The sequence below is a fragment of the Desmodus rotundus genome, chromosome 11 (genome assembly GCF_022682495.2).
Source record: "Desmodus rotundus isolate HL8 chromosome 11, HLdesRot8A.1, whole genome shotgun sequence".
Taxonomy (NCBI): Eukaryota; Metazoa; Chordata; class Mammalia; order Chiroptera; family Phyllostomidae; genus Desmodus; species Desmodus rotundus.
In genome coordinates this window covers 65,574,865-66,151,580 of record NC_071397.1, presented here as the reverse complement: position 1 = coordinate 66,151,580, position 576,716 = coordinate 65,574,865, and the positions used below count along the sequence as shown (strand labels likewise).

Below are 576,716 nucleotides of genomic sequence, written 5' to 3'. Positions count from 1 at the left end.
ACAGAGTTGCTCCAAAGAGACAATTAAATAATGAATTTAATTATCTAGCGTAGCTTCAGGCATATTATGAGTTATCAATAAATATCAGCTATTGTGAGTGTTGGTGATGAGTTATTTGACACAGAGTATCTCTCAGGTTTGTTCCTATTGCCTTTAGGACAGTGACAGAATGGGGACACTCTTAGTCTTGGGAACAGTGGATATGTGGTTCTAAATCAAGCGCTTCTGGATTCCTAAGCAAATTTCTCCACTGAGAGAATCCCTGAAACATGCGCCATAGGTGTCAGCAAGGTTATGGTTATGTGTATGTTTCTGGAATCAAAAAGATCTAATTTTCACTCCTGGTTTCACCTTACAGATTGTGCAACCTAATCTCTCTGAGCTTCCTTATCAGCAAAATAGAGATGATAATACTGATCTCACAGGAATTGGGGGAATTCTAAAGTGAGGTAAAGTTTTATAAGTTGTTTAAGACACTACCTGGCTCAATAAATATTATAAAGTAATAGTAGCTAATGTTTATTAAACACTTAATTATACGCCATGCATTATCCTAAGGGTTTTTATGTGTTCACCAAATTAATATTCAAGCTAACTAACTGTGTGAGATAGGTATTGTTACTTTTTGCATGTGATAGATGTGAAAACCAAAACATTGAGAGATTAAGTACAATAGCATGCCCAAGTTACATGACAGAGGGTGTGTGTTTCAGATTCAAATCAAAGCCATCCACCTTCAGAGTCCCAGCTTTGAATCACTATGCTGTTGTTAGAGCATACGGATGGGAGAGCACACACACACGAGACATTCGGAGAGATATTCTGAAATATCTACCTTGGAGAAGTAGGAGGTAGGCAGATGTATTATGAAGTTATAAGCTGATTGGAAGTTCAGGGACCTCAATGTGTGGAATCACACACATAATCACACAAGACTTATTAATCAGATGCCATGTTTCCATTCACAAAAAATGTGCACGCAGGGAAATCACTGTCTAGTATGGACACTGAGTGATGGCTTCATGTACCTCTCTGAAGGACACTGCTTAGTTAGGCTACCAATGGCACAGCCAAATAAGAAAAAAGTATCTTAACGATTCTCTTTTTATTCCTAAGAAACATCAATCAGATTTTCTTCCGTGACCAAAATTAAAAGTTCATGTTAGGTTATCCCAAAATTTCTCTTTTCACATTTGGGTGTGTTTTTATCACCATTAATCAATGACAGAAAAATCAAAAACAGAACAGTATAAGATCAGAGAAGTTGCTTTGGGCTATAGGAATAACTCCATGCTACTGAAGAACCCGATGCTTTCCTGCATTCACTGTTTGCACCACATGCCGATTTCAGACTTCTGCAACCAGTTAGAAAGACTGTTGCTCCCAAACTAATAATTAAAAACAAGCTTGATAAGCTTTAGCATTATACAATAATGTTAATGTGTCATTTTCCCAGAATTGATCTTCAGATTCAACACAATACCAAGAAAATTCCAGACATCTTTTTTGAAACTGATAAATTTATTCTAAAATAGATATGAAAGCTCAAAGTATCTAGAATAGTCAAAACAATCTTGAAAAAAGAAGAAAAAGATTAGAAGACCTTTTATTTTGATTATAAGGCTTAAAGTGGTAGTAACAGCATAAAAATATAGAATATAATAGAGTATAGAATAGCTACACATCTATATGAACAATTGATTTTTGACCAATTTTAGCAATTCATTTCAATGAGGAGGGAAAAAACCTCTTTAAAGAGATGGTACTGGAACAACTAAGTATACTCGTGAAAGAGAAACAAAAAAATAAAGATCAACTCCTCCTTTATTTCATACCCAGAGATTCATTAGAGACAAATCATAGACCTAAACATAAAAGCTAGACTCTTTAAGTTCATACAAGAAAACATAGAATAACTTCATGCTTATAGTAAGTTATCTGTCAGTGTTAGTCAGTGAAAGGGATAGGGCAAATAGTGTGTGTGTGTATGTGTGTGAGTAAAAAGATTTTTTATAAAGCATCAGCTTCTACAATTACAGAGGCTGGCAGGTCCCAAGACCTTCATGGTGAATTGGCAAGTTGTAGATCCAAAAAACCCAATGGTTTAGTTCCAGTTCAAGTCCAAAGGCTTGAGAACCAGAAGGCCAATCATGCAGTTCCAGTTCTAAGGCCAGCAGGCAGAAGGTCCACAAAGAGCTGAAGTTTCAGTTGGAGTCTGACGCAGTAGGAAAGCCAATAGCCCAGTGTGAAGGCAGTCAGACAGGAAGAATTCTCTCTTAAGGAGGGAAAGAACAGCCTTCTCTAGTCTCTACAGGTTTTCAACTGACTGGATGAGTCCGTCCACATGGAGAGGGCGACAATCTTCTTTATTCAGAACAGTGATTTAAATGTTAATCACATACAAAAACACCCCCACAGAAACGCCCAGAATAATGTTTTACCAAATATCTGGGCACCCTGTGGTCTTGTCAAACTGAGACAAAGTTAGTTCACTGTGACGTAAGCAATGTTTTTCTTAGACATGAACCAAAAGCACTAACCACAAAAGAAACAAAAATATAATTAAACCTTGTCAAAATAGATATCCCACTCATCACCAAACATCCTCAATAAAATAAACAAGTCACAGAATGAAGAAATATTTGCAGCACATATATATCTAACAAAGAAATCATCTAACATACATTTTAAAATCTCCCACAAATCAAAACAAAAGAATTCAATTTATATTTAAAAAGTGGTCAAAATATTTGAAAAAAGGAACATATAAAAATGCCCAATAAGTACATGAAAAAGTTATCATCATCTGCCAATATGTAAATTCAAATTAAAACCGCAATAATGCACTATTAAATATTAGGTAAACTAGCTAAATTAAAACAAAGTCTGCCGATGCAATGGTGCTCAAGAATATAAATCAACAGGAGTCCTGCATTGTCCTACATTCTAACCAGCAGAGCTTTGGAGAGGTGTTTGGAACCTTCTGAAAAAGATAAACACTCTTGTCCCATAGGAGCCGGTTAACCCATTGTAGGCATGAGGACATATGTTAACCAAAAATTTTGCAATATTTGATAATGAATCAAAGCTTGTTAAATGATTTTAAAATTAAGAAGCATATATTAAGGATTTTTAAAAAGTTTTAGAAATATATAGGTCATATGAATCTATGTGACAGAAGCTAGCTATGTTCTTGTTACAATCTGTACAGCGGAGGACTACTAGGCGCTGCCCCCTGGGAAATCCGAGGACACGATGAAAGACAGCACTACAGGTGTCAGGCTGAGCATGTTCTGAGGCCGAACTGATACTTCAGCATGTTGTACCACGATCAGCTGCATTACTGTTGTTTTGCTTCTGTGACAGATTATCATAACTTGGAGACATAAAATATCACAAATGTGTTGTCTATCTTACACTTCTGTGGGTCAGAAGCCCAACAGAGGCTTCCTTGGGCTAACTTGAAGGTGTCAGTAGGACTATATTCTTTCCTGGGGGCTCTAGGCCCGCAGAGGTGTCCAACCTGCAGCCCACAGGCCCCATGCAGCTCAGCACGGCTGGGAATGTGGTCCAACACAAAATCATAAATTTACTTAAAACATTATGAGATTTTTTTGTGATTAGATGTTGCAGTGTATTTAATGAGTCTTCCAAGACAACTCTTCTTCTTCCAGTGTGCCCCAGAGACACCAAAAGGTTGGACACCCCTGCCAGGGGAACACCCATTCCCCTGTCTTTAGATGCTAAGGGCTGCCCCCATTCACTGGCTCATAGTCCACTTCCTCTGTCTTTAAGGCCAACAACTGTAAATTTCTCTGATGATTTTTTTCACAATAACATCTCACTCTGACCATATCCTTGAGGGGTTGTTTTGGGGTTCTAAGGATTTTAAGATCCCATGTGTTTAGATTATTAGCCCCACCTGGAAAATTGAGGAAAACAATCATCTTAAGTTCTTAATTATATCTATAGTGTAAAGTACTATATTCACAGGTTTCCAGGATTAGGATATGGCCATTATGGGGAAGTCATTATTCAGTATATCACAGCAGCAAGAAAATATGAAATGAAGCAATAAGCCAAAATATAAATTTATTATTGTTTCAATATTATCTGTAGTATTTCTCCATTTGATAAAAATTTCTCTGTTGCTTAACACAAAATATTTACCATGCTCATTTCTCTCTTTTGTAGAGTGCTAGTAAAAAGACCATGTTTCATAACCTCTAAATTATTTTTATAAATCTATAAGAAAAACAATATTTTACTCTCACTAAGTGTACCTCAGAAGTACTTAACAGTATCACATTATACTTTAAATATCTGTTAGTGAGTGCAGTCACTGGCAATAAATATTTCCAAAAGATTAAATGCCTTCTTTGAGCTGAATTAATTTAAAGTACATGCTGAAAATAATGAGTGTCAGAGTGAGAGATTTATTTTTAGTTATCCATTTGATTTTGCTATAACTTGGGGTTTCAATGGAACCCAAAATAAGAGGGAGTGATATTAACAGAAATTCTGGAAAAATGTGGCTAAGTGTCCAGTACAGTGGATGTGTTGGTCAGGTTAGCATGAGGAAGCTGTAGAGGTGGAGGCTAGGAAGGGACATTTTCATCTCGAGCTGAAAATGCTATAATATTAGGTCAATGTACCATGACCTATTTCAGTCTTACAAGAGCTATGAACTTTTAACATGATAGACACTAATATAGCTTTAATTTCAGAAAACTAATGATTTAAAAAACTTGGGTTATGGGAATTTTTTAAAGACTTTACATAAAAATCCTTGAGGCTATATAACTTCAAATTTGCTTTGTGAAACATTACAATATATAGTCGGTAAAAAGTAAATAGCAGAACACATACTCCAATATCATAAAACTGTGATTTTAAATGTTCAATAATACAGAATGCTCACTAATAATGTTCTAAATTTGCAATGCTTGGAAATGTTATTTCCTGTTATCAGCATACATAAAATTTTGGAGGCTACTGTCATTAAACTAATGTGTACTAAAATTGAAGTTGCATAATCTTGTCCTGTTTTAAGCTTCATGGTTTATAAAATACTATTAAAGCTTAACATTATAATCTCCACCGCTACCAATTATGAATTCTTCATTGAGCACATATTGAATTTTCTTATTGTGCTTTATGACCTTTAAAATTCTGACTAAATAAAATCTCTGGTCCTGCGGTTTCAAGGGCTGTGAGAGGACACTTAAACAAAATTACGATATCTTTTTAGTTCAATTATTTTTAATAACTGAAATTATTGTTAGTTTAATTCTAAAAGAACCTTCCTATTTCAAAAATTTAACTCAATAGTTCAATTGTCTAAATTATTTTATTTTATAGGGAAGCCAAAATATCTCATAATACAGTCTTTCCTCTTACTGATCCTTTTTCTTCATAACATGATTGAGAAAAAAATGTGTGTTGTTATGAGCAAGTTGATTTTTAAAATTTTTGTGCTGTTCCTCAGCATAATGGAGGAAGCTGAACATCTTAGTCAGCACAGGCTGTCATAATGAAACACCAGAATGAGTGGTTTAAACAATAGAGATTTATGAATCACAGTTCTAGAGGCTGGGATGTCCAAGATTAAGGAGCCAACCAATTGATTTCCTAATGCAAGAGCTTTCTATTTGGTTTACAGATGACGCCTTCTATGTCCTCACATTACCTTTCATTTATGTTCCTCTTCTTATTAAGGACTGCTAATCCCATCCTAAGTGGCCCACCCCCATGACCTAATCAAACTCTAACCACTCCCTCTCCAAATACCATCTCACCGGAGATTAGTGCTTCCACACACAGATTTTGGGGAGACACAAACTTTTGGCCCATAACAATGACTACTATAAAAATTGGTATGTGAAGTGCTGACACAATTAAAAACCTAAAACATGTAGCCCTAGGTGGTGTAGCTCAGTGGGTTGAACGCAGGCCTGGGAACCAGGGGTGGTCAGTTCAATTCCCGGTCAAGGCACATGCCTGGTTTGTGGGCCAGGTCCCCAGTAGGGGGCGCATGAGAGCCAACAACACATTGATGTCTCCCTCTTTCTCTTTCTCCTCTCTCTAAAAATAAATACATAAAATATTTTTAAAAACTAAAACATGTAAGTTAGATTTAGTGACAGAACAAATAGGACTACTATTACCCATGGTGATTTAGAAGACTTTGAAGAAATAGCTTAGTGACTTGAGAACAGTGGGGTTTTGCCAGACAATTTTGCATCCCAGGCAAAATTTTGCAATGTCTAGGGATTTACTTGTCATTGCTGGATGAAGGGGTGCTACTGGCATCTAGTTTATAGGGACCATGGGTGCTCCTAAACCTCCTACAATGCACAGGATAGCCTCCCATAACAAAGAAATACTCATCCTAAAATGCAAACATTGTAAAAGTTGAAAAGTCCTGCTTTATAAAAAGACATTAAGAATAAAATTGTTAGCATATTTAGTTATATTTGACAAAGTATTATAAAAAATAAGACAAACTCAAAAAATGGACAATTTGCAAGCAGATATGATTCTGTACATGATTAATGCAAAATCAAGACTTTCAAAGTCTTTGTATTGTTAATGTCACAACTCTGGCATCAGCAAAAACATCCAAGCTAAGGTACACAAAGAGCAGCTCATTCCTTTCTAAAAGGCTCTCTTAATGACAAAGTCAAAATCCTTTCTGCAGTTCTTTTTCTCTTAGTTCATCATCTCCTATAAGCTGCTGCTCAACCAGGATACACCTGCACAAATACAAATTATGCTTAATTTTACAAACCATGAATAATCCAAGTATATCAACTGGCATGGAATTAATATCCCTCACACAAGAGGCAGCATAACTTGTATTGAACATACATAACAGCTTAAATTATTAAACAGAACTTTTATTTGCTCTATCTAAAAACAGCGATTCAGATTTCTAGTTTTCCTCGTGACCAGTAAATGGGTACTTTGTATATCTGTGAAATTAAAGGGGCAATCCAGATGATTTTTCCAAAACAAGCAGGCAAACAAACAAAAATAGTCTGCTCCAAAGATCAATTCAAATATCTATTTTTCTAAGAATATGAGGGAGAAAGAGAGAGAGACAATTGGTTTTACTTTTTCAGCTTCTACTTATCAAGATTTCAAAATCATTTTCAATGTTAAACATGTACAGGATGCAATCAACAAAGATCAGTGATTGACAATGTGAGAACTAGAAGCTGATCTGGGGATTCCAAAAACTACTATGACCAAGATTTTGATGAAGGATCTTGGCATGAAACGTGTCTTGGCAAAATTTGTTGCATGGCTTCTGCTACCAAAGCAGAAGGAAGATTGTGCTGCACTTACTAATGACTTAATTAAAACCACTACCAACGAACCAGATCCCCTCAAGAAGGTCATAACCAGAGATGAACTGTGGGTCTGCAGCTATTCAGAAACAAAGGCCCAGTTGTCCCAATAGACTGGTTCTCCATGCCTGAAGAAGGTACAGTAAAGTGGCAGCAAGATCAAGACCCTGTTAACTGTGTTTTTGATTAGGAAGGTTTTGTCCATCATGAGTATACACTTCCAAGCCGAACAATTAATAAGGAGTACTACCTCAATGTTTTTCATTGGTTAAGAGATGCAACACAATGAAAACAGCTGCAGCTATGGACAACTCGTGATTGGCAGCTTCATCACGACAACACACTTGTTCATGCTTCACATCTCATGCAGAGTTTTTTGGTGAAACATCAAATCACTCAGGTGACTCAGCCCTCCTACAGCCCAGACTTGGTGCCCTGTGACATCTGGCTTTGCCCAAAACTAAAATAACACTTGAAAGGGAAGAGATTTCAGACCATTGATGAAATTCAGGAAAATACGATGGGGCAGCTGATGGTGATTCCAACAAAGGATTTTGCAGAGTGTTTTGAACAGTAAAAGAGATGCTGGGAGAACTGTACAAGGTCCCAAGGTGTCTACTTTGAAGGAGACTGAGGAGTCATTGTCCTATATACTATGTTTCTTGTATCTTACATCTTCTTCAATAAATGTCTCTATTTTTCATAGTACATGGATGGATACTTTCTGGAAAGACCTCATAAATGAACAATGGCATCAACTATAATTTGCTAATACACTATAAGTAAATTTCTCAATAGGATTGAAACACAGACAAGGGCTAACTGGCCAAAACACATGTGCTTACAAAAATCCAGGTTTTTCCCTCTTAGTCCTTGACCTCTACTAGATCATAGTTCTCAGTCCTCTTGCAGTTTAAGTGGATAGTAGTGTAACTAGAAGGTGGACGTACACTACTTCTAGGATTAGTTTCTATAAACTCTCTGCTGGTGTTCCATGCTCTGTTTTCTAGAAAAGACCCTAGAAGATGACGGAGCCACAGATGGAAAAAGTCTGTACCCTGAATCTTCATGTGAATGAAAAGATGGCCCCCAAACACTCAATTACGTAGGAGGTAACTAAGGTAAAAGCCAGCAGGGCTTGGGTTCTTTTTGGAAGCTCTTTGCTTTGCTTACTATGGCTTTGATGAACCCAGAGCAGGTTTGTGGGCTCTCAGAATGGAGGACACATGCACTCTCTTTCCCATATATAGCTTAGGAAGGTGGCAAGAGCCTGGAGAATAAAGGGATTTACGTGGGTCTATGCAGACCGAGACATGGACAGCCTGACAGACAGTCCCAGAGCCTGGTGTAGTCTCAAAACAGGCATTTGCAGAGCACAAGGGAAGAGCAAGGGCGAAGGGCACCCAAAGTCAACACAACGTGTTTGTCTTTTCTGCACACTGCTGCAGCCACGTTCTCCTTTGCAGTGCTTCCATGGACTGACATAGCACTCTCTACACACCCTTCATGTGGCCCAGCTTGGAACAGGAGTACTGGAGAGAGCTGCCAGACCAGAAGAAACCCAGCAGAAAGAAACACGGATAGTGCCCATACATCCGGTTTGCTCTATGTGTTCATTCATGCCTTATATTGGTTGTCTTTACATAGTTAATTTTTAGCAGCCCCTTTTATTCTGGAAAGTGTCTGTTATCGATGATAAATAGTATGGTCTTTACAGGAATAAGGGATGTCTATAAAGATGTGTTCATGGACATGCTGTATTAAGGATGAAGTGCCCCTCCCTGATTAGATTCCGAGACAAGCCCTCTAAAACAGACTCAGCCTCGAGTAAAAGGGACAAAGCTGACTAAGATTATATTTCTGCCACTGAGTAGAATGTAGGCTCAAAAGAGAAATTGAATTTAACTATATATTAAAAAGTTATAGTTCTTGCACTCCTCAGTTGTAGTGAGATTTACATCTCTACCCATACATGTCACATACACACACTGTAGTACAGTGTAAGAGAGATCAGGATTCAAATCAAATTCTTTTATTTACTATTAAGATTTCTGTTTGTTTCTCAGCCTGCCTGGACCTGAGTTTCCCCATCCTCATCTATAAAATGAGAATCAATTCATTTTATAGTTATTGTGAGAATTAAAGGAATTAACATGTTTAATGATTTGCTTGAAAATTTGGGTCTCTACTGAAATTTATACTTATATGTTTATATGTAGTAAAAACAAAATCAAAATAAAAAGGAGTTTACCCAGTTCTATCCATTTGACTATGTTGGCAATAATGAGTATGAAGAGTCACGTAACATATATTCCTTTGCTCCCTCCCCTCTCACACTGGCAATTTGCAACTTTTAAGATATATCTAACACAGAGCCAGCAGCCATGGTCCTGTCAGAGCTGATTTGTTTCAAATAATCCTAGAGATACGAAAAGGCAAAGTCACCTGGTGACCATCAGTGTCAGCCTGGCTGGCCCCATGGTCTCCCCACATTAACACCATTTGCACCAGGACTGGGTCCTCCACGTTCGCCCAGCAGGTGGGTCCCTGCAGCAGCAGAGCAAGCTCCATTCCAGACCTGCTCTGCAAAGTGGGGCTTTTTACTGGGGCTCCAGCCTTCCCTTCACCCAACCAGCCTAGCTTGGTCCTCCCGTCTCTCTGTATCCCACCTATTTCCAATCCTTATGGAAGAAGCCCAATCACATAGCAGTAGTCATGCGTGCAGGTGTGTTTACACCTATGGTAATCATGTCTGGGAGAGCAAAGCAGACAACCGGGGGGATGACAATAGAGAGTGATAACACAGTCACTAAGCGTAGCTTTATGCCAGGCACTGTAAGAAGCACTTTCCATTTATTATCTCACATGAGCCTCAAAACCACTCTATGTAGCAGAGGTTATTATACTCATCATGTCATAGGTGAAGAAGCTGAGGCTTAAAAGGTTAAGTTCCTTGCTCAAGTCCCATAGCACTTGGATCAATATTTACTGAGGGCTTACCAAAAGTAAGCAACAACTTTAAATTTTGTGCATATATTAGCTCATTTAAACTTGTTGCAAGCCTGCGAAATAGTACTAGTATTTCACCTGTTTTACAGGTGAAGCATATGAGTTACAAACAGTGAATTGTATTTTCCCAAGGTCATCACTAACTAGTGGTGAGGCTATTTCAAACCCAGGCAAACTGGTTTCAAAGTGTACATTCCTAACCACTTTATTACAGGTAAGAACTGGTTAAGTCCTCTGGATTTCAAAGCCCAGGCTTTAACCCCACAGGTATATAAGAGGTCAAAGGGTCATTAACTTTCAGAGATCTCAAATGGATTCCTTTTATTTTACATATCAGGAATCTGAGATCTGAGGACTAATTCACCCAAGATTCTTCAGCGAGCTCCTGGCAGAACTTTCTGCAGTACTTCTCATTGTGAGGGAAATGTCCAGTGAAGGGACAGTCATTTTTGTATTTCTGAGAGCCAGTGTGAGGCGTCCGAAGCAGCCTGATACTTAGGGCTGAGCGAGGACTCCCAGTCTAAAATGTGCTAGATTGCCTTTAGTGTGGCCATGTAGGAATGCACCCAAATCTTCCTGGTCTCCTAGCTTAGAAACAAAGCAAGATAATTAAAGAGCTAAAGCAAAATTCCCCAAATGTCCAGGCTCATAGGCATATATTATTGGGAAAAATATGTACAGAAAGGCAATGTAGCATAGAATTTCATGTTAAAGATCATGGGCCATGGAGCCACCCTTGTGATGGTTAAAGCTCAGCTCTGCAATTTACTAAATGGGTAATCTGAGGTAAATAACTGAATATCTATCTTGCCTTTTTTTCTGCATCTGTAAAATGGGGCAGTAATTGTGATTGTTTTGAGGACTGGTTGAGTTCATATATGGACAGCACATAGAAAGGTTTACTTAAGTGTTTTGTATTATAATTACTAGGTTCTTTATGTGTTCAGGGTCAAGCTATCATCTAGTTCAGTGGTCCCCAACATTTTTGGCACCTGAGGGACCATTCTCACAAAAGACAATTTTTCCACGGATGGGGTTGAAGGATGGTTTTGGGACTGATTCAGGTGCATTCCATTCAAGCTCATCTCCTGCTGTGTGGCCCTGCTCCTAACAGGCGCAGACCAGTACTGGTTAGGGACCCCTAATCTAGTTAATCTATTCTCATCTCTTTCACCCCTTTCTCCAGTTGGTCTTCTAGTCTGATAGAACATACCTTCAAAACATCTTCTCCTGTCTCTTTCATTTAATTCCCGCAGCCACCAACCTTGTCTTTCATTACTTCTCTATCCCCCGACTCTCCCCAAACTGTACATTGGAAGTCAAAATGCAGCAGGCTCTGAGTTTAGGATATATCGCCTGCATTAAAAGATTATCTTCTCACACACAGCTCACTTAATTTTTAAAGTTAAGACAATGAGTAACTTGCAGTGGGCTTTAGAATGAATAATTTAAAAATCAGAAATCAATTTGTGGGTAGATCTTTTTTCACCTTAGTGAATCACAAACACTGGAAACTAACAAAATTTGGAAATTAGACTTAACATTGTCCATATATGAAGTATTTTAGAATCTTCTTTTGATCAGTCATCACTTTTTTATTTTCATTTTAAAAAATGTTCATATTTTATAATTTTTCTCAATGTCAATTTCTAGGAACTTATACTATCAACATAGCTAATATCATTTAATAATTTAGTAAATCTGAATAATAGCATTACAATGATATAGAATCAGAAAATTTAGACCAAAATCTTGTACATATTTTGATTTTTTAAAGATTTTTATTTGTTTATTTTTAGAGAGAGAATAAGGGAGGGAGACAGAGAGGGAGAGGAATATCAATGTGGGGAAGATACATCAGTCATTTGCCTCTTGCACGCCCCTAGCCAGGGACCTGGCCCACAACCCAGGCATATGCCCGGACTGGGAATTGCACCAGCGACCTTTTGGTTCACAGGCTGGCACTCGATCCACTGAACCACACCAGCCAGGGCCGTTTTTTGATTTTTAACTAACAATATGTCCATGGGTTGGTTAGCACAATTGTGGGAATCTTTTCAGAATGTGTATGTGCATGATGTCAGCACATTGTATGCTTTAAATGTATTACAATCTTGTCAATTATACTTCAACAAAGCTAGAAAAACGTCCAAATTTTTATAAAGAAAAATTAGTTTATTTTGCATCCAATATTTTCCATATATTTTATTAAAATATTATCTGCACATATAAAGCATGTTGAAAGAATAAACAGAATCCATTTAGAAAAATTGTTTTAAATTATTCTATATCATTTTTTGTTAATAATAAGTAAATTTTTCAAATGACCACAATAACCATTTCCCATAAAAGCCTACACTAGGATAAATAATTTACTTATTAAAATTATTTATGAAAACAAATTATTACATACAAGTTATAAGTAATAATGAATGTTATTTTGAGTTGAACTTTTCTACTGGAAAGTCTCCTACAAATTCAGGGTTTTATTTATCTATTAATATGTCAACTATTATGAAATTTTCTGCAATTCAAAGTCCAATGACCCAATAGCTCTTTAATAATAGTCTTGTATAATAAGTCAGTGAGATTATGCTTATTATAGAAATAATAGAGTTGTCTCTTAAACCTTCCCATATTGCTTCAGCTTTTCCATTCTTAAGAGAATTAGAAATGATTAGACTCTATTTCTAGCAAAATTCCAATTGGGAATATGAATGACTTGAAAGAAGGGAATAAACCTGGTTATTAAAAAATGTAATCAAATAGATTTTGAATAATATTCTCTCATGTCCTTTTCCAAGTATAGTAAAACTTTGTCATAAAATATATGACCCATTAATCAGTTAGAAATAGAGCAAAATATAAACTATAAGTGTGCTTTAGGTAAGTTCAATATAGCAGAAAACCATGAAGAATAAAATTAAACTTGAATCAAATCCAACAGGTACAGGCATTTTTTTTAAGCTCAAGAAATAACTTATATCCTTATGGATTGATTCTTTTTTTCTTTCAAGTTGTCGGGGAACCATCCTTTCTATAATCTTTGATAAAAATAATGTTCAAATCTACCAAAACATTCATGAAGATTTGAAATTGGTGTTTTCCCAATCCCTGGTGTTTTCACAACCGAAGACTGTACAGGGAACAAGACAGTCATTATCTGAAGACTTTGTCTCCATCGTGCCATTGGAAGCAGTGGACAACCTCTCCTGTGCACAAAGGCATTCAGGGGTGGCCCAGACAACTATTCAAGTGAATGAACCCCAATTTGTACTGCCCACTCAAAACAAACTACCATGAAGGGGAGCCACTGAGCTAAATATCCACGGCCAGCCAGTCAGGGCACACCACATTAGAATGATGTAGAAACCAGAGAGTGAGTTACAATCAATGGTTCTCCACATTACAGAGCTTACCGAGCTTTGTCTAATCTCATATACAGCCGCATGCCCACTAAAACTCTGTACCTCAGAATTTACTCAGATACACATGAAATAGAAGATTTTTAGTGTCAGGTAAATATGATCAATATAAAAAAAACTACATACATTCTCAAAATGTCAGGCTTAATTCTGTTTTTTTGGCTATAATAAATTCATATTACAATCAGTTGAATGAAGTAGAGGACACAAATGAAAGTAGGAGAAAAAGTGGGGGAAGGAAAGACATAGAAAGAAAATTCTAAATTAAAATAATTTAATTTATTGGATTACTTGCCTCTTTATGCCTTATTTTATCTTTAAAAATACATTTAAATGGCATCAAGGTAACTAATTAACTTAGCTAATCAATATTGGAATTCAGAGAATAATTCTATCCACATCAAGAATTAGGATATTTTTGAAATATTGTATTTTTTAGTGTCTATCAGTGTTAGGCATATAGGACCAAAACATCTTTGTTTTTTTGTCTCTCAAGGTCATTTAGTTGTATTCTCTTTAGTTAGACTTTTATATATTTTTTTATCCTCTCTACTTATGGTTTTAAGACTGTATGTATTTAGGGTAAAAACAAACTTCCCAATAATACATCATTTCTAATTTAAACAAAAAAGTTAGCCTGTTACCTATTATTTGTACATCTACTTTATAATTTAATTACAATATATATAGACGTGTGGTAATACTAAGATGCAGCATTAATACATTAATTAATTTGAATTTTATAGATATTTATGGGCTCTCAACATTATTACACCTTTAATATAACATTACAGCCAAAAATGTACAACTTCCAATCATCTGTACAATTATCTTCTTCGCTGAAATATGTTATTATTATTGCTGCTACTATGAAGATTTTAGTAAGCCCTATAAAATGACATTTTAGTTTTGAGTTATTCCTAACAAAGCTCTTATGGAAGAGTCTTGTCAACTCTCTCTTGTAGATGAAAAAAATGACAAGCAAATTGTTTTCCTGTGATTTAATCATTTGGATTGCACCAACTCTCACCCACTGTAGTAATAGCCAATTGCTGATTGATAGTGGTTTGGGGGTGCCACATGTCAATTTTGTTTATGACAGTTCTGAGATGGTCATCTCCATGCCTTTCCTAGCGGATCTGTGTTCAGCAGCCAGTGCAACATCACACTGGGTCCTAATTGATACCCAAGTGAATAGCCTCAACAAAGAGGCCTGTAATTAAAGAGCCATATGACTGAAAATGATGAATTCCCTCCTTACCTTCCATGCCGCTTTTTCTAGAACAGGATTGAAGTACATATTGTGGCCACGAGACTGAAATCCCATGGCAGCAGCACAGAAGCCATTTATCTCTGTTCCAGCCAACCAAGAATTTTAACCAGTATTGCATCTACTTACAGTGACACATTAGTAATTACAGAGAATGTTTTAAAGTGCAAAGAAAACACAGTAGGTACTTAATGATGAGCTGTTCCATTTAAATATACCTCAGCCCAGTGGCCAGCAATAAGTCTGTGTACAAAAGGTTATAATCTGATGTTAAAAGAACTGTAAAAACAAAATCTTCACATATAAAATTCTCTGAATGACATTATATAAATATCACAACATGAGAACTGCTCAGAAGTTCCCACAAATAACTGAACTATTGATTCCTTAAAAACTCTCACAGGTCAAGATTAAGATTTCCTGAATGGGATGATAAAGTCAGCAACAGAATATTTTTTCTTTTTTTCAAATTCCACATAGATAAATACATTATTCTTTCCTGCTTCATAGAATCCTTGGTGAGGGATGCATGGTCAAAGTTACAGAATTTACAGGAAACGAAGACAAAAAATGTTTGAAATATACACTTAATAGGCACAGCCCCAAAGAAGGAAGAGTGAAGAAGATGAAACTCAATCTTTCTGGATTGACCTGTCAGGCTAAAGTCACTTAAAAATACAGACTCCTACCGGTAAAAGACATCAGGTGACAGTTCTTTTCCAGTGCAAACACTGCTCAGTCTATGTGTAATTAAGACACTTGAAAGTCTGCAGTATGACAATGTATGGTCTGTCCCGGCCCAAGTGTTTCTCTCGGAGATGGTTCCTTATCTGTCTTCCTATGTGACACTTCAGTGTTTTGACATGCTGCTCTTCAAGAGCAACTATAGTTTTTTTTTTTTTCCCCTAAATGATCTTAACATGAAGGACTTATGAAGTATAAAATGAAATGATATATTCTGGTCATAATTTTATTAAAGTGGACTGACCATAAATTATAAATGGTGTGGTCTTATAAATACCCTTTCCATCCATACAATTCTTAGCATCATCCAAAAAAACAACATTCTCAAAAGCATTTTACAAATGAATAATGGGGCCATATGGACACCATATAGGAAAATACAATTAGGAATAATTAATTTTAAGCAGTTTTCATACTAGATGTTTGTGAACAAGATAACACATGGTCACTATATCTGGCAGTTTTAGAAAAAATACTTTGCATCTTTTCACTAATGCTTTTTGCCTTAAAGCGTCTTATACTATCCTCATTAATCTGAACTAACTCAACAAATACAGAACAAGGCTGTTTTGTCAGAAGGACAAAGGACACTTTCCCCTCAGCTCATAACAAATTGCTTTCATTAGGACAAATGGTCTCAGAACATTATTCTACTTGAGTCTTCGGCCTGGTGACAAGCGGGACGAACAGGCCCAAAGCTCACAGTAAACTGTCAGAAAGAGTCCCAGCAAGGGAAGCGCCCTTCCCAGTTTAAGAACTCCGTGTTCTGGTTGCATGATGCAGGCCATCTCCAGCCATAGCTCCAGAGTTTGTCTGTAACTAAGACAACTCCCAATAGAATGGATCTGATAAATAGGCACAAATTTTTTGGACACTTTATTTTTGTCATAAGAGATGTTGCTTCTGAGGTCACATTAAGAAATGAATAGTTTATATCTTAAAAGGAGTGCCTAGTTCACTTAATTTATTCCATGGTCTTTCTACACTACCTAGAATGGGCTCTTCAGGAAAGTAACTGATTTCAAACATCTTATAGGGAATTCTTGCAAAAATTAAAATGTGTGAAACTAAAAACTGATTTCAGCTTAAGTGCAAAATAATGTAAAGGGGGATTGTAACAATATAACAAAATATTCGGCATTTATAGATTTAGCTGATTTTTTGGAATCACTGTTATTGTTTTTCTTACAAACCTCTGATCAGTGAGACTTTTAAAAAGACTAAAATAGGTATTTCATAATGTGACTTTTATCTCTTTTCCATTTTTAAGCGTGTTTGATTTGGAAATAACTTAGCATCGGTATTTAATATTTGAAAACTGGGTTTCAAGTATGCATGTCAAGCACTCATGTTATTTTATTACCTTCTATTGCTGCATAACATCTTCACTATTCATTTATAAATCTTAGGTTTCAGCATACTACAACTCAGCAGTTTAAACTGAATCAGCTGTCCAGATACAAATGGTGTTTTTAAAAGGAAGATTAAAAGCCAACTAAGCCGGAGCACTTCAAAAGCTCATTGGCCTTGCCCTGAGCAAGAAGTTGAGGACCAAGGAGGGAGTTATAAGAAGTGCATTTTGTGTTTGAATAAGAAATTGATTTGGGGAAGAACTCCAGGCTAGCTGAGACAGAATATCATAATTTTCTATTCTTCCAACACTCTGTCAATAAAAGAACATTAGAGAATCTATCCTCTAAAAAAGCACCCTATCCTTTGATTTCATCATCACCATCAAAAGTGTTTTTGTTATTCACACAGTGGTTTCTCCACAGGAAGCAGATGGATTGCTTTGAGTATGGGAAGGAACCACAAAGGAGTCACCATTATTTAATAAATCCTTACAGAGCCTATAAGATAGGTGGTCAATGGTATCTTTACCTTGGCTCTCTTTGCAGCCTCAGACACACATGCCAAGAGGAAAAAAATAGACACAAATAAATTTTTTAAATCAAATAAAATTGAAACAAAGAAAATTTAAGTGACTATCAAAATGCTGTAAATTAATATTCTTCATTTATGTCACTTGTGTACATGATCACTCTTTAATTCCAGAAGTTATTTTCTTGGACCCCACAACTATTGCAGGAACACCTGTGTGTAAGTGAAATTCAGAAATGCAAATAACCAAGTCACAATTGAAAACAGAGGCACAATTTCTTGTCAATGGCCAATACTTTACAATTTTATACAAAAGAAAGAGAGGACATTTTTCTATTAAACTATTAATAATGGGTTAATAATTATTTTTATAGAAAACAAAATCCTTGAATTTGAAATTTTTTCTGTTGAAGTATGTTATAAATTAGATGACAGCAATATTGTCGAAACATTCTGTGATGCTTAATTCTCTCACTTTTTAAATAACAAAGGGGAAAAAAGAAGGGCCCAAATTATCAAAAGAGGAGAGAGAAAGATCCCCATTATCTGACAGAAAGTAAGAGTGGTTTCGATTTGGGAACGTGCAGACCTCATTGTCCAGCAAGTGAAACAGATGACCTTCTCGGGTCTCTAATTCCTGCTGCAGAACTGGAGGGCCCAATCACTAAGCTAGCTTCGTCTTGGGAAGCAGGGCCCATCATATGGAAAAAGACTTATTAAGACTTAATTTTTATATGAATAGCTTTTAAAAAATAAAATTCTTGAAGTGTCTAAGATTGGTCAAATACAACTATTCTCATTTAAAGTTTTTCACAAGAAACAAACCATATCTCCATGCTATTGGTCAAATGAGAAATAAATGCAACATTGTAATATCTGATTACTATCAGGCCAGAATGGCAAGAACCTGAAGTAATTATGTGACATAATCTTCTATAAATTGATGTAACTAGGCCATCATTAAGTAAAACAATGGAATATTTGGTACAGATATATATAAAATATAGTATAATATAATATAATTAATATAAATAATGTATTATAGAATGTATGTTTTTTTTTAGGGCCTAAGTCTCAATATTGGGAAACAATAGTTAACAATAGGCCATAAATTCACTGAGCTCAAAGACCATGCCTTCCCTTTCCACTTTTGTTTTCTCTGTAGCAGGTTCATTATGGCTTGTATAGAGTAGGTAGTCAGTGAGTAGATTGTTCATTAAAAAAAACATGGACCCTACAAATATCATAGTGACAGAAGGAAGATGAGGGAGGAAAAGTGAAAAGTCACACAATATCTGCAGTTAGTCATTCCCTAAGAATTTTTTTCTCTAAGTATTTTTTTTTAATATCTTCAGCTTCCAGACCCTATGCTAAACCTTAACACAAATAAAATGATGGCTTGGACTTACAAACACCTCACCTAGTAGAAGAGACAGATACTTCAATGAATTGTACATGAACAATATGATAGGTCTGTGATCAAGGAATGTAAAACTATAATGAGAGTGAGGAGAGAACAATAACCCCTAGGCAGAGAAAGAGGCTTTCAGAAACAATTCATGTCTGGATCGGGTTATAAAGGATTCCATTAGGTGCAGAAGAGAGGGAGCACATTCCAGACAAAGAAAACATTATCAGCACGTCCAGAGAGAACTGAAAGGTGTATTACATTCAGGAAACTGCATATTCAAGAAAGTATTATTGGAGAGGTGATAGGGCTGAGAGCCAGGGGGAAACAAGAAATTCCTGCATATGATGTTAAAAACTTGGATATTAATCCTATAGAATCACATTTCCCATATTTATTTGATCAAGAGATTTTCTTATTAAGTACAGAAGAAATATCAATGATGATTCATGACATGGATAAAGAACAACAATGCTTCATCAAAGACTAGTTAATTGCATTAGAAAATTATCAATAAAGACCCAAATAGTATTACAAATACATGATGAATTAATAGGATAACACATAATGCATAAGTAATTTACCCCAACTTGATCCAATAGACATTGTACAATTTAAAGGAAAGTGTATAAACTCCACATATTCATTAACGGCAATCCATAATATATCACATTTGTGACTTCCTAGAATTCTTACTATGGCATGTTGTTTTAAAACAACTCCTTATGTAGGTAATTCAAAATAGATTATTGAAGGAAAGCTCTTGCCATCAGATTTTCTTTTTTCTTCATGCAACAGGTGTTGGGAATCACTGCAGTAGAAAATGAGAAGCACAAAAGAGAGAAGCAAAGAGGTGCACCTTGGCAAGAAGATATACTCTATATGAAATCCAATTAAAAAGCAATAATGCCCAGAAAACCCCTAAAGAAGTGAAGTTGCTAATAAAAATTTCAAGTACCCTGGGAGAAAAGAATGTGATCATTTTTATTAGAAACGTTCTGTGATGCCACCCATTGGTGGGACAGTGCATCCTTACAAACAAGTGATTTGGGAAGGAATCCCAATTTAACTTTGAATTACTGTCTTAATTAAGAGAAACAATTTTAAAAGATAAAGACATAAGCATGAAATTATTTTTAAAACAGATGGAAATGTCTAATTGAAATTAATAACTATGAATTTCAGTTATAGTTATTATTCTCTAGATATTCTATTCTTATCACTATTTGTCATGTTTATAATGATACCAAGAAAATAGTAAACTTTGGAGCTAGATACAGTGGGAATAAAATCTCAGGTCTGTCATAGTCTTGAGTTATTTTCTTGACTGCTCTGAGGCTTAGTTTGGGGGGTTTTCTTAATCTTCAAAATGAAGACATTTTCATTTCATTGTTATTTCAAAGATAAAATAATAAGCTACTAACATTATGTCTGATGCATACTCTCTTAGTTGGAGTTCCTACAGAAAAAAAGCTTTAGACAAGAGTCAGAATTTAAGTAGTTTATTTGGAAAGTAATCCCAGAAAACACTTGTAGATACAAGTGCAGAATTGAGAGAAAGGGAGAAAGTGAGCAAGTATATTACCGTGTCTCCTACCATGGAGGGTCCCGCTGCTCAGATTGGTTGGGTGCTCTGTGAGGCTACGTAAAATGGCCCTCAAAGCTCTCTAAATGAAGTGGTGAAAAAATGGGGGTGGGTTTTCCACTGGATTCCCTTTCATTATTGGTTGATGCCTGGGTCCCAATAGCCAGGGAGTGGGAGGAGGCAGATGTATGCACTCAGGGCATCATAGGCATTAAAAGTCAAAAGTTAAAATTCATAGTCATTCATTGGAATTCACTAATTCAGCAAGTGGAGAGTACAGTGGGACACTGACACCATCCTCTACAAGATTCATCCTCTACTCAGATTTATAGCCCTAGTGCATGCCTGTCACAATAGACACCAACAAAATGGATGAGTGAGGAAGGAAGGAAGGAAGGAAGGAAGGAAGGAAGGAAGGAAGGAAGGAAGGAAGGGAGGGAGGGAGGAAGGGAGGGAGGGAGGGAGGGAGGGAGGGAGGAAGGGAGGACATTATTTGTGGAACAAATACAACTCTATTTTCCCAGAACATTGATTTTACCTCTTAAAGGTACTGAATACAAAAATGAATGTTAATCACCCTATAACTGTGAAAGTGTTATAAAATCGTCAACATGTTCTAAGTCAAACCCATAAATCTAAAAGGCTTAAAGCCTTCATTTTATTATTAGACACATGTTCTCATTTTAACCACATAAAAAGATCCAGAACAATTTTTGTAAAGTCACCAGAAAAAAAGAATTTAAAGAAAGTTGTTTAGCTAGGTCACATTTAGGTTCTCAGGTAGCAGATAATTTCCTCAAAAAATTAAAAATATGCCAAGTAACCATATGATTTCATTCATATGTGGAATCTAATGAGCAAACTGAACCAACAAGCAAAACAGAGTTAGACTCATAGAGAAAGCAGGCTCACAGCTCTGATTGGGGGAAGGCGGCTGGGGTGGTGGGATTGAACAAAAAAGAAAAAAGAGAAAGAACTCATCCTCATCGACAGGGACAATAGTATGGTGCTTGTGGGGCAGAGGGGTGGTGGAGGTGGAGGAGGGGGATAAATGGTGATGAAAAAATCTTAAAAAAATTATTTAACTGGACACCTGTTATTCAGTATAACAATTGCCCTTCTCAGAAGGGGCAAAATAATTTCTGGCTGTAATGAGGTAGCATATTTCAAATATGCAAGCTTGGATGACTTCTAGATTCAGGGTGGCAGTTGAAGCACCCAGTTTCTTTTTGTTTTGATTTACATTTACTGATTCCTCTTTCCTGATGTAGATCAGCTTACGTGTCATGAGAATAAAGGCTGTACTAAAAATAAGAAAATATTAACAACAGAACTACCACATGACCCAGTAATTTTATTTCTGGTTATTTATCCAAAGAAATAAAATCGCTAATTCAGTAAGATACAGGCACTCCCAAGTTCATTCACGGCAGCAGCATTACTTACAACAGCCAAAATACAGAAGCAAACTTGCTGTTTGTTTTGTGTGTGTGAATGTGCTTGTTTCTGGAGCAATGGGCCACAGCCTTCACAATATTTTCCAATGGATCTCTGCCCCTCCGCACAAAATGTAAAGAAGCCCAGCCACTTTCAACATTGGTCTTGTTTGCGCACACATTGCTTAGTTTCTGTGATTTGTCCAGGACACTACCTCTGATTCACAGCATTGTTTCTACGAGAAAATGTGTTCTGTCCACTGACTTCCCAAGAAAAATGGTGGAATACATCCCCTTTGTAAAGCAGGGATTGTCGTTCAGCCAGCGCTACATTTGAATATGAATAGATTATGAGGGTTTCACACCAATCTTGCCCTCCCCAGCCCTACCCTCCTTTTTCTGCCTCTGATCTCTAGTCTCAAGGGGTTCAGGTCCTACATTCACCATGCTAGGTTATAATGATTCTCAAATGCAAACAACATAACTTTTTAGAAGGAGAATTATTCTCATACACTGTCGAGAGTATGCTTTCAGCTTGAAAAGCCAAGCCTTATTCAATAAAAATGTTCATCCACTGTGATTTATCATAACAAAGGAGGGATTTTGCCTCCAAAACTAGTAAAAAAATTAGTTTATTAGGTTATAGTGGAAGTGTAATGCCAATTAGTTTTAAATTTTTATTGTATTTTGCTTGATGAATATGTAAGAATATCTACAAAAATAGTTCTAAGGACTATTGATAAAATGAATTTGGCTTATTTTTAAGAGAAAACATTCTAATTTTCTTGGTCTAACAGTTACCCACTCAGTTTTCTGGGCAGAAATGCATTACCCGGCACTGAGACTTTCCAAAGATTAGCCCCAAAATGGCAACTCCAGGAGCACTGTAAGTTTTTAATCTTTATGTGTGCATTTCCACACCAGGTATCCAAATCTGGCCGGGCTGCCTTTTCCTCAGATGAGGCCCCTGCACGCGGAGGCGGGGCTTGCCTACCTCACATGCCTACCAAAAGACTTTCCCCCACACCTGCTTGCTGCAGAGCACGGGTGAGCACCTCTGATCGCCATGCCAAACCCGCGCCTCCACCCCAGACAGGAATACATGCCCAGAAACAAAGAAATATATGGTTTTCTCTTCATTTCTAGTCCTCCCAGATTCACAGTTCTGAACACATACCTATGAGCATTGCATAGAAAATGTTTAACTAGTTAACTAGTAAATTTAACTACCACTTCTTCCAGCCAGAAGTTCAGATTCTCTTTTTTATCACTACCAGGGAGTCACCTTCAAGATTGCTTCGCCATCTCTACCTTCCATTGCACCCCGGTTTCAACCTAAGGTATCCGTCAATGTTCTGGTCTTTCTGAACAGAACCACTCCAGCACATCCTGTGTCTTACCACTGATTTGCCTCCTACCTGAGACCACTCTTAAAGGGTAAGCACTGGTAAGATTGGCTTCTCGTTCCTGTTCCTGTACCAAGTGACCTTATCTGACTCAAAGGCTGGTATGAAGTCGTGGTTAAGAGTTCTGCCTATAGCATCAGATCTCTTCAAAATCCTGAACTCCAGCTGCTTAACTGTAAGGCTTTGAACAAGTTTTAAAACCCCTTTGTTTCTTTTCTATAGAATGTAAATAATAAAATATACCTCTCAGCATCATTTTAAGGAGTTAATGAGTTAATGCATATAAAGCACTTAGTACAGGGCCTGCCACCCAGGAAATCCTGGGAAATTATGAGCTGGCATCATAATCTTACCCTGGTCATCCCTGCAGACCATAACTTAACTGGAATAAATGGATCCTTCTAGAGATGAGGTAGTATTACCCAGGTTATAGGACTCTAGGGTATCTCAAATTATGCCCCATAGGCAAAAAGACTCTTCTGCTTATCTAAAGGCATAGTAACCGTGCTCAAGTTTCTGGCTTGGAGCAAGGAATTTGCAGTTGTGTGACAAAGTACGCTGGCACTGAACCAGAACTTCAGTATCTAGAAAGCAATATAATTGTGTAAATGAAACAAGAGGTCCCAATGCAGCAGCCTACATTCCAGGAGTGGGGTAATAAGGGACAATAATAAGATGAGAGCATCACCCCCAGAAAGAGCTATGTGTGTGCATTCACACGTGTGTTTAACTTTCTCTTTATTTATATCTGGCCTCACCGAGGCAACAGTCATCCAGGACATGGAATTCCTACCTCCCTCAAATGGTCTTGCCCTTGGGAGTCATCTTTACTCCCTAACTTAGCAACTAACCAAGTGAATTTATAAATCTTTTGTCAGAATTCAGAAGAAATTGCAGCTACCCATATCAAATTCCAGCTCTTCATGTAGGGGTGCAGTTTGGATTCATGGAACCACTGAGTTCTATTGTCAATTTGTATTTGGGCTTAATTGAATATTTGCACCTCCAAGGCCATGGTCTCTGCTATTCATAACACTATGAATTCAGTACAACTTTACATCAGACTCAGTAGGTTACATGTCTGGTAGTCAGATTAAAACAGCATAGAAACCTTATCAATTAATTTGCCCATTCAATTCTGTTTCTTCTTCACAGAAGATCCTTCATATTATTTGTATAATGATGAAATGAATGAGTACCATGGGTGACAAAACTCTCAAACAGAAAACATTTTTAAAGTAAAAAGAAAGATAACCAAAGTTACATATAAAAGTGACTAGCATTGTAAGATTGGGTGTATGATAAGTATTTATTAGCCCTTTGCTAGGTATAAAAGCTAGGCCACTTAAGAGTGCATCCTCCACAAGGGCCCCAACCCCTGAGAGAATTTTGTAACTCACCATATGTGTAATTTTTTTTAAATGCATAGAACATGGTAAAGAAAAAAAACTGATAACTTTACTCAATACAAGAAATCAAAGAAGCCCTAATGCATAATTTGATGCTGAAGTAAAACCTCAAGAGAGAAGGAGAGGTAACTTATCTCTAGATAAGATTAGGTTATGGAAGCCCAACGCTCTTGCTGTGATGTCTAGATAAAACCTGTGAAATTACAAAATCATATTTTTACAAACATTGGAAAACGGTGGAAACAATGGCTACGTGGATCGAGGTTCTACCTTTGAAGGGCAGAATCGAATCTGTAATCTATAGACAGGTTCTCAATTTCTCTAGGAGGACGAGACATGATGAGTCAGATACAGACTGAGCCTTTCTAAAACTGCAGCCCCGCTCCTACTCAACTACTACCTGACTTGACTGAAGTTAGCACTCATTCTTTCTACCTGACTTAGAAAAGCGGGAAGAGAACACTTTATTGCTTTTACGGCTAGAATGTATCATATGTTAACTATTGCAGGGATACAATAAAAATTAATAGAAACATGAGGCAATGAGAAAATGTGACTAAGAAATTATATAATAGAAGCAGATCTGCAAATAATCCAAATGTTGGACTTAGTAATAGAGGGATTTTAAAATAACACCTATTACGTTATGGAAAACAGAGCAAAAGCTGAACAGAGTGAATAAAAATATGGCAAATTGCAATAAAGGATTGGATCTCTATAGTTAATCAAATCTGTATTCAGGAACTAAAATATAAAATATCTAAAATTAGGACTCATTGGGAACTAAGAGCATGTTGGACATAACAAAAGATAAGATTAGTGAGTAAAGAGACAGATAAATAAAAAATAAATATAAATTAAAGCAAAGAGAAAAAATAGAATAAAAGACATAGTCACAAAGGCAAATATACATATACAGGCATACTAAGTTTTATTGTCCTTTGCTTGATTGCACACCACAAATACTGAGTTTTTTATAAGCAACTGATGAAGCAAACTTCATCACTGTCATATTTTAAAAAATTGCAACTATTATCCGATCAACCACCACCCTGTTCAGTCAGCATTCTTCAACATCAAGGCAAGAATCTTCACCAGCAAAATACATAACTCACTGAAAGCTCAGATGATCGTAAGCTCTTTTTAGCAATAAAGTATCTTTAATTAAGTTATGCACATTTTTACACATGTACTATTGAACACTTAATAAACTACAGTATAGTATAAACATAACCTTTCTATACACTGGAAAACCAAAAAATTCATATGGGCACTTGCTTTATTGCCACACTTGCTTTATTACAGCAGTCTGGAACCAAACCCACAATGTCTCTGGGGTATGCCTGTAACTGGAGTTTAAAACATAGGGGAATCAGAATATGACAGAAAGAATATTTAAAAAGATAATTAGTGAGAATTTCCCCAAACTGGAAAAGATTCCAATCCATACTTTTAAAAATCTCTGCAACTCCCCCAAAAAACAAAAATGTATAAAGAACACACTGATAGGTATAATATAATTTAAAATGCTGGGCAAAGAGACAAAGAAAAATCTTAAAAGAAGCAGAGGGAAGACAAGACACATTACTTTTAAGGAAATAAGAGTAAATAGTAAAAAGATAACTCATTTCTCAATAGAAATGGTCAAATCAGAAGGCAGTGAAATGACATTCTTCAAGTGTGAAAACAATACAAAACTGCTAACACAGAATTTTATGCTCCTAGGAAGTATCCTTTAAAAACTGAGATAAAGTAAGAGGTTTTCAGACAAACAAAAGCTGCCTTCCAAGAAATATTAAAGAGAGATTTTAGGCACAGGGAACTCTCCTAGATGGCGGCACAAAATTTTAGAAAAGAATGAATAGCAACAGAAAGATCAAATAGGTAGGTATTTCTAAAAGTGAAATGTATAAACATGTTTAAAAATAAATTTTAAAATTACTAGAAAAAAAGCATATACATTTTTTGACTAATCCAAAGAAGAAAAATAACAAAGGAATAAAGATAAAAATAAAATAAATAAAAACAAACAAACTCAAAGAACAAAATGGCAGATATAAGCTAAAGTATATTAAATATAAATGGATAAAGATTTTGATAAAAACAAAAAGAATTCAGACTAGATTTAAAAATTTGATATATGTTGTTTATAAGAGATAACATCTGAATATTAAGAATACAGAATGTTTAAAAGTAAAAGAATGGGAAAATAAATCAATTTTATTAGTATAAGATATATTAGCTATTAAAGGCAAGGCAAGAAGAATCACTAAAGATAAAGGGATATTTTATAATAAAAGAGCCATGTTAATAGAAATACATCAATCTCAGAAAAGTATTAAAAATATACATTTCCTTTGATAATTAGGAGGTATTTGTTGATCTTTTGAGGTGTGGTCACTGCAGAAATCAAGTTGCTTCGAATTTAGAGACAAATGAATGTGAACAGGCAGCATAGCCGATGCTGCCAAAGGTTAAATGAGAAGAAAAAGAAAGAGGTAAGTTATAACCTGCCCCAAAAGTGAAGGTCTTATAAGAGAGAGGCGTAGTGTAAATTAAGATTACAACATGGAAGCCTCTGGGACTTCTGAAAATAAAAATATTGCTACTGAATGGTGCACTGTTCACCGGTGTTGCACCAGCTGTAAGAGTAGGCTCGTGTCACGGCAGACCCCTGGGCAGGGTCCTGTCCTTCCTATTCACACTCCTTGTGGCCTTTAATAACTCATTTATCCTCTGAGCCCCTATTTCTCCTTTTATAAAATAAGAATATTAACACTGATCTTATAGGGATTTTGCAAGAAGTAAACATAATTTTTACAGAAAAGTGGTTTGTAAATAAAGCATATTATAAGCCAGACGCATTACAGGATAAATGCAGCTGACAAATCTAACAAGAGACACGGTAAAGCACAATGATAAAAGCATTAGAAAGTCTGTTCCCTTTAGAATTTAATAAAACAAAGTTTTGCATACACACTTAGGACAATGTCTATACGTTCTTCCTGCCCAGGTACTTTGTCTATGAAATATAAATATTACTTGGTGCTGATATGTTTCCAAGAGTCCTACGTGCTCTATCATTTGCGTTCTTTGTTGCACCCAGGACCCTAGAGGTGCTTCACCATGCAAATGCCATCTCTGTCATTGTGATCTGCTTGCCAATTAGAGCCATTCCAGTCTGGGAATTCTGTAATCTCTGACAACAGAGTTCTTGAGCTTGTGCAGAAAGATAACCAAACAAAAAAAAAATGTGTTTGTAGAAAGAGATTCCTATTTAGTATTACCTTGTCACAGAACACAACCAGAAATAGCCCCAGTGGCCTCCCACAGATGACAGGAGCCAAGCAAGCCCTGCCGAAGGAAAGTTGCTTGGCAATACGGGATCTAAATTATAAAAACTAACCTAAAATATTAAATCCTCGATGGCATGTTCCTGACCTTTTCAGCAAATGCAGAGATACTTGCGGATGGAACACAGCATCAAGGTATAAATTAAAGCACAAGGAAGAATCCTGGGTGATGAGGAAGTCATTTCTCCTCTATGTTTTGTCTTACAGAGCTCAGCAAATGTCTGATGTGGTTAATGATTCCAGAAGTGGCCACTGTCACTTCCTCTGGGAAAAGTTAACCTCAATTTAAGTTGGCTGCTCCAATTCCTCAGCATTCCTTGTATAATGTCTGAGAGCTCAGACATTTCCACTGGACAAGCATCCTCCTTCATCTGAGTGCTGCACTAAACGCAAAAGAGAAACACAGAGTACGGCGAGGTGCTGAGAACACTAATCTTAGAGTCAGGAGGCAAAAGTCCTAAATAACACCCTCAAAGCGGTATTCTTAGGAAAATCACATACTCTTTTTTCCTCAACATTCCCCTCTCTAATTTTTGAACCCACCCCACGGGTCACAGATGATAAAATAGTTTTAGTATGTCATCTTAGTTAATCTGAAACTGAATAGCCCAGAAATCCCTTATCTGAATAATTTGGGTTAAGATCAGCCACAAGAAAAGCTTGTGCGTGATACGGGAAGCAGCTATGTAGAAGCAGCTCTTGCACTGGTTACACTTTGCTTGGCAGATTCAATTTGTCCTCACTTTGATGCTTGAGGTACAATCCTCCTTGAAAACTGACCTACGGATGCGAACATCCCAGCAACCCTATGCCAATGAAAGGTCCTCATTGAGGACTCAGAGAAGCAATCTCCTGAAGACCCACAACCTGCACAAACTTCTACACCAGCTGGAGCCAGAAGTGCCTAGCTTCCTGCAAGTTCCAAATCATTCATTAACACCAGGATTAATTATGAACTTTCCTCCGGTTATTTTCAGACCTTTACTGCCCAGCTCCTCTGACAATGGTGTGAAGCTTGTTTTGTATAATAAAGTTATACATAATATTCTATAATATTCATAGTGATTCTGCTTCTGTGATTGAACCTCAATTAATACAAAAGAAAACATGAAATAGCCATCAGTAAAGGCAAAAATGGTTTTATTTTGTTTTGTTTTAATTATAAAAAATAATCCTGCAAGTCTATGCAGACAAAAAGAAAAAAAGGAAAGACATTTTAAAATAACATAAATGCATTGGCTAAGCCTTACCTCATTTGTAGGATGTGTACCTGAATGGTGGCTCACACACAACGTTACTAAAAACACACAAATTATAAACTGAGCGATAACTTCCAAGGAAAAAAATGTTCTATTTGCCTACCTTGAAAATTATATCTTCAAATTCAAAAAATTTGAAAATATAAATAAAGTCATGATTTTATGTGATTTTAAATATCAAATTAGAGAAACTTTATAGTCTTTGTAGTTATTAGGCATGTTTTTATTAATTTCAATTTGAAGAAAATCAGATGAGGAAGTAGTAAATGAAATTGTAAAATGTAAATGAAAATTCTTAAAGAAATATTTATATTCAGAAACAATGGATTTTACATATCAAATTCAAACATCATAATGAGGAGAAACAAAAAATTGTCTTTAGAAATAAAACATTACAATATATTCAATTTCCTCACTATTATGAAGGTGATCATTTTTACTGCCTTTAAAAGTATTAACTAGGTTTCTACTATAATGTAAACACTAATGTAAATTGAAGCAATCTAGCTGCACTTTAAGAGAGTTGCTTATGTACAAATTGAATTTCATTATGGATTTTTTAATGATGTAAAATGTTCTTTTGCTTCATACGTAACTTATAAATATCACTAATTCACTTTTATTTGAGAATATATGGTGTGATGGTTAATTTTATATTTCAACTTCATTGGGCCAAGGTGACTAGATTACATATCACCATTTCCATTAAATGTTATAATGAGGGATAACAATCAGAATAAAATTTTAAAAAGGGACAAAAAGAAAAGAATAAACAAATGGGATCACATCAAAATAAAAAGCTTCTGCATGGCTAAAGAAAACAGCATTAAAATGTAAAGAGAACCAGCTATATGGGAAAACATATTTGCTAATGATATCTCAGATAAAGATTTAATCTCCAAAATATATAAAGAATTCACATTACTCTAGGAAGACAAAAAATCCAATTAAAAAATGGGCAAAGGGCTTGAACAGACACTTCTCCAAGGAGAACATACAGAGGGTCCAGAGACATATGAAAAGATGCTCAGTATCGCTAGCCATCAGAGAGATGCAAATTAAAACCACAATGAGATACCACTTCACATCAGTAAGAATGGCCATCATATACAAAGCAACAAACAAGTGTTAGAGAGGATGTGGAGAAAAGGGAACCTTAGTACACTGTTGGTGGGATTGCAGACTAATGTAGCCACTATGGAAAACAGGATGGAATTTTCTCAGAAAACTAAAAATGGAACTGCTTTTTGACCCAGCAATTCCACTGCTGGAACTATACCCTAAGACTCCCAAAACACCAATTCAAAAGAACATATGTGCCCCAATGTTCATATTACCACAACTTACAATAGTCAAGTGTTGGAAGCAACATAAAAGCCCATTAATAAATGAATGGATCAAAAAACTATGGTACATTTACATAATGGAATACTACACAGCAGAAAGAAAGAAGGAGCTCCTACCCTTTGTGACAGCATGGATGGAACTGGAGAGCATTATGCTAAGTGAAATAAGCCAGGCAGTGAAAGACAAATACCGTATGATCTCACCTTTAAGTGGAAGCTAATCAACAAAACAAGCAAGCAAGCAAAATATAACCAGAGACATTGAAATTAAGAACAAATGAACAGTAACTAGAGAAGAGATGGGAGGGGATAAGGTGTGGGGGGGGGGCAGGATATGAAACATCTGGACAAGAAAGAGTAACAGAGAAAAGATTTCCCTCCTGGCTGAGCAATGGAAAATACATGAAACAATGTTTAATACAATGAGCATGAGGGAGTAAAGGACAATGATCCCTGAGGGACAAGAATCAAATAAGATGATCCCTATGATTGTCCTCAGTTTACTGCCTTAAGAAAGTACCTAGGTAATAAATAGCACAGGAATAAGCCTGGCATTGTACAGCAAGCTCCATGAGTTGGGGAAATAGAGTTGGGAGTTCAAGGACACCAGAAGCTAGAGTTTGCCAGACAGAGCGCAATAAAGAAGAGAACTACAAAGAGAAAGAAACCTGAAGACCTTCAGAATATATTATTGAGTGTTTAGCAGAATACAGAAAAGCATATGTGTGTGAGGAAATACTAAGGCATTGTTTGTTTCTGATGTCAGCAGCTGTACCTGCCACAGGCCATCATGGTATGGCACCCAGTCACCTTTCCTTTCAAGGTCATAGGGCAAGAGATGTAGGATAAGCATCTATTTCTTTGTGGCCTAAATGATATAAGTCACAAGAGCAGATGTACTGGGTTACAGGTCACCAGTGCCAGACCCCAAGTGACAGATGGCCTACGTGTTGTATATTCAATGAATTTCTGTGCCTGTGATATGCAGGGCTCCCTGAAACACGGGACCCAGAGCAGAGACTGTCTTTGCCTGGGGTCTAGGGTGGTCCTGTTTCTGATTAGAATTAGTTGGTGCACTCGAACTAAATAAGATGTTTGTTTGATTGATTCTACTACTACTTTTATCCTTTGCTTCTAAATATTTCCTTAATTTGTGAGGAACATTTTCCCTCAAAACTTTATTTCTTTGCTGTATTACCATCAGATTGTATCTAAGCAGGTTTAAGCTCCAGGAAAAGGAAAAAAAGAGGGGAGAGATAGAAATAATTTGATCCCAAATAAATGTGGACCAGGTTTAAAGCCATTGACTCTTTATTTTTACTACCTGTACCCCATTTTGTACATCCTATAAGGTATATAAAGCTACAAAGGTCTAAGCGGAGATTCTTTGGCAGCTGATGTTGATTCTTAAGTGTCAGATTCAGGGTTCTAGAAGAAAACAAATGCTATATATGGCCAATTCACTGCTAATTAGATGTGTTTGCAAATTGGAATTCCTTATATCATGGGAATAATTCTCTGTAGACTTGAGTATAGAGAAGTACCCCGAGGAAGAGAACAGGGAACGGCACTCAGAGAGGTGTGTCACTAATTATCACTTCTGTGGCCAGCTCATCAGAGGAAGGCATTTGGGTCTTAGCTGTATCCTGTATCTGTCAGCCAGCTGCTACCACCTTGCTTCAGCTCCCACCAAGGGAAGAGACAGGCCTTTTTAAAGAATCTTGTAGTAGTTCTGTGTGCTTGGCTGCAGCCTGCTCTGAGGAGTCTCCTGGGTAGACCAGAGACACCTACAGAACCACTCACAAAATCCAAATGTCTTGGAGTAGGGTGGATGGGGAAATAGAGAGGAAACAAAAGGAGAAATGATAAAATTTATTTATCCCTAGAGGATAGCAAGATGTTTCATGGGCAACTTATTTCAAAGTAAAAGAGGAGATGAAACAGCTTTATGAACTGTATAACTGTGCATAGAATATAGTAAATGTCTTTAAAAAATCAATTTACAAGCACCCAAAAGATTATGGAAAATTGAGAAAAAGTCAAAAAGAAAAAAAAACAGTCTGACAAATCTAATTTCCTTCTATAACAGAGTAAGCAGGCTGCTGAAACAATAGTTGTAATTAGTCTGATGATCTGAAGGGGACTGACCACAGTAAAGATGCAAAGCAGGTTGTCTTTGTCAAATTTTTAGTCCTGGACACTTGGCAAATGTCTTTAAAATGGAGAAGATAAGAAAAGCACAGGGTTTAGCTTATCTTGGGTATACGACAGGACTCTTGTGTGTAATGTTCGTGTCATCAAGAAAAGCAATGGTCCTAGTTTGCTCACTTGTTTGCTTTGTTGATATAAAGAACAAACTGAAGTGACTAGAAGGGAGGAGGGAGGGGGTAAGGGAGGAAAATGAGGAGGGGTCAAGGAACATGTATAGAGAGGACCCATGGGCAAGGACAACCGGGGGTAGGATTGAATGTGGAAGTTGGGATGGGCAGGGCAGGGGAGAGCAATGGGGGGAAAATGGGGGCAACTGTAATTGAACAACAATAAAAGAAGAAAAAAAAAGAAAAAAGTAGTGGTATGCATTACTGTGTCAAACTGAACTCTTCAAGAATGCCATGCCTGTTTCTCTTTCACATCCTAATAAATTACTTAGATAAGGGTTAACTATCAGATTTGTGCATGTGAATAGGAGAGTTTTTGTCAATTCTGTAACTCCTACTCTTGGAAATATGCCTTCTATCCTCCTCTTACTCTTTACTCCCCCAAACATCACCTATTCATTTGGTTAAACTTTCAGTGAAGTATTATGTTTAAAAAAATTCCTTGATTTAAGTGGGGCAAGAAAAATTCTAAATAAATAGAAGAAAAGGGAATAAAATAGTAAAGCTAAATTTTGAATCTATTTTTCTCTCTCTCTTCCCTCACTGCTTACAAGTCTGGCCCTTTGTTATTTCTTGTTTGAATCTCTGTAAAAGTCTCATATTCCTGGGAGAACCTGCTTACATTCACCCATATTTACTTTCAGAGATGTTACATAAACATAGATTTGACTGCTACTCTGTGGCTCAAAAACCAAAACTTGCTTAGGTCCTTCACTATAAATCCAATCCTTCTATCCAAAATTACCTCCCCCCACCACCAATCAGGAATACCTTTGATTTCATAGCTACATCAACCTTCTTTTGGTTTCCCTGACTTTGCTCCAACATTAGGCTGTCTATTTCTGTGTGATCCGCACAGAAGGAATTACAGACTGCAGGTGAGGGAAAGTATTTGTTTCAGAAATCACCTCACCACAAAACTATTTTAATCGGTAAGATATAATCTAATCTAAATTTGTATTTGAATATTAGAAAAATAATTTTCCATTAGTTAACTTTAAAATCATCTAATTTTTAAATAATTAGGGACTTGTAGAACATAGTAAAATATTCAAACTTCAGAATGTCATTTTTCTTTCCAATGTTTTTATTACTTTATACATGTATTGAAAGCACATCACAAAAATACGGTCATCCAAGGGGTAAGATTTCTTTCATTTCTATTCTCATACCAGTTTAAATAAATTACTATATCCTAAATGACTGAAACAATCTAACCTAATTCTGTGATTATAGGTATATACTGCAAAAATATTTTGTGGACCTTTTTTTTTTAGAAGTCTACATAGGTATCTAAATACCCAAGGAAAAAAAAATTACTCAGAAGGGCCTTTTGAAATACTATAAGGGATTGATTGCCTCTAGCATAGGACCTACCTATGACATTTTGCCCTTCTAAGCACTAAATCAGTCTCCAATATGAAAGTAAACAGTCACAAAAGTAAACATCTGGTTTCCATGGAAAGAAAACAAATTACTTTTAAAAGTCAATTATAGAAGAATAATTTTTCTATTGTGCATCTAGATTTTTTACACAAAATTTATAAGCAAATTTGCACTTTTAAGCTATATAATAATTTCAATATAATTTTAAAAATATAATGCAATCAGTTTGGAACACTGCCCCAAATTTTCCTAGCTGTGGGCATAAATGGATTTATATCACTGTATGAAGAGAAGAGAATTGCTTCTCTCTTTACCTATTCTATGTATTCTTAAACCCTTACATATTCTCTATTCTTCTTTCAGTCATATGTGGACTAAATCTTTGGTTCACAGTCCTTCGTATTTAACAAACTAGTTAAATTTTTAAAGTAAATTAGAAGATACAGAGTCATCAATTTCTTTTGAAAATTAAGTGGTGTAAAATAAAAAATATTATGCATTATCATCATACAAATTAAAAAGAACTTTCCCACAATCACAGTCCACCCCAAAACAGTACTGTTGGCAATCTTAGAAGGCCTTTGTTTTTGTCATTTCTCACCACCTGTTAGTACAAATATCACCAAAGACAGCCAATTGCATTTATGGACTAACGTTTAGGAGCCACTGGGCTGGGCTGTCAGACAGAGAGTTATTCAAGGCATCATGTAATGCCTTTAACTTTTGCTGCTGAGGTAGTTAACGATTATACAAAACTTTTGTAGTGCTACTGGAAAAAAAGTTTTAACTGAAAGTCCAAGGAGGAACTGATTTTTTCCAATGAAATAGATCTTAAGTGGCTCTCTCTTCAGTACAGTTGTCAGAAAAGTCTGTTCTTAGGGAAGACACATCAAACCAGGGAAAATGTAGCTGGCAGCCACCTTGGCCACGAGGCTAAGAGTATTCTGCTTAGTTTGAAAGGAGGGGGCTACACCCCACAGCCACTCGTGTAACCTGGAAAGGTGGGCTGTCTGTGCTTTCCGAAGCTAGAGCTTGTTGGAGGAAAGCGAGATACTCGGTAGAAACTGACGGATTAAAAACTCAGTGCTGAAGACAGTACTTCGCCAAGTGCCTGATGTGTTTAGAACACAACTAAAATGCATTTTTGAAATTATCACTGAAATTACAGGTAAGAAAGCCAAAGCCATTCTCAGAGTACCACACACTTACTCTGAAACTTAGAAAAGAAGGTAGAGTTCACTAGAAAGTGAATTCTTAGCACTGGTTTGGAATTACTACCACTTCCTGTGAGGGCCTGAAAACCATTCTCAGGAGCCCCTTATCATTTCTTACATAGTACAGGATACAAAGCTCTCCTTCATTTTGGGTTTAGTCTTTCTCAACGAGCCTTTAAAGGCTTTACTCCTCTCCACTTAAAAGACCTCTAAGAATTCTTATAAATTGATGCCTGCAAATGGAAGACTGTCTATTACATGTAAGAATCTCTCATCCAAATTGGGTAAAACCTGGCAGGTAACACCCACTTTTAAAAACCCTAACTTTAATTCTCACTGTAAATGTTTGATGCCCATTTGGTGTAGAAGTGCTATGATTATCATCATAATAAAATCTAACTTTATTTTCATAAAACCATGTTAACTAATTTCAATTTAAATTCACGCCCACAAATTAAGAGGACTTTTAATGCTGTCTGATCATACTACACTTGACCAGTCCACTCTCTTGGCCTAAGCACTTGTCTCATGCCTTCTCTTTTTTCTTCAAACCCGAAGTATTTCCTTACCTACCCCGAATTGCAACTGTGACTGTGCATCCTACCTCACTGAGAAAATTAAAGCAATCAGAAGAGAATTTCCACTGACCTCCGCCACCTTCTCTGCCTACCCTCCAGCATTTGCCACCCTGTTTTCTGCCTTGCTGTTTGCTACTCCAGATGCCAAGCTTATTTCCTCCATGTAACTAGTTGAGCCTGTCATCTTCTATCTAGTCAAGGACATTCTTCTGGCAAATAGTCTTTTTCTATAATACATGACTAATATTTTCTATTCTGGATTATTCAAATCAGCAATATCACAATGCAATACTTTCTTCACTTAGCTGCTAGCACACTGCTCTTGGTTTTCCTGCTACTACTTTGGTTTCTCTTTCTCAGTCTTTTTTTGCTGCTCCCTCTTCTTCCTCCCAACCTTCATAAAAGTTAACCTGCCCCAAGCCTTCTGTCCTTCTTTATCTATACTCATATCTTTTTGTTGCAGCACTTAGTCTCATTGTTTTAAATTCTATCTACATGCTAACAACTCACAAAATTTCAACTCAGAAATCCCAATACCTTTGCAACATCTCCATTTGGAGGTCCAATAGACGTATAAAAATTAATACGTTAAGGTTATCAGATAAATGAACAATTAAATACAATTTTAACAGGTGGCTTGTATTTTTACTTGCTAAATCTGGCAATCTTCCAACATGTCCAAAGCTGAACTCTATCCCACAACTGTTCCCAATTCATGTGATGACATTTCATCCTTCCAGGCACTTACCCTAAAACCTTATAGCCATCCTTACTTTAAATCATCTTGATTTTCCTCTTTCTTTCACATTCCCCATTCTACAACCAATCCACATCCTGTTGGTTCTACCTTCAAAATATAGACAGAATCAGACCGCTTTTCACTACTCTGTGTCCTGTGACCTCTTCCTCACTACCAGATCACCATTTTCTCTTTCCAGCGTCACAGCAGTTGACCCCTACCCTGGCCTCCTCTACTAGATCCTGCCCTCTCACAATCTACTCTGCACATGGTGTCCAAATGATGCTCTTAAGACATGAGACCACGCTTAGAGTAAAAGCCCTTCTTACAATGCACTATAATGCTCTCCTTGCTTTTTCCTTTCTGACTTCATTTTCTACAAATCTCCGCTTCTCTGGCCTTGTTTACTCTGCTTCTTGAACACATCAGGCAAGCTCATGCCTTAGATCCTTTGCACTAGTTGCTCCTTCTGCCTGTAGTGTTCTTTCTTCTGATATTTGAAAAACAAAATCCCTCACCTCTTTTAAATCTTTAGTATATATTCTTGTTGAGGGTAATGGGATCACTCTACTCAAAATGCTACTTGTTCCTCCTCTCTTGTCACTTCTAATCTCTTTATTCTCTTCTCTCTTTTATAGCACTTATCCCTCAATATCCTTTTTACTCAGGGTTTTTGTTCATTGTCTGTCTTTCTCCACTACAATGTAAAACTCACATGTATAGGGATTTTTCTCTCTTTCATTATGTGTCCTTTGTGCTTAGAAGAGGACCTGGCATGTGGTGATGATCGGTAAACATCCATGGAATAAACCAGTGAAACTTCAGTGTCAGACTGGGGTGATGGAGCTACACTTCTAAAACAATATTCAGAGAGTCTGCTGGTATTGCTGTTTCCTCCATGCCTTCCTGAAAGACACAGGAAGATAAAGGAAATGCTACATCGATTCAAATATCCTATTTCTTTCTCATATACGTTTGGAAACAAAACAACTTGAAAAGAACAGACATTTGATTCAGAATGGAACAGGACAGTGGAAAGAGTGTCCCCGTAGCATCTCCACATGAGACTGCTAGGTCTGCTTTCCTAGATATAAAAACAATAACAGGAGGTTAAATAGGGCAAAAGTGAAAAAATCAGCAAGAGAATTTTGAGCACTTAACTACATAAAATGTTTTGGAAAGGGGTAGGGGATACTGGTGGAAAGAAGGGGAAGGGACTAGTCAAAGAATGTGTGTGAATGGCTCACAGACATGGACCACAGTGTAGGGATTGACTGTGGGAGCGGGGGAGGGGGAGGGAGGGGGGGATGGGCAGAGGAGGGGGAAGAGGGAAAAACTGGGACAACTTTAATAGAATAACCATTAAAAATGATTTTAACAAATAAATACAATAAAACATTTCCATCTAATTTTCCTTTACCATAATGTTTATTAACTATATAAACTAGCTTCATTGTAAGACAATTTCACCCACATATGGTTGCAATACACATTTTACTTATCCATAATAATATTTAATTGAGAAAATTCAACACAACATGAAATTTTAGATGAGTCTACATCTGTATAGCTCAGATAAAGTCTAAAAATCAGCTAAGATATATCAACAATCAGAAGTTTCATAGATCACAGATTTGCTGATTCTTTTGTTCTTAGTCCAGTAGAATATTTATTCAACAGATGACTACTGGCATTGTTTGAAGGCAGTAATGCATCTAGGCCGTGTTTGCTTAGCCTAGCAAAATAATAAATTGCGCTGTGTTTATCCTTTTGTTTCCCAGGCCAACTGTTGGCTTTATTTAATACCCTCTTAACACACTAATAGCTCCTAATGGTCACATCAGCCATCAGTTAAACAAACCATTAAGTTGAGAAAAGAAATTTCAATAAAGACAATTTACTAATTTGTTGATTGTTAATGGACATTAGCCCATTTAGGACCTTAGCTTAGACATAGAGTTTAACTCAGAATCTATTTAGCAGTTTCTCTAAACATAGCAAAGAGGCTAATTCAGCATTCTCAATACTTCTATTTCCAGAAGATGTGCTACCTAGATTTTTTATATGCAAATTAGATGTTTTCAATCTATAGCATACACATAAAAAAAACCTGCCAAAAATAAATTGATTTTCAAGTTAAATAATTTTCACACTGTTTATGATCAAGGATAGATTTGCATGGGTCTTCTTAATCTCTTTCTCAACTATTAAAGCACTGTTACTGCTATTTTAATTTTAGAGCTAACCATTTCTGTTGTAGATTCTACGTATCCTTTTCTAATCAAAACATCACATCATTATGCCAGAAAAATGAAAGTCAAAGACATTTGTAAATAAAATTGTGTGATTCACTTCATGCTTGCCTTCACTGATAAGAGTTTCAACTGCTGAAGAAATTTCTTCCTGCTGCACTTTTAAACTACTTTTTCAAAATTTTTAAATAGAAATGAATTTTATTACTATTTTCAGAACAGTTATGCAAAATTTGATACTTGAGGTAAGAAAAATTAATGCATAGTTCCTCGGCCTTAAAAGGTAAGTTAAGATACTCCGATGTTTCTTTTTGTAATTGAATTATTTTTGCCATAATTCCAGGACTTGTATAGAGCTACCCAGAGGCCCTTTAACTCAGTGTAAATTCAGTTACTGCATACACTGACAGACACCGAAGCACACACATGACTGTGGAAAAACATTTTACTGTGCTCATGTTTTACACAGATGCCATTGACGCTATTCAGTAATAGGGTAACTAGTGCGCAATTAGATTTGGCAGTATGAAAGCCAAGCAATGAATGAACTCAAGATTTCACTTTTTTTCCCTATCTTTAAAAGTAAGTTTATTGAGTGATGGCTGAGGGGAGTCTGAGGACTCCTGGCATTTTGAGGGTGTTATTACCACACCCTATCATAATTTATTATTCTAAAAAATGTATGGTAAAGAGGTTGCTGTTATTAAAACAACCAAATACTTAGGGATCAAGTTTCCTAGCTCTAAAATGTGAAAAACTATCTATGGACAGGCAGTGTTCTCACAGCAAATTAACAGGAGCTCCAAAATGATTCTCCCGCGTGCCATGAAATCATTTAATCACCTTAAAATTTAGAAATGAAATGTCCTGGTCATACAATCACCTGATTATCATGACTGGAACATATGATAGCTCAGGTATACACATTTTTAAAACCATAATGCAGTATAGTGAAAAACTTAAATGAATTTCATATAAATCTCCAAATTTTATTATATAAACTAAATGAAATGTCCATAAAATCATTTTCTTCTTTTTAATCTCTAAAAAAATTACTAAAAGTAGATACCACTGGGTAGCAGCCCTATGTTTAGGTATTAAACTTGCAAAGCTCTTCTTGATACTCCTTAGGAGGTTATTTTTTTGTCTATTTTAATCTATACACTATATCCTAATTATACATCACTGTTATTCCATGTGTCACATTGTACTTTTAACATACATTGAACCATTATATAATATACATGTATAGTTTTTAACATAAATATATAAAATCTCAACATATGATTTGTTTAAAAATTATCAACATTTTCCAATCTTGAAATGTCATAAATGTCATTTTTAACAACCTCAAACTAATCATTGTATTTACTCAAGAATTCAGTTTATAAACACTAAAATGGCAGACTTTGTGAGTTTGCTGTGAGAATTAAATATGATACATAATACAGTATAACACTGAGACTCCCTAAACTTTAGAGAGCTATCTGAGGTCAAGCTAGGACCTCGATGGTGGAGAGTTTGGAGTCGGAGAGGATAATTATGCCATGTTTTTGGAAGACAATGAACAATTTTTCACTAATTAATAAAACAAAGAAGATGTTTGTATTTCCTCCTATCTAATGCCGCCTCCCATTGTGCCTGGGAATCATAGTCATGTTTAACTTGTTATTCTCATCACCAGGAAGCCAGCTGGGAATGGAGTCCATTTCTCATTCCACCCTTGGTATTGAAATGATGAGTTGGCAACTGTAATTGATTCTCCCTCAGAGTTCACTACAAAGTCACCATGTTGATGTATCAAGTCAGAGTAATTCAGTTGATTGATTTTAAACTAATATTGGATTCAATGGCCTTAAATTGCCTCTCTTTCCACAAAGCAAATATTTTTAGCTAAGAGATATTCTATATGATCATATATGAACTTAATCTGATTCATTCATTAAGATGCTGAGTTTTGTTTGTACTACGAAATCCACACCAACCATCATTGTAAACTGTGAATACAACCACTGGGGGAAAACAATGGCAACGACTTGAAAAATCGTATGGGCCAGCACTTGTTAGCGTCCCAACTCTAAAATCTTATCAGCTGATTTTGTATTTACCAAAATTGTAATCATAGCCCCTTTGTCTTAAGCTGTGGGAGACAATCATAATTCAACCCTTTTTAAAAAAGGAAGAACTGAAAAATATGTTCAAAAACATTAACGTCTTCTCAGCTTTGTCACATTGTTTCTAATTATGTACTTTGCAGCTCCCCGTCACGTTGAAATTGACTGTTGTTTCCACAGTTGCCCCTCCTGCATGCGCACTGCTCTTTCCACGGAGGTTTGTGACCACGCGTTCTGTCTTCCTCAGTGGGCTTTTGCCTTACGATCATTGTCATTATTTGCTTACTCCAACAGACCACTCATTTCATTTTATTTTTTCACTCAAGGAATGTAATTGAGCACTTCATTACATGCCGGCATTACTCAAGGTCACAGGAAATCAGTAATGAACTCACAGATTGGAAATAAAAAAAAGCTGAGATGATAGTTTTTAATACTTTCTTGTACAGAGGAAAACTGGATCCAACCCTTTCGAGTTCTCTTTTTATGCATTAAGTTCCTTCACTGATGATTTGATTACTTATAAGGAGTTTTCAGGGAATGTTTCACCCAGAATATCTCCTAATTTGGTTAAAGAACTCCACTAAACTTGCTAAAGTCTTGAAAAGTGATTCTACTAGAAATTGTGTAATGATTGATGGAAAGAAATGGCATTATAATATTAGTTCTTCCTTTTGCATGTATAAGAAATAGCTAGGAATTACTAAAGTATAATCAGTCTTTTCATTTTTAGACTGGATTATAAAGCTGGTTTTGCCTACAACTGTAAAATTAAGATAACTTCACATTGTACAAAACATCCTTAAATAGAAATGACACTCTAACATAGCCAAACTTGGTAAGGCGGAAAGCGAACCATTTTACTCAGCTTTAGGGGTATAGGAGAGGTCATGAATGGAACCTGAGAACCATGAAAATTTCCCTCTTTTCAAGTGATTTTTTGAATTTTTATTATATTTTTATCGGACATGTTATATAACATTCTATAATAGTTCTTGGCTTACAAATTAGAAGAGCTGGGCTAGCAGTATAAGACCAGATTTCCCACGCGGGAACACTGAGCGGCCTCTGAGTGACGGCATTCCCGGTCAGGTAGCACGTACACTTTCTAGATGACCCCAGCCGTATCACTCCCCGTCGCCGCCATGCACGCCGCTTGTTACATTCATGTTCATTACTTCTCTAATCCCACAGGCATTTGAGTTTGTGGACCATGACCCCCATTAGAAAGTGTGATATAGACAGAAGCCACTGAGTATTGAAATTCCAAGTAATTCATTAATTGATGTGAGGAATGGGGAGACGCCCCCAAGTAGTATTCAATCTGAAAGTCATTCTGTCCCTACCCAAATCTGAAAAATGGTTTTCATATATCCCAGCATATCTGAACTGAGACATTTTATGGTATTTTAGTAAAGGAAGCATTCATTGCAAAAGTAAGAAAGCTATAGGAAAGCATGCCATAAAGTCACTGGACTTTATTAGATGGTTTTTGAATAATAGTAGAATTCACTCATTCTAAGAATGAATTCTCTGAGAATCTGTTGTGAGCTCAGATACAAGTAATCAGGCTAACGTGGTTTGTTATGGTTTCATATGCAACCAACAAAGGATAACATGTTACCAGTAGGGGACTCAGAAGAAGGGCAGCTCCAAGATGACGGTATCAGCTTTATGAGAGTGTGGAATACAGGCGCAGCACAATGCCTTTCACATAGCAGCCTGTCAATAAATATTTTTGAATAAGTGGATAAATGGATAGAAAAGTTACCTAGTCAAAAATAACCCCCCAAATTGGTTAGCAATTTCTTTCCAGGGTTACATTTATCCCTAAGTCCTCACTAACTTTCGAACACCCTGAGAATCACATTGAAGTCTTAGCTGAACGTCATTTCTATTTTGTTGAACAGAAGTTTATGCTTCACTTATTCGTTACCTTGTCTATAGTTTTATTTCATAGGAACAGTTTAGTTCTCAGTTAATCCTTTGTCGTCTTTAGAAGGCTATTTGAAAAGGTGCAGTTACAGGGAAACCTGCCTTTGATGCTGACAGACATTCTGGACTAGAGTGGGAGACAGCACGCCTCTTTATGTGGAACCTGATCCGGATCTACTTCCACTTAGGTGTGTTAATCACTCTCAGTGCACTGTAGCAAACCATTTTGTGATGTTAACTATAAGTAGAAGAGGCAAATACAATGAAATAGACTTTAATACAGATTTTACAATGCTAAACGTAAAAGGACCTGGTGTTAGATTTTTGTCTTTCCCAATACTTCCCAACTGGAGGTACTGGCCTCTCCCACCATGGACCCACCCCCACGCAGGTTCTCAGCTGGCACTAGAAGGAAAGGTGAAGGTCAGCTTCTGTTGTGTGGGCATCCAATCTCTGACTCCACCCCTGCCCCAGGGTCTCTTGTCCTTATCTCACTTAACACTCCACTTTCCTGCTGTGTTGAAAGTATTCTGTCAAGTAAGTGTATACGGTACTCAACTGAGGTATTGAAATTTCCTCTCTCATTCCCAAACTGAAACAGGGTGCAGCCAAGAGGAGGACCCCAAGAAGGAATTTGTAATGGGCTCCAGAACTCAAGGTGTCTAGGAAATATTAGAAAAATATATATAGGATGCCCTCACCCCCACAAGCCTGAGCTGGGGGAAGGGACACATGGAACAGGGCCATTCAGAGCTGTTTTGGGTAGCAACAGCTTTGCAGCTAACCCCTGGCATGGTCATTTAACATATCTATAACCTTTAACTGGTTTCATAGATATGTTAAATAGCTGTGGCCCTGCTTTGAGCCAGTGCGATGGGAGTGACTTCCACCCAAGATGTAACTGGGAAGCAACTCCCCCTGGTTACAGGGCCTGCATGAGAGCTTGGAGAAGATTGGCTCCATGCCAAGGGGCCACACCTGCCTGGACTTACTATGGCAGCCCAGGTAAGCTGGAAGAATAGGGAATGCTGGCAGGTGTAACTGATTGTAGGAGGAGTCGGAAATGGGGCTGCAAAGGAAGACAGGCACTGGGATTTAAAACTAGGAGTTGCAGCCATAGAGAGAGGACCACGAGGTTTTGGGGGAGAAGGGAGAGGATCATGCAGCTTTGGCAAAGTGACTAGAGAAGACCATGTGGTTTTGGAGGTGAAGAGAGAGGACCATGTGGTTTTGGAATGCTCCTTTTTGCCATGCGGCTTAGGCAGCAGGAGATCAGAGCCTGGAAGAAAAGGGGATAAAGGACTGTTGTTGGTGGGCCATGAGAAGGTGCCACACGGCTTTGGATTAACTGGAGATTGCAGCAGCCACACAGCTGATGGTGCCGGGAGCCTGAATCACTGACTTCTACTCCTTTTCCTGAGATACGGTACCCCCGACTGGGCAGAGGGAGAGGGAAGGACTGTGCATCTGTGGGTATTCTAGAGGGCTTTAGTATCTTAATGAAGACATTAAGTCATTACTCTTAAGTCTGTGTAACTTTTAAATAAATAATTTCTTTCCTTTTCACCAATCTCTGGCATTGAGAGACGTCTTTCCTCTGGTGGCGGGCATGTTGAACCTAGTAGGTGTGTGTGTGGGGGGGGGCACCTCCAGAGAGAGAGAAAGGGTGTATCCTTTCTGTAATAATATCCTTTTTGTAATAACCACCCCCCCCCCCCCCGCCTGCTCTGTAACAAAACCAGTGTCATTTGGGGTCAAACTGATTGTCCAAACAACATTATTGCATCCTGCCTAATGCTAAATGCTGTTTGCAGCTAAGACCCCTACTGCTTTGACCCAGGGGTGGACACTGAACTCCCTTTGACACTTGAATAACCTCGAGTTCATGAAGTCCCTTTGGACAGTGCACTGTCTTCCACCGCTGGAGTCAGCAAGAGATGAGGCCATTTTCTTTCATAGGATCCCATCTTGCCTGAGCCTAGCTGGTTTATGACACCTCACAACCGCATCTCAGGACTTCTCCTCAAGAAAGAGCTGTGTGGCCACACTTTGAAGCATTTCTGCTGTTGCAGAGACACAGCACTGAGAGATAAATTTTACAAAAGGAGAAAAACAAACATCATCAGTATCCAACACAAAACAAAATGAAGCAAAACAAAAAGACGCGTGGGAGGTAGTGAAAGGGACTGAAGCCAGAGCCTGCTGGGTTTTGAGTCAAAAACAGAATAGGCCTTGTATGTGTCTTCCTTGAGGCAGCAGAAACCAGACCCTGGAGTAGAATTCTCTGCCCGCGAGAGGAGCAGAAGACACAGCTGCTGCCACCGCACAGGCTGTAGCTCATATAAAAACTGCAATCTAGAGAGGCAGGGGGATGCAGACAAAGTGAGATCCGGAAGTAACTCAAGCCACCTGCTGCTTTAGTCCCTAGTTTGGACATATATCCAACATCACCAAGGTGCCAGAGGCTTGAAATGCCACACCAGACCTGGTTCTAGATTACAAGCTCACATCTTCCCCTCTATCTGAATCCCCTCCCCACCATCTTCACATACCTGAGCTCTTCCCATCTTGCGAGGGTCTGCTCAAATACTATTGGCTCCATAAAAGAAAATTTTTACTAAACAAAAGTAGAATGTCTTCCCAATAGTTTCCGATATATGTATCTTGTGAAAGCAAATTCTAAGTATATGCCACCCTGGTAACTCTGCCCTGGGTGTATGAAGACCTCAGGTCGAATCTCGGTTCAATCACTCAGAGCTGGGTAATGTTAAATAGCAAACTAAGCTCCCTGAACCTCATTCTGCTTATGTGTAAAAATTGGATTGTTCTGAGGGTTAGTGGTAAAGTGAGTAAAACCGTTAGTACTGTACCTGGCACAGAGTAAGTCTTCAATGAAAGGAAACTACACGTCTGCTGGGCAGTAATACTGAAAAGAAACCTACCTTGAAAGAATAAAACATTCCATTAGTAAAATCAAGATTTGTAAACCTGTCCAGTCTGAATCAGAGATTAGTTGGTAATATATGTGGTTTTTCAAAAAAGATATCACTTCAAACCCATTAAAAATGTTATTTAAAAAAAGAAAAAAGTGTTGGAGAGGATGTGGAGAAGTTGGAATCCTTGTACGCTGCTGATAGAAATATAAAATGGTGCATTCATTATGGAAAATAGCATGGAGTTGCCCCAGAAATGTTTAAAAAGAACTGCCACATGATCCAGCAATTGTCCTTCTGGGTGTATGGCCAAAAGAACTGAAAGCAAGGACCCAAACAGATATTCGTATGCCCGTGGTCATAACAGCACTATTCATAATAGTCAAAGAGTAGAAGCAACCAAAGTGCCCATCAATCAATAAATGAATAAACAAAATGTCGTATATACATACCATGGAATACTATTCAACCTTGAAAAAGGGAGAAATTCTGACCAATACAACAACATGGACGAACCTCGACAACATTATGGTAAATGAAATAAACTAGTTACCAAAGGACAAATGATTCTATATTATTCCACCTGCATGAGTTACCTAGAGTAGTCACAATCACAGAGACCGAAAATAGAACGGTGGTGTTTTGGGTTAAGGGGAGGGAAGAACGGATATGAAGGTTCAGTTTGGAAAGATAAAAAATGTCCTGGATATGATGGTGGTAAGGGTTGCAAAGCATTGTGAATGTACTAAATGTCACCGAAATGTACATTTAAAATAACTTAAGTGGTAAATTTTATGTTTTGTATGTTTCAGCACAATAAACAAAAAAGATGGTAAAACACAGTGAACTCAGAGGTGTTCAACAGATTCATACAATTCTGTTCCACTCTTTCCCTCCCAGCAATTATACTTATTATCCCTGCTTAGCTTGTTTCAATGAGCTTATATATGACTTCCTTATTCAAATAGGAAATTGCATTGTAGACAGAATGCAAACTATTAATCAGAGACACACTGAGGGTATTTTCTACGTACCCCGACTTTCTGGATTAGTTTCTGATACCAATCCCGGGATTGCCTGGTGATGTGTTGCTTGCAGGGAAGAGTGAAAATGAAAGTTCACATTAACATCTGATCTCTAGTAAAAACCAACTGTGGGTTAAAGGAGCACTATGCTGAGCATTTTCTACAGAACACGCATAGACACACGCACACACACAAAGGGTTAACTGCAAACGACAAGGCAAATAGTTCTTTTAATACAAAATTTAGCAGAATAACTGTTCTAAAGGCAACAACCTATGTAGAGTAATAGAAAGCATTTTTTAAAAACCGTCTCCTCAGTGAGTTACCAGGCACAGTGAGCACTTTCCGTGGTGCCAGCGGAGAGCACCATTCTATTTAAGGCTGCTCTGCTGGGAGATTTTTTCCTGGTTGTGTCCTGTATGTATTTAGCCATCTGAGAGCTGGTCCCTTGCATGCTTTTTCTTTTTTGAAGTGAGTCTAATAGTCTTTTTCCCCTGGGGAGAGACAGGAGATTTATGTTTTCCCATGGCATGCACGCTCCAACGACCACTCAATAATCAAGTAGTTAAAATATATAGGACTCTTCATTGCTCTTTCTCATTTTTCTTGCCAAGTCTGCTACTTCAGAGACTCATTTTCCTGGATTCTGATTATTTTCTTTTATTACTCACATTCCCTTTTACCACCTCCACTAATTTGTTTCATCCTCAAATTTTTCTTCCACATTCCTCCAGGACACCTTCTCAGTTTTGGGGGGCCATGTTAGCCAAGGCCTGTGTGGAGGCCACAGGCAAACAGTCCATCCGGCAGAAGGAGATGGTGTCTGGCCCCACACTGGCCATCAGAATGGAGACAGGGGCTGAAACTGTGGTTTTGGGGGCAGAACATTGGCAATGACAAAGAATTTCTTTAATACGTCACGTTCACCAGCCTTCATCTGGCAATTAGGAACTGGTCTGACTTTATTTTATTTTTGAATTATTTTGGTACTCTCTCACATCACAAATCTTATTTATAACACATTATCGGAAGCTCTCAAGACCATTCCTGTTTCCCGATTTTACCAGTAATATACATCAGGGGCAAAAGACAGTGGTGAAAAGCAGAAAGGAAAAGACAAGCATTAGGTGATTGGTGAAGAAGAAGAAAGGGAAGAAGATGAGAAATACATGTGGTACCCTTTCTGGGAAGATGACAGGAAGGACTGGAAGTAGGATCCTAGGTCCTTGCTACTAAGCCATCTTCTGTCCACACAACAGTCGTAGGACATTCACAAAGACGGGAAGGTAAGCCTCCTTGACTCCAAGCTAACTCACCATTCTTCTCTCCAGTGACTTGGCAAACAGAAATATTGCAATTGTTTGCCACTAAAAATAGTTAATGTTACTGAGATTTGTGAATTATAGTCTTTACAAATTAAAGATGATTTGAGTAATCACAGTGTTCTTTTGGAAGGAAAAGGGGTAGAACTAGTTTGCAAGGAATTGTGCTTATATGGCTAATTGTGGTAGCGCCACACAAACTCAAGACTGATAAAAGTGAACGTTTAAACAGCTTTCTTCATGGCCTATGTGCTTAAAGCACATTTCTAAAAGTACCTAGCCCCACCCCTCACCACACATCCAAAGGTCTACAGCTTATACTTCTTTTTTTTTTTTTTTAAGATTGTATTTCTTTATTAGAGAGGGGAAGGGAGGGAGAGAAGGAGAGAAACATCAGTGTGTGGTTGCCTCTCATGTGCCCCATACTGGGGACCTGGCCTGCAACCCAGTCATGTGCCCTAGACTGGAAATCAAACTGGTGACCCTTGGGTTCACAGGCCAGTACTCAATCCACTGAGCCTCACCAGCCAGGGCTACAGCCTTATACTTCTAATTTTCTGAAATACAAATCTTAGAAAATAAATGGGAATCTGTGGCACATCAGTGACTATCATCCTTTATGCTACAGTGGAAAAAAGAGGTCAGGACAAGCTGCTTCTTGCCTTCTCTCTCTCCCCTTCACCCGCATTTCTTGTGTGTTACTTATGCAATGCTCCACAATGATAAAACACCACTATGGACCCTGGTTCTCTTACCTCTGAGGTAGAAAGTTGTAACCCTATTTTATAGACAGAGAAAGAACTTTTACACAGTATTCTACATGTAACCTACCTTTTGCCTGGAAGACTGCTTCCAAAACACAGTGTTTCTTACACTCATAAGTGTCTTTTCCTTCCCTATTTCTTTCTATTTTTAAATTCAAGCCAAGAACCTTTGCCTGGTTTTTAATCTCCCCTTTCCCACTCTGCCCCTCAATCTGTGGCTACACGCTGCCTATCCAACCTTAAAGTTACTGCCTTTTAGTTAACAAAGAAGCGTGTTCCTGGAGAAGAAAGATCTTAATGTAAAGTTAAACACATATAAGCACTTAAGTGTGCCAGGCATACCTCCACAAAGCAGATACTCTAATTATAATATCCCCATGTTGTTGATGAGACCACACATCTAATGAGAGAGAGAAATGTGGTTTGAACTGAATTCTCTATCTTTCACGTTCACTATGGTATCTTCCTATGAGCCTCCCACAGGTCTTGTTGATGTATTCTCCAAAAGTGATCATCTAATATCCCTTTGAGTTTACCAATCCATCGCTAACATACTGCCTGCAAAGAGCAGAAAATACTGGATGTTTATAGTTATGACTGAGAAGATGGGTTTAACTATGTCTTATGACAGTCAAAAGTCAGCCACACTTGTCCAGGAAAAGTACTTTCAATTCTATTTTTTAAAGAAATAAAATCAGTGAGTGGGCCTCACCTTTCTAAGACTAAATTCAGCTTTCAATTGTGCTTATAAAATTGAGAGTATTTTCCATACTGCTGTAGGAAAAAAAAAAAACCCTGCAGAGAAAAAGAGATGGGGATTTATTACACTGCTATTACTTTGCAGCTTTTTATTATTACATTTCCTCTTAATTCTATTGAAAAATCCATACTCTGTTTGAAAACAGATTTTTTATTAGATTTTCAACTTCTGTGAATGCTCTCCACCATGTTTAAAATATCACAGCATTGTATCTCACTCCTGGTTGAGGACAAAAGTGGAGAATATATTCTTTTATAACATTAAGCATCCATTTCATAAAAAATTGGCAAACATTATTTATATGTGATGTTCCCGCTCTTTAAAAAATCTAGTTTTCCTACTACTAAACAAAGTGTTACATAAATAAAAGTGCAAGTTAGTTGAACATGGGCTTTAACAATCCATACCCCACCAAACTTTCCGAACTGAACACCAGTATTTTTTAATATAGCTCCATACTGAAGTTTATTAGTACCAGAAAGACAGCCAAGGACAATAACGATGATCAAATAAGTAGAGAATAAAGCAGGGTGCAGATCCTTTGATATAGTTTAGAAGGGTTACATAGAAATATAAGAAACAGAAAAATTTAATTATGAACTAAAGAGGCAGAAAATTAAATTAGAACAATATGGATATGGGGAAAAGAATGAAAAAGGAAACATTGCAGTAGCCTCCCCTGCCTCCAGCACCATGGTTTTGCTTTCCGTGGCTGCAGTTACCTGTGGTCAGCCATGGTCTGAAAATATTACATGGAACATTCCTCCTCACTTCATCTCATTGTGTGGCATTTTATCATCTCACATCGCACAACAATAAGAAAACTGGGTATAGCACAAGATATTTGGGGAGAGACAGACTACATTCACATACCTTTTGTTATGGTATATTGTTATAATTGTTTTATTTTATTATTAGTCATTGTTAATCTGTTACTGTGCATAATTTACAAATATAACTTTATTATAAATATTGTGTGCATAGGAAAAAACATAGTGTACACAGGGTTCAGTACTATCCACTGTTTCTCATGATTTCAGTCATTTCCTGGGCTCTTGAAATGAATCCCCCACAGGTAAGGAGGCATCCTAGATAAAGGCATAATGTCAGTTAAAATATATCTCGAAAGTTAATCTTGGCATTAGTATTAAAATAAGTAAAAAAAGGAGAAAGCTTTAGTTCAATTTAACCAAAACTTAAACAGCAGCAAATGTGGGAAAGTTCTGTAAGGCCCAAATTTGAATTCAAATATCTCCCTATCCTTACTGAGACCTCTATCTAATACAACAACACAAGAAATACATGAGCTTTTAAAGTTTAAAGAGGAGCATGGTCATTGTTTCTAGGAATAGAACAAATAAATATGATGTGGAGAGAGTAGGTCCCTATTAAAGTCCATTATAAGTTTAGAAAGTTAGATCATAGAGTGTCAGCAGAAAAAGGAAAAGAATTGGTCATGCCAACTTTTTTATTCTATCAATATGGAAACTGTAGACCAGAGATGTTAGACACTGAAGTCTCTTGAAGAACACACAGTATTTGGTGGCCAAGACCCCAAGTCTCAAAGCTCCAGGTACAGCATGTTGTACATAAACCCAATGTTAAAATAATACTTAATTAATAAAACATGCTCAGCTACTTTCTGGTGAATATGCATGCCGTCATCATATATTGTTAGCTCTTCGGTGAAGTTCAGGATTCCCTCCTCAGCACCACAGAACATATTTATGAATTACATTGACTTTTATAACTATGTGATAAATTTAGACATAGTGACAAATCAGTGAGGAATTTGCCAAGAACAAGGCCCTCTCACTCACTCGAAACGGTTGCACTAAGTTGGTAGCTGGAATCCAAATCACTGTGGAGCAAAGTATTGAATATGGACAAACAAGCCTGAGGGGAGTGAAGATTTTGACGGTACAGAGCTGAACGCATTTTAATAAAAAGGAAAATAAACTAGGACAAAATGATTCATCCATGAAAATAAATGAAATAAAATTGTTTCTATTATTGAATTATGTTTGCCTAGTGATTACTTCATTTCCTTCCTTGGAAATTATTCTTCTGAGATGGCGCTGAGATGAGGCCTGGACATCCAGGGACCAACTCCTGTCCTAAAGATCCCCTCGCCTTGAAACCATTGCAGAGGCTCTTGTTACCACACCCGGGGGACTCACGTGGGAGCCAAAGCCACAGCCAGGAAAATCATGGCGCAGGCGCACTTGTCTCTGCCACGCCCCACCTTCTCCCTCCTCTGCTCTGCTTCCATCCAGCTCCCTTACTCTCAGGACCCGAGCTGTCCCCAAGTCCACTGGGTCTCTTTGAAGGGTCAATGCACTTTAATGTAAGGCTGTTCAGTTTGGTGGAGGATGAGTATTTAAGTACACTCCAAGAAAAAAAGTCCTCCCAAACTTAGTCCTTTATACATGCTAATTCTAAGATGGAAGAGAAATTTCTGAGTTCTGCATACCTTAGAGGAGTGATCATCAAACTTTTATGCTCATATATCACCTAAAAGAATTTTGAAAGTCTAAATGACTCTCATGTATTTTTAAACTGAGAGTAAAACATTTGCTCAAGTCAAAATACTTGTGAAGGATGTAATTTCCAGCATATGGCAAATGTTGAAATTTTAAAATGTGGTATTACACTTTCAAACATTTATAATAGTATTTGATACTCACTGTTATCCATTTAAAAATACATGAAAAAGCCCTTCTGACCATTAGCAGAAATTTAACATTTTATTCTCTCCTTAAACTTGCATTATCATTCCACTTCTCACAGAATTCTTTCCTAATGTTATCTTTCTTGAATGTTTATTGTTACTCCAGTTATCATGCTTTCCTGCAAATATATATGCATATATTATATATATATATTATGTATATGTGTATACATATGTATATGTATATTACACATATATCATGTATAATTATATGTTATATATCATATATCATGTATATATGAGCATATACATATATATTTTGTAATTTTATTTTCAGAGACTCAAAAGCTCTACATATTAACAAAAAATTTTATTTTATTTAATTTTAAAAGATTTTATTTATTTATTTTTAGAAACCTGGGAAGGGAAGGAGAAAGAGAGGGAGAGAAAGGTTAATGTGTGGTTGCCTGTCACACGCCCCCCCACCAGGGACCTGGCTCACAGCCCAGGCATATGCTCTGACTGGGACTCAAACCAGCGACCCTTCGGTTCACAGGCCAGCACTAAATCCACTGAGCCACACCAGCCAGGGCAAAAAATTTTTTTTAGTATTTCAATATTGCTAATACACTATTGGTCAAAACAATATAAACATGGTTGATAATAATTAAACAACAAAGTCAAATTTGATTGGAAATGTATTTGTTAATATGATGTATGGAGGTTTCGCTACTCAATCTGTATGTGTAACCATGGGTGAATATTACTTATTGACAAAAATGAGAAAATTTAGCACCAATTCAGTCTTTAATTTTTTTCATTTTTTTATATGTAAGAGTTTGGTTACAATTAGATGAGAATGGAAGGAGTTTGGCTGTAAAAATATCTCTCAACTTATTATATTACTTTTGAGTTACCTGACAGAAATCATCACAGCCAACAGTGCAGTTGGGTCCTCCTTCAATTGTGTTGAAAAGAAAGAAATAGAATCAAATTCACTTGCAAATAGGTTTGTTACTACACAACTATAATTATTCACTTTTTTGGTGTCTGTATCAATATTCCCATGAAACCTTTATCCAGTATCCCAAAGGTTTTTACACAGTGGAGTAATCCACCATGATCCAGTATGATGCTGGACAGGTAAGAGATTTTCCTTTCTTCTGCAGAGTAGGAAAGAGTGTAAAAGATGAAATGGACACTCAGCGTGACTTTAGGCTTATGCATAGACAATCAGTCTTAGGAAATAGTATATAGAACTTGCATTTCTAGCAATTAGTTCCATTGAATCTCTCAGTATCTTGGTACCCTTTGGAAAACGTTTGTGTTGCCCCAGGTATACTTACATTCAATGGAAGGAAGACTACTGCCTTATATCATCACTTAACCAAATAGAGACAGAGGTAAAGTTGGACTTTAATTTCTCTAACTTCCCTGCTTGTGTTTTATAATAGGCCTTTTACTTTCCTCAGAGTCTCTGAAACCATACAGGTTTTTTTTCTCCTGACATTTTTTCTCCTGGAAAAAGACCTAAAACTCTTATTTTAAAACACAATGATTTATAATAGCCTAAAGTGATATATTTTACACTAAAATGTATGGATTTATGTATCAGGAAAAATCAACACATTAATATTAGAGAAATGAACTTTGTGTACTTTTAGTCAAACAAGAAAGAGATTGACCGACTGATCTTCCTTTGAAGGCTCTTCACATAGGAGTGATTCTGCTCAGACCTCACTCTGACTCGTTGGTTGCCCACTGCAAGCTACAGTAACATATACCCACTTCAAATTATGAAAGACAGTGTCACTCATCATTTGATAATCAGTGTTCAAGGGTATCAATGAAAAGTGAAGTCTTTGCAAATAAGAGGATGTTTAAGCTAAGCCCTAAACAGTGGTTTCTAACTTTGAAAGAGTCACAGCACCCTCAGAAAAATCTATTTGATCCCTAAAGCAAAGAATATTTCATGCCGAAAAAACAGCATGGACAAAAACCAAAACATGGCATTTTGAGATTAATTGCCAGTAAGTTTGTGTAGAAGGAGAATAGGATGTGAGGAGTGTTGCAAATGACATAGAGATAACAAACCAGACTATGAAGGATCCTAACTGGTTGTGAATATATTTGGCTTCATTTAATGATAGAGTTACTGTAACATTTGGCTAAGAGTAGTACAATGTCCAGGTAGCTCTTAGAAAGATGCCTTTGGTTATAGTGTGGAAGCTAGATTAAAGGGAAAACTATTGGAAGCAAAAAGGGTAGTTAAACACTACTGAAATATATCATGAGAGTTATGATAATGGCACCCATGGAGGAGAAGGAGAGCATTCCAGAAATAGAAAGAAGGTTGAACTGGCATGACTGTATAATGAATTATATGGGATATTGAGATAGGAGCAAGAGAGCTAGAAATTAATGTTGTTGCTGTTTTTTTCTTCAATGTCTGGATGATGACAATAGCTAGTATTTACTGAATGCTTACTCTCTGTGAAGCAGTATGCTAGACACTGCATTCATTTTTTCCTAATCATTATCACTACTCTGCAAGGTCAGTTATATTGCCCCATTTTAAAAGAGAAAATTTTGGCTCAGAGGTGTTAAAAACTTATTTAAGATGACATAATTAAACAGTACCTAAATTATAATCCCAAACAGATTTTTCTAATTCCACAATCCATTACTTAAGGAAAAGGTAAATATTTTGGGAATGAGAAATTACTATATATTTATATATGTTACAATTTTCAGAGAATTTATACGTCAGTTTTCTCTTTGTGTCCATAAAAATTCCCACTTCTTTGGAAGATAAAAATGATATATTATTATCAATGTTTATTTTACAATCAAAATTGACTTACTCAAACTCATATAGTTCCCTAATGTCAGGGGTAATTGGTGGGTCTTCTTTCTGGGCCTGATATTGTTTCTCTGCTATATCATCTCATATTTTTTCTTCCTCATAACTACAAACTGCTAAGCAGCTGGCTAGTTCGTGAATGTAAATTGGTATCAAGGGAGACCTGCCGTGAATATAGAATTAGCTCAGCTTTTTCCCAAGTTTGATTCATGAATGAATGTCACATGAATGATGGGACTGATGGGCATCTGAAAGAAATCTATAGACTCTCAGTTCCTCTCTCTTTCTCTCTCTCTCTCATTTTGTGTGTGTCTCTGTCTTACACACACATACACACACACACACCATTATGCCAACTTTGCCCTATAAAACGTAAAACAGTTGAACCTGATTTTTCTAAGTCCTTTGAAAATCCCAGTTTTATTTTTAAATCTCATTAGAGACTGAATTCATGGGATTAAACTTTTGCATGAGAAATTTAAGCTAAATATAAGAAAGAATTTTCTGACATAGAGAATTATGAAACATAAAAATGGCTTGCCTCTAGAGATGATAGCATTTCTGTCTCTGAAAGACTGTAAAATAGTAGAGACTGCCCTTTGGATGCAAGGGTTTAGATATAGTTCTAAATGGAAGTGGCCTCTTTGGGAAAGTGGTACATCAGGTGACCTTTCACAGTCTCTTTTAGTCTCTAAATTCAATTACTCTGTAATCCTATTAAAAAGATCAAATATATTTAATAATGTCCACTCACACAGAGGTCAAGCTTCTGGAAACCTCAGGAGTTGATATATAGCCTTAAACTTCAAAAGAAAAAGAGAAGAAAAAGGAAGCCTTCAAGCATGAAGAAATATTAACTAGTATACTCAGAACAGCATATTATTCTACTGAAAAGGTAGAGCCAACCTCAGACCTCCCCTAGACAGCTATGTGTAAAAGAAGACATTGGATAACAGTGCAAAAAAGAAACAAATCTAAAAGAACAAAAAGAAGCTCATTCAGTGCATTTAAAGAATCCAAGTTTTCATATCCCAATAGTCCCTGAAAGCATCACTATAATGCACCACGGCTAAATTATTGTTTCATAATAATCACCCTAATTTTGCACACACAAAAAGCTTGAATTATTTCCAGTCTTGATTGCTTAGGAAGGCGGAGACATATATTTTTATATATAAATTTTTTAATTTACATTTAAATTTACAAAAAATTGTTAAACTTTAAAAATTAAGACTTTTAAAGGAGTAAGCCTAAAACATATGCAAAATTTGTTTGTATGAAAGACTTTATTCTTCAGTTATGTCAGGTAAATCTGGGTGTTTTATGGTGTACTATTAATAACATATTTTGATAATCAATTAGTATCAGGAAAAAATCAATGTGACAACAGAAAGGAAACCTCTAAGATACTGGGTACTGTTTCAGAGAGCAGTGTGGCAGTTGCCTGAGTTACTCTTACCGCCTGTGGTAGCTCTCTGGTCCTATTTATGTGCAGTAGGTTGTTTCGGGTACACGTTTCTCATAAACTTACTTTTCTTTGCTTAAGTTTCAAACAAATTATTTATTTATACACCTTTTTTTCCCAAAAGAGCTGAGGCAGCTTATAGAAAAAGTTACAATAAAACAAAATAAAAACAAATACGATAATTAGAATAAAAAATAGGGGTAGTAAAGCAAGTTGAATCCAGGCATAAAATTAGAACATAAACTATGCCCTGTTAGATGGATAGACCCTGTTCTGCTGCAGAATGTGGGATAAATTTGTCATGCTTTTTTTGTTTAATTATCTATTATCAATTTAGCCTTATGATCAGCTTTTCTAAAGTCTTCTCTGTAATGCACTAGAGAAGTTGAAAATACATGTCTCTAAATCTCTTTCCCATATTGTTCCAATTAGAGTCTGCCAAGGAGAAGAACTCATGTGTTTTGGGGAGGCAAAGGCAAAAAGAAGTCAGAGGGTATGGAAGCTGAGCCAGACAGGAGAGAATAACAGCTTCCTACTGAGATTTTTAAGAATCACTCACTTTACTGTTTCAAACTGAAATCTTCTGTAGTGACAAACTTTACAACCCACAGATTTCCCAGTAGTTGTATAAGCCTTGAACTCTACAAATTATAATCCTTGATATTCAGAAAACATAGAGTGGCTTCTGTTTTCCTATCCAAATCCTGGATGACCTACTTCCTTAGAGGCCAAAGCATAGAGAAAGCCACCTAGTCATTCAATTCACTGTCTTTATAAGACAAACACAAACCATTACCTCAAAAGAATCCCAGTTTTTCCCATTATAGAACACTAATAGCAATTTTTCCTAGAGTTCTCATAAGGGTGTACTGAACAAGTACTTGACAAGAATTTTACCATATGTATAATAGTATCTTTCCTATGGATTCTTCTTCTAATGTCCCTGAATGTAAGCCGAGGGCATAAATCTGAAATGGATTTAGTCCAAGCACGTCTACAAGGGGCTGAAACACCGCAACACATGGGTGGCTGTCTGAGAGGCTGGTGAAATCCAAATACGAAAGTTAAAACAACGGAAAGGGTAGATTGACAGCATGACCTTGAAAAAATTACACAGATACTATTTCATGTTATACTATAAGGAAATATTGCCAGCAGTAAGGGAAAAAAGGATAGAACTCATGAAGCCTCAAATATCAGACAACAATTTGCAAAACCCGGAAAAGTCAGCTTTAGGATTTTGATTTCTACAACCTCACCCATGAAATCCATACTTCAGGTATTTATGCATACCTCAAGATGTTTCCTTATTAGTAATTCCATTAAACAACTCAAAAATAGTAAGTGAATAATTAGATTTTAACCTGAAATTTTCTCAAATGATCTCTTTGCTAGCCTTATAAAGAGTTTTTTCAACCTTGCAATCCTTGTCAAATCAGGCACTAGAATAACAGACCTAACTATTGAGGCTAATAAAACTGCCACCCATTTATCAGCAATTTTGGACAAGAATGAAGTAGGTAATAATCTCAGATAGCTGAAGATCAGGACCAGATTTAAAGTCCTCCGGGCCACTTCCATTTTCTCTCCCCTTTATCTCTTACCATTTCCACTGTGAGAACAAACAGGCCCAGCAATATCTCTGCCAAGTATCCCAGATTAAACTGAAGGGGAAAATGGTTACTTTCTTCACAGTTCAAAATTTCCAAATTAAGACAATAGTGTACAAAAAGAGGTTTCCAATAATACATTTTTTAGATTTGACATTGAGACAGAAAAAAAAAGAATAAAATATCCTAAAGTTTCCTGTTTCTCTGTCAGGTTATGTTTCAAATAAATAATTTAGTAAAAATATTTTCATGTTGATGTAGCAATTATCCCTAAGGATATGACCTGTAAGAACTCAGCCTCCCTTCCTTAGTAGCTCTAACCATCAAATCTAATGCTGCTCCTAGCATTCAAGTGATCTAATTATTGTTTCCTTAAGTAAACATTTGTTGAGTATCCCCTCTATGTTCAGCACTGTTTAAGATTCTGAAGATACAGTAGGTAACAAAGCTAATGAAATTCCTTATTCTTAAAGCTTAGATTATGTTGAGGAAAAAGAAACAAAAAATAAGTAAAACTTGTATGTGTAAAATGAATGTAGGTGTTATGAATAAAATCAAGGTAACAAAGGGGAATAGAAAGCTTAGAAATTGTAAGGAGGAAGATATAGGCTTGCGATTTCAAAGACCAGAGGGAGGTGAGAGAGCATGGGAGGTGTGAATATCCAGGGAGTTCTTGAGCCTCAGGTGAAGAAATACTTGGCCAAGTCTTTAGGGTGGACAATTCAAGCCTAGGGCAATATGAGGGTAAAACTGTTATCTGCACACTTTGGTATTTACCTTTTGTGGCATTGGTGCTTTAGGAAGGAAGGAGTAAGAAAGTGATCACATGAAGGACGAAACTGGGCACAGGAAGTACAGCACCTAGAGGAGTGGAAGTAAAGACTGGGGATGTAACTGTTCAAGTGATGGTTAGGAGCCACATTACTAGAAAGAAGCAATGTGTGGATTCACTGAGGAGCAGAAACACATATCCCCAGAAAGACTTGAGTCTAATACTAGGCTTTGCTATTACGTGAATAAAAGCCAGCTAGATGCAGACAATGGGGTTACAGTGTTACTGACAAAAGTCAGAAACTGCATCTCTGATTATTCTATCATATCAATTACTGTATTTCAAGAAGAATACAGGCTATGGTAAGAGATGAGATACATCACAGTTTAGTATAGGTTAGGGTTATAGGACTCTAAATTCTGATTCTAGAGATGGATAGCTATGATTGGATAAACTGGGTAGATAACTTTTTTAGATCTCAATTATCTCCTCTTTAATACAGGCATAATATCAAAAAGTGAAGAGGTTTATAAACATTGCAAATGATGTAAGTAAATTATCTGGCACATGGAAAAAACATACTAACTGGTTTATATCATAATAGAGTGACTCTAAGAAAAATGTTAAAATTAGTAAAGTTTGTTTGGCACCGAGAAGGATTTTACTGACCATTCTGTATCCTCCTGTCTGACACACTATCATATTAAAAAAAAATACCTCCATGTATCACAGTTAACAAGACTTTTATTAAAAGTCTTCATTCAAAAGAATGAATAAAAGTAGAGATTTTTGACAACGTGGCAGGAGATGAAAGATAGCATAACTGAAATTAATATTTTAATATGTGTGAAGTCATACCACAGAGATGACCACCTAATTTGTCTACTTAGTCTCAGTCCCAGGAACAATTTCTTTATTCTTTCCCCTTCATTCTGCTGTGACTGATGGTTTCCCTCTCTATTCCAGTCCTCACTTACAATCTTACAGGGTGGTAAATCACCTTCAAGAGTTAAGTAAGGGAAAGGACAGAGAAGCCAATCAATGGTTACTTAATAACCACTGACTATTCTGTTCAATTCAACAAACATGAGTTATGTCAGACAATGTGCATGGGTATAATTATAAGAATGTTTTTTGTGCTCTAGGGACATACCATCTGGCTGCAGAGATTAGAGTTAACCACATAAATCAGTTAGGGAATAATGATAACAATAATAATATATATTTTAAGCCCTTGCCATGCTAGATGTTCTAAAAGTGTTAAGTCCAACCCCTACAATGAACTTAGGAGGTCGATATTTTTATGGTAATTTTATAGAAGACTAAATTAATTTAAACAGGTTAGGTAGCTTTTCTATTATATGATGGTGTATAACACTGGAAAAGAGGAGATCAACTCTCAACCTGACACGTGAGTGCATGTACCATAGACCTTCTGAAGGGCTACCCTGCACAGAATAAATGACCAAATAAGGAGGCAACACATGAAAAAGATGAGTGCTAAGGAGCAGAAAAAGAAAACAGACCAGTAAAATTAATTGATGTATTGGTCAATGGATACATGTATTTGATTATATCTATATAAGAAGATACTTATTATGGAAACAGGCTATGTAGTTATGGGGGCCAGAAAGTCCCATGATCTACTATCTCCAAGTTGGAGAATCAGGAAACCTGGTGGTGTAATTCTGAGTCCAAAGGGCTGAGAACCCGAGGGGCTGCTGGTATGAGACTTGGAATCCAATGGCCCCCAAACCAGGAACTTTGATGTCCAATGGCTGGGGAAATTAGACATCTCAGCTCCAAAGGGAGAGTGTTGTTCCGCAGGTTTGTTCCCATCAAACCCTCAATGGATTGGACAAAATCCTCCCACATTGGTGAGGGTGGTTCCTCTTTACTGTGTCCCCTGATTCAAATGTTAATCTCTTCCAGAGACACCCTCCTAGACACACCCAGAAATAATGTTTCACCAGCTCTCCAGGCATTCCCTAGCCCATCAAGTTGGCACATAGCATTAACCACCACATATGGAGTACTTATTGTGGTCAAGAAACTATGTGTAATGCTGTGAAGATCTAACAAACATTTTCAACCTAGGTGGGATGAGAAGGAGAGCAGAGGAAAATTAAATAACAAAATGTTGAAAGTGCCACTTTAATACTAGGAAATAAATACAAGAATGTTCATAGCAGTGTTGTTAATAGAACTAGAGAAAACCAAAATGTCTCTCAATGAAAATCAGATAAACTATAGAATATTCCTAAAATGAAACATTCTACAGCAGCAAAAATAAGTTTACTACTGCTATGTGTAATAATACAGAAGACCTTCAATAGAAAATGTTGAGAAACAAAAGCCTCTTGCTTTTGAAAAATAAAGGATGCATACAATGTGGCACCATTTACATGAATTTTTTAAAATTCTAAACTAAAAAACCAGTTTTTAGAGATACAATGTGATCAAATTTTGGGCAGAAAATAAGAGGAACACACTGGGAAAACGTACCTAATTGTTTCAGTGATATTGGGGAAGTTCATTTTCTAAGTGTATGCTTATATGTGTTATATAATACATATAGCATTTATCAGCTATTTCATAATGAAATTAAAAAGCAGTTTAAGATAGAAATAAACACATGAGTTATCATATGTCATAACAGAACTAAGTAGCTAATAATAGTATGATTTACATATTAAGTGCTAGGAACTAAATTCTTTCAACCCTCACTACAGATCCTTGAGGTAGATGTTCTTATTATTCTCACATTATAGAACAATAACAGGGACAAACCAAACACAGAGGAGTTTAGACTGGCTCTAGAGTCTGACAGTAATTGCTACGGGAGTTCAAAGGAAGTCATACGCTGGGTGGGAAGCTCAGGACATCTCTATGGAAAGGTCTGCTTTATGGACAGAAGGTTGAATTTGGATGCACAGAGTGAGTAGTGATCTCCTTCAACCTCTACAACAAGCACTTTTTCTTTAATTCATGATAACATTTGTTTAAATAAAATATTCTACAAAAAAATTCAAAACCCATGAAAGAAGAGCAGCTCTGAAGACAGGATAGAAAGTGTATTTCCTGTTTATCCCCCTTGTCACTCCTCCCCACCAGCACTCTCACACCCAAATGCTGTTCCGAACGTGAAAACAACTGCGCAAAGCTAAGTTTCATCTTTTCCTTTTATGCCTCATGGCTACCTGGAGGGATATTAAGTTTCATTATTAGATTTTATTGAGCCCAGATGCTTATAGTTGTGAATCAAGGGAAAAGGCTAGAAAAGCAGGAAGCGTTCAGTAGGTCCTTTGTGTCTGATTTAGTTCATTGGGACTATGGCTCCCTCACGGGAGCTTGGGGACACAGCCTCACAAAAACAAGCAGTGGTTTCCCTGGAGCATCCATTCTGCATGTAGCTCTTGATTCTGTGGCAGAAATAAGCCACCACTCCTAGATGGCCTGGTGGGGAGACCTCAGGGGAGGGATATTTATGTAAATATCTTTTCATAGGGACCCATAAACAAAAAGGAGGAAGGTGTTTCTTCTGGATTAAACAATGTAAATAGACAAAATAAAACACACATAAAATAGAGGTAGTACCATATGTACCAAGGAGACATGTAGAGAGCTATTTTGGCTGGTGTAAACAGTATAACAAAGCTGGAGAGGCTGGCCGATGGAAAGAAAAGCTAGTGAGTTTAAATTTTTATCCACAAAGCAATGGAAAGACACTGCAATATTTTTGGCAGAGCAGCCTCATGTGGTCATAGTAAGGTTCCTCAGTTTCAACTCCACATCCGAGTTTCCATTCTTTCCAAGAGTGAGAAATTTTACCTATGACCTGCAACACACTGATGGTGAGCAAACTATCTAACAGAAAAATAATCATGAAATCTTGTGAAAAACAAGGCTAGAAAATCATCTCACTTGGACCACAAAGTTCAAAGTCAAGCTGAGATTGTAAGGAATATATCCATTGACAAACATCTTTCTTTGTCAAGTACATTGGGTGGGAGAGAAATATTGCAAAGGAGAATAAAGGTCAGTCTAGACACAATCCTAGAAGCCCGCTATCTATTGTTATCTGTGAATGTTTTCTTAACATTTAATTAAATAGTAAATGTTATTTTCAATACCAAGTTCTGCAGATTATAAGAATATTTTTACAGCTATGCATTTTTCTAATACATATATAAACAATTCAGCATTTGATCTATTTGGCACCAAGCAACTTTGACCTTCATAATGCTGACATCTTGTTTTGTTAAGGCATAGGCACAGTTTATGCCACAGGAAAAAAAAAGACTTAATTGCTGGTCCTATTAATTCACAATTTCTGCTGTGTTTGAAAATTTTTGCATTTTCTTTGAATTGAAATAAAAAAGAGATGTATGCACAAAGCATGTTATTGTAAAAGTGACCCATCACCTTCTCCGATCTGTAACATTTAAAGAAGAGAGTGTTTGAAAAATGTCAGAGTACTTACAAAATAATATTTCTGAAATTTTCATTATACAGGGTCATGATAAACCATAAAAATCAACTTCAGTGTGATTTCTGATTCACTCTTTTATTAAAGAAGACAATTGTGGTTTGGTTTACAAGAACAAAAGATAAAAACTGAGAAAAAAAAATGACATGGAGAATCGGAAAACAGCTCTTGTGTATTCTGTCCTTTTCTTTAAAAAAATATATTAACAGCATTGTTCTACATTCCTTGTCACAAATTTTGTTGGGATCCTGAATTCCAGGTACATATAACATATAATTTCTGTCATCATTAAAGTAGATATTAAATGAGTAAACCATGTGGAATTTACATGTAACTGATTAATATTTAATACTCTAAACCAGCAACAAACAACTGGAAACAAAAAACAACCAGTTTTTTAAAAGTAACCTCCTGTGAATAGAATTTACCTAATTCTCATTATTTATTCTTCATTTTTTATAATACAATAAAATATTATCAGGTCAGTGCATATTTACCAGTATGTATCCTTCTCAGTGGGTTTATTTACTAGTATTATTACCGAATTGGGTTAGACATAATTTAAATGCATATTGGTTTTCTTGTCATATCATTTTTGATAGCAGCTAAATGTAGTTTTAAAATACTCTATTTTTTTCCATCCCAGCCGGCATGACTCAGTTGGTTGTAGCATTGTCCTGTAAACTAAAGGGTTGCATGTTCAATTCCTAGTCAGGGCTCATGCTTGGGTTGCAGGCTTTGTCCCCAGTTGGGGCATGTGCCAGAGGCAACCCATAGGTGTTTCTCTCACATAGCATTTCCCTCCCTCTTTTTATCTTCCCTCCTCTCTCTAAATACAATAAGCATGTCCTCAGGTGAGGATTAAAAAAAAAAGTTCTATTTTTTTCTAGATAGTCACATGCAAAAGAGTGAAGCTGGTCCACTGTCTATACCATACCAAAAAAAACTAACTAAAGTAGGTTAAGGATTTGAATGTAAGACCAAAATCCACAAAACTCCTACAAGAAAACATAGGCAATAAACTTCTTGACATCAATCTGGTGCTAATTTTTTGGACCTGACTCCAAATACAAGAGCAAAAAATACAAAAATAAACAAAAGGTATACATCAAGCAAAAGCTTCTGAACAGAGAAGAAAGCCAGCAATAAAGTGAAAAGGAATCTACTGAATGTGAGAAAGTATTTGCAAACCACATATCCAGTAAGAGGTTAATATCCAAAATATATAAAGAACTCATACAACTTAATAACAAAAACAAACAAAACAATACGATTAAAAAATGGGGACAGAGGATCTGAATAGACTTTTTTTCAAAGACATACAGATAGTCAATAGACATATGAAAAGAGGTTCAACATCATTCATCACGAAATAATGAGAAAGTGCTACGTACAAACCAGGAAGAGGGAGAACACTCTCCTGACCATGCTGGCACCCTGACCTTGGACTGCCAGCTTCCAGAACTGTAAGAAGTAAATATCTGTTGTTTATAAGCTCTCCAGTCCACAGTATCCTGTTATAGCAACCCAGATGGACTAAGACAAATTCCCGAAGACAGAGAGGTAATCAGGGGCCAGATCACCAAGGGCACTTTATCGGGAGGGTGTTGGGCATTCACTGGTATGCATTACAATGTAATAACTTGATCAGATTCTAAAGTGAAGGATCTAGGGCTGCAATGTGGAGAGTATATTAGACAAAGATGAACTTGGAGACAATGAGCTCAGTTAAGAGGCTGTGCTGTCAACCATGTGTCCTGGACAAAGGTAATGGAATCTTGAAGAGAAGAGTGGAAAAATTTTGAAAATAATTAGGTAGTAAAACAGCTATGATTTTGTAATTACTTAGGTTGGAGAGGTGAGGAAAATAGAAGCACTGGGAATGATCCCTATGTTTGGTTTAGGAAGCTGGGTTGATGCCACTGACTGAGGGGGTGTGCCACTACCCAGAGATTTGTAGAGAAGATGAGGTCTGCTGGTCATTGCACCCCAAGACATACACTGATCATGGTGGGCATACAAGTACATGGTGATGTTTTCTCCTTTGGAGCTGCCACACTTCCCATTTTTAGGAATCTAACTGCTACCTCTAGTAGGATATATTTCTGAAGACAACCAGTAGGATTTGCAATCAAATCCTTCTGGCAGCATTTCCACTAAATAATTCTAGTATTATTGTCTCAAAACAACTGGCTCACTAATGAATACATCCTATCTACATATATGAGGTCTTTCCAGAACGTATCCAGCCATGTACTATGAAAAGTAGAGGTATTTATGGAAGAATATACAAGATACAAAAAACATTGTATGTGGGACAATGATGCCCCAGTCCCCTTCAAAGTTATGACCTTGTTGAGATAATCTTGGATCAAGTCACTACCAACTGCAGCATGATGTTCTTTCTGCTCTGGTAGCAGAAGTCACAGAATGAATTTTGCCACATACTTCACGCCAAGATTCTGCATCAAAATCTCAGACACAGTAGTTTTTGGAGTCCCCAGATCAGCTTGTACTTCTCGCACTGTCAGTCGCTGAAATTCGTTGATTGCAACCAGTACACGGTCAATATAGGTAGTCTCAGGTAGTCTGCTTGTGGCAGGCCTTCCAGAATGTGAATCACTTCCAACAGACTCTCAACCATTTTTGAAGCATTTCTGTCACACTTTTATTTGTGCCGCACTCATTGCGTTGTCCCCAAAGGCCTTCTGAATCATCTGAACAGTTACTGCAGAGGAATGTTCAAACTTAATGCAAAATTGGATGCACTTTCATTGCTCTACTCGCTCAGTCATTTTGAATGCGATGGCCACACAGTACACATGCTCACGCAGTGGCGTCTACCGCTCCCACTGACTAGTACAGTGAAGTCATCATTGTTCACACACGTGCATTCCAGTCCACTCCCCTTGGCTGCCAGGTTATGTCAACGTCACACAAATCATTCTCATTATATTAACAATGGCTTGACTTTTTCTGGACAGACCTCGTATTTACCAAAGTGGTCACTAAATAAGGATGAGAATGTTATAGTCTCTAGCATTCAAGTTTAAAAAAATAGAATTTTTTAATAATTGAAGTATAACTGACATACATTATGTCTCAGGTTACAACATAATGATTCAACATTTGTATACATTGAAAAATGATCACCACAATAAGCCCATTTACCCTCGCTCCCACACAAATTTTTTAAAATCTCCATTTGTTGTTTTCATCTCCCAGTCATAAGTTCTTCACCTCTAGTACCTTCCTTTCTAGTTAAAAACCAAAACCAAAACCAAAAACAAAACATACACAAACAACAACAATAACAAAAACCCTGATCTATGTCATACCCTAAATCCTCACACTGTGTGGCTCCACAAAGCTCTGGATCTGCCAAGTTAAGTCAAATGTACAATCAGTTTTATTTCAAGAGTCTGCTCCTTGCAAATCATATACCTCTTGCTTTCAGAGCACTGTGTCTCCTGAGACTTTAAATAAAACATTTTTGTTGACTCAGTCAAAATATTTGTTTTCAGCGGCATTCACATTCCCCTTCTTATTTTTCCATGGCAGTAAGTCTCAGCTTTATAGCCTAATGTGAGTGGTGGAAGGTTGTAAGAAAGAAAAATAAATAAATTACACAGAAAGAATATTTAGGTGATATTTCAAAGTATTATTATCCTGCTGTGCATTACCACCTTGCAATCCTATTAATCACTCTGTAACTCAAGGAAAAAAATAAGGCACCAAGACACAGAGAATATGGTGGGTGAAAATGTTGCTTGGCTTTTGGGTATTAGGGTATGTACAGAGTATTTCCAAATTTCCGCTTCTTAATTCATTCCTTTTGTAGCTCTAGTTGGAAACTGGAACTTGTTTAACTGCACTAGAGCCAGTGCCCAACATGGCCGTCTCTAACTTCTACGATGCATATGGAGCCAGGCTCTGTGATGCCTTCTTTCCTTAGAAATCCACAGCCATGACACTTCATTTCATCCCATAAGTTCCTGACCCATAACCCATAAGCAAAAAAAAATAAATAAATATGGAGCAACCATCCTCTTACTCCTATCACAAAACAGAAGACTTCAGGGATTTTTTTCTTGTCTTCTTACAGTAGAAGACAAGACTAGACAAAACAAAACTACTTACAGTAGAAATGCCAAACTCTACCTTTGGTGAACTTTAACTATAGGATTTGCTTGCCTAACTGTATTTTGGACTTGGACTTTGCATATTGTTAATACAAAGATAGTTATCATTATGTATGTCATGCAGTTTCAATGTTTGGTCCATTTCCTGAGAAGCTGAGCATCTGAAAATGGTGCCCAACCACATTAGCATGCTGGAAATTTCCAGCCCTGAAATAAGTGAGACTTCCGTGGAGAGAGGCAGTGTGTGCCTTTGTGATGGCACAGCAGCACATCAAGAGATGATACACGGAGCTAAATTTGATTTCACTTCACTTTAAATTCTCATCTAAAAGAGGCCTGCCATTTTCATCATGTTAAAATAAATTACAGATTTACTATTTTGTTTGTTGCTGTGACTTGTTAATTAAATCACAGTGCGGCTGTGTTTATTAAGTTACAAATTATACCTTTTGGGGAAGAACAAGTTCTGAAGTGAAACATGTTTACTTGATGTTTTCCCTCCCATCTGCCTTAAGGGGAGATATAATTAAATCTAAAAAAGCAAAAGGCAAGTGAGAGGAGAAAACATTGTGAGGAAATTTCTTCCAGCTGAACAAAGCTGCAACATTCTAAAGGCAGACAAATTGCTATGAATGAAAAGCTAACTCGAGTCTAAAATAAGATTTAAAACTAGAAGAGTTTACCTTTCAACATCTTTTCTTGGACTTTCAAAATTGTCTAAAACATAATGAAAAGTTAAGAGCACCACATTGTGTCTTCCTAGTCCATCCAAATGTCTTCCCACCACCGCACTAAAAGCTCCCAGATTTTATGTATGGGCCAAGGGCAAAGTGATATCCAACTTCACTTAGGGTCTCCAGTAATTAAAGTTGCATGATATTCTAGACCTGTACTATTCAACATGGCCACTGTTAGTAACACGTATCTATTTAAAAATTTAAATTAGTTATTTAATAAATTTAAAATTAAAATCAAAGCAAGAATTTAATTTCTCACTAGCTGTAGCGAGCAGCTCTCTGAGACAACAGAGATGTAAAATAGTTGTATCATCAGAGAATGTTCCACCAGACAGCAGTGCTCTAGCTGCACTTTAGACTGAAGGTCCCCTTTTGTGGGGCTTCTATGAAGCACTCTCCACGAGGAACTTCTGTGGGGACAGAAATGTCCTACTGCTGCAATTAGGCACAGGAAGAAGGACAGACAATAGGAAGAACTTGCCCTGAGGCTGAGACTATAAATATGCCCAAACAAACACATACATACATGCATGCATGCATTCATACACACATACCACCTCTGTTTTATGACTTAAGACACATTAAAATACTCTTAAAGTATGTCACCTCTTGCCTGCCTACGCAATCTAAAATTTCCAATTTTAGTCAATCTCTTCTTTAGTGAAGACAATAAAAGTTTTATTCGCTATGCTATATAGAAGTGACAATCCATGCCAACTATTAACACCTTCACCCCAAATAGAGCTTTCAGTGATGATGAAAGTGCTCCATAAGTGCACTATCTCTCATGTGGCAGCCACTAGGCACACGTGACTATTAAGCAAGTAAAATGTGGCTAGTGCAACTAAGAAAGTAAGCTTTTAATTGTATTCAATTTTAATTCATTTCAATTTAAATAGCCACATGTGGCTCCTTGCTAACAAACACATTACCCAACACAGGCCTATTGGGCGGAGCTGAAGAAAGCAGTAGGTGGGGTAGACAGTGTGATGGACAGACTGAAGTGCGGCCTCGAGAGTCTACCACCGGGTTCATATACCCTGTATGATCTCCACCCTGAGAGAGAGCAGGACTTGCCAGTATGGTGGGATTTCACTCTCGTGATTAAGTTACTACTTAGTTAACTTTGCATTAGTCAAAGAGAGATTACCCTGGATGGGCCTGACCTACTTAGGTGAGTCCTTTCAAGGGACTGTTCTCTTCTTGAAGAGAGAGATTTGAGCATGTGAGAGGATGATGATGTAAACTGATACGTTATGGAGGGGGTCATGCAGCAAGGAAGAGCGGGTGATCTCCGAGAGCTGAACGCAGTCCCTGGCCAGAAATTGGCACAAAATAGGGCCTCAATTCTACAGTTGCAAGAAACTGAATTCTGCCAACAACCTGCATAAGCTGGAAAGAGAACTCTGAGCCTCAAATGGTATCACAGTCAGCACCTTGACTGCAGCCTTGGGAGACCCTGAGTAGAGGATGATGTTAACCCATGCCTAACCCACAGAAACCGTGAGATAATAAATGTGTGTTGGTTTAAGCCACAAAATTTGTGGTACTCGTTATGTAGCAACAGACAACTAATACAGAAAATTGAGGCTTAATCCACTTAAGGGAACATGTTTTTTTAAAACTTTCAGCAGAATACATAAGTTTATATAATATTTTCTATTATTAACTGTTTCTTAAAGTAGATATTAAGATATCTCTCTGGAATTTTGTGGATTGAAGAGAAGGATAAGCAGGAACAAAAGGAAAATTGTGTGACAATGATGATGATAGTGGTGACAACAGTAACAGCATTCAAAAGGATGATGTCGGTGATGCTGATGAAAACATGTGCATTTACAGAGTTGTGCCGTGCTTTGAATAATGGTGTGACCAGTGAGGTTATACTCCATACTTATTTCAATGAGCAACATGAGAGGGCTGAGGAAATTTTCTTGTCGTCAACAGGAAGTACCAGCTTCAAACCAGACATCGTTCTTTTTTATTCACCAGGTAACCATCATTATATAAAATACATGTCTGAGTTCAAAATGTTATATAGTTAAGATGTGAACAAAAACAAAACAGACATTTTAACAGAAATTCATATTTGAAAATAACCTCAAATTAGCATTTATTTTTTACATTTACAAGGACTATTTCTAACTTCTTGGATTGGAAGACTAAAGGCATTAGGATAACCCTGTCGTTAACCTCAAACAGAAAGAATTATACAGCTATATAAAAATTTTAACTTCTCTGTTGATTTAGTTTATTCATTTTATAAAATTAAATGTTGAATGTGAATCATAATACATAGAAAGATTTTCATTGTGAAAATATATTTAATTATATGTAAGACAACTTGACCCAATAACAACTGTATCATTTATATACCTAAACATGAAGATATAATATCTTCTCTTAATAAACCATAAGTAGAACACAATGTTGAGTTATATGACAACAAAAAGATAAAATGTAGGTCAGACATTCAGAAAAATAAAAATAAGGAAAACATATCTTTATCATTCTTTTTTTAAAAGAACTAAGTGTACCAGGTCAGTCCCAGTTCTTTGGAACAGAGAAAGATGGTATGCTGACAATAAATAGGAAGGCAGACCAGGTTACCAGCAATCTGAGTAATAGCATGAGGTTAGCCAGATTAGGCCAACTGCAAATATTAATGAAGCACTATTTGCCTCAAGTTGGATGTTCATAGGCTAGACAATTTTTTGAGGTCCTGAATCAAACCTTGTCAATCAAACCCCTAAAATTACGTGGGTGTTATTACTCATAGGACTCTTCTCATGAAAGATCAGTTGAAGTGTGGATAACGTTTAGTACTGTTTTTCTTCAACCCAATGCATACTTCAAGCAGAAACACTCTGCACACTACTGTTCTAATCCTAAACTCTGGAAAGGAATTGGCCTGCTCTTGTCATCTTTGTTATTCCAGAAGGAAGTTAAACCTCTAGCATGACATTGTTGTATCACAAGGCAGCAGGAGAAATATCAACTCTGTGTCGCAACCCATGGCACTGAACAAATGCTCTCTCCTTTTGCAGATTTGACTATCTCTGCCTCAGAGAAAGGATGCAGCCTTAATAAAGGCATCTGCTCCTTGTTTCTGATAGAGAAATGCCCTGCCCTCGAGTGCTAGTATGTTGCAGTTATGTCTGGGGAACTGAGAGAAAAAAAGGCAGAGGCATCATCTTTCTCCATGACTCATAGCCAGTCTCTTTTATTTACCCACCAATGGTTATGGAGGACCTACTCCATGGAGACGTTGAGTTAGATCATAGAGATACATGGTGGAAACGCATCATCAGAGTAAGTTCCAGAGATTGGATGCACACCGGTGTGCTTATAGTTAACAATATTGACCTGAAAATTTAAAATTTGTTAAGAGAGTAGTACTAGTTATCCATTTTTACCACATTGAAAAAGAATATATCTTATATTTGTCATGTAAATATGTACAAATTAGATAATCAATAAATTTTGGTGAATTAAAATGGGGGGGGAAGCTTCAGCAACTTTGGCCCCTCATGGCTCATAAAGCCATGCGGAGAGACAAATATTAACACATAAACACACAAAAATATATGATTAGAAATGTGACAAGTATAAAATGCAGAAAATAATAGATGAAATCCATTTTAGCTTAGAGAGAGCTTCAGTTAAAGGTTTGCAGTGATGCCAACATTTCACCTAAGGACAGGTAGGTGCAGGAAGAGGTTCTGTGGATGGGAAGGAATGTTCAAAGCAGAGGGGAGAAGGAGAGACTGCAGGCGGCGGCCCTATGCAGAAATGAGCTTTATGCGTTTGAGAGCTAGAGGGTTAAGTGTGATGGGAGATAGCAGACAAGGAATCCTGAGAAGCGGCTAGAGAATGAGCTAGGACCAGATCCTGCAGAGCCTTGTGGGCCACTTAAGGAGTACAGATTTTTCCTGGGAGCAATCTATTAAAGTGTTCTAAGCAGATGAGGTTCATAATTCAATTTATATTTTAAAGGAAAGTTTTGGGGGAGATATTTATGAAGGTAGTAGGGCTCATTACACCTAAATTATCTTGCTAGTTTAAAAAGCTTCTTAGCAATATATTCTTTAAGCTCATTCAGTTGTCATTACATAGGTTTCTGACTTTATGAAATGAGATTGCATGTGAAGCAAAGAAGGACTCACATGTCATTATCTTTTCCTCAGCCTAGGCTTTCTCCGTGCATTAGCTAGTCCAGGCTTTCTCAACTGCAGCACATTGAATATTTGGAGCTGGATGATTCTTCATTGTGGAGGCTGTCCTGTGCTTTATAGGATACAATGTTCAGCAGTATCCCTGGCCTCTACACAACAGAGGCCAGTGGCACACTGTTCCCTCCACCTTAGCTGTGACAATCAAAAATGTCGCCAGATGTTACCAAGTATCCCCAGAGGGCTAATATTGAGTCCAGCTGGGAAGTGCACCAAGCTAGTTGTAGTTGAAGAGGCAATGCTATTATCTTAATGTACGTGATTTCTGCAGGAGCCAGTAGCTATAAAGGAGTCCAAAAGCCATCCCGATAGTATCTCACCCATTCTCACAAACCACAGAAGAGTTCATTTCTGAATATCGTCAAAATTACCTTGAAGTTCTTTGCACCGAAATTATACATCTTAATCCAATTATTTAAACTCATTAGAAATGGGTTTGGTGAAGTTATTTGGCTTTAGGAAGAGCACTATTCTCCCTGCCCCAAGACCCTGCAAGTGCACATGGAGCAAAGAGGACCCTGCCACTATGCACTGACTCACTTCTCTCTCTACCTGCTCTAAAAGTTTCTACTTGGCACCTTCATGTCAGAGGATTTAACATCTACTTATCACTGAATGTCTTATTTAGGAAGGCCCTGGACATCGGTCATTCCAAACAGCTCACATGAAAAGGTAAATTGGATTATAAGAAGTGTGATTTGTCCAGGATCATAGCCAATGCATTTCCCCTGATGGGAAAGCAAAAAGGAAGACCCTTTTCAAACATTTGATTGAATGTCCTGCAGTCGAATGTTCCCTGCAAACAAACTTTGTGTGGCTTGAAGGATTGAATGTGGCATAAAACTATGGCTGTACATATTTGGAGCCACTCATATGGGGTATTGCATCTGCAGTCTAATTGACTAGAACCATTTTAAAGTCTCTTTGTGCATTCAGAATATTAGTGGCATTTCCACTTCAGACTTACATGGTCTTACAACAGGAAGAGGGAATCCCCAATGCAGGCAGAAGCAGCAGGTGCCTCTCCCTTGGGACCTAAGGAGAAGCCTGTTTAAAGCATTTCCCCTCCCCTTACCATAGTGCTTAAAGTTTTTATTACTTTGGTCCTGTCTCCTCAGGTCTCTGTAATGGTAACAGTGGAATCACATTGTACCAAAAGAGCTCACCAAGTCCACAAAACATCATCAGCTGGTTGGAAAGCAATTTGTGTAAAGATAAGTACATAGATTTGGAGGCAGGTTTTGAGGGCTGGAATCCAGGTTCTGCCACTATTTGGGCAACTGCTTAATCTTCATATGCCTCGTTTCCCCATTTATGGAATGGGACTACTAAGCCTATGTTATTTGGCTGCTGTGAGGAACAAATGAGCCCATATGCGTGAATACAAGTTAATATATGTGAGAACAGTGCCTGGAATATTGTATGTAGTATATTTGTCTTATTTTCATTATCAGTTCATAAAAGACTAGCTGTGTATTTAGGTACATGTATTTATAAGGGGAATCAAAGAATAGATAAGTTTGGATGGAATAAAACAAATCAGCAAAAGTCTAGATCATGGGAAACTGGTTAGATGCCACAGATCAAATTGAGATAAAAAAATCAATCTCTAAACATTAGTATTTAATAATTTCCTGTTATATCAATGGTCTGTGTTTTACCTTAAGAGGGAGGGAAGGAGTAAAGAAGTAGAAGGGCTAATTTCATTCTCCAGAGGACCTACACCTACATGGAGAACTGAACACATTAAAATGTTTACTAACAAAGTGCCAGGTACAACAAAGAACATAGTAAAGAGGCAGCTACATGGAACAGAAAGAAGTGCCAGGGGGGCAAAAGAGAGAGGTGCTGGCAATTCACTGGGGTGCTCTAATGGTATGCCCTGGACAGACATGGGTGCCTCATAGATTGTAATAATGAAAAATTGAAACACAACCTCAGTCAGTAGGCAACCTTCATCAGTAGGTGCCCCATTACATCATAGGGCATACGTCCATTAAAAATGATGACACAGGATGGCACGTTATTGTGGGAAAATGCAGGTTACAGAATAAAGTGTATGACATGATCCAATTTCATGCAGTTGTGTGTGTACATATTATTTATGAATACCTACAGGTGAAAATATATCACTGTCAGTAATTATTTCTTTAGATGGAAATCTTTTGGGGGCATTAATACATTTTTATATTTACTATTACTTTTTTTTACACTAAGCACTAAAACTCTTATTTAGGAGATAAATTGGGAGAGAATGGGAAAAATGAAAGAAAATATGTTTTTCTAACACTGACCAGGCATATTAAAAAGCTGACATGGTATGCATTTTATTTTGTAGCTCTCTCAGAATTTATTCTAGGGCCACTCAATGAACTTTTTATATAGTAATGACCTTACATTATGAAGTTCTTGAGTAAAATTTGGGTTAGCTCTGTATGCTCATTATTTGCGAAAGTAGCCAGAACAGCCAACTTTCACAGCGTGAAAAGTATTGATACCACTGATGGATGAAATGTTTTCTATGCTCTGAAATGGCACTTTAAAAAGGCTGGGGAAAAGCTGCAGGTTTCCTGGCCACTGGACTATATATAAGGGTCATTCAAACAGTAAGGGTTCCAAATGCTAACTCTCTAATCAGAGAACACAGCTGGAAAGAAGAAACAGTTGGAAAACACTCAAATTTCATGGCCCAAGTCTTGTATTTAGTGCTGCAACTTTGCAGCAAAGAAAGTTTGTTGAGACACCAGAAAGTCTCAAACAAGTTAGCATCTCTCAATTGAAACAGATGCTATCACAAGTTAAAAATTGTAAATACTCCTTCTTTGGAAGGAATTGGTTCAAACCTTGAGTAGACTTTACACCCAATTACCCTTTTGCTCTGCATGGTGATGGACCAGTTGCAGTCAACTAAACTGAGAAGGAAGGGAAATTGTTCCTTTATTTCTGACTTCCACCTTCACCTGTTACCAGGTAGACCTGAGTCAGGGGGCTCCTGCCTCAGTTCTTGTTTTGCTCACAAGAGATGAATTCAAATGAGAGACGACACATACAGTGGAAATGAGGTAACAAGTTTCTTTATGCAATCTAAGGAAATAAGGTAGTAAGTTTGTTCTATACACTTGAGCACCTGGCTACAAGTGGGCACTGAGCTAATCTGAGTGTGCTGACTATTGGTGTTCAGGGGTTATATACTGTAGTCAGTTTCTAGGTTCTCCCTCCTCCTCTCCCTTCCAGAGCTTGGACAGTCACAAAGGCTTTCTTTCCTAGCAAGTGAAGATGATACACACAGAACTTCAAGTGTTCCCCTTCTCCTGTGCTATTATTATTTCGCTTGTGATGTTTGGAACACCTGACAATTTTATCAGACCAGACTCTGGACTACTGAATGAACAGGTAAGACATGTCTCCTTCCTCCTCTCTGTCTTAGTTTGCTACCTATCCTACCTCATACTTCCAGGATTAAATCCACAGGAGTTAATAGAGGCATTAATCACTTCAAGGGATATCTAGCTTTCAGATCAGCAAGGACTGGAAATACTTAGTTTAAAAAATTTTTTCTTCAGGATAAAATGGCAAGTGCTGACAACTTGGGCAAGAGAGAGAACTTGGAGCCTTTAGAGAATCCTTCAGACAATACACACATGTGACTACCCACTGCCCCCATCCACTCATATCCACTATGCTTAGCTAGTGTACTATTCATAACGCCTTCAGAAGGCCCAGAGAATTCTAAGTGGAGCAAATCAGAAAACACTGACAGATTCATCAAAAGTAGTCTTCTTTCATGTTTCCAATGAAATGTCTAAACAGTTTAGTTTCAGATGAGCTCTAAACTTATGGCAGCTCATCAGAACTAAATCCTGTTAGGATTCTCCCCATTACCAACTGTTACACATCAAAGTGTATATAAATTCTTAAGAAACAGCCCAGTGTTTTGTAGTATGTTTAACATATTGAAGGAAACATTTTTGTTTGTAGGAAAATTACACTGACTGTAACAAACATGTTTATTCTAAATAGATTCCTTCACATACTGCAGTGTATATGAAAAAAATTAAAAACTGAGATTCTATGTGAACTGACAAAGTCCTTTTGTACCTTTTCTTCTCTAACTCAACCAAGGGCTGATTTCATACATTAGGGTCATTCCATTACTTCCCACTCCATGTCCATTTTTCAGTAAAGCATCTTTTCATCTTGCTGTAGGCTTTCATTCTGTTTTCTGTACTTATGCTGTTCGAACTTATCATTTTCTCCAGAGTTCTCCATTATTTCCCCCAAGCCTATTTTTCTTGCAACCCTGTGTTTCCCCTCTTGAAGAACCCAAGAATGATATGTTGTTTTTTTTCCAGATGGCTTCAATCTCATCATTAGTCTTTTTCTTCTTAGTTTCAATATGCACTTCCTTCTCCACTAGTAAGCAAGGACAGAGAAAGTCTGTACACACAATTTTGGCTCCACTTTATGCTTTCATTCATTGTAACTGCCGTCTCTTCCATATGCAAACAATCTAAGCCATCAGTACAAAATGAAATTACTTTTGCTCAGGTCAGATCGCTCAGTTTTGGCTTCCTAAGTCTAAAGGTGGGTCGTATCACTCCCTAGTTAGAGTAAAATCTGCAGTGAATCTCTATCCTCTTCAGATTGGCCCAGTCATTTCTTCCATAAGGTCCCAGCATCTACAATACCTGGGCCTTACTGATTCCTTAGGTTCCTCTTCTCACAAATTTTCTTATACTTCCTGTTTAAATCCTGGCACTTTCACCAAACTCCATGTCCTCACACTTTGTCAAGTCTCCATTCCTCCTTTTCCCCTTCATGGAATACCATTCCCTTCCTGTGATTTAGTGCAAGACTCGCTCCTCTGAAAAGCCTTCTGACTTATTTCCTCTCCCCACCAACCCCAGATTGGATTGTTCTTCTCTCTCACACAATTTACCACCAGTTTCTGGTAGCAGTGGTGGTGGTCCTCCTCTGGTGGACTCCGAGCTATTCTGAGGAGATTGTGCCCCTTGTTTTTTATCTATACCACAAGAATTTAGTTGCCACAAAATAATATTTGTGGGAGAAATTTATTTGTACTATGAAAAGACAAATGAGAAGGGCCTCTAGAAATCTTCAGTGCTGCACGATAAGATCCCCACAGTTAGTAATCTCATTATTTTATAAGTGGTTAAAGGGGAAGGAGGTCAAGTATATAGGTTTGCTTGTAACTTTTGGAAAAGCTTGAATTATGGATCAGACATTTCCACTTTTGCTTTGAACTTGTAAAGGAAGGGAGCCAAAAGGTAGCTAAGATTAAGGTTTCCTACTGTTTCTCTTTCTCAGGTGGCTTTTTGCCTCCACTCAACAGAAGATATTTCTGAACCCAGAAACATGGCTACTGTTCCAATGGGCATATTTGAGAAAGACACCTCAAGCCCTCTCACTCTCCCCACCTCCCTCTTTCCTGGAGATCTCTTCAATGGACTCTGCTCATCTAGTCAGTGCCCCATCCTTCCTCAGTGCATCCTTTGGACACATTCTATGAAGCAACTTCCAGTTATGATCTCCTTTAAATCTCAAGCCAATCCCACGAGATAAGTTGTATTATTTACCCCTATTTTATAATTGAAGGAACCAGGGCTTAAATCAGTTAATCAACTTAACCCCAAATGAAATAGGCAAGAAGGGACAAAACTGGGATTTGAACCAGGTTCTGACTGAATTCTGGTCCTGAGTTCTAAGTGACTGCTCAACGCTACTTCTTCATTGTTTGATGGCATCTTCAAGAAGGTCTTCACTAGGGGATGGACTCCATGCTTGTCTGACACCCCTAATATAAATGGTCTGGAAATAAACTTTTTCACTAATATGTCTTTATGTTTCCCTTCTATCTTTTTTTACTTGTCATGACACTGAGTAAAACCTTTTTAATTGGCTCTGAATATAAAAAGTATTGATGGGGATGGATGGAAACTAAGATTACTCACAGTTTTACTTCTCTAGTTAGGATTGTCTCAGGAACTTGGATGGGCCCAAACCTGAAGACAAGGTGAAAATTACAAATACTAGCATTTTTAGGCATTTTTTTTGTATTCTACTCACTTTACTCCAAACTTTGTATAGATTGTCTCATTTCATCTTTATGCCAAATTCATAAAGTAGCTGTTTTTATTATTCTTCTTATACAAATGTGGACACTCAGGCAAAGAAAGTTCACACAAATTACTCAAATTCTCACATTTGTAATTTCTGAAACCAACTTTCAATATGGAGCAGCCTGACTCTAGAGCCCAAGCCCCTTGTGAAGCTATGCTGACTCTCGGGGAGCTGACTTCTGTTGACTCAGTAAGCTTCTGGGGAAAGCAGACGTAAAGAAGAGAAAGAAATAGGAGCTATTAGTATGGGCTCCCTCAAGAGGTGGTTCCTTTCCCATCCGTGGAGGCAAATATTGGAATGGCATTTTTAAAGGAAAATTGCAGTAGGAGCATTTAGTGCTGAGTGGAAGAAGTCCATGGTATTCCTCCAGAACAAGAAAGAAAATTGTCACCCTAGAATCTAGAGAAGTTATTCCAGAAATTCTCTGACACCTAGGCAAATGATACGGACAGATTGGTTGGGTCGCTACACAGGCTGTATCTATCTATATCTGGCATAAAGATCAAGAAATCTAGCTTAACCTACTGCTTTGGGTTGGCTGGGCAGTGAGACTATATGTAGATCTCCCTGTACTGGACATGGACAACAAAATAATGTTTCGATCTGTATTAGAGCATTTACCACAAAATATTACAATGATGTGTTTACATGGCCATCTCCCCTCCTAGACTATTAGGTACTTGAAAGTAGAACTATCTGAGCTCTTGCTAGTGTTTCCCAATAACCTGACACAGTAGGCCCTCAATGTGCATCTGGGCTGTTTCTTCTACTGAGGAGTTTCACTGAATAGATTGCTGGAAAACACTCTTCAACTTCAAGGATGTAATCCCTAGGTTATCAATCACAACTAGGAAGATAAAGAATCAAGAGAGTCTCTGGAACCACTGACATCCAAGAACCTGGAAGCTGCTGCTCTCACTAAACCTCCTCAAGACAGCCATGAAGCCAGCAATGGACCCTGGGGTGTAACTGCAGCCACCTCGATCCCCCTGGCCGTGCTTGGTAGTGGCAGGAGCGAGAACACCAGCAGAAGGCTGCTGCCCGACCTAAGCCCTGCAGACTGTACAAGAAGCATCTACGTACCAAAACCAATTTACATTCCAAGTTCTCTCTACAAGAACATCTAGAAAAAATATTTTTAAAACTTTCTAACCTCTGCAGTCCAGCAAAGCACACTGGGAGGAGGGGACAGCACTGCTGAGTGACAATCCACCATCACCACCACTGCACCGTGACTTCAGTGCTTTCGCATATGAAACACACACATACATTCAGGTGGATCGAAGAAAATGCACTGAATATTAGCAATAGTTTCCCTGAAATGGGAGAATATAGGAAAATTTTACTTTTATTGTTATTTGTTCTAAATTTTCTGCAATAAGCATATATCACTTTTGTCATGAAATGTAGGAACATTCTTTAAACTATAATAATGTATTAATTATTAATAATTCATCTTTTTACTTTTGAAATTTTCTATAATTGTATTCTTTACATTTACCACCCACAATTACCCTCATAAAAATATCCAGAAAAAGGAAAAAAGAAAAGAATTGTTGATAAATGTTAATCATTGAGTCTGTTACCTTATTTTTTCCACCTATGTTAGACTGTGATTGGTCTCTGTAACAAAATTGGAAACTACCTTAAGTACAGGAACCATTTTTTTACACATACATAATCATGTTAAAATTGGATTATTGATTAAGCTAAGTAGATTTTTCCAAGATTAGTAATGATATGAAAAGAACTTGTCAACAAAGCTTATAAGGAAAAAATATATTGATTTAAGAAGATGGGATGTCATTCTGATAACAGGTATAGTAAAAAAAAGAAACAAACCAAAAACGTGTGTGTGTGTGTGTGTATATGCCATTCACCCTAGAAAAGGGAATGATTTTACCGGACATTTCCAAAAGAGTAGCATTCTTGTTGTGTTATTTTCAGTGAGCCAGACAGAAAAAAAACATAAAAAATGAACAGTTGATGATTAAGTGTGGCCAATTCTACAGTCTCAACTCAGTGAAGGGAATTGTGGTTTTTCAAGCAACATTCAGAACCCATTTTTCTGCCATCATTTATCTCTATTGCATATTGAACATTCTATCTTTATAGCCAGCACTCTGATAACACACAAGTAAAGAACCACCAGTGATATTATAAATGAAGTTGTTAGAAGCTTGCAGTAATAGAAGATATTAATAATAACCTTAATGAAAATTTGTAGCAACCCAATTTATCATTTGAAAAAGTAGCAACAAATGGTATTTTTCCCAGTTGTCAAGAGTTCAGAGAGAAAAGCTATTAATTAAAAATGTTTAAGTACAAAGTTGTAATACTATAACCTCCACTGAGATATATGAATACATTGTAAGTTACCTCTCAATGTTCCTAGCCATTAATATTCCTTAGGATTTTTTTCCTGTAGAAATACACTTAGAAGCTTCCAAGATAATGTGTTTAATAAAAAATCTTGCTCAACCTGCTAGCAGCTACAACAAAAACTATGGCAGTTTGTATTTCCCACTCTCCCATCTTCTGTGTTCATCTGCAGTGTGATTTTACCCTGCTCACCAAGCTAGACTGTTAATTACCCTCCCCTGCCTTCTGGTAGGGCTATGGTGGCTTCTACCAGTAGACTATGAAGAGAGTGACCCTATGCAGCTTTTGCAACCAGGTCATAAAAAGCCATGCAACTCTGCTTTAGTCTCTTGAAATGCCTGCCTTATGGATACTTTCTCTAGGAACCTTCATGCTGGAAACACAGCTACCATGCATAGGGAGGTCCAAGCCAAAGTGAGTCTGGTGACAGTCCCAGCTGAGCCCAGGCTTAATCAGCTTAACTGGGGCCTCATCTTAGACAATACACAAAACCCAATTCCACTGTTGGGATTATACCCTAAAAATCCCAAAACACCAATTCAAAAGATCTTATGCACCCCAATGTTCATAGCAGCACAATTTATAATAGCAAGTGTAAGAAGCAACCTAAGTGCCCATCAGTAAATGAGTGGATCAAAAAACTATGGTACATTTACACAATGGAATACTACACAGCAGAAAGAAAGAAGGAGCTTCTACCTTTTGTGACAGTATGGATGGATCTAGAGACCATTATGCTAAGTGAAATAAGTCAAGTGGTGAAAGACAAATACCATATGATCTCACCTTAAGTGGAATCTAATCAACAAAACAAACAAGAAAAGAAAATGTAACCAGAGATATTGAAATAAAGAACAAATTGACAGTAACCAGAGGGGGGGGTTATAACAGGAGGAAAAAATATAAGGGTCATCAGGGAGTATGTACAGAGGACATATGGACAAAGCCAAAGGAGGGTAGGATCAAGAGTGGGAGGTGGGGATGAGTGGGGCAGAGGAGAATAGTGGTGGGAAAATGGAAACAACTCTACTTGAACAACAATTTAAAACATGCGATAAAAAAAACAAAAACAAACAAAAAAAGAAACTAAATAATGGAAATAAAATTAGCATGCAATTGAAAAACAAAAGAAAGAAAAGCTTTCAAATGTAAAATTTGAAACCACAAAACTCCTAGAAGAAAGCATAGATGAATATCCCTTGGCATTGGCCTTGGCAAATTACTTAGGCTATGATATCAAAAGCTCAGGCAACAAAAGTCAAATTAAACAAATGGGGCTACATCTAAAAGTTTCTGCACAGTGAAAGTAACAATAAACAAAATGAAAAAGCAACCTAAAATATTGGAGGAAATATTCCTAAACCATCTATCTGGTAAGGGGTGTGTATTCAAAATATCCAAGGAACTCACACAACTCAAGAGCAAAAACAAAACAAAACAATACAAAACAAACATAACCTGATTTTAAAAAATGAACCAAGGACCTGAACAGGCATTTTTCCAAAGAGGACATACAAAGGACCTACAGATGTATGAAAAGTAACTCACATCACTAATCATCAAGGGTGTGCAAATCAAAACTGTAAAGAGATATCATTTTACACCTGTTAGGATGACTATTATGAAGAAAAGATAAACTAAATATGGTTGAAGAGTTGGAGGAAAGGGGACTCTTGAACAGTGTTTTAGGGAATGTAAATTGGTGCAGCTGTTATGGAAAATAGTATGGTACTGCCTCAAAAAACTAAAAATAGAAATAGCATATGATCCAGTGATCCCTCTTCTGGGTATATAGCAAAGGAAATAAAATCAATACCTTGAAGAGAATCTACAGTCCTATGCTCATTGCAATATTATTCATAATAACCAAAATAATAAAACAATCTAAATATCTATTGATATATGAATAGAGAAAGAAATTATGATACATATATACAATGAGATACAATTTGGCCTTTAAAAAAGGGGGAAGCTTCTGCCTTTTGCAGTAATATGGATGAATGTGGAAGACAATATGCTAAATGAAATAAGCCAGACACACACAAAAATCTCTGCATGATCTTAATTTCGTATAAAATCTAAAAAGTTCAATACATAGAAGCAGGTTGTAGAATGGTAGTCACCAGGGATGGGAGGCAGGGGAAGTTAAAGGATGTTGGTAAAAAAAAGTACAAAGTTTCAGTTATGTAAAATGAATAAGTCGAGGTGTGTAATACACAGGAATGTGACTGCAGTTAATAAAACTGTATCGAGTACTGGACATTTGCTAGGAGAGTAAACATCTGGTTCTCTCATCACACACACAAAAACTGGTAACTACCTGAGGATAAGATATGTTAATTAGATGGACAATAGTAATTATTTTCTATGTATCTGTGTATCAAATCATTATGTTGTATACCTTACATATATGTTTTTTTTTAATTAAATAAGAAAAGAAAACCTTATCACAAAGTCTTGAATTACCTGGAGTGGTATACAACGTTTTTTATGATTTCTGCAACGTTATTACCCTCCTCCTGCCACACTGCACTTTAGATGAGATCGGGCGCATTCAGGGTGGTATGGTCATAGGCACCACATTGCACTCTATGCTGTAGTAACACCAAATCTCTTGTGGGTCCCAAATAGAACTCACTTTTTCTCACCTCCAATCCCAACACTGTACATGGTGCCTACGTCTCAAATGTTCTCTTCACAGTTTTCCACTTATCAAACTATTTGATTCTTCAAATGGTCACCTAAGTGGAGCTTCTCTCAACTCTCAAAAGATAAATTATGCCTATATTCCCACTGCACTTGATAAATATCTTTATAACTCAAAAGTCTACCACAATGTCTAGTGAATATTATATACCCTGAGAATCCTTGTTGAGCTACTGAATAGATGGATGGATGGATGGATGGATGGATGGATGGACGGACGGACAGATGGATGGAAGAAAGAAGGAGAGATAATGGACATTGGAAGGAGGATGATGAGAAAGAACTTTCTGAGTAGGTATATAACAGCTTCCTTGTTAACTCATGGCTAGGACTGAAAGGATTCTAGTAAAGAAAGGAATATATTCCAGGTGGGTAGAATAATTGGAAATGTGAGGAAGAAGGTGAGAGAAAGCTTCTGTGGAGATTTTGTGGAGCTTTTGTGGACAGTGATTTCATCTGGGAAAAAAGAATTATATAGGATAATAGGAAAAGATGGCTAGATATTTAAGTTGTTGAAGGAACAAGGGGATAAAGACACCAATGTCATGTTTTAAGACATTTAAGTAGAGGTGATGGAGATCAGTGGAGAACAACACTTTTGCATGAAGAAAATGTTGCATAAAGTTTTATTTGCTTTTTAAATTGTATGGGTTGATTTAGGTTAATCCTGTTGAAGTCATGAAAAAGTAGTCCTTCTATTTTTAAATAATTATGTAAAACATCAGGTTAGCTATTTAATTTTGTTATAAAAAATCACCAGATCTAATTTTTATCCACTTAAAATACTATTATGTTATACATATATTGATATTTAGCAAATATATAAATATGCTTTTTATCTTTGTTACAAAATATTACTCATAATCCATTAAGCTGGAACATTAGTTTGAAACATAATGTAAGACAATAAAGTTTCAAATAAAAAAGGTCCAAGGGGTTGCTTGCTAACTTAACTAGAAAAGTAACCACATACTAAGTTGAACTATGAGAATCCTTCACTCTCACCCTTCACTCAGGGAATCAATCTCTTGAATTCTGAAAGCTAAATGGTTTTATTTCCTTTGAATAGTGTGGTATGTTTTTGAAGTTAGGCAACGGGGAAGCTGTTAAAGTAACAAGAACAAGAATGGCAACTTCTAAGTCTTCCAGAGCCATAAGGCAGAAAAATGAGAACAGAATTGTTATTACTCATTCAAGGAACAGTGAGTAGCAGTAGAATGAGATAAATTTAATAAATTCTAGAAGTTTAGAGGCAAGGTAGTGATGAAAGAAATCTAATAATTTTATAAATACTTTAAAATGTTGGCCCATTATCATATTGCATTATAATTGCAATAGCCTCATGGTTATAGGAAGTCTGTAGAGAGAGAGGGTTTCAGTGGCGACAGGGAAAGCGTCGGAGTGAGCAAGCTCCCTGGGCCTCGGTATTCTCACTGGTAAAAGGAGTAAAATAAAGTGTTCCTCGCATAAACAATCATGAGAACCTGAGAAAAAGTATGTGATGTGCTTGCTGCAGAATAATCTATGATAAGTAATTTTTATCATTGATAATACTACACAGAGTTCTATGTACAAATAAGAGGGATTTAAAATCATAAAAGAAAAAGATGATAGAAATGATGGAGAGTCATAGAAATACAGCATCAGGTAATCAATTTTGATTCCTATAGAGTAAGGAGAAAATATTCATAAAGGAATCTTTTTTGAAAGACTGTGTATGCACATTTTCTCTGGTCTCTTGTCAGGGGCATTGCCCGCTCCCCAGCGCTGCTCAGTGCAGACAGTTGGCACTGCAAGAGGAGCTGTCCTGTATATTCACAGGACCTGGTACCAGGAGAGCCAGTACCTCAGGGAAGGGGATGACATCAGCAGATGTCCTTGAAAGGCAAGGGTCAAAATGTGCAATATTTCCAAGAAGTGATTTATGCTTTAAATGTGTTGACTCTTTAAAATGTTTTTCTATTACAGCTTCAGCTGTAAAAAAAGAAACCCAAAACAAAAAGGTTTGACCTCCATGGACAAAATGTAAACTTTGACATCAGCCTCTCAACTCATATAAAACGTAACTCAAACTAGATCACTTTAACATAAAACTATAAAATGTTTAGAAAAATATTCTAGAGAATGGTCAGGAGGTAGAGTTAGGCATGGAGCCCTTAAACTTGACAACAAAACATGATCTCTGAGAAGAAATTATAAATTAGACTTCATAAAAATTTGAAACTCTTCTTTAAAAAAAAAAGATACTGTTAAAAGGCTGAAAATACAAGCCATAGAGTGGGAGAAAATATTTGCAAAGCACATACCCAACAAAAGATCAAAATCTACTCATAGTCTTAGTATCTAGAATTCACAGAACTCATTGAAAAAAAAAACTCACTTATGAAATGGGCAAAAGATATAAACAGATATTTCACCAACGAGGATATACAGATGGCAAATAAGCACATAAAAAGATGTTCAGCATCCTTATTAGGCAAATGCAAATTAAATCTGCATTGTACAGTAATAGCACTTTACTTGTGTCGGAATGGCTAAAATAGTGACAACACCAAATGCTGATGAGGATGCTGAGAAACTGGATCACTACTACATTGTACGTGGAATGCAGACTATCAGAGCCACTCTGGAAAATAGTTTGGCACTAGTCAGTTCTTTCAAAACTGACACGCAGTTACCATGCTGCCCAGCAATAAATTCTTGGGCATTTATCCCAGAGAAGTGAAAATGTATGTTCATGTGAAAAACGATACAGGAATGCTCGTGGCAGCTTTACTCATAACAGATAAAAAATAGAACCAACCCAAATGCACTTAAATAGATGAATGGTTAAACAAACAATGGCACATTCATACCATGGAATACTTCTCAGTAGTAAAAAGAAATGGACTATTGATCCACACAACAACTTGGACGAATCTCCAGAAAATTATGCTGAGTGAAAAAAAACCAATCCAAAAAGATTACACACTGTACAATTCTGTTTAACTGGCACTTTGAAATGATAAATATATGTACAAGGAGAACAGATTAGTGGTTGTGAAGGGTCAGTAATGGTAGGGGGTGCAGGAGGGAGAGGCTGCCAGGGATTAGGAATAAAGGGAGGGATGGAGTGGGGAGGGGAATAGAGTTATTGAAGGACACCCGCTAGTGTTCCTTGTGTTACGGCATTGTGTTACATCTTGATGATGGGGGATACATGAATGTACCTCTGTAATAAAACTGCGTGGAATTAAATGCACATACAAGTACAATTAGGGAAATTCCAATGAGATAAGTAGATTATAGTTTTGCAGAATATTGTCATTGGGGGAAACTGACAAGAGAGGACACATCTCTCTGTGTTATTTCTTACAACTGCATGTAAATATAAAATCATTTCAAAATTTTTGATTTTTCTAAAGCTTTGACTTGTGAATTTAATGATTGCCCTTCATACTAGGTTACAATATAAGAAAAAAAAACAGTACTTTTAAACAACTTAATAGTTTAAATATCTGCTACATCATTGCATGAGAAAAAAAGTCATGCAGTTTTCCTAACCAAGGTAATTCTGAACTAGAGTGATTTAATGACTTTGGTTTCAAAATAGTTTTATACTTTCTCCTTGATTTTACCACCATGTAAAAATAATGCTAACACAATATTTCGGTTATGCACGCCTTGTATGTATTTTCTAATTAAAGTCCACTTTCAATTTTCTAAACTTCTGCTGGTTTAATGCATTAGATATGCTATCATCACCTAGACAATTGCAGAATTTTGAGTTCAAGTAAATTAATTAATAATGTACAGTGTCTTAATCAAAACAGATCAATGAAGACAATGCTATAAGCCATAGGATTTCATATGGTAGCCTACATTGTAAGTTCCAAGTCTTTGGTTAATTTTGAGATCTTAGCTTTAAAATGTATTAGGTAGTAGTCTTTATATATGCGGACATCTTTTTTTTCATTTTATTATTTTTTATTGTTGTTCAATTACAGTTGTCCCCATTTTCCCCCATTACTCTCCCCCACCCCACCTACTCCCACTTCCCACGTTCAATCCTCCTCCCTCCCTGTTTTCTTTGTCCATGGGTCCTCCATACATGTTCCCTAACTTGGACATCTTTATCTTAAAATATCTGTGCTCTTATTTACTACACTATATAGTAGCCGTGAGGAAATAGAGTACGAATATAAGTCAGAGCCAGGCCGGCAGGGTGGGCTACCTGTTCTGAGAAGCAGTGTCCTGCTGCCAGGGAGACATAGATACTATAGAAGAGGCTTTAAAGTGAGAGGAAGAACAGGAGTTTAAGGCACAGAATAACGTTAAAGCACTAACTTTTCTCCCTGTGAACCTAAGATCTTCCTTAACAGCACACATCTTCCTAGCATATTTAAGAACTTTATGAGAAAAAATTCTAGAGGTTAAAAATTGTCATTACTGCCTCTCTAGAATGTGCCAAAATGTTTTCAATATTTTTAAATAAAATTACACATTCCCCAAATATAAACAGATTTTTATAATGAGAGAACAATAATTACCAGCATTTTTTCCTCTGTGAGACCAGAGGTTCAGTGAATGCATACTCACTGAAGATCCCCCTGTGATCTTCATTCTGCTATAGCCATTTCTTTCTGAGATTTTGCTTCGGAAGCTCCACCGCCAGGGGACTGGTAGCGGAAGTTGAGTTCATGTTGTTTCCCTGTATGCTTAATTTTTAATGACAAGTCTCTGAATTACCAGATTGTGTCAATTACCCCTCCAAGAAATTGAATTTTGTTAATGAAATTAGTTGCTTGGGAGAGAAACAGAAGCATTAATTTCACTTTAGTAGTTTCTTTTTGAGCTGTCACAGGTGCTGTTGACTGAATTGCTGGTACTTAATAAAGAGATTTTCAGGCCTCACACTCCAATCAAACCACTGCTGGCCCAACAAGGCTGCAGCCAACAACGTGGCTCATGGTGGCAGAGCTGGGACACAAACTCTCCAAACTGCAAGTAAGGCACATAGTCACTTCTCTGGGAAAATAAGTATGCTTTCAAAAACATTATCCAAAAAGTAAGACGTTTAAATACAAGACAAAGTGAAAAGTTAAAGAAATCAGCTGTGATAGTTCAGAGTCAAGGCATAGTTTTCCCACGAATACTTCTGTAAAGATGGCTGAAATGGATTTTTTATTTGAATTATCAAGATGATTCCCTATCCGTTGTTTTACATCTTGTTAGTAACAGACCACTCTTGGTATAATCCATACTCTAAAGTGTCATGGCTTTTAAAGCATCATGGCAGCGAGGTCACGTAATGATCATTCCTATTTCAGCAAAATCACAGAACGAGTTTTTATTCCCACAAGTATTCATATTTTCGTTCCCCAAAAATTTGAATATTATATGCTTACCCAAAAATAATATAAAAGTCCACAATGCCACAGAAATGCAACATTTCTTTACTACCACATGGAAGTACACTGAATTATTAAAACAGGAAATAGCAAATCATAATTTCAGCCAAGAGTCTCAAGTATCTACTTCTTCTCCATAGCCTGCTAAAAAAACCATCAGTGGAGCAACAAATATTTATTGAGCACCTTCTACAGGCCAGGCATTGCTCCTGGTTCCAAGGCACAGCAATGAATACAAACTCAGTTCCACCTCTCCTGGAGTTGACCTTCTGATGAGAAGCTTACCAGATGCCGTCTCTTCCCTTGAGGAGCTCCGCCCCAGACCTAAAGAGAGCAGGAAAGGTTCTTCGATTTCAGAAACAGAAAGAATGAGCACAAGGAAGGAAGGCCTCACAGGAAGCAGGAAACATAAAGATGGTCAGGAAAGGCCTTGCTGAGGAGGAGATACCTGAGTAGGTCTTGCAGAATGAATATGAATCCAAGAGAAATGCACTCCAGGAAGAAGAAGGAATAAGTTGCCAAAGGCATGGAGGCAATAGCCTCTACTGTCATTCAGTCAAGAGAGGTCCCCCAAGGTAGTGAGGGGAGCTAAGGCTGAATATGTGAACAGGCCTGGACCTTGGGGGGCCTGTGGGCCAGGGCCCAGGGCTTTGGGGATCCTTCTTCCCCAGTCTCTCTTCTCATAGAGGGACACTGATTAATGGAATAACTAAAAGGGAGGAGGAAAAGAATGAAAGCATTATGCCATTGTTTGATTGGACAGTTGATTTTGGAAAAGTTCTGTGTAATATATATATTTTTTATTTCATTACATTTTTAAGGTATTTAGTAGTTTTTGAATTATAGCTTAAAAACTAATTATAATAACAAATATTTACATAACCTTTTAAAGTTTACAAAAGTACTTTTTCATATATTATTTGATCATCTCAATAATGCTAAAAGGTAGAAAGAGTATCATTCACTTCAATTTACACATGAGAACAGGTTTTTTTCCCTGGGTTAGACTTCCAACAATGCCCTTCTCACTCCAACTCCTGGGATCACTCTACCATACATCAACCTCTACACATTCCATTGAAAATTCCCCTTTAAAGTAAAGGTCTGAAAACTATGATTCTGGGCTCCTCTGGGTCTGACCCACAGACAAGCTAACACCGTGTGTGGTGTGGTCCCTGCCAACCACATCTTCGGCCCCCTTTGCAGCCCGCATTCCCCAAAAGAGACCTTCCAGTGGCTTCGCTCCCTAACTCTTTGATCTACCTTCTGTACTGCTTTCTGGCTCTAAGCTGGGCTCCTAGCCTTTAAAATAATCCATCTTTTCTTATGCTCAGTGCTGACTTGGACAGTCTTGGGTTTGTATCCCTTTTGGTGTCTGGGACCTCCTATGGAAGCTGAGCTTCCCTTCAATGTGATTCTCCATTGTTAAAATAAACGTATTTATTTATGTATTTATTTATTTAAATTGCTAGATGAAACCCAAACTCTGCCCTCAAGAATTTACATTCTCTTGACAAATAAAATAATTACCTATATAAAACTATTAAAAATTATTCAAAATGGTAGGAAATAAAGGGTTCAGTTAAGTACACTCTCTGTTTACCTTGATTACAACTGATTTTTAAGAGAAGCAGTTTGGAGACCCTCATAAAATTCTCATTTCTGGGTTAAAAATGTGTTAATCCATTATGTGCCTGAGAATTTTCTGCTTTCTCTTTGACTTTGTATAGCAAATAATAACAGTATATTAGAAACATTTTTGCTATCAGGGTATTATAATATTGTTGAATGTCAAGGTAGCACAAGACGTTTGCATTAAAATACTATATACTTCTTTGAGATTATGAAATGTATACTCTTATCAAATCTGATTCTTACAAAAATTATGAATCTGTTGGTAACTTTGTGGGTATTCCCACAGTGAATATTTCACTGTGGATATTCACCAATATCCACAAGGTAAAGTTGGATGGGGGCTTAGGAACCACTAACTCAATATTAAGCCATCCCAACCAGGGGTGAGTCATCCCTGGTGTCTGCATCCTTCAGAACTGGCTCCCTCTCTCTTGGTTAACTCCTGAAATTCCTCTCTGGAGTCAATCTGCCTCTCCTGCCTCTTCTGAGGCTGAGGAAGCTTAGTGGAGTCTCCCCCAACATTTTCCTGCTTCTGTGCTGCTTTCTTACACACCGGAGTCATTCTGTTTTTCTTCCACCCCAGTGTGGTACAAGAAACTCCAAATCAATTGTGGATCTATCTGCCTAGATACACTATAGAGATGTACTAAGCTGGAACTTCCTGGGTTGGGCCCAGGAGAAGCATCCTTTCCTCTTCAATCTTCAGAACTCTGTGGGGTGGTTGTTCCCTTTAAGTCCACCAGATCCTGGTTTCTTAGGGACTACAGCCTTCACTCACTGCTGGTTTCCCAATAGACAGTGAAAGGGCATATGCATTAACCACTGGAAAATTTTTCTGTTTTCTTAAAGCTGAGAAGTCCGCCTGGCTCTGGTCTGAAGGCAGGACTCTGATGAGCAAATTAAGGTCCTCCTACTTGTACTTCTCAATATCTTCCTCCATCTCAAATTCTTCCCCATCTTCACATCCTCTCCTTCTCTTCTTTGCCAAAGTGAATGTCTCTCTCCACTGGTACTTCTGACGACCCCACTTCCCTCTCCTCCAGGAGCTTACATCACAGCATCGCAGGGAGTATGGAGTTTGCCCCCACACGTGGACTCACAGTATGGCTCTGCCCCTTTTTAAATGCAAGACCCTAAGCAAGTTAACTAGCATCCCACAACCTCAGGTTCTGCCTTTCAAAAATGGGATCATAACATTACCTGCCACATAGTAAGGTCTTGAAAACTGAGAGATGTCCTAGCCCTATATCTCTCACCTTGCATCTTCAACTTTTTTTCTTATACTGATTCTGTTTCTTCGGCAACAGGTCTCCTTAATTCTCTCTGAATATTTTTAAAAGATTTTATTTATTTATTTTTAGAGAGTGGAAGGGAGGGAGAAAGGGTGGGAGGGAAACATCACTGTGTGGTTGCCCCTTGTGTGCCCCTTACCAGGGACCTGGCCCGCAACCCAGGCATGTGCCCTGACTGGGAATCGAACCATCAACCCTTTGATTCACAGGCTGGCACTCAATCAACTAAGCCACACCAGCCAGGGCTAATTCTCTCTGAATTAGAAGAGAAACAATTCCTCAACCCTGTAGCTTCCTCTCCTTACCAGCATTCTCTCCCTTGACCATCCAGTTTTTGAAACAGTAGCTAGTCCTCTTGTCTTTTCTTGATCACTCCAAATTTCTTAATTTTCACTATGATGTTATTGGATTTGTTCCCTCAAAGGTAACATTGACTTTCTAATCTGAGTCCTGTGTCTTTTCTCTAGTTTTAAATTCATGGAAAACTGTCATTCAGCGTTGTTGTGTGTCCCTTTGTTTGAAATAATTTATCCCTCAGCACCTGTAATTGTGCTGCATCTGTGTATCCTGGGCTTAGCATTCTTTGCCTTCCTACCTATAAATGTAGCTGTTTCTTCATTTCTTTCCTTGATCCTTTCCTATTAGATGTACACAGTTCTTCCTGAAAGTTCTTCAAATCTAACACCTCTATCCAAATTACCCAAAGGGTCTGGTCTCCATATTAAATTAAGAATCTCATTAATTATCTATTTGAATATTCTACCAGATGCCTGAACCTGAAAAACCCCATGAATCAAAATCACCCCATTCCCCCTAAACCAGCTCTTCTTAATTCTGTGTTAAAGATATTGACTTTTTCTCTGGTAACCAGAGTCAAAATCTTGGAGTTACTTCCTTTCTTACCATCTCCTATCACCAATCAGTGACCAGTCCTACAAAGTCTAGTTCTGTAATATTTTCACATTTATCACTGTCTTCCAGTTTAATTGTCATCTCCATGGTTGGAAGTTTATTACTTCTTATCTGAACTCCTATAATAACCTTCTAATTTGTTCTAACTCATCTTAAGTCACTCCCTTCAACTTCCACCCCCATTTTCATTTTTTGAACTAATCCATCATCAATGCCAGATAGATAAAGCCTCAGTTTAATTTAATAAGTGCTTATGAATAAGAAACTTGCAACAGAGAAAAGAGAGGAATTAACATTTTGATGCAGCAGTTGGGTGCCATGCTATATATTTTACTACATTCTCTTAATATTCAAAACAAATTGTGATAGACATACTTAGTTGCCCACATAGTAACCATTCCTCCCTCCTCTTTCCAAATAGGGCCCTGATTTTATTTAATTTCCACATGCTTCCATTCTAAAGGCAGATTCTAATTAGCCTATGTTCATTTTCTGACTATTGTTATTTGTCTCAGGATAACTGTGTGTCCTAAAATGACTCCTCGGGTAAAGGAAAGGACTTTATTTTGTGGTTGGGTAAGAACTCTCTTCCTTTAGACGTGAAAAGGGAGCATCTTCCCCAGGTTGCCCCACCCACCAGTTTGGAACCATGAGAAGAGCCAGACTGAGAACAACCTTGACAGAGGAAGGCTAAACCCAATGAGTAGTAAAGAAAGAGCCACAGAGAACACATTCAACCTCCCTTTCTGTGCACTGCTGGGTACACAGGTAATGTCTTCCCTTGTTTGTTAAGCTATTCTGAGTATTCTATTACTTGTGGCTGAATCTGCCTGATGAGCAATCCTGTGATGTGGAGCTGGGCTCAGAGCAGCCCGAGTATAAACAACTGGTACTGGTAGAACCAAGATCTGAAAGTATATTTGCTTTACTACAAAGCCCTTGCTCTTTCCATTAATCCACATTATCTGGTTAGAATACGCATCATCTTAAAACCCGTAGAAATATTTCTAACACTTATTGAGACATTACTGTATATTGTGCACAGGTATAGTGCTTTCCAGGTATTAACTCATGACTCCTTGAAATAAGCGCATGACCCCTACATTGTCATCATTTTGGGAAGACTGAAAAAGGTTAAATAACTTGTCATGGTTGCACAGCAAGTCATTGTCAGAGCATGGAATTGAACCAATGCATTCTGACTCCAGAACTCCTCCTGTTAATCACCAGTTTTACACATTTCTTCAAGTACACTTTGCATGGGCACAAAGCTTACAAAACAGGTTATATTACTTTCATGCATTCTCTGAGAAAAGTTGTGGGCACCAATGCAAGAGAAAGTTGGCTTCCAGTGGCAGTTTCTGCAGGTACCGGAGAGAGGCTGGTGGAAAGATGGATGGGAGGGGCTATTTGAATGAAAACATAGGATCTGAAATGAAATAATCTTTTGGCTGAAGAGGAGGCAGCCCACACTCTCACACTGGGGAGGATGCTTGGTAATGCTGCTGGCAGTGAAAGTTCTCAAAGAAACCTTGACCTTGACATATGACTAAATTGGAATGTGTAGTGATACCCACAGACCCAGGCCAACTACTATGAGGGATTCTCCACAGTACCAGAATTAATTCCAACCTCTTTAGCCTAGCATTTATATTCTGATTCCAGTCTACCTTTAAATTCCCCTCCTCCACCCTACTCCTGCTCCATTCTTCTCTCCTGTATTTGCCATTTCTTCTAATTGAACATAGGTATCAAACGGTGAGACATTAGTACTGATCATTTTTTTCTCTTGGGAAATTTAACTTGATAGAGATATTTTTAGAAATACAACTATCATCTATTCACTAGAAACAGCAATAACTTCAGCAGTTGGATGCCTTTGTAATAATGCCATGGGACATATGGTGAGGACAATGGTAGAATCCTAGAAAAGGAGGTTCTCACAGTAGGAAACTCTGGTTTATATTTCCAAAGAACTCTTTCAAGTTCTACTCAACTAACAAATGAAATAAGGTTCCTGTTCGTGCTACATCATGGAAACGTGCACTATCTGTCCTCGCTCCTAAAGAGAAGCCAGAGGCACAAATTAAAGAGGTCTGGCAGAGCTTCACGCATCTGTAATTTAATAAAGTAACTAGGGAATAACAGCTGCAGGGCTTATACCTAACTCTTGAATTTTTTTTCACTGTGGACATAAATCAACCCCTTGCTCCAAAGCTTCTGTTAAAATGATGTCTTGAGAATAATTGAAATGTCATTTATTACCTTCATTCAATAATAATAGGTTATCAAGGTCCTGTTTGTAAGAAATGGGGGGCCTCATCAAAAGATAATATTCCAGTTTTTTTTCTTAAGATTAGAAATGTTCTATCTGAACAAGATGAATACTGGACCTTCATCTTTCTTCTTCAATTGTCAGTAAGATATTGGGGAACACTAAAGAATAAAATGAATAATTTTATGCTGTCAGTAATGTAAGGAGTGATGGAAACTTGTTCAGTTCATTGTCAATCTAAAATTTTCCCCACAGAAATCCAGGAGCTTTAAAATCCTTCTAACTACCACAAGCCATACCAGAGAGAGAATTCAAGAAAAACAAAAACAGACCTGGTCCTATCTGGAGGTTTTGTGTTTCGTGAAGTTTTCCTGGCTACCGACAGAAAGGTAATTCACATTACATCCAGCAGTACAGCATGCTAAATTTTATTAACGGAAACCTATTATCTATCCAGTTGGAGAAATAAAGAGGGCAAATAGGTTAACATTTTTCTCTTTACTATTAATTAATGTGCCTCAGGTGGTCTCCTTTCTATTAATTTTATTGTGCTGCAAAAACTATAGTAGAGCAAGCTGTACATGTTAATCAGTGCTGCTTGCAAAATACTACAACAGAGAGACCTGAATGTCTCTCTCTGAATCAATAACAATAACACCACCACCATCAGAGCAGAAACTAATAAACACGGCCCATGCCAGCATGTACTCCATGGCTAATTCTACCAACATCGATGTTTCTAACCAGATTAGTTTTTGTGTCAGGATAACCAAATCAATAAAATGTCTTACAACCCAGCCGTGGTCTACATTAAAGTTGGAGCAACAAGAGCACAAGTTAAAGTATGCAAATAAAATTTGAATTATGATGATTTTATTTGGTTTGGAATATGTAAATATTATTGAAATTTTTAGAGAAAGAACATTTATTAACCTGCTTTCTCACCCAGATCTAACACATGGCGATCAGAATCTCAGAAAGTCTTTTTAAAAATATAGAAGAAAGGTGTATTAGGATTTTCCCCCCCAGAAAGTTACAGGATACACTGTAGCCAGCTTAGGAAAGGAAGGAAATGTACTGTTCATGTCATTGAGAAGGCAAGAGCTAGACCCAGCTTCAGAGATGAACAGGATTCAAAGACCATCTTGGCCCTCTTTTACCTTGCTTTGTTTTTTCTTCTCGTTTTCCTTCCTTGTTTCTACCTTCACTCTGCAGTAGCCTCATTCTCTTCTTTTTTATTTTCCCAACTTTACTTAGGAATAACTAGCAAATATATGTATATATTTAAGGTGTACCATGTGATGCTTTGAGATATTGTGTGGATTACCAAGATCAAGATAATGAATACATCTATCAACCTATCTAGTTAACCCCTACTTGTGTGTGTGTGTGTGTGTGTGTGTGTGTGTGTGTGGTGAGAACACTGAAGATCTACTCTCAGCAATGATGTAGAATTATTAACTATAGTCACCATGTTGTACATTATATCCTCAGAACTTATTCATTCCTTATCTGAAAATTTGACCAACACCTCCCCATTTTCCCCTGCCCCCATCCCCCGGCAACCACCATTCTGTTGTGTTTCTATGAAATTGGTTATGAACATACATGGGTCTCTCCACGTGTAATCACACACAAATGAACATAGGCAGAAAGACAAGAATAGAGTGGTGGAGTAAAATAAGAGTAATTTCCCAAATGAACTTGCAAGGGGGCAGGGGGTGGAAAGGAAGCTATGACAGAAGAGAAAAAGTTGGACAGAAACATAAAACACCTTAAATCTTTTATGAAGTGTTTTCAATGTGGTCTGCAGACCAACAGCATCTGCATCACCTGGAAAACTATTAAAAATGCATATTGTCCAGCCCCAGGCCAGACCTACTAAATCAAAAACTCAGGGTATGACCCAGCAATCTGTTTCCACAAGCTTTCTAGGGAATTCTCATACCTACTAAGGTTTGAGAGGCACTGTTCTATGCAAGGGCTCTAGAATGTCCTTATGAATACCATCCCCTATATCCACCGACCCACTTTAATTTGTGTACCTTAATCCCAGGGGTTTATGATCGAGCATTTTATAATCTGCCAAAGTTGCCCCTTCTCTGATATTTCTATTCCCAGTTAATGCTACCACAGCCCATCTGAAACTTGAGATTCACCCTAGAATTCTTCTACCCTAGCCTCCATTTACTATAAAGTCCTACCTACATGACCTCGTGTACATTTATATCAGCCCCTTACTGATCTCGCTGGCACCCGCTCTTCCAGTAACCACAGTCACTTCTTCCCTAGAGACAAAGTAATATGATTATCTGTAATAAATGTAAATGCAATCACTTTGTCTGTAAATCTGATATGTCTCTCCTCTGTTAAACCACTCTGAAGGCTTGCAGAATAAAGCCTACAGAAGAAATTGTACACACTTTAGCTAAGGCACTGACCGTTGGGAAGGCCTCTGCTTTGCTCCCCCCATATGCTGAGTTGTTCTCCACATCAGAGATTTGGGAACACCCCAAGGTTCTAAAAAAATTTCATGCTATATTTATATGGGTATTATTCTAGGGAGGGGCCCTTAGCTTTTATAAGGTTCTTATTGACCCAAAAGTTTAAGAAATATTGGTACAGCAGGCAGGAAAAAAGTAAATTGGGTTGTTGGATATATGTCAATGATTATAAGGCCTCCGAAAAAAGGCCTTATAATCAGGTGAAGCCTAATCTCCCACATCATGCTACATGAAGCTATTCCTGTGCTTTTAAGAGAGTGCCAAGATGGGTAAGCTACAATATAAATTCCTTGTGTCAAATTAACCACAGTGAAAAATTTTTTCTTAAGAGTGAAAAAACTATAGTTCTACTTGTAATGATTAGAATCATGCTAATTACTTCCTGAGAAGCTTGATGGAGGAGCTGGAATTCACTTTTATTTTATTTTATTTTATTTATTTTATTGTTACTCAATTACAATTGTCCCAGTTTTTCCCCCGTTGCTCTCCCCTGCCCCACTCACCAACTGCTCCCACAGAAATACACATATTTTTAAAATACTCTTTGAAAAAAATGTACTTAATTTGAAAATACATTTGGTAAGGAGATTGTGTAAGGATTGTGGTAGCTATTTTGGGGGACTACCAAGCACGTTTCCCATTAAGTCTCATTATTTTTCTAGCATCCTGTAGTTATTCCCTCTCTCATTCTTAGGGAGCGGTGGATGTGTCACCCAAGCACGACCAGTTATTGTGAACAACTCTCCTATCACAGTCGTTGACCCAGGGGTGACCATCAAACAAACAAGCAAGGCCAAACAGATGTCTTCCTAAATTGACAAATGGATGTTGGAAAGAAGTCCTCATTCAACTGGGTGTACTAAGACAGGGCCATGCAAATGTAAGGTTGCTAGTGACGATAGAGAACTTGTCAGAAGGAGAAAATGGATCCAATAGACAAGGAAAATCTAAAACAAGTAAAACAGAGAAATAGGGAGATAGAAGAGCCCTGAAGACACTGTATGAACCCTTAGGTCTATTTACCTGTATTTAAAGTCAGGTTCACTTCAGACTTTTCAGCTAGATGGACTAACACATTATCTTTTTGCTGCTTGAATTACTTTCAAGAAATCTAGCATTTGCAACAGAAACAGACCTGCCTAACATGCTAGAACTCCAAGTTTATCCTTTGACGTCATTCTGTTTGTCACTGGGACAGATACCAGGTGTGAACCCCAGGCCAATTCCTTTGTCCTAAAGAAACTCCCACTTGATTGCTGATGAAAAGTCCCATGATGAGGTGATAATAGACTCTCCTCTTGATATTTTAATATTATCACTTGCTATGTATATGTTTTTCTCCTTTGAATTTCAACAATGGGACAAGTACTCTATCTGATCTGTGCACAAAGCAACTTGGGAACGTGGAGTGCTGGAGGCAGTATGGGCTGGGAAAATTACTGATCACTAGCTTTGTACGTTTGGACAAGTTAGCTAACTGGCTAAGCCTAGGTTTCCTCAATAGTTAAATGGATATATATACCATCTACCTTAAAAGATGATATGGATAATGAGGCAAATCATATGGGTTATAACTGTGTCTGTTTCATATTTGCACCAATAAATGTTCTTTGTCACAGATACATGCAAGCATATGGGAATCAATTATAATTGCTTGGGAAGTACTGTGAGTCCATACAGAACGTTACTCCTTAATTGAGCCTTAAAGAATAATCAGGCTTCTACCAGATTGAAAAGTAGGGAAGGGCATTACAGTTTGAGAAGAGCATGTGTGTCCCAGTTAGTTATTCTTCCTTTTCCTCTCCAGATCTCTTTTCTGCCCAGCCCCGTTTGGCCTGAGAGTGTGAACCCTACAGACTGCATTACCCAGGCTCCCTGCCCACTGGCCCCTACCGGGATCAGCCCATGGTAGGCACCTGTAGGATAATGGAGGGTGAGAAGGGAGTTCAGGATATCAATCTTGCCAAGCCAACTAATTCTCATGACTACAACTCTCATGTTTCTGTTAACAACTTCAGGTCAAGGGGTAGTAACAGTTTTCAAAGTTCCTATACACCTCACTGTCTTTGGTTGGTTTTCCTATCCTTTCTTGTACCTTTGTAGATAGTCGCTACACTTAGGATCCTTCAGTTAAATCCTTTAAGTGTGCATCTCTCTTTCCTGACAGTACCCAAATATATGCAATATACAAAGTTAGGGAGTAAAACTGCTTGGTCTATATTTAGGGAATGATAAGAAGTTCAATTTTCTCCAATTTTCAAAGTAACTGAAATAAAGAAGAAAAAATCTTTCCTAATATGCTCCTGGAACTATCAACAGTTTTCCCTTTTCCCTGTCATCCCAAATCTTTGTCAGAAACAGTTTGCGTGGAGTCCCCCAATGCTTCATTTCTTTTCAGACAGGCTTCAGCCACCACATCGTTCCACAAAAATACTCCCGAAAGTCTGTAGCAATAGCTTCTAAACTCTAGATATCCTTTGTCAGATTAAGAATGTTCCTTCCAATTTCTAGTTTACTGAGAGTTTTTATCATAAACGGGTGTTGAATTTTATCAAAGATTTCTTTGTATTTATTGAGACTATCATATGGTTTTTTTTTACCTTTAACCTATTAATAATATGAATTGCACTGATACATTTTCAAACTTTAAACCATTTCTGTATTCCTGGAATAAACCTCAATCAGTTGCTTTTCTTTCAATGTATAACTGGGTTCTTGTTATATATAACTCAGAAATTTTTGGTCTTCAATCATAAGGAACACTTACCTGTAATTTTCTTTTTTATTATCCTTTTCAAGTTTTGGTATCAGGATGATGCTACGCTCAAAAACTGAGTTAAGAAGTGTGTCTTCTATTAGTCTCTCACACTTTACTCCCTAAGTGTTTTTCTCATAGTGTTATTTCTTTTCAATCCTTTTTTTCACTTTTAATTCTGTGTTCACTCTTTAAATTTCAGAATTTGCCAAGATTCGCTTTAATGACCTTTAGTGTGTAGAAAAAAAAAAGGCAGAATAAATAAGTAGGTCGGGTCCAGATTATAAAGAGATTTATATTAAACCCTTGTTACGTTACACCAAGGAAAAAATACCCACAGAATCTATGTGATCTGCTGACGTGTTTGTCTGAACTCATCTTAAACACCGCTGTAAAACGCCACTCTAATCTCTATCGAAAGCTTTCACCCAAATTGCTGGCAAAATTAAAACTGCATTTGTTTCACAGTTTCCCTCCTCCCAATATACCTTTCTTTCTCTGTTTTTAAAAAACTTCATTTGTGCCCTGGCTGGTATAGCTCAGTGGATTAAGCACCAGACTGTGAACCAAATGGTGCAAGAAATTTATGTAAGAGACTCCAGGCAAGAAGAGCTTATTAGCCCTGGCTGGTATGGCTCAGTGGATTGAGCACCGGCCTGCGATTCAAAGGCAGGTTCGATTCCCAGTCAGGGAACATGTCTGGATTGCAGGCGAGGACCCTGGTAGGGCGGCACACGAGAGGCAGCCACACAAGATGTTTCTCTCCTTCTCTTTCTCCCTTTCCCTTCCTCTAAATATAAATAAATAAAATCTTTAAAAAAATAAAATAAAAACTTCATTTGTTCAATGTTTATTTCAAAAATAGCTCCCTCCAGGAAGCCCTAATAACCCTCTTGGCCCTAAAAGAATGACATGTCCTGATTGGGTGCTTCACATGATAGCACTGTGCTCCTAGTCCTTTAACACACTTGTTTATTCTTGCCTCCTATAAAAGTTACATGTGTACAAGTTTTATTGCCTCCCCCAAACCCCATAAAACTAAACTATGTAGGGGAAGAAATGTATCTCATGTTTATCTCCTACCAAATCCATCCCAATGTTTTACAATTTTAGATTAAAAAAACTATTTGTTAATATGAATTGAACTAAAATTGAAATGGACAATCCAGGATGCCTGACCATCTTAATCTCTATCTCGTCAAACGGTATGCCAGGCAGAATCTCCTTCTAGGTAAAGACCTTCTCAGCACTCTCTTTCTTTTCCTATGGCATTTTGAGTCCTACTATTAAAATAGATAAGTTTAAAAAGTGTGCTTTTCATAAGTACATTGAATGTAAGTAACATTCTTATAAAAATAAAGTACTGAAACTGAGCATCCAATTAGTAACTTCTAATAAATCCATGAACTTAAACAAAAGTTACTCTAAAGTTCTACAGCAATACACAAGGGAATCTTTACACACTCTTTTCAAATGTCTGTAATCTCTTCTGGGTCTTGATGAGAGGAAAGAAAATAAACAAACTATGTCTTACAAAACTATTTACAGCCTGTGGTTGGTGACCTGCAATACCATGTACATAATCTACTTATAGTGACTTCTTAATCAGAAAGACATGATTTCTGATCATTTGTTGCTGCTGTTTGTTTGTTTGTTAAACAAAGAGCAGCAGCACAGATCAACAGGCCTTCTACCACCGAGGGTGTTATTAGGGGTTTGTGCTGAAACACAGCGCCTAGCAGTCAGGCTGTCAAAGCATAGCATGTAAAGCCTGAGAAAGTATGGTATTTCTAAATCAATAAAACATAAAATTGGTCTTACTCACTGGGAAAGCATTCTAGTGGCTTAACTTAAAAATAGAGCAAAATACAGAAATAAAAAAAGATCAAAATTTTATTCAATACTACTTGTTCTGTTTGTTGATACAACTTGTTTTATTTGTTGTTGGTTTTTTTCAAATAACTGAATACTTAAAATTACATATAAAAATGCTCATCAAAATTAGCCAGTAGGGCTTGTTATTAATCAAGCCCTACTGGCTAATTTCTCAGCTAAAGGCATTTAGCTGAGGCATTTCTCAGCTAAAACTAATGTTGGCACCATAACTATGGATGAAAACTGTTACTGGATGAGTTGAAGTCCTTGCATGCTTTCTGATCTCTCTTCCTCGTAATTAAGTTGTTCAGCACTTTTGTAAACACATGTTCCTAATTCTGTCTCCAATTCTCCTTCTGGTCCATACTGAGTGTTTTTCTCTCCCTCTTGCTGCCTCTAGAAAACTGTTTTGGAACATGTTAGTCCAGCTAATCCACATAAAAATAAAATAAAACAGGCCTTTAAATTATAATTCAAATCACACCCAAACATCTGCATGTTCAGAAAAGCTTAGGGAAAAAGTGAACACATAGAGATCCCATTCTCGTGTTATTTGTTTTGTGTTTCTGCTCATGTACTTTGAAGAAGAGCTACCTTATAAATTTAAATTGATCTGTAAATTTAAATTGAGTTTGAACAAGGACTCGCTTTAATGACATTGTTTACGGAGAAGTGAGAATGAGGGAAGATGTGATGATCTTTATTAAGGAAAGGAAGAGGAAGGGTATTGAACTATGCAAGGGAAATAAGCTACCAGTAGAAAGGCAATAAGCAGGCCAAAGGAATTGTCAAAAAGAAAAATATCAAAGAGGAAAAAGTTTGAAGGAATAGAAGGACATTGGAGACATATCCAGAAGAAAAATAAATGAGAAAATTCTAGGTCACATGAGTATAGGACAAAGTTTCTCAGCCTTGATACTATGGACATAAATCCATTGACATAAATTCACTGTTGGAGGTGGGGGCCAGGGGCCTGGGCTGTGCATTGTATAAAATGCATGATACTTAGCAGCATTCCTTTCAAGTGGCCCAACGAATGCCTACTGGCTTCAAATTTAGTTATTCCCAAGGCAATGTAAATATATACACATATATATCTAACTTTTTAAATAACAATTTAGGGTGTAATCGTTTTTTTACTTATATGTCGGTTTTGTCCACTGGCCTGTGAGTTCATTGTAGGTAGGAATCATGTACTTCTCACTCTCCCAGTACTGCAATATATCTCCTGATAAATGTTTAGCAGAGGGAGGAAGAAATGAGAGGTGGCATAAAGGGAGGGAGAGAGGGAGGAAGGGAGGGAGGAAGGACAGGAGAAGGAGAGAGGAAAGAAGAAGAGAGGGAGAGGGGAAAGAAGGACATAAAGAGGAAGGGAGAACTCAAGGCAACAATTTTGTGCATAAGAGCTAGTGGAATAATCTGCAGACCTGAAAGCGAATGAGTGGCCTGGGCCCAGGAGTTCTCCGTGACCGTCTGTCTATAAAACATCACTTGATATTGGCTACCTTTTTGACTAAAGAGGATAAAATTAAAACTCTTATTAAGCACCAGACAGTTCTGCTCCCAAAGTTATAAATTTAACATGTTATTGTTGATTCTTCATTTTCTTCTTCCATGTAGTATCAGATAAATATGCACATATAATTAGAATGAAAGATTGCTCTTACATTTTATTAGAGAGAAGATTTGTGGGATTTTTTTTGTTTTATTTTTCAGTGAATATATCAGTGAGGAATGTCAAAATAATTCTTTTTAATCTATATCTAGCGATCTTGTAAAAAGGTATGTTATTAAGTCCGTGGGTATAATACAGAATTGAGCTGTTTTTTTTAAATTTTCATACATAAAATTCCAAGAAAAACTTAGAATTGATATGTTTTTGTTATATATCTTTTATAATAATAAAACTTTTACTTCATGCCCTTAATCTTGATATTTAGTTGTACAGTTCCTGTGTTTTAATAAGAAACAAAATAAAAAGTATTGAGATTAAAATACATTTAGACAAAAAAACCCACAAACTTTACCTTTACCTTACTGTGTTATATATTGTTGTTTTGACAAAAAACCATAAAACTATGAAGGGTGAATTGACTGATTTAATCAGAGATGTTTTTGAGTAGAATGAATAAAACCAACACATGATGATTGAGTATGTAGAAATAAAAAGAAGAGGAGGAGGAAAGAAAGAACCTAAAGGTGCTAGGTTTCCAGGATGCCTGTAAAATAACATGAAGTCCTAAAAACAAAATGAATTTTCCCCTTCTCTCAATTATATGCACATAGTAGGAGCTAAAAAATGTTTTTGAGTAAATGATAGTGATGACTTTATGCTATTTTTATTTTTCCTCCTATTCATACATTTACTCAATACAAAAATGTTCATTGAATATCAGTTATGTGTTAAATACTTTTAAGCTTAAGTATATTAATAAATAAAAATTAAACAAAGATTTTAGCTCTATGGAGCTTAGCCACAAGGCAAATAAGCATTAATATAATTATTATAATTAATAAGTATGTGACATTATATTAGAAAGTGTTAAGTGCTGTTAATTAAAGGAAAACTAGAGAATAAGATCAAGTGTGGAGCAGAACAAGTTAATGCATTGAATACAGTATGGTCAGGACTGTCCTCATTGAAAAGATGTGAACAAATACTTAGAATGCTGAAAGGAAGTGGGGATTAGTGTGGCAGATATCAGTAGCAGGCACATTCCAGGCAGAGGGAACAGCTAAAGCAAAGTCTATGAGGCATTATTTTAGGAAACAGTGTGGAAGGAACTATGTCTGGAAGCAGGTGAATGAAGGGAAGAATAAAAGGAGATCACAGAGGAAATGAGGCCAGAACAGAAAGTGTATATATATATATATAAAAGCATATATATATATATATATATATATATATATATATATATATATATATGTTTACTTCTTTTTCTAAAGATTTTATTTATTTATTTATATTTTTTAGAGAGGGAAAGGGAAGGAGGAAGAGAGAGAGAAAAATATCAGTGTGTTTGCCTCTCATGCACCCCCTACAAGGGACTTGGCCCACAATCCAGGGATGTGCCCTGACTGGGAGTTGAACTGGTGACTCTTTGGTTCACAGGCTGGCACTCAGTCCACTGAGCCACACTAGCCTGGACCAGAAAGGGCTTTATAAACCCTTTTATTTTGTTTCACTTTTGGCTGAGTGGAATAGGCAGCCATCATAGTATACTTAACAAAGGACTGATGTTAGCTTCTTATTTGTTTTGTTGTTCTGTTATAGTAGATTAAGTTGAAGTAAAATCTACACAGCTAAATGAAGATTGAAATATACAATTCATTAAAATTTAATACATGTAAATACTCAAATACTTTCCCAAATATGATCTAGAACATATCCATCACCCCCATGAAGTTCCTCTGTGGCCCTTTCAGTTGCTCTCCTGCTCCATAAGCAACAAATTTTCTGATTTCTTTTAACATACATTATTTTACCTGTTCCTAAATTTCATATAGATAGGATGAAGCAGTATGTACAACTTCTTGGTCTAGCTTCTTTCACTTAATGTAATATTTTTGAGAGTCACCTATGTTGTTTGTATCAGTAGTTGATTCTTTTTTATCTCTGAGTAGTATCTCATTGCACAAGTAACCATAAATTGCTATTTGTAATCCTGTTCATAGGCACTTGAGTTACTTCTAATTTTTTTGGTAGTTAGAAATGAAGCTGCTATGAACAATTTTGTGTAAGTCATGTTGCAGACACATGTTTTCATTTCTCTTAGGTAGAATTGCTGAGTGATTGCTGTATGTTTAACTTTATGAGAAACCACCAATAAATTTTCCAAAGTACTTGTACCACATTACCCTCCCTCCAGCAAGGTATGAGTTCCTGGTACTCCACATCCTTCCCAAAACTGAACAATGAGACTAATTTTTCTGGTTGATGTATAATGGTATGTCATGCAGTTTTAACTCCCATTTCCTGGGTTACTTGTGATGTTTGGCACCTCCTTGTATACTTTTCAAACTATTATGTATCTTATTTTTGAAATAGCTATTTAATTCCTTTACTCATCTTAATGAATTACTTGCCTCCTTATTAAGGATTTGAAGGAGCCCTGTAGATATCCTGGGTATAATTCCTTTGTCGGATATTTGTGCTGTGACTATGTTACCATCAGGGGTGTCCAACCTTTTGGCATCTCTGTGCCACACTGGAAGAAGAAGAGTGGTCTTGGGCCACACATTAAATATATTGTAACACATAATCACAAAAAATCTCATAATGTTTTAAGTAAATTTATGATTTTGTGTTGGGCCATATTCACAGCCATCCTGGGCTGTGTGTGGCCTATGGACCACAGGCTGGACACCCCTGCCATACATAGTTAGCTAACTATTAATCAGAAGGAGAAGCAAAGGCAATTAGACATTGAGCTTAATAAAATGAGGACCATAAGCTTGTTTGCTTCACCAGGAAGTACAGCTTCACACCCCAGAGGATCATAACATTGATCCGCCAAGGAGATTAACACTCCTCCCACCCACCTTCCAGTACCAGCTTGTTTGGGGACACAGGAGGAGGAGCTTGACCATAGAGACCTGTGAGTCTAACTAAGGCGAGGACCCATCAAAAAGCCTGAGAAAGCTTGGGAAGTTGATCGGTCATTTTGTTGTAAAAGCACCTGGTCCCTCCCAAACCCAAGCTACTGTAATCCCAGGGGAATGATGAAGCATTCTCTCTCGCTCCCTCTTTCTGACTCTCTCTCTCTTTCTCCCTTCTCTCTCGCCCATCTAGTAATGCACATGCCCTCTGTGTCCAGGTGCCCTCTCTCACCGGGAAGCATGCATCCATGGGGGCCTATCAGCCACTGGGGCCCAAAGCAGGTGGCATGGGCTCGGAAGGACTAAGCTTTAATATGAAGCAGGAACTCTGTGCACTGGCTTTGTTGTGGCCTTGCTAAAGACACAGGTGGACTTTTTCTATGACAGGACTAAGGGAGACAGTAAGTTGGAAAGGCAGGCGGCAGCTTCTGTGTTCACCAGAATAAATCATCTCGTCAACACCGCCGTCTCCCATGTGTGGGTCCTTGGAATTCTTTCCTCGTGATCCTGTGAAGGAGCCTGATCTCCACTGACAACAAAATATATTCTCCCAATTTGGGTTTGGCTTTTCCTGGTCTTATTGGTTCATTTTAATAAGCAATATTTTTTTAATTTTGATAAAATATAATTTATGATTATTTTCTTCCATGTGTAGTGTAATTTTTTCCTTTCTATGAAATCTTTACTTATGCTCTCAAGTCACAAAAATATTCTCCTGTATTTCTTCTAAGAGATAGTGGTTTTAGCTTATGCATTTATAGCTATACTCCATCTTGAATTTATTTTTCCACAGCACGTGCGGTGAAGTCAAGATTTCTTTTGTCCATATATTTATCCACTTGCTCCAGTACCATTTGTTGAAAATGTAAAGTGCCTCTATTGTCTCCTGGCCTTCGTTGCTTCTGATGATAGTTTAGCCATCATTTGTATAATTGTTTCCCTGTATATATTTTTTTTCCTCTGGTTGCTTTGAATATTTTGTCTTTCTCTTTGGTATTCAGAAGTTTTATGATGATAAGCCTAGGTATGGTTTATTTTGTGTTAATTTGCTGGGAGTTATCTAAGCTTCTTGGATCTATACGTTTTTGTTTTTCATCAAATTTGGGAAATTTTTGGATAATTTTTAAAATAATAACTTTATGTCCCGTTTCTCTTTATATGTATCTATTTTGAAGTTTATGGACTCTTTTGTATTAGTTTTCCATTGATGCCATAGCAAATTACTGCAGATTTAGAGACTCAACCTCACAAACATGTATTATCTTACAATTTTGTAGATTAGCTATCTGACACAATTTCACCAGGCTACAATCAAGGTGTCAGGAAGGCTGTTCCTTTATGTAAGCTCTAGGTATGTCCATGCGGGTTGTTGGCTGGGTTCAGGTCCATGTGGTTTTAAAAACAAGAGTCCCTGTTTCTTTGTCGACAGTCAGCCGAAGGTCATTCCTAGATTGTAGAGGCTACCTGCATGCCTCAGGTGATCCCCTTCCTCTGCCTTCAAAACCATCAGCAGTAGGTCCCGTGTGTCGCACACTTCAGTTCTTCCCTGTCTTCTTCCATTGTCTCAGATCTCAACCACTTCCACCTTTAAAGGCCCATTAGATTACATTGAGACCACATGGATAATCCAGGATAGTCTCCCCATTTTGAAGTTTATAGCCTTAATTCAATGTGAAAAATTTATTTTGCCATGCGAGGTTGCTATATAGGAAAACTAATTTTCTCCTCAATGAGATTACCAAGGGAAAGACATGGATGAGATCACTAAGGAAAAGTGTGAGAGAAATCCAAGGTCTGATCCCTGGATAACACCAACAGAAAGAAGTAAAAGAGAAGAGGAAAAACAAATTAATGCAGTGTGGAGGGAAAGTTCAGTGAGATAGCAGGAAATCAAGAGATTCTCAAGTACTTGAAACTAGGAAAATAGTGTATTGTGTTCCAGGCCCTGTGATAGCCTTTACAATGAGGTCATATTTCTACTTTTTGCACACAGTTTCCTGATACTAATTACACTTAACACATACTATATAATTATTACATGCTGTAGAAATGTCTGGGCATTTTAAATATATTATTTCATCCTTACAATAAATCAGGAAGAATAGTTTTGTTATTCAGGATTTAACGATAAGAAACATTCAGTTTGGAGAGTTAAATGACTTGCCCAAATTCACATAAGCAGACTGTCAAGCCCATAACTGAATTATAGTCAGCCTAATCCAAGACCCAAGTTTTAGCACCAACTTTCAAGAGAGCCACCAAATTACAAACACTTTCAAATGGCTATCTCTTTTATTTACCATTAGTTAGTTAGGTATTTTAGCCATAGGGAGGTGGGGTTGGCTGGGGTGGGATGGAGGGGTGGGGAGAAATGCAGACAACTGTAATTGAACAACAATAAATTTTTTTTAAATTGACCATAATCTTTAAGAACCCTGAAACGATTTACTTATTAATGAAGAGACTTCCTCTAACATGCAGAGCACACAAAGAATAATATCTTAAAAACAGCACAAAGCATGGCAACTCTTTGGCAATGTTGACAGAAGTACTCCATATACCATCACAAAAAATGAGGAGAGCTTACTTTGCACCTTGAGCTCTTCTAAGAGTTTTAAACATATCAATTTATAAACTTTCTCTTTTAATTTCCTAAAACTGCCAAATGTCTAAAATTCCCTTTGGAGAAAAATAAAGGAACCATGGAATATACCAACTTGTGTGTTTTAAATAACACGTGTAACATAGGCCATACATACCATGTGCAGCTTCAGCAGGATGCTGTGTGCTTTTGGCTTCCTCATCAAAATACAAATGGTGAATATTAAAGTGAATGTGTCACGTTATTTACACCTTTATAGTGACATTCTGTTTGCCTCCGTAAGCCATCATCCTTATCCTATCCACTTAAAATAAACATAACCACTGACTTATGTTTCAATATAGTTACTATTGTTAAATAACTTCATTATAAAGCACTTCATTACCTTGTGCAGCTAGGCCTAGTTTGAAAAATTATACTCCTGTAGTGCAAAGTGACCTCAGGTGTCTAAATCAATACATAGGGTTTATCTTGGAATGATGCTAATTGTAAACACAGAAAGGGTCGAATAATGTAAAGTAACTATATGAACACTATGAGGTTTGATCTCGTGCGGCTTCTTTTTCTCACACAGACTCAGAACAGAAAGCTAACATTTACTTTTTCTTGACAAAGAACAAGTCTGTATTGATGCCTGAGAAAAGAAAATTAACCCATTTATTTTTAAAATCAATAAATTGTAATCTATGGTCTTTTTTTCTATACATTGTCAAGAAAAAAAAAAAGGCAACTGATTTCTGTGGGTGTAGCAGTTTCAGAAATGGAGCGTGGTATGAGTGATAACAAATTCATACCGAAGTAGGGTACCTGGAATTGGAAATCCTGATAAAGTAGAAACTACTTTGCAATTTCTTCTAGGCGCTCATTTCACATTGTTTCCCAGTACTTGGCAGATCCTCTTTCTCATCTCCATCTTGCTGCACCTGAACCTAAAGACAAATGTGCCCATAACATGCCCGACTTGGCAGGAAAGAGAGAGAAATGGCATTTCTGGGCCCAGTAAAGACTTGTGCCAGGAAGATTTGAAGGGCTCCCCAAAATCCAGTCATGAGGTTTACTCTGGTTTGGATTTAATCAGAAGTGTTCTATGGAGTTTTAATTTTAAAAAAAAAATCTTACTTTCTTGGGCTATTACAAAGGAATGATTATCTAGCAACATATTTTTCTCACTGAACCAGATGAAACTTCAGTACATTTTTCCAAATCCCCTCATGGCTTAATCTTGAACTGAGCATCACAGAAAAAAAGAATCAATTTCCTTTTTAAGAAACAAATTCTTAATCATTACACTAAACCCAAGCCAACCTGAAAAATCCTTAGGACTGGCAAAAGTACAAAAATAAAAACAAAAGGCACTTGGAAATTTTTTCAAAGACACAGCTCACACTCTCCGATATCATTAAATCATTCAAGTTTGTCTTTGGCAAATCCAAGTCCCTACTTCTCTGTCCTTTTTTGTTTAACTTGCTAATACTCCTCTCCAGCATCTCACCTTAGGTTCCTAGAGCTATCACATCTACCCCTGAACCTCAACTTGAATAAGTGGAGAAATTAACTAAAATCAATTTCTAAGAAATGCCAATGGTATTATTTTTTCTAAGGTTTGTGTATTTTAAATTCAGTTTGTAAGGAAACATCTCCTGAGCACCCATTCTGTTCCAAAGTCTTGAAAAAGAGAGAAGAGGCCTACACCCTGCACCCAGGTTCTCGCAGTTTGTCAGGGGAGATAGAATTGCAACAAATGACTAACCCTACACTAAGCTAGATGATGACAGAAGAGTGGTAAAGGAAGGGAGGAAAATACATTTTACTCTCTACTTGGAGGATCACAAATGCCCTGGAAGAGGTACTTGGTGTGAGATATCTTGGGGACTTTAATCTGCAGATATTTAAGAAAAGTTGAATATGTGGGTCTGGGGTCTGCAAAAGATCAAGGCTCAAAATATTAATTTGGAAAATGCTTTGTCATCTGTCCTTAGATATTAGAGAAATGTGTGTATGAGTATTTTGCAAATCCCATAACCTACAGTACCAATTTCATGAGAAGAAGCTTTGGAGAAAATAGAGCGCTAGGATTGGGTAAAATTAAGGACTATCACATGCTATACCCCTTCCTTAGGAAATCTGAAATGATTCACATTTTAAAGGTACTGACAAGTCCTATAGTTAGTTAAGATGTAGAAAGATCAAAAAGAAATGTTTATTAAGGAAGCCAAAAGAACAATAAATTTTAAGAAGATAAACATGATTATTTGTAGATATGATAGAAGTCCCTAAAGTTAAGAACTAGCGGGGAGAGTGTCTCACTCAGTTTGCTGTTCCAGAACCCGACAGAGACCGTGGCATATATCATACGGTCCATGAATATCTGCCAGATCAATCAGTGAATCAAAAAGTAATTCCTTATATAATTCATTCTCAGTCTCTTAAGTGACTGAAAAGATAGAGAAAAAATTGCAGCAGTACAAAAAATCAGATAAAAGAACATCATTCCACTTTGGAGAAAGCTTCACAAAATTTATAGCATTTAGTACAAATTTAGAGATATATTTTTAGAATCTGTAGCAGTGGTTTCAGTGGGAAGAAGGGAGAGTGATTTTGCTCCCCAAGTAACTTTCAGCAATGTCTGAAGACATTTTCAGTTGTCACAATGGGGGCTGGGGTGTGGCTACTTGAATCTACTGGACAGAGACCGGTGACACTGCAAAACACCCTACAATGCACAGGATAGCCCCCTCCCCAGCAATGAATTATCTGTTCTAAAATGTCAGTGGAAGGGGGCATCTTAGGTGGCATCGGATAAAGTGAGATACACAGACATCCGACACAAAGGGAGATGAGGAGGAGAAATCCGATGAGGAAGCTGTGAAGAAAACCCACAAATGTGTACTAGTCTAGCAGGGTTCAGCCAAAGACCAGAGCTCTGGGGATGTGAATTTCAAAGGGTGCCCCACGGAGAACATGGCTTGGGAGCATTTCAAGAAGCATGAGGCTGAACACTACTGGGACTGTGCTCTGAGCGAATCTGTGTTGGAGTCCGCCGACTGAGACTACTGCAATCCTTGCCTCCACCCTCTCGCCTAGGTCCCTTCAATCCTCTCCACTATTCTATGTTTCAACCCAGCCATCTTGCGTATGTGACCTCAGAACTGTGGGGCAAAGGAAGAACACATTGTTGCCTTCCACTGTCAGCCTGGTGCTGCACTCTACTCCCCTTATGTGCATGTGATTAAAGAGTTATTTTTAAAATAGCACAGACCAGAAACATGTGACTTTTTTCTAGCTGTTGAAGAATCATCTTTTTAAGCCAGCCAGAGCCTGCCTGTGCATCCATTCAGGAGCTTCTGCCCACAAATCCATCAGAGGGATATGTTGGTAAGCCTTGACTGAGAAGCCTTTCCCTTCAAGAATTCTTAAGTCCATCTTTTCTGGAATAATCACTATTAGAAACAAACTTTCTAAAATATGTGCAAATCAATCTGCCTTTGGTTCTAGAGCCAAAGGATGGTAGTGTTAGTACCTAGGAGAACAGCCCAGGCTAATGAAAACAAAACAAAACGATACAAAACAAAAAAAGCATATTTTAGAAAGTGCTAGGTCTGGATGAAAATCAATAAATAAGAAATCTGACAATTTTTGTTATATTTCTTTAAAAATTGTCATGGGGGGTGGGGATTGTATTAAATCTTTATATTGCTTCGGGCCAAGAATATGGTGACAAAAGATGGTTTGAGTTCGGGTGGTGGGCACACTTTGTAATAATATACAGATCATGTATCATAGAATCGTACACTTGAAGCCCACATAATCATATTAACCAATGCCACCCCAATACATTTAATAAAAAAGATGTTAATGGATACGCAATATAAAAAAAGGAAAAAGTAAAGTTTAGCAGACTATGTTTGACATCTTCAAAAACAAAAGAAGAAAGTGGCCTCTGGAGTGAGACAGTGAACACTAAAGAGTGTTAGGTATAAAAGCAGGGATGCAAAGAAATCTGACGAAAATAACGAAAGAATGCAAGGGAACTGAAGAGCAAGAGTACAACTGAACTTCCCATTAGAGGCAATAAAAATAGATGTGACCAAATCAAATCTCTGAACAGGAGAGCACATTTGAGAACCTTAAATACAAAGGTAAATAACAAAAGGGAAAGTGACAGGAAACGGATCCTTATGGAAAAAAAGAAATAAAAACTCAACCCAAAGTATTTCTGACAAAACTAAGGGAAGTTGGGAAACCCACACACACACACTCGCACACACACAAAATTTGCCTAAGGTTAAAAAAGGAACCAAATATATAGAGTTTAAAGCTTCACTAACTGTCAGACTAAAATAAGATTCATTCTGCAAATAGAACAAATCTGAGATTATAGAATAATATAAGAATACTAAGTCATCAAAGAAGAAGGAAATAGCCTACAAATGGATAAAAAAATCAGGCTAATATTATAGACTTCCTGAATAACACTAAGTACCAAAGGAAAACAGAGCAAGATGCATATGTAGGCAAGTCTATGACAAATATTAAGGGAAAAACTACTAGAACATAATGGTGATGAGAAACTTGTATTTATACTGTCTGTGGCAAATTAGTATGTAAAAGAGAACAAAATATGTAATTTTTATATTTTAATAATATTGAATAGTTATGCATTAAAGAAAATAAATGATGGCCAACATCAAATATTACTGAAATTTTTGTAAATTAGATTTCAATCATAATACCTGTCCCCTCTTCTTGTAATGATTTCATCACTTCCCCCCACTTTCCAGCTCAAATTCAGGGTTGTTTTGGTAAACTGACCCTCTGAACAAACTTTAAAATGTCTCAGTTTTGCCCTGGATGAGTGACTCAGTTGGTTGGAGCATCATCCCTCACACCAAATGGTTGTGGGTTTAAACCCCACACAGGGCACATATCCAGTCCAGGAGTAAACAGGAAGCAATCGCGATGTTTCTCTCTCACATCAATGTTTCTCTCTTTCTTTCTCTCTTCCTCTTTCTATACAATCAGTAAAACATATCCTCGGGTAAGGATTTTTTTTTAAAGTCCTAATTTGTATCATTTGCCAATTTCCATGGTGTCTATATTCCCACCATGGCCAGTTTCAAGCTACCAATGGTTTAACAACCAGCTGACAAGATTCTTGAATATTTAATGATAGAGCTGGTGGAATCTCTCCCATCACTGAGAAATAATACCTTCTCTGGTGAAGTAATTCTCTACTTACCACATTTCATTATGCCTACCTGTTTGCATTTATGTTTTTATCACCAGGCTAAGAATTACGTGAGGGTAGAGAGTGTAACAACAAAAACAATAAAAATAACATCATTGTTAGTTTGGTAAAGAAGGGAAAAGTTGGTTGGCAATCTTGCATCCTTGACAAAAAGGCTACCGGCACAACAGATGGAAAAGACCATCAGAAAAGACCAGCAAACATGCATGCTTTATTACTGGAGTTTGGGCTCCCAACCTGGAATGGAATCCCAAGCTGCAGTGCGCTAGAGCGGACCCCAGGTGACTCACAGAAACTCTTTGTGCATTTCCAGTCTACATGAAAATGTATCAGCTGTTTATCATTGTTCCTTTTCTCTAACCACACAGCCTAACTTTATTATCTTTCCACATTAACTATGACGAAGCCATGAAAGATAACTTTAAGACTGAGAGCAGCAAGCTCACACACCCACTCCAGTCCTCCTGGATTGAGGACTCCATCCTGATTACCAGTAGGCTTTCGCAGGAGGTCAGAAAGGGAACATGTTCTCAGAGGAAAAAAGACTTTGGATCCCCATCCAACACTGACATAGAGAAGAGAATCCAAAATCCCAACAAATTCAAAAGTCCACTGTATGAATCCCCGAGATTTTAACTCCTTTGCTTACCCCACCCAAAGCTCTGCTCTGGAGCCCCAGCACAGTGTCATCTCTCAGGACTTCCCTGTGTCCCTGACCTGAAGCAGAGTCAGACCTCCAAGTGGAATGGAGGGCTGACTGGTGGGGAGTGGAAAGAGCCTTGGACTCTCACCAGAGGGTTATATTTAGATGACCATTTGAGGATATGAGGCATTTCATAGAGCTTCCAAAATTTCCTCTCTGACACCATTTCTGCACATCTGAAAAACAACTGCAAGAGTCAATCCAGGACTTGCAGCTCCCTTAACAACCAAATCAAATTGTTACATGGTCAATCAGCTGATCAATGCATAATTGATTGTGAAGATAGCCAGAAATATCAGCAAATGTGCTAACTGTGTGGAAATATGGACAAAGTCAATGCAAATTGGAGCACGGAAATTAAAAGAATGTAATCAGAATTGCTGTGATCAAAGGGAGTATTTGGATGAATGAAAAGACCTAAATTATACTCAATTTTTTTCCTCCTGGAAAATCTTGAATATTTCATGATTAGAATTCTTGACATTTATTAACTACCTCGAGCAATCTCTTCTATGGACCTTGTTTGAAGTATGGTCTCCTTCAATCCTCCATCATAACTTTGCATTTATTAAAATAAAAACAAAAGCTTGAAACAGTATGCTTTCTGAAGTTGGCATAGACAGTAAGGTTATTTAACCGGTTACTTTCTATAAACAATCTTGGCTATATCAACAAACTACATAGAAAGAATGATACAATGAAGCAAAGGGGAGAGAAAGCTACAGAAGAAGGTGAATATTAAAATCAAAGTACATAAGAACTTAAAAATATAGCCTCACAAGTAATTTAAAAATTAAGTTTTAATAAATTATTAAGTTATATGCAATACATACTATATGGGTATCTAACATATATACAAAATTAATTGGTATTAGTAAATTTTATATTTTTGTGTTTTATCTTATAAATGTTACATAATTTCAAACAGGCAGATTATTGCCTCTCAATAATACAGGATACAGATATCCTGGCTGATTAAAAAAAAAAACTTTACATTCAAAATATTCGTGCCAATGTATATGCAAACAGATACTGTAATACTGTAAAATGTTATTGATTTAATATTAAAATACTAATAGCAAGCAAGCTCTATATGGTACTTTAACACCTTTTATTGTTCATAATTCATTTGCACCTCACAGCACTGTCCAGTAGGTCAAACAAGAATTAGCATCAGTCATATTTTAGAGATCAGGTGCCTGAAGGTCAAATGAACGACGTGACTTGCTGAGGTCACACTACTAGCTAAAAGGTGAAACTGACATATGATCACTGTTGTGACCTTTTACATTGAACAATTTGGCCTTTCTTCATATCAATACTGGAATGTGGAAAATAAGTTACTTTACAAATAATTAATCTTTTTTCCTGAAACTTCCTAAGAACTTGTGCAAACTTTGTGCATAACGTGCATGTGTATTCCAGAAGACTCAGAATAAATTAAGCCAGCCCAGTGAGTTAATTGCCTTTGATTGTAGAACAAAATAAAAACTCGCCCAATTGCAGCCTCATTCGGGTTCACATTTTAAGCACATAGTTGCCTGTTTGTCCAGACACACTGTGCTAACGACAGGGGAAGGAAAACAGACTTGCTCCTGTTTCAGACCAGTTGATATGGAAGCTATAATTCCTTGTTCTTTTAGAACTATAATGTAAAACTATCAATATTTAATGGGTGAGATGGACTAGTATTCTACTTTCTTTAAAATAGGCTTTTATCTCTTCTTCACGAGCTGTGGCCTGTCAAAAATACAGGAAAATAAATAAAAATTTTAAAACATAGGTGTAGCAACAGTTTAGATTTGGGCTCTTCGTCAGGTCTGTAGTTAACACTAAGAATGAAAAGTAACTGCGGGAGACTCTCCAGTGGCTTTAGAACATGTGGGAAGTTAAGTTTCCCCCCTAGAATCTATAGGTTTTTTAAAAGATTTTATTTATTTCTTCTTTAGAGAGAGGGGAAGGGAGGGAGAAAGAGTGGGAGAGAAACATCAATGTGTGGTTGTCTCTTGCTCACCCCCTTCTGGGGACCCATCCTGCAATCCAGGCATGTGCCCTGACTGGGAATCAAACCAGCAACCCTTTGGTTCTCAGGCTGGCACTCAGTCCACTGAGCCACACCAGCCGGGCTAAAACCTATAGTTTTGCTTCTGCATTTGAATAGTGTTGAAAACATGATTATTAGAAGACAAGCTAGCTGGTTTTGGCTACAGTGAGAAAGAAAGATGCCGTCTAATTCTCCCGGCTCTACTGTCTCCTTTACCAGTCCCTTTCAAAGGCAGACAATTTCCCACTTAATTTCTTCATGATAATTCATATTCTGCAGCATTTGTTGAGTGTCTGTTATCTGCCAGATATTGCAAAAGGCATTCCACATAGTTCATTATTATTTAACTATTCAGGTCTGTCTGTCTTCATTTTTTTAAATGAATGAGAACAGATAGAAGCCTTCAATATTACTCATGGTTCATGGTTTTTCTCATTAGTGCTTTCCTCCTATTTTTTTGTTTGCTTTTGCTTCATATCAATATTTTGATTCCTGTTATTTTCTTTTTGTGAACTTTAGTCACAATTTCTTGCGTTTTTGTTATACACCAGACCCAATACAATACTTTATAGACATTATCTTACTTCATCTTACTTGAGCTTCAAAATTCATAAAGTAGGCATTATTATCCCCACTGTGCAAGTAGAAAACATACAGCTCAAAGTTTCATTCATCAGAGGTCACATATTCACTCAGTAGCAAAGCTGGAACTAAGATGACCTCATTTCGGATCTCAGGTTTCAGCATCTAACCAAACCAGCATCTGGTTTGTTATGTTATTGTATGCACAGAGGCAAGCTACATAAATATGGACTGAAATTAGATACCTATGATAGATATTCCTGTAATAGTTTATCCAAAAGAGGAATAGTTCATCTACCTTCTTTCCACAAAGTACCCTCCCCATCACACCCTCTGGCCCAGGCATGGTCCATGAGAATGTCTTAATGTCTTTCTATTGACAATAAGAAAAAAATGCACCAGGCTAACTAAAACATTCATAGATAGTAACTTTCCACTCCCCCAGAGAGGATTGGGGAAAAGATATTTTCTCCCTGCCAAGCTAAAATTTCAAATAGTACTTAGAGCAGATAAAGATAAACTCAAATTCTTTCATACTTTTTCCATTTCCTTTTTCTTCTCCTGAATCTGGGATGGCCATTGCTTTGACCAATAGAGGACAAATACAGTGATGCTCTGCGATTTCTAGTCCCAGCCTTTCAGAGGACTGGATGCCTCTGCCTTAGTCTCTCAAAGCCCTGAATCACTATGGAAGATGTCTTATTCTCCTTATAGGAAAACCCTTGGAAGAGTCTGGAGACCACATGAAAAAGACATAGGCTCAGTGGAATGCAATCTTCCATACACTCCCACCAAGTTTCCTGACAAGGCTCCAGGCATAAATCACATTCCCAGGAAACACACTGAGATCCGAGATTTGTGTGCAGATTATTGAGAAGTTCTCCTAAGAATGACACCTATGAAAGATAAGCAAAGCAGGTTGGGCAGAGGGAGAAGTTAAACTGTGACACAGCTGCAACAGGCAAGTATGGAGCTAGATTGCCCTTGAGAGTTGTCCTGTCTTAAGGCCAAGAGTCAGAGGCATTATGCTTCAGCACGAAGGAGTCATTGCGTGCAGATGCCGTCCACCCATTTAGTAGGCAGTGTGCCCTTGGACAGGAAGGCTCAGTCCTGAAGAGTTCTGGGCAGTGTACTACAGCATCCACTAAATGGAGTTTCAGTGAAAAGCATTAGTCAATTGATTGACTTTAATTCATGGGGATTTCAAGAGGGAAAATGCTCTGGCAGAAAAGCTTTATTCCCCTTCATTCAGTTAGACTATCATTTCAAAAGAGCTTACTCTTGCAATAAATGTTAAAGTAAACATTGTTTTATTTCTTCCAGCTTTTTTAAGTATAAGGAATACTAAGCATGAGTCCAAGGAGACTGTTTGTTAGCTGTGTAATCTGAGATGAGTGAGTCACTTACCCAACAATGGATTGAGTTTCTATTGTGCCGAGAACAGTGCACTGGGACACGCTGAGGAGAAAGGCTACCGTGACCTTAGGAAGATCGGGGAGGGGTAGTCAGCGGCCTTCTCAGAACTTCAGGGCCTCATTTGCAAGGTGGAGATAATTCTGTCCAGCCAAATTTTATACTAGACTTTTTCTGCAGTTAATAATTTATGTGTGTAAAATTCTACAAAAGTAGTAAAAGACTATAGGAAATTAAGCTGTTATTATTGTTGTTCTTCTTCTTAATAATAATGACATTTATTTCCCACTGTAAAATATCTCATCTAAAAATAATCAGTGAAAATTGTATTGATTATCTTAAGCATACACTTGACAATAAATGCAAAAGTTCAGTTTACGAAAATTAAAAGATATCTTTTCTTTAAAGGGCTTTTACTTAGGAGTCAATGCAAATCAGCTTACATTGTTCCTCCTTTTCTACAAAAGTGTAGTCTCTTTAAATATGTATTGCTAGCACGTAAGTTGTATTACACTTTTGAAATATGTTCTAAGTTAAAATTGACAATCTTCTTCTTGCAAAACCCATTCCAAAAGTCCTTTTTCTGACACACAATCTTCAAATTAATTTTTGTGGAGAGGTAGGAAAGTCAAACTAATGTCAGTCTACTAGTAATACCATGTCCCAAATCGTCCCCAACCCAGAGTTCTTTCTTTAGAGTTTGGCTCTATTTTTATCTTAATTGGATGTGTAGGAAATCAGTTACAGAACTATATAGATAAAAATATGGAGTCTGACTGTGTTAAATTAGTAAGAAAACCCGCATTCCACCTACTCTGACTTTAGACAACTGATCACGCTGGGGTCACACACTAGGCTGCACACACGCACCATCACTGTCAAAATTAGAAGAGAAGGGGTTATTTTTTGGTTTCTTCTTTTTTAACAAATTAATTTTCAACTTCAAACGCCTTAAAGCAGCTGTGAGCTCTTGTTACACGTTTAATTTATAGTAAATTAGTAGGCGCAGGTCTTGACGAAGTAGGGCCTTCTCCTTAGTCCTTCTTGCTCTGGTCCTGCAGCTGGCATCTGATGCCTATGGTTTCCCTTGACTCGACAGCACAGGTCCCTGGCCTTCGGAGCATTCATCAGAGAGTTTTCCTAAGAACTGGACCCCAGCACCTGCCAGCGACTCACTTAAGAAAATGAATATTTGATACAAATGGGATAAGGAACATTTTAATTATCCATGAATCCTGGATATTGTAAACATGATACCTTTATCACTGGCTACCCAGAAGCTTATCGAGAGTTTACAGAAACAAGCACTTTTATGTTCTCTTATTGGAAGTAAAAACTTACACAAACAATCTCTTGAACATTTCACAATTTGAACTAAAATTGAAAATGTACATTTGATTTGACCTAAAAACTGCATGTTCAAGCATTTCTTTTCAGAAAATTATTAGACTTTGTACAAAGCTACCTGATGCTAACTGAAACATATTTGTATAAGTTGGAAATAACCTTAACACTCATAGATAGCAGATTAAGTATGGCATAGCAACACAATGGGATATAATAAAGCCATTAGAGAAACTAAGGTAGCTCTCTATATGTATAGAGGTCTGTCACTATTATTGCTAAGTATAAAATATGGAAAAGCAAGTGTAATTTGATCATTCTTTCATTTAAATGTGTATAAACATACCTATGTATAGAAAGAGTTTAGAACTATAAATGTAACTATAAATGTTCAATGGTGCTGGAAACTCCTACACTTAGACTTTATATATTTCTGTATTTTTAGATTTTTACAACAACCCTACATTATTTTCTTATTTTAGAAGACATAATTCATTCATTACAAAAATACTTTGAATGAAACCAGATTGTACCATGTTATCTTAGTTTCCATGAACTTGTGAATTTGAAATATAATGTTAAATTCCCAGATCTAGGAAGAGATGATAGAAGACAATTGAAAAGTGTTTCTAAGCGAAACTGTAATAAATCGTGATGACAATTGCTAACATCTAACACTGTGCTAAGTGCTTTACATGGTTTAATTTTTTTATATTCAGAATTACCTAAAAGAGGTACTGTTTTTATGATTCTAATAGCAAAAGTACTCTTATTATCCATATTTTTACAAATGAACCAATTAAGATTTAGATACACTGAGTAACTTTGTCAATTTGTAGTAGAATCAAATGCTAAACTAAATATATCTGATTCAACAGAATCAGATATATCTGTTTGCACAACGTCGATGTAACCTGGCAGCCAAGGCAAGTGGACTGTAATGCTCACACGTAAACAATGATGCCGTCACTGTACTAGTCAGTGGGGGCAGGAGATGCCATTGAGTATGTGCTCTATGTGGCTGTCACATTCAAAATGACTGAGCAAGTAGCGCAATGAATCTGCATCAGATTTTTCATTAAGCTTGAACATTCCTCCATGGAAACTACTGGGGTAATTTAGAAGGCCGTAGCTATGGGCAACTGGTGATTGGCAGCTTCATCAGGAGAACACGCCCACTCATACATCACATCTTGTGCACAGTTTTTTGGTGAAACATCAAATCAGCCAGGTGACTCAGCCCTGCTACAGCCCAGATTTGGTGCCCTGTGACTTCTGACTTTTCCCAAAACTAAACATCACCTTTGAAAGGAAAGAGATTTCAGACCATCAGTGAGATTCAGGAAAATACAATAGGATGGCAATTGGGGGAACAGTGTGAGGTGCTTACTCTGAAGGGGACTGAGGCGTCATTGTTCTATGTACATGTTTCTTGTATCTTATATCTTCTCCAATAAATGTCTCTATTTTTCATGGTACATAGCTAGAGACCTCTGGACAGACCTTACAGGTATATAGACACATGCAAACTTACATACATATACACATTTTACATATATATGTAAAATACATACATAAATATGTATATACATATATGCATATATACACACACATATATGCACAGTGTAGCATAATAGTTAATTAAGAACATTGACTCCGAAGCCAGATGGCTTGTGCTCTGACCCTGGTTCCCCATTTATTACCTGGATGACTTTGGGCAAGTTGCTTAACATCTCTATGACTCAGTTTTTTCCTTTTTAAAATAGAAGTGAAAATATTGCCTACTGCATAGGATTATTGTTAGGTTTACTATAAATTATATATAGCTTAAATATTATTTGGCACATAGAAGTGCTGTATAATGTTTTAATTATTATTATGTTACTTATTATTTTACATCACATAATAAAATCTCTTAGTATGCCATGTCATGAAAAAGTTTACTTTTTTGAGATAATGTGCAACAAAATGTCATCATCTTTTACTTTGTTTTTATTGATATTCAGAAATAAATTTAGCCATGTTCAAAATAACTAACTCATGACAGTTTCAGATATTTTTATTCATTATTTTTCATAGAATTTATTCTGAATTTTATCTTCCATTGTCCCACTTATAGATTCAATTTGGAAGGTAATAGAATATACATGTAAAAAGAGGTACTTACGAAAAGGAGGAAGTGGACTTACACTTTATGTTGCTTTATTTCTACTGCTCCCTTTCCCCCTTACTATTAGTTTCTTCATTAGACCTTTATTGTTAATTTATTTCAATTATTAGTTATGATTATTGTATAACTCACCTATAAGTGGTTTTTATATTTCCTATTAGCTGCACTTTCCAATTTCCTCAGGAAACTCATTAACTATGATTATGTGTGTGTATGTGTGTGTGTATTGCAATTCTACAATTTGCCCTTGAGTAAAAAGCAAAGTTGCCCATGTGAGAAATAGCTCAAATGCAAACCAACGCCTGGAATTCTGAGCATCTGTCCTATTATTTGTTAAAGCCATAAATTGTTCTCACTATCCAAAGTATCTTAAAATGAAGGATATTTCTTTTCCAAGGAGCAGCAGATGGACCTAGATTTTAACCTCTGGAAGTTGAATTTCCCTCTATTTGAGGTGTCCCCAGTTGCCCTCAAAAAATAATTTCAAGTATGCCATAAATTTCTAGTGTAGTTGCTTTTTCAAGCCAGATGATCTCCCACTTATCTCTCATATTTACTAAAAAATATCCACCCTCACAATCCCTCTTCATGAGGTGGTCTTGAGAGCCCCCCTAAGTGAATCTTGTAGATGCTAAACAGCTTGCACAGTTACAGCAGAGCATTGCAAACTTAACCAACGCATTTGGTGACAATTCACATATCCATTTGCTCATGAAGCATTAATAAACCAGCAGACAGATTTCACTTTCATGTAGCTTTGAAAGATGAAATAAATGGAGGTAATGTCATCTCTCCACACAGATGCATGTGATTACTTCTAAATCAAGCTGTTGGTTTATTCTTAAAATTCAAAAAGAATCAGGAGATTAATAAATGTAGTTTACATGCCCTTTGAAATCATGGTAGGTTCTCTTTTGACAAGCTTGATAATGGATTTTGGAATGCACGGGGAAAAAAAAGGCTAACATTTAAAAAAAAATCTATACTGCTAACTCCCATAAACTCAGTTTTCAAATAAACAGTATTTTTATCTGCCACAACAGCATTTAACATTTATAAAAATTTAAAGCATTAAAAATGTCTTCCTTTTTTGTTGAACAGCCCTAATAGACACACACACACATTGATACTCATTTATGTTTGCATTGTTGAGACAGCATAAATAACGGTAATTCCACTAAATGGAGAGTCTTGGGTTTCCACATAATTTACGTTAGGCTCATATCTCAATATCATAGATAGTCTAGCCTCCCCCTATACTTGCTTTATGACTATGAAAAAGACTAAAATGAATGATTAAAAAATCTACATGTCTGTGAATAACAGGTCCCTGTGCTTGGCCTTCTTCGAGGTCATTTACTCCGGGTTATTCCAATGCCAAAAACAACAGGTCAGAGTACATTTGACAATGGAGGAGAGAGGACACATTCAAGATCCCGATGGCCCTGCTTCCTGTCCAGTCTTTAAAGTGAGCCCAGTGTGCAGGTGCCAGGTTCCAGCTGTAAGTCCTCAGGTATTCACACTCTCCTGGAGCTCTACGGGCAGTGAGGCTGGAGATACGTGATGGGCCAGACTGAGAGCCCCTGTGCATCCTGAGGGCAGATCTCATAAAGCTGGCTCACACCGAGCCACTCTCAGGAAAGCAGAAGCCACAGGCTCCAGTCCAAGTGATACCTGCCACAGAGCCCCACACTGACCAGGGCATTCTGGTGCCACCAGGCTCTCCCACAATACTCCTGCGTCCCTTACTGCACAACTTCAGAAAACTTGTTTTGCCACTGCCCTGGTTCCTGAGTCCTTGGGTCTCATCTATTCTGAGTGGCATATAAGTGCCTAGGATGGGTCATTTGAATTTGTCCATCCTCCATTGCCTATAACCCTGAACTTACTCCACTTCCAGCTGGTGTCAAAACACCTATTTTTCCTGATACTTATCTCTAGTCAAAAAACTCTGGATTAACAACAACAAAGGTGTATACCCTGCTTACTACATGGCAGGGGTTCTGCTTGGAGCTTGACAAGCTCTCTCTTGCCTACTCCTCATAAACACATGTGAAGGAACACTGAGTGTCCTCACCTTACAGGAGAGGAAACTGACACTCAGGGTTTGGGAAGCTTCCTGAGTCACAGAGCTAGTCAGTGACAGAGCCAGTCTTTTTGCACATGTCAGCTTGACAATGGCCTGTTTAAATCAGTTCACCAGACCTCTTCTTACCAGAGAGATAGGCTGCTTCAACTTGGAAACAGAACCAGGCAAAGTCAGTATATTTGTGTGTTATTAAGAAGTATATGCTATATAAACAAAAGCATTTCTCAATAATGTGTGTGCATATATACACACACATGTATACTATTATATATATACACTATCATATATATACACTATTATATATTTATATATATTATAGATACATAGATGATAGATAGATAGATAGATGATAGATAGATGATAGATAGATAGATGATAGATAGATAGATGATAGATAGATAGATAAAACTCAAAAAATTGAAAAAGATTTCAACAACTCCAACCATCACTTCCTGGGAAACCTTCCCTGGCCTTTTTGACCTTGTTAAATTTAAAAAATGATTCTTTAAATTATTAAACTTAAATTACTGAAAATATCACACGTCCTTAGAGTACCATGAACCTCTTCAGAGGTCATGTTAGGAGTTGCAATGTCATATTTACAGCAGTGTGCTTTTCTGTTTCAGCACCTCTCCAGGCTTCCAGCACAGTGCATGGTACCGCAGAGAGGCTCATAAACGTTTGCTGAGTGAAGACAAGTGATCTGCTGAAGTGAGTGGTAGTGGGGCAGGGGGGGCATCGATTTGCATTCGCACCTGGACATGGTTAAATGTGACTCCAGTGACCAATACATACAAGCTCATTAAAGTAAATGGTCAATAAAGGGTGACCTTCTCAATATAAGGAGCATTGTTCATACACAAACCTGGAAAATATTGTGTGAGATATGATGACGAACAAGTTGTCTATCTTATAGTTAGGAGACCACTGCTTTGATAGTTCCTGTTTTACGTTTTGTATCAAATTAACTGGCTAATTACATTGTGATCAGGAAACGTAGTCCTCCTTGATTATAAACTAGTATGATAGTTCTTTCTCTCAAGGAAATATGCCTGATGGCTACCTTGCCTGGAAGGTATTTAACTGAAGTAGCGTATAGAAGAATATTTCTGCTTGTTTCTCTGCTTAACCTCCAAGTCGAGATGAATCACCAGACACTGTTCTTCCGCTAAGTTCGTGCATTTATGTTAAGTGACAACCCGGCATCAGATCATGGTTCTCGCATGCCTGCGCCAGTCAAGACACACGTTCTAGTGACTCTTTTGTTTCTCCCCGTTTTACCCTTTTACATGGTGATAATCAGGACAAATTGATTTTGTTTCTCAGATTACTAAAATCCTCCCAACACTTTCTTCAACACTGTTGCTGAATAAATCATTGTAATGTTCCCCTGAAGTGAATTGAAAATTAATTTACACGACCAAGATGATCCTCCTAATAACAGGGTACATGGAATGGGGAAATTGGAAATCATTACCCAGCAAACATTATCTGCATTATTTTTGTAGCTGCTGTAGATTGCATTGTAATAGAAAATTAGGAGACCGGCTGTGAAGAAGTTTAAGAGGGTCCCCTGAAGAGCGTCTGTTTTAAAATTGATTCTTTAAGAAAGCATTAAAAAGCTATTGGAATTGATTGCCTGCTAATATAAAGGAAAAACTCTTTGCCACCATTTGAGTTAAAAAAGAGCATCTTCATTCATGCATGTTATTAAAACTACTGGCCTGAAAGCCCCTGTAGAAAGATAAAGGATATGGATGGGATATTAAAACGGCAATCTTTACCTTATCTGGGATTTAAACTTAATATGTTGCTTTTATTAATTTAGCAAGAACCATTAGTTAGGATGTCAAAGAGTGGATTTACAATTAAAGTGCTATAAAATGGTGGTATCTTTAATAAACAATGGATCAGGAATTTTTCATTAATCTTCCAAGCATGAGGCACACCCCTCCAAAGAACAAATCCTGCATTTACAGTTTTCTTTATTGCTAAGATTTCAGAGGAGCAGCAATAAAAGTCATAGCTGATAACCCCCCTGATTAGCTATTGAAGCTTTCTCTGAAATGGGGTAATGGCCAATCAGATTCTAGCAGTTGGCCAGAGAAAAAAAGATGGCATTCACCGTCTTAAAAATACGTCTTTTGAGCTTAGAGAGGTTTCCATGGGCCTGATGCGTGGCTATTGTTTGAGAAATGATATTGTAGACAGATATACAAATACATAAGTGAGCCCATTAGGGTGTCTTGACACTAAATTATTTTCTTTTTATAGGCTTTTGATTTTTACCACATTCTGTGGAAAATTGCCTTGTCTCATTTAATACATGATAAGTAGGACTATTTAACAGCAAGGAATAATGAGTAAGAAAAGCCTTTTCAAATGCAATATACTATTTTTCTTTAAAAGTTATCTCAGAATTTAGTTAAACTTCACCCGCACACCAGTCACTCCCTTTATCTCTCTCCCTCTGTTTTAATGGATTGTGAATAATGTCTACACAGATGAATATATCAGAAAAATTTTGGTAGGGAAATAGTAACATAGCTGTAAAGCATGTAAACAAAAATTTCATTCCTAGAGGGAAAATTACACCCCTGTAACACCTTGAAGCCATCCTCTTAGCTCTTACTATCAGGTGCTTGGTGATGTGGTGGAAACAGCCTCGTAATGAGGTCCTGTGGGTACCTCTGTTATGAACCCTTTGGAGATATTGAAATGAGCCTACCTACAGTACCCTGAATTCTGCATTATTCTGACTAGTCTAATAATACATTTTTCATAAACCAGCTTCAAATATCAACAGGAAATCTTAAATACTTTTTGGACTAAGTGCCATGACAGTAATTGATTAAATTATATTCATTAAAAATATGAACAATAAAATGGCAACAAATGCATATCTATCAATGATTGAATCTAAAAAACAAAATAAACAAAGAAGCAGAACAGAAACAGACTCATAGATACAGGGAACATTTTGACATTTGCAAGATGAAGGGGGTTTGGGGGAAAAGGGTAAAAAAGGTGAAGGGATTAAGAAATACAAATTGGTGCTACAGAATAGTCTTGGGGATGTAAAGTACAGCATAGAGAATATAATCGATAATATTCTAATAACTACGTAAGGTGTCAGATGGGTACTAGATTTAATAGGATGATCACTTTGTAAATTATATAATGTCTAATCACTGGGGTGTGAACATGAAATGAATATAATATTGTATGTCCACTATAATAAAAAAATAAAAAATATTTTTAAAAATAAAATCATTTCTTAAAAATTTTATATTTATTTTATTAACATTATATATTTAGTTGTCTTGGTTTAGGAAATAAATTATATGGCCACTTTTTATATAATAATTTCTGAAATACATAATTTCTAGGTCATTTGTATAGAACCTACAGTTATTTTTGTCAAAATGTTAGGCTTAAAGTTAAAAGAGCAAAGACTTTATGCTTTTAAATAAACTCAACTTCTCTGCCACCCATAAAAGTCTTTAAAAGCCAGGACCATGGTTGCTCCACAAGTCATTATTATAGATATTTGATTTTGCTAATATCAGTAATAAAGATATTTGAATAATTATACTATTAAAATGTAAATAAGTAATGGAAGAAATAAGAACAATGAAAATTAGTATTATCTTTGTTGGTTTAACTTAGTTAAAAAGATTTTAATGACTAAAATAAGAGAAAATTCTCCAAAACTAGCTCCACAAAGGCAAACATTGCTAATGGATGTTTGTATAGAGGTATGAAAGCAAAGGTTTATTAATTTTCAAAATGGGTCACAATACTTTTAAGATGGTCTTTTCACTCTGTTGCAGAAACCAGAAAGAAGGGATGTTTTAAATAACAAACATAGTAATAATTCCTTATCATGCCTCTAAGTCTGTTGATAAAAGGCAAAGGACAAAACAGCCTATGTTGGCAAAGAGGGAGGCAAGTGCAGGGGTGTCCAACCTTTTGGTGTCTCTGGGCCACACTGGAAGAAGAGTTGTCTTAGGCCAAATGTTAAATACATTGCAACATGTAATCACAAAAAAAGTCTCCTAATGTTTTAAGTAAATTTATGATTTTGTGTTTGGCACATTCACAGCCATCCTGGGCTGCAGGTTGGACACCCCTGAGACAGCATATGGCAACCCCAGAATAACATACATCTCTCTATTGACCTCTTTCAGTTCCAGGTTCCTGGGCTTTCTGTTTAAAGCCTTCACCAATATTACTACTGTTAAACACCACACTGAGACTACAGCTAAGATAGACAAAAAAGAGTGAAGTTAACATGAATACTTTCATTTTTTAGAAACCTCCAAAATTAACAATCTAGTGTCTTGTTTAAATTGAAAGGTCTATTTATCACATGCATGCTATATGCCAATGAGTAGTACAAGTACTTAATAGAAGTTTGCTAATGCTTGTGATAAAGATAATAATTGTGAAAATGTAAAGAAGCAGTAGCAGAAATTAATGAGAATGACAAAATGTAACATAATCTGTATTAATCTTACTTTATTTATTGATTTGTACTTTTGAGATTATAGAAGTCACATACAGTATAATATAGAAAATATCTGTACAAAATTATTCTTTGTGTGAGCTCTAGAATTTTCTTCTTTCTTAAAAGTTCTCACTAGTTAGAAATTGGGATTTTTCTATTCCAGCTAATATGGTGGCACAAATAACCTTCAACATCATATGTGTTTGATACCCCAATACTATTAACATTAAACTAGATAATAATAGTGTTTTCTACAATCACTGATGATGGAGAACAATAGAGAGAGGCAGATATTTATAGTTTCATTGTCCTAAAATTAAAATGAAACAGCAACCATTTTAAAAGTTGGGTTGTTTTTCATAAGAAATTATATTTTATTAGTACTTTTTAAAGACTCCATGTTCTTCACTCTAGAAAGAGGCAAAAAGCTAGGAACTGGTGATTCTAAGGCATGAGAATATCAGTCAATAAAAGCCACATTCTTCTAGAAGAAATTAGTTGAAAAATGATTCTGAAACTATCTCCACATATCAAAAGGCCAAAGGGAGGGGGGAATGAAAAATGAGGTCATCTGTTTATCGTATGTCCCACTGAGAGATACAGCTCTTGTCCTTCAAAAGAGGAAGGTATTAGTTGGCAAAGAAAGTGTCCAAATTAATTTCTTAATAAATCCAAATTGCTACTCCACTCCACACACACAAAAGGAAAGCCCAACAATAGTCCATTGGAAAACAGAAAATACATATCTCTCAGATGAACCAACAGAAGTGGAAAGAAGTCAGGAAATGAAAAAGGCGGAAAGTTAGCTTTATCTTTCATAGTTTTTAAAAGGTAATAAAAGATTAAATAGCATTGTTTGTATATGTTCCACCCCTCCTTAATCTTTACAAAATAGATGACAGGGCATCAAAAAAGTAAATACTCTTCACCTTTATCAACTGTTAGTTTCAAATAAACAGTGGGCACATCAGCTAAATTGCTTGTCCCTCGGGACAGGGAATATGTACACCCCCACCCCCACCCCCACAGCAAAGCTGATAGAATATCAGATATTCCCATTTGATACTGAAAAGTCCAGGGCAGTGTCAAGTTTCCTTAGAGATGTTTACAACGAGAAATGCAGAAGTTCAAAACCTCACATATATTATCCTTCTTAAGAAAGTACCACTCTCACTTTTCTCCCCTTACCATGTTAAAAGAAATTGAACAATTTGAAGGACTAGCTCATTGAAAGGACATTCTCTTTAATAAATTATAGACATCATGCTTCACCTGTCTTGACCAGATCTGGAAACTATCGCCATGTCGCTGCTGGCTACTAGAGAAACCGGGCCCCCGCCCAAACTGCCGCTCAGCAGCCGTGTCATCATTCCCTCCTTTGTGGTGGCAGCCGTCAGGAAGAATTATTTGAACAGCAGCATCTCAAACAGATGGTTTACAGACAGGTTAGAAGTGGAAAAAAATTGCAAGAAGAAAATTGCCAAAGTCAAGCCCAGACTACATAATACAGCCCTACTCTGTAGCTATGGAATGAAAAGGCAGAGTTTTCCTTCCCATATGTTAGCCAGACTTCTTCTAGCTCTTTGGTCCACGCCAAACTCCCACTGGCTGCCTACATGACTACCCCAGCTCTGACAATGACAAGGGACAACATACCTTTATTCTTCCTTTCCCAGCAGCCAGACTTCAGGTAGAATCAATCCTAGGCAGTGTTAAATGAGAGAAATACTGTCTTCTCATGCCCTTCCCTTTTCCTCATTTGTTTCTACAATCTGGATCTGCTTTCTTAGCTGTGTGTCCTAGTTTTCTTTATCATGCATTCTGGCTGTGGCAGGCATGAGAACCTGTCTTGCAAAACTCCAACCATAGAAATTTAATTGACCAAGGGGCCCAGCTGCTGCCTCTGAATCCACCACCGTGCCGGCTAAGCCCAGGCATCCCCACATACTGCTTCCAGGATGCAGCAGGGATACTAATGTGGGCTCATTTCCGAGAGATAAAAGTCCTCTGATGGGGCCTCTGGCTCAGGAACTACACATAGGACTTGCCAAACGTTCTTACAACCATACTACACTACACAACTTTTCCTACCCTTTCTCCCTCCTTTCCTGCCCTCTCCCTCCCTCCCTCTCTTCCTTCCATCCATCCCTCCTTCCTTCCTTTTTCCTTCCCTCCCTCTCTCTTTCACAGGAGCTAGGCCTGCCTTACGACTTGAAAGCTCTCCCAGCTTCCTCGCACTTTCCCTCTTGTCTACCTTTTGTGTCTGCTTCTAGGAAGACCCACCCAAACTAGCACAGTGGCTCTGCCCCTTTATCATCTTGACCTGTTCTGTGTTACATTACTTGGTAGTCTGCTGAGGATAAGCTGCTACAACTTGAGCACCTAAAGGGGACAAGTGTGAGAAAGTTTACAGTCAGTTCTATAGCAAAATGCGTAGGTACACACGAACAGTGATACGCAACAGAGGCTCAAAGGACAGAATTCAGAGTCAGAAGCTCTGATGGTGATGCTCATCTTCAGATCCTAGGAGACTGAAGGCATGCACCACGTTACCGAAGGCAACGAGGAAGAAACATAGTAAATGGTAGCATTAACAAACCATGCCAGAAGCACACCTAAGGCAAACATTCTTTTCCTGTTCAGAGACGAATTTTTGCGCCAACTGCCTGGAACAGCACAGCGGATATAAACTGTGCTGCTTACCAAGATCTGGGTGGTAACTGTGAAGAAAGGGACTCAGATTCTCAGAGAAAATATAGTCATGAAACTGTACCAGCAAACTTTTTCTTAAAAAGGCCAGTTAAAACGTAAAAGCATTCTCAGTTGGGGGCCCATGAAAAAAAGAGACAAGGGGCCATGTGTGGTACACAGGCCACGGTTTGTAATGCCTGGCCCAGAGCGGTGGTGACCAGTCACATCTGCTCAAGAGCCAAGTCAGGAAACATAAAAATGCCACATTTATATTTTATGCCAAATAAGAAATTATTTCACAGCAGGGAAGTGCATATTGTTACAGTTTAAATTATCAACTTCATGGAACAGGAATGTTACTGAGAGAATCTGCATTCTTTTAAAGACATTAAAATGTTAAGTATCTTAGTATATTTGAGAAGTAGGAAGAAGGGAGCTTTCTGACCTTTGGCGCATAAGTTCCATTTAGAGGGATTTTATGGAACTAAGTGGCACCCTATAGCTAAAGACCGTGGGTTCTCATTGGAGCAAGTAGTATCTAGACTCTCGTTCGTCCTGCCATTTTGTTTTATTTTCAGCAAAGAGTCTGCCCTTCCTCTTTTCTGAAATTTTGGCCTCCACCAGCCAGAATCTGCTAAACTCATGCAGCATTTGTTTATCGTTAGTGATAATGATGATATAGTTATTTACTAAGCATATTTTCTATATGCTTAACTGTGTTACACAAACTATCTAATTTGACACAATGAGGTTGCTGCTATTATGGATGGTGAAACTGGACTCAAGAAGGTGATATGATTTGACTAAATTCACAGAATTAATCTATCTATAGCAGGCTTTTTTGTTTTTTGCCAGCACAGTACTCTTTGCCTTTCTTCTAAGAGTAGAACCATTTTTCTACTGTCCATTCCACATTGGATGGGATTCTGGTAGATCTGTCACTTATATGGCCCTGCTCGTCCCTGACCTAACCTAGCAAGTGCAAGTAGGTCACCATAGGGGAAAATCAGGGTGGATGCAGCGATTCTCCTAGGAGTGTCTAGGAGTGACCATGTGTTCTTTGCAGGACAGAGCCTGGACAATGGATACGAATGCTGGGAGAGAAGTGATCTCTCTGCTTCAGTACTAGTGATACGAATCACATATATTGAGGGTACCAGTAACCTTCTTTATATAGCACAAACACAGCCTGCTGGTGAGTGAAGCCAGGACTGAGGACGGCAGAGCTGAGAGATGGAAAGAGAATGAACGGTATGACACCTGCTGAATCTGAGGGTAGTTGAGGTAATGCCAATGCTCACACTTGCCAGTATCAAAAGCCAATACATACTCCTCTTGGTAAAACTAGGGTTGGATTTCTATTAATGAACAGGAAAAGTTCTGATTAGTATAATACTAGAGTTAGAATTTAACCCAATCCTTCAGATCATATATTACTAAAAGTCTTCATTAAAGATAAATTTCAGGTGGGAGTCATTATTCATAGTATAATAAAGATGAAATGTAGCAATTGGACCTAAATGACCTGTGCAAAGCCTCAATCGTGGTAGTTAGTATTTTTTTATAATTACATTTTTATGTTTTTCCATGAACATTTTGATGACAAATACTGTATCTTATCCACTCTTGCAATCCTTCTGCTGAGCCTAGTCCCTGGGCTTTAGAAGTGCTCAATAAATATCTTGTGAATAAACAAATATTTATAATAATTTATCTATAAGAGAATGCTACCTTTTATTTCCATTTAACTTAGAATACTGTTGTCCATGATAGTTGCGTGTCCTAATCTCTCACTTGCCTCAACTCTTTGCTTGAAATATCAAATCTTATCTGAGAGGTTTCCCATAGTGGCTTCTGATACAGTGTGCTCTTGCTTGTCACTTTTCTGCCCATCTTACTTTCATTTTCTTGATAATGACTATTACCTACAGGAATATTTATAGTCTATTTCCTAGCACTTTCATTAGAATGCAAGTTTCTTGACAGTAGTGCCTGACATATAAAAGGCTCTCAAGTATGATTGAATGATTGAATATTTACATTGTAAACAGTGTAACTGCATTTAATTTCACATTTCTAATTCCTTCTAACACATTTTAAATATTGATTTAATTTTACAATTAAAAACATAACAGTTCAATATAATGTTTGTATATTCCAATGTAATGAGTATGTTTTTTTTAAAAACCTATGAAATGTGCTTTTAAGTAAAATATTTTGCCACTTTGTGAACTTTGCATCTAAAAATCTTTTACTAAATCCGTATTTGTAATCATATTGATTAACACAGTATTGCCTCAAGACAATGTGCTAAATCAGCCATCTGCTTGCTCATGTTGTTATGGTAATGACATCTTAGCCTAGATTAACTGCAATAATATACTGACGCTTAGTGAAATCTACATGTATGTCATGATTGATCCAAATAAACTAGACATAGGTTATTTTTTAAAATACTTTTCTAACTTTCATTTTTAATGCAACCCAATGCAATTTTTTATAATCATCGGTTTTTAAGTAAATGCACATATTGACCCAAAGCAATAATAACTTATTAGTAAAACTGTATTTTGAAAAACTGTACATTTTAACAATAATATATTTATGTAGGAAAAACTCAGATAAAAATATCTTATGATAGAAAGTGATCATGAAAAGAATGATATGACAGATTAACTAAAGTACATATGTAATTTTAACTTGTGGTTTTATTAATCTCCCACTTAGATTATTTTAAAATAGAGTGGCAGAAACTGTGGCAATCATCATTGTTCCCTCTCTCCTAAGATTTATGTGCCTAACCATTTATATACATAAGCATTGCTCTTATTGGTATCCTTTAGAGCTACTGGAAATGACATACTAGGTATTTTTCCATGAATACCATGAACTTTAAACAAATATTATATTGCAATTACAATACAAATAAGTGGTCCTGCATAATTATAATAATAGCAGTGCATTGTCTTTTGCTAACTCCAAATGTCTAGCTTCTTGCTCTTTATTTCTCCACTATTAGAGAGAACAGCTGTGGTTTTACACAGGATGCACCTGGCGGCTTGAAGCATCCAGATGCCAACTCCTGCTTTAAAATGAAAAAGAAGAAAAAAGGCACTCCTTCTCAAGGTAATGTTTATTTCAGAGAAAACTAGTGTTGGAGCAGAGTTTGAAGGAGAGATACTGGGGCCCTGGCCAGGTGGGTCAGTTGGTTAGAGCATCATCTCATGCATCAAATTGTTGCAAGTTTGATTCCCATTCAGGGCCCACACCTAGGTTGTGGGTTCAATCCTCAGTCCAGGCATGAACGAAAGACAATTGATCAGTCTCACTCACTCTTTCTCTCTCTAAAATCAATAAACATATCCTCGGTTGACTTTTTTTTTAAAGGAGTGATATCAGAAAGGAAAGGAGCCAGACTTCCATCTGATTTTCACCTGTAACAAATACAGATGACAACTCTTTAAAATACCAGTTCCCTGGAGAAAGGATCACTCCATTATTTGAAAGGGGTAAGTAAAGTCTCACCTCACACTTTTCTGTGCAAATGAGTGATTTGGCTGTAGCGACCACATTACTTCTTAACATGGAGCTTGACCAAGTTCTTCCCTCCCTATGGCAGAGAAGGGATAACTGATATTTACACAATAGATGGAGTCACGAGAAATATAAACTGAAATCCTGAGGGATTAGGGCAGCAAAGTTTTATGTGTATTATATTAAAATGCAATTGGTTTTAAAAACGCTATATTTTGTATAAAATTACACATACAGTGTGATTAACTGCTTGAATATAACAAATGGCCAGAGTTGGATTAGACTTATTTGTCTCATACAGCTCACACTAAATTGCTGAATTTGTAAATGCCTAGTATTGATTACCTGAAGAGGCCTATCTTTTTCTGATTACTTATCCTTGTGTTCCAGAGGAAATTTCCAAATGATACACACTTTTGAATCGAGACCAAAAGAAGAAAACCAAACCATCATATTTACAGATGTGCTCGAGAAAACAGATTTCTTTCTTGCATTTTTAGTTTCTTTTGAGAAAAACAAATCCCTCCTTTTCTTGCTATTCTAATCATGAATTACAACTCAAATGGACTCAGTAATTTTTACCACAATGAATTTACCCACTTGTGTCAAAATTCAAGTTCACCATTTACTTCTCATATTCTCACATTCCTTATATCTATGTTAACATATGTGCACTAAGACTGAAGTATTTTCCTTCAGCTTCTCTTAGTGTTAATTCCCACTAAGAATTCCTGGAGTCATTTTTCAGCTATTCTTCCTCCAGTGTAACTTTCTTATTTACATATAATATCCTTTTTGACTGCACATATGTCCCTAAATAATGCCTTTCTTCCACCCTCTTTGAATAACTATGTTCTTCTACTACTTAATACTTGAATATCCCTTTACTTGCCAGTTCCAGCTTGCTCCAGGACAATCTTATAAATGCCACTATTATAAAATAAGTTTGTAGCCCCCAGATAACAAGTAATCCATTGTAAAACCGAACCTAAGAACAGATACTTAGCCTTTTGCTCACATTCTCAAAAGTGTTTCCTTAGCTTACCATCAGGTAGTTATGCCACATTCCAATTAACAAGAGCAACCATCCTCCTTTTAAATGTATTAACACTCAACCATCTCAGTTCCCATTCCAGCTAAAATCATCTTAGTCAATACCTTTGCCACAGAACCTACAATTCTGAGCCATGTGTCAAAGGCTAAGAGCATCCAGGGACAACTGTCATCTACAGATTATCTTACTGGGAACTCTGAACAGCTTCCACCAACAAACTAAGCAACAAGAAATAAAAAACGAAGCAATGTTTGGAGAAACTCAGGTAAAAGATTCTTTAAAATTAAAGTCAAACACACACACAAGAAATCATTTGAACCCCTGCAATTGGCCAGTGCTAGTTATAATACCAGTTATTTTTAATTAAAAAGCCCACATTTTAAACTCTAGGTTGGTGTCAGTATAAGAATGAAAGAGTCAGAAAGTGACCTGTTCATGCCCACTGGCAGCTGCAAACTTCATCTCCCACCTCTCAGCCCAGAACGAGCTCAGGTGACTGGCAGCCAGTGCACCTGCCCCTCAAGGCATCTGATATTCCCCACCGGCCTTAGCAGTAATGACCACAGACCTCTTCAATCTCCTGGGCAAGAAATAAACCCTCACCAGCCTATAGCTTTCAAGCTCATCACATTCTCTCAATTTGCAGGCCCCTACCTCATCAGTCAGCTTTCCTCTCTTTTAATATCGTTCAATTCCCTGTAGGATACCTCTATTTTAAGAAATTGCTTCATCCAACACTCATTATTTCATTATTTTCTTCTTTCCAGTCCAATCACTATAATTCAAAGGGCATTACTGGAATGGCTCTATGTGCAAAATGTGACCCTCATGGATCTTCTAGTCACACTGAAGTTTAAAAATTTAACCAGGAGTTAAAAAGAGGATAAACGAGCCTCTGCATATTTAAGTACTAAGTGCTGTATTTCAAGTATCAAAGACTAGACCTGTTGTTATTCACCTCCTCAGGAAAACGTATTGGCATTGACATTTTTAGGAAGCTTTCTAGGTTATTCTTTTTTTAATTGTTTATTCTATTACAGTTACCCCAATTTCCTTCTTTTTTCCTTCTGTCCTCTTCCACCCAGCCAGCCGCACTCACCACAGTCAATCCCCTCTCCATTGTCCATGTCCATGAATCGTTCATACATGTTCTTTAACCAGCTCCTCCCCCTCCTTCCACTATTCCCCCCCTTCTCCCCTCCTACAACTATAAGTCTGTTCCATGTTTCCATGTCTCTGGTTCTATTTTTCTTATTAGTTTAGTGTGTTCATTAGATTCTAGGTCATATGGTATTTGTCTCTAGGTTATTATTCTAATGTGCAGTCAGTGATGAGATCCACTGTGCTGGAAACTCTCACTGATTGACAACCAGTTTTCTGTTCTAGTTTAGGAAATAAAAAAGGTGAAGACACAGATGCTAACCCACTGCTTCTCAGACTTCAATGTGCACAAGAATTATCTGGAGTTCTGTTAAACATACCGGTTCTGGGGCTTAATCTGCAGATAATTGGATTCCACCGGTCCATCACTGGGGACCCAGATATTGACTTTGATGATTCTGATGCAGTGGTCACCAGTCCACATTTGGGGGAAAGTCACTCAAAATCCAGTTGGGCCCTGGTCAGTGTGACTCAGTTGGTTAGAGTATCATCCCATAATCGAAAGTTTGCAGGTTGGATTCTCAGTCAGGACACATACCTAGGTTGCAGGTTCCATCCCTGGTCCAGGCATGTCTGATCCCTGGTCTAGGCACATACAAGAGGCAACCAATAGATGTTTCTTTTTCTCCATCCCTCTGTCTTAAATAGAATTATATAAGAAAAATGTCCTCAGGTAAGAATAAAAAAAATTCAGTTGGTATCTAGATCTGGGGTGGAGATACTTTGCATCATAATGACATGGCCCAGAGTTAAGAAATCAACATAAATATATTGAAAAACTAAATTATTTTATACATTTACATTACTATCTTTGTATTTCAATATTTGACTAATACTCATTTAGGTAAAATAGGTTATCAAAGTCACAGTTTTGTTTTACAATCACTAGATTGATGTTTATAGCACTTTGAAAATTATTTTCCCCTTATTCCACTGCTGGGATTATTCCATAAGAACCCTGAAACACCAATGCAAAAGAACCTATGCACTCCAACATTCATAGCAGCACAATTTATAATAGCCAAGTGTAGGAAGCAACATAAGTGCCCGTCAGTAAGTGAATGGATCAAAAAAACATGGTACATTTACACAATGGAATTCTACACAGCAGAAAGAAAGGAGGAGCTCTTACCCTTTGCGATGGCATGGATGGAACGGGAGAGCATTATGCTAAGTGGAATAATCCAGGAGATGAAAGACAAATACCATATGATCTCACCCATAAGTGGAACCTAATCAACAAAACAAGCAAGCAAAATATAACCAGAGACATTGAAATTAAGAACTGGCAATAACCAGAGGGGAGGTCGGAGGGGATAATGATGTAGGGGGGGGGTGGTAAGGGGGAAGGGTTGTCAGGAATATGTATAAATGACTCATGAACAAAACCAAAGGGGGGTAGGATCAAGGGTGGGAAGTGGAGATGGCTGGGGGTGGGGGGAGTGGTTGGGGGAAAATGGAGACAACTGTACTTGAACAACAATAAAAAAATTGTGGAAAAAGAAAAAAAAAGAAGGTTTTATATTTTTTGTCCTAATTTACATGTGAAGAAAATTAGGCTCAGAAAATCCAAATGACCTGTCCAAGGTTACCTAGTAATGTGTAATAAAGAGAGCATTTGAATATAAAAAAAAAATTATTCTTCCCTTGACATCATTTTGACTTATTTAGAAATATAAAATTGTTGACATTTACTGTTTTGAAAAAATAGGATGAAAAATATGAAAACAAAGACAGAAAGGGAGAAAAAGGGACTTTAGTGATACATGCATGTGCGTATGTGGGTTTGTTTTCCTTTTCTTGTTTTTAGGGGGATGGAGGAGAGAGGGGTAGCAAAAACTAACTTAAAAGTTTCAACTTGAAATTATTACAGCTTTCAGCTGCTATAATAATTGCATAAAATAAAATATGCATAAAATAAAATTCTGTGACTCTTGTTCATTTTTGCTCAATGTAACCAAATGGCCTTAATCATTTTAAGGAGATTATTAAAAACATGTCTGTTCCTCAAGATAGAAATTTTACATATACAAAAAAAGTGGAATGGAGACAGAGCTCCCCATAGGAAAAGGCATGTAGTTAATTTTTCCATCAGTAACTACTTAGAAACTAAATGTCAATGTACATGTAAAATGTAACACAAAACAGGAAAGACTCCCATGCTATACAATGCATAGCAATGTTAGCTAATATATAATGGATGCACTATATTTATCTTTGTTCTATTGTTTAGACAAAAGATTCCTTAATGACATCAATAAAAATTTATGTTCATTCTTTTAAATTCTTTAAATTTTATAATTGAGAACAAACATTTTATTTAGTCAATTTATTCCCTTCCTTAAACCGGGGCCTGAAATCCAACTACCTTAAACCATATGAATCCTACCTCCCTGAGAACAGGCACACCTGCAGAAGATCAAAGTTCTCATTGACCTTGGGAAGGCAGCAGTTTCAAAGGAATAATCTCATTTAGTAAAAAGAAAACCATATGCGAATCAGCATTAACCGCTCTTAGCCCACATCAGGAATGATGGCTCCCTTGGCACCAGTCTGAATTTTGAGCTAAGGAATTTGGCCTGAGCTTCCTCGAGCTTAGCCAGGACAGATTGATAAGGAGGTGCAACATTAGCTTAATCAGTTGCTCCATCTTTCTGAATTTTTCTAAATATATTCCTCATAAGTTTGTTTTCAGTAGAAATACAGAAAGGGTGTTTCAGACATATTTTATTTCTGAACTCAGTGCATTAGATAGAATTGAGCTACCAAGTAGAAATAACAACAATTATTAACACTTTTATTGAGTGCCTACTCTGTGCCAGGGACTAGTCGAGGAGTTTTATATATGTTTATACATATATGTGATATCTGCAATAATACCTCTAAAGTAACTGTTATCATCCCTGCTGTACAGATGGGAAAAGTAAAGCTGAGTGGTTTTTTTTTGTCCCTGCATATTAATTAAAAGGACAACAAAACACTTATAATACAATAATGTTCCATAAGCATTAAATCATATTTTTCTACCTTCTGTTCTGTGTTTTTTAGACTTTATTTATTTATTTTTAGAGAGAGGAAGGGAGGGAGAAAGAGAGGGAGAGAAACTACATCAATCGGTTGCCTCTCACGCGCTACCAACTGGGGACCTGGCTGGCAACCCAGGCATGTGCCCTGACTGGAAATCGAACCAGCAACCTTTTGGTTCACAAGCCAGCACTCAACCCACTAAGCCACACCAGCCAGGGTCTGTTCTATGTTTAAAGAATAAACAGTTGACTGTTATTTATTGTTTACTAGTGTTAGGCACTGTTCTAAATGCTTTATATGCATTAATTCCTTTAACACTTCTAACGACTCTGTGAGGAAGGTACTGTTATTAGTTCTGCGATACAAGTGGTGAACCTGAGGTACAAAGAGGTCAAGTAACTTGCCTAAAGTCTCAAAGTCGATAAATAAATGACTCATGATTTAACCCAGGCAATTAGTTTCAGATTACATGTTTTTAACCATGATGCTATAATGATATCAACAGGTTGCAAATAGCCATTTTTAAAATTTAGCTATTAAAATGTACAACTACATGCTGCAACTATGTACATCAGGGTTTATCATAACAGTACAGAATGTCAATGTCAATGTGAGTAATTTTAGTTGATGAAAAGGAAGACACTAATCCTCTAGCTGCCAAAATTTGGGCAGGAGACACTTAACAGACATCAGTGATGTTGTGCTGTATAAGCGATTTCTGTGTCATTTCTAGCAGTCAGGAAATGTCAGAGAAACAAGGATTTAATCCTAAATGAAGGTGTTTCTGCAAGCCCCTTGGTCCATCTCAATGGTACAACAAACAGCAAATAGGAGGAGATATAGATGAACAATATCGCAGTACACGAAGTGACACTTTACATATAATTTCAAGCAAGTTGCCTTTTCTGAGTTTTAGTATCACAGTTGTGATACATGAAGATAAACACAATGCACGTTACTGGAAATTAACACATAGCACTTCACAAAGGGGTAGAGATCTAACGGAAAATTTTACGATAGTAGTCGTTTCAGGTGGCTTTGTCAAATGGGAAGTAGAGGAAAAGAGATGATTATCGTTCTGTCTTGTGGAAACTGGTCATGACATAATAGCTTGAATTCAGAGATTTGCTCTACAAAAGTCCTAAGACTTGTTAGCAAATAAAAATTCCGTTAATGAAAAACCAAAGGTACCTGCAGGTGAAAGAAAATTGTAATATTCTTTTACTTGATAGGAGAGAAAATATCAACTCTGAATTCAAACATACGCACTGCTCAGATTTTAAGTGTTGAGGTGCTGAGGAAAATGGAGTCTCTCTGAGCTTTGGTGTTGTTGCCTTTCTCGACCCCAGTCTCCTTTACTCTTCTGGGAGTTCAGCCCAGGACAATTACAGGGTTGCTATCACAGCAGCTGTCCCTGTTGCACGGTGCTGATTTTCTGCATGCAAAAATGTGGACTCCAGAGAGATATGACAGTGTGAGCTAACATTTAGTCTGATTCTATCTTCTGGGAAGACAGAGGTTCAACGTGTTGTAAGAAAAAAAAAAATACTGAGTAGAAGTTCTGTCCTTGGAATTTTGATTGTTGTTCTAGGTTTTTTTAGCCACTAATATTCTGAAATGAATTATTTATATAGCATTAATGAAGTGTACACACAAATAACTTAAGGAATTTTTAACCCCAGCTTCTGATTCATATATATAATTTAATGAATAAACAGAAAAACAAGGGAAATGGCAAAAGGTTTTGCATTTAAAACGAGTGTATATTTTTCTTAAATATTAAACATGGTTTTGAAATTTTCATATTCTCTCTCAAGCTATAAAATGTATTAAGATGACTTTTCCAAAAAAAAGCCTTTCTTTTTTGATCTCTTAGAATTGTCAGATCCACCTAAGAGGAAATTTCTGCCTTTCTAAACTTGACTGCTAATTACCCTGAAAACAGGCTTTCCATACAATCTTTTAGAAACTTTCAAAATGCTTGGTATTTGATAATTAAGTACGCATTGTGACTACATTTAAAGCTTGGTTCACAACCTAAATTTTTTTTTTGAAATAGAAATAGAGCAACTTAGGTGGCACGGTACTATTGAAAACAGCTTGCCATGTGCCTTCGATTTCACTGAGACACATGCCATCTGCCACGACATTCAATAAGAATTCCAAGAAAATGTAGGAGGAGGAAGAGCAGGAGAAGAGGACAGAAGACTGTGATCAAATGCAGGAATGCTGCCCATGATGTGCAGTCTAGGACCTGGCCTGGTACTAGTTCAGATTAGCTCCAGCCAGGAAGTCAAAGCCAGACAATTATCAGCCAAATCCTTTTTCTGTAGGCGATGAACTGACTACAACTCAGTTCACTCAGCATGATTATTGATATAGGTTTAGAAAGAAGCCTTTGATATGAAAGTAAAACCCAAACGCCGTAGGGCAATTATATTCCAAAGGAGTTTTGGTGCAGGGACTGGAATTAAAATAGAATCTGCTTATACATAATGAATTTATTTGTAAAGATTACTAACTTCATGGAGGGGGAAGGTGAAAGAAGAAAATAGCAAGAAATTAGAGACTTGGGGAGGACTTATTTATATTGAGGAAAATATCTAAATCTATTTTGATACTATATTTTATCAAGTGTGAAATCAAGTGTCTATTTTAATTCTACATAAAAAAATTACTGTAATAAATCCCTTAAGATGATTCCAGAAAAACAGATCTAATTTTTCTAGGAAACTTAAAAATAGAAATCTTTCTCAAATGCATCCAGACAGGGCCCTCACAGTAAACATTTTGCCAAAGAAATTTTAAAAAGCAAAATAAATTGTAAATTTTACAGGAAAAATATTTACAAATAACTGTGTGCTTATTTGGTTTTGTTTACTTGAAAGAGGAAAAGATTCAAATACTATGGAGAAAATACTGGCTGGGAGAACACCATATGAACAATGCAGCTGGATTTTGACCAAATGTTTTCCTTGTGTAAGGAAAGAAAAACACATGTTACTAAGCCATAAAACTGGTTTTGAGAATGAAATGCAATTCTGTTTCATAAATCCACAGACAATATCACAAGGTAGTCCCATACCTATCTTGTGAAATGTATTTAAAATATTTTATCCCATATATCCAAAGGAAAAGATGTTTTCCAAATAATTGAATTTCCAGTACTCTGCTAAGAAATAAAATTTGATAGAAATATATGCAGCTCCCCAAAAGAGACTAATTGTAATAGATAATTATATTTGACCTGTTGTATAAACTCCATGTCCCCATTTATTGAAAGCATTTAATGGGCATCTAAAAAGGCATTATAGGAAGTATAAAAAGAAGCTAAGTAACAGATGGCATTTATACATTACTTCATAATTTATTTGCAGTATGTTTTTACCTGCTTTATCTGTAAAATATTTTTTTTCTATTATATGGATAAGAAAACTCGGGCTTTGCAGGCTTAATCCCTACTTGAGTGAAATTGTAAATAAGAGTTGGATTCAAAAGTGAACCTAGGTCTTATGATGCCATATCAGAGATCATGGTATTCCAGCTCCTTCCCTCCCAGTCAAAAATACCAGTGCTTCAATTTTCCAGGTTTGATGTACAATCCCATACAGTTACCCTCATGTTTTCCATCTTTGAGTGCTTTGGAAGCAGTAACATTTTAAGGTGTTCTCAGCAACAGATACCTCTATAAATTAAAGATTTAAGAATTTACTAGGGAAAGTGAGGAGACGTGTCTTTAGGTTACAATTTAACACAAGCTAGTTATGTGACAAGTTACATATGCATGAAATAAATGCTATAGCAAACAATATGCCCTTGCTGAGAATATCATATATTAATATATTGAGTTATAATTTAATCAGTACAATTAGATAATCAGACATTATATAACAGGGTTCACATAGAATAAACATTGCATAATTTGCTTATCCAGGTCAAATTTGTGCATATAATTTATTAAAATCTGTTAGCATAGCACAGCAGTGTTAGAATTTTGAGTTTTAAAATGAATAATCATTCTGCAAATTATACATAATTTATTTGTGGAGAATGTCTAATTTCAGAAACTCTTTTGTTGCTGAGGAAATAGAACTTGAAAGGTAGAGGGCAGTTCAAACATAGGGTGTCTCCCAGGGGAATCTGCAAAGGCAGCATGAGTGGGATAACACGAGAAAATTAAAGTAGGCCAGATGTCTTGTAGGAAAAAAAATAAGTCCTTGACTAATATTCCTCTGAATCATATCACATCTTCTACTCCTAGAAATATATAAAGTTATTAATAGGAAAAAAAGCAATGAGAGCTGAGGAAAAACAAGGAGGGTAAAGCAGATGATAAAAGTCTTCTTCACAGTATAATTCTTAGGAAATAAAATTGAGTCAAAACACCCCAGGACCATGAGGCTGTGGTTACGTCCAGCGGGGAGGGGAGGACAGGTACAAGGATGGAGGGTTGTGAGGGGCTGGCGGAAGACCCTGATCCGTCTCTGGTCTATGCTCGGAAATGAGTTCCTAAATCGCGGGGGAGTGCTCCTTTCACTTCGTCAAGCTACGTTCATAAAACTTTGTTTTCTGTGTGCTAATACAGTATCATTCAGGGTCCTTCACCAAAAATCACATATCAAAACATAAGGTGGAATGAAATGAACTCCAAGGTCTCTTTTAGTTCTAACAAGAGAATTTTATGATAAGTGAAAAGAGCCTCATTGTATATTTAATAAATAAAAAGGTGTATATTTTTATTAAAAAAACCATGATTTGGGGACTCTTGTATTCAGAGGCAGGAGAACGGGTAGCTCAATGTAAACAACCAAATTTCTGTTGCATTTGGGAAGCAATTAATGTCCCTAGATAGTGGATGCAATTTTCTCAACTGATACTTGCTTTTAATTCCTCCCCCCAACCCCACTTTATTTTTTGTATTTGCCGATTGCTCTTTTTTTCACTTACTGGCTTAGGAATGTGCTTGATTCTTTTCCTCCACTTAATGACTATGTTTTAAAAAGTATTTGGCTAGATGCCTCGAGGATCTTGGGTGTTGGGTGCCATATAAACAAAATTAATTACTAATTTCAGTGCCAATATCAAATCACTGGCAATGAATGGTTAGCTGGGAAAAAAAAAAGACAGTGGTGAAAATTTCAACAAATAATAGCATGCTTTTTAAAATAAGTCAAAGATATGTAAAAATTAACATAAATTATTCTATATTTGTAGACATTTACGTAGTGTTTATTTTTTCAAATGTCCTCATATACATTATTTCATTTGGTTGTCAATAAAACTTCATGCGCTTGCTACTACAGATATTATCAACCTCGTTTTACAAAATTAAGGAACCAAGCCTCAGAGCTGTTGAGCTACCATAAACATTTTTTTTCATTCACTTAATACATATCTACAGAAAACCTACTAAGCGCCAGATGTCACAGTAGGAGTTGTAGGGTGACCAGCCATCCCTGTTTGTCCAGAGATGAGGAATTCCTTGGGATGCAGATTTTCAGTGCTACAATAAGACCGTCCTGGGGGAACTGGGCTGGCTGGTCACCCTAACACAATTCAGGACATCTTAGCAACACACCATGGTTCAAGTCACGGAAGAAGCTATATGCTGGGTAGAGCTCTCTCTCTCTCCCATTATCCTTTCCTCACTCAGGACTTCTCCTCTGGACCCCAGCTCTCTACTAAAGTTCTCTTCAGTGTTACCAATGATCCCCTAAGTGCCAAAAAGAGTCTTTTGCTCCCCAATTTTTCTGAACTATTTAACATTCAGCTATCTGATACTCATTGACTTCATTTTCCCCCCTCGCCTTCCTGTCTCCTTTAGTAATGTTCTACATTTTCCCTTCTTTAATAAACTTCCATCATTAAGCACCGATGCCCAAATTTATCACCATGGCAGCAATGATACACAGATACGTCTGGTAGAAAGAGCCCTTCATCCACTGGCCCTCCCAGCAAGTACTCAAATGAACCAAATCTCAAAACAAAATAATTTTGTTTCCTCCGCAGCCAATCCCTCCTCTCCATTCTGTTGTTTGGCAACATTCCTTGCTAGCTGAATCTTTTCTAGCTAGCAAATTCCTTTTCTAGCTGAAAAGTCTGAATCTCAGTCATCATTGGTTCTTTTCACCACATCAAGTATGTCACCAGTTTTTAGCAAGTGGTTCTTTAAAAGTTTTCACAAGTCCTTTCTATGCTTTTCCTGCTGTTACCACCATAACTAAGTTCCTCTTTACCTTTCTCAGATTGCTGTTCTAGTCTCCTTGTGAACCATCTATACCTGCCCCGCCTCCTCTCATTTCTTTCTTTGCCCAATGCAGTACACTGCTCCCAGGTGAGAGTGCATTCTGGTCTTCATTCCCAATGTGCTTTGTATGCACCCTACTCTCCAGCCAAAGTCAAGTACTCACTACACTACAGGGTCCTTCCTTCTCTTTACCTTTGCTTATGTTATTCTTTACATCTGACATATATTTACCTGTCAAAATCATATCATCTTTCAAGCCAATCTTAAATTTCAGAGTTTCACAGAATTTTTTTTGCAATACCAAAAGGATGTCCACACTCCTTCTCTGGACTCATTTCACTTTGTACTCCTGAACGACTCATCTCACCTGCTTCATGTTCTAATTTCTGTGTCCTTTTCTTAGTCCTCCAACTACACTGTGCACTGCTTGAGACCAAGACTGTGTTTGACTCATTCTAGAATCCACAGGCATAAATTAAGCTTCTGTTAAAGATTGAATTGACTTAACTCCTCTCCCAGTTCCAGCTTTAAAAATGTATTTTGTAAATAAGTCATTTTGGAAATTTGAAATTTAGTGTGACTTAAACAAATATATAAAGAATGCATAAACACTGTTTTAAAAAAAAAAAAAAAAACTGAAACACCCAAGGATTATCCAACATCAAGGCAAAATTTCTGGGCACAGAGGCACTCCCACAGGAGCACGACTTCCGTGTGTGTGCCTATACCCACACACGCCAGCCCAGCCAGCTCCTTATCAGCTCCCCTGCAGAAAAGGCCATGGAGAAGGAGAGCTATTCCAGGACGGGCAATCACTTGTGCTCAGCAAATAGACTTTAATTGAGTAATTTTTCAGATGGTTGAAATTGAATTGGTTTTGTACTGTGGAAAGAATGCCTTTTGGGGGTCTAAATTGTTTCTCCCCGTTTAGAGGGGGCCATGATGTGAGTATGGGATTCATGCAGTTTGGGAAGTATAAAATATTTGGCTTTTAGGACAATCCCAAAAGAAGCCCATCAAGTTGGGGCCTTAAAGAGTTTCACTTAATTAACTTGGAATCAACTAAAACATTGGAACAAAAGGTTAATTACAATGTTTGTTGAGTCTTTACGGAGACAATTTCATAAATAGCAAAGTTGAAGAAAATTGGAGTCATTTTTCATGTTTTGAAAATATTCTCCTAAAGGCTTTGGGTCTGCTTCTGGAGAGAGAAACTAGAGATTGAAGAAAATCATATTATATCTCACCTTATTTATTCACTGTCCCTCCCCTTTAAGGCTGTTCACCATCATCAAGTTCCTTCAGCCATGCAGGAACACTCAGGGACTGCCACTTCAGCCAGTGCTGTCAACGCCCAGAGGACTGAGATTCCTCTTTGTGTCTTAACTATAGCTGACTCTTTTTCCCTTGTTCTGAGCAGAGTTATAGCAATAAAAGGGGGAGATGAATGAATGACCCATGCATCTGACGTCTAATATCTGCTACTTCGGATTTGGGGTTTGATTGAGCATCTCCATCAGAGGGTTTCAGGAAACAAAGTCTTTTATCTTCTTTAAATAAATTCATGCCCCGATGCATGATTTACCTTCTCTGGCAGTTTTATTATTCAGAACAATGGGCTTTTTTAGTTCTGTGATATTTTGGCTTTTTTCTTTCCTCTCACGTTTATAAAGAAAAACATTCAGTTTGATAACTTAAACAAGATAAAACCGAAGTAATACAGGGCACTAAGACTGCAAAACTGCCATATTGTCATTGCCTGTTTGTTTTTTTAATAAAGAACACACTATGGAAAGGAAAATAGCCCTTACTATTTAGATAAAAATCTGAAATCAGTTTACTAAATTTACCTTTTCTGTAGATGCACTGTAGTCATTATCTCTTTAAATTCAATGTGTATAAAATTTTATACAAATCAGTTTATGAACAGTTAGGGCCTCCACTCTGCACAAGCACTCCTGACGAAGCAGTGACTGGAAACCTACATCCAACCTGGGCTCCAATGGGTGTGGGTGCCCTGGCTTGGAGCTGCCCCTTCCCTAGAGACAGGGCACCTCTTCCTCAACACAAAGGCACCATCTGCTCTCCTAAACTTTTTCTTGCACTGCACTGGCCCACAGGGGTAACTTTTTCCTAATTAGCATGCAAGGAAATGGTGTCTTTCTCTAATTTGCACAGAGGTAATGTGTAAGCTAGCTGAAGCTTGGGCTTGCAGATCTGATGCATGTTTCCAGGTGAATGGTGGACACAGAATGCAGCCAAGGGTTAAGCAGTTTTCACTAATAGACAGGAAAGAAAATCACATGAGAGTTTTGTTCATCCAAAATGTATTTGCATTGGTAGTCAATCAGTGGCATAAAGGGAAATTGGGAAGACACTTGGGGTTCTGGCCGAAGGTGTTCAGAATGGAAGGCATTATGGAATAAATGGGTCCTCAAGGGAAGGGGATACCAGAACAATGTTTCCATCACCCAGTGCAGAGTCTTTGCCAGGAGGACAGGTGGAATGGAATCAGCCGGTGACTACCATGAGGTGGAATGCACCTTGGTGAGGTGTGTCGCAGGTGGAATATTAGATCTACAGTTGAGATGGTACTGCAGTATGAGGACACATCCTGAGTTTAACACAGAAATCCCTGAGGTGACAGAGGATAATAAAGACCTGTCCTGACTGTGAGGTTGTCCTTGGGAGGAACGGACCAACCTAATTGTTGTCTTCATCTCCCTGTGGGAGCTGATGTAGAAAATCAACTGCTGCTCAAAAGATTCTACTGTGATTCCATGGTCTCTGCCTTCATCTATCTTTCAATAATGACTTCCAATAATCCTGGTGTTTCTCTCTCCTTTTCCCTGCTGGGACTTTTTCAATGCTTCTCCGACCCCACCACCTGCCCTCCCCTTTACTTATCATAGATGTTAACTAACATTTTACAGAGAAGTTGAAGATGAGCTGCCAACACCTTCCTCTACCTTAATCATTCATGCATTCAGTAGATATTGAGTAAGGATTTACAATAAAAGGTGCTCTTCATAAAGAGGTGAACAAAGTGACATGTTCCTGTACCCTTCAAGCCTTCTCTCCTAAAGAGATTGACCTACATACCACATTTTCCCTTCCTTTCTTCTTATCTATTTTATTAGATTTTTCTCATTAAATCTTATTAGAGCTATATGTAGAGCCTGTGTTTTGGTTTCTATCCCACCACGCTTTCTCAGCAATTGAAAAAGAAAAACTGTTGATTCCTTTATCTTCCGTTTCTCCTTCCTAACAGCATGCAATATCCAGCTTTCTTGTTTAAAAAAATCCTCCTTCAGATTCTGATTACTCATCTCTCTCTCTTTAACCCTCTTCTGCACAGATTTCGTGAACACTTGGCTAGCCCTTGGCATGCTCCCTTTCTCACCCTCCATTACGCAATTGCTCAGCTTGCTCTCACTGGAGTCACGGAACCCAATGAGTGGCTTTTAGTTCTTACCTAAAGAGTCTCTTCTTTAGGTTTTTAACACAACGCAATTCTGTTTTCTTTTACATTTCTGGACGCAGGCGCTCTGTCTCTTTATTAACTGCTTTCCCTGGACTTCTGCTAAATGACAGTGTCCAACCCTCATCTCTTTTCACTTTGCTCACTTCCCACGGCTGATCCCAGCAGTGGGATGGTTTCAGTTATTTTAACCAGTGGAGTTCAAATCTCAGTGTACATACAAATAAACTGGAAAATCTCATTTAGTAAATATAAGGTGAGGCCAAATTTAGTATTTTAACAAGCACTTCAGTCAATTCTGAGAAAAGCAGTCAGCACAACTAAGCAATGAGCTGAACTATAAATTCTGAGAGGGCACGGACTGTGTCTGTCTTACTCATCATAATATTCCCCGAGTCTAGCAGGGTATCTAACAAACAGAAGTATTCTTTTAATGTTTATAGAACAAATGCATGTACCTGTGGGTGACGCCCTATCTGGATCTCCAGCTGACATTCCATTTGACATTCTTTACCAACCCTCAGACTCAGTGACTAGCCGCATCATTCACTGATAACAAATCAGAAACCCCGATTCCTCCATCTACCTCCACGCTCCGTCCAATTCACTGGTAAGCATACCCACGTCAGCCTTCTAATATCTCACAAAATCCTCCAGTCCTTTCCTCCACCATTGTCAATGTCCTAGCCCAGGCCACCATCATTCCTCAGCTGGATTGTTTGGATGTTCTTCTAACTAGTCACGCTGTCTCTATTCTCACCCCAAGTCATTATAGACAAAAATGACATTGAAATGACGTACGTGTTCCTGTATGAGATGGTCTCTGCTTGACCTACAAACTCATCTTGAACCTCTACCCACTCCCCTCTATGCTCTACTCATGATGAATTTTAAGAATTATTTTTCTTGCTTTTGATTCAAATTGTGTTTCCTTTTACAAAAACTTTAAAACATATTTATTCAAATGCCAGTTCTGGGCGGAGAATTTTACTTTATGTCTCATCTATATAAGCTATATAGTTTTTCACATTTGCACTCCATTATATTCTCCCAACTCCCATTTCTCAGATTTTGTTAACTTAATGTTTTAGATTTAGATTGTTATTACATGAAATTACTATTGGATTATTAATTGCACATGACTGTGTCTTTTCTTTCAAGAATAATTTTTGAAATTTGAATCATTTCTATAACAAATATTTTTAAGCTTTTCTCTGGTTTTAGCAAAAATCTTTTTTAGCGCTTTCATGCTTCATCTTTCATTATACTGAAGTATATCACTAAATAACTTTTTAAGGGTGTGGATGAGTAATATATTTTCTTAGTCTTAATAAAACACGAGATTATCTTTCTGTTACCTAAATGACAACACGTTGATTAGATGAAATGTTCTTATCCCCTCAGTATTATTTTTTTGACCTTCATTTTGTATCAGACAACCTGAGGCCAAACTGGATTCTTTATTTGAAGGTAGGTTACATTTGTCTGCATAGAAACTTATAAAGTATTTTAATCTATGCAGTTCAAAGTTGTTGTTTTTTATTCTTTGACCAGGTGGGGACATAATTTTACTGAATATTTTCTGGAAGAGCATAAATTTTTATGGTCCTCTGTTGAATGCTGGCTTCCCCAAATAGCACCAAATCCATTTCTATTTACCTAATAACTATTGTCAGTCTCTCAAACGGTTGGAAATTTTTTCTCTGTTTGTTTTTTTAATCTATAAGAAAACTTTTCCTTTGGAAAAAATTTAAATTTGCAAGAAAACATTTCAAAGACAGTATAGAGAGTTCCCACTGATCCCTCTACCACTTTCATCCATTTTTATCATCTTACTTTATCATAACGTGTGAAACAAGCATTGGTATATTACTGAACCACAAACTTTATTTGGATTTCATCATTTTTTCCATTCAAGTACTGTTTCTGTTCTAGGATCCAAGCCAGATACCACACTGCATTTGGAAATCACATTTCCTTGGTCTCTCCTCTGGGCTTTGACAGTTCCTGTCTTCCCTTGATTTTATGTTTTTTGTAAGTCTTGAGAAAAACTGAGCAGGTATCCTGTAAAATGTCCCCTAATTTGGCTTTATATTCACAAGAGAAACAGAACTAGGATGGATAGATGGATGGATGGATGATAGGTAAATGGATAGATAGATAAATAGATAGATAGATAGATAGATAGATAGACAGGCAGATAGATAGATAGATAGACAGATAACAAAGAATTGGCTTAGTGATTGTTTGGTCTAGCTAGGCAAGTTCACGATCTGTTGTGCAGGCAATCAGGAAGAGTAGGCTGGAAACTCCCAGGGAAGAGCTGACCTTGCATTCCTGGGAGACACCACTCCTCTTAATACCTATCAACTGATGGAGTAAGATCAGGCCCACCTACATTACTGATAATAATCTCCTTTGCTTAAGTTCAATTGATTGTAGAGGTTAATCACATTTACAAATTCATTCCCAACAACACGTACATTAGTGTCTAATTGGATAACCCCGTATTATACTTTAGCCAGGTTGACAGAAAAAAACTAACCATCATGTTGAAGTTACAGATTTTTGAAAGAATGCAATAGAGGTGCATCACATTACATCAGGGGATGTGCAATATCCACATAACATCACTGTGACATTGATTTTCAGCATCGAACTTGCCAGGTTTATCCACAACCTATCATTGTTCCCATTTCCCACAGTTTTCTTTGGAAATGAGTCACAAAGTCTAGAGCATTCTGTCAAGTAGAGGGAATTAAAGTTCACCTCCTATAGTGGAAAGTATATACATATATTACTTGTAATTCTTCTGTAAGAAATATCTGTCCCTCTTCCCTATTTATTTTTTTATCCAATCACTTATTTTTGTCAGTATGGACTCCTGTATATACTCTGGATTACAATGTAATACTATATTATTTTGTTGCTCAAATTTTTTAAGCTCTGGCCATTGGAGACTTTTTCCAGGTGGTTCCCATATCTCTTTGACATGCCCCCTTCCTTTTGCTCTCTTAGAACTTTTTTCACTTTGTGGTACTCAAAAATACTCAAGGCTCATCTTGTGTTTTCCCTGCCCTGTTCCAGAATCAGTCAATTCTTCAAGGAACCCTGTTGCTTTTATTGGAGAACAGTATTTAGAAACCAAGACCTGAGTATAGGGTGTGCTTATTGTTACTGGGGTGTCACTGTTTCCAGGCCCTCTCAGAGGATGGCTCTAGGTATATATGTACTTATACTAACCTGAGTATCTTTACTAGCTGCTACATTTATTTAGCTGTATCTGTATTAAGCTAAACCTTAGTTTATAACGATATCTCCAACTCTAAACAAGCAAAGCAGGATTTATTCTGACTACCTTTCTAGTTTACCTGTAACATCCCTCTCTAACAATGAGAAACTTGGTTCTTTCCCACTAACATCCATTTACTTATTTGTCTAAACCTAGTATACATGTAAAGCAGTTCAGAATTTTTAATCCATACTGCAATGAGAAACAAATTTTCCAACTAGACTATGATGTTTATTGGTTTAGTTTGCATATATTGTTTAAGTTTTTATTTATTGTTTTTTTTTTGTATATATTGAATTTCACTCTTTGTTATATACAATTTCATGAATTTTGACAAACTGAGATGTAACCATCACCCCAGGACTATAGAGAACATTTTCTTTACCCTAAAACAGCCCCTGTATATTCTTTTCATAGTCAACCACTTCTACTACCATAATATGCCTACATTTTAAATATTATTTGTACTTTTTAGTTTTGTTATATGTTTATGATTATCTTATTGGGAAATTACAGGGGAAGCTCAAATGGGATATGTAGCCAAATGAAATCTATACACTCATTCTATTTTGAACAAGTGTTTAACAAGCTCTTCATGTTAGCACGCATCTGGGTAGGTGTGAAGTGTATACAAAAGAATACTTTCTTATTAAAGGTTATGTTCATTTCAGATAGTATACTTAAACTTTCCATTATTTTATTTCTTTCCAATTGACACATTAAGGTCTAATTGAAAAAATCTGCATATTGATTGATTGATTGATTGATTGTGGGGAGGAGCTGGCCTGGTCTGCTTTTTGCTCAGGGTGCTTTCTCCAGACACTGCCCCCCTGGCCCCCACCTGAAAGAACTGAGCCTGGAGGTCTTTCTCAGCCCCTGCAGGACCAGAATTTGTTGAGACCACACAGTTTGCATGCCCTGTCTCGTTTAACTAATTATTTTCCCATCCCCCCATTGCCCCTCCCCTTTAGCAACCATCAGCTTGTCCACTATATCTATGGGTCTACTTCTGTTTTGTTTTGTTAATTCTTTTTTTTAAAAGGTTCCACATACAAGTGAAATCATATGGTTCTTGTTTTTCTCTGTCTGACTTATTTCACTTACTGTATACTCTCTAGGTCCATCCATGTTGCAAATGGTAAGATGTGCGTGTGTATGTATACATATATGATGTGTGTGTATGCCATATGTATGTGTTTGTATGCTATATCTTATTTATCCATTTATCTATTGATGAACACCTAGGCTGCTTTCCTATCTTGGCTATTGTAACTAATATTGCAATGAACATAGGAGTGAAGATATATTTTTCAATTATTGCTTTTGTTTTCTTTACATAAATACCCAGAAGTAGAATTGCCAGGTTGTGTGGCAGCTGTATGTATGTATGTATATGTGTGTGTGTATATATATATATGTGTGTGTGTATATGTATATATGTATTTATTTATTTTTGAGTAATTTTTTGATGTGGACACCAGCCTGTAGTGTCTGCGGTGTTGTGACTGAGACAAATTCACATGGACTACTGAGTCCTGTGCAGGAAAAGGGACAGCATGGCCACTCTCTCAAGGGGAAAGCACCCTGACCCTTGCCTTGACAGGCTTTTATCGCTTTTCTGGACACATTACATTGAGGATGGTCCTCATTTACTATGCACAGGTTCACTTTAGGTGGTTACCTTTTAGAGAAAACAAAGGAGAGGATATTGCTAATTACATCAGAAAGGAAGGATATTTACAAATGTAAAGGGAAAAGTGGTTGAACTGGTTACACTCATCCTTGGGATGTTTAACATAGATTTTAGGAAGTTACTTTAAAGATATGCAGTAAACGTTTGCTCCCTCAATTCAGGGTGAGGGAGTTTTAGCAAAAACAAGCCTCATAGCAGCCTAGGTACAATGCAGGCCTGATTCCCCACCAGAGAACCTATCCGTGGGCCTGGGTTCTGTGTGCTGAACCTTGGTTTCTAGTGACCTTTCCAAGTGGGAGCTGGGCCCACGCCATGCAGAGCGGTCTCCTATAATCTTTATAATGTTTTCCATAGTGGCTGCACCAATTTACATTCCCACCAACAGTGAACAAGAGTTCCCTTTTCTTCACATCCTCACCAGCATTTGTTATTTGTTGACTTTTTTTTTTGATGACAGCCATCCTGAGGATGTGAAATGATATCTCATTATAGTTTTAATATGCATTTTCCTAATTACTATTGATGTTGAGCATCTTTTCATATGTCTATTGGTCATCTGTATGTCCTCTTTGAAAAAATGTTTATTCAGATCCTCTGCCAATTTTTTAATTTGATTTTTTTGGTGTGAAGTCATATGAGTTCCTTATATATTTTGGATATTAACCCCTTCTTAGACTTATCATTTGTGAATATCTTCTCCCATGCAGGGGGTGGTCTGCTTTGCTTTGTTGATAGTTTCCTTCACTGTGCAAATCTTTTTAGTTTGATGTAGTCCTATTTGTTTATTTTTTTTCTTTTGTTTCTCTTCCTGAAGGAGACATGTCCAAAAAGATATCGATAAAAGCAATGTTAAGGAGTTTACTGCCTATGTTTTCTTCTATGAGTTTTATGGTTTCAGGTCAGAAGCTTTATTTTAAAAAACCAATTAGAGTCATAAAAATGTTTAATTTCATACCAATAAGGATCATTAAGGAAGAAAAGAAGATGGACTTTATGAACTACACTTGCTCTTAGTAATGATAATAATATATATAATTCAATGTGTTAAAATAATTCTATATTAAATTTAGAAATTTAAAATGGACCAACCATGTAGTTTTAACATATTACAGTTCATTGTCATATTTGCTTTAGAGTTTTAAAATGTCAAACCAATAGAACTTGCTTGTTAAGTTTTATTTTTACATGTAAGGAAGCTCAGGAAACTACTTAGCTTTCTGACAAACTGCTATCTCAGACCAATTATTCATATATAGGTGGGGGGTTTTGGTGGGAAGGGGATTGAGCTTCATCTTTGAACAATTTATAATTTTATATTTCCCGCTATCATCTCTCTTTGACTCTGTATAACTCAGTCTGCTTACATTTCAAATAGCACTAAAGAAAATGTATTCAGAGAATTCCTAAATAAACTATAATTACCTTTAAAAGAGACGAACAGAATTAGATTATTATTCCCATTATAATTATTTTCTGTTGTGGAAAATGGCAGAAAAGTAATGGATTAAGAAATAAAATTTGTAGTCCCATTTCACTATACAGACAGAATTCTTGAATTAGCAAGTTTCCTACCATAAGTATCTCAGAGACCTTTTCATTTCCTTGCATCTCTCAAATCAAGTCAGAAAAATACTGCTGTTTTGCTTAACCTGAGCTTTTTCTGGGCAAAATGATACACTTGTTTTAACCTACATGATCAGATGATACTGAATTCAGAAACATTTTAGAAAAGACTGCTACCTTGACAAATTTCTCAGCTAAATGTATTAATGCATTTTGAACAATTCCTAGAATAGCAAAGAATACAGAAGCATTTGTAAACTTTGCTACATAGAATTAAGGCCACAAGGGGTGAGGATGATAATTTTTTTTTGTATAAACCTGGTAAAACCTTTCTTTGATTTTAATCCCAGGGCCTGAGAGTTAGAGGGGATGGTAGGGGTCATCTAGATATCAGGCTTTGTAATTCAATCTTGTGTTTGCAGTTGAATGTCTCTTGTATTCCCGTTATCTCTCAACTAAACGTAATTGTGGTGAATGCTCATAGCATGTGATTTCTTTGGGAAACTAGTCAACAGAATGAGTAATTATTTGAGAGAAAGGTTAGGTGATAACTGAAATGAAAACAAGTGTTTTTTATTCAACATTCAAAAACACAGTCGACATTCTGTTGTAAACTATATGTTTCTAGCAGCTGTGACGGTGATTGTCTTGCCAGTGTTTAACTGCAGATGTTGGCAGCTGGAAATCAGAAGCAAGTACTAGTTTCTTTGGGGGATAGAATTGAATATGTGAAAACATAAGATTATATGCTTTCTCGGTCTTCTTCAAAACTGCTATTAAGAACAGAGTTTTAGAAACTCTTCTAATTATTATGAAGGTCTACTAATGTTAACCATTAAATAGCTTTAAGCCTCTACTATTTATAAAACGCCTATCATTTTTCATAAGTAAATCAGATGACAAAGAAGTCTCCATGGCCAGAAAAAAAGAAAAATAAGGGTTTATTTGAATAATTAAATAAAGGAAGTGTTGTATTGAATTATCCAGTAATTGCTTCAATTCTTCCACTTAGCCTTGCCTGTGAAGACCTGACAAAATGCCCTTTCTCCTACATTTAGTCTCCAGAGCAACCTAAAAGGATGCTGACAAACATTAATTTTGAATTATAAAATAGTCTCTGTAAATAACAGGAATCTCAAGATTCATGTGGTGGCCTCCTGAGAGCAGACTGAAAGAATAAAGCAGGTGCTCTTAAAACTTTTTCTTTAAGTCTTATACAATGTTGGTCATTGTCTTGCAACAGCATTTTCCAGTCAAAGATACTGCTGAAGACACTGCTTTTCCAGCCACCAATTACTTCCTTCTGCAATTAGGAATAAAGAGCGTATATTCCTGGAGGTACAGTTTGTATCGTGTGGCTCACTCTCCTAGTAAGTCACTTATACTGAGTCTCTGGGGTGCTCCTTTAAGATTTGCACTCAGTTATAGAGTAGAGGATAAAAGCAGTAAAGATGAGGAATTTAAAACATATCCAAAAATTTTTTTTATGTGAAAGACATTGTTAACAGAATGAAAAGACAAACTACAGACAGGAAGAACATTTGCAAATTACCTATCTACTAAACAGCACAAGCTCTCAGAACATAAAAGACCCCCCAAAATTAATTGAAATAGAAAATAAATAAGCCAACTCAAAAAATGGGCCAAAAATTTGAACAGGTGCTTCACCAAAGAAGATAACGAGTGGCAAGTAAGAGCATGAAAAGATGCTCAACATCATTAGCCTGGAGGGAAATGCAATTTAAAAACATAATGAGATACCACTATGCACCCTTGAGAATGGCTAAATTTTAAAATAACTGACAACGTACTGGCAAAAATGTAAAGCTATTGTAAATCTTATCAATTTCTAGTGGGTGTGCAAAAAGATGCAGCCACTCGAGGAACAGGCAGTACTTTATATGTAAGTGTACACTTAACCATATGACTCAGCAATCTCACTCCTATGTATTTACCTAGAAAAATGTTTTTAAAAAGTCCTTTATTCATGCAAAGCCCATACATGAATGGTTTTATAGCAACTCTGTTCATAATCCCCTAAAATGGAAATAGCCATATGTCTTTTAGTAAGTGAGTGGATAAAATTGTACTTCATTCATGTAATGGAATACTACTCAACAATATAAAGGAATGAGCAATTGATACACAAAAAAACATAAATGAATCTCAAAAGTTTTATACCGAGTTTTATTTTTTTAATTATATTTTATTGATGATGATATTATAGCTGTCCTGATTTTTCCCCCTTTGCTCCTCCTCCACCCAGCATCCCCCGCACTTCCTCAGGCAACCCTCTCATCATTGTTCATGTCCATGGCTCATGCATGTAGGTTCTTTGGCTACTCCATTTCCTATACTGCACTTCACATTCCCATGGCTATTCTGTAACTACCTATTTGTATTTCTTACTCCCCTCACATCCTCACCCATCTGCCCATACCCTGTTCCCATCTGGCAACCAACAAAACACTCTCTGTATCCATGATTCTGTCTCTATTCTTCTTGTTTGTTTAGTATGTTTTTTGGCTCAATTGTTGATAGATTTATATTTCTTGCTACTTTATTGTTCATAGTTTTGATATTCTTTTTTTTAAGTTAGTCCCTTTAACATTTTATATAGTAATGGTTTGGTGATGATGAATTCCTTTAGTTTTCTCTAGTCTGGGAAGCTCTTTATCGCCCTTTGATTCTAAATGATAGCTTTGCTGGGTAGAGCAATCTTGGCCATAGGTCCCTGCTTTTCATGACTTTGAATATTTCTTGCAAATCCTTTCTAGCCTGAAAAGTTTCTTTTGTGAAATCAACTGACAGTCTTATGAGAGCTCCCATGTAGGTAACTAACTGCTTTTCTCTTGCTGCTTTTAAGATCCTCTCTTTGTCTTTAACCTTTGGCGTTTTAATTATGATGTGTCTTGGAGTGGGCCTCTTTGTATCCATCCTGTTTGGGACTCTCTCTGCTTCCTGGACTTACATGTCTATTTCCTTCACCAAACTAGGGAAATTTGGTTTCATTATTTTTTTTCAAATAGATTTCCAATTTCTTGCTCTTCCTCTTCTCTATCTGACACCCCTATGATGCAAATGTTGGAACACTTGAAGTTGTCCCAGATGCACTTATACTATCCTCCGGGGGTTTTTTGTCTTCTTTTTTTTCTTCTTTATGTTGTGATTGGCTGTTTTTTGCTTCCTTATGTTCCAAATCATTGATTTGAATGCCAGCTTTATCCACGCTACTATTGTTTCCCTGTAAATTGTTCTTTGTTTCAATTAGTGTATTTTTGTTTCTGACTGGATCATTTTTATGCTGCTGAGGTCCTAAGTTCCTTGAGCATCCTTATAGCCAGTGTTTTGAACTCTGCATCTAATACATTGCTTATCTCCATTTTGTTTAGTTCTTTTTCTGGAGTTTTGATCTCTTCTTTCATTTGGGTCATATTTCTTTGTCTCCTCATTTTGATACCCTCCATGTATTTGTTTCTATGTATTAGGTAGAGCTGCTATGACTCCATGTCTTGCTAGTGTGATCTAATGTAGTAGGTGTTCTGTAGGGTTCTGTGGCACACCCTCCCCTATCACCCAAGCTGGGTATTTTGTTTGGGCTGAGTAAACCCTCCTTTTGTAGCTGAGCCTCGGTTGCTGTTGGCAGAGCAATGGGAGGGATTTACCCAGGCCAGTCAGCTACAAAGATTGGTTGTGACTACTTACCACCAACCTCAGCCTTACATGGAGGATCAGCTGTGCAGAGGCAGGGTGGTGGTTCCCCAACGTGGTCTGTAGCTCTCCAATGGATGCACTGGCCCTGGGGTTTCCTGGGTGATGCAAGCCAAAGTCAGCCCCAACCTGTGTTTTGCTTGGGGCCACCCTTCCTGAGCTATAAAGCATTCTAAGATGGTTGCTACTTCTGGTGGGCTTGGAGATTCCCAGGAGAAGCCAAGGTGTGAATCAGTGCCTTGACTGGGGCTCACTGAGACAAGATGTTGCTTGTTTGATAGGATTTAGGAAGTCGTGAAGTATGAACCAAGACCAGCCATTTTTATGGAAAAGCAGCTTGGGTGTGCCCATAAATTGGGTGAGTAGAGTCTCCGAAGATCTCCAAGGTGGGTCAAACAAATAGCCAGGTTGATGGAGTCTCAGATATGGCACCAGCTTGACAGCTCTGTGGCAGGAGGGTTTAAAAAAGGGACAATGGCCTCTGTTTGCCTTGATGTCAGACACTTCAGTTTCTCCCATTATGCCACCTGCACCTTTGTAGCTGCTACCCTGGTATTTCAGCTCAGAGGGTGTAAGTCTGAGTAGGTGAGTCCGTGTATGGGCTCATTAAGAGGAACTGCTTGGGGCTCCAGCAGTTTCTTCCACCAACTCAATCCCCACTGGATTTTACAGCCAGAAGTTATGGGGACTTATCTTCCTGGCACTGGAAACTTGGGTTGGGGAAACTGGTGTGGGGCTGGGACTCCTGCTCCTGAGATATCCCTCCTGAACTTTTATCCATCACATGTGTGTGAGGGACCAGCACATTCCACACCTGTGCCCCTCCTCCCAGTCTCGATGGATGTGGTTTCTTTAATTCTGTAGTTTTCAGACTTCCATTCAGTTCAATTTCTAACAGTTCTGAATGATAGTTGTTCCATATTTTAGTTGTAATTTTCATGTGGTGGTACAAAGAGGCGAGCTGTGTCTGCCTACACCACCATCTTGACTAGCAGTCTTATACTGAGTTTTAAAAGCTGGTTTCCTGCAGTAACACACTGAATGAATTTATTTACATAACATTCTAGAAAAATGAAAAACCATGGGGATGGGCATAGATCAGTTGTTATTGGAGTAAGGAGTGTGGGGAGGGGTTGATAGTTTTGTATGCTGATTGTGGTGGTAGCTAAATAAATCTGTGTGTTAAAATTAATACTGTTATATACCAAAATATTAATATTAATGCATGTTAAATTTAACATAAAATTTTAAGTATTACCTTTGAAAATACTCAAATTATGATGTAATAATCTGCCTTTTTAAGTTTCACCTGTTCTCTCACTTTTTTGCTGCAAATTATTCATTCATATTTCCAAATTAGTAACAACTCTTCATTCTATAGAGAGTTTTGTTGGGGGTATATTGATGTTTCTGATAATTAATCAAGTCTCCTTGTTCTTTAAATATAAGTACTTGATGTAATGTACCTTTTATCTTACAGTCTCACTTCAGGATACTGCCAGACCCTGATCTGAGGAACATCAGGAGGCAGGTTCTGAAATGTCACCAGTTCTGGGTAATGGAAGTGGGTGACAATCCCAGGGTCCACCATGCTGCAGTTAACAGGTGAAATTTTGGAATGTGGGGCTTCTTCTTCCTAAGATTTTCTGTGATAACTCCAGAATCACTCAGCCATTAGAAATGAGAAAGGCCTGCCAAGCAGGGCCTCCTGTCATTGAGAGGCACTGAATAGTAATGCCGGTCATTGGCTGAAGCTCTAACTCCCGCTGTGGTGACCACAGTATTACCAGGAGGGCAAATCCATGCCCCCTCAAAGTCGGGGCTATGTTCCACATTCTCATAATTATCAAGTGAAGGCTCTGGTGTCCTTTGCTTTGCTTTCTGTGAGTTGGTCAAAGCTACGCTGCATAAATTCTGCCACTCCTCTGCCACCCATTTTATGTCCCCTTTCTTCCCAATTAAAGTTCCACTTTTCTGATGGCTCTCAAAAAGGGCATGCATGAGTCTGAAACCAGGCAGCAGATTAGACCAGAAACCCCATTTATGGAGTTCTAGCCCCTCTACCTCAGTCCCCAGATCTCAGGTGTGGAGTCAGGGTAAAAACTCATGATTAGTCACAACAAAGACCACAGCTTATTCCTTGGAGACCTGCACAAAACTTGAAGGGAAACTTACCTTGTTAGTGCCCAGCAGCTGTCTTAGGTTCTACCACTAATGAGAGTAGAAGTGAACAGCTCTCTGTTTGGAAATGCAAGGGTATTCTGGACTGATATTCCCAAGAGAATTGGAGCTCACTGCATAATGAGCTCTTAATATTTTTCACATTTTGTATTTTCAACTTGTCTAGCTTTAAGGAGTTGAAAAGATTAAAAAGATTGTTTTAACACTCTCCAAAGAAAAGGTGAGAGATATTGGTCAATAGATAGACCACTTATGAATTACCCACCATGATTTCTGCATAAGGCATTATGCTGCCAAATAGAAAGGAAGAGAAGAGCAGGTATAAACAAAGGTATAATGTATGTCAACTGTAACTGAAGAACGAAAATGATTTTAAAATGAAAAAAATAAATAAACAAAGCTATTCAGAGGCCCAGGTGAGAACTTAATGACTACACCTCTCTGAGTGGAGAGGCTACCTGTGTCCAGTGGCACGTATGCCGAATGCTAAGCCTCTTAACTAGAGTCTCCCCTTGCCTCCAGTCCTCCAAGCGCAGCCATAGGGCCATGTGTCATGCTACATAAGCTTACCTAGGTTATCCATAAGCTTTTCCTTTATATATTTGCCTTTTGCAATGTGCCAGTGTCTATAGTCTTGTCATAAAATAACCTATTACTTATGATATTTAATTTTAAATTGACAAAATAATGCCTTCTTACAAAAGCAAAACAAATTTTCTGATTAAACTTAAAAGAAACTTATTTAAGTTGATGAGTGATGGCTTAGATAGAGTATTCCATGGATTATTTTGCTGCAACAAAAAGGAGATACTTTGAAGAAAAAATTGCAAGCATTTTATATATTAAATGCTTTTCTTAAATTCTTCTTAAAATAGTCACTGATTGACTTTAGAGTGAGCTTTCTTAATACATACTCCCTTTCTTCCATGTCTGTTTTCAAATGAGAGGAAAAAGTTGTTTGTTTGTTTTTTTAATTACATCCAGGTAACTGCTTTACAACCTTTTGCTGAGAGACACAACATTGTCACACTGGCCTTTTCAGACATCAAAGCCATACCTTTCTGACAATCCTGCCTGCTATTTCTTCTGTTTCATTGATCTTTGTTTTCACATCTCTAACTGTTTGAATCACTGTAACTCTACAATGTACTTTGAAACTAGTAATCAAAAATAATTTTATATTTAAGAAATAATTTTAGCAACTCTCACTGTTTATTCCTACTGTTATAACAAAATCATTATATCTATACCTCCTTTCATTCCCCCAACAAAATTATGAATTTACTTAGAACTGTATTAGCCTGTAATAAAATTACACATTCTTCATTCCTTGTGGGCAGGGACTATAACCTGCCCTTGTATCGCTCACACTTAGCACAAAGCTGGAAACAGAGTCAACTGCAGAACTTACTGGCTAAGCGTTTGGTAACATTTGCTACATGTTTGCTGTATGAATGTATAAGTTATCACACTTCCCTTCTGTTCAAGAGCAGAAAAATGTAATTTTAATAAATCTTATGACTGTATCTGTTGTCTAACTATGGATCTGGAAATGTTCTCTTTCTCTCCTGCCATTCACACCTTACCAAAAACTCTCCTCCAGGGCTGACCTCTGTTTGGGACTTTTGATCTAACCTGTTTTCTCCAGAGTGTTCCAGTTTGAGACTAAGCAACTTCTCAATTGCTTCCAGAACCATTTACTGGTTCATAAAGCTTCACCTTTCCACCTCCCCCATGCCATCAATCAGCCAAACATTTTTGTCTTTTTTTTTTAATTAATCTAAGTTCGTACCAACTAATGAAAGCAATGCTTCTCTTAAAATTTAAAAAATAATAATAAATAAAATTAAGTTCAGCATGAAGACTACCTGATAAAATAATTATGAAATGGAAAACATCTTTGGATTATTCAGTAAGAAATAACGATCCTTTATTACAAACCTACTATGGGCCAGGTTCTGTGCTAATTATGTTACTTAGAATATTTAATTTAACCATCGCACCATTATGAGGTAGGTACAATTTTGATTCCTACGTTCCAGATGAGGACACTGAAGCTTGAAGAGTTAAATGGATCTGCAAAGAAGAGCATCACATCCCAGGTGATTTTGACTAGAGGACCAGGGTCCCTAAGCATTATGCTATAATCGCCCCCCCCACACACACACACACACAAATTTACATGCCTGAGTCAACACCTTACACCGAGACTGGGGATCTCTTTAAACTAGAGCCGCAGTCACAGCGCCAATTCAGTGTGCTTTATTCAGACAATTTTCTCCAGGAGCTAACAGCAGAAATAATGGCTGATAGGAGCAAACCCTCCTGGCTCCAGGTGGAGTTCGCCCTACATATTCTGGAGATGATATTTAAGGATAACCTAACTAAATGCGGTTGGCAAGAGGTGAAAAAATGAGAGTGTAAAACAAAGAAAATGCAGCTATATTTCTAAGGCAACTAGCTTTATATAGAAGTCATACGTGGAACCGGGAGGACTGAGAAGAACTGCCAGTTGTCACAAACAAACTGGCTGGCAAGCAGAGCAACCTCTGGACTGGTGGGAGTGCAGCGTAGCCGCCTGTACTTGCAAATGTGTCTTCACTCGCCCCGGTACATCCACAGGAGTCTCCCCCACTGCCCATTTAATACTTAAATTCCTAAAGTGCATTTTAAGGTCTTATATCAGATTTGCCCTCTTGAAAAGCTATTAAGCTAGTTACCCTGCAACCCGCAGGGCTCTTCTTCAAGTAAAACTGATTGTACCGCACCACTGCCACCCGAACAGCCTGCCGACTGCCTGCATAATTCCTGTGAAAGGTCACCGGTACTTCAACTATGAAGGCCTCTCCCTTTTATTCGACAAGGAATAAAATGGTAAATCAGCTATTTTCAATTTTTCCAGAATAAAAACTGACAGAAAAATCCAGACATTATTTTTCCTTCTCTTCATTATAACTGCATTCAATTGCAAAACCTTGGAACAAAAAGCTGTCTTGATATGTTATGAACTAAGCTGAAATCCACTTTAACTTCTCTGCCTGTATCTACACATTAGTCTCATTCCTCAGACATCTCACATCTAAGTGTGGAATTTTCTAGTATTTAAAGACATAAAGTAGAATATGGGTGCTATTTGAGGGACAATTTTTAATGATAAGCCAATCCGTGCTGCAGTGGAGTAGTAACTAAACGCCCTTCACAGTGCCAACGGGGAACCCAGAGTGAGAAATAGGCAGTCTCCTGTGTGGCATAGCTCAACGCACGTGTCCTACAGCCAACCTTGAGACCGGGAGAGGGACTCCCACATGGCAGAATGATAGATCTCAAGTAGGAAAAAGAAGCTGATTCATAGATAAAATGTGATTTGATTAATATTATTTCTTCTGATTTCCTTTAACTAGAAAACTTTTTCTATGAGTTTCCTCTGAATTATTTAAGTACAATTTTTCTTTTGTGTCTGCATTAAAAACAGCCTTTTCCAAGAGGAGACAAAGGACTGACTGGAAAGCTCCAGAATTGTGAGGAAAAAGACTTTGAAGGACAAGGCTCTTACTAATGCCTCCGCTAATTCAAAATAAATAAGAGCAAAAATATATATATTTCACTATTTAAGCATCTTGTCCATAGTGGTTAGGTTGAAAATGTTCGATAAATAACCAGGGGTAAAGTGACTGGAATCACAGATACTTTCCCTTTCTTGAAGGGGGATGGGTTAGTGAACTGCAGGGCAACCTGGTTATTTGGTGGCTCAGGGTATGGTAAAGGAGGTGGGGATGTAAAAGAATCACGTTAATAAGGCAGCCCTAAAGATTTCATTTAATAGCTAATTATTGTTGGAATATTCCATCTGGATTCTTGAAGTTAATTGGCCCAGTGACAGAGACCATTATAAAGATGACAAAATCAGGCTCAAAAAGATTACATGATTTACCTAAGATCTAGTTCAAATTCCCACAGCTCTTTTACATCACTTCACTTGTCTACTTGTTCCACTGTCTTCTTCCTCTGATGTTCTTATTTCAAAAAAAAAAATCTAAAATTTTCACACTTAGATAATCTTAACTTTAGTGTGTCCCTCCGTAGTGTTCAGTGTTTTAAGAAATAAGTCCCTCCATTCCTTCAATTATCACTTAAAAGGTGTTAGGTATTGTGCTAGACAAAAGAGTAAAAGGACAGTTTGTGGTGTCGCCCTTTAAAGGGAAGAGGGAAGACATAATATGCAAATATGAACCAGCTGAACAATTATCACAAGCAGAGACAAGGGCCTCAAACACTTGATAAAGTATTGTGTGGAGAATGGAATGTTGTTGTCCATAAGGCAGGCAACATCAAGCAGGGCATGTATTCTTTAAAGAATGAAGTAAGGTTTTTTCCCCCTAAACTATGACCCTCTGCAAATACTCATAAATATCAATAAAATGGAAAAGCCTGAAATATTAGATAAAATATGAGAATAAGAAGAATGAATTCAGTAGACATTTAATAAATCTTAGAAGAATGAATGAAGAGAAAAATAAATGGCATTTGAGGAGAGATTGAAATAGAAATAAGGTCTTAATAATAATAATATCAGATAAATAATATCTAAATCTAAATATCGAACTGTTCTCTTACAAAAAAAAAAAAAGGTGAACAGCCTGAATTTGCTCCTTTCTCTTAGTGAACTTCCTGAGCTAGATCATTCTGCTTCCTCAGCAGGTCAAGTGAACAGTAGGAATTGAAGGAAGCGAAGCCAGTATTCACTTTGGGGACTACAAAGAGTGTTCTCTGGGTATTTTTTATGCAGGAACTCAGCTGCCAGCCACCTCTCCTGCGCTGGCCTGCGATGAGCCAGAGAGGCTGCTGGCTCTGTGCCATGCCCCTTCTCACTTCCACCCCATCCATATTCTCAGTGGTAGATCCAAGTTTTGTGAACACTCAAACTTACACAATTGTAAGGAGGTGATTGTAACAAATTCAGAATTAGAAATACAACCTTAGCTACAGAGCCTTGGGAAGAGCCCATGTCAGTGAGGAAGCCACGCAAGCTTAAGGGACACTCACTTTGTCCCTTAAGGGACACATAGGGCTAGACACATGTGGCTAGCCCTATGTGTCCTCTGCATTTTGTGACTTGATGCCTCTCCTCACCCTTCTCAAGTGGCCAATTCCTTCCTTGTCTTCACAGGATACTGAAATGTTCCAATTTTTGTGCAGTGTTCTCTGAAATTTGATATCCAGGCAAGCAACACAGTCGCTCTAGAGCTGATGCGTGTTTTTGTCATCAATACCAATTTAGTTGTTTTGTAACAGCTCATGTATGAGGTCTGTCTAGAAAAAGTTCAGCCATTGTTAATATATCAAGAATGGTTTGCACAACATCATTGTAACCTAGTAGCTAAGGACAGTGGGCTGGAAAGCATATGCATGAACAATGACGACTTCACTGTACTAGTCAGTGGGGGCAGTAGATGCTGTTGAGTGAATTTGTGTACTGTGTGACCATCACATTCAAAATGACCGAGCAAGTAGAGAAATGCATCTGCATGAAATCTTGCATTAAGCTTGAACATTCCTCCACAGAAACTATTCAGATGATTCAGAAGGCTGCAGCTATGGGCTACTGGAGATGGGCAGTTTCATCACAACAACACACCCACACACCCCAGACATGGATCATGTCTGGTGCAGAGTATTTTGGCAAAACAAATTGACCAGGTGACTCAGCCCCTCTACAGCCCAGACTTGACGCCCTGTGACTTCTGGCTTTTCCAAAAACTAAAATCACCTTTGAAAGGGAAGAGATTTCAGACCATGGGTGAGATTCAGGAAAATATGACAAGGCAGCTGATGGTGACTGGGAGAACTCAATGAGGCCTATTTTGAAGGGGACTGAAGTGTTATTGTCCTGTATACAATGTTTCTTGTATCTTCTGCAATAAATGTCTCTTTTTCATAGTACGTGGCTGCATACTTTCTGGACAGACCTCCTGCATCTTTCAGACTTCCACTAGACAGTGGGCTCCTGCAAGGGAGAGCTCCTGCTTCTTCAGCCCATGCTACCGGGTTCTCAATAAAAAGTTAATTGTGTGATTGGATAAATTACACTTTTTCTTATACAAATTGCCCATGCTTAAAATGACAAAGTACCATTATATTTATATAAACTTACAGGTTTTTTTTACCTAATTGTTGCCATTGATTAAAGAGCAGAGACTGAACAGCAAATTAGTTTCCTCACATTTCTTTCTGGTTTCAAAAAGAGAGTTGACTTTAAGTGTGGAAAGTTTCAAAAAAACTGAGATATGCAGGCAGGTAAAAATGCAACATACCTCTCTAAGCAGCCCAACAGAAACACTATTTTCCTGATCATGAGTATGATTTTCAAATGGAAAATTCCACTTTGCAGTTTTGTAAGCAAAAGAATTAAAGGTTTAATTCAGAAATATAACCAGTAAAACCTTTGATTAACAAAATATATTGTGCAAGTAACAATTGAACATTAAATATACCATTTAGTGAATGTACCATAATGAAGTTCAGAAAAAATATCATTTTGGTTTATGTGTTGTGTTTTGACTTGGATTAACATGGAGGGAGAATAAAAAGAAATTAGAATAAACCTAAAATTTGTTTCTCTAAGATTTTTCTTTGTAGCAAAGTCTATAGGGGCAACTCAATGGAAAAATAAAAAACACACTAGCTGTTTATTTTGTATGAAGTCACAATGAGAAATATAATCATAGAGCTACATTACAGCAATAAGATATAAGAAAAGCAAATTTTTTAAAAAACATAATATTTTTGTGTACCCTCTTTATCCCATATTCTATCCAAGGGATAGTTTCAGTTTCTGAAATTTGTGCCTTTATTTCAGTCACATATAGCTTATAAGCACCATGTAAGATGTGTTTCTTTTAATATCTAAATATTAGGAGCTGTAGTAGCTATTATAACTATAAAACAGATAAATAATACAGATTACTAAATTAGAAACTAATTAAGGACAAACATTATATTTAATAGATTTATATAGATAATGATTATTAAAATAATACAGATACTATAACATGGATTTTGTTTTTGTCTTGGTTTCAGAGCTTTATGTTAAAGGTCAAGTCTACCTTTTTCATGAATTCACCAACAAATATTTGCACTTGAACAAGTTATAGGACTGGTGACCTTGCCATGTTCCTTATTTCAGGCCTCTTTTATGTACAATTCTCACCAGACAATGGGGAGATCAAGTCAAACAACTGTCTAGAGCACATAGGCTTAAGGATTATTATCTCATACAAAGGAACTTTCCTGGGTTAAGAAGTAACTTACTGGGGAACTGTTGAAATTCTGGTAAGATCTAAAGTCACTATGTTCATTAACTTGATTTTCAAAAGATATGAATTTCCAAAAAGTGGTTTTTTCAACTTTAGTTTCCCCATCTATTTCTATTTCCCTATCTTCAAACAAGATAAAAAGAAAGGGTATAGAGAATAGGAAAAATTGATCTTTTCATTCTCATAAAATATATTCTAACACTGAGCTTTTTAGTTATTTCATGCAAAGTTTACTATTTGAAATTATGAAATAATTGCACAATGAAAAAGAAATAATTGTTGGCATTATTCTTGTTTCATTAAGTAGAATTTGGCAATCATCAATGGAGTTAGCAGTTTCTCAGAACATGATCACCATACCTGGAGGGAAAGCAAAGTTCTAAGAACTGTCATGTAATTATATTAAACAAGAGTTTTCTGTATTTATACTTAAAAATTTTTATTTGAAATATTTTCTTACTCTACTATCTGTATACAAAGGTCTGCTCTCCTGTTGGCTTTGAACTGCAGAAGCCACTATGTTAACTTCAAGTTTTAGCACCTTTGTTTATCCCTGTAGCTAAATTATATTAAAAAGCAGCCAAAAATTTTATAAATATGTTTATTTTGTTGACCTTTACTATATTTCAAGAAAGCTAGATAATTTATCTTTATTTGCAAGCTAAATTCACACTAAAGCTTTAATGGAGAAAAGATGAAATTAAAAATACAAAATGCCAAATTACCAAGTTGGGATGTAGTTTGCTTCATTCGTATAAATACTTTATTTTGAGGAAAAAGGTTAAAGGAAGAGGGAGACAAGATAAAAAGGAATGGGGCATAAAAGAAAGAGAGAGTGAGGTGAAAGAAAATAGAAGGAAAAGAAGAAGGAGAAAGACATAGCACTTTTTCATGCCTTTTTCAAACTTAGTCACTTGGCTTGCTTTTAACCAAAAAAGAATTCTATATATTTTTAATTTGACAATCAATTTTAATATTCAATAACAATCAATATTGGGTTGTAGAACTTTAGAAAGGCAGTAAAACTTGTAAAGGAAAAAGGAATTTGAGCTCCAATGATTTCTTGAATTGATACCCAAATGAGCAAAGACAAAGTACTTCTCAGCTGGGTTAATTTTCCACTCTCTATTAGCTTGCTTCAACTGTAATGTCCTTAGAGTTCCAAATCTTGTTTTCATTTGTTTGTGCCTCCCAGGTGTGATGTTAATACACCCAGTAAGCTTTGCACGTGCAAATCATAAGAAAAGCCACAGCACACAGCCTCCTGAAGTCTCTATTACTGAGGTTTCAAGTGGCCGAGCAATAGAAAATAAATGGACCCCAGAGCCTAGGAGAAATGATTTAAATAATGAGGGAACTGCAAATGGATGTCAGCTCTTATGATTAAAGAATGGATGTGGGCACAATTTCTAGATGTGTAAGGAAGAGAGGTGTGAGAGTTGAGAATTATACCACTCAATAGGAGGTCAATGCAATTATATTCAATAAAGAAACACAATCTCTGTGTAGAAAATAATGGTGAGCCAAAATGTGCACTGAATGACAAGTTAAGCATATTATTCATTGTCATTTTATTTGCTCATTTCTAGAGTAGGCATTGACTATTTAGTGAAATAAAATGAGGGTGAGGGGCATAGGTAAACACAGCTCACCTCCTCATACAACCACATCAAAATTATAACTAAAATATAGAACAACCATCACTCAGAACTGTTAGAAATCGAGTTGAATCAAAGTCTGACAGCTACGAATTAAAGAAACCACATCCATCCATATTGGTAAGAGGAGCGGAGATGTGGAATAGGCTGGTCCCATGTTCACGTGTGGTGGATAAAAAATCAGGAGGTATATCTTGGGAGTGAGGAGTACCAGCCCCACACCAGGCCCCCCAGTCCAGGGTTCCAGTGACAGGAAAATAAGTCCCATAACTTTTGGCTGCAACACCAATGGGGATTGAGTTGGTAGAAGAAACTTCTGGAGTCCCAAGCAGTTGCCATTAAAGAACCCACACACAGACTTACTCAGACTCACTCCTTCTGAGCTCCAATACTGAGGTAGCAGCTTGAAAAGTACCAGTGGTATACAGAGAGAAACTGAAGTGTCTGGCACCAAAGCAGAATCAGGGGGACAGTTTTCTCTCAGACAGAAAGGTGAGCAGAGGCCACTGTCCCTTTGCTAAGTCCTCCCCACACAGATCCTGCAGGCACGTGGCTACAATGTTGTCACATCCTGGAGATCTCCTAAGATTCTGCCCTGGACCAAACTTAGGGGCCCACCCAAACTGTTAACCATGACTTTTCCATGTGAATGGCTGGTTTTGGCTCATGCTTCACAATTTCCTAAATCTTATCAAACAAGCAACATCTGGCATCAGAAAGCCAAGGCAACAGCCCCCGTACCTCTTGCTAAGTGATCCAGGCCCAGCACTAGCAGCAGCCAGCCTAAATTCATGATTTGGCTTTGTCATGAGGAATTGACCTCATGACGAAGCCAAGGTCAATCTCTGAGGTCAATCTCTTGGCTTTGCCTAAGAATCTTAAGCCTAGTACAAGTAGTAGCCATCTGCAGATTGCTTTATAGCTCACACAGTGTGGCCCTGAGCAAAAACACCTGTGGGGGCTGAACTTGGCTGGCAGCACCCAGGAAATTCCAGAGCCTGTGCACCCAGTGGACAGCCATAGGCCACATCAGAGCACCACCACCGCACCCCTGCACAGCTGATCCTCCATGTAGGGCAGAGGTTTGTGGTCAGTCATCATAGCCAGTCCCTGTTGCTGACCAGACTGGGTAAATATTTCCCATTGACCTGCCAACAGCAACCAAGGCTCAACTACGAGAGGATGATATACTCAACCCACATGAAGGGCGCTCCTTAAGCACCCAGCTTTGGTGACAGGGGAGTCTGTGCCACTGGACCTTATAGGACACCTATTACATCAGGCCACACTACCAGGACAGGGAGTCATAGCAGCTCTACCTAACACATAGAAACATACGCATGGAGAGGCTGCCAACATGAGGAGACAAAGAAATATGGCCCAAATGAAAGATCAGATCAAAACTACAGAAAAAGAGCTAAATGAAATGGCGATAAGCAATTTATCAGATGCAGAGTTCAAAACACTGCTATAAGCATGCTCAAGAAATTTAGTGAGGACCTCAACAGCATAAAAAAGATCCAGTCAGAAATGAAGGGTAAACTAATTGACATAAAGAATAATTTTCAAGGAAACAACAGTAGAGTGGGTGAAGCTGACATTCAAATCAATGATTTTTGGAACATAAAGAAGTAAAAAACAACCAACCAGAACAAAAAGAAAAAGGAAACCCAAAAGAAAAAAAATGAGGATAGTGTAAGCAGCCTGTGGGACAACTTCCAAGTGTTCCAACATTTGCATCATAGGGGTGTCAGATAGATAAGAGGAAGAGCAAGAAACTGGAAATCTATTTGAAAAAATGATGAAAGAAAACTTCCCTAATTTGGTGAAGGAAATAGACATGTAAGTCCAGGAAGCACAGAGAGTCCCAAACAAGATGGATACAAAGAGGCCCACACCAAGACACATCATAATTAAAATGCCAAAGGTTAAAGATAAAGAGGGGATCTTAAAAGCAGCAAGAGAAAAGCAGTTAGTTACCTACATAGGAGCTCTCATAAGACTGTCAGTTGATTTCTGAAAAGAAACTTTGCAGGCTAGAAGGGATTGGCAAGAAATGTTCAAAGTCATGAAAAGCAGGGACCTACGGCCAAGATTGCTCTACCCAGCAAAGCTATCATTTAAAATCAAAGGGCAAATAAACAGCTTTCCAGACAAGAAAAAACTAAAGGAGTTCATCATCACCAAAACACTCTTATATGAAATGTTAAAGGGACTTATTTAAGAAAAAGATCAAAATTATGAATAATAAAATGGCAATAAATATATATCTATCAACAATTGAACCTAAAAAAAGAATACTAACCAAACAAGAAAACAGAGAATGGTGGATATGGAGAGTGTGTTGATGGTTGCCAGATGGGAGGGGATGTGGGAGAAAGGGTGAAGAGGTGAGGGTATTAAGAACTACAAATAGGTAGTTACAGAATAGCCATGGGAATGTGAAGTGCAGTATAGGAAATGGAGTAGCCAAAGAACTTACACGCATGACCCATGGACATGAACAATGGTGTAGGGATGGCCTGAGGGAGTGGTGGGTGCTGGGTAAGGGGGACAAAGGTGGAACAATTGAGACAACTCTAATAACATAATTAATAAAATATAATTTAAAAATGGGGGTGCGGAAGTAAGATAACACATAAAGACAAAGAACGGATGGAGGAAAGGAGGAGGAAAAACGGAGGAAACTCTTTGGTCAATTTCTTAACTCAGTTAAAGAAACAATAAAAACTCAGGATCGGCAACCCCAAAAATTGTATTTTTAATATCTTCTGATGCAGATTCTCTATGAGTTGCTGATATAATGGAATAAATTTGTATTTTGCATCAATGAAAAATTGTGTATTCATATCACATTATTATTTAGATATCTACATACTTATGAGTATGTATTGAATGAGCTTTCCCAAAGAACATACTGAGAGTTGTTGAATATATGGACTCTTTTTTCATAAATTGAAAATTATTTGTTTACTGAATTAGCACTTTGTGCAGAAGTAATGCTGAATAAAGTATCCATTTCAGTGAATATTTTTACTCTCATATAGTAAAAGTTTGGCTAAAGCCTTTACTTAGAGTAAAAGATGAAAACTGACTTTAATTTCTAGGATATGATGGATGCAACAATTCCTGAGCACAGGATTATTAGAACAGGAGATTATTTTTACTAAAATATTACTTGAATTTTTACTAGAATTGAATTTGGTTTATATGCCTAAAACATACAGCTCCAACTATAAACTAGAGTCAAATTTGAGTTAAATATGTAATGAAATTACAATGTGTTCATTTAACACTTATTGATTAAGTATGCTGATACTCTAAGCCCTTGGGACACAGCAGAAAATGCCCGCCATCATGGAATTCATATTCTAGTAAGAGGAGACAGATGATAAGCAATCATTTTAATACGTGAAGAAGCTACCTAGTTTGCTGGAGATAATAATACCACGGAAAAATAATAGAACATTGCAACCAATATTGGAATTTTTGGCAATGGGGTGTGGGGGGATATTTAGTTTACATTTTAAAAACAAGAGTGGTAAGAAGTAGTCCAATTACTGATATACTTTGAAGGCCAAGCAAATAGAATTTTCTGATAAACTGGGTATCTATATTCTAAAAGAGAGCTCTAATTCCAGAGCGGCTCCAAGGTCTTGGGCTGAGCAAGTCACAGGATGGAGTTGTCAAGTGAGTTGAGGAAGATGGTTAGTAACTATCCAGGCACCCAATTCAATGAGCTTTCCTCGTTGTGATCCTTAACACTGCTAAGTTCCACACTTTTTCCTGAAATTGCCTCCTCCTTCAGTTTTGGTGGCAAGTTTCTAATTCTCTTGCCTCTGTCTCTGGGTGCTCCACCTGTCTCCCTCACTGACACCTCTTCCTCTACTGGTTATTCTATGCCCATGTACCTGCAAGGCTCTTTCTTCTGCCTGTTCCCTAATTCTTCACTGTGTCAGGGAAAACCATGTCTACCCCCATCCTTCTACCATCATTCTTTGATATCTGTCTCAGTCGTTCATTCCAAAAACCCTTCGCTGACAAGATCATCTCCAAACTGTTTTGCACTACCACGCAAACTATGTACTTCTAGTTCTAGCAAACAGGCAACCTAAACAAATATACCGCCCCTTCCCCTCCTTTCTCAGTCCTTGGTGTCAAAAATGTAGAAATTATAAAACACACCAAAATAGTTAAAATCCTGTCATGCTTGAAAACAGTGATTGAGGTCTCTGGTAATGAAGGGGACTCCCTGCGATCCGTGTGGTGGTGGGCCAGTCAACCCAGTACTTTAGCCCGTCGTTTTTTTCTGTTAACTTGTAAATAATGGTCGGTGAAGCTGGTAACTTCCTGATAACTTTTCAAGGTCAATTAAAAGTTGGCACAAAATTAATAATAATGATAATTTGTATTTAGAGATAAATATTATTTAGGTGCATTTCCTAAAAAGAGAAAAAAAATCTAGGACAGGCCACATATTTTTGCCCTTCTTTGACCTTGTAATTCCCTTTTCACAAACTCTTTTTAAGATGCAAGAATGGCTTTTTCATATGCCATTGCCTATGTGAACCAATCTTTTTCTCTCTAGGTAGAGTTCATCACTTTCTCATCTGGACTGCAAAGCGCATTTTAAATTTGCCTGGGCTACAGAAGGCATCATTACATTATAATCATTGTCCAGCCCAGTCTTTTCTCCTGGGAGCACGAGCTTCTCGGAGAGCGGAAAACACTTGTGCCCCAGTGGTTCTAAAACATCTGACAGATTCTATTGACAAACATTTTAGTGCTAAATAAAGTAAGCTACTTTGAATCTTTTTACCTCCTCATATATGGCACACCGTAATACTTAAACAGGTAGGACAGTAAGTAGTCCATAAAATCAACACAAAGATTTGTTTACCTTCTATTAGCAAAAAATATACATGGAAATACCAAAAGTAATTTGTATGCTCAGACTGAGCAAGTTCAGTAAATAGACACATCTAGATAAATCAAGTGATAAAAATTAAAATGTGCAGCATATCTAAATCTATGCATTTGTGTTTACATGAATCAACCAAATTAATCTATGAACTGGTGAAATCCATTGCATTGATCAAGTGTTCTATATTACAAAGAATATTACAAAATCTCACAACCTCTCAGTGTGTATATATGTGTGCGCAACAATGAAGTATGACTATAAAAAAATTAGTTTTACTTTAAATTATGCACTTAGTTAAAGTGGAATTATTGGCATCATTTTTTTACATCTATTCCAGAAAAATGCCCCCCCAAATAAAGTTCATTCATTATGTCCCTGGTTATACTAAATGTTCAAAGAGTATATTGACTGAATATGCTTATTTAAAACATGCTTTTACTGAGTTGGTTTAATTTGTACTCATCATTAGTAACTTGTGAATTTAAAGATGTATCAGTACAAAAAATGAACCATACTGTTTATAATATGATTATAGAGGTGACAGAACTATAAAGAAAAGGTAAAAAATAATGATCTCTGGGGGCAAGGAATAGGCTATGGGTAGGCAGAGGTACAGAAAGTCTTTTAGAAATGCAGCAATACCTCATTTACTGATGATGGTCAGATGGATGTTTATTTTGTAATTATCTATTAAATTGTACATATATTCTATGTATGATAAATGTTTTATCTCATAATTTCTTTAATAGAAAAATAGCTTTGTTTGCAGTATCTACATTTACTCCCTAGGGCTTCTGTGACAAGGTGCCACCAACCAGATGGCTTAAAACAATAGAAATTCATCTCTCATAGTTCTGGAGGCCAGAAGTCTAAACTCAAGGTGTCAGTGAGGCCATGCTCTCTCTGATGGCTTGAGGGAAATATGTGCTCCGGCCTTCCCTTAGCTCCTGTTGTTCACCACAACACATCACTTGGCTCACCAATGCATCACTCCAATATCTGCCTGCATTGTCTCATGGCGTTCTCCCTGTATGTTTTCTTATGTGATTCTCTTCCTACAAGCAATCAAGTTAAGTGACCTCATCTAAACTTCATTACATCTGCAAAGACTTTATTTCCCAGTAAGGTCACATTCACAAGTACCAGGGACTAGGACTTCAACACACCTTACACGTGGGAAGGTGGGGGTCAAGGAATAGATATGATTCAACTCATGACAACATCTATCTCAATAGCCTTGCTAATGACAATAAGAAAGAAAAGTTAGAGCTATTATTATTATTTTAATTACATGAAGGCTATGTTTTCCATATTCATGTCTTTATTCATTCAGTCAATTGGTCAATATTAAAGAGTACATAGCATGCATGGGAAATGTGTAAGAGAGGGGAGAAAAAGTAAACTATAAGAAATGAAGTCTACCATGAGTCAGGCCTGAGATAAATTTGCCCACATTCATTTATCCCAATTAAATGTGCAGTAAAGGAGATTCATATTATAATACTGAGACAAGGAGGGTTATGGTAGAAGTCTGGTGTCCCTATTCTTTTAGCATCTGGTTTTTTACTTCTCTGGGTTCTTTAGCATGTTTGTCTTGCTTTTTGTTGCTTTCTCAATCATTGGTTCTCAAGCTTCCAATTAAAAGTTAAGTATAAGTTTCTGTTTATTTTTGCACAGTATTCTTAAATATTTATGAGGAATCTTAAGTCTGACTTGCTTTGAGGAAATATAGGGAAATTAATAATTGATGTGCTGCTTTGCAGAAAATTAAAGGTTGAAAGCACATGTTAAAAAATTAAATCATGTATGGCTAGGACAGCAGATGTTATTTATTTAAAATCTTGCAAAAAATGTACAATTAGGTCTTTCCTCCCATCCAAGTCAACTGAAAACCTAATGATTCATTTCATCTTCTCAGATTCTAAGACCTGAGGCTAGTCAAAGACTAGACAATAAAGGAGAAAGAGAAATTTCCATTCCTATCTCATAATTTTTAAGAATGCTGCTTGCTTGCACAGAAATGTAAATAAGTGGGAAGGTAGATTCTGAACATTCTGTATGGCCCAGAGGCAGGACCTGTTTATAGTTTCAGCATTCACTGATAATTACAGAAATCATATTGTTTATTAGCCATTTTGGCACAAAATAACTTTAAAGAGTAATTTATCTCTTACACATGGACATTCACATATGTATTTAAAGTAAATAAAATAATGAAGGACAAAGATGTAGGAAATGTTGGGTTAAAAAATTCTTGCCATCATTGGGCACAGGCAATTCCAGCAGCTGGTAAAGGAGCAACTCACACTGGCACAAGATTTATAGAACTTGTAATCTTGGTTGGAAGTATTATTTAGAGGGCAACCTTTCTATAAAAGTTCAGCAATCTTATTTCTGCCTAGAGAATGAGGGAAAGTCTTACCCGAACACTCTCAAACTATGCTAGAGGCAGATGAGTGGAAAGCATAACCTCTACAAGTCCTTACCAAAGCCTCATTTTCTTATCTCACACTGGAACAAAAAATAAATCACAGAGCAAGCTCAATGAGCAGAAAACTATACTACTGTTTTACCTTTAAGTTATTACTTTATGTCTAGTCTTTTGGAAGGTATCATTTTTAAAGATCATTTATTCATCATACCAGATTTAGAGCCTCTTTTATTTCTTTGCAATAAAGTTCTCCATGACTTGATGGATTATCTTTTATAATTCTGGACTACTCATCCCTACTTCTACTGGAAGGTCCTCCTAATGTACCTATCTTCCTAAGGAATGGTTGGCGTCATCAACTTGCCATGCAGAGGGCAAAAATTTATATATTAATTGAAAGTATAAATCAGGAAAAACTTTCCTGAGTACCCTCAGAGGCAAAAATTTTAATATTTCTCATGTGGACATCCTTGAAATGTCATGTGGATCCCTAGTATATTTAAGGTGTCCTGAAATCTGAAATATTTCCCCCAATTTATTAGAATTGACTATTTTTCTAAACACTTCATTTAATTCAAACTCTTATCTATCCAGCTGGTCCTATCAAAGTAGTCACATAAAGAAAAGCTATGTCTCCATCACAGGATTAACTGGAAACCCTTATTATGTGATTCTAACTGTGGTTCCAGGAAAAATTCTGGGTTGAAGCATTGATTTCCCAATAGTCTAATGATGGAGGTGTAAATAAAACACCCTCTCTTCATCTGGCTCTGATGAAGTGTGCTTTGGCCACTTGGTGGAGGTCGCTGAGCTTGTGCAGTCTCATAGATAACATATACTTCTTACCTTGCCAAATGATTTTCTTTATGTAATTCAAGTAAAATTAATTATTCCACTCTTCCCTAAATGCCTCGTACTTATTTCTTCAAATTAAATATATAGGCTGGGATCCTACTTTATGCTCCAAAATGGGCTTACACATGTTTTTGCCCATAGTCTAGTATAAAATGAAAAAAAAAAAATATTGTGTTTCCGAATAGCTGGCCTCCCCCAGGTAGTTAAGTTCTGACCGTGTCTTCTAAGCACTGTTATGTACTGTGTCCTCTTGGCATAATCTCTGCAACGATGTCATATGAAATCAATGTTTTTTCCCAGATTTAACCAAAGTATTTAAGAAAATACAAGAGAAATGATTTGAAAGCTTAGAAAAGAATGGGCTTTTGGGATTGTTCATCAAACAATGGGATTGTTCATCTGGCTTTCAGTTATATTAGTGAACTCATTCTGCGTCATGATTGAAATATGTAGTCTGTACATTAAAAAGTAGCTGCTTGGTACTTCCATATTTAAGTGCAGAAACTAATTTAACGGGAGTAATTTAGATTAGAACTTAAACTAATCTTCCACAGTTGAAAGCTGTAGTAGGTGCTGTGATGAGCGGCACATCCCTGTCCAGGTCTTCGGGGCATCTTCCCCCAGCTGCTCGGAGAGCTGTCAGCAGCCGTCCACAGCAGACTGACAACTGTCAATTTCCTGTAGAAACCAACCTATAGAAAGAGCCCCAGACAAAGGAAGATGTCTCTCACAGCTGCAAGCCCTCTTCCTGGGACACCACCGTCCAATTATGTGTAAATTATAAAGTGTTGTGTACAAATAGCATTAACTATACAGTTATACTATAGTTTATACTATAACTATACAAGTATAAACTATTAGTATGTATATAATACATAGTAGTATACATTATATATTAAAATAGGATATGTTACATATTAGTATAGTATACATAACATATACTCTACTCATATATAATATGTAATATATAAATATATTACAACATGTGGAATAAAACAGAGTATACATTATACAGAATTAATATAGTATATAGAATAGTATAGATAGTTCATTAGTATAGTTTATAGAGTAGAACATGTTAGAGAGTACAGTGTCTGGAATATACAGTATAGTATATAGTTTACAGCATAAACTACTAGTATAGTGTACAGAACAGTGTAAAGATCCCACATCTTGGCTGAAGGGTAGGATAACTCTGTTACTGAGACAGCAACACAGCTCCAACTTCTCTCTCTGCCCAAACCTGCTACCTTGCCCTCTGCTCCCCTTCCCATCTTTCCGTCATTCTCACTCCCATCTTCTCTTTCCTTTCCTCCCCCTTCTCCTTCTCCCTTTCCTTTTCTCCACTTCCCTTCCACAGCTGTCTGTCTCTGATGAAGTCCTGCATGTAATATCCATCAGAGTCAGCTTCCCAGGGAACATAGAGCAACCAATGCTCAAGAAAGATTACAATTTGACCCAAATGATTTTGTGAGATTCCTTCTCTGAATAACATTTTTAAAAGGATAAAATAAGGAAACATCTATCTGAAATTATTTAGATCTGAACCAACCTAAAATTTTCTAGATTAAATGATGTTGATAATTTCATCCTGGAGCATGTTGAAATAGATTTTTTTTTAATCAATCATTGTACACATAAGAGAGATTCAACAGCAGAAAGTACAAATCCTACTAAAAACACAAAATGCTCCATCGATTTTCAACATTTTATTTTTTATTAACAGTTATTTTTCCTCGTTAATTTTTCCACCTTGAAACAATCCATATGTACTCATTCTCACCGAAATAAATCAAATATTCAGTCTATCTGCTCTGCAAATATTTGATTATACTTCCTTTTGAGAAAAAAAATACAGTGATTTTAATGAAGGTCTAGAAGCTCATCATCTATATGCATCATTGTCAAAAAACCACATACAGTGTTGAAAAGCATCAGCAACACAAAAATGTGGGTGTTCACATTAGCAAGGGGCTCAGGCATTAAAGTTGGCAAAAAAGCACCAAGTGCTGAGTCACCCTGCATTACCAATGGTCTCTTATCTCTGTTTAAAGTGGTAAAGCATCACTCAGGAGATTTTTTTGGGGGGGTGAAAAATTTTCAGAGTTGTTTCACTTTCACATTATTCCAATTCATAAGTAACTGGTTTGCATAAAACAATCTGGCCATCATTTCAGAATGGCTACTCATATCTAAGGAGATGGAGCATATTTAAGCTGAAAAAGTATGTTCACCTTTACATTTTTGTATCTCTGTCTCATTACACAGTTAACGTACTGTTTCCTCATCTAATGTAACATAATATGACAAGTAAGATTTGAGGAGAGGAATCATTTTTTACACTAGATAGCTTACTTCCTGTTTGAAAGCTGACATCTATCTGCACTTTCCTGAACACACCAAATAGTACCGCAGCTCAAGCCAACATCTTCCCGCAGACACTGGTTAATGAGTTGATGGCTGACTTTTAAAAATTGTGAGTAGCTTGGCACATCGCATTCCACCCCCCAAATGATGGCATATGATGTTTTATAGCTTCCAGTTTGCTTGAAAAGGCTGTGTTCCTTTTGTGTATCATCTTTTTCTGTCTTGTTTACATATCTTACCACCTACATGGATTCACACACACAAAAAATTGAGTTTCTTTTCATTTCCTTAATTAAGACAAACTACATAATTCCATAAATACCAAAGGAGAAAAATATATTGTTAAGTTCTGCTCCATCTAAGATAAACGCACAGAAAAAGACGGGCCAAGACTGCCTTTACTTCCCGAATCTTCTAGTCATAAAGAGAATGTACTTGTTTGTCCTGGTTGAATTAGCGAACACCAATATATCATTCTTCCTCCAATTAACATGTACCCCAGTCTTCAGGTAAGGTTTTCAAGCATATTTACAACACTGAATGTTATATATCTATTCTGAAACTTTTAGAATTATATCAAACTAGTAATATAATATTAAAGAAATCTCATATCAAAGGATCAAATTTTAAAGTATTGACATTGAATCCAGTTCTTTCATCATCCTTTACCCTCCTTATTACTGCTGTTTCCATTGCTTCTAGTATTTGCTCTGTGTTCATGTTCTGGTTTGTACCTTATTGACTCTGAGGTAAAAGAACAGAAATTTCCTATGGGGAAAATTTCTCCAATTTTAAGACTAAGTGCCCTTTTCTTAAGATAGTACCTTAAATGGAAAATAACAATGGTGTTGAGGAGGGAAAATGGCATTTAAATTTTTTTAAAAGTCTGTCCCAACTCATTTAATTTTTAGAAAACACTGATGGTATATCTGATATAGGACAGAATTTGAAATTCCAATTTCTTAATGAAAGATTAATCCAGCCTACCACCTGGTCTTGTATAACCCACAAGCTAAAAATGCTTTCTTACATTTTTAATGGCTACCTTTTAAATGGCTATATAATACCTACATAATAGCCTTGAGTTTTTCCTCTTGACCCATGAAGCCTAAAATATTTACTACATGTCCCTTTAAGCAAACATTTGCCAGCCCCTGGTCTAGAGGACGGGATCAATGGGACCCAAACTTCCACCCTCAGAAAGCATCAGCAGTGTGGATGAGTGTGGGAAAGGCATTTTGGGGAGATGCTTAGGTTTGTTTTCCCACCTGTTTTCTATTCTTATTTGTTGTTATCTTTTAGTTGTTAATCTAGCATTTTGCTTTTCTCCAATATGTATTTCTTCAATATGTTTTTTCTTCCAGACAGAAATATCATATTTCTTGTCACTACAAATTCAACATCAATTTCATCTATGTGTGGACCAGTGGGCACTGTGAGGTTACCACCCGCCCACCTCATAAACCCCCACAATGTTGCAACTGACATCGACATAAGCAGTTGAATAATGAATGCACATCAACTAAATTTAAAATAAATCAGTAATAGAAATAGAAAGTAAGCTTTAAAAAGGAGAAAGATGGTGAAATTTCCTCCCTGACTAGGCACTGGACATGGACCCAGATAGAAATTTCATATAAAATGAAACCATGCCAAGAAATGTCATGAATTATCAACTTAGACAATGTGTTTACCTGATAAATATTAGTTTTGTTAAAGATTTTTGCTTTACTTTTGGATTTTTTAAACATGAATATTCTACCTGACAGTGTCAATAAATTTGTTATCAAGTCCCAGACTCTGAATTTTGGGGAAGCCTTCTGAAATTGTAAGGTATCACCTTTTATGAAAAACAATTATTTTGTCCATAAACATGACTTTTTCCATGTTCTAGTTGTATGATTCTAATTTAAATAAGCAATATTTTAGTACCTACATAAGTAAATGCCTTTCTGGGGTGTCAGGCATGCTATATTCTCTCTTTCTAAACTATTGTATAGCAATGAGTTTATAATAAAGTTTCAAGAGAGTTGACCATCATACCAGATATTTCATTTAAGATCCGGAACAAGTAACACACTCCATGTCAGGCAGGTCTCGCTGTCCCGGGTGTTCAAAATGGAAAACAGTTTCTTCAATTGTGATTCTTCGGGGAAGCAAACAAGAAGGATAGCATACAAAAAATAGCCTAACCCTTTCATTTTAGACAAGAAAGGAACTGAGATCCAGGGATAAACAAGAACTCTGTGTGTTTTTCAAACTCTCGGCTTCTGTGATTTATATTTCTAAATGAGTAAACATGAGCTTCTAAATTTTTTCACACTTAGAGAATATAATGCTACCTAACGTAATTCAAAACAGCTTTAGGAAGTCATCCCGCTAGTATCATAACATCTCTTTTCTTGGTACATGTGTCTTCCAAACTCAGTTTTTCATTTAGCACCAAAGAGACTACATTGCAGCACTCAGAAAAGAAACACAGGTTTTATTTTTAAAGACGGTTAAGTCTACAAGAGACTAAAGAGTCTTTGATTCCCAAAATACTCTAGGTAAAGGCGGAAATTTTTCAATTTAAACAGTGTGCAGTCATAGATGCGACAGACTTCCTATTAGCCTCAACACTGGGAAGGACCGCTGGAGAAGCTTCGGCTCTTTGCTGGGGACACAGTAAGTTTCACAGGGAGAGTGGAACAAGCACTGACTTTCTCACATGTGTACAAACACACACACACACACTTAGCCATTCTCACACACACAAATATCACACATATACACATACCCAGAAATACACACCCAATCACACATACATTCACACACACACACACATTCTCAATATGTACACATTCCTACATACATACACTCAGAATTCACATGGACATGCATAAACATATACACACACACTTATACAAGAATTGTTAGGTACCCAAAGTAACTATAAAAATGATAACTCTAACCTGAAGTATGTTCCTAGAATTCATTATTGGTCCTCTTTAACCTAATGAAATTACCTCTTATTACAAAAAGTCTTGCCACCGTATTGAAAAATAGCATCTTACACATATAACAAAAGCTTTGTGAACTCAAGAATGTGTCAACATAATGCCAATAACAAAAGCAAAAGGAATATATAAAAAATTGTATGTCTAGGTGAACATGGTTCCTTGTCTGTTTCTGGGAAAAGCTGTGACTGACCTCTGGCAGATCTCCCTGGGTCCTCATCTGTGAACCGTGGGGAGTTCAACTCATGTTCCCCAAGGCTTCTTATAGCTGTCATACTCTAGGAACATGTACTTAGGTTATTTGCATATGAACCAGAGTGATAAACACTTATTACCTAACTCCAAATGGTCTGTCAGTGCATCTGATTAAAACATTCACTGCACACCTGAATATTCAGCTTTAGAGAAATTATAGGTTTTTCCATATAGAACATTTAATTTGTTCCTAAAGTAATCAGGGAAATGGTCAGTTAACACATCTACCATTGACCTTGACCACATTAGTGTTGAGCCAAACTTATAATCCCTTGGAGTTATCAATAGAAAAACTACTGTGTCACCGTAAAATAAACCACGTACTAAAGGCAGGACTGCCTTGGGTGCTGAGTAGAACTGTGCAAGTTGAGCAGACTTCATAGAATGATGGTGAAAGCAATAAACTGTATGCTAAAAGCAAACTTCCTGTTTTGAGCCCCTTCAGGAGTTATACCTGCCACTCAATTCCATTTATTCAGTATAGTTTTAAGATTGGATATCCTTTTAAAGATTTTCAGATTTGGGAAGAATTAATGGTATGACTTAAGGAATATTGTATGTTCATCTCATCTCCGTGTAGAAATCAGTGAACTACCACACTTACTATAAGCTACCAACTATCGAGTTCCTGATACGATCAGGTGATCTGACACTTTATTTACTACTCCCTGTAACCAACCACAGTGGTTCAAATGACTATTTCCATTTGGTACATACGGTACAAAAGCTCAGAGATAAGGTAACCTGCCCAAGGCCACATAGCCAGTAAACAGCAGATCTAAGCTGGGAACCCAGTTCGGATAAACTCTTAACCACTACACCACTCTGGGCTGGAGGCACGCAGAGTCCGTGTGAACAGAGACCCAATCCTGGAGTCCATAGGAAGGCAGTAATTTCACGGGATACCACACAAATCATAACAAATGCAGAGGTTCTTTCATCTTCTAGAGAGTAGCTCTCGATCCAGATCGCATATTAGAACCATGAAGGTGTTTCCAAGAAAGGACTGGGTCCCATCCAAAATGAATTATCAGAAGACGGTGTCTAGGCCTTGGTATTTTTTAAAAGCTACTCAGGAGTTTTGATTCACAACCAGAGTTAAGAATGACTTCTTTGACCAGAGGCTCTCAAAATGCAGCCCCCAGGTCAGCAGACACATATCACCTGGGTGCTTGCAGATGTCCCTGCAGGCCCTCACCTCTGAGGCCGAAGTCCAACAACCTGTGTTTTAACAATCTTCCATGTGATCCTAAGCCACACTCACATTTGAAGACCACTGCTCGAGGATTCTAGAGATATGCTTTTAGAATTTTAACACACATAAAATTTAAATAAAGATCATAATTCAGAAGGTCTGGGTAGAGACTGAAATTTTGCATTGCTAACAAACTTCTTCCAGGTGATGCTGATGCTGTCCACAGCAGACAGAGTCAATACAGTCTCCAGTCCGTTTCTGAATTTGCATCACCAATGCCAATTTCCCATTCGAGGCAATATTCTGGTGTTTAAAAGAGGACTCTTAGAAAGATCGCTCCCAGTAGTAATAGGTAAGAGAGTCTGAACTTGCCCATGTAGCAAGTAATAGGCAACATATCAAAGAACAGAAGGGTCCCAAATTCTAGCGCTGCAGAAACCTGGAAAAGTCCCATACCTTCTTTGTCTCCACTTTTCTTCCTTTTTAAAATAAATGTCTTCGAGTAGATTATTTTGGTATTTTCAAGCTCAAAATTTTTGGTGTATGTGATTAACTTTGTATTACTGCGCATTGGGCATTCACTATGTTTCCATATTTTGCTTGAACAAGCTGTTGAGTGAAGGGACTGTGACTTTTAAATCTTTAAGCCCCTACAGCACTGGAATGGCACTCAGCACATAGTAGGTTCTTTCAACTGCCTAATGAAAGCAAAAAAGCAAATTATAAACTATTTTTCTCAGGAGGCTTTAATTTTTAATGTAACTACACTTTTATTTTTTTCCTTTGTAGAGATATTTCTTTGCAGTAATGAGAAAAATGCAACCACTTAAAAATCTTGTTTTAAGTAATCACATAAAGGGCTTGCACCCAGCACATGACCTATTGTATCACTAACGGAGCAACTGCCTTACATTTATGCATCCATACACAGTGGGCACAAAATGCCAAAGGATTTAAAAGTACTGAAAAGAACTTTTCTCTTGGAATAGCTGTATTTTAATTTTAAGCTACAATTTACAGATATTAAAAATCATCAAATTAAAACAGACTCATAGACACAGAGATGGAACTGATGGATGCCAGAGGGGAGGAGAGTTGGGGGACTGGGTGAAAAAGGTGAAGGGATTAAGAACTACAAGTCGGTAGTCACAAAATAGTCATGGGGACATAAAGTACAGCATAGGGAGTACAGTCAATAAAGGGAAGAAAAAGATTGTCATTTTATTCCTTTGCCTCTTCTTGTGGTTGAAAAGCAAAGTAGGCAAAATTTTTTAGAAATGCAACAAACCAAAGACCAAAGAAAATGAAATGTATTAATTCATGAGGTTCAGTATTTTTTGTGACACTTCTTCAAACTCTTATCCTTCATTCCTAAAACTGTGGAGGTAGGTAAATACCTCCCCTACAGGCTGGAAACCAAGGAAAGACAAAGGGTGTCCCTGAGACCTGGAGGGAGGTCAGCAGACTTGGGAAATTGTGAAGCCTGAGAGTCAAAGTTTTCCAGGAAGCTCTAATCATCAGAATTAGGCCAGGGAAGCAGGGAAGACAGTGAGACTAAATTGTCTGGATTGACAATGAACAAAATACTCAGGAAGTTGGAACAGATGGACTAGAGATCCTTAGAGAACATGGAGACCTGTCTTAAGAAACAGATGGCTGATGACAAAGTACAGCCTTGAAAACCAGAAGCAAAATGAAAACACCCAGGGAACAAAGACTACTGTAACCTATTCATTAGTGTTGCACTGGAAAAAAAAAAAAAAAAACCCTGATCTGGGTACAAATAGAAAAGTCCAAATGATAAAAGTAAAAAAGAAAATAATAATGATGAATTTCTTGTCCATATAAAGAAAGCATCTCTTATTCATCAAGACAACCCAAAAATGTACAAAAATGCAAAAGAGGCAGAGAAGGATAAAGATACGAAAGTAACAGAAGCAGAAAACCAGCATCACCACTTAAGACATTGAACCTCAGCATAAACAAGCAGAACACGGGATCACCCCTGCGCCAGCATAATTGCTGTCGCCACACTGAGGGCCGGGGGATACAATAGTTAGCAAAAACAGACACAGTGCTGCTCCTATGGAGCTTGTCATCCTGCATGGAAGATACACGTAAAATATCAACTCAAGCAAATGTAAATATAAAACTTTCCTGAAAAGGGGAAATGCAATAGTGCTCTGAAAGTTTGTAAGAGGGAGATTTGACCTAAAAAAGATGGTGCAAGATGGCATCCTTGAGAAAGTAATGAGTTCGCTGAGATCTGAGTAAAGAGTAGGAGTAACTGGGTGCTGTGTGTGTTTGGTGGCTGGCGGGGGGGGGGGTTGTTAGGAAGAAGGGGTGAGCTTGAAAACCCCCAGGGAAGGGATGTGTGATAGATGACACTGGGGAAGGAGTTAGGGGAAGACCAGGCAGAGCTGAAAGGCCATGTTAAATATTTTTGTCTTTATTCTAAGGTTAATGAGAAACCATTTACTTATTTAAACAGGAGCCTGGCATGGGAAGTTATATTTCATTAAAAAAGAAAAAAACATCATTCCATCAGCGACTTAGTGAGGCCAATTTTAAAGTAATAAAGTGAAAGGTTTTTGGAAGCTTTTACAGTTCTCCAGGTGAGGATGATGGCAATGAAAACAAGGAGAAGTTGTTGGTTTGAGAGATATTTAGCAAGTAAAATCAGCAGGACCTGGTGATGGATTACTTGGACATGGCATATGAAAAAGCAAGCCTTCAAGGGTGACAGGCTTACAGCTTGCCTGCCTTTGAAACAGCAAAGCTAGAAAAAGATCTTATTTTGTTTTGTTTGCAGAGGGAAGGTAATGATGGTAACAAGTTCAGTTTGGGATGGGAAAAATTTTAAATGACTTTAAGATGCTCACGTGGACATACTAAATAGGTAAATGAACATGCCAGTCTGGAGCTTAAAGGAGAGCTCTGAGCTAAATATAAAAATAAGCAAGGCATGTAACACATGGAGATGGTATTTGAAGCCGAGGGCTTGGGTGAGATTGCCTGGAAAGAGTGAATAAAATGAGAAACAAAATTTTAGGTGGGGTTTGAGTAAGTGTAATGGAGAGGGATAAATTTGTTATGCCTGCTTCGCTGCCTCTGACCAGACATTAACCTAATCTAAAATGATACTATCAGCAAAACAGAAAACATATAACACACAGACAAAGCAGAATGCACTAATATCATTGTTTCTAAAGTCAGGGAATCATATCAAGACCAAGAAAGCTTATAGTGGTTTCTGATTTATTTAAATTGTTTATTTATTTATTTATTACCTAAATTATTTATTTAAGTAGTTGGTTTTTATTTACCAACCAAAGTAGGTGTCTCAAGTCTACTGAAAACATGTTTCTCTCTGAGCATTTAAAAGGAGATCTGCTTTGGCATTTGGGAGACCAAGTGAATAGGCCATACCCTCATCAGGGGTTAACAACGGTGCTGAATTTGAAGACGGCAGCTCTGTAGCTCAGACATGAATTTCAGACTCCAAGGCACCTTGGGAGAGAGAGATGGCTCCAGATTTTAGCAAGAATGCCTGGTTTCCAGAGAGGGGAGAGAATTCACAATGAAATAGAACAAGAGAATCAAGAGAATAATGTCTCCTCCCTGAGCACAACACACAGAATATTCATGTACACCTTCCCTAAAAAGCTCCTTCCTCCACCACAATCAGGAAATACTGATTCTGAGGGAAAGATCAGAATGTTGTCCGCAAATCACTAAGAAGTTACCGTTTAACCTGGAAGTACAAAGGCAAATGTAGCAAGATATCTCTAGAAAGAAAGCAATGCATTTCTATCTTCCTTTCTATATTTCATTTTTAATGGTTGATTCCAAACTTTACATACCAAAAAAAGAGTACATGTACTAGAAGTGCATAATCACACTAAAAAATGAATATGTGTGAACTCGTTTTTCACATCTGAGTTTATGAAAGCATTAACATTTTTTCCATTTAAAAAACAATAGCAGTTAAGGGAGTGGTATGCAGTAAGGCAGATGAACACACTGAAGAATTAGTGAAATACTCCAGTTGGTAACTTCATTGTGAAAACGAAATATTCTCTCAGCCCTCTCAATGAGATTTTCAAATCTTGTGTTTCGGTGATGTTTTTTAATATCTACCATTTTACATAGTTTTAAGAAATGGTTTTATACTCTGGAGAAAACTAATGAAAACATAACTGACAATACATGCACCGCTTTTTCCAGTATCTTTGTAATCTTTAAATTCTCTTTTGTGGTCTCCTTTTTTAAAAAGGTTCTTTGGACACTGTCATTCTATTATGAATTTTAATTTTCTTATTCTAGCTTTGCCTAACTTTGTAGATGTAAATACCTCAACAAAGTTAAAGTACAAGAATGAGGGGGGGAAATCCCTGATGTGATGTCAGTGTGCCAACTGAATGGTATTTATACTTTGTAGTCAGAAATGTTACAAGGAAATTGTCTCTGCTTGTGATCTCACATTATGGAGAGTTCTGAGGGCCTGACAACTCCTGACATTATGATATACTCCTGTTACATGGTTAAATCAGACAGTCAGAGCAGAGTTCTCAGCGGAGCATAAGGAAAGATTTATAGACATGGCAAAAGAACACTTTGCCTGCTCCCTTCTTTAAATAATTATGACTTTCCATGAATCTCTTTCTAAATCAACTGCAGAATGACAAATATCTGGGCAAAGAAAAGGCCACAAAAATATCACTTACAGTAAGCTCTACTGAGGTTTTAGAAGCACGGTATTGAATTCTCCGCCGTACCTTCTGCGTGTGATTCATTATGTGGGATGCTCCCCACCTCTCCACACACCATTTATTTCTCCCATTATCATTCAAAAAGGACTTTTAAAACTCCTTCTTTCTGTTAAGTTCTTTCTTTTCTCAATACAAAAAGTCAAGAAAAAATATTTCAATACATTTTGAATTAAACAAGTTTAAGGGACAGGATAAAAATACTTGCCTAATTGATTACATGGTATGAGTACTCTGGAAGGACTTTCTAAGATTTTGAGAGAAAAAAAAAACTTTAAAGTATATTTGAGATGTCTTTTTTATTTACTCATGCACCTTTATCTAAAGTAAAATTTAGAACCACTGAGTATTTTTAAATGCCCAATCTATTCAGAGAAGTGAAAGAGAAGCCATATTTATGGAGTATCTATCCTGCAATGGCCTTTTTATATGACACCTGTCAATCTTTACAATAGCTTAAGGAGGAGAGGGATGTCAGCCCCATTTTATATGTAAGCACACTGAGTTTCAGAGGATATGTGCCCAAAACCACACAACTATTAACAAACCCAAACTCTAAAATTTTCTCTGGCTTCCAATGTTCTTTCTCAAGACCCAACTCTCTTCTACTGCTCAAAAGGATTGGATACAAAAACAAATGAACAAACAAAATAAAAACAAAGGTATCCTAGCTCTTTTGTTTTGTCAATATAATCTTAATGCATAAGGGAGAAAAGAGATGGGTGCTTTCTGATTTCATGTTTTATGTAATTCCACATATTTGAGTAGTCTAACAATAAAATTCTTGAGCAATATAACATTTATAAATGTGCACATTTGCCAAGCTCTGAGCTAAGCATATTATATGCATTATATCATGTAAAAATGGTTTAATAAATAATTAAAATAAATAAATAGTTAAAATAAAATTTCACAATAACACAAGGTAAATACCATTACTATCTCCATTTTGTTTTTTTATGATTTTACTTACTTATTTTTAGAGAGAGGAGAAGGGAGGGAGAAAGAGAGGGAGAAAAACATCAGTGTGTGGTTGTCTCTTGCCTGTCCCCTACTAGGGACCTGGCCCAAAACCCAGGCACATGCTATGACTGGGAATTGAACCAGTGACCCTTTGGTTCACAGGTCCGCACTCAATTCACTGAGCTACACCAGCCAGGGCACTATCTCCATTTTAATGATGAGAAAACTAAGACTAGAGGTTATAAAACCTTATCCAGGATCACATAGCTTCTAAGTGGCAGACCTGGACTTGAACCTGTGATTATATGAGGCTAAAGAGCTGCTACCCACTATGTTAAATTGTCCTCCTTAATTAAATAATTGCTGCACAACTAAACTATAACAAGCTATTGATTATTTTTATATTTCTACATATTTTAAAGCCACATATTGATACAAAAACTTTATGACTCTTATTTTTACTTACTCAAATTATATATATGTACTCTAAAAAAGTTCTGTATAAAATCAATACAGATGTTAACACATGTATCTAACCTGCTACAGCCCCCATTAACCACAGCTTCTTTTACAAAAGCAACTACTGTACTGTTACCAAATGCATGTCCTTCCAGAGGTTGTCAGTGTATCTTATACACATGTGTATTACACAGATATAATTTTGCCATAATATACCCTATTTTTTCATGATTTAGTAACATGTCTTGGAGCTCTTTCTATATTGGGACATTTAGCTTTAATGTTTACATTCTTCACTCCTGAATAGTTTACCATGATGCATTCACATTTACTTTTTCAATCCACAATTGATGGACATCATGGTATTTTATGGGTTCCTTAACTTTTCTCTAAAGTGTCTATCATCTACTCTACCCAGTTACCTATCCAAGTTGGACACCCACAGGGTTTCGACTTCCCCATGTCCAAATGAAATTTATCAGCATCCTCCACATTGCTAATCCCTATATGTTCTCTAGGTCATTGCTGCTAAGAGCGTGAGCCATGAACCAGTGAGTACAGAAACAAAGAGTAAGTAATTGAACGACTTCATAGCTGCAACACCTAACTGCATGATCATGCTTCCAGGGACTGTTTTGTTACTGCAGATTACCATAGAATACAACAAATGAGAATTTTTTAAAAGCTGCTTGTTTCCCACATATAATCTGAGAAACACTATTACAGTTCAGTGAAAGGCACTACTACTCAACCAATCACCTAAACCAGAAATGTGAGCATCATCCATCTTATCTCTTGACCAAGAAAGCACATGGACAGACAAGCAACAGGAGGAAGTTTCTAGAGCAAAGGAATTGTTATCACACTTCTGTCTTTACTGACCCTTTTCCCATTAAAAAATGCTGATTTTCTCTAATCTCATAAATACTCTCTCTCAATCCCACACACCCCTCCAACTATTATCCTATGTCTTTCTTCCCCTCCATAGCAATGCTTTGATTAAAAAGGTTTGGGGAACGTGATAATCCCTTTCACGATCCCCACTTCTTTTGATAATCCGCTGCAGTGTGACTTCCCCCAGCTCCTCTGTTGAAAATCTTAACTAACCTATGACGGCCTTATTTCTAAATCCACCATTGAGATCTTACCTTCCTTGACCCCTGTGCAATGCTTAATAACATTGCTGAGCCTCTCCTTTTTGAGACGCAGGCTGGCCAATGGTTTCTCTTTAAAATCTGTGAAGTCATGTGAAATCCTCTGTCAATAGGGATAGATGATCCAAAATGGCTCTTACAGAGAAGTAGAGAGGACAGTGTCTATAAAAAACAGAAAGACAGCCCAGCAGTATTAGAGGCCTGGGTCCGCCTGGAGATGTCAATGGGGAGTAGCACCAACTGCTCCTTTCTCATTTTCTCCAGTGGATGCAGCCCCAGTGTAGGGTCAGAGAAAGTGGATGGTTCAATACACCCAGAATTTGTTGCTTTAAAGTTTTTGGTGGTGGTTGACTACCACCAAAGTGGATAAAGTGCTCCAAAGAAAATGGAGAAGCTAAGAGGACCAAGGATAAAAACCCAGATAATGTTAATATTTAAAGAGTTGGTAGAAAAATGTATTTCCTGGTGATGCTGAGGAAAAGTAGTAGCCAGATAAAAAAGGATAAACATGAAAAAGTGGGGGCTAAAACTTAGAGAGAATCTTAAAAGGTGGATATCATCAATAGTAATAACTGTAAACCAGTTATGCAGAGTGAGGCAAGAATACCCAATGATTCACCCTGACCAGTGTGGCTCAGTGGGCTGGGCATCGTCCTGCAAAATAAAAGAACACTGGTTTGATTCCTGGTCAGGGCAACGCCTGGGCTGAGGGTCAGGTTCCTGATCAGGGACATGCAAGAAGCAACTGAGATGATTCTCTCCCTCTTTTTATCCCTCCCTACCCCTCTTTCTAAAAATAAATAAAGAAAATCTTTTAGAAAAATATTTCAAAAGAAAGAATATACATGATTGGATGTGAAAATTAATGTCATGACTGATTTTCATCAAGGGTAGCTTCAGAAGCGCCTGGGAAGTCCGAGCAGCTATTGCTTTTGCTGCATCAGATACTAAACACTGATTCATGCAGCACTGGGACTCATTCTAGTGGCCGTGGTATTCCCAAAGACATAAAATACATGACCACAATTAGTGGGCAGAAGCAAATCTCCCTGGAAAAGTCCTTCTGCGCACATTGCCATCCCAAAGGCCTTGACCTAAGAGTGTTATCTGTCATCATCTGCTCCACTGCATAAACCACCCAGGCCCAGCCGTGGAAGCCGTTCAATCAAGACAAAGCTCCCCTTACTCTGATAAAGAGAAAGAGCAAACTAAAAGCTGATGATATCTCCTGCTTAGTACCATTCCCAAGCTCTGTCTGAATCGACCTCTATGCTCTCATTTGATTTTTTTGTAATGATTTTTATCTCTCTTTCTCTTCTCCTAGACTCCTTCTTCCTCACTAAAAAAATAGAATGCCACATGACACCAAAATCTAAATCAACATAAAAATTGTTAGGGAAATTAATCTTCTTTAGCTCTTCCTCTCACTTTCCATTTATAGCTCTCATTCCAAAGGAAGCCTAAGAGTCCTCCACGTTTCAACACATGTGTCATGTAAGTTTCAGACAATTCTTCCCGGTAGCAAAGCACTCAATGGAAGGAGCATGGATTTCTCAACATTGAACTTGAGGGATAGAGTTTGGGAATTTGAAACTTCTGGATGTGTTAAAAGCCCAAGCAAAGTCTATGAGCCACCTCTCAATGTCAAGTGTCACTGGGTTAAGAGGAAAATTGTCCTGCTCTCTCAGAAAGCATTGAGTGACAGACATGTCCTAAATGCCCTGATGTTAAAGATGGGGTGGGAGAAACTGTCCCACTGGGGGCACTCCCTGCTGTATTCTGATTTAGCAAACAGCAGAGACAATGCTAAGTGTCCCATAATGTCCATTTCATAATTGTCTTTCGAAGATATAATAATGACTGCCTATCAATTAGGTAAGACTATATATAACTCTTGTTCTGGCCAAAGAAATGTGAGCAGGGCAATGCGGTTTGAGATGGGCCCCCTGCCAAGGTGACGATGGGCTACCAGTTGGGTTAACTGAGACACCACAGTCATCGTTAGGAATCTTGTAAGTGGCAATCAGGCTTTTTGTGTGTGGCACACAAGGTTCTGTTGTTTAAGCCATGAGATTTGGGGTTTAATCTGTTACCCCACAACATCATGTTTCCTATCTCCATTAATACAAATATCACACAATTATAGAATCATGAGGGATAATTTTTTTCCAATTTTGTTTTTTCAGTAAAACTGAATCCCAATGAGTCTCTGTGCCATGTCCAAAGTCATGAAATCTGAGTGGAACAGAGGGGCCTAGAATGTGGGTCTCCTGACATTTGTTCTCATGCTCTCTTATTTATAACAAAGATTACAATCTAAGATAGTGAAACAATATTGACACATATATTGTTTGCTTTCATTGATATTTTAGAAAAAATAAGCACATTTATATACATGGGTCAATAAACACATATTAAATGTACTTGTGGATAAGTGCAGAATATATACGTGACTAATACAGATGAGCTAAGGCCAGCTCTTTCATGACTCTGTACTGTCTTTACATGATATGTGGGACCTTGGTGTGATTCTTGATAAAGGCTGCTGGAATAATATTGGTGTTTCAACCAGAAAATGAGGAAACTGAAGCCCAGGAGGTAAAACAATATTCCAAGTTCATGCTATCAGTTGTTGACAGAAGCAGAGCAGGAATTATGTCCCTTCCATCCCACCAAAATCCTCCTCAGCTGTGCTCTCAAGCTGAGTAAGGATCAAAAGTCTGAGTGATGTGGTTAAGCCCAAGGAGAAAAAGAATGAGTTTCTTCCACAAAAGTGATAGGACAAGGAAGCGTTCAGAATTGCACAGATGGAGCAATAGGGGATGAAATAAGGACATGACCCTAATGAGAAATTAGTAGATAACTATGATGGTTAGGATCAATCAAATAAACTGGTCCTTTAGTATCCATGAGTTCATATGATGTGTGGAGGGTCACTTCTAAGAGGAGGAAAAGTTGGTCATCTCTAAGAACTCTCAATTACTAATACCTGCCAGGGGTTAAGAACAAAGCAAAATAATGTGAACAGAATTGCTGCCTGTTACGTAAGACGGGGTAGTTAGCCTCTAGAATTCCTCAAGGGAAAAGTGCGATGAAAACAATGCCATTCTAACTCATGTTTTCTCTTGTGGTTAAATAAGTCATCACGATAAATAATCTCCCACCTTTTGTGATCACAGGATGTCTCTGAACAAGGCTTTTCTTTTTGTTGTGTTTTAATCTCCTTTCTTGTTATGTACTAATGTCCTAGATTCCAATGACCCTCTGTTCTGAACTTTGACTCAATAGTCTATGAGGCCGAGGTCTTTGCGAGAGACCTATTTGATTCGTAATGGCCAAAGAGCACTGAAATCCCTTCTGAAAGCTGTGCTTGACAACTACCATTGCAAGTAACCTCATGTTCATAAAGTATTCCTCCTTCGGAGAGTGAATTTACATGTGTACATATATGTAAGTTCAGTAACTGTCTTTCATGGTGGGAGCTGGACATAAAAGATAAAAAATCTATGACCCCACCCTTAATCACCTAACCCACAGAGCCCCCCATTTCTCTCTGTTAATTTGTTTTAACCTTATCTTCACGGGTCAACCAGTAGAAGCTTTTTAAAAAGTGTTATGTGCAGTTGGAAGCAAACGGGGATCGCAGGGACCATATAATCACTCAGACAGCACCTATTTACTGCCAGCTGAAGAACTGCCTATTTGTCTAAATGGAGAAAATCACTTCAGCATTAAAGTATCACAAGAAGGTTAAAAAGGAGGCAACACTGGTAATCTGTCTAATGACAAAATTATTCACGTGTCATTGCCTCCCACCAGGTAGCAATAATCATATTCTTCCCTATGCCTTCATAGCACTTTGGACATATGTTTGTTCTATGCTATTTATTTTTTATTTATTAGGATTCATTTGTATAAATCCATCCTATTAAGCTATAAGGTGCTTTAAGGTAAGGGATTGCTTTGTACGTACTTATATCCCAACAATGACATCAAAGCTAAAATTTTGTTTCTTTCAATAAATAAGTGAATGAACTGCTATGGAAGCAATGAATTGACAGTAGGAGAATGGATCCTACAAATGTAAATGTAAGTCAAAATTAAAAGCTGATTCTGACTTTGCTAACCATGAGTTTTATTATCTGTCCATCTTTCACGGGATCAGGCTCTCAAGCAGTTGTCCTTTTAGGAGGAAAACTTTTCTAGATAGATGGGAATACCCATTCTCGACTTGGAGAAGAAGTAAGAACTAGATCCTGTGTAGAAATCATACACCAGAGCGGCAGCCAGAAAGTTGGCAGCTGATAAACTCTGTTCCCTAACAATGGAGAAATGCCCTCTTTGATGAACCCAGTCAGCTTTGGCTTACCGTATTTTCAGTAGGTGAAAACATTACCAAGCACAGAGAGAAAGGAAAGGATCATTCTGACTATAGGATTTAACTAAATCCTGAGCAGAGAGAAAACAGAAAGACATTGGAAGTAAAAGTCAGGAAGCCCAAACAACCCTGACAACACTATTCAGTGGACTCCCCCTAGCTTGAATACCAGTTAAAAAACCTGGGAGGCCCCACCCCCCGCCCCGGTACTGTGTGTAAGAATTTCAGGTCCAGCAAGGTCTCTGGTCTCCGTTTCCACAACTTCAAGCTGAGTGTCATCATTGCACGTACTTATTCATGCACACAGTTAACAAGGTGTTTGTAACATGGCCTAAAAACCCTCAGATGAAAGCAACTTTCTAAAGACAAAACTGTGGTGATACACCTCACCTCTCCTCATGCTTCCTGTAGCTCGCAGTGTTTCTTAAAACTCAATTCTCTGGGCTGATATTGCTTAGCTTTATTATATTTTAGATAAGCCCATTTATTAATAATTTACTCATTTTTCATTTACATTATGTTTGTTTTCTTAAGGAAGTAAGAGTATTGATTTTAATTCCTATATCATGAAGCAAATTATTTCTGACCTCTGTATATACAGAAGACATGCACTTAAGCCACAACTGTTGCTAGCCATAAAATACCCCGCTGAGTCATGAATATTAAAGCAAATAACTCTCCATCTTGAGGCCAAGAGTGTGTGCTTGCATGGAAAAAAAGGACGTCATTTAATTTTAAGTAAAAAAAATAATAAGAGTTGAATCATGTAGGAGTTGAGGAAAGTTTTAAAGGAAATACAAGAACTTAATATAAAGAAATCTAAATGTTACTGCTATAAGAGAAAAGATGTTCAGAGTTTTATCAAATTGAAAGAACTCTATTTTCCATAGCAAGTGAGTTGCTTCTTTAGTGATCACTAATTATAAACTTGCCTTTCCAGAATATTAGTTTTCCCTTTGCCTAGCTACCCATGAGGTATGTGAGATCATGGCCTTGGAATGACTCTTCACATACACACACACACACAGTAACAAATATCACTTATATAATCAAAATGTCTTAAAACTAGTTTTGTTTCCAGCTCATTATATAATTATCCTTTAAGAATATATGTGTGTGTATGTGTGTGTGTTTTAGTTCCAAAATCAAAATTTTTCTGACTTTTGTGACATTGGTCCTCTGTAAAATGTTCTAGCGAATGTGCTCAGTGTGGAAGGAGTATGGCCACTGAGCCACTGGGAACAGGGAAGAAGGTACAGGCGGGGGTGGGGGAGGTCCTCTCTCCTATGACAGTCAGAGTTACAGAGGGATTAGTGACAGGGTTGATCGGCAATGGAGTCCAACTCTACATTTCTTTGACTTCTTGTTCATATTATGATGATGGAAGCCAAGGGATATTCAAAGTTGAAGCATTCAGACGTATATTGATTCCAGAGGGAAGAATCTCCTCTGTAGGACTAGAGTCATCATTATGCTCACCACTGCTTCCTGTAATGTCCCAGCACACACTAACCTCTACTTTCTATGTTCGCCTGTCCTTATAGTCCATTCTAGTGAATGTACCAGGATGCTTATATATGATCCTATTTCCAATTGTTCTTATCTCCCCAATATCACTGTAAACTCCCTGAGGAAGACTATGGTGTCTTTTTCTCATGCACCAAAATGTCCAGCACAATGAGTGCCTCTCTATATTCCCAGCTTCTACACAGTACCAGGTTTTATTTATATTAGCTATATTTTACATACTTAATATAAATATTAACTATAGGTAGTTAATCCAAAATACACCTGAAGAATGATTTATATTATTTATTTAGACCCTAAAGATGGTATTTGCATTTCACTAAGTAGATAGTAAAACTAAACTTTTTCTCTCGATCTTCTTTAATGTTATTACAATAGAGCTATAGAAGAGAAACTAATCTATTTCACAGTTTTTTACTAAAGAAAAAAAACCACAAGGGATCATGGAAACCTCCGGGACAGGTGTGAATTTATGTGGCTTCCCTCCTGCTCCAATTAAAAAATAAAAAACACGACTCAGCAACTGTAAAGTGCAAATGAATGTCAGAATATCAGGATTTGTGATTTCTTGGCATAATTCTCTACTGTACAGTTCTATACATTCATCCATTTGCTCGTTCAGGTGATTTTTGTGGTAGCTTAATGTTTTTTTATCATTCTTTAGGTCTGAGTTCACCGTGCCATATAGTCATTAAATTCTTATACCCTTAAAAAATTGAAAAAGGGCATCAGTGAATGTACTTCTAAATGTTATTATAGCTATTCTTATAAAAGAAATCATTTCATAGGTATATAAGAAAAAATCAATATGTGGTTAAAATAAGGCATACCACTAGTATCTAGATGCAACAGGTTCCATTTTCTCAATATCAAAACACTTGACAAAATGGATCATTTTATGTTATAAATATTATTTTTTATTTCCTAAAGATGAAACTATAAGACAATTATGTCCAAATCAATCAAGTGAGATAAGGAAAATATATTAAGTGAGGTCCATGAAGAAAAAATTTTATGTGCCTGTAATCCACCTCCATTTAGATTTATTGATATATAATAGATATCAAGGTACTCTAAATGGTTGGCTAGTAATAATAATTACATTTGGGGGCCACGCTTTATCGAGTTGATTCCATACATAAGGATTTTACTACCCAAATGACAATGTTATAATGGGCTCTTCTCTTTTAACTGGTGACAGTCTATTAAATACCATAATCAAAGCTTCAGCAGTTCTTGAAATTAGGTTAAAGACATCTTTTAAAAAATCACATTTTACCTGTACTTAGAATTTCAGTGATATGGTTAGTTCTTGAGACAGAAGGAAATCAAGGAATAATTTTTAGTAGCTGTTTTTAGTAGCTGGTTTCAGTGCATCAAGTTTTCTAGATAAATACAACACTGACCTGAAGAAGTAAATTTCCCTGTGACTTCCGTCATCTCTAACATCTCATTTCATCTGGACATTTATATAGGTTCTATCTTCCTATGCAAGGTCAAAATTGAAGTCCAGCCATCTCTCTCCTGTTCGCTGCTTTAAATTCACAGCACATGCCTCCACCAGCTTTTATGCAATTAAACTTGCTATTCTTGACACTCAAGGAGAAACCATTGAAAATATAATGGCAACAGTTGTGTGGATGAAAAAGGCTTATTTGTCACCATTTATTATGCCAATTCAGCCATGATAAATGAACAGAAGTGGAGTATTTTCCATGTTTCTAGTGTGAGCTCTCTAAACCTCATGGTCTGAATGCGGAGAGGGGGTGCTCCGTCAGGAAAGGGCATGCATAATGCAGGAATTCTAACTGCACTTTGCAGTCTAGAGCTCCTGGAATGGCCCGATCTGACTCATCTCCATGTCAAACTTGTTTGACATTTGGCTAATGTGTAATTTTGTTTTGACATGAATCATTGAAACTCAAACATGTTAAACTAAATATTTGAACTCTACATAAAACCTTTATTAAAAATCTAAAGTGTATATTTGAAGCCTTTTAAAAAGCACCTTAGCTAAACATAAAATAATTATACATAATAGTTTCAAAGGTTCCTGACTTTTTCTTTGGAAGGAGTCAACTATCCTGGGGATATTGATGTTTTGCTTTCAATGAAAGGAAAGATATTTCAGTATGAACTTGTCTCCTCATGATAAGGCGATGTGAAATCTCAGCACTTACCAGGTAAGCTAGAAATTCGGTTCATCATTGACAGAGGATTTGGGACCATAAGCACTAGAGGACAAAGCTCTGCATTATCTAGGTAAATACTACCTTTCTTTTTAGGTTATTTAAAATTAAATAGAAAAGTGGGAAAGTTAAAAAATAAAGTAGTGAGATTTTTAAGAGGTTTTTCAAAAATATAATTAAATACAATTTTTCATACATATGGTATTGTCAACATCTGAAATTGATAACCTAGAGAAAGTAGTTACGATATCAAACCCTAGATTCAATGTCTGTACCTGTCCACTGTACAGTAGAAGGGAGAAACCAACTCAAGAGTGGCGACTGTCTGGGTCTAGTGAAGAGACAGACTTCAACCTCGTCTAATAAATTCATCACCCAGAAGAGCTATTTTGAAATTTCCAAACAGGATACAAGACCACACCTTACTTCCTGCATTTCAGAAAAGCTTATTGTGGATACTGTTGGAGCCTTGTAGTACTGAGGTCAAAACTGTATTCCTTATAACCTGACCCCAACTTGCCTCTCCTTCTAATGGGTTTCCTGGAACTGCCTCAAATTTGGGAACAGAAAAAAGATATTTTTCCATGACAAACTATGACAAACTGTTGAAGAAAGCTCACCTTACCAAATAAAGCTAAATGAAATATAAAAGGCAATATTACAATATCTATTAAAAAATAGAATACAATCCTAACATACTACTTTCAGTTGTCACAAAATACAATGCTCTAAGTCTTTATTTGGGTAATGCATCAATATGAGAAATATGGGAACACTTGAATTTCTAATTTTGCACTGCTAACAAAAGGGGCTAAGAGTAGCCTGCCATAACGTTACCAATGCAGAGTCACGGCCCTCACAGATATGGTTAAAGCAAAGGACTCAGCAAGTGGAAAGTTGTGAAAGGGTGAAACCTCCTCCCCTGACAGCTGCTCAATTCCCTCCAGTAGCTGATTTTTTTTTAAATGCCGTTTTGCACTAAACTGACCCTTTCCATGAACAGGTCAGCCAGGTGCAAGCTACCAGATGTGACTTTCCATAGTTTCTAAGCCATGTGAGGCCATTTATCTCCTCTGTTAAACTGGATCCAATGCTAACAACAAGTGTGGTGGAGCAGCATTTTTATCAGGGTATGTGCATTGACAAAATTGAATGTTCTCCAATAGGAAAAGTACTCCAAATGTGTAGTTTCTTTTCATTATTTTATGATTATATCATAAAACAGTCTCAGTGTTTTGGGGTAATATAGAGATGCTTATAAAGTCATTTCTGATAGCCTAAGTTATCCTATACTCCTCTAAAATGCCCTTTTCACCCACTTTACTTTTGATGTATTTTTACTGGTTTAAGAATATGTTCAGTTTTATTGGAGGAACTCAAACCACTGAAAGAACACTCTTCTATTCTCACCACTTCCCCTGGGCTGCCCTCCACACCCAAGCTCAGCCCCATCTCATGCTTTATGCCTTTTTGTAATAAATAGCATATTCTGTCCCTCCTCCTTCACCAGGAGCTGCAGGGTCTCCAATACCTATTTTTCCATGTCTCAGCCCCTAATGTTCACTGGATCTCTAATCCCATCAGATAAACTAACTGCAGTTAATATTTCAACGGCCTTCTTGGAGATAAAATGAATTTAATATTCCCTAACCTGATTTTTCTTATCTAACTCAGTGGTACCTAAATCTGGAGATCTCCTTAAAAATGAAGATTCTTGAGAATGTCTAAGGGGACTCAGGATCCCCAAATAATTATATAGGGCAGCCAAGTTTGGGAACCATTTGGTCAACTCATTAATGGCTATTGTGGCAAATTTGAGACCACAGTAACTACTGGGACACCATCTCCTGGCCCGGAAAAATCTGTGGCCTTTAGTATTACACAGGCCTGGGTTCCAATCTCTAGTCTATCACTTATAAGTTATGTGGCCTCTCTAAGATTCCGTTTTCTCCCTTAGAAGACAAGGAGGTAGTAAAATTGGCCCAGGTTTTAGTGTGAGTGAATGAGATAATTTTGTTGAAGATATTAATATGAGGCAAGAAAAATACAATTGAGAGAAAGGAAATAAAATGTATAGAAATAATGGTTATGTAATGCAGTCCTAAAAGAAATAGTCAATTATACTGCTTTCCTGATAAGAGTCAAGTCCTTACATACTCTGGCCTGTGAATGAATTTATCCTGGGTGCAGATTAAGAACTGAAAGGATTTAGAAGTGGCCCTGGTCAAAACACAAGGCGCCCCTTCCGTTGGGCAACCTGAGAATCTTCCACATATTCATTTAACATATATTTGTGGGTGGTTGTTGTCTGTCAAACACAAAGGATACCACGTGGAGATGTAAGAGAGGCAGAAACATGCTTTCCCTGCTCTGCTGTAATTTATGGGAGCAAGGCTGATAACACACAAGTAGACAAATGAACAGTAAGTGAATAAATAAGAAAAAGTCAGATTGTGATAAATACCATGCAGGACATTAAAAAGGTGATGTGATAATGAGTGGGCAGATGCTTTTGTTTAGATGGAAGAGGAGGGCATCTCCCAGAAAGTGCTGTTTAGGCTGAACTCTGAAAGTCAAGAAGCAGGAAGTCATGAGAAGATTGGGAGTGAAGGTGATGCCAACAGAGGTTAGTTAGTACAAAGGTCCTAAGTGAAAAGATATGAGAGCAGTCAGAACACAGAAAGCTTTGTGGTCCATAGTCAAGAGTTTGGATTTTATTCTAATGGTGTTGACAAGCCCTTCGGAAGTGTAAAATAAGAGTTGTGTCATGGTTAGATATATGTTTCACCAGAATCAGTCTGGAATCTCAATGGAGAGTGGGTTTTAAGAAAGAATGATATTAGGGTTGGGTGTGTGTTTTACCAGGAGCTTAGGCTCTCAGCAAAGGATGCATTTTATGAGGAAAGGAGTGAAAGCAAGCACAACATTCAGGAAGCTACTGCAACAGTCAGGCAAGAGGCCAGGTGGAGATAGTTTGGAAGAGGATGATCATGGAGAGAGATGGAGTTAAGACACATTTTAGAAGCATTGTCTGCAGTTCTTGTGATGCAGTGGATATGGGACAGGAGGGAAGGAAAGGAACCTAGTGGGTGATATTTCAACTGCCATAAAACTTAAACAACAAAGAAAATTAGCGGTCTACATGAGTCCATGAAAGTCATCCAATGCTTATTTAATTACCAGAAAAACCACTTCTGAACTGAAATACCAAGAATACAGTAAATGAACTTTAGTACATTTTTAAGGGACTTTTAAAAAAGCACTTTAACAATGCATTTATACAAAGAACAACTTTTTAAAAATCACCTCCTCGGTGGGATATTTTAATAATTTTACAATGCACAAAACTACCAACTGATATGGAAAAGTATAAGTACAGTTGAATTCATAATCTAAGTTAGGACTTGATTAAACACGTTGCCTGTTGCCATGAGATTAAACGTAGGTAAACTTTCCTTAATACCAGGTCAGGTACAGTGATAATGGAATTTACAGAGTGTTTGCTATATACCAGGCACTGTTTTAAATGTTACTGTTCCATAACTCCGTGAAGTAAATTCTATAATCAGCCTCATTTCACGGAGGAAGGACCTGAAGTAACTTCCCTGCTGTCACAGAACCTTCAAGGGGAAAGCAGGCTTTGAACTTAGGCAGTCTGACTCTAGAGCCCCGGCTCTTAAATCATGCTGGGAAACCAGGGCCTACTGTGCCAGATATCTCTGTGACGTCCTGCTTCAGTGGGAAGAGTTAACAACCTCAGCCTCCTGGCATTCCCATGATAGAATTCTGTCTGTATGTAGCTGAAAATAAATAAGACCAAAGCCCTGGGTGTTAGAAAGCTATGATATGAGAAAAGATAATTGGGTTGTTTATTTTATGAGTATATTGCTTTACTTGCTTTATGCAATAAAACCCCATTAATTTACACTTCACTAATCTCATATAGTTAACCAAGTAAACTATATGTAATTAATATTAAGAAATATTACTTCTTCAAAGGATTCTTTAGAGTCTTTCTTCTTTGTAAGCTAGGAAAATCTAGGTTATTTTTAAGAGTGTTTTATTTCTGGTTCTAGTATATAAATGTATTATTTTCCAAAAGTATCTTATACTTATCACGCAATATAAAACCATCAGGGCCTATTGTGAAGTATAGTTTTTATGAACTTAGCTTTATTAATTGTTAATATCCATTTATATCTTAGCTTAAAATATTAACTTTCTTTGAGATTGCTAAAACTTCATTTTTCTCAAGTATTTTTCTGGCATATTTTTCATTATTTTTCCTCCATTTTTCACAATGCACCCTGTTTTAAAGGTGTTCATATTTATGGAAGTAAATATAAAAAATAACAATGAACACCAACTTTCAAAATTATGATCTTTTTAATTCTGTGGAGACTGTTTAGAGAAATAAAAAAATGCAAATGATACAGATTTATGGTCTGGGATACACAGAGCAATCCTTCCCAAGCTGACGGAAGAGGCCAGCAAGTGGCCGTGGCCACCTAAGACTTTTAGAACAGGCAATTCAAACACCACCAGACATCTGTCACTCATTTTTAGGAGGCAAATCTCTGTGTTGGACAATATGAAATGATGAATAGTTGATTTTGATTGAGGCCTAATTTTATTTTTTTAATGATAATTATAGGTCAGAGAACTCCCTAAAACTTGACATAGGACAAATAGTGGTAATTTCTGAGAGGAAGAAAGACAGCTTGTCATAAAAGTTAATATTTATTGAGAACTTACTATAGGCAATTGCCGTATTAAGGATTTTACACGAATTATTGTCTCTGACATTCACAATCACCTGTGATACTTGCCCTCTAGTTATGTCCCGGCATAGGAGAAAGTGGAACTCCAAGAGGCCACACTGTAGGGAATGGCACTGACACTGGGACCTGGCTCGCTCTCTTGACCACTAAGCTCTACAGATGAGCTGTTGTCTGAGAAGTGCCTGGAAAACACATTCATCACCATTTGATCTTTTCTCCCATCCTCACAGCGGCAGCAGGCCCTGAGCAGTATTTACAGTGACTTGGTGGGGAGGAGGTGTGTTGGCCAGTCAGTGCTCAAATAACACAAATACCCGCCCACACAGCTACCTGTAACTTGTACCTGGACCTGTCTCATGCCAAAGTCCATCCTCTTCCTGCTACATCACAGTCACTTACTCTGACATTGAATGGGCCACCTACTTTTTGGTTTGGGATGAAGTTCATAGGAGTCAACAATTTGTCTGCCCCTCCCTCAATGTCACCTGTTGTCACCTATTTAGCTGTCATTTATCACATACCTCTCCCACCTGCTATCTTGCTGTCTGCTCTGCAAACCACTTAGAAAATACTAACCACGCTTGTTAGACTTGTTTAAAAATAAGAATAAAACAATCTTGAAAACAATGTAAGACAGGATGACAAATGATATTCAAGCTGCATGCTGACCCCAACAGGCCAGTGGCAGCTGCCCAGAGTGATGGGTTGAAGCATTATCCAGACTGTAGAAATGAGGATGCACAGGAGCAATGACATAGTCAAGAGAAGGGAAAGTGGTGCCACACGTCTGGGGCCTGAAGAGTGTACAATGAGTAAATTGCATGAAGGTTCCTGTGTGGCCTTGGCATTATGTATCTAACTTTTCGGATGTGTTTTTGTTTACTTCTGTGTTCTTAGCTAGAGCATATGTAGTTAAGGAGGCCAGATAAATGACTTCTAGATAACTAAAATGTTCATAATGGTCTTTTTCTCTTTCTTGCTTCCCCCTTACTTTGTTTTTCTTGGCTTATGCTCTGTGGTTTAGGTCTTAAGCTTGGCAGCGTCACCAGCAGTACCCACCAGCTTTATCTAAGTCAGTGAGCACACAAGACCAGAAGAGTACAAACTTCTGCCACAGATTAGACAACCACAACTGAGGAAGTAAATTAACACAGAAACAAATGACTTAGAGTTGGCACAAGATTTTTCCAGAAATATACCTTGGGGCAAAAGTAGGCATACAGTTGTTCATATGGAAAATATACAATAATTAATAAATAATAATACAAGAATAAATTCTGTGTTTCACATACTCATGACTGTAAGCCTACTTTTGGCCCACCCTGTATTATGTGCGAAGATTTGAGTACACATGACACTCCAAAACCCATTGGACTACTGATATCAACTCTGAGCTTGACTCCTGCATCATTCTTTCCTCTGTCCACAAGAGCTGGTAACATTTCATGGCCTCCTTTTCCGCTACTTCTGTCTTTGTTACCCCCACTTCTACTCCATATGCAATCTCCCTGGCTTGCCTTCCCCTTCTTTCTGTCTTTCTTATTTCTTATCTCTTTGGACTCCTGTCTTGTCTTCTGATCCTCTTGGCTTCTACATCAAAAGACTGATCTCTTGTATACATTACCATCAAGCCCAAAGATTCCTTATCTCTTGTTGGAGAACTAATCAATCACAGCTCATTCACTGTGACAACTGATGGCAAAGCATAGTCGGCTTTGGTCCTGATATTAACAACTCCTGATAGCTAGGGGTTCAAACTGCTGGAGGATCATTCTAAAGATATCATTGTTGATGGTTTATCATCAGCCAGAGACCAAAAATGTCAAGTGGTATCCTGAAGGACATCATCCTGTCATCATTCCAAGACCAGAGTTACCTGATATTGCAAAGTCAATTAAATAGAGTTGTGAAGGAAAGAAAATAGAGAAATAGCTTCTGGGAAGCAAAATGAGACAGGGTTTTAGTGTTGTTGTTTTATTGTTGCTGTTGTTATGCAAGATACAGTTTCATCTATCTATGTTTGACTACTGAAGAGAAGCAAGAGTAGAGGCAGAGGTAAAAAATACATGGGTGAGAGGAGGTTTTTCATAGTATAAAATTTAGTTGTCCAGTATGGTAGCCACCAGCCACATGTAGCTATTGAGCATTTGAAATGTGTTTATAACTCAAAAATGCACATGGGAATTTTCATAAGACATCATATTAATATTTTCTCACATAGGCTATATATTGAAAAGTTAATATTTGGGATACATTGATTTAAATAATATATGTTATTAAAGTTAGATTTATCTGTTTCTTTTTACTTTCTAGAAAGACTACTAGAAAAGTTTAAATTGCATATACAGCTTGCGTTTGTGGCTCACACTATACTATTTCTAGGCAGCATCAGTATAAGGACTTAACTACTGTGTTTAGGTTGAACCTCAGGAAAACTCCAAAATAACACAAGATTACTCAAGATAAGTATATATAGTTTCCTCACACAATAGGCGAAAGGTAGACAATGCTGATAAGTCTGCCTCCAGACGCAACAGAGACTCAGGCTCCTTTTCTCTTTATGCTCCATTATGCTGAGCATGCTGCCTCATGTTCCAAGATGGCTGCTAAAGCTCTACCCGGATTAAGCACCTTCCAGCCAGCAGGAAAGAGGAAAGAACCCATTAAAAGATACATTCCATGTGCAGTCTTCCAAAAACCATCTTCTACTATCTTCCATGATAAGCAAGAACCCACATCGGTCAAGATATGGGCACCCCTGTAAAATTTGTCGGGGAGGGAATTGGCCACTGTAATCTGGCACCATTTTAGTCACAATGTCACCCATAAATCCAACAGAGTCTGGACAATGAAGTCTTTATTCCAAAGAGTCAAGTATAAAAATCAGTAGTTATATTTAGAATGACTATTTGTCCCAGTTTGCTAGAAAGTCTATTTTTTCTGTGTTTTCCTGGCATAATTATTAATAGTTCCCCCTTTCTCTCTCTCAAGTGTCCTAGTTTGGATGATAAATTATATGGCCACCCTTGTTATATTGCCAAGGAAAAAGAGAGAAATGGATAGAGAAATAGAGAATGGGGTAGACAATTCAGTATTTTCCAGAAATCCTTGAGGAGTCACTTGAGAAATCCTTGGCAGATGGGTATTTCCTCAATCACCTCACCATTATTCTGAAACTGCACTTTTGGAGACTACTTGAGACCTTCACATTGACAAATTAAAGGACTTTTCTCATTATTGATTATTTAGTCACTTAATAAATACTTATGTTGTGACTTCATGCGCCAAGCACTGTGCATTTGGGGGGCTCGGGGGTAAAATAGAGTTCAGTGCTATTAAACCCCATAATATTAAACCCATCTGTTATTACAGTACAGTAATAAGAGTCTGAATTGTCTGAATAGCCCGAGTTCTGGGGCTGTTTTTCCTCCTGGATATTTTTCTAAGAGTCTTTCTGTCTTTTTCTGGTTCCAGAAAATTCTAGACCATTGTTTCCCCCAAATGTCCTTAATATACCACTGAATCTTCAAGAAAGTCCCATAATCAAAAAATATTTGGAAGTGCAGCCTAATTAGAATTTCATAATACAAATTAGCATATCAAAAGCTCTGAGAAGTACTACAATACAAATTTCTATTTAACTTTTCAAATCTGAACTGGTTTGGGGGTTAATACCTGTTAGTCCCTAATGTACCCTCCATTTTGCACTGTTCCTTTAGTCCCAGGAAAATGAGGATAAGATTCTCTGTCCATAGTTCCTCCTCCTACATTCAGCCTCCTGATGCTCATATCTGTTCTCTAATTTTATCTCTAAGGAGACAACACCTAAGCAACATTCTTTAGGCTTTACCTCATTCCCCAAATTAAGTAAATGGGCATCTCTACTTGACTTAAACATCATAATCTCAAATTCAATGATCTAATATTAGAATTTGCCTTTTTGTCCAAAATCAAGCCTCCCTAATGTGTATATCAGTTTTAGGAGTAACACTAGACATTTTGTTTATTTTATTTTTTTTGAGGGGGAGTGTTTGGTTTGGTTTGGTTTTGGCAAGGGTGAGAGGAAACTTTGGGGCAGTCTGAACAGCATTGCAGCTTCACTCCTATTTACAGAAAAGTTTCTTTTTGTGTGTGCAGTGTTGGTGAGATGCTTTGGTTTGCCAATGGCTCCTGATAGCCTAGGCTTGCATTATGTGGTCTGGGCTCTCAGCTAACCAGCTTCCCCCTGGGGACTTTGAGTCTTCAGTTGTCAGAACAGAGAAATGGGAATGGTTACCATTCACCCATAGTGTAGCAGGGGTGATATTAGCAGTGTTCCATGACAACAGTGGCCTTGTCCTAGTCACCTCAGATGTTTCTGATACGCCCTAAAGTTTAACAACCCCTTTATCAGCTTTTCCAGTGATAGTGGAGAATATAAAATGAAATGAGCATTGCTAAGAGAGTCACTTAACATGGAGTAATGAGGCCAAGCATAAGTCAGGCCTATGTGTGTCTTATGTCTCAGTTCACAGAAGTATTAAGCTGCCGACCTATTGCTAAACTCAGATCGAGGTCAAACAACAGATATCCTAGATCCATGATTGCTGCATAAGCATACACAGACTTTACTTCCTTCTCATCACAGTGACCGGACCATGTGCATCCTTTACCTTGAAGAACAAATCCATTTCAAAACACAACATCTTCATTTACATAATGGGTTGCACCAATCCCAACTGACAGAGCTAACATCCTTCATTTACATGAAGAACCAAAATGGGAACAGCTCTTAAGGTTTTGTCCTTTAAAACCCTCCCTCTCTCTCCCCTCCTGCCCCCCACCTTTGGAGCACAATTTAAGTTGCTGACTGAATCTGTGCCTGAATTGAAATTCCTCCTTTGCTCAAATAAATACTTTTTATTCTTTATTATAGCCTAACCCTCTCCCTTTTTTAAAAATCAACACTAGCAAGATTTAATTGTCATCTCACCCAGGATTAATTCTTTCTTTTCTGGAGTCCTATAAACCCTTAATAGCTATATCAGTTATGCCGAACCCATCCTATGTTGGTTTGCAGTTATTTACCGTATTTTGCTGTGTATAATGCACACTTTTTGGCCAAAATTTTTGAGGGAAAAATAAGGATGCACATTATACATGGGTGTAATGATTATATGCCGTGGGTGTAATAATCCTGTGTGTAATGTGCAGAAGAACATGGGTGCACATTACACACAGCAAAATATGGTAAGTAGGTATCTTAGGTCTACAACTAGAAGGAAGGACATGTTACTGCATCTTTCATAGAGTAATAACCCAATGAATAAATGAATATACACTAGTGGTAAATTAATTGTACCTGATATATAAATTTCTCAATTTTCTATAAAAATTAAACTTTAAATTAGTTTACTTCTACTCAAGTTTCAAATTTACAGTATTACAAAATTACCTAGACAGCTATAATAAACAGGTCACAATTTCAGAGATTCTTATTTAATTGATTTGGGGTGCAGCAAGTTGATCATTGTGAGTTTTATAAGTTTCTAAATGGTTCTATGCTACAGGAAAGGTGGTAAGTCGTTCTGATATTCAAAGTGCGCCCCAAGGATGCTAAGCAGCAGTTCACCTGGGAGTCTCTACATGTGCATTTTAACAAAATTCCCAGTTGATTCATATATACAGTAAAGTAGGAGAAGCACTTGCTCCAGGGCAGTAATGGCCAATAGAAATATAGTACAAGCCTTTGATATTGTGATTTATAAGAAATATATATTTGGTCATTCAGAAACCCAAAATATATTTCTCATATATATTTGGTCTTCATCCACATTTCGTGGATTACAGTTCCTAAAACCCTTGGGATTTTCTGAGTGATAAGAGCAATGAGAGCATCTTTTGCTATAATACTTGGTGTCTTGTCCTCAGTTCCTGAAATACCTTCTAAACCATAAAAGTGAAATGGGTATCTTATTATTCATAACAAGCTCCTTTCCACCACTACTGGGTTTATGTTAATGAGTCACATTTGGACAGCACCTAAGGCTGGGGGCTGGTTGCCATGGGAACCAACCCTGAGTAGAAGATATGGGATTTTCAGTCACCAATGGCCAAATATTTAATCAATCATGCCTATGTAATGAAACTTCCATAAAAACCCAAAGGGAAGGAGTTCATATAGAGCTTTCAGGTTGATGTACCAGAACACTTCCATGCGCCATTATGATAGGCCTCAAACTTCACAAAAACAGAAGCTCATTTGTTCAGAACCTTGCCCTATGCATCTCTTCAACTGGCTATTAATTCTTATGCTTTAATAGGCATATGAAAAGAGGCTCAACATTACTAATCATCAATTATGCAAATTAAAACCACAATGAGATATCCCCTCATACCTATCAGAATGGCTATAATCAGTAAGTCAACAAACAAATGTTGGCAGATTCTTAAAAAAGAGAACCCTTGTGCATTGTTGATGGGACTGCAAAATGGTGCAGCCACTATGGAAAATAGTGTGGAGATTCCTCAAAAAATTAAAAGGAGAACTCTATGACTCAGTAGTTCTACTTCTGGGTATTTGTCCAAAGAAATCTCAAAACACTAACTTGATAAAACATATGCATCTCTATGCTCATTGCAGTATTATTTATAATATCCAAGATATGAAAGCAACCTGAATTTCCATCAATAGACAACTGGATAGAAAAGATGTGGTACATATATTCAATGGAATATTATTCGGCCATAGAAAGAATGAAATCTAACCATTTGTGACAACATGGATGGACCTAGAGAGTATTATGTTCAGTAAAATAAGTCAGAGAAAGACAAATACCATCAAATACATATAATTCCACTTATATGTAGAACCTTAAAAATAAATAAACAGACAAACAAAACAAAAATAGATACAGAGAATAAACTGATAGATTTCCACACAGGAGGATAGGAGGCTGGGTGGAAAGGTGAAGGGGTTCAGAAGTACAAACTGGCAGTTTAAAATATTCCCAGGGATGTAAAGTATAGCGTTGGGAATAGAGTCAATAATATTGAAATAACTATGCATGGAGTCATGTGGGTACTAGACTTATCAAGATCACTTAGTAAGTTATATAAATGTATAACCACGATGTTGTACACCTGAAACTAATATAATACTGAATGACAACTGTAATCAAAAAATAAAAAAATATATATATATATGTGTGTGTGTGTGTTACTGTTAGGAATGACAAGAAAAAAATATCCTTTGCAGTGAATAATCTAATGAATAAATGAGTTTCTATGAGACATAATTAATCAAATTATTTAATCAAATACAAGAAGGGGGTTTTAAAAACCTCTGATTCACACCCAGATGGTCAGAAGCACAGTTAACAAGCTGGGCTTGAGATTGGCATCTGAAGCGGGGCACAGTCTATTGGGACTGATCCTGTGGAATCTGATGTTATCTTTGCGTAGACAGTGTCAGAATCAAGTTGAATTATAGGACACCCAGCTGATGTCTGAGGAATTAATTGCTTATAAGTGTAGGGAAACGTACCCACACACATTGGGAATTGGAGGCAGAATCCTTTTAAAGCCACATATGTTAATCTAAAATCTTCTAGTAACCATATTTTAAAAAAGCTTTAAGCAGATAAAAATAATTATAATAATATACTTTATATAACCCAATATATCCAAAATATTACCATTTCAGCAGTTAATATAAAAATTTTAATGAAATATTTTACAAGGGACCTTTTTTGCACTAAGTCTTTGAAATCCAATGTGTATTTTATACTTACAGCACATTTCCAATCAGACTAACCACATTTCAAGTATTTCATAGCCACGTGTGGCTAGTGGCCACTATACAGAACAATGCAGATACAGAGCTTATTAACTTTTCCCTCTCTAACAGGAGCTACAGCTTGCCTTACAAGAGCTTTTTGTTGTAGTGGAAAGACCTTTTCACCAACCCATAAAACCACCATGCACTTTCCTGTATTTACACTGTTACTGTCACTGCTCCTTGGAAAGCTTGGAAAGCCCCCCACCTACTTCTCTAGTGTCCTAGGTCCCATTTTTTCTTTAAACCCAGTCCAGGTCTACAAGTTTTTGGTGAAATCTTATTAAAATGGTTCCAGATTACAGTGGTTAGTTTCTGCTGTAGATTTCATTCTTACATTCTTAATATAAGAGCTTACATTCTCACCTATTAGGGGTGATGGTAGAAGATGATTTTAGAAAACTAAGTATGAAATGCAATTAAAATTGTAAAGCACGTGCCCTTCTTAACAAAAATGAAATGTAGACCTCAGAAGATTAACACTGAAGACCAATGTCTCTGTATTAAAGAGAAAACCACAGGCCCAAAATGGCATTATTTGTGCTAAAGTCTGTGATCCCAAACCTAGACTTAATGCACGACCTGATTGCTGCTTTAACCTCCCCCAGAAATAAAATCTTAAATCATTAGTCTGGAATTTTCTGGTCAACACCATAAGGTCATCTCTTATGTGGGCCCTCTTCAAAGAAGAGGCACTCTGCATGACTAAACCCTTTGCCATTCCCTTCCCCCCAAAAGAGGATATTCTGGTCTAAAAATGATTCTTTAATTTTGCTGATAGCCTCCTTACCCTACCCTTCTTTTCTATAAAAACCTTACATTTTGTACAACCCCTCAGAGTGTTCTTCGAGTTGCTATATAGGATGCTCTCTAATTCATAAACCACTTAACAGAGTTAATTTGATCTTCAAATTTACTCAGCTAAATGTGTCTTTTAACATTGATAGGGAGGAACAGCCTTCCTAGGAATGCTAAATAAATCCACATAATCCTTCTCCTGGAGACCTTTCATTGTTACCTTTGCCTACTGTCCCCCACCCCATCATATGGGAGCTAAATGACCCATGCCCAGTCTTAAGCATAAATTCAAGTGGAAGCAACAATTCTTCTCTTGATTGCTCCAAAACTTAGACAAAGACCAAAATATTCAAAAAGCCATTATTAATAGTATCAATACAATAAAAGCATATTTACTAGAGTCCAAATAACTGACAATCTGACTTAAAGATTTAGACTGTTTTCTGTATGAGCAAGACCACCCTATTCACATGGGGCAATAGGGAATTACGAGACATCTTGCCACGATCCTCCTTTCTTTGATCCTCTTCTCTCTCCACATGGTGACATTATATTTAGCCTAAAACTCAGCACTTCTTTAACATCTTTACTCCTCTTGGTCTAGACTTACACTGTCCAATACTGTGGCCATTCGCCACATATGGCTATTGAATACCCGAAATGTGGCCAGTCCAAATCGAGATGCAGTGTAAGAGTAAAATACACACCAGGTTTCAACACTCGGTACATGTATGTATTTTCCATTCCTGCTATAAAAAATTATTATAAATTTAGTAGCTTAAAACACCCACTCATCATCTCAGTGTTCTGTGGTCCAGAAGTGTGGTTCAGCTGCGCCCCCTGCTTGGAGTCTCACAAGGCCAAAATCAAGGTGTCAGTAGGGCTGCAATCTTCACTGGAGGCCCTGGAGCATTCAGGTTGTGGGCCCAATTCAGTTGCTATGGCTGTAGGGCAGGTCCTGTTTCCTTCCTGGCTGTGACCCAGGAGCTCCTCTCAGCTCCAGAAGGCTACCTGCATCCCTGGTCATATTGGCCCTGCCATCTTCAAACCAGCCACACAGCATGTTGAATCTTTCTCATGCCTTGAATTTCTCTGACTTCTCTTTCTGTCTCATCTCTTCTGCTGATAGGCCGAGTAAATACTCTGCTTTTAAGAACTCATGTGATTAGATCGGGCCCATTCTGACAATCCAGGATAATCTCTCCAGTTTTAACCTTAACTGCATCTACAAAGTCCCTTTTGCCATATAGTGAACATATTCACAGGTTCCAGGGATTAGGGCATGAGAGTCATTCTGCCCATCAAAATACAAAAAAAAAAAAAAAAAAAAAAAAGGAAAATATTTCATTAATATTTTTTGTATTTCTCATAGGTTGAAATTATAATATTTTAGCTATATCAGGTTAAATATAATTAAATACATTATTAAAATTAATTCTATTTATTTTTACTTTTTGATGATCCATAGCATTTTTTAAATTGCATATGTGGCTTATATCTGTACCTTACGTTACACTTCTACTGGCTAGCACGAGTCTAGACCTAGAGAGAAGTTACAGCCTTTTCACCATTCTCATAGTTTGTGACATCTGATCTGGGGGCCCCTTCTGTATAAGAAATGCTTCCCTTACAATCAAGTATGACCTTATACTTTTAAGCCTCTTTCATACAAGTGACACTTAAATATAGTGATGGAGCATATAGAGATGGCGCATGGGTTCATTTCCATTAAGGAAGGCCTCCAGGTCAATGAGATCTAAATCTGATAACCCTAAGGATTACCGAGCTTTCTCTATCTTTTTGTTCCTGGTGGTTGGCACACAGATGGGTCCTTTCAATGAATATTTGCTAACCCAACTGAATCTAGATGTCAGTAATTGACTGGTTAGAAGCAAAAACAAACAAAAAGAGTTTGGAAAATAAGTTAGCTACCTCCAGCATATCCTAATAATGACAAATACTTCCACACTGAAGTGAGAGGACAGCCTCCATTTCAAACTGAAAGCTGAACAATATTTACCAGTGACATTTCTTTATGAGACAAGAGTGCGATGATACTTGGGGAAAAAATTTTACCAAATGAACACTCTAATTAACCAAATGTTCTCATTACTGTGTACTTTATTCGGCTTTGGTGAGTAAACCAAACTGATGAATCTGTGACTGTTTTCAAAACTGCATTTTAAAAAGATTTTTTTGGATGTGTGTAAGTGTGTTTAGTTTTATTTGTTGAATTTAACACAATACCGAAATGTTTCTACTAACAATGTTAGGCTTCATCCACTCACCTTTGCACTTCACCTAGCAGCAGGCCAGGTTGTTTGTGGGTATAGAAGGACAGACCACAAAAAGGGCATGTATCCCGATCCCATCCTCCAACCACAGGCAAAGCAGAAACCCTTTCCAAAGCTTTGCTTCAGTTTCTTGGACTGTGCCTAGTCTCAGCCCCAGGTGTGATCTTGCACAAGCTAGGCAAAATCATCCTGACAATCCCCTGGTCCATCAGCTACAGAGCTAAAGATCCTCTGAGCAGTTAGGATTGCTGAGAAAGCTCGGGCTACTGAGTGTTCTTCCACAGCCAGACAAAAACCTAAAGCAAGATGGAATCAGGAAAAACTCGGTTCATCTCACTCCTACTGTCCTCCTCAGTAATCTTCCTGACCCAAAGGAAGAAAACAATACCAATAAAAAGATAATATAAATAAATATTTCAAAGTTTACTAATTAAAAGGACCGAGAGATGGAATGAGGCATTCTTCAAAATCTGTTGTCGTGGCTTTGTGGACTTTATTGCTTATCAGCATTTTTCCCCTCAAGAAAAACAGAACAGCAACATTTGTTCAGAAAAAAAGCAAATTGTATGTTTCTTCCTTTCTTATTACTTTTATTGTTTGAGGTTTCTTTTAGACTATAATGTGGCATTGTGATTTTGAGATGGAAAAAAACCCCAATCCCTTGTCTTTCAAACATTAGAATGTGATTGTATGCTATTGTTGCCAACAATGAGCTAAAGAGGTTAATGGATCACATATCTGGCAAACAGCCATCTTTCCTCTAGCTCAATGTATTAAACAATATACATTTCATTGCTGCTGCTCAGCTTATGATTTTGTCTGAGTAGTTAGTAAATAAGTTTACTTACATTTATCTCTTTCTAGAACTCAACAGCTTTGTCCTTCAGACTGTATCCTAAAATTCAAAAAGTGAAGTTTGAAATCTGAGTCACGACCTTTGCATGTAATGCTGAGAGTGGGCCTGGAGGAGGGGGTGGGTGGGCTGTTGAATGAGAATCTAGAAATATTGCGCATTGCCCATTGCATCCAACCTTTCATTTTGGGGGCTGCCTAAATTAACATAGTGAAATTACCATAATAAAAAGGAATGGATACTGCAGAAAGCACCACAATTCTTTCTCGTGTTGTTTCCAGGGATCATTCTAACAGACCTCTAGTTAAATGGACCAATTCTCTCCACCCACCCCAGGGTTGAGTCAACTTTGCATTCTAAGACTGTCATTTGAAAACAGACAAGCAGTCATAAGCAGTAAGGCTGTAATCCCCCACCTAAAGGACTTTTCTGTGTACTGCATTTTACTGTGAAATTAGCAAGAGACCTAATACCTCAGCAGCCAAAAAAAAAAAGTTTATTTTTAGGAAAGTCTAAAGGAAAAAACTTTATCAATGAGAAAGATAACAGTTTTCACAGAATCTTTGGTTGGGTGGGGAGCAGATATAAAGGAGGGGACTGGAGTTGGGAGAGAAGCAACACATCAGTCAGATCAGGTGGGATCCTTTCAATCAGGAAAAAAGCACAGTAACTAACTAGAGCATAGAGTCCCCTTGCTCACTGCTTTTGCTGGACATAGGAGGCACATCGACTGAATTGGGAAGGCGAGTTTGGGATTTGGAAGTGGAAAAACGGTGAACCCTGATATCCACTTCCCAGCTAGGCGGTGATCGCCCCCTGTGACTCTGGATGCACACAGCAGTCTGACAACCATTGCTGCCACCGCCCGACCCCTCACAGACTCCGCTCTCCAGCCTGGTACACTGGAGCCACACACGACCTCCCTGGACACCTGTGTGCCCCCATCCTCCAGGTGTAGGCCCCTCTCACCCCAAAGAGACCGGTCTCAGAAACTCAGTGATTGAGTGCCTCTGACTTCTGTGTCCCCGGGGTTCTGCCACTCTGGTCTCTTCGGCGGGTTCTCCAAGCAAAGACCTCAATCCACCCTGGAGTCCTGCACACCCACCCCTCTCCCTACCGCGCAGCTGGCCCGCGGTTCCTGGTGGGACACAGCAGGACCTCTGCCTCTGGGTAAATCCTCTCCTTCCCTTTCTCTGCCTAAAACCCTGCAGCAAGCTGCTCTGGCGGGTGCGCCCATCTCTCCACTGAAGACACCTGCGCTTCTTTCCCCACCCTTCCCCACCCTTTTCGCTGCGGTTTCTCCACTGCCTTTGGGAACTAGGGAGCGGCAGCTGGAGAAGGAGCTGGGAGAGGAGGGAGAGGGCGAGGAGGAGCAGGGGCGGGGTGGGTGGGGTGAGAGCCCAGAGGGTGTGGACTGGCAGCCACTCTGCAGCTGGTCGCCGCCGACCCGGTCCCTCCCGCGCGCCGGAGTGATGGAGGGGAAGAGATTCGCTTAGACACACACACGCTCACACAGCTGGGCACGTCTCTGGGAGGCAGCTGCCGGCTGGGGAGCACCAGGGGCTGGGCGGCGGCCGTGACAGCGCCAGCCGCTGGAAGCTGGGAGCCCGCACAGCTTGGCACCGGTGGCTCCAAGACCCAAGAAGGGAAGAACAGAGCCACACACTGACTGTTGCTCTTTGGGGCGGATCGGGAAGGAACAGGCTTCCCAAGGAGCTGTCACCGAGGACACCGGAGGCTCTGCCCTCAGCGCGCTGAGTCCGGGTTGCGCCGGTGCCCGTGCGCTGCGAGGAGGATGCGCCCTTCCTCCCGCAGAGTGGCTGCGGGCCCCGGCAGTGCGCGGACTCGGGCTCCTGCGGCCGCCCGTACCGTGCCCGCGCTGCGGGAGCGCGCCCTGCCGCACCTGGCTCCAGTCTCCCGGGGAAGTGCAGGAAACGCTCCCTAAACTACACTACGTACTTCTCGCCCGCTTCCTCCTCGGGCCGGTTCCCCACCCGGGACCTCGCAGCCGCAGCCGCCGTCGCCTCCTGCGTGTCGGGCCCGCCTGCCTCTTACTATCACGCGCACACGCACAGCCCCGCTCGCTCGGCTTCACGCAGACTCTCTCTCCGCCGCGCCCAAACCGTGGCGTCCGAAACTACTGGACCAACTGCCGCCGGGACTGCAGGAGCCGCCCAGTGGCCTGGTGCGACCCGCTGCCGGCCCGGGTCTGGGCTCCTGCCTGCGCCTCTGCCGCCGCGGATGAGGGTGAGCTGGGCGCACTGCCCGCCTTGCGTCGGGGAGGGGCTCGAGAACAGCGCTGAAACCTCTTAGATTTGGGGGGAAGTGATAGGGGGAGAAATCGACTAGGGGTGACATCCATGCGATGCAGCCAAGTCACTTTTGTGAGGCGTAGTACTGCTGGGCACTGCCTGGGGAAGACTTTTGAGACATTCGCTGGGGCTCGAGGTTAAACTAGTGCGAGATGGAAAACTGCAGGTTGATTCCTTGGGTGAATTTAGAGCCATCGGTGTCAGTCAGTCTGTGTCTCACCCTTAGGAGGGGGCAGCGCTCTGGGCTCTCTTTAAGGCAGAGAGGCAAGATGCGTTTAATTGGCAGAGTTTGGGGGTTCGCGCTGGGCCACTTCCCGGAGTGGCGGTGGGGCTGTCATTTGCAGCGCGAGACGCCTTGGGGTGAAGTAGGGGCCTGCGAGGCCAGAGCAGAGGGCAGTCAGAGGGCCGGCAAGGCTTAGTGAACTTGAGCAGCGGGTGCATTCTCCTCCCCAGCCGCCCCCACCCCTTGCAGACCCAGTCCCCGCCCCCTAGTAGCCCCAGCTCATTCAACCAATCACACACACACACACACACACACACAGGAGTTGGATGCCATCGAGGGGTGGTCATATTGTTATTACTAAGAGGTGCAGAAGGTCACTTTGGCTACTGAATGGAGCACTGAGACTCCAGCTTCTGGGACTTGGACACCAGACAGCCTTGGTTTAGGGAAGTGAGAAAGGAGCGCTCAGCCTTCTGTGGCTGCCTCTACCTGGCGGTTCCAGGTGCACAGCGAGCAAACCTCGGACGAACTCCAGTCACTTCACCTTGTTGGGCTCCGCTCTCTGACTTCCCTCCTTGGAGTGCTTCAGGGCACCCACCCAAGGCAGCTGCTGCTCAGATCCCTGGTCTCCCCAGACCTGGCCGGGTAGGTGGGTCTCCCTCCCAATTTTCCACCCTCCCTCCCTCCAATACCAGCTTCTTCATGGAAAATATTGATCCCTTAAGGAGAGGTTTAATATTTGCAAAGTGCTTTATATCATATTACTTCGTGGATACATTTAATTACACTGTAACTCTTCTCTGATTTATGAAAACTTAGTCTGATAAATTGCATGCAGGGTCTGATTGGCGAGGGAATGAGAGTGGGTGGGTGACCTTTCTGTAAAGGTGCTCCTTTCTAAACTGATTTGCTAGAAGTGATATAAAGCTGGTGCTTCTGAAAGATTTTGCTCAGTAGTTTTGACTATTCCGGGGCTTTAGACAAATGTTTTCACATTACAATTCATTTCAAATATATTCACCTTCTAGTCCAAGAAAAAAAGTTGAAAAGAAGATAAAGCGTTTGCATATTTGGATATCAAAACTATTTTTTAAATGTTTGTATTGGTATCAATTATGTTGAACATGGCAGATTTTAAGTGACCTTAGTGGTTTCTCCTAGAGAAGCTCTTAGAAGGAGAAATGAAAACAATACTACTTACCTTCCTCCCTGTGTTTGTGCACTAAAGGTCCTTGCTTAAAGTGACTGAGTGAGCAGCAGGGTAGGCTTCTTTACTTTAGGAATGTGAAGTCAGGCACCAGTGGATTGATGGAGACACACGAAGATATTACAAGAAACATAATGATGGGAAGAAACTTGCTTAAATTTAACTGCCTTCAGTGCAGAGAGTTTTAACAGGGAGGGAATGAAAACTGTTCTGGCCCCTTCCAAATTACTCTCCACTGTTTTAAAATAGTCTTTTCTGCCTTAATAAAGTATATAGACACATCATTAATAATGTAAAATTGTATTTAAATAGATGCCTAAACCAGATTATCTGACAAATTATGGAGTTTCACAGAGTACTAGGATCGTGGTGTCTAGGTTAAGCCAGACCTCAAGCTTAGATTTTAATATTGGAAGTTGCTTTCTTTGACATCTTTGTGGGAAGGTGCTGCTTACAGTGTGCTGATTATGCTCGCAACATTGTCCTTACCATTTCGCAGGCATTCACAGATGTTTTTGAATGAATAACCTTCTTACTCACTAAATTTTAACTCATTCAAAAAGTATGTATTGAGCACACGAGCACACATGATATGCAAAGCTGAGCTGAGTGTTACTTTAAACCAGAAAGGATCTTCGGAAGCAGTAGGATGCTTACTCCCACACTGTCAAAGGGACTGCAGAGCAGGGGCTTGCTTAGTGAAGGAAGCAGCTTCTTGCCCAAAGTAGGTGGTCAACGAAGAGTCCTTGCTTCAAAAATCATACAAGATGTTTACCAGCCGACTTTGCTTTCCCCGTGACTCCACCATTGTTCTTAACCCACCACATCATTTAGATATGACTGAACTTCATAGAATTGACATTGACTTTAATCTTCTTGCGCTTAGTCTGAATACATGGGAGAGCTGTAACTATCGTACGTTGCTCTAGCTCTCTGTCCATGATTTCCATGGAACAGGGCCAGGTCTGCGTATGCCGGTAGTACTCATTTATGAGTACATGCAAATGTTCCTGTTGCATTAAAAAAGCAAACTCACATTCATAGAACACAACAAGTATTTTGCTCCTTTCTTTTCTCGTCTCTTCACAACCTCGGAAACAGTAACATCTCTTAACAATGCAATTATACTATGTAAATTAGCAAGTTAGCAAAAATGGTTATTTAGGACTTTCTAGAAAAAGGGAAGTGTCTTAGGGAAATTTTAGGTCTGGGGAATTTTCCTTGACTCTTTTGACATGTTTGGCAGGATGGTCTTTTATTTTAGAGACTTTTATTCATGAATGAAATAATTCTCAGGGCAGCTTGCTATTAAGGGAGCTGGCAGAAGAGGGAATGCTTGCTAAAAATGATACGGAAAACTCTGAGAATAGAGTGTGAGCATAGATAATAGTAGGTTTGTGCAATCAAAATTATGTGAATACTAATATTTTATGGGTCTTTATATGCATATATTTTGGGATTTTTTAATACTTTTTTCAAATACTTTCATAGTCTGAGGTTATTGCAATTACATGAAGAGTGACTGGTAGTGGAATTATAGTTTGTTTTGCTTTAGGAAAAGGTAAAAGTTTGAAAAGAGAATAAATCAAGTTAAGAGAATAATTATTCAAACCACAAGTTTATCTTCATTTAAGTCCTGACTTTTTTTTTCCCAAGGGGAAGGGAGAACTCAAAACCAAAATAACTAGTTAAAATTTCATTATGACCTAAGTTGTTACTATTTAGAAAAGCCATTATATTTTAATTTTTCTGTGAATTTAATATAAATTTTTAAAAACCAGCAAAAGTGTAATACTTTGTTCCTATAATCCAATTTAATTGTTGAAAAATTTTGCTCCCTCTAGAATCAGTGTTTGTTTCTGAGTCACGATGTTAAAGTAACCTTTACAGCAGAAGTACAATTAAAGCAAGATATTAATAATGACATATACAAGCATGGATCTAAGTCAAAAACATTTCAGAGCAGCTAACACCTCAAAAGTAGAAGCAAAAGATATCTGAAGATCTGCATAATATTTAGTAAAGATAAAAAAAATCTCTAAATCTCATATGCAAATTCCATTATCATGTTCTACTTAATTAACATTTGGTAAAATAGATTATTTTCCATCTTCCTGAAACTTTTTGTGAAAGAAAGCTATGTCAGTACTAAGAAGTAGTTGACTAGTTGGTTTGGCTTTAAGCCACTTTACCTAGATTGTGCATGGTAAGCAGGTCTGTTTATATGTATACATGTATGCTTATACATATGGAACATATATATATATTGTATTCGTATAATATATATGCATGTTTGTCTAATACCTTTGAACAATAGGAAGAGAGTCCCCTCTGTAGCATGTATGGTTTGTGAAGTCAGCATCACCTTGAAAATAGTACTTATAAACACTCAACTAGTTTGAGATTTCACTCGCATGTGGGGTATAAATCTGAAACGTGGACACAGACAGTGTGGTGGTTACCAGAGGGAAGGGAGTGGGTGGGGGGCGGAGGGGTCTGCCGAACACCTCCTGTGGTGGCAGAGGACGGTCTGGCTGGGGGGGCGGGGATGGGCAGCAGTGGGACATACGGATCTGGTATCGCAGAAGTGTACTTTGAAGCCTATGTGATCCTATTAACCAGTGGCATCCCAATAAATTTAATAAAAAAATTTTAAAGAATTGAGACTAAACTTTTTTGAAGAACTTATTTAAGAAACACTTTCGATAACCTTTAGTGTGGGCCTGATGCTGTCTAACGACTTTCACAGAGAGCAAATAAGTAGTTATTATTATTATCCCCATTTACATGAGGAGACTGAGGCTCAGGGAGCCTAAATCAATGGCTTATGCTCCACAGCTAATAAATGACAGGGCTGGGATGTAAGCCCAAGCAGTGCGCTATGCTATGCCACTGCTCTTGAACAGATACATATTTTTATTTTTAAACATTTTTTAACATTTTATTTATTTATTTCTAGAGAAAGGGGAAGGGAGGGAAAAAGAGGACAGAAACTCAATGTGCGGTTGCCTCTCAGACTCCCCCTACTGGGACCCTGGCCCACAACCCAGGCATGTGCCCTGACTGGGAGTTGAACCAGCGATTCTTTGGTTCGCAGGCTGGCACTCAATCCACTGAGCCACACCAGCCAGGGTTTGAACAGACATATTTTTAACTCACTTAAATAAGGGTCCAAGTGTGAAGCAAGTTCAGTTGTAAAGCAAATACCTTCCAGCAGCTGAGGTTTGTGAGGGTTTTAACTTAGAGTGAATTCTTAAGGAATTCATAAGGAAGGCGCTTGTCATGAAACACTGACATAAGCTCAGCTAGAGAGATGCTAGCACAGTGCTATAACTTAATGAAGTTCTTAATGGACTCAGTAATTTTCTTAGGTTCAGCTACTTTTAAATTAGGTAACTTAAGAACCGATGCCATATTTAAGTAGTTTTAATAGCTGAAAGGATCTGATACTGAATGTTTTATGCTTCCCATAATATCCTTATAATATGAACTTCTTGCACAGAGGTCAATGTTACACGTTACTCTATGGTACGTGCCAAAGGAATCAGGAGAGTTTTATGCGAAGGTGTAAAATGAAACTAATTCTTCTTTGACCTATGTGGCATACCATAGGCATCCAGTTAATGGTTACGGCATGCACTGAAGGGAAGTATTCTAGAAGTTGCTAGTATACAGGTAAAGAAACTTTATATGTCTTTATAATTGCATAGTTTTAAGGTTATGATTTAATATTAAATAGAACTTTTCCTTTTTCATGAGGACCTTAGGATAGTACTATCTATGAAACCCTGTGGAGTAATAATCTTTGTGAGACCGAGGGACCTGAGATAGAAAGAGGAGGATGGTGCAAGGAGGGTGAAATAATAAACTGATTAAAGCGTTCAAGTTTAGAAGTCAACCAAAGGAAAACTGCCTGTAATTGTACCTTTTATTTAAAAATGGCACATAACACATAATGAATGTTAAGGAACAGAATCTTTACACTGTTAATGAGACAGCACAACCATGCTGTCACAAATATTAACAATCTGCTATTTGGGCACAGTTTGGGGAGCTATTTCAGAACATATTAGAATGTCACTGCAGTGCTCCTTGTCATAGCTATGTAACTCAAGTCACAAAAGAAATCACAATAATTCTTGTTTTAATCTGTTTTTAGAGGGAGGGCATGGGAGAGAGGAAGTGAGAGATAAAAACATTGGCCAGCAACCCAGGCATGTGCCCTGACTGGGAATTGAACCCATGACCTTTCAGTGGCCCAGTCCCCTGAGCCACACCAGCCAGGAAACAATAATTCTTAATGTGCCTCAACATACATAAGATCTACCTATCTATGAGAATTGGTTGTACTCCATTGCAAAGCATATGTTCTGTGCATTCTCTGTTAAGGGAAAGACATGAAGAGAAGAAATATATGTTTCAGACTTAAGCTTGATGCAGGTGTTACTGGGTCTAAAGGCTTGTGTCAAGCGTGGGAATTGAGCAGAGACATTTGAGACAGCTACTTCCCAATTTTTTGTTGCAGTGTGAAACATGTTCACACAATTCTTTTGAAGTTGTATCCTCTTCTACAGATATAATTAACGGGGAGGAGCGAAAGTTTTGCTAAATAGCATTGAAACATTTATATTTATCTTTATATCTAACATGAATTGAAGCATTAGGACATTAAGAAATTTTTTCTCTTTTATATTTTTATGCCATATAGAGTTCATGGTTTAAAGTACAAATCTATTTTCTAACTCTGGTCATTAAACTTGATTTAAAAAGTTAAATTGAATTTTATTCTTAGATTATCTTTTGTAACATTTCATTCTGGTAGCCACCCAGATATCCTCATTTTATAGGCTTAGAAAGCTTAGAAACTAATGTTCTTCTATGTTATTTTGTCTTAATGGATATACCTATTTACTTCTTTATCTTTGTCAAAATAATAAATGGTAATAGGTAACATGTAATCAGTACTTACTATGTACCAAGAATTGTACAGGTATTAACACATTGTATTCCCACAAAACATTCAATGGGATGTATATCATTAATATTTCCATTTCATGGATGAGAAAACCAAGCCCAAGAGAAGTCATAGCTAGAGAGGTGGAGCCATGATCCAAACTTGCTGTCCCGCCCAGAGCCCACACCAATGGACTTCTCAGTAGCGATTAGCCCCTGAGCACCTTCTCTGAGTTCACGGCCCCGAAACCTATGCCTCCCTATTTCCCTGTGACTTCTTTGCAACAAAGGAGGGGTTTATTTTCAACAAAGGTTAGTTTCTTGGCTTTGTCATCTCATACTATTTCCTATGTACATGCAAGGCTACTAAAGCAAAAAATGAGGCCATATTAATTTTCAGTAAATTGTTGGATATACTTTTAAATAGATTTAAATAGATCTGCCAAGATCCTGCTAAATAGTTGTACCCATGATCTGGATACAGGGGTAGGGAGCTGACATACTCCATGCTAGTGGAATTTCTTAATATGGAGAGATAGCTGCATGTGACCTGGATATTCTAATGTACTTTTTTCTGAGCTGGATGGAGTTGTATACAACCAAGTAGCCCTGGAAAGACCTTCTCCCTAGGTACACAGTGTGGGGAAGTGGTGGGTACCTCCTTCCTGAGAGTAGGCAGAAAATTATGGAGGTGTTCCATTGTCCACCTGACTGAGTGCCTCTCAAGAGTAGGATTGTGCTGGATTATATTCCTATCACCTTTACTTCCATGGTACTTGGCACATGGTATCATGAGGCAGACACAGAGCTTCTTCCTGTGGACATCTCAGAATCTGGAAAGTGGAGAGCTGAGAAATTTAGCAGGGGGGACATATGGAGGGAGATGGAGAAAGAAAACAGGGCAAATATGGGGGCACATGAGGAGACCATGAACCAGCAGATAGACTGATAGCTAGTAGGAGTACTTGTTTTCATTCCAGTGTTTTTATTTCATATTTGTTTTATTCCTCTGTTCCTAAAGTTTGACTAGATGTGCAGTGATCACTTAATCCTGATGACTGACTCTTTATAGTTGAGGATATTATTCCCATTGTCCTGAAAGCATACCTGTCACATCATAAAATAATAAATATTAGCTATAATTAGTATTGCCTGATTTTTTAGAGATGGAATTATTTTTTCTTAATGAGATATTTATCTTATTCTCATACCCTGTCCACTCTGAAATGTATGACTAGACAGTTAACTGTTACCATAGCAGCATTTAGTTTTGGAGTTTCTGTATTCCATAAATACTAGCATCCTTTTAATAAGGAATTCTGAACTCTGTACCTACCAACATAAGATCAAGATCTTGAGAATTTTATACACCATTACTTTTCTAATGTTACCTCTTCTCTAATCACTCTGTTATTTGATCTTCTGTATTGACACCATCATCTGTTCAGACACCCAAGAATACTGAGAAACCAAGAAGAACAGTTATAAGGATCATAGTAGGGACATAGATACCTTGGGATCATCTTGTATTTCTCCTTCTCCTCTTCTGGTCTGTCACCAAGACATGAAAATCCTGCCTCCTGAACACCTACGGTCCCACCAACCCCAATGCTATTGCTGTAGTTCAGACTGTTGGAACTCAACTGGATCACACCAGCCTCCTTATTAGCTTTAGGTCTCCAATTTCTTCAACGCTTCTGAAATTTTTTTCCAAATGCTAACCTAATCATGTAATTCCCCTGCTTAATAACCTGCAACATCCTTTGCCTTTAAGAAAAAGTTCAAACTAGCTCAGTCTTCAAAGCCCTTACTGTTCCAATGACCCAGACTGCGACTCATCTATCACTCCAACACAAAGTCCATGCAATTGGGTGATGCCACGCAAGGAACAGAACGTGCTATTTCACACTTCCATGCCTTTGCACATGCTGGCCCCTCTGCCTAGAGTGTTACCTGTTTGTCTAACTTATCTTCCTCAACAAATTCTCTTTCTTTTCTTACCCTTCTCCTTGCAGCCCACCCACCCTGACCCACACCACTATCAACATCCTCATTGCCTAGTATAGGATCTGGAATATATGAAGTACTAAATACATTTTTATTGAAGAAATAAATAGTCATCTTACTCTTTCTTCTGCCTTACTTTTCTGCCTTTCTCTGTCTGAGTTATTTCAATAAACATTTATTGAGCAACTACTGGGTACCAGGAAGTGTGTTGGGTGCAGAGGATATAAATGACCTTTTCCTTGCTCTGAAGAAACTTTCAAGCCCAAGAGCAAACCCACTTGGTAAAGCAACAGAAAGTATTCAGTGTACTTGATGATGTAGAAAAGATAGGGTGAGGACACGTCATGAGGGAGAAGATCTAGTTCTGCCAGAGATCAGGGAGAACTTGCTCCCAACTCTTCCCCATTTCCCCTCTTCTCCAGTTTTCTAAGTGTCTTTTAGTAAGCATCCATCTAGGAAGGCTATTAATTTTTAAGAATAGATTCAAATCTCCATTTCTCTAGTCATGGTCTATAAAGAACTAGATAATTTTAATTTTTATTTTCCACCAGCAAGACTCAGAAAGCTTCAGAAAGTTCCATAAAAGTCCCTGAGCTCATTTTGAGTCTTCTATTCAAAATTAAATATATCTAATAATCATATTACTTAAGTTGATTTCTCCTCTAGAAAGCAAGAGACAGATTTAACCAGTTATGAGTGATTGGTTTATATCCCTCATAGTGATATAAAAATCTGCTTTCTTTTTTAAGATTTAAAATAATAATGAATATAAACTCACCATTGCCACATAGGAAAACTCAATAACCTCCAAAATAGCTAACAACATATGATAATCTTGTTAAGAATCTTATGTAGTTCAAAAGAAATAGAAATGGCCTGTTGAATAATGTATCTGATATCCAACATTTTCTGATGCGTTGTCATTCCCTGGTGAGTGACTATATACACAAAAAATAAGAAATTACCCTCAAAAATAAAAAATACAATATTACCTTAAGATACAATATATAAAATGTAACCCATTATTCCTAAAAACATTGACACATTTGATATAATATTTGAACTGTAACTATTTTAGTCAACTTCTTTTATTATGGTGTTATTTCTGAAACTAAAAACAAAAACAGAGAGATCCAAGAAGACAGCAGAGTAGGTGGAAGCTATACTCACCTCCAAGAACAAAATTGGAAATACGACTACATTATAAAACAATCAGCCTGAACAACCAACTGAAGACTGTTGAACTTTTATAACCGAGGATTTACAGAAGAAGACACATTGAGACTGGTAGGAAGGGCGGAGACGCGAAAAGGGCTGGTCCTGTTCCCACAGGTAGCAACTGAGGTTCCATAGAGGTATCTCAGTTGCAGGGGGTGGGGAGTTCCCTGAGAAGTGTGGAATCTAACCCCCAAGCTTGGCTCCCCAACCCAGAGCACCAGAGCTGGGAAGAGATGCCCATATAACATCTGACTATGAAAAGCAGCAGGGTTTCTGTCCACCAGGGAGAGACAAGAATCTGTTAGAGAAACAGGCAACCTCTTAAAAGGCCAATGCACAATATTTTGTTTGCAGCCACTGATCTGGGCTCCAGTGGAGGGAAGGAATAGCAGACTAGAGTACTGCGAATAGGGGTTTGTGGCTCTGGGAAGAGAGTTGAAGGAACAGCTGCCAGAATCCCTGTGCTGAGCTATTGTTCCATACCACAGGTGCCATCTTTCTTGGGCAGAGCACTCCGCTCTGTGTGGTATCTGCCTGGAGGAAAGCAATAAGCCCATCTTCTGAACTCCCTCTTGCCCCACCATGTAGACCTTATACCCTGCTGAGGAGTACAGCCAGAGGCTCTTTCAGTGACTGAACCTAATAGGCAGCCAACAGGCAGACGCAGGTGGAGACATAACTCCACCTGCCCCCAGGGCTAATGCTGGTAAAAGCCAGCGTTGGTGTGTGGCTTGGTCCTTACTGTCCATACCCAGGCCCAGTAGAGACAGTCACAAGCTGTGTATTGCTTATAGCTCCAAACAGGTTGCCAAGGGCCAGTCACAGGTAGTGTCATATTGGGCTGCACCAGAGTCCCTCCCAAGAGGCGCAGAACCAACACACCCAATGGCCAACTTCAGACAACATCAGAGCATAATCCACTAAGCTTCAGAAGCAGCATATCCAAAGGGAGATCTTGGCAGGAGTCAAACCCCACTGAGGTGAATTCTGCTTTATGTAGTCAGCAACTACATAGCAGCTTGCATGTCATGGTCAGATTTGAACCTCACAGTCAGCCAGCTGAGGGTTGATCCCATGCACAAATGGGGCAGTAGTGATCAAGACTAAATTACAGCAGGAGGGCCCACATGACACACACAAAGATATTACTGTAGTACCCCACTCAGGTGATCAAGGAGATTGCACTACTGGACCCCAAAGGACACCTACTACATAAGGCCATCCCATGAAGACTGGGAGTTATAGCACATCTACCTAATACATAGAAACAAACACAAAGAGGGAGCCAAAATGGGGAGATAAAGAAACAGACACTAAATGAAAGAACAGAAGAAATCTACACACACACACACACACAGACACACACACACACACAAGCTAAATGAATTGGAGGCAAGCAACTTATCTGATATAAAGTTCAAAGTAGTGGTTATAAAGATGTTCAACAGCATGAAAAAGGATATAGAAACCATAAAAAGGACCAGTCAGAAATGAAGAAAACAAACCTGATGTGAAGAATACAAGGGAAGGAATAAGCAGATTGGATGAAGCAGAAAATCGATCAGCAACTTGGAAGACAAGATAGAAAAAAATTGCCAGTCAGAGAAGCTAAAATGAAAAAATGATTTTAAAAGCTGCAAGACAAAGACAGTTGTCTACAAGGGAGCTCCCATAAGATTGTTAGTGATGAAAAGTAAGGACCTACAACACTTTACCCAGGAAACTATCATTTAAAATTGAAGGAGAAATAGTTTCCAAGCCAAGAAATAGCTAAAGGAATTTGTTACCACAAAACCAGTATTACAAGAAATGTTAAAGGACGCACTTTAAGAAGAAGAAAAAACAGAACATAATCAAAAGAATAAAGTGGCAATAAATATATACCTATCAATAATCACTTTAAATGTGAATAGCTTAAAAGCTGCAGTTGAAAGATATAGGGTAGCTAAATGGATAAGAAAATAAGACCCATATATATGCTGTCTACAAGAGATCCATCTCAGAATGAAAGATACGGACTAAAAGTAAAAGTGTGGAGAAAGATATTGCATGCAAATGGAAATTTTAAAAAGCTGGGGTAACAATACTTATATCTGATAAAAGAGACTTTAAAACACAGTCTATAGTAAGAGACAAAGGAGGACACTGCATAATGATAACTGCATAATGAAGGGATCAATCCAATGAGAGGATATTACTCTTGTAAACATTTATGTACCCAACAAAGGAGCACCTAATATGTAAAGCAAATCTTGATGGACATAGAGGCAGAGATTGACAGTAATACAGTCATAGTAGAAAATTTTATCACCCCACTGACGTCAATGGATAGATCTTCCAGACAGAAAATCAACAAAGATCGTAGCCTTAAGTGACACACTAGATTGGGTGGATTTAATCAATATCTTCAGAGCATTTCACCTCAAATAAGTAAAATTGAATATGAAAGAGAAGTAACAACTGACACCAAAGAAATATGAAGGATTGTAAGACAATATTACAAACAAGTATGTGCCAATAAACTGGATAAACTGCAACAAGGGATAAATTCCTAAAAACATACCATCTTCCAAAACTGCATCAAAAAGAATCATAGAATTAAATAGACAGATTACAACTAGTGAAGTTGAACCAGTAATTAAAAAAAGAAAAAACTCCCACCAAAAATAGTCCTGGATTGGATGACTTCACAGGTGAATTTTACCAAACATTCAAAGAACCAACACCTATTCTTCTCAAACTATTCCAAAAATTTCAAGAGGAGGGAAGACTCCCAAGCTTATTTTATGAGGCCAGGATTATCCTAATTCCAAAACCAGATAAAGACACTACAATGAGAGATGATCATAGGCCAATATCCCTAAGGAACATAGATGCTAAAATCCTTAACAAAGTATGAGCCAACCAGATCCAGCAAAACATTAAAAAGTTCACACACCATAATCAAGTGAGATTTATTCTGGGGATGCAGGTTTGGTACATTATCCACAAATCAATATATGTGATGTACCACATATACAAAATAAAGGATAAAACCCACATGATCATATCAATAGATGCAAAAAAAGCATTTGATAAAATCTAGCACCCATTTATAATAAAAAAATTATCAGCAAAGTGGGAATAGAGGAATTATAACTCAATGTAATAGAAGTCATAAATGACAGACCCACAGCCAACATTATACGCAATGGGAAAAAGCCAAAAGCATTTCCCTTAAGTTGGGGAACAAGACAGGGATGTCTGCTTTCACCATTCTCATTCAAGTACTGGAAGTCCTAGACAGCAATCAGACAAGAAGAAGAGGAAATGAAAGGCATCCAAACTGGAGCAGAAGAAGTAGAACTCCCCTTATTTGCAGATGATGAGATACTGTATATAGAGAACACCAAAGATTTCACCACATGACTACTAACACTGATAAAGGAATTTGATAAAGTAGTAGGATAGAAAATATACATCCAGAAATCAGTTACATTTTTATATGCCAATAATGAACTCTTAGAAAGGGAAACTAAGAAAACAATCCCATTCACAATTGCTTCAAAAAGAATTAAATACCCAGGAATAAGTTTAACCAAGAATGTAAAAGACATGTACTCAGGAAATTATAAGACACTGAAGAAATTAATTAAAGATAATACAAATAAGTGGAAGCATATATCATGTTTATGCTGAGGAAGAGCTAACATCATTAAAATGTCCATATTACATAAAGTAATCTATAGATTCAATGCAATTCTTATCAAGATACCAATGGCTTATTTCACAGAACTAGAACAAATATTCCAAAAATATATGTGGAACCATAAAAATCCCCAAATAGCCACAGTGGTTTTGAGAAAGAAGAACAAAGTTGGAGGAATCATGCTACTTGATGTCAAACTATACTACAAGGCCATAATAATCAAAACAGCATGGTGCTGGCATAAAAACAGTCATATAGATCAATAGAACAGAATAGAAACTCCAGAAATAAACCCATGCCTTTATAGTCAATTAACATTTGACAAAGGAAGCAAAAACATACAATAGGCTAAAGATAGTCTATTCAGTAAATGGTGTTGGGAAAATTGCACAGACACATGCAAAGAACTGGAACTAGACCACCTTCTTACACATTACACAGTAATAAACTGTAAATGGATTAAAGACTTAAATGTTAGACTCAAAACCATAAAAATCCTAGAAGAAAGCATAGGCAGTAAAATCTCAGACATAGCATTATTTTTCTGATATGTCTCCTCAGGCAAGGGAAACAAAAAAATAAAAATATGGGACTACATCAATCTAAAAAGTTTTTGCACAGCAAAGGAAACCATCAACAAAATTAAAAGACAACCCATTGAATGGGAGAACCTATTCACCAATGATACATCTAATAACAGGTTAATACCCAGAATAGCAAAGAACTTACAAAACTTAACACTGCAAAAACAAACCAATTAAAAAATTGGAAAAGTACCTTAATAGAAACTTCTCTAAAGATAACATACAGTGGCCAAAAGGCATAAGAAAAGATGCTCAACATCACTGATAAACGGAGAAATGCAAATTAAAACCACAGTGAGATATCACCTCACTCCTGTCAGAATGGTGATCATCAATGAATCAATAAACAGCAAATATTGGTGAGGATGTGGAGAAAAGCAAACTGTTGGTGGGAATGCAGATTGGTGAAGCCACTTTGGAAAGCAGGGTGGAGTTTCTTCAAAAAAATGTAATGTGAAACTGCCTTATGACCCAGCAATTCCACTTCTGGGAATGCATCAAAAGAAACCCACAACACTGATTCAAAAGAATATATGCACCCCTTTGTTCATTGCAGAATTATTTATAACATCAAAAATTTGGAGGCAGCCCAAGGGCCCATTAGTACATGACTGAATAAAAAAGCTGTGGTACATTTACACAGTGGAGTACTACTTGGCCATAAAAAAGGAAATCTTACCATTTGTGAAAGCATAGATAGACCTAGAGAGCATTATGCTAAGTGAAATAAGCTAGTCAGAGAAAGACAAGCACCATATGGTTTCACTTAAATGTGGAATCTAATGAACAAAATGAACTAAGAAAATAAAGACAGAATCATAGATAAAGAGCAGCCTGAAGCTGCCTAGGGTGAGGAGGGGCGAGGTTGAGGGGCTGGGGGTGGGTGGAGGGATTGAACAAAAAAGAACAAACTCATGAAGAGACAACAGTGTGGTGATTGCTGGAGGGAGGAGGGTGGTGGGGAAGGGGAAGGGGGGATAAATGGGGATGGACGGAGACTTGACTTGGGTGGTGAACACGCACTACAGTGCACAGAGGATGTGTTGTGGGATTGTGGGCTTAAAGCCTGTATAATTTTGTTAACCTGTGTCACCCCAATAAATTCAACAAAAAGGAAAATGAATAATAATAAAAAGATTGAATGGGTAGCAATTATACTGTATCTGCTTATAGCAATATGAATAAAAGTGTTGAAAAAATTATGGGAAAAAAATTATCATATTTTCTTCACTTCCACTGTAAAGCATGTAGAAGCATTAACTAATATTCCCTGGTTGTATAGACATTTTATTTCCATTTTCTGCCTTAAAGCTGAGAGAAAACTGTGAACAGTATAAAAGTAGAGCAAAGCCAATCCTGTCTGCTTTCAGTTATAAATCTACTTTGAAAGTGTCATTTATTGTGAGACTTTAACTATATTCTGTCTTAAAAGACAACATATCTAGGGATATATGTGTGTGATGTGTGTGTGTGTGTGTGTATACACATACATATCAAACTAAAGAAATAACATACTTATAATTATATATATAATATATATTAAAGATGCCCTATCTAGGGATATATTTTTAAAAAGACTCCATATCTAGGGATATATAACTATATACATAACTATATATAGCTTCTTCATTATCAAATAATTCTGTTGCTTTGAGAAAGGGTGTAGCTTTATGCTCTTACTGTCTTGTAATCATGAAGTTCTCTGTGACCTAATTCTATCAGGATAACATTCTGCCATTCTTTTTTTTAAAAAAATATTTTATTTTTAGAGAGAGGGGGAGGGAGAGAGAAAGAGAGGGAGAGAAACATCAGTGTGTGGTTGCTTCTCGCGTACCGCCTACTGAGGACCTGGCCCACCCCCCAAGCATGTGCCCTGACTGGGAATAGAACCAGTGACATTTTGGTTCGCAGGCCGGTGCTCAATCCACTGAGCCACACCAGCCAGGGCACATTCAGCCATTCTTGATCTACATACTGGTATTTCCCTACATACAGTAAGTGGTGCAAAATATGTTTGAAGTTAAAATGTCGGAAAGCTGAACAAAGACTCTTGTGTTATAAGTGGGTGACTATGGAAGTCACCATCCAAGGACACCTTTGAAAGTGAAAGGATGTATTATATTAATCACTATGCTGACAGAAAAACAAATATTGTAAATTCCCTTTGTGCAGTTAATGTAGTGCTGCCTTTCTGCACCCAGTGATCCTGCTCTCTGGGGAGATCAGTGCTAGGAGCCTGGGCTGGCACCGTCTTGCTTTCCCCAGCCCAGGGCCGGGGCAGACATTCTAACTGCATGCATTACAGTCTTTGTGCCTGGACACCTTAGATACCCTGAGTAGGCCTGAGGATTACTTTCTCTGTCATTCCAGAAGAGAGCCAAGTGGGTCTTAGCTCCCCAAGTTGGCAAAGGCAGCCTGATATAGGAAAGGGGTGTGGTACACAGACTGGAAATGGAGATCTTTGTGAGTGTGCAGCCTTGTGGAGCCTGCGCATGCTCATGTGAGGAAACGCAGCCCGTGCTCTCCCCGCACCCCCTGCACCCCCTCCCCAACCACCCTGCCGATCACCATACCCTTGCCTTGCTGTTAAACTTCTGCCACCAATGAACACTCACTGGCTTCAGCCAGCTGGAGTGGACAGCGAGAAACCGTGCCATGACAATAGCTCAGAGTCATCACTCGTACATTCACTAGTTATTCATTGAGCAGCTACTGTATTTAAGGAAAACGATGAGCTGATTGGAAAGACTGAGTTCTGCATACAACAGGTGACTTAGGGGTGCAGTGAAATTGTGGGTGTAGGAACCCATAAAAGTCAAAAACTTTCACAACCATCTATGCGTATATTCTTGGTTTTTCCTTTTGAATAAACCCTACCTTTTAAGGAGCTCAATGGCTATTCAAGGTGTTCTTTCTTCAATGGAGATGCTCATCACTTGGAATTTTTAACATTTTAGTTTTTGAGAAATATCTGAAATAACCCACATTTTCTCAGTAAAAATGGAGGTAAGAATTAATGCCATGGAAAAGGGGGAATTTATCCCACTCCCACTGGACTATGCATCCCTTCCCCAAAGGAGGCTTCTTGGGAAAAAGAATGTGTTAGTGAGTTTTGCTGACTGTATTTCAAAAATACATTTAGGTAGGTGTTTTTTAATTATTTTCCATCTGGAAAGCTTTTTTTTTCCTTCACCTGGGATGAACAACCAAATTATTAATTCTATTTAAATGTGCTGTATTCAGAAGAGTAGCTGCCAAATTTGTTGGGACCTATAACAAGATAATTAATTATCCAGTAACACGAGGACTACTGGAGTGTTGGATATGAAACAGATGGTGGGAGAAGAAGGATGAGACAGTCAGGATGCTGTGAGCGGTGTGATAAGTCTTGTGGCCTGTGTGGGGTAAAGCCACTCCCGCGCCAAGCCTCCCTCATCCTCCTGCTGTGCTTATTTTTTTCCCCATGGATCCTCCCACCACCCCATCACTTCACCCCTGAAGACTCCAGTATCCCCTTTCCACTGCCACCACATTCATTTTAAATGTCAGGGGAAGTAAGGGGAGGTGAGGCCAAAGGTCTGCTCCCCTTAGACCCTGGGCTCTGCCAGCATCTGGCAGCCCCAGTCCCATCCCATGGAGCAGATCAGGCTGCCATCGTTACCCTTGTCCTGACATTGCTTTTACTCACGCATCTGTAGAGCTATTAAAGAGTTTGAGGTTCATTTCAGAATCAGTTAAGATAAATTAATATTATAAGCAAACATCATGTTTTTATGTAATTTACAAATTTCAAAGCCCTAAACTGAATGTTAAACATTTTCTTAGAGAAAACCTGGTTGAATATCAGTGAAAAGCACATACAAACAAAGTTACTAACCCCTCCTCCCCATTTATCAAAGTGACGTTCCTTGTCTAATCCAGTTTGTGAGCAATGAGAAGGTGCATTTATACTGAGTGCAATAGTTGATGGTAGAGACCATAGTGCCTTAACCACGGGTGCTTTTCTTACAGAGCACCACCATGACGTAATAACTCTGTGGAAGTCATCGTACTCTGGGAAAGTCATTGTTGGTATTACAAAGGAGCTGACATTTGGATTATATTTTTAAAGAACTAATTGCAAACTTTATCACTCATGCACCAAAGAAATACAGAATAACCCAGTTAAGACATCTTCACAATAGAGTTACTTATTCATCATTAAAAAAAGTAAGTTTCTGAGGGAAGTAAGCAGTCACCTTGCCTATCCCACCCTCTCAATATCAGGCCCATCTTTTATCATTTAAAGTAGAGCTCCCTAAAATAGATTACACTGACAAGTTGTAATTACTGACAGCTGCATTTAATTAGCAGCGCAGATTCCTGCTCGTGACAATAAAGTATTATTACATGTTTAGCATTAGCACTGGCAGTAAAGGAGGTGACTTTGCTAATACAGAACTAAAAGACCTGTTTTCTTTATGTAAAAATACACACAGTTTGGCTGGAACTGAGCTGGTGCTACGTGGGAGTGTCTATGGTTACAAAAAGAAAGAAAACAGTAACTATGAGAGTGTTTTTAAAAAACAGGCATATTGTGCAAGAAAAAAGAAGTAGTCCAGTGCCAGCCATTGGCTCCCAGTCTGCGTTGTGTGTCCTTGTTATTGTGTCTGAGTCGGTGTGTGTGTTTGGGGTGGGGGTGATGGAGGTGTTGGGATGCCAGAGATAGAACCACAATTAATCCATGTAAATTGGTACTTTATGATTATATTAAGGCATTTTGCCTGCCTACCTTCCTTCCTTCCTTCCTCTTTCCTTCCTTCTTTCTTTCCTTCCTTCCTTCCTTCCTTTTTATACTTATCCTATAAACAACTGTGAGTTATAAAGAACTTAAAAATTATATGCAATCAAATTTAGGATTTTATGCACACTCTGATTTTTAAAGTTGATTTTAATTTTTTCCATTCTTTCTTACAATAAGCTTGTCCTATCTTCTACTGCCCCTACTGTTCCAAGTCCACTGCCCTGTCTTGTTCCCATCTGGCATTTCTTACTGAGCTTAATAGTGGTGGGATTACAAACATCACAACAGGTGGTCAATATTTTGAGGAATACCAACTCTCCAGCATCATCAATCCACAGTGCATAGATAGCGGCTGTTAACTTTAAAATGATGGTGAAGGAAGCTAAAACTAGCAATCCACAGCTCCAATGGCATTTGCTATTTTCATTATTTAAATATATCACTTGAGATATATAAACAGATCCACTTATTTTGTCGTTATCAGTAGAACCAGTGCTAGAACTTAATATATTTTCTCACATTCATGGAATAAAATTTTAAAATATTTACTGGAGGTCTAAAATCTGAAGCAAAATATATGATGTTACACGTCTGGAAGATGTTTTTACTGGGATACCCTAGTGTATTTTCACAATGCAGCTTTAAGTTATCTGGACGGCATTTATTTTTCAAGTTGTAAAAATAGACTCAGTATAATATATTGCCATCTTGTAACTTACCATTATAAATGCTATATTTATAAAAATCAACTTATGTATCCATGGCAATAAGACACAAGAGGAATATGAATAAAGAAATCTTAAACTGACCCTCAAGCTAATTTCTACTATGACACTGTTTAGCAGACCTGCTAAACTACTTCTTTCTTTCTCCTCCTCATTCTCCTCCTTCTCCACTTTCTTCTTCCTGTCTCCCACTCACCAGAGTAGACATAAGCTAAAGAAGAAGGGGGATGCCCAAGACAGCCTGCAGCAAGGTGAGCAAGGGAGAGTCTCCAAAGGATGTGGTCAACCTACCACAGTCGTGGGCATTCTGAGAAATGCATCGTTAGGCAACATCATCATTGTGCAAAAATTAACATCACCGAGTGCACTTACACAAACCTAGATGGGATAGACTACTACCTACCTAGGCGATATAGTACAGCCTATTGCTCCTAGGCTACAAGCCTATATCGCATGCTACTGTACAAAACAGCACAGGATTAAATCAAGCACAAGGGAAAATGATGCAATCAAGAAACAGTAAACACAATATATGAGGCTGCTGTTAGTGTAACATGGCATAGTGTTTCACAGCTTTTTTTTATAAGTAGGAAGGATACATGCCAAAATAGTGATAAAAAGTATAGTCTAGTGGTAATACACAAACCAGTAACAGTTGCTCATCATCATCATCACGTGTTACATACTATGCATATTGTGTGCGCTATACTTTTATGTGACTGGCAGCGCAGGTTTACACCAGCATAACCACAGTCATGATCATAATGGCTGTGATATCACTAGGCCATAGGAGTTTTTCAGCTCCATTATAATCTTACGCAACCACTGTGTATATGTGATCTGTCATTGACCAAAACCTCCTTATGTATCACATGACCTAGTTTGGTATTTATCATCTACAAGCTCATGATGACCACAGACGCTGTGTCCAGTCCCGACTGGGCACTGCACCATCTCAGCCTCAAGCACTGATCACTCTAGCCAGGATCTTAGGGGAAAAGAATTCAGGAGCATAACTACATTCAAGGAGATTTCACACAAAGTACGTTTTGAGAAACTGCCTGTGGATAGATACTAAATATAAATATCTAAATGAGCATTCAGTTAAGACCATTTTAGAGTTATTTTTAATATTGAACCACAAAGCTTTATTCACACCATAAATCTCAAGCCCTACTGAATCTCGAAATTTATTGGTATTTAAATCCTATTAAGGGTAGAGGGTTATTTTTATTTCGTGCTTTAGAAACCAACCCAGAATAGGAGAGTCTTCACTGAAAACAGTTTATAGGATCCAAGGACATTGACTAAAAAGAAGTAATGTGATTATTGAAATTGGGTATGTTTGACAACTCAGTGTTTCAACCTATAAAACTTGCTAAAATCAGATGTATAAAATTGGAAACTGCTATGCAGCTGCTCTAATTACTGCGTGGCTCACAAATTAGTGCTGAAGAATAAAGCCTCAAGTATTGTTTTCAAAATGCCTTTGACTTAATATTGTCATCACTCAGAATCCCATATTCTGTCATTAAGCATATACTTACTGTGGGCCTACTGTGTGCTATGCAGATAAGCAAAACGCAGTCCTCTACGAGGAGTCAGGAGAAAAAGTACACCGTCCCCCAAAGCGAACTCACCTTATCGAAGAAATACCACTTTTATCAGGCTTCTATCCCATCACGTGTTGAACCAGTCACCTAACTTTTTATCAAAATCACTCTAGAATACCTGTTTTAAACTGGAACAGCATGTGCCATAGGGCCTAGGCTACTTGGTGATTTAAATAGGTTCTTTTTTTAATCCTTGATCAATTGTGCCTAGATAACCAGATAACTAATCCCATCAAGTTAATTTGTAGAAACCTCCTGGGTCTCTGCCCCAAGTACATCTCCTACTGCAGAGGATGCATAAATCATTGCAGATGTTACAGCTTGCAATGCATCCACACAGAAAGTGGACAGTTAGGCTGATGCATTCAAAGGTTTTTTAAATCTCTCTTTAAATATTCGTTTCTCCAGATTATTGGCCTGGAACCAAGTGTAGACATCTCCTGCATGTATAACTGTCACTTCCTAGTTCGACAGTCCTTCATTGCCTGATCACACGACTAAAGTCGTCCTATGCTATAACTTCTCTTAGGTTGAATTAGACATGTTAGCAGCAACTGAAATCACAGGAAGCATAAGAGTGGTGATCCCATACACTGGTATGGAAAGGAGGCTAAACAGGGGTTTGCTCATCCTGGTTCATCTGAATACATTTGCATATGTTGGCTGAAGTACTTGAGAACATCACTGTATGGAGAGGGGCTACTGATAGACTTTGTGAATCCAGTTCTCTTAAAAATTGGAAGAGGCTTGGGAGGAGGCAAAGGACATAAAAACAATGTCAAAAATGACAAGTGACACGCAAAGTGCACATAGTTTTGGTTTACCATGAAATACCGTGGTTTTTTTTAGAAAATTTATTTTGATGGGCAAATATCTGCAAGAAGCTGAGGAGAATAAGTCCTACTCTATATAATGTAGTGATTATACGATTTGGGGGTACTCATTTTTTAAAACTTGGAGTCAGAGCCATCAAACTAATGTTGCATCAGAATGTTTTAGGTCCAAGGATTTTGTTCTTTTGTACCACGATTGGATGCCAAAAGCCATGTAGAATGATGAATAAAAGTGATGAGCTGAAACCAGAAACCTTCCCATGTCAGAAATTACTTGGCCCTCTAGGGCCAAGTTAGAAATGTGAGTTTTCAGAAAATGTGTTCAAAGAAACACAGGTGGAATTCTCTTCAGAGTCTTAGAAGTCTCCAGAATCTTAGAAGTCTTCCAGTTTTTCTCACCCAGCCATTACATTAGGTGCCAAGGAGAACTGGCAGCCCTAACAGGGAACAGCTGGGTGAATATTTTTGGTAGTTACATTTGGTGTGCAATAATGACAATAGCAATGCACAGTAACTATTCTGTTAGGTTGTGTTTATCCACACAAACCCCGTTCTTCCTCGCCTTGAATGTCCCTCTCTCAGGAGCTCAGGAAGGACTTGAAGAAATCACTGCACCCAGTGCCCCTGCTGGATTCTTCTCAGGATGTCTTTGCTAACCCTCACCTCCCGATTCAGTGTCCCTCCAAATCAGCTTTCTAGATCTCTTTGCCCCAAACGTAAAAACCGCCTTAAGAAAAAAAAACCTTTAAGAACATCCTGTGCCCCAAATTAAGATCCAAAGCCTAAAACCAGCACTCCTCAACCCACCCTAGGCCACCATAGCTTTATACCCTGGAAAACTTTGTGTATTTTAGCTCACTATTCATTCAGAAGGAAAATGCAAACTGTAGAAAAGTAATAAGATTTGCATTGATTGAATTGCCATTGTATGCCACATATTATATTAGACCCTTAATATGCATTCGCTGTTATCCGGTGAGGTGGGTTCCATGTTCCATTTTTATGGATGAGGAATTGCAGCTTAAATTAAATTGCTGTTAGAAAGAGGTAAAGATAGGAATTGAACTCTTTCTGATTCCATAAATTCATGACCCCTGCCACTAGTCATATTGCCTACTGTAGGTTACAACGAGAAATGCTTTGATTTCTGAGGACAAAATGCCATTTTCCTGTATTATTAGTACTCACTAACAAATTAACGATTTTACCTGTTCCACCCTATGCACAACTTAATAATCACCCAAACTTAGCCCTTAACTCCTAAATAATTTTACATATTATGAAGTGTGTGCCAGGAAGTTTACATACATTATCTTTCTCTAATCCCCGTAGCAATCCTGCTTCATGTTTTTTGTACCTTCTAGGTAAAAGAGTTCCCTTTTATTATGGCGTATGCCTTCTAATCGCATGTGTGAGTCAGCAGCAGGCTAGGTTGTGCTGAGCGAACCAATGACCCAATCTCAAATGTTCACGTTTCCTCCCACTACCTGCTTACTGAAGTTGGAGGGCTCCCCGAGGAGGGGTCTGCATTTCCGCCTGGGACCCAGGTGCTCAGAGAGGCATCTGTCAGGAGCATAACCTACCCTGTGTCACAGGGCAAAGAGATCCCTGTGGAGGACACACTGGAGCTAAAAGCTTCCCCCTGGAAGTGATATATGTTACTCGTATTTATTTTATTTGCCAAATCAATTCCTATGGCCAAGTCTGACATCAGTGAGACAAGGAAATATAGTTCTCCCCAAGGAGGTACAGAAAATATTTGGGGAGCTTCATACTCTAAGGCATTAGAGAGGCATGCTTTCTGTATCTCACAACTACGGTCTATCTATTCTCTTTAGTGTGTAAGTCAAAGAAACGTCAGAGTGACTGGGAAATATAGATAGCGAGAAGAAGGGAAATCGGCTGCAAGGAATGGTCTCATGTACTGCCTTAGCAGCTTCCACGGAAATGACCTCCAGAACTCTTGTCCTTCCACAAATAGGTTTCTCCACATTTACCCCTCTTGCTGAAAGGGACTGTAGTCATTATCGACAGGGTTTTTATATGCAGCACTATTATCATTTTTTATAATATATATTTAGAATATTTAGAATTTGGAATCACTTTCTCTGATGTCAGTTCTGCAGCTGATTTTTTTTACTGTGTTATGTGAGCAAATGTAGATTTTAACTATAAACACAGTGCAAGGCAAAAGCAGGCCCATCTGTCTCTCTCTAACTTGATTAGGGAAGGTTATGCAGACAATATTTTTAGTATGGTCTAAAAATTAAGGTTAAGGTGCTTTGAAGACAGCTGACTGCCATAGATTTATTTATTTGAGGGTTAGGATAAAACAAATTGAAAATATATACACATTCCCTGAGACATTATGTTGCTACTTTAAAACCACATTTATTTTTTGGTTGCACAGGAAATGAATTTGTAGTCATAGAGAGCTTTCCTTCTCTGACTTGTATGATAGAAAATTTGAAACTGCTAATACTTCTATTATCTCATAGTTAATACTACTCCTAAGAATTGAACATGCTATCAGGGAAAAGTATATATACTATCAAGCACTGTATAACTTTTCTATAAAAAGTTATGTTAATCTACATGGCATAGAGAAAAGTAAATTCAATAGTAAGAAAAAAAGTAGCTTTTTCATTTGTTCTAACTCTAGTTTTAATAATTAATCTGAAAGACAGTTCTATTAAGTTACCACCGAGTTTTTAAATTATTAAGTAACCAAAAAGTACCAGACTAGCCTTATTTTTCCCCACTTCTCATTACCATGGGAAATAGAAAAATGCGAAGTAATCAGATAAAGAGTCAGATGCCAGTTTAACTGAGAAGACTGTGGGAAAAACCTTTAGTAGCCCTGATGAAGAAAAATTTAAAAGGGAAAGATGCAACAGAAAACTCCAGGTAGAGGTAGGTTGATGAAACAGCAAATAGTTTTTGCTGTGGAGAGAGCAAAAGAGCCAAAGGTTAGAATGTTTGAGGCACTGTACCAGGTACGTGCATTTTTAATCCCCACAGTGCTGCGGGGGGTTCGAGTGGTGGGTTCCTCATGAGGGGAGAAAAGGGAGGTCCGTTGCCCTTGGGTAACTTTTCCAGAGTTTCTGTTAGTACACTGATGGAGAAAAATTAATTAAATCCATTCTTCTGTTAATCCCTTCAAAAATATCTATTCACTACTTTCTAGACACTGTCCTAGGTGCTGAGGATACTGTAGTAGACAAGAAAGAGCTGGTGCTTCCCAATGTTAATGGTTTTCTATTTTGTCTTTAGTTGTAGAAAGGTGAGTTTTTCCCCAAATAAAGTATTACATGTCTCCCTCCCTTATACATAAAGTAGATAAAAAAGGAAGCTGCTCTGTTTGAGGTGAGGGTAAGGGGCTGAGAGCTCTACCTGATCAGCCCCTCCCCCTTCCTTTCTCATTTCATATAAGTCTACTTAGTCCCTAGACCCTGCGATTGCACCAGAACAGTGGAAATATCAATGAGGGGCAGGAGTGCAGGTCCAGATGTTGAGGAAGTACGCATACTAGATTGAAAGAGTGATTGAGAGATCTTATGATGTAATTGAATTAGCACAGAGTGAGGTTATTGAAGAGCGATGAGCAGAAGAAATGTGAGTAAAATAGTGGAAGGCAAAAAGACCCCTGAAAAAATTATGCAGTAGTTCACGTGAAATAGTGCAATAGTAGTGGACACTGAGTAGATTCAGAAGGATTCAGAAGACATAATGAGTCATATATAAAGATTGATATTATGCATTAGAGAGAGATGGATTTGAGGGTAGAATATGGATTTAAGAATTAGAGAATTCAGGTACATAACCTGGCCTTAGTACCTACTTTGTAAATTTGGTCAAATTCCTAGTTTGACTCAAGCAAGACTCAGTCTCCTCATCTGAAAAAATGGGCCTAATAAAACTTTGTAATTGTGAGAATTAAAGATAATGCATGTCAATTCCCAAGAACAATGAAGTCACTTATAGAAACCTCTGCATCATCAGTAATTTTTATAAGATTTTTAAGAAAATATGTATACTCGAGAACAAGTTCTATTAGTTGTATTATTATTATCATTACCATCATCATTTCTTCCTCTCTAGAAAAAGATTGGATGCAATAAAGACTTGATCGAACTTGATGTGCTATCTATTATTATGAAGAAGGGTGAGAGAGAGAAGAGGATTCTGAACCTGATTGGCATGATGATGGAGCCATTAACAAAATACTAACATAAGAATCAGGTGCTTACACATATGTGTAAAGAAACTGTGTTTACTGCAATAGTGTTTGTAGTTTTAAAAGCCTGGGAAAAACCTGAATGTCCATCAGTAAGAACTGATGGAATAAACTAAGGTATTGTATATTCACACAATGGAATACTATTCAACCAAAAGAAAAAACGAGATGGAAGTTTAAATAAAATGTGAAATGATTTCAAACATAATTTTTAAGTATCAGAGCAAGGTATATACTCTCTGGAAAAAATAGCATTACACTTTCCTATGTGATATTTATATTCAGAGTACCAAAAAAAGAAAAATAAACAAAACAAAAAATTATAAAACGGCATTGTTTTTTAACTAAAGCTTCTGAAGTGGCTTTTATAAAACATCAACACAGTCATAACCACGGATAGACTTTGAAAATAGCAGTGACAGCTGGTAACCAGTGCCTTTACTATATATGAGTAGAATTTACAAAAAACTTAAAGGTACAGATCATTCTCTTAAGCTGTGCTTGTCTGTGGAATCACTTCCAACAGTAACATCTTTGAACTCAAAGGACATGAGTTAATCTAAATCACAAGTGTTGTATAATAGTGCCTGCAAATTGAGTAATCCAAAAGAAATGCATTAAGTTTAAGAAAAGTAAACAGATTGAATTCTCACTTTCTCTCTGAGCTTGAAATATATAGTATTTCAGAGACATACAAGTATACATGTATCACATTTAAAAAAGGCCACATAAACATAAAATTAGATGCATATTTAAAATATAGACTGTGGATGGTCACTGATTTGGGTTTTTTTTCTTTCTTTCCTTTTTTTTTTTTTTTAGCAAATGAGTATAATAAAGCAAAACAAAAGCCAAGATGATGGGGAAAACCAAATCTTCCTTCTCCTTGGGCTGATTAGAGCTGATAGTAGTGATATTTTAGTCATTATTGGAAAAAGATTATGGAACTATAATAGCTAATAGGTATTGAGCACTTGCTGGGTCCAAACATGATGCTGAGTGATTTACATATTAGTTAATTCCTTGTAACAACTAGATGAGGTAAGTGCTTCTGTTTTCCCAAGTGGTTTGTTTACTTGCCCAAAGTCCCATAGGTAATAAAAGGTCAAGTAGGCATTTGAACCCAGGTCTGCTGACACCAGAGCTCTTATTTGTAACCAAGATGCTGGATACTGTAAGTGTAGGGTGTAACCTACAGGAGGGATATGCGGTAGGGTTCAGTTAATCATACAGAACAATTCAAAATAATGGATTTGGATATAGACAAAGGATACAATGAAGTGAAGAACCTGGGTGGGCAGAATCAGTGACCTATATTTTACTGTTATAATTTTGCTCAGGACATTTTTTTATTGTCAGTTTTTTTTTTAAATCTACTTATAGAGTCTGAGATTAGATGCCTGAGAATAAGTGTAACTGGGAGAAAAAAAATTAAAATTCAAACAATCCAATGATGAGTAAGTAAATGAATTATAAAAACAATCCACATGTATTTTGAAATCAATGAGCAAGAGATTAAAATTGAGTTAAAGCATTGCTAAAAATTTTTGAAAAAAGTTATGTACTATGCTTTTGGCTACTGTAGACCGTGCAGTTTTTCCTAATTGGTGACCTTATCTTATGAGCTGGCCATTAAGTGGACAGAATGTAGTTCACTCCCCAGGATGGGGAGCCCTCAATAGTGAGGTGTTAAATGGTGGAGATTAATGAGCCTTGGCAGGTCAGGGTAGGGGAGCTTGGGTGGCATCTGCTCGCACTGCAGTGGGCTTAACTCTTGCCAGTTATAAGTGTAAGAGCTGATAGTTCAGAATTTGAAGTGGAGAAAAACTCACTTCACCTAATAAAGTATTCTCATTTGAGCATTTGCATTAACAGTGATGTTAATGAGGACATCTCATATTCTTGAAAATATCCTACTGGCCTGTGTGTTTTAATATGTTTTGATGATGTGGAAGTCAGATCACTAACTGCTCCATCTGAAGTAGGCCACTTCTCCCCATGACTTTTCCCACCCTCTAGCCCACCCAATGCCCCCAGCATCAATCCTTGGTTCCTTTGTACCCCTTAGGACAATTTGTGAATTGTCTGGTTTACCTGGGTTGGTGTTGCTCCCCAATTAAATGAACAGGTGGATGCATGACATGTCTTTCCCATTAAATCTAGAATAATCAAAACATCATAATATACTGTTCAGATATCATATTCATAGATATTTCAAAAAGCCCTGGAAAAGTAATATTTTTGTATTGTAATTTTAAGATGATTAATGAATTCCTTTGCATTTCAGTTAGCACTTCATTCTTGACAGAGCTCAATACCTGGAACCACATGCTTTGGTTTACTCCAGGGTGTTCAAGATCGCCCTTGTTCGTAACCCAGGAAGGAGACATTACTTGGGGAAGAAGGGGGCACTTCTACATGAGAATATGACAGATCCTAAGGGCATTTCCTCCAAGATTGACCTATATATTTTACCAAAATGAAAGTAAAATTATTTACATTCTTATAATGCATTAACTTTTATACAGATATTGGACATAAATTCCCCATTTGCCATTTTTACATTTTAAAGAAACTGAGAATCAGGGAAATTAACTTACTTGCACAAAATCATCTCACTAATAATGGGAAAATCGAAGATGTTAAATCAGATCTTTGAATCAAACTTCAGTGAGTTTCCCATTAAAACACATGGGGATAACTTAATAACTTGCTTTTACAAGGAAAATCTCACTTTATTTCCCTAACTAACTGTGCAATTGCTATGCAACAATTTTATTGCTCTAGAACGTCTAAAAAAAAGCAACTTACTGAGTCACAGCATCATCTCTTTCATACAAGAAAATTTAAAAACCTTAGCATATAAGATAATCTAAAATATTTTTATGTTATCTAAAATATAGAAAAATTCTTGCTTTTAAAATCCTAGAATTCGTGCTGAGGATTTAATGAACTTGCTCATCTAGGAGAGCTTTATTTTTTTTTCTAGCAGCATTAACTACAGAACACAAGTAAATTTATAGTGAATATCTGTTATCCCAGTAATATAAATATTTGGCATGTGTAATATGGATTATGGATTATTCTTCCTCTGAGATCATCTGTTTTCATCAATTAATTTTTGCCTTTTGAGTCGAGTTGTCACTTGAATACTTTTGGATATATCTGCAATCTCCCCCCCCCCCCGCTCTCCATTCCTTGTCCCCTTGGAATTAAAAAATCATCAACTTGATTTTAGTGCTCATCTGATATGTGACAGAATAAACAATGCTGGATGTGTTCCAGGCCTACATTACATTTAACGCCATCCATCCTTCAACAGATGGCCAATGTGGTGTTCGTTTTATGAGTGTCCTTAGATCAGGGTTGCTTCCTGCATCATTGGTTTATTGCAACTGGTAGCAATATGGTTGGAAGGGTTACTTCCAAAAGCAGATGACATTATGGTATCATTTATCCAAATAATTATCTGTACGCAGGCAAACTACTAAGAGACAAGAAATAGTTTCTATTGCCTTGAAAAAAGGTGGAGTTACAGAAGATCCTTGCTCACTGATGACCTAATTTGCTTTCTCTAACAATAAATTCAATAATTGTTGATAGAAAAAGTCACATGCCTGCTTCCATTTCTCTTAATGGCACTGCAGGGTTAGACTGCAGCATGAATGAAAAGATGGGATGTTTTCAAAGCCTTGGCAGCCTGCAGTGACCTTCAGGAGAAATGAAATGCTCTGCTGGCGAGAGAAACAATTGAGCTGAAACCAGTGAGGCGTAGAAAACTCAGAGATAGACTTCCCGAATTAAAAGCTGTTAGCAACAGCTCAGACAAGAAGAGCGAGAGAAGAATATCACTCCATAAGGTGATTTTATTCAAAGACTAAAACATGGCAAGAAAGCAAAGCTCAGACAAAAGAAAATTTGAGTTTAGTGTCCATATGTTATCTAGACCATGAACATATATAAGTTTATGACCTGTTGAAAAGCAGGCAGGAAAGGAAGTCAGATCTTTTCATAATATAGAGCATGAAAGATTTAGTATGGGTCATAATATTTTACAATCAAATTGTTTTCTATGCACCTCTAAGTCACAAAACATCAGTCAGAGAACCATAGATTATGAAATATGAATATTAAATTGCTGAATCTGTTGATGGGTAAGCTCTATGATTATTTGCATTTTTTCCTCTTTTATGAAAATAATTTAATGTAACAAGGTTTCTGGTAGCTTGTTGAGAAACTAAATTGATCCCCTAAATGTGTGTGTCTAGGATACAAAGCAGAAGACTTAAAATATATTTTATATTTGTAAGGAAAAAAGGAGTTGCAGAGGACAATGAATGGAGAGATATGCCACATTCTAATATTGTGTGTGGCAGTCCCATTAAAATGCTTATAAATTATGCTAAAATAGGTAGAAATAATTGTAACCATGTTAGCATATTCTACTCGTGAAAATTTATATGTACAAATAAAAATGCTCTTTTAACTACAAATACTCTATTGTTGTCCAAGTCACTTATCATAGTTATTAATTTTACATTAATAGTTGTTTTTATTACATTGGAACCAGAAATAGTAGGGAGAGGTGGAGGTAGCTAATACAAAATTAGGAATATCTTAATTTTAATCTTACTTGAAAAAAATTACACTTCTAGAATGTCTCGCAACTCTCAGAAGCTTTCTTTACTCATTATCTTCAATAGTGAACCCTGTTTATTCTCTTCAATGAGTGACCTACTAACACCTATGTAAGTATTCAATCTAAAACTTCTGAATGCTCAGCATAAATAACAAAGAGTGAAGTGTAAGCTTTCATGTTCATCTACTGTTTGTCTCTGAAGAAAATGCATGTACAGGAAAATTAAAAATGGGAAGGATACTCATTAGAGTTACTTAATGCCTCCTAATATTTTTTGATCATATTCACTTAAAAACTTGATGTAAAGTTGACCCTGTCTCTAGGGAAAAAAACAAAGAGCATGAATACAAAATGTTTGTATTGAATTTCAGAGGATTTGCCAACTCCTTCTATGAATTTCCAGAGACTATATTAAAGCAAATAAAAAGGTCACTTTTATTTTTTCAGGAAATGACTCAAAACATTCAATTTCTTTTCCTTTAAATTAAGAGGCATGTGTATGGATTTTAACTTGTAAAATTGTTCTGTATTTACTAACTGCAGCTAGGCTCTTGCTGAAATTGACCTGTTTAATGTCTCGGTTTAGGAATCATTTCTGCCTCTAAGGTAGTGGTTCTCAAAGTGTGCTGTCTGGACCTGCTGTGTCAGCGTCACGTGAGAACGTGTTAGAAACGCAACTTCTGGGAGCATCGCTCCTGACCTTCTGAATCAGAAACTTGGGGCAGCATTCAGCAATTTAGTTTAAGGAGCCTTCCAGGTGATGTTGATGCAAGCTAAAAGCTTGGGAACCACTGGCTTAAGGAATTCCCTTATTTCTACACTCCACAGCCAAGCATATCTTTTAAATTACTGCATTGCTACATAATCTACATACAATAAAATACACACATTTAAAATGTGCATTTGGTGGGTTTTGCTAAATCTCTGTACCCATTTAACCTCCCCAATAAAAATATTAAACATTTTTTTTCTATCTCTGTAGGAAGTTCCCCCATGTACCTTTGCAGACAATCCCTGTTACCTTCTCGGTAGTACATAATGGATCTGATTTTCAGCACTGTTGATTAGTGTTCCCTATTCTAGAATTTCATATAATAAAATTATACCGTTTGTGCTTGTTCTACGTGATTTTTTAAAAATTCATCCAGGTTGTTGGGTGTATCATTGGTCCATTTTTTTTAATTGCTGAGTTCTATTTTTTTGTATGGATATACCACAATTGTTGAAATAACAGTCATCTGTTGTTGGCAATTTGGTTTCTGGTTTAAGATTATTGTGAATATTGTCATGCACATTCCTGTGCACGTTGTTTTGTGGACATGGTTTTATTTCTCATGGGTAAATAACTGGCACTGCAATCGCAAGGCCCCGGGGTCAGTGTGTGTTCCACTTTAAAAGACTGCTGAGCTGTTTCCCAGCTTGGTCGCACTTGCACCAGAAGAAGCCTATGGGAGTTTCAGTTGTTCCCACCCACAGCCTCTCCAAAAGAACTGCCAGCTTTCGGTCTTTTTTCTTTAATGTTTGCCCTGCTAATGACTGTAAAGTGGTCTCTCACTGTAGTTTTAAATTTCATTTCCCTGATGACTAATGTTGAACATCTTTTCATATGTTTATTGGCTATGAGTATGTCTTCTTTGATGAAGTGGAGTCTTTTGTCCATTTTTAAGTGGGTTGATTTTGATTTCCTCATTATTCAGCTTTAAGATTTTAATTTTTTTTATTTTTATTTTATTTTTTATTTTTGCTTCTGGATTGGGGCATTTGTCATTACATCGATTGAAAATATTTTTCCTGTCCATAGCTTGCCTCTTTATTTTCCTAATGATATCTTTTGAACACCCTGAGTTCCAATTTGGATGAAGTTTAATTTATCAATTTTATTTTTTAAATTTTATATGTACTACGTCTAGTCTAAGAAATCTTTGTCTATTTCACATTTCTTCTGTGTTTTACTGTAGAAGTGTCATAACTTTAGCTTTTATATTTATAAATATTTTACATTTTTCATGTTTAAACTAAAATCCTAAATATGTTTTGTGTATGGTGTAAGGAGCAGATCAAGGTTATTTTTTTTTCATTTGGCCATTCAGTTGTTTCAGCATATTTGTTGAAACTTCAGATAAGCATCTCTTTTTAACTTTAAAATGGTTTAGATTAGTTTTAAAGTTTATAACTCTTCTCCATTATTTTTATTTATTTTTTTATTTTGATAGATTTTTTATTGTTGTTCAAGTACAGTTGTCTCCATTTTCCCCCAACCCCAGCCATCTTGCAAACATATTAACAAGAAGTCCAACTATTCTTGAGATGTTTATGTATTAGTCTAAATATTGGTTTGGTCCAAGTTTATCTAGGGGAAGGAAAAGTGAATATAAAAGTAGCAGATCATGTGTGAATGGAGAACATTACTCATGTTGCAAAGTTTAAATACTGCAGAATTTCAAAGCAGAATGCTGAATTGAAAGTAAAATGAAATAGTAAGTTATTTAGTTGTAATCATAGAAAAATATTTTGCTTGAGGTTTTGTTTCAAGTAGTAGCAATTTTTAAAATATCTTTGTTTTTAATATTATAAAAGAAACATGTTTAATTATTAAGATGAGAAAGTTTAGAAAAACATAAAGAGTAATTTAAATAAATCATAACTTTTCCACTCAGAAGCAATCACTGTTAACATATTGGTGTATGTTCTTCCAAATATACAGATTCCACAAAGGAAACAGTCTAAATATTGTTTCCTTAAGATATTGTAGAGCTCTTTGTGTCTCAGAAAATGAAGATTAGAATTATATGGAATTTTATCATTTGAAAGTTATACATCTTGGTTAACCCCTTCCCTAGTAATAAACATATACATTTTTTGTTGTTTTTTTTTCTTATTTTTGTTATTATAAACAGTGCTGTGATTAACAGCCATTTAACAGGCATTTTTGTCTGATTGTTTTAAATGACAGTGTTTTCTCAATAAATAAAATTGGTAGTCTGTTTCTTTGTTTATCTAGTGTATTTATTCTTGAGCCAGAACATTTAATCTTGATGGCTTTGGCTATATCTGCATATTCAACGTACTGGAACATTCACAATCTGGGAGTAAACCAGAAAGTTATCTAGCTGTATTTATTTTTCCAGGGCATTCTGAGGACTTAAGTGAGTTTATATATGTGGAAATAGATGGAAAAATTCATCAAACATTCCTATCATTAAAAACTGAGGGGAATGTAATACCATTAAGTAAACATAGATTCAATAAATATTTCTTGTACTCAAGGCCCTATCTAGTTGCAAGTGGGCTAAAAACAAAATAGATTTCCTGGGTTCCTAGGAAAGGAAAAAAAATGTTTGGTGAGTAAATAAATTAGTCTCCTCCACAAAAAGCAACTTTCTGCCTTTTATCATACAACTAAATCTGAAAGCTTAATATGCCATTTTAGGTGGTTTCCTTATGTCAGAGTCCTTATGTAGCTTGCAAATAAACTTCATTAAAGAATTTTTTATCTTTCAGGAAAAAAAAATCTACAGTCACAAACTTTTTCTTATATGACTGCCTTCCCCTGGCCACTGGCAATAGCAAAGGCAGATTTTTCATTCATTTATTGGGTAGCTATTATGTAATAGACCTTGTACAGAGCACCGTTGAGGAGACTGCCACCTCCCTGGGAATTTAAAACTTGAATGATATTTTATATATAAAAATGTTCCTTTAGACTTAAGTCTAAGTCTTCTGGAGAGACTGTGACTTTAATAGTTTCCCCTGCACTCCATCATGGATTTACTGTTTCCTTGTCTGGTGTATTATAGAGAGGGAACAAGTTCATTGCCATCTTCCATTGACTTATAAGATCTTGTTCTCTGCACATTACCCTTTAGAACTTGATGAAAGACATGCTCAAAAGTATAAGTAAATATAGGGAACTTTTTATAGATATACTTCATGTACGCAAAATAGAAATTGGAAAAGAGCCCTGGTAAGCAATATTTAGTGCAAACTTAATTCTCTGCTCAAAATGTGAAACAGTCCTGGCCCAAAGAGAAACCTAGTATCATATTTTTCAGTGTTTTAGTCCTTGTATATAAAAAAAGAAAATATGTTAACACAGAAGGCTACTGTAATACTTTTGACCTGAAGTTAGTATTTAATTTATTACACTTAATGGTACTTTAGAAGTATATCAATATGTTTTGTTGACAATTCGCTCAAATAGTAAGAGGTTTTCAATTAACTGCTTAAATTATAGGGGACAAACACCAGGCCCGAGGGCTGAATCCAGCCCTCCACCTGGTTTCATCCGGCCCAGCACCTTGTTTCTACCTGGCGGCAGCACCGAGCTCTTGCTTAACTGTTAAAGAGTAGTTACATTTATCCAGTCCTAAAATTATATTCGGCCCTTTGAAGGCAACTGCGAGGCTGATGTGGCCCCCGGCGAAAATGAGTTTGACACTCCTGGCTTAAATCTATATCCTGGACAACTCTATTTGTACTTCAAGTATATTACAAATTTCAGTTGTTTCAAGTAAACCCTAATTTTAGGTATTTCATGTTCTCGGTGCTTGTACAATATGTACTCTGTGAAAGGGTTTCTTACAGTGTGGCAAAGAAACCATCTCAACAGCATCCCCTCCGTTACATGTAAAAAGCCAACCTCCTTGGCCACACCTATTCTAAATCTGAATCTTTGGAGGTAGGACTCTGCATTCTGTAATACAAAGGACATCTCAGGTGAGTGTGACCTTCACTGCAGGTTTGAAGACCAATGCTTAGTAGGGCTGGTTCTCATTTTCACCTCCTACTGGCCAGTTACCATGATTCTTGTGTCTGAAGAGAGGATCATCCTTTTCTTGTTTCATACCTGCCTGACTCTGAAAACAACTGGATAGAAGGATAGCTGTGTCTCATCTACTGGAAAGCAGGGATATCTCTATGTACAGGTCAAGGTTTTGTCAATATCCGGGGAGATGACAAGAGAATCACCTCACCAACCTTTTTTTTCTTTACACCTTTTTTTGTACTCCTTAACTTGGCCTTGCCTCTTCCCGGGACTGTGCGCTGGGGCAGTTCAGAGGCTCTCAGGCTTTGCCCAGAGCTACAGCTCCAGTCCACAGTGAAAAACCAATAATCTCCTGTACTTACACTTCAGTGGTCAGTGAGCCATCCAGTTGGTGTCAAAATGGACTGTTTTCTGCTATGCAAGTGAATCAAACAAGGACAAGAATATTAAGTTTAAGAGACTCTTACTCTAAAGAGAATTTTAAAATATTAAATGTACTTTAAAGATATACTTATGCTTATTAGTACATGAATTATCAACTTAAAAATTTAATAGGCATTTACCACAATCACTTTTTCTACATTAGTCTTAAAGTACAGAATATTCTATTAAGAACATTTCCTCTGTGAGTAATGTCTACATATAAAATGTTTTTTCCAAATTAAAATGTTATCTGCTTTTTAAAGCAATCATTCCTAAGCATTCATTATGACTCAACTTATTAAAATTATTACATCAGCTTAATATTGAATATTGAATAATAACTATTTCATAAATTAGAGTAATATTATATGTACTGACATGGTCAAAACCCCAAATCAATTTAATTAAAACATATTTGAAACTAGTAAGCAAGAATATCTTTGAAAATAAACATGAATTTACCTCACATTGGTATTAATTAAAATAGTAGTATTCCAGATTTTCTTGGATTTGGATGTGTTGCTATCAATATTTTATTATCCATTAAAAGAAATCAAATCACATCTCACTATCAAATGCCAGTTCATCAGCTTTTTAAATTTAAATGCAAATTCTCTCCACCCCTTACCTTTACATAAAGATAAATCAAAGTAGAGATTGCATATGTTATGCGTTACTTTATATAGGTTCAATACCAAGCATTTTTATCACTATTCTTCAAAAACTTATTTTAGAGCAGCATCAATGAATCCAATTTTTATCCTAGTTTCTAAATTTTAATACAATAAAATTTTTAGACATTTATCGAAACAGTTTTATCATCGTTCTTAGAAATCTCCATGTAATTTTCAACCAATTATTATGTGAAAAAAAGGGAACAGACCATACTTATTCATACTCAGGTATTATGCAGGCATTTTCTGAAAAATGAACAAGGTGAGCTTGTCACTTCAAGGAAAACAACTGACAATATCTGTTATCAATAATAAAATTCAAGCTTTGAAATAAAAGTATTGGAACACTTTTATATGCCTTTATTAGTGTAATAGTGTCCCCGTATGTAAAGGCTTTTTCCAATGATATGGGTAATGATTTTTTGATAATGAAATATGTCAACATTTGGAAGTCCTGGCGAACTCAGTGCAATATGTTCCAAATGACTGATGCATGATGTTAAAATGGATTGCTAGCTGAGTGAAAGTCAGTCCGAAATACTTCTGACATATTATATTTCTCTTGGAGACATTCATTTCAGTTACAGGGAAATGACTGTGCATGTGAAAGCAATGACTAAGTTACGGGTGATTTATTTTTTCTCTCCTCTGACGCTCACGTAGATTCACACTACTACCACAGCCAATCACTTCCGTGGTTTTATGAACTCTCCTGAATGACATCCTTTTTAAAGAATAAAATTTATCTTTCTTTGTCTTTCTGACACCTGGATATGGAGACCCACATCCTAATCTTTAAGAGAAGGGTGCGAGTTCGATATTTAAAGCTGCTAGATTATTTTTCTGGGTGTTTTAGAAATAATTGCATGCATTATTATTTGTTTTTCATAAGTAATCTTAAGCAATCAGTGTTATGGTAACAACTAAAGCTAATTACATCCAAATTTGCAATAGCTATGTTGTTTCAAATTCTTTAGGATGTTTGTCTCCCTGGCAATATAAAATGTACCCTGATAAGGACAAAGGTAAGAAATTCCCTGCAAGAAAAAAAAAATTTTTTTTGGTTCTCTCAAACCAATGGTTCTAAGGATATTGAAGTAAAAAAAAGAAAGAAAGGCAGGAAGAAAAAAAACTTTTAAAATCACACAAAATCATGATCCTTCTGCCCAGAAAAATATACAAGTACAATATGCTAAATTTTGCAAGTCTAGATTATTGTTACCTTGATTTTACTGTTTGAGGGTTATACTGATGGAAATGAATGTCTGTCCCATCTCTATTATGCCCCAGTTGCACTGAATCTAAACCTTACTTTCTCCAGGGAATGGAGCTTCTCTAATTATATATTCCTTGTTCACATTGGCTCAGGTGAGCTAAGACTACAATTTTTTGAAAGTAGACTCATGGCTGAGAAAATAAGGACGTGTTTTACCCAGGACAACACTTTAACTTCCCAGGAGATGTTAATGTTTCTTGTGTATGTCCTTTAGAAATAACTGCATGGAAAAATAACAAAGGTGTCGAGATGGTTTATAATTATGTATGAGTGTATCATGCTAAAACTGAATTACCAAAATAGAGAATTTCTTGCAGTATCAACTTTTGAGGAAACCTGCTTATTATTTGTTAAAAAACATCCCTGAGTTACAATTCCCATGCCATAACATTTGCCTATTTATAGTGTACAATTCAGTGTGTTTTAGTATATTCACAGAGCTCTGCAGCCGTTACCACCATCTAATAGAACATCTTCATTCCTCCCCCACAAAAACCCTGTACCCATTAGAGTCACTGTCTGTCCTCCCTTTCCTCAACCCACCCGCCCTAGGCAACTACTAATCTATTTTCTGTCTCTGTACATTTGTCTATTCTGGATGTTTCATACAAACGCAAGTACATAATATACAGTCTTTTGCAACTGACTTCTTATTTATCCATTCATCAGTTAATAGATATTAAGGTTGTTTCTACTTCCTGGCTATTACAAATAATGTTGTTATGAACATTCACATAAAAGTTTGTGAATGTTTTCATTTCTCTTGGACATATACTTAGGAACAGAATTGCTAAGCCATATGGTAACTCTATGTTTAATATATTAGAAGAGTTGCCCTGACTGGTGTGGCTCAGTGGATGGAGCACTGGCCTGCAAACCACAGGATTGCCGGTTCGATTCCCAGTCAGGGCATGTGCCTGGGTTATGGGCCAGGTCCGCATTAGGGGGTAAGAGGCAACCACACATTGATGTCTCTCTCCCTCTCTTTCTCCCTCTCTTCCCCTCTCTAAAAATAAATAAACAAAATCTTTAAAAATATATATGTATAATGAAGAGTTGCAAAAATGTTTTCAAAGTAGCTGCGCTGGTGGGATTGAAAATCCCACCAGCAACATATGAGAGGGTGCCCATTTCTCTGCACACCCTTGATAACACCTGGCATTGTCTGTTGTTTTTGTTTTCACCATCCTAGTGGCAGTAAAATAGTTTCTTATGGTTTTGAGTTGCATCTTTTCATATGCTTATTGGCTATTGGTGTGTTTTCTTGGGAAAAATGACTACTCAAATCCTTAACCCATTTTTAGGTTGGGTTATTTGTTTTTTTTTTCTATACTTTAATATTTACAATGTTCTTTATGTATTCTGGATGCAAGTCCTTTTTCAGATATATAATTTTCAAATATCTTCCCCCATTCTATGAGTTGTCTTTTCACTTTCTTCATGGTGTCCCTTGACACACAATAGTTTTTAATTCTGATTAAGTTCATTATATATATATTTTTATTTTTTCTCTTGTGCTTTTGGTGTCATATCTAAGAAACCACTCCTAAAATTACTGATAACATTTGTATATTACATCATTTTACATTTTAAACCTTAGTCTTTTAGACTTGCATTATTTTTCCTTTTGCTTCATGGTTAAGCCATTCTTTATGAACAGGCAAAGATCTATGTGTGTGTGTGTATGTGTGTGTGTGTGCAAGAGAGAGAGAGAGAGAGAGAGAGAGAGAGAGAGAGAGAGAGAGAGAGAGAGAGGCAGGCAGGCCATGGGAGAGAGAACAGTATTCAGGAAGTGTGCATTTTTCTAGTGGTCGATGACCCCCTAGCAGTCACTAGTACTGAACTCAGGGAAGAGCAGGTAAAAGCACAAAACTTGCATTTTTTAACTTCATTTAGAAATTTCAATTATGTAGAATTTTGTACTATTTGATTGATTTTAACTAATATCTAATAACTTCAATGCCCGCAAACAGCATTATCACCAAAAATTCAGTCTTATTCCCTCCAAATAAAATTGTTGGATACTGTTACTTAATAGAGAACTAGAGTGTATGCTCTGGGGTCACACTCCTAGGTTGAATTCTGACTGTTCCTTATTAGCTGTGTGCATTTGGGCAAGATCTATTATGTTTTTGTGTTTGCTATAATATAGGAATAACAGTACCATCTACCTTGTAGAATTGTGCGGAATAAACAATATATTTTAGGTAATTAGAACAGTGAGACATAACAGATGATGATAATATTAAGAATTGGTGTATCTGTCTCAAATTTACCAAAACAAAATCTGATGAGTCTTTATTGCTGTTTAATCATTTTTGACAAAAGGAAGAATAACTGAGAATATGAATAGCAGTATACATGCATGTCTGAAACAGAAAACATATTGGTTTTTTTTTTAAGATTTTTCTCTTATAGGAATAAATTATATCTTCTAATAGTGAGGAAATTGCCTCTGTCAATCTTTGTTGTTTAATTTGTTTGAATTCCAAGCATTAAAATAACATTAATTAATCAAAATTTTCTCAATTACTTTCAAATGCTGGAAATACACTAATATTTTATATATGGCAATCAAAGGTTTTGCAACTACTTTTAGCGACTGCAAATATACTAACACTTTATTTATGACAATCAGAGCAGGAGGAGGAGGTTGGTGGACACGACCAGCATATAGAAGAAAGCCTTTGTAAAACAACTATATTAGCTCCTTTGTACGAAAGATAATTCATAGAAAAATTAATGTTGAGGTTCATGAAAGCATGTTCCAGTTCCACTTCACAAAATAATGTGTCAGATCCAATTGTATTCATTATCTGTATTACCCAATCTGGCAGTTTCAGTTATACGGGCACTATTTCATTTGACACACTGTTTTCTAGTACAAATACTGGGGTAGATGCCTCATTTCTCCATTACACTGTCACTCTTTGAGGGAAGGCACTCGCCAGGGTTGCCCTGTGGTCCCCACATCTGACATGGTGCTTTGCTTATGGATAGTACTGTGTAGGTTCCTACAGGACGACACAATTTTAAAGCTATGAGACAAAGACCTTCATTAGAAATGGAAGAATTCATAGTGTTAATGTAAGGTGTGAAAAGGAATGTGCTAACTCTACACAGAAAGAACGGATTAAAAGTTTTGAAAGTGACTTTTCCCCATTGGCCCTGCTTCTCATTTTTACTCTGCAGTGTTTCTCTGGTTCCTTCTGCTCTCATACATGCTGTTCCCATACAGATGCCTGAGGACACTTCTGGGTTGGGTGCGCCTCCAGTGAGTCCCCGTAATAGTTCAACTTCCTAATTTTAGCACAGATCCTCTTGGTTTTTTATTTAATTTTCCGTCTTCCCCTCCAAACTGTGGCCCCAGAAGGCTAGAAACCATTTTTGCCTTGCTCTTTGCATTGTGTTGATCATTGCATCATTTTTGCCTGGCATGTAGTGGTGCCCGGCGCAGAGCAATTCCTCATCTACCTGTTGAAGGATTGAACTCATGTCCAGCTCTGCCACTAGCTAGTTATGTGGTCCTGGGGAAGTCAGTCACCCTCCCTAGGCCTCTGTCCATCTATCAGGAAAATGATGAGCTTGGGCTTGATCAGGGTTTGAAATCAGATGATCCACTTGCTGATTCTGATCCAGAACAGTGTTTTTGTTTCCATTGTGTTTGTTTCGGAGAAGCATGCACTCCCATTTGGCTGCAGGCCCCATCCCTTCACATCAGCCTCACCCTTGTCTCTGTGTTATCTGACCGGCGCCTGAGCTTCTGAAGTTGCCACCCCTGACCTAGGGACGATCTGTATAATCCCTTTCAATTCTAAAATTTTGATTCTGTGTTGTTTAAAAAAATAGACAATTTCATGCTTCACCCTGCATTTACTTGTGCCAAGGACTTTTTATTTATATTGGCCTGTTCTCCTGAGTGACTTTCATTTTGGCTCTTTCCACCTGCTAATGCTTATGGATTCCAAAGCTTACAAATCCTTGCTGTTGGCTCTACCCTTTACCTCAACAAGCAGTAGTTACGTGTATTTGTGTCTTCACTACGTATACATTTTAGTAGCACCATGCAAGGGGACTATTATTGTGAATATTTGTTGGATACTGTTATTTAATAGAGAACTAGAGTGTATGCTCTGGGGTCACACTCCTAGGTTGAATTCTGACTGTCCCTTATTAGCTGTGTGAGTTTGGGCAAGGTCTACTATGTTTTAGTGTTTGCTATAAAATAGGAATAACAGTAGCATCTACCTTGTAGAATTGTGCAGAATAAATAATATATTTGAGACATAATAGATGATGATAATATTAAGAATTGGTGTATCCGTCTCAAATTTACCAAAACAAAATCTGATGAGTCTTCTTTATTGCTGTTTAATCATTTTTGACAAAAGGAAGAGTAACTGAGAATATGAATAGCAGTATACATGCATGTCTGAAACAGAAAACATATTGGTTTTTTTTTAAGATTTTTCTCTTACAGGAATAAATTATATCCTCTAATAGTGAGGAAATTGCCTCTGTCAGGAAGTTCCCTGTTATTCACTGGACATATATTTTTTTCTACAAATTATATCTCTGTGTTGGTTATAGAGATGTATAAAGATATTCTGATTCTGAACTTAACAGCAAATATGTATAAATGTGTGGATATATGAACATATAGGCATATTAATAACTTTATGTAATTATATACCAGGATTGTTTTATTGGGGGCAAAATCAACTATAAAAACTTTATTTAATCCTAAAAAAACCCACTTCATATTATCTTCAATGAATCTGTTTCAGGATGTCTGGTTACCTCCATAAGGTGTCACAGAAATATCACTGCTTAGTAGAAAGAAACATATTTGTCAGGCATGCATATTTACTATTTCACAGTTGAGTAAAATATAGCGGGCCTCTTCTGAGTAAAAATGTTAATGGAGCAGAGTAGTTTGTAAACAGTGGGATGAGTAACTTTTAGTTTTGCACTCAGAAAATAAAAGAAATCTAAATTTTGTGTTTTTGCTTTACTGAGCAGAGCAGCAGCCATTACACTGAGAAATATGTGACCGTTCGGAGCGCTATCGCTGCCTATTTTAGAACATTCTGCATGGTTAGCTACTTGGAGCATAAATTCACAATAGAAGCAACTTTCAAATCTAATAGAAACCTGTGGGACACACACATGGAATTGTTCAAATAATTGAACTCTCTTCACTTATGACTATCTTATTTGCCACTTGGTACAGGCCTGAAGATTGTACAAGCTGTGAGGAAGCCACTTGGATATGGTCTGGTGGTCCCTAAGCAATCATTTTAGCTTCTGTCACAGTAGACCTAGTTTATGGAGAACTAAGGGGCACTGGCCTTAAGAATATTAAGGAAGCAATTGCTTATATATGAGTTCTGAGTAGTTTTTTATTGTTGTTGTTCTGTATATTTTCCATGTTCCTATACTGTTATTTTCAACATGGTCACAGGCTCCAGATGACCTTCTTCATGAACAATTTGACATTCAAAGCCGCAGTAGCTAGGTATGTCAGCTTCCTGTATGTGGCCTGTAATAAGTGTTTCTACTATGGAGGGAGCTTTACCTGCCTGATATGTTTGTAGCAAAGTTACTATTAATAGTCAATACAGTTATTCACATTTGGCCAAATTCCCCTGGTCCTAAATCAAGCACTTAATGTCTTAATAGAGAAGTTTTAAAGTATTTATTCTGTGCCTGACATTGTGCTTAACATAGATGTCTACTCACTTAAGAACCATTTATTATTACTTTGTAGATAAAATTTTATTGGTTAATAAAAATGTTAGTATCGGATTTGAATAAAGGGCATTAGAAAAGATAGAAAATGGGTTTATGATTCAAACCCATTTTTCCAGTCCTATTCTTCCATTAGTTTTACCTTGTTTTATTAAGAGTCTGTGTGTGTGTGTGTGTGTGTGTGTACAGGCAAAAAAGAGAATAAGGAAATGAAAAATAAGTGAGTACACACTTATAATCAAGTCTTGTTGGGGGATAATTTGGGTCTGATGCTAGGCACTTGGGTTTGGAAAGAAAGTTTCTAATACCCTATTAATTAGTATGTAAATAATTATCTGTGAGATTAAGCTTCTCTATCCCATAGAGAAAACTATAATCCTCAAATACACAGACAGGCTCACCTTCAAGTACTAGTCAAAATTGAGAGAATAAAGTTATGTAGAGGAATTAGACATTTGATCTTTGTAAGACTTTCCAAAAGGCTTTTTCACATATTTCAACCAATATTCATGAAACATTATTAGTTATCATTGCATAATATTCAAATTATTTCAGAGTCACAATGAAAGCTCTTTCTATATTAGAAATGTATCTTTTTCAATAGATTAGATATAGTAGAAAAGTTTATAACTTCAAACTTAGCAAGATTAATGTTGGGAGTTCAAAGGGACATGTCTAAAACTATAAAAACCCAACTTTTTACTGACAGCTAGAATGCCTCCTATACGTCCTGGTCAGACCTGTAGTGAGGCTTTGCCGGAACACTTCAAAGACTAGTTCATATTGTGGTGGAATCAGCATTGTGTTGCTGGCTAACTCTAGTTCTGCAGCTTTTTTCTATGTTGAACTGAAGTTCACTTTCATGTATCAGCTATCTTTTCCCAAAAGCTGTCTCCTCCAGACATTGGTCTCAATCTCTAAAAATCAGAAACATTCCAAATTCCCTTCGGCTACCTCTCCTTCAATTGTTTATCTATGAAATGCTGCTGAGATCTAATGCCAGCCCGGCCCCCTTTCTGGATGAAGATTTCTATCCAGCTCTTTCCATAGTTTAAAAATTTCTCCATGACTTTTTGTAAAGCTGACATCCTCCTCACTGGTCTTGCTTCTTCCCTTTTATCTCTCTCCAGAAAGCACCACAGATCTGATTTCTCCCTTGGCCTAAATTCTACAGAAATGTGCCTCCATGGGGTTATTGATGATCGACTCCCTGAGCACCAAATCCTGATATATTAGCCTCTCTGCAATCCCAGATCCTGTTGATTCTCTGAGGCTCTTTCTTTTGACGTCCTAAGATTTCCTTCTCTTCCTTTCTCTTCACCTGACGCTCCTCCATGAGTTTACCATTGAAAGACTAGAGTTGTTTTCCAAGGTAGCATTCATCACCTTTTCATATATTACATACACTTAACTGGACAGTGTTTATATGCTGTTATGTTACTGCCCACATTCGAGTGATTCACAAAAGAATGTGTTCCCAATTCAGATCTCTCTCCTAACTTGTAGAATTCAATTGCCCCTGAACTGCCGTGGTTTAGGACCTCACCATCTCCTGTTTTACTGAAGTAGTCCTGGCTGGTTGTTGTGTGAGATGCATATCTTCACGGGGCGAGGGGAACATTTCTAAAACAGAAAGCAATCATTATGCCCAGGAAAAGACTTCAGAGGCTCCCCTTTGTGTAGCGAATAATTTTCAAACTCCTTATCTGTTTAGTGTATGAGGCTCTTCATGACTCAGCAACTTTTCCAATCTCACCTGGAACCACTTTCCATTTAAGCTGTCCGCTAATCTTTCCTAAACACTTGGAGTTCTTCTCACCTCTGAACCCCATGCAGCTTCAGCTGCCTGACACCTCCTTTCTTCCCTCTCTACGCTCTCTTCATTTGACTACCTCCTGCAGCCCTGAGGCTCCACTCCATCTACCTCGTGCCTCACTCTTCCCTGAAACTCGGTTTTAAGTGGTTCTGCAGTGTGCTCTTGGAGACCCTGTACCCTTCTCTATCTTAGCACTTAATCACACTGTGATTGTTCCTGTGCCTCTCCGCCCACCAAACTATGAACAGCTTGAGGGAGGACTATGTCTTATGTGTTTAACACCAGTACTTTATAAAAATGACTTTTGCTTATGGGTATGTATCTGAAGGAAATGAAGTCACTGTGTTGAAGAAATATCTGCACTCCCATGTTTACTGCAGCATTATTTACAACAGGCAAGACATGGAAACAACCTAAGTATTCAACAATAAAGAAAATGTGGTACACACACACACACACACACACACAAGGGAATACTATTCAGCCATAAAAAGGAAGGAAAGCTTGCCATTGGCTACAAGACGGATGGAGCTTGAGGGAGGGCATTATGCTAAGTGAAATAAGTCAGACAGAGAAATAATACAAATGCTGTATGAGGTTACTTATATGTGGAAACTAAAAGAGAAAAAAAATGCACAGAAAAAGCGATCAGATTTATGGTTACCAGAGATGACGGATGTGGGACTTGGATGCAGGTGGTCAAAAGGTACAGATTTCCAGTTTCAAGATAAATAAATACTAGAAATGTGATATAGAATATTATGACTATAGTTAACACAAGTATATGGTATTATATGGCATATTATGTGGTATTTCAAAATTGCTGAGACTAAATCCTAAAAGTTCTCACCATAAGGAAAATACACTTTTCTTTCTTTCTTTTCTTTTTTTATCTACCTATATGAGATTATGGATGTTAACTGAACTTATTATGGTAGTCATTTCATAACATAGGTCAGTCAAGTAATTATGATGTATACCTTAAACTTGTACAGTGTTCTATGTCCATTATATCTCAATACAACTGAAAGAAAGAAATGAATTTTGCACCTTAATTTAGGTCTTAATATCCATTCATTCATTCAGTGACCATTTTTTTAAAACCTGTTGTTTACCCAGCTCTATCATAGATGCTGGGAGTATACTGATAAGCAAGATAAAAATGCACTGGCCTTTAGGAACTCTACAAACAACAAAACAACCTCCTTATTCCTCTTAAATGTTGTTTATTCATCCCTTATTCCAATAGGTCAGGATCATTTTAAATCTTGGTGTTGTTATAACCATATCAGTTAGCCTTCTTATCTCTATCATCTGTGCAGATTTGTCCCTTAGAACATTTGTGGGGGTACTAGGCATGCACTTGGTGCTAACATTTATACCTCCTTTCATTCTCAAAGTAATCTCATAACATCAGTCCTGTTATTCTCTTTTTGCATGTGAGAAAACAGAGGCTTGCAGAACTTAAATCTGGGCTTGCAAGTGTCAAAGCAGAGTTTCAAACTCAGAGCCCAAGCGCTTTACAATAAGCTGATCAAGAGACTCTTTGTGTCTTCATTTAAGGCATCGATAACAAATGCTGAATAAAAAGGAGCTGAACACTGAGCCCCCAGGGCTGACATTACAGATCTCCTTCCCAGTGACACCAACATTCATCAGACATCCCTATCAATCTCCCTGTTGGGCAGCCCGCCTTTCTTTATCTTGTCCAGGAGAACATTACAAAGGGCTCACTAAATGCCTTGCAGTAATTAGTATACACTTTATCCACGGCACTCTATCTACAAATCCAGCACTCCCAGGGCATGGGGAAAGGGGCTGAGCACCAGGCCTCATAAATATCTGTCAAATGAACGACTGACTTGACTTTCTTTCCTGTTCTTTCTACTACATCCCCTAGTAACTTGCAGCTGCATAAATGCCTGGTGCAATTACCCTTTAAAACCTTAGATGTGCTACCTCAGTGACAGTATGAATACAAAACAAAAGCTCTCTTCAGAGACTGGATGGCTCCTTTGCATGAAATGTACAGAGTTGTGTATATAAATTTTTTTCTAGTTAAACAATGATTTTATTGCTTGAGTACATGGACATTTTATGGAACCATGGCAGAGGCTGTGGATGACTCTCGCATTTTCAAGTGGAAGGGGGTGGAGGATGACTCCTTTGGTGTTTTAATCAGCCTGCTGCTTGCTCCAAAGAGAAGGAGTTTGAAACCATGTGTTCTTTAACCAGCACTCACACTAAGGCACTCAGGGGCAGGGCGAGTGGGACTGCGCCAGCTACGTTGAGACATTTCGTCTCCTGAGAAAAGGGGTGTCGCAAGCCTCGCCTTGGGCAGTGGTCTGAGGAAGAGAGCCCATTGGACAGAGGACAGAAAGAGTTGCTCCTAGAGAGCAACTGAGTGGGGCCGACTCCCCAGAGTTGGGGACTGCTCAGTTCCCAGGCCGTTTTTCACTGTGGCTTGATAGTGCAATCAGGAGGAACAGTGGGAAGAATTCATTAAATACCAGGTTATATAAAACATATTCCTTTTTAACTGTTTTTTATTGTTGTTCAAGTACAGTTGTCTCCATTTTCACCCCACCACTCTTCCCCACCCCAGCCATCCCCACCTCCTACCCTGATCCCACCCTTAGTTTTGTCCATGTGTCCTTTACAGTTGTTCCTGAAAACCCTTCCCCTCCCCCCCCACTATCCCCTCCCACCTCCTCTCTGGTTACTGTCAGTTTGTTCTTAATTTCAATGTCTCTGATTGTATGTTGCTTGTTTGTTTTGTCGTTTAGGTTCCACATATAGGAAAGACAAATACCATATGATATGACCTAAAACATGTTCTTAACAGTGAACCCCATGGAGGTTAATGGCTGCTTGTTTTAAAAAAATTAGTCACATAACACTTGTACAGAAAACTCCTTTTTAAAAAACTTTCTCAGGCAGATGTGACACTACCAAAACAAATGGCACCTAGTAATTTTGAGGTCATAATTTTAGAAATAAAAAATGCTTTCCCAATAAGCCTCTGTTTCAAAAGAAAAATTGAGCATTAATTCTGATATACCATTTGGTATTCAAATCACTTTGTAAAAAAAAAATGTTCACAGTAATGCAAATTCTCCTAGGACAAGGCTAGTGAGGAATAGAAGGCTGAATTGAATAACCTTGAAGAAAATAAAATCCTTTTGGCATTTCCTCTACTGTGTGATCTGCTTTGTCATAGTCTAATTTTAGTCTGAGCTTCATCAGAAGGGAGTAATTTATAGAAGAAATTCCAGAATAGGACTTCATCTAGTTAATGTTTTTACCATGCTATCATTAAAGAAAATCTGATCCCTCCCTTTAAACCTAACTGAATGCTGATTATTCTGAACCTCCAGAAAAGAACAATGGATGGACCCCTTTGTCTTCAGCCTGTACAACTGAGAGCAACAGCCACTGGGTTTGGTACATGGCTCTTACATGCTGACTCATATTGTATTTTGGCATATTAATTAGATTCTGAACTATAATTACAGTTGAAATTAAAAAATATACCTTGTATGTGGTTAAATCTCTCTATATTTATCTGACCATTTTGAAATAGTATACATTTGTTGATGATGGCCATTCTGACAGGTGTGAGATGGTATCTCATTGTGGTTTTAAATTGCATCTCTCTGATGATTAGTGATGTTGAGCATCTTTTCATATGTCTATTGGCCATCTGTGTGCCCTCTTGGGAGAAGTGTCTATTCAAGTGCTTTGCCCATTTTTTAATTAGGTTGTTTGGGTTGGGGTTTTTTTTTTGGTGTTTTGTAAATTCTCTATGAATTTTGTATCAAATACATCTGATACACACTTATCAGATGTATTGGTGAATATGTTCTCCCATTATGCGGGTTGTCTTTTTATTTTGTGTTTTCCTTTGCTGCTCAAATGCTTTTTGGTTTGATATAGTCCCATTTGTTTATTTTTTATTTTGTTTTCCTTGCCTGGGGAGATACATCCAATAAAATATTTATATGAGCAATGTCTGAGATTTTGCTCTGTTTTCTTGTATGATTTTTGTGGTTGCAGGTCTAACATTTATGTCTTTATTCCATTTTGAACTTGTTCTTGTGTGGGGAACAAGTGCTGGTGAGGATGTGGAGAAAGGGGAGCCCTATGCACTGTTGGTAGGAATGCAGACTGGTGCAGCCACTGTGAAAAGCATTATGGAGATACATCAAAAAATTAAAAATGGATCTGCCTTTTGACCCAGACATCCCATTTCTGGGAAAATATCCAAAGGAACCCAAAACACTAATTCAAAAGAATGTAAACACCCCTATGTTCATTGCAGCAATATTTATAATAACCATAATATGGAAGCAGCCCACGTGTCCATGAATAGATGAGTGGATAAGACAACTATGGGATATTTATATAATGGAATACTACTTTGCTATAAAAAAGAAGAAAGTTTTACCCTTTGCAGCTGTATGGATGGATCTGGAGAACATTATGCTAAGTGAAGTAAGCCAGTCAAAGAAAGACAAACACCATATGATTTCAGTCATATGTGGAATCTAATGAACAAACTAAACTAACAAGAAACATAGAGACAGACTCATAGATGGAGAGCAGGCTGGCAGCTAAGTGGAGGAGGGTAGAAGGGATGGAAGGATTGAGCAAAAAAGGGAAAAGGACTCATGGACACCAGTGTGGTGATGGCAGGCAGGGGGAAGGGAGCATAAGGGGACTAAATGGTAATGGAAAAACCAATAAAAAAGATTTAAAAATAATTAAAAAAGAAGTGAATGGGTTCGTGTGTACTCGCATGAAAAAACCTCCTTTGAGGTGAAATCGTGTACATTTACGGAACCTACAGAAAATGACATGTACAATCACACTGCGTTTCAGTGGCTGCCGAGGACAGAGAATTCTGATCTCATAAGTTGATGTAGCCTCTTTTGGCTCCTCAGAGCTTATATAATCATTATTATAAAATAAGTTTATCACTTCTGTTTTTCATTTGAGGTACAGCACTCACCACAATATTACCCATTGGACTTTTTAATTAAGAACTGTAGTCAGGAGAGGTACTTGAATGCAAAATGCTTAGCTTTGATTTCAACATTCATAAAAAGTTTGAAAACTTCAAAGTATATCTTGTTTAACCCTTCAGATTTCAATTCTGTGTATCACACAGTTGATATAAAATATAACATTTGTACTTCTAGAACATGTTTCTATACTTTCGAGTAGCAATTTTCAACCTTTTTATCTCATGGCACACCTAAACTAATTACTAAAATTCTGTGGCACACCAAAAATTATATTTTTTGCTGAACTGACTAAAAAAATTGGTATAATTTTGATTCATTCATACTGGACAGCTATTGTTGTGTTGGCTGTTGTCATTTTTTTATTTGACAATCTAAGGGAAAAGGTCAGTCCCTCTGACTAAATAGTTAGGTATTGCATGTTTTAAAAATTCTTGTAGCACACTGGTGGATTGAAAATTTCTGGTTTAGAAAGCAAGTTCTGGAAAGTATTGCTCTCCCCAGTCTTCGTGAAGAAGAGATATATAACAAGTGTTAATGCCCTCGGCTGAAAAGCTGAAACACGGATTATGATTGATTCAAGGTTTCATCATCTGTAGATTTATAAGGAAATCAGCCTCCTGGAGTGATTTCTCTGCAACCTGCCGGAGGTAGGAACAAGATGTCAGAGGTGGGCAAGACCGTTTGCTGAATTAGCTCCGTCAGGGCTTGCTCACTGGCTGGGCCGACTTAACAATAATAAGAGGAAGCTAATGATGGAATGTATTTCACTTTTACATTTTTTTACTTTTAAAATAAATATCCAGACTTATTTTTTTCTTTTAGAACATACAATACCTTCATGTATTATATGACTGACTTAAGTGGCTGCACATTTTGCTGATATGGAAGCAATTGCAGCATTATTTTTCCTACTCAAGGAAGAAGTTATCAATACGGTTGGTCAATATCCATGTGTGTTATGTTTTTAACTGGTGACTGAATTGTCTTTTGCATTTCTAATGTAAAAACTACCATGTTGTACTATGATACCTCCTATAAATAGATTTCAAAATATGTATGTTCTGGAAGGAAATGTATAACATTATTAGACAAACTCAGTCAGTGCTTAAATATATTCATTCTTCCATTCAATTACTCCACCAACCAGCATTTACTGAGGGCCTACCATCTGTCAGGAATTGTTCCGATAAGGGTGTTTTGAACATCTTCTCTGGCCCAGGGCCATGCCGGGCATTTGGAATACAAAGTTCATGAAGTGCAGTCTATGTTCTTAGGGAGTTAAGTGTACATTGTGAAAAGTAGAGACGACTAATTGGTAGCTAATTAGGTGAGCTCAAAGTCCTATAGTTAATGGGCATTATTGTACTAAATTACTTTTATTCAAATCCTTGGGTACAGACCATTTCTAACATCTAGCTTATTTGAAGGACGGCATCAAGAGACAGCAAGTGAGAGATTCTGGGAAAGAATGAAGATAGAGACAGTGTAAGGGTATGAAACCTTACATGAAACCTTTAGCAAACTCTCCAGTCAAAGAGAATTGTTCACTCTATTAAAAAACAAAACTCAACTGAGTACATTTAAAGGTCAAATTGGCTTTATTCAGCAATTTGTGAATTCGACAGCACTGAAAAGCTATGCAAAATGGAAGGCTGTTATAGGCAGAAGAGGGTGGGAACAAGGAAAGAGATCAGCACGTCTTTCCTTGGAGGAAAGGAGGGGTCTATGGGGTGGATTACCTCATTCTGCTGACTAGGAAAGCCCAGGTTGACTGGTTTGAGATGATGTTCCTCACAGAGGATGAAACTGCAATAAGGTTAGGTATTAAGTCTTAGTTTGGGGATGTAGGCATGGCACAAGTAACTCCATTGTGGGCCTGTTATCTTTTCTCTTTTTTAACAACTCGAACTTACAAAGCTCTTGGGTCTTATGTTACATGTCTGTGTATCTATACCTATACACCTTTTTGTCTATCTGTGTCTGTCTGTGAATAGCAGCTCTGAACTCCAAAAGCGAACATTCCAAGAGATAGGAAATGGAATATTCCAGTCTCTTATGTCCTTTTTCATTCTGGAAAGCTAATATTTTAGAGAATAGATTTTTAAAGCCTTTTAAAAAGTGTTCCTGTCTGCCTGGCTATCGTGCCAATATACTTAGTGTTATTTTTAGAACCACATGAAATCCCAAATATAATATAGTATCAGTGGTTGATGGGACTTTCAGTATATAAAAAACAAAATAAAATGTACCATTGCATTGATTTTGTGATTTGAACTGTGGAGAAACACACCCAATTAATTTTGCCATTCAGTAATTGCCTGTTGGTTACCTTTCCTACGGAGTGTATTTTATAATTCACTGTTAATAGAGGAAAGGATTATTTTATGAAATGCTATTTAGCTGTTGCTTTTACTGATACTGTACCTTATCTAGCATTTTTTAAAAAATTGCAATGGGTTAATTATGCATGTGTACTCTATGTATTGTATATTTAAAGCAATGGCTATAATAACTCCTGACTTTCTAAGCTACCCAGAAAAAAACTCTCATTTCTTCACTTTTATAGTGCATATGTGAGTGTATATATGTGTGTTAAAATAACATCTTCACACATTACTAGTTTCAGTATGATAAAATCTCAAGGACTATTCCCTCTAAAGCTTTTAGGTGGGAGAAGACGAGAAGCTGGGCAGAGGGGATATTTTCATCTTACTACATTGTATCACACAATTAGGTACCTTATGGGGGGTTTTATGTTTTCTACTAAAATAGTCAGCATTGGACATTTTCAGAAATAGGATATTGGACTGATCAGATCATTGGTCATCTCTGCTATGGTAATTTCTGTTTGCCTAAAGATGATGATGTTTGCTTGATTTGAATACATGGCAGATAATAGAGAGCAAGCATTATTTGTTTAGGCTGCTTGAATCATACCATGCTAGAAACGGCCATGCTGCCACATGTCTTACTTGTCAAACTCCTTCTTTTTCAAGTGCTGTGACAGGAAATTACTTAACAATGTCGGAAGAGGTTCGTAGTATGTTATGTGGATAAAAAAAGCATATTATAAAACAGTATGTAAGTTGTAGTCTCCTTTTATCTTGTACACACAGAGGAAAGCCTTATGTTGTGGAGCTGTGGTTAGCATCACAGTCTCTGATATAGTTCAGAGGGCCCAGTTTCAGGTTCCAGCTTCTCACTTACAAACATATGACCTTTTACTCAGAGCAAGTTACTAAACACCTCTGTGCCTTAACTTCCTCATTTGCAAAATGGAGATTAGGAGGGCTTGTACATTAGTGATGTTGTATATCTATATCAGAGACTGGTATAGAGAAATTGTTAAAATTACATTATTATTTTATTATTGACACAATATTAATAGTGCTTATTGCTGGATGGTTGGGCTTAAAAGTAATTTTAATCTCATTCCTTTTAACTGTGTTTTTGAAATTATCTAACATATACATGAATAAAGTCTAGATGTGTTACTTAAATGAGAGAAAACAAGACTAATAGTCTAATTTGCATTGGAAACCTACAACCCCAGTCATCTTTCACATCTTCTAAACAGAAACTATTCTGTATTACTTTAGTTTTCATGATTCATTTTTATCTTTTTTCTTAATGGGTTAAAATTGGTAAGTTACTAAGTTATTAAGATCTTAACAACCCCACAAAAGTAAATTTAGCAGACCAAAGAAATAAGTAGTTTTCCTTTTTAAAATGTTATTTATAATAATAAATATTAAGACAAACTTTTTATCATTTGTTGTAACTTTAAGTTTTTCTAAAGTTACTTATTTTTTTAAGTGAAAGAGAATCACAAGAAAATGTAAAAAGAAAAATTGCTTGAGAAAAAAAGTTTAGTAAGTCATTGTTTGTTAATTCAAGATTAGTTTATAACAAGGAAGAAAATTGACAAATATTGTATACATTTAATTGGGAAGAGAAGCCTCTTCCCAGTAGAACATAAAACAAGCTGATTTTCTTTTTATTTTATTACACAAATTGATTATTATATGATATGATATACTTGGCTAATAACCACTCAAATTTTTGCTAGCTAATTTATCTTTCTTTATAAAACTAGTACATGTATGAAAATAGTGTGCAAATTGAATATTCTGGCACTTTAGAAAATGAGTCATGCAATAGATTAGCTTGAGCTTCTGACCAATTCAGATTGTAGTGTTGGGGATCTGTTTTTTCCTCCTAGTTTAATTTTATTAAACCTAGTGATTTTCCCCCTCGAATTTACTGTTCTACTCTGATGTGTATATACAATGATATATGTGTACCCATATACATATACAAGCACATATAGATCTCAAAAAGACAAATTGAGGATTTCCTTTTTACCTCTACAAAATGAGTTCATTCTGGCTATAAAGTCTTAGTGTGTAATTTTACTTTCTACAACTTATTATGAAAATGTTACAAAGATTTAACATACTGATATTAAAGAAGCTTTTGCTCTTTTCCCTGGATCCTGTGGTCATAGATCTAGGCTTTTAGGAGCTGAAAGATTCAGTGCCTCCGGGGTTGTGGTTGAAGAGATGCACAGTGAAAAGGGCCCAGAGTTTCTGGTGCTACGTTAGGATGCAGACTAAATCTCTCGGCTCAGGCTAGCCTCTCCATTCACAGCACAATTCTTTAGGAATGAATGATTTTATCACTGGTTTCTCGCCATAAAAAAGGATACACTTAAAGAAAAATAACTTTTAAAGTATAGATTTGTAACAACTTGGCAGTTAGCACCAAAAATACTGCCTTTGTAAAATAATGGTTTAACATAGTATAAAGCCTTCAGGTCTAGTACATTGTGAATGGCTTTGTCAATGAAGAATACATTGTTAGTGTGAAAAATGAAGCCAATATAGATTTGGTATTAAACTTTAAAATTCTCTAATGACTTTAAGTTCTTCCAGACAGTGGGCTGAGCATTTTCTAGTAAATGGTGTATGAACTCAGAATCACTAAAGGAGGGTTTAAAGTTTTGTTTTGTTTTATTTGTCTTATAGAATTAACATCCAATAATCAGACCTGCTCAGAGATGGAGCTGGTAGGATTAGTTGAGTCCTTCATCAGCTTTTCCAATCCCAGAGATACAATGTTATTTTGAGTAAGTTCTTTTTATCTGTTTTTTTCTGCTAAAATAATCTACCTGCTGCTGAAAAAAATTGGAGCTCTTTTTGGACATATGTCATATTCTGATATCCTGAAACAGTTTTTAAGATCATTTCTCAGTATAGGCAATAACATTCACAAATTCTCTAACTAACTAGAAGACCTGTACTGCATTTAAAATTTTTTCAGGGAATATATTTTTCTTCCCTCTGTTTTCCTTTTCTCCTAAAATAACAGATTCAATGTGTAGGAAAGAAGGGGTATCTACTGTCTGCGTTCTAAACTCATTAACTTCTTTTTGTAAGCAATCAGACATGGAAAAACCACTTCGGAAATATTACCTAAGTGAATGAATTAGAGCATAAACCAAAGATGGTATTTCTTTTATGATGTAAAAAAATCATAGCAAAGACATCCTCATTTATATATTACTTTATACTTTAGAGAAAACTTTCCCATTTGATTTTTACTTGCTCTCAATAGTGTTCCTATTGGCACTCTCACTGTATAAAATGAGAAAACTCAGCGTCTGAGGCCTTACAGGTGGTGAATGACAAACCAAGCTTATCAACCATGGAGACCACGTATGATCTTGATGCTGACTTTAGTTGTAAGGAAGTCACAATGACAACTCAAAAGGAGATTAAAAATGAGAATAAATGAAAATTAGAGTTAGTAGTTTAAGCAAGGCCTAAAAACAAATCCAATACTGACACCTAGATTTAGCAGTCATATGTATTAACTATTTGTAGGTTCAGCTGGAAAGATCAAGAATGCTTCTGTTGATTACATTTTAGAAGTAAAACCAAATTAACAGCTTGAATTTGGGAGAAATATATTTAAACATCCTTAAATTCCAGTAACAAAGTACATAAATTATATTACTTTTTTTAAAAAGGTTTAGGGAACGAAGCTATACTTGAGAAACTTGTGGTTATTTTTTCTGTGACTTCACATAAATAATCTGTAAAAGATTAACTGTACCAATTCTGTGTGTCTCTTGGTGCTAAGTGTTCCTTGGTTTGTTCCTTTAGTAATGGGAACAAAGAGAAAAAGGAAGGATAAGGAAAGGTGGCAGGGAAAAGCAGAGAGAGGGGGAAAGAGAAAAATCAAATCTGAAAAGACAGCAGTTCCAGGTGCCCCTCGATGGGCCAAACAGAGCGTTCAGTACAGTATGTTAACATGGGCTTGAATAATTCAAACTTCCCAACCACAGGAAGAGGCTTTCCAGTGGGAGGAAAAGTCACCATAATTAAACCTTCTCTGGTACATAGAGGCAGCTGTATCCTCCGACAGTCCCGAGAAAACTGGACATGGCCTAATAGCCTAAGAGAACGGGGATGCTGTGGTGCAGCATTGTTTGAGAAGTGTTAGGTTTATTTTGGTGTTCTCCAATTATAAAGTCAATTCTCTCCGGATACCAGATCCTTTTACATATTAATGGCCTAACCTTGGCATATGGTAAGAATGCAAGATTCAACTCTGAAACTGCTTAACAAAGGAATAGTGAGTTCAAAGATGCCAGTGACCACATATTACATTTTTGAAGGGTAACTTTCAAAATAAACAAGAAGATGGGATTTTTTATGTCAATATACAATTCATTTTCAAAAGGATATTTCTTCACTTAATATTGCCACATAAGATGCTTAGAAGTTTCAAAATATCATATAAACACACATGCATAGTTTCTGAATATGTTAAATTTTAAAAATAGATTATTCTTGTATATACATTCCTTTCTGTAAGAAATCGAAACACCTTCCTCCACTCACCCCTTTATAGTTCAAAAATCCCACTTGATTTTAATTTATCCAAATGCCAAGACTCATCAGCACTTTTTATTTTTAAAGAAGGTGCTTATTTTTCCCCTTTAGTGCACTTCCTATTTGTAATTTCCTGCCATCTCCCAAACGTCTTCAGCAAGGAGGCTCATTGTCATGCTTGTTTTCTAGGTGTTGAGTGTAGCAAAGGGACTGTATGAAATAAACAATTCAGTGTATTCCTGGAGGCCTTGCCAGATTGAGAAAAGCTAAAGGATACTGTGGTGTTCCCTTTGGGACTTCACACCATGCCTAGGCTACAGAAAGTGGAAAAAAGAGGGAAGCAGCAATATCTTCTTTATCTTCTTTCCTTTCCTGACAGTGGAGTTAAAAGCGTACCTCTCACAACAGGGTGGGAATTGACTGTGGGGATGGGGGGTCCTGGATGGAGGAGGGCAAAGGGGGAAAATTGGGAAAACTGTAATAGAATAACAATAAAAATTGTTTTAAAGAAAGCTCTTTATAAATCAGTAAAAAATTAATTTTACTAAATCTGGAAAAAAAAAAAGCCTACCTCTCTCTTCCCATTTCATTTCCCACTCCCCACTCTCCCGAACGTTAGTGCAATGGTGAGCTGTTTTCCAGGTGGCCACAGAGGATTGGAAAATAGAAAAGAAAAGCAGGAAATTTGAAGTCTACTTCCTTGCTCCAGGAAGAAGAGAAGTTTATTTTTATCAAGCTATTTGAATGCCGGCCAGAAAGCTTCTGTGGCCTTTCAAAGGAACTCTTCCTTACTTTCATGACAACTTTTAAAACTTTCATGATAAAACTGCATGATACAGGACTATCATTCCAAGAATTATATCCAATATTGTAGGACTGCATTAGCATACTTTGTGAAATGTAACTCATTTTAAATCAGACATTTTAATTAAGGGACATGTTACCCCTCTTAGTACCCATAACGTTCACTATTGACTAAAACATACAGGAAAATAAAGTATGTGAAATGTATCTTAGAATACATTTCTCATTCTGAATTCCCAAGTTGACTGACATCTGAACTCTCATTTCATGCAGAAAATCTGCTCCTAATAAGAACGTGAACAAATTTACAAGGCCACTGTCTTCCTTTAAGGAGCAGAAATGAGCGGCCTCAATGCATAACCCCAAACCCATTGACCTGAAACTCTCACATTTATAGATTGCATTGTTAGTCTGATGATAAAACATTTTATGATCTTATTGCTTAACAGTTTTTATGATTCCTAAAGACATTGTCTACAGCCCAAGGTGCCCTATTTTGGTTTTAATGCTAAATTGTGACTAAGTGGGTCAAATTATCTTCAAAAGCATAACTTGAAATCAGGTCTCTGAAAGCTCATCCCAAAAGGAGATGATGATGTATGATAATTTACTGCCTTCAAAAATATCATATTCTTAAACTTTATGAAAATAATTGGAATGAAATAAACTTTAAATACATCATTCACCAGCTGGAAGACAGAAATGTAGTTGGAAATAATTGAATAATTCAACATTCGGAAGACTTGGTAGCAATTAATCCTGGGACTGGAAGGAGTCTGACTTTGAGTCCAGTTTTACTGGATTTGAATAACATTCCCTGGCCATGATTTTCTTCCCCAGAATATGTTCTGGGTCCTCTTCCCTCTACACTGTGGAAGGGAATCTACCTCCCAAATCTTAGCTGTAGCCAGAACTCTCATCGAAAGTGCTGAAAGGCTCTGTAATGCTGACCCAGCGATTCCTTACAGACTCACCATGTTAAACCTTTCTGAACTCCCTTTGCTGCCAAATGTTGACCTATCAGGGGTGTCCAAACCTTTGGCATCTCTGGGCCATACTGGAAGAAGAAAGATTGCCTTGGGCCACACATTAAATACATTGTGACATACAATCACAATAAAACTCTCATGGTTTGAGTAAGTTCACGATTTTGTGTTGGGCCGCATTCACAGCCATCCTGGGCTGCATGAAGCCTGTGGGCCTCATGTTGGACACCCCTGAACCTAGACCATTACCTGCATCTTTAACCCAGCTAAAAAGGCCCTTCCTAAGCTGGCTCCTGCTTGGGTTGCCTCGCCTTTCCGGGCTCCCTCCATGCTCCTCACTCTGAATGGCTTTTCCCTTCCCACATTCTTCATGGTTGCTTTCACTCTGGAGGGAATTCCTTTTTCCTTCATTCCTACATTCTCTTCTTCCGCTCTCTTACACACACATACATGCACACACCTGGCTAGCCTGGAACACTCCCACTCTCTTCAGAGCTCACACAGATACAGTGTCTCCAGAAAGCCCTCCCAGGCTAGTTTGGCTGCTCTTCTATATGATTTCCTAGTACCAGAACCGTGTACTTCTGCTTTGGTCTGGTTTATCATTCTGAATTATAAAGCTGTCCTTTCCTGTTCTTTGTGGGCACTCTTCCCTCACTACTTCCTAATCTGTCTGAGGCTAGAGATGAGGATTTGTTCACCCAGGTATTCCTACCACCTGCCCTAGTGTCTGCTACATAGCAACTTCTCAGTAAATATTTGTTGAATGAATGAGCAAACTGAAGCCAGCTTGTGCAAACTCTCTCTCAACCTCTGCAAGGTAGCCATCCCCCTCCCACCAGGTCACGGCCCCACTGCTGGAGACATGCCTTTTTTCTGGTTCACCTATCCTACCCCATCCTTTCAAGGTAAGTCCTGCTATACTGGGCCATGTTCTGACCACAATGAGGAGGTTCTTATAAAGCAGTAAAGTGAGAACTGTCTTCAGGAGCTAACAGAAATGTGGAGGCTGTGCAGAATGGAGAACACCCCTTCTCGGTGTTTTCATCATTTAAATCTCACTTCAATTGAACAAACGTCTGGGACAGCTTTGCTATACTCCAATCACCACGTAATCTACATTTAGAACCTTGTATAACACACAAAGTACATATTCCAACTCTTCTTTCCCTGAATAGAAAGAACAGGTTATAGTTAAAGTTAAAATTATGCTTCCACTGCGAAATCCCACAGCACATTTTGCTGCTCCTTATTCCTCTCGTACCATGTGAAGAACAAGCATGACTTATGGGGCATTTCCTGAAGCGGCCATTTCACCTTTTAGTGTCATCACATATTCCATCCTGCTTCCAATTCAATGCTGAGAAACCAGCAATACACCCATCTAGATATTGATGCAGGTGTTGATTTTTCTTCTAAAGAAATATGAACTTGGAATAATCCTGAAGTTTTAACATACCTAATTAGCTGTAGATTTCTTTGTCTAATTATTGGATATTAACTAAAGAGATAGATTACTTCTTGCCATTAAAACTTGGTATTGATTAGCAATCCTATAGTGCACTGCATATTACTCTAAGTGGAATTGATGTAGTAAAGTAGAAACAGAATGGGAAGAGGTTATTCTTGTAATACTTAATTCTTTACTAAGCACTGAGGTTTTTCATGAGTGGTCAGTTATGGATACACTGATTTAGTTAGGGATCTCCTGTCATTTGATGTGGAGAACACATTTCCATCTGGTTTTCATGCACATGAGCATGGACTTTTTTGCAAAGAAAAAGGTCTGTTTACCTAGCCTTTGTATTTTTCATTGTAGATTTGTTCAGAGGTTCTTATCGCTCCCTGTCTGTGTCATCTCTTGCTTAACCATGTGCTTTTCTCTGCCCTCCCCAACAGCCTTCAACTTTCTAGCGGAAGTAGGTATTCAAGAATCTGGATACAGCTGATGAACAATTAAAGTCTTGGAGATTTGTTATAAGAGTTTATGGTCTCCCATTATGGGATTTTTAAAGAATACTGAAGTATCAGTATTTTTAAAATGAATATAAATAGGCCTCACATCCCTCCCAAATTGCTAAACTTACCTCAATATTTGTTTTACTTTGTTTTATTTTACTATATATATTAGGGAGAAAATTTTCTCTTCTTTTTGACTCAAGCCTTGTAAAGCTGTGGAATTTGCAAGCAAAATAATACAGAAAATGCAACCCTTAAGGCAGATAAATTAGTAATAGTGACAAGAAAAAGAACAATGCTTTAAACTGGCTACATTCAAATTCAAAATGTAGAATTGAACAGCAAGGATTTCTATTGATTTTGACATATTTTTTTATTACAGCACAGCGTTCATTTATGGAGCTATATAAATCTCATAAGAATAATTGAGGAGCACATGTAAACCTGCTCCCTGGCCCCTTTTGGGTCTCCTCCCTCGGGGCCTTAACCCGGATGTCAGGAAGCAGCTGTCAGTCATGGGTGGCTGTGTTTAATCATCTATTGTTTCTCACACTAACCTGCCCCTCTGGAAGCCTATCACAGGTGGCCTTAACCAGCAGTAAGAAATGAGAGCCACGTTGCTCTCATCAGTGATCATTAGGATGACCAATTTATGTTTGGGGAATTTAAAAATATATTTTAAAACATCAGAGTAAGAAAAAATCATCCTTCTTTTTTGTAATTAGAACTGTTACCTAGACAAGGCAACCTTTAATGAGAGCATTTTTGCCCAAGAAGGGATATAAGAATAAACCTCTGGAACTAGCCCTTTCAGAATATCCTTGAATAATATCTGCATGTGGCTTTTCCTTAAGTCATTGAAATTTCCGTGTGTGTGTGTACTCAAGCATGGAGCGGTGGGGGATGAATTCCCTTATCAGAAACTGTTCTCCATTTTCCTTTGCCTATGAAACACTTTGTGCGACACACCATAACTCAGTTTATTTCATTAGACAGAAATGATAAAATTGTAACACTAAATAGGAAAGGGGAAATTGTAACACCAAATAGGATTCGCATTTATACAAACAGGGCTTTGTTATTGGTATAATTACTATTCCTGTTTGTGTAACTGCTGTTCTAAGCAGCCATGTAAAAAAAGCAAAAGGAACATAATCCATTGTTTTACTTTTTCCTAGTCCTGCTTACTACTTATTGGCAGTCAATACCCTTTTGATACTAAAACCAAGGAGAGCCAACTCCGGGTTACAAAATTTTTAAAGAATTAAATCAAGATGTAAAAATGAAAACTTTAATAATGTGCCATCCTTATTAGGGATGGAAGTGATTCTGCAAATATTTGAAACAAACTTGACAAACTATGAGTCTTAGGGATTTCTTTATATCTTTCGGCTTGGTCTTAAAAGAAACTGAAAACAAACAAAACACCAAAAACATTCTAAATGCAGGCTTTCCCTTAATGTAAAGGGAAGTCAAACTGGGAAAAAGACGAACTAAAATAGGTTGCATTGATGTTCGCTCTTTGCCACATGGGCCCTTCTCTTCAAATGGTAGCAGCTTTAACTGGAGATTTATCTCAATGCAGTCAGAGGTCATAATGTCTTTCAACAGCACCTACACGGACCCTATATTCAACATCATGCCATTTCATTGTTTTCTTACATAGAGAGAGAGAGAGATAGAGAGCAAGTATGTCATCAAAGGTAAGCCAAGTAGATCAAGCAGGAAAGAGGGAACAAAAACAGGTGCTTGGAAAACAGGCCCTTTTGTGCCCATTAGACCCCACTCTTAGCTGCAGGAATTGTTCTGTAGTTTATGAAATTAAGGCTATAAAGAAGAAACTTGAAAACGCAGTGCTGAGTAACGTAATGCATTCCACTCGGAAATTTTTACCAGTCTCTGAGAGGTTTTTTGTTTTTTCCCTCTCTCACAGCTTTTGGAGATTTAGCCATGGCACATCATGGGGCAATTTACCTAAATGGAATTTGTACTAATACAAAAATGTGCTTTTTGCTTTTTAATAGCTGGTCAGTAGAGTACCCTGTCTTGCATAAAAGCATGAGTTACCCATTAATTAAAATTGTACTAAATACTTATTCTCTCATTATGCCAATATTTAAAGGTTAGTTAATTCATTTAACTAATAAGTACATACAGAACATTCTGTGTTCATGGCTTATGAAGTATTATTATAAGCACACCCAGAGCAAGGCATTCATTGTAAGCATGACTTGCATAATAGTGCACCTGCGGTTGGAAGCCAAGGGAGTAAAGACCCCATAGGTCCACAGTGCTAATCCAAGCTCTGTCAGTTTTGAGATGTGCAGTCTTGAAAAAATGACCTGATTTCTCTAATCCTTGGTTTTATAGAAGAACTGAACTAGACATGAGAGAGGGTTTCCAGGTTCCCACCCTTGCCGTTTTTATTTGCCACTTTGTTTTTTGGTGATCTCCCTGCCCAGACTCGTGAATTTGGACTAGCCAAGAAGCAGAAAATGCTTTGCAGACTATATGTGATCAAAGCCATGACTCCAGAGCAAGAGGCATGAGAACGGGGACAATGGCCAAATTCAGGCTCTACTGAACGTGAAAACTGACACCTAACCCAAAACCACAGGACTGTGCTTTCTCCCAGCAGTCAGCCAACAACAGCCTGTGGGCCAAAGACCTGCCACACGTTTTTATACAAGCCAGGACCATTTACTCTTTTACACAGTTGAAAAAAATCAAAATAATACAGCAGTTAGCAAAAGTATGCTTACAGTTGTGATTATGCAAAACACAGGGTTTTAGTCTTGTATTATTTATTAACCACTATAGTATTTATTTGTATTTCAACTGTAAACATACTTTTGCCCACCCCTGTATATCATTATATCTGAAAATTGTAAAAGGTTCAACTTTCAGTGTCCACAAATAAATTTTTATTGGAACGTAGCCACACTTGTTTGTTTGTATATTATCTGTGGCTATGCTCTCACGCTCATAAAAGCAAAGTTGACTAGTTGCTACAAAGACCATATTTTAAGTTAAGCCTCCCCCCCAGACCTGAAATTAATTATATTTATAATTTTGATTATCTGTTCGTACAGGGCAGAAAGATTATATTAAGAGTTATTTGATTTCTACTATATAGCTTTTTACTGGTTTATCTACTACTTTCTTCTCTATATACATAATCTCACTCACTTTGTTTCAAGCGCTCAGAATGTGTCAGGTGACAGGGATCACGAAATGCAAGCACTGCAAGAAGAAGGAAAAGTTCAGGGAGCAGGCAGGGAGCGATGGCCACCACGGTCAGCTGAGAAGCAATACTCTGCATGCCGGAACTGCGTAGGGTAAATAAGTAAACACAACTGGGAGCCAGTTTTAGTTACCATGAAGAAGGACTTTCTAACACTTAGAGCTGTCCAGGTGGACTTTCTCATATTATTAGTTAATAGAAGTATTTAAGCAAAGGATAAACATCATGTCTTTGTGATAGCTTAGAGCAAATTTCTATCATGAGTTATATTGAGTAATAGTGTCTAAGGTTCCCTTCATTCTTTAAGATTTTGTAATAAACTGTTATAATAAGGCTACTTGAAGCTTTCTTTTTAAATAACAGAATCTCAACCAAAATATATTGATTTAATTTTTTAATCCCCACTTTATTGTGATCATTGTTAATTCTTAACAACCTATTCTTGCTACTCTAGCTTCAATGTTATTATTATAGCTCTATTTTTTTCCTACAATTAGCATAAGCTTCTCAACTTCATATCTAGGCATAAGAATGTCATGATAGGTAGATAGACTTAAAATTTTAGAGCTGGAGAAAGCCTTACAAATCACACAGACTTCAACATATTGCAAGAATAAAAAAAATAAGGTTTAGAGACCTTGGGTGAGTTTCCCAAACCCATACTACATAGAACCCCCTTGAACCCCATTCCAGAGCTGTTTCTACTGTACATGCAATATCCTCCCGCCTATTGAAGTTAATTTAAATAAACCTTTCTGCAATATTTTCATTTGAAATATTTATTTCAGTACTGTAGGATGATATTGGATGACCAGAGCATGCACCAAATTGAGCCAAAATGAATTTTTATAATGCAGCTAAAAATGCAATTTATTTTAGCAGTTTTTCTTAACACAAAGTCTAAAGATTCTAAAATGGATTTTTTTAAGCTTCTTCTTATATTTTCACTGAGCTGGAAATCAATAAAGTCATAATGCTCTCATATAATGTATAGATAAAACATTTTCATTTGTGATAGACTAATTAAATTACTGATTTTATTATTATAACTTGGCTTATATTAGCAAAATTGGCCAAGTCTGCTTCATTAAGTTGCATTGGCGAGTGTGTTCTTCCTTTTTCTGGTTTACTAATTCAGAATACAGGAATCCTCAGCCACATGTCAACTTCTGACCTTGTTTGCAGACCACACTGGTGCCAGACAACTATAGTGCCACCACAGAGAATCGCATTAGAACTCAAAGGCTAAATAGGATCCGCTTATGCTAGATCAATATAAGAACTGTAAGGGGTGATTTGAGCGTGAGCCCAATGTGCGAATTCCCCTTGACTGACCATGGAGGCACAGGTGATGGCCAAAAGTGACTGATTGCAGGGTAAATATTAAGTCCATTATCAAGCCAATGAGAGGTTATGTGACAATGCAGGAGTCACTCTAGCCTTGTGGGCCTTGTTGTTTTCATCTGTGAACTGAAGGGTTTGGACTCTATGATTGTCAAAGATCATCCAATCTAAAATTATATTAATGAATCTATAATAGCCCCTGGGGTGTACTGATAAAAAAGAAATTATATGGGCAGCTGCCAAACAGCACACATAGCCAAATGGGCTCTCGTATGTATCATTATTATTTAATATTCCCCTTCTTTCTAAGGTTTCCAGCCTTGCTCCCAATCACTGGAGAAAATGGAGTGTGTTGGGAATAAGCTCGGGATGCCATATGGTGGAACTGAAGAGGAATATGGCTGTTATTTTCTAAATACACTGGGTGCAGTGGTTCTGCTAATTTTATGAGTTAATCTTTGAGAAGTTGATAAAAATTGTAAACTTTCCCTTTTAAGAAATTATACAACTGCCCAAATTTTGCTTTAATTCAAAGAGGCCATTGACCTCTCTGGAGCCATCTTTATTACCTATGAAATATCTCTGCTTTGATGAGTGGTGGGCTTTTCATATGTGGTGGGCTTTTCATAGCATCATCACCATGTGATAGAAAGAGCATGAGCTTTGGAATTAGACCTCCAAGCTTTCTTTCATAGATCTGTCTGATACTGAGTAAGATGGTTAATCACTGTGAGTCTCTTTTCATCTATAATATATGAAGATTTTGCCTTCACAGAATTTGGGTTATATGATATAATATTGAATAATAAAAATACATAACACCATGCTTGATATACATAGTCATTCAACAAATCTATTTTCGAGTTCCTTTCAAAAATGTGGCCAGTTTAAAGTTTAGGTGAAAGTTTTAGATAGCAATTTAAGAAATTTTAGAATTATAACGTGTTAAGTGTTGGAAGGTAGAGACCTAAGAATCCATAAAATCCTTAACCCTCAGACCACATAAGTCTGCAACTTGAGATCCTGGAGAACTGGAATGAGGCCTGTGGGACACCTTCAGAGTCCCACCAACATCTGTCTTTGGTGTATTCGGTGACCTTCAATGATCTGGTCTGTCTCCAACGTGAGGCTTCACCCAGAACAGGAACCTCCTTGAGTATCAACATCCTATGTCTTACTCATCAAAACCCTTCTATCCTGCACTTTCCTCCCTTGATGCTTACTCCATCCTCAACTAATTTGAGTAAGAGTGCTAACAGTGGATAATAAAATACTCCTTATTACATCTCCAACTTTTTAACTGCTGCCCTCAGTACTTATTACCCAAATAAATGACCAATTGCATGAAATGGGCGAATGCCTCATTTTTGAATTGCTGTTTGACCAGCAAGTATCTGTGGAACTTCTTGATTTATACTTTGGGGAAAAAACATGAGGATTGGTCAGAGCCAGGCTCATATTGTCTCAAACATGTCAACAGTTTTAAAGTGCTATTTATACAAATATTAAGTGTTCATGGATGTAAGTTGTTTTCATCCTTATTTATTTTCAATCCCTCTAAACCATGAGGAAGAGCAGCAATGACCAAGAGAAACTGGGGCAGATCTAAGCAGGCTTTCCTCTCATCCTTTTCCATATTAATAAGATTAATTCTATGTCAGACCCCACTACAGAGTTGAGCAATTCCACACACCTGATGCATTCACCCTGGATTGTGGAGAAATGGAAAGCTGCACACACAGTGGCATTGAAGGTTACCCGAGAGCTTGAGTAGAGTACGAGTGCCTAAGCCACAGACAGGAGAACCAGGAGAATGCAGTCCCCTACCCCAATCATAATGACTATGAGTGAGGAAAGTGGACATTCATGACTGATTATCTGGTGAAAAGCTCAGGACCTATATGTGGTATAAAAACATAATGTTATATATCTGTACACAGGGAGGGATGATAAAGTTTTATAAGTAGATATTTTCTTCCTGTTTATAAAATGACACGATAGAGACATGTATCATAAGAACTAGAGATGGGAGTAGTAATACAAGTTTTTCCAAGAAACTAGTGACCTGGAACTCAGGCAAAAATATCCTGACATGGGTAATTGTACAAGAAATATCATATCTGGCCATGTATAATGTGCAATTTTTTGCTAAAACTTTTGAGAGAAAAATAAGGATGTGTATTATACGTGGGTAGTGCTAATTCCATATCTCTATAAATGCTTTTAATTCTTTTAGTTATGCTTATACCTTAAAAGTGTAACTCTAGAAAGCAATAACAATGCCTGTATGCAAAATAGTACCCTGGAATACAATAATCAGTTTTGTTTCTAAATATAAACATATAAAAAATTGAATTAAAAAATTAAAACTGAAGATTTTTTCCCTGAAATTTTGGGCCAAAAACGTGGGTGCACATTTTACACGGGAGCACATTATACACAGCAAAATATGGGAATTGCTTTTTCCTGCCTGGCTTCTGGTTTCCCTGGCCCTGTCTTCCAGGCTCTCAGGAAACCTAAGGTCCAATGGTGGCTCAGCATGATTGGCTCTCTGGTTGGTTCTCTTTGTTCCTTGGATCCAGCTCTTTGATCAAACTCTTGCCTTAGAAAAATAAATAAATACGTAAATACCTCAGATCCAGAAGCTAGAGTTATGCCTCCTACCCTGAGTCTAGGAAGAAGGCCTCTCCCTTCTCTTTTCTGCATCTTAAGTTCTGCTCTGTCCTCCGGGACCTGGTAGCTGCTGCATCCTCCCTCATCTCAATGCCCAGATCCCCACTCTGAACCCAGTGCATTTAGGAGACTCTGTTCTCAATATCCTAAGTGGAAATTAATAAACAGAAACCTCATTTTAAATGGAGTCAGAGAGAACTTCACACACGTGTTGCTCGGTGCACACTTCTGTCCCCAGTAGGAAGAGAAGTGCTGTACATCTCCCACAGGAAACGAAACTGCAGCACTGCCTCCGCAAGAGGAAGAAAAGATTCCTCCTCGTCCAATAGCACCTCCGTCAATGGGAGACTGCCAGACTTAGCAAATGAAAGGACCCCTGTACTTCAAACTTTGTTTCCTTCAGTGGACTCTTCATTTACAACAGCCTGTCCCTGGTCCATAAAAGTTCGTGCACCCCCTCTGTTTCCTGGACTTGCAAGTGGTTCACCAGTAGACCACATGTCCTGAGTTGCAATTCTTTGTTGTTCCCAAATAAAACCATTTTTTCTGGAAAAATATCTGACTGTCTATTTGTTAAAGGTCAACACCTGCGTATGGTGGAAAAGGACAAGTGGTGGATATATCTTATTTCTAGCTGTACATTAGCCTTGGGTCTTTGCTTTTTTTTTTTGGTAATGGAAAGATGTTAACAACCACACCTAAAGTGTTAACCTTCCTAACACAGATTTCAGCTTAAGTGTAAATTGATCCCATTTAAAAATAGTGCCAATGCCCTTTCTTACGGAGATAGCTGAATTATTATTGCAAAAAATCAGTTCATCCTCATTTTTATCACTTTTATTCTTATATTATTAAATGATCTATCAATAAATCTTTAGATATTTGATTATTTTTACATGCTTCTTGAAAGACCAGTTCATTCTGTGTCACATTTTGCATTTCGGAGATTTTGTGTTAAGGCACACATGACCGTGCTCTGGGCCCCGGTTTGCATGTTTCTGTGGGGGCAAAACAATGGACATGTAGTAAAGAGTGGGAGCCACTGTTCTTCACAGACATGAGAAAACAGGTACCAGAAAGCATATCTATTAGACAACTAGATATGCTTTTTCTTTGGAAGTGAAACCGAATCATCTCCCCACTCTATTTGACTTTAAACTAATATTTGAGTACTGAGCATGGACAGGTTCCTAACTTGGCCAATTACTTCAATAATTTCAAATAAAGATGTTTCTCGATATCCTTACGATACATTTTGATGAGCAAAAAAATGGAGCAAATGTTTTCTTGGAAATATGCTCGTGCTTGTCACCTATCAAAAAGATCTTGGTGATATGTCAATGATGCAGAAGAATACTGACGTGAACACTGACAAATTATTGTTCTCAAACCTTCATGAGTATTAACAGTGTTTTCTATGCCTCATGACTTAATGCACTTCGGAGAATTTTTGGAAAAAGAAACCCACACGTTGGATTTTAAAATGAAAAATGACAGTCAGTAATTGTTTTTCTTGCTTCTCTCATGAACAGACTTGACGTATACAGTTAACTAATGCTTTTCCATTTAACTGAATTTAAGACATTATAAATGAGAAGAGCAAAATATGAAATCATTTATTTTCCAAACTAACTTTTAAATGTGTATAAGTTCAAACTCTAACTAATTGCTCCATAACTTTTAAACCTTATCTCTGAATTTAAGCACTTTTCCTTTAAGCAAATTTAGGGCATCAACAGTCATGACAGAAGGGATATTTCGGGCATGTAAACTCACTGACACCTGAGAAATTAAACTATTTGCTTTTCCAACATAGTGCTGATGCCATGTCTCATCTGGCTTTCTGCCTTTGAGACTGGCATTCTCAGCAATAAGGCAGAGCCCAAAGATGAAGCAAAATAGGTTCTCACCTGTCACCCATCTGCAGGGTAAAAATCAGAAAGCTGCTAGTGAACTTTAGAAACCGCAAGATGAGAATACATATTTCTAATATTTTATTACTATCAGGATAATATAGTAAATAGTCTTTCTATTCATTGGTCTCAGCACATCAACACTGCCAGTCCTGTAATATTGTCCTACACAGCTATCTTTTCAGTTTTCCCTGATAATATTAAACCCTCACTCCCTTCCACTCATCACAGCCCATCTAATGAACAACATTGCTTCTTTCTTCAAAAAAAAAACAAATAAAACGTTCTTTGTCTTAAACACTTTCCTGCACAGTGATTCCTTCAAATCAGTAATTAAATATGGTTAAGTCTTGCATATGAGTGGGGAGGGAGTAAAAGAAGTAGGGTATGATCATGATTTCTAGATATGGCAACTAGTAGTTGTAGATGTCAGTAACTGAGAGGACAGAAGATAGAAAGCAAATCTTAAAGTGAAATGAGAGTGACAAGTTCAGATTGGGATCCTGAGTTTAGCGAAGGTATCTATCTGTCAAGCAACTGGATATTCAGCGTATTTGCTGAGATTGGAACTAGGTTGCAGTGTAGGTGCCATTGACTTGTAAATGATAGTTTATCCTTAAGATTGAATGAGAAAAGCTAGGGAATACACATACAATGAGAGAAAAGTGAACCAGAGATGGAATCCTTAAATGTACCAAGAATGGGCATATAGGGAAGAGATGCCCCCAGAAGAGGTTAGAAGATACCCTCAAAAAGGACAGAGAGAACAGGAGAGAAAGGTGTCACGAAAGTCAAGGAGTAGAGGGAATAATGATCAAATGTGTTAACTTTGTCTATTATGACGAGAATTGAAAATTGATCATTAGATTTGGTCTGTAGTATATTGGTTACCTAGGCCAACATAGTCAAGAAGAGTTGATCCTTTTGCTACAACCCACTCTGTCTTGCTTTTTTGAAAAATTATCTCCTTGAGGTTTTCCCATCATTCCCTGCAATTCAGCTTCTCTATTCTGGATCATATCCATCAAATTGAAGTGGTATCTCCGAACTTGACCCAGACTCTCCCTCTGCAACTACCCAATCTCTCTGCTCCATTCTCACAGCCACCCTTTAACAAAGGGTTTATGCATTCTGCATCTGCCATTTGGAAGCCAATTCACTCCTTATCACACTCCAGGTTGGCTTCTGCACCATTTCCACCCCAACCCAGCTTTTTTTTGAACTACTTTGATATAAAGGTTGCCAGTGACCTCCAGGAAGCCAACAGCACAGAGGTTACTTGAGGCTTCTCAGTAGAATAGCATACCACCAACCACTTTCTCCATGGGGATACTTTTCTGTTGTTACGACACCATTCTTTTGGCATTCTTCCTACCTTATCAACCATTCTTGCCTTCTTTCTTTTGCTGGTTTCTCTTCCTCTGCCCAACTTTTCAAAGTCAGATTTTCCCAGATTTTGTCCTGGACCCATTTCTCCTTGTTTTCTAAACTCTCCTCGTAGGTGATCGCATCTGTTACTGGACTTTGCATGCCACCAATAGGATGCAACTGTGAGAGATACAGAGCCCGGCACAAATAACGCCCCTGGTATTACAAAATCTTTTATTACAAAATCATAAGCATGTAATTCTGTAACATAACAACATCACATGACACTGAAGCACACCACATGACATTTTCAGTGAAATGTTCAAATTAATACTCTAAATCATTACACCCATATTATTACCCTACCACCCACACTCAAGCAGACCTTACTTCTGCCGGACCCTGTATATCACCAGTCCAAGGTTTTCATTCAACATCTGATATACAGATACCCCCTGAGTGGAACACATGTGAAAAACTCTTATAGATCTGTAGTAAAATGAAGGAGAAAGACATACTGCATTAGGAAACCGAGAGGACAGGAAGAGGTGAAAATGGCCAGGAAGCACATGAAACTATGTTCAACCTCACTAGTAATAAAAATCAAATTAAAAATAAACTAAGTTAAAACTAAATTTCACAGGGTGAGATGAAAAAGAATTATAATGCATATTATACTGAGCAATGTTGAAGAAATGGACATTTTCATATTAACATTGGCAGGGAAACAACATGGTACATCCAGAAGTGCAATTTTCAAATATGTATCCAAAGTCAGGTTATACACGTCCTTCCATACACATTGCTACTTCCAGAAATGCATACTGAACCAAGTCCATAAATGCATGACACACAGACAGCGATTTGCATTGTAGAGTTTATAAGAGCAAAGGTCTGGAAGCGACCTAAAAGTCAATCAATAAAGAATGAGTTAAATAAATCAGGTATTATCAATGTAAGAGGCTATTATGCATGTAATAATGTGCTCTATTTTTATATTTCGAACAAGAGAAATAATATGTTATGCCCCCAAAAGCAGTTTCTAAAATAATATTCATATTATCCTTTTAAAAAGTATTTGTTCGGACATGCCTAGGAAAGAGGTTGGAGGAGACCCAGGACAAGGTTGATAATGAGTCTCTTGAATTATGTTATTGTGAGAACTCTTTTTATTCTTTTTTAACTTTATGTATTTTATATTCTTTCATTATAACCATGTTATTAGCTTTTATCTTTTTAATTATAAGTATCTATATCCCTGCAAATTAATATAGGTGTTACCTTTCAGTTTTTAATTACTTTCTTTAAATTTCAGTTTTAAGAGGCATAATTAACATACAAAATTATAAAATTCTTTAAGTGTATATTGTGGTGATTTGATATACATATATATTGTGAAACCATTCCCCCTGTCTATTTAATTAATATGTCCGTCACCTCACATATTTATCCCTCTATTTTGTTTTTAGTGGGAACATTTACATCTACTCTCTTACAAACTTAATTACACAATACAGTGCTATCAACTGTATGCACCATGTTTCACATTAGATCCTCAGACCTTATGTATTTCCCAGAGGAAAGTCTGTACCCTTTCATCAACCTCTCCCTTTGTCTTGCACTCCCCAGACCTTGGCAGCCATTCTTTGTCCCTATAAACCTGTCTTTTTATTTTTAGTTTTTAGATTCCACATATAAGTGATGCCGTGCATTTTTTGTCTTTCTCTGCCTGGCTTATTTCACTTAGTTAATTACTGTTGACACTAGATGTCTATAGAACTACAGGATGGGGGAAAGAATCTCTCTCCATAATCCATTTTCTCTTGTGAGCAATTTTGAAAGGAGCCTCGTGATGCTGTGCCCCACCCGCGTTTAGTTTTCCCCTACAGTGATTAGGTGTTGTGCCACTGTGGCCCACGAGCACTCGTATGGAACACCCAAACACCACTTCATTCGAGAATGATTATCAGCAAGCTTTGTCTTCTCATTTTCTGTTAGAAACCAGTGATAGAAACATTAAAGGAAATGAGATTCCATCTAACACAAGGTTGATGGAAAGCTACCTGAAAATAACAAATTTCAAAGCTTTGAAGATTAGGAGATATGTTAGAAGTTCAAATAGCTTTCTTTCTTATCAGGAGAATTGAATAATTCACTGTTCAGCCAGCTAGGAAGAATTTTTTTATTTACTTAATTTAATGAGGAAAGATAGTATATAAAATAAGCATTCAAAGCATAGTGAAAATCTTTTTCCTAGGGATTTTTATCTGTTTTTGAATATTAGCATGTAGGTTATATTTGTCTGAGTGAAAATAGCTAATAAAGATCTTGAAGTATTTTTGTCTGATAGGCCCAGAGTCCTAAAAGAAAATATAATTCAAATAATTATTAAATGCTTACCTACTAAAAAAAATTCATTGTTTGAATGTTTTGTAGAAGTCTCAGTCACCTAGACTGTAACAGAAATGTCCATTCCTCCACCCTTATTTCCAGACTTACACCGATGATAATTAAAAGAAAGTAAACTTACATAGGGAATTTACTGGAAACCTGATACCATTATATGTTCATTTTGATTTCCTACACTATCTACATTTTCAAGAATACCACTAAAAATATTCTGGTTATATTCATAGGCACAGTAAAATCTTCAATTATCAAAGAAAAATCCATCTATAGTTAGTATACTTCCAAGGGAGAAAGGTGTTCTTGATAGCATTTCTCCAACAAAAACGTATTCAACAAAAAGAGATTCCTAAGTCACAGTCAATTGAACTGAAAATAGAGGGTGGAGCAAAAGTAGGTTTATAGTTGTGAGTACAGATACATGGAGCTTAGTTGTTTGTATGGAAAATAATATAATAATTAATAAATAATAATACGAGAATAAACTCCGTGTTTCTGTATTCACAAATGTAGACCTGATTTTGCCCCAGCTGTATATTTCCTCCATGCTCTGTTTATAGTATAAAAATTTCTAAACTCGTCTTTCTCTACAGATGAGTGTGAACGTCAACTTGAGTCCTGTTGATATAGATTATTGTCACTCTCTTTAATACGCAGAGAGAATGGAAACCATCAAGTCTATACTCAACCAGCTTCCCTCTCAACCATCTAAACTCACCTTTCTGCCTGTCCCTTGAGAAAGAGACACTCAGTCCTGCCCATGGTTAATCCCTCTGCTTGTACGATTACCCTACTCCCTCAACTCCCTGCCACACAGCATCCCATTAGTTAATCCTCTTCTTTGTCCAGAGTGTTTCTTCTCAACAATAGTTGTTCTTTTTCAACAATCTCCTTTCTCCTACCCAATAACTGAGTTTTACACATCCTAAAAAATAATCTTCGCTCAATCCTATTTTCAACTAACTACCCCTATCTCCCTCATTCCATTTACTGCCCGAATTCTAGCATAAGTGTCCACACTGTTGCACACTTCTCCTCCCAGGCATATTCATGCCATTGAATTCTAGCTTCTGTCCCCCGAGTCGCCGACCTGCCCAGGTAGCTAGTCACTGTTGTTATGATTATTATACGAATGGTGGTGCAGCCTCTGCTGTGCCCCTCAAGTCCATCTCACACGGACTGAGCATTGTAAAAGATGAATCAGATTACGGCCTGTGCCTGCAGAATGAACTCCAGATTCCCCAAATCGGTGCAGGATCTGACTCATCTTTCTTCTCTGTCTTCATCCTTTGCCATTCCCCACTCCAGCCACAAGGAACCACTTTTGGTTTCTTGAATAAATCACGTCCCCTCACTTCTGTCCCTTTGCAGGTGCTGGTCCTGTTGCCTGGAACAGCTGCCTTCCCCAGACCAACCCACCTTTTAGCACAGAGCGTGGCTCAGAGTATTTTTTTTTTTACCTCTTAAATTAAAATAATCTAGAGTGTTCTCGCTTAGATTACTTCAGACTCTGGAGACTACGGTGGTGGCCATGGCTGCTGGGATCCTGGGACCTGTTCTCCATACCCGGCCCTCGCAAACCTAAAAGTTCTAGTTGTAATATCCCGAATTTTCTATTAAAAACCTGCTAGTACCTTTTGATATTTTGATTACATATACAGTACCTGTAAACCAATATCTTACTATTAAAGGAACTTGAGTTTTAAGAAAAATCTTCAAAATTATCATTATTTTAGGCATATTTCTTATAAGTAAACTCAAGAGAAGAATTTTAGTGATTTCATAATTTACCCAGTAATTTTCATAATATTAATCTCTGGGGAAAATGTGTGTTAAACATTAGTTTCAGAATATCTAAAACATTCCTAAAGTTTTTATTACTTTATCTATGTTAATTGAAATTGTGTAGTTTGATACATTAGAATAGGAGATATAAGCTTTGTGGCCAAAAAATCGTCAACTTTGTCATTTCTTCTACTTCTTTAATGAGAATAGCATGTGGTATCATTGTGATTAGGGTTCTTAGTAAAAAAAAAAAATACAATTCAACAAGCATTAGTTATTCTTGTTATATAAACTCTCATAATTTACCTACATGTGGCACTTTGGATTATTAATTAGGCTGTGTTCTTAAATGTGTAATAAACAACTCAACTTGATAACTTATTTTTAGTCTTTTATCATGACATATCACTAGCATAAGTAAAAACTAAATAAGAAATTTCACTTTGAAAAAATAAAAACTATTGATAGATTTTTATTGCCATCAGTTGCTGTTTTTTAATTATTAATTTAGCTTGTTTTTGAGATGTTTAGAAAAGATGTCTACTACCTGTGCAGACATATGTGTATGTCCACATCTATATCATCTATATCTATGTCTATATCCATATCTATATCTATATCCACATCTATATCTGTATCTATGTCCATATCTACATGTATGTCCACATCTATACCATCTATATCTATGTCTATGTCTATATCCATATCTATATATATATCTATATCCACATCTATATCTATATCTATGTCCATATCTATAGCTATATCTATATCTATATTTATATTGACTTAGGGATTCCAGCAAAAAGTCTAAGAAACTTAGTGACATACATTCTAATAAATAAAGATGATCACACTGAGGTATCACATTGACTTTTTACCTTGAGGGTTTAACACTTAACCACTAAAGTGTTATTTCTGTAAAAGAACCACTTAGTTTCAAAAGAGGATCCATTTCACTTAAGTCAGGCAAGAGATTTTGATTGAATTCCTACCACGTGCAAAGCAGAATGATCTGTGGAGGCACAGAACATTGAGAGAAAGAGTCCTATCTCGTCAGTTATAGGCTGGAAGGGGTTGGGGAAGGGAAGACAGGATGTACACTCATAAAATCCACTACCATGATGTCACATAAGTATTAAAATAATTATATAAATAATAACTAAGTTTAATATACAGAAGTAGAGACTGATGGAAAGGCAACAATGTTATCAATTGTAAACACAAAAACCCCGTCCCCAAAATCCTGTGTAAAATGATTATGTGCCTGGGAAAACTGAGGCTAATCTGAAGGTTCAAATCAATAATTACAACAATAATATCAATAGCTAACATTAACCTAACTACCGGCCTGTGATGTGGCCCATGCATGGGTCACGCAATGAGAAAATACTTTTACTCTCTCCAGATGAGAATCTAAGCCATAAAGGAGTAAAGTTCTTTGCCCAAAGCCTCACTATAAATATTCATTTCCCACATCATCTCCACTTTCAACCTCCTATCTTTATTAGCTTTATTGTCTCAATGATTTCAAATAGCCAGGACCTAGCAGCAGTTCAGTTGGAGTCAGAAAGTCTTATCAAATACAAATCAACATGGGCAGAATGGATCAGAGCTAGGAAGATCAAAACTAAGGACTCTGGGCAGTGAGAGGAATATAACGAGAGGTCAGGGCAGACAACAGCTTTTCAACTGGGAGAAAATTGCCTGCCAGCAAGGATCTGGAGCCAGGGCAAGAAGACTGAGTAAAGGGCTTTAATTATTGCAGTTGTGGGAGCACTGAGGAGGGGTGCTGTACCTCCAGTCGCTCCCAATGCTAAAGCCTGAGGACAAGACACTGCAGCTCACCCCAGACCCCCTATGGCCACAGCTGAGACACCTTCCCCATGCCCTTTCTTGCCTTGTACCTCCTTTGTCCCCAAAGTGTTGAGCAGCATAGGGCTGTCCAGCTAGGATTTATCACCATGCTGCTGATCTTGCTCCTGCTGGTGGTGTGGCACTGATAGTTTAAGTGAAAAGAACTTTTAATCTAAATTCAAATTACTATGAGAACTGGTTGGGATGCAGGATCCCAGAAGAGAATCCTGAGTTTTAAGATCTGAAACAGCAGAGGAATCTCCATGCACTCCCCACAGGGTCTGATCAGCTCTCAAAATGAGGGCACAGGAGGTGAAAGCCTCACTCCAGACACAATCTTTTATTCGTAAGAGGATTAAGGAAATAAGGAAAGGTGGTGGGAAGCCTCAGCACTTAGTAGCTCAGTTGCTAAATCAAATAGAAGACAGATTGAAGAACAATTTGGATCTGGATTTGAAGTCTATACTTGTTAAAAAGAGATTCATATATGAGACATATACAAATGAAAGCATTACAGATAGGCAGAACTATGGGCAAGAGTTAATGAGTGCCCAGGACCTTGATAACAAAAACACAAGTTTGCCTCAGCCAAGGTATTTTTGTAAGTTCCCTGTTCTAATCAATCCATGAGTTTTGCTTAGCCCGTTACTTGACCAGAGCAGAGGGAATGAGTCAGGCTGTGAATCCAGACTGCCTGGGTTCCAATCCGGCCTCTGCTCCTTAAAAGCTATGGGTAAGTTTGGGTAACTTATTAGACTTTTCCGAGCCTCAGTGTCCTCATCTATAAAAAGGGATGATGATAATAATGCCTACGTCATAGAGGTATTATCTGGATTAAATAAGTTATTTGTCAAGTTATTAGACTAGTATCTAGAATTTGATAAATACCTCAGATGTTTCATTTTTATTTTGTTTTGTTTTTCAAGAAACTCCCTATTTTCCTAGATCAAGAGCCTGGTATATATGCCTGACTCCTGTCTTTCCTCAGCCCACTCCTGCATTCAGCAAGCATGGCCAATTCTTCCTCCTGAGCAGAACGTGACACCATCCACCTTCAGCCTGTGCTCTTACTTGACCTGCAGCATTAACCTTCTCGCCTTGCTCTGTCACCTCAGTCTAACTCCCTGTTGGTATGAATCTCAATGACAAACTCTCATATGCAGTAAAGATTACACTATTTCCCATGGCCAGATCTAATCACTATTTTGAAACCATATTGAACCTGCCAGGGTCTTCCATGTGTCTGGTCATCCTGTGGGGCAGGGACAAATGAGAATCCGGTCACTGGTCCACACTGGTGTCCAGGAGGCACCCACCATGCCAGTGTGCATTGATCTACAGGCTGTGGGCCTGGGCTCCCTGGGTGCCAAAATCTTTCCCAGACTGCCTGGTCTCATTCATTTCCCCGTAGGACTCGGTCATTTTCTTCCTGGGGTGTTACCTCTTCTCCAGGCAGCCTTTCAAAGGGGACCTGTTTTCCATGAGACTAAGCTAAAACATTCTCTTCTCACACTTAGTTTTCTCTTCTCTCTTTTTTCTTTTCTCCTCCTCTTCTCTCAGGCCTCTCTCCTACTTGCCCAGGGGACTGCCCTTCTTTGCTTTGCATTCCTATCCAAACCATTTTCCCTGTACCTCCACGTTCTCTTCCTGTGACCTCACTCACACACACTCTCTAAATTGTCCTAAGGCAATTTGGGATCAGAAAAGCCAGAGAGAATGGTTTCTATTTTTTACCTGGCCATATTCTTTCCCCAAGGCAATGAGCCGAGAGTCTGCTGTCAGCTTAAATGGAGAAAGGGGGAAAGAATTACAGGGGGAAAAATAGGTTAACATCTGAAATACTGTCTCACCACACATTCAATACATAGAAGCCAAGTAGACTGGCTGCAAGACCTAAAATACTAATGGAATCACGTCATTCCCATTGAAACATTTCCAGTGGCTTCTAATTGTGTTGAGCGTCTCATCCAAACTTCAGACCCAGTGTACAAGTTTAGACTTGTTGGCACAAGCCTCAGCCTTCTCCACTCTCCTTCCCCGTTACTCCCTTCCTCTTCCCCAGTATTGAGCCACATTAAATCTCTCTCCCTCATGAGAAGAGATGTGCTGGCCCCTCAGATTTAAACCATAGTGTTTGGCAGTATTTGCACTTCAGATTTCCCACTCCACACAAATCAAAACAAAAGCCCAGGAGGAAGCAACTATTCTCTGGACCTGTTGATCAATCCAGAGGACATGTCACTACTGAGTGAGCACTTGAAGTACAACTAGTCTGAACTGAGATGTGCTGTAATTTCAGATTTCTAAGACTTGGTATCAAAAATATATAAAATTATCAGTAACAACTTTTTTTATATTGAGCACATGATGAAGGAATATTTTGGGCATATTAGGTTAAATAAGATAGATGATTAAAATATGTTTTACCTGTTTCTTTTTACTTTTTTAAAATATGTATACTACAAAATTTTAAATTGCAGATGGGGCTTGCTTGCATTATATTTCTATTGAATCTTCTCTAGATTGTGACATTAATGGTGAACAACCTAAACCACGAAAGCTTAGAAGGAAAGAGGTTCTGTACCCATCATATCCTCTGCAGACCCAAAGATGATGGTGCTTTAATGCAAGCCTCCACAGGGTCAGCCTTCAGCTGGAGTGACTTTACGTGGAGATAATACAGTTTCCAAAAGACAGTATTCCTTACCATTTCTAAATACATTTTGCTCACAGCATTCTGAAATTTTGATTAAGATTTCCTAGGTATCCCTGCAATTATCCTTAAATAATGTAATTTTCTCTTGCAATTATCTAGAACTTACACGCATCCCCCTCAGCAGATGTTCAAGAAACTCTTAAGCAATTAGTGATCACTCCGCATTGACTCCGTGAATTCTGCGTTTCCAGGACCCCAATGTACAGCATGTCTTCTGTGGGTCACCGTAATTGCACACTCAGACAGCCCGCTGGGGAACAGGGCCACCCTAACCTGTGGTTAATGCAAACTCCTCAGTGGGCTGAATTTGTACAAAATTGAATCAGTGCATTAACTCTCAAACCTCTGCAGGGTGAGGAAGAAGCAGACACTTAAGCAATAATCTGCACAAAGGCACAGAGAGACTCAGAGTGTTAGAGTAGGAGTGGATTTCTGAGGGCAATGGAAGCAGCTCTCTTGTTTTACAAATAACGGAAGTAAGATCCAGAGTGGTTAAACGTTAGCGCTCAGAAGCAACACTAGAGTTAGAACCTATGATTCCTACTCATACAGTCTACAAGTATTTTCGGAGCTACCACTCATTTGTGCTAGGTACTTTTCAGTTATGTACTTCTCTGGTATAACAGAAAACCCAATGAAAAGTTGGTTTAAAAATTAAAGGACATTTATTTTTACTGAGAAATCTGGCTGGCTTCAGGCAGCTCTTGACCAGTACTCAATGAATTCATGAGAATGAACCTATGTCTCCCGTTCGAGGTGCCACCTCAGTGTTGGCTCTGTTTTGCTGCCTCCTCCATTGTTGTCACAATATAACAATTCAGTGGCTCCTGGGATTATGTGCTTTCAGGTGCAAATCTAGCACAAAAGAGAGTCCGCTTTGCTCTTAAGATAAAAATGATAAAAAGCAAACAAACAAAGACAGTTGGGATTGAATCTTGCAGCTGATTATGCAAATTGGGCCAAGTATTTACCACTGAATCAGTGTGGCCTAGAGACGGGATGTGCGGACTGTCTTCAGACAGGCGGGGCCACTCCCAGAGTCAAGAGTGGTGTCAAATTACCCAAAAGACAAGGTACTGTGAGGATGGGGAAATGGGAAAACAGATTCTGGGAAGCAGCAACAAATGTAAGCAATCTTTTCTTCAAGTCCTCACTCCTGAGTTTTCCAATAACCAACCTAATTGTTTTTACACTCTGCTACACCAGCCCTAGGAGTTCCCTAGCTGTAGGTCAGGGTTTGGGGGTGTCTGCGGCACTAGAACCCTCAGCCCCTTACTTCCGACTTCACAGAGCTAGTCCTCTTCCGTCTGTTCTACATGGGGGTTCTGTATGAGCTTTCATTTGAAGGAAGTGCTACACTGCTGAAATGCAGTTTTAAAACCACTCTCCATGTTAAGGTTACTGCAGTGCTAAAGTTATCTGTGTTTTATACTTTTTTTACATTACATTTTTTGTTTTTAAAAAAACAAAATTTGCGTTTTATTTATGTTGAAGTAAACTATACAAAATTGACTTTCTTCACCAAAAATAACAGTCATATTTTCTGTATTATTCCTAGACAACCACAAAACACATTTTTGTAGGTTTTCCAGGTTTTGCTTACAAATCAAGACGAGGCAGTACATTATAGTCATGGAAAAAGAATAAAACAAACAAATCAGTTGTCAGTCCCCATGGCTTCCAATCCTGTCTGGCCCATAAAACAGAAGTGTTTGCACATATCTGCGGAAAAGCTCATGAAGCTATAGGCTCAAAGGAGGAATGTAAACAGCAGCCACCAGATGCAGAACAACAATGGCAGTTTCTTCCACTGTCTTTAACTGTAACTTGTTCCTTTTAAGATCATTGAATAAAGACATAGTCTACACTGAAATCCTTGTTTGGCAAACTCATGTTTCTTTCACTGTCTGGTACTTCCTTTAACTGTCCATTACAGATTTTTAATACTATACTTAAAACTCCTGCTGTTCAAAGGTTACTCATAAGTTTCATTGTAAGATTTTATAAAATGTAGTCTTTCCTCCTATACCTCCTTGAAATGTATTTCTTCAAAGACCTGATAACTCCATACCTGGCAACCGGGTCCACAGTGATAATAAATGTTATAAGTGACTGAACTAAAACAATTCCACCAGCAGAGATCATGCAGACATGTAATATGGCACTTGGAATGCTGTCTTCTACAGGAACAGGCAGTTCGCCAAAGTGTGAGAGTTCAAACGGGCCATTTAAACAGGCTAACGTGCATTACTTTTTCTTTGATTCAAGAATTTCTCTTTTGTGCTAATTGAATGGAATCAGAATGTCATGAGGGCATCACTTGGAACTTAGGTTCTAGTGCTGAAAATTCCATTTCACAGGCTCGCTTCTGATGTTTTGCTGATAGTAGTCACTTCATAGATATTTTTTCCTGTTCTCTGCTCCATTTACTCACTCAAAACACTTGAGAAAGGTTTCTACCTTTCTAACATTTCTAAACACTCAACTTTCAGGTCACAAGTATGCAAGTGAAATTCTTTCTTTTTTTATTTTTTGCAAGTGAAATTCTTCATAGATGAATGAATCTGCTTATGAATTCTACGAGGCAGGCAGAATGTGACTGTCCCTCCAATAATCCACTTGCTTACCTGCAAGGATGTTAGACCTTATAGCTTGAAAATTAACACTTAATGTAATAAAAGGCCAAAAACTTGAACCCAAGAGAAAACAAAATTTCCCTTACTTCATGCCATAGTTGGAGATATTTTTGTTATGGTCATATACTTGGTGAATTCTTCTCTCTCTCTCTCTGATAAACATTTACCTCCTTCATATTCTCATCAATGAAATGTAAAATTTGAAAATATATCACATTCACTGTTAGCTCCGAAAGGATTCAAATCTTAATGGTGCATTTATTTGTATTTAGTTTACTTCTGTTCCATTCATCATAATGATACATTTGGCCCCCAAAAAAATTTATTCTCAAAAAAACATTTTTTGAGAAGCATTTAGAGGATTCAAAATACTTCCTAAAATTCAGCCTTAAAAGTAAGTAATATTCATATTATAAGTTTTTGTGGAGGGTACTTTTATAAATGGTATTATTTCCTCACTTAAAAATTGAATAAGAATCATGAAAACAGATAAGAATATACAAATATTTTAGATTCATATTGATTTATTTTTACATTATTTATCTTCGTTTTTTACCATATGTGGTGCAACATCTTTCTTCAAGTTCTTTGGAAATCTACTCCATGGGAAACTTCTGTGCATGGGATTTGGGGAGGTGTTTGGAAAGTAACTATAAGGAAGTGAGGGAAGTGGGTAGAACAGAGGGAGAGGTTCATCTATGAGCTGTTACAATGGAGACCCCAGATTATCATGGCAGCTCTTAACCCAGTGGAGTCTTCAGAGTTGTCCTAAATTGAGGCAAGGGTCCTGGCCTTTGTCACATTGACCAATCTTTGGGTACAAACTACTCCTGGGGAGGGCATGAACCTTAGGTAAGGCAGTTCCCTTCAGCCAAGGGCAATGCCAGGAGAGGGCCACAGCTGTGGGTTATCTGCATCAACACACAAAGGGTGCTTCAGTCTGAAGGGGGGCATCCACTATAGTACAGTGCCCGCCCCCCACGTCACCACCAGGAGTGAACTGCGAGGGACAGAGCAACAGTTATTTATCTGAGCAGTGCCAGGGATTTCTTCTCTGTTCCATACCTTGTCTGCCACTCAAACAAATTATTTCTTGAAACTTTGAATGCATGAGTGAATAAAGTAAGAGAGTTTTCTTGATACAATGAGAGTACAAGTAACAGATGGTTGATGAATACAAAAAAAAACCCAAAACATCAGTGGTTCCCCTGGGCCTAAAAGGTCAATTATTGATTACAAAGTAGGAACTAAAACAAAATTAATTTTAAAAAAGCATAGATACAGGCAATGCATTTCTAGAAGCTGACTTTTTTGAAATGTAATACATTTCCTAAGTAGGGAGAAAAGAGAGGGAATCACAAGGAAATGATTTCGCGTATTTCATTGATTAAATGAGCTAGTCTTGACAAGACTCTAAAAAAATAGGCAACACTCTTTTTTTCAGCAGGGACCACTGAAAGTACCACAAATGGCCTCACATAGCACATATACGAAAAACATTACAAAACAAATCTGGGTAGACACAAAGTAGACTAAATAATACCTTCAGTCTAAAGATTTTGCTTTGGAACTGAAACAGCTGTAACATACTACAGGCAATCCTTGCTTTGCCCAGTACGGTGTTAACTGAAACCCATGCATACTGAAGCCATGGAAAGTGAGGACTATCTTATTAGGTTTTATTTCAATTATTGTGACTTTATTTTTACATAAATTTTCCTCTTTTTGAAAATTATTCAATTGTCTGAATCATTAGACATTAGCTCCTTTTTTGAGTATTTACTTTGGGTTTTTTTAATTATTTTATTTTCTTTTTCAATTACACTTGATGTTCAATATTATTTTATATTAGTTTCAGGTGTATAGCCTAGTGGTTAGATAATTATATAGTTAACTAAGTGATCCCCTGATAATTCTAGTGCCCACCTGACGTCGTACAGCATTACCACATTATTATGACTTATTCCCTATGCTGTACTTTACATCTCTGTGACTATTTTTTATCTACTAATTTGCACTTTTTAATCCCTTCATCTTTTTCAACCTGCCCCTGACAACAACCCTCCCATTTGGCAACCCTTAGTTTTTCTCCATATCTATGATCTGTTTCTGTTTGTTTATTTATTTTGTCCTTTAGGTTCAACATATAAGGGGATAATATCCAAAATTTATAAAGAACTCATACAACTCATCACCAAAAAAAAAAAAACCCCACAGTCCAATTAAAAAATGGACAAAAGACCTGAATAGACCCCTCTCCAAAGAAGACATACGGATGGCCAATAGACATATGAAAAGATGCTCAATGTAACTAATCATCAGGAAATGCAAGTAAAACAACAATCAAATATCACCTTGCACTTGTCAGAATAACTATCATTTATAAATCCACAAAGAACAAGTGTTGGTGAGGACATGGAGAAAAGGGAACCCTCGTGCACTATTGCTGAGAATGCAGATTGGCGCAGCCACTATGGAAAACGGTATGGAGTTCTTTAAAAGATTCAAAATAGAACTATCTTATGACCCAGAAATTCCACTTCTGGGCATTTATCTGAAGAAATCCAAAACACTGATTTGAGAAAATATATGCACCCCACCCCTATGTTCATTGCAGCATTATTTACAGTAGCCAAGATATGGAAGCAGCCTCAGTGCCCATTGATTGATGAAGGGAGAAGATGTGGTGTGCATATGTATGAAATACTGCTCAGCCATAAAGAATGAAATCTTACCATTTGTGGTAACACAGGGGGACCTAGAGGGTATCATACTAAGTGAAATAAGTCAGACAGAGAAAGACAAACAGACATTAGCTTCATGAAAGAAGAGATTTTGGGCTGGTTTCCCTGGTTGTTTTATCCCTACAACCTAACGCAGCGCCTCGCCCTGTAGCAGGCGTTCAGGAAATACTTGCTGCATGAATGAACCATGAACCATCGACCAAATGAAGTAGTGCCCAGCCGTCTGGTGACCATTCACTCTTGCTGCAGACTGTCAGGTACACAGCTGAACTATTTGCTGAGTGAATCTTGGAAAACTAACAGAACTTTCTGTGGCAAACTTGATGCTTGCTTCTTATGTTGAGATGCATAGTGTTTATAGAAATCCTTCATAATATTATATTCTAATCAAAGATTATTTGTTCTTCCATTTGCAACTATTCCCTACCCGTCTAGTTCCAAAAAGATCACTATCTATATGAATATATACTTGGTGAAGCCCATGGTGAATATTTCATATGTTACTATTTTTTCACAAAACAGGTTAGGGCTTTTAAATTCAGCTAGGAAAATCATTTTTCTGCTGACTTCCAAAACAATAAAAATTAAAGTTTCTTACTCTGCTTGAAATTATTCATGCGGACATGGACTGAGCTATTCAGTACACAGAACAGAAAAAAGTTGCAGATGTTAAGTGAAGGGCAGCACCACAAACGCGGGACTGGGACGTAGCGATGTTCAAGGGCACGGGGTGGAGCGCAGTAATGACTAGAGGACAAAGTGCTGAACCCCAAGGGGTTTCTTTGTTTTCAATTACCACACTCTTAAGCTCCTTTGTAAAATATGTCCTGATATTTTGGGAGAACCAAATTTCTGGATTATAAACTGTTTCTAGGAGCCCAGGTGCTTTCTTCAAAGTCATATTTCTGTCAATTACCCTTGTCTCTCAGACTAGACTCAGATCTCAAGTTAATTTTCTACTTTTCTTAAGTTTATTGCTCATTCTTGGTTTACCTTTGTCTCTCTTTTCTCAAAAAGATACACAGTTTTCTTGTTTTCATCACTAAAGAACAAGTACAAAATTGCCTTATATAATGGTGGCCATTGAGTTAACTCGCTCCTTGCCTCCGTGGCTGGTACAACCCATTTACGTGGACACCACCACAAAATTACAGCGTACTCTCCCCATGGTCCCTTACGTTAAATTCAGGAAAACTGAGGAACTACTGTGCAGCAACAAGACTACTAACAGCAGAAGGTGGGTTAACTACAGAAGGGGACTTGCAAAGATGAGAACAAATAACCCACAGTTGAGTGCATTACAAATTTCATGATGAAGGCAAAGGAAACAATTAAGGAAGAGCCATATGAAAATGATTGCATTTTAGTTAGGAACTCAGATTAAAAAGAAAATAAATTTTTAAAAAGAAAACATGTTTGTTTAATCTATTCTTACTAATTTTATTCCCATTACCACAGTGAATAAAACCAGGTCATGGTAGAAGATTGAGGCTTACTTTTTAATTCAAAGTTGTTGGTGGGGTTTTTTTTCCTTTTTTGTTTTGTATGGGTTTTGGGTTTTTTTTTTTTTTTTGTCTGTATGAATAACATAACAGATTCTCTTTGAAGGCGCTCTAGTTACGTGAGTAGAACAGAGCACACGACCTGGGTTCTTTTCAGTGACTACGGCCTGGTAAATAATGCCCAGCCCGATATTCAGAACTTGTGGAACGTCTAAACAAACTAGCCAACGTAAAACTTGTTACTGAGTGGGGAGATGGCTCTTCCAGGACTCTTAGGACAACAAGAGGAAAACAGTTTGTTCTTTTTTCTCTTAATAGGAGTGCTACTCTATAAATGCTACTTAAGCTATCATGAAAGCCACTTTTAATTTCCTTTAGCTTAAGTGACTGTCAGACAAACTATTTTGTTGTCTATCAAAGCTGACATAAGTAGAAGAGCAAATTAGAGTAGGTCCACTTTGAACATTGTTGTTGAAGCCCCCTTGGTTGTTCTCTAATGTTTGCTGTATCTGTGTATAGTGCTCGATGAATTACAAATCACGGCTCTGTCTGCTCTCACTTTATTTCCTCACAAAAACACCTTGGCTTAAGTGGAGATGATATCTGACAAATTGCAAAACTTCTGTGGCTCAGGCTACACCTGCAAGGTTTTTCAATAATTCCTCCTGGTAATTTAGTTCATGGGAATATTGCTGTGTGGTGTTTCCCTTTACCAAGGGTCATGGAAATAATTCAATGCTAGACAAGCACTCTTTCTACAAAGGATTCCAAGACATCGTATTAACAGAGAATGTAATACAGCACACGTGATGCATGCGGCCTGCTGGACGCTGGTTACAGCCACTGAGAATTCCCAGGCTAGGTCAATGGATAAAACTCCTTCTTCTATTTGCCTGCATCCAACGCCTGAAGGTGCACGCTGCCACGTTACAGGGGTGGGCAAACACAGGTTTACAGTTGCTTGTTTAGGAAAATAATATAATAATAAATTATAATGTAAAAATAAACTCTGTTTCATGTACTCACAACTGTAAACCTACGTTTGTCCACCCCTGTATTTAAGCTGTAGCACAGGCGGCAAACACAAGGCCGTGGGCTGAATCCGGCCCTCCACCTTGTTTTATCCAGCCCGGCACCTTGTTTCTACTGGGTGGCAGCACCGACCTCTCGCTTAACTGTTAAGGAGTAGTTACATTTATGCAGTCCTAAAATTACATTCGGCCCTTTGAAGGCAACTGCAAGGTTGATGTGGCCCCTAGTAAAAATGAGTTTGACACCCCTGTAAATCTAGGGGGTCATGAGATTTGATTGAAATATCTTTTCTGGGCTCTTTCCACTAAACTTCAACTTTTGTATCAGTACAAAGCACATCGTATTTTCCAGGAGGTCTGGCTCTAGCATACTCATCCTGGTTTGGACATGGCGTACGTGCAGCTTTCCTCACCCACCTGTGCATGCTTAATTGTTGTCTTGTTTGTGGCTTCCACTGGTACGGGCAGATCCCAGGATTGAGAGTCCACTCTTTATACCAGGTCTGCTTATATTTGGCCTTGGAAACGAGGCCACTCTCCCTGATTGCTATGTGTCAGGGCAATCTATCAAGAGCTCTTGCTTCCCAGCAGTCCACCCCTCGCCATGGTGTAAATTGAAATTGTGCTTCAGTGTCCTTGCAGGACCATATTTGTTCTCACAGCTTGTGGCTGTCCCCATACCAGCTCTCTAAACCACATCTGCTCAGTTATCCTGTTACCTCTATTCCTCTCACCTGTGGAGCTCCAGTGTGGCAATCTATGCTAGTACGCTGGCCACATACCAAGACATTATTGTTGATGATGATCCTGACTTGCCATTTAATGTTCAGCGTTAGTTACAAGTACATGAGAAGAACCAGGTGGGGTTTTTAATCTATGCCTGTTGCAAAGCTGTGGGTTAGGTCACACATTACTTCCTATTCTCTCTAAGCACTCATAAAGTCAGAAATACAATGCTGTTTTGGTGTTTTCTAATTTTTAGAAAAGCATATTTATCTTCTTAATCTAATTTTATTCTTATATTCATTCCTTGCAATCTTGGGCAAGATGCTGCCTACATAGCATCAGCTATCAATTTTGTATTGTAATTTCAAACCATAGACTTCCAGTGCATTTTCTATACAGTTTTATATAGCTCTTTTACGTTGAACAGTGTTGATAAACCTAGATGCCATCCTGTGATTTGCTGGTCGTATTGCTAGTGACAGCTAGAATTCTGTCAGGCCATAGTCAACTGCAGTGCAGTGACAGCGTATGTTTTCAGATTTCACAACTGAAATTTGTGATGGCATTTTGTGACATCATATACTATGTGACGTTATTTTGATCATGGGTATACCTCTGCTGTCTTCTCCTCAGAGTAACTTAGAATAGCATTGGATAGCATATAAGGGGACTTTTCAAAGATTTAATTTAAAAAGTCCCCATTAGTGGTCACTTCATTTGCTGAGTCTCTAGCAGCTGACTGCACTCCACCGTGGGAAGCTCCTCATCAGTTACGTCTGGTACGGAGTGTAGTTTCTCTGACTGGAATGCAGCTCAGGCGTCAGGTCAACTTGTACAGTGACTATGGGCCAAACTTTGAATTTTCATGAAGAGAATGCTGTGTTCCAACCTTTCAACTAACATTATGTCTAAGCAATGTGCCATACTTTTAAATATTTACTGCCTTTTTAATCCTGAGAGCAACCTATGAATATATATTACTTTCTTCATGGTACAAATTCAACAAATCAGTCTTGGGATGGCTTAGTAACTGTGCGATTACGCAGTTAGTCTGCGGTACCGCGAGTGAGTGTCCCTGTGGATCCTGTGTGTTCTTCTGCTCCGACTCCATTACATACGAAACTTTTTGTGCCAGCTCGTCCCTGACAGAAGCTGTGATCTGCAGAAGCTGGTCTCAGACGAGGTATGTTATAAAAAAAAAAGTGATTAGTTAACTCAGGTTCTCTAGCCTACATTTTTCAAGTCGTGTAAACAGAATTTAAACTGTTTACATGACTTGAAAAGTCATGTTTGTTAAGATCTCTTTCCTTTTCTATCCAGGGTCCCTTACAACCTCACTTTATCTCAGGCCTTTTATTTAAATCTCCTTCACAAAAGGCTCCACCATCCCTGACCATGTGTAGCTTTTCTGTCTTTTAAAAAGGACACTATTCTCCTAATCTTACCCTTTTACTTTTTCACCCATAATTCCGGTTCTCTCTCATTCTCAACATTTTTTTAAAGATTTTATTTATTTATTTTTAGACAGAGGGGAAAGGAAGGAGAAAGAGAGAGAGAAACATCAATGTGTGGTTGCCTCTCATGCACCCCCAACTGAGGACCTGGCCTGGAACCTGATTGCCCTGACTGGGAATCCAACCAGCGACCCTTTGGTTCTCAGGCCAATGTTCAAGCCACTGAGCCACATCAGCCAGGGCTCATTCTCAGCATTTTTACTCAGCATCAAAGAAGCCCAAAGAACCCAAAGGGAGTAGGAGGACCCTTCCAGGAGCATGTTGAAGGCAGAGTAGGGGATGGCTCAAGTGGACAAAGCCAGTACCCTCTTCAGCAAGCAGCAGGATAAGACAAAGCTGGGAGTACTCATACATGAATAAATTTTTCCCCAACAACAACAAACAAATAAACCTAGAAACATCCATAGGAAGGAACTTTTTAACAAATGTACCACTTACTTGGAAAAATAAAAATCATGCTGTGCTGTTCAATTCCATTTAGGTTTTAGCATTCCTGCTGTGCATGCCTTAAAACTTCCCATGATAGCTAATGAGTTATACTTTTAGGATGAATTTGTCCAGCTCCTGATAGAGTATCTTCTCTAGTTGTCATACTTGTCTCATGGCCAAATATATTTAAATAAGGTTAAAAGAGGGTTATTTTAAGTGTGACTGTAAGGTCTCTAATGTGAACTCTCACATTAAAAAATGGAAGAAGGTGAAAGGATTAGTCAAAGAACATATATGAAGGACCATGGAGATGGACAATGGTGGGGAGGCTGACTACAGAAGTGGGGGTCAGGCTGGGTGGAGGGCTGCAGAAGGGGAAACAGTGGGACAACTGTAACAGTATAAACAATAAAATATTTTTTAAAATGAAAGCTCAATTCTGAAGACTATACTCCTATGTTAGCTAGGTATTTCAAGAAAAGGCTGGATAACAACCAACCACAAACTCTCAGCAGCATACAATAATAAGCATGTATCTAGCTCATGGGTCTGTGGGTCCATGGGGTTGCCTGGCCTAGGCTGCAGTGGACAGTGTAGCTGCGATGACATCAACTGTGTGTGCACATGGCTGGGGCTCAGCTGGGGGTAAAGCTCAGCTGCACTGGGGCAGCTGAGTTCAGTTCTCTTCCTGCCTGGGTAAATTCTCACAATAGCAGGAGTGCCAGAGAGCAAACTCCATAGTGCAAGCGCTGCTCAAGCCTTAGGTCACATCATGCTCTCCAGTGTTTCATTGACCGCAGCAAGTCACCTGAGGAAACCCAAAGAAACACATTCCACCTCCTTATAAGGACAAATTACAAAGGCACTTAACAATGGGCATGATGCTAGAAGTCGTAAAGCCTCAGGGACATTGACAAAGTCTACCACAGTTACTGGCCTACTTTTCTTGAGTATTATCCTATGAAAAGTTAGACATTGTTCATTCAGGTAGGGCGAGCTCTAGATTTAGGCACCTTCATTCATTCATTGTTCTTTTAATGCAAAATATTGACAAGTGATGTTTAATAGAAACATGTTGTGAGTCACATACGGAATTTAAAATGTTTTAGTAGCCACAGTTTAAAAAGGTAAAAATAAAAGGTAAAATTAAATGTAATAACATTTTTTATTTCATCAAATATACTCAAAATATTTTGACATATAATCAATATTACAGTTATTAATGAAATATTTCATATTTCTTTTTTTTCCACTAAATCTTCCAAAGTCCAGTGTGTACGGATTTTTCACTGAGAGCATGTCTCAGTCTGGACTAGTCACATTACATTACAAGTGCTGAAAAGGCCACAGGGGACTAGTAGCTACAGTGAAGTTGCTGACTATGTACTGAACTTGGTTCTGAGGATAAAGACACCTGCCCACATGAATCTCACAGTCTAGAGAAAAAGGAGAATTAATTTAAATAATGTACTTATATATCTTTCTAAGATGTTCACACTTTAACTAACTTTTCTGGAGAAAATGGTTGTGTGGATGCAATGGGTCTTGGATCTCGCCATGCCCCTGGGCGCCAACGCCTTCCCTTAGTCTAGCAGTCCTCTGTTACTTGTCGCTGTGCAACTCTCCACTTCAGTGTGGCTGACGACATTTGACACGCCTTTTCAAACTCTCTTATGGAGAGCTATCGCTGAGCTCCAAAATCTGGCAACAATGATGTGGTTTTTGCAAAATCAATATAGTATAGGAATATTGTCTGAGATCTTATTTACCAGGTAGGTAAGTTATGACTTTATTAGTAAAAGCCCAGGATCCTTCCTGATAGAAAATTTGAATGGAAAGTTGTCTTTCTCAAGGTTCATCTGCTTTTTCAAAAATAAAAAAAAGACCTCTGGGTAGTTGTAGAGAGAATGTATAATGAAAGTAGATTAAAAGGAGAATATTGTTTTAGAAGTAATAGGAGTAACAGAAGCAGAGAATGGAGAAAATGGGAGGGGGAGCATTAACAGTGTTTATCTATTCTTGACCTGATTAAGGTTATAAATGCCTAAAAGATAGTTTTGACTTTTCCACACTAAACTGCCCAAACATGGTTTATCAAACTGGGTAATTTTTAGAAAAGCAATTATTGTCTTTTGAAATTGCAGATAAAGGGTCCTGGCAGGAATAAAGAGGTATTTTCTTTGTAGTCTAAAAAAAATCTAGTACTTCTTTAAATATATAGGCATAGCTTAAAGAACTGAAAGTGGTTTCTTTTAAATACTGTGAAGCACCTTGTGATTTCTTTTCTGTTTTTTAATCCTGGTCCGGTTTTTGCCTGCCTTCTCATCGGTGATTCATTGCTTTGATTGTATAATCCATTGATATCAAAACCACTTTGAACAAATGCCCTCAAGCTTCCTTGTTCCTCTGGCAACACGGCAGGTCCCAGTGATGTCACCTGGAAAGACACTGCCAGGGAACCCAGAGCCGCCTGACTTTCATCGCTCCCCACCCAGCAGCAGAGGCTGGGAGTTGGGGTGATACAGCACAGAAAACGGCATTCTACGCTCTGCCATGCTGTTCTTACATGATAGTATTGAAAACTACACTTATGCTGTGTGTTTTCACACCAGACACTTTAGGAAATGACTATAATTACACAGAGAAGAGAGTCCAGATTACATGGTGGGCTCTTTACACTTTGAATTACAAAAATCGTTTTGCAACTCTGCTCCAGCTTTTTTTAATGAAGGATTTAAATCAGAACAACAACATCAATCACTCTTGCGTTTAGTGATAATTGATCACTTCAATCATCCCAACCAATAGTTTTTACCACCAGTGGACATCCATGAGATAGCTCCTCTCCCCACCCCCATATCTGACATTCTTGCTTTTAACACTGAAATATTTTGGGTCATTTTCTTTCATTGAGATATTTTCAGATGAGAATTGAAAATAAATTGAAAAGAGTCAAGCAGTAGTAAAGGAGTGGCAAATTAGTGCTTTTTGAATGAAAGAAAAGCAACTGTAATAGGATGGACATCGTGAGGTTGAAAGCCTGCCCTCCCCTAGGTCAGGAAGAGTGCAGGGGCTTTCATTAAAGGGAAAGAATAGGAAGGTTGGCACCAGAAACATCATCAACTCAGGCACAGAGAATGGTCCCATGGAAAGGAACAGGCTCCACTGATCCACTCTTAAAGTCACTAGGGAAAGAATAAAAAGTTGCTGGTGGAATAGATAATAATGTGTGTGTGTGTGTGTGTGTGTAAAAGCTAAGAATATACTTAAAATAGTTTAAGTTGAAGTCAATGAATAAGCTATGTGGTTGCAAATTATCTAAGAATCTTTATATTCCCATGGCTTAAAACAAAGAAGCATACCACAAATATTTATTGGATAAACAAATGAATGAATGCTAATGAATGAATATCATAAACCAATTTTAGTGACTATACATTTACCTTTCTCTGGATAGAAAGCCCCTTCAAACTTACAAAAGGCTTTCAGAAACAACCTTAGCAACCTGCCCCTGCCACTGTGACTCAGAGATCAGAAGTCCCACCGACTGCAGAAACAGAGGCCAGAGTTAAATATAGGTGGCAAAATAAGGCCACACTACTCATGTCCTAGTTCGAAACCCTAACTTTGGCCTCGTACCCGTGGCCTGACCAGAGAAGTACCAAGGAGAGGAGATGGAGGCCTAATCTTATCATGCTTATTAATTATGCTATGCATCCCTCCCTCCCAAAGAAACCCTATCCCAGTTCCAAGATCAGTGTTAGAGACATTCTGAATCTTCCTTTAGCAAAGCAAAGGCCATGGTAATGGCCTAGGAAAGATCTTTCCCAACCATCAGATAAAAACAAGGTCTGCATTTAGAACATACAAGAATTTCACTCATTCAATATATAATCATCAAGCATCTTCTTCAATGAAATAGATTTGTCTATTTTATAATTAGGCCAACCTTCAACATTGCTGTAGCAGTGAACTTTACTTCCACTATCATGATTATCATATTGCAGTTGCTTAAAGATATTGAATGTAGAGGACTTGTAAAAGGCTTATAGTTCTAAAATTCTACACGTAAATAAGCACCAAGTCACATTTTTATTGAATGTTGGTGAGAAAGATGTCATTGTTATTTTAGTTGAAAATCTGGACTTCATTAATGCACTACCATCAGACTAGAATGAGAGTTCAGATTAATAAACAAATGTGTGTGTGTGTGTGTGTAACAGAGAGACAGATACAGAGAATAATGGGGATTTTCCCAGAAATTCCAGAATCACACACACTTAGAGGACATATGTATAGCCAGTGATTCTCAATTCCAGTTGCATATTTCCATACCTGAGTAACTTTTGAGGCTCCATTTTCCTACCCCACACTAATTGAACCAGTATCTTTGAGGGTGGGACCTGGCCTTGGGTAGTTTTTTAAACCTAGGCCTACTCTAAATTTCAGCCAAGGTTTAACAACTCCTGATTTGGTCTGACCTCTTTTCATATGGATACCAAACTAGAAACCATCCAGGGAGAAACTATTTATCTCAGGCCATTATGAAGCCTGGATTAGCCGTAGCTAGTGTGGCTCAGTGAATTGAGTGCCAGCCTATGACCCAAAAGTTCACAGGTTCAATTCCCTGTCAGGGCACATGCCCGGGTTGTGGGCCAGGTCCCCTGTTGGGGGTATGCAAGAGGCAACCAACTGATATTTCTCTATATCTTTTTCTGTCCTTTTCTCTCTCTCTCAAAATAAATAAATAAAAATCTTTAAATAGATAAATAAAGCCTGGTTAGAAACCACTTTATCTAACCTCAGATCAGAACAATTTCCATAACGATCCAGTACTAATATCTTTTGTTTAGTTTAGACTTGTTTGAACTTTTCCTTGATAATGTTAACAGAAGGAATCATGCTTCATACATTTTTCTGTCATATAGGCTTGAAAAAAGAAATAAACATGATGCGATGCAGTAATAAAAATTAAGCATGAATTTCCGACATTTCTCAGGATAGTTGACCTTGCCTTTCACCAAAAATACTTAGTTTTTGATTGTTGTGAAGAGTTTTTGAACCATTTATAACTTATCATTCTGTATAAATCAAGAAGACATCTCAAAACATTTTAGCATAGGTAGACCCATTATTAAAGTCATCATATCAAGGATATGTAACTCATTTCCTGAGAAACATTCTGAGAAAACAGCTCTGATAACATGAGCCCACAGTTAACAGTGCGGAAGATAGAGACAGTTAAACATTTTCTTGTTCTTTGACATCTATCTTTTCTGCATGTGTACATCTGTTGAACCTATCAAAGTCTAAAATATTTCAATTCAGTGTAAAATTGCAGTACCAATTGTTATACGGCGTGTATTTTACCCTGTAGAGAGATGGAAAAGCATATCTAAATGCATCATGCCTCTGCTCGGAAGTAATGCAAATCGTCTGTCCTGCCAGTGCCAGAAATAAATGAAAATGATAGCAGATAAAGGCTAGAAGTACTTTTCGCTTCTGCACTCCCACAAAATTCTGCAGGTAATGATCGTCCTCATGCATTGAACATCCCCTGGAGGCCAAACCTTCTACTCTGGGCAGAGGAACGTTGAAAGCACAGTTCCTGCCTTCAACTCATATTAATCAAAGGAAAAGAAACAAATACAGATTAAATTATTTGGGGATAAACATTTAAGAAAAAACTCCTAAGTGCAAAGATATTCTATGAATTATGAGCAGAACTATATACATTTACACATTTTTTCAGCCTATTACAGGTCTCCAATAAGGACTTATTTGCATAATTAGACTGTTGAACTGAGTGTCTGTGCTGTAAGAGGGTGTTATCTTATGTAAATTGTGTGTGATTTGTACTAATTGTCACCATAGTGCAAAGAATAGAGAAATTCATGTGTTTTAATGATCAGTTTGTGTAAAGACCTGAAAAAACATGCCCACAGCAAAACTACAAAGTAAAGAAGATCAGTGCGTTAGGAAAAACAGGCCAGATGGCCGACTATAATGAACAACATAATGTCCTTATGGAATTTACTACTACGCAGAGTACGAACTTCCACATTGTAAGCCCTAGAGTTTGAGTCTAGGAGGCGATCTCATTCTGGTTTGACTCACAGGGGCTGAAGTACCCCAACTAGGCTGCCAGTTCGTAAATGGGGATCATTCCACCCCTGTGTACAAAAATGCTGGTTTCCTGTGTCCTCCGCCCAGAGTGTCTCTGTGATTTGGCAGTCTCTGAGGGAGCTGACCAGTCAGCATGGACGACTGTGAGGGACAGAGTAGCATCCAGACCAAAAGGAAGGCTGAGGAATCTTCTGCAATCAAATAGGTGACCCTCCAGTTACCAGGAGGATGAAATCGTCTGGTCAACACTGACAACCTCTGATTTTCTCTTCTTCATTCTCAAAGCCAGGGGTGATCAAACCTCGTTCCACAGAACTCTAGGGTTCTGTGTAAGGATTAGTAAGTGGGAGATGGAGCCTCTTAAATATGAAAAACAAAAAAAAATTTAACTACTGCTCTCACCTTGCTATCCACCCCATTATAATATAATTTCAGCTTCTCTAATCTCATCCCAGGCCTATCTCCTTGTAATGACATTGCTTCCAGATTTCCTTAATGGAGCAGGTATTGGGAATCTCCAAACTCTTCAGTCACTCTTTGATTGGGAAAATCATTGGAGGGCTTATCATCTAGGGATAATCATGGATGTTTTATGAGTAGCTTTTACCTGTTTCATTCTCATCATATATAATAATTTCTCTTGTTTCAAAAATTATAAGGCAGAATTTTACTTTTTATTAATAGATCCTATTGTAGGTTATTCTAAACCTCTCCACTACAGGGAGATAAATAAAACTTCTTACATTTTTATGCACTATTGAGAGGAAAGTCTACATAAAGGATACATGAATGGGCAATCGTACATTCTTTTGTCTTAACTTTCATAACACCTTTATCCCATTTTTTTAAATCTTCACTGCTAGTATTCTAGAATGCCTATGCCATCCTCTGGCAGTCTCATACTCCTAATAAAATAATTAATTTTAAATAAGTACAAAAGGATTGTTCTAATAATTATAGCACTTGTCAATTTTCATGCAAAAGGACAAACACAGCCCTGGCTGGTGTGGCTCAGTGGATTGAGCACTGGCCTGTGAACCAATGGGCTGCCAATTTGATTCCCACGGCACATGCCTGGGTTGCAGGCCAGGTTCCCCGGTGCAGCGCATGTGAGAGGCAACCACACATTTATGTCTCTCCCCCTCTTTCTCCCTCCTTTCCCCTCTGTCTAAAAAATAAATAAAATCTTGAAAAAATAAAATTAAAATTAAATTTTAAAGAGCCATAGAGTTTTTTTTAAAGACAATGTTGCAGCAGATTCAAAAATTAACAAAATGAAAAAAATTAGCAAGTAAAATATCATACACCTGAAAATCACTTTTCCCCTTATACAGAAAAGAAGCATGGATAAAGAGGCAGAGCATAAGAATCTGTCCTTCCATCATATTTTTTATCTGGATCAAAATAAACAGTTCCACTTCTGCCTGTCCCTTAGAGTTAAGTAACAGGGGGAAAAAAAGAAATAATGACTATGTCCTGGTGGGATTTCTTATTTTGCTTGGAAGGCAACTGAATATTAAATCACGAATCACTAGTTGCCTGAAATATCTTTTAAAACCCTAATTGTAAAATAGCCTGTTCTCTGATTTTTAAAACAACAATTTATACTTGTTCTTGAAGTTCATTCTTACAGCAGGGTTCCCTTTCTCTCCATTTCGTTCCTTTCCTTTTCTTTATCTTTTATAATTTAAAAAATTTCCTAATAGATTAAAGACCCTGGAAAACTAGGGGATATTTATAACAGAACAACAGGTCTATAGAAACCCAAATTCAATTACCTCTCATATGAATACATCTTAGACAAATTTCAACTCATTTTTAAGGAAAAGGAGGTTAAGCCTGTTCAACAATTTTATTCAGACACAAAATTTGCATTGTCTGCTCTTCCATTTCCTAGCTTCTCTTCCTTCTAGATTCCTTCAGTCATAGTTCTATCATTCTCCCACTTGGAAAACATTATCTGGCCACAGCAACAGAGCCAGAAGCTGTCGTGAAATGTGTATCCCAGGGTCCCCCTGTTTGGCATGGTACACTCAGGGCCCTACCCCTTCATTACTTTCAGGCTCTCAGTGTATGTTCTTATTTTAGGCTACGCTAAGAAGTATTTCTCTTATTTTGGGTAATGTCGGTATGTAGCATAGGCTAAGATTTCATGCCTACCTTTGAACCCCTGAAGTTCTTTTCTCCCTTTTCAGGGAAATAGCCAATAACTAGGAATTAGTTTGGACTTGGTGTAACTATTGTTCAAAATAATCAGTCCGCATTAAATAAAATACCTTCAGCTGGTAATGATTTAAAGTATTGAATTTTTGTTTATCCTTTTCTAAGATCAAAGATTTCTAAAGAGAAATATAAACTATTTGAAAATGTGAAAGCAAAATAGCAAACATTATGTTTGTTCACATAACTCAAGTCTTACCTGAACATTCTCCATGTCATGCAGAACAGCTCCTCTGTAACTAAGTGTAAATTCTACACAATTGTGATCACAAACAAGTTTCCTATTTTTAACTTTCATTTTTTGACAGAATAATATATTTTCCCTTGTTTACTTAATCTTATAGATAAGTGATAACTTACTCGATTGTGAGAATAAACTTAAGCCTTTAAAAAGGTTTCAAAGTAGAAATGTCAATATCAATACAATTGAATACCTTCTGAACCCCTACTGTCCACATAGCATCCTGGTACAGAGACAAAGAAATATGACATTTCTTTGGATTCAATGTACTTTTAATTCAGAAAATAAAATATACAGGAAAAATAAAGATACAAGATGGTTTGTGTTCAAAAGTTATTGCAAGGGAATTATTCGTTTATTCAACAAATATTTTGTGAGTACCTACTATGTGCTAAACACTCTGCTGAATTCTGGGTGTTTAAAAAATGAGGGTATTTAAGAACAGAAATGGTCACTGTATTCTAGAAAGGTGAGGCTGGAAAGTTAGGTAGGGATTGGATGATGTAAATCCTTGATCTTTATTTGAAGACTTTTGAACAAGGGACTGACATGATCACTTGTGTATTTTCAAAGATCACTCTAAATGCCATGAGGAGAATATATGGGATGAAAACAAAATGTGAGATAGGAGGCAAAAGGAATAAGTTCCAGGCAATGTTCCAGGCAACAGGCAAGGTATTAAAGGTGCTGGTGCTGGTGCTGGTGACGGTAGCTGAGGAGAAGAGAGAAAAAGAGGATATAAAAAGAAAATGGACAAAGTAGACAGATTTGAAAATCATTTAGGAAATAAAATCAAAAGGATTTGGTGATCAGAGACTAAGGTTGAGAGGAAAAATAAGAATCTGAGTCCTTTTTAAAAGGTTGAAGACCTTTATTGGCTCATCCAACTGACAGCTGATGGAGCTGTTTGCAAACACAGGGAACACTGGAGGGGAACTGTGTTTGCGATGTAGGTTTGTGTGTCCAGTACGGACGAATTCATTTTGAGGAGACTTCAGGACATCCAAGTTGAGATGTGAACTATTTTGTTAGAAACAAAAAAAGTCTGAAATGAGAGAAGAAGAAGTTAACCTAAAGATAATACTTAAAGGTCGTCATCAAATGACAGCATCATACACCTTGGAGAGCTCTCTTATACAATGGGAAATAGGTTAGAGTTCTCTCACTATGAGTTAGAAACATGTGGAAATGTCATGGAGAGCAGGGCTGGGTCATGAAAAAAAGGTAGACTATAGATAAGAACAAAGAGAAGTGAATGAAATGGCAATTACACAATAAAAATATAAATAAACAAATTACAAAGATCTTTTTGGTTGCAAGTAACAGCGTTACCAACCCAAACTGGCTTAACCAAAAACAGAAAGAAAAAAAATCTATAAATTCACACAAAACAGAAAAGTTCAGGGTATTCCACCTGCAAAAAAGCTCTGTCTAGGGGTGAAACAACATGCTCAGAACCCAGTTTCTCTTTTTCTATTTCTCAGCTACTTCTTTGATGTTGATGTAATTTTGGCAAGTTGCCAGTAGTTCTTGAGGCTACATGTTCATATTACCATTTTCATAAAGAAAAGGGTTTTGGGGTTTTTTTGTGGAGATCTTTGACTTATTGAGGTCATACGCTCATCCCTAACATTTTAGGTAAAGACTGAGATACACAGATTACTCTAAACTTTTCACAGTGCACCTCTGGTGTGGAGATAAATCCTTCCACCAAACCACCTAGAGTGTTAGGAAGGGAGAGGGGAAATCTGGAAGAATCTATATTATAAAGAGTCTTAAATGCCTATATTATAGGGAGTTAAGGACCTTGGATTTAATCCAATAGACCAAAAGGAGCTCTTGTATTTTGAGCAGAAGAATTCAAAGAAATGTCTTAGGAAGTCGAGTCTTAACAATAGTATATACTGTAATGCTTAAGAAAAAAGAAAGAAAAATTTGTTGAAGAGTCTATAGCGATAGTCTAGAATATAGTGAAAGCCCAGACTGTGACTGAATGAGAAATGTTGATGAAAGGAAGACGGCAGTGAAATGATGGACTTGAATAGTATTTTGCAGAGAATCCAGAGGACTTAGAAAGATTAGAAGAATGAACTTGTGAGTGGGGCTTCAAACTCTACCACTGAGATTTTGCCTAATGTGATAGCTTTGGCATGGAGGCAAAGATGAGATCCTCTCTTTTACCATAATTCTGGACCCTTTTCTTCTAAACCTAGCTCTGAACTTGACTTTCCATTTCATTTTGTTTTAATTATTTGCCACCATCCTGTGATCCATTCTCTCCCAAAAGCACAACTTTCCTAGGAGTCCAAAGAAGGCAAGTTCCAACCTCTCTCACAATGAAGGCTGCCCTTGACCCCCCAGACTGAGAACTTGCAGAATGTATTGCAAAGTGAAAACACAGATATCACTAGAACCACTGCAGCAAAACTTACAAGTGGTTTTTGAACACTGTGTCAACCTGCAATGATTCTGTTAGCAAGCAACAGAAAGCCCAGTGGTTTAAGCAACTCCAGAGGAAGCAGTACATAGTGTTGGTTCCGCTGTTCATTGATAACAGGGGCCTCTACCTTGGTGTTTCTCGGAACTTTATGTTTACATCATGTTCACAAGATGACTGCTCTACTTCCAAGTATCACATCCTCATTCAAGGCAAGCAACTGTGTGGAAGGGAGAAGAGGAACAGGAATTTCTCTTTTTATTAGTAAAGAAAATGCCTGAATTTCTGACCCAGAAGTCAGGTGAAGTCATTCTGGACCATAAACTATAAGAAGGAACACTGGGAGAGTGAACATTTAATTTCCTGTCCTCTATTTGTGAGACATATCACAAAAGAAGAAAGTTGAGAATGATTTTTAAGTGGCCAAGGAGTAGTCTTCCATAAAAACCTACTGTTTTACAATATATGAAGGGGTACACCCCCAAACCGGAACTATCTTCTGGAGGGCAGGCCCCTTTCAGTACAGGCTTCCCCTGCTAGGTGAGTGCTCTAGGAATCCGTCTGTATCAGTTCACCAGCTGGCATCGTTGTGAATGGCAGAGTTCGGCTTCAGTGAATTTTTTTTTGAAGACTCTTTCAATGCGTTTGCCCATTTCCTGATGGGTAATTTACAAGCCCACCTGTCCACACCACACTGAGTGTTCAGCAGTTTTTGACCAAAAACAGCATGACCCCCATGCCCCACCCTCCCTATTCACTCCATCTCTCGCCCAAGCAACTTTTTTTTGTTTCCCTAGATGAAAAAAGTCCTCAAAGGAAAACATTTTTCCAATGTGGAAGAGTCGAAACAAAAAATGACAGAAGCACTAAAAGGCATCAAAATTGGCGAGTTCAAAAACTATTTTGAGCAGTGGAAAAAATGTCTTGATAGGTGTATTGCATCAAATGGAGAGTACTTTGAAAGTGATTGAACTTTAAACATGTAAGAATAAATACACAGTTTTTGATAAATAAATTCCAGATTTTGGGGGGGACCCCCTCATACTCGGAGCTTATATGTGCATGATACTCCTTTCATGTCTGACTGTGTGTTTATCTGTATATGTTGATTTCTCTACAATTTATGAGAATATTTACATGACTGATTACCAATTTTACAAATAATGTTTTATTCTTTTTCCATTAGCCATTAATAATGTCTGATTAACTTTTTCAGCAAAGATGCTATAACTTTGGTTTCTCTGAGTAGGTAACGCATATTGTCTAGAAAGGATAATATTTTTAGTTATGTCTGATCATCTTGGCAAGCATTACTCATGTGAAAAAAAATATAGCAAAAGTAGCAAATGATTCTGTGGGGATTTAGTAAAAATATCATATTTTATCTTTTACAGGGTGTGATAGAGTCTCAAAGATATATTTCCAAGAGATCTCATCAACCTCGACTTAGAAAGAAATTCAGCACCAAAATGTAGCACCTGCATATCAAAAATAAAATTAGTAATTGTACCGCTTGATGCAATGTTTGGAAAAAATAGTCAATTAAAGCGACGTGAATCCAACCAGAACTCTCTGCAGGCAGCAGCATCATGCAATTCTCACTGCACAATGACGTGAAATGTTAAATGACAACTGCTAAATCAGGGAGCAGCAAATCAGGCCAGCTTTAAATTTAGTAACACTGCTCGTTTGCTGAAAATAACCTTCTCCATAACAATTCTCTATGAATTTCAGGTAACCAATTACTTGTTTTTCTGTTCTGTTCAGATATAATCAAGTACCCAGAGGCTTCAGAGTCACCTTCCCTGCTCAATGGTGTTTCTGGTGTCCACCTAAGGAGTCTCCTTGTCCAGCCTTGGAACACTTGGAAGTTGAAAAGAGAATCCACTTCACATATTCTTCTTGAAAATTTCCATCGTGTATGTTCAGAGCTATCTGAATAAGCATAAGGATTTGAAGGTAAGTGAAGTTTGAAAGTAACGTAACTCACATTTTTGTGTAACTTAATTACATCAAGAGTGAATATTTAATATATTTTAATAATAGAAAGTAAAAGCAGTGACAGAATATAATAGCTAGCTATGTACAGTTTCACAACAAAAAGGGAAATAAAATACAGAGTTTAAAAGTTTTTATGTGCCATTTATATGTGTATACAGTCAAGGCACAATGGTGAGCTTGATATCTGATCATCAGTTTTACAGAAAATAGTATGACATAGTATTTTGGTCCTAAAATTTAAATTTGCATAAGAGTGACATGGGGGTAGGAGGAAGCCCTTAAAATGCTGATTCCCACACATATTTCACAAAGAGATTCACCAGGTCTGGGATGTGGCCCAGCAAGCTTCGTTTTTACAGTTACTCACCCCAAAGTGATCCTGATGGGTGGGTCTCAAGGTTTTGGGAAACAATGACTTATATTAAATGGATTTTATGTTGTTTCCTTCAGTCACAAGAATAAATAAGAAAGGTATGATTTTAGCACAAAGGTGCTAAATTAGTGCTTTCTTCTTGACCCCTTCGAATTGAACTCTCAATTCTCTGTAATATTCCATTTAAAGATTCAGTGTCTTGAGCTCATTCTCAGGTGTCCCTATTTCTCTTTCAGAGTGACAGCCCTGTCACTGCTCCCTTCAGCTGGCTCTGTGCTCTGTGTAGTGCTGTACTTTATGCAGATGTTATGGTTATTGATCTATTTCCAAGAAATAACTACATGATGAAAATAACGAGCTCTTACCAAGGTTGGCTAAGCATTTATATGTTTTTGAGGGGATTTTTTTTCTCTTTGTTTTTAAAACTCAGCCTTAGTATTTGAAATACATCATTAATGTATTAATGTAATATATCAGCCTTAGCTTGATACATAATTAGCTACTCTTTGCTTTACAAATAAAAATTTATAAGTCACATGATGTATTTATAACAGGTTACATGTATACTCATTATCACTTTTTTGTACTTCTGTTTTCTATATCTCATTTAGTAACTTCATTTTTATTATTTGCAGTTTTAACTTTATAAAATGTCTGCTTTTACAATCCCAGTAAAAGAAGTGATTAGGAGGTAATATCCAGATCTTAAATTGTGATGATTCCTTACAAGTACAACATAATACTACTTTTACAGTAAAAAGTAAGGTTTTTAATTAAACTCCTCTGATTGAATTTCAGGCTGATGGACATTTGCTTCTCTCCCGTCAGTCTTTGAGTGTATTTGTTCATATTTTGTAGAATTTGTTGTCCATAAAATATCAAAAGGTAAAAATAAACCTTTAATCAAAAAGAGGTGTTTTCTTATAGTGCCAGTTAGGTATACATATTAGCTATTAGTATTACACAAAGAAATGAATATAGTCATATATATATATATAATGAGTAATCAAAATTAGAGATTTGTGTAATTGGATTAACTGTAATAATAAATTTTCACATGCAGTTGTTGTCAGAATTATTCTTAATAGTAATATTGCCATTTATGATGATAAAACCCTAAAATATATAGTACACAAGACTGTAAAATCCTCAAGTATGTAGTACATAAGTTTTTGATTCAATGAAGTCTCCAAATTAGATTTAAGTTAGTACAAATCTGTATTATTTCAATTTCAGAAAAGCATAACATAGAAACTACTGCTCGGCTCCGTCTTTTTTGCTTTTCCTTTTTCATTTTTCTCACTTTGCAAAGGAGCAGGTGGGAAGACTGGAATTGGTTCCTCATGTGAGTCACGTTCACGACCATTGGTGTATTCATCTCAAATTGCAGCTCCCTAAAGAAAACTCAGTGTGGTTTCAGGGAACCTGCGTGAGGCAGCCTTCATACTCAGGGAGTAAAATATACAACAAAAGGATAAATTACAAAAACTTTATAGAATCCTAGAGGCATAGAAGCATAAGGTTTTAGAGCAGAAATGGACCTCTGAGATCTTCTAGTCTGGTCCTCTCGTATTTCTCCCAAACTTTCCATATAAAAGCTTGATACGAAGAGCAGTAAATAATCAATCTGGTCAGGTATGCCATATTAACAAGGAGAAACCAAGTGCTTTTTTCATAATGATTTCTTGGGTAAGGAAGATAGTAAGAAATTTTCCTCCAAGATGAAAGTTGAAGAAATGAAGAGAAAAACCTGAGTACTTATAAATGTAATTGAATTTAAAATTATTGATTATTTTAGTCATCTGTAGATTATCTTCCATGTCATTAATCAAGAAATGAAAACAAGAAGTTTAGGTATATTTCATGCTGGGTCAGCTCTATATGGAAATCTGATACTGAGAGGGAATTAGAGCTAAAAGTAAGTTTTAGTTTATGAACAGTAGAGCCATCTGGGAACATTCAGTAGAGGAGAAAGGAGACTTAAATATGTAAGAATCTCTGGGGAATATTAGTGTTATTATAAAGCAGTATTATAATACTTGTGAGATATCCTAAAAGATTAAAATGTGTTTGTTATTCTCAATTTAAGAATTTGGGAAGTCTTTACATTTTTTCAGTAAACATATAATTACCAATGTGGGGAAATGTTCATTATGCTGTAAGTGAAAACAAGTTATAAAACCATATTATGAATATGGTCCCATTTTTATTTAAAAAGCTACAGATACATAGAAAGAGAAACTGAAGTAATAGATACTAAAATAGTATTAATAATTATGCTCAATTGATGAAATTATGGTTTTTATTATATAATTCAGGGTCTGTAAAGCTTTTTCTAAAATATGTATTATTAATGTAATTTTAACATATTTTTAAGTGCTTGGAAAATATTGTTATCTGGTTAATTCACTTTTATAGAACTATCTGCAGTTTATGGCAGAACTAGATAGTTCTGCTACCAGATATTTAAAATAGCCTTAAAGCAAGCCCTTTCATCTTATAGTATTACACTGATGTGGATATGAGAGTAGTACTTACTATTAGATCAGAATGATTTTTAGATGTAATTCATTTGTGGAATATTGCAACAGAATAAATTTCTCAAGTTTCACTCTTTATTAAGCACTCATTAGAAATAGCGTCCCTTTCTTGTATTGGATAATACCAATGTGCTTTCAAGACTTTTCTAAATATAACAGTTATCTCCATTTGGAGGCCAATTTTGTATGTTTGGTTACATTAGTATTAATATGTCTTTGTTCTTTAAATCTCCAGCGCAACATACGGTTAGTGTCGCCATTATCACTACCAGCTGCGGGCGGCCTATGATTTTTGTTCCTTCTGTCTGAATCCAAAGTAATTAGCTGTTTAGTTTAATGACAATATTTGTTAATGGGTTTTTAGGGCCAAATTCTGCTGTTAGAGAGTGGGTGGTATATTTGAAGATTGAATCTGGCCCTTATGTTTTAAGCATAAGCTGTGTAATTTGATTTCAAAATGATGGTTTAGGGATTTGGGGGTAGGAAAACTAACTGTATTTATCTGAAGTTTCTCATTTTCAAGAAAAAGAAAATAAAAGTGACAATTTATGTAAATGAAAAAAAAACCCACTGAAAGTTCTCCAGTAGAGCTCTCCTACATGTATCATTCCCTAAATATTTGAAAGAAAACATGAAATAATACTTATCAAGCAGACAGTAGGTAAATTCTCCTAAGTAACAGGGCATACACTGAGTTCTTTCCGGAGCAATGAAGCATTTTTGATTACTGTATTTTTCCAGCTTTAGTGCAATATAATGGACATATAACTTTATATATGCTTAAGGTATACAATGTGATGATTTCATACATGTATATATTACAAAATTGCTGCCACAAAAAGATTAGTTAACACATTCATCACCTCACATAATTAAGAGAGTAGATTTTAAATGTTTTCACCACACACACATGTAGATGATCATTATATTTTTGAAGGACTCATTAAAGTAGGAAGAATTCTTGCCGGGGAATCACTGGGGTTCAAGGTCAGACTCGACTTTCCGTTACTGGCATGGCCTTGGGGAGATCTCTTTACCTCTCCCTGGGCATCAGTTTCTTCAGTCTATAAAAGGCCTTTGCACCGGATGATCACAGTGGGCCCCTCCGCCTCTGACACAGCTCTGACTTGCTTTAAAAGAGTACTATGAGGAAGGCACAGGAGGCAGGGAAGATGTAATGATATGAACTAAGGGAATAAAAAAATCATTAAGTCTACGAAAAGTACTTCACGGTACTTTGAAGCTATTTTGACCTTAAGAACTTTCTTCAATGACTTGTTTCTTTTATCCTGGAGAAGAAGAATATTTAGAGGGTTTTACAGAGAGAGACTATAGGATGCCCTATTAGAAATTTTCAAGTAGACCAACTTTGGCAAAACTTAAAAAAAAAAAGAAAGCCTCTTAGTAAAAGTTGAGGTATCCAACAAAGAATTAGATCATTAATCCACCATCATTACAGGGAAGAGTAGACACCAAGGGTTTTATGACCAGCCAAACATTGTTTCAAGGTATAAAAGTTTGAGACAAATATTCTGAACCTAGAGGAACTCAGAAAATGACGTTATTATGAGCCCTTCTTGAGACAACTATTAAAGGACAAACTCCATTAAACCAAGAGGTGACTGTGGAAACTACTGCAAAAGAACGACCAGTAATCATGAGCATTGAATGTATTTAACTCAAGCTGAATCTAAAATAAAATGTAGATCAGGGTGACAGAACAGAGCATGAAAGTATCATATCCCATAGCACAGAAGCAGCTAAAAAAAGTAGGCGGACACAAAAGAAAGAAGTTGGTGCCTATACTAAATTAGCTAGTTGCTTTATTCTCAGTATCTAGGAATGATTGGATATCTTTTAAACCTGTTAAATCAAGTCACCAAAGTATAAGCATATTTGAAAGTAGAAAACAGAGATACTAAGAAAGATCACGTATTGCCTAACATTAGGTGGTAAAGAATGGGGTAGGGGGAGGAAGAGGAAAATATATGCCTGTTTTTCTATCACAGACAGTAAGGACAGAGTAAATATTCCAAAGATGTAAAAGATAGAGGTTATTATATGAAGTTACAATTTATAAATTAAAAGAAAATGTACACCCTGTTAAATATTCTTAAAAGCTACATACAAATATTAAGCAAGGCAAACATCCATGTAATGACAGACTTTTCAAAACCTTTAGCAGAAAACAAAATATTATGACAAAACATCTCTCATATCTTTCATATTGGTAAACATAAATAAACCCTACATACCTTTAAAAGAAAATATTTTCAGGTTGGATCACATTGCAGAAATACAACCAAAACAAAGTCATTCAAAAGTTGAAAATGAAAGGGTAGGCAAAGGTGTACTAGACAAAGGCAACTAAAGAGATGAAGACTTGGGCAGCCTCCCCTTACCTGTGGGTGATACGTTGAAAACACCCAGTAGATGCCTGAATCCACGGATAGTATGGAACCCTATATATAAATGTTTTCTATACACACGTTTATGATAAAATATAATTTATTAATCAGGCACAGTAAGATATTAACAGCTATAATTAATAATAAAATAGAACCACAATAACAATTTACTGCAATAAAAGTTATGTGAATGAGCTCTCTCTGTCATGGAACTGAGACAGCCACGAAGTGACTAAGGGGCAGGCAGCACATCCAGTGTGGATGCGCTGGACAGAGGGGTGATTCACGTCTTGGGCAGGAGGGACTGGCACCGCTCAAGATTTTATTACACTACTTAGGGCCAGGCCCCATTTAAAACTCATGAACGGCTTATTTCTTGAATTTCGCATCTAATATTTTTGGACCAAGGTTGACTATAGGTAACTAAAACTGAAGAAGTGAAACTGGGGATAAAGGGGCCTACTGTAAAATCTTAATATCATAAAAGATGAGCATTAGGGCCAAAAAGCATTAACTGAGAGAAACCTTACAGTGAACGCTTGATGGGTATTATACATAATGAAGGCATACAATCATGAAGAAATAATACCTTTAACAGCTACCATAGGTGTTTGTTGAGCAAATGAATTTAACTTCTAAAAACATCCCAAGAATTGCCAATAGTCCATATTTTACATGCTGTCCTAAGTCTAGAATGTCATCTTCGGTGTTGATAATTATTTTCAAAAGAATTTCTATTTTAATGATAATTAAATATTAACCAAATATGAAGTACTTGATTAATGAAAAATTGTAATCAACAAAAAAGGGTTATAAGTTCTTTCTTTTTTTTTTTTTTGAAAAGAAAGCAGCTCCAGTAGGACCAGAAATAAAGGTATTGATCTCATATGATATGAAGTATAGCTAAAGTTTGATTGCCCCCATCCCAATAGTATTCTTTTTTTCTTATGGTACTCATAGTCTGTATTAGATGGCAGGGTCTAAATACTCTCTTTGACATTTCCCATATCCACAAATATAATGCAGTGTGTGCTGAGTAAAACATACATATTAAAATCTATAATATATATATAAGCATTATCAGTTTTTAATCTCCCCTAAGATAACATAATGGCTCTAGGCCAATGAAATACTAAAACTCAACCACATCTAAGTGTGTGTATGTAAATGTTTGTATGTAAACTATCTTCTTTCATTTTAGAGTTAAAACTTTCCAAACATCTTAAAGATTGCACTTATCATGTGATCCTATCATATGCATATACCTCTGTACCGACACACTGAGAAAGTTGTCTGGAAAGATGCTCAGATGACTTTTGACCGCTTTTCTCTGAACTTTTATGTACTGTAATTATGAGTATGTAATTTTTTAAAAACAACAAAGCAATTTATTTTAGGACATAATTCTTTTGAATCCTCAACAGCAATGGGGTTGATGGATCATCATTCCTGCCACCTCACTCAAAAACGCGCTGCGTCACATGCCGACAGGTATCCTTAACAGCAGGGCATAATTTCAGTTTTTGCAGTCAAGAGGTTTCTGCTGAGCAAAAATCCTTGTTCAATTTAGAAATGCAGATTATGATAATTTCCCTATCCTCCTCGCAGCAGGTTTCCTGCCTTCGTTTTGCAGAGCCCTGAGTTCAGTGCAAAACAACTAGGTGCAACTTCAGGTCCAGGTTAGCACATCCTTCCAGCGCAGTCCCATTAACTCGTGCAAAGCTGCTTAGCCTCCCAAGTGAAATGGAATGGAGTCAAATTGCTTTTCTAATGTAATACCTATTTATAACAAATGCAAAGAGGTTTATGATGGGAAACTTTGTAGAGCATAAAAATTATGAGGGGCAAAACCTATTTTTTCTGACCTAAAATAGGGAAGAAGTGTCATGTGTACCAGTACGTGACCCTCTTATTAAAATAAAGGGATAAAAATATTCAAAACTTCAAATTTAATACATTGGCCTTTATGATATGTTATTTCAGCAAACACATTTAAGTGAAGCTATTATACTTTATTGTAGCAATTTTTTCCTGAATAGCATAGTTTTTCGGGTTTACATAAATTTCCTCCATTTTAATTCCTTTCTCTCTACTAGGCCTCAAGCATGTAGGCCAAAATTTCCTTACTTTGTTTGAAAAAGTAGATTGCTCAAATATCATTTTTGGTCTGCTGCTATTAGAATAATCATCGACTCTATAGATATAACGAAATGATATAAACACATTACAATATGTAGGTCACTAAGACACTGGTCTTATCCTTTGAATAAGAAAAGTCTAGATGGAAGTTTCACCAAGTTGGTAAAAATTGAATAGATAAGGTCAGAGCCAGTATTTTACAACCACAGGTTGTCCGGTCTCCACACTCACACTTAGACAACCCACTCCAGTCTTCCATTAGCTGCTCTTCTTTCAGGAGTAAGGCACAAAAGCAGCACGCCACCACAACTGTGTTTGCATTGTGCCAAGTTTAGTGATTGATTTGGTTTTTATAATAGAGGAAGTAAATTGCCCAACAGGCCCAATACGAACTTCACAAACTACACTGGCTTGATGCTTGTTTTTAATGCATAGAACTGTGATTTCAGCTGAGAATCAGAGCTACACCCAGATACATCATAATCCACTGCAAACTTCATTTCTTTATTTACCCAACAAGTGGGTAGTTAGTAACCACCAAGTGCCAGGCTTTTCAAGGACTTTAGATGTATCCGTGAACAAAACATGGCATTCTTTGGGGACATGCAGGTGATAAATACTACTCACAAGTAAGGGAACTAGGTAGTCTCATAAGGTATGAACGCAAGAAAAATAGACTAAAGGCAAGACAAGGAGGGGACAATGTAATAGGAGGCGGGGGGGGGGGGGGGGGATAAGATATGGTGCCGTTTGTACCAGGTTATCTGGCAGATGTTTTGTTTTGTCTTCTTTTGCTTTTTATGTTCAGCCCAGTTGTCTTAAAATCAGAATATGTGGGTCAGACTTGGCGAGTGGGTCATTATTACATGACTGTTGCACAGATTTCCTGTTCTTACTAATAAGCTTCCACACAATGACATTCGTACTTGAGACACTGACCGTAGTTAGGTTTTCCCCAAGTTAAAGCAGCCCACGGCATGTGTTTACTGACTGCTAGCCTTAGGGTCCTCTGCCTGGTTTTGTTACACGTGGTCTAGCGACAAGTGCCCCCGAGTAATGCTGTGGAATTTCCAAAGAGGTCAAACAATGAAGAATTAAATTTATATTAAATTTAAATTTATTTCTGTTTTTCCTGATGGTTGGCAATTTATAGAGTAATTTTAAATTATTACAGTATCACTATTACCACATATTTGATGTGATATTAACCAATGCCAAATTAGTTACATTAACTTTTAGAATTAACCCGGATTTTGAAAATATCTACTTATGGACCTTTTAGATAACATTCTTATTTAATGCTTAGAAAAATGAGGACTGAACTCTAAATTTGAGTATATATTCTTAAAAAAATAACCTATTGTCATTTCTAATTTAGTTCATTTTGTGATGCCACTTTGAGAATTATTTTCATGTTGATAACCATATATCTCTCTAACTACCAATGATACAGAATCACAGCCTGTTTGTGCTGGAAGTGATCCCAGAAATTCCAACTGCCTTTATTTTACGGGTGTGAAAACTGAGTCCCAAAGAGAGTAATTTGTGCGGGTTAGATGGTGTATACAGGTCCAGGAAGCTAATTAGTAGTAAAATTAGGACAGGAACCCATTCTTTAAACTCCCGATCCATGTTTCTGGTATATCACTCTACCTGAGATTTTCCATTGATCATAATTAAAATGTTGTGTTTGTTTGTTTGTTTAATTAAGGACAGCTGACCATTCCTTTGTGTTGCACCAAGCAGTCTGGTTAGTGAGAATGCCTAATACCAGAATGGCTCACTTACTTGGTAACTTCTTCAGCACTAGCAGAAATGACTTTTTTTAAAAAATCAGAAGGATCTTTTGAGATTTATTTTCTTTGAAAAAAAGTGAAATTATTTATGAAGCCATGAAATATTCATCCTATTAATCAGTATATATAGCAAAAATTAAATATACCGTATTATTTTTAAATGAATTATGGAAGGAAAAAATACAAATAATAAAGTGCTGAGTTTATAAAACGGCTTCAGTAACATCCTGGCCCTGGGTTCCTCGGCGTCTTTAGGAAATGGTACAGTCATGTGAGAACTCTGTGAACCCTCACAAGGCAACATGAAGCAACTCGCTGGAAAATAATTTCACTAGATATAATAGGGCAGAGAGGCAATATATTCCAAACACAGAGAAAAATGTAAAAGACTATCTGCTAAGCCTGGGGAGTTTTGTAAGCAAAAATAAATAAATAAATAAATAAATATTGATTAATTTTCTAAGACAGTTTTTACTTAAAGCATTATAATACATCTTAAAATATTGTGCATTGCGTTCTTGTAAATGGATTCTACATTTGCCTGAAATGAAGGATAGATCTGTAGTTTCATATCATGATAAAACTGGACTTTCTCATTGCACAGAATAGAATTTTCATGTGTATTTCCAGGCATCTCATTTATTAAACCAATATAATTTCAATTTTAGGTACATTTAAAAAGTATGTATAATATTAGGTACATGGCTCTAAATGATTGATGAGGTTTGTTATGGAAAACACCTGTAAATACTCAGGGTCCAGAAGACTTAATGAGCACTTTGTGAACTTATGAAGGTTTTGTCTGGTAGTGAATGAAGAAAATGAACAATTCACTCAGTTTTTACTTCTGTTATTGTGCATGTGTAATTCCTGCAAGACTAAGAAGCTGAAAACTGGTTCTACTATTTCAATATCCATAGCACAACACAATTAAAGTCTTCTATAATCAGTAAAGCTAATTGAAAATTATATTTTAAAACTACATCTTACTCATATTTATGTGATGGCTAATTATTAGCATTCTTGCATTAGTCACTTTATAATATTTTTAGCAATAACAAAAATAAGATGTTTAAAAATAAAAAGCTAATATTTTTAAATTATCAATGGGGAAAAAACTTAAAATAACTGGTTTATGCTTATTTTTAATTGATTGAATTCATTTTTGTCTAAAGCCCTTAATAATGTCCGTGGAAATTTTTATCCCCTTTCTTTTCCTCTCCCTCCTCCCATGAATATTTATGTGATTTATAAGACAGCAACATTTTTTTGCATATTCCTTGCCCAAAGGAATGTGGGTTTTTTTCCCATTTTTAATCACTTCACAGATAAATTGTTCTCTGATAACCAAGAGAATTAATGAGCCAAACTTCCCTTTTATGTGAACTTATGTGGACCAAGAGTGTCTTAGTTTGCCTCTTGTGCTGAGTAAAATTGAACCGACCTTTACTTTTCATTGTCTTTTCATACATTAGGAAAATTGGTAAGAATAAAAGTAATGTGATTGGAAATATGGTTTGATAGACGGTATCAGGTACTATAACACCCAAATATTTATAAGCTGGAAATAGTGCCTTGGGCACCACATTTATGAGGACCAAGTATTTGCATTTACACATTTTTGTCTACAGTTTAGAATTCCATAGTAAATCACTCACTGGAAAACGTAGGATTGTTTTGGAAGCATTCTACTGACCGCTCTAAGGATAATAAAGAAATACTAAATGCAGTTTCCTCCTGCAACGGGCTTTTAATCTATTTGGGGAAGTAAAGCACCAAGGCATAGGCAGTGAGATAATGAAGAGTTAATAATGAATTGAAATCTCTACATGGATGAGCATGGCCACTATAAATTCTCTTTGTACATTACATACGTAACTAATTTCAGTGCATGCTTATAAGTTCAGAAACTTAAGCAAAAAAAGTTGGATTCACATTTTGACAGCAGAGTATATTTCCTAATGATTTGGACTCTGGACAGAAGAAAGTGAGGTGTTTGAATCTTAATAGGGATCAAATAATACACTCTAAAGCTAGGCCTAATCAAGGCATTGCTTTGCCCATTTCCTTATGGTATGTCATCTAAATCACTGCTTATGTCTAACTCATTAGGAAATGGCATCTTTCCTTCAAAACTTTATATTAATGAAAGGATTACTAGCCATTCCTTCTTTCAAAAAGAAAAAATATGTTCACCCCTGACCAATGTGGTTCAGTTGGTTGGTTGTTGTCCTGAAAACCAAAAGGTTACTGGTTGGATTCCGTGTCAGGGCACATGCCTGGGTTGTGAGTTCAGTCCCTGGTGGGAGTATGAGAGGCAACCAATCGATGTTTCTCTCCCTCTGTTTCTCCCTCTGTTTCTCCCTCCCTTCCCTCTCTCTAAAAGAAATAAATAAAATCTTTTAAAAAAAGAAACAAAATGTTCAGCACTGAGGTTTGGGGTACTGTTTAGTTTCTGAACAAAATTATTTATACCAACATATGCTGTGTAAAATGTTAAGAATATTTGTCCCTGAAACCAAAACCACTTAGTTCATCAGTTAACAAAATGAAAATATTCTTTTTTAGTTTGTTTTACACCTTGGCATTGAGACCCACCACTATGGGAGGCAAAATATTTTTTAAATATATGTAGCTTTACAGGTATTAGAATTATAGAAGAAGGTTATTTGGGTATTTAGGTTAATCCTAAACACATTTTAATGTAGAAGAAAAGGAAACCCTATTTTTTCCCATATTTGTGGCATAGCCGCCCATGACCGGACTTCCTGATCGTATGAAGAGTAACTGAAAAGGTGAACTCTGGAATTAGATTGCCTAAATTCAAATCCCTGTTTCTGCTACTTATCACCTGTGCAACCTTGGGCACCTTCAACACACTGTCTTCATTTCTTTATAAGTAAAATTCAAATGATAATATCGCCGACACAGGGTTATTAGAATTAAAGCACATAATTCATGTAAAGTACTTAGTACGGTTTAATAGAGACAGACTATCAGTGCTTCTACTTTCCACATGGTCTCCTTTGTTTTCTCGAAAATGAAACCTTGTCGGGCATCACTATGAACCCTAATTATTTCCTCATTTCCTTCCTTTTCAGTGTCTCCATTAACTTAATCACAAAGAAACTTAACTACATGACTTTATATAATTAGATAACTACATATAGTTTATACATAAGCATATAGAAATTGTAAGATAGAAAAATAATCTTACTTGAATGAATACTTCCATTCTTGGAATAACAGTAGCTTTAAATCTGCAGCTGGAACAGGATTTAAATGGCAACCTAATGGCTTTGTCATCATAACCACATAAAAGGTCTGGCAAGATGTGAAAATTTGGGCATATGGGCATGGTTGGCAAGAACTTTGAGTTGAAATTTAATCTACCCAACAAGTTGTTGCATCAAAACAGTGCTTGGAAATGTTTGCACTGTATTGCACGGTACTTGGCTTTCCAGCTAAAGCTATTCATGAGTGGAGAATGGGGGCCGTCAGAAGAGTGTGGGGCAGGAGACTCTGTCCCTCCAGATTGCTGAGCAGCTGGAATGAGTCATGCTTAACTGACACTTGACAGCTGTCCATCAGCTTTATCATGAAAAGAGCTTTGTTGAAGTAGCAGCTGCCTTCAGCACCACAAACCAAAAGAGAAATACAACTGCCTGAGAGTCCAAGGTTCTTGCCCACTCGGCACCGCCCTCAGCAGCCATAAGTCTCGCCCCAACTGAAACCAGGCAGCCTTCGAAAACCAGGAAAGGGGTCTTTAGAAACACTGCTCTTTTTTTTTTAAAGGGAGGATGATTCTGTTTTTTGTTTCTGGACACTCGTGAAAGTTTTCTGGGTCAGACTATAAAGTTGATCAATAGCCATTTTGGCTGGATAGATTATCTTGCCTGAAAACATTTGCCCATTCCCCAGTTCCCTTTTGTCAACCATCTGTGAGACAAAGGATATGAAATGAGAAGGTGTAACTATTTATGGTCATGTAGACATGTTGATGAGCAGAATCCTTCTTCTAGCAAAGATTAAATGTATAATTGGAATGCTTTCTGATCAGTATCAACGAAGGTTTATTTACTGTTGTGGGCCAACAGAGTGTGAAAAAAAATTGACAGTCTGTATCATAACTGAAGGTACATTTATAATATGCTGGTTTTATTTGTGCATTGTTGCATTGGGCTTTGCCAGGCATTTTAAAGAGACTTCTGCAAGTTAACAAATCGTTTGGCTGCATGCATGATTTGATTTACTCCAGGGTCTAGCCAGTGCATTCAGCTTTATTTGTTATCCTAGCAGAACATTATTTATTAATGTGTTCTTCATGCTTTATTAAGCCTAATGTCAAAACACCTCTGTGGGACCTACTAGGCATGTTTTCTCTTTGTGGTAAGGCCTCCCAAAGAAAATGAAAAATTATGCAGCAGTGCTCCAGTTAAAACCCAACAGACATCAGTTCAATTTCTCTTGAACCTGTCAGGTGATGTTTCTGAGTCTTTGTGAAAAATCTGAATCTGGTGCAGTGTGAAACTGAAATCAAAGAATGCCCTCCTTCAGATGTCCCTTCAAAACAAAGCAAAACTTGTGTGGCCCCCAAGGATGAGTGGACTCATCAGTAGGCCAGGGGAAGCACAGATTACACCAGTAGTGAGGAACTATAGACTTTTGCAGATATCATGGCAATTTGAGATGAGTAACAAAGTGAAATAACAGGACAGCTGAATCCCAAGGGGTGTGGGATTCTGCACTATGCAAGGAGTTAGCAGTACGGGCTGGTGGGAAAGGGGAAGAAGCCTCTATGACTAAGGAAGAAAACCAGTGGGTATAACAGTACACACAAGGCATGCGCCTGTCAGCTGAGGATTCTCCTGGCTTCCAGGAGGAGGGGTGGGTCTCAGTAGGGCCAGCCAGGTCATGGGAGTGGGGCAATACAGGCAACTGGGGCTATCAGGGTAGGTGAGTGTGGGCATCATGATTTGAGGGATGAATAATTACTGATGTCACTTGTAAAAAGAAACAGAAGAGGAACCAGCCAGGGCTCAGGATCCCAGGCAAGAAGACTGGAGCTCTCTGACCTGAGTTTCCTGACAGAAAGCTACAGGACAGAAACCAAGCTGTAAGAGAGGTAGGGAGTAATTATCCTAGCTCAGTGGTCTGTGCGAGTTCTGGGACCCAGCCCTGCAGGACTAATGAAGTCTGCAAGTAAGTCATGCTGGATGCTGCACCTGCCCTGTCTGCTGGCCACCAGGCGCCCACGTGCCACCACTACCTCGCAGATTGGGAGCTTCAGTGATTCCTGGTCCAGGAGTCTAGAAGAACTGGGCTCCTGTACAGAATCTGCCAAGAAGTTTTCCATCTTATAATTTCACAGACTTGCTCTCTACGTTTTGTAACAACTTAAAGTCACTCTAGCACACAGCTCAGTACTTAATTATATAGATAATTACTTCTGACATGCAGTTAAATAGTAATTATTGAGCTCCTATCATGTGCAAGACACAATTGGGGATAAAAACATTTAGGTGGCAAGTCTTTCAGGAAGTTCAGAGTGAGGAAATACATGTAGAAATGTAAAGATATTATTATGAGGCAAAAAAAGATTTTATGGGCATAAAGATGAGGAAAAACTGAGGAACCATCACAATTTGGAGGAGACAAAGGAGACGTGACAACTCATGGCGATGTGAGATCCTGCACTGCATCCCGGACCAGAAAAGGTACATTACTGGAGAAACTGGTGAAATCCAGATAAACTCTGGAGTTTGGCTGTAAGTATTGTGCCAATGTTAATTCCTTCACGTTGATAACTGTGCTGTGGTTGTGTAAGATTAACATTAGGAGTATCTGATTAAAGGGTATAATGGGAACTCTGCAACTTTGCTATAAGCTTAAATTAATTTCAAATGAAAAGTTTAAAAAGTGATAAACCCTGTAGGGAAGGTGCAGATAAATACATTTAGATGTCGTGAAAAGGAAAAAGCTTCTAGCTGATGAGATAAGGTAAATCTTCATAAAGGGGCAGCTGGACACCCAAGGAAAAGATAAGGGACATTTCCAGGGAGAGAAAACAGGGTGAGAAAAAGCATTAAAATAGAAAAAGAGAGGACACTTCTGGGAAGAAAAACAGTATAAGTAAAGTGAGGAGCATTATAGCCCATGAGGAAGGACTTGCGATTTATTCTACAGACAAAAAGAGAATCAGGAAGTTGCAGGGCACAGGGAAGAAGATAGCAAGCAATTTGATTTGCTTGAGTTCACCATTTGAACTGAGGTTGTGAGCGGGGGCAGACATGAGTTGAGAGGTCATAGAGATAAACTTGAGATAGATTTTGAACGTGAGGCAAGGGGTTTGACCTGCCTCTCCTAGGCAGCAAGATAATCCGGTGTGTGTTTCAGCTTGTTTTCCAAGACACTATACGTACTTTAAAACTGGTCTTGTGTCTTATAATGAGATATCTGGGGACAGGTATATAGAGAAAATATCCCAAATTGAAAAGTTATGAAGAAAAGGGAGGAAGCTGCAAAAAAAGCTTGAACTCTGCAGGCTAGAGAACAAATAGCTCGGAGAAAGGCTGAAAGGACAGAGGTATTAACTAGCAGGAAGGCTACACTAACCTACTGCAATGGGAAGGTTAAGGGTGTTAAATACACAAGGCAATATACTTAGAGTCAGCTGCTGTTGTGTAAATGTTTGGCTAAAGATAAAATCAAAGGACATTTCTTTGACAGGATTGCAACATTAATATGTCTAAGTTAATTAGAAGACTATTAAAATATAAAATAATATTGAAAATTCTCTATGTGTAAACGCATTTATGATCCAATTAATGTACTTGCTAATAGGAAATAATAAACTGCCACTGCCATTTTTTTTCTCACGAGAACTTATACAAGATGGATGTTGGTGTCGTGATTTTAGGGTTCAAAAGGGGGGATGATAACTTAAGGGGGGCTCATTAGTCCAGGGCAGGAAGTGAGAAAAGAGGGATAAAACGTCAACATCGCCACATATCTCTGCACGTCCTAACCTTGTGGCAGGAGCTCCCTACAGGGGACACATCTCAGGAGTTTGGAATATGCACCATGACTACAAATTTGCAGAAGTCCAAGCCTACCCTCAGTGTAAGAACCTCTGTGTCTCCTGAAAGGGACACTCCTACTAACAACTGCAAATCTAACTCCAACTAACTCCCAATCTGATTCCTACTAACTACTCTTCTACCAGCTGATGCCCACTAAAGAGCTGGTTATGAGCGAACAGCTTACCAAATAGCAAACTGAACTCCATTAACACAAACCCCTTTGATCTGGGATTAGGAAGAGCAGTTACAAACCATGCCTGAAATATCACATTCTGGTTGCCACTTCTCATAAGACAATATGTCTGTCTTATTTCCCTTAAGGCTGCAAACCAACATGGAATACATAACATGTACACATGTTAATCGAGTGTATTTTTTCATTCCTTATGTTTTAGCAGTTAACAATCACCTTACATGATCTTTCAACAATTTCAAAGTCTCTGAACATTCAGAGTCTATTTCGAATTCTATTTTATTTTTCTAGCTTAGTCTGTTATGCCAGTTGTTTCTGTACCAATTTAGTGTCATAAATAGAAACAATTTTTGGTCCTTTTGTGTAATCTAGGAATGAAAGCTGATTTTTAATACATTTTCTCCTGACATATATAAAGCTAAATACTTGTCTTAGAAGACATCTTTATTTTAATGGAATATGGCATAATATTAGGAAATATATTCATGAGACTCATAAAAAAACCTCCTCAAGTTAATAGAAAGGAATATTTGTATAGTCATCATATAAAATGCTTTTATAACTTTATCTTCAATTTTATTATTATCAAGAGGCTTCTAGAATGAGTCTTAAGAATCAATGGCATCCTTAAAATCAAATCTGCAGATAGCATGAATAACTCATACAATGGAAGCTAGAATCAAGACCCAGAAGGACCTATACTGGCCACAACACAAGGCCAAATCTGGGGAAATAAAAAAAAAAAGGGAATAAATGTAGAGTCCCATCCTCCAATTAAAAAAAAAAAGTGTATTGGGAGAAATTTGAAAGAAACACACATGAAAGATTCTAGGCATCCATTTAATTACTCATTCAGTGTGAGTTAGAGATGTGATGTAATTGCCCAAAAATGCTGATAAGAGCTTAGACTCAATGTGTAATAACATGTCCAAAGCAAAGAGAATGATGGCTTCTCTCAGTCTGGGTTGAGCACATCCACACCCAGGCCTGAAATATCACATTATGGTTTGAGAGCTGCACTCTAACTGGAACACAGGTAATGTGTGTTCAGAGTAGAGTGCCCAGGACCATGAAGGGCTACGGAAGCACCCTGAAGAAGATGAGAATATTCAGCCAGAAGGAGCTAAGATATAGTGGAGGACTGAACACTGTCCTCAGTATTTGAAGGCTGCCATGGACATATGGAACACAGAGAGAGGGCAGAACAAGGAGAAAGGGCTGGAAGACACAGGGATGTACATCTTGTCTCAATTTAAGTAAAAATTTTATATAACTGTGGCTGAGATGCCCAGCAGGTAGAAAGTTGTCCCTGAGTTGGCAAAGGGCTATCATGGCTTATTGCAAGTGCTGAATGTAGTTGGTCTGAGTGCTTGGTCTCTCTGAAAGGCCACAGTTCTCAGTCCCTTCTAAACGTAGATCTGAATGCCACCAAAGGTGCCCAGACCTTAACAATGGCATAGCTCATGTCCTTAAAAATACATCAGAGGGTCCATTTGCTTTCTAGAAATGTAATAAAATATCAGTTGAACTTTTACAATAAGCAATTGAAGCACTCCTATTAAGCCAGTTCTTGGCATATTAGTTTGTGTTTACATGGCCACTGCTTAAGCTGGAGAAGTGCTAATAGTTTTCTTGTCCATCATTTTCTCAGAAACCAGAGCTGCTGCTACAATGGCTAAAATAAGCTAAAATCCTTTAAGACATGAATTGTGATCACAGATTTTAAAAGCATTTTTTGTTTCTTTATTTACTTGAAGTCCAAGACTACAACGGGCTTTTGCTTTCAAATCATGCAGCGAAAGTGGGGACCACACCTAGACGGACACACAGATGAATGGAGGTGCAAAATCACTTCTGCTCCCATGAAACTTTTATTTCCTAATTTCAGTTTATGATTACTACTAGTAATGAATATTTTATCTAAGGTTGTTTTAGCAACCTTTCCATTTCATTCCATCTGGTCTATCCACAACTCAAGATTTACATTTTTTAAATTGTTTTTGTATTTTTTCCCACTACCATTTAGTCCCATTATACCCACCTCCCCGCCCCAGCAATCGCCACACTGTTGTCCATGTCCATGAGTCCTTTTTCCTTGCTCAATCCTCTACCCCCTAACCTTCCATATCAATTTTTCTACCTTGGTTTTTGAGAGAAAACTTACAGACAATGAACAACCTGGGCATGATGTCAAAATTCTATTAGAAAGATAGGTTTCATGGATTTTAAAGATATGTTGAAAGTTCCCTTTATGTTATTACTTGAAAATTACTCTGAAAGGAGAAATAATTTGAACTTTATGTCACTACTCGCCAACACACACCATCATTCATATTTTCTCTCCATCCTTTTCTTCTCCCCTTCTTCCATTTCTTTCCCTTTTTCCCTCCTGATTTCCAGTAATTATGTGAAGTTATACTCTTCAATTGATATTTCTAATGAACTTAAATTCAAATTTGTATGCCAATTCCTACTATAAAAGATTTCAAAATAAAATTGGAACAGGAACAAGTAATTTTCATCTTCTGCTTAACAACATTCTTTTTATTAAAATGAGCATCCAGAATTTGAATACCAAATTATTTATTCTAGGACCACTAGTGAGTCAGTGAAAAGACAGACAATACTCAATAGAAAAGCTGAGAGAATACAGGAACAAAAAATAGAAAAAAAAAAAAGGGAGCTTAAAATGGAGAAAATTGGGTTAGAGAAAAAAAATCTTTAGAATTATGCATAGAGAAGGTATTTTTAAAAAGAATATTATAAGAGACAATAGTCTTCTTTTCATAATAAATAAGCAAACTAGGAATACATATTTTTAAAAGATTTAAACTATATAATAATTTTCAAAACAAAATCAGTGCCAAACTTTAGCATATGTTTAATAAAACTTAATTGAATTGTCTCATTGAAAATACAAAATGTAAAAAAGAACACTATACATATTTCAGTTTGCAAATAATGAAATTATTCTGAAAATCTGTATAGCCCACATGACTTCCCTACCCACAATTCCAATTACTGTAACTGGATAAAGTCTGACATTTATATTCCAGTAACTGTTGAGATCACTTGTGATTTTAACCCTATCCTCCCTGTTTGCCTTTAGTGAGATCCATTGCATTCATTGCCCAGGAAAATTCATTGAGCTTATAGAGTAGCTCTGTAACCACCATATTTGAGAATTGAACATTTAATCCAAGGAAGTTCCTGATCTTTAAAAACTAGTAAAATTAATAGTACCTTTTTGCATAAAAATGTATAATTTGTAAAGTACTTTGTATAAAATCATATAGAGTAGTTAAAAACAGATATTATTATCCCCTTTGCAAAATTAAAAACACTAGACAGTCACCTGGTAGCCAACAGGCACAGAAAAGATGCTCAATATTATTAATCGTCAGTGAAATTCAAATCAAAGCCTTGAGAGTTGACTTCATACCCATCAGAATGGCTATTATCAAAGAGACAGAAAATAAGAAGTGTTGAAGAGGGTGTGGGAAAAAGGGAACCCTCATACACCATTGGTGGGAATGTAAAATGGTGCAGCCACTATGGAAAATAGCACAGGGTTTCCTCAAAAAAGTTAAAATTAGAACTACCATACGATCCAACAATTCTACTTTGGGGTATTTATCCAAAGAAAATGAAAACACTAATTTGATGACACAGTTATACTCCCAAGTTCATTGCAGCATGATTTACAATAGCCAAGCTGTGGAAGCAATCTAATTGTCCATCTACAGATAAATGGATAAAGAAGATGTTGTACATACATATAATGGAATATTACTGCACCATTAAAAAGAATTAAATCTTGCCATTTGCAACAACATGGATGGACCTAGAGGGTATTTTGCTAAGTAAAATAAGTCAAACAGAAATATGGATACCTCTTACATGCAGAATCTAAAAAAAACAAACAAACAAAACAAAAGACAGACTCATAGATATAGGAAACAAACTGGTGGTTACCAGAGAGGAGAGGGGTTGGGGGGCAGGTGAAATAGGCAAAGGGCATTAAGAGGTACAAACTTCCAGTTTTAAAATAAGTAAGTCATAGGGATGAATGATACAGCACAGTGTATATAGTCAATAATATGACAATAACATTGTACGGTGACAGACAGTAACTAGACTTACTGTGAGATCTTTTCTAATGTCTATATATAAATACTGAATCACTGTGATGTACACCTGAAACTAATAATACATCAATGATACGTCAGTTTTAAAAACATCATCAGGTGTCCCTGAATAAGTAAAGGAAGCCACACTGTTTATTGTTTATTATGTGAAGCTAGGAAGCCCATCTGTAGCTTATCTTAGAGCATGGACTGCTCCGATTTCGAGTCAGCGAAGCAGTGTGAGAGCACGGGTTTTCCTGGCGCAACGCAAATGGTGCCTGCACTGACCCCTTCCTGAGTTCTCGTGAGCAGCATGAATCTCAGCACCACCATCTTCCCACTAGGAAGCTTTGGCCTTCATCTTTTTGATGATCACGAAGGTCTAACTATGCCATTGGCATTTAGTGCTGAGGAAGAAGGGATGGTAATAATTGTCTAGGGGTGCAACCAGTACCCACAATGAAGAGATATCATTTGCCTAATGCCCCTGTTGAAAAGTATTTTGGGAGATAATTATCTATAGTAAGTTATTAATATTTTTTAAACATCACTCATAAGCTAAAATTCATGATTGTCATAATTTATCAAGGAGTTGGCCAAGAACCTGACCATTGGGCAGCTCTCCAAAGCCTCCTGAAAATGCAACACAACATTGGATTTTTCCTCAGTTTTCAGAAAGAACAAGTTATCAGTATCTCAAAGGTGTATTTTTGACTTGGTCAGGGTTTTCAGTTGCTGTTATTCCTGTTACATATTACTATTATCTTACATTTGTCATTGTCCATTTAATTTATTATGGGCTATTTAGTTAACCCTGGAATGTTTGGTGATCCCTACTTTTATGGACAGTGTTTTTGGACCACGAATTACATTAACCATGCTTAAATACAGGCTATTCGTTGTGGTTCAAAGATAGATTGTTTGTACAACTATTACTACAATAGATATATGCACAAACTCCCTTTCAGAAATTACCTAGTATAGTATCACATTGTGTCATATCATACAGTACAGCATAGTGTAGTACAGCATAGCATACAGAGCACAGCATAATATATAGTAAAATATACTGAAGTACACTTACAGTACTCCCAGTAGTACTATAGAATAGTATAATATAGTATGCTAACAATATCATATAATATAGTATGGTATAATATTCTCATTGCCATATTTTCCCCCAAACTGGAAAGTGAAACAGGTGATACAGATAAATGGTAGGGATTTTTTTCTGCCAAGAGGACTGCCTGCCAAAGTCAGTTGAGAGAGAGGGAGAGACAGAAGGAGAGAGAGAGGGAGAGGGAGAGAGAGGGAGGGCATGCACCACTGAGTTATGGTGCAGCAGCATAACCCAAACATATCTCCGGGGTTTGGACTTCTTACTCAGCAGGCTTGGGGGTGATCAGGACAGTGAGTCCTTCGCACTGGCCTGGTCCGCTTTCGTGACACGCCAGCCTGTCCTTAGGGGAGCCGCAGACTGTTCTAGTGCAGTGCCCTGTGCCCTTGTATTTCTGATGGAGTGTTTGTGACCCTGTAGCAGAGGTTGTATTATTTTCTTTTAAATACCAACTGATACCCTTATCTACAAGGAAATGTTTCATCCATAAAATTTACCACCTTGTCTCTAGCTTTGTTGTTAAAAAATTACCTGACTATTCTATTTTTTAATAATACCTCTTATTAATAAAATATTAGGAAGAAAACTATACTAAATTGTAAAATTATAGAAAGAAAGCTTGTATAGCTAAACTTTAATATACTCTGAGGGACAAAGAAATAAAGCCACCAATGCTGGGTAAGAAAAATGTGTGGCAACGGAAGGGCGCACTGTGATTTACTTGTCTGGCTACTATATAGGAGAATAAATTCTATAATCTTGCCAAAACCTGAGGGAAATGTGAATTAAATAGCAATAAATAACCTTATTGGAAAGAGTTGCATGTGATATACTGTATCTTCCAGCCTTTCTACAGAAAAATTTCTCATTCATTACAGCATCAGATCCAAAGTGGAGTGAAGACAAGGTATTTTTAATACACTTGACAATGTCCCTTCTGCTCCTGTGCTACAGCCTCTTAAACTGTTACTTGGAAGGTCAGGCTAAGCTATGTATGCAGCTCCAAGCTTTTCAGCCTCTTACAGGATTAAATAAACTTTACAGCTAGCTTTTCCTGTGCATTTTCACTAACATTCCTTTGCTGCTCAGAAGTCAGTGTTATATGCTTATTAATATTAATGTTTAATAACATCTCAATTACTGTTATTTGACTAATATTTTAAAGTAACAAACACTATAGTACATTATCTATTTAACCCTCACAATATTGTTTTGTTCAAAGAAAGGGCGTTATTTATCCTGTGTGTTGTAGTTGAAAACATTCACACCTAGAGTAGTGATGTGATTTGTCCAATCATAGTGAGTAGGTGGCCAATTTGGGGCTATATATCCGAGTTTCTGCATCTTACTATTTTGTTAATAAGAATTTTGTCATGTGAATTATTACAATTGACTATGATAGTCTCGCTTCTGTTGAAATGCCTAGTTTTATCATATATTTTAATATTGAATGGTATTATAGACTACTAAAATGCAATTTGCGTGCTTCATTCAGTTACTCCTTTATTAAAATTTCTTGAGTATATCTGATTTGTGCACCAAGAAGGAAAAAAGAAAAACAGATCTAAGAAACTTTCTTCCAAAGAGTACACAGTCCAGAAGGGAAAGCGGATAAACACATATGCTCACTACAATACCAAAACCATTTGTGATATAATAAAAAATATGTCTGGTCTGTGTTCTCCACTTCCCCTCACTCTAGCACAAAGCTCTTAAAACTGTTGGGATTTCCTAAGTGATAGGAGTGTCTCACTGTCTGCTAATGAGGTGACTCGAAGAAGAAGGGGGCCCAGGAAAACCAATCATGTGATTAGAGGGTTATCATTTTCAGCCCCACCCACCAATATCCCAACAGGGGCGAGAGGTTAGAGATTCCAATGGCCAGTGATTCACCAGTGATTCTTGTGTATGAAATTAACAACTCTGAAACAATGAGGGTAACAATGGGCTGGCAAATTCAGTGATGTGCTGAGGTGGCACAGAGAGGATGGGAGTTCTACACCTCCCCCCACCCCTCATGCCCTCTGCATCTCTTCCATGTGCTTGTTCCTGAGTTATTTTCCTTCATAATAAACTAGTAATCATAAACACAGCATTTTCCTGAGTGTTGTTAGTTATTCTAGCAAATATTGAACATGGAGTAGGCAGATGAATTTGTAACCAAGTCAGACAATGTAGGTAGCCTGGCAACTGGGGACTTGAAATTAGCATCTGAAGTGAGGACAGCCTTGTGAAATAACTGAGCCCACAAGATTGGAGTGTGGGGGGAGGGGGGCGGGCAGTGCTAACTCTAGGCAGTGTTAAAATGGAATTGAATGGTAGAACACCTAGTTGGTGTCAGAGAATGGAAGAATTGGTTATTATTCGCAAAAACCAAACACCAGTGCCCACCATGTCCTCTACAAAGCTCCCTGAATGTGCCTCAAGGCTGTCGGAGTGTTCGGCTTCAGCGTGCTGTGCGCTTACCAACAACTGGCAGTGTTTGCCCCAAACTGTCGGTGCTAATCCTCTTTATGCAGTTATGTGCTTTTAAATTTACTGTTCATTTAGGTATAGTTGATATACAATCTTATATTGGCTATATTAATTTTAGGTGTAAAATACAGTGATTCAACATTTTTACACCTTACAATGTGATCACCCCACTAATTCTAGTGACCATCTGTCACCACGTAAACTTATCATATTATTGACTATATTATCCTTCTTCTTTTCACCCATTTCCTTACCCCCCCCTTCTAGTAAACTTCCCTTTGGTCTCGGCTTCTATGAGTCTGCTTTTGTTTTGTTTGTTTGCATTTTTTGAGATTCCACATGGAAGTAAAACCATACAGTATGTGTCTTTCTCTGTTTGACTTGCTTACTTACCATAATACCCTCTAGGTTCATCCATGTTGTCACAAATGGCAAGATTTCATTATTTTTATTGCTCTGTAATATTCTGTTGTACAATCTCTATATACCACATCTTAATCCATTCACCTACTGACAGGCACCTAGGATTCTTCCATACCTTATATTTTAATTGAATATTTAATAACCTTAAAAATATAAGTATAAAATTCAAGAGTAGTTTCTATGAAAACTTAGTTGAATTGTTTGGAAAGAATTGATGAAGGTAATTTTTTTAAAAAAAAGATCTCTTAAAATGGGCAAGGACAAGACAACTCTAAAAGTCTGAAGAAAAAAATTTAAATCTTGAAAGACTAAAAATAAAATGTATCCATCCCTAGGATATAAAATTACCCAAGAAATTACTTTACGATATACTTGTAGAATCATTTTTAAAAAAACAATTGCATAAATATAGTTATAGTGAAAAAAGCTAATATAAGAAATAAATCAGAAGAAATGAAACTGTAATTTGTAGACGATGAACTATGGGTTGTGACTTAACAAGGAAGAAGATAAGGAACAGCAGTCATCAGACCCACAAAACACCTTGATTCTTCTTAAAAAATGCAATTCAGTCCTGGCCAGTGTGACTCAGCTGGTGGGAGCATCATCCATAAACTGAAAGGTTGTGGGTTTGATCCCTGGTCAGGGCGCATATGGAGGCAACCGATCACTATTTCTCTCTTCTCTCTTCTCTCTCTCTCTCTCTCTCTCTCTCTCTGTCTCTGTCTCTATCTCTATCTCTCAATCTCTCTCTCCTTTCCCTTCCACTCTTTCTAAAGGCAATAAAAAAAAGTCCTTGGGTGAGGATAAATATATGGGTTTGTAACTCGTATATTTTTAGTTAAAATGTAACATATAAAGTATATATTAATTTTCAAATTCCCACTTTAGCCAACTTTTCCAATTAAGCAATCAACCATCAGTTCGATTACAAAATGAGAAAAAGGATCATATCTCAACTCTTCTGTTTTTGGTAAGCCTAGAAGGTAATGTCAAAATTTAAATTATTTACAACACCACTTTGTCAGTAGGGATTTATGACCCTGTTTTTATTTAGGAATAGTCCATCAAGCTCCTTGTCAGATTACTCTCAAATTGACTTTGAAAGAAGAGTGTAGCCCTCAATTTTTCCCTTCCCTTCCTTTCTCTAAAATAATTTACAAAAGCACAGAGCTGTCTGAATCCACCAAAGTCAGTCTGAATACCCTGCCTCCAGGGCAGCTTCCCCTCACTGTGCTAGGCTGTCTAGAAATGTACTCTAGGCTTCTGATTTCCTAGGAGAGGACCTTGTGTCTTTGCTCATTAACCTATAAATGAGCCTGACAACCAGCCTATTGGGTTTTTTCTCATGCATCAAATCTTAACCACCTTGCTGCTGGTTTCAAACTCCGTTTGTTTAATTTACTCAAGGCTTCATTGGCTATCTCCTAGGTGTCAGGAACTCTCTAGGCACTTAGAATACAAAGAGCCCTACCTTAAAATTACTCACATTTTAGAGGGTTAGAGGAGAATCAGGAGATAATTTTTAAAAGGACCAGTTCAGCCGCTATACTGAGAATGACTGGACTGGGTCGAGACCAATTAAAGTGGAGAGACTATTAAAAGACTATGGGAATAACCGGGCATCCTGAGTGCTGGCAGTGCAGATAGTGAGGAATGGCCAGTTCTAGACATTTTAGAAGGGAAACCCAGAAAGATGCTTTAGTATAGGTGGAACAGAAGTGTTAAGGGTGACTCCAGGATTTTTCTGACCCAACAGCTAGAAGAATGGAGTCTATAACAATAACTAGTCCTCAGGTAGAGTTAATGGCACCATTTTTTGCACATAGTTAGCTTATCCATACTTTGTATCTTTATGACAGGAAGGAACTTTGCAAATCACAGGGAGACACCCAAGGAAGTTAGGCTCCATCCACCCACAAACACTGGGAGATAGGGGGGCTGTTTTCCTTGAAATTTGCTTTGGAAAAGACGGCTCCCAGATCCAGGCCTATCTAGTTTTTAAAAGGATTCACACACATTTTCAAGACAGGAGAAAGTACTTACAATTATAAATTTTCTAAAGTAAATGCTCCAAGAAAAGGAGGGGGGAGATGTCTCTACCCTAATTTTCAACAAGAATTAAGACTCTTGTTTTTAAGTTTTATTTGTCCTAATAATGGTGAGCTCTCAGTGTCAAATAAAGATAGACATTTCTTTACTGTAGGATTTCTCAGGGATTTTAATTTGTGCGCATTATAAAATTCCAAGGGAGAAGTGTATTTGGCAATATTTCTCAAATATATTAACCATAGAACTTTTTTTTCAATGAATCATCTCACAGGACCAACATTTCACAAATTCACACACTGGAAAATGCCATGCCGACCTAACGGAGACCTAACCAATTCCAGAAAGAGAGGGTGAATTCCTGTTGTTGTAACGCCCTATTCTGTGCCACATCCCTTATGGTGATAGTACCCAAAACTGAAGTCATTTTTGCACTTGAATTGTTAGTTCATTGCATTTTCCCTTATTTGTTTTTGTCTATGGTATATAGCTCTAATTTTGGTGCTTGATCGCTATTTTTATGTTCCTACCTTAATGTGTTTGGCTAAAATATAAACATTCTGCATCCCTCCTATATGCATGAACATTTTATGATTTTAATATTTTTACCCCTACCATTCTTCCCTCAGTTTTACTTCTGGGCAGTTACCCAAAATCTTGGAAGTACCTAGGTATCTGTTTTAAAACACATGTGATGTTTTAAGTCTGTAACATGTTATTCTGAAAGCATCCATTTCACTGTTCAAGGGCACTAAGTCCCTGGGGCCCCGCTCCGGGGAAAGGAGGCTTTGGTGTAAACGTCATAAACAGCTGCTGAGCTTTCGTCAGGCACAAGGCACCATGGGAATTGGGAATACAACCCGATTTACTTTCTTTAAAACAAAATCTGGTATAAAGTAGCAGATATTTTTATTACTCTCTAATTACTACTCAATTTCTTTCTAAGTCCACATGACTTACAAGGCAGAGCAAAGTCCACAATAAGTGTAGAATGCATCCGAGTACGCTCAATAATTTCTTTAATTTACTTAATTCTGCATTTAATTTTATGTACTTACAGAACTGTCCCAGATTTCTTCCCACAAGCTGACAATCACTTCCTCTGTCAGCCCTGTGGGTCTCTAGAAAGGAAAGTGCAAAGTGCCTCTTACACTTACCCCCTACCTTTCTCCACTAATTTTGATTGTGGCATGGAATAAATAGAGATCACTTCTCACTTCAGCCAAAAATGGCTGGTTCTTGGCCACCTGGTTGGAGCCCTGGGGCTTCATGCTGTCTCCATCCTGCTGCTAAAATTACATTGCTTAAGGCAAAAACAAATAAACACCAAAAAAAAAACCTTATACCTTTACTTTTTTTACCCTTTAAAAGGACTTTTTCCTCATTTAGCTCTCTCTTCACCTCTTGTTTGATGTTTTTATTTCATTCACAAATTCACCAGGAAATTAGTCTCTCCTCCATGATACCAAATCTCCTCCTTTAAAACAAAATAGCTTTCAAAACACAAAGAAATCAATAACTTCACAAACTACAAATGCAGTAGCTTATCACCACACATTAGTGACTGTCACTTGTAGACTGATCCTCATCTCCCTGAAAACTGGGGTCCGTTTTTGTGGAGCTCCAGCCTGCCAACAGGTAACTAGAATGGCACTAGTAGTTGAGTTTTAAAAGAAGGAGAGAATACCTTCACAAGGGCCAGTCCCTGGGTCTTCCACTTTGTCCCTTTGGAATTTGAACAATACATTTTCTGTGTACCATTTTAAAATAGAGGGTAAATAGGAAAAAATAAACTAAATTTCTTAAAGGGTATAATGTCTCATTCTCTCACAAAAGTCCCACTCATTGGAAGGACAGGTTGGGAAAGATCTTTATTCTCTTTTGCTCACCCCACCTCCATCCCAATTCACAGGCAAAACATAAGAGATCCTAAGGACAAATTGACCAAACTGGAGAATGTGGGCCCTAATAGTAATTCCCCTAATTTAAAATGGATCTCACCAATTAAACTCAACCTTTACGCTGCCTAAGGGCATATAAGGAATCTCTCTCCTTTCTGTATTCTAGCCAATTGCATGTTTATAAAAAATGACATGACCAGTTCTGTCCCATAGTGTGGTTTCTCCCCTATCAGCATAGGCCAGAGGCCACCAACCTGGAGGCTCATAAAACAGACAGATCCTGGCCCTGGACACATGTGCTCTGTTTGGCCTGTACAGTGCTTTACGTTTTTGAAAAACTTGCATGCCTTGATTGAGGCAGGCACTTTCCAAGCCTGACTGCACTACTTACTCCCTGTTGGCTTCCAATGGCTGAGTCCACGCATTTACCCGCTTTGTGACATGGTCTTGGGAGCTGGTTTCTCTGCTGCCTCTCAGTTTCACTCCTCCTCATATTCAACTTCATTTCCCTCAGGAGTCAGCATTTCTTTGACTTTGGCTTCTACTTTTTTACATCAAAATGATTCTTTCCCCCTTTCTAAGATGGTCTGATCTAGGAGACTAGGAAAGATTGCTTAACTGTGGAACTTGGTCCGCTCTGTTGATTTTTGGCTCTGAAGAAATAGGTTTGTCTAAACCTGCTAATGCCATTCGAACAGCCATTCCTTAGTGGCTGTCTGGACTTAATAACACATAACAATGATTTCAACTCTCAGCTGGAAAGTGGTGGGATGTAGAATCCCATATAAAGGCTGTACGTCCTGCTAACTTACCTTGTGTCTTCCCTTGGTGTCTATTGAAGTGACCGTGATTGTTTAATGTTATTCAGACAGAAGGAGCCAGCTTTTAGAAAATTCACTTCTTCAGGTGTCTCTTCCAATCAAAGGCCCAAATTTAGGCAATGTAAGGGTAGGATGTCTAAGTCAAATTTAATTAAAATTAGAGCTTGGATTATTAATTGTCTGGCTCAGATGATAACTGTTGCTCTTCTATAATTCATCTCCCCCACCAAAAAAGATAAAACTGCAGGGGAGTCCAACCTGCAGCCCGCAGACCACACGCGTCCCAGGATGGCTATGAATGTAGCCCAACACAAAATTGTAAATTTACTTAAAACATTATGAGATTTTGTTTTGTAATAACGTGTCACAATGTACTTAATGTGTGGCCCAAGACAGCTTTTCTTCTTCCAGTGTGGCCCAGAGATGCCAAAAGGTTGGACACCTTTATATATCTTGAATAATACATTTGTCCTTCTCAAGAGTGCACATTAGGTATCTAGTGACAATATGAGTTTCTTGCTCTTACTTTTTTGTCCCCAATCATCAACTGGCTTCATAACTGAGGGAATCTGAATGCTTAGATGGGCTGTGAGACAGCTATTCAGACACCACTCAGAATATCCAAATCACAAAGCTGTCTTCCAGGGACAGCTCTCTGATTTATAGAAGAGAAGACCTGTCCAAAGGAATCTATAAGCATAATCTATTATTGCTTACTGGTAGTGTGAAGACCATGTAGTGGAAATTTCACCCTTAACAGTGTTATCGATTACTTAAGAATTAGTTGTCTCTTTGGGGTACTACTACTAATAATAGTTACCATTTATTGAGTGCTTATTATGTGCCAGTTACTATACTAAGGTCTTTATAATACTATTTCATTTAACCCTTAATAACAGTTTAGAAAACATTACTTTTCCTGTGATATAGGTAAAGAAATTATGGCACTGAGAAATTGATAATAAACTTGTCAAAGATCAGCTCCAGGGTTCAAATCTGACACAATGATGCCAGAGTCTACATTCTTAACCGCCATGGGACACTACCACACAGCCAAGCTCTGTGTTCCGAGAGGTTTTCCCTTTACGAATTATACCTTTGCTCCCCAGGTTCCTCTTGTGACTTACTCTTTATCTTCAAAACATGATTCAGATATCGCATCACCTATGAGGACTTTCCTAACTTTTCCAAGGAAAACATAATTTCCTTATGCAAAGGTCCAATAACACATACACATACCATTTATATATATACCTTTACTATATTAATCCATCATCATTTTTATAGGTCTGTTCCTCCACCAAAGCTGATTAAATCAGGAAGCAGGTACCTTTGATCTCCAGTGTTCTACACATCAGTGATTAGTTGGAGCTTGCTGATATAATGTGTTCAGTGAATGGGCCAACAGGGCTATTCCTGGTTCCATAAAGACTCCTTTGATGTTAGCATGACCGAATCTAGGAAGGAAGGAAGGAAGGAAGGAAGGAAGGAAGGACGGACGGACGGACCAGAGGGAAGATATAAAGAAAGAAAACAGATACTTCCATGGTACTATAAAAAATAGGAAGAAATATAACTTAGGGTATAATAACCTTCTATACAAATGATGGAGAAAAGTAATAAAACCCTATTATATGGCCTACAAGCTCATTATAAAATTTCTTTAAGAGAGACTGTGGTAGCATATACATTTTGTTGACATTGGGATGATTTATTTCACCTTATAGCTCTAGGGTAAAAGATATGCCCCTAGGATCAATAGCCCCCAAGTTATATAACTCCGAGGTCTCTAGTTTAATAATCTGTGGACTTCCCCCTGAGACCTCAAGCAGTACCCTAAATTTTCAAAAATGAAATGTCACCCTTGATCCTGCATGTTGCTCCTTTAACTGACACTTTAGAATCACAAGACAGTAAGCTCTTGTATTGGTATTTAGTCTTGAATTTATCATTATTCAACTTCTTCAAGAAAATTGTAGCTAAAAAAAAGCAAAATGTGCCTTAGACAGACAGGTTCTAGTTGTGTGTTCTTGCCATTTAGTGCAATGTTGAAGTCTCTCTGTGGGACAGTTCCCTGGACTGTAAAATGGGATAATTGTAGGTTTCTATCTCTTACATAATTAAGAGGATTAAATGAGTTTATGTATGTAAAGTGCTTAGAACAGTGTCTGGCACATAAGTACCTTATGAGTATTTACAATCACCTTCTTTAGTTATTTAGAAATCTGTGTGCATACACCAGATTTCAACAAAAGCGCCTTCAAAAATTGTTATAATACTGTGTCCTCCTCTTATTGAAAAAGATACAAGAACAACCTTGTGAAAAACATTTCTCCTAATTTTAAAACCCTTGTCCAAAATAATGTTGGCTATGTGACTAAAATTCATGTTATTTTTTATGTAAGGACTACATGACAAATTCAAGTTTGAACTTAGTACCAGAAAAATATTTTTTCCCTTGAAGAGCGGATAACTATTTCTATAAGATATTGAAAATTGCATACAACTTTCTGCTTTGGGGAAGAATTTGCCAATAGAGTTCAAAGTTACAACCTTTTGAAGAACTTAAATTTATGTGCCTGTGTTGTTGAGATACATATGCATTTGTAGTCAACCAAATGAAAATAGAGTTTAAATTTTGCTCATAGAAATTAGACTCTAATCAGGAAGCATGCCTCAAAAATGGTCACTGGGGCCCAGTGTAGCTGGGCCAGGAGGACCACAATGGGCATGGCCAAATTGTCCCTTATTAGACAGTCCCCTCCACACACATCTCTGAATATCTGTGAAGCCCCAGTTGTTGTTGCTGCAAGGTGCCTAGTGGGTGGGAGTTTGATGGTGCTGGGCTGTATGCTGAGGATGCTTCTCATAAAAATGGAGGCAAAGTCTCTTCCATTGGCCAGCATCCATTGTTTTATTTTCACAGCTTAGAAATCATCTGCTTTAAGACTGATAATCATGAATTTGATATTCATGTCATCTTTCTCTGCCCAGAACACGTTTATTTCAACATAAATAAATGCAGTTTGAAAGCTACCTGGTTTAAGTATCTCTCTATTTAAACAAGGAGCCTATTTTCATATGTATAGCAGTGTGTGTTAGTAACCAAAAAGGCAGGATTAGATGGCAATAATGATCAATTTCAAGTATATTTTCATTTTATAATAGTTATTAATTTGTGCTTGAAAATAACACTGGCAGAGGAAGCAGAAAACATACAAGTACATGGAATTACATCTTGAAGAACTTCCTTTTAGAGGAAAAGAATGTCCAGATATACGCAGTGGGAAACTTTTGTGAGTCCATGTTTCCCTTTGTCCTATATTTTCTATATTTAATGTTATTAGACCACCATTAAGAGAGGCCAGGAGCATTTGTCAACAGTTAAAGTCATTTTCTCTTTGGCCACAGCTGCAGTTTGAGGTTATTCACGATGACCCCAGACTCAAAGGGCAGCCATAAAATGACCTTCACCACCCAAGAATCTATTCAAACAACTAATTTACATGTTAAGTGGAAACCAGGACAGATGGCAATATTGGCCATGGAGAAGTTCTTCGTCACTGTTGGAGACTGGTATTCAGTTCTAGTCTAGATAGTGCATTAGCTCCAACAAAGATCTTTACAATAGTGATGTTCTCAGAGACCAAAGAGCTCCACACATGGCTTTATGTTAATATGACAAGGAATATTTAACAGCTTATAATATTTGGAGACATCTACATGGGACCAATCTACAGAATTTGCTCAGTTGGTGGATGAAAAGAATTGCACATAATGATGATTCCTTCACACAGCTGGTAGGTATTTATTAGGGACCTTCTAAGTGCCCACCACTGCACTCTCTGATGGGGGTGCCATGGTAAGCAGGGTAGTTATGTTGTATTAACTATCTTCAAACCCCTAACGATATAACAGAAAAAGGTTCTTTTAAAGGCACCTACTTGTATGGAAAAACATACATAAAAGACAATAGCAATTCATCATTTAGTATGGAAAGCAGATGTAGCCATGGAAACTGATTAACAAACCAAAAATGCTGAATCCTAAAATCAGCAGTGGACAAAGACCAGAAACAATGCAGTTTTCACCAAAGCACTCCCAAAGGCTCAGGAAATGACCTTACAGGGTTATCTCTGGAACTGGGGAGTCAACCTGAGATCCTTCAGAGGAAGGTTAAGAGCAACTAGATAACCTGCAAATCCTCTCCCTCATCCATTCACCTGCAAGACTGACTTTCTTTCCCATGATTAGGGCAGAACACGGAGTCAGTGGAGTGGGAACATTGAGGAATAAGAATAGGAGTATCACACTGAAAATACTGGAATCAATTTAGTGTTTACATTTGGAATGTTGAGATTCACAGCCTTCTTTCTCACCCGACTCAGAGAATCCTGGCAATCAGATTTCACCAGGAAGAGTGTTTGATGAGACTTTGGGGACTTTGATAAATAAGTTCAGAAATGAAAAATGGAAAAATACAAAGATCAGGGATTCTGTAAATAAACAATGGCTCAACTGTACCTTCAGTGGAGCAAAGGCACAACTGAGCCATTTCTTGCATGCTCACAAGTTCTTTATTCATATTGTAAGTAGACAACAATGGATTAACACGTTTAAGGAAGGCTTCTCATTTGGCGTTCAGACTAAAAACAGACAGTAATACCTGAGGCGGATCCCATCCCGCGGATCTTGTGTTGTGCCTGCATTAGACAAACACACACGGACTACATGGAGGAAAAGGGGTGGCAGGGCCACTCTCTCAAGAGGAGAGCACCTCCACCCTTGCCTTGACAGGCTTTTATTGCTTTTCTGGGTACATTACACTGAGGATGATGCTCATTTACTATGCACAGGTTGGCTTTAGGCAGTTACAGAAAACAAAGGAGAGGGTGTTGCTAAATACATAAAAGAGGAAGGATATTTGCAAATGTAAAGGGAAAAGTGGTTAAGCTGGTTACACTGGTCCTTGGAAGGTTCAGCGTAGATTTTAGGAAGTTACTTTAGAGATATGCAGTAAATGTTTGCTACCTCAATTCAGGATGAGGCAGTTTTAGCAAAAAGCAAGTCTCAAAGTGGCCTAGGTACAATGAGGGCCTGATTTCCCCACTGGAGAACCTATCCATGGGTGTGGGTCCTGCCTGCCAACCTCACTCCCCACTGGCTTTTCCAAGTGGGGGCTGAGCCACATTTCCCATACTTGGAATGGTTCCCCATAAAAACCTAACAGGAAAATAGAGGTTATATGAAGAGCCAAGGCAAGATTTTGCCTCAGTTGAATGAGAACAGTGTGCTATAGAAGAGGTATAGTGAGAGAACAAAAGAAAATATGCTTAGAAATTAATATTATTACAGCAGAAATACCTAAAAGGGTTAAAAAATAATGTTGAGGCATTCTCTCAGAAAATATAGGAAACAAATAAAAAGGTGGAAAATAGGAGATGGAATTTTTTAAAAAATTAATGTAAGGATCCTCTTACTTCTGATTAATGAGAATTCCCCAGTATGAGGGGAAAAAATGGAAAGGGAAAATGTCATTAGAGGAATATTCTCAAAATTAAAGAACATGAGTTCCCCAACTGAGGGGACCATGATACGCACAGGACAGTAGGGGAAGAGAGAGAAAGAGAGAGAGAGATCACATTTATGAAGAAATTTTACAACACTGGGGACAAAGAAAAATCCTAAGAAATTCTTGAGCAGAAACACAGATTTCATAGATTGGACAGATTATCAAAATAGTATGAGACTTCTCAACGGCAATATTGGGTAGCTAGAAGATTAGTGCCTTCAAACTTCAGAAGGAACCTTTTTTCTAATCTAGAATCTGTACCAAGTTGCACTATTATTTATGAGGATAGACATACCTCACAATATTGTATTTTTAGATACACAAGAGTCTACCTTACATGTACCTTTTCTCAAGAAGGCTTTGGAGAAAGCACCTCACCGAAGAGACAGAAGATGTGGAATACACAGGACGCACGCATCAGGAAGCACAGAGCACCGCCCAGAGGAAGTGCTGGGAGTCGGAGCATGACATCTGTGCCACAGCTGGTTTAGGATGGGACCAGGCAGAAGGCTCCAAGAAACTTCTCAAAAAAGAGGAAATTTACGGAGTACCTAATGAATTTAAACATATTCCAAATTTTGCACAATAAGAAAAGGGGTAGGATTGAAATAGTGCTGAACTATTGAAAACAAACTAAACAAGATAATTATGAGTGAGGATTTGTACAAAAAGGGACACAATTATGATATACTGCATGACTCATCAGAGAATGACACTATATAATAATAATTTATTGGTAATGTCATAATAACCACCACTGATCTAACTGTATTGGGAGAATGGGGTGATAAGAAGTGTCTGTGTGGTAAGGGTAGTGGGCGAGTGAGAGAACTAAAGCCTCCCCTTTCAAGAGGAAAATCGATATTCAATGCCTGAAACTGAAAATTCAAGGAAAAGTGATATTAGCATAATACTTTCAAAGATAGTCAAAAATACCAAAATATCCAGCTAGAGGAACAGAAAACTGTTGCTTCTAGAGAGGTGAAAATGGTGTTGGAGTGAGCAGGGTGTTGCTATTTTCCCTAATGACCCCATAGAACTGTCTTTTTAAGATATGTTCATTTATTTCCTTGAAAAAGATAGAGAGCAATTTTTTTAAAAAAATCTAGCCTAGTATTAGTAGTCTTGGAGTTTACACCTTTAAAGAGACAGGCAGACATGATACATCAGTATGTAACTGATACATACATAGGTGTGTAACCACCAATTGTACTAAATTCTATAACAGAAATTTTCTGTTTAAACCCAGGAAATGTGGCTTGGTGTATGAGAGGGATCAAGTAAACCGTTCCAGGGAGAGTGGCATATTGGCACTTTGTAGGGTGAATGTCAACTGCAGTAGTTGGTGAAAGACTGTTGCAAGTAATGAACATCAAAGAAGAGAAAGAAACAATCAAATGTGGCTTCTGTGGGGCTGGAGTAACCAACTGCAGGACGCCGCCTGGAACCTTCTGTTTAATAATGACAAGGTTAGCCGCTGTGACTATGTGAAGGATGATATTCTCTGTTCATAGAGAACCATTCTATTGGCTCTAGAAACAGGAATAACCACCTGGAGACACAGAGTGGGAGAAAGTGTAAGGACTTCAGATCTCATCCACTTTTACTTTACCCTCTTTTTGCAGTCAGGAAAACTCGGGAGGTTTACTAGTCTGCCAAGAGACTCAGAGCTACTCGTATTTAACGCCATAGCTGAAGCAAGACTTAGATCTCCAGTGCCTCACCTAGAACTCTTCTCTATAGTTACAGAGAAATATATAGTTTGGTGTTTTTTAGAGAAACTGAAATTAAACTGATTATCACAGTGTTGCCCAAAGACAGAAAACTTTGTTTTCTTTATTCAATGAAAGAAAATCTTGCAAAAAATATATACATATACTGTTTCTACTTGAATTTTGCATTATTGTCTAAATTTAGCACCTGATAGCAGCTTAGGGATGATCAATCTCTTCTTTATAAAATAAATAATTTATATTTTACATTCATAACTATGTGAAAATCCAGTAATGATAACTTGTTAAAATATTTCCAAGAAGTGCATATAAATACTGCAATGTGTGTGACTTGCACAGACTCTCATTCTGTTTTAAACAATGGCTTTGCATTTACTGAGGATACTTATATTTTAATAGTTTTAATTACATGTTTAAAGCCTCACTGTTCTATCTTCAAATGTAATTATGCTAATGAAACATAAAGAAATATCTCTCTTCCAGGGGAACTTTACAATTCAAGACAGCATGCACACATCGCACACATAAGCACAATCAGATTTCCCTGAGAAAGAATGGTCACGGAGGTCATTTTTGCCAAAATGACAATGCTCCCTTGAAAATGTCCACACTGTTGCGCCAGGACTCTGCCATTTTAATCATGTCTACCGTGGCCAAATCTCCAACAGCATTTTGAAATTTGGGTGTGGACCGTGACCACGCACTGGTGCTCGGCTGCAAGATCCACTGTCATCCCAGGAGAAGCCTGGTGCAAGTTTAGAGAAAGAGCAAGGCTACTCTTCCTACAAAGAGACCCATAGGCCCCATTTTTATCCTGTAGGAAGGAAGCTTTGTAATAACTAGGTCACAGTATGATTTCTGATTGCAGGATCCAGTTGGAAAGTTCCCAGAAACATTTTAGCTACACCAAAGACGAATTTACAGTTGTACTGACGCTATGGTCATTGTCCACTCAGAACAGGGATTCACAAAGTTGCATGTAGGACAGCAGCAAAAGATGTGATGTCCCACACAAAGGTTGGAAACGATATTAGGCCACGTGATGTTTGTGATATCTCCCTGTGGGAATCGGGAGGTATCTGTGATTTCGTAGATTTAGTAAAACCATAATTTTAAAGTTTATATTTTAAAAATTTTACCATGTCCTTTAAGTTACACAGATAGAAGGAAGGTTAGCACTCAGGTGACCCCTGAGTTGCTATTTTTCCCCTGAATGCTAACTCTGACCAAGTAATGGGCAGGGTGAAGGCTCTGCCAAGATCAAGAAACTCCCAGGAGACTACTATTGGAAGATTGCATTACTAGAATGACTTGGATTTGAACAGTTCTTCAAATCCAGTACACCTTGGACCTAGATATGCATATTTAATATCTAAATGACTGAGACCAAAGCATTGCAAGAACCAAAAAAGGTGATGAAAAGAGTTATTCCTCAAAGTGTGACAATGAATCATGTGATTAAAAGCAGGAAAATGGAATGTATTTGTTGTTTCTCTCCCAGATAGTTTAGCTCTGAAAGACATCTGTTATTTACTGAATTTTTGTCCCTTTCAAACTCATGTTTGGAAGTTGTAGCTGCCAGTGTGACTGTACTTGGAGATAGGGCTTTTAGGAGGTAATTTAAGTTAAATGAGATCATAAGGGTGGGGTTCCAATCCATTAGGATTGGTGGCCTTATGGAAAGAAAAAGACAGAGAGGTCTCTCCGTATTCACACATCCGGGAAAGGCCATGTGAGCACACAGTGAGAAGGCAGGTATCTGCATGCCAGGAAGGGAAGTCTTACCAGAACCTGGCTGTGCTGACACCATGACCTTGGCCCTCCAACATCCAGAGCTGTGAGAAAATAAATTCCTGTTATTTAAGCCAACAATCTATGGTATTTTGTTATGGCAGCCTGAGCTGCCTAAGACAGTACCACAAAAATGTTCTGGGGACGTTGGAGTATTCAAATGAAGCTTGCATCAGGCATAGTGCAAGATCCCAAGACCAGAGATAGAAAAACGTAGGTAAGGCCAGGGTCGGGAATAAAGACAAGGCTGAGACTGTGGATGGAGAAGAGTCATCAACAAAGCAGCATCAAACTAGGATTTAGCACAGTAAAAAGCTTAAGCTTTAGACTTAAACTAGGTTAACTTTTTCTGTACTTTCTACAAGTTGTAAGACTTTAAGTAAGTTACTTAACTACCTCATTCTAATTCTAGTACTTTACTACCATTTCTAAAATGGAGATAATGCAATTATCACATACCCACTGTGAGGATTAAATGATTAGATATTAAATGACCAGTATTTGGCACAGTGTCTGGTACATGCTAACATTTCAATGAATTGGTAATTAACTACAGGTAATAGCTAAAGTCAGAGAGCTTGGTGTCTGAACTGGTCTACATTCACACCCCAAACATTTATTGCAAATATACTCTCTGCCAGGCAAGATCGTGGGTGCTAGAGACAGAGCAAAGAGCAAAACAAAACAACCTCCCTTCACTGAGCTGACATTCTAGAGAGAGCTAATTATTCCAATGACAAAACCTGAAGTTGGCAGGAGCTGGGGTCCCCAGCCACGTCCCACCATTCTAAAAGCCTTGTTCTGGGCAACTCACACAGTTCCTGGGAATGAATACAGTATGAATACACAGTTCCTGGCTAAATACAGTATGTGGAGGGAAAAAAAACAGACAAAGAAAATGTATGCTGTCAAATAGCTTGTCACATATACAGTAAATATTGTGCATCTCTCTTTCAAAAATGCACGAAGGACTACTGTTTGACATGGCATTTTGCAAAAAGCTACTTATCACCCTTATTTTCTAAAAGCCTTTCTTCTCCGTCATCTCGCCCCTCGGGAGAGACGGGCTTTAGAGAGACAGCTTTCTCCGCCTGCAAGTACACCTCAATCTACCCCTTGTCCCGTAATGTTTCATTTGCTTTCCCAGACCTTGTTTCTGAAAAATTTCAGGCTGACAAAAAGGAAAACAGATTTTAAAACAAGTTAGGAAATTAAAGCCTTACAATGACAGGTTTCTGAAAGGGACCCCTGTCTGCTGCCAGCTCCTCTCCTTATGGCTCACGGAAGTCTGACGGCTGACGGCGCAGCCTGGCAACCCCAGGTGCCAGGGAGCTGTGTGTGCGCGCTCTCCCTTCCGACTCACTGTTCATCTCTCCCTCTTGATTCTGGAGGCGAGCTAGCATGCGCGGGTTCTTGCTGCACAAATCATTGCAAGCTAGATTTTTGTTTGTTTGGTGGCCATTTGCCATGTTATTTATTATGTTTGTCATTATTTTGTCACCCATATGCAGGGCTGATAGGTAAATAGATTTGGTTATGATTGATAAACCATTTTGCAGAGTTAAAACTCTTCTCCGAGATACGTCTCTGCAGTGATAGAGTGGTAAAACAGGTTCTTCTTTTGTTGCTTCGGAAATATGCCTTATTTTCTTTTATTAGTTTGAGGCAACCTGAGTTCATATACATACAATTCAAAACCAGACAGCTCAGGGAAGCTGTTTGGTAGCAGCGGCCTATCATTGTGTGCTTAAATATAAGACAGGGAAAAAGTAACAGTAAGTGTTTTTGCAAAACTTCAGTGAATGCGTAATTGGGATAAATAAATAACCACTAGAAACAGGGCTGAAAGAAAATTCAACTTATTCCAAATTTTTTTTCTTGTTTAAAAAAAGCTTGGTTTTCCTTCCTCCTTTCCATAATAATTCATAAAAATGTTCTAATTTCAGTAAATTTCCTTCTTTTGATTTATCATGTGGATGATGGAAAAATATGATTTTACAGTCGGTTGCTTTTCATACATAGTTAAAAACTAAGAGTGCCAAATGAATACAGGGTGGGGCAAAAGTAGCTTTACAGTTGTTCGTAGGAGAAATAGTATAATAATTAACAAGTAATAATACAAGCACAAACTCTATGGTTGTATATTCAAACCTGTAAACTTACTTGTGCATATAAATAGCAAATACACTCTTACAAAGAGGAATTCTTCTTTTATAACTAGAACACCTCTCCCAGGACTAAGTCTTTTTAGCAAGATAAATTCTGGAAATAGACTTCAGAGGGAAGACCTCGGTGTTTGTTTCTGTTCTTGTGGAAACAAATAAAATGCTCACAGAGAGTGCTATCATGTGCCGTCGTTGTTTAGAAATCAGGCACCTTCCAGAGTGTTCTTCATTGCCCTTTGAGGGTTGGATATTGCTGTCCTTAGCCACAGCACGAGAGAACGTGCAACTTTACGAAACAGCAACGGTGCTGTTAGGGCCATGTGAGCGCCACCTGAATGTCCCGAGCGCTCCATCACAATGCCGAACGTGTGGGAATGTTGGAGTGGTTATAATACTGTATCATTATGCTCACACAGGTTTGAGTCTTTATATATAGGGTTTAAAAGAGTAGAAGAATATGTTTTCCATTGTCCTTCATGCCTTCTTATTGTCTATAAAATTGCAACCCCATGTCAAAAGCTACTATGCCTTTTTAAAAAAAACAAAACAAAAAATGAGCTAAAACTATTTTTAAAAATGTAAATATTTATTACCATCAAACTTGGAAAATGAAAAGTATTTTATTGTCATGATTGAATTTAGATTGTTACCTGTATTTTATTCAGGTGTGAGACACACAAATAAGCCCACTTGTTACTTAAAAAAAAAAAAGCTATTCCAAGTGCTATTCTTTTAGATAATAAGTGGGAGCATTATTTTGATCCATACTGGCTTCATTGAATCCGGATGTTAAAATGTCTAATACTTCACATGCAGACTACGGGAGCATTGCCTTCCAGTTCTGAGGACAGAACAGGGAATGGGATAGGAAAATATCACATAACTTTCAAGTCCTGGTGAAAGGCTGCTTGGTTGTGAGGGAAATGCAGATGTGTGGAGATGACAGAAATGACAAATGGAAAGGGAGTTTGTCACTAAATCACAGAGCAGAAGAAAGCTTTAGAGCAGCATTCCCAGCTCTGGCTGCACAATAGAATCATCTTGGAGTGTTCCAGTTTCTGAGAGTGACTAGCATGGAAGTTAAGACCACAGAAAAGCACTGGTATGTAAGACATAAAAATAGATTTATAACCCAGAGCCTTTGTGCTTTTTTAAAAACCTTACATGTTCAACAGTTATACCTTTCTTTGTTTTGGTGGGGATTGCATGGGGTGAGGGTGTAGATTATCTGTCATTTACCCTGAGCAGGCATCCAGTAAATGCTTGGTTGCTAATCCGACTTCGTTTTCAGGTGCAGCCCTGTGGAGTTGACTTGAATGGTGCCTATACCTGGAGTAGGCGTGCATGTATATGCAATGCTCTGTGTGAATAAAAAGCAAGACTAGTTCTTTCAGAAATGTTCTTTCCATTATGATTAAAGATAAAAATAAAAAATGTAAGTTCCCGCAATTGCTGCAAGTGACTTTTTCTTACAGTGTACCCTTTTACATTTTCAATAGCATTTGTTTGTCTTTCTTGAAAAAGTCCTCCATTCCAGGACCACATTGCAACCACAGGTCATTTATGTATGTGTGTGGATGATAGACATTTGAAATCACTGTGACAGGTGTCCTCACACTGTTTCTGCTGATCTGATGAAAAGCATATTGCCAAAGAGCGTGCAGGACTTGAATTCCTCAGAATAAATCTGAAGCACCCTTTCAAAATGAGAATTGCTACAAAGAAGCATTTTGGAAAGAGGTGGGGGTGAGGTGAACAGTTCTTCAGATGAAAGTACGGTTCGGTAAAACAAATGTGTTTCTTTAATGGGGACTGTACATACTGCGCTTTAACTGATGCATCATTTTTGCGGTCCTTAGAATCGTTTTCTGCTCCCATCCGCATGCTGGCCCCAGGAAGCCCAGAAGAGAACCAGTGAAAACAACTCCATGCATGCTCCTGGTGAACTATTTCAATATATTTCAAAATAAGAAATGAGAGTTTATTAGAGACAAAGAAATACTAAAGCTGAAGACTAAAAAGTACAGAGAATCTCTTTTATAGATGATGGTCCATCAGTGCCAGCATTAATGTATAAAACCAGTCAGTGGCAGCTGTGTAATTTATGTGGGAGTAAAATTGGTTTTATATTACTTTTGCTGTGGAAGATAACATTCCATAAGCATATCATATTTTTAATCTCGACTTAAGAAAAGTACTGCTGTGGCAATATTTTAAATGAGTTACACTTATCTCTTTGCAAGGACCTCCTTCTCTTCCTTGCATGTCCTTCCCCTCATATCCACCCTCCCCCACCCAACTCCATCCACCCTTCCCCTTAGCCTAAGGCGTTTGTGAAATATGGAAGCGGTTATGTCACGCTGTTATTTGGGGTATGCTTAATAAATGCCTCCTATATTTCAGAGGTGGTCTGAGGAGGTCAGCTAATGCAATTTCACTTTGATTACTTATTTGAATTTTGGATGCAAAGAACCCTGAACCAATTGCCTGAATTTGTCATAATCATAATTTAGTTATCCACAGCTGCATTATTAGATTTAAGGTACCTTCAAGAGTATATTGATTACTACAGCTCTTGATTATCTAATAACAATATTCATATGATGCCCTTTCTCCAGCTCCATTTCCCTGACTCACTGAACGGGAAATGGTTTTAAATTTTCCCCTTATCTACTCGCAGCTTCCCTCTGAAAGTTAACAGATTACAATGACACAGCGATATAAAGCAAGACCGTAGGCCTCTTCGGATGTTATACATTTGTCTCCATAAATTCTTCCTGCCCCTTTTTAATGTACCCTTGTTGTTACCACGAGAAGTCTACATTATAAACTCAAATACAAACATGACATTACAGAGCTTAACTTGTGACAGTGGCTTCTATGGAACACTTTTAAAGAGAGAGGTCACATGAGGAAGCTCTTGAACCAAAATGTGAAACTTGTTCAGGCTAGATGAAATAATCAAGTGGGAACATTAACATGAACACATGCCAACCCTAAGAAGTTAGTGTGTTTTCAAAGCAGTTACATTTCATATTTTGTATTATTATATGAAGGAAAAATTGATCATATATGAAACTTTTCGTTCAAATGATTTATTAATCTTTTTAGCAAAGTGTTTGAAAGCCACCAGACTATTTCAGGAACTTGTCTAAGCAGTAGAGATTTACAGTAAACAAGACAGACAAGGCCTTAGCCTTCATGAAGCTTACAGTCTGTTGAGGATACAGGCAAGTAGAGAGACAATGGTATCACTGGATTGGCAGGGTCTTGGATTGGAGAGAATGGGATCCTACAGAATCTAGAGAAAGGACACCTAGGAAGAGAATATCAGAAAAATCTTCCTGAGGAAAGTGACATCCAAGCTGAGACCAAGAAAAGGGGAAGAGAGTAGCCAGGCTGACTGGGATAGTGATCAAGGCAGAAGAGAGGAGCCTGAATGTTCAAGGAACTGGAGAAGTTCTGGATGAAAGAATGAGCAAGGGCAAGGTGAAGTGAAGTCAGGGGAGACCAGAAGGCAATCAGGACCCTACTCATGCAAGGTCGCAGTCAGAGAGACACAGGATGAGGGGCAGTGAGTTGGCTGTGGTTTTCTAAGTGAGATGTTCAGTAGGCAGGATGATATGATCTAGTGTAGGGGTCCCCAGCTTCCGGGCTGTGGACCAGTACCGATCCAGGCCAGTTAGGAACCAGGCCACACAGCAGGAGGTGAGCTTGAATGTAATGCACCTGAATCATCCTGAAACCATCCACCCCACCTGCTCCATAGAAAAATTGTCTTCCATGAAACGGGTCCCTGGTGCCAAAAAGGTTGGGGACTGCTGATCTAGTAGGTAATGTGTAAGTATAATTAAGAGGTAGCTGAATTTCTTAAGATTTCTTGGTTAGTTTTCTAGAAAAATTTTTGACTTTATCTCCTGTTATTTATAATTCACTGAATGATATATCTGTAGCCATCTTTCTCAACAAATTTCAGAATTACATACTTAAAATATTATCAGTGAAGGGGAATTTTCCTATTCTAATTATCTTTAATTTCTCTGCACGTTTTTCAACCAGAAATTGACATAATTGAAAATGTTATGGCTTGCTCTATGGAAGCACAAAATAAAAAATATAACAGTCTATAGCATTACATTACGAGTTGGTTCTGTGGAAGTTTAATTCCCCATGCTTGTCAAAAGTTGTTAAAATGTTGCTTGCCTTTTTTGAATATAAAATGTGGGCAGATGTAGTAATATATCAAAAAATGACACTTTGTCAAAGAGGGCTTTCATGGGAGAATGTTCTGAATAAAATGTTTTCTTTTAAAAAGAATCCGACCTGCTTAACATTCCAAAGAAAACACAAAAGAACACAAAATGCCTGAACTTACTGCCAGTCACAACAGTCCGTTTCATTTACCCTTTCATACACTTTTTTATATTGCAAAAATTGTTCCCCCAAAGGAATTATCAGTTGTATTCCACGATAACCCTGGTTTGAAGTAAAATAAAAGTAGTTCTGACCCTTCTCAAAATGGATTCCTTTCAGACTTCCTAGCACTTCTAATAGTATGAAGATGATATGGCCAGCTCTGTCCACCAGTGGAGCCAGCGTAATTATATGTGAAGCAACAATTCCCTTATCTGTGAGGAACACTTGCTGCGGTTAACTGCATTTCAGTGTCTGGCAGATGAAATAAAGAATTAAAATCTCAAACTAGTTAGTTTCTCAGGCCTCCTTCACCCCCACCCAGTCATTTTAAAATCTTCTGGCCTAGAGGAAATGGTAGCCAGAAAAGCAGAGAAAACAGATGGTATCTGAAGGCCTTAGCAAGATTAACGAAGCAGATGCGCCTGTATGTCTCCCCCACTTCTGGTTCTTCATCGTACCTCTCCATTAGGATTACTCTGGGATGGTTCCAATCCTTCGGACCTCGTGAAGATGTCCAGTGGTAAGACAGTGACTGATACTTGAAATATTAAACTTAAAATCAATCAATAATTGGCTTTGATCACAATCTAATATCTAAATAGGAGGGATATCTGTATTTGTTACCTACATTCTTTGCAGAAAATGTGCCTAAGTAGAGCTCTTGATTGAGAATATCTGTCATTCATTGTTTAGGGAAGCAAGGAGCAAGACTGAAAGAAACAGGAACAGAGGGCAGTTGAGGTCACTAAGATCCCGTATAGCTTAAAGGCATCCTGGTATGCCACATAATAGTACCAGTGCGAAGAGAAGAGAAATATTCTACACAACTTTCTGGAATGTGTAAGCTGAGTCTGACTTTATAGCCTGCTCAGAATTAAAATTCCTAAAGGGTGGGTGGGGATACAGAAGGTTTGAGTTAATGTCAGGGAATGTGGGGAATGGGTTCTCCCAACCACAGGGGCTCATTATAAAGTAGAAGGCCTGGGTTTTAATAAAATATTTGAGAATTCTGCACATATTGGTATGAGAGGATATTAATATTGGGGGCAATAATTAAGCCACCTTTTAATTAACTCCCACTGTTATGCAAGGGAGAAGTATTTTTTGCATGTGGTAGTGGTGCTGGTTGTAAGCATCTCAGATTTGAGAATGCCTTAGACCTCTGAGATGGAGAGCTGGGGACAGCGAGGAGCAGATCTAGGCAGCGAGGCTTTGCACTCTGCCTCCTTCACTTACTATAATAATTATGTGACTCAGGGCAAGTGCCTCAGCCTGCCCAAGCCTCACTTTGTTCATCTGTAAAATGGGCCTAATAATACCACCTCATTCAGAATTTAGTTCATACCTAATACATATTCAGTACCTAATAAATGGTAACGATATCATTAATAAACAAATGTGCACAGCAGAGCAGTTTTGCACACCAAGCACACCAAGGAATGTAGGATATTTATGGATGTAGTTTCTCACTGCACCGGGAAACCCACTCTGGGTGGCTATGGTGAGTGTTTTTAGAAGATTCTCATATTCTGTAAATCAGGAAAAATAGTTCTACATTACTAGCCATTCTCTCTTGGTTCCTGGTACATAAGTTATGTTGTTTGTTTAAATAGAAGTTAAATTCAGAACATTGCCTTGAAAACACTTTCTGATTACATTATTGCATCGACTCAAAGAAAGTGAGGTGCGGAGGCTCACTGTGCATGTATGAATCATCGGCTTAAATCAGTGGTTCCTCTTGAATGTACTAAGAGAAAAATCTTACTTATAAAATTTAGAGCCCTTTAAAGCTTAAACAGTCATATCTTTGATTACAGACCATGATTGCCTGGTAGGTTAAAGAATCTCTCATATGTATAGAGGAAACATCGATGACATGTGAGTGCATTTGATTCTCCTTCCTAATGGCCATGCCAGAGAGCCCGCAATCATACCTGATATAAATGGCTCACTATGGGCTCACTGGAACCAGCAGGAGATGCAATCTGATTCTGATTTACTTTCCTATTAAAATTGCACAGCACTTTTTGGAGCTATTTTACAAATTAATTCATTTCAAAAGGGATGAGGCAGTAACATCATGGTTTTGCTAATTATGCTTAAATATAAGCATTTAAAATAATCATTTTAATATAAAAGTCAGGCAAATAATCATTAAAAGTAGACTTGGCAACTTGAGATTTATCAGTTTGAAATCACTCGTATCTTCTTTTTAATGAGTTCTTTCCTCTATAAATGAAAGACAGAATGTATTTCTCTGAAGTGGTCCTTAGTAGAAGACAAACTTTTCTTGGGTCCGGGTTGTCAGTTTGGTATTGAATTATTGCAAAACAATTCTGCTTCTCCATGGTCTCCTAGATGCAAAACTATAATTACTATTTGTTAAACCATTTCTAACTTCCCCTACATTTTAGTCCTATAAACTTCTTAGAAACATCCTAATAATTAGGAAGTGTTTATTACTCACAAAGAAAATAGGCTTATTTTGAAAAAAAACTTTATGGAGGATGGAGGACTCTCTGAGGAAGAAAAATTTAAATAACTTTCTGATTTAATTTTTAATTAAAATAATTTATTACAACTTCAAGAACAATGAGGAATAAAACTTTGAATAGCTTAATTTAAGAAATTGTAGATATATAAGGTCTGTCTGGAAAAAGTCCAGCCACTGTTAATATAACAAGAACAGTTTACATGATATCAATGTAACCTAGCAGCCAAGGAGAGTGGACTGGAATGCACATGTGTGAACAATGATGACTTCACTGTACTAGTCAGTGAGGGTGGTAGACACCATTGAGTGAGCCTGTGTACTGTGTGGCTGTCATATTCAAAATGACTGAATGAGTAGAGCAACAAGCCTGCATCATATTTTGAGCTAAGCTTGAACATTCCTCCACAGAAACTATTCAAATGATTCAGAAGGCCACAGCTATGGGCAACTGCTCATTGGCAGCATCACCACGATAATGTGCCTGCTCGTGCATCATGTCTCTCTTGTGCAGAGTTTTTTGGCACCCAGGTGACTCAGCCCCATTACAGCCCAGATTTGGCACCCTGTGACTCCTGCCTTTTCCCAAAACTAAAATCACCTTTGAAAGGGAAGAGATTTCAGACCATGGATGAGATTCAGGAAAATACAACGGGACAGCTGATGACAATTGGGAGAGCTGTGTGAGGTCCCAAAGTGCCTGCTTTGAAGGGGACTGAGGCATCATTACCCTGTGTATAATGTTTGTTGTATTTTGTATCTTCTTCAATAAATGTCTCTATTTTTCATTTCATGTGGCTGGATACCTTTCAGACAGACCTCGTATGCTCCCAACTTTATGTTTGTAAGAATATACAAATACATTGATACAATCAAGTTTGTATATATGTTTGTATACAGTTTAAAAATAACCACTGGCACCCTGGCTAGGTGGCTTGGTTGGAACGTCATCCCATACATACACCAAAAGGTTGCAGGTCTGATTCCTGGTCAGAGTGGGTATGGGAGATAAGCTATTGAAACTCTTGACGTTTCTCTCTCATATCAATGTTTCTCTCTCTCTGTCTCTCTCTCTCTCTACCCCTCTCCCTTTTCTATCTCTCTGTCTAAAATCAGTAAATATATCATTAGGTGAAGATTTAAAAAAATTAAAATTAAAAATAACCTTTGGCTAATTCTTATATTGGAATGTTACTCCTTTAACATGTACCCTGACCCATGGCAGGTGTTTAATAAATATTGGTAAATTAAATGAATTAAAATATTAATAAATTTTATGAAATATCTTTTAAAAGACTGTCTTTTAAAACCATTACTATATCTCACCTTCTATTTTAACCCACTCAGCTAGAATAGCTAATAAAGCTGAAGTGCTTCTACTTATAGATTTGAAGGTGGTATGTTTTCCTGTAATCGACTGCTTTTCTGTGTCCTGGAATTAGTACAACTGTTAAGAATCTGAAAGTGAACAGTGCCTTTCTGGCAGGGATAGGGCGATTTAAAGGCAAGATAGCTTGTTTTGTACCTTGTATTAAATACCTGCAATTAGTTATTGTCACATTTTTCTTCTGTTGTAAAACTGAACTAATTAAAGGCACTACCCTTAGGGGATGAATTCTATAATAAGTGTTGAGTGTCCTCTTGAGTTTAGCATTTTAATTATTCATAATTATGATGATTTCTGTTTATTTGAGGACTTTAGAAATAATTCTAGTTTATAAAACAAATTCAGAAGCAGAGTAGTTAAGGCTTTGTTTATCTTACATTGAGGTCAGCAGGCCTGTGAACACGCCAGGAAATTCCCACAAGCACTGGAGCCCATTTTCTGGCTCGCAGGTGGGCACTGTTGATGTGCCGTGCCTTGTCAACTGAAGGCACTTGTTTCTACTTGTTCTCTAGAAGTATTTGGGCAATGGTGGGATTGTAAAGCAGGGAATAGACAAGGATTCAAGTGGAAAAACTGGAAACAATGCAATACAGTTTGAATCAGAGAAGAGATACAATAGATTTGATAGCTGGCTATTAACCAAATATATAAATTTTTAAGGTTTTTCCTTTCCTTGAAAGAAGTTGTGCATGTGTGGGTGCATGCTATGCAACCCGAATGTATTTGCAAGCAATGGATCCAAGCAAAAGATGGATATTCAAGATGGATAATCTGGCCATTTGGGGCTAGAATTATTTTTATGTCTACTATATTCAAATATATATTAGTGAGAATAATGTATTGGAACAGGGCTCCTACAAGCTATTTAGATGTCATATACATTCTTAATAATAGCCTGAAATAATGAAATCCCACCTTAAAAAAAAGAGTCTGACCCTGGCTGGCATGGCTTAGTGATTGAGTGCCAGCCTGTGAACCAAAGGGTCACCAGTTTGATTCCCAGTCAGGGCACATGCCTGGGTTGCAGGCCAGGTCCCCAGTAGAGGTGCACAAGAGGCAACTGCACATTGATGTTTCTCTCCCTCTCTTTCTCCCTCCCTTCTCTTCTATCTATAAATACATAAACAAATAAATAAATAAATCTTTAAAAAGGTTTGGCATTGCAAATTTGTTTCTTTGCAATTTGTTTCATTTTCCCCATGTTTTTCTTTTCTTTTTATGCCTCTAATAAAACACATTAGCTTTAGAGACAAATATGCACTCTGCAGCTAGAGAATGACTCAGTTCACCGGGTAATCTATATTCAACTTAGGAAGAAACACAGTTGTTTAATATATTCATGTAGTAGCAAAGGTAAAAATAATTGATGTGGATAACATCATATGGCTATAAAAAGGCCCCTCTGGGAAACACAATATTGGCATTTTTAAGGAGAGTATATCTAACCACTCTCTCCTAAACACCTCAGCAGAACCAAGGTTCTGCTACAAGAACATTATCTGAAAGAACTTGTGGGTAGCTCTCAATGTACAAGTCCATCTCTGATGAAAGGGATTAGTAATTATAGAATCCAAGGTCTGGCTCAAACGTGAGCTCTTGCTCTTCATCAGCAAATTGTTTAATAAAGAGACTGGAAGTACTATTTTTAAAAAGAAAAAAAAATGTTCTGATCATCCCCAATATATTTCTCCTTCCCAAAACAAAATTTTAAGCAGCTACTAAGGAGCAGCAGGAAAAGAATAAAATCTAATTGGAAAAATCACGTTGACTCTGTCTCTACCTCCAGGTACTAACAAGAGGGAACAAGCCCCAAGACAGGCCGTAAGTGAGGAAAGGCCATGGAACAGCCTCCAACCAGATAATCATTGCTGGAGTAATTGGGAAGTGTCTGAATGTAGGTATGTATATTGAAAACCTTTGTGTGCTTGTGCATTTTGTGAGCAACTTTCCGCACTCCCATCCACGCTCTACACCTGCCATCTCATCAGCCTTTCGAAAGCACTCCTTGGTGTGCCCTGGCATCCTTGCACACACGCACTCGGCCGTTCAGAAACCCCCGATGGCTCACCAACAGGAAGTCCTCCTTATTCTCTTGGGGTGTTAAAACATCCTACAAAATGATTTTAAACTGCCTCCTGCTCTCTAGTCTAAGTGTCCCCATATAATGCACCCCCCCCCATGGAGATTGAGCCGTATTTCCTGAACACAGAAACTCTGTCCTTGCTGTCTCCACTGTCTGAAATAACTCCCAATTCCTCTTTGCTGGTTTTAGTTCTGGTTCACTCCAAGGCCTAAGTCAAATCCCACCTACACTATACACTCTTGCTGCTTTCTCCATCCCCATATTTGCTTTTTTCCCAGACCTCTGTGGAACATATAGTTATACCCCTTCTCTGACATTTGACAACCTGATTTGAATATTGCTTTTCCTCTCTTTATGCGTATGTCCTGTGTCCACAGTGCAACTGTTTATTTCTGGAAAGGCAGGACCTGCCACACTTTTGTATTCCAGGGTGGCGGCAAGTGGACAGATAATGAGTCGCTATGATGAAGTGAGGCAACAAAGGAAAGCGGGAAAAACACAGGCTCTGGGTCTGGACAGCCTGAGTTTGACTCCCACTCCACCAGTTACTGGCTGCGTGCTCTTGGAAAAGTTTTTAAAAAAGAAAACAAACTTTCTAAAAAACTTTCTGCACCTGAAATTCCACATCTCTAAAATAAGAATAGTAATCCTGTCCATCTCCTTGAGTTGCTGTAAAGTTTAAATGAGCTAATAAATTTTTTAAAGCTTAGAATAGTCTAATACATATAAAACACTCAAAAATCATTACCTAGTTATTACTGTATACACAGTAATGTTCCATCTCAATTTTCTCAATAATGCTATAAAACAGCATCATCCCCATTCTTAATACAGGAATCCTGTGGTCCTGAGAGGGGAGGAATATTTCTAGCAAGTGAATAAAATGTATTCAATTAACAGAAAAGAATGAACTATAAAATTTATGTTTTAAAATCATTTTATTCTATTTGAAATTATTTTGAAGAATTTACCAAGAGCTCCATTAAAGTTGGCAGACCAGCCTTCTTGGAATCTCTTCATTTTCTAGGAAATCATCAAGTCTTGTTCTTGTTGCTGCCAAAATTCCTTGGCTGCTGCTGCATCATTTGTGCATCTGTAGCCCTTAGCGCTGTGCTGGGATGTAGCAGGTGACTGAGAAATCCTCGGCTGAGTTCCATTCCGTCACTCTACTGATACACTAAATACACTCTGCCCTCTAGCCCCCACTGAATGACAGAGTAACTCTAGAAATGCTCTGTAGACCTAAGGAAACTACGTTAAGGTCAAGTATTGCCATGACGTTTGGAAGAACTAACATTTTTGAATGCTTATCTTATTCTAGTGGGTTTTTTTTTTAACTTTGCAAACATCATTTCATTTAATCCTCGAAATCCCTGATGAAGTAGATATTGTTATCCTTCATTCACTAACAAAAGAGCTATAATTCAAAAAGTTTAACCAACATATTTAAAAATCACACAAAAAGAATTTCCAATGCAAGTCTAATGCAAAGAGCAAGAAATGACGAAGCAGTGATGGGGGTAGAGTGAGGCCCGGATTCAGAGTCAGGAGGCAGATCCTCTTGACAGTAACTCCAGGGGACTCATGCGTACCTTATAACCTTCTCATGCCGCAGTTTCCTTATCTCATATGATGTTGTTATGAGTATCAATACATTTTACTTGTAAATGGTTTTGCAATTATCATTGATGCAATACATATAAACTATAATTTTGAGTCTGGTAAATATAAACACTGAAACAGTTAAGAAGTCCCCAAAAGGTGTGAGTCCCCAGCAGGTGACAGGGGGAAGAAGGCTGGAGCAATGAGAGGGAGTGAAGACCAAAGACAAAGCAACACCATGCCTGTGAAGGAATTCTGGGAGCAGGTCTAGAAAAGATTCCTCTAGTACCAGTGCTGATCCAAGGATGTTTAGTTATTGGTTACCCTTATAATACGTGGGGCCATGTTTGATAATGTAGCTATAATGACTGTAGTCAGGAAACCAAGGACTGGATATATAGGATAAAACACTGGAAATCAGAACTGTTGCCTACGGAGCCTAATACCTTGTACTAGGAATTGTCATATGGCAAGCTACTGATTTGCAGGATTAAGAGTAATACTATCCTTAGATATGTTCTAAACTACATGTGTACCTCCCAGAGAATTCTTTTCCAAAGAATTAATGGCACTTCATTTGTTGCTGATGTCTTGTTTGTTTTGACCTTGTAAATGTTGAAAGGAAGTAGATGTATTTGATGAGCTAATAAGCATGTGCTTCACTTGCTATGATAGTTAAAAAATAGTTCAGTCTCATAATACTGTAAGGTGCTCTCCATTTCTTAGCATTTAACTGCATTCCTACTGAATATAGATAATAATTAATCTCAGCCTATGGCCTAATGTATGTATTTGGAGTTTTAAAAGTTTTATAAGAATATGCCATATTCTTTCTTTTTCTTTGATTACATGGTAAGTTCCAGAAACCACCTAGCAGATTTATTTTAACCTGAATGAGAACAGGCAACCTAGCTGATATTTTATTCAGTATTCAAGAAATCGAAGAGAAATTAAGAAGTCACTGTCCTGCGTGTCTTTTGTCTCAGCTTGCCTAGAAGGGGCCTCTGCTTCCAAGGTCTACTGCTGAGATGGAAGCATCTATGATCAATTGCTCAATTTCATCTGACCAATTTTAACTGTCAAGTATTTTGAAAAATATACACTATAACAATAACACATTTAACCTATTTTAACAGCCTCTTTAATATTTGACATTTATCATTATTGTTAATTATTAAGTACCTTGAAGGCAGAGTGGGTTGTAAAGATAATGATTGATATTATAATATAGCAACAAATGGCTAATTTGAGGAATATTTTTAGAGTGTATTCCTAAGTTATAAGGGCATCGTTTCATCTATGTCACTATGCAAATATTATTTATAAGAACACATTTTATAATATCAAATTATGTTTTTCTACAAAGTTGTGAAGTATAATAGAGAAAAATTATCCTACTTCTAGTACTTAAAGTGTATTAGTGAGCATGAGTTCTTCACTTTGTCACAGGATACTACCAACCTGGGAGAAGACTCATAAGAATCGTACTAGCATCTGCTATTCAGAGTGCCTGTTCTGTGCTAGACCCTTTAAAATAGACATTCTTAGTCTACAGAGTGGCCCTGCAAGGAGATTTTATTTTCCCCAGATGCCCTCCTATACTCTTGGGGCTCAGGTAGGTTAGGAAATAGTTTGGTAAACTAGTAAAATGGTAGTGCCACAATTCACACCCAGAACTTTGAGACTCCTGTGCTCATGCTCTTTAACTGTTAGGGAAGCCAGATGCCTTCATAAAGGATGGGAAGTAAGGAGAAAAAAAGAAGAAAAATCCCAAGACAAAAATAGTAGCAACTGCTACAATCTATTAATGTGCCATGCACTGGGCCCTGGGCCGCAGGGACTTCAAATCCCGTATCCTAATGCACAGCTCAAAAGAGGTTTCTCCATCTCAGGTTTATCAAATGATTTGAATATTAACCTTCCCATTTGCCCTGAGAAATTCATGGTTCCAAGGCGTGAATTACTGACATACAATGGCACACCTGATAAGTAGCAGAACTGAGTTTCCAGCTCAGGTCTTGTCAAGTTCCAAAATCCATGTTCTCTCTCAAGAATATTATAAGATAAAGTATGAGTATATGACCGATTTATAAAATCAGGACTGCTGCATAGTTTTCCTTTTTCTCTGAATTTATTCTCCATGTGATTTCCGTTTTGTTTAGAAGTTACTGAACTTTCTGTTAGTAAGGAACTTTCAGAAAATTAGTACTAATTCAACAAATATGCACCTGTTTGTATTTATTCTGTTTGTACTCAACTTTACATTAAAGTCAGATTTTAACATTATAACTTTCATGTACTCAGCTTATATTTTATAATCAAGACTTTTACTAAGAACTTAAAAATTAAAACAGATTTATGAAACTCAGGAAAACTGCCTCACATACATAAATTGCTGTTCTGAATACCGCAAGTAACAAACACAACTGAATAGCTTTCATCCTGCTCTTACAAGAAGCCTGGAACAGCATTTTGCATTCATTCATTAGACAAGTGTTGCTGATTGCCAACTACTCCCTAACTGTGTGCTGGAATCGGCAGAGAATAAGACCACAAACACCCCTGGCCTCAAACAGCTTCATAAATTAATTAGGGAGAAAAGACATGGAAACCATTAAGCGACAAAAATTGAAGTTAAATAACTTTGCAACAGTGAAATATATCATGTTTAACTTTAAAAAAAAAAAAGAGTGCTACAATGTCATGGCTGGAGGAGCTGATATGGGTTAAAATAGTGAAAAAGGCCTCACAGAACAAGGCAACTGACTAGGGAGAAAGGGTGGATGGCACGGGCCACACAGGCACTGAGGATGGACATGGCCAGGCAGCAGATGCATTTATTATCCTGAAGGCTTGTGCGGGGGAACTGGGAAAGACAAGATTGGAAAAGGAGGTGCTCCCAGAGAGCCAGTGGCTCTGATTCTAGCTAAAGACTCTGGCCTTTGGCCTCCAGGTGATGGGGAGTCATTGAAAAATTTTGAGCAGGGGAATGACATAATTAAAACAGTGCTTTAAAAAAGATAAATTTGGCAGGACTGGGCAGAATGAATTTGCGGGCAGAGTACGGGAGCAAAGGAACTACCGCAATAATTCAGTTCTAAGGTGATGAGGCTCTGGGCAGAGGTGTCAGTGGGACTAGGAGGAAGAAAATAAGTGGGAGGGGGTGCCAAGAAAGACGAGAGGTAGCGGTGACTAGAGGTGGGAGAAAAAGGCAAAATAAATTAACTTTAAATTCTGTTTGGGAACTTTTATAATAAGTTTCTAAATTCTGTAGAATTCACTGGACATCACACATAATATTCATGGTATAAGATGCCATTGGATTCAAGGAGGATCTTGCTTTTATTCAATGTGGCATTTCTTTTAGCCAAATTTACAGTGAAGCCCTGCTTTCCAACAAATAAGAAATACTACTACTAAAATTCCCGATGAAATATCTGTAGCTTTATGTTATAATAATAACTGCAGTTATAGGATGGCAAAATACTTAGAATACTTAGATGAGTAATGAAAATTCAGCTAAACAATGATGTTTCATTTGTTTCCAAAATTCAAATTTATTGGTTTAGCTGTTGTTATATTTCTACCAAATTGACTTTTTAAAAACTGTTCATTGATTATCTATAGTAGATAATTTTCACAAATATGTTGACATAATTCTCTAGCAGTTTAGGGTTTATTTGGTGCTTCCTCCCAATATTAATCCCATTGTCTTCAAAATGTCCTGCATAATTATTTTATGTTACAGATGGAAAAACTGAACCATAAAGAAAGTGAATTAATAATTTACTCAGGGTAGTGTGAGAGCTGAAGAATCTATCTTTCCTTTAAGTCCAGTAGATTTCATTGATAAAATAAGACTACAAAGAAATCAATATTCTTTTTGGTTGTTTAGGTTTAGTAAAAATACCCAGTGCCAGGCAAATGCAACCTGTACACACACACACACACACATATACACACATGTATATACATATATATGTATATATGTATATATGTGTATATATGTATACAAACACATACACATATACACACACACATATATCATAGTATATGTATAACTGATAATATATATCAGTTACTTCAAAAAGCAAGTGTCATTTTAATATTCCTTAGATGCTGTTTTTAATGCATCAAGTAAAATGTATTGTGGCTTCCAGTATTAATTCATTCTCTACTTAGCATTGTTAAAAATATTTATGATCTGGTATAGAGCAAAACATATTGTTATCCATTTCCCCCCACTTTGATAAAAAAAGCATTCTTCAGCTGTTTTCTAGGGACAGATGTTGTCAAAGTTTGATGGTAATTTATGTCGTCAGTCCATTAAGTTGATTTTATGGCAGCCGACGCAACTATTGTCTATTTCTGAGAAACCCGAGGACCACTCCGGGTCTCCACGAAGGCCGTTCGATGCCTGCCCTCTCGTTTGGCTGACCTTGAGGGGAGCTGAGTTTGGTAATTTATGGCCAACACCATCTAGAAGACCTATTTGCAAGATTCACTGTCATTTAGTGCTAAATGATCATTGCTGAGTCCAGACAATCCGAGCTCCTGACAGCACAATCCCATAAAAAATATTGCCTGCCCACCCAGGTGTCCTTTCCAATTATCTGAAGTAGAAATTAATACTTTTAAAAGCTGCTACTTTTTGAAAGGTTATTACAATTTATTCCAGTGGTTTCTTTTGCACATTATGATGAATTAGTTTACTGTGCCATTATTTTCCATGTCAGCTTTTTAGAAGATTGAACCATAATGTTGAAACACTAGTGTGAAAGGCAAACATACTATTTTATAGCTGAGTAATATATTTATTTGGGAAAAAAGTGCTCAGTTTTTAATAACAGGTAATTTTATGTTTATGTTCCCTAATGCTGTTGTCAGGTATTATTTATTTCTGTTTGGTAAGAACTGGAGAACTTTCTTTTAAAATCTTAATGGTGGTTTAGACAGATTTTAAAGGCATAGTAAGAATATATTACTTAAAAGTAGAAAGTATAAATTGTAAGTGTTTTTCCTTGAAAGCTAATATTTTGTGAGGTTTTATTGACAGCAATTTAATATGTGATTACTTCCAGGGCAAGTAATACTCTTATCTCAACTTTTTCCTCTAAATTTAGTGGACCAGGTGGGGAAGGGGTTGTTTATATTTCTAAGGTCTTAATGACTTTGAAGTTTTGATTTTATAAAACTTCTTTATCTTAAATGATTTGTTCCTTCATAAATCATTTAGTGATATTCTATCATTTATACATATTTTGTAAATAATATTAATTGGTATTTTGATAGAGATTTCTTTTTTGTCATTGTTCTTCAGTATACATCTACTAAAATAGTAAAGATGTATATGTAACTTCCTATTTACCAAGTATTAAAAAACCTTTGTGTGAAAAAGATTAATTAAGAAGTACTCTAAAGAGTACTCAGTGTCTTATACTTTTATTCATATAGCAAATATTTTTGAATGTCTAATACACATCAAGCATTATAAAACCGTGTGCAGTTGGGATACAGCCATAGCAACACTTTAAAAACTCAATCTTTTTATTTCGGTTCCAATTCTTTTTATCCATAGTTTTTAAAAAATAGAACTCCACAGAATTCTGAATCTTGAGTAAGCTAAGCATGGAAGCAAATTCAGTAACACTTTGAAAGTTTTGCATTTGCTACCTCCAATCCAACAAATGCTTGCCAAAGGAAATATTGTTTTTGTTTTCTCATCAAACATGTTTGTTTCTGTAGCAAACATTTTCAATACTGAGGTATTTATTTTTGTTGACATGACTGAAACAAATGTTAGTCTTACCAAAATACGATTCACAACATTCCATAAATATTTTCCATTGTGCCAGAGAATTTTTTGATAATGTATGAGGCTGATAATGAGAATACCAAACGCTCTTCTTTTGGAGGGAAGTATAACACACATTCAGAAAAAATGCACACATAACAAGTCCGCAGCTCAATGGGCTGCCACAGACTGACCGCACACACGTGACCAGCACACGAACCAGAAGAGAGAAACCCCAGCATTCCAACAAACACCCCGGTGTCCCATTCCAGTTCATCACAGCCCGCCCTCCATCCTTCTGCCTTATGATGTCATAGATTAGGTTAGACTGTTTCTTGAAATGTACAAGATCATAATGAAATTATTACTTCTTTTGCTCAACATAAAGTTTTTGAGATTCATCCACAGGGTTGTATTCTGCTGTACTTTGTTGCTGTCTCTACGTGGTATAATCCATTGTTTAAATATACATACTGTATTTTACTTGCCCAGCCTGTTGATGATCACTGGATTAATTTCAGTTTGGGGTTTTAGCAAAAAATTTTTTGTATGAGCGTTACACACACACACACACACACACACACACAGGGCAGGGCAAAAGTAGGGTTACAGCTGTGAGGACGGGAAACATAGTTTATTCTCATATTATTATTAATTACTGTATTATTTTCCATATGAACAACTGTAAGCCTACTTTTGCCCCACCCTGTATATTATAAATATATATATACACACAATATTGTATATATTCAATAAAAGCGTATCTGCCAGTATATTTCCAGGAGTGGAATAGCTGGGTCTCAGGATAGCTACAGGTTCAGCTTTTGCAGATACTACCAATGAGTTTTTCTGAGTACTTGTACTTTCTTATACTTACTAGCTATATTCCTTTGAACCTCAAGCTAAAAAATAATTGGGAAGAACTAGGGTAAATAATTTCTAGGTTTATTTCAGGCCTAGAGTTCTGTAATTCAGTACTTGTTTACAATGGAGAACGCTGGCATAGATTTCAACAAAAGGCAGATAATGAGAATCTGCTATTTGGTTTTCCATTATACTTCTCTATTTGCATTTGCAACTGGATTTGACTGTTAATGAAATTGCACATTTACATTATTTACTAAATAATGAAACTACAGTATCTGATGCAGAAGTGCTGGAAAGTTTTCTGGTGTTCCCTATCATATTCTTCCCTGAAATACCGAACATGTTTGCCAAGCTACTGGTAACAACTAGCCAGACACAAAGCAGTCCCTCTCTTTGGCATTCCGGGTCATCTTCATTGCAGTGGAGCAGGGACTGTATGCGTGCTCCTTTGGAGTATTTTACACAAGACAAGTATTCAGTACATTTTTGTCGTACACATTTATCCATTTGGTTGAATGATTTGGGGAGGGCAGAGCTTTGGGGATTGCATGGAATCTTGGCTCTGCCAGCTGACTTGGGTCAAATTATTCATCTCCCTTAGTCTCATTTTTTTCATCTGTAATGGGGAGAAAACTGCCCCTGCTTCCCTGACCCCTGTGAGAATAAAACAATGTAGCCTACGTGAAGAGCTCCACACAGTGCCTGCGAGGGATGCTCCATAAATGTTGGGGGCTATCATTGTTGTCTTTGCAATTTCAAGATGGTATTTATACAACCTCTGTCCAAAGACAGCAAAGATTCTGCTGCTCATACTTTATGGATAGACCCATATGCTATCAAGTCAATTAGAACCAGACAGCTAGATTTTATTCCTCCTTTCAAAGGACAGTGTGAGTAGGTGTGAAAGGGAGGTCTAGACACTATGGACTTCAGGAGTGGCACTGCACTCCAGGGAGACTTCCTGGAGAAAGTGACCGCTCAGTTGACACCTGCCAGATGTGCAGAACTTAACCGGACAAGGGAGGGGTAAGGAATATTCAGGAACAAGAGCGTAGTAAGCAGAGGAAACAACATTGGAGGACTGAAAGATTTTCAGAAAAGCTGCAGCTCAGGAGGCGATGTATGAAGACGGGAAAAGAAAATGTGTCAAGAAGAAAGAGGTACGATCAAAAAGGCAAGCAGGGACAAGACCATTAAGGCCTTACAAACTGGACTTTGGACTTTAGTCCTGAGGGTAATGAGAAGCTATTGATTTTTTAAATAAATTTAGTATCTCAATCAGATCTGTGTATTAGACTATTCTTGACACTAAGTGAGAAAGGACTAGGTGGGAACAAGACAGGAGGAAGGAAGACAGCAAACAGGGTGGAAGGCCTGAATTCAGGTCTCAGCAGTAGGAACAGAGGAAAGAGGATGGATAGAAAGCATCGCACTTGGAAATACAGGACGGTACCCGTAGTTCTAGCCGGGAGTGTAGGATGGACAGTCATGGTAATCCCTGCAGGCAGAAATGCAGAAGGTAGTGATGTAAGACAAATGCACCCCACTGGGGCAAGGTAAGTTGGAAGTGCCTGCGTTATCAAGGGCAGTAAGTAGGCCAGTGAGTGTTGAATAAACAGCTTTAAATTCAGAAGATGTAAATAACACAGTAATTGCAGCACTTGTGAACATAGGCCAGGTGCTTAAGCACAGTTTAGAGTGAGAAGAGAACAGCCTAGAATGAGCACCGAGGAAAAGACATATTTAAATATAAGTGGAAGAAGAACCTCAGTGAGAAGCCACAGAGGTGGTGGGAAAATGCGAAGACTGTGGCTCTCCTGACCCATGGGATGAAATGTTTCTAGAATGAGGGAATGAATGATCAGTAGTGGCAGAAGCTGCCAAGGTGTGGAACAACCTGGGTATTGAGGTGTGGAACCACCAGCTCTGGCAACAAGGAAATCTGTGGAAACTTTGCTAAAAAAAGGCTGGCTTTGAGCAAGTTAAGGTACAAATAATAAATAACAATATAACCAAGAGCTGGTGGGTTCCCAGGCAAATGTTATTACTAAATAGCACATTACATAACTATATTAGTTAGGTAGTTACTCTAACATCTGTTAAATACACATTTTACAACTTAAATACACCTACAGAGTATATACACCTCTTGATCGTGTTTTCTTTTTTTAATAAGTTTTATCATTGGCTGACATTCACCTTTGAATCATGAAAATGTTCTATAGAAGAATATAAATTTTTTGCTCTAATTCAATTGATAGAAACTTGCCTCTTGATGAAACTTAGCTGAGAATTCCAAAGAAATGAGAATAAGGCGAGGGAAGAGGTTCCCTCTGGAGATTTTCTGTTGTTGTTGTTAATGTTGGAGAGAATAGGAAGTGGAAGCATAGCACAGAGGAACTCCAGCTGACAGAGAGCTCAAGTTCTCGCATGTGCATATATGCAGAGTCAAGCTCAGAGAGAATGAACTCAGGGGGGAGAAGTTGGTGATTCATTATTGTGAGTTAAGAGGGGACATGTTATAAATCATAAGCAGGACAAGCAAGTTCTGTTTTCTGTGCTCTGTTCCACTGCTGAAAATTAATTTTCCTCAGGATTTTTCTTCCTGGTGGCTGTTATTTACAGTTTTGTCCACCCAGACCAGCTCATTCGTTTCCACAGGCAGTTCTGTTGGCACACCAAGGTAAGCATACAAATTAGTTCAGGGGGCGTTGGAACATTATGTGAATGTACTGCTTCCTCATTCAATCTATAAATGTAAGGTGTGTTTATCCTCACATTGCACACCAAGCCCAGTTTGAGTATGTGAAAGTTGTGTTTAAAGGAGATGTGGAAAGAGTCATGTGTCCGGAATTTTTCTTTTAAAAATATATGAGGTCACTGAGGTACATGATATAACGGCTCCTTTCATGGACACAACATCCCACAGCAGCTTTGTTACTTCGAGGGGAGAGCGAAGGAGCTGGTTGTCTTGCAGAGCAGTTGGCAGGGTCTGTGGTAAAGCCGCTCAGAACACCCCTCCCCTGTCCTCCACTCCCAAGTGAGTGTCCTGCTCTGGGGACTCAGAACATGGGCCAGGCACTGGACTGAGGACTTCAATGCACTCTGTTCTCATTCAATCTCCAGCAGAGCCATGAGGGCAACATTGTAACTATATCCATTTTAAAGAATGGTAAGTCAGAATCTGAGAAATTAAGTAATTTGCCCAAGTACACAAATAACAAGTAATAAGACATCAGATTTAAACTCACATTTTCCCACAATGACCAAAGAATATTAAAGAGTACTAAAGAGTACTAAAGGGTACTGTGCTTTTTCGTTGCCTGCTTTTTTCCCAAGTTTTGAATAGAGGCCACTGGCTTGATTAAAAAAGACAAACTTTTTGCCTTCTTATTCTACCATAGGCTTCACTTCCCTACCCTTTTCTTTTGTTCCTTTATTCTTGATATATATTTATATCCTATTATTTCTATCTCTTCAGATCACTTAAAATTGGGAGGATGAAGAAATACTTTATTAAGTCACAAGATAAATTATCAAAATTTGCTACCATAATAAAATGACATATAATAGAGTCAAACTATACTAGTATTAAGCAAGAGAAATATTATTCCATGAAATGATTAGCATAAATTCATTAAACAAATACTGTTTGAGCAACTACTGCTCACTAGGGGCTCTTGAGTGTCAAGTTAATGTCTGTAAACAATGGAGCTGACATTATAGGTGAGGATGGGGATGGGGAATGAGAGAGGCAGACAATAAACAAATATAGAACAAGGGCAGGGGCGAAAGAGAAAGCAAAATCAAGCAGGTAAGGAGTGCCAAGGGAATGGGAGCAGGGGGGTTGTGTTCTTATGGAAAGCAGTTAGGGAAGACTTTTCACGTGAGATGGGTTTTACAGAGGTCACAGGGAGCAAACCCTGCCCACACCTGGGTGAAATGCGTCTCAAGAAAAGTGACTGACTAGCAAATGCCTATGACAGGAACTTGCTAAGTGTGTGTGTGTGCCTACCTCTGCCTTCCCCGAAGCAAGGAGAGTGGTATGGCCAGAATGGAATAAGTGAAGGGAAGGGAGAATTGGTAGCTACTAAATCAGGCAGGATGATGAGGCAGGGTGGTCTGATCGTGGAGGGCTCTGTAAGCCTTTTAGTCAAATAGACTAAAGCAAGTCCCATTTACAATTAATGTTGCTTTAATGAGTCCAACGCAAGTTTTACCAGCTTGTCTCTCTTTTGGGTTTCCTTTTAGTTATAATAAGTGCCAATTAGATGATTTGTCCTGAACCCAAGAAGAGACAGATCAGAAAATAAACAAGCTACCACTCCCCTCTGCTCCCTGGCAGGCAGCATGACTGATCCCAGGTTCCTCTCGTCCCACTGCAAAAGGTCAGAGCTGGCCAAAGATGAACCAGCACAGACACAACCTTTAATACGCAGGTCTTCCATCTCTGCCCCACTCTCCCCCAAGCATTAACAAACTGACGTCCAAGAGCCAAATCTCCAGCAGCTGCACATGCCTTTGCTTCAGCCCGCTTCCCTGACCCAGAAACTAAAACTCCCTTGTGGTCTTCTCTGCTTCCTACTGAACACCCTCCTGACCCCATGTGGGTCCGCTAGGTTATTCCTCCCTGCCCACTGTTGCCCACTGGCAGGGGCCTGAACAACAAAGAACTGAAAGCAAATAATCTTGACCTTTCTGGGTCTTGCCATTCTCATCTGCAAAATGGGTCTCATCTTGCCCAGCCTGTAGGACTGGTGCGAGTACTAAGGTAGTAGTTATAAAGCAAGGGTGTCAAACTCACTTTCACTGGGGGCCACATCAGCCTCACGGTTGCCTGCAAAAGGCCAAAAGTAATTTTAGGACTGTATAAATGTAACTACTCCTTAACTGTTAGGAGTTGAAATTACATTTGGCCCTTTGAAGGCAACCACAAGGCTGATGTGGCCCCCAGTGAAAATGAGTTTGACACTCCTGTTATAAAGTGACCATGGCTGATTCTAGTTGAGTCCCTGATCTGGTAGAAGAAAAGGGAAGGAGAAAAAAAGGGTCCCAGGACCTTGAAATAGAAAAAACGGAGGTGAAAATTGCTTATATTTTATACTGCCCTTATAGTTTTACCACACAGCTACTTCTGTCCTGAAGAGTTAACAAGAGTGAAATAAGACAGAATATGATAGTCCAGGACCAAAGCTTGATCTCTCCACCAGTATGGTGGGATGGTAGTCTCCCAAGTTAAGGACATGAATATGAAGAGGAGAATCAGTCAATTCCTGCCATCAAGGGGAAACGGAGTTTTTCCACTGATGGATAGTAAGGAAGAATATATCAACTGAGATACAGAAAGTGACAACATTTGGAAAATTAGGAAGTGTAACAGAATTCTAATAGAATATGTAAATATCCCAACCTATTGTCGTCACTTAAAGGGGGATTGTTGAAGATTGTTAAGTTAACTATACTGAGGCAGGGCAGACCCAGGGGGCCAGGGGCTGGCACTCCCCTACCAGCATGGGACATGCAAGAGGACACATATCAGCTTTAAGAATGCTGAGAAAGTCTAGACTAGGAGACAGAGACCAGTTACCATGTTACCACTACCAAGGACAAGTTAAATAGAGCAACTGGGACTATGCAAGTAAATACATCGACCTTCAACTGTTGGCTAGAGGTCAGAGGCAAGACTTCAGCTCCTTGTGGAGTCCAGAGGGACAAAAAGGGTCAGGGGAGACTAAGCTAACACAGGGCAAACTAAAGACACTGGAAGGTTCCCAGGTAGATTCAGTTAACAAAAATGAGACCCAATAAACCAGGACAAGGCAGAGGCATTAGAATCACAATTCAAAGCCCTTAGCAGCAAAGGTTACATGAGCCTGAGCTCCTTATATCTCTCCTGGCTGAGATGGGGGCTGGCTGGTCAAGGGGCATGCATTTGAGAGGTTGGGCCACTGAAAGAAAGTGTGTGGCAGCAGAAAACTGAGCCAGGATTAACCCCTCTCACCTGAGAAACTCACAAAATCCACTTTAGCCTCTGGATTTCCTTGGGCTGCAAGATGAAATTCTGAGGAGATGAGAAAAGTAAATCTGTAGACTTGCTTGGAGGTTTCAAACTCTTGCTTCTTTCTAAAAACCAGTTCATGCTTAGCTCACGTAGTTCTGGAATTACTATTCTTAAGTATCCAAAATTTCACCCCTAACTGGATATCAGTGAAAAATGGTGTCCTCAAAAGCTTAAAATTCTGAAGTCAAAAGTGGAGAACTTAAGAACAACATAGATGGGCTAACCACGGCGGATGTAGCCGGAGGGTGGTGTGGGCTGTGCACACGTGGGCACCGGGAGAAACACAGCTGTGCGCTTGCAGAAAGGGATTCTTTTTCTTTAAAAATAGAAAATTGTGGTGTACTAATATTGAGCATCAAGATTGAAGTTTTCTTTTGAATAGCTTAAGGAACACAAATTTGAACTTTTTAGCTTCCAATTAACTCAGGCACAGGGAATGGGATACACAAGCAAGCTGAATGTGTTGAATTGGAAAAGAACGGTTTTATAAACACTGGCACAAGAACTTATGTTTTTCTGTTTTAATTTACAGTTTGCAAAGTGTTGATATAATTTTCTACATTTTACATGATTTGACTATAAGTGTCTTCTCTCAAAGGGGCTTTGAGTGAACTGGAATTTATTGGGCAAATGCGGATCAGGAAGCAAATGGCTTTTCATACATACCGGCTTCCAGAAAGAGGTTGGGCTGGTTCATTCAGGCAACTGGAATTCTGTCCACCAGAAAGCTAATCAGCAAGATGGCTAGTTACATTTATGAGTATTTCTTTGAGAGGCATTTAGTTTCAATCCCACAGATGGTAGCTGCAGTCCATTGGTTTCTGAGCCAAGATTTTCTGCGTCCCATTGTACTTAGCAAGATTGCTATCGCACCAACACAATTATTCCAAGTCCAGTGAGACTCGGCGGGGCTAAAACAAAGCCGGGTCATAACAATTTAATCCCAGCTCACCTTCCCCTTTACAGCATAAACAATCAAACACCTGCTGAGTCCTGTTCCACATGATGAGAACATGTGAGCAACAAAGATCAAAGAACACTGCCACTTGATCTTAAAGCCAGTACGGGAGACCCCTTACAGGAAAGATTTTTATTACGTGGTTTCAGACACCTATTCTTTGGGTCAAATCATGCTACCCACAATAAACAACACCAAAGAATTCTGACCCAGCATGGTTAATTGGCAAGGCCTATACTTCATCATCAACATTTATTGGTGCTTTATTTTATTAGCATTAATCTTCCTTTGAATGACCTGGGAAATGATCGTTTAAGATTTACAGACTGTGTGTTTTCTGTTTTTCTATTCATGCTTTAAACAAGCAGTAAAAATTTCAAGATAAAAGCATGTTAAGTATGTGTATCTTCTCGGTTACACTAGAATTTCCACTTGCAAGAACAAGCAAAATATTTTGTTTCAAAAATGTCCAAAACATAAAAGTTTTCTGGTGTAATTTACATAAGACACCTTGACGTCCCTTCTGTGTTTTTTTTCCTCTATGCTTATGCTGAATAATAACTATGACCACAATGACAATGCTTTCTTTCAGAGTTTTATTGTAATTATTGAATGTATTCCCTACACTCAGGTATTACCTCCTTCTCTGGACTTTTTAAAAAAAAACCATTTTGTACCATGCAGAATGCACATCCTCTTCCCTTCTCCCACCATTCCCAAATGCCTTGTGAACCTCTGCATTCTTCACAAATCCTCTTCTGAGTGAAAGTGAAACACAGCTTTCTCCTCCAGTTCTCTACATCGAGGTCTAATTGCAAGAGCTTCTCGGGTTCTCTCAGCTTATATAATGTCTTATATAAGAAGGAAATGCTTATCTTGATGTACTTAGTCAAAGGGCAGCTGGGTCTCTGTACGTTTGCCCCTGAGATTGCCTGTCCTAGAGAACTTTAAGAAGGCAAACACTGAACAAGAGTCATTCTGCACTGTGTGTAGCCGGAGCTTGGTGAAGCTTCACGGTGTTTTCACGTTAATGGTTGTGTGGACACAGGCTCCGTGACATCTAGGTCTGTGTGAGTACCCCAGGGAGCGTGAATAAGAGTACAGGATGTCCACAGGACCTCCAAAGCTGTTAACTGTATTGGAAGGGTGGTTACGCTAACTCTATCTGGGTGACAATAAGGAACAAAAGACTAGTTTTAACAACAGTACTTGATGGCAACCAAGAAAAACATAATCAGCCATTTCTACTCCCTATAAAACAGAAATTCTTATATTGGGAGGTAACACTAAGCCAAAAGTACCCTAGCATCCCCTTGGCATGAATAGCTTCATTCCTCATTTAGCTAACACGTTCCTCTGACCAGCAAAGACGAACTGTATTTTACGCCTGGCTCTTCTTGATACTGGAGGGTACAGAATTACCAGGATTTTGAATTACCAGGTGCTTTACCTCAATTGGAACTATGTTTGAATCTTGTACTCTTGTACACATAACTTCAGGGTGGTGATATACCCCAGATGCTCAACTCCTGTTGCCCTAAGAATTTAGAGTGTCTAGAAAAATGACTTTGTTTTACCTAGAGCTGAAATTTTAAATTCATGTTACTCCAGAGGTGAAGCTTAGATTTGTGCATACACCAAGTCACTCTGAAATCGTGATTTCATGCACTGGGATGGAGGATGTATTTACTAGGACTAAGGATCCCAAACAACAGAAAGCTGAATATAATGAAGGCGTATTTCTCACTCACCTAACGATTTGGAGTGAGCAGTTCAGGCTGCTGGGGTGGCTGTGCTCTATTCAGTTATCCCAAGACCCAGGCACCTTCCATGCTGTTTCTTCCTTTTTTTCTCTTGAATGATATTTTTATTGGTTTGATTAATATTTCTATTGGTTATTATTTTAATTCTTAATTACAAAGTTATTTAGTGAAGGCATAATAATCTAAAATTATTTTGGGGGCACCTAATATGTACTTTTCAAACTCTAGGCCTAACCTTCACACCAAAAAATGTTTTGAATACACTAACATGATTCCGGTTTTAGCCATTGTCTTTCTGCATCGCGTTATTTCACATACTGTAGTATAAGGACTTTGCATTGTTACTTTGTTTTAAAATGTAGATGGCACTTGGGCTGTTTCTAGGTCTTGGATATTGTAAATAATGCTGCTATGACTATATGGGTACATATATTCTTTTGAATTGGTGTTTCAGGTTTCTTCAAATATATTCCCAGAGGTGGAATCACTGGGTCAAAAAGCAGATCCATTTTTAATCTTTTGAGGAAATTCCATACTGTTTTCCACAGTGGCTGCACCAGTCTGCATCCCAACAACGGTGCACTAGAGTTCGCTTTTCTCCGCATCCTCACCAGTACTTGTTCTTTGTTGATTCATTGGTGATAGTGATTCCGGCAGGTGTGACGTGATATCTCATTGTGGTTTTTTTATTGTTTTTTAAGTATAGTTGTCTCCCTTTTCCCCGTACTGCTCACTCTGCTCAACCCATCCCTGCCTCCCGTGCTCAATTCTACCCCATTTGGCTTTGTCCATGTGTCCTTGATCTGTGTTGCTTCTAATCATCTTCTTTTTCATGAATGGAGTTCCCAGTGCTCTCTCCCACGGAGGAGCAGAAACAAAGATCAATCAACATTCTTTTAACTGAGTGATTTGGAAATGGTAGCCATCACTTCAGTTCATGTTCTGTTACTGAGCATTCAGTCATATGGCCACACATAGTGGCAAGGAAGGCTGGGAAACAGTCCGTGGCAGTCCCCATCCAAGCCTGTGCTTCTGGAGAGCCAATACCCATGTGCTTGCAAAGCCCCACCCAGTCTTCACATCCAGCACAAAGACAGGCACCGCCTTTCCCATCGAAAGCAGAGAGATTGCTCCCATATTTTGGTGGCCTATAAACAAGGGGTCTGGCTCTGCCGATGCACCCCCAATAGGTACTGTTGGTGCAGGAATAGGACAACCACAATAAAATCTCCCATTCAGAAAAGAAATCATGGGAAACACAGCAGTCCCTGGTCCACGCCTGTAACCCTGCTACTCAGGAACTTTAGAGATACCTGCTCTCCCAAGGTACTTGTCCCCATGTCCCCTCTGGAGGGACCATTTGGCTGTCATCCTCCATGGCCTCTGACGTTCCCACCAGAAAAATCCATCCTTGTTTTTGTTCTCCTTAGCCACACCTGACCTGAGATAGAGAGAATACCTTATTTGGAGCCTAGTTTACAGGTTGAATGATCATAGGCTTTTATGGGCCAGACTTCTACTTTCTTTAATATTACAGTTTTCTCAAAATTTAATCAGGTTAGGCCATTCTCTGCCATAGAGAGGGACAAAAATCAAACATCTTTTTTTGTCATTCGTTTTTAAACAGCAGCTGCTCTTTAACAGTGCTCACAACTTGCTATGCCAAATATCCTACTGAGCCAGCTTTGTGGTTGGTCATCAGGATAAGGCTCTCTACTACCAAGGACTGCTTCGTATAGAACCATGGCTAAAGGAGAAGAAACATTTACAGAAGCAACTGGATTAGGTTATTTTTGTCAATTTTAGTAGAAAAGCTAAAGGCAATCTTATTTCCAAAGCGGACTAATTCCTTCTATTGAAAATAATGAGGTTTCATAAAATATAGGGAATATAGTCAATAATATCACCATAACTATGAAGGGTGCAAGTTGGGTACTGGAAATATCAAGGGGAAACCTATGTAAAGTATACAGTTGTCTAACCACTAAGCCGAATATCTAAAAACCAATACAAAATAAAATTGAAAGAAAAAAAAAGACAATGATGGGGGTTTGGACCCATTTTCTTAGCCTGTCTTCCACACCAATTCACTTAAATGCAACCTTAGAAAGATATGCCTTCCTTTGAGCAGTGCATTAGTTTAAAGGTAATGAAGAAGGCATACTGATAACTCAATCAAGGTCACTTTCCACAGATTCCTTAAATTCAGCTATAGTATGTACACTACTGTCAGAAATAGCCCAGGTCAGAGGGCTGTGGCTTGGTGGCTGATGACCCTTTTTCTGCAGAGGGAGGGCCTGAGCCTTCCCGTGGCTCATCCACATGAGCACTCGCTCTCACAAACAATTCCCCAGATGGCCCAAGACTGACATCGCACTTCTGCATTTGTTGTATTTGGGTGCTTGGATGTCCTTGACCCTGCCTGCTCCACATGCTTGGCCCCTCCCGTAGAACCTCTACTGTCTTGGCATCTGTCACTTTCTACCCATATACTCCATCCAGGCCACTCTCTCCAGTTTCCTACATCATAATCTTTCCTATCCTCTGATTTGGGAATCTGCCTTTCTAAATCTAATACGGTCATTTCATTGCAGCTTTGCCTTAAACCAGAGCCCAGGTAGTTCAGGCCTACTGCTGGGACCCCTGCAAATAACAGTTGAGAGAGGCTGGGGTGAAAAAGAGGCAGGCAAGCGACAGTAACTTCCACAAGCACTAGCTGAGCATGTCTGAAGGGCCCAGACTCCCCGGACACAGGTAAGCCCTCACCTGATCAAGGCTTTGACTGTTCAGCTCCTGACTAACAGCAGAGCTCTGGGCCAGGGAGCCCGAACATTTACTGAGCAGCTGTTTATATGCCAGGCACAGTCCTAGGAGCTATTCAAAAATTCTTGCTTATTTTAGTAACACCATTTTGAAGCAGGTATCAACTCATAGCATTTACAGATGAGGAAATGGAAACACAGTTCAGATCCCACAGCTAGCTGGTATCATAGCTAAGATTCGTACCCAGATCTACCTTATGCCTAAGGCTTTGCTTTCTCCACTTAGCAGGGGTCAGAACACGTTCACAACCATCCAGGAACTTTCTGGACCTGCCACCTCCATTTCCTTTTTCAGCTTGTACATTGCAGATGAAGTGAGGACTATCTTCCAGATGGGTTTTCTCTCATTGTTGACTAGTCATATTTGGTCAGACCCTAGGAACTTTCACAGAGTTTAATTAGCTCATTGTACCTGACCACCTAGGATGGTCCCAAGGCTGAAGCAGATTTCTTTCTTTGTGATATAAGAAAACAGGACTTAGTCAGGCTTTGGTTTTATTTGTAAAATTTCAATTTTTGAATAATGACTGATGAGAAATCCAGTCAATAATGTAATTATCTCGTTAAATGTATTGGTCTTAGGCCACCAAAAGTGATGAGAGATCTGCAGTGGTATTCTGCCATTGTTTGGGAGCCCTGGATGCTTGTCTTTGTATAGTTCAAAACAGAATGAAAGTCTTTCAGCCTGAGAAAACAGGACAGCAGTTTTTCTGATAGTCAAATCATCAATCTTGTCAGGAGCAGTTATGTGCCAGGCAGGCTACGGAGTGGAGGGGGGAATGCGCTGCCACTGGGAACGCCTCGAGAGCTACTGCACTGCCTGCCAAAATCTCGTATTGAATTAGCAGTAGTACCACATATCAAATCACTTCCTATTCTGCCATGCGCATGAAAAAATTCCTATGAGAAACACAAATCTAGAAAAGGAATGAGGCCATGATGATACACAGTGATCTCCCACTGAACACAACGTATATGTGGTTAACAATGATCATCGCTACTATTCCATCAGACGTTTAGGTACTTCTCATTATGTGCTGGGCATTATTCTATGCACTTTATGGGCATGAAGTCATTAACATTGACAACAGTCTTATGAATTAGGTACTATTATTATGCCAGCATTAGAGATGAGGAAACTAAGGCACAGACCATTAATGTATGTTGCCCAAGGCCACATATCTAGTAAAAAGCAACTATGAAAATTGCACTTGTTGTTTGAAGGACTTTATCACTGACTGCATGCTGAGACAGATGTAGTCTTTGGAATTAATAAAGGGAGAAGAGAGAGCTCAGTAAACTCATGTATAATTTACATTGTTTAAATCACTGAACTCCTCTCTGTGGCCAACGTCCACCACTTGGATCTCTCCTCCTCCAAAAACATGAACATTTTTCTCTGTGATTATGTTTCGCTGAGGCATCTGTGATAATGAGGCACAAGACGATGAGTGAGTAGGAGGATAACTTTTCCCTAAAACAGTACCCAAACAGACACCACTGTGTGCAGCACTCGTCCCTTCCCCTTCCTTATCTCCATTCATAGATGGACGTATAGGAAAGCCTTGACTTAGATTATTCATTGCTTAGACTTCACCAATTCAATGCTGTTATTTTAGCTCCATCTTCTGAGATTTTGAAATAGTTATATTATAGTGGTTTGCTATTCTCAAAATATGAGCTTTCTAACTGGTACACCTAGATCTTTTTAAGGCATTGGGTTCCTTAATAACTCAAGTCCTGTTTGTCTGACAATTTTATTTCTGAAACGCTTTTTCTCTTTCTTACTGGTATTCAACTGACAGTGGATATTAGTGCTGTAGGGTTAAGTTGGCCTTCCTACTCACTTCTCCCAATATTTTTCCTCGTTCATAATTTGTAGATCAGTGATAAGTGAATGATATGCTTCCAAAATGTCTTGTTCTGAAGTCTGCAGTGAAACTTCAAATCAATGTTTTTTTTTTTTTAATTGAGGTTAAAAAAAGAATCAATTATATTATACAGAATACTTTTCTGTAATGGCATTTACTTTAATGTGATTTTACCTGTAATGGCAAAAAGATTCTCGTACTTATCGGTGATATAGTTATTCATCTTACCAAGTGTTTCTCAAAAATGGCCACATTAAAATTCTATTTGGCCACAAGGTCTGTATTACCCTCACCCACTCTCCCAGTCACTGCACCCTCCTTCCTGACAGCCGTCCTCCTCGCCCATGACATATGTACCTGCCATATGACCACATTCAGAGTTTCCATGTGGAATGGAGTTTTAATGAAAAAAACAAACACGGATGATGGCTTTACCTTCTGATGTTTCTATTTCCTAATTCCTTTCACTGGTTTGCCAATCCCAAACTTTAGATCTTATTTGAACTAGGTCTTTTAAACCCTAATTACAATTGCACATCTATAAGTGGCATACTCCTCACATCCTCTTCTGAGGATTCAGAGAGGTGGGGACTTATCACCCTTGAAATAACCAGAGAGCAATACTCCAAGTAGAAAAGCTTAAGAAATATGAATGATGGAGAAGGGAAGGCTGTACACAACTTGAAATGGACAAGGCATTATTTTGTGAGAGAGGAGGGAGACAATGTGGAAACCAAGAAATACCATGAATATTATAGACAAATGAGTATGAAGACATGAAGGGGAGAACATGGGGTAAAAAATGAAGCAAGGAAGAATTTGTTTTAATCATATTATGTAAGGATCTGAAGCCAGTAGAATATGGCAGTCATTAGCTGGCAAGCCTGTGTACAATGAAAGACATTGATCTGTATCATCTTAGATAGAGTGACGAGGTGTCCCTACCTAATGGCTATGGGACAGGAGCTAATGTGCAAAAAGGTCAAGTTTACCTTCTCAGCTTCACCTTCCAAATACCCTCTACTATCTTGTCACACTCCCACCAAGTTTTATATACTCGGTATTATGCATATTGTTAAAATGAAGATTAAAACTGTCACACTTGGGTAACTGAGGCACATTTATAATTTAGCTCCTTCTTTTATAGTTAAAAAGAACAACCAGGGAAACACAACTTAGCTCTCACTCACAAATTCTCAGCGCTGCATAAAGAATGCTTGGGCCTCATAGGACAGATATACTGCACACAGTTAGCATATTTATTTCCCCCCTTATGGAACTTTTTCTTATCCCTGGTATACTTAGCTTTAAATATATTCAGAGGCTATAAATATTACATGGAGTTGTGAGATCTGAAAAATAACTTCTTTATCACTGATTTACTGATATGTTGCAGAACAAGTTTAGTATCTATATTTACATAAAAAAATTTTCAGTTAATATACTGGGCTGTTTTTAGCTATCCATGGCAGTGTTGTGATTATATGTCAATCCTAACAAAAAGGGGGCAAAGGGAGGCAAACCAGAGCGAGCCCAGGTTTCTGTCCGTGATTGCTGGGTAAGAGGGGTTGGCTTGTGGAGGAGGCAGGAAGAGATGAGTATCTCCAGTTGATGAGTATATTTTAATGAGGTAGTGAACCCGGATGCCCAATCCTTGTTCTTCTAATATTAGAACAGGCATATCATGCAGTTGTAAAATCCCATGTTGGTTCCCATATGAATAAAAATAAAAGCTACCATTTGTTACTTGATTTGTTGTAGACATTGTTGTTCACCCGATCTTACTTATCCTTATAACAACCTTGTGGGTATTTTTCTTCATTTTAAGTTGAGGAAATTGAAGCAAAGGCATTGAATAACTTGCTAAAAATCACACAACTAGCAAAGAGCTGTGTGCCTTCAAAACCCTTGACTTCACCTCTGCCCTCATCTGCTTCCCATTTGAAAAACAGCACACTTGCCATTTTTTACAGAAGAGTCACACTTCTCCCTAGTGGCTTGATCCCAGAAAAGTCCCCCACCCCCATCCAGTGTTCCTCATTGTACTCCTCCGTCCAAGGTGCTCTTCCACGTGCCCTCGGAACAGACCTGCTTGTGATGTGAGTGCCCTGTGTTCAGTTCTCAGCCACGGGGAGGGTGGAATAGACTCAGCAACATCCAATGCTTTCTAAATCCTCATTTGTTCTACAAATGAGTCTGAGAATATTCTGACAAGCAAGGGTGGGCAGCCCTTAGAGTTTTTCTAATTCATCTCAAACATCTCATGTACCTCAAATTCCAGCCAATCACACGCCACGTTCATGATTTCGGCCAGATCTACCCACCACTTTTACGATTATTTATTACATCATTTAAATAAACATTTTATAATGTACTTATTACAAAAGGAATGTTTATGTCAGCATTATAAATGGAAAACCAGTCACTTTCCATCAATTGAAATTAAGCATTAAAAATACCATATGATTTCACTCATATATGGAATATTAAAAAAACCAACAACCCAACAAGCAAACCAAACCAAACTCACAGAGGCAGACGACAATTTGGTGATAACCAAAGAGGGGAAGGGGGTAGAGGGAGGAGGAAAAGGGTAGAGGGGTCACTTGTGTGGTAAGGAATGGACACTAGACTTTTAATGGTGAGCACGATGTAGTATCTACCATACAGGTGTCGGATTTTAATGTTGCGCACATGAAAAACTTATATAATGTTGAAAACCAATATTACCCCACTAAAAAATTTAAGTAAATAAAATTACCTAACCAATAACAAAGATATAGACAAAACAAAGTAACATTATTAAATTCTAGTCTGATATTGCCAAAACTCTGAAATGTATAACCAGGTCTTTCTTGTGGTGCATGTTAGAAATGTTCGAGAGATATTAATAACACTGTAGCATCAAACTGAGGCTTTTCTCCTTGAATAAGTAGAAGACTTAAAAAGGGAATTAAAAGGAAACAAATCTTTCCCTGGGTAATTCAGTGTTACTTAATGCCATGTCTGTGCATTACTCACAGTCATCTCTAACATAACAGGGAGTTTGTATTCATCACTTGGGAAACTGGCCTATTCTATTCCCTATGTTTTACCAAAATAGAAACTAAGATCCAGAAAGGTGAGATCATCTTCCATGCTCACACAGCTGGTACCTGGCATTTAGTAGATGTTTAATGAATGAAAAAATGAGCTCCTTGGACATATTTGGACTTGAGAACCAAATGTGGATTCTAATCCTGTCGCTACCACATACTGCCAATACGAATTGCCAACCAAACCACAGTGGTCTGTTGACTCCCAGCAGTGTTCTTACGAATGCTGCATCCTGCTTCATAAGCTGAAGATGACAATTAAATGATACTTAAAAGGGCTGGATGCAGATTCTGCAACAGGTCCAAGCTCTACAAGGCAAAACCTAGCCTGGAGTTGGGAATCCAAGATGTATTAAATAAGTAATAGTGTATAAATCTTTAGATAGATACAAATCTTGTATTTTCCATTCTTAATTTAGCAAGATTCAATTCAACTTCAGTTTACTGAGCACCTTCTATATTCACTCACATAGAGCAGATTCAAAGACAAATCCATGCTGTCAGAAGATGAAGTGATCTGTAGAAGCCTTCTCTGTCTTCCTCAGTTTTTTTTTTTTATCCTTCCTCTGTCATGCCATTGGAAAGAGGTTTAAGTTCTATGCTCTTCACATATTTTTCCTACCTGTGTCAATCTCGCCCACACTTGCCTGAGAGTGGCTACCGTTCAGCTGTTATGTTAATGCAGCCACAGTGGCCAAGCTGTTCAACATTAAAGCCCAGGGATAGTTGTAAACTGAAAACTGCCTCAGTCACTGCAGCAAAGAGAAAAGAAGTATTTCTGAAAGAAAAGTGGGGAGAAGATCCAGGCAGCAGGGCAAAGATGGTCCTGTGGGACTAAACTGTGATACTTCTAGCAGAGTATACTTTCCACACCCTCTTTGGTGGCGTGCACAGCCTGGCTCTCCATTCTAACCATGGCGCATGAAGAAATCTCTCTACTGCTACTCTGCACGTTTACCAGAGTTGCACATAGGTGGACTAGGTTCAGAGGACTGTGAAATGTGTGTGGTATTTTCATGCAAAGGGGAGTAGGAAGGAATGCTTAAAAAGATGTTAAAGTACACAGGGGATGTTCCTAAACGGTTACCTGCTCGTACCAACCCAGTTTCTATCTCTGGCTCCTGCTTTTAAATTTTACCTGACCTCTCCCAAAGTCAAGACCTGTGGCCCTCCCCAACATTCCTTCATTTTAAGCAGCAACTTGCTCTAACCTCAATTACGGACATGATCATATTAACCCAAATACCTTCTGCTTCTAGCTATGCTGATACTATGCAAGTCACCTTTTTTGAAGACCAAAGGAAATCTAAAAAGTGAATTTATGAAGAGAGTAATTTTTGAAGTTCAGTTCAATTCAATTGTTGAAGGCAATATGACCCTCACTTTATGAAATGAGTGATTTTCCCATCCCCATTACTTAGAATCTGCTTTGTATCGTATACTGATGCTCAATGAATACTTGTAAATGAGTACATCAGTGTGCATTTGGACATACGTGTTTACAAGTCAGATGGGGATATTTACTGCATTGCTGCCACTTACTATGGTGACTTTAGGCAAGGCACCCAGCTCTCTGAACCTCCATTTTCTTATCTGTAAAATGCTAATGCAACTTTTTAAGATTAGGGATAAAGTATGAAGAGCACCTAGCCACAGTACCTGGCCCACAGGAGGAATTTAATAAATGGTAGCTAAGTGCCTCTGTGCTCTGAGCTTATTATTGGGCATATTGAGGAAGTCTAAAAATACCTTTCCCCTCAAAGTTCCAACTATCTTTTCAGTCATCAGTGCCACCAACAGGACATAATGTTAGATGCGAAAGGAGACATAGGCAGTGGAAAATTAGAAAAGTGGGAGAGATGAAACAGGAATAAAAGAATCTAATGAAAAAGAAGGGAAGTCAAGTGGAGGAGCAGAGTGACCTGCCAACAATTCCTGCCTTGTTTGCATTTGGGACAGACATATTTATCTCAGTTCTTTGTAATTTATAATTGTAAATGGATGTGTGAGAAGGAGAGGAGAATTGGGAATTGTATTTATTAAGGGAGAAAATATCTCTTGCAGATAACCTATTCAAGAAGAGATCATTCTCAGATTTCTACTTTGGATACTGCCATTTTCCAGAAAGTCATTGAAGTATGATAGCTATGATGCATTATGTCGTCACACCCACATATCCATTTAGGAAACAAAATACTTTGGCAATAGTTCTTCAGCAGAATACATTATGTTCTCTAAATGAATAAAATTGAGAAGGCAAAATATTGAAGAATGATATGTTCTCTAAAAGGAATTCTTCATAAGAACACCAGGACTTTTGGCACTCCATAAATATTATTTTTGCAACTATTATATATTTTTTAATGAGACCAGAAAGACGCAGAGCCCAGTATGAGAAATGCCCCCATGCCTTTCTCCATGAAAATGTCCGGAGTGATTTTAAGCACTTGGATTATGCAAATGAAACGAGGAATTTTTACAGTGACCTCCTCTTGAACTAAACAAGGCTTTTAAATTGCCATAAATTCCTTGAATTATATTCTCGAGTGAGTCAGTGCTGAAACCATAAAATAAAGGCAGCACATCACAGTGGCCAACAACAACCAAACAAACTGGCTTCTTCAGGAGAAGCTGAAGGATTTCAAGTTAATGCCAGTTCAATTCCATACAACAAATACATGTGGACTTTCATGTAAGATGCATTGTGAGGGCTACATAGGGGATACAGCATAGTTCCTGTCCTTAGAATTGTATGATCCAGTGTGCTACACAGATACTCTAGCAGTCATGATACAGTCATTCATTCAACCAATATGATCTGAGCACCTACTATGTGTCAATCTCTATTCCAGATGCTAGAGGTGAAACAAAAAACAAATCTCTGTCTTTATGGTATGGGATTCGAACATATGTTATGTCAGAATAATGAATGATATGGAGAAAAACAAAGCAGAGAATGGGGATGTGACACTGGCTGTAATGATATTTAGGTGTCCAAGTGAGCCTTCATGGAGAAGGTGGCATTTGAATAAAGACATGAAGGAAATAGTTGGGCTACCTGGGGGAAATCATTCCAGCAGGGGAAGAGCAAGGTCAAAGTAAAGAGTGCAAGCAAGGAAGGTGGATGTCCAGAGTGCTCGGCATGAGTGGGAGCCATGGGCAATGTGAGAGCAGGAGGGGTTGGTCAGCACGTGCCCCAGCTGTTCCAGCTCAGGGTCTGTGGAACAGTGGTACCTGTGACCTCATTGACAGCCCCTGCTGCTTCCTTCTGCCCCTAGCATCCTATCGACTTCTTGGTTGCTCCCTGAGGAGCACTGGGGTCATTCATTCTTGCCCCTGACTCTGGGGCACAGTCCCTCCCCGCAGATCACCTCTCTCTTTTCTCACCTGGCTTACTTCACTTTCCTGCCACCTTAAAAAAAAAAAAAAAAAAAAAAACCAAATGAATGAAAGAAGTTTTCTCTCACTTTTAGCATCCAAGTCACAATGTAATATAGAATCTGTACCTCTGTGAATGAGGGAAGGAATAGTAGGTGTTCAGGTAGAGCAGCTGGGAACAGCAGGCCCTGGTAACCCACAGCTTCCCTGGAGGTCTCTGAAGAAAGAACTCCCTCTGCCTTCATCCCTTCACTAGTTTAGGTTTTCATATCTCTCACCCCTGTCCTATGCTGCTTCCCCAATCTAGCGGGTCACTTATGATGAAAACCAGTATGTCACCAAGTTCACCTGGGGTGTGACCCCCCTCCCACAGGCCTTCTGAGTTTTTTTACCCTGTGTAGACTGGATGGTTCACCTGGTGAGGAAGCACAGGTGTCAGAGTACCAGTAATTATGACAGTGTTGTGAGCTTTAGGGAACCTGAACACAAACTAAAATTCAGGATGCTGCAGGAAAAGAAAGAGATTGACAGAGGCCGGAAAGGGGAATGCGTAAGGGCATATTAAGGAGATCTACCCTGAACCCTGCATAGAAGCAGCGATTTCCAACAGCCCTGGCTGCATATTAGAATCACCTGAGGAGCTTTCAAAAACTAATGCTCAGTCCCCCATTAAATGAAAATCTGAGGCAAGGCTCAGGCAGGTATTTCCTTAATGATTCCACTGTGCACTGGGGCTGAGGACCACTGAGCCAGAATCAGAGCAGCAGCAAGGGCCTTCTCTCTGCAGATCCTGCCTTGTAGGCAGCTGTATGCAAAAGACTATGACTGCCTGGGGCAGACTCCCTCCTGGGCCTCTCCCACTCCTGGGCCTCCCTTTATGGGGCTCCAACCAGACATTCTTGAGGGGAAAGAGATGGCGAGGTGATACAGTGTCTGTGTAAGACCCTCACTTCAGACCTTCCATCCAGGCCAGCAGTGTACACTTGGGCAAGTTATTGAACCTCTGTCCCTGGCCTCAGTTCCTTTGCCTATAAGGAGATGGAATAACAAAGCTCCCCTTTTGGGGTTGTGATTATTCTACGATTTCATAAGCGTAAAGGTCCTCACACAGTGCCCGACACACAGCTGATGGATGCTATTCACTGTCAGCATTGCATGTCTTGGCCTGGTACGTGCAAGTCTCTACCCAGACTTCACTTCAAGGTTTGCCAGTTTCTTGACTTGCTGCATTTTCATACTTGAATTTCGGATATTTCTCTCCTTTTTGCTTCTTTCCTCTTTTGTTCCTTCCTCTTCTTCCCTCCTCACTCTGTGTCTCTCTCTCTCACACACACACACACGTGCTCCCACACACACTCCACTGTGGTATCTCCCACATCCCAGTCTTGTTCCTTCTGTCTGATCTGGCCTCTCTCTGCCCTTCCTCCTGCCTACGTGGATCCCCATGCATCCTCCAGATTCACCCACGATCACTTCCCTAGAAACTTTCCCTGAACACCTCCCCTCCCCGAGCAGAGGCATCTCCTCTGTGCTACTCAAACATCCTGTACATATCTCTACCTCATTTATCACAGTGCATTGTAACTATGTACGTATCTCCTGCCCCCAACTAGAACTGAGCTCCTCAAAGTGCTTTATTTGTCTTTATTTTTTGTGCGTGCTTAAAACAGTGTCCAGTATACAAGAAGCACTCAGTAAATGTTGACTACACGAATGCGCTAAAATATCTTTTCCAGTGGCTCGTTAAGACACTCACTCCCCTCTTCCCAGCCTGACATTTCGACCACTGAAACATTTCCCTTGGTTAAATAAGAAAACCACCACCACATGGATAGAAATGTAATTAAAATGCAACTGCGCTCTTACATGCACTGATACCTGATAGAGCAGATGAGCAATGGCCGTCCTCTGCAGACAGCCAGCCTTGTCCCCTCCCTTTGCCTCAGTGTCCTCAGATAATTGTGTGCTGGAGAAGCTCAGGATCCTTCCAATTCTAGAACCCCAAGGATTTAGGCTCAGATCCTGGGGAGGTTCAGAGAAGCTGACTCTGAGAAAGCAAGACAGAGGAATGGACAGGACGGTGGCGACTAGGCCCGTGGTCATGCCCTGATGGGCAGAGACAGAGTAGGAAATGACAGTGTCTGTGCAGGAAGAATAATCTGGGAAGAGCAGGTCTAGATGCAGGGCCTAGAAGAAACTGGATAAGGGGGTGAGGGATGGGGGGTAAAAAATGGGGTAAGTAGAGGGAAGATGAGACCCTCTCAGAAGCAAACACAATGAAAGGGCTTGGAGGAGAGAGATGAAATTTGAAGGTTGGGTGGAGATTAGATTGACAAAAGCATAATGTGGATAAGAGAACAAAGAAGATAAAACAGTGAAAATGTAAGGTACAGTCTTCTTAGCCCTGAAAATCTCCCCAAAGAAAACCAAAACTCAAGTCCTCCGAATTCAGAATGGCCTGAAGGGGAGAGCCAGGCCTCAGGCGGTGAGTGGGCCAGGAGCCCAAAGGTCCAGCATTAAGCCTTTCAGAGCTGCCAGCCCTGGCCTTGGTTCACAGAAGGTACACAGGCATGCTTTGGTGCAGACCTTATTTCATATTTACCGAGCCTGTAACTATTTACAAGTCTGCTTTCTCTCCTCAGACCTGGCTGAAAAGCCTGTTTAAATTTGGCCAGGCTGTCTCCATTGCTTCAGGCCATAACACTACTCTGTTTCCCCTTGCTCTTATATCAGAGGTGGACATCAGTGAAAAACGCCCTGTTTGTGACCACTAACACATTCTTGGAAAATGCCTGCCCTGCTGGTATTTGGCTGAATTTTGAATAGCTGTCTTTCTAACTACCTTGACTAGCTGGCTCTATGAGAGCAAGTGGGCCATCCTTATTCATTTTCAGCATTTATATGGCCTAGTAAGGCCATATAAATATGATGAACTTAACAGCAAACGCTGTGTATAAGTTGGTATCAAAAGTCGTCATGTTGGGTGTCTGAAAACAAAATCACACTTGCGAATAAATTTTAATTCACTATAGGAGCAAGTGATAAAAAATAAAGGGTGTTTTTTGTAAAGTTTTACTGAGAATTCATAAAATCATACAACTGTACTAGATATAAATCAACTGTCTGTACCATACGCATATGTAGTCACTGGATGGTTCTTATCTTTTCTTATCTTTTGTCTCCTTCAGTACAAGTTATTGGAATATATGTTATGAGAATAATGAAAAATATGAATCATTAAGAATCATTAATATGCAAAAGGAAGTTGAAAATGTAGGGTGCAAATAAGATCAAGATTCAAAATATTTATAAAGTAAAATACAGAAAAGTTAGGCTGAAGGGAAAAACACAGTAAATGGTAACAGGAGAAGAATTTCCCAGTGGAAGCCATACCACGTCCCTCCCTTGGTCCAGGTGAAAGGGCACGTTGGAATGCTGGACTCCCTCAAGGTGAAGGCCAAGGCTGCTGGTGAGCACGGGCAGGGAATTTTACCAGTCAGAAAGAGAAACATAGAGGGGGAAATGACAGAGTGATTTTGCGGAAGTAAAATTCATGGATTTTTATACATGAAAAGAAAGAGTTGGACAAAGACACTTGGTAGATAGATGTCTGACTTCTTAGGCTTTAGAGCAAACTTTAAAATAGAATATTCAAGTCTTTCAAAGTCAGCTTCCTGAAAGATTTTTTTTTTAATCTCAAATTCCCCTCCCCCGTTTGTAATCATTATGTGAAAACTGTTCCCTAAGAGATTTAAAAATATTTTTCTCTCAATACAGCGCACTCTTTTAAGAGCTGATCTTTTATGTATTTTTATACTTGAAACTATATTGTCAAAAAGAGGGGAAAATGCTTTATACTCTTTTACTTCTTATAAATATATAGAAAAAGTCACTACCTTTTGAAAAGTTTATGTTTCCAAGACTTTAAAAATAAAACTCGTATTTGCTACTTTCCTTCCTATTTTGTGAATGCTCTCCTCAAGTATGGTCTACTGAAGTTCCATTTCCCTCCTCCTTCATTTTCATAATCTGTGCGGTAGATATTTGCATTAGATCGCTCCTGCAATCTATGACAGTTGGGACACTGACATGGTTTCCACCCCATTTCCAAAATCACATGTGCAGCTTCGACGCCTGGGGAAAGCCAGGCGGTCTGTGATGACGCCAGCCCCATCTTCCCGGGAAACGTTTGTGTGCCGAGGTAGATTTTTTCTTTGCATAGAAAGTTTTAGATTTGCAATTACCTAGGTAATTTTAAAAAGTACATTTGGAAAATTTGGTCATGATGTTAAATATGCTTTTTACTCTTTGTAAAATGCTTTTAATCGTGACTACAGTTACTTTTCTCTTTCACTGCATAAAACTAACATAGTGCTCTCCAGTGGAACATTTTAGGATAATGAAGATGCTCGGCATGTGTGCGGATGGATAAAAGAGATACTAGTCACACTGAGTGCTTGAAATGTCATTAGTTCAACTGAGGCACTGAATTCTTAATTTTATTTAACCATAATTATTTTACAGTGAAATAGGCACATGTGGCTAGCACCCACAGGACTGGGCAGCACAGAACAAACGGGTGTGGCCTCTACACGTTGTTCCATGGAGACCAAACCTGTGCTTGTGTTTGCATGTACTCTATGTGCTCCTGAAATTTCTCCTTAGTGGAATGAGAGCATAGACTACGTGATTTCAAGTGTTCTTTATGGCTCAAACTGTCTGACTCTCCTCTCTGTCTAAAAATATTGCACTCCTTATACCCAGCTTTAACTGTATTGCAGCCTAAATATCAAATCTAATAATATGAGCCTTCAATAGTATCAATGAGAATGACCCTGTGCACTTGAGTTCCATGCAAATTCTTTGATAATTAATGTTATTAGAACCACTTTTTACACAAATGGCAGGAAAAAATGCTGGGTTTCTTTTCCTGAAGCTGCCTTTACACAATCGCAGTTACATTAAAAGCCAACACTGGCATAGCCTCTCCCCAGAAGGCTCACCTGACTCTCCCTCCTGCCTGCCCAGCCACCAGAGAACTCCTTTTCAGTGACTGCACTCATCCCTACAATCGCAGTTAGAACACTGTTAGGACACATCATTTGCTTGGCGTCTCTCCCTCAGCTGGATGTTAAGGTTCTTGTTGCAGAGGAGTGCTTCAATCGTCTTTGCATCCCCAGCTCCTGGCGGGGTGCCTGGCCAACGATGAGACCAATGTACCAATGAGGATAGTTAGTATTTTCCAAGGGCTGACTATATACCAGACATTGTGCTAAGGGATTTCCAGTTTCATTTGCCCTTACGCAATCTAGGAGGTACACACTATTACCATCTCTATTTACAAAGTGTATGATGAATGGACAAAGCATAAGCCAGAAACTTGCCTTTTCCTTTTCTTGGAGTTAGCCTTTCCCATTACAGACAAAAAGAATTTATCAGCAGCCTTTTCTACAATGACAAGGCCTTAGCCACAATTTTTCTTCACTGCAAAACATACGTGACTACCTAATATTTGTAGCAACTAAGGGTTGAAAGAGCAAGGCTGGGGAGCTATAAGGAGCCCAGATTCACTCACTGGCAGTCACTCTGGACTGGAGCTAATTGTTTACTCTGTTTTCCTGTAGTTTTTACTCTCAGCAGTTGTCTTATTACTCCGGGGTGCTGCTCAAGTCTTGGTTCAGTACTCTCAGCTAAATTGTATAAGATTAATACAAAGTGTAAGATCTGCATGTTTTCTTTTTGTTGTTTTTTAATCTACTGGCCAGAGTCTAGCGTGCTGCCTGTAGAGCAATTTTATTTTGTAGGCCCCACTGGCTTCTCCCTAAGGTCCCTCTGCTGGAAGGGAAGCTCCACGAGGGCAGGAATTTGGTCTGGCTCGTTCATCTCCGCATATATGTATCTGCCTTCCTAGAACAGTGTGCCCAGCGTATTATAGACACTCGATTACCATTTGCTAGAGGAATGAGGACCAAAGTTCAAAGTACTCCTCTGGTTGCACTGTGTTCCTCCACCCCATTTGCAGGGAATGAGAAAGGGAGAGGCAATTTTGCTTCCTTTTAAAAAAGGCTTTCTTATTTATAAAAAATACCCAGAAATGTGCAGAAAAAAAAAAGGCATGAACACACAATGTGATATGTTTAAAAATTCTTAAAATGTTAATTATTTAGCTAAATTAAGATGTGATTGCAGAACATTTCTAATGCACAAGCACGGTATGTATCAGAATGACTTGCGAGAATTTTTTAAAACTGTATAGGCTCTGGTCTTACCCTTAGAAATTCTAATTCGGTAAGTCCAGGGTGGAGGTTAAAAATCTTTATTTTCATAGAGGATCCTAGTTAGTTTTTAATTTTTTTTTCTTTTCAGAGCAACTTTATGCATTCATTAGTCAGGGTTCTCCAGAGAAATGGAACCAATAGGAGGTATATAGAGAGACATTTATAAGTAGATATATTTTAAGGGATTGGCTCACGAAATTGTGAGGGCTGGTGAGAGCCAAATACGAAGGGCAGGCTGGCAGGCTGGAAATTCCAGCAAGAGTTGATGTTGCAGTTTTGTGTCAAAAGGCTGTCTGGAGGCAGGACCCCTTCCTCTTCTGGAGACATAGGTCTTTTCTCTTAAATCTTTCAACTGATTGCCTGAGGCCCACCCACCTTATAAGGTAATCTGCTTTACTCCAAACCTACTAATTTAAATGGTACTCACATCTAAGGAAAAGTAGCTTCAGGGCAACATCTAGTCTGGTGTTTAAACAAACTGGGTACCGTAGCCTAGCCAATCTGATGCATAAAATTAACCATGACAAAGACATACAATTTACACAGAATAAAAGGGACTCATGTTATGTATGTAGTTAGATGAGTTTTGAAAATATATACTCCATATATCTACCACTTCGTTCAAGATACAGGACTTTTCCTTTAATCTAGAAAGTTATCTCCCGCACCTTTACAACCGCTGAACTGCTTTCTGTCATTATGGATCCAATTAGTCTGTCCTGGATTTTTTTATAAATTGAATCATATAATATGTACTATTTGTGCCTGGCTTCTTTTTCTTTTTTATTGTGGTAAAATATATATAACATGAAATTTACTATTTTTACTATTTCTAAGTGTTTGTTTTTCTTTCTTTTTTTTTTTTTTGCCTTCTTTCTCTGGCTTATTGTTAGCCAGTCAGATTGTTTTGTGTCTGTCCGTGGTAAGAAATTTCTGTCACTCGTAGGGCATATTCCATGACAAGGACAAGGAATGGACCATTGTAACAATTTACGATTGTATGGCACTGTCCACTCATTTTTCATGCCTTGCGCCACGTAATCCTCTTAATAACTCTATGATAGGTCATTATCCCCACCTTACCCAAGAGAAACCCTAGGCCACCAAGGATTAAGTGGTGATGTGCCCAAGGTCACACACTTGGCAAGTGGCAGAACTGTCGTCTGAACCCAATTCTTCTGAGCCAGGTTCAGTGCTCACAGCTGCCTGTGCATTTATTTGAAGGGCTCAAGGAAAGCTCCTATCACAAAAATAACTCCTCCATAGCCTGTCAGGGTGTTTGAAATTACTGACATAAATTGACGTCTTTGAGTCCTGAGACTTCTACAATCCTCTAGAAATTCCTTCTAAAAGAGCCCTAGGTGTAACAGCCCTTGATGTAACAGCCATTACATCAAGTTCATTCAGTAGGAATCAGTTCATAATGAAAAAACAGTTGCCATTTATTGAACGTATCCCACATCCCTGGCTCTGTGCTAGTCTCTTGCATTCCTTGGATACCTGACTTCTTTCTCGGAATAATCCTGGGAGGTTAATTATTATCACTCCCATATTTTACATAAACTAGGCCCAGGGTGTTTAAGTGACTTCCCCAAAGTTACAAGCAAGTAACTGGAGGAAGCTGTTTTTTATCTTAAATCTGACTGGCTGCCTAGACAATGTTTTTAATCAATATAGTATACTAAACTTTCCCCAGACCTTCTTTTAATAAGACACTGTATGTGGGGAAGTGGGTGAGAGATCCTGAGGCAAATAGCTGGAAAAGTGAATCCAATTGAACTTTTTGCATAAGTTTATCTGGGGTTGGCTTGAATGGCTACTTATGAATGACTTGCTATGAAAAACTTATAAAGGCCCCTCTGTGTTATTTTCTTCTTACTCTTTTTTTAAATGTCTCCCTCTCCAGTAAATTCTTCACTTGTGCAGAACGCGTATTAGGCACTTTTTTCTGGGTGTATCCAGGCAGCGTTTTTGAAATGTTTCTTACTGAGTGCCCTAATGAACTGATGATATTAATCGTGGTGAAGGAAGAACAAGAGTATAAGATTCATGCTGCTCTTTGATTAAAGCTACTTAGAGAGAATCTTACCTCGGAGCGCTGTTGTTTTAATGGCCTCCTACAGGTACATTCGGGGAGGTCTCTGAGGCCTCTATTTGCCTGCTCCCTGTGGCAGTGCCTGTCAGCTCGCATGCTGCATGTATTTCACTTCGAAGGAGAGCCTGCGTAATTTGCCTATTTCTGCATTTTAGAGCACCGTCGAGCAACGCCAAGCAGGCTACCGTGTGCTGACAAGAAGTCAGCAGGAAAGGCTAGTCAGGTAATCATCAAGTTGATATATTTGAGACGCTGTGTAGTCTTTTCAGCTAAGTACTCTCTCTGCCCTGTGAGAATCGATTAATCAGGAGGAGTTCAATTTAGGGTCCCGCTTATGCCATTTATTGTGTTAGTGCCTTAAATAGGAATATGTGATATAAGCCTCTGTTATGGGAATAAAAGTCTACCAAATTACCAATTTCTTAAGAATTGCCTTTGATGTAGATGATGCCAGAAATAGAGTGCCTTTGGGCTTGCTAAATATTGAACAATTTTCATGAAATGGTAGAAAAATGGTTTTCTGGAATTCAATGATTCTTTTTTGCTGCACCACAATTGAGCTTTGTATGTTTAAAATCTTTTTGAAATACTGCCCTAAATTTTACAGTTAATTTTCTCAGAATACTCAAACATCTTTAAATGACCTTTAGAATGCACTTCTAAAATTTATGCATTGGTAAAGGCATTTCTACTGAAAAACAAAATTTTCAAATTGTGTCTACTATTCTCATTTTAAAGAGACAGGCTAGGGACTTTTTTGTTTGTTTGGGGGGGTTTTTTGCTTGTTTGTTTGTTTTTTTGATATGTGATGCCAAAAAAGCTAAAATAGTAATTTTTTTCTAAAGATATTTCAACTCCATTAGTTTTATATTTTCTAAAAATGACAATAAAACATTTAATTTGTTGACCATATTTCCTTTTATGTACTTCAGTAGAACATCACATCTTCCTTAGAAAAATCAATTACATTTTATTTACTTTCCCCAGACTGAGTTTAATGCCAATCAGAGATATGTAGACTTATATCCTGGTTGCCTCTCAAGAAATTTCTAGCAAAAATAGCCACCCCAGCAAATTGCTTTTACCACACCCCATGGACCAAACTTTGCAATATTGCATCTTACTTGCTCATTTTATAGAACATTTTCCTCACCATCATCAAGCAATTTGCTGGAAAGAAATATGCCAAATGACCCTAAACAATGCAAATCTGAAAATCAATAGTTGATTGTTAATAATATGGTGCCTTATCTCCTGAAAGAAGAGAGACATTTCAATTACATTTTCTCAAATGTACCAAGAAAGTAGGATAATAAAGTTAAATACTTTGTGTTGTTTTTCCCCATTACCAGGATTTACTGTTCATCAGCAGGTTATGTTAGATCTTTTTAAAAAGGGATGATCTTGGATGCATTTGTGTATCAAACAACTGAGCTATAGTAGTAGAAAAGTATAAGCCAGAACATTTTCAAAACTCATTTATCCAAATCTAAGTATCAGTCTGATGTAGGAGGGGAAAAACTCACATATTCTTTCAGTGTCGTATGCGGATGGGTGCTGGAAGTAGCATGGCTGGTTGACGTGCCTGTAGAATAAGGACTACAAACTGAGAGAAATGGAAGAAAATGATAACCCAGCCCCAGGGGGTTCAGTCTGACCCAACATGCATCCCTGCTGTAGCCTGCATTGCTGGGTTGCTCACTCTCTCCGGGTTAAATGCAGTTCTGACCTGTGCTGGGCTCTGGAGCTGGAATTGTGAGGGCCAGTCAGACCTTGAAGTATGGGCAGCATCAAAAAGGATGGGAGTCTAAAGTATTAGGTCCACAGGGGCAAAGTCAATCATAGCAAGAGCTGGACGAAAAAGCAGGGGCAGTAATTGGAAAAATGAAAACTAGGAATTTCAGAAAGCTTTCCAGAGGTGACTTGAAGCCAGGGAAAGAAGTTATTTGTGATAACTCCTTCTCCATGGGAGGGAGCTGATAAAAACCCTGCCAGCTATGACCTCCACCTTAGAAAGTGGATACTGTAGGGACCCTGGCGGAGATAAGAAGCCAGGCAGCTGGTATCCTTACAGAAGGCTTGAATAAAGAAATTCAAAGAGCAGCAACAGATCCTCCCTGGGGTATCCTAAGGAGTTCCCAGAGTTATAATATCTTGGGGAAGGGAAGGAAATAAACTGTTTTCAGAGACATCAAATATCAACATATGCAAAGAATCATTAAATTTCTGAAGTAATATTTTGTACTTGCATGTAAATGTGTTCCTTACAGAGTACATGTGAGCCAAGCATCCAAGGAAAGACTTCTTTGTCTGGAGAAGATGAGGGCTGGATTTCTGAATTAGGTATAAAGGTCAAGGCCATGGGTTAGCATGCTAAACAGTATAATGTATCTATATGCTTGTGGTAAAATGTTAATTGTGTTCAAAAATTGATTTGGGTAGAGAGAACTACTTGTTATAGTTAGAAACAGGAAACAGACCTTGAATGTCAGGCTAAAGCCTTTGCATTTGATTTAATTGGACAACAACTATTAATTATTTTCATTTTTTTGACACTTTTTGAAGAAATTTTCTTTAGCTTTCTTCACTTTTTTTAATCCTCACCCGATTTTTTTAATTGATTTGAGAGAGAGAGAAATCAATGTGATAGAAAAAGATCGATTGGTTGCCTCCCAAATGCGCCCCAACTGGGGATCGAACATGCAACCTAGGTGCATGCCCTGACCTACAACCTTTTGGTGTATGGGACAATGCTCCAACCACCTGAGCCACCTAGCCAGAGTACTTCACATTTTTCAGCTACATCTTCAGTTGTTGAAATATTCAAACTCTGAAATGAAAGAAACTCAAGCCATTTAACTTTGACTCAGTTGTCTCATGACTACAATGAAAGTCTTGGGCTAGATTTCTGAGATCTCTTCCAATTTACCATTGTGAGTCTGGGCAGTATTAAAAAAAAGTAAGTGTTGTACATGCCCACTTAATAGTGAAACAGGAACAAGTTGTTTTAACCTGCTAAATGATTCCATTTCTAAAAGTAGGTATCTGCAGATTGGGAGTACAGTGGATCAGATGTTACAATCTTGTGTAAACGATGGTAACATATTCCCCCCTGTCTCTCTGTTTTTGCGCCCCATACTTGACTGTTCAGCAAACACTCCGCCAAAGGTGGGCAGTGTGTTGGTGGTAGAGGCCCAGTTGGTCGTATGTATGGCAATACATTTGTAACCTGTTAATGTAAGTGTAGTTTAAACTTCCTAGATGATTTGTTTTCTTCTAAGCTTATGTTAACAAAGATTGTCATGAGTTTAAAAGAGAGAGCCATGAAAATAAAGCACATGCTGAACCCACCGGACATACCCAATGCCATAATCATTCCAAACTAAATATAATCTACTTCCTAATTGAGAAAGACTTCCAGAGAAGATTCTCCAACTGTATGCAATAAATGCTTGCTTGTGCTCTCTCACTCTCCCCCCAAAATTCCCCAGGACTGCTGCAACATAGGCCCACTCCGTAAAGGTGGAGAACGTGTCGTTCACAGCTGTATCCCCAGACCCAGACAATCTCCAAAGAGCAGGGCTCCTTAATGTATGTTTATGTGAAGTGGCGAAATGTTTAAACACAACCCCAAAGGATGGCACGGATCCTGTGGAGAAGACTCCTGAGGGCTCCAGGTAGTCAAGGCAACACTCTAGGGGTTCAGGAGACATTCTGGAAACTGGCAGGAGCAAGGCTGGCTAAGCAGAGTGGCAGACGATCCCAGCTGGGTCTCTCAGCATTACCCAAACCAGGCTCATTCTCAGGGACAGGGGTTGGTGTCGTGGCTGAGCCAGGGAAGAAGCCCAATCTCATTAAGAAGGGAAGCAAAGACAGCGAAGGCAGTGAGCCCTGGCATCCAGCCCCCAGGCTGGGCCCAGCACAGGCCTGTCAATGGGTAGAAAATGAGAAAACCTGTTGGAGCCAAGATCTAATAATAATTTCTTAGTCATCACCTGCAAATGTATACCCACCTCTCAAAAGAAACAAATACACAGATAAACAAATAAATCACTATTTAAAAATAAACATTCAATTTCTTTCCAAAGACTATGGCAAATATCTTTAAGGAATAATATTATAATAACAAAATATTGGAGAAACCCAAATATTCAAAAACAGTGGTTGGTTTTAAAAATATATGGGCCCCGGCTGCTGTGGCTCAGTGGATTGAGTGCCAGCCTGCAAACCAAAGGGTCGTCAGTTCAATTCCCAGTCAGGGCATATACCTGGTTGTGGGCCAGGTCCTCAGTTGGGAATACATGAGAGGCAACCACGCATTGATGTTTCTCTCCTTCTCTTTCTCTCTCCCTTCCCCTCTGTCTAAAAATACATAAAATATTTTAAAAAATAAATAAAATAAAAATATGTGGGATTACCATATATTAACACTATACAGCTATGTAAAGTAAATTGTAAATATTCTCTTAACACGTTATGAAGTGAAAAAATAAGGTAATAAATAACTAGTATTGCATGTTTTAATAAAAAAATTAATTTGTCTACAAATAAAAGAGTTTACAAAAATATAAACCAAGCCATTACCAGTGGTTTTTATTTGGTATTGGATTACTTTTTTTTTTTTGCTTATATGAAATTCTTTTTTTTTCCATAATGAACATGTATTACTTCTAAAATAAATACAGCAACAATTTTTTTTAAACTAACAAGCAATAAATTTGTCTCTGGTGCACCAGGTTACAGAAAGGCCTCTGAGTGGAATGTCACGTGTCTTTATGAAAAGAAACGGAAGTCCTGGGAAATGGGCTGAGCCTCTGGTGCGTGTCTGCCCCTGGAGTGAGCCTTTTACCACACAGGAGCCTCCAGCACAGAGGTTTCTATTCCTATTGGACCTGAAGAATGTAGGACATTGTTATGTGGTATATAAACTGCGGGTCAGAGCAGTAATATAAAAAAAAAATAAGAGTACTTTTGCTTCAAGAAATCCAACTTAATTTCGAGTGACTGAATTCCAATTTATAAGCCTGAGGTACATTAGAGTTTGAATGCTTTTTGTTCCCTCTCAAACCCACATTAATACTTGGCTCAGCACTCAAAGGGAAGCAATTCAGCACCAAAGGTGCAATTTTTCTTCAAGAATGCTAAAATCAATTTAGCTGTTTGGCTTGTAGTTAATGGTGAGCTGTAGTCTCAGATGCCAAATTTGCCTCCAATTATAGGTATACATTACTGGGACTTCTGTAAAAAAAGAAATATGTAAAACCTTCCTTTTTTATGCTTGGAATTCAAGCCCTAAAGGAAAAGAACTAGATGCACTTAACAGAATTTCTACCCTTAGCTATAAATTTGCAAAACCGGCTTGATCATTTCTTGTCTTTTTAAAGAAGATTTTGTTATGTTATCTGAGCATACTTTTTTTGCATGAAATATGTTTTTGTCTGGACTGTACTGAAAAGCAACTTAGTATTTTGCATGTGGCTTACTGGAAAGATTCTTAGAATATGGCTTAGAAATCATTAATATCCCATGAATTTCTAAAACCATCTTTCATATGAACTGACAAAAATTACCAAAATGTAATCCCATATAAATGCGTTTTTTCCCCCGTGGGATTAAATCCATTATTTTTTAAAGTACACATGTATGCACACACACAGTACATTAATATGTGGAAAATGTAAGTCAGTAGTACTACGCACCCTTAGAGTTAGACATGAAAGGCATCAAGGTATGTTTGAAAGAATGCTAACGTCGAAACCGCAGGAAATTGATTTTAAGTTCTAGCTCAGTCAATTACTATCTGAGTGTAGAGACAAATCACTTGATCTGCCTGAGCGTCCGTGTCTCCTGTTTAAAAAAAGAGAGAGAGAGAGGAAAGAACAATAAACCTTTACACAACAGGCTTGTAAAAATTAGGGGAAAAAATGTCTTAATTACTAACAAATACTAAGTATTTCATAAATGCTAGCTGGGGGCTTGTTTGCTTATTATCTGTTTGTTTCACTTTACTGTAAGCTCCTTGAGGGCAGGAAGTATATTTCCCTTAGACCCCCAATGTTTTAGCACAATTTCTAACTCCAAGTAGTTGCTCAGGAAACATTCATTGAATAAATTAATGGAACATTATAGTACCCTGGAAGGACTGAGTGTTCCTAATCAGGATTATTTCTGACCATATCATAAGGTGGTAGAATAGATCTTGCTAGGTTTCTAATTCCTTTCAAATTTTATCATTCCAGTATCATATACACTGACCTCAAATATCTTTTGTATTCACTTATCTCAAACCCAGAGTACATTTTTATGCCCAGTGTTCCCCACTTTGCTTGCTATTTAATCTCCCATGTTTTCCCATTACTTCCTTGACATGAAGCACTTCTTCCTTACTGAGCCAATGTAATTTCAATTTGCTGTTCCCCCATTGCCTCCACAACTTTTGAAAACCCACAAACCCAATGTTTCTTTGAAAAGGTTATTTTATTTTCTGGATAAGTGAAGCATTTATCAGATTCTTCCACTTTATCACAGCAGAATTTTTGACCTATCTCAAAGGGAAAAGTCTCTGAGTGGGGGTCTGACCGCCACGCCAGCCTTACCGCCCATGTCAGGGCAGAGTTTGGCTTTCACGTCCACTCAAGTCAGCTTTCTGCTGTTCCACCTACTTCCCCTCAGACTCTTTGCATTCTGCTTCCCCCTTCAAGTCTGCAGCAGACCCTCTCCACTCCATATGTACCTTCTCATAAGCTCTTATAATCTCTTGTTCCCTTCAGTGTAGCTGTTCCTTTTGAATGAGGTGAACTGCATCAGTTAGAACAGTATATATTGTGAGGCAAAAGTAAGTTTACGGTTGCTCTTATGGAAAATAATGCAATAATTAATAAATAACAATAAAAGACTAAACTCTGTGTTTTGCACACTCACAACTGTAAACTTGCTTTTGCCCCACCCTACACATTATGCTTTGATTACAGACAACCTACCAATCTACGTGGTTTAAATTTTTTCCTCTCAAACTACCCACCCACTATGGGCTGCATGTTGCCCTGTTCCATCTGGCCTCAGTTTAGTACCAGATAATGGACCTGCCACCACCTAGAACACAGTCAAACACCAGACACTATGGCAGAGGGAAGAAGGCCTATGGTACATCTCACACTATCTCTTAAAGCTTTCACCTAGATGTGACATGAATCATTTTTTGCTCATATTTTAATGGCCAGAGCAAGCCCTATACCATTCCTGTCTTGAAAGAGAAGGAAGCAGTACCCTCATACCACCTGTATATAAGAAAAACCAGAAATAACTGTGATGTGGTTAATGCCTGAGACATATACCTTTCCACCACATTATTCTGATTGTGAGTCCTGTCCCACCTGAGGGTGCTCATACTTACTTCCACATTTTAAAATTTCAAGTTCTCTTAATTTATCAACCATACATTCTCAAATAGAAAAATGGGAACCAGTAGTCAAGATAATGATAAACAATGGGAATAACCCCATACAATTGCTTTGTTATATACAGATTGTTTTTAATATATTAACTCCAATCCTTAACAAATCAACTGTTTGAGAATCACTAGTCTACTAGAAAGAATATCAAAATCTTAAGACAAAACACAGATTTGCCCTCCTGTTTCTCTTTTGGATTTCCTGCCTAATTATGGATCAGCTTCCACTGGAAACTGCACCACCCCCTATGATATGTGGGGCTAAGCCAGCAAGGATTTACACTCGCCCACCTCAGACCCTTCACAGTACTTCAAGGTACCTCCCTTAAAGACTGGTGAATCTGATCCTAATACAGAAAACCCACAACTAGAGGACTGAAGGAGTTCTCCTTGCCACAGAGAGAAGGCCCCGTGAATGTTAATGTCATCATTAATTCCCTCTGTGACCTGAGGCAGATCACTTAAGTGCTAGCTGTCTTCTTTTTCTGGTCCAAGGATAATATTAACATACTTCTCTAGTCCTAGTGAGGCATACTATATAGAATTGATTGCAAAAGCATTTTCAGTATATGAGACACTGTGGAGACATTTGATGTGCTCTGAATTCCCATTGTTGCCTACAGTGCTCTTCCTAGAGGTGAATGTCTACCCAGAGAGAGAGAGATGTCTGAGGCAAGGGACTGTTCTATAGGATGCAGAAGTATGTTCTTGAATTCACAATTAGGCAGAGTCAGTTATCTCTGTTGCAGATTATATCCAGGGTGTTTGATGTACTGATCTTCCTCCTTTCTGTAGGCATTTTTCTGGTTTCTATCCTAACCACTTCGCAGAAGAGACAAAATGTAAATTAATCCTTTTTTTGCCTGGTAAATTCAAATTAGTCCTTCCTTCCTGGTATGGTATCTCTAGAAAAAAGTTAGATTGGGGAGTTTGTTATAAATAATACTAGAGCTTTTTTTTTAGAGTAAGAGTAATGTCATACTTATTTATCATTTAACTGTTTCCAAAGTGGTTTCGCAGCATGTATGATTTTATTTGAGTCTTGGCATAAACTGTAAAATGGACATCATCAGAATTTACAGAGAGGAAACCAAGGTGCAAAAGATTCAGGGTGTTGTCCAAAGTCACCACACTAAGAAATGACAGACTTAACCCCAGATTTTCTGATTGTGCATGGAGTAATCTTTTGTTCCATTGTTCCAGGCTGCCTCTGTGTTTTCTGGCAGACAGAAGTAGGTGACACCCAGCTATAAACCCCATGATCAAACAAAGCAAGATAGGGTAGGAAAGAGGGGGAGGAGTTGGATGAAGAAACAAGCAGAAAGGAAATTATCACTCAAAGCCAAATTCAACAACTTTTGCTTAAGAAGTGAAAAGAACTAACTGTTCCTTCAAGATTAATTTTAGTCTTCTAATGAATTAAAATTAATTCCGTTAATCAATCAGTTATTTTTCACTAGAGCATTCAGCCAGAATGGGGAGACGTAGATATTTATAAATCCCAATAAAAATGATGACTTGATTTCTTCATGATGGTATTAGCCAATAACTCAACTCTGTCTCCCCAAACCACCCCCCCAATAAGAAGAATAAGGAGAGTTGGTATTCATTCATTCATTATGCATTAATTTACTACCATCTGCCAAGATGTTCTACTCCACTGAGTGGAAGGAGGGGGAGAACAGATAGATAGGTAAACAGATTACTATAATACAATAAGTGCTATAATGTAAAAAAGGACAGCACCAAACCAAGAAGGAAGGTTAAGAGAACTTTTTGGAAGAAGCAGCCATTAAGGTGAATGAAGCCATTATGTAATCTGGGAAGTAAGAGTTAGTTGGGCCAGTGGTTGGGAAGGGAGTTCTGCCTATTAGAGCAGAATCTCAAAGAGCTCTGCTTGGTAAAAGGATTAGGAAAGAGGTGCAAAGCAGAGGGAGGTGGGCTAGAGAGGTAAGCAGGGTTTAGACCTGAGAGACATGGTATGGCCCCGCTAAGAAATTTTCACTTTATTCTTTATGCTGTTGAAGCCACCAAATTAGAAAAGTCTGTCTGTGGGCTATAGGAATTTGGGGTCTTGGGAGGTCTGTCTGCTGACTCAGAAACCTTCCAGGTTGTTAGTGAAATCCAAGAAACAACAGGGTAAGGAGAGGTTCTGCTCTTTGCTGCATGCTATTTAGCTCATACATGGGCAAATCAGACACCAGAACTCAGGTTTCCTAATTCCTGCACTGGCATTTTCTTTTTCTCCCATCCCAAAATGCCTTCCCATTTCTTTGGCATTTTCTTTCTTTAGAGAATTCTATTCCTTTTGTAATGTGTGCTGAGATGCCAGAGCATTTTTAAAGGTAATCTCCTCTCCATACATATTTATCACAGTGACGGTAACATTTAGACACTCACCAGCAATCCCGTCCATGCAATCTTACTCGGTTTCCTTCTGAGAATGAGAAAGCTATTTTTACTTCTATGGGTGAAAATCAAGGAGCCCTAAATTTCTCTAGCTAAATACTTTAAACTTGAAGCTTTAACTTTTCTTCATATTGCTCGGAGAAGAAAGCAAAGCAGTTGTTTTATTTCATTCTTTAGTATCAAAAGATAACTGCTCATTGTTAATGAGAATTGTGGGGCCAGTTCAACTACAGTGATAAATTCAGAGCATAAAAGATCGTATATCAACACGACCTCACTAACCTTCTCTGTACTAAATGACAAACTGCTAGAAATAGCCTTTGGATCAGGTCACAGACACACTAAAATACTTGCCCTTCACCACAGAACTCTATTGAACCCTATCTATCATTTACCACCTTCAATCACAGAAGCCTGCTTCAATGCTAAACAGAATTTCAAACGAGAACTAAAAGCGGAGGAAAACTTTCTTCAAATAGTTCAACTTCTGATTTTATTTAGCATTTCTTTGAGTTTTTAAAATAATGTGACAAAAGAACAGAGCTAGTTACATTATGCTTGATGCAATTGTAGAAGGACTGTGGTAAAAGGGAAAGAATAGGGTCTCATGGCCAACGGGTATCAACCTGGTGTCTGAGCCTCACTTTCTCCTTCTGGGAGAGGTTAGTATCACACATCAGTGCTATAACAATAGGATTGATATATAATATTACTTTTTTTTTGAACAGCAGAATGAGACCCAGCTAACAGAGATTGTTAAGCTTTTTAAGAGAATGGTGAGATTTAATCAAGGGTTCTAAGCCTGCCATCTCCATGTCATATATATTTACTGCATACACTTCAACCCTATCTTCAAATAACTGCCATTAACTACTGTTCTGAATTGTCTATAAAGGACTTTTCCAGTCTACATAGAAAATCAGGGTTTTGAATATATCATCTTCAGGGAAATTAATATACTCAACCATCAACCACTCTAACATTCCTGTGCTATTTTCACATATTTTTCATGTGAGAGAAATATTTTGGAAAGTATAAAAATTAAACTATATTCTTGTATAGGTTGTTGAACTTCACAGTTTGCCAGTGGGTAATTAGTGAGATTTTGCACTGTGCATAGCACGTATGCATTTGACTTAGGGATAGGCAGTGCGGCTACCTGGAGAAGCAATACTGAACCACACACACACAGTCCTTGCATTTATAAAGCTGGCAAGGGTGATAGCCAAGATGATTTGCTGAGTGGATGCATGAATGAATGGCTCTTACCTTTCATAACCCTTTAACTCAAAAAGTGTATTTTCCTATGGCTGAGTCTAAATTATAACAAAAAACTGGTCAACAGATTTAAAAAACAACAACTATCTATTGTAACTTTAACCTAAGCTTTTTTTAAAAAGATTTTTGTCATGTCTTTAGTTACATATGTATCATTTAGTCAAGAAAAAGAAAAATCAAAGCATGGATATTGTACTACTCAGAAAAATACATGTATCACCTGCATGGGATTTTGAAAGGACAGCTTTCTAAGCCAGAAAATGTATGACTTTATACAATGCCATGCGACATACTGCAGCCTTCCAGCATTCCTGCTTTTCCAGCTTGTGCTGTGGGGGGCCACTTTATTATGGGGTCCCATTGGATCTTCAACAGCTAAACCTCTGCTGAGAGGCTCTGAAGAGTTTTTGTCGTTACCATTAGGAAACTGCAGTAACATTCTAGTCTGTAAGTCATAAGTGAGGAAGGTCATTCCCCTGCTCATGGCTAACACTTAAAATAACAGCATGGGGAATAAGGCAGGATGTGGATATGTTGTTGGGCATGGAGGGAAGTCCCCAGTATGGTAAGCAATATTCCGGCCTCCATTCAGAAATCCATCCATGAATAATACTATTTGTAGAGAACCAGCTACGTACTTGGTGCTGTAATTTAAAGAACTATAAACTGTTTCCACCATCAAGATTATTCCAATTCTAACCGGAGAAATCAGAACAACGCATGAGCAACAAATGCAGAGACGACCCCAAGCCATCACGGTAATGGCAGAACAAAAATTAAAATACAGGTGCTCTCAGTGAGGTATAAGCTGTTCATTCCAGTTACTTTGCCACTGTCATTAGTCCTGTCACAAAATCAATGTAGAAACAAAACAACAATGGCCGTTGCTGCTGCCCAGCAAGATGATGCCAACTCTGGCCAAAAGTGGCAGGTGTTACAGGGATGCTATTTTCATACAACTTCCCTACTTACATGAGCATATGAAAAAGACTATAACTTGCCCAAACTCTGCTTCAGCCAACTTAACTCTAGAGTAAAAGTTGGTATATAAGACTTATTTATAAAAATTCATGGAAAACCTATGCTATGCATACATTCCGATGGGGGCACACAGACAATAAATGAATAAAGGAAAAAAAGAGGGAAGGGAGGAAGGAAGGAAGGAAGGAAGGAAGGAAGGAAGGAAGGAAGGAAGGAAGGAAAGAAGGGAGGGAGGGAGGGAGGGTCTGGATACTAATATATGCTATGAAGAAAGGTTTATTTTTTTGCCTTGGCTGGTGTGGCTCAATGGATTGAATGCTGTGAACTGAAGCATTGCCAGTTCAATTCCCAGTCTAGGGCACATACCTGTGTTGTGGGCCAGGTCCCCAGTATGGGGCATATGAGAGGCAACTACACACTGATCTTTCTCTCCCTCTCTTTCTCCCTCCCTTTCCCTCTCTAAAAGTAAATAAATAAAATCTTAAGAAATAATAATAATAATTTATTTTAAAAAGAGCTTTTAAAAAAGAAAGTTTTCTATGAGTAACGGAACCACCTCAGGTTTGCTTGGATAGGGTCAGTGAAGCCTTCTTAAAAGAGGGGTCACTGGAATTGAGATGTCAATGAGGAGAAGAAGGCAACCATCCAGGGAAGAGGAGGGAGATGATTCTAAACATAAGGAACAGCAAATGCAAAGGCACTGAGGAGGGAACAAGCTTATTTAATCTGAGGCACAAAATGGCTGGAGTAAATGAAGAGAAGAATTGTAGAAGATGAGATGGAAAAGCAGGCAAGTGTCCAATTATATGGATTTTTGTAGCCCATGGCAGAGTCTGGGGTTGTTACTGGTGGCAGTGGAGAGACTTTCCAACATTATAAGTGGGGAAATACTTAAATTCAATTTTCACTTTAGAGAAAACCACTAAGACCATAGAGTAGTAGAAAGTGAAGACAGGGAAGCTACTACATCCAACCAGCTGAGAGATGAAGGGGAACTGGACTAAGCTGTCACAGTGCAGGTGAGAGAAGTCATTAAACTCAGGGTATGGAAATCACCTGTGCACGTGGTTGTGGCATGTGATGGGAAGAAGCGGAATTAAGACTTCTACATAATGGCAGTAACATTTCCTGGTACTGAGGAAATGTTACTGCCATTAAAGAGGCCCCTGGAAAGTCAAGAGGGAGGGGCTTCAGGGCTCCATGGAACCGACCGCCTTTCCGCTGACTCTAAGGGCAGTTCACCTTCTACAATACATGGAGAACAGAGTGCATAGGTAGCAATGGAAACAAATTAGGGAAATGGTGAGAAGATGCTGTATTTCTCAACTATTTATAATTTTTTTAAATGAAAAAACAAGTACGAGCTGAGATTAAACTGAGTAAAGGCAGTGTTGGGGATTTGAGGGAAGCAAAGTGGTGAAATAATCATCTTGGAGAGGAAGAAAGTGGATTTATAGAAAATTATAATAAGATTGTCCTGAAATGGCAAGAGGTCAGTTTTGATATGTCGTCATATTTGAAATGAGGCCAGTTAGGGAGTTTGTAAATTTTCCAGTGATCAGCTCTGTGGGTTTGGCGTAGAGTAAGTAAATAGTTGGGTTTAGCCACAGATTTTAGTTCACTTTTACTACCATAATATACCACAAATTTAGTGGCTTTAAACAACACAGGAGTTATTATCTTACATTGCCAGAAGTCCGAATTCAGAAACAGGTCTCAGTGAGCTAAATTCAAGATGTTGGCAGGGCTGCATTCCTTTTGGAGACTCCAGGGAAGATCCACTTCTTTGCCTTTTCCAGGTTCTAGAGTGCATTTCTGGGCTCATTTCTCCCTCAGATCTTCAAAGCCAACAGAGCTGGTCAAATCCTTCTCACAGGGCCAGTCCTCTGCTTCTCCCTCCTGTGCCTCCCATGTGATCACCCCAGGCCCACCCAGAGAATAGAGGATAATCCGCCACCTCAAGACCCACTAATTAGCAACATTTATTCCATCTGCAATTTTAATTCCCCTTTGTCCTATAACCTAACATATTCATACTTTGGAGGATTAGGTTGTGGACATCTTTGGGGAATCATTATTTTGCCTAACACTGCATCAGTCTGCTCTGCCCGCCAAATAAAATATCATAGACTGGGTAATTTAAACAATACAAAGTTCTTTTCTCACAGTCTAGAGGCTGGGAGCTTGAGATCAAGGTGCCAGTATGGTGGATTTCAGATGAGAACTCTTCCTGATTTGCAGATGGCTGCCTTCAGCCTGTGTCATCATCTGGCAAACTGGGTGGAGGGTGCTCTCTGGTGTCTCTTCTTATAAGGACACTAATTCTATGGGATTAGGGTCCCTTCCTTAAGAGCTCATTTAACCTTAATTTCCTCCTTTTGGCCCTATCTCCAAATAGAGTCACATGGGGGAGTATAGCTTCAATATATGACTTTGGGACAAAATTCAATGCATAGCATGGTTGAAGTATGAAGAAGAGAAGGAAGCAGAGTGAGAAACTTATTTTCAAGGAATGGTTATAAAGCTAAACCATAGAATCCAAGCTGTAACTAGACTGAGGGTGTGAGAAGGATGGTTAGAGGGGAAATTCCTGTTGTTTTAACCACCCAGTCTATGATATTTTATTATGGAGCCAGAGCAGACTGATACAGCGTTAGGAAAAATAAAGACTCTCCAAAAATGTCCACAAATTAGTAATATACAGGAACGATGGCTCTTAGTGAGATCAGGAAATTCCTGGCATGGGAGGACCCAAATCAGCAAGCTGGGAGAATAGGAGGTGAGGGTCAGAGGGCAGGAGATGTAAAAGCGGAATTTCAGAGGTTTGACAAGGTTTCTGAGTTTTAAAACTGAAGTTCCCAAAGAAACTAATACACAGTCATTTGCTTCTGAAATAAGGCAGGTACCTAGTATTGACCCCAAGGAGATAGTAAGATTCCAGGATGCATATTTTAAAAAAAAAAAGTGCAGTTTATCCATCTTGAAAACTAAACCCAGTTTCACATTCTGTGCCTGGCCCCTGGATGCTTCAACAAGGCGGGTGTTGGGAGAGCAGTGGCGGAGGGATTTCTGTCACCCAGGGAAGCGGAGGCCACAAGACCCGTGCAGAAGACTGATGCCCTGTGGGACACAGCAGCATTCTATTTACAAACTAGGAAATGACTTAGAAAATTAGGTATAAATGCTTCCACTACAGTGTGGCGGAGTTATTTGGGCTGCCTTCCATGGTACCTAGAGAACATTTTGTATCCAATTTGCTAAGGATGTTTCCATTTTGAACTTAAAACTGTTTCATGCTTTATTTTGCAATACAAATATGGGTCATCGTACTGCGGTGCTCGCTGACAGATTTCTCTCGTGCGTACTATGCCCAGAAAGCACTGAATTAGTTCTGCTCGATCGAAACCTGGACAAAATTGAGAAGTGCATAGTTTCTTAAGTCACATTACTAAAATATCATTATTTTCTTCCAAGTCCATGCACATAGTACTTTTTTCCAAAGCAGTACAAAATGGCAGCTTCCTGAAAACAAGAGGCCAGATCTATATGCGCTCTATAACCTGGGGATGAATATGATTTGGATGAGAAATCTATTGAATAAAATTAAAGAATTAGTAAAATGGTGTATTATGTGTTCTGAGGTTAATAATTAATTAAATGTAATTCTTGTAACAATATTATTAGAAAACAAGGATTTGCCTATAACTTTTGAAGAGAATTTAGAAACAAATGTTTGGTTGTTTTAACTACTTAGAAACGAGTACACCATACATGTTTTCAACATGTTACTAAAATAATAGCAACACTACATTATGGAATATGCAAATACAAGGTGCAGCTTTTTAAAAATTCATGTGATTTTTTTCCATGACACCTCTAACAGCCTCGCACGTCTCGTCCCACATCATGCCCCTTGTTCACACCTCTCATAGCCATCTTCCTTCTTTAACTTTTTCATTTCCCCAGCACCCTGTGAAGCCCAGCTTTTCCACAGAGACTTCTTGGACCATGAGATACACATGCTGCTCATCTCCAGCATCCTTTTGGCCTGGGCTCAGTAGCACTGTTCTCAAGTCTAGTGGCCTCTGCTGATGAGTTTGAACATTGAACAATGGAACGTCTATAAGGAAAAATTAAATCACGTCCCTACAGAACCTGCTGGTTCTGGGCAGAGAGTCTCGCTGAAGAACAGGTTTTATTTACTGATTTAGTGAAGAACTGATGCGTGCCTCCACTCACCACTCCACCACAGCCCAGCCACCGGCTCAAGGTTCATTTAGTGATGGCAGTGGGCAGAGTGGCAGGGAAACAAAACAATGGACACACTCTAGGCCACAGTTATGTATTTCAGGAACAATTTTAATTACTTTAGACAGATAAAAGTAGACTAAGGGCAAAACAACCGAATTCCCTAATAAGCACTCACCTAGCAAGAGGTCATCCAAAAGGGTGGATGTTCTGTATGCATATGTGTGTACCTGTAAACGGGGTCACTGTGGGGCGCTATCTGAGTCCCTGCATTCGGAAAGCTTACAATAATTCAGCTTTGAGGAATAACAGGGCATGTTGAAAAAGACTTTTGCTTATGCTTTCTATAGTTCCTACTAAAACTGGAAGTCCCATGAAGGCAAAGACTGTGTCTATACTCCTCATTGTTTAGAGTCTTAATAACTAACCCAGTACCTGCATGTAGTAGTCTCTAAAAAAATATTAAATTAATGTAAAATTGCTTGTTAACACACTGGAGTCCAGGGGTGAGGGGAAGGGCAGTCAATCCTTTGTAAGCCTGAAAGGGTGGCAAACACTGCTGTGACCCAGGGTACTGTCTAAACCTCTGAATGAGCAGCTGCCATGGATGCCATCCTCCAAGAGAGAGAGCTAGGAGGTCCGGGGATGTCCACCCACAGCAGGAAGCAACACTTGATTGAGGAGGGAGGACAGCAGTGCTGTACTACAGCCAGACAGTGGGGCACATGAGAACCAAGTCTCGGTTAAGGCTGGCCATGGATTTTTGCAAGGGAGGTTTGTTTGATCCTTGGCCCCACTGACAGGCAGGTAAGAGGTGAGCTTCCTCAGTCAAAATTGGCTCCTGAACTGGAATCAGAGTGGATCGACAGGTAGAGCTTCTAGGGGATTTCACTCTGAATAAAGCAAGGGGATCTTAAGAGTCAGCAATTTTGTCTCTTGGTGGGAAAAAAATAATGTGTACATACATATAAATAATCATTTTCCACTAAACTTCTAACAGATGCAAGGGTTACTTCTATTAGGAGAGAAATAGAGAACAGCTGTATATGTTTTTAACCGCTTGGTTGAGGTATAACTGACATACAATAAACTTTACATATTTTAAGTGTTCAATTTGATAAGTTGCAACATGTAAACACCTGCAAAACCATCACCACAATCAGGATAATGTACATTGCCATCCTCAAAAAAAAGTACTCGTGCTCCTTCATAATCACTTTTTCCCAGTTATTGATTTATTGCCTCTCGGCTCCAAAAAGCATTTTTCCAAAAGCAGTTGTCCATATATATGTGGGTTTATATATAGCATCCTTTTTGCCTGTTTCATGAAAATGGACCTGGACCACTATTTTTCCTTTGCAGCTGGCACCCTGTCAAGCTTTACCAGTAGAGGGCGCTGGAGAGATATCACAGGAGGGAAGGGTTTTATTTCTGGGTTCTGTAGTATTCACAGTGTGGGCCTCTGCACGTGTGCTACCTCTCCAGGGCCAGGCTCCTGCAGTCAGTGCCCAGCAGCACCAAGTAGTCAGAAGCTGCCCACAGCACTCCCTCAGACACTTGCCTAGCTGCGTGCCTCCAGTGAGACACTTTCCATGAACAGCTCGCCTGGCACGCTACAGGATGGGATGGATCTTAGTCAAGTTGCACCACCACTGCACCACAGCAACCTTCTCTGTTACCCAGTGAGCTGAAGCCAGCTGTACCCTCTCCAGTGAGGTCTATATCTCAACCTCGGGAGTGGGGAATGGCAGTGGAGCTTTTTCTCAGCATTCATGTGATAGCTGCTCCTTACATCTGCTATTCCTATAGGGTTTTCTTTACATTTTACCAGGTAATCCTTGGTCACTCCAGTCTCCTACTTTAGTTAATAATTCTGCATATGCAACTTTCTCTGTTTCAGTTACCATACTGTTTCCATCTCCTGGCTGCACCCAGACCATATGTGTGTGTGTGTATGTATGTATATATATGTGTGTGCGTGTGCGTGTGTGTGTATACACATACACGTATAGTGTGTCCAGAAAAAGTCCTGCCATTGTTAATATAATGAGAATGGTTTGCATAACATCAATGTAACCTGAAGCCAAGGAAAGTGGACTGGAATGCGCATGCATGAACAATGACAACCTCACTGTAATAGTCAGTGGGGGCAGTAGATGCTGTTGAGTGACCATGTATATTGTGTGGCCATTGCATTCAAAATGACTGAGCAAGTAGAGCAACAAATCTGCATCGAATTTTATGTTAAGCTTGAACATTCCTCTGTGGAAACTATTTGAATGATTCAGAAGGCTACAGCTATGGGCAACTGGTGATTGGCAGGTCCATTGACAACACGCCTGCTCATGCATCAGATCTTATGCAGAGGTTTTTTTTTTAGCAAAACATCAAATCACACAGGTGACTTGCCCCTCAACAGCCCAGATTTGGTGCCCTGTGAATTCTGGCTTTTCCCAAAGCTAAAATGACCTTTGAAAGGGAAGAGATTTCAGACCATTGATGAGATTCAGGAAAATACGACGGGGCAGCTGATGGTGATTGGAAGAACTGTGTGAGGTCCCAAGGTGCCTACTTTGAAGCAGACTAAGGTGTCCTTGTCCTATATACAGTGTTTTTTGTATCTTGTATCTTCTTCAATAAATGTCTCTATTTTCATATTACATGGCTGGATACCTACTAGACAGACCATATATAGAATACATGGTCCATATATAGAATATATAGAGAAAATATATAGACCATATTTAGAATATATATAGAAAATATATATATATACATATATATATATATATATTTACCAACACCACTTATTGAAAAGGTAATAAGTTCTCAACTAAATTGCCTTTGTATCATTATCAAAAAAAAAAAAAGTTTTCCAAAACATTTTTCCTTATGCATGTGGGTTTATTTCTGAACTCTTTTCTGTTCCATTGATCTACTTGTCCATCCTTATGCCAATGCCACACTGTATTAATGTAGTTTCATAAGTCCTGAAATCAGGTAGTATTAGTCCAACTTTGTATTTATTTTTTAAATTTGCTTTAATTATTGTAGGTTCTATGAATTTCCATATGAATTTTAGGAGTCCCTTGGCAATTTCTCCAAAAACTATATACTGGAATTTCAGTTGTGATTATATTTACAAATCAACTTAAGGAAATTTGGTAACTTGACAACATTGGGTTTTCCAACCCATGAACAAGTTACACCATTTATTATTGGGTGTTCTCAATAATAAATGGTTGAGAACCAAATTGTCGAGAACCAAAATGTCCAAGAACCAAAGTTTGAATGTAGAAGTTGGATTTTGTCAAGTGCTTTTACAGCATCTGTTGAGATGATCATATAGATTTTTTTTTAGTTTATTACTATGGTGAACTACATTATTTGATTTTCAAATGTTAAACCAATTTTCATTCTTAGGATAAACCCCAGTTGATCATGATGTATTTTTTTTATGTTTTTCTATTTTTCTTCTAAAAAAGGCAGGAATTAAAACCCATAGGAAGAAAATACAACAGCCAGGAAAACATAGTGTTTTCTTCTTAATTTCCTACTCAATTTTAGTCAGTAATTTAGGCATTGGGGAAGACCATAAACTATTTTTGCTTTCCATTACTTCTCAGTGTAATTTCTAACAATAGTCTCTTTTTTGCCACTTTTGAGATGTGTTTAATGGAAGTATTTTTAATATGCCATCTGCTCATCTTCTAAATTTAGCACTAGTAACACAAACTAAGATTTAGTAAAATACCTAACAACCTTATAGAATTCACATCTTACTTGGTAACTTTTCTCTAACAGGAATAATATTCAAGTAGTCTTTGTTCATTAAGTATGTCTAGGGAAGAGATGACTGTATACTTTTTTAGAATCTTGTCTTCATTTTCAACTTTTACATTGTACCTAACATTTCATACTTACCATGAACAAGTGAGTTCAGGTATAGGCTTCAACTGTATGCAGGTGTAAGCTTCAACTTGTTTTAAACTAGCAAGGAGGTTGTGTCAAAAGTAAAGTCTCAATGCCATCCTAAATATTCTTCCATGCTCTTTGGACACTTCTGGGTAGTCATGTTTATCTATAGTTGTCACAAATCAGGACATCATTTTTATGAACTGCATAAAAGATATATTTCTAGATAGTATGTTAAAAACATAGCTATATGACCATTCTGTATAGTTTTTACTGTATTTTATTTTTAGAAAAATACAAATAGAGTGTATTATGAGTGAGGAAGGGTGAGCATCTTTTATGTGAGTCTTTTTTGTTTCTTCAATCAGGGAATGTTTATGGAATGTCAACTCTACCCAGGGTTCTTTTGTTAATAGTATCCCTTAATTTGTTATTCCTCTCCTAAATGATGGTATTTTATCATTTCATTTGATAGGTCTATTTTAACAGAGAGATAGCTACTCTTAGATTAGCCATATGATGGATGATAATGTAATTTATTTAATTCAAGTAGGGACAGTTCTTGCATTTCTAGGAATCCCATTATCCTTAAAACTCTGTCCTGTTTTTTTTTCTTATTTTAATGAAACTACCTCCTTAGCTTAATTGTAAGTGTAGTGTTTTCCCACTGGCAATATAATACCTACTTACCCTAACCACCCCAAAGTCAAGAAAACTTAGAGTGGTAAGTTAAATTAATTTGTTAAGATCAGATCGAAAACAACATTACAGCTTACTGGTTAATCAATGTATATTTTGCTAGCACCGTAAACAGTCTGGTTCACCTGGGAAAGTACACATGTGCAACTTATTTCATGAATCTGTATCTTCTCTGCAACATTGATTTTGACAAAAAAAGAATATTTTCTCAAAAAATGCTAATTGTATAACATGAGATGTGTCCGTATAAGGAAGGAGACTTGTGCGTTATTCTACAGGAATATTTATTGACATAGAAAACCACCCGAGCTGTTTATGAACTTAAGACCTGGTCAGCTAGCTGTCACAGCAAATAGAGTGTTCACCCTACGGAAAACAGCGACCACAGTGACGGAGAGAAAAAGAAGTCTGCACTTTTCACCAAATTTAATTCTTGAAAATTACTTCTAAGCTGACAGCAGTATTTCTCCACAGGGAGAAAATGTTACTGTGGTTATATTTCCTAATCAAAAGACTATAAATACAAAATGTAATCTATATTATATCACAACAACAAAGATAACAAATGTGAACTTTGATCAGAGAAAATAGTAAAATGGATGCTGCCCTTGGTACCGAACAGAACAAATGGACTAATTACTAATCACTCACAGAGGTGAAACTCTTACCTCATAATACCAAACAATACCACTTTCCTATGTGGTAATGTTAAAATGTGCCTTAGTTAAAATTTTACTAAAATTTCTTTGGCATAGAATTTAGGAGCATTTTTAAGGGATCGTTCTACTCTCATAAAGCTACACATAGACATTTGGGTTGCTGCCTTCTTTTTCCTGATGTATTTTTCCCTCTACTGAGCCAAAGTGTTCATTGACAATTATTCTGTTGACCCTGAAATTGCAGCAACATAATGTAGCCACTGTGGACAGGCATGAGAGTCGTTCACACCTAACCAGGAGGCCGTAAAAAATCACCAGGTCATTAGCACAAACTGTTTTTTCTCCATGGATTTTTGAAAGTACTCTCAGAAATTGCAAAGATGGGCTTGTATCCCAGAGCACACTTGTCAAAAATCTGTCAAAGTTTTACATGAATGGATAAAGGGTGGCAAAAACTGAGGTTCTCATTAAGACTGAATTGAAGAGGATGATAATCAGAGCCGTAGAAGTGGATTTTGTTACATAGCCTTAATCTTGGATAATGTGGAACAAAAGGGTTTTGTATTTGTTGTTTGTTTGTTTTTTGCATTTGGTTGACATCTTAGTTCTTTGAAACTTCCTAAGGAAGGGTAAAAAAGTCGGGTTTACCTTTGGGAAACTACATTAACTTTTCAAGACTACAGCCTGCATATTTCATGACTAACAGTTAGTTGAACAAAATCAAGTGAAGAGCCAGAATAAAATCAGCTCTAAGTTGCACCAAGAGCAGCTGATGAGATAAGGTTAAGTGAAGGATTCTGCAGGGTTCAAGAGACTCTATGAAACTAGGACCCATCTTGGAAAAGCTTAAACTAACCCATGTGGAGAAATGGGAAGACTGACATGGCAATGGGGAGCCTGGACTCAATGTATCAAGCACCACCGACTTAAACACTTACAGATGCTCAGAAAAGGAGGCGGGAAGTGTGGGTTATATTTCTCCAGATGTACCTTTCACTGATAATTAGTCAACAGAGGTGAAAGTAGTGTCTGTTTGTCTGGAAATCTGAAGGCACATAGTTTTCTAGCTATTAGGTTGTTGTTGGTTTTTTTTTCCTAAATATATCACAGAGACTAAGTATCTGAGGAACTGGGTTCAATTTCAAACTCTGTCACTTGCTTGTCATAGGATTTTTGTAACTTATGAAAATCTCTATGGTTTAATCATTTTTAAAATGAAAGTCAGACCTTACAGGCAAGAAGGGACTGGCAAGAAGTATTCCAAGTCATGAAAGGCAAGGGCCTACATCCAAGATTACTGTATCCAGCAAAGCTATCATTTAGAATGGAAGGGAAGATAAAGTGCTTCTCAGATAAGGTCAAGTTAAAGGAGTTCATCATCACCAAGCCATCATTATGAAATGTTAAAGGGACTTATCTAAGAAACAGAAGATAAAAAATATAAACAATAAAAATGACAGCAAACTCACAGTTATTAACAACCAAACCTAAAACCAAAACAAAAGAAAACTAAGCAAACAACTAGAACAGAAACAGAACCACAGAAATGGAGCTCACATGGAGGGTTATTAATAGGGGATTGGAAGGGGGAGAGAGGGGGGAAAGGTACAGAGAATAAATAGCATAAATGATAGGTGGAAAATAGACAGGGGGAGGGTAAGAATAGTGTAGGAAATGTAGAAGCCAAAGAACTTGTAAGTATGACCCATGGACATGAACTATAGGGGGGGAATGTGGGAGGGAGGGGGAGGGCAGAATGGAGTTGAGTGAAGGGGCAGAAATGGGACAACTGTAATAGCATAATCAATAAATATATCAAAAAAAAGAAAGTCAAATGCCTCTCCCTTTTGAATATCAGGATTGTTTTAAATATCAAAAGGGATACATGTAGGAGTGCTTTGCAAATTACAGCAATAGAAAAAGAAAATATACTTATTTTTCATAAAATGGTGTTATTTGTATTGACATAGATGGATACGTTTGTTTTTTTAAATAAATGAATATTTTAATGTTCTCACTTTTAACATCTAACATGGTAAAGATCAATAAATATAACCCACATAAACAAACAAAATGAAAGAATATAGTCAACCAGACAGTAACGAATTGCCGACTGGGTTCCGAAGTCAGCTAGGTATTGTGCATAGAGCTGTGGTTCTCACAGGAAAGCCATCTGCATCACCTTCCACCAGCTACTCCATGTCCTTCGACCACCTATACTATTATTTACTCAATATTTTTCCACAAATCAACTACCTTTTTTTCTTTTGCGTGCACTTAACTCTCTTCCTAAAAATATAATATTCATAAACTTAGAGATTGGTATGCTTCTTTTATAACTGCAATCCATATTAAAATAAACTCACACCTTTTAAAAATGTATAAAGTTCCCTATGTCATGCTTTAGTAAACATTGATAGAGAAGTCCTTAAAACCCAGGCAAGTTGTTGAGACCAAACAGAGTAAGAAACGGAAGCCAGCAAAGATTTTGGCAAATGGTTATTTGATCCTTTGTCAGATATAATCACTCTCCTCCTAAAAAGTGCAGTATTGATTTTTAAGTTAAGGAGATAGAAGATTTTATTTTGAAATGTCCCCACATTAACTAAACTCATCTGGAAGTGTGGAGTCCCAAGAAAAATTTTTATGTGGAGTTTTATCCTGAGGCAGCAACTAGCGTTCGCCAGAGGCAGGGCACGCTGGCACTCCTGCAGTTCCAAAGGGCAGCCTTTTCTGAAATTCATGTTTCCCACACCAGAACTTTCTTTCAGAGCCTTAGCTGTAGCTCAACATGTTGGTGTTATGATGTAATTTTAATGATAGAGTTTGAAATAGAGTTACATTGTGTGGCCTTGGGCACAGCATTCAACACTCAATACCCAATAAGCTGAGCATTCTAAAAGGGGACAAAACAACCAGGCCAAAGTGCCCAACACTTGCTTCCTAGGGTGTAACTACTGCCATTGAGGTTTCTTTCCACCTTTCGGGTTACCTGGGTCTGAACGCCTTTCCATCACTACAAGATTCTTCCCAGGTACCTGAGGCATAGGGGACCCATTGTGATCATGTCCAAAACATCTAGAACACCCGTCCTTGTGCCCTGGCAGTTGGGGTTGGGGAGACAAACCGCAGCAAGCCCCTCCGGATCTACAGATCTGCTCCCATGTCAGCACCAAATGTAGAAGTTCCAGAATCAGCTTATGTTCCAGCAATACCAAAGTCCTGAGGTAGAAGGGGCTAAACGCAACTATTTCTAAGCCAGGAGTTCACTAATGATACCAGAGTGGTTGTGGAAAGGTAGACAACATGTACAGTAAATAGTCTTCTTTACTGAAGATTTTTTTGGAGCCTTTGATATACTTGTAGGCACTATAAATAACCAAGATGAGGACTCCATACACATCATTCCTCAAGTTGATTTTACCCCATAGTCCTTTTTTAGGGAGTATCTGGGGACACTGGTCTCCTAGGGGACTACTGCTCTAAAAGATGTCATTGCCTTTTGGGGATAATAAAAATACAATGCAATATAGGAGGTTACCTTCTCATATTGTTGTGCTTTGGAATTGTCCTAAATAAATACGTTGTATTTGTGAGCCTTTGCTTATTCAGCTGAGTAACTTTTTCGGTGGCTTCTGAGTAATGTACACAATTGATTCATTACTCAGAAATCTGAGTAGCTACAGTAATGGAGGAAATATGACATGTAGGTGAGACTGCCAACCCCGCACAGGTTGCCAGTGTCATGTGGCATCAGAAATAACTGAACTTCTGTACCAGCTTTAAAAAAAATGAAGAAAGAAAAAGAACTCACTTTCCAAAGTTAAAGAAACACTTTGCCAATTGCTAGTGACCCAGGATGGGACTTTTAGTTTTTAGAAAGGCACAGACTGATTGTCTTCAGTTCAAAGGCTATGACTCTCAGTTAGCAGTCTCACACAAATCTTATTCTCCCTCTTATCTGCGAGACCCTACCTACAAAATGATGAGGCAACTATTTGTAATAACTGCCTGGCATGGTGTCAACTTTAGGAACCACATGCTATATCTGTTTTAGAACTAAATATTTCTTCTTCTCATTGACTCTTGACCCCCTTAGAACAACTGCCGCCGCCTTTGAACGCTTTCACTAAGTAAAAAGTCAATTGGCTATAAGTGGTGATGAAGAAAACGTCATGTGATTAATGCTCCAGTTTAGGCCGTTGTGATTAGTCACAGCAAAACATGTTAAACCTCTACCCCAAGAAACACGGTACGTTAACGTCAAATGGCCTGCCTGAAGCCCAATAGGAAGAAATAGTTGGGCAGTGTTAAAAGCTGCCTATTGATTTGTGCCCTGACTGAAAGCCATGTGCTGATGTAAATGAAAATGTGTCAAGAGTTGATATTGATTTTTTTTTAAATCAGACCATCTCTGGGGAAATACTGCTGGCCATACTACTGCTCTTGTCTATGAGTGAAATAAGATTCCTTTCCACAAGACTACACATGTCCAGACATCATATTTTCCTCTTTAACTTTGGTGTGGTAGGCTGCTATTCCATCGTCTGCAATCTCTGCTCAGAGAAAATGGCCCAGAGTTCATGCACCCAGGAACAGAATGAAAACGAGAATAGAAAGTTTGGGATACGTAAGTGGGAAAGGGTGCGGATCCATGAGCCCCTACCTGTCTGCTGGTCTGCGTGTATGTGGCTCATAACGCACACACGTGCTGGAGCTAGGGATTTTCACCCATGTGGCCCCAACTAAATCACTTCAGAAGGGTACGTTTATTGTAGAAAGTTCTGGTCAAAGACAGCCATAACATAGGACAGACAGAGAAATATATTAGGACTTGGACCATGAAGTTGGGGCCTTCCTTCTTCAGCCTGTAGAAAAACTAGCCGTATTTTTCCCTCTTAGGATCACTTCCTGAGCTGTGCTTTTATTCATAGACTGCAGTGCGTGTACATATTGACGAACAATATAAGAAAAGGCCAAGACTCATAACAATCATGCGGCTTTGGGTCAGATCTGCGGGGTTTGCTGCTGCCTGGGTAAGGCTGCACTTCATGATTCAGCAGGGAGAAGGCAATGACTAATATCGGGCAATCAGAACAAAAAACAATATGGAAGAGGAGAGAGGTCACTGCCTGCCAATATATGTGGATTATTTGGAATCAACTATCGGGATTAGGGAAATGCCTAATAAACTGTTAGGGGAAAGGGTCATTCATGACCTTTCATAAACTCTCTGTGGTGTAGTTTGTGATCTAGATTTAGAGAGCTAAATCCACTTAATTTGATGCCTTCGCCTTAGGCACAGGCAGGGGACAAAAACTCTACATTGTCAATTGAGGAACTTTTGTTGATTACTTGATGACCTTTGAGATTTTCTAGACTTTATGACCTGTAGACTTTGCCCTCGAGATTAAAAGAAGAACAACGATCTGAAATAGACCTCAAGGAAATGGGAAATAGTATAATGAGATAATTCTATACTGAATGTTCTGCATTAAAATTGAGGAACATGTAGCAAATAATTTTAGAAGACAGCTAATTACTTTGCTAGTAACAAATGAGGTGACAAATGATCTACAGTAGATGGAACTTTACGATTTAGGGCTGCTGCCTTGAAGTAGTTACAGTTAATCTGAAGTTCTTAAAAACAGGTATAGCTGGTTGGACCTGTACTTTGATAACAAACTGATCCTCCAGTGACTCTCTGAGAGCCTACAGAGCAGCTCTTCCGGCAGCCTGGAAAACCAGGACAGACCGAGAGATGTTTGCCTTTGATGACTGTAGATCAGCTGTTGACCCTGCTGCCTCCTGCCATAACTTGTATTGTTGTATTGTTGTTTGACTTTGATCACTGTTTAAGAATCTCCGCCGGTACAGTAAGCTTAGTAAAGACAGAGATCATGCCTAGTTATTTCATTGTGCTGCTAACAAGGAATAATTTCTTTTTTATTAGAATAATTTTTTAATCTTTTTTAAAATATTTTATTTATTTATTTTAGACAGAGGAGAAGGGAGGGAGAAAGACAGGGAGAGAAACATCAGTGTGTGTCTGCCCCTCGCACGCCCCCTACTGGAGACCTGACCTGGCCCACAACCCAGGCATGTGCCCTGACTGGGAATGGAACCAGTGACTCTGGTTCGCAAGCCAGCACTCAATCCACTGAGCCACACCAACCAGGGCACAATGCATAACTTCTTAACTGCTCAAGGAAAAACATCTACCAGTAGCCATATATATGTATATATATACACGTGTACATTTAGTTAAATACATATTCATGGAAGACGAGCCAGCCTTCTCTATGACATAAATTGCTCAGCCACGGTTAACGCTGAAATATAAAAAGATACAAACCAATGGCCGTACACAGTTATTCATTCTAGGATGAGCTCAAATCAACTCAGAAAATATTATTCAGAATGAAAAATGCTTTTCCTTCCTTCTGGTCCTTCATATAGTTACTTAATATATGCATTCATTAAGTAATTCCTATTTGCCTTTCGCATGCTCAAGCACATAAATATAAATATCATTTACAAATACATATTCTTGAGACAATGAGGTAAAATGATTTGAGAGTGGCCATAAAGTCTGGAAACAGATAATATTAATTTATTTTATTATGCAATATAATGTGAATAAATTATTCATTATATGTTTGCCTGTTTCCAAATTTAGTAGCCACACAGTATTTTCAAATATATTATCTAAACATACACATTTAACAAACGAATTGATCTTTTGATTTTGACTTCAGTTAGCAAACTGAAGGTTTTCATTTGGTTCATTCTTAAGTTTTAAGTTTCAAGGAAAAAAAATTAGCAAAAGAATTGTCACAGCCCAAAACTTTCAGGTTAAGCAAAAGATGGTGTCTACTTTATCATACTACCTTAAATGTTTCAGTAGGTTCTTGCTTAGGAAAAGTCTGAGTTGGACAGTATACGTTAATGTTTAACTCCCACCCTTTCCTTTCAAAAGCTGTCTTTGCTTTTTCAAGTACTAGTCAGAGGGGCAAACAAGTAAATGTCTGTACACAATAATTCAAAGAAATAGAAAAAATATATACATGTATAAACTTAAAAATAAGAATGAATTATTTACTAACCCACAAAATTTTGTTGCTGTTTTTTTTTTAATTTCTCCATTGAGGACAGAGTTCATTAAAAATCTATATTTAAAATTTTAGTGGGGAATTAAAAATATGAGATGGATACAAAAGAATAAGAATTTATACTATACTCAGACCAAAATTAAAAGGGAGGAAAGCTTTGGGGAAATTGCCTTCCCTTTCTCACCAAATATTTTTAGATGTAGAATTTTCAGGTATCATGTCACAACATTTAACAAGAATAGCAGCAAATAATATGTAACGCAGCACTCACAATCTGAACATATCTAAAGTCAGTGGAACAAACATGAATCAATATACCATGTGAAAAGATGCTAACTTCCAATATCTCCTTTCTTAATACTAATGTTTTTGTCATAAATATTATTTCGTATTTCTGGGAAAGTTTTAAAATAAGTTTTGCATTTTATATGCCTTAGACAATAAATCAAATATATCCTAATAATAATTACCTTTGCTCTTAAGCACATCTACACAGGATTAAGCCTTTCATAGATTCCTTTAACTAGTACTATGTTAGTATCTATAATTTAAAACTTTTACTCTGAATATTCTGTTGAATACAGTTAAACAATATAACATCATATATATATACACACACACACACACACACACAGTGTATGGCAAAGGTAGTTTTACAGTTGTGAGTATGCAAGACACAGTTTATTCTTGTATTATTGTTTATTTATTAAATATTGTATTTTTCATTGGAGCAACTATAAACCTACTTTTGCCCCACCCTGTAAATATGGAGATATTTATTTCATGTCAATAAATAATGGTATGACAGAATAATTCAGGTGGTAAAATTTTAGTATTTTAATATTTTTGTTTTGTATTATTCAGGAAGAAAAGTAATCATGAAACTAAATGAAGTTTTTTTTTTTCTCTTTTTATTGCACCAAGGAAATTGAGTTCAGGGAGGCACATTATGCCTTTTCAATCGGGTGCATATTTACATTTGCATTGCTAAGTTATTTACCATAAGTACACTTTTAACTCTAGCAAACCTTAAAATAATAAAGGTCATTTTTAGGCTTTATACAAACATGCAAATGTTAATGTTTCACTATGGAACATACTTTAATTTACAGAACATTTTTATTCATTCTTCTATTACCCCTGCTGTGTTAGTCAGGTCTCCCAACAATTGCAGAATATTAGGGAGCCCCCTAGTGGCACCTGTAATCCTAGTAAATGTCCAAACTAAGAATAAAGTTAGTTCTTTCTTACCTTACTAACTACTTGGATCTCTTTGGGTATGTAAACATATTTTGCTGACTTTTCCCCCCAGTTTTTAAACCCAACTGGACTTCCTTTCATGTTCCACATATGTTGTGTTTTAGGCATCAAAAATATAATCATAACAATTATCATTCCAGTAATTCAAACAACCAAGTGCTAAAATCTCTTTGTCTTTCATTCTTTCTCATCTTGTAACCTTCTCGGTTATCTCAGAAACCACCTGGAGATTCACTGCAAAGAAGATTTTCATGAGAAATTAAATTCCTGTATTAAACTCTACAAGCATGCATCTTCCCAAATAGATGTTAGTTTTAATGTTATTGTTGTCCAGAGGCATAGCTTTATTATATATATACTTTCATCTGGTCAGAGAAGAAGACAAACAAAATGACACCCTGCCTGCATTATCTTTGAGGCAGCCATACCGCATGCTTACAACTTACTAATATTACTATTAGTTATGATGAAGATTTGATGATGGGCTACAGAGTGATGTTCCCTGGATAAAGTGAGCAATTTCAAGTATTCAATAGTTCTGATGCTTTTCCAACAAGGTCCTCCCAAAATGTTTAAAGGGTGAGGTGAAATCAGTCTAAGAAATGGGGGTGGGGTAGGGGTGGAAGAGGGTATAAGGAGGGTAAATGGTAATGGAAAAAAGTACAATAAAAATAAGTTTAAAAAAACAGAAATGATGAAGAAGAGCATTCATCACAGTGAGAACAACTTCAACATGAATGTAAAGATGAAAATAGCATGAATTTGCCCTAAAAACTATACTAGAAACTATCAGTATCACTGAAACCCCGAGTGAGAGGTGGGCCCATAGGCAATGGACCCAGAGGTATGCTAGGGCCAACCAGACAATGAAAGGCTTTGGGGGCTGCAGCTAGGGGTTTAAATTGGTCCTGAACACCAATGGAAAGGTTGTGAGCTAGTCAGGTTTGTGTTTGAGGAAATGAGTCTGACAGCAGGGTGGAGGTTAAATTTGAGAGGGGAGAAGATCCAAGTCAGAGAGAATATTTGGTCCAGGCAGGAAATGATGAGAGCTGGTAGACAGGTGGTAAAAGTGCCTCCTCAGTTGAGGTCATTTCTGGGCCACCCATGCCCCAGGCAGCAGTGGGATTAACTGGGATCTGAGCAAAGGCCCTGGCACCTCTCTGCCACAGCTCAGCATCCATCAGTTTTGGTTTTGGTCAATCCCCTAGCCCTTGGCCACACCACCGTCTCCCTCACCCTCTCTGAGAGTTAGCTCACAGGAGCATCTCATAGCTTTCGGCTCTGAAGACACGGGTTGCGTAGTCTGAATTTCACTACTTTAGAGGGTACAAAGCACGGAAAGAACTGTGTAGGACAGTTCTGTGTAGCACGGAAAAGAACTGTGTAGGACATAGGATCATGGACTGTGCAGATTGGTTAGATCTGAACATGAGAAATGGGGAAAAGCCCAGAATGACTCCTAGGTCACCAGCATGATGCCCAGAATGACAGAAGGAGTAATCACTAATTTTAGATCCAATAAGAGAAAAGGAGCAAAAGAAAATGATATTCATTTTCTAGGCTGCATAACAAATTCCCACAAACTTAGCAGCTTAAGACAACACACACTGATTATCTCATCATCCCCTTGGATCAGAGCCTGAGATGGCTTTAGCTTGGTTCTCTGCCTCAGGGTCTCCCAAGGCTGCAGTCAAGGTGTCAGCCAGAGCTTGGTTCTCATCTGGAGGCTCAGCTAGGAAGGGCACGCTCCCTTGTTCACGTGGCTGTTGACAGCATTCACCTTGCAGCTGTGGGTTCATGGCAGCTTCCTTCTTTAAAGCCAGCAACAGAGACTCTAGAGCAAGTCTGCTAGCAAGACAGAGTTATATGTAATGTAAAAAACTCACAAGAGAGATATTCCATTTCCTTTGCCATGTTCTAGTGGCTGGAAGCAAGTCACAGGTTCCACCCATACTCAGGGGAGGAAACTATACAAGGACATGAACATCAGGGGTCAGGGGTCATGGGAGCCACCTGTCCATCACATGAGCCTTTTTTAATAGTGTTTTAAAATGTGAAGATCTGTGTGTCTTTACTTCTGTCAATTCAAGGAAATTCCATTATGCCATAACTTGACCATCATTACACTAGTTTAGTATTATTAGAATAAGAATATTTGTCCTGCCTTGGCTGGAATGACTCAGTGGATTGAGTGCTGGCCTGGGAACCAAAGGGTTGCTGGTTCAATTCCCTGTCAGGGCACATGCCTGGGTTATGGCCAGGTCCCTAGTAGGGGGTGCACAAGAGGTAACCACACATTGATGTTTCTCTCCCTTTCTTCCTCCCTTCCCCTCTCTCCAAAAATAAATAAAACCTTTTTTTAAAAAAAGAATATTTGTCCTGAAAATATCTACATAGAGAGAGAGGGAACAAAAAAGGAGCAACTTCATTCTTTATGACCTCCAGGAAAAGTTATAGTGTACATTTTTTATTTAAAAAAATGTGTTCTTTGAGTCTTGCATCCCTCCCTCTAAGAAATCTCAGTTCATAGTTTGGAAACTATGAAAGAGCAAAATCCAAGTATACTTCATACTAAATGACATTATAATAGCATTGTGTTATTGCTAGTTGCTTTCCTGTGTATATGAGGTTTAACTTGATGTGAATATTTAATGAACAATTGAAAATGACTTAAAATCCTTTCCTCTTCTTGACTTCTCCCAAAGAAACCAAGACTTTTTTGGAAACCAGAGACAATCCTAAAATGTCATATATTCATTGTTATTCCAAATCCTGATGATCCTTTCTTCAAAATACTTGCTCTAGTCACCCCATGTTTTCCATCTGTACAACCTCTCTACCCTCAGGCAAGCTGTTACTGCCTCCTGTCTGAACAGATCAGCATCAGCCCTCTGCCTGGTGTTCCTACTCTAATATTTCCTCCCCTCTCTGTTAGTGCTATTCAAAACTACATTTTTCTTCCACATAAACAGTTTTTAACAAGTAGTTTCTTTTTTCCAGTCATTTGTGTTGCTGCTGTGTCTTATGCTACCATCAAAACACACCCACATCTGGCTCTTTAGGTCTATCAGCTAAAATACCTTCCATTCCATCTTACTTCCCTTTGTTGGTACAAATCGTCTTCCCCCCTCTCAAATGGTCCCCTCCAGGTCCCTACACAGAGCAATCTTGTTTCTGTTTCCTTATCTCTGTTCATATTGCACCCTCACCTTGGATTGCCCCTGCCCTGTCATCATGCATGCCCTAAGTCACACTGATTAGACACTGCAGGATGGGAAGCCCGGGTGAAGAGTGAGGGGAAGCCAGGTGTATATGTTAGAAAAGAAGGAAAAGATAAGAGATATCCATAGCAGAATTCAGAAGGTAAGGGGCACAGCAAAGACAGGAGATTGGAAGAAAGTGAACAAAATGAGCAATGATGTTATCACATCCTAGAAGTGAAACCCAATGCCCAAAGTCAACCCAGGTTGGTTAGTGTGAAAAAATGTAAATGTCAAGGGTTGAGATAAGCAGAGATGGGCAGACAGAACGCATCCAAGAAAACAAAATCCTGAAGAGCAACAGAATATGAGGTCATGTATGAGGATTTTTTGGGGCTCTATAGGGATCGGCAGGCAGAGAGGGTAGGCGAGTGCACATTCACCAGGAACAGCTGGATAAGAGAGGCAGGTTCTCCCATGGCCCAGTGTAGCTCCTGTCCAAGTAGTGAGGTGCTTGTGGAAGATCATGATCAGTCAGTTCTGGGTTCAAATTCCTCTTCCCCCATTTGTTAGCTGTGTGACCTTGTTGGACTAGTTATTAAACTTCCCCAAGTTCACTTATCTGTAAAATGCAATGATCATACCAATTTCATGGTAGTATAAGAATTAAATATGTTCACATATATAGGAAATACCTGACATCTAGCAAGTATACACATTTATTGATTTTTGTCATTTTATTATTTTCATTTTTCCATCTTCTAAAAGCAGAATGGCTACCAAATTGCATCTGAGATGTCATGACCTTCTCCAAGCTCTTGTGATGTGTACAGTCTGCTCCATACATTGCATCATTCATCACAGAATGTTCTGCAGCTTTGCAAAGTTTCAGGTTATTTAAGCTAGTTTCCCCAATGACAATATGAACTTCTTGAATAGTGGCTTTCCATTGCTGAGCCCAACATAAAGACTTAGCCAGCACTTGCTATTATAATGTGTTTCAAAGCCCCATTTCATTCATTCATTCATTCATTCATGCAACAAATATTTATTGCCCATTATGTGTAATATACTGGGAATACAGCAACAAAGAATAAAAGCTTCGCTTCCTGCAGCTAGGCGTGGATTACAACACTGTATTAACAGCATTGTGAATCTTAAAAATGGAAGGACCTAAGAGATTATCTAGCCCACATCTCTAATTTTAGAAAGGCATGATTGAGGATCAAAGAGATGACACTTGGCTTTTAATTTCTTCACTGACTATTCTTTTGGCTAGTAAATCATTGTTATTTTAGAAAACAGAGAAAAGTCTAGGGGGGTTTTAACTGAGTAAGAGATTGGAAGTGAAATGTTTTGACATCTGCCATGTCACTAAGAAACTGAGCCGCTCCTCTCAGAGACAGTTGCCAACAGCTGTGCACGGTGCAACCTCCTGCACGTCTCTCCCGGAAACAGACAGGAGCCCTCTACGGCTGCTGTGCTCAGGCCTCACTGTGCCTTCCCCAGTGTGGAGGGGAAAAGCCTGTCACAGATGGAAACAGAGGTAATTCAAGAAAAATGCAAAGATCTTGTCTACTGTCTTTGATGGGAAGGGCCAAGATGGCGGCTTCCTCTGATGGGCATTCCAGACCATTGCTTAGTATATTTGACAAGCCACAGATAAGCATTTCTATGAAGAAATGCATTTGAATCAATAATATAGGACTGGAATCTGAAGACACAGTGGCTTTAATCAAAATGTTTGCTCAACATACTTCAATACTTGATCCCCAAACTTATTTCAAGATTAGAATGCCAAGATAAAGGTCAGCACCTCCAGTTCGATGGGGCTAATGAAACATGATTTATTAATCCAACAAGAAAACCTTAATTACGCACTGGAGCACTGCTTGTTTCATTGTTAAATACTACTCAAGTCATGAAGGACTGGAAAATAATTAAGGACTAAAATAGAAAGTAATGTATAATTATTTCCCCCCCCCACAGAAAGTATTTGTCACGTTTTCCTCCTAAATATCTCAGTATTGGCATTTGTAATAAAAGCTTGATACAAACATTCTTGAAATAGTTAGACATGTGGATATTGGGGAAATAGGAGATTATGATTCAACAGAAATCTGCTAAGAAGGCAATTTTATTGCCTAGTTTTAGCTGTAGCAATGTTATTCATGCCCAAAATTACTGCATTATTATTTACTTGTTCTCTTAGTAGGTTCTCCCTATTAAGATACACTTATTTTTAACACTAAGGATTTAATCATGCAAGTCCATATATTTTGGAACTGCTTCATTTTATTGTTTTGGCACTTTTTTCAATCAACCCATCATACTCAAAAGAGAAGTGGGGAGATGGGAGGAACAAGGCTGGCATGTAAGGGGATAGTGGACATGTCCTCCTAAAATAACTTCCTAAAATTAAAAGGTAAAATATAGCATATCCATGGTCATATGCAAGATCAACAAGTTTTCCCATAGTATTTGATATTCTAAATTTTGTTTTCATTAGTAGATTCAAAATAGAACTAGAAAGGAAGAAAAGAGGGGAGAGAAGGAGGGAAGGAGAGAACTTTCGACACAGTCATTTACCACTTCAGAATAATCCCCCTTGCTAAGATACAGATGGGAAAAATATTGTTGTTGTTTTACCTACAATTAGGTACAAAGTCTGCTAATAAACCTGGTCATCAAGTTGGGTTAGTCATGACTCAATAATGAGCAAATTGCCTTACACAGGTAGAAAATGTGTAAGATGCATAGACCTCCTGTAAAAACAACCTCAAATAAGATTTATTGATTAATTTTGTCCTACTTATTTATTCTATTTAAAATCAGAACCTGCATTCCTTTCACTTTCTTTTTTAAAAAAGAAAAATCATTAAGGCCTAAGCCTTACATTTCAGAATCGTGAAGCTTTCGCAAGTCTCCTAGCCTCTGGCAGAGGGTGAATTCCACCTGCACTGGGTTCCCAACAGTGCCAGTAACGATCGCCTCGTCTCTGCAGTTTCAGAAATGTGGCAAGAGTACCCCCAATACAAAGTTTTGAGGAGCCAATTTAGTAATTAGTCTAGTTGCTGTAATATTGGATAAAATTATTAAGAAGAGGGTTATTTTTCTTTCCACACACACTAAACCCGAAACACTGTGTTCCGGCAAGATTCTGAAGAATATGTAGTTAGCTGGTGATGCTCAGATCGCGAAGTTGGCCAATGGCTTCCCTCTGTTCAGTGACCACAAAAAGTACCTCTTGTCCTATGTGTAATGAAGGTGTGTTCTTATTCATCATAATGGAAAGTAATAGGGGAAGCAACCATAATATTTGGAAATAACATGGACGACACATATACCACTGGCACTTCTTCCCTGTATGATGTTTGATCGGTTTAAGTTAACTTCTCGGAGTTCCACATTTCAAAGTGGGAGTGCTAATAAGTTTGTTTTGAGAATTTTATGATATGTGTAAGAGAAGTCCTCTGTAACATATAAAAGACCAAATATTCTACAAAGAAGACCAAGACAAGAAAGAATGGGGGAAATCAATGAAAATCTATCACTGCTATTTTGGAAGTGACTGCAAAGCACATAATCTCATCTACACAGATAGAGGTCAGTAAGATAAGCACTAACCAGCTTGGAGAGAGGGGATCACCTGAATAGGCAGGAAAAGTGTAATTATGCTTATAAGTCCACATATCTCTAGATGCCATTGTCAGAAAAACGAATGACTAATTTAACTGTCAGATAATAAGAATATTTTACATAGTCCCCTATGGCTTCCCAACATTCCTTCCCTTTTCCATGTCATAGAGTGAAAATGTCGCTACTCTGCGAATCAGATCTGCAGTCTAGTTTCAGTTCAGTAGGTGTGCTTACTTTGCATTGTTCACTTATTCATTCATTCATTGGACCAGTGTCTATTGACGCTTTAAGTGTCAGGTCCTGTATTGAGCCCAGGGGATACAACAATATATCTCACACATGGTTTACAACTAGCAGCGTTCATTCAACTTTTTCAGCCAGAACTCCCCCATTTGTAAGGAGAAGGAAACAGGCAGAATACACTCTTCAATCTCCTCCACTTCCAGGGTTCTGAGTCTTTCTTTCTCTCTGCATTCTTTCATTCTTTATTTTCCTCCAATGACTTCAAGAATCTACATTCTGGTCTTTCCTTCTCATTAAATTATATTTATGGCATGTACATAGACACACATAAACTTGTCTACACATATATACACATATACATGTATGTAATCTATAACCTTTTTTCTAAATAGAATTCCTCCATTTATTTACCCATCAGACATTGGGTCATCGAGAGAAGTCACTATACTATTTGGGAGGTGTATACAGATATGTCGAGCACTCCCATTAAGTACTATAATGCAATAGTACAGACAAAAATATTCACAAATATTGCATGTCGGAATCCTTCCTTTAGAAATAAAAATTCTTTCAGTTGATGAGATCAGAGAAGCTTTCTTATAGGCAGTGGAGCTAACGTGAACCTGGAAGAAGAGATAGGACTTGGATAAGCAAAATGAAAAGACAGAAGGTCAAAAAAGAAAGCGTATGGACAGAGGGAAAAAATAAGAACAGGGTTTCTGAAAAGGTACATCACGTGTGTGAGACATGAGAGATGAGACTATTAAGGGAGACTGAGGTCGAATGTCAATCACAAGGCCAAATTCAGGTACTGGGACATTCTACCGTTGGCTAGCACTGTCTAATAAAGTACAATGCAACCCCCTACATGATTTTAAGATTTAAGTGTGCTCATTAAAAATAGTAGACGGAAACAGGAGAAATTAATCTTAGTCACATATTTCCTCTTTCTCAATATGTAGGCAAAATATACTTTCAACAAATAATCAATACAAAACATCATTAATGAAATATTTTACATTATTTTTTCCTATTATGTCTTTGGAATTGGTAGGCATTTCACACGTTCAGCACATCCGAATTTGTGCTAATGGAGAGTGACCAGTGACCACCATATTGCACAGCACGGCTCTGGGCCAGGGAGAGACACTGCTGGGTCTTGAGGTAGAGAGTGGTTTGAGAAAAGCAATTGTCAGGCAGCTGGATGAGGTTTGGGGATGTAGCAGTGTATCAGACTGTGAGAGCACTATGGCTACGAGACAAGGAGATGCTCTTGATGAAACAGTCTGGGTTTGGAGTGATGGGGGTGGGCAATGGTTCCTGACTCATGTATTAAGAAGTTGGAGAGAAATGTCAAGTCTGTACAATCCAACTGAAGGAGAAAGTAACACGTGTATGCCAACTCGTAGAGTTGAAGGAGAAGCAGAATTATTTTTTGCCTTACCTCATTAGCTTTTCTCACTAGAGAAGAGCCTCAGTTCCACAAACATCCACCAATAGATTAGATAGATGATAGATAAGTATCACTTGTGTGTGTGTGTGTGTGTGTATACATAGTTGTTCTTAATGTCAGTAACTTAACAGTGTTGTGGGAAAAGCAGGCATTTATACAACAGAGCAAAAGCTGGTTTTGAAACACAAAAGAGGGACTATACAACTCTTCCTGGAAGAATCTAGAAAAGACTCTTGGGGGAAGTGACATTTGAGCTGAATATGGAAGGATAAGTACAATTGCTACAAGTCGAAACAAAAGGCATCACAAGCAAAAGGGAGAGCATGAGGGAAATTAGGAAAGTATCTGGCATGTTTTAGAAATTGAATATCTGTCAGATTTAGAATCTGTGTGGACATATGAAAAAATCAGCTCCAAAAGTAACTGAGCAGAAATTGAGGGTGGGAGCGGTCACCGCTTAGCTAAATGCATAGTGTTCCACCTAGCTGCAGAGACCTGGAGCATTATCAGGAAGAGAAGCTACTTCTGGAGCCCACAGGTGAGCAGTGGGGAATATGGCTTTTGCTTGAGAAAAAGACACAGACAAACCAGTTTCTGAAAAGAGTATTATGAAGACAGTAGCTTGCACATTATAACTCAGAGTACTCACTAAGTGTCAGATATAATGATCTGCCTTTTCACTGAAAGGTATTTGACATTTCACTAAATTGACCTTCTTTTGCCAATAGCAAACTCAATTGCATTAGCGTCTCTGTTCAAAGTTTGAGCATAAGAGCTAGCTAACATTATTAGGGATACAATGTATTTCTTGAAGGTGAGCTTTTGCTTCTTGACACTCAGTATTCTGTGAGAAGAAAGCTTCAGGGGGGAAAATCATTACTGCTGCTTTTTTGCCCCTTAAAGTTATAGATGATGGAGAAATATGCCTGTATTAGTTTTCTAATGCTGCATAACAAATGATTACACACATAGCGACTTAAAGAGAATATCCTTTTATTAGCTCGCAGATCTATAGGTCCGGAGTCCAGGTGGGCTCAAATGGATTCTTTGCAGAGTCTCAAAAGGCTGAAATCAACCTGTCAGCTTGACTGGGCTCTTATCCGGGGACTCTGGGGAAGAAGCTGCTTCCAAATTCATTTTTGTGGTTGACAGAGTCTAGTTCCTTGTGGTTGCAGGAATGAAGATGCAGGCTCTTTATGGCTGCTGGCCAGAGCTTGTTCTCAGTTCCTAGAAGTTGCTCTTCCCACACTGAGAAACTTGAACAAACTCTAGCAAGGCTGCCAGTAGCCTATAGCCATCATCCCTAGGATGACCCCAGCCCTCCTTAAAATGCCTGCCGGAGACAGCTCAGTGCTACCCAAGGAATTTACTGCTCATTCTAGCTCAAACCTGACAAAGTCCCATAAACTCCCTCTTAAAGCGGTTACTTTAGAAAACTTACAATTATAAACCTTTTCTCTGCCCCCTGAGATATAAATTTTCTACCACATACAACTGTCTCCTTAGGGACCTGGAAATGCAATCCCCGGAAAGGAAGCTCTCCCTTTCCCATCTCCCAGTCCCTAATTTAGTTGGGTTCCTTCCTCCAATTTGCAAAACTACCTCCAGACCTAATGTGTTAGAAATTTGTTTTTCCTCCAGATAAGTGCCAATTAACAAACCCAGATGGCTTACCCATGGACCAACCCCCTTTCCACTCTGTAATTCCCTGACTCTGCTAGAAGCTCCACTCTTTCCCCTTCTTCCTACTCTTTTATTCTCCCTCTACAGTACCTGGTTACCTCTGCACCGCACCATTAACTCAGTTCCCTCCTAAAGTCTCTGTCCCCCACTGCAGCAGAATCACTGAATAAAATCTGTCTTTACCACCTTTCACTGTTGTCTGGCTTTGTTGCTCTTCAAGAGCACTCAATAAACAGGGCTTCATAATGACATCTCGGCACATCCCCCAGTGAAGCTGTTTGCCTCCTGGGTGCTAACTCTACTTTGCCAGCTTCTGTTTTAAGTTTTAGAAGTCATCGCTGGCCTAAGAGGGCTTTGCTGAACACTTTTAAAACTTTTTTTCTAAAGACTAATATTCAGAAGAGAAGATTTGAGTACTCTGTTCTTTTAAATTGTTTCCACTCATTACTAGTCTCATCGGCTAAGGAATCCTTCAGGAATTAGATCATCCTTAAAAGAGAAAATAACTGAAAGAAAGCAAGAAGTACTTTTCCTTTGAGAAAGAGAAGAAATTGAGAAAAATAGTTCTGTATTTGGTTTGAAATGTCACAGCTTTTGTTTGCTGAATAGGAGGAAATTCTACTTCTGGCAAAAGGGAAATGGAAAAAAAGGGAGGAAATGGATGAAAAGGAGGAAAAGGGAGACAGAAAGTAGATCAGTGAGTGCCCAGGGCTGGGGAGGGAAGAGATGGGGACGTGCAGGTGACTGGTGACAGGCACGGTGTTTCTTCTGAGATTGATGAAAATATTCTAAAATATGTTGTAAGACTGCACAATTCTGCGAGCACACTAAAATCCGTTGAATTTTTACACATTTAAATGGGAGAACTTCAGTGGGAGAATGGTGGAATGATATGTGAATTATATCTCCATAAAGCTGATACCAATAAAAAAGGAATACTAAGCAACAATGTTGATAAATATGGATAAATCTAAATAAACAATGAATGTGTAAACCAGTAATAACAAACATAATGTCTAATTTAGGAGGGGTTGGGGGAAAAGATTAAACTGAAATCCTGACCAAAAATACACATATTATTTGGGAGGATATGATTGGACTTAATGTTCTAAATTCATGATTGGCACAAAGATTTTTATTCTCAGAAATTATTAACTGTTTTTCTTCTTCTTTTTCTATCCTTGATGAATCTATCGCAATCCTTCTCATCCTACCAGGATATTTCTCTGGGAGAAACATAATCCAACCAGAGAGAGAAAAAAATACTAATACTTTTTAATTCCAAATTACTTTATACCACCTTCATTTCTTCAAAGTCATACATGGTAGCAAAAATTACTTTAGCACTCTTTCAAAACCTATAGCACCCAGGATTAGCTTTGCACTAATAACGAGCATCCAGTCCCAGCACTAAAATGAACGCCAAATCTTCATAGAAAGAGGATGAATTTTCCCACAAACACAAAAGGTCAACACAGCTAAATTCCATTTTGAACTCTGCAGGCCACTAGCTAGGTTGACCCAGGCACCATACTTGGACCAAGGGTTGTCTTCCTCATCTGTAGAACGGAGAGTAAAATAGGTATTGTGTCCCTCATACCTTGGTTGTGAGAATCAGGTAAAATGGTGTTAAACTAAAGCTTGAAAAACTGTAAAGTTCCACACAAATAGATAGTAGTATTGTGGAAATTGTGTTTTTTGATGTTTAAGGGCATAATCTTATATTAAGTGCATAAGAAATCTTCCTCTAAAGTGTTCAGGAGGTCGTACCTAAATGTGTTTGCTTAAATTTTATATTAAACGAGCTGAGTTTTCCAAGGCTACCTTGATCATGTGAACACGGTACATTTACATTTTTGTATAATCAGTCTGCTATTGGCTTAATTGTTCACTTAAAATGTTTAATGTTAAAATTAACATCACCTTCCGTACTTATAAAAGAAATATAGTTTAATGTTATAGAGATTAAAAGGGATGAAAAAGTCACTACAGAGAACTGCAATCAAATAAAAGTTAATGATAAAAGTATCAGCATGCTTTCAATCTCTTTTCAGGATTAAAAGAAATTTTTACATATACTATTTCTTTGTTCCTCACCAAAAACAAAAACAAAATTTGTGAGATGGGAAATAAGATGAAAAAGTAGATCCTTTCTGTTTGGTAGTGAATACGACACTTGATTTTAAAATAAATACTTTCAACTATTACTGGGTGTAAAAAGTAGAACTAATATTACCATACAATTGGCTGCAACTATATAAGGCAGGCAGAAAAACTTACCCAGTTAACTTGACTTCATTTACTGCATGAGCCTAACTTACTGGAATGATTTGCTTGAACCATGTACTTAACTTAATTGCCTGCATAATTGTTACTTCTCCAACTCACACTTTTCTATATAAACACAAGATTAGAAAGTGAAAGATTCTGCCTCTGAACTCACCAGCAGGACAAATGTACTAAACTCCCAACAACTACTTAATAAAATGTAAGGAAACTTTAGGAGGGAAAAAACCACACCCTTCTTCCATAAACATCACTTGCATGTACCAACACTGAGATTAAGAGTAATTGGGATTCCATGTCAAAATAAAATTCATTCGGTTCCCATCTCTTTCCTTAAGACATCATTCTACTAAATGAGGCCCCTGAACAGAAGCAGAATTAACTGGCTCCTTTTAAGTTTGGTCATTACAGATGCAAAATGAGTATCCTCCTGCAGACAGAGAGCCAGAGGACTGCTCAGGCTAACGCAATAATGGTAGCTGTGATAAATTATGTATGCGTGATATCAAAAGCAGAATGGAGGGATGAAATGGAGAACCCATTTGAAAATTTGGAATTTGCTCAAAGCTGCTTCTGCAGTAATTCCCAGGAGATAAGCACTAAGTACAGAGGAGTAATAAACTCTGCAGTTTTGTATAATTTATCAACTTTCTTCCTTTTCATTTCTAACATTGACCCTTCATGGTTAACTGAAGAAACAAAGAGCTAAATAGCTTCCTACGCCATTTGATAGAGCAATTATGAGCATCCTGACTGATACATTTTCTGCTTAATCTACTAACAAATGGTGCCCATTTCCCTCTTAATCTACACCCCGTCTCCACACTCGCGTTGAACACTGCTATCTGTGCCCTTGTTCTCGTGCCCCTCTTCATTTGTTTCTTTCTCATTACAGCTCTGTTATGTGATCATTATCATAGAAAAAAAGTCTTCTTTATGACGATTTTCCTCAGCTGCCCTTGGTAAATTTTTTTTTTCAAAATGTGATTCCTCTGGGTGCTCTGACAGCGGGGCACATTGAAAACTAATCAGGAGATGCTTTCTTAAGTGTTGGTGTCTTTTCAAGAAAATTTCATGCCTTAGAATAAGAGGATTGTTTCATTCACAGTAATAGGGAGCTTAACGCAATGTGGCCATCTTGGAAGAGGTCAAGACTGTTTAAAACTGGGGGATAGCAAGAAATTAAAAATTGAGATTTACCTCAGGCACTAATTTACTCCCACTGTAGTTGTCTTTAGTACCTTATAAATTAATCTCTAAGAACACTCATTTAGTGCTAATCTGTGGGATACCTTAGAGTATGAGAATTTTAGACCCAGGAAGGATTGCTGAACTCATCCCTTTCTTTTTTTTTAAATCCTTACTGGTGTTTTTTTTTTCCCCCCCATTACCATTTAGTCCCCTTATACTCCCCTCCCCACAAAGCCCATTATTTCTTGAGTGGAAAAAAAAAAAAAAAAAGATCAAGGAGGTTAAAGTGATTTACCCCAGATCACATAGCAGGTAACTTAGTGTGAGCTTCCTATAATGTTTCACCTTGAAGGAAGGGAAGGGAAGGGGAAGTATTGTCCACCCTGTGGTAGGAGCAGATGGCCACAGTCCTTGGGTCTCTGCATTTTTTCACCTGTATGATAGGGGTGATGATACTTCCCTCTTCCCCTCAAAGGGTTTCCCATTGTTACTGCATTTTAATGAAACCTGCTCCTGGTGACACACCAGGGGTGTGTGTGTGGGGGGGTGGACATTATCCTTGTGTGCCACATGCTGTGCTATGGGTACATATGGTACTTTGGAGTGTAAGGCTTTGCGGGTGGCTCCCATGTTCCTGGAGGGTTGGGTACTTAGGGAAGAGATGGGCCTCACGGAAGACCACAAAACTCAGAGAAAGAAAGGGGGGTGGAGCTCCGAGCTCTGTAAGAAGATGTGAAAGATTGTGTTCCCAGTGGTAGGCTTCAGACATTGTCTTTTTCTTAGAGCCAAAGGTCTGGTAAAAGAACGAGGTACCCCTGGAAGAGCCACAGTCTACATACAAGTAACATAATCTCTGACAGCTGGAAGATCTGGCTGCAGGACTGCACACATAATTTGTGGGGCCCAGTGCAAAATGATATGGGGCCTCTTGTTCAGAAGTTATTAGGAATTTCAAGACAATGACAAGAAAGCACTAAACCAAGCATGGCCCTTCTGAGCACAGGGCCCCATGCTAATGCACAGGCCACTGTCTGGTCATAAGTACTTACTGTGACAAAGTTTGTCCTATACACACCCATTGAAGTCTTTACTTAGCAGGGGATCTGGAAGAGTCCCACAAAAAAGAATAGTGCCTTTTGGAGAGTGGTTTGACCATGGCTACTTGGGTAAGAGATCACGGCCCTCTGAGGAGGATGTGGGTCTTCGGGCCAGAAGATGAGACTCTGAAATCCAGCAGACCCTGTGTTTGCTGGAATTCTTCCTTCACAGCCATCTAAGAGAAGCTGGGGTCTGTGGGGAAGGGAATATGCAATTTCCTTACGCTTTTATCAAGAGCTAGACTTGAATACTGGACGATAACCAGAGGCAGGACCTGTGTCTCTTGTTCTCCACATGATTTCTGGCATCTGCACTGCCTGGCACACAGTTGGTACTCAGTAAACATTTGTTGATAAGGAAACATATGTGATTGCCTGAGTGTAAGAATTTAGTGGAGCCCTTCAGGCCCTGAAAGGAAGACCAGAGATTCAGAGTATAGAGGTATCTCTGGTAATAAAAAGAGGAAAGCTTTGAAGCACATTGATACTGTAATTTGAGAAAATATTAGCCTGCCCAAGAATGCAGACTTTTAGTATTATTTTGCATACAAAATAATATAAATTATTTTACAGATCTGCTTATACTTAACAAGATTTTCTACGACATTTGGTTATACTTTTCTTTTGTTATCAGTGTGACCTAAGAATAATAGCTGCATTCTATCTTTTTAATTTCTATTATTTAGAGAACATATTCAGTGGCAGAGTGCAGGGAGAAACCAGAAGGAGGCACAGAAAGCTGAGGAGAAAGACCTAGGAGGTGAAAATAGATGGATGGATGGATGAATGGAAGGAAGGAAGGAAGGAGGAATGGAAGGAAGGAAGGAAGGAAGCTGGATTAACACATAGGAAGAACATGTAAGCCAGTCCTGGGTGATCAAGAAAGACTTTCCTAAGGCACCTGAAATCTAAAAGACAGGAATTAAGCCAAGGCCTGGGAGGAGGGGATAAGGAAGCAGTAGTAGATGCAGCTAACATTTATTAAGTATTACAATGTGGCCAGCAGTGTTCTAATTACTTTACATGCTCATTTAGTCCTCACAGCAGTGCTATGGGGCAGGCTATTAGTATCCTATTGGGATACACTTTATTGGTGTCCCAGACCTGATAAATGAGGCACAGAGTTAGTTTTTTCAGGATCTAAAAACCTTTTGCTTCCGGCCCTGGAGCAAATCTGACTGTGGCCTCTTCAAAAGAGCAGCAAGTTGTTTTGTGTGAAGTTTGTATATGTAGCCATTGGGGGTTGTGTGGAGTTGCTTTGGAAAGTAGTAAAGAGCCTTTTTGAAATATGTGAATGATGATAGACACCTATTAAAGCATATTAAACCTCAAGGCAACATGATCAAATATTTGTTTGGAAAGACCACTGTGGCATCAGTGTGGAGAATAAATTGAGGCTCCTAATAGTGGGGAGACAGTAACACTCTGAGAGAGCACATGACCTGAACCAAGGCAGCCACAAATGACAGTGCAGAGGAGCTGCTGCACTTTAACAGTGTCGTGGAGAGAGAATTCTACTGACTGATTGCATGTCGGAGGAGGGATAGAGCCAAGGACACAGGCCTCCAAGGTTTCTGGGCTGGGTGACTGCCGGGAACAGAAAAGGAGCCATTCACTGAGATGGTGAGGGGGAGGAGCTGGGAGAAGGGTACGGAGGAGAGTAGGGATGGGGTGACAAAGAGAGGTCGTTAACAAATTTAACCAAAATCTTATGGAGAAAAGTATGTAAGAATGTGAATCAAGTGGCAGTCCAAACCAATGTTACTCTGATCACCTACAGTAAAAGCATTCAAAAAGAAAGTCAGTTCTCAAATTATGAGAACAAGTGAGGTTCTTGTGAGTCTGGTCAGTTTTAATTATAAATGGTATAGTGAGTGTGAAAATTATATTGTAAATTATAAAAATGCTACCTTTCATTACTGTTATTATTATTATCATTACTTGTTAATATTCTTCAGCTTTGATCAAGTTCAAACCACCCAAACAGCCCCATTTACCTGCCCCTCTATGGAAACTTTTTTCTTCTTTCACTGTTTTGGTTTTACCTTCCCATCCCCTACTTCCAGGTTCAATAGCAGGTAATTTGGGTGGAGTTAAGTGGTTTTGTCTGCTCTCATCAATCAATAAACAAGCATTTATTAAGAGTCTCCCAGGTGAGCATCCAAAGCTCTATGACTGGCATTACAATCAAGAGCCCACGTTTTGGGGTCAGATAATACGGAGTTTAAGTCCTCCCTCCACATTTTCCTTCCACATGCCCTTGGGTGAATAATCTGCTCATCTCTCTGCTCTTCAGTTTCTATCAGAAAATATAAAATGGATAGTATTTCACAGGTCTGTTGCAGTAATTATTGTGAGTAACAGAGAGCCTAGTGCTCAATACATGTAATTCCCGTCCACTTCATAAGGCTGTTGCCCAGGATAAATGAGCTAATACTCAAAAGATGGTTACAGAATAATTCTGCTATATAAGTTCAGTCATTTTTAATGAACTTTACTACTGTTGTTTCTGTTACTGTTTTTATGGGTGCCAGGGGCTTGTGGCAACCACATCTACAAGCCTTTGAGCTGCACTTGGACGTGTCTTTATTATTATTATTTTTGAATTTCCTTATTTCTTTGTTTCAGCTTGGGACTCATTTTCTTCTTTGCTTAGTGCTGCTTTGGAGAAACAGCCAGATGTCTTTACAATTTGTCGCTTCTGGTCACGTACTCTGTTATTTAGATACTCTGCTTTGTTCAGCTAAAATGCCGTGTTTATTAAAGCTTTAGTAATCCGGAAAAACTATAATTGTGCTGTTCTTGGCACGCAACATGAAAAACCCTGAGAGATTAAAAGCTGGAGATGAAGGAAGGCTTAAAAGTCACTATAGGTCTTTTTACCTTTTTTTAATACAAAGAAATAATATATTTTTTTAAACTTTCATTTTAATATAAATTGCCTATTACCAGTATGATTGCTCTGGTGAAAGATGAAGACATCCAGTGTGGCTGGAATAGCGAAAGCGAAGGGACTTTGGTGTTGGAGGGCAGCTAACCTTCCCCCAGGTTAGCAGTGCTGCCTGTAAGGGTTGGATGGTGTGGCTTCCCTTCAGTTCATGCGCCCAGACCAAAAGCAGCAGCTCCCCACTTTCAAGACTCCATCCCAGCAGAGGCTCAAGCACTTTATGATGATATAGAAAGCCAAAAAGGCATCTTGAACATTGAATTAACCAAGTCTCTTTGGTTTTCCCTGAGCAAAGTTTATTCAGGGGCTGCCGTGCTGTCTCTGAGTGATAGTCTGAGACTGATTACAAACGAGATCGAGATTTCACTTCCGGTGTCCTAGACAAGCTCATTTTCTCAAAAATTCCAAGAGATTTCAGACTAATAAGAGAAGTGTTCACATTTTGTTTTTGGTAATTGAGCTATCTTGCTTTAAACAGAAAATATAGTGTTAGCATTTTAATGTTTAACAGGAGATTCTATTAAAAGTTATTTATATATTAAAAATGAACTTATATTTTTCAAAATCCAATTATACTGTTAATAAGAACTGCATTTATTTTACTCTTTTCTTCCTTATTATGCAGCTCAAGAATGAATTTAGCAACTTCCCGAAAGTAATTAATTATGGTTTATTTTTGTAAAGTGCCCAAATGGTCATAAAGTTCTTTCCCACCGTCTTACTCAAGGCTTATGTCATAACAACCCTGTGAGATAAACACTGTTGTCTTCATTTTACAGGTAAGAAACCAAAAGTCAGAAAGCTTTCACTTCAAAACTAAACCAAAGTGTGACTCGGGGTCTTTGACCCCCAATACAGCGGCCTTTGCACCATGCACGGCTCATTCACATTAGCTGAGATCTCCACTAACACTGTAGTTGTGCTCGGTGTCACAGTGGACATGAGGATGCTTTGGGGGCTGTAATGGGCCTGCCATAAATAGAGGAGGCCGTGTTAAGCCTCCCAAAGAGAGAAACCCCAATGGGTATACTTAAGGTATCTCAGACATAAAGAAGCTGGACAGGAAGTAGCAGCCTATCCCACAGAGCAAGACCTCCATGGTAATAACTAGGCGTTTCGCAATGGAAGAGTCCATAGGTTAAGTATTAGAGCCTTTGAGAATGAAAGATCCTCAAAGGTAGGAGAAAAAATAATGACCTCATATTCAGACAGGTTTAATAATGAACTGTTTATCAGATGATAAGTGTGTTGCAATAGAGGTCTTGATATCTTTGTTGTAATATTCTGCTAAATCTTCGGCTACTTCCTCATCAGCCTTCATATCCTCAGTCATTTTTAAAATTATTTTCTCTGCCTGCCAACCTTGAGCAGAGTTCAGCCATGAGGTCACTAAATAGCTTAACTCACCTCTTACAATGCCTCCCAAGTGCTATCCCTAAAGCCTAGGTGTTCCTAGTTATTACACTTTGGTCTGTAATTATCTATGCAATGGACTTGACCTATTATTACCCACCAATGGAATGTGCATCAGGATTTTTTCCCCAAAATTCTACATCCACCAGGATCAGCCTCCCCAGGAAGATATTAATAAAATCTGGAAGTCTTGAAGGAAGAGATGTAGGAAAGATTGAAGGCCACTCAGGAAGCTGACAAAGGCATAGAGATGAGAGTCAAGGGTCATGGGAGCAGTAAAGAGGCTGACCTCAAGGGTACAGAGGCTGATGCTGATGAGTAATAAGAGGGAAAGAAGCTAACTACCCAAGCTGGGAACTGAGGAAGGGCCTGGGCGTTCAAGACTAGATTTGATCCAGTGAACAACCAAAAAGATGAGGGACCAAGGAACTTGTCTTAGGAAGATTAATCAGACTGCCTGGGCCACAGGAAATGAACAGGGAAACACACTCAAATGTTAAGAATTAAGAGAGACAGGAAAGTTAAGAGGAATTTACTGACCATGGTGATGAAAAGGAAAAAGATAGTAGAAAATTATTTCAAGCTTTGTGTATTATTCACTCCACTGTAAAAAATACAGATGCACAATTAGTGCACACCCATTGAACTGGAATTTCGAAGGGTGGTAGCAGGTGTGTTTTCTAAAGGCTCTGCAAGCTCACCACAGAGAACCACGAACCTGCAGAGCAGATTCTGGGCAGACAGATTCTGGCCTCACTACCTTCCAGTCAGCTTGCTTGTACTTCTGAGTCAGTCAGTAGGTTTAGCACATTGCTGAGAGATGTCCTGATACACACAGAAGAAAGTAGCAGCTAACTATAAAACAACACTTACAAACAGTGGAAGGCCTAACTGTGGTTCTGACTGTAAGACCAAGAAATCCGTGGAGGAGGGAGAGGACTGTGGGCTGGAGCATCAGCTGGAGAGGACTTCTAGAGGAACTGGGACACAGCCCAGACCTTACAGGATGCAGTGTAGCCAAAGGCAGGTGGACCAATGAGCTGGTTGAATTGGACAAAGCACTGGGCAGTATAGTTCTGAGGAGCAGAGGGTGAGCACCACGTTGAGAGAACAGAGGTCAGGTGACTTCCCAGCCTCCCTCTGAGTTGCTCCTCTGTGCAAGGCTGGTGATCCTCATGAAGGCCATGGGGCAAGCACATTGTACCTTTACTTTTCCCATCTCTCCCACTTGTATCCGGCCCTCTTCAACCACATAACAGCTTTTGAATACACATTAAATTCATTCATACTAACATATAAATGACACATAATCCCTATGTTATTCTGGCATATTAATAAGCCCTTGTACAGTGAAGTGGCTTGTGGAAACCTCATTTCATTCTTTCTTATGGAGTGGGGAGGTCTGAGATTACCCCCATTTTATCGATGGGGAAAGAAAGGCCCAGAGAATCTCAGTGGCCACCTCAAAGTCACAGAGCTACTAAGTGGAGAATTTGCCTGGGGGACTTGGGCACAGTTTTCTCTCTGCCACCCTGTTCTGCATCTTCTGAAGTACTTTTATTTCAATAGGATCAGAGCCCTGTGCTAAGGGCATATGGCTGTAACTGAGGATTTTGGGCATCAACCTGGAAATAGGAGAAAGAGTCTTTCAGTGAAGCCCTAAATCACCCTGCATAAGTTATGCCTTCGCCTTCACATTACCTGCTAGTTGCGTGATCATGGCCAAGTCAGAGAAAATGATCTGAGCTTTGCTTTACCCATCCATAAAATGGAAACAGTGTATCTGCTTCATAGGGTTTTTGTGAGAATTTCCTAAAGTACCTCCTGTACAACATTTTTGCCACGTAGCAGCTCTCAGTAAACCTCATTTCTCATTTCCCTTCTCTTCCCCATTACACCCACACACAAGGCAAGCCATGCCAAGTCAGAACCACAGACTCACCCAGACCCTGCGAATACCCTTATTGCCCCCTCTTTGCTCTTGCCTTTAGTCCTTTCTCTCTCCCCTCAGTCCCTGTGTCCTGTAGCCACACTAACCAACCTTCACTTCTGAAACTAGCCAAGCACCTCCCTCCTCAGTACTTGCGTAAACATTGGTTCCTCTCCCTGAAATCCACTTTGCCCACCTCCGCCCCCAGTTCTTCATGCTCCAGGTATCAGTCAGCCCGTGCCACTTCTTCAGGAAGGACTGAAGTGGGTTCCTCCTTTCTCACCGCCTCCTGTTACTGTCGTTGTTATTATGTTTGTAAGTTCTGTAAATTCTATGTTTATTGGTTTAATCCTGTTTTCTTCACTAGACTACAGATTGCCATGTTACATTGTATCCAGTACAGAATCTAGCACATGGGCATGTTCCATAAATATTTTTTGGCTATGTGTTAGATGAATTGTACTCTTATCTCTCCCCTTTGGGACGCCCTTCTATAGCCTCCTCACCAAGCCATGCAATACATTCCACCAAAAAAACAAACAAGCAAAACCAACATGGAGTCTATGTCTCTATTTTCTTCATTTTATGTCCCCAATATTTATTCATACATCATCATGAATTAGGTTGCATCCTCCAGTTGTTTCATGCTTCCCTAATCACATTATTAGTTTTTCAAGGGCTAAAAGTCCTTCAAGATCTTTTTTTGAGTCCCCCATAAACCTAGTACAATAGCCAGAAATGCTATTGGTGCCTAGAAATTTCTTGATGAATGAATGAACAGATCAATCAGTCAATTTTAGTACACCCCTTTGTACAGAGAAAATCTTCACATCGCAAATACGGAGATATCACTGCAGCAAAGCAATTGCTAACTATGACCCATTGCTGTAGTTCCTCTGCTAGGGTTACCGTTTGAGTTTCAATAAAAATAAAATCTTATCTTGAAAGGGGGATTAGATTTATTTTTTTAATAAGAAAGCCTGAATGGGATGCTTGCATTTTTCCCCCAAATTTCATAATAGCACTTACACTTTTCAGCTGGCCTTATTTCAGGTAAGAGTATGAAGCTTCCAGGTAAGCTTCTGTCATGACATAAGAGCAAGAGCCCTATCATCAAACCCACCCAGAGGAGGGGTCGCATAGTAGGGGCGTCTATCTAGTCTGAGCATGTTTTCAGAATCAGCCAGTCCAATTCGGCACTGGGCAGGGAATGTGAAGGGTAACAGCAGGTTACTTGGAGATACGGTCCAGACAGTTACCCTGATAACCTCAATGAGTAAAGTAATAGCTTTTGATCTTGCCCCCTTCCTTCACTCACAACTACAACCAAACAAAAAACATGTAAGTAAAATGTTACACCCCAAATGATAACTTACTAAACTGGGATATTCCACTTGCTACATTTGTCCTGTCATTCCGAAGCAGAAACCTCAGTTTACAGATTGCCTTGCTGGTAAACCTGCTTAGTTGCTTGTTTTATCAGTATTTTTGAATGATTAAGAATAACAAAAAATTATAGATATACATCTACACACGTACATATTTAATATATGTTATGTGTATTTTACTCACTTCGACAATTGCCTGGCCATACAGGTGTCCAACCCACAGGGGTGGCCCACAGGGTGCGTACAGCCCAGGATGGCTATGAATGCGGCCCAACAGAAAGTTGGAAGTTTACTTAAAACCTTTTTTGTGCTCATCACTTTGTGTTAATGTTTGTGTATTTAATGTGTGGCCCAAGACAATTCATCTTCTTCCAGTGTGGCCCAGAGACACCCAAAAAAGGTTTGGATACCCTTGGTAGCGGGTTCTGTCTAGTTAGTATCTTTGCTCTGGTTTAGTATTTGATCTTATAACAAAGGTCAGGAGAAGGAAACTGAGTTTTGCTAAACACGCATTACCCCATGAACATTGCAAAGGTTGGTATGGGTCTGTTCTCCAAGCGGCATCACTTAATCACCTGTGTACCCACCCCTGCTGGGCTTTTTGACAATTGAAAGAGCCTTTAAGAGATGACTGCTGATAAGCCCCCTTTTATCTCATCTCCCAGGCTGCAGAAGTCCTGAAGGTTGATGGAGGGCCATGCTATTCAAACAGCAGGCGTGGCTGAGACAGAAGCTCCTGGTGCTGGGAAGCCTTGCTGTTGGGAGTCTCCTGTATCTAGTCGCCAGAGTTGGGAGCTTGGATAGGTAGGTGATTAAACACATACTTGTGCTCATGTGATTAAGTGTTTCTTAATTGAAACTTCCTTAGGGTATAATTTTAAATCTACTCCTTTGTTTTCCTGCTTCAAAATTCCCAAGAAACATGCTTTTCTGCAGTATTGATTTTGATTTATTGAGCCTTTAAAAGAAAGAGATCCAAGTTGCTCAAACCAAGGGGTTTGCCAGGGTCCATTTGTATTCTGTGCGCATTGACACTCATTTTCAGAGAAGGGATAAAGCCATATACAGTAGAAACGCCGCTTTCTAGAGCGCACTGTGGTCTGTGTGCATCTTGTTGTTGACCTCTGTCCATGTGAAATAGCGATGATGTATTCAGTTATCTCCATTATGAAATTTACGAGTGAACAATGAATGTCCTACCAGGAGAGTTAAAATGATATTTGAGCCTATAGAGGAGCTCATCAAGTTTGGGATCCACTGCCCTGGAAAGATGGTTGCAGGCTTGGGGTGTTGTGACCGTGTTAATTAGTGCTGGTTTCCAGGAGCTGAACGTACCAGACAAGGAGGCTGTAGCTCACAGTAATTGCCCAGAAACCAGTGGAAAATCCATGGAGAGGATATTTACAGAGCCAGGGGTTGGCTCTAAACAAGCAAACGGTTGAGAGGTGCTAGACCTGCAGAAGCCCCAGCAGTAGCTGTCCTCTGGCTTCACGCTGAATACCTCTGGGCTGTCCCATATCCAGTATGATTGTGAAGGACAGAGAATTGAATTTCTAAAATGTGAACCTTCCTTCTTTGCGCTTTAAAATTCCTTATTGCACCAGAAAGATTGGAGTATGTTCTTATGCATTTGCTTCCCATTTTCCATGAAAATGCAGCCACACTTTAAAATGAAAATATCTTCCTGGTAGTTTTTCTTTTCTAATCTGTAAGTCTTATCACTCAGATACTTAACAAATAATATAGCAGTGGTCTTTATTTTCCTTCAGCCAGTGTCAATTTTGACTGGTAAAAAAAGCCCTTTTGATGTTTTTTTAGTTCAAAGTTCCTGAGCAAACTTCGCGCTCACTAGTTGCTAACTATGGGAAATGGTATAATCAGAGTTTATCACTGACTTCAAGTAGTTCCCTAAAAGTAGTGTTTAGTTATTAGGTAAAAAGCCTTGAGGTGGTACCACTGTCCTGTTTATAAAGAACTTTTATATCAAGTTTTTCCCAATGCCTTTAGCTTGCTTCCAATCATTTGCTTTTTATTGAGTAATTGATCTGGTGACCATTAATGCATTAGTTACTTAGCTGATTCTTTTCATTTTTCACCCGGTCTGTAGTCTCAAATCAGATGGCTTGTTGGACTTTCTCAAAGTTCTCAACTGAGAGTTTGAGCAGATTGAATCTCAAATGGACAAACGCTGACTTAGGAACTGAAGCCCCTGCTCTCTGGGTCAGAAACTGAGCTTAGTTACTTGTACTGTCCCTTCCAATCCTAAGAGTCCATATTGTTTAGTCTGAGGTCCATGATCAAAACGCACTCTTCAAGAAGTCAAAATAAGGTGGTGTTTTCTCCTGTCTTGAGTTAGGGAGTCCAAAAAGCAATTGTTCTGCCGGCTATGAGTTCCCAAGGTAGCAGGTAGAAGGAGGAAGACAAAACGGAAAATGGCCCTTTCCAGAGGTAAGGAAATTCCTTTCCAGCTCAAACAGGGCAGAGACTGTCTCAGCCCCGTCAGCCAGGGTTCCTGGAGAGAATGAGGCTCTACAGAAGGCATTTGAGGGACTACTTCCTCAATTCTTCCAAGGACGACAGACACTAGCATCATTCTAGATGCGTAGGAGAGAAGTCACCCATTACATGCAATGGGTATCTTAAGAAACTACATCTTAATTCTCAACCAAGAAGAGCTAAAAAATGAATTTGAGATATCACAATGTCACAACTAAAAGCATCTTTGACTATGTATGTGTTGCTACTTTTAAATCTTTCATTTAGCACTCCAGCGTTAATCTTGTTAACACATTTATTAAATCAAAAGTTATGTTTCTCTAAAATATTAACTGTGGTAAACACTTTTTTATAATATTCTATATTTTCATGTTTTCCACAAAGAGTATGAGTTGTTTTTAAAATCATAAAAAAACCAAGCACCACAAAAAAGTAAAATATGTTTATATATTTTTCCTTATGCATTAGGATAGACAGCAGTTTAAACAGCACAGGCCAAGCCCCTTCTCCTCAGTTCTGCAGAATGCCTTTGCATGACCTTGCGATTTTTCTCTTCTCCCGTTAATTATAAACATTACAGAAGATAAGAAAGGTACAATAGAATGTCTTGGGGGAAAAGCAAAAGAGAGGCTCATTGCCACAAAAAGGGGGACATAGACTCAAAATTATTAGGGTAACTAGGAGCTAGGATAACTAGGGTAAACCAAGTTGAAGGACTTGGTTTAACCGCCATTTTGGCAAAGAGTCTACCTCTACCGAAAAAGCTAAAATGCCTTCTCAGGTAAACTTAGGGAAATTATAATGAATTTCAGTTCAGTTCTAGGCTATACCCACAAGGAAACTCTCTAAGTATAACAATATCATGTATATTAGTCTTGCCAAATTAAACAGCCACTCCAGTCCAATATCATTGTGATTATTACCACACCTTTTTTTCTGAGAAAAGCAGTGCTGGTTGTTCATTATTTAAGGCAATAACTTTTTAAGGTTGAAGTGGAAACCCGTCTTTTTGGCTCCATCTGTTGCATCCCCTCCTTCATGAGCTCGAGTCCCTGATTTAAATGGACTTGGCAATGAGGACCTGAGGTTTCTGGCCCTGCCAAGGCCTTGTCGATCCCCGGTCCCAGCTGTGGTAAGTGATATACAGCACTTGCTGACGGTATTGGGCTGTTCCTACATTCAGGCAAGTAAAAACATAATCCTGACCTCTTTAGATAGAAAAACAGAGGCAGAAAAAAAAGAAACAAAAAGAGAAGCAGAACAAATATAGTACTCTTCTAGCTATCCCTAAGGCCAACGTTAGAAATTCTCACAGCATAAAAAGCTCAGCAAGGGCCAATTTTGGAATTTTCCAGGTTGATGATGATGCAAATAGCTAAGGGCAGAGACTGGGAAGTCTTTTCAGATTGGACAATATCTCAAAGATTTTTGAGAGTCATGTGAGTGCTGCTGAGCTTCAAGGAAATAGTACTACACAAAACCCAGAAGACTGGCCTCCCAGCTGCCCTTCAGTCTCCAGCTAAAGATTATAATCTTCTACCTTTTATGTTCTCTAAATGACATTAACTGGTGAGCTATTAAAAGGCTATTAGTATGGCTGGTGTCACTTGTCTGTCCTGTACAGTGTGAACATTAGTACATGCCGTAGTCAATTAAGTGCTTGGTGAATAAAAATTTTAAGGAGCACGAATAAAAAAATCCCATCAATTATGTGCGGTCCATTTAATACAGTGCTGCTTAAAATGAAATTTCTCAAACATATGTTCATTATGGATTGCATCAGGTTGGGAAACAGTGGTTTTATTTATGCATTTAAAGTATTCCTCTGACTGGGGAACCAGAAAAGTGAGAAGTTAGCTGCAAGGAGTTTCTGAAAGTTTCTCTCTGTTGCTTGCAGGCTACAACCCATTTGCCCCATTGAAGGCCGATTGGGAGCCCGCGGGCAGGCTGAATTCCCTCTGCGCGCCCTGCAGTTTAAACGTGGCCTGTTGCACGAGTTCCGGAAGGGCAACGCTTCCAAGGAGCAGGTTCACCTTCATGACCTGGTCCAGCAACTCCCCAAGGCCATTATCATTGGGGTGAGGAAAGGAGGCACGAGGGCCCTGCTTGAGATGCTGAACCTCCATCCAGCAGTGGTCAAAGCCTCTCAAGAAATCCACTTTTTTGACAATGATGAGAATTATGCCAAGGGCATTGAGTGGTATAGGAAGAAGATGCCTTTTTCCTACCCTCAGCAAATCACAATTGAAAAAAGCCCAGCATATTTTATCACGGAGGAGGTTCCAGAAAGGATTTACAAAATGAATTCATCTATCAAGTTGCTGATAATTGTCAGGGAGCCAACCACAAGAGCTATTTCTGATTACACTCAGGTGCTAGAGGGGAAGGAGAGGAAGAATAAAACCTATTACAAGTTTGAGAAGCTGGCAATAGACCCTAATACCTGTGAAGTGAACACAAAATACAAGGCAGTAAGAACCAGCATCTACACCAAACACTTGGAAAGGTGGTTGAAATACTTTCCAATTGAGCAATTTCACATTGTCGACGGAGATCGCCTCATCACGGAACCTCTGCCAGAACTGCAGCTCGTGGAGAAGTTCCTAAATCTTCCCCCAAGAATAAGTCAATACAATTTGTATTTCAATGCTACCAGAGGGTTTTACTGCTTGCGATTTAACATTATCTTTAATAAGTGCCTGGCTGGCAGCAAGGGGCGCATTCATCCAGAGGTGGACCCCTCTGTCATCACCAAATTGCGCAAATTCTTTCATCCTTTCAATCAAAAATTTTACCAGATCACTGGGAGGACACTGAACTGGCCCTAAAATAATGTCATGCAACACCATGTGTTGCGCCTGAAGACACACAATGTCCCCTCTAGATTAAGATATGCACTTCTCCTAGACACAATACCCAAGTCATTTTTCCATCTCTACTTGTACATAGGCAGTATGTGACCAAATATAGGAACAGCTCTTTTTCTACTGAAAATTTACAAAAATAATTTGCTGTCTGCATAGTTGCATCTTTTAAACTTGTTACTAAAAGAAGAGGTGGTGGTATTGGGGGAAGGTGACTTCAGCTATTCTCAAAGAGTTAGTCTTCCTTTGAGTCAGAACTTGTCACCCGCCATTTTCATTAATTTAAGCCAAAAGATTAATGTGTGAAATGTACCAATGGCTGTGAAGCTGCAGGAAGTAGAGGATTCAGTTATGCATTCTTTTCTAAGGGAAAGCTGGCTCTCTAATTCAGATGCTGAATTGGTGCCCTGAAAACAGAAAATACTATTTTCTTATGATTTAAAAGAATGTCTTATCTCATAAAATTGACATTGTTCCAAAGTCCCTGTGGTGATTTTGCACTATTGTTTTTCGTCTGGGTCATGGTGTCCCTTGTAGCAGGTCATACATCGGAAAGTCGAGTCCTTTTACTTCCATGTTCTATGTCAACAAAGAGAAACGTCATGTACATAATGTATTTAATTGTAAATACTGGTTTCACACTAAGTAATTCTATTTTGTAAACTGAATATGGCTATTTAATTTATTGTGAAAATTAAATTTATTGTGGTATTTAAAGATGGAATGGATTAAAATTACCCTATGTGCAACTTTTTTTTAAACTCGTTTTGTTTTACATGCCCCTGACTGGCTCCCAACATCAAAGCTCTCTGTGTGCATACTGAGAGCACCTGGAAGTGTGCACTGCTCCACTGGATTTCTGAACCCTCGGGAAAATGTATTTATGAAGTGAGGTTGAATATATTTTTAAAAATCTCAACTATCTGGAAAGCTAATACAACAGCCTCCTCCAAGAACACTAACGCTGGTCTGCTACAACTTTACAAAAGTTAACTTACTTGCAGTTGCTGCTGTGCTAGGAGAAAGACAAGAAACATTTTAACATAATCAATGCATAGAAGAATCACAATTCTATTTCAGCCTCTAATAAGAGTCAGACCAGCAGAGAAATTGAATGAAATAAGATTAGAAAACTTGTGTGGCCTCTGCTCTGAAAGCTGCTGACGCTTCAGAAATGAATACAAACTCTCAGAACTCCCTCTTTGAGATGAAAGTATTATCAGTGTGCTTGGCAATGATCGAATTGCATCGTGTTGTTATCACTAACACAAACATTTGGCTCATATTTCCATCCAGAGAAATTAATGCTAAATTGGGTGCTTGCTAGCATCAAATACACTATATTGTGCTTAAAGATAATTCAGAAAACCATGGAAAGAGGTGTCAGGGAAAAAAATGGATTTTTTTTCATGGATTTTTTTTCCCCCAATCACAATTGCTTACCCAGTGGAAGATACTCGAGAGAGTTTAGTTCAGCATCACATTGAGAGTGCCTAGAAATATCAGCAAATTAAAATGGATGCCTTTTTAATTGTAATAAGTGTTGATTTTCTCCATGAGTTGTTTATCCTGTCCGGTGGGTTGATGGTGAACTTTTAAAAATAAATAGCCCCTTCCCCTCCAGTGTCAGTATGTATTGCTTCTGAGGCTACAGCCCTGGTAATCATGTTCTCTGTTTCAATTAGCAGTGACGCTGTTCTCTCAGCGCGGAGAAAGCCTGACACCCGCGACACTGACGGGCTGGCTTCTTGCTCACCGTGCGAGACTCCAGTGGAGTGTGAGACTTGGGTCTAAATGTCAATCGCATCTCCCTTATGCCATGAATGGAATCAAATATAAGGAATCTGTCATCAGATTTCTTTTTGCTTCAAATCTCAGCTAATCATCAGCAGAAACTCTTTGAATACTACATTCAAGGATATATCCACATATTATTTTATTATAACTACTCCTAGAACACTATAGAGATAATAAGTTTTAAACCAGTTACTGTCAAATTATGCCCCAATGGAATATTGATGTTTCAAATACTCATCAAATACTCATGGATGAGTATTATATCTCAGATTATATCTGAGAAACTCCTATTCCTATTGTTTACTAGGTACTCTGCCAGTAAAATTGAAAAATGGGCAATCTTTTTCAAGACTCACAGAGAAATTTAAAGAACAATAGGAATAGGAGTTTCTCAGATATAATCTTTTATATTCTTAATTTTTCTTAAACTTTGCTATTGCTACCAAAAGTGTATGCCAGAGTATATTCTAAGATTCTATTTGACTTTTGCAGATTTTTATAATTTGTTATTTTTAGCTCAATAAGCCAGCATTCTCTTCCTTGCATTCAGGAAAAAAAAAAAAAGTGCTGTAATTTCCAGTTATTCCTCTTCCTAAATAAGTTTGAGAATTGTTTTAAAGCTTGGAGCCTCCCCACAGAGACCTAAAAGAGGGAGTCTAGCCCAGGAGGATGGTTTCAGAGGCATGTTTCATTTCACTGAAAGAAACAAACAAATAAACAAAAACTATAGCCATTGCCGATTGAGCTAGGTAGAGAGAAATAAAAATTCTGTGACTTAATAGCATACTTCCACTGGAGGTTTCAAATCTCCTTGCTTAGAAAACTGTTTCCTGTTGTCACCAGACAGGGAACAGAACTCTAAAGAAATCTTCAGCTCATTACAATAGTCCCACTAGGGTTCTCTTTAATAAGTTACTCCTTTTACATCATGAAAACTTTGTATTCCTTCCAGAGGGTTGGTGGCACCATATGGCTCTGTGAAACAGTTCTAACTGCGAAGAGGAAAAAACTGTTCAAGCAATGGTGAAGTTGCTGCTGGACCATAAAACTGAAATTACACCATTTCGGAAGCCAAGGAATTCCAACTATTCAAGCTGGAACCAGAGTCTCAAGTGAATCAGAGAGACTAGGGAACAGAGAATAAAAGAGACACACAAAGCAATAGACAAGACATCCCAAACTCCAAGCCTATCACCTGCTCCCCTGAAATCACCTCACACAACACTCAACTGGTTAAGGTGGTAACTTTTCCTACTACTTGCCTTGTAGTATAGGAAGAATCTCAGACGTTAGGGTCCTTAGCTAATGTGTGATATACCAAAGGCATGCAAACCTCCCATAATCACATCTAATCAGAGATTTGGTACGTTTTATGTCGATGGGCCAGCAAGAACAGACCCACTAAAGCTGATGAAGCTTCATGAGAGCACTACTTGGGGTGCCGCACCCAGTACAGGGCTCCCGCTGGAAGACGAGCTCGAGAACCTGAAGGGGAGCGTTACCTGGGACACTGGAGGTGTGCTGCTGCTAAGGGAACGTGGGATCCAAGAACAAGTGCAGCCCAAATTCCAGCCTTGACAGTAAGCTTTTGCTTTGTCCAATTAGCAATTTGCTAAATAGGATTGCCTTCCTAAGCCTAATTTGAGAATTTTCCACGGGTGGAAAATTTCAAATGACTATAAATAGTGTCTTCTGCTAAAGTTTTCTGCACTCTTTCCGCACACTCAGCAGCCATTTTCCACTTAGGAGAACAGCCTACAGTCTAAGCAAAAAAGGAAAACTTGGCTGAAAATAGTCTCCCTGAAAATGACTAAATATAGCAAAATCTTAGCAGCTTGGGCTAACAATGCGAAAATATAGAATATTTTAAGAGCAAATTCATTGCTATTATTCCCTACTAGACAACGTGCCAAACTATACTAACAATATATTGAAAACCATCTAATTGTATCTATTTTACTAAGTAAAAACCTCTTAATTGGTATTTTTTCCAAATTGGTGTTACTCAACTATTTCATTAATAGTCTGTCCTCTTAAGGAGGTTATTCATGCCCCCTAGTATCTGTTTGTCAATTTTTATAGGTAATGCAAGGGTGAAATTTAGGCCAAAATATGATCATTTGGTAAGGTTCTAATGCCTTACTACACATCTCACAAAATTAATTTCTTTACACTGTGCACCTTTAAAGATGTATTTCCAGTTATGTTTCACTGCATCTTTAAGGAATAAGATTGCCATTTCATAATGATTAGAGGTGGATTGAGGAGTTGAAAAGGCAGCCGAAACTGGTCGCAATATATATTTGCTATAGAAAGTACCTGATTGGTATTCCAAAAACAAGTGTCTGTTATGAATGGCAGCTCAGTTGAAAGCAACACCCTTTCAGTCACATCAAATAGGCAGAGGCATGCCTGCCTGCTGTCTCATCGGGCTAGTTCCGTCACTTCTGCATTTGTGAACCGCAGCCGTCTCCAGGTCTTGGGGAGTCATTGGTAAAAGGGTTTATTGTTCCTAAACATGCACGTCGGCCACCCCCCTTTAAAAACAGTACACTGAGAGGGAGGGTCGCGCCCAGCAGATTGGGAACATCATTTCAAAGAGCTGGCTTGCCTCTGGCTCACCTCCAACTTCTCTAAATGCACACAACTCTGCTTTGCATTTCCTTTCCTTTAATGACACCAGAGAAGAATCTTTAAGGCCAACTACCGAAGTGCCTTGTTTCTTTAGTAAGGCCACACCACAACTCACCAGAAGGTTTGAACATAGAGTATAAAAGAACTTGTTGTTGCTGCACGTCAGGTCATCTAACACCAGGTCCTGAAAATAAGTTTAATACAACTCTTCGAAGATAAGAACTTCTGGCAACACCAGATGACACTGTTACCACACCCAGCAGAATTAAGAGTATAAATGGGTGAGTCAAACTTCAGAAGTCAGAGGAGGGAATGACCAACTCAGCCTGGAGGGGTCAGAAGGAAGCACAAGATCATTGCACCTCACAAGGCAGAAGCAGGAGAAATGCACTCCGGGATGAGGGAGGCAGAACAAAAGAGTGGGGTGTGAAAGAGACTAGGAAGTCCAGCAAAGCCGGACAGTTGAGCGCACATAAGAGAAGACGAAAGTTAAGAAGGGAAACCCTGCCGGAGCTTCTCAGGCCTTGGGCAAGCCCTTCCTGTTGAAATACCCCACCACGCAGAGTGAGGGGCCCCTGCTAGGTACCCAAGGCCAGGCCTGCTTCCTTGTGTCTGCACCCAACTGACCCTTAGAAGCTAAGGGTTTAAGAATGGAGACAAAGTGATGAAATTATTCCAAAAGATTTCTTGCAAATAATCAGTGCCCACAGAATTATAGTTTTGCTTCCCACCCTTGTTTACTCTTTGGATCTCTGACTCCTCTTCCTGGCCAACAGCTTTGCTACAGCTGGACTGTGGCAAAGGTATGTTTTCAAAGCCAGCTCTCTGCGTATGCAGACCATGGAAGAGTTACATTTCCTCCTGCCACAGAGGGTCTCACTGTAGGTCTAGTCATCCTAAACTATTTCAGGAGACACGGGAATGAGAAGAAAACCAAACACAGCATTCTCCCACAAGTAAGGTATAATAATAGTGTTTTTCAGAAATGCGCAGGGCATCTATTTGCTTCATTGAAAACAAGGAATATGTAAACTAAATTTTGGGGGTTGAATGGACAAGTCAATGCACCTCTCTGGGCTTGGGCTTCCTATTAAATAAAATAGGAGAATCAGAATAAGGGATGTTTAAGATCTTTTAATATGACATTGATTCTTGGAGCATTCCTTGTGACATTAATTGTCACAGAATTGGGGGTCCGAGGGTGGAGGAGGAAGGAGGGATCAGACTCAATGTAGTCTGCTGTTCTTGTGCATAGGGTCACTCCAAAAAGCTTTGTGTCTATGGTTTTGTGTAAGGAGATATTCCTTGTCACCATTCCCTTACAACTCGTCAATCCTTCAATTCCACCTTATCCTCAGCTTTGGCTTCTACCTGTCCCCTTCTGACTTAGTTAACTTTTATCATGTAACACACCACCTACAAACATCTTATTTAGCTCAGGATTCTGTTGTTCATCTGGGCAGTTCTTCTGGTCTGGCCCAGCTTGGCTCCACTCTGCTGGCCTCACTCATGCACCTGTGGTTTCTGGCCAATCAGTTGGTGCCTGGGTGATCTAAGGTGCCCTCTCTTAAACGTCAGGGGGCTTATGCTGCTACTTGGTTGGTGCCACTTGCCAATGATGTTGTATGTTAGCTGTGTGATACGGTGCATGGGTCATGTGTGCCTCATTACTTAGTAGACTTGTCTGGGCTTCTTCAGATGGTAGACAGGTTTAAAGAGCAACAAAAGAGGACAAACACCAATGTACAAGCACTTTTCAACCATCTTCTTCCATTATGTTTGTAATTTCCCATTGGCCAAATTACGTCGCATGGCCAAGCCCACAGTCCCTATGAGAAGGGACTACATAAGAATGTGAATACTGACAAGGAACGTACTATGGCTATTTTTGCAAATAATCTACCATATCTCTCAACCTTGATTCTATCATGATGAAAATTATAATTATGGTAATTACTCACTAAACAACTTTATTTTGTACAATTCCTAAAGAAACATAATGATGATAAGAAGAGTGGCTAGCAGAATAACACCCTCCTCAAAGATATTTGCATCCTAATCTCAGGAATCCATGCACATGTTGTTTCATATAGCAAAAGGGACTTTGCACATGTGATGAAGTAAAGCACTGGAGGTGGGGGGAGCGTCCTGGACTGCCTGGGTGGCCCCAATATAACCACAAGGGTTTTTAGAGGTAGAGGAGATCAGATGGAGAGATACTGGTCATAGAAGGGTGGGCTGAGTTTGGGAACCTTCAGAGAGATGTCGCATTGCTGACTTTGAAGACAGAGGGAGAGGGGATATGAGCCAAGGAATACGTGCAGCCCTTAGAGGCTGAAAAAGGCAAGGAAACGGATTTCCCCCAGATCCTCCAGAAGGGAACATAGCCCTGCCAACACACTGATTTTAGCATAGCCAGACTTGCGTTGGACTTCTAAGCCTACAGAAATGTGAAATAAGTTTGTGATGTTCTAAGCCATTAAGTTTGTGGTAAGGTGCTATGGCAGCAATAGCAAACAAATACAAGAAATAAGGGGGAAGAGAGTGCTCATAAAATGCTGTCCTGTTTAATCAGCTTGTGCTCCTTCATCATCAGAGAGTGATGGGGCAGCAGCCGCCACTCACAGAGGGAAGTTACAAACAAAGCAAACAGAGTCCTGAAGGAAAGGCAGCCCCTGCATATTCCCAGGGGTGGATGCAGGCAGAGTTACCCATAAGGAGACAGACCACTCCTGGCTCTAGAAACACAGAGCAAGCCTCATTTCTCCTGGGACAACTCCACTGAAGCTCAAAGGAACCAAAAAAACCCTATTATAATGGTAAATTGAAGATAAGTTTTTGGTGAAATATAGATGAAATACCTTTAACATTATGGATTTTACTCCAAAAAGAGAAAACATCTCCAGTCTTCTTACAAGTCCATAGAATTGAGCCTTGATCCAGAAAATCTGGATCAAGTCCCCAAAGATGGGAGCCCAGAGCCTTGGTCTTATACCTGACTGGTCCCAGGGTCTCCTCCAAATGGCCTTGGAAACTGTGCTCTGGGGGAAAACAAAGATTTCAGTTCTGTCTCCTGGGCTTAATGAAATTCAGAGGCATTTATTGATCACCTAGTATATTCCTAGCTTCTGAAAGATCTATCAAACAATTGCTAAAGGTCACTAGGAAAGCCAGAGTTAGAGCTGTGACTGGAATATCACCCTCCAGAATCCCAGCCCAGGGCCACTTGTCAAGTGAAGTCTCTAAATGGCTATATTTATTATTTATGCCTGCTTACTTCCTAAAGGGATTTGAGGTGGCAATTTTCTAATTAAAATTTGTTTCTAATCTCTTTCTAATCTTGTTTTATTGGCTGCATTTCAACCCTCTTGTATTTAATCAACCTTGAATAGTAATGTGTATTGAGTCTTTATAAAAATATGAATTAGCATTAAAAGGAAAATGTATACACATTTAGTCTACATGTAATATATGTGGACATATTTGTACTTAGAATCCTGCTGAAAGAACCAAATAATAATGGTTCATTATGGGACTAATCAAAGCCATTCTTTTGTTAGTGATTACCTGTCAAATTTGCACAGCTGCCTTTTAAAAATTATATTCCAAAGGTGTCTCAGTCCAGCCAAATGTGAATACACATAAAGAAAAACTCAAAAAAATTAATTATTTCAAAAGCACAGCAACCAATCTGAAAACAAATGCTTTGTTAAAAGAACATGTTGCTTAATTAAAGTGTCACTACATGTAGTATGAGAAGTTTTAATGGTAAAAAGACCTACATCTTGCTAACTCCAGGATATTAATGGTGCTTACACAGCAAGTATTAAACATGCCACCATTCTGAGCACGCGCATAGAGACATGGGTGTGCGCGTGCGTGTGTGTGCGTGTGTGAGCCTCCACAGTTGTGTCTCATCCCCACGTGATGACCCCTCACTTTCCAGCTTGACTCTCACCACTGGTCTTTCACCCTGGAACTGTAGCCAGTGCCTCTGAAAGCACAGTTAAATGTAAAGATAACTTTAAAAGCAAAGTGTTTACTCTGCATGATTATCTATGTCTATTGTGTTTGAGGCAATCATATAGAAAGAGTGGGAAATTAATAAGTACCCAAACCCAAGCCTAAAACTCTGGAAGTGTGGAATTGACAACTCTCTCTGGGATCCGGAAATGTCCTTGGGAGAGAGATGCTGAGATGCCAAACATCACTGAAAACAAAAGGTGTTTGAGATGAGGGGCAGAATTATGACACAATAGCCCACAAGTAGCAAACACAAGGCACCTTGTTTCAACCTGGTGGCAGCGCCAAGCTCCTTGCCCCTAGTTAAGGTGTAGTTACATTTATACAGTCCTAAAATTACATTCGGCCCTTTGAAGGCAACCATGAGGCTGATGTGGCCCCCAGTGAAAATGAGTTTGACACCCTGGAATAGCCCCAACACTTGGCCTCACCCTTACAGACAACTCATGGGAAAAACTGCAGTGAGAGCAGACAGACCCCCCTGAGCATTGTCTCTGCCTCTCCCCATGCACTAACCAGCTGAAGTTGGCCACACAAACCCTCCTTTTGGATGGAGTTTGTTGAACTTGGTCAAATTTTTAGTTACTCTGTGATTATCCTCAAAAATTTCTCTGTCAAACAATTGTCTTTGAAATATTTAGAGAAAGAACTTAAAAATTCTTCTGGCTAAATTAATTCTTTTTCAGTCTCTTTGGCTGGCTCATCCCCAACATGGGTCCCAGCCCCTGCAATGTGCTCTCCAAGCATTCCCAGGAGTTTGTAAGAGCTTCGTGGCCCTGCAGACACACAAGCCAGCCAGCACCACCACACACCTGTCAGGTATGACTCTGTCGGTACCACAACCAACTCCACTGGGCAGCGGGGCTTCCCCAGCAGACATTTTCACAGTTTCCACATCCCCAAATACCTATGACAACGCATGCATATGTGTGGGGGGGGCAAAGGAGGAAGGTTACTTTCTCTCCTTATGTTGTACTCCCCTTTGAAAAGAAATGAAACCATCCTATGGAAATAACAAAGCAGCTCTTCTCTCTCCCATGTTCAACATGCACCCTCTCCACAGAGCCAGACTGTGGTGGAAGACAAATCTGGGTATTAGAAACCATGTTAAACTCAGAATCTCGTGATAGGTGTTTAATAAATATTTGTGGATTGAATGAAGGACTTAGGTACTCACTATGATGATGAAGACTTTACTGCAGGATTAAATTTATCTACTTGTTTCTTTCTTTCCTCAATGGGTTCTCCACCTGAATAATATAAGGCCCTTTTGCAAATAGACTTCTGGTGGCCAACCCGCCAAACAGCCAGACATGTCCCCCAGCAGGGGACACAGTGCAGGCTTTTGCTGGGCTCCGAATACCCATCATACTTTTTAATGCATTGTAAGACACAAATGCTAAGAGCAAAGGGGTAGCTTCAAGCTCTGCTCTACAAAGACCTTATCATGCCGGATACCAGTGTGCAGTTCAAATCACTGTTCCTTTATGCCTCATAACACACAACAATGATGCAGGAGTGTCAACTCCTATTTATGTAAGAGCCCTGGCACCTCGATAGCTTGGAGTCCTAAGTTTTTCCTACTGCACTGTTAAATTTTACACTTAGTGATACATGAATTGAAATGGTGAATTTTGAAAGCAATGACCAAAGCAATAAACTAATTGTCACTTTCATCATAATAAGCCATGGTCTGAATATATTATTTCAGGTTTTACAATATTAAAAGTGAATAGCTAAGTTCACAAACAGTACCAAAGTGGAGCTCCTTGTGTTGTTAATTATACTTGACGTCTATCTCTTTTGCATGTTAATGCATCTTAGCCTAGGAAAGTGCAGACACAATACCCTGGACTCAAACATAAGTAGACAGTTCATAGGTCACAAGGACAGTGGAGAATAAGAGGGATCTCCATATACAGAATAAGTTGCCAGTCAGAGATTAAGAGAAATCCCCTTTTTATTTGCTTTGACACATTTAGGAAATCATTATTAGATATTAATTTTAAAGTGATTGAAGCTAGTTATTTGATTAAGGCTCTGTATGCACAAATGAAATAATCAGACCATGGATAATCCACTTATTTCTGCTCTCTAATGGTAGAAATACCTGCAAATTGAAATGGTCATTCAACGAGTCTAGTTAATTATTGCATCTCAGTTGATTAGTTATATCATATATAAACACAGACAAATCTTTCAGGAACACACTATGATGCATGAATGATTTTGAAAAATTCTTCAAACGAAGAGGCAGCAGCTGTGAATAGATGAAAAATCTTGACCTGAAAATCCACCCAAGGCAGTGGAGCTACATCTGTCAGGGCATGATGGATGATAACAGGGTTAACGTCCACCCACTGGGCAGCTTCCTCCCGGCTGTCACGGGTAACTCTGCCAGAGACTCAACAGAAATGTTATGTCAGTTCCTGCCCCTCATACGACAGACACACAGCCCAGGCTGAGAGCCACTATCCTGTTCTAAACCGTAGGTGCCAGCTTTACTGTCTTAGTAAATGCAGCATAATTAAAAGAACAGAGTCTTTGACATTTCTCCTGTATGAGAAGCAACTTCAGGGGAAGTACTACGTCATACACCCCCCTACCCTGTACAGGCCCTAAATTCCCACTTTACACCATAGTAAGTGATTTTTTAAAATTGTGAATAAAACATTTGGTCGATTGATTTAAATAATGTCAAGAACCTCTAAAGTTCATTATTTGTTGAAAAAATAGCTTCTGATGTACAATGCCACTCAGACCACTATAGAAGGTCTTAGACCCAGTGTAGGGCCCCGGACCGGGGAGCAAGGAGGGCCATTCGCTCGAAGCCTCACACTGACAGAGGTCAAAGTTAGACTATTGACATGACCTCCAGTGAGGTTAGACTGCTGCTCCTGTAAAACTGACATGCATCACATATGCTCACACGCTTTAACACATTTTGACATATCCCATTTTTTACTACACCTAAAACCTCAGAAAATGGTGGTCAGCCCCTGACCCCTGGGAAGCAACAATCTCACACACCTGCACTTCAATGCATTTCTTACACAATAGGACCAGCAGGATCCAGGGGCTGTCCCTTTAATGCACAGGTGGCAAATACAAGGCCCACGGGCTGAATCCGACCCTCCCCCTTGTTTCTACCCAGCGGCAGCACCGACCGAGCTCTCTCTTAACTGTGAAGGGGTAGTTACATTTATACAGTCCTGAAATGACATTCTGCCCTTTGAAGGCAACTGCGAGGCTGCTGTGGCCCCCCGTGAAAATGAGTTTGACACCCCTGCTCTAACGTGAGCACTGTTCTTCTCCATTTGGTGGAAGAACGGTAGCATTTGGTATCCACAGGCCTGTCAGAATGCCCTTCTGAACAGAGCAATGCAAATGGGAGAGAAAATGCTGGCATGCTAATCCACATTCCCACGGAAATGCTCTGATTTCACTATTCCTTTTGAAAAACAGCTTCTCTAGTAAGTTGCCACACTCCAAGAGGAATTAAGCTTGAAAGGTAACAGAACTTCAAAAGCCAAATTGAAAAGACCAGACCTGAGACTGTGAAGGGCATTCAGAATAGAGAAGGGTTTTAACTCAGCTTTCAAAGCATGTTCGCCTTCCTCTTTGAAAGTTTATGGTACTTCTGGAGATGCTGAGGATTTTTCCCACCTGTGACAGCTTTCATCAGAAAACCATGAAATAACAAAACTCTCTCTTCAGGTAAAATGGGGGAGGGGGCCGTTTGAAAGTAAGCTAAAGGAAGGCATCTCCAAGAAAGCTACTGAGCCTTACTTATCCGCCCTCAAATTAGCAGGTGTGTATTCTACTGTGGTTATACCTGAGGCCCCAAGTGTGTGGCCCCAACAGAAAGCAGAGGTCTTGACAGGTTGCCAGAAACGCTTCTTCATGACCTATTTCCCAGAAATGGTCAACAAACTAGAAGGGGGAAACTAGGAGTTAGGAATAAAAGTTGTAATGTCTTGCACTTATATTTCTGCCTTTTCAGGCTATCTCCTTTCCCTGAATCTCCTGCTGTCCTGCATTTACCTGGGTAACCTCTGCTGACCCTTCAAGGCTCAAATGAGAATCATTCCAATTATTACTATATGTCAAGCTCAGTGCTAGACCCAGGAACATGAAAGCCCATGATACAAGATACCCTTCAGGGAGGTGTGCGCCAGGCTACCAGCAGGCACAATAAACAATGTACAAGGAAAGCAATTGCCCTAAGCTCGTTGCTTGGCACAAAGAATGCAACAGTGCACAGTACGAGATGCCCACCCCCAAGGAGCTGGGAGCAGTCTGAGTACCGAGCACAAGGAACGGAACAGTGCGTGATGCAAAGTGCCTGCCCACACAGGCCGGAGTGCTGGGCTCAGTGCTGAACACCGGAGGCAAGGCAGTGCAGAACGAGATGCACTTCCCTGGGAGGGAATGGGGGCCAGGCTCAGTGCTCACCACGAGGAACCTAGCAGTGCACAATCCAGGGTCCTGCTGCTAGTAGATGGCAGCAGGTTCAGAACAGGCAAATGAACACGGCAACGCACAATGCCATGTGTCTGCGTTCCTTGAGCCCGACCTGCTAATTGCTTTTACACACCCATTATACCCTGATAAACACCATCACTTCTGAGTGAAATATGTTCAGTGTCTACGTCCTCCATGGACAACAAGCATATGGAAGCATCAGTTACAATTTATTTGTGTTCATCTCCCCAACACTAAGCAAAGTGACCTCACAAAACCAAAACCAACACCGCCAGTGACAACACAGACTTGTGTGGCACTGAGCCAAATGACAAATTTCTGCTCAAAACAATATCAATGAGCTTGCAGGGAAACATTTTCTTTGCTACTTTCTAGTTGGTATGCTCGCATCAGTATTCATGAGTGATGCTGGTTTGCAGTTCTCTTTCTCCGTACTGCCTTTATCTGGCTTACGTATCAGTGTTGAACTTGTTTTATAAAGCAGTAGGAAGTTTTCCTTTCTATTCAGTGTTGCAGAGCCTGTGTGAGCACATTTCTTCTGTAATGGGTTGATATTAAATGATAGTAAGTATTTTAGGCTTTACACTCCATATGGTCTCTATTGCAACTACTCAACTTTGCACAAAAGTAGCCATAGGTAATAAGGAAACAAGTGAGTGGGACCATGTGTAACTGTCTAATTAAACTTCCTGTATGAAACAGGTGGCAGTGAGCCAGATTTGATCCATGGGCCTTGGTTTGTGGACACCTGCTCTGGGATAATTTATGGAGCATAAGGACCATGTGGCCTGTGACGATTTGGTAGAAATACCCCTGCACTTTGTGGAAAAGCCTTTGTGGAAAAGCCTCTGGTGTTTCCCCATTAAATAAGATTGCACAAGGTGTCAGGGTCATCTTACATTTTCCCTGTCCCAGTTCTGGAATGATTCACTTCTCCAAGGAGCCAGAACCAGACTGCTTTAAGCATAGAGGATTTTATAGTATATTTGCAAGTCTGGTAGAGCTCATTCCTCTTTGTAGTTTTACTTTTTCCATGTTTTGTTACTGGCTCAGCCAGCCACAGACAGAGAAGACTACGGGGGTAAGTGACCCAGAGGCCGACTTGCACAGAGGGCAGGAGCTGGAACACGGAGGAAGCTCAGTGCAGCAGGTCAAATGTGGAAGCTAGTAGCTGGAGTGGAGCAGTGTTATGACCACGGGTCCTGACACGTCCTCAGTCTGGTCAAGGGGTCTGAGTCTAACACCAGTGATGGAAGGCTCTGGCAGCAGTGAATCCAAGTGCAGGGGAGTCCTGAGACTCACTCGTGCAGGTGGGCAGCAGGTAGCAAGGATCTCCTCCGGGCAGGTTTGCTGTCCTTGCAGAGGAAGGTTGGCCTGGCAAGGATGAGGCAAAGGCCTAAGTATACAGGCTCAGGGTCCCAAAACAGGAACCCTGGCCGAGGTGGAAGGGCAGATGCCCTTAGCAGAGATGCCAGGCATCTAAGGAAGAGACTGAAACCCAAGAATAAGGCCCAAGATGAGTTAGTTACCCAACTCAGAGATCAGGGCCCAGCTGGACAAGGACTAAGTGGGACTTAGGCTTAACTACAAATGTCAAGCTACCCTTCAAAGCCCTACCCACCCAATGTTACAGAGGCTCCAAGTGGGGTTAATTACTTTGGCTCTGAAGGAAAAGTAGAACGACCTTGGAAATCATCAAGGTTAGACACAGGACTTTGAGTCTAGGACTTATCCCTAATTAACCAAATGACCTTGGGTCAGACACCCTGCCTTTCTGGTCTATCAAGAGAAGTGAATGAGAGTTTGTCTAAGGCTCCTTCTACTTCTAAGGGTCGAATTAATTAGCCTAATTAGGAACAATGGGGACTGAAGTTTCACCGGCACTTTCTGGGTCATGCACTCTGCCAGCCACTTCACATATATTAAACGGGAGAAAACTGGTTTTTTCGTTACCAGTCATGTGCTGGTAAATATTTAACAACTAGCTCTCTTGAGGGTAGGAGGAGAGTAGAAACACCTGATCTGTAGCATTTGCCAATATCTGTGGTATAAATACCCCACCACGGTTTCAAGTTACCACCCCATTGTCACTGAGTGCAGAGCCGGGAAGAAATGTGCAATGGGACAGATACCACTGTATAGAATTGCCCTCCTACAACTACGATAGATGTGAATGGCCTCAGAGTTTAGATAGTAATAAAATGGTCAGAAAGTGATGTTTTGGGTGTATGTTATATTGGTTTTTTTATGTAATTTATTTAATTATAAATATACATAGTTTTTAATAGTGCCTGTGCTTGACAACCAGCTCTCAAAATTTCTGATAATTTGTCAGGAAGTTCTTGAGAGGGTGGGCCACCTGCAACACACTACTGATAATTAGTCATTGCCTACCATGTGCCCTGATCATTCTTTTAGATACATTACTTCATCAATCCTGACTGTGAGCTTCTGAAATGGTTTACTTTACTGATAAATAAAGGGATCTTGGAAAGATTAAATAAGTTGCCTAGCATCAAATAGCTAAACTATGATTGTGTGACTTCCGCCCTCCAAATCCTTATACAGGTATTTTATTACACCACACTGTCACTCATACTGGAAAACTTTTATTATAAACTGTTTTATTCTTTAAGAGAATAGATGGTGTACCATTTAAGCTGAGGTCCTCTGAATTCAGCAAGACTGTGAACAGTGATATTTGTTTGAGGTCATTGGCCCTGAGTCAGTTTGCTTCCAGAAAGTACCATTAACCTGGGTAAAGCCAGCTTTAGGGAGAACTTGACCAGAGGAGAATGATCAATTACCTGTGACCTGGTAGGAAGTCTTCCTTCAGAAACCCTGAGAATCACTTCAAACGCCTCTCGTTTTCCTTTCTTTTCCCTAAGTTAATTCCAAATCAACAAAACTAATTCCTTCTTAATCAAGTCAATGTTTTGCACAATGAACCTAAAGGTGAACATCTAATAACATTTCAACCACTGTTTTCAACTAAATTGCTACAGTTGTTGCTGTAATTTTTGTGATTCAGAGTTATTGTTTCTTCTTACAACATTACATGATGGTGTTTTCTTTCTAATAAGCAGCATAACTACAAAGTTAGAATAGAAGCCCCTAGAAACAAAATAATTTATTTTTTTAATTTGTTCTAAAGATTTTATTTATTTTAGAGAGGGGAAGGGAGGGAGAAAGAGAAGGAGAGAAACATCAATGTGTGGTTGTCTCTTGTGTACCCCCCTACCGGGGACCTGGCCCACAACCCAGGCATGTGCCCTAGACTGGGAATCAAACCTGCGACCCTTTGATTTGCAGGCCGGCACTCAATCTGCTGAGCCACACCAGCTAGTGCAATTTTTTTCAAAATTGATAATACACTAGCCCTAAAATGGAAAGAAGAACCTAAAAATTAATATATTTTATAATTGACAAAAGTGAATGGATACTTACTAGGGAATATTTAAACCTCTATATAATCTGCATAAAGGATGAAACACAATTGTTCACAATCACGAGTGACCAGCCTTAGCAGGAGAAAGACACCAGAACAGACTCCATGGAGCAACAATGCATTTTATTTCAAATACTGGCACTGCAATGAAAAATCATTTTGTCTATCACTGATCGGTTAAGTTGCTTTCATATGCCTTTACTGTAGTTACTTTAGGTCTTGGAAAGAACATAATATATTACTTTTAATCACAGCTCCAATTTACAATGCCATTTTTCCCTTCCTGTTTGCTGCAGGGACCACACAGGAAGCTCTAAAGAATGGTGCGCAGCCTGGAACACTGATCTGATACCGAACGTGTTTCCTCTTACCTTCACTGTTCCTGCTTTTCTGTCCTCTACCTTCAGTTATACTCCTTCTGTGTTCTCTGAGTCTTTCATTTCCTTCCTCCTCTTCATACCTCTCCTGGCATTAAGTAAGGGTGAGGAAAGGAGAAGAGAATGGAAGTGTGTGTGTACATCACACATCACAGGCGCCCAGGAACTGAGTCACCGAAGGAACAGAGAGGACTCGTTGTGCAAAAGCCAGGGAACTGTTTCTCTGTGCCCATCTCATTCACGATGTACGAGGTATACCCAAGGCTTTTTGGCACTGGAATAGAGGATGTAGTGGAGGGATAGAGTGATGAAAAGATATAAAAGTAGAATAGCAGAGCAGATTGGGACAACAGCATCTAAACATATTTTGTCTGCTTTTCTTATGTTTTCCGTGTTAAATCAAAGGTTCAAATAAATCGGGTGTGAGCAGGCAAAATGATTCCATGTTGCTATCACTGGTACTATCGGGAAGGGTGTAAGACTTACTGAATCAGAGCATAACCCGGGACAAAGGAAACTGATGATGGGTGATGAAAGGAGATCTTCCATCGTACTTAATGTACTTGTTTACTTAAAAAGGTTCACAATGAAATATTTAGTAACTTAAAGATGGGTTTTAGGAATGATTGCCCAAGGCACATTTCCTGTACAGTGCTGAGGGGACTGTTTGCTATTAAGCATCTTCATAATTCTTCTTCCACTCAATAATAATGCTGATAATTTAAAATAATAATCACTAACATTGAGTGTTTACTATGTGACAAGCACCATTCTAAAGACTTCACATGCATTAATTCAATTATTTTTCACGACCCTATGCAATAGAAACTATTATTATCTTTATAGTGAACTGAAATACAAAGAATTTAATGATTTATCCAATAGCTACTTATTATTCTAAAGATAAACTCCAGATTCCTTAGGTTTCTAATCAAGACTCCCCGTGATCTAGCCCCAAAGATTTTTTCAAAATTAGATCCCACTCCCAACTGACAACAATAGTACTCAGGAGGGCCTGCCACATCTTCTGCTTCTTAACTTTAAACCCATTCCCACCTCTGTTCCCACCCAAGATGCCCTCCTCCTTGCCCTTTACCTTCTTGGATCTTCCCCATCATCCACAACTCTGCTCCACTGTTAATCTTACATGAGGACATCTCTAACGATTGTCCCCCGATGGCTTTCACAACCCACTCTTGCCAATAATACCTTGTAACTCCTCTTGACTTGTTATATTATATTATCATTTAAGTACCCATATCAAAGACTATGTTTCTCCAACTAGACTGCTAACATGGTATAAACCACATCCCTGCAATGCCTAGCATAGCTCTGAGTACATAGTTTCCATCAATACTTTTTGTGTTAAATTCGTGTATTCTATAGCTTATGCAGAGTTTATTCTTTTCATCAGAAATGCACTCTGCCCTTGGACCCATACCTCACACGTCTTTAGCAAGAAAAAATTCATATGCCTGAAGATCGCAACCATTCTGGTAAAAAGAATTGACAAGATGCATCTATTAATCAGAATATTTGCTGTGCCATACTCTTATTTTTTACTTTATTTTCATATGCTATAAAAAATAGAATACTAAAAAAAATTCTTGCGTTAAGAAAACTGATGAAGATAACATTGGGAATACTCACAGCTTAGGGAAGAAACAAGAAATGAAGTGATTTCTGTTTTAATAATGTACAAGGCCAGAGGCAAGCCAGGTGTACGAGAAGTAAAGGGCCACATTCTACTGGGCTATTTTTAATAACTTCCAAGATCCTTGGAGAAGGAAAAGTTATGAGTTAAAATGGGGGAAAAAAAGAGTTTTAAATGGCAGGCGAATTTGGAAGTGAGGAAGTCTTTTCAGGACAGTAATTCACAGCTTTTGGAATGTGTTTCAATGAGGTGGAAACTGACAAAACGGAATTGTTTTGGAAAACTTGCCCAAAGCACATGAAGAGCAGATGGGCGGATGATGACAATGAACACATCGCATGCTACTTAACTCCAGTTTGGAGATGGACCATTAGGCTAAGGATGAGAAAGAGAAAGAAAAATGTCTAACTCAAAATGAAAGAAATAAACAAGCTAGCGGGGTACACTGCTGTGCTCAGCCTGATTTTATTTCTAACTGCTCTTTGGAGGATCAAAGTACATGGGTTGCTGCAAGTGGGCAGTGGAAACTGTCTTGCATCCCTCACAAGGCTCATTTGCTCATAAAACAAGAGAATGAGCCAGACTGCAGCACCAACACTCACTGGTCACATAGTCAAAATCAGTGTTAATTCATTTTAAAAAGTCCTGATTGGCTGCATTCTTAACACAATATTTAAACACCAAGGTGAGTTAATTAGAGTAATGTTAGTCAAGCATTCAGGAGAAAGACTTAAGGAATTGAAATCAGGTAACAGTAATAAAGGACCAGGGATGCTCTAGATTCAGAAAAATTGTAGACTGGCTGCTTTAACTTCTGTCCTAAGTAAAGTATTACGTTTTATTTTTAGAAACCAATTGGGAATACTAATGGACAGATCTCCCTTCATTAAGGGGAACTAGCCTGGTTGCAGGAAAATATGGCTCCTCTTGCTAGCAGAGGTAATAAGAGATGTCATTTGAAGATATTAGAGCTGAGGAGGACAAAAAGGAAAATCCAACATCATAATTAGATTGCCACAAAGAATATGAGAGCATTTCACACTCTGGCTAAAAGGTGTAAAGGGCAAAGTCGGGGAAGTTCTAGCAATGACACCCCTGGCACTCAGTGCTAACACCCAACACAAGACAGAAAGATTCTGTAACCGTAGATTCTGAGGAGGTCTGGACCAGTGTTACCTTACATAGGAAATTGTTATGTACTGAAGAGCAGTTTTGATGAAACATAAATAATAGATTGCAACTTGCCTAAAAACATGTTCTAATACAATAGGCAATCTGATATTAAGAACCATGACTGAGTAATGAAAATTCAGTCCAACACAAAACTTGGTAATTCAGGACTATATCTCATCTGCACTGCTTTCCAGAGGTAAGTAGACAAAACAACATAGCTAGAAGCTTGTGAGCAAAAACTAATGTCCTGCGTTTTATGTCACAGACTTTCACTCTAAAAATATACATTTGGCTTTGAACAGCACATCTGGCCAATTTGGTCCAAACTTCCATTGCTCACAAGAACGCTCCCAGGCAGAGGGATTAATGACCATTTTTATGCACTGAATCTCCATTTTTGCGTCATATCACTCAGAGGTACAGGTTACTTCGTAAGGAGGTCAGGTCTTTGATGAGCGTGTTAACCCTTTCATTTCCTAGATGTTGAAGCAGCCTATGCAACTCTAGATTTTTCCCCACCATTTTACATTTTTTGAGGAGACAAAACCAACATGCATAAGAGCATGTACTGAAATAACAAAGTGGCATAAACTATGTACCAAATTTAAATACAGCAAATGTCACAGAAAGAGGTACCAGTGGTCTGGAAAAATCAAGAAAGAATTCACAGAGAAAGCAGACATAAAGGGAGCTTGAAAGGACTGAAAGAATCAGATAAATAAAGAAGAGGGATATAGGTATCCAGGGTAAGGAAAATCTGTCAGCAAAACTCTAGAGACGGCAATTCACCTGGCTCATCCCATTTCAATACAGTGCTGGATTCCTGTAGCAACAGAGGTAATGAAAAATAAAGTGAGGAAGGCACTTAAAAGAAAATGATGTAGTTTCTTGAATGTCAGATTTAACAATTTGTACTTTATTTTTTAAATAAATGGACTGATGATTTAGAAATTTGGGGGGATATCTGTGAATAAGACAGATCAAAAAACGAAGGTGGAGAAATCAGCAAGAAAACGATTCCAATAATCCAAGCCAATCAAACCAAATTCATCCACTCATGGCTCAAGGGCCCAGTCCACCCCAGAGCAGATTTTATTAGGCCTACCTACTTTTTTAAACTGAGATATAATGCACATAATTGCATAAGTTTCATGTGGACCATGTGTTGATTTGATACATTTATGTGATTACATACACAATCACCACCATAGAGTTAGCTGTCATGTCACATAATTATTATTTCTTTTCTGTGGTGAGAACATTGATGATCTAGTCTCTTAGCAACTTGTAAGTACATAATGCAGTATTGTCGACTATCACCACTTTGCTGTATATTAGAGCTCCAGAACGTACTCATCTTCTATTGGCAACTTTTTACTATCTGACCACAATTTCCCCAATTCCCCCGCCTCACCACCACCCTTGGTAGCCACCATTCTACTTGCTGTTTCTACAGTTCAGCTCTTTTAGATTCCACACACGAGCAATATCATTCAGGATTTGTCTTTCTCTGACTTACCTCACTTAGCATAATACCCTCAAGGTCCATTCATATTATTGCAAATGCATACATAGTTTTTAAAAAATTCAAAATAAGCTTTCCACGGTTAACATGGAACAATTTCCCATCAAAACCTAAATTTCCAACTTCTCCAGGAAGGCCGTTCCAAGACCTTCATAGTCCCTAAGGCCTACGCACTGAGTTTGGAGACCCCACCCTACTTTCTATCAAATATCCAGGTGAACCCCAATCCCACATTAAATATAATTTATACCTGTCTAGAAGTTGGTTTGCATTTGATTAGTTGACACCACTTTAGGTTTCACAGACATTTAATTAAAACATTGAATTTGCATTTGAATTTTCAAAGTCAAAAACACTTTTTAATTCAAAGCTATACATACTACATCAGTTCTTGCAAAGCTCTGGACTGCAGGCATCAAGCTGATGGTGCCTAGCAGGTAAGACAGTGCTGGTCTCCTGAAAGATCTGGTGACAGCACTGGGTCCCCACTGTGCATAACCCATGTCCCTGTTAGGTAGGACTTGTGCTCTGCAGATTGCTGCGGATACCACCCACTGTGCCACTCGTTCACATCACCTGCCTGGGCCCTTGGAGCCATTACACGTGGAACCTCTGCTTTAGATCCTACTACTCAGAATGTATTTCGCACACCTGCAACATGCGCATCATGGTGGAGCTGGGTAGAAAGTGTGAACAGTAATGTTCCTAAAGTTTATTTTAGTAATACAATTCAGAAAACGTTTCACTAAACATATTCTGAAGGACACAGGTCATGGGATGACGATGACTGAATGTGTCATTGATGTGGTTGTTCTATCCAGGTTGGGTGGATGTGGATAAATACTGTGCTCGTTCTGTTATACATAAAGTATTGATCAAAATAACACACACACACACACACACACAAACCCTATGGGATGGGGACCCAGGAATCTGTGCACTAAAAACCCCTCCAGATGATGCTGATAAACACTAACGTTTGACTGTGGAAAACAGTATGGAATTTCCTCAGAAAACTAAAAATGCAACTAACTGCCTTTTGACTCAGCAACTCCACTGCTGGGATTATACCCTAAGAATCCTGAAACACCAATCCAATAGAACCTATGCACTCCAATGTTCATAGCAACACAATTTACAATAGCCAAGTGCTGGAAGCAACCTAAGTGCCCATCAGCAAATGAATGGATCAAAAACTCTGGTACATTTACACAATGGAATTCTATGCAGCAGAAAGAGAGAAGGAGCTCCTACCCTTCATGACAACAAGGATGGATCTGGAGAGCATTATGCTAAGTGAAATAAGCCAGGTGGTGAAAGACAAATACCATATGATCTCACCTTTAAGTGGAAACTAATCAACAAAACAAACAAGCAAGCAAAATATAACCAGAGACATTGAAATAAAGAACAAAGTGACAGTAATCAGAAGAGAGGGGGAGGGGATAATGGGAGGGGGGTGGTCATCAAGGAAGATGTGTAAAGGACACATGGGCAAAGCCAAAGAGGGGTAGGATCAAGGGTGGGAGGTGGGGATGGGTGGGGCGGGGGGAGAGGTGCAGGGAAAACGGAGATAACTGTACTTGAATAACAATTTTTAAAAAAGGAATAAATCAACAACAAAAAAACCCCACTAACATTTGAGAGTCACTGGTTTAGATGATGGTTCCCTAAACTAGGATAGTAATGGTGAGGAAGAAAATACAGGGTTTGATATATAAATTACTGCAAAGAGATCAGTAGAATTTAGTAACTGGTTGGTGCTAGTGATGGAGAACAAGAAGATTCAAGGATGTCAAAAAAATTGAACTCATTTATATTTGGTTGTGCACAAGATGGAAAATTTTATTAGCCAGAGTATCTCTATTAAGAATTTCTCCCTAATAAAGGAGGTAGAGTAAGAGAAATGTGTTCTGGAGGAGGTGGGGGAAGATGCCGGGTTTCAGTGCAACAGTGGTGTGGGGTGAGGGAGAGCAGAAAACTGCCTGCTGGGAGCACTCACTTTCCAGGGGCTGTGGGTGTGACCGCCAGCACAGGACAAAGTTTGTTGGCATGAAAGGAAGGGGAAGAACCCCCATGTGTGGGTATCTGGGAGAGATGAAAAGTAAGAGCCAAGAGAGGGGAAGCAATGGGAATATGGAGAAAAATAACTGGGAAGGAAGATTATGAAGATGTTAGGTGTGCATTCAGCACTCTCTCCTCACCCTATGCCTTTTGTAGTTCCATCAAAACACTCACTAGAGACATGAGGTTCAGTCTTTAAAATTTGTTTTAACTGTTCACCTCTGTTTCTTCAAATGTGCTACAATCCCTGTACCGGGCCACGTGAACCCCTAAACCAATTTGACTTACAAAGGAATAATGATGCATTTCATGGAAGCAGGAGAATCAGAAAGGAAAAAAGGGAACAGAATGAATGATTATATAAATGCTGAATTTGAGGTATAGGCAGAAAAATCCAATCAAAGTATGTGACAGGCTATTGTAGACACACAACTGGAGCTTGAAAAAGATGGGACAAAGAGACTTCAATTTTATAGCCATTTACTCAAAAGTAACCCCTGGAGTTATTAAAAACAAGCCTTGGAGAACATGAGGATTAGCAGGCTGGAAGAAACAGAAGAGACAACGAAAGAGAAAATGCAAATGATCGCCGAACAGCAAGACAGACTAAGGATGGGTGTCCCTTCCACAGATGACACGCAGAGGAGTTATGGGACAAGTGACCCCTCACTGGGACAGCTAGGGGAATCTAATAGCCAGATTGGATGATGTGGGAGATGCCACCAGCTACTACAGCAGTGACCACCAGCCTGGGCTTGTTGGCCTGTTTGGCCTCCTGCTCAAAAGCTTGACACATTCCCTGTAGAATTAATTATCAAATACAGTAGAGCATCTAGGAATATGATTACAGCTCCTTAAATAAAAACAAATACATGTTTCTATAATGCTTTTCTTTTTCCAAACTGCTTTTATTTATTTTATCTTACTCAAGCCTCTCAACATTTTTATAAGGTAGATAGAATTGAAGGTAGTAATTGATTTTATAGCTATGTAATATGCACAGAAGTTAAGCATTTTCACCAAAGTTCCAAAGCAAGTTAGTAGCCCGATCATGGCCAGAACCCAGAGTCCTGAAGACCAGTCAGAGCCCACTTACGTCATGACATTCTGAGGTTTTAGTTGCTGCAAGAAACCATACCTAGACATTAGTGGTACAGAAATTTGCTTCCCTTTGCCCAACAGATGAACTACTTTATAGGCCTGACATCCCATCATGTGGCCTGCTGAACTGGCCAATGAGGAAAGTGGTAACAGCTAGGTGACAGGTGCCTATTCAGAGCCAGAAGTTCACCCACTTGTATTTTGTGTGACTCTAATGTCATCTGGAGTACTAGGTTCATCTTTGTGATTATATTATTAGTGTGTGCTAGAGTGTGTTCCAAAAAAGAGTAGCTCTGAAAATTGTCACCGGGGTACTGAAGGAAGTAGGATATTTAACTGGAAGAAGAGAAATTATAGGCAGAAAAATTTAGCTACCATTAAATATTGAACCAAAGTATTGCAAAAGGTTCAGTTTTATTCTGCTACTTCAGTGGGCAGAGATAGTACCAATGACTGAAAGTTGTAAATTATGACTCAAGGCATGTTTCCCCTAAGACTAGGGATGTTCTTTTCTGATTCCTAAAGCTGTTCAACAACTAAGTAGATTGACTTTTCAAGTACTGAATTAGTTGCCATTGAAACTATTTGGAGGCTGGCTGATACCTTGGTATATGGGATGGTATAGGAAAAAAATCTTCGTCTTGGAAAAAGGTAAGTTAAAACCATCCTTAGTCAAGAAGGAGAGAGAGAAAAGGGAAGGAGGGAAAGAAGGAAGGAAGGAAGGAAGGAAGGAAGGAAGGAAGGAAGGAAGGAAGGAAGGAAGGAAGGGAAAATGCAAATGAAACAATAATCTTTCAGGGTTTGGAAACCATGGGAATATGGATTTTTAAGTGAGCCTAACTCTGAGCTCAGATCTGCCAGGCACATTCCTATACATGAGTTTATTTAATCCATACAACAGTCCTTCAAGATGGGTGATTATGCTCATTGGACAGATAATCACACCAAAATACAGAGATTTCCTGATTAGATTTTCAATGTCACACAGTGAAGAAGTGGTGAATCTAGCAGTGTTTTTCAGCTGGGGTGATTTTTGCCATAGGACATTTGGCAAGGTATGAAAATATTTTGGGTTGTTACAGCCCAGGGTGGGATTGGGAGGAAGGAAGGAGAGAGTATGGGAGTGGAATTGCTCCTTGCAACTAGTGGCTAGAGGCCAGGTGTGCTGCTAAACATCCTGCAATGCACAGGACAGAAGATAGACCCCTAGTACAAAGAATGATGTGGCCCCAAATATCAACAGTGCCACTGTCGAGAAACCTTGTTTAGCATAGTCTTAACAGTGGCACACAATCTTTCCACACCACCAGTCTATCCACACCTCAGTGTGGTTGCTCCACTCCACTACAGGCAATGTTAGGCTAAAGGAGTCTTGAGAGAACTTTCTAGAATATGTGTTTTTTATAGTACACAAGACTGAATTAGAAACTATGAAAGTAAGGCCCAGCTATCTGTGTTTTTAAAAGTCTTCCTAAAGTTTGAGACCCAGTGATTCTTTGGTAATTTGGAAGTCGCCACTGTCTGCTGAGAGTGTGCCATTTGAGAAGGTGCGGGAACCAAAAATTGGGGCAGGAGTTGAGGGCAGAGTCCTCTTACACAAAATGGCCCACTGCTGAAAGGAAAACTCCATTGAAAAAATGATTGTTAAGGTAAGTGGAAAAGTATATGCCCTATACACAAGTTGCAAGGGTGCCTTCTAGGCAAGGAAGTCAAATGCCCAAAACTAAGGAAATTTCTATCAGCTTATGTTAAGATAGCAGTAAGCCTGACTGCCAGGGGTGTGTTTGCAGGAGAGAGCTGGGTGTGAAAGGCAGCGATGAAGAGTTTGGCTGTGTAAGCTGGAGGCAATTTGTGGAGCTAAGTGAAGGAAGTGGAAAAGAGGTTAAGAGTTTCAAGCACTGACATACCTTACTTAGTCAGATATGTGTTTTAAATATATGACCCTAGCAGTTATTTGGAGGGTAGACTCAAGTCGGGTAAGAGACTAGCAAAGAGTTGGGAGAACACTATTCCATCCACTTCACTTGTGGTTTCCAAAGGGGGAAGAATGTGTCACAGGAGGTGTGCAAGCTGATCCAACTTGATATGGAAAGGAAATATCAGAACTTTTGTTGATACCTGTTTGTTGTATCATCATCTAAAAAGAAAATCAAGCCTGGTAGCCCTTGATACGTGGATTAACACAGAGAACTTCACCTTGTCCATGCTCCAGAGTGCCACATGCCTCTTGCCCTGATGGAAGAGCAAAGAGACTCCTACTATGCGGAAGAGCTGGCGGGGCACTCCTCATCTTTACTAGCTTAGACATTATAGTTCAGCTAACATGGGCCCAGTTAAGTGGATTTATGGCTTATATTACCTAATTTAAACTAAACCAGCTCTCACAAAATGTACACATGCTTTTAAGAAGATTCCTGCAGAGACATTATAGATAATATAAATAATTCAAGCACAAGGAAATGGCAGACCTCGAGCTTCTCCTCCTCTCAGCCCAAAGTCTTTCTCAACTGCATTGTGAGCTAAAAGCAATGGCCAAGGAAATCTGATGAAAAGTTGGCCAATCGTCTGAATAATCCATAACTGTACTTGAAATGTTGCTTTATATTGACAACGAAAAACCTTACTAGAAGTGTATGTTGTGCTTTGAGATGTTAGCTATCGGTGGTATAAAGTCCTCTAAACCAGTAAGATACTTCAGCAGTGAGGATGAAAAAATATATTTACTCACGGTATGAGTAAAACCTCAAAACTTCACACTGAGAAAAAGAGGCCAGACACAAGGAGGATATGCTCTTTGACTGCATCTACATAAAGTTCCAAACAGATGAACCCCATCTGTGGTGTCAGAGGCCAGGCTGGCAGTTAACCTTGGCATTAGGGGAGGGATGTGGACCAGGAGAGGGCACGGAGGAACTTCTCGGGTTTTGGTCATGTTCTATTTTCTGCTCCTATTATAAATTACATAGTTATACTGCTGTGTTCACTTCGTGACAATTCAAGCTGGACACTTAGGATTTTTCCTCTTTTATCTATGTATGTCATCATTAAATAAAAAAATTTACAATAATTTTAAAAAGATGTTTAATAATAAAGCATCAAATACATTGACAAGATTCTATACTTTGTGAGAAAATCGCTTTTGTGCTATCAATAAGCACAACTTTTTAAAATTATTTCATTCTTCATCTCATCTAACATGTATATTTGTAACGTATATTAGACAAATAGTACGTGGATTTAATTTCACCAAATACAAAAACTGATATCCTGGGGAGTTTTAACTCATCAGTTTACTGATAGGGATACACCACAAAAAAATCTCACCAGTCCAAGCAAGGGCTGATAAGAGTCTAAACTCCATCAGAAGTATTTGGGATGGGAGGAGGGAATGGAGAGAAGAGATGGCAAAAACAAGAATCCGCAGGACTGGTAACTGGCAGGGTTGTGGGATGAGTAAACGGGAAAAAGAGTTCCTGGGGGCTTCCCTGGGGGCTCGGAGAGGTGGCACGGCCCTCCCTTCACCGAAAGGAAGCCCAGAAAGACAGCGGGTGTGGAGAATGTGCCGACATTTAGATACAGAAGGCGCACAACTTTCACTTCGATCCACAACAACAACCCGATGCTGTGTAACAGCCCCTAAAATGATGAATTTATTAGTTTCTGAAGCCACAAAAGAAGTGTCACTCCTAAGAGGAAATCCTAACTAATTAATGTTGTATACTTACAGTTACACTATCATCTGCTTTGAAAAGAAGCTCTAAGAGAAATTATTCTAAAATTAAGTACTGTAATTATTTTTGTAAGTATGAAAAAAGTGCACGTTATATCAGGTTTATGGAAAAGGGCAGTGTAATTAATCATCAATTGTATTCTTAAAATTAGGCTTCTTTTAAAACATAAAAGTCAAAGAAATGCATTCATTTTTAATTGAGGCTTTAAGAATATGTTTTAAATGAGCATCATGAAAATGTTATTAGGACAAAAATCATCTGCATTGCCCACAAAAGACCCCCATTCTCAATAATGCTCATCAGGTGTATCATCTCTAATAAGACTTTGCCCTTTCTTGGCTTTTTTTCCATCTAAAAAGCTTTAATTTATTTATAAATATTTATCCAGTTCCCATGTGCCTCAGGAGGATAATTCTCCGAGAAATTAAACCACAAATAGCGACCTGCCTTTCTCTCTCAGGTCACGCTGTAACGAACTGGCACAGGCAGGCAGAAATAACCCTGGGCAGACTTGGTGCCCCGCGTAACGCCCTTTACTGCAGTAAAAAAAAAAAAAAAAAAAAAAAGTTCTGTAGACCTGTGAAAGGCAGATGGGAGCCCCTAAAATGTGTTAGAGGACCAGAAAAATACAAACAAAGAAGAAAGGAAGATATTGGTGGAAGAAAGAGGAAACTGTTTTCAACATTTAAAGCATCGCTCTCGGCCATTGTCTCTCACTCGTGTCTGGAGTGTTTCCTTTCTATTACTGTACATTCACTCTCCATAGCTGGTTGATGTTCCCTTCCCTTCTTTTCCCTTCCTTCCCGTTCCTTTCCTCAGCAGTCATTCACTGACTGCAGACTACAGGTTAGTGCTGTACTGGCAGGAAGACACCAACATACATACAACATGGTTCCCACCTTCCAGGACAGAGTTTAATAAGGAAACTAAGTTTTAGTCAAGAAAAGACATGCCTTTCATACATGTTTAGTTACAAAGCATTAGGACTAGAACACTGGGACATGTTTATATACAAAATGTTGGGACTCACAAAGTATTTTGTTAGAGAGTACAGGGTCTCAAGGTATGGGCAGAAGAAATCAATGTGTAACTGACCAAATAGTGTATATAAGCAGTGGCTAGGCCTCCCTTCCAGGAGACAGAACTTTGGACATGAATCCCCGGTCTCCTTTACTTACTGCAAATAAATGAAACTACTTTGCAACAACCAGGTCTTGTTGTTGAGGTGATCAACCCAAGCAGCAAACTCTGCAGTCTGCTAACAATTTGACCAGGAAACTACCAATATTATCACTTTGAAATCTTAAAACACAGATAGATTGGCATCTTAAAAACAAATGTCTTGGACTGGTCCTTTCTTAGGTAAATCCCATTCACAAAGACTAAAAGGCAAAGAAAGTCTGCTTTATCAGTAGACGATGCCTTTCCAAGGCTGGAAGTGATTTTTTTAACATAACTACTTTTAGTAATACTGATACATACAGTAGGCGCTTCAGAGTGCCATCCCAAAACCCCAGGCTCAGCGGTATATAGCTTTAAAAATCCTAGGTATTTCTCTCCTCTCACCCACATTTTTTTGCTCATTCCAAGAATATTTCAGATAACAAATCACAGGGACAAGCAAGTATGCTTTCCTTCTAATGGCACTGCACCATTCCTGGTCTATGATTACCCTTCTCATTCCTCAGCTAGCTATTTGGGCTAAAAGATCTGGGCTTTCCCTGCATGGGCCGGGGATTTCTGGGAGATTCAGATCACACTAGGGTTTCGGGTCTATAACTGCTGCTTTCATAATGCAGAGAGTACCCCGTTGTTTGCAAGATGCAAGGCTGATGTTGGATGTAACGAAATGGATAAGTGAACCCCAGCCAGTGCACCGAGCGTCCTCCCTCAGGGTTCTGCGGTGTCTGAAGTGCTCTGATGTGGTTGGAAGAATGGGGCACTCCAGGAGAGGCTTCTGCTCCCTGGCACAGAGTGTCTTCCAGTGACATAGTCAAATGAGACGGAACCACAGTCATTGTGCAGATGAAGCAGATTTTTGCCCGGTGACCTCCTCTACAATGTAATCAGAGCCTTCCTTTAATGGACTGAAAATCCAAACCAATTAGAAAACTGTCTGACCCAAACCATAGTTCAGTTCAGACTGTGAGAGAGGCTATTGTCTTTAATGTACTTCACCTCTCCCCTGAAACAAGCCCTGCTGCTTTCAAAAGGTTACAATTATGCCCATGCAGCAGAACTATAAATGGCCTTCCTTAAAAGGAGCAGACATCAAAATGATATCCTGGGTCCTTACCTTGAGCAAGACGAAACCACAGACATTGTAGAAGTATTGACTAATATATTTTCAGGCGAAAGATCTGAAGATATGCAGAAAGAGAAACTTTAATATATTGATATTTTTTAATAACAAAGAGGAGTTTTAGTTGCTTTTAATAGCCTTATCAGGAGGACAGTGTGGATCCCTGTACGTCCCTGCTCAGAGGGCATGCAGGAGATGCATGGGACTGCCCATAAATTCTAGGGCCTGGAAAATCAAACCGAAGGTACAGTGTGCATGAGCAGCTAGGACAGTAGCTCTATGATCCTTTCTTTAAATACATAATTCTAGAAGGAATTAATTTTGAAAAACTTAGAAGTAGGCCAAATTAAGCAAAGTATATTGTTTTCTCAGCTGAATCATCTGCCACCCCACCTGGTTGCAGGAAAGTCCTGAGCACACTGACAAGACTAGAGACACTGTTCTCAAACCTTACGTGGAAGGAAAACACACAAGATTATCTAAGGCAGGTTATAAGTCAGTGAACTTTCCATGCCATGGAGATGAAAGATGGCAGGGCAGATATCAGACATGCTAACAGCAAACACTATTACCTGCTTACGTAAGGCCTCACAGGGGGTTCTTAACTTGGTGGGCCATTATTAGTTGACTGCCTCACAGCTCAAAATCCACCTGTCTTTGCCTGCTCTATGGTAACTGGAGCAGGTAGGTCAACATCTCCTTTGCAGTCTGGATCACATAAGGCCTTTGCCAATAGAGGGCACTAGAGAGACACTGCAATGCCAGAAAAAAAGCACCGATTTTCCTTTCTTCAGGTGTGGACTTGGTATGCGTGGTCAGTAGCAGTCAACCTTCACCATACCCTCCAGGAAGGTTCTTCAGCACAGGTAGCAACTCTCCTCAGAGTTTCTGAACCTCAACCAGGGGTGAGGGAGGAGCTTCCTCTTAAGTTGCTAAGTACCTTCATGGTTCCCTTTCTCAGCCTACGGATGGGAGCTGCTTTCTGCCGTTACTAATTCTTTACCTCTTGGAGTCCTTTCTCACTCCTTTTAGTTGTTAAGTATCATTTACAAGTTAGCAATTCTTCATATTAAAGTTTATCTCTTCAGATTATTTGTGTGGTTTCTACCTGTATGATATCTCCATGCTGAAAAAGACTCCAAGGGTTACTAAGGTCTATTACTTGCCTTTGCAGATCTAAAAACTCAGAGAATATGGAGAATTTAGGGTGTATGTTACCACTGAAAAGACTTGGTTTAAAACATTGGTTCCACCATTTTCTAGCTTTGTAATCAAGAAAACTTATATAAATAACATTCTACTTAAAGGAGATCATTCATTCATTCAATAAATATATTTACTGAGATCTTATGAAATGCTAGGTACTATTGTAGACATTAGGGATATGACAAAAATCCATGCCCCCAGGTAGCTTATATTCTGGTAGGAAAAAACAGACAACAAATAAAGGAATATATAAGATATAGTGTATGTTATATAATAATACATGATATGCAAAAATATACTACGCAGGAAAGGGGATAGGAAATGTAGGAAAGTTTGAAGTTTAGATAGAATGATTGGGCAAGCGCACTTTCCCTTTCCACTGAAGACTGTTTCCCCAGCTGGAGCTGAAACATGGAAGACAAAACACTAAGACATCTCATCGAACCAGAGTGGAGCAGAGCAGGTGAAACAGAGAAGGGTAGAGCGGAGCAGACCATCAAAGGGCAGAGAAAGCAGAGCAGACTGGTGTAGCCAGAGAGGGGCCTGGCCCAGGGCCACCTCATAGCTGTACTATTCCACAGCTGTGCTGTTTCACCATTGGGCTGTAACACTACTGAGCTGCTCCACAGCTGTGCTGTTCTCACAGCCATGCTGTATCACCATGGAGCTGTTCACACTGAATAAAGTTTCCTTCTTCACCACACCCCAAATTGGGGATGCCTGTTGGCAGTGGACTGGCACCAACGACCATTGTCGACAGAACTAGAATACAACCAGTACTATTGCATCTATCTTTGCCTTCCCCATTCCATCCACTTACCAAATGCATTCCTAATTTTATTATTCCCCGTTTACTAATTTGTACTTTTAATATTTTCCCATGTGTGATGCATCCCTCAATAACATTATTGTTCAGTTTTTCTTGTTTTTGAGCTTTATAAAAATATTAGTCTTTTTGATCTTCTTTTCACTTAAGAAGATATTTATAAAACTCCTGCATTCATTTTCATCGCTTCACAGAGCTGCCTTGTGTGAGTATACCGGAAACGTTCAACACTACCGGCCATGTGGTGCGTTTCCAAAGCTGCGGCTGTGAACAACAGTGCTAGGAAGTCTCAGACTCTCCTGGTGCGCATGCGCAAAAATTTCAACACGGGATTGTCGACTGATGGTTGTTGATGCCAATTCAACGCCAACAGGAGTTCCCAATTTGGGATATGCAGACAGCTCAATTAAAAAAAAACTGAACGATTGGGGAAAACCTCTCTGAAAATACACCATTTTAGTGAATTATTGAAGGAGATGCGAGAATTAGCCATGGGAATAGCTGGGGGAAAGTTATTGCAGGTTAAGGATTGTTCCCAAAAGTGTTGCTTGAAGAGTTCATGGACCATTGTGGCTGGGGCAGAATAAGTAAGGGAAAGAATTCTAGGAAATGAGGTCAGAAAGGTAGCAGAGGGTGAGAGTGTGAAACCTGGAAATCACTTAACCCAGTGCCTGACCCATGCCCCCTAAATGGTTGCTATAATAGCTACCTTTGGGACTGTGAGCTGCTAATAGAAAGAGAAGTCCTCCGTGCAGGAACCACATCCTGTTCACTTCTGAATGTCTAATGTACACGATAGTACCCAGCACAAAGTGCTGAATGAATGATGAACAAATTATTTACTCTAATTACACACATGAGATTGTTATGTGAGGTCAGAACATAAGTTATTAATTTATAACATGTGCTACATCTCTCTAATGTACTAATTATGTCAATTGGCTACCCAGGGCACTCCTCACAAGATATCAAGGTAATTAGGCAGCATAATTAATCAAGAGAAAACTGCTTAATAAGCATGGAATATGGTCAAAGAAAGTTGGATAGTCTTAAGGGATGTTACTTGCAATGCTGTCTTCCTTGCCTTGGCAATTTTATACATCCAGGCTAATAAATTGGGTCAAAGCAGGAAACGGAATAAATACACCAGAGAGACCTTGTTGGTTGCTTGTCCAAGACTCATCCCCTCTCCCTATCCCATAGTTATTAGATACTTATCCCACAACTCCTGGCTAACAGGTACCAGAGAGCTACATGCTTGAGGGAAGACTGGGCCACATTCCAGTTCCAGAGAGTGAATCACAATTGATCTAAACCAGTCGCAGTAATCCCATTCTTTTTAAAGGGATTACTTTAAGGCAAAAGGCAAGTGTCTCGATTTTGACTACCGAGACAAGACGAGAGGACTACTTGGATAGTTTCTGGAGTTGTTTTTTCCCCTTCACTCCTAAACAGATTTACATGAGGAGAAGCCTGCTGTTGTGCTTCTGAGACAGCTGTGTGCAGGAGTAATGCCAGGAGCTGACACAACTCCCTTGCGAACAGGTGCAGACAAACCTAAAGGTAAAAGTCAGGCTGAGCGGGGTCCCAGTTCCTGACGATGATGTAAGAGCTCCCTGAGCTCACCTCTTCACACCAAATCTACACAACAAATCCAGAGGAACACATGAAACAACTTTGAAAAAAACTAAAAATTAGCTGGTGACACAGACTCCTTCAAATGAGGCAAACGAGAGAAGGCCCACATTAACACAGGAAGGAGGAGAGGCTGGGAGACAGCCTGGCCACAAACCCCACTCCCAGCGCGGCCCACACTCTGAAGGAAACTCAAACACAGCGCTGCTCCTTGGAGAAGATCTGAACCCCACATCCAGCACCCCCGGCTTTTAAAATCTGCACCTGAGGGACAAGCCTCCAAAACACCTAGCTTTGAAAACCAACAGCAAGACGCACAGGCTGGAGGGACTTGAGCACCAGTGCCCACGCGCAAGGACTCACCTGCAGGGTCCAGCGTGGGCACCAATGGCGGGGTGCCAGAGAATCAGAGTGGGTGAGGCCCTTCTGGGAGTCCAGAGCTTCGGCCTGAGGGGCAGGCATCTGTTTCGACACACATTCGGGGCCTGCTGGATGCTCTCTGGGATGAAGACTGGCAGTCCCCATCTTCAGGCTCCCTCTCCACCTTTGCTCTTTCTGGGAGATCCATTTTTTTTAAGCCCAGGTTTTCTGCCACGCTGCAGAACACCAATATCTCCTAGACCGAATCTTTGACAGACGTCTGCTGCCCTGGTTTTAGCTGCTGCCACCAGGGATACCTCTCCATAGCCTGGCTCTGGTGGTCCATGGTGCTTTCTCTTATGGGCCCCACAGGACTTTAACCAGCCAAGTTTGTAAATGGCCACCACCTCTAGGGCTCAGCCAAACCAACCACAAGCTCAGTCTTTCTGGGAAGGAGGCTGATTAGCTTCTAACATGGCTGCAGCCTGATTAAACACACCTGGGCTCTGAGGTCACGGGCCCCATCCTCGTGCAGTGCTGCCTCTGCCTGAGCTCCGGAGTATTGCCCTGAAAGAGCTTTTACACGTGCCAGGTGCACTGATCTTTGCAGCTGCTGCCCGGGGACACCCCTTGATTGCCTATCTCTGGTACCAAAGGGCTTTGGTTTTGGATCCCACAGGACTGTAACTATCAGAGAGAGTTCTTGGCACATTACCACCCCCAGAACACAAACAGCAGAATGAGACACACCCCCAGTCTTCCTGTCAAAGAGGCTATTCACTTGTTTAGGAGCTTCAATGTGAAGTAGGCTTCAGGTATCGCACACTTCTAGAGGCCTACAGATTTCAAATTATATGATAATGTTATAGTGGTCAAAACAGTATGGTATTGGCATAAAAAAACAGACACATAGATCAACAGAACAGAATAGAGAGCCCAGGAGTGAAGCCAGACCTATAAGGTCAATGAATTTATGACAAAGAAACCAAGAATATATATACAACAGGGAAAAGACAGTCTCTTCGATAAACAATGATGGAAAACCTGGACAGCCACATGTAAAAGAACGAAACTAGACCACTATCTTACACCATACACAAAAATTAACTCAAAATGGGCTAAGCACTTGAATGTAAGATCTGAAACCATAAAATTCCTAGAAGAAAATATAGGTGGCAAGCTGCTTGCATGGGTGTTGGCAATATTTTGGATTTGACACCAAAAGCAAGGCAACAAAAGTAAAAATCAACAAGTGAGACTACATAAAACTATAGAGCTTCTGCACAGCAAAGAAAATTATCAATGAAATGCAAAGATGACCTAATGAGTGGGAGAAAGTATTTGCAAATTACATATCTGATGAAAGATTAATATTCAAAATACATAAAGAATTCACCACTTAATAGCAAAAAAACAAAATAACCTGATGTAAAAATGGGAAAAGAATTCAAATTGACATTTTTCCAAAGAAGACATACAGACGACCAATAAGTACATGAAAAGATGCTCAATATCATTAATCATCAGAGAAATGCAAATCAAAATTTCAGGAGCTATCCATTCTAAAATATAAGGTATAAGTCACTAAACTTTATGAAACATCATATTTCTCACTATCAATTACCCTTCATGTCTCATGCCTATATTCATGCAAGCTAGTTTTACACTCAAGGGTGAACACAGAATTGTTCTTATACTTTTAGGTCCAATTTGAATATACCTTCTCCTATGTCATTTTCTTAAAGATATGGTAAGAATAGTTAAAAATGGAAATAAAGATTTCTCATATGAAAGACCAATTTCAAATAAATAGACCAACTGAGAAATAGAAAAAAAAATAGTGACAACACCAAATGCCGGCAAGGATTCAGCGAAACTGGGTAACTCACATACTGCTGATGTGCATGTAAAATGGTACAGTTGCCCTGGAAAACAGTTTGGCAGTTTGGTATGAAAAGTAAACATACAATCACCATATGACCCAGCAATTGCAATCCTGGGTATTTATCCCAAAGAAGTGAAAATTTATATTCACAAATAAGTGAAACTATATAAAATCCTGTACATGAATTTTCATAACAGCTTTAGGAGTAATAGCTAAAAACTGGAAATAACCCAGGTGTCTTACAATGGATGAATACTTGAACAAATTCTGGTATATCCATAGGAACACTACTTAGCAATAAGAAGAATGAATTATTGAACACACAAGCTCAATAAATCTCCAGGGAATTATGCTGAATTTTTTTAAAGCCAGAAAGTCACATACTGTATGGTTCAATTTACATCAGACTGTTGAAAAGACAAAGCTTAGAAATGAAGCACAGATTAGTGGTTTTCAGGAGTTGGAGACTGGGGGCTGCAGGATGGGAGGGCAGGGGGAGGTGTGATTATTTAAGGGCAACATGAAGGATCCTTGTGGTAACAGAGCTATTCATCTGTCTTGACGGTGTTGGTGAATACGTGAATGTACACATGTAATAAAATTATAGAACTAAATATAAACAAACATATACAACACAAATACAAGTGAAAATGAGGAAATCATAGTTTTTTAAAAGTCAATGTGCTCAGGATAGCAGAACAGAAAAGTGGCAAGAGCCTGGGTCTTTATTCATAGTATTGAGCTGTGAATTGATCAACCTAGGAAATTTCTTAACTCTGGAACTCACAGTGTTATATAAGATAAATTTGCTTTTATTTAAAGCAATTTTGTTTAGATCTCATGTTAATTTTCTGAGGCTTGGTGGCTTAAGCCACTGAAATTTATTTTCTCACAGTTTTGGAGACTAGAAGACCAAGATCACAGTGTGGGCAGGCCTGGTTTCCCATGAGCTCTCTCTCCTCGGCTTAGAGATGGCCACCTTCTTGCTGTGTCCTCATGTGGCCTTTTTTCTGTGAGTGTACTCCTGGTGTCTCTTCCTCTTATAATGACAACAGTCCTTTGAGCTAAGATCCTGTCCTTAATACCTTATGTTACCTTAATTATCATTGCAAAATCTCTATCTCCAAATATAGTCACATTTGGGATTAGGACTTCGACATACGAATTTGGGGGACACAATTCGGTTCATAACAGGTCTCATCTTACAGATAATATGCCATGTCTTAGGTCATTGTGACAATTTCAGAGTGACAGTGCAAGCCTACTGCCACAACATCTAATAATAATCATAGGTTGCCCATGAAATTTTTAATTTACATAATATAATAGAATGGTTAGACTGGATGAGCTTTAAATCCCTCTCAACTGTAAGATTCCATGAGTACATTTGTTTATTGATAATAATTTTAAAGATTATAACTATCAATATGATATATCAGTTGAATTAAGTTCAGCTTCAAGGAACAGAAATATCTTTATAATTGCAGCTAAAAGTGGCTTAAGTCACATTACATTAAGGAAAATCCAGAGGTAGAAAAAATCCAAAATTAGTTAGTAAAGTTGCTTAACAAGCCATCAGAGCTAAGATTCTTCCCATCCTTCCAGCCCACCAGCGGTCCACACGTCAGCAGTTCCTTCCTGGTCACGAAACGACCACAGCAGCTCCAGGTATCATGTTACTACATGGCACTTTCATACATGAGACAAAGGGAAAGGGAAATATCTTTGCTTCCTTCCATTTTTTTAAGAATAAAGAACGCTTCCCATGAAGCTTCCTGTTGGTCAGTTTTGTCATATACTTACCATGACTGGTTTAAAATAGCAGACTTCTCGTTTCTCATTGATAGAATTAGTTAGCATACATACCAAAACAATCAAAGACAAATTATGAGTGTTTGGGGTTGTGATGAGGAGCCAGCTTTCCCTAAAACAGATGCCTCCTGAGAGAAAAGTGACAAAATCAAGGTTCTGTTAGCAAGGCCAAAGTGTTATGGAACAGCAGTTGGGGTCCTGATGCCCACCACCACCCTCTCGACAAAATTCCAGAGGCAAAATTTTGCTGATAAAGGAAAGGAGTCTTTATTCAAAAGCTTCCCGATTTTGGAATAACAGCTTTCCACATAAATTAGTCACTTAAGCCTATCAACCAAGGCTAAACTCTTTAATTCTTTAGTTACAGCTTTAATCACTTAAGCCTATCAATTAGGGCTAAACTCTTTAATATCTGAGTTTTCTTGTCATTCCCCCTGCTAGTTTTATTTTATTTCTATAGGGTTAGTTTACAAACTAAAACAACATAAGATACAAAAGTTACACAATTTTGGAAGAATGGTAGGCTTCCTCCTCAGAGGCCAAACCCTCTGGAACACCCAAAGAATAACCCTGCCACCCTCTGCCAGGTCAGCCTGATCCTAGGCTGTGCCGGAGTTCCTTCCCATTCAAAGTACCACCCACTGGGAAATGCAGGCAGCCGCAGCACGGTCACCCAGACATCCTCCAGGAAGCCTGAGAGCCAGACCCTCTGAGACCCTGAGAGACCTTCTTTTATTTCAAATCTTCTCATCCATAATTCCATGCACTCTGGAGGCATTCAGCTTCTCAGACAATCCTATCCTAGACTCCTCACCATTTTCTCTGCGAACTCCTCCTACAGCCCCTCCCCACTTCTCCCCAATGATCTGCTTAGATTTCTCTGTATCAAAAGGATAAGATCTGTGGGTTACAGATATAACAACCACATTGTTAAAATCTCAGATCAGAGCTGACAGTAGAAATGAACATTTAATATCGAGATTGCCCTGGAAAATCTGAACGACCACAGAATTGGTGACTACAGTTGTTTCCAATCTCATGTTCCCTAGAAATATCAGAAGACAAGGATGGAATTTCTGAACTATTTTCAATATTTCAACAACCCTAGAAAAAGTTTGCACAAACTAGCTAAAATGTTAAATTTTTTTTGAAACTGACTGAAATTCTATCAAGTCAATATGCCAAGGATTGGTCTCTCATGCTGATCTGGGAGCTTATATTGGCTGTTAAATATATATTGAATTAATAAAAATTTTTAACAAGTTAACAACTGAATGAATATATTTCTAATATAAAACCTTTTAAAACAAGGAATCCATGGAAGAAAAATATTTTTAAAGGGTCATTAGTGGAAAAAAAAACTCATGAGAAATCGTTGATGCTCAAAGCATTCCCTTCCTCAAGGAAATGTAAAGGATTCCAGTTATTCGTGACTCAGGAGTGCTGAGCTCTCTAAGGAGACAGCAAGTAACTACCAGAAATTAAACTATTTGATCTTAGTCTGCTCTTGCCTTGGTGGTTATCTTTCACACCAATAATATGCTCAAAAATCACCACCTTTCCATATCACTAATTCATGACACCACAAGCATTTCTTGAATAAATTCATTAATTAATCAAATTGGGCAATCCTGTTTTTTTTTTCCTGTGGGAAAGAACCAATCAATACCGAGCATTTAAATTAAATTATATTAGCAAAATATACTTAATTGATATCATAGAAATTTCCATTTTATACCCTGCAATTACCATCTGCTAGTAGTAACTTAATTGTTTAATAAATAATTACCAAAGAGAGTAAACATTAATAAAAATGGTGAACATTTTATTATGAGTCCTCCTAGCTTTATTTTTCAATAGTGACAACTATATTTAGCATTAATCAAAGCCAGAGAATGGTAATGAGAAGTGGTTGCATAGCTATTGAATATTAAAAGACCAAAGGAAATAGCTAGTTTCAGAAGGAGTGTTTGGGGAGAAGAATAAATGGTAGCATAAATTGTCAAGTGTTTTGAGTATGTATTCAGTTGCTAATGTAATTGGGCTGGACAAAAACAATTGGCTGGAAAGAGAATGCACTGAGATTGCATAAACACCCCCATCCTCACCCTTTTTATTAGGTTAGCACCTGATCCTGCTTGGCAGTTAAAAGACGCAATTAGCCTGCTTAAAAATCTTCATCTACAGCACAGGCATTGATCTCAGAGATGGTTAGAAGATGTCCCCGAAGTTTTCTTTTTCTTCTTCCTTTTTTTAAGTGAATGACTATGGCTTGCATTTACCCACTGGTGAAGTGGACACTCAGCAACAAATATATTTGATATTCCACGTCAGATTGGAGGGCCACTGTCCAAAGGAACTTTTAGGTTTCCAGGAACAAAGATCCACAATAACTCAAATAAGCCAGGGTATGAGGAACGTAAAAATGGGATGAAGAAAAAGGAATGTCACAGCTATTCAGAAAGAGGAACCAGAGTAGGATCAAGGATCAAGGCTCGAGGTTTAAGAAGAATAAACTGAAGCGTGCAACTTAATAGGTGCCTCTGGAGTCCTGAGCAGTAGTACGTCTTTGCTTCAGTGTCCCACAGTGCACAGGGCTCCAGCTCACTCTGTATGCCTTCTCTGTTTTCTCTTCCTGTGAACTGGATTCTCCACCCTCTCATCTGTTTCTCTACCTTGAAGTGTCTGCTCATTCAAAACTGCAGCTCATGTACAGTTTTCCTCACTCATAACCACTCCACCTCTTTCCCTTTCCCTTTCTCTCCCCTTTGCAAATTCCTTTATTCTATTGGAACATCCCACTTAAAATGCCCAAGACAGGCTATCTTATTGGCTCAGATTACCTTTTCATGCCCAGGTCACTGCCTTTGGGACAGGTGCTTATTCTAGTCCAACCAATTATGAGCAGGAGAGGAAGGGACACACCGGGCTTGGCTGACAAGTACCAAATATGGCTGCCCGGGGCCCTTCTTCCAATAGGGCCTGAAGATGAGGCACTTCCCTCAGGAGCATCTGAAGATTAGCCAGGCAGTGTGACTGGCATCTCTAGGAGAAAAAAAAAAAAAAAACGAAATCAGGAGAACTCAGTCAACTACATGCCCATAGGTAGCTATGTTGTCTGGGTTGCACCTCTTCAGTGAGTCAGTAAGTTGGACAATCGTTCCATATTTACTTTATATTATATAATCATAGTGTATATTTCTTTTATTTTCAAAACTAAATTTTAACAATTATGAGAGTTTCTTTTCATGTGCACTGGAGTTGTTCTAATGCAACTAGCTTCATGAGTCAACACAATTAGAATAGAGATCCATAGGAAATTACCATCTTCTCTAACTCCCATGAAATAAATTCCCTTTAGAATCCATGAATCACTGGCTATCCACTGCACTCTGTAGGAGACATTTCAAAATAAAGGACAGTTATTATTTATTGTTTGTAATGAAGCCAAGTCAACCCAGAGGGACATTGTGAGGATCACTGTCAGATTTTGTAAAATGCCTTTGGCTTTTCAATGGAAAGGTACTATATATGATAATAAAAGAAACAGCAATAATATTCTTGCACAACCCTGACACTGAGTTAATCTTTGTCTTAAAAATGGGATAGCTCATCTCTAGACCTTATGGGGATTACTGAATTCAATTTGGTCTGAGAATGCTGAGGCTGATGAAAAAGGATACTCATCATGAAAGCACTTTCTCCAGTCACTGTTCTGTTCAATATGTGTTGCTTTTAACTTTTATTTATATTGAAGAGTTGACCATTATTCATAAATGCACGATGTTACTAATTGGAATATGAACATATAAAAATGTTACATAGGTGGCACAGGACAAACTTTTTAAAAATAAGGTACCAGAAACTGCAGATATGCTTACCTAGATGCACTCATGTGCTCATGCAGTTATATATACAAAAGAAGGAAAAAGGGAGAAGGAGGAGGGAGAGGATAGAGAGCGAGAGGAGATGAGAGACAGGGACAGAGAGACAAAGTAAGAAAAGGAGTTATAGATTGAGACTTAAGAATAATACTGTAATGATACAAATGTTATACGTAAAGATTGTGCCTGTGTTACTTTACAAAGCACCATTGTATATATATTTATTTGGTTCTCACCAGAAACCTTGGAGCTATGTAAGTAGATGAGGCTTGTTTGGCTCTCTTGCTTTGGGGACTGTTAATATTCAAAGACAACCAGACTTTCTGAAAGACAATAGATCCCAGGGTAGGGGAGCAGGTGTGTCAACAGGTTCGTGGTGGAGACAAAGGGAGTGACCCCAAGAAAGCACAGAAAGCCGATGAACCTGAGCACTAGTGTTCTCCATCGGGATCCAGTGGAGATTTCCAATTGTTTTCCCTTAACCTTGCCAACACCTAGGTCAGGGTCAGCGTGAGGATCACGACTGTCTCATGAGGCAGTAAGATTTTAAGGAGCTAGATCATTTGCATGATTCCTTTCTAAGCAATTTCCAGGAAAGCAGAGACCAAGATAGTAACACAAGCCACAGGCAAGTTAATTAATTAATTAATTAATCAATCAATCAATCAAAAATCAGGCAAGAGTAAGGGGGGCTCTTTTGAAACCTGAGATTCATGCAAGGGCTTCTGTGGGCAGTTGTCTAAGACTCTAAGTATGACTCACGTGTTTTATGTGCAATTAATTCTCTACAGACAAACAAGTTGTTTTGATCTGATTTCAACCCAGAACTGAGTAAATGTTTCCAGAGAAGCTGCCCCAGGCTTGCTTCTGTAGATACTTTCATCAATTCCTGCCTCTTAGGAAATGATCACCCTTCTGTCGCTTTTTTTTTATTTCTCACTTTTCTCAAAATCCAGGCGTCTCAAGTCTGGCAGCCTTGCAACTTTCTCCCTATAGAAAACTTCACTATGTCATCCTGCCATTTCTAAATCGAATTTGGAATTACTTTTCTAGTTTTTACAACTCTTCCTGGGTTTGCTCCTCCCTCTCTTTCCAAATTCATTTCTCCTTATCTTCCATCAATCTGTCACCTTCAACTCCACCCCCTCACTCCACTTCTTGGCTTTTCAGGCAGTTACTGTTTGAATGAGAAGATTAAAAATCTCATTTATCACTTTTGAGATGTCTCACAGGAACATATTGCAAAGCTTCCCTCACACCCGAGAGAGAGGAAGAGAGAGAAAGCATGACACCTAAAAATGAATCTCTAAAGAGGGAGCATCCCTAAAATAGAGCAATATAATAAATTGATACTGCTGTGCTTTCTTACAAAACAAAATAAGCTCACAATGGAACATTCCCTTTGTAACTGAGCACTTACCAAATCACTCTCTATTCTGGAGAAATTCTACCAATTGCTTAATTCCCCTTGAAAAAGAAAATTCATGCTGTTCAAACCACTGCAACAAGTCAGCGTGGAAGAGGCTGCAACAATACAACCTCACGCTCACTTGGTACCAGCACTGCCCTGGTCTGTGTTACACCTCTGAGAAGACTTTATCTGCACACTGCATGGAAACTGCTACCCCTATTCATAGGCCATCCTTCCCCAGGCCTAACCAAAGGATGAATTCCTAATGGCCCAAGGTTACATTCAAATGGTTGCTATAGCCACCTCCTCCTTAGCAAACACTGTTTTCCCCCTAGGCAATAAAATTGAGATAATGGTGGACAGGTGTACAATGACAGAAATTGGGGGTCTAGGCTCAAAACCAAAGTTTTTTCCTCCTGGCAGGATCACCAGGCGGCGGTGTCTTGATCCTGCCATGCTCATATTCTGTGAGTGACAGCAGGCAATGAAATGCAAAGGAAAAGAGAGATAGGGTCCACAGGGTCTCCCCCACGCCCAAATGATGGCCAAGGGCTTTGTTTGAACTGCTTTGTGGCTAATGGGAGACAGAACTCCAAGTTCTGAAAAAGACTGCCTACCACCATGTTAGGATCTTTATGATGTTGCTAAGGGCCTTTTGTCTCCCAAATACAAGGAAACTTCATTCAGTAGGACAAAGTGGTATAAACTGGGAAATGCAGGTTACTATGTCAGAGTCAAGTGGATAGATGTGTTCTGCTGGCAGGCTTCTATTTCTCTGTATAACATATAGGAAAAGAGATGAAACTGCTAGCAAAAATTAAAAGGAAGGAAGGAAGGAAGGAAGGGATAGAGAGAGAGAGAGAGAGAGAGAGAGAGAGAGAGAGGAAGGGGAGGGGAGGGGAGGGAAGGGATGGGGAAAAGGATAAAGAAAGCTGCCACCAGTGAGAACTTCTACTAAGTCGAGCAGGCTGCATCCCCGCTTACAGACAGTGATTAACAGAGACTGTGCCTTAAGCTGTGTTGCCATAGACAAACCAGGAGTCCATCCCGCGGACTCTATTTGGTATTCCTTCTTTATAGTCTTTTCTTACAGTACCACAATTTTTCAATTTTGCTTTTTGTTCTAAGTTGGCATAGCGTTCAGATTTCTAAGTGTATCAAGTTGGGAGTATAGAAAGGAATTTCATTCCAATTTATTTTATATAAAATTTAATGTAGAATGATGTGTGTGCTCCTTTTGAAAGAGGCTGTGAAGAATATTCTTCTAGTAAAGAATCTGCTTCCTATAGTTTTGTGGCCTCTGATGTGATAATAGGAGATAATCTATTTCTATTTTCATTAAAACGTATTCATAGTCTTATTCATGTCCCTTTGAATAATGGGTTAATATGCTTGTATTGCCCACTATCAAAACCAGCCTGAAATATCTACTTCTTAAAAGGTTGTGTGCTATTTATTTTATATGTTCTCTAGTGATACACCATCATCCCTTGGTATCCACAAGAGATTGGTTGTATGACCCTCCACAATCCCCAAGGATACCAAAACCTGAGGATGCTCAAATCCTTAGATAAAATTGTATAGTATTTATGTATAACACATATCCTGTGTATACTTTAAATCATCTCTAAATTACTTATAATATTTCATACAATGTAAATGCTATGCAAACAGTTGTTATACTATATTGTTTAGGGAATAATGACAAGGGAAAAAGTCTGTAAACAAAACCACAACAGGCTTAACTAAATAGTACATGACAACAATAATCTAACATTTTTTAGATAACATTTTCCGTCCACAGTTGGTTGAATCTGTGGATTCAAGACCTGCAGATACAGAAGGCCAAGTGTACTTGTCTTCTGTACCACCTTTTCCTCTCTTGCCAACTGCTATTTTGAATCACATTTGGCTTTTCATTACATTTTCCCCAATTCTACATTTCCATTTGTTTGCTTCCCTCTCTCATTTCCCTGCTAATTCTCTGGAGGACGAAGGGGAGCAGAATACACCACCCCAAAATGCACCATTCTGGCCAACAGATTATTTGGGGCTGAAGGCATGCAATACCCAGTAGTCTAGGACCCAAACTTTCACCTCTCCCTTTACTGCCTAAACGAATTTAGAAAGGGAACCTGGCCCAGAAAGAGGGCTATTATGAGAGAGAACTTTTTTATCTGAAAGACTTCCCTGCATGACAAGGCAAACTGATTACCAAAAATCAGCTCTTTTCATCTCCCTGTGAATTGTCACCCTCCCCTTTGAAGTCCCAGGCCCCATTCCATTCCTTAGCTCTGGGTGGCCCTATAAGCCTCAGTTACCTGCTTCTGGGTCTCAATTTTTTGTGAGGCTCCTGTACATATGATAATAAATTTATTTTTCTCCTGTTAATCTATCTTATGTAAATTTAGTCAATTAGACCAGCCAAAGAAACTAGAAGGGTAAAAGAAAAATATTTCCTCCCCAACAAGGGGATGAGGTTCTACTGTCAATATTGTTATTTTCTTTTTTTTTTTTCTAAAGAATGGAAGAGTGGAGCTGAAATATTTGGGAAATGACTAGTTCCATAAATATGTGGCATATATTTATGGCATATTTTTGTGGCATATTTGTGGCATGTTTTTAGTGACCCCCACAAAATACTTAAAATCCAAGTGCCCTTAATTATTTTTTGGAGCTGAAATCAAATCAGGTGTCTCAGTCGTACATTTATTACAAAGTAACTTCATGCACCATGATAACCAATAGGTAAACCTCACTACCGAGTACTCAATTCCTGTAAATGTTACAGAAATAAAAATTCAAGATCGAAACTTGTTTTAGTGAATAAGATAAAGATTTTATTTTTTAATTAAAAAAAAGTAAAATTGGCGTCTCAGCTCATCAAGCATGAAAGGAGGAGAAAATCCCATTGGCATGGGACCCATCTGCCTCCTTTTTGTTTTCTGAATCACTGGCTCAAAAGGCTGCTTAAAACCTGCTTTAGTACAGTTTCCTGGTGGTGATTTTTCCCCCTTTAAGAAAAAGGTGTGCTTGTAAAATGTAAATGCAGGACCAAAGCCTGGGCCTGCAGGGAGAGGAGATGCAGCCCACAGGAGCCCACAGCTGCTCTCCCTGGTGCACCTGGAGAGAGCAGAGCCGCGCACACACAGCGGGCTGGAAGCCAGCACTTAGGATGGGCTGATGGTGACCTCGGCTGGAAGAAATGGGAAGAGTCCCGCCAGCGGAGAGTTGTCAGGTAGCACTCTTAAAACTATTGTTGCCTCTGCCATTAGTGAGCAGAAGAATCAGATCAACTGCTTAAATTTTCAGACCCCCAGTCCCGCCTCCTGAGTCTTGGGGCCTGCGCATCTTTAGTTGAAATCAGCCACACAGGTGACTGATGCAGCTGTGCCAGGAACCACACTTTAAAGATCACTGGCTGGCAGTCAAAGAAAGAGACCTACCATGTGATTTCACTCATATAGGAAACCTGGTGACCAAAATAAACTAACAAACAAAATAGAAACAGGCTCACAGATACACGGAACAGACTGACAGCTGTCAGAGGGGAGGAGGGTAATGGGGCTGGGTGAAAAAGTTGAAGGGATTAAGGAAAAAAAAACCCTCAAGCACAGAAAACAGTATGATGATTACAAGGAGGGGAGGGGGGAAGTAAAAGAGGGGACAGGGGGTAAATGGTGATGGAAGGAGACTTGACTTCCAAGGGGTGGTGAACACACAATTAATACAATGTACAGATGATATATTATAGAACTGTAAAAGAAATATTTAGGGGCTATTTCATTAACACTTCCATTTCCTGATTTCTGACCTCTGTCAGACATTGTGTCCCAATCTGGGCTGTTCATTTTAGCAGAAACCCTGCTCTCTGCTGTGATAGCAGTTACAGATATTTGTTACTGTTCATTCTTAAGAAACAAAACTCACATGAAGAGAGTTGCCCAATTCCTGCTTCTTTCAGTTGTTCAGAAATAAAAAAAATAAAAATAAAATAATTTTAGCTATAACTGAGCCTAAGCTAAGCCGAGCCTGCCTGGAAACGCCTGTTTGAAATGCCTGCACAGTACCTTAAGGGAATAATTGTTCTCCAAAGGGCCACTTGTGTCTGCTGCATTTCCCACAGTTTCTGCCATTCAGAAATACTGCACCCTGGTGGCTCTTTATTGTTGCCGGTTCCATCCGTTGCTTCACTGCAGGCCCCAGAGTATCTGCCTAAAGACGTTTCATTTCAGCACAAGAACACATCTCGTTCATGCATATTTTTGTGATCAGATGGAGGATTTGAGTTGGCACCGCATTCAATAACTGCTAGATGCAAGTGCGGTAAACCCAGAGAAACAAATCAAAGGAAAGAAAAAAGGGACTGTAAGAGAGTCACTTTAACCATCTGTGCTAGATTGGCAACATTTCTTAGAGTTATTTTTGGTAGAAAACCCAGACTTTGTCCAAGAAAGACAGTGCTATCGCCTTCCCCAAAATTCATATTCTGCTATGGTGTGCAGGTCAAGGTGAAAGTCAGCTCTGAAAGAATCAGCTATAAATCTAATAAGTGGTAAAGAAAACTTAGACGATTTTATGAAAAAAGTTCTTTCTAGACAGCGTGCAAAAATGTGCTGTCCTTGAATCACCAGTTATAGGGTAGTATTAAAAATATGCAAGACTATTGAATTTTAGAACTGTTTTCAAATACAACACAAATACAAAACTATTTTTTTTCAAAGCTCTGAAGTGAATCATCAGTAAATTATCACATAATTGAGAAGTTTAAGTAAACTGGAGCATTACACCTTGGATATATAGAAGCATTAGAAATTCTGCTACAGAAGCTCATTGGGTCATTGGTCTTTCCCAAGCGGGCTTTGCATCACCCATGTCTCCTGCTGCATCTTTCGTGGCCACCCACACCCTCATGGCAATGGAATAGCTGAGACAATTGGTGGTGGGGCGAAAAGTACTGAGACGAATGAGGGGTCAGACTGGGAGGGAATTTGTGTTTTTCCTCTTGGTAATCAGAGAATTGGATGTGCACACAACTTTATACATTTCTTATGGTTGCCATAGACACTGACCCAGAGATTCCCTTGCATCCTCAAATTCTCTTTCTGAGCACAGGCAGACTGTGTAACGAGGGACGGTGCCAACTCCTGTGTGCAGAGCACTGGCTAGAAAAATTTGGATGGCATTAATATTAAAGGTGAAGTGGTCTTGAAAGATGCAATGAGGACTTTAAAAAAATGCCTACACCCCCTCTCAGCCCTGTGGTCTCTGGACTGTGGCAGAATGAGCAGCCTCTGCCAGAGGCTGCAGGAGAATTGGACCTCTGAGGATGTACAGAACAGGGCATGGAATTTAAGGCAAGAAGGTTGAGGTTGTAAGGGAGTTAATCAGGGATCAATAAGGGTAATGCTAGGCAAACGCTGCAACCAATCAACCCCAAAATGTCAGTGGCAGTCCATTGCAAATATTCTTCACTGGCTACAACTGTTTTCCACGGAGTAGTTCAGAAATCCAAGCTCCTCCCAACTTGTGGCTCCCAACCCCTAAAGCTGCAGAATCCTTCTTGTCCAGATAAGGCTAGAGAGTAGACAAGTCACAGATTCTTTTTAAAAACCCATCTGGAAGGTGACCTAAATCTCCTTCTGATTTCATTGGTGAAAACTAATGGCCACATCTGGATGCAGGAAGAACTGGGGGACGCCAGGTCCCAGTGACATCCCTACCCTATGAAAGCGGGGCTGAATACTGGGGAGCAGTTGGCCATCTCTACCACATGAAGGTTTGAGAGGGCACAATCGATGGAACTGAGAAAAACCAACAGCAGTAGAAGCAGAGAATATTACGGGAACTAAACAGGACAGTTAATGTTCAGTTAAAGGAATGGCATTTTTGCTGGTGGCTTTGCATAACCAAGATGAGATGTACGATTAAATTAATTATCATTAAAGTTTTCAGGTAAAGCAGACTAAGAATTCAGGCTTGATGAGGTTTAGGAGTCTTTGCTGGGTGTTCAAATGGGATATAATTAAGAACTAGTTCTGGGGTCTCCAGAGAAATTCTTCCCAGGTCATTGGAGGAGAGCATGACTTCTTTAGAGTTGTTCATGCTCCAAAGAAATCTGCTGTATGCAGTAGCTAAAATGCTAAAGGCTTTGGGTGCTAGAACCAAAAACGTCTGAACTCTAGACAAGAGCTGTCCAATAGAGATGACCTCAATGATGGCAATGCCCTCTATCTGTGCTGCTCAATACAGTAGCCACTAGTTACGTGTGGCTATTGAGCCCTTGAAACGAGGCTAATGTGACCTGAGTTTCTTATTGTATTTAATTCTGAGAAACTTACACTTACAATTAAATAACCACCTGTGGCCAGTGTCCACCATACTGGTCAGAGCAGCCCTAAAGGGACGTGATGGAGAGCTTTTGGGTTGTCTTCTCAGGCCTCACCTGTTTCACCTCCACAAGCTTAGTCAGGTGGCTCTGTACAGCCAAGTTCATACAATTTTTCCTCCTCACCATCCATGGATGATTAACCCTGGGGCGAACACCGGACCAAAATTAGCCAATTAGAGTCTCTTCCCTGAAGCTGGGAAAATGACAGAGAATCAGTCTCTCTCCAGGTTGATTCAGGAGCTGCTGGTGGCCATGTTTTCAGCAGGGGGATGGCAGCAGAGATGGCCAGCCTGCAGAGAAAAATGAATGAAACCAACTTGAAGAAAACAGTGAGATGACAGGGGAATCCGGAATCCAGTATCCTGGCTCCTGTTCCAGCCTCTGATTCCAATTTACTCCTAAAAGAGGACCACAACTGGCCCTTCCCTTCTGTGATACACTCCTGAATTCTTTTAATAAATTCCTTTTTACATGAGCTCCTGTTACCTGCAGTAAAAAAGCCCTAACTACTAAAAGAAAGATCTTGGGGGAAGCACTCCTGGAGCAGAGCCAACCAACAACAAGGTGGGTGAGGAGGGGTTTGGTGGGCTTGCTGGAAGCTTGGTCTGAGGGACTTGCAGCTGACCTGCTGAGAGGACACCAGAGGCAGGCTAACAGCACACCTCTGAGGTCATCGCAAACCCTGGATCTGATACTCAGACTCACAGATGAGACTGTTACCCCTCACAGCTCATCCAGACATAAGCAGGGTCTGAGGATTGAGACAATCTTCCAAACTCACCAATGACTGATTGATAAGCAAGAACACCAATTTATTAATTGCCTGTCTAGTAAAGAACAATGGTATTCACCCTAAGAACCCTGAAACACCAATCCAAAAGAACCTATGCACCCCAATGTTTATAGCAACACAATTTACAATAGCCAAGTACTGGAAGCAACCTAAGTGCCCATCAGCAAATAACTATGGTACATTTACACAATGGAATTCTACGCAGCAGAGAGAAAGAAGGAGCTTATACCCTTTGCAACAGCATGGATGGAACTGGAGAGCACTATGCTAAGTGAAATAAGCCAGGCAGTGAGGGACAAATACCATATGATCTCACCTTTAACTGGAACATAATCAACAAAAGAAAAAAGCAAACAAAGTATAACCAGAGACATCGAAGTTAAGAACAATCTAACAATAGCCAGGGGGGAGTGGGGAGGGGGTAGTGGGGAGACGGGTTTTCAGGAACTACTATAAAGACACATAGACAAAACCAAGGGGGAGGGTGGAGGCAGGGGAGGGAGGTAGGTTTGGCTGAGGTGGGGTGGAGGGGTGGGGAGAAAGTGCAGACAACTGTAACTGAACAACAATTTTAAAAAAATAAATTTAAAAAAAAGAACAATGGTATTCAAAGTCTGTAATAATCTGACCCACATTTTTGTAAAGGCTTGATTTCCTCTACCTTCTCCCATGCCACCCACTCTCTGTTGCACACATGACATCTAGTTTTCCTCTATTTCTTTGTTCCTACCATTAACTCAGACTGGAATGCCTGACTTTCATTTCCACCTATCAAAATTCTGCCAATATTTCAAGGCCCATTTCAAAGGCCATCTCTTCCCATCCTTTTGGAGTAGGCAGTCTCTCTTCACTCTCTCCTCCCATTTTACTTTGTGCCTCCCTATGAACGTAGCCTGGAATGTTTTAGAATTATTTATAAATGTCTTATGTATCTGCAAAACTCCAAAATCTTCACTACACATAATTTTTTTTTAATTATTGCAGTCTGTAATCACATTCACTTTTCTGGTAGCTGCTTCATACTTTCATCTCACATTGAGTTCTGTGGTCACTTTAGCCCCTAATGTCATAATCCTTGAGGATTTATCCCAGAGCATGCTGGGACCTCATTGGCAGGCTGGTGAGAAAGTGGAGGGAGAAACTGAATGGCAATGGGCAGAGCAACATAGTGGAAACTTAGTATTAGGGAGCTGCACTAACACTGGATTGATCAATCTAGTGAGAAGGAAATGACAGCAGGAAGTTCTGGAGAGTTGCAATAGTTGGAGTCACTTAGCTAACCACTCTAGTGCACAGGCCCATTGAAGTTAGACAAAAACCTGGCCACAGCCAATGGGAGTAGAGCTCTAGGCCTGCCTGCCTCAGAATAATGGTTAAAGGTAGGTGGGCCTTTGGGGCGCAGCAAGCTAAAAAGTAATGTAGGACAAGTACTGTTATTGGAGACACACAGACGTGGGTTCTTGTCCTGGCTCTACCACTCAACAACTGTGGGACTTGGCACATGTGACTTTGCTTCTTTAAAAGAGACTCAGTTTTCTTGCCCATTAAATGAGGAAAAATATTCCTGCTTTTTGCAGGACTGTTGTGAGATTACCTGAAGGGATGAATGTACACCCAATATAAATTCATTTCCATCACAGGCAAAGACTTGGTGGCATGCATGTATCTGAGTTCAGGCTGATTTCAGGCAGAAGCTGCTTAGTGGAGGAACCAGTGACCAGTAAAAGAATCAACACCGCAAGCCAGGTATGTAGTCTAAAACACCAAGGGTTGGATACTCAAACAGAAAACTTAGGTAAGAAGATGCATGGCAGTTCCCACCAGCTGTTAAATCATAACTACAGATCCAATGGACCATTTTCAGTGCTTTTGATACAGGATGGCTCTGCCTCATCCACCACCACCAGCCTCTCCAACCTCTCTTGACCCCCTTGCTTCCCTGGGACCACACTCTCCTGTGGCTTCCTATTTCTCCAGCTGCTCCTGCAGGCTCTTTTACCTTCTTTTGTAAATATTGGTGCTCGTCATTCTTTCCCCTGTCCAGGGCCCCTTCTCCTCTCACTTTACACATTCTTCTCCAGTGATCTCATCTTCTTAGCTTTGACTGGTTTATCAAATATTTGATGCTGAATTCCAGATCTTCATCTCCAGCCACTCACTCACAGTTCAAACTCATTCAAGGTTCTCTTAGAACCTTGAGATTAATTTGCATTGAAACTACAGTTATCCCCTTACCCTTCTGCCTGTATTTCCCTACTTTTCCTGAAGAACTGGGGTTATGGCTCAGAAATTATTACCAAGCATCTAAGTCAAGACTATAATCAATCCCATTAAATTACCAGGGTTTTTAAAACCATAGATCATAACCCATTATTGGGAGTCACCACCAGCTTTTTCAAGAGTAGGAGAACATTGAATGGAGTGAAATGGAATGGAATAGAAATAGCAGAATGTTTGCCTCCCTAGTAAGAATAAGTATTATTTTCAAATTTTTTATTTTTAGTGTGTATGCAATTGGGTCATAACAAAAATTGTATTTTTTTTTACTGTGGGTCATAGACAAAAGGTTAATACCCACTGGATTAGATCACTACTAATTACTACTAATCACTACTATTAGATGCTCTTCCAGAGCATCCCAAATCAAACTAGAAAAGGAAGAATTCAGGAACTAATTTTGCCGTGTATAATGCACACTTTTTGCCCAAACTTTTGAGGGAAAAATAAGGATGCACATTATACATGGGTATAATGATTACATACCATGGGAACCCATGCATAATGCGCACAAAAATGTGGGTGCGCATTATACACAGCAAAGTGCGGTAACTGGGTTCAATCACAAGCTCTAGTGCTCACTAACTGTTTTATCTGATGAGTGACTTAACCCTTCTACTTCTCAATCTTCTCACCTGTAAAATGGAACCTCTTCATGGGTCTATTGTGAAGATTAAATAAATTAATACAGTATTGCCTGACATGGATGGGTGCTTTTTAAGTATTAACTACACTTAAACAATAAAATATTATTCTACTAAAGACATTAATGTTATAGAAGTATATTAGAGTTATCCACATATAGATAGGCATATTATATATAATATAGAAATAGACAAACTCATCAGATTCTTTCACCTTTTCTGTGATGTGACAAATGTGGAAAATAATAGTGTTTGTATGGCACAGTGACATAAAGGGAACAGGGCATTCTGGCTCAAGATGACCAGCCACATGTGACAGCAGCTTCTGGATAGGAACAAATGGCAGCCCCAAAGGCTGAGGGGTCCATATCTCTACACTTACCCCATTCTCTACACACAGTGGGAAGCTCTGGACACTTTCCTGTAGTTATAGCTACAAATGCAGGTGGGCCTGCGATCAAGAATGGCCAAAGTGACTGACAGGAAGGACTTACACCCCGTTATGTCTCTCTCTAGCCAACTAGATGAGGCAAAGAAAGCTCATGCCCAAGTTGATGCCAGCCTGAGTATGGGGCTGATTCTGTGGATGGCAGAGAAAGTGATCCAAGGAACCCAGCCTCTGCCCAAATCACTGAGCTGCTGGATCAGCCAACCCTGAAGTCCATCCTATTCTAGATTCCCTGTTAGAGGGATAATAAATGTTTTTATTGTTTAGGCCATTTTTGAGTTATGATTTCAATTACATTCAGCCCAAAACATCCTAACTGATTTCATGTCTTATTCTAATGTATAGATTTTCAATCCTATAATTCATAGAATAAGTCTGTACTATGAAATGCAAAAGTATTACACACAAATTTAGTATTCAGTATTATGGGCCACAGAGCACGGATAACCACAAGCATTTACATTTGGGGTTTCAGGTTCTTCTCAGATCCTCATTAACCCTCCCACGGCCACGGATGCTGCTACTAGAGACTGCTCCATCTGCACCTCATTCAGATTTTTCTGCTTTTTGTGAATTCAGTGCACTCCTGTAGGTCTGGATACTTCAAGTGTAAGCTCCTAGAAGCCACAGTGTCCTTCTTCTGTGTACCTGTTTCTTTGGTAGTCTACGGGGAACCCTGTCATGACAATTCCGTGTCTGCTATAAAAAACATTTAAGTTCATGGAACTCAATATCTGTAAGGACACATTAGAGCCCCATGCCCTCAGTTCCGCTTCCTCTGATGATGTGACCATTTCAAAGGTGTCAAAAGCATGCAGCTGCTGCAGATAGGAAGGGGCAGTGTGTCACAAGGGAGCATCTTCATAAGCTGCTCATTGCTCTTCCAACTCTTCTTCAGGCTGCTGCCTGGCACCATCCTCCAAATGTACTGGCAGAAATAGAAGAGGCATCTGAGGCGTGGGCAGCCTGGAAATTCCTGAGAACCCCCTTTAGAGCCAGCATTTAAAAGCCTCCCATAAGGGAAGGTGGGTGGGCGATGGATTCCAGCTCCTGTGCCTGCCTCAGCAGGTGAGTGTGTGTGCCAGAGGAGAGGGGTGGGCTTGCTTTACTCAGAGCTCTCATGAGTGGTGGGCACAGTAATGAAGCAGTTTGGAAGCAGGGTTCACACTGTCCCTACATTTTTCAACAACTTTTGATGCTAAACGGTGGCAAACTCACATCTTCAGCCACTTTGTGTGCTGAATGGTACTCCATTACACGGAATGTATACTACATTTGTTCATTCATTTGCTTGTTAATGGACATTTGAGTTGTTTCAAGTAATTTGCTATTATAAATTAAGATGCTATAGACATTCATGTTCAAATCTTTGTATGAACATATTTGTCTTCATTTCTCTTGGATAAATACTTAGGTGTGGAATGGCTGTATCAGGTGACAGATATATGTTTAACTTTTTAAAGAAACTGCCAAATTGTTTTCAAAGTGGTTTTGCCATTTTACATTCCCACCAGTGGTAATACAGTTTCTTTGCTGCACATCTTTCCCAGCATTTGGTATGGTCAGGCTTTTTCATTTCAGCCATTCTAATTGTGTGTAGTAGCATCTCATTGTGGTTTTAATGTACCTTTTCCTAATGACTACTGTGACTGAGTATCTTTTTATGTGGAATCTTTCAACTGACATCTGTATAGTTTCTCTGGAGTGTCTGTTTAGATCGTTTGCCCATTTGTAATATATATATACATATGATATTCTCTAATTAAAAATACAATTTTTTTGGCTAACTCAGACTCGATCAATATGTTGAGGCAGATTACTATATCCTCCAAGCCTTCATCTCCACAGCTGCTAAATACTCCTTACTAGCAGAAAAGTTTATGTCTCACCTATTCAAGGAGTAGAACATAGAGAGTAGAGTCTGATTTCAAAAGTTTTCACTGACTTTAGAATCTTACAGTATGAAATTTAGATGGTCTTGAGACAGGGGCCTGGAGAAGTCAAATGTTATTAGATATGTACACACCCTAGGGCCAGAGTATAAATGTGGTGGGAACTGAAGACAAGGAGGGTGTAGAGTCCCACAATGCTTGTAAGTGACTCTGGGTTTGAGGTCAGAACAAGGGTCTTTCTTGGCGTGTGTTCTCTGCCAACATGGCTCAGAGGATTAAGCCACCTCTCATCTGGATGGCTGTGCCTGATGGCAGCAAGAGTCACACAACATGACTGTACCCAACAAATCCACTGGAGGTTAAGACCAAGGCTCCTCTGAGAAAGAACTCCAATCTGAAAAGGGTTCACAGAGGCCTACAATTAGACTGGACACACAGCAGGAGGGGTGATACTGCTGGGGCAAAAGGCTATGATTCAGCGGGCACGGTGTTGCCTAGTGTGGCTGACAGTATTTTTCAAAAACGGCTGCCAACACTTTCAATCCTTAATGGTTTTCTGAAATGTGACCTTGATGTTTATCCCATTGAGTAGTGAGCTCTATGTCCCTGGACCTTGAATTGGGCTGCGCCTCTGTGATTGCCTCATCCAAGGAAGTGCTATAGATGTGAAGCTATGTGACTCCTGAGGCAAGATCATAAAAATGTCACATTCTTCGACTTTGTTCTCTCGGTATGTTTATTCGTAGAACTCAGTCACCATGCTGTGAGAGACACGAAGGATCCAGATGGAGGACCTCAAAGAATCTCCCCACAAATAACGTAACTATTTACAAGGGGGGAAATAAAAACTACAGTGGCAATATCTGGTGGATACCAACTTAACCAATTTAACAAACCAGTTAACTTGACCAGTAATTGGGAAAAATAGCTATCACGTGTCTCCTGATCTTTTGCACTAAGAAAGATACAACCTCACTTCAGTGGTATTTCTACCCAAAAAATGCAATCTAATAATGAGAAACATCCTATAAACCCAAAGAAAATGACATAAAATAATAAAATAACTGACCTGTACTCTTTGAGAATGGCAAGATCAAGAAAGACAAAGACCGAAGAACTGTTCCAGATTAGAGGAGATCGGACAGACATCATAACCAAATGTTATTTATGATCCTGGAGTGGCTCTTAAACTGGGAGGAAATGGCTATAAGAATATTATTAATATAATTGTAGACATTTTAGTGTTGACTTTGGAGTATATAGTAGTATTTATAAATAGTATATCTCCTAATTTTGATAATTCTACTCTGGCTACGTAAGGGAATGTCTTAGTACTTAGGAAATACACACTGAAATGTTTTCAACCTACTTGTGAATGATTCAGAAAAAAATGTTTATGTGATAATAATAGGCATATCTGGGAAATGGTATATAGAAGTTTCTTATATTATCAGTGCAATTACTCCAAAAGTTTAAAATCATATCAAAAAAAGTAAAAAAGCTCTCTCCAACCCCCTAAAAGGAGAGAAGAGCCTAAGTGTTCATGGGATAATACCTGACAGTATTTTTCAAAAACGGCTGCCAACACTTTCAATCCTTAACGGTTTTCTGAAATGTGACCTTGATGTTTATCCCATTGGGTAGTGAGCTCTATGTCCCTGGACCTTGACAATACCTGCTCCTCGAAGGTTCTCGGCACTCAGCAATACTCCTAGGCTGGTTGTACTTCGGGGAAAAGTGTGTGATGCCAGGGAATGAGAACACACTACATAGGGATGCCATGGATTCTGGACAGTGAATTTTATTTTTCTGTCCACTAGACCAGCAAGGACGTGGGTTTAACGGCAGGTGGGTGGGCGGTCAGTCTGTGCAAGCCCTTCCTCCTCTGACATCTTGTGGCAATAAAGAGCTACTGCACGTTCGAGTGCCTTCTCTGTTGGTCAGCATTCACCTTTGAAGTCCGTGATCTCCCAGTTCTCGGGCACTGTGGGAGGAAAGACGTGAAGCTGGGGCCATTATGCTTCCTATTAAATATGGCGTGCAAGTCTTCAAACTAGAAAGGGGAAAATAAGAGCTGTGTATCTTATTTTATGTAATTTGTGTATCTTATTTTATGAGGTGATGCCAATCATACTTCCTTAGCTTTATGTGCCCCTAAGCAACAGTTGTGTCAAAGACTATGCAAGTACTTAGGTGATGAAAACCCAACTGGGTAAGTTCTCACGAATGGGAAAAATACAACTTGCAAAGTTACATAATAGTCAATTTTCATAATATGCATTCTTGAAAAGCTATGACTAAATTGAATTTGTATAATTGAAACCACAGTTTTGCTGCACTATGAGGAACATTTAGAAGAATGTATAGAATAACATTTTGAAATATGAAAAAAATACTTTTTCATTTTCTAACCCAATTTTTGAAAAAAATTATGTTATCTCAAAGTTCAGTATTCCTACATAGTTAGATGTTTAGATAGGTAGAAGCTAGTCATGAATCATGAAAGCTTGAGAGAAGAAATTCTATGTTTTTAAAACAGTGGACCACATGATAGGAAATAAATGTGTTTGTAGCTACTAAAATAATGTGTTGACAAGACTGGTACATATTTATTAGTTTTATTTTTTATAGTACATCATGTACTATCAAGGCTGTCTTGGTTATAAATGACAGAGATCCAAATCAACTAGCTTAAGCAAAAAATGGTAATTTATTGGTTCATAAACCTGGGGAGTCCAGAAGTAGTTCTAAATGTCAGACATGATTAGATACAGAGGTTCAAATATTTCCTTCCTCTCTCCCTCCCTCCTTCCCTTCCCCTTCCTTCCTTCCTTCCTTCCTTCCTTCCTTCCTCCCTTCCTTCCTTCCTTCCTTCCATCATTTTTCTGCTTCCCTCTATATTTCTCTCAGTTGCTCTTTGTACAAACAGCATTCTCCTTAAGGCCAGGGAAAACACGCAGAAGCAGATAGAATAAGTCTCTCAATTTGTACTACCAGCAATGTCTGGGGGGAAGTACTCTGGTCCAGTTTGGGTCACAAACACATGCCTGGAAAGGGAGGGAGACGGCTGCATAATTTACAACCCTCCCAGGGTCATGGCCCAGAGTGGGGGGCAGAGTAAGATGTTATGGGATACAGTTTATCTAAAGAACCAGAAGAAAGAAGGAAAAAGGAGATAGACAGATAAAAACTATAGCTACAATTTTCCCCTATGCTCATAAAGACATAGTTCTATAATATAATTCTAATGGACCTAAACATAGATAACTATGTATCAAAAACTCTTTAAGGTAAATATTGGGAAAATGCATAAAGACCTAAAGGATACATAATTTTATAACAGCCAAAGATTTACAAAAATCTAATAGATGTTTAGTTAAACAAATCTGACTTTATTCATGGAATGTTATTGCATTTTATATAGAAACTTATTATTGGGAAGGAAAAGGTAAATTTAAAGCAATATGTACTAATAAAACACTATATAAACAATAAGCTTCTATTTTGGTTTTAAAATGTATTTTCTTAACTGCTTACATAGACACATATGCATTTCAAAACAGGGAAGTACATGCAACAAACTGTTGCCAAGGTTTATTCAGGCCTGAAAGAGAGAGGACAAATGATTTTTAAAATACTGACCTATTTAAAGACTATCCTTTCAGGGATCATTTCTATAGTTCATTAAAATACTGACCTATTTATATGTTCTAATTTTCCTACCAAACTATACATAAATCAGAACTAAAATTCTGTATAACTCGGTTTTATACATTCAACTTCAGTTACAAGTACTAATCCATTGCAAACTAGCATGATACCTGGAGGCATTCAATTTCACGATGGTGGCAGCAGGTGGAAATCAGTAAGAAACTTTGGCCACAAACATCAGTGGGATGCACTAACCTGCAGAAAATGGATTGAATACCAAGTGTTAGAAATGCTTCCTAAAGTGTGGATCCTGAGTCTCCTGGATCAGATTTGCTTTTGCTAAACTGCAGATTCTCTGGTCTCATTCCAGACTTTCTAACTCAGAAATTTAAGAGATGGGCTGAAGAACTAGCATTTTCGGTAAGTCCGAAAATGGATTTTTATGTACACTGAAGCAGGAGAACACCTGTTTCAGAGACCAGAACGTAGGGACAGTGTGACAGGGAAGTGACTGTGCCGCCAAGAGAGAATCACTGTACCTCCCATGCCTTTAAGTTATCGTTGTTATCAATAGCAGTTCTTCTAACATTTCAACTAGAACATTAATCAGACAACTATAAGTTGTCATCAAGCTAACTTTGATTTGAAAAATAGAATAATTTTATTACATATAGGGCTCAACATTTTATTCCTAGTAGAATACATTCCAAATTTGGGGCATCAAAATCATCAAATCCACAGAAATTCACATTATACAAAACCATTCTAGGATTATAATACCTATGTTTTAGCAAAATAATATTGAAAGTATAGATAGTTCTAAAAGGAATAGAAAGGAAAGGAAGGAAAAAAGAGAAGAAAGAAAAATTTGTTAGAATTTTGCTAGGCTCCAAGTAGGTACTTAGGGAAAGCACTTGTATAATCAGAAAATTCCATCAAGATTATTTTCTAAATGATTTAAAATATAATTTTAATATACCAAAGTTCAATTTACAAATTAACTTTTGATGAATCTACAATTTTAGGCATTTCCTATTATTCTTAAATTTTAGTGGAATAAAAATTAAATGAAGAAATAAAACTAAGATTAATAATTAACCCTGCTTCAACTCTGCCTGATCAATGAGTGCATGCAAGTAATGTAATGGAAAGCAGTAATAAAGGAAATAATTTAATGGAAAGTTTTGTTTAATAGAATAAAATGAGCTAAGCTAAATTCCGGTGAATCTTTATTATAAAGATACGGAATAATTTTCCATTTGGAGTAGCAAAAATTTTTATTGCCTGTTCTAAGTACTTTTAAATTACTAGGAAATACACTATAAAAGGAAACTCAGCAAAATATATAAATTAAATTATCTATTTAGTTATTGTTTTCCCCTCCATTTCTATAGTGTTCTAATAGCTCAGAGAAAGCCTTACTATAGAACTGCAGTGTGCCAGATTTTAGTTATGCAACTCATAACTTATTCTTCAGTGGCACAGTATCCATCCTATTAATATGATTATATTAATCAGGGTTTTCCTGAGAAACAATGAATAAAGATGTGTGTATGTACACAAAGAGATTTACTTTAAGGAACTAGCTCCTGCAATTGCAGAAGTTGTCACATTCAAAATCTGTAAGGTGTGTCAATAGGCTAGAAACCCAGGGGACTACTGATGCTGTACTTCAAGTCCAAAGGCCACAAGGCTGGATACCCAGAAAGAGTCAACGTTGCAGTTCAAGTCTGAAGGCCGTGTGCTGGCAGAATTTCCTCTTGCTCAGGAGGTCAGTCTTTGTTCTACTCAGGCCTTCAACTGACTGACTAAGGCCCCATCCATAGTATGAAGGGCAATCTGCTTTACTCCAGTCTACTGACTCAAATGTTAATTCCATTTAGAAACACCCTCACGGAAACACTCAGGATAATCTTTAACCAAACATCTGGACACCCTGTGGCCCAGCCAAGTTGACACCTGAAACAAATCATCACAATGACCTAAGTTGGATTTGATGTCTATGAGATGAGCAGTAGTTATCTTATGAAAATAAAGATAAGCCTTGCGGTATAACAAGACAGAGAGCCATCAAAGTTAATTATCAGTCATTTGTATCAAGAAGTGACTTTCGGATGTGGACATTTTTTGGCTGACCAGCACTTTGACCCTCTACTTATTTGGGGACAGTACCCATTGGTGCATTTTGATGAATGTCAAGCTCCCCTCTCCCACCAAAAATGCCAGACAACTTGCTCCCTGACAACTGATACCTGACAGCATTGATTCCTGACAGCTGGTGCATGTGACCTAAAGAATATTTATTGGATGGTCCGGCCCAGGACTTTTATCCTGAAGTGAAGACACAGAAAAGGGAGGGCTGCATGTGTCACTGGTATGACAGTGGCAGCAGATTCCAGGGTCTGGAGCTGGAAGTGGTGGTGTTAGCAATAACAGTTTCCAGTTCCCATTGAGAAAGAAACATTGTAACCAGCCCCTTCACATAAAGATATTTGGCTGTGTTTTATCAGTCTTAAACTGGTTGATTCCTGTCAATTTTCCAAGCCTGTTCCTCTGGCTTTCCCATCAGTTTTGTCAGCTACCTATATCCTTCTGATACATGCCTTTTATGCTTATGGTAACTGGAATTGACACCCAAGAATCCTGACCGATATAGAAAGTTTCAGGGGAAGTTTGGGGATATATTTTATAAAGGCGTTATAGCATGGGTGGGGGTGTTTTGATATGTTACAGAGACTAGATTAATTTTAGAACATAGTGATTTATCTTCCTTAACATCGGTTATCCCAAATCCAAAGACAAATAAGACAAGGTGTCTCCTGTTATGGGCTGAATTTTGTCCCCATAAAACTCACATATGGAGGCTGTCACCCCCAGGACCTCTGAATGCGAATTTATTGGTATTTTGCTGTGCATAATGCACACCCGTGGTTTTGGTCCAAACTTTCAGGGAAAAAATCTTTTGTTTTCATTTTTTAAATCAATTATGTATTTATTTATATTTAGATACTTGTTTTTTGTATTATAAAGGAATTTTAGCATTTATTAATTTTTTAAAAGATTTTATTCATTTGTTTTAGACAGAGAGGAAGGGAGGGAGGGAGGAAGAGAGGGAGAGAAACATCAGTGTGGTTGTCTCTCACTCACCCCCTACTGGGGACCTGGCCTGCAACCCAGGCATGTGCCCTGACCAGAAATCAAACCCAGTGACCCTTTGGTTCACAGGCCGAGACTCAATCCACTGAACCACACCAGCCACAGCAGCATTTATTTTTTAACATACTGATATCATTACTGGTTTCTAGAGTTATGCTTCTAATATGTAAGCATAAATAAAAGACTTAAAAACATTTATGTAGATACACATTTAGTAGTACCCATGTATAAAGCACATCCTTAATTTTCCCTCGAAAATTTGAGCAAAAAAGTGCACATTATACAGGGCAAAATATGGTACTTCAAGATAGAGCCTTTAAATCGGCATTAACTTAAATTGGATTAGGGTGAGTCCTAATCCAATATGACTGGGGTCTTTACAAGAGGATATTAGGACACAGACAACACAAAGGGATGAGATGGGAAGGCACAGCAAGAAGGACATCTGCAAGTCAAGGAGAGGTGCCTCAGAAGAAACCAAACCTGCTCACAACTTGATCTGGGACTTCTAGCCTCCAAAATTATATGAAAATAAACTTCTAATGGGTAAGCCACCCAATCTCTGGTATTTTGTTATGGCTCCCCTAGCAAACTAATAAACATGCCTTCAATGATCTTCTAGTTTTATAATGGGGCAAAATATGGATAAGTACAAGAAAACATAAATGCTAAGATACAAGTTGCATTGAGGGTGGTGGAGGATACATATGAAGGGTTAGGAAAGAGGAGTCAGAAAAATGTTATATGAATTTAGGTATCTTTTGTATTATTTTTAAGCAAGATCATTTTGTGAACCTCATATAAATAATGGTTGTTTAAAAAGAAATTAAAATATGTTTGGCTAATTAACATACCATCACAAATGAAATGCAATAGAAGCAAACTATAAAACAACTCACGGCAGAAAAAAATAAACAAGACTTAACATCTGCTTTTAAAGTTTTGCCTGACAGATGCTTTCTAACATATTAATATACCAACAAATGTAAAAATTATTATGTCACAGATAGAATATGGAACTAATATCAAACTATTCCTGCAAAGCGAGGTGGTGAACTTATTAACAGTCGGCCACCCTGAGCATCCTCTAAAGAAAGAAAGCCACTAGCACAACTAAGACCAGAGTCCACAGTGAAAAGTTTAAGGCTTTAAAACATGTGCAAATTTTACTGTAGAAAAGAAGAGTGAGTAGCACCAAAGAGCACAGTTTCTATGTGCATACTCAGGTGGAAGGACTGTTATACTAAGCAAGGTATGGTAATTTCTTGGGACACAGCAATGGAAAATTTGAGGAAAAAAGAAAACAAGGTCTTATGTAATTATATTTCAATAAAACTGGGGGAAAAAGAAATAAAAACACAAAGCGTTAGAAAAGAGAAAGAGGTGATGAAAAGCTCATTTGGCAAAATCTAACCTTCACTGCTCCTGAATAATATCTGTTCTAGATTATCAGCAGTCCCTGTTCACATCCATAAGAAAAAAGATGTTGGATCTTCAACAGTTTCTGAATCTATTGAAGTGTTTTTGATGAATACTTCAACTTTTTTGTATTAACATTAGCACAAATGAGACAAGGGCATATCGATTTAGACAGTAAAACCTATCCAAAGTGCAGTTTCCTAGTAACGTTTGCATTTTTCCTCTATGATCAGGAAGAATCCAGGACTTACCCTGAGTTGGAAATAAAATCTCTAAGGGTTCATGGCATAAGGAAAATTTTATCATCGTTGACAACGCTTTGGCATTCTATTGTCATGAACTGTGAAGCATCCTCTCTTGCAAGCTATTAAATGAACCTGCTAGTTTCATGGACTCTGGCTGAAGTCAGGAGACTCCTGGGTCACAAAGTACTTTATTGTTCACAACACAACAAGAGGAACGAACACCAACATATTTGTATCAGTTTCTCTTGCTCCCAAGTCCTAGAGGGAATACGCAATGGATGCAGATGACACCAGTGCACAGAGTAGGTTGCCTGCAAAAGAGAAAGCCAGGACGGAGTGTTCAGATTTCTCAAGCAAGCAGTGGACAGGACAGTTTCCTCACCCTCAGAGCAGGCAGTGACAAGACAGTCAGAATATAGTCACCCTGACCTACCTAGTTGTCTATGGGACGAGCTAGAGAAACTGCTGTCAGTGGACAGAGAGGCTGCACAATCTGGCACACTCCACAGGAATGTGCAGGAACACGCAAGGCCACAATAGGCCTGCCTCTTCAAACAATCCATCCGACATGTTCTTTGCAGAACTCAAATTTTCATGTGGTCATATGACTCTGTTGACCACTCTGATTAATCTGACTAGCAGTCATTCCATTTGTCTCATCTGGCATTTAATTAAGGCACTATCAACAACAGCCAAGCAGCAGGATGAGGCCAATCTGCAGTGTTGACTTCAATCATGCCCCCCGGATTCCTGAAATCCCATAATCCATCAGGGTCTACCTTAGAGAAACCACTGGCTTTCTTCTTGAGGCTTTGATTCGACCTTTCTACTTGGTCTGAGGCATTAATCCAGGCACAGCTGGATATTTTACAAATGGTTCAGAATCTGCCATCTAGGGCAATTCTATCATCTATGGCAACTCAAGCCAGTTAGTGAAGGTGAACCTGACTGCCTTCTAAGGCTCAGGTGGTGTCACTAATCACTTTTGCTACATTCGGGAACATATTTCTTACCATCTTTTCAGAGTGTACATAAATGAGTTAGTTATCCCTCTGAATTATCTTGACGGCTTTGTGATCTATTGGTGGTTCCTTAAACCCTTGACAGTCTCTTATGACAAAAACAAGGGTTACTGTGATCTTGGAAGTAAAGAAATTAATGCCTGGTTTCCACACAAGAAGTACAGTCCTGGGAGTGAATAGGATGTCCCTAGAAAGTGTTGGTTACAGTCATCAGGGCTTCCTAGAGGGACTGACATAAGTCTGAGAGCTCAGGTTGACAGCACCTGCAACAGGGTGACGAAGTCCCCCACCTTGCCCCGACTTGGAGAAAACTTACAACCTGTTTTGCTGTCTATCTTTCAACCTCCTTCCTGGCATTGAGCCTGCAAATCCCTCCCGAATTCCTCATTAACAGGCAGTAATGTGGAGGGTCATCAATTCCCATTTGACCATGTAATCTGGTCCTATGCTTGCTATCAATTCCCATTAACTTGTTTCAAATTCAAATTTGGTAAATTGGTTACTAAGTCTCTCTCAGCATCCTAGCCCCATCACCAAAAACTGTCAAGAAATGTGAAGAAATTTTACCCTATTTGCAAGTTACCAAGCTAGCTAGCCATGTTTTCAGTTGCTAGCGTAAACACTAGACTCCTGTGTTAAATCTGTCTATGTTAATTTATTATTCACGGCAGTAGCAGTGACCAGAGTAGCAGTATTATTTTTTGTGCTGCTGCCCAGTTCCAATTTCTAAGGCCAAGAGGAAGAAGGTCAGGTGACACCTACACTTGCAATGAATTGCGTTACAGAAGAATACTAAATGTAGGGAACCCAAGTCTCTTATAATGGGAATGAACAGCTGTTCACTCTGCAAACACCTTTGAGGAAATTGTTTGGAACAAAAGGCATTCATTACCTCTGTTCTTGAGATATTCAGCCGCCATGAAATGTTGTCTCCCAACAGAAACCTGTAGTTTCTTAATAGTCATTATCTTCTAATTCATACTTTATATGAGTTAGCATTGTGTTCAGCTGTATGTAACAAAACCCTCACTACAGTTATTTAACCAAATGTACTGCTAATTTTCCCTTTTTTTCCTGAATATAACCAGAAATCCAGAGGCAGACATTCCAGGTCTGGTATAGATCCAAGGAGGTCTTCATGGACCCGGGTCTCTATGCTTCCCTTCCACCATCCTCATTATTTGGCTTCCCACTTGATGGTCCCAACATGCTTCCACCACTTGTGTTTGTACAGTTCTGATGCTCAGTGGAGAGGAGTGATTATCAGATGTGAAGAAAAGAGGAAGAATGAGATACATATGTAGGGTGATTAGAAAACACTAGCAAGTAAATTTTCTGAGACACAGTGTGAGTATAGAATTTTACCAAAAAATGTGTGCATGTAGATGGGTTGGATCAAAGTGACACTGTGTTTTGAGGGTCATGAGCAAAGTATTTATCAATTAACAAGCTAACAGGGGTGACTTGAAAAGTTCAATACAGATGAGTCATTTGGCAGGTAAGCCAGGATTCAAAAGTATATTTTTAATGAAAATGGGCGATTTTAAACTTTACTATACAAATACATGGTTCAAGGAACTCTAGAATCTTTCATTGTTTGGTGTTACTATCCAGATTTATGAGTTACAGCTTGTGATAAATACTGCGTGAAAATAGGCATCATGTTTCTGAGAAGAAAATTCAGCTCGAGGCTGTTTCAGTTAGTGACAACACCCCTGTGTTAGTCACTACACTTCTCCACATTCGGTATTACCTTATGGGACTGCTACATAGAACTGAAGACCAAATTTAAATTTCTTTAGATAATAGAATTCTTTCGCTTATGTAATTCTTTTATAATGATTAAAATTAAACTACCTGCTGCAGTTGGTAGCACGAGTTACTTTTTAGCATGAACTGAGGCAATTGGTTTCTAAATACAGTTATGCACCACATAACGTTTTGGTCAACAACAGACCACACACAGTATCTGTGGACCCGTAAGATGAGAATGGAGCTGAAAAATCCTGTCACCTAGTGTCATCTTAGTGCAGTGCATTACTCACGTGTTTGTGGTGACGCTGGTGTAATCAAACCTACTGCATGCCAGTCCTATAAAAGCATAGCACATTAATTATACACAGTCCATAATACTTGTTAATAATAACAAATAGCTACGGTACTGGTTAACGTATTTACTATAGTGTACTTTCAATCCTTACTGTGTAGTGTACTCTTTCTATTTATGCAAAAAAATTGCTGTAAAACTGTACGCCATGTTATGCTGACAGCAGCTTCCTATATCTTGTTTGCAGTCTCGTGATTGCATCATTTTCCCTTGTGCTTGATTTAGTCTTGTGTTGTTTTATACAGTAACATGCTGTAGAAGTTTCTAGTCTAGGAGCAACAGGCTATTCCATATAGCCTAGGTGTGTAGTATGCTCTATGTATAGTCCCTAGGTTTGTTTATGCACACTCTATGGTGTTCCCATAAACATGAAATCACCCAACAACACACTTCTCAGAACACGTCCACATGGTTAAGTGGTGCATGACAGTAGTGTTATTTCTAAATAATCCGTTTATATTTAACAAATCATTTCATTGAATAGTCTCAAAGCACTAAACATCTTCAAGATTGGAAAAAATAAGTTCGTATAGACAGTAGGAGCTGAAGAAAAATACTTTTAAGAAAAAAGACAATTCTCAATTATGCAATCTATGAGTGAACCATGTTCTCAACTTGTTTTCTTCAATATATCATCTAAAACTCCCTTTTTTCTAAAGCTAAAAAGGTTTACTGGAGATGAGTTTGAAAATAGTAAGTGAAGTTTGGAGTTTGTCAATAGGTTTCAATAACTGATTCTGTTGACCTTTAATGATCTAAAGCTCGTTATAGATGCTTAGGTACATGATTCACATGGCCTGCTCTGATCACTGGATTAATTGAAGGAGTCCAATGCAGTTTTGAGTGGTAAAATAATTTGCTTCTGTTGATTTAAAATTATTAAATAATAAACAGTATATCAAATTCCTCAACCAATCAAAATACATGTTTAGATTCTTCTTACAAGTTCAAGGCTAGGTGCTGTGGATAAAAACAATAACAATACTACTACTAGTTATTATAACAGTAATTGTAATAATTTACTCAGATAGCTCTTTATTGCTTAAACACTATTTCATATTTATTTTATTTGAGCCATTCAATATTCATATGAGAACTTAAGTGATATTGCCCCATTTTACAGATAAGACAATTTAGACACACAAAAAGAGAAAGTTTAAGTGACTTGTCCCCAGTCTTAGGCACAAGAGACATGATTATGTGCAAGACAGACATGGTCCCTCCTTTCCTGATACTCTGTTCTAATGAGAATGTTACAGAGAAGTTGTGGGCAACTGTAACACATCAAGTATTGAGCTAGAGGGACACAACTACCTCGAGAGGGGCACAGGAAACAGATTTAGGGAGAGGGGTAGAATCAGGAAGTTTCCTTGAGTCTCATTTCAGACTTCTCTATGTTGGCTCTGAGAAGAACATCAGTTTCTACTCAATTAATTTATTGTGTTCTCAGAATGTACCAAGTTTTGATTTTCAACTTGATAGAGCAAAACTTTAAAAGTCAATACCATGTAATTAACTCTTCCTCCAAGGTTTCTCAGACTGTGGTTCCTGTACCAACTGCATCAGTTACCTGGGGTGCTTGTTAAAAATACAGACAGGCGGGGGCGGGGGAGTGTTTGTGCCGCGGATTGTCCTGGATTTATTTCTCCTAAATTTTTGGAGAGGTCCGGGAAAACTGCTATTTCAAATATGACCACCTTGGGGATTTTGATGTCAAATATTAAAATAAAGAAGATACCTTGGGTGGTGGCTCCTAATGGTTCCTGCTTCAATAAAGGTTTTTGTTTTGTTTTGAATGGGTGGCGGGGAAAGTAGAAGAGTGTGTATTTGGAGGAAACTGTAAATGATATAGTTGGGAAAAGTGCTATGCAGAAGACTGTCAGTGGCCCATCCTCTATTTGCAAGGTGCCCGGCTCTTCGTAGGCGCTCTACAAATGTTGACTCGAGCCCAGGGACACTCACTTCTCTTAACTTTCCGCTCTGGTCTTCAAGTGACCAGTCAGCGGCGGCACTTCAATGGAGTAGCCAGGGTGTGTATATTTTGGAGAAAAACTGAATTCAAACTCCAGACCATCAACCGTTGAGAGGCTCAAATTCCTTAATCCCAATTTTTAAAGAAGGATTAGCAATAATACGTCTCAGCGTTGATGGAAGTCTCAAATAAGTTAACTAGGTAACAATGAAACACATTATAAATGAAAATGCTTAGACCCGTGTCTAACACGTAAATGCGTTCCTTAAATGCTCATTCACACCTGGCGTACACTCTACTCGTCAACGTCTGTGATGTCACTTAAACAGACCTCAGACCCTCGGAGCACGTCTTGGTGAAAATAAAAATGAATAAACGAGAACACGGAGGCGCCCTGGCTCCGAAGGGCCACGGGCTGCACGCACACTGGTGAATTCGTGGGGGCCGGGAGGCGTACCAAAGTGGTCCCTCCCCGCCGGGCTCGCGGCACGTGGTAGGCTCCCGCCGTAGCTTCGCGACAGAGACGGTGGGGGTGGCAGGGCACGACGCGGAGGGGCCAGGGCTGCCGAGGCTACGGTTGGGGAGGAGCCGACTGCGCAGGCTCCAGATAGGCGCAACCACCGCGCGAAGACCTGACAGGGGGCAGCGTTCACCCGCAATGTGCTTCTTTTGATCTACTTAAAAAGCGAAAGCCTGCCTTTTTAAAAATGTTACGACTATACTTACCCCCGCATTCTCCAAATTGGTTTTCATTAGAAGGCCCCTTATCTTAAAATTGAAAGGGCCTCTGTCTCTAGTCGTGCCCCTTCCTCCCCCGTGGAGGCCACAGTGGACGGGTCCCATCTCCCCTCAGCCTCCGGAGGTGGTTTGGAGGCTCCCTCCCCCTCCCCAGTGTCGCGAGTTGGCGCCGCTGCCACCCCCCGCTCCGCGCTCCCGGCCCCTCCGCCCGGCCGCACCGAGCCCTTCCGGCGCCCCCTCCTCTCCTGCCTGGGGCCTGCTCTTCCCCGCGAGACGGCCGCCCCCACCCGAGCCCCAGCCCTTTTTTCTCCCCGCCGAGCCGCGGCGGCAACAGCAGCAGGAGGAGCAGTCCGGAGGCACGGTGGCCGAAGAGCCCATGGCGTACAGTCAGGGAAGCGGCAAAAAGAAAGTCTGCTACTACTACGATGGTGAGAGGCAGGGCGGGCGGGAGGGCAGGGCTGGGGCGCCGGGCCCGGAGCCGCGCGGGGCTCTGCGGCCGCCGGGCTAGGGGGCGCCGGAGCTGAGGGGTGGGAAGGGGGAGGGATCGATGCCTGTCCGAATCTTAACCCATTGCGGACCCATCGCCGGGAGTGGGACCCCCTCCGCGGTGAGCCGTCCCAAGGGGCTCTGCGACGCGAGCCGAGTGGACGCCCCGCTTTCTCTCCCGGCGCTCTGTCTCCGGCAGTGCAGTTCGCCGCCGCTGGGACGGCGCCGGCCTACCCCGGCTTCGTGGTGGCGGCGGAGGGGAGGACTCCCCCTGGCATCTCTCTAGAGGATGGCGGGGGATGCCTGCTCCGGTCCCCTGCAGCTGACCCTTCCCCCCGGGTCGAAACTGTACCCGGGCCCAGACTCCACACAAAGCCGGGCGGCCGCGGGAGCTCCGCCCCTCCAGTCGGCTGCGCTCCCCCCTCCCCATCCCTCTGGTTCCCCTCCCAGTCCGGCTGCACCGGGCGCCTTCTGTCTCCGCCTCCAGCCTCCCGGGCCCCTGGAGCCGGGTCGGTGTTGCAGAGTAGTTACCGAGGGTGGAGACCCACGTTTGGCCGGGGACACACTAGCGCCGATGTTTAGCGTGGGCTCCATTCCCTCTTCTTTGTTCGCCGGTTTTTTGAGTGCCACTTTCTCAGCATTCAAATGAAAAGGCTGCTTCACTTCCTCAATAAAAATTAGGGTTTTCGAGTTTGAGGTAGTTAAGTTTTCACGGGAAATAGGACGGTGGTAGGGAAAGATGGAGCTGTTACTGTTTGTGTTGTAGATCAGACTCTTTGAGTCCTGGCATGCCTCTCTGAGAGGTGGGTACCACCCACTCCTTTGTTGCTCTTTGTTCGATCAGGAAATACCACCCTGCTTTGGGGGTTTAGGTGGTGGGAGCCCTGGTCTAGAAAAACTTTGCGTGGTGCAGAAGTACTAAATAATTAGGTACGGTTGAGTCCACGGTACATGAAGTAAATTATAAAAGATTTTACTTTTGGGGTTTCTTCGAATTTGAAGTTTGAGCGGTAACGTTAAATCTGAATCCTTTCCTGAGCCAGCCTAAATTACACTAAGTAGAGTAGTAACCTGTTTTACAGATTTCACAAAGACCTGAACCTGGTAAATAGTTCCGAGAAGGTTACTCTCCGGAGAAGGAATTCTAGAATACAACCAAGAAGCCAGGCTTAACGACCTGAAAGTCCTATCAGATGTGTGTGAGGCAATACAAATTTTGGAAGCTATTTCCAACATTTGGTGTATTATTAATCACAAAATCTTAGGTTTGGAAAGACCTTAGAAGACCGGGACAGATTCTAACTTGTAAATGGACATACTCTATCTCTTCAGTTAGCAAGGACGAATCTTTTAATGCCTATTTGTATAAAATAATCACCTGTGTCATTTGTGGAAAAATCTAAACTCTTGGTGAAGAAATATAAATTGTATGATATTTGGTAGCTAACACTGGTTAAAGCCATGTTTTAAACATTTTGTGAGAGTACCACATATATGTGTAAGACATAACTGGTTTGAAATTATGCCACTTGGAGGAGTGGAGATGGGATTCCATTTTAGTTTTAACATCAATTACAGTTTTTTTTAATTGTTTTTTTTTAAGACTTTACACATATTTGGGTCACTGGCAAACCCCTGGCCTTGCATTCACATCGGAAAGTAAATAACTATGTGTGTAAGTTAATTTTTAAAGTTATATTGTTCCTGAGATTTAGAGATTTGTTCTTGGCAGAGCTTAAGGTAAAGGAGAAAGGTTTTAAAAGGTTGGGAAAACTGGTTCTTAGGCTCTTCCTGCCACTGTTAGTTGCTTTTGACAGTGAAAAAGCCGCTTGTAACTTCTTGTCAAGGCTTGAACTGCAAAACCAGGAGGTAGACTTAAGTAGCAGTTTTAAGAACAGCTGTTGGTTTGTGGACCTATTTATGATGGGTTTTTGTTAAGGGAATGGGAGCGAGCTGTAGGCTTCATAGGTAGAATGGAAGAGTGGAAATAATTTAAGCCTCGTGATTGTGACTTAATAGTTTCTTATAGACCGTTCATCTGCTTTACCTGATGGCCAACAACAGCTGTATAACTGAATGTTTGGAAATTTCTGGTTAGGTTATCTGTCTTTGGTCTGTGATTCTTCCTTGGCTCATTTTTACAATGGAATTTGTAGTTGCTTACATTTGTACTATTCTTTGGATTTTTGTGGGGGGAAGGTTAATATTTTGCAGAGTTTATTAAATTGGATGGGTATTGTGCTAATTATTATCATGTGATAGTATGTCAAGCTTTGCATAATTAATTCCAAAAGCTCATGTTTTTATCACCAAAAAACTATTTTGTCACCTTACATATAAAGGTAGCAAGTGTTTGTTTTTTAATTGTGAGAAAAAGAGGATGCAAGTAAAGCAGCGTCTGCAGCAAAGAATTCTGATTCTATGAATTAGATTGGGAGGGGGTAGTATCAGTAGTAATAGGGCCTTTAGCTAGCCTAGGTTAGTTGGTTTTAATTTGTTGGTAAAGAAAGTGGAAGAAAGAACGATTAAAAAGAGTGGAGTAGCAAATTCTGTAACCGTAGGAATCCTACCTTTAGGCTTACTGAGACCATTAGGCACTCTTGGTGACACAGAAAGAATGTCTAGCAAGTGAAAGGGATCCTAAAGACATGCATTTTTCTCTGTATACTTCATAGTCTTCAGTACTGTACCCTTTTGATCATTGGAATGCTGGTTCCCAGAGAAGCTTGAGGCATCCTTAAACCTTTGGGAAAAGTAAGAGAAGTTCATATTTCTCATAGCTAGTGGCTCATGCCTCCAAATTTTCCAAAACCGTATTTCTAAAACTTGGTCATCTTAATTGCAAGATTATCAATGATCTCTAAAAAGATAGAGCTCATCAGTCACTGAATCTCTTCTGGCTTTAAAAAATGATGTGATTTCTGTACTTAAAATGTAATTAGCAAACCAAGCTGTGTTAGGCCATGATTACAGTATGTTTTTAACCCTTTATCTGGAAGTGTTGACTAGTCTTTGTTTCGAATTAAACTAGAGACTAATCACATTTAGTGCCTGTTTTACTGTGTACACAGTAAACAGGGTTGTATAAATACTTGACCTTTGAACTGCACAGATCCACTGATACACAGACTTTTTTCAATAAATACTCTCCATACCTGTGGATTCAACCAACCACTTATTGAAAACAATATTTTCAGTCCACAGTTGGGAATTTATGGATGCAGATGGATGACTGTATGCATTGTTTCATGTCATTTTATATAAGGCACTAGAGCGTCTGGGGATTCTGGTGTCCACGGTGGGGCGGTGTCGGGGGAATCTTAGAACCAGTCCCCTGCAGATATTAAGGGAGTGCTATAGTTCAGGTCTGGGGAGTCAAAAATTATAGGTGGATTTTTGGCTGCAAGTGGTGGGGACCTGTGTCCCTAACCCCCGTGTTGTTTAAGGGTCAACTGTATACATAATTTATACAATTGTGCACATACTGGTCTGTGCACTTGCTTTTTCCTCATCTTGGCAGGGTGCATTAAAATGTTTGGAGAGCTCTGGCTGGTGTGGCTCAGGGGATTGAATGCTGGCCTGCAAACCAAAAGATTGCCAGTTCGATTCAGAGTACATGCCTGCGTTGGGGAGGCAACCCAACCATGTTTCTCTTCCACATTGATGTTTCTCTCCCCCTCTTTCTCCCTCTCTTCATCTATCTCTAAAAATAAATAAAATCTTTTAAAAAATATTTGGAAACAAATGGTTCAGAGAAAACCACTCAACACTATATGCAGGGGAGAACCAAGATGGCGGCGTAGGTAGACACACTGCACCTCCTCGAACTACCAGAACTGACGGAGAATCGAACGGCAAGTCCGAAACCAAGGAAATAAAAAATAAACATTCATCCAGACCTGTAGGAGGGGCGGAGACGGGCACCGGGGCAGAGAGGACTCGCATGGCCGTGGCGGGACTGAGACTGGTAGAGTGTGGGACGAACGGGGCAGGCAGTCCGAGCACTAGCAGACCCTGCGGCCCCACACTCCCGCACAGATAAACCGGGATGAATGGCGGGGAGCGAAGCAGACCGCGTAACCCAGGACTCCAGCGCGGGGAAATAAAGCCTCAGACCTCTGATTGAAAGCGCCCGTGGGGGTTGGGGCGGCAGCAGGAGAGACTCCCAGCCTCACAGGAGAGGTCGCTGGAGAGACCCACAGGGGCCTAGAGCGTGCACAAACCCACACACTCTGGAACCAGCACCAGAGGGGCCCAGTTTGATTGTGGGTAGCAGAGGGAGTGATGAAGTCCGGTGGAAAGTGGAGCGGGCTCCATTGCTCCCTCTCGGCCCCTCCCCCACGTACAGCGTCACAGCGCAGCGACCAGCGTTACCCCGCCCCCGTGAACACCTAAGGCTCTGCCCCTTTAAGTAACAGATGAGCCAAGACAAAAAAAAAATGGCCCAAATCACAGAACACTTCAAAGCTCCAGAAATAATTCAACTAAGCAGCGAACAGATAGCCAACCTATTGGATGCACAGTTCAAAACACTAGTAATCAAGAAGCTCACAGAATTGGTTGAATTTGTTTGAAAACTAGATGAAAAAATGAAGCCTATGCTAAGAGAAACAAAGGAAAATGTACAGGGAACCAATAGCGATGCGAAGGAAACTGGGACTCAGATCAATGGTGTGGACCAGAAGGAAGAAAGAAACATCCAACCAGAAAAGAATGAAGAAACTGAAGAAACAAGAATTCGGAAAAAATGAGGAAAGGCTTAGGAACCTCCAGGACATCTTGAAACGTTCCAACATCTGAATTATAGGGGTACCGGAAGGAGAAGAGGAAGAACAAAAAACTGAAAAGTTATTTGAACAAATAATGAAGGAGAACTTCCCCAGTCTGGCAAAGGAAATAGACTTCCAGAAGTCCAGGAAGCTCAGAGAGTCCCAAAGAAGCTGGACCCAAGGAGGAACACACCAAGGCCCATCATCATTACATTACCCAAGATTAAAGAGAAGGAGAGAATCTTAGAAGCAGCAAGAGAAAAGAACACAGTTACCTACAAAGGAGTTCCCATAAGACTGTCAGCTGATTTCTCCAAAGAGACCTTACAGGCAAGAAGGGGCTGGCAAGAAGTATTCCAAGTCATGAAAGGCAAGGACCTACATCCAAGATTACTGTATCCATCAAAGCTATCATTTAGAATGGAAGGGAAGATAAAGTGCTTCTCAGATAAGGTCAAGTTAAAGGAGTTCATCATCACCAAGCCCTTATTATGTGAAATGTTAAAGGGATTTATCTAAGAAAAAGAAGATAAAAACTATGAACTGTAAGAATGACAGCAAACTCACAGTTATTAACAACCACACCTAAAACCAAAACGAAAGAAAACTAAGCAAACAACTAGAACAGAAACAGAACCACAGAAATGGAGCTCACATGGAGGGTTATCAAGAGGGGATTGGGAGGGGGAGAGAGGGAGGAAAGGTACAGAGAATAAATAGCATAAATGATATGTGGAAAATAGACAGGGGGAGGGTAAGAATAGTGTAGGAAATGTAGAAGCCAAAGAACTTGTAAGTATGATCCATGGACATGAACTATAGGGGGAGAATGTGGGAGGGAAGGGGTGGGCAGGATGGAGTGGAGTGAGCGGGGGAAATGGTTCAACTGTAATAGCATAATCAATACATCTATTTTAAAAATTAAAAAAACACTATAAGCAGAGATAGAATATAAAAGTTAGCAAAGATCGTGCCTTCTAATATACTAGTTTTCCTAGCAGATTATAAGGATTCTTGGAAGCCAACAATTGACAGATTTTATAATAGTAGTGCTGAAGTTTTATGCTAGATACCCTTTTAATACAACTGCTTGGGTTTAGTTGTGGTACAAATCTTTATTATCCATAAAATTAATCATCGTTTCTCTGATTTGCTAATCAGAGTGCTGGATGAGTTACAGCAGCAGTTCATAAATACCAGTTGTCTTAATTACACATTATTACTTGACTGTAGTAGAACATAATTCTTATATAAGACTCTGATTTTGCTGTATTTGGGTCCTCTTCCCTGATATTCTCTACCCCTCACTTCCTTCAAATTTCACCTTATCAGAGAGGCTTTCCCCTGTTACCTTAACCCCAGTGCTGCTTTTCTTCCTGTCACTTGTACCACCTAACTTGTGTCTTCCTTCCCACAAGAATATAAGCTTCATGATGTCAGAGTCTGTTTTGCTTATGTCTATACTCCCACCATCTAAATTTTTAAGAAGTAAAGGAATTTTAAATTATTGGTGAGCAAATGTTTAATGCATTATATTTTATAGATAGAGCACTTTTATATAACATTCTCTAATTTTTACAACTACTGAGTTACAGACTGAATGAGTGGCATTTTGTCTACTTTATGATGAAAATAGATCATATCCCTGTTCACCTCAGTCCACCCTTATCCTTTTACACCATGACTAGTTTAATGTGCAGGGAGAAGGAGAGGTCAGCACCTGGTGCCCTAAAAGATTTTTTCCCCATTGGTGACACAAGAGTAGGCCTATTTTCACTGCTGCTGCTGCAAAAAAAAAAAAAAAAAAAAGGTTGCCTATGCAGCTCAGTAGATTGAGTGCCGGCCTGCAAACTGAAAAGTTTCCAGTTTGGTTCCCAGTCAGGGCACATGCCCAGGTTACCTGCCATGTCCCCAGTCGGGCATATGAGAACCAGTAGATCAATGTTTCTCTCCCTCCCTTCCCCTCTCAAAAATAAATAATGTCTTTAAAAAATTGTTTTCTCTGCTACAGTAAAAGAAAGTATTAGTAATTCTTTCTTTTTTTTAAAAAAACTTTAAATGCCTCACTTGACAAATCCTTATAGGGAGTTGCTGAAATTGGGGAGGGGGTAGCAATCATAAGAGTTTTAAAGCACAGATAAGGCCAGATTTAAAAGTTAAGTATAAGGATGTTTATGTTGATTAGTAAGTCTTATTTCTCTCTGTTTTAAATAGCAGTTGGCTTATACTTGTTTGTGAAGTCAGTTTTGGGTTCAGAAATATCAAATAGGCTTAAAGTCTCTATTCTGCCAGGTGGACAAAAGAATGAGTCTTAAGAAGGAAGTGAAAGACTATATCTTTGATAGTGAGAGAGGACACCTTTATAGGGTAATTAGACAAGGTAAGGCCTGAAGGAAGAGAATGAGTGGGCTAGCCATAAAAAAAGTTTTTTCCTACAGAAGACATTGCAAACTGCACTGTCCTGATAGAAAGAACCTGGCGTACTTAATCAAGAGGAGGCCAAGAGGAAGACTTGGGGGAACCATGGGGTTCCTAGCTAGGTAGTATAGGGCCAGACTACACAAGACTTTGTGGTAAGATACTCAGAAAGCCATTGAAGGTTTTAAGTAGAGAAAGCTTTTGGAAGTGGGACAGAATGGTAAAGAGTGATAGAATATAAGACTGACAGCAAGAATTAAATGCATGTTGATCCACATGAAATGTAATGATTGTAGTTGGCAGAAATGGACACATTTAAAGAAGGTTTGGGGAGTAAAACCAATACAACTTATTGATGGATTGGAAATGGAGTAAGAACTGGGTGATGGTGGTACAGAATAAAGAATAACTTTGAAATTTCTATGTTGAGCAGTTAAGTGATTCATTCCTGAGATACGTACATTTGGGGCAGCACTCTTGTTCACTGACTTACCCAAGTACCCAGAACAGTGCCTAGTGCATGGTAGGCTCTTGATTTGTTAATCAATGAATGAACTTGAGAAACCCTGATATTTAAAGGTTGGTGGATGAGTGACTACGGGTAGAGATTGAATCAAGGAAAGTGGTACTGTCAGTGAAAGCCAACACTCTCATTGTTTCGAGGAGGAGGAGTGACCAGTGTGTTAAATCTGCCAGTGGATTAAGACTGTGGAAGATAAAAATAATACAGTAGCTTTCTTTTTCCCTGAATCATATTTTTTAGTCAGCTTTTCTTTAGGAGTAAATTTTACACTCCTGAAATCCAAAATGATCTGAAAATTGAAAAAAAAATGTAGCTCATTTAGAATCAAAAGCTTAACCTGAATTAATATTTATGATCTTTACTCCACTTATCGTGAGTATTCACAAATTTTTGCTGCAGAAATGTTAAAGTTTGATTATAGAATACTACCCAAACTCTGGGACATCCATAATATATGGCAGATGTGTCACATCACATTTATAAAATCTGAAAAAAAGAAATCTGAAGTACACCTAGTCCTTAGGACTTGGATAAGCTATTTTAGACCTTAATAGCCATTACCATTCTGATAGCTTCTTGAAGATTGGGCAGTTACTAAAATTTTGCAGATAACTAATTCTTTATGGTGATTTCTTTAGAGTAACAAAGTTTGTTGTGTTCAAGAAGCCACCTTGAGCTACTTTTTCTGGATATTTACTTCATTGGTAAAGCATTTTTTATTATTTTGATGAAAATCAGGATATCATTTAAAATGCCCAAATTAGATTACTGGCCATTTAATTATGATGAATGAAAAGTCATAGGTTCATAAAAACTAAAAAAACACATTTTATCTTTATTAAAAAGTGAATGGCACTCTGGTCAGTGTGGCTCAGGTTGGTTGGAGTGTTTGGTAAACTGAAAGGTTGTGGGTTCAATTCCTGGTCAGGACACATACCTGAGTTGTTGATTGTTCAGTCACAGGTCGGGGAGCATGCGTGAGAGGCAACTGATCAATGTTTCTCACATTGATGTTTTTACCCCTCTCTCCTTCCCTTTCTCTGAAATCAGTGGGTATGTCCTCAGGTAAGGAGGGAGGGAGGTGAGTGGGTGGATGGATGGATGGATGGATGATAGATAAAAAGTGAATGGCTTCAAAGCAGCCGTCTAGAGAATTTTGAGATACAGGATTAAGCAGGAAAAAATTGGAGATGGTTTTTATTAACCCCCTTATATTTTGGGACAATTCTTAATAAACCAAATAGCAATTTTCTGTTGCTTGGCTGTTCTTGTGGGCATGTGTCACTTAGTGTGCATATTCTTGGTGGGAATAGAGGCTATAAATTGTAGCAGAGAAACTTCTTAAACCTATGTACATTCATAATTTGAGGATCCTGTTGTTGACAAAGTAACTTTGATGGATTAGCAAGGTGGTTTCTTATTAAAATAGTGTATTCTATATATGTCCTTTTTGTGTCAGGTTTCTCCCTGCCATTTCTTTCTAGTGACTGTAAGTGCCATTGCTGTCCCAGTAGCTGTTACTTAAGTTGGCTGAGTTGCCCTGAGTTTGAATCTTGCTCCTCTTCTGGCTCGCTTTGGGACTTCGCAGTATTACCTGACTTGTCTGCATCTCACCCTTCGTCACTATTGTAAAATAGGAACAGTAATAATACTTACTACATCATAGGGTTGTTAGGAATATTAACAGATAAAACATGTGAAGTGAACAGAATTCTGCCTCCTAATAAGCACTCAATAAATGGTAATTACTGCTATTATTTTTTTTTTCAAAAACGCTTGCTGAGAAATTACAGCTGTACTGTCTCTTTTATACAGATTATTGGAGTCTTTCCCATTATTAGATTGTTGGTGGCTTTTCACCAGATATACTCAGTATGTTCATTGCTAGAGGATTTGATCTTAAGATGTAGTGGTATTAGAAACATTTCACCTTGGTAATTTTTACATAGACGCAGGTGGAAGTTATGTTTCTTTATCCTTCTCTCATGATCTTCTTTGGTGGTGATGGTAACTTAGAAATACCTTCCTTGCACTAACTTGTGTACATGATGCTTTGTAACACTAGTGGGCTTTCCATATGTAAGAATTCATTGAGATAAGGTGGCTTTCAAGGAACTACTGTATTTTTTGGACTATAAGACGCGCTTTCCCCCCCAGCTTTGGGGGAGGGTGCATCTTACAGTCTGAATGTAGCTTACCTGGCTTGCCTGGTGGGGCGGGGGGGTGGAGCTGGGGTTTTTTTCCTATTCTCCTCCTCTAAAACATAAGTGGGTCTTATGGTCCGGTGTGTCTTATAGTCTGAAAAATACGGTACATGTACTGCCCCATGAAGGGCAGAGCTTTATAGCAGATTCTTCCTTGAAAGGTAGATTGTTTTTCCACACTCACAGTCTCTGAATTTGAATTGTGATAAATGCACAGACATGTTACATATCCCCATAGTTCTGCTTTGCTACTTGTCTGTATTGTCTTAGCTTTGTTATTGTCACCTGCATTAAGAAAGGTGGCTTTCCTCATGACCATGTATATATCAATTGTTTTCAGAGGGGAGCTTGTTTTGAAAATGATGGGTTAAGTAAATTATAGAGATATAATATCAATAAAATCAGGTAGTAATGTTATTAGGCACAAGTCTGTTAATAAAAACGAACACTCATCCTGGACTATTAAATATATGGAAGAGAGAAACAAACGTTTTTTGAGTTCTCAGTTTCCACTAAACAAAAAGTATGTGTTGAGGCAGGATTTTGAAAGATGTTTTTTATCCCGAAGGTGAGTAAATGGCATTATTTGTCCTTAGTTTTTATTATGTAAACCCATGTTGAAATAAATAACTTCAAGCCATTAAAATCAGCTTGGCTATCCTAACAATATTTTGGAGCTGCTCATTTAAAACTAGAAATACTACTAAAAGTAATTTCTAATACAAGCTATTGTAAAAAATGCCCATTATGTTAGAAAAATAATGTATATGTTTAAGAGGCTTCCTTAAAATGTTAATACAGAAACACTAGAGCTTTACCTAAAAGTATTGATTTTTTTTGAAGTTATATGTGACTTTGGTGTTTATTTTAAAATAAATCTTAAAAGATATTGGAGTATAAAATGTTATAAAAAGATAGGCCAGGAATTATAACTTCAGTGGTGAAGAAGACAGCAAAATACATAAGTCATTGTAAAAATATTAAAGCGACTTTTAAACCTTAATACCTTGAAAAATGTCATGAGTATATCATCAATGCAAAACTTTTGTTTAGGATCCACATTTCAGTTATTAAAATTTCCCTTATTGACTGTGATATGGGTAAAAAGTATTTTAGTCCCCATAATACTAATTAGAAGGGATTTCTGGGATACTAGCAAATCATCCAAGAAGTAGTATTGCTGTAATCTTCTAAAATCATACTAATGAAACTCGGAGAATTTACCTTAAGTATTTGAATTTACCAACGGATACTAAAAGGTATCATTTTAAGGAACAAAAACTATGTTTTTAAGTGAGTAAGGAGTATTTCATTTGTGCTAATCTTAAATAAGATATTTTAGTAAACTGTAAATCAGAAAAACTTACTTGCCTTAATCAATAAATAAACAGTGTGTTAATGGAGTCATTGGCATACAGAAGTGTGCATAATAGTATATTGGTTTTCTAATATAGTTTGAAAGTTGCAAAATCTAATATCGTTATTTAAGATTTTAAATAAATCTTGTTTTGGTGGTAAATGCCTTCTTAATAGTGAACATACATAAATTTACATAGTTGGTGAAGATTCTCTTATTTGTATTGTTCAGTTTGTCTCTTTTTCTATTTTAGGTGATATTGGAAATTATTACTATGGACAGGGTCATCCTATGAAACCTCATAGAATCCGCATGACCCATAACTTGCTGCTAAATTATGGCTTATATAGGAAAATGGAAATATATGTGAGTATATGTTTTAGAATATTCAGCACTCATTTTTTTTTCTTAACTACTATGAAACTTTATTATTCCCTTTGGTGGAGGGCATTTAACAGAAGAAAAGGTCTGGAAGAAAATGAAAACTCCTCTTTTTGTTTTTATTTAGAGAAAACTGAGTGTGGGACCTATACCTCTCTTCTTCTGTCTGTCTTTAACAATTTTAAAAATGGTTTCCCCTACCACAGGTTTTTACATTTCTGGAGAATAACTCTATTTAGCATACCAAATATTTTTGTTGCAATAGTAGTTGGCCTGTCTATGCTGCTGAAGTGTTGATTTGGGACCCTTACAAAAGAATTACACAGAAAATTAATTCCCCATATATTTATTGGTGTACAGAAAGAACACCGTCAATGGACAAGCAGGGTACAGAATAACATAAGATATAACTGCCTTAAATGTTTTTGTAGATAAAGATGAGAGTATATATAGACAGATACAAGACACAAAAATTCTTACCTATTTGGGGAGAAAAAAGTCTTGAAGCAGTTAACAGTATTAGGGAATATGTGTGAGTTTTTTTTCTTTGGGTGTGAACATTTAGAGAAGAGGAGGTGGGTTAGACTTTCAGTTAGAAAGCCTTGAGCAAGAAGTGTGTCATAAATGAAACTGAACTCTTCAGAACAAAGGTGATTTGGCCAGGCAAAGGAAAAAGAAGAGATTGTGAACAAAGACTTACGGAGAATGAGTCCCATTCTGGGAGGTCATTGATAAAATCAGTGGATATAGAGCAGGTTTATGATGGAAAAAGAAAGCAGCATTAATGAACATGGATTTGACTTTAATAAGGGTTGACCCATTTTTACTAAAATAAGAAAGTGATTAAGCCATAGTTTGTGTTAGACCTAATGGTTTTAAAGTATGAATTAGGTTTAGAATTTACTTTGTTCTGGAAGACCTAGTTCTTTTGAGAGGACTGTTAGAGGAAATTGTGTACTTTATGTTTGATAACTCTGATTTAACCAGTTGTAATTCAACATTTCTAACATTTATTTTTCTTCACAGAGGCCCCATAAAGCCACTGCTGAAGAAATGACAAAATACCACAGTGATGAGTACATCAAATTTCTACGTTCAATAAGACCAGATAACATGTCTGAGTATAGTAAGCAGATGCAGAGATGTACGTGTCTATGTTAAAAGTATATAATTAGTATTAAGTATATAAATGAGTATTTTTAGAAGCTTATAATTAATATTATCCAAATATAGGTATTTTTCCTGACCTAAAATACAGTTTTAATTATTTATCGACGTGAAAGGTCAATGTAACAATATTAAAGCTACTTTTAAAAACAACTTACTGAAGCCTTCCTGTTGCCAAACTGCCAAAGAGCTATTTGGATGTTCCTTTGTCCTTTGTTTTGGTCCCAGGTTAACTTTGCGATAATGGCTGTTAGTAGGGAGACCTCACACCCCTGCTTTAAAAAAAACAATTATACTTTGGTTGGCCTTAGCTTGATGTATATTCTTCTTGTTGTCTGTTTGGGTGGTTTAGTTAATCGAGACTGTCATACATGTATTGTTACTTCCCTTTGTTGTGATATTAATGAAGATTTTAATTTTATTCTACATAATATCCTCTTACTAAAAAGTACAGATTAGTTGGCTTGAAGGTGGAATGCAAAATGTTACCCTAAAATGATTGGACCAGTGTCTCATAAAGCTTTATACTGGAATACATTCTCATCACTGTTTTCATTGATGGACTTCAGTGATTATTTTTAAACATGAACAGTGTCAGTAATACTAAATTAAGTGTATTTGAGAGAAATCTCATTCACAGAATTTCATCTACATTTCTATCATTTATTTTATTTAATTTAATAAAATGCTATAATGTAAATAAAAGTTTTTTTTTTCAGTGGACATGCGGGCTTAGATTAAGAAGTCATGAGTAGCCCTAGGGCAAATGAATTAACAAGATTGATTTAAAACTCACTGAGTTGTATTAAGATTATGATTATGTCTGAGCAGTAAGAAACTGAAATTTATTCAGTGTGGTTCTAATGAAATTAAGAGTGTACAAAGCTATATATAAGATTAGGACTTATTGAAGAGGTTATACTTTGGGGGGTGGGGACAGTCTGAGAATGTTATTCATACATACCTGCATCCCCTTCATTCTCTCAGTATTTAGGAACTAACATGTGTCATGTATCTATGTTTTGTTTCCTTGTGCCTTACAGTGCCCCTTCTATATCTTGGCTGCCATGATCCTAGTTAGTTCTTACGTTTTCTGAAGATCACAGTTAACCATGGGCATAGGCAACCAACTGTTCTATCTTTTTAGTACTCACTAAAATACATTGCAGTTACGGATGTTCTGTGTACTTAGGAGTTGTATTTTTTTTTTTTTAATAAATTATAAAGCAATTGAAGTTACTTAAACTTTTTAGAATCTCAATTTATTGTTGTTATGTTTGGAAAATGCGTAGAAAATTTAAGTTCATGTTTTAATGTAATAAAGGCTAGTACCTTTTATATTTTGATAGATTTTGATTTCTTGTTAAGAGAGCAGAGATAGTCCACAAATAATCCTGGTAAGATTTGGTAGTTGTGTTTCTAATATAACATTTTAGTTATATTGGATAAAATTATAAATTATATTTTTAAATTGCAGACTTTAGATTACTATTATGATGTGTGTATGTTTTATGGTTGCAGCAAATAAAGTATTTTGTGGGGAATGGTTTTTGTAAGAAAAGGCTTTTAGTAATTCACAGAGTGGATTGAAATTAGTGAAATCCATCTTTCACAGTTAACGTTGGAGAAGATTGTCCAGTATTTGATGGACTCTTTGAGTTTTGTCAGCTCTCAACTGGTGGCTCAGTTGGTAAGTATCCTGATTCAGTTAGACTTAAAGTTGATTTACACTTTGTATGTGTCTTTTGGGTTATTTGTTAGGCAGAAGCCCCCCATGTTTTATGATTATAATGACTCCGAGGTTGTTTTTTTGTTTGCTTGTTTTTTACTTTTTAGTTTCTTACTACCATTTAATTTTCACTTACAGACTTCTTTTCTTCCTCTCTTCTAGCTACCATTGTTACTCTAGCAACCATTGTTGCTACCACTTTCCATACATGCTCTTATTTAGTCAGATCACAGCTGTAGGAACAGATTTATCTAAGGAGAAACTGCTGACTATTACAGCTCTGAACAATGAATCTTGCCTTTCATGAATTTTAATCTTGGTTTACCCATGGCATACTCTTTCCTATAGGGCTTTTGTCTAGGTATGTTAATTTTTAATTTTAAACATTTTAAAAGTCTATCCCATCTTGATTCTTAGCTGGGGCTGTGAAGTTAAACCGACAACAAACTGATATGGCTGTTAATTGGGCTGGAGGATTGCATCATGCTAAGAAATCAGAAGCATCAGGATTCTGTTATGTTAATGATATTGTGCTTGCCATCCTTGAATTACTAAAGTAAGTTAATCTGTGTTGATATTTTTCCTGTGAAAAAGTAGTTTAATTAAAACAATAAAAATAAACTTTTTAAAAAAACATGAAGTAAACAGGTTGAAAATAGTTAACAGTGAATCTTTGATGGATTTATTACAAATCATTGTAGAAATAATAGGAAATTTGCTCAATTCTTGGATTGTTAAGAATGAGAAATGCATACATAATAAATGTCTAAAACTCATTATAGGTACCCTTTTAAAAAATATTAAAAGTAGTTCAATTTAAATTTGAGTTACAGTTTCAGGTATTGAAAAATGACACAACCCTGGAGGTTTATGTTCTAAAATTTTGTAAGCTTTTTAACTTTTGATGGCAAATATTTGAAACCTGTGTTAAAGAAAATTTGATTGCCTATTGAATTAAATGTTGTTAACTGCCTGGCTTCCGTAGAATGGGGCTCTTTGTTGTCTAAAAATGGATATTATTATCTCAAAGTTGCTAAAAGAATTAAAGTTATCCTTGATTGAAGCTTGAGAGAGATATTTCTAAAGGTACGTGTACGTGAATTTGGAGTTACTAAGTTAGATATTTTCTTTTTACCATCATCAGTTGTAACACATCTAAGCAGATCCTACTTCATATTGTAGTTAGTGTTTTCTCACCTTTGAATGTGTTGCCTGTAGTTATTCCACACATACTATTTATAGAGGCTGATTTTTCAGTCACTTAAAAGTTTTGTGTTGACTCCTCAAATCAGCAACTGGGCTATGGCAGGCGACTAATTAAGAGCCCAGGAAAACCACTTGAAATTTTGCCTTGTTATTAATTTGCTATTGATGTTGGTACCTGTGTGTTCATCTCTGAGCAGCAGTTCTTATTCACATGCTAATAGTCTTAAACAAACTTAATTTTATTTCTCTGGACACATTTCTTAAATTGGTGCAATCAAACATGATTTAATTGACTGTTGATTAAACAGCTTATGAGCCACTCAGAAACTTTTTGCCCACAGCTTTATTTTTATGAAGAAACTGTGCTCTGATGAGATACTCTGTTTTTTATGTTCTAAGGTTTCTGAATCTTGCTTTCCTTTGAGTTAAGAATGAGTACTTAGTCTGGTAATGTCAGTTTATATTATAATCTTTTAACACAGCTGTGGTATCGCTGTAAACTAAATATAATACTCTGCCATCTTGTTCAGTAATAATCCTCACTTCACTGTGCCTTGAAAAAATGACATTTGAAGTTCACTTTCTTTTTTTCTTGTTTTGACATGGGTATGCACTGGTAATAAGATGGCGCAGTTTGTGATAGCTGTGGCTCTTAAAATGCATTTGAGTTGTAACTTCTTACTGGGATTTGTAGTGTTCCAAGCAGCACTGTGAAGTGATAAGAGTACCACATGTGGTTTCTGTCATGACAACTCAGCTCTGCAGTTGAAGCACAAAAGAAGCCATAGACAGTACGTAAACAAATGCGTATGGCCATGTTTCAATAACATTTTGTTTTTGGACATTGCAATTTTAGTATCATTTATTCATCATGCATCATAAAATATGCTTTATTTTATTTTATTTTTGAGTAATTTAAAAAAAGTAGACTATTCTAATTGCAAAGGCTGTACAGAAGAGGTCATGGCCAAATTTGGACGGACCAGAGATTGTCAAATCTCTGTTTTATAAGATTGAATATTTGCTAGAAAGATATTTTAAAGTAAAAATCTTAAAAATGGTATAATCTTCAGTTAATATAAAGAAACATGTACTTACTATGTTTTAAAGCACATAGAATAGGACAGATTTCACAGCAAGTATATTTTCTCACCTAGATAGGGCCTAAAGGGAAGATTTAAAGGTCTGAGGGTCAGATTGTAAATTCAGCTGTTTGATGGGTCTCTTAGGCTGGAATTAAAGAAAGGGGATTAAGTGTTCTGGAATTCAAGAGCTCAACAGTCCATGGTGGTTCTTCCCATATTAAAACTTTTAAATAACTTACTATGGCTTTCTTTTCAGGTATCATCAGAGAGTCTTGTATATTGATATTGACATCCACCATGGTGATGGTGTTGAAGAAGCTTTTTATACAACAGATCGTGTAATGACTGTATCATTCCATAAATATGGGGAATACTTCCCTGGAACAGGGGACTTGAGGGTAAGGCTCAATTCTGTCTGGATAAATATGAGACTAAGCTAGGAGGCTAGTAATCCTGTACTTTAACTAATATTTTTCTTGAGTTACTAATCTGAACCTTATATACAGAATTGAGTCATTTATATACTACAACGTCTGCTGGATTTCAGTTTTGCTTAATATAAGCTAACTGTTACAAAAATTTTAATCTTCATTGTGTTTTTTCCTATTACCATTTAGTTCCGTTATACACCCCTCCCCTAGCAATCACCATACTGTTGTCCATGTCCATGAGTGCTTTTTCCTCTTTGCTCAATCCCTCCACCCCCTAACCCCTGCCCTACCCCCCACCATCCAGATAAGCAAAGTTTAATGAGAACTTACAGGACTTTTCTTTTGCTCGACTATTTTTGGTTGAACAAATATTTTTGTACATCAACAAAGAACTAAGCAGTTGTCTTGATGTACTTATTGGTGGCCTACATTGGTATTGATTAGAAAGACTGATAGAATAAAATAATTGACTAAGTCTTTTAAGTTCTTGTAATGCTCTCCTTTTATGATTGGTCTTGATTTAGTAGGTCTCATTTAATATCTTTTTTCCTTAGGCTGAGGAAATTTATTGTAGATAGAGAAATACCATAGCTTATCTTGGCTGCCTGCTATATTAAGTGCACTTATTTCTATTATGTATCTGTTACCTTTCATTTGTTACTCTTCTGTTTTATGAATATAAAAACCAATGGTTAAATCCTGTTTCTGCAAACTTCTTTAAGTTTCTTTTTTTCTTCACTAGTTTTGTTCTGTTTTGTTTTTAACTAAACCACATGCATGTTGAAGTTTATAGTTTATTTAGCAATCAAAAGTTTAACATGGCCTTAATGTATTCTTTAAATGTGTGACTTTTTATTTGACCACAAGGTGATGCTCTTTCAGTAATAGTTGTGATGGTAAAACCATTTTTTTATTATAAATGGGTAGGTTAATTATTTAATTTATTTCATTTTCAATTATGTGGCTTTTAAAATTGCAAATATATATTTTCAGTTCCTTGCCAATTAGCTCCTTCAATGCCTTTCCCCGCTTGGTTTTATTTTATAGACCTGATGGTTTTCACGGTATATGATCTTTAAAACTAGCAAAAATCAGCATCCACTGGGAACTTGTTAGAAGCACATCCCTCAGGTCCAGAAACTCTGGGTTATTCTACACACTAACATTTGAGAACCACTGCTCTCAACCATTAGAACTCATTTGTCTACAGTCATTGCATCCCTGTAGCAATTAAGGGGAGAAAAGGGCATCTCAGCTTTAAGCTTAAGGAAGGATAGTGTCTTTGTAATATAATTCTAATTAATCTCAGAAATGGCAAATGGGGATCTCTGAATTTTTGACAGTATTCTTTCAATTGCTTGAAGTTGTTGGAGAATGCTTGTTTTAAAAAAAAGGTTTGAGGATGACTTTGAACATCTTATCCTCACTACGATTTTATATTCTCTATATAAAAAGCTATGGTAATTTTTTCCTTTTGGCTATTACATAGGTGTCCCCAAAATTTTGTAAGGAAACTAAAACCAATCATTACATTGTATGTGTAGTTGTATTTGGATTTTTGTGAAACTGAAAGTGTATCTTTGGATGTTATTTTAATGAATATTTCATTTTCTACCAGGAAATTCATTGTAAATCAGCAAAGAGGGCTATTCTGAGCTTAGATCATTGTTAAAACCCTGTTTGCATTTATTAGCTCAGTAGTGTCTAGGTGGAAGAATAAAAACAAATGTGTGATAAAGTAGCAGTTGTAGAGTAAGAAATGAAAGGAATAAAGTTTGGTCCAACAAGAACAACAACTCTGAGTTGCCAGTCTAGAGTGATAACTGCTGATCAACTTACTGTATGAGATGGGACCCCCAAAAAATGAGAATTGACTTTTGGAGGGCAGGCCCTTTGTAGTACAGGCTTCACCCTCTGGGTGAGTGTTCTAGGAACCCATATATATCAGTGTACCAGCTGGCATTGTTGTGAGATGATGCTGTGTTCAGCTTCAATGAATTCTTTATTTGAAGCCTCTTTTAGTGTGTTTGCCCATTTCACGATGGGTGATTTACAAGTGCACCTGTCCGCGCTGTGCTGAGCGTTCAGCAGTTTTTGACCAAAAATGGCATGACCCCTATGCCCCACCCTTCTTATTCACCTGATCTCACCCCAAGTGACTTTTCTCGTTTCCCCGGATGAAAAAAGTTTTCAAAGGAAAATGTCTTAATGATGTGGAAGAGGTGAAACTAAAAGCAGCATAAGTACTAAAAGGCATCAAAATTGACAAGATCAAAAACTGTTTTGAGCAGTGCAAAAACCATCTCGATAGGTTGCATCCAAGGCAGAGTACTTTGAAGGTGACTGAAGTTTAAACATGTAAGAATAAATACACAATTTTTTATAAATAAATTCTGGGTTTTTTAGGTCCTGTCCTCTGGTACTTAATGTCAAGAGTTTATTCCAACTGTGTTTTTAGTGCAGGAGTCTAGGGATTCACAACACGTTAGTTTATCTACATTTGTATAATTTTTATTTAGTTACATATAAAAATTTAATTTCTTTAAGAAAAATTGTGGTAGGTGTAATTCCTCTTGCTTTTTCTTCATCACACGTTCGGTCATTTGGGGTGGTGAATACACACTGTAGTGTCCAGATGATGTGTTGGTGAATTATGCACCAGAGACCTGTATAATTTTGTTGACCAGTGTCAACCCAATAAATTCAATAAAAAGGAATATTGGGTCATAATCACACTAATATTGAAAGATAAAATTGAAAGATCAAAAAAATGGATTCAAGCTAGGATCATTCCATGAGAGATAAGGGAAATACAAATGTTATAATTGTGAAGATTCATATTTATTGAAACACTGCCATTTAAAACACGTAAGAATCAGTCACGGGAACCAAGATGGCGGCGTAGGTAGACACACTGCGCCTCCTCGCACAACCAGAACTGACAGAGAATCGAACAGCAAGGGGGACCAACACCAAGGAAACAGAAAGTCATTCATCCAGACTGGTAGGAGGGGCGGAGACGGGCACCGGGGTGGAGAGGACTCGCGTGGCTGTGGCGGGACTGAGACTGGCGGAGTGTGGGACAAATGGCGCAGGCAGTCTGAGCACTAGCAGACCCTGCGGCCCCACATTTGCACAGATAAACCCAGAGGGCCGGACTCAGAGTGGCGGAGACCGGGGCAGGCAGAGCAGCGGGCACCCTGCGGCACCTCATTCGTGCACAGATAAACCAGACGAACGGCAGGGAGCGAAGCAGACCTCGTAACCCAGGGCTCCAGCTCAGGGAAATAAAGCCTCAAACCTCTGATTGAAAACGCCCGTGGGGGTTGGGGCAGCAGCAGGAGAGACTCCCAGCCTCACAGGAGAGGTTGTTGGAGAGACCCACAGGGGCCTAGGGTGTGCACAGGCACGCCCACTCGGGAACCAGCACCAGAGTGGCCCAGTTTGATTGTGGGTATTGGAGTGAAAGATTGAAAGCCGGAGGAGAGTGAGGCGGGCGCCATTGCTCCCACTCGGCCCCTCCCCCACGTACAGCGTCACAGCGTTGCGACCAGAGCAACCCCGCCCCCGTGAACACCTAAGGCTCCGCCCCTTAAAGTAACAGAAGCGCCATGACAAAAAGAAAAAAAAAATGGCCCAAATGACAGAACACTTCAAAGTTCCAGAAAAAATACAACTAAGCGACGAAGAGATAGCTAACCTATCGGATGCACAGTTCAAAGCACTGGTTATCAATATGCTCACAGACTTGGTTGAATCTGTTCGAAAAACAGATGAAAAAATGAAGCCTATGCTAAGAGAAACAAAGGAAAATGTACAGGGAACCAATAGTGATGAGAAGGAAACTGGGACTCAAATCAATGGTGTGGACCAGAAGGAAGAAACAAACATCCAACCAGAAAAGAATGAAGAAACAAGAACTTGGAAAAATGAGGAGAGGCTTAGGAACCTCCAGGACACCTTGAAACGTTCCAACATCCGAATTATAGGGGTGCCAGAAGGAGAAGATGAAGAACAAAAAATTGAAAACTTACTTGAACAAATAATGGAGAACTTCCCTAATCTGGCAAAGGAAATAGACTTCCGGGAAGTCCAGGAAGCTGAGAGAGTCCCAAAGAAGCTGGACCCAAGGAGGAACACACCAAGGCACATCATAATTACATTACCCAAGATTAAACGCAAGGACCTACATCCAAGATTACTGTGTCCAGCAAAGCTATCACTTAGAATGGAACGGAAGATAAAGTGCTTCTCAGATAAGGTCAAGTTAAAGAAGCTCATCATCACCAAGCCCTTATTATATGAAATGTTAAAGGGAGTTACCTAAGAAAAAGAAGATCAAAAATAGGAACAGTAAAAATGACAGCAAACTCACAGTTATTAATGGCCACACGTAAAACAAAAATGAGAGCAAACTAGGCAAACAACTAGAACATGAGGGTTGTCAATAAGGGAGTGGGAGGGGGAGGGGGGGTAAAGGTACAGAGAATAAGTAGCATAGATGATAGGTGGAAAATAGACAGGGGGAGGATAAAAATAGTGTAGGAAATGTAGAAGCCAAAGAACTTATAAGTGTGACCCATGGACATGAACTATGGGGGGGGAATGTGGGAGGGAGGGGGGTGGGCAGGATGGAGTGGGGTGGGGGGGAAATGGGACAACTATAATAGCATAATCAATAAATATATTTAAAAAAAAAGAAAAAAAAAAAGAATCAGTCATCCCCAGTCCAGTCCTTTGGTGGTGTTAAGGCACTGTTTTGCAGAAACGTTTTCTATCTCATCTCTTCCAGGAATACATAAATACGTATGTATATATCCCTATATACACACAGAGAGATATTTGTGTACACACATGCGTTACATATACAAATAAATATATATAGTATATGTACATGTATTGTATGTGTGTATAGCTGGAACCCAGCCATCAACTTCTCTCCTTTGTTTCTTTTGGTATTAAATACTTAGAATGATACTTATTCAACAAATAGAAAACAAACTTATTTCATGCCTAAGAATAGATACTGATGCTTTAGTATGAAGCTATTAAAACTTCAACAAAGTCTGAGCATTTCTTTATTTTTTTAAAGATGTTATTTATTTTTAGAGAGACAAAGGGAGGAAGAAAGAGAGGGAGAGAAATATCAGTATGTGGTTGCCTCTTTGCACACTATCAGCTAGCACCTGGCCTGCAACCCAGGAATGTGCCCTGACTGCCACCTTTTGGTTCATAGGCCAGCACTCAATCCATTGAGCCACACCAAAAAGGGCAGCTTTTCTTTAATCATATGTAAACTCATGCCAGGTTGTGAGCCACAAGAAGGATTCTGCAATACAGAAACAACTGTCCTTCAGGGTTCTTTGGCTCAGTATTATTTTCTATAGTTTTACTCATAAAAATTTCTTACTCTGTTTATGATGAATTTCTTGGGTTAATGTAACATGTAACAATATTGCCTTGTTTATGTTAAACTCCCCAAAATAATCATTACAGGTTCATTGGAATTGGTTCTTTCAGCTTTATAGCAGCCTATAAATGTTAAAGTATGCACTTACTCTATTCTGTTATTTCCTTTCTCAACCTACATGATGAATTCAGAATTGGTTCTTGTTACCTGTTCTTCTAATCTCTTCAAAATATTTTAATAAATATGTCAAATGTTTTATTACAAAATGTTCTCTTAAGACCTGTTTTACCTTATATTTTAGGATATTGGTGCAGGAAAAGGCAAATACTATGCTGTCAACTTTCCAATGAGAGATGGTATCGATGATGAGTCATATGGGCAGATATTTAAGCCTGTAAGTATTACTATTTTAAAAATTGAAATGAATTTGAAAATCTTATTAGAGATAATAACATTTGTTATCTTGTACATAGATTATCTCAAAAGTGATGGAGATGTATCAGCCTAGTGCTGTGGTGTTACAGTGTGGTGCAGACTCACTATCCGGTGATCGACTTGGTTGCTTCAATCTGACAGTTAAAGGTAAACAGTTTAAAGGGTAATATGAGCCCTGGCCAGGTAACTCAGTTGGTTAAGAGCATCCACCCAATATGCCAAGGTTGTAGGTTTGATTCCTGGTCAGGGCATATGGAAGAATCAATCAGTGAATGCATAAATAAGTGGAACAACAAATCAATGTTTCTGTCTCTCCTCCTCCTCCCTCCTTCCTCTCTTTCTGTTTCAAAATCAATAAATAAAAATTTTAAAAGATTAAATAAAGGGGGATAGTCTGAGAACTACTATTAATCTTGTTACGGTAAGGTCTTGGTCAGGTCTTTTTTTTACTTTGTCAAGTTTATGTCTACATTTATACGGCCTATTGCAGTATCAGCCAGGACAACTCTCTTTTCAGTGTTTTGGGTTGATTCTTTTGGTGTGTCTTTCTCTAAATAATGTGCAAACTTTGCTACTTTTAATTTTTCATGTTAGCCTTGTCTATTCGCTTACTGTTATGAAAGAAGAGGGATTTAGCTTCTTTTTACCACTTCATCCCCAGTGTGTACACACCCTTCTAATCTTGTATCTCCCATTTTTACCATTTAAGTCTGGTGTTTATAACAACTTTGGTTACGGTATTCAGTCTTTACAGTATCATCAATAACATGAAAGTACATTTCAGCTTATCAGTTTTTCTTTATTGCATAACTTGCTCTTTTTGTCCAATATGTCATTTACTTAATTTTCTCTTTACATATTATTAAATAACTAGTGTCTGAGTAGCTTCATATGTTCAGATGCATCAAATATCCTATCAGTTTAACCTTGAAGGACACCTTTCTGATCTGGTCCTATTTGGATGAATATCCTTTCTAGACCTGGTATAAAGTAAGCTGCCATTTGCTTCTCTGTTGTATTGGCTCCCCTGGTTGCTGTTTCCTCTGTCTTCCTCTTAACTTTGTCTCTCATTTTGGTGGAATACATTTTCAAGTGGCTTCCTGAGAAAAGTTATAGGGAGATTAGGAGATTACCTTAATTCCAGCACTTAAATTGATCAAGTGTTGAAATCAGCATATGATAGAAGTCCAGATCAAAATAAAAAAATGACTTAATGGAATGAACTTCTAGGAAATAAAAATAAATTTGAAATTTTACTTAATGAGTTCTTAAAATCATCGTGGATGTTGTACATGATTTTAGAGTTGTTTTCCATGTGATATTTTTGGTAACAAGTTGATACTCTGCTTTGAATTCTCTCATAGATATGAAGAGTTCTCAAATAGAACTTTTTGCAGAATGACTATTGGCCTAAATGTAATTAAATAACTAAACACAGATATTAAAGGCTATTTTATTTAATTTAATACTTGCTACCATACGAGGCAGCATTAGTCATGGTGTAATGTATTCTGCTTTTTTAGGTTGAACTATATAACATTAATTGCCTCTTTTCTTGGTAGGTTAATAATGCCCAAATAGCAGCTGTTTTTTATGTTGAACTTCATATGTGTTGATAACCATCTGTTGCCTCAAAATGCATATGATCTTCCAAAAATGATCTACCAAATGTACTCTTAAGATAATGTATTAACTGTCAGTTTTTCTGCTTATCTCTTTGAAAGTTCTCAGTGCTTTCATAGTTAAAAGCAATAGCTTTTATAATTATAAATTGCAGCATTTTACTTATAATCTATATATTTTAACTGAGTGATAGGATTTCATTTGTATAAAGCATATAAGATTTATAATCCCAAATCTTAAAACTTAAGTGTAAATTTTTTCCACTGCCATTCAGGTTCCTCCAGTCTGCTAAAGTCAGTTACCCCTGGTTTATTTCCATCCTACCTTCATTTATGTTGTGTTCTGTCTCAATCTTCATTTTCATAGATTTTAGCCCTTAAAAAAAAATCCCTTTATAGTCATTTTTATCAGGTTTTGAGATACGAAAAAAGCAAATTTCTTTCTTAAGCCACCTGTCCATACTAGGAAGGTCTGTAAGTTAACTTTATGTTTTGTTTTAAAAAACACCCAAACAGTTACTGTCTTTTATAAGAAAGTCATGTTTTTGTAATAGCAGTAATCAAAATTGGGTTGTGAATTATATAATACAACTACTGAAAAATACTTAATGAAGACGCTCACAGTATATAATTATAAGAAAAAAGGTCACTAAACTTTAACTTGGAAAGAATTAAAAGAGATTCTTTTTAAAAAAAAATAACTTTGGATGATGGAGTTTTAGGTAGGTGTTTTTTTTTTTTTGTATTTTTCAGATATTTTTTTTAACAGGCATGGCTTTATTCTATAATTGGAGGATATTTTTTCTTTATTAAAGATTGGCTGAAGTGCCTGAATGATAATATTCTAAAAAGTTACTAGTAACTTGTAATCAATGATTAAATTATGACATTTATCCAAAGGAAGAATTATGTTTTTATATTAGGTTTACTTTATATTCAAATTTCTACACATAGAAATTTGGGAGAACCAAGATGGCGGCGTAGGTAGACACACTGCACCTCCTCGCACAACCAGAACTGACAGAGAATCGAACGGCAAGGAAGTCCGACACCAAGGAAATAAAAAATAAACATTCATCTAGACCAGTAGGAGGGGCGGAGACAGGCACTGGGGCAGAGAGGACTCACGTGGCCATGGCGGGACCTAGACTGGCGGAGTGTGGGACGTGGGACGAGCGGGGCAGTCAGTCTGACCACTAGTAGACCCTGCAGCCCCATACTCCCGCACAGATAAACCGGGACGAATGGCGGGGAGTGAAGCAGACCGCATAACCCAGAGATCCAGTGCGGGGAAATAAAGCCTCAGATCTCTGATTGAAAACGCCCGTGGGGGTTGGGGCAGCAGCAGGAGAGACTCCCAGCCTCACAGGAGAGGTCGCTGGAGAGACCCACAGGGGCCTAGAGCGTGCACAAGCCCACCCGCTCGGGAACCAGCACCAGAGGGGCCCAATTTGATTGTGGGTAGTAGAAGGAGTGACGAAGTCCGGTGGAAAGTGGAGTGGGCTCCATTGCTCCTTCTCGGCCCCTCCCCCACACACAGTGTCACAGCGCAGCCACCAGCGTTACCCCACCCTGGGGAACACCTAAAGCTCCGCCCCTTTTTAAGTAACAGAAGCACCAAGACAAAAAAAAATGGCCCAAATGACAGAACACTTCAAAGCTCCAGAAATAATTCAACTAAGCAGCGAATAGATAGCCAACCTATTGGATGCACAGTTCAAAACACTGGTAATCAAGAAGCTCACAGAATTGGTTGAAAAAATGAAGGCTATGCTAAGAGAGACAAAGGAAAACGTACAGGGAACCAATAGTGAGGTGAAGGAAACTGGGACTCAAGTCAATGGTGTGGACCAGAAGGAAGAAACAAACATCCAACCAGAAAAGAATGAAGAAACAAGAATTCGGAAAAATGAGGAGAGGCTTAGGAACCTCCAGGACATCTTTAAACGTTCCAACATCCGAATTATAGGGGTACCGGAAGGAGAAGAGGAAGAACAAAAAATTGAAAACTTATTTGAACAAATAATGAAGGAGAACTTCCCTCATCTGGCAAAGGAAATAGACTTCCAGGAAGTCCAGGAAGCTCAGAGAGTCCCAAAGAAGCTGGACCCAAGGAGGAACACACCAAGGCCCATCATCATTACATTACCCAAGATTAAAGAGAAGGAGAGAATCTTAGAAGCAGCAAGAGAAAAGAACACAGTTACCTACAAAGGAGTTCCCATAAGGCTCTCAGCTGATTTCTCAAAAGAGACCTTACAGGCAAGAAGGGGCTGGCAAGAAGTATTCCAAGTCATGAAAGGCAAGGACCTACATCCAAGATTGCTCTATCCAGCAAAGCAGTCATTTAGAATGGAAGGGAAGATAAAGTGCTTCTCAGATAAAGGTCAAGTTAAAGGAGTTCATCATCACCAAGCCCTTATTATATAAGTGTTAAAGGGACTTATCTAAGAAAAAGAAGATAAAAAATATGAACAGTAACAATGACAGCAAACTGACAGTTATTAACAACCACACCTAAAACCAAAACGAAAGAAAACTAAGCAAACAACTAGAACAGGAACGGAACCACAGAAATGGAGCTCACATGGAGGGTTATCAACAGGAGAGTGGGAGCGGGAGAGGGGGGGAAGGTACAGAGAATAAACATAAATGATATGTGGAAAATAGACAGGGGGAGGGTAAGAATAGTGTAGGAAATGTAGAAGCCAAAGAACTGATAAGTATGACCCATGGACATGAACTATAGGGGGAGAATGTGGGAGGGAGGGGGTGGGCAGGATAGAGTGGAGTGAGGGGGGCAGAAATGGGACGACTGTAATAGCATAATCAATAAATATATATTTTTAAAAATCACGTTAAAAACATTTAAAAAATTGCTGAAGTTTTTAATAGTAATAGGTATTAATTTTATAGTCTTCGATAAGAAAATATTCCATAATACCACTATTTAAAGATTTCTTAGTTAAAATTTATTAGCTAACCTTCCATTGTACATAATGTTTATTGTTACTTGATTTCTTTTCCCCATGTAATCTCGCATGAATAGAACATCTTCATGTCACATAATATCTTCTTGTATTAAAGTGTTATGTTTATATTGTAATCTTAATATAGTTGTATGTTTGACTTCTCTATCAGGAACACTTGCTAAAATAGCCAGTATGTCTTACTGGATTTCGTGTATCATTGTGAAAAGTGCTTTGATAAGAAGTTTTAGACTAGAACTTCCTTGAAATTTTTACATTATTTAGAAAAGCCATTTTGGTTGATTAAAACTTTGTGTTTGCTATCTTCTAAAAATTTTATTTTTCAACTATAACAATGCAGACTTACCAGGACCTAAATCTCTTTGTCTTAGGTCATGCTAAATGTGTAGAAGTTGTAAAAACTTTCAATTTACCATTACTGATGCTTGGAGGGGGTGGATACACAATTCGTAACGTTGCCCGCTGTTGGACTTACGAAACTGCAGTTGCCCTTGATTGCGAGATTCCCAATGGTAAGTGTTCTTATTACGGTACTTTATTGAATGAACTGTCAATGTATAAAAATAGATGGATGGATTAGACTTTAAAATCATGAATAGGAGACCAGTCAGTTAATGAATTTACTTTGTATTCACTTTTATACATTTTCTTTGGAAGTATTTCTCAAGTTGAATCTGGATTTTTGTGCATGGATTTGTGTGAAAACTGAGCTTTTAATATGTAACTTTTTTCACTGTTTTTAATAGAATTGCCATATAATGATTACTTTGAGTATTTTGGACCAGACTTCAAACTGCATATCAGTCCTTCAAATATGACAAACCAGAACACTCCAGAATATATGGAAAAGATAAAGTAAGACATCAGTGAATTGTTTTTATAAATATCTGCTATAGCTTTAAGAACCTTTAGAAGGCCAAGTGCAGTAGGTTATTTTAGCTTTTTACATAATTCCTTTGTCCTTTTCCAAAGAATTTGAAACCATAAAATTATTGATTTAATATTTTTAACATAGTGGAAAATATATGGGTTTCATAGCTCAAAAATATTTTAATCTTCTATCAGTTAAAATCAGTTTTTAATTTGTGAGGGGCACTATAATTTTATACCCTTGCCTCCTCCCCACCCCCCAAAGATTTTATTTATTTTTAGGGAGAGGGGGAGGGAGAGAGAGAAATATCAATGTGAGGTTGCCTCTTGAGCACCCCCTGCTTGGGACCTGGCCCTGCAGCCTAGGCATGTGTCCTGACTGGGAATCAAACTGGGGACCCTATGGTTTTCAGATCGGCACTCAATCCACTAAGCCACACCAGCCAGGTCTATACCCTTGCTTTAAATGAAAGTGAAATAAAATGTATATTCATTAAAACATTTCAAAGCTTTGTGTCGAAGAATGAAGTATTTAGAGAGACATGGTAGTACAGGCCCGGATTCGTTTTAGTATAGGCCTGGATTTGTGTTCTCTCTACCACACACTCTCTCTGTGACATTTGGCAAGTTATTTGCCTTTGAGTTTATATTTTCTTAACAATGAAATAATGGGAGAAGAAATAGTACTTCTTAAATTTACAATGTAAATTTTGAGGGTTAAATGGGTTCATAATAGTAAAGTATCAGTGCTGAATGAACTTGTTCCTTAAGTCATAGGTTAGCTAAATAAAATAGGAAATTTTTGACTTACTGTTCCTCTTAACATTTAAAAGAAACTTGAAAGAAAATGAATTTTGTCTAATACCTTTGCATGTGTAATTTAGACAGCGATTATTTGAAAATTTACGCATGTTACCTCATGCACCTGGCGTCCAAATGCAAGCTATTCCAGAAGATGCTGTTCATGAAGACAGTGGAGATGAAGATGGAGAAGATCCAGATAAAAGAATTTCTAGTAAGATGATGCCTTGATGTGTATTCTATTACATTTTTTGGTTTGTTAAAATAACACTACAAACTGAAGGTTTTAGATGCCCAAGGGCACAATGGGTCGTGTTTCATTAACACACTCTTAAATTTGTCTCTTTTCCATTTTTAATCTTACATAGTTTAACTTCCTTATGTCTCAGAGACTGATTTGAGTGTCAGCAATTTCAGTTTATATAACTGTATATGATCAGAAGTTTCTACAAACTATCCACTTATGTATATTTGGGTATAAATTGAAAAATAAACCATTTATTTAGAGTGAGTTGAATAGCCTGAAGCACCTTCCATTTGATTCTACAGTCTCATTTCACCTAACACAAGTGCTAGACTTATAACATAATGGTATGCTGTTCATATAGAAATTGACATATTTGGTAATCATGGTATATTTATCTACTTCCCCTCTCAGCTCTGAAATAAAAGGTTACTTTTTGAATTATGACATCATCCTTGCTTCCTATTAGAACAGTTTTTTTTCCCTCTACAAAGTTTTTTTTGAGATCCCCAAATGTTTTTCATGTTTCTTTGAATTATTTCTTCCTATATCAAAGCTAAATTCTTAGTATTTAACAAACCATGCATTCAGTTCTAATCTTCAAATTAGTAAGTATCTGTTACTCTGTACTTTTAAATGTAATGGCTGATTAATACCTTTGTACAAGAGTGTGCTTCAACAGTTGTAAAACTTATGACTACTTTTGTTAAAACTAGAATTAAAAATTTTTATATGTCAGTTCGAGCATCAGACAAGCGGATAGCTTGTGATGAAGAATTCTCAGATTCAGAGGATGAAGGAGAAGGGGGTCGTAGAAATGTGGCTGATCATAAGAAAGGAGCAAAGAAAGCTAGAATTGAGGAAGACAAGAAGGAAACAGAGGACAAAAAAGCAGGTGAGTTTTTTTTCCAGTAAATGTGTCTTAAAATTGTAATTTTTTACAAAGTGAGCTGCACTGTAGGTTTTATGAGATCCTGAAGTCAGTTATACAAGTATTGGAGGTGTGCAGTGCTAGGTAGGTGACTTTTTCCCCACTGTCTTTTATTTAGAGCTCTCTAAATGTTATTAATCACATTTGCTTTTGTAATGTAGGAAACCTTACTGCCTTCTCTTGGTTTATATGGGCTTAATAACATAGTGAACATTGTACTGTGATACTGATTAGGTAAGGGAGAAGACAAAGTGATTATAGATCCATTTACAGTCTGTGAGCAAAACTGAAATCTAAGATAATTTTCAATTCCCTAAAGCTTATTTGCTGGGAATAAAACACAAGAAGATTACATTATCCTTAGAACAGTTTGGTCATTTTGGAAAGTACAGAGAATAGACTTTCTTTAGAAATTGTTTGAAGAAAACATAAAAACTCTAAAGAAAGATAGGAAGGGATATTCATAGCATTTCTTGACACATCTAGTTGTGTTCTTTTACTTGTGGATTTACTCCTCGAATATACTGTTCTCTACCATTTTATAATTTTAACTTCCCAATGTATTATAATTATGGCTTCAGTCTGCTCTTCTGTACTGATTGGCATCCAGAAATTGTACTTGTGATTGAGGTAAGAGGGCTTGGACTGTAGCTGTAGGATTTTTTCTACTATTTTTCTTTTTTTCCTCACTGTCAGTGTGTCATCTTGTCTGTCCTTTTTTGGTTTCTTCTCCTTTACAAATCTTTTTTCTTTGCTTTTCTTCCAAATGGGAAAGTAGGTACACTGGGGTGTTCGTCTTTCATTGCTGTGTTAGCTAAAAATGATAGTACCTCTTGGTCTGGCATTATGGCCTGGCAGTAGATTAATCTTAGCTCCACACTTCTATTGCTGATATTAATTGATACTTTTTTAACTTAAAGTTTCTTATAATATTATTCTTACAGGGCCTTGCAATTGTTAAAATCCCTTGGCCTACAGATAAAATATTACCATAAAAACTCTTTTAAAAATTTAAGTTAGGGCCATTCCTTTTCTTTCCTTCCCTAATCCTGTTTTCGTACTTTTTAAATGTACATATCCAAGATTAAGCCAGAAGTCAAAACAAACGTTAATGTCCATGTTACCACAAGTTTATATTCTAGCCGAGGCCAGTCTCATAAAATGTCTATGTAGAATACTTAATAGCCATATTTATAATTTATTATATCTTTATTATTAGGTCATTGCCTCACAGCTTTGGTTATTTGCTTATTTAAAGAAAATGTTCAGGCCCAGCTGGTGTGGCTCAGTGGATTGAGGGCTGGACTGCAAACCAAAAGGTTGCCAGTTCAATTTCCAGTCAGGGCACATGTCTGGGTTGCGGCGTAGATCTCTAGTTGGAGGCATGTGAGAGGCATCCACACATTGATGTTTCTCTCCCTTTCTCCTTCCCTTCCCATCTCTAAAAAAAATAAATTTAATAGGAGTCATTTCAGTTTTAAAAAATAAAATAATCACATTTGGGCTTTTTTTTTTTTTTTTTCCAATCTTGAATTACTACCATTACTCCTAACATTTCATTTGTTATTATGTTAAAGTTTCAGTATTTATAATGAGGATTAAAAACAATTGATACAAACAATAGGATTTAGCCTCTGCTATGTCTTTGGGCTCATCAAATTCTCCCTTCTTCTGACAGTACTCCAGTCACATTGGTCTTTCAGTTCTTACCACCAACCTGCTAATTCCTTCTGTATCAAAGTTCTTTTTTTGTTTTTGTTTTTTAAAATATTTTTAAAAGATTTTCTTTATTTCTAGAGAGGGGGGAAGGGAGGGAGGGAAACATCGATGTGAGAGAAAAACATCTGTTGGTTACCTCTCACATGCACCTTGACTGGGGAATTGTACCTGCAACCCAGGCATCTGCCTCAACTGGAAATCAGACCAGTAAGCCCTTGCCCTGTGGAACGATGCCCAACCAACTGAGCCACACTGGCTAGGGCATTGTGTCAAAGCTCTTTTAAGTTTTCCTTCTGTTCAAGATACTTCTCCCCTTTTTCACCCACGAGCTATTCTTCAGGAAACTTTCAAATATCACTTTCTGTAGCCTTTTCTGATCACCAAGCGCTGTGTTTATGTCCCCTGGCTTTACTGCTTCATAGCACGTACTCCATCTGTAATACTGAGATCCCACAGAAGCAAAACTTCCAAGAAGACAAGGACTGTTTGTTACATTGGCACCATGAACTTCTGTCATTTAGCATAGCACCTAACACAAAGTCTATTCAGTTACTGAATTCATAAATGGTAAAATTATATATGACAGCTTTTTATCCTGTAATTAAGGTACACTTTAAAATGTGTTAAATTTCAAAAGTATTTTATATTTCAAAATAGGTTTCAGTCTCTTCTAATTTTTGTTTATAGATGTTAAGGAAGAAGATAAATCCAAGGATAATAGTGGTGAAAAAACAGATACCAAAGGGTAAATTATATTACTTGTTTTTATGTACTATACAAATAATAAACACAATTACTTGGGTATGTGTTCTTAGAGGTACTGGACTGAGCCTGAGAACATCAGTAAGCTGTAGCCGATGCTCTGAATTTTTGCCTGTGCTGGCACATAAGACAACATATGCCATCATAACCATCAGTTTATATGTCATCTATTTAGTTGCCCATCTGTCATTGAGGTAGCTTGCTAAAAATCACAAAGATCAATACTAATCAGTGTTGTAACTGAAGAATTTGTATTCTTTTACATAATTTATGAGACCCTTTTTGCTATTAATATTTGTACAGGCACTTAATGGTCTTCCATGGTGCTTATTTCTATATATAGGACTTCATCCTTTTGTGAGATGGGTACATTTAAGAAACTCTGGGCTAGCCTGTTTTTAAAAACATAAGACTTTTATTCTCAGAAAGCTTATTTAACTGCTTGAGCACACATAATGTGCTAGCCTTTATAGGATAACTTGAAAAAGATTATAAAACTACTAGAAATGTTAAGGTAGTCAGTTAGTACTTCAAATACTAAAGCACCATTATTAGCTTTTGTGTGTGTTGGCATGAGTGTGCAGGACCTGTATTTAACTGAGATTGTACTGTTCGTAATATTCCATGTCGCCTCTTTTAACAGAGCCAAATCAGAACAGCTCAGCAACCCTTGAATTTGAAAGTCTCTTCAGTTTCAGAAAACATTAAAAAATGAGAAAATATTGGGAAGAAAAATGTTTCTTTTTGAAGACTTCTGGCTTCATTTTATACTACTTTGGCATGGACTGTATTTATTTTCAAAATGGCTTTTGTTTTTGTTTTTCTTGGCAAGTTTTAGTGTGAGTTTCTAATTATGAAGCAAAATTTTTTTCCACCATGCTTTATGTGATAGTATTTAAAATTGATGTGAGTTATTATGTCAAAAACTGATCTATTAAAGAAGTAATTGGCCTTTCTGAGCTGATTTTTCCATCTTTTGTAATTATCTTTATTAAAAAATTGTACTTGGATTGTCTTGTCTGTTTTTTTATAGTATAAAATTCTTTTTCAGAGAGGAATGACATAACCATTTCTGTAGAATTAGAAAACATGAGAGGTATAAGATACAGATTACAACTTCAAAGTCATCCATTTACTGTTTCTGCAAGAAAGAGTATTTAAAGTAGTTATTATTTTTAATGGAATGGGAATTCTACCATCTTGTCCTCTATAGGTTAG

At 38.2% G+C, this 576,716-nt stretch overlaps 2 protein-coding genes across 7 annotated transcripts; both read left to right on the top strand.

Annotated features, from left to right (window-relative positions):
* The first annotated feature begins 221,198 nt into the window (after nt 1-221,198).
* HS3ST5 (heparan sulfate-glucosamine 3-sulfotransferase 5) lies at nt 221,199-473,492 on the top strand. 5 transcript variants are annotated; one of them, XM_053914164.2, is made up of 5 exons: nt 221,199-221,218; nt 326,130-326,321; nt 377,149-377,260; nt 467,176-467,314; nt 470,904-473,492. In XM_053914164.2, the coding sequence occupies exons 4-5, from the start codon at nt 467,208-467,210 to the stop codon at nt 471,832-471,834; spliced, it is 1,038 nt and encodes a 345-aa protein (XP_053770139.1). In that variant the 5' UTR covers nt 221,199-221,218; nt 326,130-326,321; nt 377,149-377,260; nt 467,176-467,207; the 3' UTR covers nt 471,835-473,492. The 5 variants fall into 5 exon arrangements, with proteins under 5 accessions (XP_053770139.1, XP_045044627.1, XP_045044624.1 ...); XM_045188692.2 differs by lacking the exon at nt 221,199-221,218 and adding an exon at nt 221,468-222,295 and having other exon boundaries at nt 377,149-377,256; XM_045188689.2 differs by lacking the exon at nt 221,199-221,218 and adding an exon at nt 221,468-222,295.
* A 68,561-nt stretch (nt 473,493-542,053) lies between these two features.
* On the top strand, nt 542,054-576,508 carry HDAC2 (histone deacetylase 2). 2 transcript variants are annotated; one of them, XM_024551824.2, is made up of 14 exons: nt 542,054-542,386; nt 553,969-554,081; nt 555,123-555,240; nt 556,879-556,953; nt 557,410-557,548; nt 559,540-559,681; nt 565,426-565,518; nt 565,598-565,706; nt 570,543-570,683; nt 570,918-571,026; nt 571,926-572,056; nt 572,826-572,981; nt 575,424-575,481; nt 576,142-576,508. In XM_024551824.2, the coding sequence occupies exons 1-14, from the start codon at nt 542,335-542,337 to the stop codon at nt 576,170-576,172; spliced, it is 1,467 nt and encodes a 488-aa protein (XP_024407592.1). In that variant the 5' UTR covers nt 542,054-542,334; the 3' UTR covers nt 576,173-576,508. The 2 variants fall into 2 exon arrangements, with proteins under 2 accessions (XP_024407592.1, XP_045044623.1); XM_045188688.3 differs by lacking the exon at nt 575,424-575,481 and having other exon boundaries at nt 542,079-542,386.
* Nucleotides 576,509-576,716: the final 208 nt, after the last annotated feature.

Bases quoted from the DNA above. Each gene is read 5' to 3' on its own strand.
- HS3ST5 (XM_053914164.2), top strand. From the start codon at position 467,208: ATGCTATTCAAACAGCAGGCGTGGCTGAGACAGAAGCTCCTGGTGCTG. The intron at 467,315-470,903 runs GTAGGTGATTAA...TGTTGCTTGCAG, and splicing joins AGAGTTGGGAGCTTGGATAG to GCTACAACCCATTTGCCCCA.
- HDAC2 (XM_024551824.2), top strand. From the start codon at position 542,335: ATGGCGTACAGTCAGGGAAGCGGCAAAAAGAAAGTCTGCTACTACTAC. The intron at 555,241-556,878 runs GTACGTGTCTAT...CATCTTTCACAG, and splicing joins TAGTAAGCAGATGCAGAGAT to TTAACGTTGGAGAAGATTGT. The intron at 565,519-565,597 runs GTAAGTATTACT...TCTTGTACATAG, and splicing joins ATGGGCAGATATTTAAGCCT to ATTATCTCAAAAGTGATGGA.